Raw genomic sequence first — 428,908 nt, 5'->3', positions numbered from 1 at the left:
GGGGGGGCAGGAGGGAGGGAGGTGGGGTGGGAGCTGGGCAGGGCCGGGGGGGGGGGCAGGGGGAGGGAGGGAGGGGGAGGTGGGGTGGGAGCGGGGCAGGGGGGGGGGGAGGTGGGTGGGAGCAGGGGGGGCAGGAGGGAGGGAGGTGGGGTGGGAGCCAGGGCAGGGGGGGCAGGAGGGAGGGAGGGAGGTGGGGTGGGAGCAGGGCAGGGGGGCAGGAGGGAGGGAGGTGGGGTGGGAGCTCGGGCAGAGGGGGGCAGGGGGGAGGGAGGTGCGGGGGGGGGGCGGGAGGAGGGAGGGAGGGAGGTGGGGTGGGAGCAGGGGCAGAGGGGGAAGGGAGGTGGGTGGGAGCCGGGGCAGGGGGGGCAGGAGGGAGGGAGGTGGGGTGGGGTGGGAGCCGGGCAGGGGGGGCCGGAGGGAGGGAGGTGGGGTGGGAGCCGGGGCAGAGGGTGGCGGGGGGAGGGAGGTGGGGTGGGAGCCGGGGCAGAGGGGGGCAGGGGGGAGGTGGGGTGGGAGCCGGGGCAGAGGGTGGCGGGGGGAGGGAGGTGGGTGGGTGGGAGCCAGGGCAGGGGGGAGGGAGTGAGTGGGAGCCGGGGCAGAGGGGGCAGGAGGGAGGTGGGGTGGGAGCCGGAGCAGAGGGGGGCAGGAGGGAGGTGGGTGGGAGCCGGGGCAGAGGCGGGCAGGAGGGAGGTGAGGTGGGAGCCGGGGCAGAGGGGGGGCAGGAGGAAGGTGGGTGGGAGCCGGGGCAGAGGCAGGCAGGAGGGAGGTGGGGTGGGAGCTGGTGGCAGGAGGGAGGCAGGGTGGATGCTGGGGGGCAGGAGGCAGGCCAGAGGAGCAGAGGCCGTGGGGAAGTGGCTGGGGAACGGGAGGGAGGGAAGGAGGCAAGACCCCGGCCTGGAAGCCACATTGGTGCAGTTGGGGATGGCTTGAGGGGGAGCAGTGCTGTGCCCCCAAGCTCTGCTGACAGCCCAGCCCCACCCTTCTGAGGCACTGATGTGACACCCATAAAAGCAAATGGCACAGGGCTGCATATAGTGCCGGTTTCTCTTCCCTTTGAACAGGGCTGATATCCAGCCAGGGGCCAAGGAGCTGAAAGTTGCCTTTCAGCCTCTCCTAGCACTTGGTTCAGGCTGCCTGCAGACTCAGGAAGACGTCACTGCATCAAGGTCACTCACAGAGGCCGAATTGGAAGGTTTTCTTTGCAACTGTACAGACTAGGGCCTTGTTCTGGAGTCAGCCAGCAAGGGAAAGGCACCATCTAGGGAGGTCAGTAGTCCCTGCTTCCCTCCCCGCTTCCCTCCCCCCCTCCCTGCTTCCCTCCCCCTGTAAAGTTTGAACCCCTGGATTTCATATTTGAGGTCTGCTTTAATGCACATGGCTTACCTCTAGAGCAGTGGTCTCCAACCTTTTTACACCCAAGATGACTTTTTAAATGACAGAACAAGCCAAGATCTACCGCCCCGCCCCTTCCTTGAAACCCCGCCCTCTCTATTCTCTTCTTCATCACTTGCTATCCCCAATACTTACACTGCTGCTTTTAAAAAAATTCTTCTGTAGGAAGAGGTTTTTCCAACCTTTGGCCTGTCTAGACTAAACCAAATGTCAGAAAAACCCTTCTTTTGGAAGCCCCCTTATTCCTTGGGGAAAAAGGAATATAGGGGTGACGGAAAGAGCCTGTTTGCTCTTCTACTAAAAAAAGCGGAAGAACAAACACAACCCTGGATGCAGAAGAGTTTTTCTGGGCTATCTCAAGAATCCTGAAAAACTCCTGCAGTCTAGCCGGACCCTCATTGGGATGAGACAGGATGTGCAGGCTCTGGGGTGGGAATGAGAGATTTGGGTGTGGGAAGGGGTGAGAGGTGCAAGCTCTGGGAGGAAGTCTGGATGCAGGAGGAGGTGGAGAAGGGGACACTGGCTCGGGGAGGGGCTCCAGGCTGGGCAGTGTTGGGGTACTAAGCAAGCCACAGGCTTGTGGATGAGGGTGCAGGAATTTGAGTTGGGGTATGTAAGGGGCTCAGGGCAGGGGGTTCCAGTGTTTGATAGGCTCAGATCTAGGGTCTGGGGAAGGGGGAATGCAGGAGTGGTTGTGGCCAGATGGGGGCTTAGCCCCAGTTGGGGGTTTGTTGGCCAGGTTTAATTTTAAATAAAATACTGTGTCAAACAGAAAAAGTTTTGGCATTGTCTGTATTTATGAGAAGGGCAGGGAACCTGCCTTGAGTCAGGGGTCACTGACCCTTAGAAATGTCATTCAGGAGCAGGGGACACAGTACTGGGGAGGGTGCTAGTGGGTTCTGGGGCAGGGAACGGTGCCAGTGGGGGCAGGGTGCCAGAAGTACAGGTTTCTGCAGCAGGGGACAGGGTGCTGGGAGGGACAGGTTTCTGCAGAGAGGAAGGCAGGAGGACAGGTTCTGCAGTAGGGGACAGGGTGCCAGAGGGAACTGGTTTCTGCGGGGAGGGGCAGGTTTCTGTAGCGGGGGGGCAGGGGAGAGGGAACAGGAGGGCGGGGGGCAAGTTTGGGGCAGGGGAGAGGGAACAAGGTTTGGGGGCAAGGAGTCCCCTACAGCAGCCACAGAGGGAAGCCTCCATCCCGCGCTCCCTCCGGGGCTGACCCTCCCGCCCCCTCCCTCCCCCGTGAAGGTAGGAAGTCCTGTTGCGCACCTCTGTCGGGCCTGACCCCCCCTCCACACTGAGCAGGGAAGCCCACTCAGGCGATCCCTCGGGGGCAACCCCCCCCACGCGTGCCTGCCCTGAGACTGAAACCCCTGCGTGTGCCTGCCCTGGGCCAACGCGCCCCCTCCCCCCCCCCCCCCCGTGGCGCAGAGAAACCCCGCACGCGCCTGCCCTGGGGACAACTCCTGCCTCCTGCACCGGTGCAGGAAAGTCACCATGCTCCTCTTCTGGAGCCAGGGCCCCTCCCACAGCGCGCCTGACAAAGCAGCCAGCGAACTTCTGGAACTCCCGGAAGTGGCATTAAGCTGCGGGTCTTCCGTCCACCCATGGGAAGCTGGCACTACCTCCATTTTCGCTGGAGGAAAGTACTGGGGCTTCTCGGGGGTGGGTGGAAAATGGGGGAGGGGCAGACGCTTCGCGATCGACTAGTCAAGGCCTTGCGATCAACCAATCAGTCGCAATCGACCTGTTGGTGACCAGGGCTCTAGAGGTAGTTCTTAACTGCAAGGGACTTTATGCTGCTTCCAGCTTTGCCTTTGGAGAAAGCAGAGTGAGTAAGATAACAAAAGGATTTGTTACTGAAGTAATTGAAGGATTGTTAGAGCATCATGAAAACATTGCCAGGTACTCCACTTAAAAGATAGGAACAAAGATCTGCATTTGAACCCCTGCTGTTAAACTTCTCAAAAAAGCGGTAAACAATGAGGTGGCAAAATTAAATCCAAAGCTGACTGCAAAAAGTTTACAAAGGGATCTCACAAAACTGGGTGATTGGGCAATGCAAGGGCAGATGGAATTCAGTTTTGGTAAACTGCAAAGTAATGCACATGGACAAATATAAACCCAACTACACATACAAAAATGCTGGGGTCTAAACTAGCTGTTACCACTCAAACCAGAGATCTTGGAATCATTGTGGATAGTTCTCTGAAAACATCTGCTCGGTCATAGCACCATAGAACACTAAGAACCAGAAGGGACCCGAGAGGTCATCAAGGCCAGTCTCCTGACTGCACGGCAGGACCAAGCACCATCTAGACCAGGGCTACTGAACACGCTGCCTGCAGGCCGTAATCCCTTTGTTTGCAGCCTGCAGTGCAGTTTGGGTTTCTGCCAGGCTCAACACACAGCCTGCGGGAGGGAGCCAAAACAAAAAAGTTATCAATATAATGGTCTTCTGTCAATATGGGTTTTAGTCATTAAATTCCTGGACTGTCATTGCTCCTTAAAAGTGCTGTTATATGGGTGGAACTTGGGTAAACGTTGCATTTTATTTATATCGGCAGAACTGACTTAAATGGGGCCTGTGAGTTGTGTAGTCTTGCCTTAATCTTGGTATTCATGCCTGTCAGTGTGAAATAAGCTATTTGCATATATTTGCATATATATTTGCCTGTTTATACAACCACACTTAAGTTGTGGTTCTCTGCATGTGCTGTGAGTATCATTGTAACCCCCTGGGCTTCCAAAGTTGAGTAGCCCTGTTCTAGACCATCCCTGACAGATGTGTACGTAACCTGCTCTTAAATATCTCCAGTGCTGGAAATTCCATAATCTCCGTAAGCAATTTATTCCAGGGTTTAATGTGCAGTGACAATATAAAAAGGTAACGGAATAGTGGGAATCATTAGGAAAGGAATAGATAATAAGATAGAAATTATAATAGTGCCTCTACCTAAAGTCATGGTACGCCCATACTTTGAATACTGCCTGCACATCTGGTCACCTCATCTTAAAAAGCTTTATTGGATTTGGAAACAGACAGAGAGGGGCACCGAAATGATTAGGGGTAGGAACAGCTTCCACGTGAGGCGAGATTAACAAGACTGGGACTCTTCAGCATGGAAAAGAGACTAAAGGGTGAGGGGACAGGCTGGGGGTCTAGCAACTCCTGCCTGGGGTGGGCACATGGAACAAGGAAATGTCATTGATTCCTTCACTAACATAACACCAGAAGCTCAGCCAATGACATTTATAGACAGCAAATATAAACACACACCAGGCATTATTCCTCACTGTCAACCTGTGGAACTCTCTGCCAGGAGATGGTGGAAAGGCCCAAACTCTACCAGTGTCCAATAAGAACAAAGTGGCTGTGTCTAGACTGGCCGCAAGAACGCTGACGATCTCGTAAGAAACCAGCGCTTCCTGCGGAAATACCGGGCTGCTCCCGCTCGGGCAAAAGGGCCAGTGTAGGCAGCTCAGATTTGTTTTGCGCAAAAAAGCCCCGATCGCAAAAATGGCAATCGGGGTTTTTTGCGCAAAAGCGCGTCTAGATCGGCACGGACGCTTTTCCGCAAAAAGTGCTTTTGTGCAAAAGCGTCCTGCCAATCTAGACACGCTTTTCCGCAAATGCTTTTAACAGAAAACTTTTCCGTTAAAAGCATTTGCGGAAAATCCTGCCCGTCTAGACGTAGCCAGGAAGTTCAGGGAGGGCAGGTCCACCAATGGTGACTAGCCAGGCTGGGCAGGGATGGTGGCCCTGGCTTCTCTGTGCCAGAAGCTGGGAATGGGTGACGGGATGGATCGTGACGATGCCTCCTGAAGGACAGGACTCTGGGCTAGAAGGACCTGTGGCCTGACCCATTGTGGCCATTCTGATGTTCTTATATAGAGCCCAAATGTATCTCCCCCCACCCCCACTGTAACCCCACTCTCCTCCCAGAGCTGAGAGAGAGCCCAGAGTCCTGGTGGAGCAGAGTTAGGAACAAAGAATATACATTGACATTTCCAGGCTAACCACTGTCAGCTCTGTTAGTATTAGAGCTCTGAGTGGGTCTAATTTTTATTTACATTTCTTTTGTTTATATAGGAATTAGATACAGTGCTCCGGCCAGCTGATTATAAGTTGTCTGCCAAAAAACTAGAGTTTTGCAGTGCCTTGGTAGCCCTGCTGAATCTGCTGCCCTCAGTCTGCCCCCTTTCACTCTCCCCCCCCCCCCATGGTGTGCACAGCTCACACCCCCCCCCCCCAGCAACATTTGAAATGGTGCCCCTGCAGCCGGGCAAGGTTTGACTTGCCACAGGGGCAGCTCCATTTCAGAGGCAGGGGGTGGAGTTAGTGGGCCCCTTGCTGGGAGACAGGGACAGGCTCTCCATTGCCAGGGGAGGGGAGTCCCTGGGGACAGGGTTTTGTTTCGGAGCTGGGGACTTGAAAAGCTCTTTGCGGATCCTCCGCAGGCTCCAAGGCTGTCTCCTCCGCTGGTAGTTCCTAAGCTCGGCCCGGAAACCCTTGTGCCGCATGTGGACGTAGCCCTGGGGCTCGCAGAGACCCTGGAAAGAGAGAGCGTGTGATACTTGGCTAAAGCCAGGGGCTGGGAGCCAGGACTCCTGGGTTCTGTCTCCAGCTCCGGGAGCGCAGTGGGGTCTAGTGGCTAGGGCCAGGGGGCTGGGAGCCAGGACTTGGGTTATAGAATCATAGAATAATAGGACTGGAAGGGACCTCAAGAGGTCATCGAGTCCAGCCCCCCGCCCTCAAGGCAGGACCAAGCTCCACCTACACCATCCCTGACAGATGTCTATCTAACCTGTTCTTAAATATCTCCAGAGAGGGAGATTCCACCACCTCCCTTGGCAATTTATTCCAATATTTGACCACCCTGACAGTTAGGAATTTTTTCCTAATGTCCAATCTAAACCTCCCCTGCTGCACTTTAAGCCCATTACTCCTTGTCCTGTCCTCAGAAACCAAGAGGAACAAATTTTCTCCTTCCTCCTTGTGACACCCTTTTAGATATTTGAAAACCGCTATCATGTCCCCCCTTAATCTTCTTTTTTCCAAACTAAACAAGCCCAGTTCATGAAGCCTGGCTTCATAGGTCATGTTCTCTAGACCTTTAATCATTCTTGTCGCTCTTCTCTGTACCCTTTCCAATTTCTCCACATCTTTCTTGAAATGTGGCGCCCAGAACTGGACACAGTACTCCAGCTGAGGCCTAACTAGTGCAGAGTAGAGCGGCAGAATGACTTCACGAGTTTTGCTTACAACACACCTGTTGATACAACCTAGAATCATATTTGCTTTTTTTGCAACAGCATCACACTGTTGACTCATATTCAACTTGTGGTCCACTATGACCCCTAGATCCCTTTCCGCCATGCTCCTTCCTAGACAGTCGCTTCCCATCTTGTATGTATGGAACTGATTGTTCCTTCCTAAGTGGAGCACTTTGCATTTCTCTTTATTAAACCTCATCCTGTTTACCTCTGACCATTTCTCTAACTTGCTAAGGTCATTTTGAATTATGTCCCTATCCTCCAAAGAAGTCGCAACCCCACCCAGTTTGGTATCATCTGCAAACTTAATAAGCGTACTCTCTATCCCAATATCTACATCATTGATGAAGATATTAAACAGTACGGGTCCCAAAACAGACCCTTGAGGAACTCCACTTGTTATCCCTTTCCAGCAGGATTTAGAACCGTTAACAACAACTCTCTGACTACGGTTATGCCACCCCTTCCCCTGCAACACCCCCACGGGCACCTGGAAGTGCTGATAGAACTCCTTGTAGCCGCCGCGCAGCACGTACAGCTCTGGATACCAGAGCTCCGGGTACTGGTTGGCATCTCGGTCCATTCTCCTCAGGCTGCGGCACCTGCACAATCACAGAGGGGTTTCACCGCTGCCCCCCGGTCACCTAGGGGGCACAGGACGGGGCAGGGGTGTGCGAGTCTGCTTGGCCAAAGTGAGCTCAGAAGGGACTGGGGGGCACTGTGGAGTTAGCCGGTGAGACTGGTCAGCCCCAGCTGCTAGAGCCAGGCATGGGCCTAGCCCTGAGAGGACACCACCATGGGGGGGATCAGCAACCTCGGCCTGCCCCTGCTGCACCCCAGCCATGGCTGCCCTGGTGCCCCCGCTGGACAGCATTCCAGGGACGGGAGCTGGGCACGCCCTGTGTGGGGGGACACTGCAGCGCCCCCAACTTGGCAGCACGTTGGTGGACGTTGGGAGGGACATGGGCCCCTCCCTGTCAGAGAAAGGGCAGGGGGCTGAGGAGGGAGGAAGTGGGGGCAGTTGGGAGAGGCCTTAAGGCACCTACAAGCGGGGGCCTCTCTCCGAGGAGAACTCGCAGTGGAAGATCACGATGCTGCTGCGGGGGCACTGGGTCGTGCCCAAGGGACCTGGCAGGAACCACGGCGCCAGCTGCTCTTCTCGGTACAGATTCAGTGCTCCCTGCAGGAGAGCGAGGGCATCTGAGGGGTGTGGGAGCACAGGCAGGGCCACGGCTCACCACTGCTCCCACGCAGGGCTGGGGGCGCATGGTCACCCCTTAGAGGTGGTCAGTGCGGGACAGGCAAAGCGCCGTGTCCCTCCCCAGGCAAAACCACCGGGCAGCCCAGCATCCTGCACGATGCCTTTAGAAACGGAATAATTGAAGAACTTCGCCCCCCCACAGCGCCCCCTGCTGGGCGAGGCCGAGGCTGGAGTAGCCAGGAGTCCCCCCCCCAAGCTCCTGCTCCCTCCCCACAGCGCCCCCTGCTGGGCGAGGCCGGGGCTGGAGTAGCCAGGAGCCCCCCCCAAGCTCCTGCTCCCTCCCCACAGCGCCCCCTGCTGGGCGAGGCCGAGGCTGGAGTAGCCAGGAGTCCCCCCCCAAGCTCCTGCTCCCTCCCCACAGCGCCCCCTGCTGGGCGAGGCCGGGGCGGGAGTAGCCAGGAGCCCCCCCCCAAGCTCCTGCTCCCTCCCCACAGCGCCCCCTGCTGGACGAGGCCAGGGCTGGAGTAGCCAGGAGCGCGCCCCCCCCCGCTCCTGCTCCCTCCCCACAGCGCCCCCTGCTGGGCGAGGCCGGGGCTGGAGTAGCCAGGAGCCCCCCCCCAAGCTCCTGCTCCCTCCCCACAGCGCCCCCTGCTGGGCGAGGCCAGGGCTGGAGTAGCCAGGAGCCCCCCCCTCTCACCAGCTCCTGTCCCTCCCCACAGTGCCCCCTGCTGGGCAAGGCTGGGGCTGGAGTAGCCAGGAGCCCCCCACACACACACCCAGCTCCTGCCCTGGCTCTGTAGCACCCCTGGAAGCGGCGGTACCGGGAGCTCCTCCGGGCAGCAGACGTCCCTGTTCTCTTACCTTTATGTGTCCTCCAGCGTATTCGTAGGGATAGCGACAGTCCACCACCACGCACGCCCCCGCCTCCCCGGCCGGCTGGCCACGCAGCAGGGCAGCCACCTGGAGACCGGGAGGTGGGGGGATTGAAATGGGGTGTGGGAGGAGCTCCCCACATGCTGTGTCGTGGCTGGTCTGGGCTTCCCTCCCCCCCCCCCACATGCCAGGACCCTCGCTCCCGGCGCCGGGCCCATGCTACTGGTGTTTGTGCTGGCACCTGGGCTGCCCCAGAGGGCGTAGAGTCCACAGCCCCAGTGAGTCGGGAGCCCCAGGGACGGGGGAAAGAGAGAGCTGCAGCAGGAGGGGCCAGACGTGGGGGGCTGCGGGGAGAGAGGGATGTTCTCAGCCCTTGCTGGGTCAGGCTGACCAGACGGGGAGGCCTGGGGCAGAGCCGCCCTGGGCCCCTGGCCTGAGTGGAGAAGTCTGGCAAAGGCAGGCCGGGGTGAGGAGCCCTGGCAGGGTGCGGGGAGAGCCCGGGAGGGGTTCAGTGGAGGCAGAGGGTGAGGGACCCGAGGGCCAGGGAAGGGCCAGCCCTCGGAAGGCCCTAAGACGGGTGCTTGCCCGGGCAGTAGTCCCAGCAGAGCAGGAGGGACAGCCTGGGCCCGGGCACAGCAGCCTGCCTGAGCTGAGCCGGGGAGCGGGCCTGCTGGGCGGGAGGCAGCCACACAGACCCTGGGAGAAGCTGGGCCAGACCTGCCCTCTGCCACGGCCAGGAGCCCCGCGGCCCGTGGGGAGAGAACGGCAGTGCTCCCTGCAGCAGGCGCCACAGGGGAATTGTCCCCACCCCACAGCCAGGAGACCGGGGCAAAGGCTGAGCAGGCAGGGAGGGCGCAGCAGCTGGGGGTGAGGAGCGGGGTAGCCGCACGGCCGAGGCCAGGGCTGCAGTCCACGCTGCTCGGGGATGCTGCTGGCAGGAGGGAGCCGCAGGCAGACGACAGCGGCAGAGAGCAAACCGACAGGCGCGGAGCAGAGCCAGGACGCACGCCCGGCAGCCGGGCCAAGGGCAGGCCCCGCGGCTGCAGACGTCCGTCTGGGTGCAGGGGCTGCCGTGCCGCGCTGTGCTTCACCCGAGGAGCCGGGCCCACGCGTGCCGTTGCCCAGCAGTGGGCGCATCCTGCACTTACCGTGGCGGGGCTGACGTAGCGCAGATCCCGGTGCTGGCCGTCCTCCAGCGGCAGAGAGCAGGGCTGGGGGCGCCACAGAGCCGCATTAGAACCCTAGGGCTGGACGAGACCCCAGGGTCGCCGAGTCCGTGGGCACGAAGCAGGTGAACGGATAGAGCCTGCTCCGCGCTCCCTGGAGTGGGACATCCCCCCCCCCCCCGAGGGCCACGCATTCACCGTCGCGGGGCGGGAGCACCCGTGGGATGGAGCGGGACACAGTCCCTGGGGTGTCCCGCCAGGGAGCAGCCAGCACTCCCCCCAGGCTGGGGGAACAGGCGGAGAGTCTGCGCCCCTCTGGGGCCGGTGTGGGGAGGGCTGGGTGCTCGCAGGCACGGCCAGGCAGCCTGGCCTCGCTGGCCCCAGCAGAGCGGCTGGGGGCCTGGCTCTGGGCAGGGAGCAGGAATTTTGGGCAGGGTGATAGGCCCTTGCAGCGAGCTCACAGGACGGGCACGAGCCACTCACCCTGGAAAAGTCCCCGGTCAGCACCTCGCTGTCCGTCCCAGGGCCGGGAGCAGGAGGGAGGCCGGAGCTGCCCTGGGAGAGGGGCCGAGGGGGTCAGAGACGCAGGGATGGGGAGAGGCAAACCCAGCACCAGCACCACCCCTCTGGCTTCTCGTGGCCGTGCCTCCCCCTCCTCCGCCCAGCCAGGTGTGGGAAGTGCAGGCGCCCGGCTCCCTCCCGGCGCTGACCCCTGCGGGGACAGGCTCAGGCCTGCACGCGCCAGATGCCAGCCCCTTGCGGGCGCTCGGGGCCCAGGAGGGCAGAGGTGCCCATGGACCCAGGAGGCTGGCCCGGGGCTGGGTGGCCTGTGCCCTTCCTCCTCTCGCCCCCGGGCTGCAGCGCAGTCGCCAGGCTCCTCAGTGCGGCTGGACCGGCCCTTTGCTGTCGGGGGGCAAGGAGCAGGACGCAGCAGGGCTCCCTGGTGGGCGCGTGGGGGTGCCAGGGAGACAAGCCAGGCCGAGCGGCATTGTGCCAGCCACCCCCTGTGGCCAGAGACGGGGGCTTGGTGAGAACCGGTGCAGGCCCCGGGGGCAGGTGGAGCGGCGGGCGGGGCCTTGTGTTCGCGCAGAGCCGGGCGTCGCTCAGCCCCCCAGCCCGGCGCTGGGTCTGGAAGTGCCAAGCGGCTCAGCCCAGGGTCTGCCGGCTCCTGGGGCCAGGCTGGGAGCCCCCACCCATGGCGCTGCAGGGCTGGTGGTGGCACAGCCCCTCCCTGCGCTGGGTTGGACCCCAAAGCACCCAGCCCCCCACGCGAGTGTGTCCCCAGCACACGGCCCTGCCCCCCACATGTCCCTATGCAGATCAGCCAGCGCTGCCCCTCGCCTGGCCCATGCCCTGCCGCCTGCACCGCCATCCCCACTCACCGGCTGGCTCCTCGCAGGCGCTTGCTCTGGGGCAAGGCAGGAGGGAGGGAGCCACGACACGGCTGCCCAAGACGTGGCATGTGGGGCAGCAGCCACGCGGGTGTCTGAGCAGGGACGGGCACCGAGCAGGTGCAGGCAGGAGGCGTGTGGGGGGCGCAGAGCAGGGGGTGCTGGCAGGGGGAGTCGTGGGGCAGAGGGCTAGGCCTGCACACAGCCCTGTCTCCATGAATGCCACGGCCTGCGTGGGCGGGCACCGGGCCCGGCAGCCGTACAAACACCGCCGGCAGCGCCAGCTCCGCCCGCAGGCACCGCCCGAGCGAGCCCGGGGTAGAAGGGCCAGCAGGGTGGGGCGCAAAGGCCGGTTCCTTCCTCCCCCCTGCCGCCCCATGCCGGCTCTGAAGGGGCCTCTCACCCGCCCCTCAGGGCTGGGACTGCACAGCCCCAGCCAGGCCACGTGGGCGTTTCCAAGCCAGCGTGGGGCAGAGCGCACTGGGCAGAGCAAGGGAGGGGCACAGGACAGCCCCTCGCACTCAGCACAGACACTCACCGCGCAGGGCAGGCAGCGGGGCAGGGGCGTCTGGCTGCAGCTGGGAAGAGAAATCAGCCGGGATGAGAGAGGCCATGAGCCAGCAATGGGGGGGGAGGGTACGTGGGCAAGGGATGGGAGGGGCAGTGCGGGGGGGGATACGTGGGCAGGGCAGTGCGGGGGGGTACGTGGGCAGGGCAGTGCGGGGGGGGGTACGTGGGCAAGAGATGGGAGGAGCAGTGCGGGGGGGGGGGCACGTGGGCAGGGCAGTGCGGGGGGGTACGTGGGCAAGGGATGGGAGGGGCAGTGCGGGGGGGCACGTGGGCGAGGGATGGGCGGGGCAGTGGGGGGGTACATGGGCAGGGCAGTGGGGGGGGTACGTGGGCGAGGGATGGGCAGGGCAGTGGGGGGGTACGTGGGCAGGGCTGTGCGGGGGCGGCACGTGGGCGGGGCTGTGCGGGGGGGGTACATGGGCAGGGCAGTGCGGGGGGGTACGTGGGCAGGGCTGTGCGGGGGGGGGGCCCGTGGGCGAGGGATGGGCAGGGCAGTGCGGGGGGGTACGTGGGCGAGGGATGGGAGGGGCAGTGCGGGGGGGTACGTGGGCGAGGGATGGGCGGGGCAGTGGGGGGTACGTGGGCGGGGCAGTGCGGGGGGGGTACGTGGGCAGGGCTGTGCGGGGGGGCACGTGGGCGGGGCAGTGCGGGGGGGTACGTAGGCGGGGCAGTGCGGGGGGGCACATGGGCAGTGCGGGGGGTACGTGGGGGCAGGGCAGTGCGGGAGGGTACGTGGGCGGGGCAGTGCGGGGGGGCATGTGGGCAAGGGATGGGAGGTGCGGTGCGGGGGGCACGTGGGCAGGGCAGTGCGGGGGGGGTACGTGGGCGAGGGATGGGCAGGGCAGTGCGGGGGGGTACGTGGGCGGGGCAGTGCGGGAGGGTACGTGGGCGGGGCAGTGCGGGGGGGCACATGGGCAGGGCAGTGCGGGAGGGTACGTGGGCGGGGCAGTGCGGGGGGGCACATGGGCAGTGCGGGGGGGGTACGTGGGCAGGGCAGTGCAGGGGGGTACGTGGGCGGGGCAGTGCGGGGGGGCACATGGGCAGTGCGGGGGGGGTACGTGGGCAGGGCAGTGCAGGGGGGTACGTGGGCGGGGCAGTGCGGGGGGGCACATGGGCAGTGCGGGGGGGGTACGTGGGCAGGGCAGTGCAGGGGGGTACGTGGGCGGGGCAGTGCGGGGGGGCACATGGGCAGTGCGGTGGGGGGTACGTGGGCGAGGGATGGGCAGGGCAGTGCGGGGGGGGTACGTGGGTGGGGCAGTGCGGGGGGGGTACGTGGGCGGAGCAGCGCGGGGGGGGGTACGTGGGCGGAGCAGTGCGGGGGGGCACATGGGCAGTGCGGGGGGGGCGTGGGCAGGGCAGTGCAGGGGGGTACGTGGGCGGGGCAGTGCGGGGGGGCACATGGGCAGTGCGGGGGGGGTACGTGGGCAGGGCAGTGCAGGGGGGTACGTGGGCGGGGCAGTGCGGGGGGGCACATGGGCAGTGCGGTGGGGGTACGTGGGCGAGGGATGGGCAGGGCAGTGCGGGGGGGGTACGTGGGTGGGGCAGTGCGGGGGGGTACGTGGGCGGAGCAGCGCGGGGGGGGGTACGTGGGCGGATCAGTGCGGGGGGCATGTGGGCAAGGGATGGGCAGGGCAGTGCGGGAGGGTACGTGGGCAAGGGATGGGCAGGGCAGTGCGGGGGGGTACGTGGGCGAGGGATGGGCAGGGCTGTGCGGGGGGGTACATGGGCGGGGCAGTGCGGAGGGGTACGTGGGCGGGGCAGTGCGGGGGGGTACGTGGGCGAGGGATGGGCAGGGCTGTGCGGGGGGGTACATGGGCGGGGCAGTGCGGAGGGGTACGTGGGCGGGGCAGTGCGGGGGGGCACGTGGCCGAGGGATGGGCAGGGCTGTGCGGGGGGGTACGTGGGCGGGGCAGTGCGGGGGGGCACGTGGGCGAGGGATGGGCAGGGCTGTGCGGAGGGGTACGTGGGCGGAGCAGGGCGGGGGGGCACTTGGGCGAGGGATGGGCAGGGCTGTGCCATGGTTCCGGTGTGCAGGGTGGGGGGTGCAGGGGAGCACCCCAGGGAGAGGGCTGCGGGGGTGCTCCATGCAGTTCCCCTCTCCTGGGGCGCCCCCAGCTGGAGCGGGCAGGAGGCGCCATGGGCACGGGGCACATGGACAGTTTGGCGGCAGAGGCTGGCGCGTGCTGCAGTCTGGTGCCAGGGCCCTGTGGTGGGCAGGCGGGTGAGGGACCCCCGTGGGCAGGGAAGAGGCAGCCTGGCGCAGGCCGAGCTGCATGGGGGCCCCAGTGGCAGCAGGGCAGCCCCCCCGGCACTGGCAGGCTGGGCACCCTGGGGAGCGGCACGTACTGCAGGGTGGCTCCATGGGCCCCCAGGGGACACCCCCACTGGTCCCTGCTCAGCAGGGGCTCCCCCGCACTGGCTTGCTGCAGTGACCCACGATAACCCTCCCCGGCGAGAAGCATCGGGGTCGCACCCCCCGCCACGGCCTGGGGGCCCCAGGGGGCGGAGCTGCCTGCTCCCCGCCGCCCTCCCCCAGGTACCTGCTGCTGCCGCCGCTGCTGGCGTGTGGGCTGGGCGAGGGCTCCGGCGCGCCACCTGGGACAAAGAGACGGTCAGCAGGGGGCTGGCGGGGGCAGGGGCTGAGCGGAGGGGCTGGCGCTGACGCTGACCTGCTGGCGTGGATGGGCCTGGAGTCAGAGTGTCTGGGCACAGCCTCAGCCTTCGCCTCGGGGTGACGCTGCGGGAGAGAGCGGGTGCGTCGTGGTTACCTGCCGCTCGCTGTCACCAGCCGTCACCCACCATCACACTGCCACCGCCCGGTGTCACCCGCCTGCCCGCCGTCACCCTGCCACTCGCTGTCACCAGCCGTCACCCACCATCACACTGCCCCACCGCCCGGCGTCACCCGCCTGCCCACCGTCACCCTGCCGCTCGCTGTCACCAGCCGTCACCCACCATCACACTGTCCCACCGCCCGGCGTCACCCGCCTGCCCACCGTCACCCTGCCGCTCGCTGTCACCAGCCGTCACCCACCATCACACTGCCACCGCCCGGCGTCACCCGCCTGCCCACCGTCACCCTGCCGCTCGCTGTCACCAGCCGTCACCCACCATCACACTGCCACCGCCCGGCGTCACCCGCCTGCCCACCGTCACCCTGCCGCTCGCTGTCACCAGCCGTCACCCACCATCACACTGCCACCGCCCGGCGTCACCCGCCTGCCCACCGTCACCCTGCCGCTCGCTGTCACCAGCCGTCACCCACCATCACACTGCCACCGCCCGGCGTCACCCGCCTAACCGCCGTCACCCTGCCACTCGCTGTCACCAGCCGTCACCCACCATCACTCTGCCACCGCCCGGCGTCACCCGCCTGCCCACCATCACCCTGCCGCTCGCTGTCACCAGCCGTCACCCCACCATCACACTGCCACCGCCCGGCGTCACCCGCCTGCCCACCATCACCCTGCCGCTCGCTGTCACCAGCCGTCACCCCACCATCACACTGCCACCGCCCGGCGTCACCCGCCTAACCGCCGTCACCCTGCCGCTCGCTGTCACCAGCCGTCACCCACCATCACTCTGCCACCGCCCGGCGTCACCCGCCTGCCCACCATCACCCTGCCGCTCGCTGTCACCAGCCGTCACCCACCATCACACTGCCACCGCCCGGCGTCACCCGCCTGCCCACCGTCACCCTGCTGGTCGCTGTCACCAGCCGTCACCCCACCATCACACTGCCACCGTCCGGTGTCACCCGCCTGCCCACCGTCACCCTGCTGCTCGCTGTCACCAGCCGTCACCCCACCATCACACTGCCCCACCGCCCGGTGTCACCCGCCTGCCCACCGTCACCCTGCTGCTCGCTGTCACCAGCCGTCACCCACCATCACACTGCCACCGCCCGGCGTCACCCGCCTGCCCGCCGTCACCCTGCCGCTCGCTGTCACCAGCCGTCACCCCACCATCACACTGCCCCACCGCCCGGTGTCACCCTGCCACTCGCTGTCACCAGCCGTCACCGCACCATCACACTGCCACCGCCCGGTGTTACCTGCCTGCCCACCGTCACCCTGCCGCTCACTGTCATCAGCCGTCACCCCACCATCACAGTGCCATCGCCTGGTGTCACCTGCCTGCCCACCGTCACCAGCTGTCACCCAGCTGCCTGCCGTCACCAGCTGTCACCCCACCATCACACTGCCCCACCGCCCAGTGTCACCCACCTGCCCACCGTCACCAGCCGTCACCCTGTCACTCATTGTCACCAGCCGTCACCCCACCATCACACTGCCCCACCACCCGGTGTCACCCACCTGCCCGTCATCACCAGCTGGCAGCCCGACACCCCGTTGTCACCTGCCTGTTGTCACTGTTCTCAGCCTCCTCCCCCCTCATCCTGCTGCCAGCCCTGGGCCCATCCCACCCCCTCCACACGGGGCAGGGTTCTTGTCTTGCCCCCACCCCATAGAGCTCCCCACAGGGTGCACTTCTCAGAGGCCCAGCCTCTGCCGGAGCCCGCTGGGCCATTCCTAGCCTGGCGCGAAGGAGTCACTCTGAGCAACGTCAGGCCAAATGCCCCGGCCCCCCAGTCCCTGCGGCAGGCGCGGAGCTGGGGCAGGTACCTCTCCGCACAGCTGAGATGTCCCATGTTGGAGCACAAGCCGCCGAGGGGGGACAGCCCTGGCCCCGGGGAGCAGGGGAGCCCTGCAGGGGGGCAGGAGCCTTCAGGGCTGGCCATAGTGGACGGGCCTTGCTGGGGGGTCTGCTGCCCCGGAGCACCCTGGGGAGCTAACAACGCCCCCGAGCACCTGGCCCTGCCCTGGCCAGGCACTGCCGCACGGGGGGGGGGGCTGCTGTCCGATGGCCGGTGCCTGCTCTGCCCGTCGCCTCTCTCCGGCCCCGCGCTCGACCCTGCAGCTCCACTCCTGGCGCCAGCCGGGTTTAAATGTCCCGCTGCCTGGGGGGGGGCAAACCTCCCTGGTCACCGTTGCTACAACAAGCTCCCAGCCCTGGGCAACCTGCCTCCTGCTGCCCAAGCTATCCCAGCTGCCCCGGAGCCTCAGCATCCCTGCACGGCCCCCCCGGCGCAGCCCCCTTCCCACGGTCCTCCCACCGCCCCGGTGCGGCCCCCTTCCCACGGTCCTCCCCCCGTTCCCTCTGCGCCCCCCGGCACGGCCCCCTTCCCACGGTCCTCCCACCGCCCCGGCGCGGCCCCCTTCCCACGGTCCTCCCCCCGTTCCCTCTGCGCCCCCCGGCACGGCCCCCTTCCCACGGTCCTCCCACCGCCCCGGCGCGGCCCCCTTCCCACGGTCCTCCCCCCGTTCCCTCTGTGCCCCCCGGCACGGCCCCCTTCCCACGGTCCTCCCACCGCCCCGGCGCGGCCCCCTTCCCACGGTCCTCCCCCCGTTCCCTCTGCGCCCCCCGGCACGGCCCCCTTCCCACGGTCCTCCCACCGTTCCCTCCGCGGCCCCCGGCGTGGCCCCCTTCCCACGGTCCTCCCACCGTTCCCTCCGCGGCCCCCGGCGCGGCCCCCTTCCCACGGTCCTCCCACCGTTCCCTCCGCGGCCCCCGGCGCGGCCCCCTTCCCACGGTCCTCCCACCGTTCCCTCTGCGGCCCCCGGCACGGCCCCCTTCCCACGGTCCTCCCCCCGTTCCCTCTGCGCCCCCCGGCACGGCCCCCTTCCCACGGTCCTCCCACCGTTCCCTCTGCGGCCCCCGGCACGGCCCCCTTCCCACGGTCCTCCCCCCGTTCCCTCTGCGCCCCCCGGCGCGGCCCCCTTCCCACGGTCCTCCCCCCGTTCCCTCTGCGCCCCCCGGCACGGCCCCCTTCCCACGGTCCTCCCCCCGTTCCCTCTGCGCCCCCCGGCGCGGCCCCCTTCCCACGGTCCTCCCACCGCCCCGGCGCGGCCCCCTTCCCACGGTCCTCCCCCCGTTCCCTCTGCGCCCCCCGGCACGGCCCCCTTCCCACGGTCCTCCCCCCGTTCCCTCTGCGCCCCCCGGCGCGGCCCCCTTCCCACGGTCCTCCCACCGCCCCGGCGCGGCCCCCTTCCCACGGTCCTCCCCCCGTTCCCTCTGCGCCCCCCCGGCGCGGCCCCCTTCCCACGGTCCTCCCACCGTTCCCTCTGCGCCCCCCGGCGCGGCCCCCTTCCCACGGTCCTCCCCCCGTTCCCTCTGCGCCCCCCGGCGCGGCCCCCTTCCCACGGTCCTCCCACCGCCCCGGCGCGGCCCCCGGCGCGGCCCCCTTCCCACGGTCCTCCCACCGCCCCGGCGCGGCCCCCTTCCCACGGTCCTCCCCCCGTTCCCTCCGCGGCCCCCGGCGCGGCCCCCTTCCCACGGTCCTCCCACCGTTCCCTCCGCGGCCCCCGGCGCGGCCCCCTTCCCACGGTCCTCCCACCGTTCCCTCCGCGGCCCCCGGCGCGGCCCCCTTCCCACGGTCCTCCCACCGTTCCCTCTGCGGCCCCCGGCACGGCCCCCTTCCCACGGTCCTCCCACCGTTCCCTCCGCGGCCCCCGGCGCGGCCCCCTTCCCACGGTCCTCCCACCGTTCCCTCTGCGGCCCCCGGCACGGCCCCCTTCCCACGGTCCTCCCACCGTTCCCTCTGCGGCCCCCGGCACGGCCCCCTTCCCACGGTCCTCCCACCGTTCCCTCTGCGGCCCCCGGCACGGCCCCCTTCCCACGGTCCTCCCCCCGTTCCCTCTGCGCCCCCCGGTGCGGCCCCCTTCCCACGGTCCTCCCACCGTTCCCTCTGCGGCCCCCGGCACGGCCCCCTTCCCACGGTCCTCCCCCCGTTCCCTCTGCGCCCCCCGGCGCGGCCCCCTTCCCACGGTCCTCCCCCCGTTCCCTCTGCGCCCCCCGGCGCGGCCCCCTTCCCACAGTCCTTCCACCGCCCCAGCGCGGCCCCCTTCCCACGGTCCTCCCACCGTTCCCTCCGCGCCCCCCGGCGCGGCCCCCTTCCCACGGTCCTCCCACCGTTCCCTCCGCGCCCCCCGGCGCGGCCCCCTTCCCACGGTCCTCCCACCGCCCCGGCGCGGCCCCCTTCCCATAGTCCCCCCGCCGCTCCCTCTGCGCCCGGTGTGGCAGAACTCCAGCGGCTCAGCGGCTCTGCCTGGCCCCCTCTCCCAGGGCCCCGGCTGCCCCCCAGCTGTGGCTGGCGGTTGCTCTATTGTGTGGGCAGCACAAAGCCTTTCTCTGAGCCCACGTGCCAGCTGGACACCCGCGCTCCAGGCCCGGCACATCCGCCGTGCCAGGACCCAGCCCCTTCCCGGTCTCCCCCAGGCCCCGCGGCTTAGCCTGCTCCTGTTCCCGTCTGGCTGGGCTGCAGCCCCTCTGTGCTTGGCTGTGCCAGGCCCTGGCGCCCGCTCGCCCCGGCCGGGGAGCTGTGGGGGGCTCGGCGCGGGGGCCGGTGTGCTGGCAGAGCGGTTTGCATCTACACACCCCGGTTCCCCAGCTCCCTCGCCTGCCCCTCCCCGGGCCCAAGCCTGCTGCTCGGCACCAGCTGCCTTGCGCCAGCCCCAGAGGATGCCCCAGGGCCTGCCCTCTGCCCCAGACTGGGGGCTGGGGGGCCGCTGGCAGGGGCAGTGGCGAGACGCGCTGGGCACGCAGGGCTGGAAATCCAAGATGAAGCCCAATTAGTGACCAGAATAAAAGGGGCGGGGCTAGTTCAGCGGGGCAGAGGAGGGCCACAGGCCACGTCCGGCCCCTCAGACCCTTCAGTCCAGCCCTGGGCTCCCGCAGGGCAGTGGGGCCAGCCCAACTCCCAGGAGGTAGCCACCGGCCCCTCCCCCGCAGCCCAGGCTCCCCCAGCGCCTGGGCAGCACAGTCACCCCCCGCTTTGAGTGGTGCGGGGGAGGGGTTGGATGGGGCAGAAGGGCTCAAGGGGGCACAGAGCAGAGGGGGTCCTCGGAGGATGGTCAAGGAGTGGGGAGCAGGGGGCTTGGCTGGGGGTGGGGATCCTGGGGGTGTGGTCAAGGGGCGGGGAGCAAGGGGGTTGGATGGGGGTCTTGGAGGGTGTTAGAAAAAAAACTGCTCCCCCAGTAAAAACGTTTGGCCAGGCCGCTCTTGCTGCAGTGGGCTGCAGGACTCCTCGGGAGAAACCGGCCGCACCCGTCCTGCACACCACGGCCCTTAGAAAGAGGGAAGGTGTGAAAAGGGGAAAATAGCCTCAGACTCTCCCACCCCTCACCTTGGCGTGAGAACTGCGGGGCTTACCTGGTCGCATGAAACCTGCTCATTTTCGGCCCAACCCCTGGGACACAGACCCCCACTTGGTGACCGTTGGGCCGTATATGGTCATATGCAAGCGCAGGGAAGCGATGTGCAGATTTGGGGATAAATACCCATCGCACAGTTCGCGCGAGGAGGTCTTTGCAACGCACGTACCACCGTGCGTGTGCCTTCCCGTGTACTCCAAAGCGCTGCCGGCCTGATCCACCGACCAGCCACCTCCCCCGACTCTCGGGCGTAACCAAGGCCTTCGCGACCGAGCCGATAGCTGTGACATGTTCCGTGTGCTGTGTACGTTGGTGTGTAGGGTTTGATTCTCTTCGTTGTATAAGCTCAGTGTTGTAGTTGTTTTGGGTAATACGTAGAGTTTGTAGTTATCACTCTTATTAATTAGTGTAGCTGGATATTGTTAGAACAGAGACTATTCTTCTCGCCATTCCCATCCTTACATCTCTGACACGTTTCACTAGGAATCGTAGAATAAATATAATAAAAACTGTAAATTCATTATTACCACGGCCTATTACAAATCTTAGAATAAATACTAGAAATTCACCACTGTCATGAATAAATAAATATCCTTTATTTGCTAAAACCGTCCGCCTGGTTCTGTCCCTCCCCCCTTGGGTATGCATCATCCGACCTGTGATTCTCGCGACAGAGGGGTAGCTGGGGATGGGGATCTTGGGGCTCGGGGTGGGACCAGGCCGTCCCTGCTATTTCCCCACTCGATGTGGCCCCCAGGGAAAGCTTGCCCACGGCTTGCCAACAGCCCGCCGGGGCGAGGAAGTGGCAGAGGTGGGCACCGAGCGGAGTGAACGTGGCATCACGGCTCCCCTGCCCCGCCCGTCGGGCCTTCCTGGTGCTGAACCAGAGCCCCACCGACGTCTCCCTGGGCTGGCTACAGGTGGGAGGAGTCGGGGTCTTTGATCCCGATTCGAGGCTCCTCCGCGGCTCGGCTTGCAGGGCTGAACCCAGAGCCCCATGGCAAGAGCCCCCCTTCTTACACCTGTCAGTTCCCATTGGGGTCTGCGGGTTTTGCAGGGTCCTGCTGCTGTCGTCCGCCCTTGGGAGGGTTCCTTTGTGTGGCTTTGATGGTGACTGTCTGGGGCCCATGGTGGTTTCTCACTCTTGGGAGAGTCTCTGCCAGTTCAACTCCACCTCAAGACACAATGCACGTTTCAACGTTCCCACTTCTTCTTGATCACCTGGGCATCTGGGCTGGCTCCCCCCCGCCCTCCACTCAGACCTCACAATCTAGAGAGTTTCAGACAAGACCAATAGCGACAAGAGGTGCAACTTCATTTGCAGCACTCAACAGGGAGCAGGGCCTTGCAGTGATCGTAAGAGACGCGGCGAGAGAAACAGAAGCTACAGAACTTAGGAGCAAGTCGTTACATCGAATCGTTCCGGATCAGAATACGCCTGGGCCCTCAGACGGAGCCTTCCCAGCATGGCCAGGAGACCGGCCCCACCGTGCAGGGAGGGTGTGCTGTACAAGAGCTCAGTGGGGCTGCTCGAGCAGGGTGGGCCGCCAGCAGGCACCAGGCAGCAGGCAGGCAGCCCCGGGAGCGGGCAGGGAGCCTGTCCCGGTGACCGGACCTACCGGCCCAGGAGGGAGGCAAAGTCTTTCCGGAGGCTGCCAGGGGAGGGAGGGGTCTGGGAAGCGCCTCCAGCCCCAGTGTTTGGTTAAAGGCTGCAGGGACAAAGCCAGGAACTTGGGAGTGACAGGCAGGATGGTCCTAGCGCAGCTCCGGGCCTTACACACCCCACAGCGCGTCCTGCTCCCCCCCGAACTCCAGGCTGGCAGGCAGGACTCCGGCTCGCAATCCCCACAGCACAGCCACTCTGGGAACCAGCCTCTTGGCCTCCGGACCCCTCGGCACCTCCTTGCACAGGGCCACACTGCGCCCAGAAGGACTGTCGCAGGCAGGGGCTGCGGAGAAACGGCAACGCAAAGGGCTGCCTGGCGGCGACTGGCGCTGGGAAACGCTTGCCGAGAGGCTCGGCCTGCGGGCTGCGATGCCGAAGGAAGGAAATAAACCAAAGCTCGGGGCCATTTCCCGTCCTGGCCTGTGGACTCAGAGGGCCCAGAGACTTGCCTGAAGCCAGAGATCGCCAGGGGCTGCCTCCCGGGCCTGCCCCGGAAGCCCCTTGGAAGGACAGATCTCTGCAATGCTTGGGATTCAGACGGTCGCTTGTGTGGGTGGGCCAGGCGTTCCCCTTTGTTACTGGCAGGGTGAACCCTATGACAGAGCACGCCCACGCGGGGCCGGCCCTGAGGCGGCACGCACAGACGGCATTTTGGGTGCCCAGGGTGAGATCCAGGGGCGCTGGCTGCCAAAGGGGCTGCTGTCCACATGGTCTTTGCTACCCTCCAGGCCGAGTGGCTGGCAAACAGTCAGGGCCCTGTGTCTTGTTTCTCTTAGAGGGAGAAATGGGCGATGGAGCCCGGGATCGTGGGTGCCTTGTGCATGTACAAAGGGCAGCCAGGCTGGGTCAGACCCAAGGCCCATCCAGCGCAGTGTCCTGGCTGCCCACAGTGGCCAGTGCCAGGTGTCCCACAGGGAGGGAACAGAACCGGGAATCACCAAGCGATCCCTTCCCTGTCGCCCCTTCCCGGCCTCTGGCAAACAGAGGCTGGAGACCCCACCCGTGCCCAGCCTGGCAAGCAGCCCTTGAGGTTCCTGTGCTCCAGGAACGTAGCTAGTTCTCTGGCGAAGCCTGTTCCAGTCTTGGCCTTCACAAGGTCTTGGTGGGCGTTCCACTGGCGGGCAGCGTGTGAGGGTTCCTTTGGCTTGGTTTTGAACTTGCTGCCTCTGAAGCCCTGCTAACCCATTCTGCTCTCTGTGGCTTTTGTGGAGCCGGAGCTTGTGCTTCCTTGCGGCCTTGTCGCTCACCCTCGGCTGTTCAGACACCCAAACCGCCACAGACCAACACCCCCCGACACGTGGCTGCGTCTGAGGTGGGCGCTGCAGGTGTCAGCCACCTGGCTCCATTAGGCCGCGCACCTGGTCTTCCGAGCGCTCCTGCGAGCCCCCAGTCACGGGACTGGGCTGGACTCGGGTCTCACGAAGGGCGCCAGCCCCAGCGCATGGGCCAAAGCCTGGGAACGGCCCCTGCAGGCGCCAGCAGGAGAAGGCCAATACAAGGCCCCACGTTGATTCTTAACCTTCCCCTCAGGATTGGGGCACTGGCCGGGCTTCTGAGGGGCTAAGGTTGACAGGGTGGAGCCACCACGACTCTCCGGAGTCCATGGGCTGGATGCTCCCACGGGGGGCGCTGTGCCCACGGCGGGCTGGGCTCCGCCTGCTCCCACGGGGGGCGCTGTGCCCATGGCGGGCTGGGCTCCGCCTGCTCCCACGGGGGGCGCTGAGCTCACGGCGGGCTGGGCTCCGGCTGCTCCCACGGGGGGCGCTGAGCTCACGGCGGGCTGGGCTCCGGCTGCTCCCACGGGGGGCGCTGTGCCCACGGCGGGCTGGGCTCCGCCTGCTCCCACGGGGGGCGCTGTGCCCACGGCGGGCTGGGCTCCGCCTGCTCCCACGGGGGGCGCTGTGCCCACGGCGGGCTGGGCTCCGCCTGCTCCCACGGGGGGCGCTGAGCTCACGGCGGGCTGGGCTCCGCCTGCTCCCACGGGGGGCGCTGTGCCCATGGCGGGCTGGGCTCCGCCTGCTCCCACGGGGGGCGCTGAGCTCACGGCGGGCTGGGCTCCGGCTGCTCCCACGGGGGGCGCTGAGCTCACGGCGGGCTGGGCTCCGGCTGCTCCCACGGGGGGCGCTGTGCCCACGGCGGGCTGGGCTCCGGCTGCTCCCACGGGGGGCGCTGTGCCCACGGCGGGCTGGGCTCCGCCTGCTCCCACGGGGGGCGCTGTGCCCACGGCGGGCTGGGCTCCGCCTGCTCCCACGGGGGGCGCTGTGCCCACGGCGGGCTGGGCTCCGCCTGCTCCCACGGGGGGCGCTGTGCCCACGGCGGGCTGGGCTCCGCCTGCTCCCACGGGGGGCGCTGTGCTCACGGCGGGCTGGCCTGTGGCTGCTCCCACAGGGGGCGCTGTGCTCACGGCGGGCTGGGCTCCGGCTGCTCCCACGGGGGGCGCTGTGCTCACGGCGGGCTGGGCTCCGGCTGCTCCCACGGGGGGCGCTGTGCCCACGGCGGGCTGGGCTCCGGCTGCTCCCACGGGGGGCGCTGTGCTCACGGCGGGCTGGGCTCCGGCTGCTCCCACAGAGGGCGCTGTGCTCACGGCGGGCTGGGCTCCGGCTGCTCCCACGGGGGGCGCTGTGCCCACGGCGGGCTGGGCTCCGGCTGCTCCCACAGGGGGCGCTGTGCTCACGGCGGGCTGGGCTCCGGCTGCTCCCATGGGGGGCGCTGTGCCCACGGCGGGCTGGGCTCCGGCTGCTCCCACAGGGGGCGCTGTGCCCACGGCGGGCTGGGCTCCGGCTGCTCCCACAGGGGGCGCTGTGCTCATGGCGGGCTGGCCTGTGGCTGCTCCCACGGGGGCGCTGTGCCCACGGCGGGCTGGGCTCCGGCTGCTCCCACAGGGGGCGCTGTGCTCACGGCGGGCTGGGCTCCGGCTGCTCCCACAGGGGGCGCTGTGCTCATGGCGGGCTGGCCTGTGGCTGCTCCCACGGGGGGCGCTGTTTCCACGGCGGGCTGGGCTCCGGCTGCTCCCACAGGGGGCGCTGTGCCCACGGCGGGCTGGGCTCCGGCTGCTCCCACAGGGGGCGCTGTGCTCACGGCGGGCTGGCCTGTGGCTGCTCCCACGGGGGGCGCTGTGCTCACGGCGGGCTGGCCTGTGGCTGCTCCCATGGGGGGCGCTGTGCCCACGGCGGGCTGGGCTCCGGCTGCTCCCACGGGGGGCGCTGTGCCCACGGCGGGCTGGGCTCCGCCTGCTCCCACGGGGGGCGCTGTGCCCATGGCGGGCTGGGCTCCGCCTGCTCCCACGGGGGGCGCTGTGCCCACGGCGGGCTGGGCTCCGGCTGCTCCCACGGGGGGCGCTGTGCTCACGGCGGGCTGGGCTCCGGCTGCTCCCACAGGGGGCGCTGTGCTCACGGCGGGCTGGGCTCCGGCTGCTCCCACGGGGGGTGCTGTGCCCACGGCAGGCTGGCCTGTGGCTGCTCCCACAGGGGGCGCTGTGCCCACGGCGGGCTGGGCTCCGGCTGCTCCCACGGGGGGCGCTGTGCCCACGGCGGGCTGGGCTCCGGCTGCTCCCACAGGGGGCGCTGTGCTCACGGCGGGCTGGGCTCCGGCTGCTCCCATGGGGGGCGCTGTGCCCACGGCGGGCTGGGCTCCGGCTGCTCCCACAGGGGGCGCTGTGCCCACGGCGGGCTGGGCTCCGGCTGCTCCCACAGGGGGCGCTGTGCTCATGGCGGGCTGGCCTGTGGCTGCTCCCACGGGGGGCGCTGTGCCCACGGCGGGCTGGGCTCCGGCTGCTCCCACAGGGGGCGCTGTGCTCACGGCGGGCTGGGCTCCGGCTGCTCCCACAGGGGGCGCTGTGCTCATGGCGGGCTGGCCTGTGGCTGCTCCCACGGGGGGCGCTGTGCCCACGGCGGGCTGGGCTCCGGCTGCTCCCACAGGGGGCGCTGTGCCCACGGCGGGCTGGGCTCCGGCTGCTCCCACGGGGGGCGCTGTGCTCACGGCGGGCTGGGCTGTGGCTGCTCCCACAGGGGGCGCTGTGCTCACGGCGGGCTGGGCTCCGGCTGCTCCCACGGGGGGTGCTGTGCCCACGGCGGGCTGGCCTGTGGCTGCTCCCACGGGGGGCGCTGTGCCCACGGCGGGCTGGGCTCCGGCTGCTCCCACAGGGGGCGCTGTGCCCACGGCGGGCTGGGCTCCGGCTGCTCCCACAGGGGGCGCTGTGCCCACGGCAGGCTGGGCTCCGGCTGCTCCCACAGGGGGCGCTGTGCTCACGGCAGGCTGGGCTCCGGCTGCTCCCACAGGGGGCGCTGTGCCCACGGCAGGCTGGGCTCCGGCTGCTCCCACAGGGGGCGCTGTGCCCACGGCAGGCTGGGCTCCGGCTGCTCCCACAGGGGGCGCTGTGCCCACGGCAGGCTGGGCTCCGGCTGCTCCCACAGGGGGCGCTGTGCCCACGGCGGGCTGGGCTCCGCCTGCTCCCACGGGGGGCGCTGAGCTCACGGCGGGCTGGGCTCCGCCTGCTCCCACGGGGGGCGCTGTGCCCACGGCGGGCTGGGCTCCGGCTGCTCCCACAGGGGGCGCTGTGCTCACGGCGAGCTGGGCTCCGGCTGCTCCCACAGGGGGCGCTGTGCTCACGGCGGGCTGGGCTCCGGCTGCTCCCACAGGGGGCGCTGTGCCCACGGCGGGCTGGCCTGTGGCTGCTCCCATAGGGGGCGCTGTGCCCACGGCGGGCTGGGCTCCGGCTGCTCCCACAGGGGGCGCTGTGCCCACGGCAGGCTGGGCTCCGGCTGCTCCCACAGGGGGCGCTGTGCCCACGGCAGGCTGGGCTCCGGCTGCTCCCACAGGGGGCGCTGTGCCCACGGCGGGCTGGCCTGTGGCTGCTCCCACGGGGGCGCTGTGCCCACGGCGGGCTGGGCTCCGGCTGCTCCCACAGGGGGCGCTGTGCTCACGGCGGGCTGGCCTGTGGCTGCTCCCACAGGGGGCGCTGTGCTCACGGCGGGCTGGGCTCCGGCTGCTCCCACAGGGGGCGCTGTGCTCACGGCGGGCTGGCCTGTGGCTGCTCCCACAGGGGGCGCTGTGCCCACGGCGGGCTGGGCTCCGCCTGCTCCCACGGGGGGCGCTGAGCTCACGGCGGGCTGGGCTCCGCCTGCTCCCACGGGGGGCGCTGTGCCCACGGCGGGCTGGGCTCCGGCTGCTCCCACAGGGGGCGCTGTGCTCACGGCGAGCTGGGCTCCGGCTGCTCCCACAGGGGGCGCTGTGCTCACGGCGGGCTGGGCTCCGGCTGCTCCCACAGGGGGCGCTGTGCCCACGGCGGGCTGGCCTGTGGCTGCTCCCATAGGGGGCGCTGTGCCCACGGCGGGCTGGGCTCCGGCTGCTCCCACAGGGGGCGCTGTGCCCACGGCAGGCTGGGCTCCGGCTGCTCCCACAGGGGGCGCTGTGCCCACGGCAGGCTGGGCTCCGGCTGCTCCCACAGGGGGCGCTGTGCTCACGGCAGGCTGGGCTCCGGCTGCTCCCACAGGGGGCGCTGTGCCCACGGCAGGCTGGGCTCCGGCTGCTCCCACAGGGGGCGCTGTGCCCACGGCAGGCTGGGCTCCGGCTGCTCCCACAGGGGGCGCTGTGCCCACGGCGGGCTGGCCTGTGGCTGCTCCCACGGGGGGCGCTGTGCCCACGGCGGGCTGGGCTCCGGCTGCTCCCACAGGGGGCGCTGTGCCCACGGCAGGCTGGGCTCCGGCTGCTCCCACAGGGGGCGCTGTGCCCACGGCGGGCTGGCCTGTGGCTGCTCCCACGGGGGGCGCTGTGCCCACGGCGGGCTGGGCTCCGGCTGCTCCCACGGGGGGCGCTGTGCTCACGGCGGGCTGGCCTGTGGCTGCTCCCACAGGGGGCGCTGTGCTCACGGCGGGCTGGGCTCCGCCTGCTCCCACAGGGGGCGCTGTGCCCACGGCGGGCTGGGCTCCGGCTGCTCCCACAGGGGGCGCTGTGCTCACGGCGGGCTGGGCTCCGGCTGCTCCCACAGGGGGCGCTGTGCTCACGGCGGGCTGGCCTGTGGCTGCTCCCACAGGGGGCGCTGTGCTCACGGCGGGCTGGGCTCCGGCTGCTCCCACAGGGGGCGCTGTGGGGCGGGGCAGGGGCGGAGCTGGCGGTGGCAGTCCCTGGGTGCCACGTGGTGCAGTCGCCCCGCCCCCCGGGCGGAAGTGCTGGCGAAATGGCTCCGCCCGCAGTCGAGATGGCGCCCCGGCAGCCGGAAGTGGCGCTGCCGGGCGGAAGCGGGCGGCACGTGGGCCCCGCGTGCGGCGCAGCAGGGCGATGGGCAAGGCCGGGCGGCTCCGCTCGGGGGCGGCGCGCGGGCTCCAGCGCTGGCGCAAGGGGCACAGCAGCGAGAGCAACCCCGCGGGCCGCCGCCACCGCCGCGCCGCGCGCCCCCGCCTCGGCCGCGCGCCCGACGGTGGGTGGGGGCCGGGCTGTGGCGGGGCCGGGCGGGGGGGGGGCTGGTCTGGTCGGGGGGGCGGGGGGGGCTGGGCTGTGGCAGGGCCGGGCGGGGGGGGCTGGGCTGTGGCAGGGCCGGTCGGGGGGGGCGGGGGGGGGCTGGGCTGGTCGGGGGGGCGGGGGGGGCTGGGCTGTGGCGGGGCCGGGCGGGGGGAGCGGGGGGGCTGGGCTGTGGCGGGGGGGGGGGGCTGGGCTGTGGCAGGGCCGGTCGGGGGGGGGGGGGGCTGGGCTGTGGCAGGGCCGGTCGGGGGGGGGCGGGGGGGGGGGGCTGGGCTGGTCGGGGGGGCGGGGGGGGCTGGGCTGTGGCGGGGCCGGGCGGGGGGAGCGGGGGGGCTGGGCTGTGGCAGGGCCGGTCGCAGGGGGCGGAGGGTGCCTTGGGGCTGCTGCTGGGGGGCCGGCAGGCTGTGTCCGGCGCCCTGCCCCGTAGCACTGGGAGCTGCAGAGATCAGGAGCCTGGGCTCAGGGTCTGGCCGGGATCCTGCCCGGGGCTGCGCTGGCCGGGGGAAGGCGATGCGAGGCCGGGCCGGGCAGTGGTCCCTGGACTGAGAAACGCAGGGACACGTGGGTGCGGGGGGTGTTAAATATCGATTCGTTGGCTAATCGATAGTTGGTGCCACTTGCGTTGACTATTCGGTTAGTTGCGAAGGCGCCTCCGGCCTCCCAGGCGTAGCGACAGCTCCAGGGCTGCTGCTAGACTTGGAAGGCGAAAGCGCTGCGGGGAGCCTGGGGCCAGCAGGGACTCAAGCAGCCCCCCCCCGGCCCCAGCACCCTTCTGGCGGCAGCGCTGCGTGGGGTCAGCGGGGCATCCCCTGCTGGCTCCGGACTCCACACGGCGCTGCCGCTTTGAAGCACCCCCCACCCCCGGCTCTTTGGGCTGGGGAAGCGACTGGTCGTTCACGTCCCTCGTACTGGCGCGGGAGGCCGCTGGCCCCCCAGCTTCGAAAGGGCGTGCCTGGGGCGCGGACCGGCCCGGGCCTGGACTGCCTGGGGCGCGGACCGGCCCGGGCCTGGACTGCCTGGGGCGCGGACCGGCCCGGGCCTGGACTGCCTGGGGCGCGGACCGGCCCGGGCCTGGACTGCCTGGGGCGCGGACCGGCCCGGGCCTGGACTGCCTGGGGCGCGGACCGGCCCGGGCCTGGACTGCCTGGGGCGCGGACCGGCCCGGGCCTGGACTGCCTGGGGTGTCTGTACCCAGGAGAGCAGCTTTGTAGACCCTGCTCAGTGGCTCTGGGCCAGGGTTCGAGTTCTCACAGCTGGGATCTCTGGTCCAGGGGCCGTGAAAGACGCGTGACCAGCCCGGCCCTGCCTCAGCACCCGTGGGGGCCCGTGTTCGTGCCTGGCAGTGGTGGGGAGGGCGGGGAGCGCAGGGATCCTATCGCCAGCCCTGAGCGTGTCTGTCCTGCAGAGAGGAGCAACCTGACGGTGGATGCCCTGAAGCTGCACAATGAGCTGCAGTCGGGGGCCGTGTGCTCGGGGCGGGTGGGCCAGGGCGCCCAGCCCTGCATGGAGGAGGACGGCGATGGAGCCGCTGTCACTGAGAAGTCCGCGGGCACCTTCCTGAGCGGCTTGACTGACTGCACCAACGTCACCTTCAGCAAGGTGCAGCGCTTCTGGGCCTCCAACTCCGCCTCCCACAAAGAGGTAGGTGCAGGGCACTCAGCTGGGGAGGCTGGCATTTGCTCTGGGGGCTCTCCGGGGCCTTCCTGAGTGTGTTGCCCCTGCCCTGGTCCTGCGCCGTGGGGCAGCGTGTTCTGGGGCTGGGCTCTTGCCCCCTGCCCTGGCCCGGCGCCGTGGGGCGGTGTGTTCTGGGGCTGGGCTCTTGCCTCCTGCCCTGGCCCGGCGCCGTGGGGCGGTGTGTTCTGGGGCTGGGCTCTTGCCCCCTGCCCTGGCCCGGCGCCGTGGGGCGGCGTGTTCTGGGGCTGGGCTCTTGCCCCCTGCCCTGGCCCGGCGCCGTGGGGTGGCGTGTTCTGGGGCTGGGCTCTTGCCCCCTGCCCTGGCCCGGCGCCGTGGGGCGGGGTGTTCTGGGGCTGGGCTCTTGCCCCCTGCCCTGGCCCGGCGCCGTGGGGCGGGGTGTTCTGGGGCTGGGCTCTTGCCCCCTGCCCTGGCCCGGCGCCGTGGGGCGGCGTGTTCTGGGGCTGGGCTCTTGCCCCCTGCCCTGGCCCGGCGCCGTGGGGCGGGGTGTTCTGGGGCTGGGCTCTTGCCCCCTGCCCTGGCCCGGCGCCGTGGGGCGGGGTGTTCTGGGGCTGGGCTCTTGCCCCCTGCCCTGGCCCGGCGCCGTGGGGCGGGGTGTTCTGGGGCTGGGCTCTTGCCCCCTGCCCTGGCCCGGCGCCGTGGGGCGGCGTGTTCAGGGGCTGGGCTCTTGCCCCCTGCCCTGGCCCGGCGCCGTGGGCCGGCGTGTTCTGGGGCCAGGCCTATGACCCGCGGTGCTCTCTGCAGATCTGCGCGGTGCTGGCCGCGGTGACGGAGGTGATCCGCGCGCAGGGCGGCACGGAGAGTGAGACGGAGTACTTCGCTGCGCTGGTGAGTGGCCGCGTGCGTGGGGGCAGGGCTGGGCTGGGAGGCGGGGGTGGCCCGGACTGTGCCCTGTGCTGGGGGCTCTGGTAGGGCCTGACCCCTCCCTCTGCACTGGGTTGTGCCAGGGATGCTGGGGGGCTGGGGGCGGAGGTGTCGGTGAAGGGCCCTGGCAGCATGGCTTTGGCTAGGAGTGCCAGGTGCTGACACCCCCCGTGCGGGTCTGGGCCAGGCTGCGGCAGACCGTAGGGGCGGGCTGGGGAGCTGAGGGCAGCTCCTGGTGCAGCCCCCTTGCTCACCCCCCTGTGCTGCCAGATGACGACGCTGGAGGCTGTGGAGTCGCCCGAGTCGCTGGCCGCTGTCGCCTACCTGCTCAACCTGGTGCTGAAGCGGTGAGTCCCCTCCCCCACCCCACAGGGCTCGCAGCCGGGGGGCAGGCTGGGGGGTTGTGTGAGTAGATGGAGGCGGGGGCTGGAGTCATCTGGCTAGCTGAGGGGGTGTCTGGCTGGATGGGGGAGGGGGCATCTTAACAGGTGGCTGTGAGCCCAGGGGGCCGTGCGGGCCCCGGTGTCTCCTGGCCCGGCCCCAGCTCGGCGCTCGGGGGACCTGTTGGCCCATGTAGGCGGATCCCACTCACCCAGCGCTGTGTGGGGGCAGGGCTAGACCCTGGGTCTCCAGGCCGCGGGCGGAGGCCGTGTGGTCCCCCACAGTCTCCCGTTGCCGGGCCCCCAGCCGCGCTGAGACCCTCCCCTCTGTGCCCGCAGGGTGCCGGGGCCCGTGCTCATAAAGAAGTTCTCGGACGTCTCCAAAGTGTTCATGGGCATCATGGCCTCGCAGGCCGGCAGCGGCCCCTCCTCCGCCCTGCGGTGGGTGAGTGCCTCCGAGGGGCTGGGCGGCGGGGCCCTGGGGGGCTGGCTCGGGCTCCCGGCACAGGCCCGTCCCTTGGGGCTGAGCCTGGGAGGCAGGTGGTGTCCCCCGGGGTTCTGCCCTTCCTAGAGGAGGGTGCGGGGGAAGGGCAGCCGGACTCAGGGCCGTGACCCCGATACCAGACATCTCTCCCCGCAGGTCCTCTCGTGCCTGGCCACGCTGCTGCGGAAGCAGGACCTGGCCGCCTGGAGCTGCCCCCTCACGATGCAGGTTTACCACGGCTTGCTCAGCTTCACGGTCCACGCCAAGCCCAAGGTGAGCCCGGGGGAGCCGTGGCCCAGCTGGCTCACGCGTAGCTCTGCGGGCGGAGCGAGGGCGCGGCAGAGGGGAGGGGCGGGGGATGGCTTGGAAGCGGGCAGAGCCATGGAGCCGGCCAGCGGAGGGTGCCCACGTCACCCCCGCAGCCAGGCAGGAGTCACACACGCAGCCCCCTTGGACCCACCGTTCTGCTGGGTCACCGCCGGCAGCCCCGTGGGCTGAGCTGCGGCTGTGCAGGCCAGGCCATCCCAAAGGGCCAGCCGCGGACCCAGGCCGATTTGTGACTCTGAGCTCACCCGGAGTCCCTGGGCCAGTCTGCTTGCATCCAAAATCGGGCGGTTTACTCCTGGGGGAGCAAGAGGGGAGTGACGGGTGTCAGCCCCCTCCCCCCACTGCTGGCTCCAGTCGAGTCTCTGGACACGTCCCAATCCTCAGCCGGCCCCTCGGCCCCTTTGCTAGCAAGGCCCCCGGGGAGGCGAGCTGGAGCAGGAATGAGGTGGGAGGGAGGCGCCCCCAGGGCCTCTTCTGCCTTCTCCCGCGTGGCCGGACCCCTGGGTCTCCCTAGTGCTGCCCCACACATTGTCCCCGGACTGGAAATGGTTGGGGGAGGGCTGAGCGCCCAGGCGTCCTCGTGTGAGTGCTGGCGCAGACAGCTGGTGCTTCCAGGAGGCTTGTGGATGCTCGGCCGTTCCCTCAGGGAGTCGGGGTGCCTGGAGCAGGCTGGCGTGCTGGCAGCACAGGCCCGAGGGGGGGAGTGCGTGCAGCCGCAGAGCCTGCTGTAGGGCGCCCGTGCCGGAGAGGAGGGGCTGTCCGGGCCTGCCAGGTTCAGGACTCTTGGGTAGCAGGTAGGGCTCCTGCTCCTGCTCCTGCTCTGGGGGCGGGTCTGTGGATTTGGGCCCGTGCTATGGCAGTCGGGTAGGAGGCAGCGCTCGTAACTGCCTGCTCCACAAGGAACGTGTAGACCAGGGGCACATTCAGAACCAGCAAACCAAACACGTACGAACCTCAGAGCGGCCAGGCGGGGTCAGACCCAAGGCCCGTCCAGCCCAGGGTCCTGTTCTCCGACTGGCCAGCGCCAGGTGCCCCGAGGGAGTGAACAGAACCAGGAACCATCACGTGATCCCTCCCCTGTCGCCCATTCCCAGCCTCTGACACGCAGAGACTAGGGACACCCTCACCGCCCAGCCTGGCTAACAGCCACTGATGGACCTAACCTCCAGGAATCTATCTAGCTCTTTTTTGAACTCTGTTAAAGTCCTGTTCTTCACCACATCCTCTGGCAGGGAGTTCCACAGATTAACTGTGTGCTGAGTGGGAAAAAAACTTCCTTTTGTTTGTTTTAAACCTGCCGCGTATTCATTTCATTTGCTGACCCCTCGTTCCTATGCTATGGGAACAAATAAATAACTTCTCCAGATTCGCTTTCTCCACACCAGTCACGATTTTATAGATCTCTCATATCCCCCGGTCTCCTGTTTTGTAGGCTGAAAAGGCCCAGTCTTTTTAATCTGCCCAAACGGCAGCAATAATCTCTGGTGCCCTTTTCTGAACTATTTTCAGTGCCAGAATATTTTGTTTCGAGGTGAGGTGGCCACGTCTGTACCCAGTGTTCAAGCTGTGGGCGTCCCATGGCAAGAAGCTATTTTCTCTCTCATTCTCCATCCCTTTTTGAATGACTCCTCACAGCCGGTTTGCGTTGTGATGGCTGCTGCCCGCGGAGCGGACGTTTCGGAGAACTCTCCACACGACTCTGAGATCTCTCTGGGGTCGCAGCTGTTTTAGTCCCCGTGGGTCTGTGCGTAGGGCTGGGATTCTGCCTCACTTCCCACTCATCACCATTCACGTGCCCCTCTCTTGCCCAGTCTCCTCGTTTTGTGACCTGTTGCCCACGTGCGGGTCTGACCGTTCCCAGGCAGGCCCCTCAGAGGGGCGTTGGCGTCTCCCAGTGTCAGCCAGGGCTTCTTGCTGGGCCATCCGCCTTGAACCGCCCCCCGTGCGCTGGCCAGAGCTCTCAGGGAGCCTCCCGGCCCCAGCGCTGAAATCAGGGAGACGCCAACGCCCAGCGCTGCAAAGCGCCAGGGTGCACCGGCCGGGGCGTGTTCCCAGCCCGTAAGCTCCTCAGAGGCGCCAGGACCCACTCGGGACAAGCTCCGGTGCACACAGACCAGGGCAGCACCAGCACTCTGTGCACTCAGGGCTCTGTCAGACCCGTCCCGCTGGGGTTCAGCGTGAGGTGCCTGGTCTGGGCAGTGCCCGAGGGTCGGGTCCCAGCCCTGCGGGGGCGGCCGAGCCGGCGGGCGCGCTCCAGAGGGTCCCAGCCCTGCGGGGGCGGCCGAGCCGGCGGCCGCGCTCCAGAGGGTCCCAGCCCTGCGGGGGCGGCCGAGCCGGCGGCCGCGCTCCAGAGGGTCCCAGCCCTGCGGGGGCGGCCGAGCCGGCGGGCGCGCTCCAGAGGGTCCCAGCCCTGCGGGGGCGGCCGAGCCGGCGGGCGCGCTCCAGAGGGTCCCAGCCCTGCGGGGGCGGCCGAGCCGGCGGGCGCGCTCCAGTGGGTCCCAGCCCTGCGGGGGCGGCCGAGCCGGCGGGCGCGCTCCAGAGGGTCCCAGCCCTGCGGGGGCGGCCGAGCCGGCGGGCGCGCTCCAGAGGGTCCCAGCCCTGCGGGGGCGGCCGAGCCGGCGGGCGCGCTCCAGAGGGTCCCAGCCCTGCGGGGGCGGCCGAGCCGGCGGGCGCGCTCCAGAGGGTCCCAGCCCTGCGGGGGCGGCCGAGCCGGCGGGCGCGCTCCAGTGGGTCTCAGCACAGGCCAGCCCTTGGCAGGAGGCTGGCCAGGCCCCCTGCTCATCCTGTTCCCATGCTCGGCAGGTGCGGAAGGAAGCCCAGCACGGAGTCTGCTCCGTCCTCCGGGGCAGCGAGTTCATGTTTGGCGACGCGGCCCCCGCACACCACCCGGCCGCGCTGTCCACAGCCAAGTTCTGTGTGCAGGAGATCGAGAGGTCTGGAGGTACGGGAGGGGCGTGGGCACAGGGTGGGGTGTGGCGGGACACAGCTGTGGGGGTATGGGGCGCATGGCTATAGGGTGCAAGGAGGGGTGGGAACGGGAGGGAGTGTGGGACACCCAGCTAGGAGGGTAGGAATGGGAGGGAGATAGGACGCGCAGCCTGAGGGAGTGCATGGGGCACACTGCTGGGGCGGTGGGGACAAGAGGGGGCGCACGGGGCCCACAGCGGGCAGGGAATCAGGAAGGGGTGTGGGGCACCCAGCGGGGGGGGTGAGAACAGGAGGGGGCACAGCGGGGGGGTGGGAACAGGAGGGGGCGCACAGGGCACACAGTGGGGGCGGTGGGAACAAGAGGGGGTGCACAGCAGGGGGGTGGGAAGGCCGGCGTGCCCTGTGGTCCCTGGTGGGGTGTTGGGTCCCTTGGCCCCGCGCTGCGCCTGGCCCGGTGGGTTCGGGGGCCGGTCGTGGGCCCTGGCCCGCCGGGCAGCGACTGTCCTGCGCTCACCCTGCCCATTCCCCAGGCTCCAGGGAGGCCACCAGCACCCTGCACGTCCTGGCCCTGCTGCGGGCCCTGCTGCCCTGCCTGCCCCTCGCCGCGGTGAAGAGCTGCTGTGAGACCCTGCTGCGCATCATGACTCTCAGCCACGTGGTGAGCGGGAGCCGGGGCCACGCTGGGCGGGGTCGGGAAGGGGGCCCTGGGGCAGCGGGAGGGGGCAGGGGTCTCCGGCGGGGCCGGGCGTGACCCGTGGAGCTCAGTGGGGCGTAGCCCCCCTGCTCCCAACCCCTGTCCCTTGCAGCTGGTGACGGCGAGCGCCATGCAGGCCTTCCACAGCCTCTTCAGCGCCAGACCGGGCCCGGCCTGCCTGTCGGCCGAGCTCAACGCCCGCATCATCACCGTGAGTGGGGCAGGGTGGGCTGAAAGGCATGGGGCCCTGGGTGGGGCTGAAGGGGGTGGGGGGTGGGCAGTAGGCGGGCTGAGAGGAGGGGTCACGGCAGGGGCTGGGCAGTAGCGGGCTGAGAGGAGGGGTCACGGCAGGGGGTGGGGGGCGGGGGCTGGGCAGTAGCGGGCTGAGAGGAGGGGTCACGGCAGGGGGTGGGGGCTGGGCAGTAGTGGGCTGTGGGGGGCGGGGGCTGGGCAGTAGCGGGCATCTCTCACTCTGCCTACCCTGCGCTGCCAGGCCCTGCACGACTACGTGCCCAGCGAGAGTGACCTGCAGCCGCTGCTGGCCTGGCTGGCCGTCATGGAGGCAGCGCACAGCAACCTGGCCAGGTACCGGGCAGGGCCCACCTGGGGCAGCAGGGTCCTCGGGGGAGGAGGGGCTGGGGTGAGGGGGGTTGGCTGGGAGCGCTGGAGCTACTGGGGACAACCGGAGTCCTTGTGGGGGAAGGCACTGGATGTGGGAGGGGTTTGGTGCTGAGTGGGGACTGGAGGGAGGGGTCTGGTGCTGGGGGTGGGGACTGGAGGGAGGGGTCTGGTGCTGGGGGCGGGGACTGGAGGGAGGGGTTCGGTGCTGGGGGCGGGGACTGCAGGGAGGGGTCTGGTGCTGGGGGCGGGGCTCGGTGCTGGGGGTGGGGACTGGAGGGAGGGGTTCGGTGCTGGGGGCGGGGACTGCAGGGAGGGGTCTGGTGCTGGGGGTGGGGCTCGGTGCTGGGGGTGGGGACTGGAGGGAGGGGTCTGGTGCTGGGGGCGGGGACTGGAGGGAGGGGTCTGGTGCTGGGGGTGGGGACTGGAGGGAGGGGTCTGGTGCTGGGGGCGGGGTTCGGTGCTGGGGGCGGGGACTGGAGGGAGGGGTCTGGTGCTGGGGGTGGGGCTCGGTGCTGGGGGCGGGGACTGGAGGGAGGGGTCTGGTGCTGGGGGCGGGGACTGGGTGGGGCGTGGGCTGTCCCTGGTGCTGGACCCTCTCTCTCTTGCAGGCTGCAGAGGGACCTGTGCTGGGGGCACCTCCCCCGCCTCTTCACGGCCGCCATGAGCTGCTTCCTGTCCCCGCACCCGCAGGTGGTGGCGGCCGCGGCGCAGACGCTCCAGGTACGGTCGCAGCTGCCCCCCCCGGCCGGGCTGTGGGCGGTTTGGCGGCTGTTCAGCCCCCACGGGGGGCAGGGCTGGGTGTGCAGCCTCGGGGCCCCGGCGAGCTGCCCCCACTGCTCCCTTGCGGGCCCTCGGGGCTGGGGGGCCGTGGCTGACCCCCTTGTCCCGCCCCAGGCCCTCCTGCGCGAATGCGTGGCTCCCCACGTGGCCGAGCTGGGGCCCGTCTCTGCCTCTGGACCCGCCTCCCATCTCTGCAGGATGTTCAGGTGAGAGGGGGCTGGGGGGCCCGCCCGTCCGGCTCTCGGCCTGCCCCGAGGGCCCGGCGGTGCTGACTGGCGCTCTGCTGCAGGGCGGTGGAAGAGGGCCTGTCGTACCGGTTCCACGCGGCGTGGGGCTCCGTGCTGCAGGTGCTGCGGGCGTTCTTCGAGGCGTGTGGGCGGCAGTGCCACTCCTTCATGAGGAAGGTGAGGAGCCGGGAGAGGCCTGGGCAGGGGGGCTGGGAGGGGGGCCCCCGGGCATGGGCCTGGCAGGTGGAGGCTGGGGGAGCCGGTCGGTCACGCTGGCTCCTCAGACTCTGGCGTTTGGGTGGCGAGCGGGTGCCGGAGCCAGCCCTGGGCTGCCCTACACTGCCGCAGCCCGCCGGAGGGGGTGAGCGTGCTGGCTCCCTGCTGCCCGGAGCCCGTTGCTATGCCTCAGGCTGCACGGCCTGGCTCTGCCGCCCTGCCCCCACGCTCCGGGCAGAAGCAGATGCCATGCGCTGTCCTGGGGCTCAGCGGTTCGCGTGAGACCTGGCCCCCTCCCTGCGCGCTCTGCCTGCTATGGGTCAGTGTGGGACTCGGGCTGCGCTCCTCCCCAGAGGCAGCTGCATCCCCATGGCCACTCCTGGAGCGCGTGGGCGGAGGAGTTCTCGGGCTGTGGCCCTGCGTGGCAGTGTTTCGGCAGGGTGGGGCGACACGCCGGCCCAAATGCAGGCTGCTCCCTGGCCCGTTGGTGACTGCCCTGCGGGCTGCGGGGGACTCTGGCTGACTGCCCCATCTGCCTCCGCAGTGTCTCCAGTCGCTGTGCGACCTGCGCCAGTCCCCGCACTTCCCCCACACCAGCGAGCTGGACCGTGCGGTGGGGGCTGCCGTGGCCAGCATGGGCCCCGAGGTGCTGCTACAAGCCGTGGCCCTGGAGATAGACGGCTCCGAGTGAGTAAAGCCTGGAGCAAGGGCTCTTGGGGGGACGCTCGAGAGGCTCGATTGAGGGTGACAAGTATCGGGGAGCCGTGTGAGTCGGGATCTGCACAGCGCCGAGGCGTCCTGTGGCCCCTTAGTGGGTCTTCGCCCACGAGAGCTCCTGCGCCGATCGGCCTGTGCCACAGGACGCCTCGGCGCAATGGAGGGCGAATGGCTGAGTGCCAGGACTCCTCACAGCCCGAGCCCGGGTCCTCTGCGAGGCACCAAGCCAGCCCCGCCGAGCACGCCTGTTCCCCCTCTGGCCCCCAAGCAGCCTCACAAGCAAATCCCCTCGCGCCCCGGCGCTCCCTGTGCCCCCCAGCCCCCCTCACACCCATCCCCCACCTCCCCTCAGGCACCCCAGTGTTCCATGTGCCCCCCAGTTCCACCCTTACACAGGAGAGAGGTTCTAACCCATCCCCCACCTCCCCTCAGACACCCCAGTGCTCCCTGTGCCCCCAGCCCCCCTTACACAGGGGAGAGGTTATAACCCATCCCCCACCTCCCCTCAGACACCCCAGTGCTCCCTGTGCCCCCAGCCCCCCTTACACAGGGGAGAGGTTATAACCCATCCCCCACCTCCCCTCAGGCACCCCAGTGCTCCCTGTGCCCCCCAGCCCCCCTCACACCCATCCCCCACCTCCCCTCAGACACCCCAGTGCTCCCTGTGCCCCCCAGCCCCCCTCACACCCATCCCCCACCTCCCCTCAGACACCCCAGTGCTCCCTGTGCCCCCCAGCCCCCCTCACACCCATCCCCCACCTCCCCTCAGGCACCCCAGTGTTCCATGTGCCCCCCAGTTCCACCCTTACACAGGAGAGAGGTTCTAACCCATCCCCCACCTCCCCTCAGACACCCCAGTGCTCCCTGTGCCCCCCAGCCCCCTCTCACACAGGGGAGAGGTTATAACCCATCCCCCACCTCCCCTCACACACCCCAGTGTTCCATGTGCCCCCCAGCCCCCCTCACACAGGGGAGAGGTTCTAACCCATCCCCCACCTCCCCTCACACACCCCAGTGCTCCCTGTGCCCCCCAGCCCCCCTCACACAGGGGAGAGGTGATAACCCATCCCCCACCTCCCCTCAGACACCCCAGTGCTCCCTGTGCCCCCCAGCCCCCCTTACACAGGGGAGAGGTTATAACCCATCCCCCACCTCCCCTCACACACCCCAGTGCTCCCTGTGCCCCCCAGCCCCCCTCACACAGGGGAGAGGTTCTAACCCATCCCCCACCTCCCCTCACACACCCCAGTGCTCCCTGTGCCCCCCAGCCCCCCTCACACAGGGGAGAGGTTATAACCCATCCCCCACCTCCCCTCAGACACCCCAGCGCTCCCTGTGCCCCCCAGCCCCCCCTTACACAGGGGAGAGGTTATAACCCATCCCCCACCTCCCCTCACACACCCCAGCGCTCCCTGTGCCCCCCAGCCCCCCCTTACACAGGGGAGAGGTTATAACCCATCCCCCACCTCCCCTCACACACCCCAGCGCTCCCTGTGCCCCCCAGCCCCCCTCACACAGGGGAGAGGTTCTAACGCATCCCCCACCTCCCCTCACACACCCCAGCGCTCCCTGTGCCCCCCAGCCCCCCTCACACAGGGGAGAGGTTCTAACCCATCCCCCACCTCCCCTCTCACACCCCAGCGCTCCCTGTGCCCCCCAGCCCCCCTCACACAGGGGAGAGGTTCTAACGCATCCCCCACCTCCCCTCAGACACCCCAGCGCTCCCTGTGCCCCCCAGCCCCCCTCACACAGGGGAGAGGTTCTAACCCATCCCCCACCTCCCCTCAGACACCCCAGTGCTCCCTGTGCCCCCCAGCCCCCCTTACACAGGGGAGAGGTTCTAACGCATCCCCCACCTCCCCTCAGACACCCCAGCGCTCCCTGTGCCCCCCAGCCCCCCTCACACAGGGGAGAGGTTATAACCCATCCCCCACCTCCCCTCAGACACCCCAGTGCTCCCTGTGCCCCCCAGCCCCCCTCACACAGGGGAGAGGTTCTAACGCATCCCCCACCTCCCCTCAGACACCCCAGCGCTCCCTGTGCCCCCCAGCCCCCCTCACACAGGGGAGAGGTTATAACCCATCCCCCACCTCCCCTCAGACACCCCAGTGCTCCCTGTGCCCCCCAGCCCCCCTCACACAGGGGAGAGGTTCTAACGCATCCCCCACCTCCCCTCACACACCCCAGCGCTCCCTGTGCCCCCCAGCCCCCCTCACACAGGGGAGAGGTTCTAACGCATCCCCCACCTCCCCTCACACACCCCAGCGCTCCCTGTGCCCCCCAGCCCCCCTCACACAGGGGAGAGGTTATAACCCATCCCCCACCTCCCCTCTCACACCCCAGCGCTCCCTGTGCCCCCCAGCCCCCCTCACACAGGGGAGAGGTTCTAACGCATCCCCCACCTCCCCTCAGACACCCCAGCGCTCCCTGTGCCCCCCAGACCCCCTCACACAGGGGAGAGGTTCTAACCCATCCCCCACCTCCCCTCAGACACCCCAGTGCTCCCTGTGCCCCCCAGCCCCCCTTACACAGGGGAGAGGTTATAACGCATCCCCCACCTCCCCTCAGACACCCCAGTGCTCCCTGTGCCCCCCAGCCCCCCTCACACAGGGGAGAGGTTATAACCCATCCCCCACCTCCCCTCAGACACCCCAGTGCTCCCTGTGCCCCCCAGCCCCCCCCCCCCCCCCCCCCCCCCCCCCTCACACAGGGGAGAGGTTCTAACGCATCCCCCACCTCCCCTCAGACACCCCAGCGCTCCCTGTACCCCCCCAACGCCCCCTCACACAGGGGAGAGGTTATAACCCATCCCCCACCTCCCCTCAGACACCCCAGTGCTCCCTGTGCCCCCCAGCCCCCTTACACAGGGGAGAGGTGATAACCCATCCCCCACCTCCCCTCAGACACCCCAGTGCTCCCTGTGCACTCCCAGCCCCCCTTACACAGGGGAGAGGTTATAACCCATCCCCCACCTCCCCTCAGACACCCCAGTGCTCCCTGTGCCCCCCAGCCCCCCTCACACAGGGGAGAGGTTATAACCCATCCCCCACCTCCCCTCAGACACCCCAGTGCTCCCTGTGCACTCCCAGCCCCCCTTACACAGGGGAGAGGTTATAACCCATTCCCCACCTCCCCTCACACACCCCAGCGCTCCCTGTGCCCCCCAGCCCCCCTCACACAGGGGAGAGGTTATAACCCATCCCCCACCTCCCCTCACACACCCCAGCGCTCCCTGTGCCCCCCAGCCCCCCTCACACAGGGGAGAGGTTATAACCCATCCCCCACCTCCCCTCACACACCCCAGCGCTCCCTGTGCCCCCCCAGCCCCCCTCACACAGGGGAGAGGTTCTAACACATCCCCCACCTCCCCTCACACACCCCAGTGCTCCCTGTGCCCCCCAGCCCCCCTTACACAGGGGAGAGGTTATAACCCATCCCCCACCTCCCCTCACACACCCCAGCGCTCCCTGTGCCCCCCAACCTCCCTCACACAGGGGAGAGGTTCTAACCCATCCCCCACCTCCCCTCAGACACCCCAGTGCTCCCTGTGCCCCCCCAACGCCCCCTCACACAGGGGAGAGGTTATAACCCATCCCCCACCTCCCCTCAGACACCCCAGTGCTCCCTGTGCCCCCCAGCCCCCTTTACACAGGGGAGAGGTTATAACCCATCCCCCACCTCCCCTCACACACCCCAGCGCTCCCTGTGCCCCCCAGCCCCCCTCACACAGGGGAGAGGTGATAACCCATCCCCCACCTCCCCTCACACACCCCAGCGCTCCCTGTGCCCCCCAGCCCCCCTCACACAGGGGAGAGGTTATAACCCATCCCCCACCTCCCCTCACACACCCCAGCACTCCCTGTGCCCCCCAGTCTCCCCTCACACAGGGGAGAGGTTATAACCCATCCCCCCACCTCCCCTCAGACACCCCAGTGCTCCCTGTGCCCCCCCAACGCCCCCTCACACAGGGGAGAGGTTATAGCCCATCCCCCACCTCCCCTCACACACCCCAGCACTCCCTGTGCACTCCCAGCCCCCCTCACACAGGGGAGAGGTTCTAACCCATCCCCCATCTCCCCTCACACACCCCAGCGATCCCTGTGCCCCCCAGCCCCCCTCACACAGGGGAGAGGTTATAACCCATCCCCCCACCTCCCCTCATACACCCCAGTGCTCCCTGTGCCCCCCAGCCCCCCCTCACACAGGGGAGAGGTGATAACCCATCCCCTACCTCCCAGCAGGTTCCCCCCGTCCCAAAGGCCCAGGCATCTCCAATCTCCGGGGTTACTCACAGAGCGAGAGGCTGACGCGCCAGCCGCAGAGTTCGGGGGGCAGGCTGGTAGCAGAGAAGGGACAAACGACTACGCCGACCTCTGTGTTCAGAGCTTCGGGTCCTAGCACGGAGCCTTGGGGAAGCCGGGTTGAGGAGGAACCCCAGGGCCATGGGGAGGGGCTCCCCTGTGTGCGTCTGTCCTAAGCTGGAGTCCGGAGGCCCATGGGCGGGTCCATGCAGGGCTCCATTCTCTGCAGGCGGACGCCAGGCCCACACTACCGACGTGTAGGCAAGTCCAGCCGGTGCCACGCGGCCCGGCTGCCAGAGCCCTGCCCTGCCCATGACGTTCTCGCTCTTTTTCGGAGCCTCGGGCAGGTCCCGGGAGCGGCCCCCAGGCTGGGTGGGTCCCGGGTCCCGCGGATCTGAGGGGGCGGCAGGCGTGTCCCACTGCCCCTCACCCGTGTGCTTCCTGCAGAGAGACGCTGGATTTCCCCCGCAGCTGGCTGCTGCCGGTGCTCCGGGACCACGTCCAGGACACGCGCCTCGGCTTCTTCACCAGCTACTTCCTGCCCCTGGCGGCCTCCCTGCAACGCAGAGGTAACGGGGGAGGTGCAGCCGGGGCAGCGTTCGCAGGGCTGTGGGCCCTTCCCCTCAGCCCTCTGCGGGATGTGGCCCCCTCGCTGGGCGTGGTCCCTGGGGGCAGGCAGGCTGAATAGCTGCACCCTGGCCTGTCTCCTACAGGTGCAGAGGCCGCCCTCTGGGTACCTGGCTCTGCCCTGCTGCCTGGTGTGCCCAGAGCCTGCCCATGGCCCCCCGGGGTGCCCAGTGGCTGGGCTAACGCTGGGTGCCAGGGTGTAACCCAGGGCTTTCCCGGTGGGCGCTGCCGCCTGGCGTGGCAGGGGTGGTGTGGGGTGGGGTGGCGGGGCATTGCCCTGGGGGAGGAGTCTGCTGCTGCAGGACGCGGGGACGTTGTGGCGAGCGGGTCTGGCCGGAGCCGCGGGGGGCGGGTCCAGGCATCCCCTGCAGCCGTCACCATCTCCCTTGTCTCTGCTGCAGCTGCGGAGCTGGCACAGGCCGGGAAGAGTCTGGAGTCCAAGCTCTATGACACGCTGCAGTGGCAGGTGAGGGGTTCGCGGGGGGGCCGTTGGGCCTGGGGCTGGCAGCTAGGCTGGCTGTCTGTGCTGTGGGGCTGGGGGCTGGGGCCCCTCCCTCCCTTCAGCCGCCTCCTTTCCCTGCAGATCTGGACCCTGCTACCCGGCTTCTGCACCAGGCCCACGGACGTGGTGGCCTCCTTCAAGGGGCTGGCGCGGACGCTGGGCACCGCCATCAGCGAGCGGGCAGACCTGCGGCTCACCGTGTGCCAGGCCCTGCGCACGCTTATCGGAAAGGGCTGCCCCACGGGTAAGGGCCGGGGCTGGGCTGGGGCCGGGCTGGGGCTGGGGCTGGGCCCCGTGCAGAGCCTCATGCCGTGTGCCCCTCCCCAGATGCCGAGCGGGCCGAGGTCGCCCGCTTTGCCAAGAACTTCCTGCCCATCCTGTTCAACGTGTACAGCCAGCCGGGAGAGGCGGGGGGCGCGGCCCATCGGCGCGCCGTGCTGGACACCGTCCGCGTCTACCTGACCATCGCTGACCAGCAGGTGAGGTGGGGGCCTGCTGCGGGGCCAGGCCTGGGGGGGGTCGCTGTGCAGCTGCTGGGCTGGGGAGGAGCCCCTCCGCCCAGGCAGCGGGGCCGGGGGCAGGGCTGGGGGTGCCCCATGTGCGCTGACCCGGGCGGGTGGCCCATCCCCCCTGCAGATGGTGTGCGGGTTCCTGGAGAAAGCCAGCGAGAAACTGAGCAGCCCGGAGAGCCCCGAGTCCACCAGGTAAGGCGGCGGTCGAGCGCCGGCCCAGGCCCTCGGGGGCAGCGGGTGAAGCCCTAGGACGGGGGCGGGTTGGCCTGTGCAGTGGGGACCTGGCCCCCAGCCCCCCTCCGTCCGGCTTCTGCCCCTCCCAGCTCCAGGCCGGCGGCGCGGTGGGGGGGTGCTGGGTGGGCGGGAGGGGTCCTGGCCTGGGGCCACGTCAGGCTGTTTGGGCAGAGCCCTCCCGTGCCCAAGGCCCCCGCATCCCCCTGCCGCCCCCCCCCGCCAGCAGGGCTGAGCCCCCTTCTCCGCGGCAGGCTCTCCATCCTGGACCTGATCGTCGCCATGGCGCCCTACGCCGACGAGCCCTCCCTCAGCGCCCTCTACCGCACCATCCAGCCCGCCCTGCAGGTGAGTCTGGGGCCGGGCCCCGGGGGACGATCCCGCCTGCTCCCCTGCCGGGCTGGAGGCAGCCTGGCTCCTGCCGCCTCTCCCACGTCCTGGGAGGGGGCTCTGCTGGCCCTGGCTCTGCGCAGTGGGGGAGGCGCTGGCACTGGGTGGCAGATGGACACGGCTGGCTCCGGGCAGGGGCCGGGCTGTGGGCAGGGTCTGGGCTGGCTGCGGGGGGGGGGGGGGGTGTCTCGGCCGGCTCCGGGCAGGGGCTGGGCTGCGGGGCGGGGGGGGGGGGGGTCTCTCTGCCGGCTCCGGGCAGGGGCTGGGCTGCAGGCAGGTCTCGGCTGATGCCACCTGGCGCCGTGTGCCCGCAGAGCAAGGAGCACAGGCTGCAGAAGAAGGCGTACCGCGTGCTGGAGGAGGTGTGCGCTGCCCCCCAGGGCCCCTGCCAGGCCTTCGTCCAGAGCCACCTGGAGGAGCTGAAGAGCGATCTGCTGGGCTCTCTCCAGAGCGTCGCCTCCCCCGCCAAGAGGGTGAGGCTGGGGGGTCTGGGTGGGGCGGCCCTGGCCGAACACTATGGACGGGGGTGGGCGAATGCAGGCCTGTCTCTCGAGGCCTGACGGGGCTGTCTTGCTCCCCTCCCCAGCCACGGCTGAAGTGCCTCTTCCACGTGGTGAAGCAGCTGCCGGCTGCGCACGAGGACTTCGTCACGGCCCTGGTGCCAGAGGTGAGCGGGGGGGTCACATTCCAGGTTCCTGCTTGGCTGACCCATTGATGTGCAAAATAAATTTTGTTCTGTGCACCGAGGCATGCGCAGACGTGCACCACCCGCGGGAACGCTGCCGGCTGCGGATGCTGCTAATTAGTCGTGTCCCGGCTTGGCCCCGGGGGTCTGGGTGGGAGGGCGCATGCTGACTGGTGGGGGGGCAGAGGGTGGCCTGGCGGGGAGGGCGCCGGCACTGACAGGTCTGTGCGCCGCCAGGTGATTCTCTGCACCAAGGAGGTGTCGGTGGGGGCCCGCAAGAACGCCTTCCTGCTGCTGGTGGAGATGGGGCAGGCCTTCCTCCGCTTCGGCCCCACGCCAGAAGGTGAGCCGGCCCGCTCCCCTCCCTGCCTCTGCCACGGCCTCCCCACTGCTAACTCACTGGTCCAGCCGGGAGCTGCCGCCTTCCCCCTCTCCCCGTGGGGCACAGAGGCCTGTCCTGCATGGCCTTGCCCCTCTGCCCCGGCAGACGTGCCTCCCAGCCCCTGGCGCTGGGCTAACGCGGAGCCTCCCTTCCTGCGCAGGCGCCATGCAGCGGTTCCTGCTCCTGGTCTGTGCGGGGCTGACGGGCTCCGTCGCCATGATCAGCTGCACGGTGCTGGCGCTGACCCGCCTCTTCTTCCAGTTCAAAGGTGCGTCGGGGGGCTAGGCAGGGAGGGGGGTTTGGGGTTGGAGCGGGGCCCTGGGTTCCTCCACAGATGCCTAGAGCCAGGCCCGGGGCCGGGTCGCACCTGGCAGCACCTGCACACTGCCCTGGCCCAGAGGCTAGGGGGTGCTGAGACCTGGCAGTAGGCGGGGCTAATGGGATGGCCCCGCCCACCCACAGGCTCCGCCCCCCGTGATGGTATCAGGAGCTCCAAGATCCCCCCCTTCCCCCCCAGGCTGGTTCTGCGCCAGCGAGAGCATGCTGCCCGGCTCCCCCCCTTCCCCCCCAGGCTGGTTCTGCGCCAGCGAGAGCATGCTGCCCGGCTCCCCCCCTTCCGCCCCAGGCTGGTTCTGCGCCAGGGAGAGCATGCTGCCCGGCTCCCCCCCTTGCCCCCCAGGCTGGTTCTGCGCCAGCGAGAGCATGCTGCCCGGCTCCCCCCCTTCCCCCCAGGCTGGTTCTGCGCCAGCGAGAGCATGCTGCCCGGCTCCCCCCCTTCCCCCCCAGGCTGGTTCTGCGCCAGGGAGAGCATGCTGCCCGGCTCCCCCCCTTGCCCCCCAGGCTGGTTCTGCGCCAGCGAGAGCATGCTGCCCGGCTCCCCCCCTTCCCCCCCAGGCTGGTTCTGCGCCAGGGAGAGCATGCTGCCCGGCTCCCCCCCTTCCCCCCCAGGCTGGTTCTGCGCCAGCGAGAGCATGCTGCCCGGCTCCCCCCCTTCCCCCCCAGGCTGGTTCTGCGCCAGCGAGAGCATGCTGCCCGGCTCCCCCCCTTGCCCCCCAGGCTGGTTCTGCGCCAGGGAGAGCATGCTGCCCGGCTCCCCCCACTGCTGCCCCCTCTCCCCGGCCTGAGCCCTCTGCCTCTTGCAGATCTCATGGGGCTGGCGGCGGCGGAGCAGCTGCTGCGGAACATCTGCCTGCTGTTGGGCTCGCGCACGCGGGACGTGGTCAAGGCGGCGCTGGGCTTCCTCAAGGTGGCGCTGCTGCTGGACACCCAGCTGCTGGCCACCCACGTCCAGATGATGGTGAGGGGGCTGGGTGCTTGCACCTGCCGACCAGTAGTGGGGAGGGGAGCACGGGAGGGGGCGCAGTGGGGGAGGTGCCGTCCCGGGGGGAGGGAGCAGAGTGGGAGGGGGCCGTCCTTGGGGGAGGGAACACGGGGGGGGGGATGCCGTGCTGGGGGGGAGCACAGTGGTGGGGGTGCCATCCCTGGAGGAGGGAACACGGGGGGGGGGGATGCCGTGCTGGGGGGAGCACAGTGGTGGGGGTGCCATCCCTGGAGGAGGGAGCACGGGGGGGGTGCCGTCCCCGGAGGCGGGGAGCACGGTCGGGGTGGGGGCGCCGTCCCGGGGCCGGAGGGTGACGCTCTGTCCCGGCAGCTGGAGGCCCTGGGGCGCCTGACAGACGACATGAGGCGTCACTTCCGCATGAAGCTCAGGAACCTCTTCACCAAGTTCATCCGCAAGTTCGGGTGAGTGGGGCCGGGCGGGTGGGGCTGGCGCTCGGGTGCTGCCCACGGCTGAGCCTCAGGACAGCAGGGCGGGGGGCATATGGGCTCTTGCCCTTCTCCCTGGGCTTTGAACAGGGGTAGGGGGGGTGCTAAAGCAACAGGTGGGGGGCTGTGCCGGGCAGGTGGGGTGTGGGGGAGACGCTCTGTGTCGGGGGGCCGATGGGGGGGCTGTGCCGGGCAGGTGGGGTGTGGGGGAGCCGCTCTGTGTCGGGGGGCCGATGGGGGGGGCTGTGCCGGGCAGGTGGGGTGTGGGGGAGCTGCTGTGTCGGGGGGCCGATGGGGGGGCTGTGCCGGGCAGGTGGGGTGTGGGGGAGCCGCTCTGTGTCGGGGGGCCGATGGGGGGGCTGTGCCGGGCAGGTGGGGTGTGGGGGAGTCGCTCTGTGTTGGGGGGGGCTCTGCCGGGCAGGTGGGGTGTGGGGGAGACGCTCTGTGTCGGGGGAGCGATGGGGGGGCTGTGCCGGGCAGGTGGGGTGTGGGGGAGACGCTCTGTGTCGGGGGGGCGATGGGGGGGCTGTGCCGGGCAGGTGGGGTGTGGGGGAGCCGCTCTGTGTCGGGCGGGCGATGGGGGGGGCTGTGCCGGGCAGGTGGGGTGTGGGGGAGCCGCTCTGTGTCGGGGGGGCGATGGGGGGGGCCTCTGCCGGGCGATGGGGGGGGGCTCTGCCGGGCAGGTGGGGTGTGGGGGAGACGCTCTGTGTCGGGGGGGCGATGGGGGGGCTCTGCCGGGCAGGTGGGGTGTGGGGGAGCCGCTCTGTCGGGGGGGCGATGGGGGGGGGCTCTGCCGGGCAGGTGGGGTGTGGGGGAGCCGCTCTGTGTCGGGGGGGCGATGGGGGGGCTCTGCCGGGCAGGTGGGGTGTGGGGGAGCCGCTCTGTGTCGGGGGGGCGATGGGGGGGCTCTGCCGGGCAGGTGGGGTGTGGGGGATACGCTCTGTGTCGGGGGGGCGATGGGGGGGCTCTGCCGGGCAGGTGGGGTGTGGGGGAGCCGCTCTGTGTCGGGGGGGCGATGGGGGGGCTGTGCCGGGCAGGTGGGGTGTGGGGGAGCCGCTCTGTGTCGGGGGGGCGATGGGGGGGGCCTCTGCCGGGCGATGGGGGGGGGCTCTGCCGGGCAGGTGGGGTGTGGGGGAGCCGCTCTGTGTCGGGGGAGCGATGGGGGGGGCCTCTGCCGGGCGATGGGGGGGGGGCTCTGCCGGGCAGGTGGGGTGTGGGGGAGCCGCTCTGTGTCGGGGGGACGATGGGGGGGCTGTGCCGGGCAGGTGGGGTGTGGGGGAGCCGCTCTGTGTCGGGGGGACGATGGGGGGGCTGTGCCGGGCAGGTGGGGTGTGGGGGAGCCGCTCTGTGTCGGGGGGGCGATGGGGGGGGCTGTGCCGGGCAGGTGGGGTGTGGGGGAGCCGCTCTGTGTCGGGGGGGCGATGGGGGGGGCTCTGCCGGGCAGGTGGGGTGTGGGGGAGCCGCTCTGTGTCGGGGGGGCGATGGGGGGGGCTCTGCCGGGCAGGTGGGGTGTGGGGGAGCCGCTCTGTGTCGGGGGGGCGATGGGGGGGGCTCTGCCGGGCAGGTGGGGTGTGGGGGAGCCGCTCTGTGTCGGGGGGGCGATGGGGGGGCTCTGCCGGGCAGGTGGGGTGTGGGGGAGCCGCTCTGTGTCGGGGGGGCGATGGGGGGGGCTCTGCCGGGCAGGTGGGGTGTGGGGGAGCTGCTCTGTGTCGGGGGGGCGATGGGGGGGCCCTCTGCCGGGCGATGGGGGGGGGCTCTGCCGGGCAGGTGGGGTGTGGGGGAGCCGCTCTGTGTCGGGGGGGCGATGGGGGGGGCTCTGCCGGGCAGGTGGGGTGTGGGGGAGCCGCTCTGTGTCGGGGGGGCGATGGGGGGGCTCTGCCGGGCAGGTGGGGTGTGGGGGAGCTGCTCTGTGTCGGGGGGGCGATGGGGGGGCCCTCTGCCGGGCGATGGGGGGGGGCTCTGCCGGGCAGGTGGGGTGTGGGGGAGCCGCTGTGTCGGGGGGGCGATGGGGGGGCTGTGCCGGGCAGGTGGGGTGTGGGGGAGCCGCTCTGTGTCGGGGGGACGATGGGGGGGCTGTGCCGGGCAGGTGGGGTGTGGGGGAGCCGCTCTGTGTCGGGGGGGCGATGGGGGGGCTCTGCCGGGCAGGTGGGGTGTGGGGGAGCCGCTCTGTGTCGGGGGGGCGATGGGGGGGCTCTGCCGGGCAGGTGGGGTGTGGGGGAGCCGCTCTGTGTCGGGGGGGCGATGGGGGGGCTCTGCCGGGCAGGTGGGGTGTGGGGGAGCTGCTCTGTGTCGGGGGGGCGATGGGGGGGCCCTCTGCCGGGCGATGGGGGGGGGCTCTGCCGGGCAGGTGGGGTGTGGGGGAGCCGCTGTGTCGGGGGGGCGATGGGGGGGCTGTGCCGGGCAGGTGGGGTGTGGGGGAGCCGCTCTGTGTCGGGGGGACGATGGGGGGGCTGTGCCGGGCAGGTGGGGTGTGGGGGAGCCGCTCTGTGTCGGGGGGGCGATGGGGGGGCTCTGCCGGGCAGGTGGGGTGTGGGGGAGCCGCTCTGTGTCGGGGGGGCGATGGGGGGGGCTCTGCCGGGCAGGTGGGGTGTGGGGGAGCCGCTCTGTGTCGGGGGGGCGATGGGGGGGCCCTCTGCCGGGCGATGGGGGGGGGCTCTGCCGGGCAGGTGGGGTGTGGGGGAGCCGCTGTGTCGGGGGGGCGATGGGGGGGCTGTGCCGGGCAGGGGTTCCTGATCTCACGCTCCCCGCAGCTTGGAGCTGGTGCAGGGGCTGCTGCCTGCCGAGTTCCACAGGGTGCTGGCGAACATCCGCAAGGCCGAGGCGCGGAGCCGCAAGCAGCGAGCCCTGAAGCAGGCGGGGGGCGAGGGGGCCGCAGCGCCCCAGCCCAGAGGAGAGAGGTACAGCCGGGGCAGCCCATGGGCCCAGGGCCTGGCACGTGGAGAGCCCAGACGTGGCGCTGCTTGGCTTGTCCCTTAGGAGACTTGTGCAGCAGGGCTGGGGGGGCTGTGCTGGGGGCTCTGGTGCCTGGGCTTGTGGGGGGGCGGGTTTGGCCAGAGGGCCGGGATGTGGGGGAAGGGGAGGGTCTGGTGCCCAGAGGGCCGGGCTGGGGGGCGGGTTTGGCCAGAGGGCCGGGATGTGGGGGAAGGGGAGGGTCTGGTGCCCAGAGGGCCGGGCTGGGGGGCGGGTTTGGCCAGAGGGCCGGGATTGGGGGAAGGGGAGGGTCTGGTGCCCAGAGGGCCGGGCTGGGGGGCGGGTTTGGCCAGAGGGCCGGGATTGGGGGAAGGGGAGGGTCTGGTGCCCAGAGGGCCGGGCTGGGGTCGGGTTTGGCCAGAGGGCCGGGATTGGGGGAAGGGGAGGGTCTGGTGCCCAGAGGGCCGGGCTGGGGGGCGGGTTTGGCCAGAGGGCCGGGATGTGGGGGAAGGGGAGGGTCTGGTGCCCAGAGGGCCGGGCTGGGGGGCGGGTTTGGCCAGAGGGCCGGGATGTGGGGGAAGGGGAGGGTCTGGTGCCCAGAGGGCCGGGCTGGGGGGCGGGTTTGGCCAGAGGGCCGGGATGTGGGGGAAGGGGAGGGTCTGGTGCCCAGAGGGCCGGGCTGGGGGGCGGGTTTGGCCAGAGGGCCGGGATGTGGGGGAAGGGGAGGGTCTGGTGCCCAGAGGGCCGGGCTGGGGGGCGGGTTTGGCCAGAGGGCCGGGATGTGGGGGAAGGGGAGGGTCTGGTGCCCAGAGGGCCGGGCTGGGGGGCGGGTTTGGCCAGAGGGCCGGGATGTGGGGGAAGGGCAGGGTCTGGTGCCCAGAGGGCCGGGCTGGGGGGTGGGTTTGGCCAGAGGCCCAGGCTTGGGGCCGGAGGGGGGTCTGGCTTTGCCCTGTCCCGCCCCCTTGCACGGTCTCTCCCTGCCCCAGCCTGGAGGAGCTCCTGGCCGACTCGGACACGGACTCGGAGGAGGGGGAGAGGCGCCTCGGGAAGGAGCAGAGGAAGCAGGCGCGGCGGAAGGGCCAGGCCTGGCTGAAGGAGGGTGAAGGGGACGAGCCCCTCAACTTCCTGGACCCCAACGTGGCCCAGCGGGTGCTGGGTAAGGAGCAGCTCGTGCGCTGTGGCAGGACGGGCCGGGGCTCAGCCACCAGCCAGGGAACCATGGCCACTGCCCCCGCTGTCTGGGTCACCCCCATGCGCAGTGGCTGGGGCGTGGGGAGCTGCGCACAGTGGGGAGACCCGCGGCTGTGCCGGAGCTGGGCACGGTCCCAGCCCGGGCCCTTCCTGGCCCTAGCCCGGTGTGCCTGGGCCGGGGGCGCCTGGCTCGCTAACCCTCCCTCTCTCGGCTGAGCCAGCTACGAAGCCGGGCGGCAGCAGGGCCCGCAGAGCGAGCCAGGACTTCCAGGTGTCCGCGGACGGGCGCCTGATCATCCGCGAGGACCCGGAGGACGAGGATGATGCGGGAGCCAAAGGTACTGACCAGGCTGGGGGAGGCAGGGGCCTGGATCCCATATGGAGGCGCCAGCGTCTGGCTGCCCCCTCCCAGCCCCAGTGCCCGCAGCTGGCGTGGGCCGCTCAATGGCTCTGGGGTGGCCCCTTGCCGGGCACCATTGCAGCCTGGGCAGGGTGCCTCTGCTGCCAAAGCCGCTCTGGGCCCCCCAAGAGCCGTCAGGCTTTCATGGAGCCCTGTCGGGCCCCGAGCTGCCCTCCATTTGGTGGGGGCCAGCCCTGGTGCTGGGTGGGCATGGGGCCCTGGCTCCCAGCTCTGACCCGGCTGTTCTTTGCTCCAGGCGTGGATGAGGAGATGGCCGACCTGATGCAGGAAGTGGGGATCCGGAGTGTAAGTACCAGGGCTGGGCGCCTGCCCCAGGGCTGCGGGAGGGCTGCGGCCCCCGGACTGAGACAGCCGCTCTGGCCCAGGGCTCTGCTCGGTGTCTCCAGCAAAGCAGATCCCGGGGCCCCGGCCGCTCCCGGCTGACCTGGCCCCTCTCTGCAGAAGAAGGCTCAGAAGCGCCGGTTCCGGGAGGAGGCGGAGGACGAGGAGCCGGAGGCCGGGACTCAGGCGCAGTACAGAGGTGAGTCCAGAGCGCACGACGCCGTCTCCGGGGTGCGGGGCTGGCCGGCCTGCTCCCGGTGAGCAGCCTGTGCCCAGGTGCTGGCATTGGCTTCCCCGCCCGGGCTGGCTCCTGGGCAGCGGGATCTACGCAGGAGCGTGGGGCTTGGGGCTCAGTCACTCCAGCCTGGGGTCCCCGGGGCAGCATGCAGGGGGTGAGCGGCCCAGCTCTGTGCTGGTCCCTGTGGACCCCTGGCTTTCGCCCTTCCCCGTCAGCTTCACGTCCGTGCCAGGAGCGACCGGGCAGCCGAGATCTGCACCCAGCTGGGCGCCCGTGCGGTGACAGGCCCAGGGCAAGTCGTGGCAAAGCAGCCTGGTCGCTCTGGGGCCGGGTAACAGGCCTCGTGCAGGGGAAGCGGTAGATGTGGAGTTCCTCAAGGGTCTGTTTTGGGACCCGTACTATTCAATATCTTCATCAATGATGTAGATATTGGGATAGAGAGTACGCTTATTAAGTTTGCAGATGATACCAAACTGGGTGGGGTTGCGACTTCTTTGGAGGATAGGGACATAATTCAAAATGACCTTAGCAAGTTAGAGAAATGGTCAGAGGTAAACAGGATGAGGTTTAATAAAGAGAAATGCAAAGTGCTCCACTTAGGAAGGAACAATCAGTTCCATACATACAAGATGGGAAGCGACTGTCTAGGAAGGAGCATGGCGGAAAGGGATCTAGGGGTCATAGTGGACCACAAGTTGAATATGAGTCAACAGTGTGATGCTGTTGCAAAAAAAGCAAATATGATTCTAGGTTGTATCAACAGGTGTGTTGTAAGCAAAACTCGTGAAGTCATTCTGCCGCTCTACTCTGCACTAGTTAGGCCTCAGCTGGAGTACTGTGTCCAGTTCTGGGCGCCACATTTCAAGAAAGATGTGGAGAAATTGGAAAGGGTACAGAGAAGAGCGACAAGAATGATTAAAGGTCTAGAGAACATGACCTATGAAGCCAGGCTTCATGAACTGGGCTTGTTTAGTTTGGAAAAAAGAAGATTAAGGGGGGACATGATAGCGGTTTTCAAATATCTAAAAGGGTGTCACAAGGAGGAAGGCGAAAATTTGTTCCTCTTGGTTTCTGAGGACAGGACAAGGAGTAATGGGCTTAAAGTGCAGCAGGGGAGGTTTAGATTGGACATTAGGAAAAAATTCCTAACTGTCAGGGTGGTCAAATATTGGAATAAATTGCCAAGGGAGGTGGTGGAATCTCCCTCTCTGGAGATATTTAAGAACAGGTTAGATAGACATCTGTCAGGGATGGTGTAGACGGAGCTTGATCCTGCCTTGAGGGCGGGGGGCTGGACTCGATGACCTCTCGAGGTCCCTTCCAGTCCTATTATTCTATGATTCTATGATTCTATGTGCTGTGTCTAGACCAGGCCTGTGGGCTGGATCCAGCCCGCCAAGCCACCGCGTCCGGCCCGTGGAGGCAGGGGGAGCCCCAGGCAGAAACCCGGCTGCAGGGCTTCTTTCTGTTTCAGCCTGCAGGGGAGGGGGCGTTTTCGGAGCCACTCCACCTCAGCACATTCGCATGGGCCCCTGGGTTCTGGCAGAAGCCGGCCAATGGGAGCTGCTTGTTGGAATAACAGGCAGCCAAGAAGAACCACGCCCCTGTCCTGGGCTCAGTTATTCATGAGGCACATGGCCAGGCAGGCTGGCTGGAAGCGTTTTAAGCTCGGCAGGCAGGCGAGATTGGCAGCTGGCGAATAAGTCTCTTGGCCACAGCCTGCTTCTGGCGCTGCAGCCCTTTCCTGTCCCAACCCTCTGCCCCCTCGCCCCCAACATACCCAAACCCTCTGGCCCCCTCTTACCCCCACACCCCCTCCCAGATCTGGCACCCCAGTCTTCTGCCCCAGATCACAATCCCCTCCTGCCCTAGGTCACAACCTCCTGCTTCACCCCAACTCCCTCCCAGACTCTGGTCTCCCTCCAGCACCCCAGTCTCTTACTCCAAGCTCCCTTCTGCACCCCACCTCCATCCCAGACCTCACCTCTGCATTAATAGCATGGAAGAGTACGGCCCTCGACCACTTTCCAAAACCTTGGCGTGCACCCCTCCCCCCATCAAAAATTATTGCCCAGCCCTGCTCTAGACTTGATTAAGGAATTTAATACAGTCCCACATGATCTTCTCATTAACAACCGAGATGGGACTTACTGTGAGGTGGGTGCGTAACTGGCTGCATGGCTGTTCTCAGAGAGGAGTTAACGGTTCCCAGTCCTGCTGGAAGAGCAGAACAAGGGGGTTCCACAGGGCTCTGGTCTGGGACCGGGTCTCCAATATCTTCATCAACGATTTGGATACTGGCAGAGAGAGGACGCTTATTGAGTCTGCAGATGATACAAGCTGGGAGGGGTGGCGAGAGCTTTGGGGGCAGGGTCAGAATTCCAACTGATCTGGACAAACCGGAGAAAGGGTCTGGGGTCAATGGGATGAAGTTTAATAAGGACAAATGCCAAGTGCTCCACTTGGGAAGGATCGATCCATTTCACACACACAATGGGAAGCGACAGTCTTGGAAGGAGCCCAAAGGGGATGGATCTAGGGGGTCAGGGACCGCAAGCTAAATATGAGTCAAACGTGCTTCTGGGCTGCACTAACAGGAGTGTGTGAGCAAGACACGAGGAGTCGTTCTCCCGCTCTGCTCTGCGCTGGTCAGGCCTCAGCTGGAGTCTTGTGTCCAGGTCTGGGCACCGCGTGGCAGGACAGATGTGGAGAAATGGGAGAGGGGCCAGAGAAGAGCAACAAGAACGAGGAAGGGTTTAGAGAACATGAGCTCTGAGGGAGGCGGAAGGAACTGGGCTTGTTTAGTTTGGAAAGGAGAAGACAGAGGGGCCATGAGAGCGGTGTTCAAGTATCTAAAAGGGCGTCACATGGGGGGGGGGAATTGTTCCCCTTGGCCTCTGGGGACAGGACAAGCAGGAAGGGGCTTAAACTGCAGCCAGGGAGGTTGAGGTTGGACATTAGGAAAAACTTCCTGCCTGTCGGGGGGGTTCCACGCTGGAATCAGTTGCCTGGGGAGGCTGTGGAATCTCCTTCCCTGGAGACATTTCAGAGCAGGCTGGACACACATCTCTCAGGGATGGCCTAGATGGGGCTGGGTCCTGCTGACTGGACTTGATGACCTCTCGAGATCCCTTCCAGTAGTATGATCTCGTCCCCTCCCCCCAAAATCTTGGCCCGGAGCTGCCTCTGATGCATGTTTTGCTGCTGTTTTTAAGCTGGAGGCTCCGGCATCCACCGGCGGCTGGGCATGGGGCCGGCGCTTGGGGCAGACTACAAGGCCAAGGTAAGGAGGTCCTGGCGGTGGGCTCTCGGTGGGCAGGCTGAGGGTCCCGTGCTGTGGTGTGGAGCAAAGCTGATCCTGGAGGGGAGGAGGTTGTCCCTCACGGCCTCCTGTCCAGGGCCTTTGGGGGCTCCCCTGGGAGGGAGCAGGTGGTGGGCCAGCGCCCCCAGAGGCAGCGTGTGGGCCTGGCGCAGCAGGAGGAATCGGCTGCTTGGGGCTGAGCCATTCCCTGGCGAGGGTTTCCCAGCCTGGAGCTGCAGCTTGCCTGGATGTCAGCATGTCTGGCCATGGGTGCCGGGGCCTTGCCTGGGGGGCTCCGGGGCATGTTCCTTGCTGCTCTTTCCCTGCCCTTGGAGTTTCCTGGCCTGGCTGCCTCCCTGGACCAGGTCCCTGCTGTGCTGGCGGGCTCGGCGGATGCCCCCGAGCTGAGGGTGTCACAGGGCAGGATCTCTGCTGGCCTTGTGGCTATATCGGGGCCCATGTCACCTGCTGTGCTGGCTCCTGACCCCCCCCCCCATCTGCTCCCCAGAAAGGCCGAGGCGACATGAAGAAGAAAGGCCAGCTGGACCCCTACGCCTACATCCCACTGAACAGAGCCAAGCTCAACCGAAGGTGCGACTGGGGGAGTGTGGGGGGCTGGGCCCGGAGCTGCTGGGCCTGGAGGTCTCCTGGGGCCGTGACGACTCTAAGGCTGGGGTGGGAGTAGATGCCCTGTGCGCTGTAACGCCTGTGCATGGTGCTGCAGCTCGGAGCCAGTGCCCCCTGCTGGGACAGGCTGGGGCTGGAATGGCCTGGAGCTCCCCCCCCCCCCACAGCGCCCCCTGCTGGGACAGGCTGGGGCTGGAATGGCCTGGAGCTCCCCCCCCCCACAGCGCCCCCTGCTGGGACAGGCTGGGGCTGGAATGGCCTGGAGCTCCCCCCCCCCCCCCACAGCGCCCCCTGCTGGGACAGGCTGGGGCTGGAATGGCCTGGAGCTCCCCCCCCCCCCACAGCGCCCCCTGCTGGGACAGGCTGGGGCTGGGGCTGGAATGGCCTGGAGCTCTCCCCCCCCCAGCGCCCCCTGCTAGGACAGGCTGGGGCTGGAATGGCCTGGAGCTCCCCCCCACAGTGCCCCCTACTGGGACAGGCTGGGGCTGGAATGGCCTGGAGCTCCCCCCCACAGTGCCCCCTGCTGGGACAGGCTGGGGCTGGGGCTGGGGCTGGAATGGCCTGGAGCTCTCCCCCCCCAGCGCCCCCTGCTAGGACAGGCTGGGGCTGGAATGGCCTGGAGCTCTCCCCCCCCAGCGCCCCCTGCTAGGACAGGCTGGGGCTGGAATGGCCTGGAGCTCCCCCCCCCACAGCGCCCCCTACTGGGACAGGCTGGGGCTGGAATGGCCTGGAGCTCTCCCCCTCCCCCCCCACAGCGCCCCCTGCTGGGACAGGCTGGGGCTGGAATGGCCTGGAGCTCTCCCCCTCCCCCCCACAGCGCCCCCTGCTGGGACAGGTTGGGGCTGGAATGGCCTGGAGCTCTCCCCCCCCCCACAGCGCCCCCTGCTGGGACAGGCTGGGGCTGGAATGGCCTGGAGCTCCCCCCCCCCCCCCACAGCGCCCCCTGCTGGGACAGGCTGGGGCTGGAATGGCCTGGAGCTCTCCCCCTCCCCCCCACAGCGCCCCCTGCTGGGACAGGTTGGGGCTGGAATGGCCTGGAGCTCTTTTCCCCTCCTCGCTCCCCACAGCGCCCCCTGCTGGGTGAGGCTGGGCTGGCGCGGTTGGGACTCCGTGGGGCTGCCTGCGGGCAGGGTTGCTCTGACCCGTGCGCTCTGCTCCTCCCCTGCCCAGGAAGAAGGCAAAGATGCAGGGGCAGTTCAGGGGCCTGATGACGGGGGCCCAGCGGGGCGCGCAGACCGGGCGCAAGCATCGCCAGAAGGACCGTCGGGTGTGAGCCGCAGCCCCCGGGACTGTCAGCCGCCCCTTTGCCCCTGGCCAGCCCGTCCCCGGCCCACCCAGAGCCCGCCCCGGCCGGTGGCTCTGGGGTGGGGCAGGGCGGGCTCTCAGCGTGGCCCTGCTGGGGTGATGGAGGCTGCGTGAGAGGCTGGTTGTTCCGGACACTGGTGGGCAGGCGCTGGGCCCTCCGTTTTTGGGAGGAGGAAGCCACTTTGGGCAGCTCTGGCCTGGCATAGAGAGCAATAAACACGGTGCCCACCTCCCCCTGCTCCCTCGCCATCTCTCCCGCCAGCAGGCCCTGCCCCCCCCGGGGCCTGGCAATGGGAGTTCTACCCCTGCCCGGGGCAAGCTCCCCCACACCTCTGGGGGGCTGTAAACGTACTCGCTGGCTCGTGGGGCAGAGCGCCTGCCTGCTGGGCAGCTGCCCCCCCAGCCTGTCCCGTCCCTGTGCCCGGCCGGGGGGCCTGTGGGACACGGGGCTGGGTGGCGGCTGGCCGGGCGTGCAGAGATGGCTGGGCTGGGTTGGCGGCAGAGGCTGGGCCAGGCAACAGGGGAGGGGGGACACTGCTGCAGAACCTTCCCCCCCATGGCCCTGTCTTGGACCAGAGTTCTTGGTAGCCTGGGCAAGGGCCGGAGAGGCGGGGCAGCGGGCAGGCAGGAGGTGGCAGGATCTGGCCTGAGCTGAGCAGTCTGCCAGGGCAGGCCAGGCCCCGCCCCAGCTGTGGGTCCGTGTGGGGTGATCGCAGCGGGTCCGTGGGGCGGTGCCCCGAGAGTGGGGAAGCAGAGGAATGTCTCGGAGGGAACTAGGCCTCCTGGCGGCACCCCCAGCCTGCAGTGCCAAAGCCAAGGAGCCTGCGGCGGCGCCTTAGCCACTGAGGCTGCAGGCAGGACCCCGGGGGCTCCAGGGACCCGGGGGCAGGCGGCCAGTTGATCCCAGCGTGCGGCGAAACCCTCCCCCCTCAGGTGCCTGCCTGTCTTGGAGGGTGGGGGGCAGGGATTGCTACGGGCCCCAGGCAGCCCCGAGCTGGGAGCGAGGCCCATGGGTCGGAAGGGGTGGGAGCTTGGCTCCGCGAGGGGCGTGCACCTGCGCTCCGGCCTCTCCCGAAGGGGGGGGGCTGGCTCCGTGAGGGGCGTGCACCTGCGCTCTGGCCTCCCCCGAAGGAGGGGGGGCTGGCTCTGTGAGGGGCGTGCACCTGCGCTCCGGCCTCTCCCGAAGGGGGGCGGGGCTGGCTCTGCGAGGGGCGTGCACCTGCGCTCTGGCCCCGAAGGAGGGGGGGGCTGGCTCTGTGAGGGGCGTGCACCTGCGCTCTGGCCTCCCCCGAAGGAGGGGGGGGCTGGCTCTGTGAGGGGCGTGCACCTGCGCTCTGGCCTCCCCCGAAGGAGGGGGGGGCTGGCTCTGTGAGGGGCGTGCACCTGCGCTCTGGCCTCCCCCGAAGGAGGGGGGGGCTGGCTCTGTGAGGGGCGTGCACCTGCGCTCTGGCCTCCCCCGAAGGAGGGGGGGGCTGGCTCTGTGAGGGGCGTGCACCTGCGCTCTGGCCTCCCCCGAAGGGGGGGGGGGCTCTGCGAGGGGCGTGCACCTGCGCTCCGGCCTCCCCCGAAGGAGGGGGGGGGGGCTGGCTCTGTGAGGGGCGTGCACCTGCGCTCCGGCCTCCCCCGAAGGAGGGGGGGGGGGCTGGCTCTGCGAGGGGCGTGCACCTGCGCTCTGGCCTCCCCGGAAGGAGGGGGGGGGGGCTCTGTGAGGGGCGTGCACCTGCGCTCCGGACTCCCCCAGGGGGGGCTTGCGGCGACTCTCCTAGCCCTGTGGGCCGGGCGCACAGGAGGCCAAGTGGCAATTCCCCGCGTGGGTTAAATCCCAGCCGTGGCTTGGCCTGCCTGGATCCTGCGGCTTCCCAGCAGCTTCGCCCCCCCTTGGTCCTGTGGCCCTTGCTGGGGGGGGTGTTGGGTGGGGGAGGCCCTGGGGTCCCGTGTTCTGGCCTCAGTGTTGTACCCTGCCCAGGGCGCTGCTGGAGGAACCGCCCCCATTTCTGGGGGGGCTCAGCCTGTGCAGCTCCCAGCAGCGGCCTGTAGGGGGCAGGGCCGTGACGTTTGTCGGGGGGGCGCATGGCGAGGAGCCGGGTTCTGGCACGGAGCCAGGCGCTGTGGGGTGGGCGGGGTCCCTGCGGCTCCGGGGGAGCCTGGCTGGTCTGGCTGGCAGGACTGGGTCCCGTAGCAGGTGGCCCCTCCCCGGGGGCCACCGGCCTGCCGCCTCCGTGGCTGCCCCAGGCTGCAAACGCACTTTCCGGCTGAGTCCTGGGCCGGCCGCCGGGGATCTGCCGGGAGGAGGGGAGCGTGGGGCCCAAGCCGGGTGGGTGACTGGTTGGGGGCAGGGTGGGGTTGGGGTGATTCTTTGCATTTCCACCCCCCTGTGATGTGGGGGGGCGTGTGATGTGGGGGGGGGTGTCTGCTCCGTAACCCGGTGCCCCCCAGCTGTGCTGGGCTGTGCGATTCCCACTGACTCACCCACCTGGTCCTAGCCTGAGCAGCTGGCAGCCCTGTTCCCAGAGGTGGAGACAGCCACCAGCCTGGGGGCAGGCCAGGGCGTGGAGTCAGGCTGGGCAGGGGCAGTGCTGATGTTTGAGACTAAGGAAAGGGGGTCAGGGCCCGTGAGCCCCCCCCCCCAGAGGAATGAGGCTGGCTGCTCTCGGGGGTGGTGCTGACACCGATTCTATGCCCCGCCGTGTCGGAGAAGCAATAAAACCTTCTCCTGGCCGGCGGAGTCGCGTCTGGCTGCGGACGGGGGTGCAGGGTCGGGGGCGCCGCGCCGTCACGGTGGTGTCGGGGAGGGATGCGCTGCAGCGGCGGCGAGGGACAGGGCGCAGGAGGAGGAAGGGGCGCGCTGGAGGCAGAGCGAAGTGATTCCTGGGCGTCACGGGGCAGCCCGCGGAGCCTGGCGCGAGGGGCCCCTGAACCCCCATCCCGCTCCAAGCCAGCTGAGAGCGCCCCTCTAGGCCGCAGAGGGTCCCAGCCTCCAGCCAGCCCTGTCTCCTCCTCGGTCCAGTTTCCCGGGCCAAAGGTATCACCTGGTCAGGATACAGTGAGCCTGGCCATGGCCCACGTGATGGGCTGCATCCTCCCTCGGTGAGTCACGTGAAATCCCCATCCCATCTAGATAGGAGAGCCCAGGGAAACTGAGGCACACCCATGAGGTTGCTACAGGCCTGTAGAAATCACAGGCAACTGAACCAAGCAAGCAGTGACTGCATCCCCGCTTCGCTCCGGTCAGGGGCAGGCAAGGCCCTATCTGCTCCGGCCTGAGCCTTGGGCAGCGAAGAGCGGCGTTTGCCTGTCACCCTGCTCCCTCTTGAGAGCTGGAAGCAGGGGCGCTGGTGTCAGGTGTGGGGTTCTGCTGTAGGGGCCTTGGTCCCACATTCAGCCATGCCTGGCTTTCCAGGGCCCTCCCTGGAGCACCTGCAGGACCCCACACCCTTTGGCCTGGCTATAGGTGAGCACCTGAGGCACAGAGCTGCTAAAGGACATGACCATGGCTATGTGGTAAGGCGGTGGCAGAGCACTGTACAGGGCCCAGCTCGGCTGTTTCCACCCATCCACAAGCACAGGAGGAATCTGCCTAGTGCCTGTGTCTTGCTCTTGTTGCTGGGCCTGCTGCCTCTCTCCCTCCCTGCTTGACTGCACCGAGCTCTCCCGGAGCCTGGCCCTCTCCTAGGCTCTCCTCCGCTCCGGGCAAGGGGCCTGGCTGGGGAGAGGCGCTTGTTGCTGCTGGGCCAGGCTGGGGCTGCCAAGGCAGGGCAGAGGGCAGGGGGCCAGGGGCCGTTACGCCGTGGGGGAGGTGTTACTGGTTGGGGTTGCACACTAGGTGGGCATTGGTTGGGGCACTGGCCAGGGTGCTGTGCCGGGGGATTGGGTGCTGGCCGGGGCTTACTTGCCTAGGAGGTTGGACATGAGCTAGCAGATCCCGTGCCTAGGGGGGTTGGGCGCTGGCTGGGGGGATCGCACGCCATGGGGGGTTGGGCGCTGGCCGGGGGGATCGCACGCCTAGGGGGGGTTGGGCGCTGGCTGGGGGGATCGCACGCCTAGGGGGGTTGGGCGCTGGCTGGGGGGGATCGCACGCCTAGGGGGGTTGGGCGCTGGCCGGGGGGATCGCACGCCTAGGGGGGTTGGGCGCTGGCCGGGGGGATCGCACGCCTAGGGGGGTTGGGCGCTGGCTGGGGGGGGGGGGGATCGCACGCCTAGGGGGGTTGGGCGCTGGCCGGGGGGATCGCACGCCTAGGGGGGTTGGGCGCTGGCTGGGGGGATCGCACGCCTAGGGGGGTTGGGCGCTGGCTGGGGGGATCGCACGCCTAGGGGGGTTGGGCGCTGGCTGGGGGGGATCGCACGCCTAGGGGGGTTGGGCGCTGGCCGGGGGGATCGCACGCCTAGGGGGGTTGGGCGCTGGCTGGGGGGGGGGATCGCACGCCTAGGGGGGTTGGGCGCTGGCTGGGGGGATCGCACGCCTAGGGGGGTTGGGCGCTGGCTGGGGGGGATCGCACGCCTAGGGGGGTTGGGCGCTGGCTGGGGGGGGGGATCGCACGCCTAGGGGGGTTGGGCGCTGGCTGGGGGGATCGCACGCCTAGGGGGGTTGGGCGCTGGCGGGGGGGATCGCACGCCTAGGGGGGTTGGGCGCTGGCTGGGGGGATCGCACGCCTAGGGGGGTTGGGCGCTGGCTGGGGGGGGATCGCACGCCTAGGGGGGTTGGGCGCTGGCGGGGGGGATCGCACGCCTAGGGGGGTTGGGCGCTGGCCGGGGGGATCGCACGCCTAGGGGGGTTGGGCGCTGGCTGGGGGGATCGCACGCCTAGGGGGGTTGGGCGCTGGCCGGGGGGATCGCACGCCTAGGGGGGTTGGGCGCTGGCTGGGGGGATCGCACGCCTAGGGGGGTTGGGCGCTGGTTGGGGTCCTGTGCTCAGTTCCCTCTAAGCTACATGGCCACACAGTTACCTAGGAAACCCGGGTCCTGCTGTCGGGGAGGGGGGTGTCTGCCTCCAGGCCAGAGCTGCCCCAGTCCCGCGCAGACAGGCCAGGGCCATGGAGCGGTGCCCTCCCCCGCCAGTCCCCCCCCTGAGCTGCAGCAGCCAGGGAGCGGTGCTTTGCTGGCCCCAAGCTGGGCAGTGAGAGGGGGGTGGGGGGGTCCGCTCTCCCAGGGTCGCCTGCACCCCGAAGCCCCCCTCTCCAGCCCACCCGATCTGGTGCACTCAGTCTCCCCGCCCCTCCTGCCCCCCAACCCTGCGCGCCTGCCCCCGCCCCACCCTCTGCCCCGGCCCCGGCCCCCGCGCCCTCCTGCCCCCAACCCTCTGCCCCGGCCCCCGCGCCCTCCTGCCCCCAACCCTCTGCCCCGGCCCCCGCGCCCTCCTGCCCCCAACCCTCTGGCCCGGCCCCCGCGCCCTCCTGCCCCCAACCCTCTGGCCCGGCCCCGCGCCCTCCTGCCCCCAACCCTCTGCCCCGGCCCCCGCGCCCTCCTGCCCCCCAACCCTCTGCCCCGGCCCCCGCGCCCTCCTGCCCCCAACCCTCTGCCCCGGCCCCCGCGCCCTCCTGCCCCCAACCCTCTGCCCCGGCCCCCGCGCCCTCCTGCCCCCAACCCTCTGCCCCGGCCCCCGCGCCCTCCTGCCCCCAACCCTCTGCCCCGGCCCCCGCGCCCTCCTGCCCCCAACCCTCTGCCCCGGCCCCCGCGCCCTCCTGCCCCCCAACCCTCTGCCCCGGCCCCCGCGCCCTCCTGCCCCCAACCCTCTGCCCCGGCCCCCGCGCCCTCCTGCCCCCCAACCCTCTGCCCCGGCCCCGCGCCCTCCTGCCCCCAACCCTCTGGCCCGGCCCCGCGCCCTCCTGCCCCCCAACCCTCTGCCCCGGCCCCCGCGCCCTCCTGCCCCCAACCCTCTGGCCCGGCCCCGCGCCCTCCTGCCCCCCCACCCTCTGCCCCGGCCCCGCGCCCTCCTGCCCCCCCACCCTCTGCCCCGGCCCCCGCGCCCTCCTGCCCCCAACCCTCTGCCCCGGCCCCCGCGCCCCCGGCCCCGGCCCCCGCGCCCTCCTGCCCCCAACCCTCTGCCCCGGCCCCCGCGCCCTCCTGCCCCCCAACCCTCTGCCCCGGCCCCGGCCCCGCGCCCTCCTGCCCCCCAACCCTCTGCCCCGGCCCCCGCGCCCTCCTGCCCCCCAACCCTCTGCCCCGGCCCCCGCGCCCTCCTGCCCCCCAACCCTCTGCCCCGGCCCCCGCGCCCTCCTGCCCCCCAACCCTCTGCCCCCCCACCCCTGCCCCGGCCCCCGCGCCCTCCTGCCCCCAACCCTCTGCCCCGGCCCCCGCGCCCTCCTGCCCCCAACCCTCTGCCCCGGCCCCCGCGCCCTCCTGCCCCCCAACCCTCTGCCCCGGCCCCCGCGCCCTCCTGCCCCCCAACCCTCTGCCCCGGCCCCGGCCCCGCGCCCTCCTGCCCCCAACCCTCTGCCCCGGCCCCCGCGCCCTCCTGCCCCCCAACCCTCTGCCCCGGCCCCCGCGCCCTCCTGCCCCCAACCCTCTGCCCCGGCCCCGGCCCCGCGCCCTCCTGCCCCTCCTGTTCTCGGGCACGTCCCAACGTCCGTCCCGCACACGGACACCGAGCGGGAGCCCAGCTGGAGCCCGGCCGGGAGCCGGGGGGTCAGGCCACGGGCCGGTCCTGGCGCCAGCCAAAGGTGCCCACTGGGGGGGCGCTGCCGGGGCGGCCCGTTCCGCGGGGGGGCGCTGCGAGGGGGGCTCCGTGCCCGCCCCGCCGGTCTGGAGCGCTCGAGGCGCCGGGCGAGCTGTGCGGGGGCTGCGGGGAGGTCCCGGTCCCGCCGCTCCTCCCCCCGCCGCGCCGCTCGCAGCAACCCAGCCCGGCTCCGGCAGCGCCGCAGGCTCCGCGCAGGTGAGAGCGGGACCCGCCTCCGGGATGCGGGCGGGGCGGGGGTCCCAGAGCCCGGGGGGGGATAGGCACGTGGGGGGTCCCAGAGCCCGGGGGGGGATAGGCACGTGGGGGGTCCCAGAGCACGGGGGGGGGGTCCCAGAGCCCGGGGGAGAGCGCACGTGGGGGGTCCCAGAGCACGGGGGGGGGGTCCCAGAGCCCGGGGGAGAGCGCACGTGGGGGGTCCCAGAGCACGGGGGGGGTAGGCACGTGGGAGAGCGCACGTGGGGGGTCCCAGAGCACGGGGGGGGGTCCCAGAGCAGGTGGGAGAGCGCACGTGGGGGGTCCCAGAGCACGGGGGGTCCCAGAGCACGTGGGGGGTCCCAGAGCACGGGGGATAGGCACGTGGGGGGTCCCAGAGCAGGTGGGAGAGCGCACGTGGGGGGTCCCAGAGCACGGGGGATAGGCACGTGGGGGGTCCCAGAGCACGGGGGGGGAGCAGGTGGGAGAGCGCACGTGGGGGGTCCCAGAGCAGGGGGGGGATAGGGCACGGGGGGGGGGGAAGCGGGAGGGCAGGGTGCTGGCAGGAAGCCCCCCTCCGTGATGTGGAGGCCCACAGCATAGGGCATGCCATTGGGGGAGCGCCTCAGTAGGTGAGGGGGTGGGGGGGGGTGCCCCTGCGGCCCCTGCGTCTGCCCAGAGCTCTGTCCTCCCGCTAGCCCCTGGGGGTGCGGCTGGGTCCCTTGGCCGTGCAGGGACCGGGCTGTCGGGGCTCCCCAGCCAGGATGTGCCAAGGGCCGCCCTGGGGAGATGTGGGGGTGGCTGAGCCCTTCCTGCTGCAGGGAAGGGGGCCCCTGGTGCCCGGTATGCAGCCCCACTGCGCCCACTGGAACCTGCAGACAGCTGGTGGGCCTGGCCTGCCAACCCGCCTGCCCTGCCCTGCCCAGAGCCCACCTGGCACTCGTGCAGCCAGGCCCTGCCGGCTCAGCATGGGGGCACTGCCCTCTGCCGCTCCCCCTGAACAACTGCGCCCTGGGCACCGCGGCGGCCGGCGTGTGGGTGGCTGGGGGGGCCTGTATTTCCTGGACGCTTCCTGCCCCTGGCATGGGCACGGCTGGCACCGGGGTGGGAGCTGCGCATTGCCAGCCCCTGCTGCACCCTGTGGAGAGCTGGCCAGGGGGCGCGCTGCCGTGGGGCCGTGCAGTGCTGGGCCTCTGCGGGGCAGCTGGGCTGGCCGACCTGCAGCGCTCCAGGGCCCTCACCCAGCTGCTCCTCCCACGGCCACGGGCCCAGGGGTGCAGTGCGGCAGCCCCCTTTGCGCCCTCCTCCTGCATGGCCAGGGGCGCTCGGCCCAGGGCTCCGCAGCCCCCAGACGGGGGAGTGGCTGGCGCACCCCAGCAGCGGGGATCACAAAAGCTATGCTGAAAGACAGTGTGGCCTAGTGGGCAGAGCTGGGGCCAGGGACCCCTGCATCCCCTTCCCAGGCCTGCCACTGTCCCCTGTGGCTGGCTCCTGGCGGTGAGTGGAGCAGCCCGTGTCTGGAGAGCTGGGAACAGGCCTGGTGCGGGTGATGGGCAGGGTGAAGCCACTTCCACCCCAAGCCGACGGTCCGTAATGCAGAGAGGAGAGGTCTGACTGCTCATTGCTTTCCTTTTAGGGCCCGGCTGCACAGGACTGCCCCGAATCCACCCCAGGGCCCATCACCGACCCTCCAGCTCCCTCCCAGCATCCCCTTGAGCCGGTGCATCGGAGCTGCCTCTGGCGCTCTCCTGGCCCTGGAGGGTGCACCCAGCTCCCCGGGGACGCCCCTCGCTCCCCAGGCCCGCCTGCCTGATGGCCCCGCGTCCTGCCCCGAACGGCTCCGAGCCCCTGGGGGCGGGCACCCGGGACTGCCTGGGGTACCTGACCGCTCAGAACGGCACCGCGGGGGGCCCCCGGCACCTCCTCATCGGCGCCCAGCAGCAGGAGCCCGACTACGTGGCCATCCCGGTCACCGTCTTCTACGGCCTGCTCTTCCTCTTCGGGCTGCTGGCCAACGGGCTGAGCGTGCTGGCGCTGCTGCGGAGCGGGCGCATGCGGGCCAGCGCCGTGCGCTTCTACCTGCTGAGCCTGGCCGCGGCCGACGTGCTGATGCTGCTGACCGTGCCGGTGACGCTGTACCGCTACTTCTGGCAGTACTACCCCTGGGCCCTGAGCGATGCCCTCTGCAAGCTCTACTTCGCGGCCCGCCAGGTGTGCTGCGCCACCACCAGCTGGACCATCGTGGCCTTCACCGCCGAGCGCTACGTGGCCATCTGCCACCCGCTGTGGGCCATCACCGGCCTGCGCCAGTCCCGCATGGCCTGCCTGCTGGCCCTCATCTGGCTGCTGGCCCTCGTGGGCTCGGCACCCCTCACCGTGGTCTACGGGCAGGCCTCGGCCTGCGTCCTGGACTACACCTCCACCAGCCGGGAGACCAGCGTCTTCCTCTCCACCGTCTGCGAGATGCTGGAGCCGGAGCCGTTCCTCATCTACAGGAGCATCGTGGAAGCTCGCAGCGTCCTCTGCTTCCTCCTGCCCCTGGCCGCCATCGGCACCTTCCACCTCCTCATCTTCCGCCAGCTCGGCCGCACCCGCCGGCAGCGGGAGGAGCTGGGGCTCACCCCCCCCTGCTCCGGGGGCCTCCCCGCCGAGGTGACCCAGGCCTCCGGGAGCCTGCCGCCGTCGGAGAGAAAGGCCCGTCACCTCATGGGTGAGCAACGGCCTCTGGCCCCGGGCCTGGGCCCATTGCGCAGCTGGGGAGGCGGAGGGGAAGGCCCCCCCGGTGAGGGGGTGTAAGTGCCCAGCTCTGCCCACCGGGGGCTGGTTCTCCGAGGTGCCGCCGGCTGGAGCCTGGTCAGAGTCACGCCCGGCTGGCCAGGCCGAGCGCCCCAATCAGAGGCTGACGTACTAGCACAGACCTTGCTTTCCCGCAGGCTGCGCGGCCCCTGCACTGCACCTGGGACGCTCTGGGGCGGACAGAACCGTGGGCCAGAGACAGGCTGGGCCAAGCTGGGGGTCCAGGGATAGGCTGGGGGGCCAGAGACAGGCTCGGGGGCGAAAGACAGGCTGAGGGGACAGGCTGGGGGGCCAGAGAGAGGCTGGGGGGACAGGCTGGGGGGGCAGGGACAGGCTGGGGGGCCAGAGAGAGGCTGGGGGGACAGGCTGGGGGGGCAGGGACAGGCTGGGGGGCCAGAGAGAGGCTGGGGGGACAGGCTCAGGGGGGGCAAGGGCAGGCTGGGGCGGGCAGGGACAGGCTGGGGCGTCAGGGACGTACCTACCCCTGGGATGCTCCCTCCTCCAGCCCCCAGATTTGCAAACCAAGCCCCCGCCGAGACTCGTCAGTCAGCAGAAGCAGCCAGTGCGCTCACCCTGGAGGATGCAAAGCGGCGTGAGCCGCCAGCCCCAGGTGGTCTCGGGCTGCAGGGTGTTCAGGTGAGCCCTGGCAGGGAGGAGAACGCCAACCCGACACATGCGCCCCAGTCCTCGCCATCTGCCCAGCAGGCCGTGCAAGCCTGGCCCAGCTAGTGCGGGGTGGGGCTCGGCGCAGGCCGGCCGGGATCGGGCCCATTGGACCTGGCTCTGCACAGACCCAGAGGCGTGGGCCCTGCCTGAGGAGCGCACAGGAAATGCACTAGCCTGGGCCCCCCGGCTCTGGGGTGGGAGGGGAATGCCGGCCGGAGCGCCAGGCCGAGTGGGGTCAGCCCCAGAGCCCCCCCCCGCTACCCAGCCGGAGCGCCAGGCCGAGTGGGGTCAGCCCCAGCGCCCCCCCCCCCGCTACCCGGCCGGAGCGCCAGGCCGAGTGGGGTCAGCCCCAGCGCCCCCACCCCGCTACCCGGCCGGAGCGCCAGGCCGAGTGGGGTCAGCCCCAGCGCCCTCCCCCCGCTACCCGGCCGGAGCGCCAGGCCGAGTGGGGTCAGCCCCAGCGCCCTCCCCCCGCTACCCGGCCGGAGCGCCAGGCCGAGTGGGGTCAGCCCCAGCGCCCCCCCCCCCGCTACCCGGCCGGAGCGCCAGGCCGAGTGGGGTCAGCCCCAGCGCCCTCCCCCCGCTACCCGGCCGGAGCGCCAGGCCGAGTGGGGTCAGCCCCAGCGCCCTCCCCCCGCTACCCGGCCGGAGCGCCAGGCCGAGTGGGGTCAGCCCCAGCGCCCTCCCCCCGCTACCCGGCCGGAGCGCCAGGCCGAGTGGGGTCAGCCCCAGCGCCCCCCCCCCCGCTACCCGGCCGGAGCGCCAGGCCGAGTGGGGTCAGCCCCAGCGCCCTCCCCCCGCTACCCGGCCGGAGCGCCAGGCCGAGTGGGGTCAGCCCCAGCGCCCCCCCCCCCCGCTACCCGGCCGGAGCGCCAGGCCGAGTGGGGTCAGCCCCAGCGCCCTCCCCCCGCTACCCGGCCGGAGCGCCAGGCCGAGTGGGGTCAGCCCCAGCGCCCCCCCCCCCGCTACCCGGCCGGAGCGCCAGGCCGAGTGGGGTCAGCCCCAGTGGCCCCGCCAGGCCGAGTGGGGTCAGCCCCAGTGGCCCCGTCCCAGCGGCCGGCCGGAGCGCCGGGCGCAGCAGGACAACCTCCTGCCTGGATGAGAAGTGGGTGACTCAGCCCCACCCTGCTCCACAGTGGCCTTGTCTTCCTTTGGCACCGAATGCCCCGGGGCCCCACTGAGCCTCAGCAGCTTCCTGCTTCCAATCAGCTTAACAGCAGGGTGGCTGCGGGTTATCGGCCCCCCCTCGGCCTTCCCAGCTGCACTCTGCCCCTGGACTCGCCAGCGTCTCTGCTCCTCCCTCTTGCTTCCTGCCTCCACAGCCTCTGCCACTGGGCCGCCTTGGATGAGGCCGCTGCAGGGACCGGTCGCGAGACGCCTGGCAGGGCGGAGGGACCCTCCAGATGAAATCCAGGAACATAAAAAGCCGTTTAAGAGCAATCTCTGCCCATCAGCGCGGGCGGACTTGTCCCTTTTACTGCTGCTCAAGTGTTTTCCTCCTCCCTGTGTCTCCGTTGCAGGGTGACGCTGTCGAGACACAAAGCAGTGACAGGGGTACAAAAGAACCCTGCAAAAACGGGGAAATTAAACCGTCGTTCTCGTCGCTCTGCCTTAGCGAGCTGAAGTGTGAACTGCAACAGGGGCAGGTTAAAAATAGCCCCGTGGGAACGTGCTGTGGAAGTTGGTTGTGCTGCGGGGTGTAATCCCTCCCTCCCTCCTTCCCGGCGTTTCGCAGGCTCCAGCAGGCGGCCCTGGGCTGCCCTCAGCGGGGTCGCGGGTGGGCAGCTGCCAGGCAAAGGGGGAGCAGTGAACGCTGCGGGGGCTCCGGAGGAGGGGCGGCGAAAAGGCCGTTTGCGTGGGTGCACGGAGCCCTGCGCTCTGCCGGGCCTGACCTCTCTCCTCCCCCGCACAGGTGCTGTGGTGGCTGCGTTCTTCTTCTGCAACTTCCCCGACACGGCGGCGTCCCTGATGCACATTTACGTGCGCAGCTGGAGCACCAGCGTCCTGGTGCTCTACACCTGGCTGAAGAGCTACCTCTCGCTGCCTCTCTGGTACCTCAACAGCGCGCTGGACCCCCTGCTCTTCTGCATCTCCTCTGCCTCCTTCCGCAGCGCCTGCCGCGAGAGCCTCGCCCCGCTCCTGCCCTGGCTCCGCAGGAAGCTGCGAGGCTCCCGGGCCAGGTCGGGGGGACCAGCGCCCAGGCCTGCGAGATCGCTGTGGACCCTCAACTCCACCAAGGGGGAGCCAAGCAAATCCTCCAGGGACTCGCAGCCCAGCGAGCCGCAGCTCCTGTCCTGCGGGAAGAGAGCAGGCCCGGGGGCCGGGCCCAGGGCGAACCCAGGCTACGCGCAGTAGGGCAGGCCGTGCCCGGGGGCGAGCGCGGGGCGGTGACTCAGGCGCATGCTTGCGCACGTTCCTGTCCGCCCCCGGCGCTGGGGGGCCAGGTCGGCTGCCTGCCGCAGGGAACGGGATTGCACCTGGGGCAGGCGCTGGCCAGCTAGCAGTGGTTGCTGTGGTGTGGCAGTGTGGTGCCCCGTCGTGTGTGGCGTGTGCTGTTGTGAGGAGCGCTGGTCCGTCATGGTGCATGGCTCGGTCTGTGTGGCAGTGTGGCCTTTGGACCTGCTTGAAATCTAGCTGTGTATTCTCCTGCTGCCGGGGGGAGGGTGCCCTGGGGAGCGACTGCAGAGACGGAAGGAAGATCTGGTGGCGAGCTGGGCCTTCCTCCTCCTCCAGGTACGGTCCCCAAGCCCCCGTGTGATCAGGGTCCCTGTGTTCTGGGGATGTACAAATGTCTGAGACTATGAACCATCCAGCCGATGGGAGGTCTGTTTACACGGTTAGCCGCGGGGCTGCCGGCTGCCGGCCTGCGCCATGGTGGGCCCGTTGGGTGGCTGCTCCAGCCGGGCTGGGCTCCGGTTAACCAGCTACCGGTAAGCATCCCCTTGTCCGGTTACCCAGTGACCTGTTTCCATCCCTGCTGTGTTCCAAGAATGGATGCAAGACACTGATCCGAAACCAAACTCCTTTGGGACAGGAGGTCGCCCCACGGAACACCACCGACTCCCGGGACAAGCCCTGCTTACGCTGCTGTCCCCCAGGCCTGACTCAGACCCGAGCCCCCCTGCAGCCTGGAAGCCCTGCAGGAGGGAAGGGCACTGACCGTGGAAAGCGAGAGCCTGCGTGTACAATGGCAAGCTGGGCTGAGCCTCCGGCACAGCCCCTGGATTCTGCGCGGCTGCAGGTGGGAAATTTGGCAGAAATGTAATTGTAATTCAAAATAAAGTTTTGAAGCGAAATCTGACAGTGCCCAGCCTGCGCCGTGGCCTGGCCCCCGGAGACTGTCCAGCCACGCGGGCAGTGGGCTGCAGGCATGTGTCACTCAGAGGGTCGGCCAGGGAGGTGGCCGCGGAAGGCACTGGATGTGCGTCTGAGAGCATCACACACGCATGGGGGCTTTTGGCAGGGGAGCGGTAGAGAGGCAGCTGCCTCGAGATGATGAGTTTGCACGTCAGCTGCCGGAACATTTGGCAGTGACATAGTTTCAAATCCTGACATTTAAATCTTCAGTGGCGTTCGCCCCCCGTGCCCTGATGGAGCAGCTGTCTTTCTGGAGGCCGGCTGCTTCCGGGCCCTGGGGCTGCAGGTCTCCCCCGGCTCACGTCCGAGCAGAGGAGAGCTTGAGCCGTCGCTGGTGGAGAGGAAGGCTGAGGCTGCGGCCCACAGTTCTGGGGCAGGGACAGCTGCTGGGCCCAGTCCCATGGATGCTGAATCCAAGGTCACATCCATTGTGATTGTATTTGAGCTTCATGTTGTCGGACGTTAGACTTCGGGGGCGGTGTCCCGGAGTGAGGACCGAGGGAAACGCAGGGATCTCATCAGGGCTGCCGGATGAGAGATTCGTGCCTGTCTTGAGGGTGCGCCTGGGAATACCGTCGTCCTGCTGCATGTCACGCGCGTGCTGCGCAGCCCCAAACCAACCTCCTCTCGCTGCAGCCCCGCCCAGCCCCCTCCGCCCCTGCCTTCGCTGGTTTAATTTTCCCAGATGCAGCAGCTGCATTTATCCAGGTTGAATCTCCTCCGTCATTTCCTGCCAGTGTTTAACATAAGAACATAAGAACGGCCGTACTGAGTCAGACCAAAGGGCCTTTTAGCCCCATAGCCTGGCTGCCGACAGTGGCCAGCACCAGGTGCTCTAGAGGGGAAGGACCAAAGACAATGATCAAGCCATTTGTCTCCTGCCATCCCTCTCCAGCCTCTGACAAACAGAGGCCAAGGACACCATTTTATCCCCTGGCTAATAGCCTTTTATGGACCTAACCTCCATGAAATCATCTCGCTTCTCTTTAAACTCTGTTCTAGTCCTAGCCTTCACAGCCTCCTCTGGCAAGGAGTTCCACAGGTCGACTACACGCTGTGTGAAGAAGAACTTTCTTTTATTAGTTTTAAACCTGCTCCCCATTAATTTCATTTGGTGTCCTCTAGTTCTTCTAGTTTCTAACACGTGCAACCTTTCGTATTTCTCTTTCCTCCCTGACAGATGCAGCTCCTCTTAGTTCTGCATCACCTGGAGATTTAATCTCGCCGGGCTCCCTTTTCAGCTAATTTAATAAGTAAGCTGAGCTCTACCCCCCAACCACAAGGCACCTCCGTAGGCCGCCCCCTGCTGGCTCAGTCCCTGTGATTAGCTGTTGGCTGAGTAATGTCTGGTCCCTGTGACCATGCGCCCACTCAAGACAGCTGGAGGTATTTTGGTAACTGATTTCATGAATCACTGTGTTCGGTGCATTCTTAAGGCCAAAACCGAGACACCTGCTGCGTCCTTTGGCCACAGACTGTCCCAAAGCAGCCCAGGTTTCTTTGGCATGGCTGGCTGCTCCCACCGTGCTCATTGCTCATGTTCTAGGAGCCCCGTCTGCAGAGGTGCGGAGGTTTTATGGATCATTAAATCCACCAGGCAACGTGGGTGCTCAGCACCTCTGAAAATTAGGCCTTAAATGTTTCAAACCCGATTGCCCCCCTGAAAACTGCACCGTGGGGGTCTCCACATGCTGCCCTCGGCCTGCTTAGGGGGCTGTTTGCCTGCCACATGGGAGCTGTTAGGAGGGAGCGGGATCTGGCTGGTCCCTTCCCTCAAGTCACGGAGGTAAGTGGCATGAGCTACAGAGAGCCCCGGGTGAAGGGCCCAGCCCGCACGCAGGAATTCTAAAGGCAGCTTCTGCTCCCACTGGGCTGTCCCCGGTATCACATGGGCCCCGAGCGATTTCTTCTCTTCCTGCCGACCCGGCGGTGGTCTGGCAGGCAGTAGCTCTCCTCCCCGCCAGGCACTACGTGAGCTGGGAATGAAGTCAGGCCCTGCCATGCCAGTGTGAATCTGGAACCGCACTGCGCTGGCCCTGGGGTAACGGCAGAGGCTGGCCCCAGGAGAACGAAGCGGGGGGCTGGCGGCGCAGGAGGCTGGGGGGGCTGGCGGTGTCTGAGATCTGGCTCTGGCCCCAGGAGAATGAAGTGGGGGGCTGGCGGCGTCTGAGATCGGGCTCTGGCCCCAGGAGAATGAAGTGGGGGGTTGGCGGCGTCTGAGATCGGGCTCTGGCCCCAGGAGAATGAAGTGGGGGGTTGGCGGCATCTGAGATCGGGCTCTGGCCCCAGGAGAATGAAGCGGGGGGCTGGCGGCGCAGGAGGCTGGGGGGGCTGGCAGCGTCTGAGATCGGGCTCTGGCCCCAGGAGAATGAAGTGGGGGGCTGGCGGTGTCTGAGATCTGGCTCTGGCCCCAGGAGAATGAAGCGGGGGGCTGGCGGCGCAGGAGGCTGGGGGGGCTGGCGGCGTCTGAGATCGGGCTCTGGCCCCAGGAGAATGAAGCGGGGGGCTGGCGGCGCAGGAGGCTGGGGGGCTGGCGGCGTCTGAGATCGGGCTCTGGCCCCAGGAGAATGAAGCGGGGGGCTGGCGGCGCAGGAGGCTGGGGGGGCTGGCGGCGTCTGAGATCGGGCTCTGGCCCCAGGAGAATGAAGTGGGGGGCTGGCGGTGTCTGAGATCTGGCTCTGGCCCCAGGAGAATGAAGTGGGGGGCTGGCGGCGCAGGAGGCTGGGGGGGCTGGCGGCGTCTGAGATCGGGCTCTGGCCCCAGGAGAATGAAGCGGGGGGCTGGCGGCGCAGGAGGCTGGGGGGGCTGGCGGCGTCTGAGATCGGGCTCTGGCCCCAGGAGAATGAAGCGGGGGGCTGGCGGCACAGGAGGCTGGGGGGCTGGCGGTGTCTGAGATCTGGCTCTCGCCCCAGGAGAATGAAGCGGGGGGCTGGCGGCGCAGGAGGCTGGGGGGGCTGGCGGTGTCTGAGATCTGGCTCTGGCCCCAGGAGAATGAAGCGGGGGGCTAGCGGCGCAGGAGGCTGGGGGGCTGGCGGTGTCTGAGATCTGGCTCTCGCCCCAGGAGAATGAAGTGGGGGGCTGGCGGCGCAGGAGGCTGGGGGGCTGGCGGTGTCTGAGATCTGGCTCTCGCCCCAGGAGAATGAAGCGGGGGGCTGGCGGCGCAGGAGGCTGGGGGGGCTGGCGGTGTCTGAGATCTGGCTCTGGCCCCAGGAGAATGAAGCGGGGGGCTAGCGGCGCAGGAGGCTGGGGGGCTGGCGGTGTCTGAGATCTGGCTCTGGCCGCAGGAGAATGAAGTGGGGGGCTGGCTGCCCAGGAGGCTGGGGGGGCTGGCGGTGTCTGAGATCTGGCTCTGGCCCCAGGAGAATGAAGTGGGGGGCTGGCTGCCCAGGAGGCTGGGGGGGCTGGCGGTGTCTGAGATCTGGCTCTGGCCCCAGGAGAATGAAGTGGGGGGCTGGCGGCGCAGGAGGCTGGGGGGCTGGCGGCGTCTGAGATCTGGCTCTGGCCCCAGGAGAATGAAGTGGGGGGCTGGCTGCCCAGGAGGCTGGGGGTGCTGGCGGTGTCTGAGATCTGGCTCTGGCCCCAGGAGAATGAAGTGGGGGGCTGGCGGCGCAGGAGGCTGGGGGGGCTGGCGGTGTCTGAGATCTGGCTCTGGCCCCAGGAGAATGAAGTGGGGGGCTGGCTGCCCAGGAGGCTGGGGGTGCTAGCGGCGCCTGAGATCTGGCTCTGGCCCCAGGAGAATGAAGCGGGGGGCTGGCGGCGCAGGAGGCTGGGGGGCTGGCGGTGTCTGAGATCTGGCTCTGGCCCCAGGAGAATGAAGCGGGGGGCTGGCGGCGCAGGAGGCTGGGGGGGCTGGCGGTGTCTGAGATCTGGCTCTGGCCCCAGGAGAATGAAGTGGGGGGCTGGCGGCGCAGGAGGCTGGGGGGGCTGGCGGTGTCTGAGATCTGGCTCTGGCCCCAGGAGAATGAAGTGGGGGGCTGGCGGCGCAGGAGGCTGGGGGGCTGGCGGCGTCTGAGATCGGGCTCTGGCCCCAGGAGAATGAAGTGGGGGGCTGGCTGCCCAGGAGGCTGGGGGTGCTGGCGGTGTCTGAGATCTGGCTCTGGCCCCAGGAGAATGAAGCGGGGGGCTGGCGGCGCAGGAGGCTGGGGGGGCTGGCGGTGTCTGAGATCTGGCTCTGGCCCCAGGAGAATGAAGTGGGGGGCTGGCGGCGCAGGAGGCTGGGGGGGCTGGCGGTGTCTGAGATCTGGCTCTGGCCCCAGGAGAATGAAGTGGGGGGCTGGCGGCGCAGGAGGCTGGGGGGGCTGGCGGCGTCTGAGATCTGGCTCTGGCCCCAGGAGAATGAAGTGGGGGGCTGGCGGCGCAGGAGGCTGGGGGGGCTGGCGGCGTCTGAGATCTGGCTCTGGCCCCAGGAGAATGAAGTGGGGGGCTGGCGGCGCAGGAGGCTGGGGGGGCTGGCGGTGTCTGAGATCTGGCTCTGGCCGCAGGAGAATGAAGTGGGGGGCTGGCGGCGCAGGAGGCTGGGGGGCTGGCGGCGTCTGAGATCTGGCTCTGGCCCCAGGAGAATGAAGTGGGGGGCTGGCGGCGCAGGAGGCTGGGGGGGCTGGCGGCGTCTGAGATCTGGCTCTGGCCCCAGGAGAATGAAGTGGGGGGCTGGCGGCGCAGGAGGCTGGGGGGGCTGGCGGCGTCTGAGATCTGGCTCTGGCCCCAGGAGAATGAAGTGGGGGGCTGGCGGCGCAGGAGGCTGGGGGGGCTGGCGGCGTCTGAGATCTGGCTCTGGCCGCAGGAGAATGAAGTGGGGGGCTGGCGGCGCAGGAGGCTGGGGGGGCTGGCGGCGTCTGAGATCTGGCTCTGGCCCCAGGAGAATGAAGTGGGGGGCTGGCGGCGCAGGAGGCTGGGGGGGCTGGCGGCGTCTGAGATCTGGCTCTGGCCGGGGCTGGCCCCCTCTGTGGCGGAGGGCAAGCCCTGCGCTGGCCCTGGCTGTGCCAGGGGGATACGGACCCTGCCCTGGACCAGTGGCCTGCCCTGCAGGGGGGGCGGGCTGGGGGCTTGAGGACCCTGCTGTGCACACCACTCAGAGAGGGGTGCCATGGCCCCGCCCCTGGGGCTCCCTTCCCTGGGGCGTGGCCTCAACCTGGGGGCGTGGCCTCACCATCCTCCCCCATGCCAGGAAAACTCCAATCCCCGGGATCCTTTGCGCCCCCGGCGGCCCCGCCCCGCCCGCGCGCGGGCTGTCTGTTGGGCTTTCGAACAGGCCAATGGCAGCCCGCCCATGGCAGTGGGCGGGGCGATGCTCGGTCCGGCCAATCGCTTAGCAGGGCCAGGGGGCCGGAAGGCCAATGGGGAGGCGGGGCGGCAGATATGAGATGGCGGCCGGGAGCCAGGGAGCCGCCGCGCGCCGGGGCGGCAGGTAGGAGCGCGAGCCGCGAGGGCGGGTCGCTGGGGGGGCCCGCGGGGGCTCTCCGCCCCCCCCCCCCCCCCCCGCGCGCTCTGCCCTGAGGTAACCCCGCGCGTGCCTCAGTTTCCCTGGGCCGGGCGGGGGCGGCTCCCGGCTCTGTGCGCCCCCTAGACCCGCCCCCCCGCAACGGGAGCCCTGGGGCCGGGCACCGCCTCCCTGCCCCCTCCCTCTCCTACGGGTCCCGCCTTCCGGGCTGCGTCTACACTCGCGGGTAATATGCAAATGAGGCTAAGCGTGGAATATCGCCGAGCCTCATTTGCATACCTAATGAGCCCCCTTTTTTTCAGAAGAGGCTCTTGCCCAAGAAGCGTCCACAGGGCCCCTTCTCGCACGAGGCCCCTTCTCGCACGAGGCCCCTTCTCGCACGAGGCCCCTTCTCGCACGAGGCCGCTCTCCCTGACGAGTCCTAGGTGTGACGGCCTCCGAGCGGGGCCTCGTGCGAGAAGGGGCCCTGTGGACGCTTCTTGGGCAAGAGCCTCTTCTGAAAAAAGGGGGCTCATTAGGTATGCAAATGAGGCTCGGCGATATTCCATGCTTAGCCTCATTTGCATATTACCCACACAAGAAGCCGCGAGTGTAGACGTAGCTCAGATGTGGCCTCGCCGGTGCTGAATAAAGGGGGATCATCATGTGGGCGCGATCTTGTGCAAAAGCAACCCCGTGGTGCAAAAACATGCTGCCGTTCTACACTGGCGGGGCGTTCTTGTCAGTGTTCTTGCACGTTCTAATGTGTGAGATCAGGGCTTCTTGCACCAGAACTCTGATGCTCCAGCTCGGGGATAAGCCCATTTGCACAACTGTTCTTGCGCAAGGGGCCAGTGTAGACAGTCAACATGAATTTCTTGCCCAAGAAAGCCCTTTGGTTAAGATGGCCATCGGAGCTTTCTTGCGCAAGAGAGTGTCTACACTGGCATGGATGCTCTCTCACAGAAGCACATCTCTTGCGCAAGGGCACGTGCCAGTGTAGATGCTCTCTTCTGGAAGAGTTTTTGCACAAGAACTCTTCCGCAAAAGAGTGCTTGCGCAAAATCATGCCAGTGTCGATGTAGCCATGGCTATGCTCCTTCTAATGCACCCCACTATGCTGTCAGCCTGCTTCTCGTCCACTGCAATCCTCAGGCCCTTTTCTGCCGAACTGCTCCCTAGCCAGTCAGCCCTCATCCTATGGCAGGGCTTGGAATTGTTCTGTTCCAAGTGCAGGACTCTGCCCTCTTCCTTGTTGAATCTCATCAGAGTGTGGTGGTGGATTCTCCCCCCCCCCCCCCATCCTCTAGTTTGTCTAGTTCACTTGGATTCCATCCCTGCCCTTCCACAAATCTACCTCTTCCCCCAGCTTAGTGTCATCCGCAAACTTGCTGAGGGTGCAATCCATCCCCTCGGCCAGGTCATTAATAAAGATGTTGAACAAAACCAGCCCTAGAACCGATTGTGACGTAGTGGGGGTACTTGCTGGGCTGTGGTGACCTCTGCTGTCTGGAGCAAGACCCAGCAGGGAAAACCTCATTATGCAAAGGTAACGCCAAACCTGTTGAACCAGACACCCCCCATGGAGAGGAACAAAGGAAGGTGGAATGCTGCCCTGGCTGGGGGGCAGGGCTGGAAGAGGGGGGGTTAGTTGCTGTCTGGGAGCATGGAGGAGACAGCCTAGGGAGAGGGGCTGGAGTTTAGGGGCCCAGTCTCCCCCATCTCAAGGGGGCCTGAGGCATCCTAGCCCAGCTCTGTGACCAGATTACATCTGTGCTGTGCTGTATCCTGGAGAGGCAATAAACTTCCTCTATTCCACTGGCTGGTGCAGTCTGTTTGTGCCATCTCGGGGTGCAGGAGAAGGGGGACCCCCAACGCGCAGTCACACCGATCCTTGGGGCACTCCGCTAGAAACGCACCGCCAACCTGACATCAAGCCATTGATCGCTACCCGTTGGGCCCGACAGTCTAGCCAGCTTTCTATCTGCCTTACAGTCCATTTATCCAATCCATACTCCCTTAACTTGCTGGCAAGAATTCTGTGGGAGACCGTATCAAAAGCTTTGCAAAGTCAAGGTCTAGCACATCCACTGACATTCCCGCGTCCACAGAGCCAGTTTACCTCATCATAGAAGCTAATCAGATTGGACAGGCAGGACTTGCCCGTGGTGAATCCATGTTGACTATTCCTGATCACTTTCCCCTCTTCCAAATGCTTCAAAATGGATTCCTTGAGGATCCCCTCCATGATTTTTCTGGGGACTGAAGTAAGGCTGACTGGTCAGTAGTTCCCTGGATTGTCCTTCTTCCCTTTTTAAAGATGAGCACTACATTTGCCTTTTTCCAGTCATCCGGGATCTCTCCTGATCTCCATGAGTTTTCAAAGATAACAGCCAAAGGCTCTGCAGTGACAGAGCCTGTAACTAGCCTGTGAGGGGTGTGTGATCAGGTGACCCCTTTTCCCTGGGAAATTGTGCAAAGGAGGTGGCAGGGCTGTGACCTGTTGCTGGGTGGGTGAGTGGGTCTCTATTGGCTTATCTTACAGGGAGGGAGCCGTTGGCTCTGGGCCCTCTCCCCAGATGGGTTTCACTGGCTCTTGGTTCCCCTGCTTCAAGCCTGCTCTACACTGTGTCCCTGAGAACTAACCCTTCTGCTCTCCTTGTAGGCTGAGTCTCACCTCTGACGGTGGATGGGGGTGTAGGGCCTGGTGACTCCCCCACCTCCGTGACACTGCAGAAAACAAACCCCCTCTGCCCCAAAGAGCTTAGTCTTAGCGTATGCAGTGGGGAAAACAAGTGGCCCTGAAATGGCTCTCTGGTGTACTAAGTCACACTGAAGTCCAGCAGGTCTTGGTGATGTGGCAGCGTCTGGATGCCATTGCTCCATTCTGGCCATACCTGGGGGCCGGCCTCTTCTCCATCCTTAGCAAGTAGCCCTGCATTTTTTCCAGCAGGTCCAGGCAGCTTTCCCTTGGCTACTTTAGAACTTACACTTATTTTGTTCCTTCTGCCGCCTCTGGCTTCTGGAGATCCATCTCTTTGCCTGCGCTGCTCCCGTTCAGTTGCTTACAGGCATAGCCAGCAAGCACAAATCCTTGTTAAATTGCAGGCCGGAGTCAAACTCTTATTAAATCACTCTGCACCAAACTGTTCCCAATGCACCTTCTCCCTTCCTTACTGCACTGTGTTCTCCACAGTCCAAGCTGTTGGGAGGGGGGCGGTGTAGCTGGGGGAATGATGGCACTTATAGCAGACGTGCTTGCCCCACTGTTCATTTCAAAAGCTTGCAGTCTGGCTGGATCCTCTGCCGGCTGCAGCTTTTGTCAAGATTACATTGCTTTATTATCTGCACTTGGCAAGAAGGCTGCCTCTTTCTCTTTCCAATGCAGAGACCTCACCCCAATAATCCTGTCTCACCTCCTGCTTGGAGTAGATCAATGTGCACTACATGGGGGCATCCTCCTCCAGCCATTCAGAAACAGCAGCTAGTGCAGCATGAGGCACGCCACTTACTAAGAGCATGGCAGAGATATAATTAACTTCTCTTGGGAGCTGGCTGGAGGCAAAGGGATTTGCTTTTGACTTCCCAGCAAGATCTTCCCTCTCTCCCTTGTAATGACTTGGCAGCTGTGTCGCAATTGATCTGAGTCAGGAAGTTATTTGACTGATGCTGCAGTCAAATAACCAAACAGAATGTAAAGAATCATTAAAAAGGAGATAGAAAGTAAGACAGTGATTATCTTATTGCCTCTGTATAAATCCATGGTTCTCCCACAGCTTGAATACCATGTGCAGATGTACCTCATCTCAAAAAGATCTTAGCATTGAAAACTCAGAAAAGGGCAACAAAAATGATGAGAGGTTTGGAACGGCTGCCATCTGAAGAGAGATTAAAAAGAATGGGACTTTCTCCATACCACTCGTGATTTCATTTTATGAGAGGTCTGTGAAAGCGAATAAAGAAAATTTATTTACTTGTTCCCGTAAGAACTAGGAGTCACCAAATGAAATGAATAGGCAACAGGTTTAAAACAAACCAAAGGAAGTTTTTCTTCATGCAGTGCATAGTCAGCCTGTGGAACTTCTTGCCGGAAGATGTTGAAGACCAGGACTTTAACAGGGTTAAAAAAGGGCCTAACCTCCATGAATCTATCTAGCTCTATCAATGGCTATTAGCCAGGATGGGTAGGGATGGTGTCTCTAGCCTTTGTCAGTGGCTGGGAATGGGCAACAGGGGAGAGATCACTTGATGAATCCTCTGGGGTACCTGGCACTGGCTGCTGAGTTATGCATATTCATAAGTACATTGTCATAAAGTATGGAGGGACGGCCCCATGACACCTTCCCACTGAGATCACTGCTAGAGGATTGGATGGTGTCCAGTGCAGAGGCAGTGTGTTCAAGAAGTCTGGTTTTGGTTAAACAATCACCCAGTATCCTCAAATCTTGTGATGTCATTCATTGGAATTTTTTCCAAAGCTCTGGGTTCCTGTCCCCCAGGTGCCTGAACTTTTTAAAAGTGTAGCAATTAGAAACGTTACAAATTGTGTAATGGGGTATCTGTGTAACGGCTAAAAATTACAGCTGTCTCTCCAGCCTCCCCCGTGGGAACAGCCTGCCTGCTGCTGTGTTCCTAGCAGGGTAGAACAGGAGCACTCCAATAATTTACCCTTTGTTTGTTCCCTGGAGGGTGCATTTCACTCAGCTGTCAGGCACTTCCCCTACCTTTGAAAGGGGAGGGGCACATGCCTGCCAGGCAGCAGAGACCACAACACACTGAGCACAGCCATCAGGGCAGACACGGTGGGATACTGGTGGAAGCCAGTTCTCTTGACAAAACAGAGTCCACAGTGGCTCTTTGTCAACAATAAAAGGAGGAGAAAAGACACAAGTCTCTTGTGAGGACGTGGGTGAAGAATCCAGTGCAGTTTCCTATTTAGTATTTTCTGCATCTCACTCAGCCCTTGGTGTCCTCACTGTTTCCCGCATTAGCCTCTTGTTTTCTTTGTTCTAAATGTTTCTGGTCTATTACTACTTCTGGAGTCTTTCTTCCATTTTCTGCCTTATTGGTCCATGAGTGTTAACCCTTATAATGCTGGATGCTAGGGCGCTCCCATGTGCAGTGGCTCTGATGGAATGGAGCCTAGGAGGTGCACAGCAGAGCACTGAAGATGCACTTTTCTGCATCTGCCGTGTACATCGGGTGGCACTCACATGGCTAACTTCCTTCTGGCCCTCCGGCATCTGCGTTTGGACCACTCTCCCAGCCTGTGCTCTGTCTCCAGCACTACCCGCGAGGGGGCTCCACTCTGCTTTCTGTCGCTCTGAATTCCTGATTTACCTCTGGCTGATCTCCTCTGACTTTGCATTGCCGTCCCAATTCACAATCTCAGATTTTGCCCTGATATGACAGACTTAATGCTCCATTAAGTCTGGCATATCTCCCGTAATGGCAATGCTCAGTTGCACAACATTTTCCATTCACCTCCATACTAAATTATCCCATTGGTCTGCTTCCCAGACATTCTTTCCACGTACTCAGTAGGGGTCTGTCTACACTAGCCCCCTAGTTCGAACTAGGGTGGTAATGTAGGCAACCGGAGTTGCAAATGAAGCCCGGGATTTGAATTTCCCGGGCTTCATTTGCATAAAGCCGGGCGCCGCCATTTTTAAATGTCCGCTAGTGCGGCTACACGCGGCACGGACTAGGTAGTTCGGACTAGGCTTCCGTTACTCCTCGTGAAACTAGCGGACATTTAAAGCTGGTTTTGGTCCGTCTCTGGTGCTGCTCTTCAAAGACATCCAGAGGATTGACTTGGGCTACGTAAGGGAGCAGCTCATCCCGCATGTTTGTGACCTGATCACAGCTGCACTCCACAGCAGTAGTGGATCTTACCCCTAGAGTTAGACTTGTGCAAAGCTCTCAGGCGCACAGCCTGTCTCTGATCCTGGGACTCACTCCCAGGAGGGGCTAGGTTCCCTGGGAAGCTTCTGAGCAAAAGGTAGAGCCCCCACTGTGTCCGAGCTTTCTCCCTAATAACAAAACTACCCCCCAACCTAACATTAGCCCCAGGCTTTAATTATGGGGAGGCAGGGTGCAGGAAGGGAGAACAAGCTAGTCATTCCTGTATTGTGTATTTTGAGCTGTCACGCACTCCGATACCATGGTGATGAGTGGTCTCTAAAAGCAGAGATGAAAGAAATCCTAATTACAAACAAGGCAGAAAATGGAAATAACGTATGTGAGCAAATGCCGGTCTCCCCTTTGCTGCTGCTCTGTGTAGGTGGGGCACGTCCACTCTCCCTGTTTACCCTGGGCAGAGCAGGCAGGAGCATTGGCCTTTGTCTGAAGGTTGCGGCTCTGCCGATGAACAGGATTATTGTGTGCAGTGCCTGGGGGGGCTTTAATTCTGTGCACAAACGGGGCCTGCTTTCCATTTCCATTTTGATTAGTAATAATCATACATAGACATCTCTGTGTGCGAGGAAGGGTCGCTAAGAGTGACCTTTATGAATTAAACGGCCCGCTGAAGTGGAGGAACAGGAGATTGGAGGCTGTTTCCAGCTGTGGCCATCAGATGACAGGAATCCAGGAGATATGGAATGGGGAACATGGTGGGAGGACTGCAGCTGCGCTCATAGTAAGGGTAGGCCGGGGTGGGGGCCAGGGAAGGGCCCCCTATCCTCCAGCAGTGGCAGCTCTGGGGCAGTTCCTGGTTGGACACTGGCTGGGAGAGAGGCCCCTCTCCCAGGGCAGAGGGGCCTGCCCCATTCCTGCACGGAGCTGCCACGGTAACTCCACTGCAGCAGCTTCGTGCTGGGACTGGTTGGTGTGGTAAGAGGAGGGCCTGAGACACAAGGCCTGGTGGGAGGCCTGAGGCCAAAGTACAAGTGGTCAGGACTCGGCTAATGGAAAGCAAAGCTGAGCAGCGAGTGCGAGGCAGGCCCTGTTCCCGCATTCTGGCCGGAGGGGCGATGCTGCGGATACACACCTGCCTAAGGAGTACGGTGTGTCAGAGGGCACCTGATCCATCAGGCACGATGTGCAAATTGTTTCTGTGGGGTCCTTGTCTGGACGGGGGTGCAGTGGAAAGGCCTGCTGCTGACTGAGCTGGACGTTATCGGGGCACATGTGGGGCGCTCTGGTAACTTCTGTGCTATGTTTGCGGCCTTGGTCCTTGGGGGATGCTGTGGTGGGTGGGGCGCTCGTGGAGTCTGCTGGGGTGTGTACAGAGGGAGCATGTGCACACAGCTGCACCGTTATCCACCTCTGTCAGGACACTGCATCTGACTTCTGACCCCAGCAGGGAGAGACGCTCCTGCTCCAGTCGCAGCGGCTCCGTGCTGGGGCTGGCAGGCAGAGGCGACGTTCTGTTTTTCTACCCTGAGCCGCTGCATGGGGCTTGTTAGGCAGCTGAGCAGCCACCTGGCTGCTCAACTCAGAGGGGACTTAGCTGCACGCCTCCTTGCCCCAGACTGCGCGCTTTGGACAAGAAGGAGGTAGGAAGTGGCCCGGGCAAGGCAGTCTGGAGGTGCCCTGGACGTCAGAGCTTTGAGAGCCCTCCCTGGGCTGGAGCCCAGTGGAACAGGGGACCTGGGTTCTCGTACCAACCCCCGTGGTTCAAGTGGCCTAGCCCTGTGATCACTAGCAAGATGTCACGGAGTGTCGGGGCTCCCTGGGCCCTGCACCCCCAGCCGCAGTGAGATGTGCCTCAGCCAGCAAGTAGAACAGAAGTTTATTGGGTTACAGGGACACAGGGCAGGACGATGGGAAGACAGGAGCCAGGAGCAGGCAGTGATGTTCCTCTCGGGGAGAAGGGGTCCCGGCCCTACTCCCCCCTTCCTGCCCAAAGCCCTTTTCCTCCTTCTAGCCCAGCCGAGATGAACCCATCCCCCAGGCCCTACCGCCCAGCCTGGTGTCAGCCCCGCCTGCCCTTTGTCCTCCTTCCAGACCCAGGTGTTACCTGCTGTCACCGGGTCCTCAGGCCTGAGACTGAACGTACTTCCCCAGTGAGTCACACCCAGCTCCCCCCCCCTCGTGCAGGTAGTGCTGCAGTGCCCGGAGGAAACTGAGGTGTGCACACACAATACAGCAAACCGTACATGTAACAACAGAGTGAACACAGAACTACAACAGTGGGCCACACCCCTACTACTTCACACACGGCTCCCCACAAGGGCAAGCTAGGACACATACCAAAAGCCTGACTAGCCAGCATGAAAGCTGGTACCAGGGAGGGTCTCCCAGCAAAGGCCAAGGGTATGGCTTCAGCACGACTGAGGGAGGTGGTGGCAGTTCTGGAATCGCTACAAGATGGAATTGTGCTTCAGTCCAGACGCGGGACCCGGTGACCTGGTTTCACTGTAGTAGAGATGGAAAAGCTGGGGCCCATGCTGGAGGTTCCTGTTAGATTGCCTAAGCCCGAGATGTCCCTAATTCAGAGTTCTCGTTCAGTGCCGATGGATTATTTCCTGTGCCGTTGGGATATGATGTAATCCATTTGTCCAGCTTTTCTTTTCTGTTTTGTCTCTGCATGACGGCTGATGTCCAGTGCGTGCTGCAGGGGCCCTTCAGGCCCACAATGCGCCTTTGTGCTGTGTAGCATGCGTGGAATTTGCATAGGCTGTGCTGGGGCAGGCGGGTGTCTTTGTTTTTGAAAACAAGGAGCAAGTTCTTTTCTCAGTGTCTTTGCTTCCCAATGCCTCTCCAAAAGCTGTCGACATTCATGTAAGATTGGATTTTCTTTCTATTTTTGCATTAGGGATTACTGAAGTAATGAAATCGTAGCCTGGGTAATATGCATAGTGGTCGTGTTGGTTGGCTTTGGTCTGGAGAGTTACTGGATTTCACTCTAGTAGTGTGAACCCCTGCATCTGTAGATCTAGAGCCGTAATTATCAATGGTGAGAGCCGGGAATTTGTGCTGCTTGAAGTAGCTGCTAAAATATTTGCATATCTACTCTGTGGGGAACACACTGCTGGGGAGTGAGCAACAGAGCCAGGATCGCTGCAGGCAGGTGGCCGGGGCTAATATGAAACCTTCTTTCAAGACGGGTTCTGTGACCATCCTGCAGGTGGTCTGCGGGCTCAGGACATGCCCCCTCCCTGCAGCAAGGAGCCTGTGTGGGTGCTCCAGCCCTGCAGCCCTGCATGAGGTTGGAGCACCAGTGCCGACTTCCTGCTGTGGGTGGAGGTGGGGGGTTCGTGGGCCATATCCGGCTTGTGGGGAGAGGACATAGTTACCCAATCCCCCTCCCTCCAGTTCAGGTAACAGCAATTCAGGAAACTGCTCGCCTGGAGGTTTTCCCCGCTGCTCCCATTGGCCAGAATCACAGCCAGTGGGAGCAGCGGGGGTGGTTCCTGGGAGCCGTGGGAGGCACAAAGCCAGGTAAGCACCCCCTTCGGAGACCCTGCATCGCCACCTTGCTCCTGCACCCTACCTCCCACCCAGACCCCTCAGCCTGCTCCTGCACCTCCACCCCTTCCTGCACCCTACCTCCCACCAGACCCCCTCAGCCTGCTGCTGCACCTCCACCCCTTCCTGCACTCATTTTGGCATCAAGGGTGTCTGGTGGGTGGTTTGCAGGAAGGTTTGTGCTGAGTGAGGTGGGCCGCAGGCCAAAACGTTTGAGACTTACTGACTTAAGAATGGCCATACTTGGTCAGATCAGTGGTCCAGCTAGTGGTCTGACAGTGGCTAGGTCCAGATGCTTCAGAGGGAATGAACATACAGGACATTGAGTGATCCATCCTCTGTCATCCAGCTTCTGGCAGTCCGAGGGTTAGAGACACCCAGAGCACAGGTTGCCCGCAACCATACTGGCTAATAGCCACTGCTCTATCCTCCATGAACATATCTAATTCTTTTTGATCCCACTTATCCTTTTGGACTGCAGCATCCCTTGGCAATGCGTTCTGTGGGTTGTCTGTTGTGTGAAGAAGTACTTAGGTTTGTTTTTAAACTAGGGATGTTAAATATCAGTTAATTGAATAGTCAATTAACCAATAAGAATTCATGAGGTTACTCGACTATTCTATAGTACCCGGGGGTGGGTTGGTAGCCAGTGCACTCTGACCCCACTCCTGAGGAGCTCCCTGCCACTCCATGCTGCTGCATCTGTACCAGAGGCAGCAGCGTGGGGTGCCAGGCGGGAGCTGGTCTGCAAGGGGAGCCAGTTTGAAAACCAGCTCCCCTCATGGACTGGCTGCCTGTCACCCTGCGCTGCTGCCTCTGATACAGAGACAGCTGCGCAGGGTGGCAGCAGCCCCTGTCGTGGGGAGGCTGAGCTCCCAGGCCTGGTGCGAGCCAGAACTGAGCTAGGCTGCTTGCCTGGCTCCTAATACACTTTAAATGCAGAGCTGCGCAGGGGTAGGTCCCAGAGCCAGGCTGTTGGCCAGCCTACTAAAAAATGTACTGGCAAGGGTTAGGGGGACTGTGTGTAGTCTATAGCATTAACCTATAAGCTTTTGCTTATTGGTTAATTGACTACACCATATTATGTCCCTATTTTAAACCTGTTGTCTATGAATTGCATTCGGTGATCCCCAGTTCTTGTGGATTGTGAAGGGGTAAATGACACTTTTTTCCATCATTCATAATTGTATAGACCTCTCATATCTCCCCCAGACATCTCTTTTCCAAACTGAACAGACCCAATGTTTTCAACCTCTCCTCTTGTGGAAACTGTTTCATACCCTGATGAATTTTGTTGCCCTTCTCTGTACTCTTTCCAGTTCTAATATCTTTTTGGAGATGGGGCCACCAAAGCTGCATGCTGTGTTCAAGCTGTGGGAGTGCCATAGATTTGTATAGAGGCAGTTGCTATCTTATTTCTCCTTTTCCTAATGGTTCCTGACACGTAGATTGTTTTGATTGCTGCTGCCCATTGAGCAGACATTTTTCGGAGACCTATCCAGGGTGACTCCAAGATCTCTTGCTTAAGAGGAAACAGCTAATGTGGACCCTGCCATTTTGTATGTAATTGGGAATTCATGGTTTTCAGTGTACAGTACTTTGTATGGATCAGCTTCGAATTTCCTCTGTTTGCTGCCTCCTCACCAAGATTGTGAGATCCCTGGTAACTCTTCGCAGGCAGCAAGAGGTTTGTGTTGTGCCAAAATGCATCGTTGTGGATTTCAGGACAGAGCTCTGGGAAGAGGGGGGGGTGTGGTTTTAACCCTGTGTACAGAGTATGGGAGATCAGTCAGCAGCCGTGTTTGCCAGTTGGTGCTGAATTGCTCCATCTTGGCCTGAAGTCCATAGTGCAACAAATGTCTGGGAAATCCCTCTGGTGGGGGGGGGGGGGGCAGAGGCAGGGCAGAGCCCTGGGGGTGGGAAGTAGAGTAAGCGAGGGGGCCCTGAGGCCAAGGCTGCGCTCTTGCTGGACGAGGGGCCGGGCCGGGATTGCCTCCCCTGTCCCATCCCCCGTGATGCTGCCTCTGATAGAAGCAGCAGTGGGACCTGGGGGAGAGGAGGCAGGCGGCACTGGACCGCCTTGTAAGCTGGCTGTCCCCAGCACTGGCTCCTGCCTCCCCCTTACTGCCTCTGATACTGAGGCAGCAAAGGAGGGGGACATGCAGGTAGTTGAGAAGATTAACGGATACGCCCAGGCTTCTTGGAGAATGGTATGAATGCTGTACTCACCGACTTGTAAACATCCCTAGTTAGTCCCAAGCCCTCTTGTCTCTTGTTCTGTTCCTGTACCCTAGAAATCACACCACTGTCCTGCTTTTTGGGTCAGAGTCGTTCACATCGTTATTGAGGCTTGCAAAGAACAGAGAAACAACTTAAACCAGTGGTCCTATAGCCCTTGGAGACTAACACAAAGATATAGATAGAACAGGGGACAACAGACTGTAGATTGAGGTTACCCCTCTGTGTTACTAGCGTAGGGTTCTTCTGGGCCTTCCATTAGTTACTATTTTAATTTATTGGTTTACAGCAGAAAAAGTGTTGAACACTCCCAAGCGGGAAGTTCAATGTCAGCTCACGGTTGATTCTGTGCTACTAGTCTGACTGTGAAAGCTAGTGGAAAGTCTTGCTATTTGTCTGGCTCCTGACTGTCAGTGGTGTCTGTATACGTTGCAGATGCCCCGTCTTTGCCCAAATGTAGGTCTCCACCAGTCATTTATGTAGGCTGCACCTAACTGAGACCAAATCCATTCACTTGCAACTGCCCGTGTCTTCGGTGAGAGGTCCGGCCAGTGGAGAATCCAGGCCCAGTGTTTAGTTCTTATTCTTGATCTGAGTACAGTGGGGCCTGTTGTTTCTGTGGCCTCGCTTTGTAGATAAGCCTTTGGAGTGCTACAAGGCAGCCTGCAACTCCCATGTGTGGCGCTGCTTTTGTTACCTGCTGTATATTCACTGGCACGAGCGTCTGTTGCTTTGGGCTGTGACTAGAGCAGCGGTGGGCAATACGTTTTGACCGGGGGCCACTTCAGAAATGTTTGGAGTGGCAGGGCCGCCGCGGGCTGGATCAACCACTTGGCGGGCCGGATCTGGCCCAGGGAGGCCCTTTTGCCCACCCCTGGACTGGAGCCTTCGGGTTTGAAGTCCGATCAATGGTTAAAATAGCTACTTTGAGGGCTTAACCCCCTAGCTCTGGGGTTTCTATCCGGAGGCATTCAATGGTGTGAATCTTGCTGGCAAGCTTAGCCAGGGTTGTGAGACTGTGCAGCTTTGTGGCCTTTGCCTTAGGTCAGGCATGTCCAAAGTCCGGCCCGCGGGCCAATTGCGGCCCGTGTTCCAGTTTAATACGGCCCCACAGGTAATTTGGCAATATCTATCTTTTATGGCCCCCAACGAATCCATATGTATTGAGATGAATACATTGTAAAATCTCAGTTAATGTCAGTTGGTCTAAATCAGTTATAAATATATTTGGACACAACATGTATACTTGGTGTTATGTTCCTGTTCATATTTTTTTAACTTAAAAGTTGACAGACAACCTTTATTACCAATAATATGTAATGTACTTTACAACGTTCCTGACATATATTTCAGATTCCCGGATTTTTTTTTCATCTGGCCTTCAGATATGAAAGGCAGAGTGATTTAACTCCTGTTTAGATTTGTCATCCATGTGACGAAATGAAAAGTATGCCGTTTGCAATAAACTTTGCATAAAATAGTTAATTTGCATTTAATTTTAATGGTTCAAAGAATGTCAGGCAAAATGGTCGGCCCTCACGCATGTTCACTTCATCAAATCTGGCCCTCTTTGAAAAAAGTTTGGGCACCCCTGCCTTAGGTACAGTTGAGACTGTTAAAAGCCCAGAAGCCTGCTGTCCCCGCTGTGCTGAAGCCCACGTGCTCAAGCATGGGCCAGGCGATGGTCCTGAGGAGCACAGGCAGCTGCAGGGCCGGTGGGTATCTTTTCCAGAGGGATGTTGCTCAGGAGGTCTGGGATCTGGAGTGGGGGGGGGACACGGGAGGGAGGCGCGAATGCTGGAAGGTGTCTTACAACCTGCTTCCCGTTCTTTCCCAGTGACGCTGTCTGCAGGTTTATCACCTGCAACGACTCCTCGTTCCACGGGCAAACCGTCATCTTCAACCCTGACTTCTTTGTGGAGAAGCTGCGGCATGAGAAGCCTGAAGTCTTCACAGAGCTGGTGGTCAGCAACATCACCAGGCTCATCGACCTGCCGGGAGCAGAGCTGGCCCAGCTGATGGGGGAGGAGGACCCCAAGCTGCCGGGTGGCACCGGCTTCTTTCGGTCCCTAATGTCTCTGAAGCGGAAAGGTAGGCCCGATGCTCTGTCGGCCCGTCTCCATAGTGTGGTGTGGGTCCAGACTCCTGTAGCACCACATACCACCCCCTCGCAGGCTCCCGGGGGCCAGGCACATTCCCTGTGCTCTCTGCTGCATCCACCCCTTGTGTCTCCTTGTCTGTTGAGATTGTAAGCTCTGCAGAGCAGCCCTGTCTCTGCAGGCGTATTCCTCCCCTGACACTCAGGCTGCAATCCCAGACTAGGCCCTTCCCCGTAAGGAAAGCGCCAAGCCCAGAAGGTCCGATTTAGGGACGTGAAGGACTATTCGACTATCTGACAGGCAAATGCTTATCGGATAGTCAATAGGCTAGCCAACTAGTTGCTCCCCCCTTTGCTGCCTCTATCAGAAAGAGGAGAGGGTACGTCAAAGCATCAGCGATGCATGGAGACTGGGGCCAGACCCGGGCTCCATGCGGCACTTTTGCCTTTGGGCTGTTGCTACGCTTCAAAGGCAGAGGCGCCCTATCGACTAGTCGATGCAAAATGCACCGACTATTTGGTTAGTCTATTACTCGATAGTTAACATCCCTAGTCTCAGTAGCAGTAGGTGAATGCAAGGTAATCCCTCTTGTTCCTCCTTGCGCTGTGGAGTCTGACCGTAGGAGTAGCTGTAGGGAGATGGCTGCATCTGTTCTCATGCCTCCCAAAGCGTTCGTCTTTCTTGGAGGAGTTGTCTTATTTAGTAATCAGTTTCCTGTCCCCACTCCTCAAACTCATGAGGAGGCAGCCCCAGTGTGCCAGAGTCAGTACAGACACCTATGGAGCTGCTCCCTACCCTGGAGAGCTGGCAGTCTGAGAACAAGGTCAGTCCTTAACTGGTTGGGTTCTATCAGACTTGGGCAATCAAACTGCAGCCCAGGTGGGACAGGTTTGGACTCTGGGACACCCTTGGGACTGTCACTCGATGTTCTGAAATTGCATGGAGCGAGTGCCCCTCACTCTGTCCTCCTGGCCCAGACCCTCTGGCCCCCTCCAGGGTCCCAGCCCTCTGCAGTGTATTGCAGACAGAGATCAGGTCGGCTCTTGGAAGGCTCAGCTACAGGGACTTGCCTCGGTACCAGTGTTCCCTGTGAGCTGAGCAGTTGGGCAGCCACCCAGGAGAGATTTAAATGCTGCCCAGCTGATTAGCGGAGCATGTACAACAGGCAGCATGTGTTTCTACTGGTAGTGCACATCTGCACATGCCTCAGTGCAGATCATAAAATGTGTTCCACACACACATGGAAAACTTAGAGGGAACAATGCAGAGCCTCAGTGGGACCTGAACCCCAGAAAGGTATATGCAGGGAAAGCTGTTTGCCCTCCGTCTCAGGGTAGAGAGAGATGCACAGCTGCTCTGCCCCTCCAGAACAGTTCTGTACAGTGGACCTAGTAACAAACAAAAGTGATTCTATGAAGTATAAAAGGGGGGTTTAAGCGATCGTTAGAGCTGGCTGATGGACCAAAGACAGCTCCTAAACAAACAGCACGCAAGCCAAGATTAATGCACTAGAGACACCAGCTACATGTAATGGCTCACCCTCAGTGGTGTTCTAATAAGCTTCTTTCACAGACTGGAAAGCCTTCCAGTCTGGGCCCAATCCTTCCCCCGCTTTCAGTCTAAGCTATTTCCAGCAATTTTCGTGGGTGGGGCAGCCAGGGAGAACTGACAATTACCTCGCTCCTCCCCCTTGCATAGGATTTACACAAGGCGGGAGTTCCCCTCCCAGGTACTCATGGAAAAGTTCATGGTTTAAGATGGATTCTAGTGTCGGGTGGCGTGGTCCGTCTCTGCGAGGCCCGTGTCTCCATACTTCCTGGGCTGACCCATGTGCCCACAGGAGGCCAAGTTGCATTGTCTCTGAGAATGGGCCATTCTAGCCTGAAATACCACGAGCGGCCCTCCTTCAGCAAGACTTCATTAAAAACCCAGCTTCTCCAGAGTCCTACCTGGCTCTGCAAAGATGCAACACGCCTACCAATGGGCAACCCACAGTCAGTAGATGCTCACTTTGCCAGCAAGATCATCTATAAAGTATTTTGGATGAAGCCTATTCCATTTGCCCTAGTCATGAGCATGTTTTCCTAGAGCGCCCGGAGTGCCCCATCACACCAGGCATCTTGTGTCTGCCACTCGGGTTCTGAGCTTCTGTTCCATTCAGGACTCCCAGAATTGTCCTTGGCTTCGTTTCCCAGGCCGAGCAGGCTTCCACGTTAGCACTGGGGCATTACTAAAGCCTGAGCACAAAAGGCCAGAGGACCAGCTTTGTGGAGAAACAGTAATGCCCAAGCTCACTAGGCCTTTCTACCCTGGCAACACACTCTGGCGGGGGGACCTGTCTCTGCCCGTGGTTCCTGGAATTGGGCACCTAAGCCAGACCAGCCCTTGCTGGCAGAACACCGCCACCCAGAGTGAAAGAGACTCCAGCCCTTTGTAACCTGCCGGGGACTTGGAGCCTGCTCGCTCATGTCCCGGGAGAGTGCCCTCCCAGCTGGCTATTGAGCATTCTGGGCTGGGGTTGTCCTGGAGCTGTTCCGTTTGGTAGAAGTAATTAAATAGTCAGTGGGAGAGAGAGATTCACTCCAGAGCCCAGGGTCAGGCAAATAGCACACGAGGCAATAGTGTAATCAGGTACTTGAAAAGGAGAAACTTCTTGAGGAAGAGGCAATGATCCGTTTTTCCTCAGCAGCGTTATTTTTAGACAGCTTCCTTTTAAACACTTTGCAGAATACTTCAATTCCACGCTATTGCCGCGTGTGCTATTATTTGCCCACACACCTGTATTTTTCAGAGTTGGGTCGTACAAAAGCCTTTCTCCCTTTACTTACTTGGCTTGCTGTAGCCATGGGTGTGCACACCAAGTTCTAGAATGACTGATCAATCCGGTTTTCTGCATCCTTTATAAGCAGCACAGCGTAGCACCTTGCTCCCTTCGCCCTCATTCTCTACCGCAAATGTTATGCTTATAAGAAGCACACTGTTGAAGGGGATGAGGCAAAAGCTGCATTTATTAAGAATTAGCAGGTGGGCCCGTCGTTGACTAGGCTGTCATTTTGCATAGATTGCACTTGTAGGAAAGTTCAGGAAATTAAACGTGTCATAGAATGTGTTGTTAATGTGCTTGTAAAAGGGAAGTAAAAGAACAGTTTGGAATTTGTAGGATTTCAACTTCAAACAGGAATCCTGTTATTGAATACTTATCCCACACAGTAAATTTGAATCAGAAACCCATCAGGCTTCCATTACTGTTCCATTATTTTGTGATTTGTAACAGTAAAATGTTCTTTGCACTAAAATGACAGTTGAATGGGCGACTTGATTTTAATTTTGTTTGCAAATACTTTTTATGAGCTCTAATTGTAGTAGTCATGGCTTTCTTTCCGATGGAAAAACCAAAATAATGATTTAAACCAGTGTTTCTCAAAGTGGTCACGGACCCATTCAGAGCTGCTACTGGGCCACTCCGATTTGTTCACTTATCAGCTCTGCAGCCATGGAGTCTCGCGGCTCCCATTGGCTGTGGTTTGCCATTTGAGAGACACTGGCTTACACCTTTCGCCCAGCATATTGCAGTATGCACAGTAGTGCATTTCGCTAATTTAAGTGACAAGATTGTTTATGCAAATGTTGGGATCTGTAGGTAATTGCGAAGTATGACTTTATTTTGCACAAAAAAATCCACAAACTCTTTAAAATATGTAATAGATACAGTTCAGGCATTAAAATCAGCATATGCTTCCAGAGAGACACACCCAAATGTTGTGCAGCTGGGTTTTACAGTTACAAGTCCTTAGCATTGCTTGGAGGGTTTCGGTGGGCAGCCGAGACGCACAAGGGAGGAGGAGCTGCGGTCCCTCTCATGCATTTGAAGCTCTCATGATTTTGAAAAATGAATCCAAAGTCCCATGGCAATAGACTCTTATTTTTATAGCAATAAGTTTCCATGCAGGTCTGAGCCCTGCTGTCATAGAATACTAGACCTGGGAGGGGCCTCGAGAGGCCATTGGGTCCAGTCCCCTGCTCCCATGGCAGGACCAGTTAAGGATGCTTCAGATGGGTTGTTGGTCATAGTGTGTTTTATTTTTGTGTGTGTAGGGGGAGGGGTGTTTCATTCTTTATTTCATCCTTGGGCGTATAGGCTTCTGCTTGAGCATTCTCAAGCTGCTTTTTTTTTTTTTTTTTTTTCTGATCAGATGGTTCTGGTACCTTCTATTTCTTATTTGTTAGCATAGCATTTCTTTACTCCTACAAAGTAGTAACAAAGAACAGTAAATATAAAAAACAAGCTTTCTTGCAGAGTAGGAAGAAAGCAAAGCAAGTGAGCGCTAATAAAACAGTTCTTTTACTGCTGCTAACAATAAATAGACCCAAAAGCGACGTACTCTTCCTAATTCTTAAAGGAACACTAACAAAACTGAATGCAAATATTATCCTTCAAAATAATGTACGTGAAAATTATTTTTCAAAGTTTGGTCTTTGGGCCACCACAGCCCCTGACTGCTCCGGGATGTGGGTAAGTCAAGGCAGAGTGTGGCTTACAAATCTGGATCTCCTGTGTCTGCAGTGTAAGGGGGGATATACCCGCCTGCACCCCCATGCTCTTGTCCCTACTGTCTTCTGGGTGGGTTGGTCATGCTCAGAGCATGCAAGGTAAGTGGATCAGGCCCACGGGTGGGGGAACAATCCCATCATACTTTAGACCGGAGCCAGGGCTCTGGACAGCTCAGCTGGGTCAGAACTTAGCAGTTCTGCTCATGCCCAGCACTGGAAGCCTAGGCACAATGGAGACGTTCGAGGCAGACACAAGCGCCTGTGAAACTGAGAGGCCTACAGGTCAAGCGGCAGCTGAGCTGGGCTTTGGTGAATGCCAGTACTGCTGAGATATTGGACTTAGGTGCTAAGTGCCGGGTAGGCACCCAAGTCCCTTTGTCTCTGGTCTTCAGGTGTTCTGAGCTGTTTACATGTTCTGCCTTTCCTCCTCCTCGCTAGCTGGCACCACAGCACAGTCATGGCACTGTCCTACTGGACTAGCCAGCCTTTCCAGAAGTGTTTCTGTCGCCCTCCCATGCTTCAAGGCAGGCCTAGACATTCCTCATCCATTTCTGCCCAGCTGGCCAGGGAGAGAAACTAATGAACCCACTCCCCATCAGCCAGGGCAGCCCCTTAAACCTGCTGCCACTGAAAAGGCATAGCTGTGGACTGCTGCTCTCAAGTAGCTGCAGCTGTAGCTTTGACACCTCAGAGCCGGAGCCTTGTTAGACTGTAACTGTAAAAGCAACAGGTGGTCCTGTGGCACCTTAGACTGGGGTTTATTTACAAATCTGACACTGTCAACCCGGGCTTGAATAAAGACCGTTAACTGGTTAACACTACAAAGCCAATTTCCTCTGCCTTTGACGTTCACATTTTTGCACCCAAAGCTTTGAACGGGACACATCCAGTCCACTTAATTAGCTTCATTACATGGTCCCTACAATTGACCGGTAATTGCTTTTGCCATCATGTATACCTTGATTTCTGTTATTTCCACTCCAACTCATCCAGGAAAGCTCATGATCCTGCAGATTTGTAGTCTCTGAGTTGCCACAGGACTACTTGTTGAGTTAATCTTCCTTTGAAGGCAACGCTCCCTTTGCAGAGCTCTCATGAGGATCTCTTGAGAGGAGAGGTCAGCCTTATGAGGCTTCCTCCTTCATCTGCTTGGTGCTTTTATTCATTGTAGTCGTCTAGACTAGAGCAGTGGCTGTCTCCCAGTTGGTTCACGGTGGGAGCTCAGCCTCACCTCATTGCTCATTCCCCCGGCAGTGATACAGCGGCAGCAGTGTGCAGTGGTAGGGGCTCTGGGCCAGGAGCACACTGGCTGCCAGGGACCACTGAATAATGTGTAAATGATAAGATGTGGTGTGGTTACACCACTAGTCAATTCAATGACATCTAACGCCCCTGCTAATTACCAGCAGCTCCACACTGTTGGGAAGGGGTCAACAGACAGATCTCTCATTCCCCTTACTCCTGTTGTTCTGCTGGAGTACCAGAGTCGACAGAGTGAGCAACAGGTGGTTAATTTGGTGGGTCTTTACTAGGCTTGCTAAATGGACCATCAGTGGATGGGTTGCCACTGCATAGATCCATCCAGTGATGGAGATCAGCCCATCCTATATATAGTAGCCCAATGTCTGTGACTCTGTAACACTGTGGCGTTGTGTTGCCTCTGGGGGGCGCTGTTGCCTTCCGCCGTGGCGCTCGGCCGACTTCTGCACTGCTCAGCCGGGCTGCCATGTGGGCGCAAGCAGCACAAACGGCCGTGTGGGCCCCGCGCTCCCCATGCAGCACCCTGGCCGGGGGAAGGGTGAGGGAATGAGGGGGAGAGGGAAGACAACTGGGAGGCTGCAGGATCAGTGCTGGGGTGAAGGGACATGGTGCAGGGGGGCAACTGGAGCTTACAGGCAGCCGGGCTGCTGTGCGGGAGCAAGTGGTGCAAACAGCCGTTTGGGCTCCGCGCTCCCTGTGCAGGAGGGGGAGGAGAAGAGAAAGAGAGAGTGAGAGGCAGGAGGGGGAGAAGAGCTGAAGGTGGGGGAGGCAGTAGGAGGAGGGGAGAGAGAGAGACGGAGCGAGAGACTGGAAGCTCAGGAGAGAAGACCGAGATAGAAAGGGAATAAGACATGGAGGAGAGACCTGAAAATCCCATTTTATGATGGGCTAATTGGCTACTTGAGAGAGAAGTCCCCTCTAGCTTAGAACTGCAGCTCTGATGCAATTGCCAGCACAGCTGTAGCATGGGTGTGATGCATAGCTGTGAAAACACTTTTAGATTGTATCAAGAAAGGTCAAGCTCTCTGGGCTGTTCTCAATAGAATCTGTGCTGGTGGAGACATCCGCTCTGAAAGGCATTAAAATCAATGCTCTAGACCAGCGGTTCTTAAGCTGTGTTCTGGGAGCAACTTGCAGGTGTGCTGCGACCTCTTCTTTGTTTTTGTCTCTTTTTGTCTGGCAATTTTTTTAAAGAAAATTTTCATAGGTGTTCCGCATTTAAAAAAACCTGGTGTTCCATGGTCTCAAAGTTTAAGAAACACTGCTCTAGACCAGTGGTTCTCAAACTGTTTGGCCTGTGGACCACCTGGCCCAATGTAAACCTTTCCACAGACCACCAGTTGCTAATGAAAACTCACCATTAATTACATAATTACGCCTGAGCCATTTTGCTAGTGCTGCAGCTAGGGAGACTGGTTTAATTTGAACTAGGAAACAGATTAAGCACTTTACCTTTCTCATGTTAGTTTATCAAACTTCATTTTAAATAAAGTAAAACCTTATGTCCAACACAAAAGTTTTCAGTGTTTTCTTTCTTTGTGGCAAATATGAGGAACCTTTTTTTGTGTCGGGAGCCACTGACCCACAGAAAAAAATCGGTTGGAGACCACACAAGTGAGAGGCAAAAAAACCTCCCCCAACCCTCACTGATGTGTACCTGGCTCTGTGGACATGGGGAACTCAGTGGCTGTGATAGACCTCGACTTTAGCAAGGCTTTTGATACGGTCCCCCACAATATTCTTGCCAGCGAGTTAAGAAAGTCTGGATTGGATAAATGGACTGTAAGGTGGACAGAAAGCTGGCTAGACTGTCGGGCCCAGCGGGTAGTGATCAACAGCTCAGTGTCAGGTTGGCGGTAGGTTTCAAGAGGGAGTGCCCCAAGGATCGGTTCTAGGGCTGGTTTTGTTCAGCATCTTTATCAATGACCTAGATGAGGGGATGGATTGCACCCTCAGCAAATTTGCAAATGGCACTAAGCTGGGGGAGAGGTAGATATGTTGGAAGGCAGGGATAGGGTCCAGAGTGGCCTAAACAAATTGGAGGATTGGGCCACAAGAAATCTGATGGGTTCAACAAGGAGAAGTGCAGAGTCCTGCCCGTGGGACAGAAGAATCCCAAGTATTGGTACAGGCTGGGGACTGACTGGCTAAGTAGCAGTTCGGCAGAAAAGGACCTGGGGATTGCAGTGGATGAGAAGCTGGATATGAGATAACAGGGGCCCTTGTAGCCAAGAGGGCTAACGACATATTAAGGTGCATTAGGAGGAGCATTGCTGCCAGATCTAGAGAAGTCATTATTCCCCTTTATTCGGCATTGGTGAGGCCACATCTGGAGTGTTGTGTCCAGTTCTGGGCCCCCCACTACAGAAAAGGTTTGGACGCATTGGAGAGGGTCCAGTGGAGGGCAACCAAAATGACGAGAGGGCTGGAGCACATGACCTATGAGGAGAGGCTGAGGGATTTGGGGGGGATTTGAGAGCAGCCTTCAACTTCCTGAAGGGAGGTTCCAGAGAGGCTGGAGAGAGGCTGTTCTCAGTGGTGACAGATGGCAGAACAAGGAGCAATGTGCTCAAGTTGCAGTGGGGGAGGTCCAGGTTGGAGATTAGGAAAAATGATTTCCCTAGGCAGGTGGGGAAGCGCTGGGCTGGGTTCCCTAGGGAGGGGTGGAGTCTCCATCCCTAGAGGTGTTTAAGTCCTGGCCTGACAAAGCCCTGGCTGGGCTGATTGAGTCGGGGCTGGTCCTGCCTAGCGCAGGGGGCTGAACTCGATGCCTCCTGAGGTCTCCTCCAGCCCTGGATTCTGTGATTCTATACATCCATGTGACTAGCCGTAATGCCATACCCTCCTTCCAGTCTGTTAACTGAGTCTGTGGTGGCTGTTGCACTCCTTTACCAAGCCGCAAGTCCGATTGTGACAGGCCTACACTTACCCTGCTCGTCCTGTTTGCACTTTTTACATATTGGCACAATTCTCGTTCCCTTCCAGTCTCCTAGGACTTCCCTGGTGTCCCTAAACTCCGCGCTTAGGCCAGCTCTTTAAACCCTTCACTGCAGCTCTTGAGCAGAACCTGGCTTTTGAAAAAATCAAACTTTAGTAGCTGCCTTTTCAAACCCCTCGCAGCCACCATTGGAATGGAAGGTATTTCATCCATGTCCTCCTCCTCGGTCAGCATAGCTGGCCTCTCCCCCAAACGCGGTTCAGAACTTTTATTGACTGTGTCTGCCATCTCCTTATTACCGAGTTCTGCCACCTCCATCTTTAATGGACCAGTGCCATTGTTAGAACTTGTCTTGCGCCTAATGTTCTTTAAAGAGCCTCCTGCTTTACTCTTCTGGACTCTGCTGGCCATAGGTTTCTTTTGCACTCCCTTCTCAATTTTCTGCCATTCCTGGTTCCCAGTGAGTGCAGCCTGAACATGTAACGCAGGGTTCTGAAAGTTACATTCACATGCTTCCGCTTTTCTCCCAGTTGATTTGGCTCCTAATTTCGGCTTTGTGAAATTGTCCCTGTTAAAGCACCGTGCGTGCGTGTGTGCATGCGTATTGCTGGCTTGGATTGTATTGTGTTTGCACATTGTAATATTCAGGAGGCAGTCGGGTTTTACTGCCAAGGTGTCCTCACAGGTCTCTGGCTCCGGTGATGAGAACCAGAAGGCTGCTCGCGTGTGTGCTCAGTGATATGGGCCGTGTCGACTTGTGCACTTAGTCTCCACAGCAGACCCCAAGAGAGCCCCAAAGACCACAACCCAGATAAGGATCGAAGGGGCCAGGCCAGGCTTATTGTTAAGCGAAGTACAGTCAGAGGTGTCAGTAGACTCTACTGAACCACTACGCACATGTACTTGCCACAATGGAATGACTCAGCCAGTGGGAAATTTCCACTGCCCCCAGGTCATCCAAAGACTGTCCCCCCAAGACACCACCTTATATAGAGGTACAACAAATCACACCTCACTGCTGATGTATCAGGTTGCTACCCTCTGACATTGGTTACCACCCTCTGATGCTACTTAGATACCTCCCATCACCCTGCACCTCGGGGTTTGATTAGACCCTGGTGTATCTGTGAGCAGTGGGTACCAAGGTCTTTGGAAATGAGCTAGTGAGATCGTGTGCTTTCCACTTGTGGCCAGGCCCAATGATTGCTCTGCACCTGGGCCTATTACCAATGAGTGTTTTGCACTCTCAGCCCTGTGTGTGCCAAGTTCTGGGAGCAGGGGCCTGCCTCTTGCTCACAGCTCAGCTTAGCTTTATGTTCCCCATGTTTTGTCCATTGTTAGCTGGGCCTCAGGCCAGGCCTGTGCCGCAAGGGCTTCTGTTTTAGGCCTTCATCTTACTACTCACATCATCAAGTCACAGTCATTTGCACCTAAGCAACCACTAACTTAGTTGTGCGATCAGTTCTCTTTGCTGGCCCACAGGCGGCTGTAGCCAGTGGGAGTTAGATCAGGCCCCTGGAGAACAGTGTTCTGTTCTTGTCACTTATTCCCCGACAATCCCTCTGCTTGACGTTACAGGCAGAGTTCTCCGCCTGTTGTGAACACTGACCCGCTCTGGAAAGTCTCTCCAGCTAGGAACAATTCTCTGTGTTGCTTAAGCAAGAGTCTTTCACTTGATGAAGCATCTCAAACCTCCCCCCCATGCAGGCGCCTGCTGGCTTTGCCCTGCTCTGCGGGGGCCTGCGTGGCTGAGCGGAGGCAGGGGATTCAGGCTGGCGTCTCACACCTGCAGCTTGGCTGCTGGCCCAAGTGACGTAAGCAGAGCCCTCGTCCCTACCTTCTCTCCTGGTGATTTCCTCCTTCCTTCTGGCTCCGTCACTTCTAGTTCCATGAGCAGAGGACGAGGGTCGACTTCGTTGCTGGCACCGATGCAGAGCTCGAGTGCCGGCAGGGGAGCTCTCCTGCCGCTGCCCATGCCCCTGTTCCCCTGTCCCCACCTCTCCCCACTTCCACTTTGTGCAGCCTCCTGCCTCGTTCTCCCTGGGCACAGTAGCATGCTGCGCCGGCTTGGCCCTGCACTCCAGCCAGCCAGGGAAGGTGGGGACCAAAGGGGTGTCCCTGGACAGAATCAGACGTGGCTGCGTCAGCCGGGCTTTACCTGTGCCCCAGCCTCCCCCGAGGGATGGAAATGGCTAAGTGGTCAACCCACAGGGACTGGAGCAGCTCACCCCCCCCCTCAGTGCAGGGGGCTGCTCCAGCCCTCGGGGCCCACTGCAGGCAGGGGTGCTCCAGCCGGCTGGAGCAGCAGGCTGGGTCCACTCCCCACACTGCAGGTTACGTGCTGGCTCCCCAGGAACGGGGCCGGCAGGCTGCAGAGCCCGCACCGAAGCCTCCCGGGCGCATATATGAGCTTTGCCTGCAGTGCTTGGCGCCGGGGAGCCGCTCCAATTGGCCGTGGTTACACGGCGACGTTTAAAGTTACTACTCACATCCCTGCCTCGCACAGCCAGGGCATGGCAAAGCCAGTTCGGCCCCCTCCACACCGTGAGACAAAACGGGGGGCTGCTGTGTCAGAACCGAGTCCCAAAGGGTCAGTTAAACAAGCCTGCAGTCTGGCGTGGCATTGGCAGGGAAGCTGCGTCTTACGGAACTTCCCCAAGACGAGAGAGCCTGCTCCCGGTGGGTCTGGTCTGTAGCCAGCACGTTCTGCAAGGGGCACGTGTCCCGGGTCTGGCGTGGCTTTCCTAGACCGGTGGGGAGAATTAATCTGCAGCCACATTGATACCGGCAGCCCCTTGTGACAGCTGCTTGGGGCACGGCCTTTGCCAGGTAAACGTGTGTGTTTGGGGTGTCAGAGCAGTGGGGTTCGCCTGGGACCTTGACCCCAACTCTCTTGGTCACTGGGTTCCCAGCAAGAGAACCCCCTGCTGGAAACCTGGTCTCACGGCATGAGAATGCCTCCGAAGCCGCGTGGCTTCTTCCCCCAGAGGGGCCAGGCTGGCGTGGCCCTGTGCCACGTGCGCTGACTGAATCACTTTGTTCCAGATAAGGGGGTGGTGTTTGGCTCCCCGCTGACTGAGGAGGGCATCGCCCAGGTCTCGCAGCTCATCGAACACCTGCACAAGCGTAAGTGACGCTCGCCCCCTTGCCATTCCTAGAACACTGCCAGGCCGAGAGCCACCGCTGGCAGCCCCAACCCTCCCCGTCCCCTCTGATTTTGCCAGGGCCTTGGGATGTGGCTAGCCGCTAGGAGGGGACTGGGAGAGGGCACCGCACGATGAGCCATCCCTCTCCCGCTCCCTGCCCGGCAGACCTGCGAATGGAGGGCTTGTTCCGGGTGCCGGGGAACAGCGTCAGGCAGCAGATCCTGAAGGACGCTCTGAACAGTGGGGCCGACGTGGACCTGGAATCGGGGGAGTTTCACTCCAATGACGTGGCCTCCCTGCTGAAGGTGTTCCTGGGGGAGCTACCAGAGCCCCTGCTGACACACAAGCACTTCCAAGCCCACCTCAAAATTGCAGGTGAGTTGGCAAGAGGGGCCATGAGAGACACGAGGGAGGGGCAGCCAACCGAGCCTCTCGGGGCAGCTGGTGGCAAGGGGCCTCAGCCTGGGCTGTTCCTCTCCCAGAGCTTGGGCCTGGTGGACAGAGGAGGGGCCAAAGGGGGAACAGCGACCTCAAGGGGGTTTCCTGTGGGCTCTTCAGCCCGGGGTCAGGAGTTGGGCAGACCCACCTGGGGCATGGGGGGTTCCATCGGTCAGTGGCGTGGAGCCAGGGTTGGCATGGCTGGAGGAGTACGATGTGCGGGGAGGAAATCTGGCTAGTATGGACCTGGCTACGGAGCCCTGAGGGGCTCCAGGTGGCTCAGACGCCTGCACCTGGCTTGCAGACCTGATGCAGTTTGATGACAAGGGGAACAAGACCCGCAGGCCGGACAAGGAGCGGCAGATCGAAGCCCTGCAGCTGCTCTTCCTGATCCTCCCCCCGCCCAATCGCAACCTGCTCAAGCTGCTGCTGGACCTGCTCTACCAGACGGCCAAGAAGCAGGACAAGAACAAGATGTCAGCCCACAACCTGGCGCTCATGTTTGCCCCCCACATCCTGTGGCCCAGACACGTAAGCAATGCGGGGCAGCTGCGGGCCCAACGGCGGAGCCGGGAGGGGCTCGGGGGGCAATGGCTGAGGCTGTGTGACGGCCCAGGTCGAGGGGCGCTGGCAGAGCGGGCCTGGGGGGCGCTGCTGCTGGCCATAGCAGTGACCCCAGTCACCCAGCTCCTGGGGGGTGCCCCGCAGCCCTTCTCCGCAGGGCCCCTTCTGGATGCCTCTCCGCTTGTGCTCTGGGGCTTTGGGCCCGTGCGCTCTGCCTCCGGGCATGCTGCCTGTCCCGTAGCCAGGAACTTCCCCGGAGAGCCAGCCCGCTCCCTTCTAACCATCCTGCCGGCCTTTCCGCCCCCCAGGTGACAGCCAGCGACCTGCAGGGGAGCATCTCAAAGCTGAACGACGGCGTGGCCTTCATGATCAAGCACTCGCAGAAACTCTTCAAGGTCCGTGCGCCGGGCCTGGGAGCCCTGCTCTGCCGTGGCCCTTCCCGGAGGGCGCCCGGCGCTGCAGCCAGGCCTGTGTCCCTGCAGGGGCGGCCCAGACCTGCCGGGACCAGCTGACGGGCGGGCGGCTGCAGGAGCTGGGAAGCCCAGGGCAGGGGAGCAGCGCCCCCTGCAGGCCAGTCCCTGCGCTGGCTCGGGCAGGCTCTGCAGCCCGCTTCCCCGGGCCGAGGGTCCCTGTTTACAGGGGGAGGTCTCCTGGGGGAGTGCCCGGCTCCAGGTGGGATGTCCTTGGTCCTACAATATTCATGCCCCTGGCCAAGCCTCTCCCGGGGCTGGGCCGAGCTGGGAGACCGTGGCTGTAGGGAAGGGCCCGCACTGCGGGCTCCCGGTGCAGGGCAGGATGCTGCTGGGGGCTCTCGGCACCAGTACAGGCCTCGGAGGACAGAGCCGTGGCCATCTAGCACACCTGCCAGCCATGCTGCAGGTCTCCAAGGCCTGGGCTGCCATTCTCAGCAGGCCACCCCAGTGAGCTGTTCCTCCCTCGGAGTGGGGCTGTGGCCCAGGCGCTGGGCTGGGGGTGTGGGAGCCTGTTCAGGGCCGGCCGTGCTCTCTCCTCCATGAGGCGTGTTTCGGTCTCAGCGGAGGCACGTTGTAATGGTCGCTGGCGCTGTGCTGGCAGAGGTGCTAGAGAAGCCCCTGGCTACTGTGATGCCATGGGCCGGTGGGGCGTGCAGCGTGGGGAAATGACAGCTTGTGTCCCTGCTTTGCCTCCCCGCCAGGCTCCGGCGTACGTTCGGGAATGTGCCAGGCTGCACTACCTGGGCTCCAGAGCTCACGCCTCAAAGGTGAGGGCAGCAGGGGAGTGGCTGCCGCCGGGGCAGGGCCAAGGTTGCTGTGCCCAGGGCTTTCCAAGTGAGAGAAGCTGGAAAGGGGGCCAGTGCTGAGAACGGGCAGGAGGGGAGTTGGAAGTCGCGGGTCTCTGGGGCGGGCTCACCGCTGTCCGGCAGGGCCGGCCAGAGCCATTCATGCTCCTGGGTGCCCGGCGCATGTGCGGCCCCACCCCTGCCCAGGCGCCCGGCGCATGCGCAGCCCCACGCAGCGCCCCCCTACAGTGGGGTGCCCCGGGCAGTAGCCCGGTCAGCCCGTAGCTTGGGCCGTCCCTGCTGTCCAGGTGACGGTGCTGGGGACGCAGGAGGGGGGAGCTGGAGCACCCAGGCGCAGTGTGTACTGACGAGACACTTCCTTGCTGAGCTGCCGAGTTCAAACTGGGGCGGCCACGCGTGGTGCGGGTGCTGCGTGAGCTGCTGCTGCGAGTGGGCTCCGAGATCGGACCCTCTGCCAGCCGGGGAAGGGAATTGCCCCCTCGCTCTCAGCAAGCCTGTCCTGCCTGGCGCGATGCACGGCTGGGAGAGCGGCAGCTGCCCTGGGTGTGCGGGGGAAGGGAGGAGCCAGCGGCCGGCCCGGGCCTTGCTGCGCGGCCTGGGAACGGGGGCACCAGCCCTGCGGGGCCCTCAGACAAGCTGGCTGGTTCGGGGTTCGTAGCGAGCCGCGTGGCTCTCCGGGATCCCGCAGGGCACAGCGGGCAGCACCAGGGCAGGCGGTGACTGTGCCCTCCAACCTGCGCAGGATGACCTGGCTTTGCTGCCGTCGCCGGGGTCCACGGCGCTGCAGCCCCTGAGGCCTCAGAAGCGGAGCAGGCGGGGCCCTTCCCCCCAGCAGGAGACGCAGCAGCGCACAGAGGAGGCGCTGCAGGAGCTGTTCCGCCACGTCCACAGCATGCCCGACTCGGCTCAGAAGAAAAAGCTCATCCGGCAGGTAGCGCTGGGGGGCGGCTGCCTGCTCTCACGGCGCCTGGGCAGGCGGGGAGGGCGGCCTGGCGCCAAGCCGCTGGCTGGGAGGTGGCGTCGCTGTCGGTTTACTCTTACCGTGCTGCCCTGTGTGATCTCTCCTAGTTCCAGAAGCACCCCGGCACACTCACTCCTGGGCCCCACGTGCCCACCCCCCCGGCACCGAGGCGCACCCGCTCCCGCTCCTTCAGCGGCCTCCTTAAGGTAACTGCAGCCCCGAGCCGGCTCTCCTCCGCCTCGCCACGCAGCTCAGAAGCCCCCTGCTCGGGCGCAGCGCTCGGAGGAGCCCGAGGAAGGGGGAGACTCTTACAGCCCCCCCAGGCCGCGGATGGGGTGTGCTTCCTGGCGGGAGGAGAGCGGGGAGGGCCCAGGGACGGCGGCAAGGCCTGGAGCAGGTTGCTTTGCAGAGGGCCAGGAGAGGTATCCGAGGAAACGGACTGGGCTCGTGGGAGAGCAGTGTATTAGGAGCCGACACGTGCAGTCTCAGGGTTCGAAGGGCCCGCAGAGATCCGACCCGGTTTGGTCCTGGCGCCCGGCTTGTGGGGCTCGGCGCCGGTGGCAGACTGGCACGCAGCCCCTCCGCCCTGCCAGACGCGGGATGCCTGGAGTCTCACCCGCCCCCGCCTCCTTCCGAACCCTCGCGAGGCCTCTGTGCTGCCGGCCAGCCGTTCGGAAGTTCCCCAGCGTCAGTTCAAATGGGGTCTGTGTGGGGAGCGCATGAGGCAGCCCCCACCTGCGGCTGGGGAAGACGCTTCCTTTGTGGGCTGGAAACTCCCCCGGGGCCCGCCGACCCAGCAGCGTCTGCGCAGCAAGCGGTTATTTTGACGCACTGTCGAGCGGGGGGACTCCTCCGACTCCGACTCCCCTCATGGCACGAGGGGTGCGGGCGGGGGAAGAGCGCCCCCTTCGGCCTCCGGCTGCACAGACAGCGCTGACAGCCCCGCTCAGCTATTTCCCCTGCTGGGCGCTTCGCGACGCCCCTTCGGCTGGCCGGCTCGACTTCCCCTCCGGCTTGTGCCTGCCGTTGTCAGACAGGCCTGGGGCCACGTGGGCCTGCTGTGCTCTCAGCCCACTGGCGGTGCCCAGGCGAAGGGAAGCGAGCGTCTCGCACCCTGGGGTGACAGTCCGGCGGGGAAGCCAGGTCCGTCTGGGGCACCCCGTTTTCCTACAGGCTGGGAAGCCAGGTCCGTCTGGGGCACCCCGTTTTCCTACAGGCTGGGAAGCCAGGTCCGTCTGGGGCACCCTGTTTTCCTACAGGCGGGGAAGCCAGGTCCGTCTGGGGCACCCCGTTTTCCTACAGGCAGGGAAGCCAGGTCCGTCTGGGGCACCCCGTTTTCCTACAGGCTGGGAAGCCAGGTCCGTCCGGGGCACCCCGTTTTCCTACAGGCGGGGAAGCCAGGTCCGTCTGGGGCACCCCGTTTTCCTACAGGCAGGGAAGCCAGGTCCGTCTGGGGCACCCCGTTTTCCTACAGGCGGGGAAGCCAGGTCCGTCTGGGGCACCCCGTTTTCCTACAGGCGGGGAAGCCAGGTCCGTCTGGGGCACCCCGTTTTCCTACAGGCGGGGAAGCCAGGTCCGTCCGGGGCACCCCGTTTTCCTACAGGCGGGGAAGCCAGGTCCGTCCGGGGCACCCCGTTTTCCTACAGGCGGGGAAGCCAGGTCCGTCCGGGGCACCCCGTTTTCCTACAGGCGGGGAAGCCAGGTCCGTCCGGGGCACCCCGTTTTCCTACAGGCTGGGAAGCCAGGTCCGTCTGGGGCACCCCGTTTTCCTACAGGCGGGGAAGCCAGGTCCGTCTGGGGCACCCCGTTTTCCTACAGGCGGGGAAGCCAGGTCCGTCTGGGGCACCCCGTTTTCCTACAGGCTGGGAAGCCAGGTCCGTCTGGGGCACCCCGTTTTCCTACAGGCGGGGAAGCCAGGTCCGTCTGGGGCACCCCGTTTTCCTACAGGCGGGGAAGCCAGGTCCGTCTGGGGCACCCCGTTTTCCTACAGGCGGGGAAGCCAGGTCCGTCTGGGGCACCCCGCCCAGTCAAGGGCTGTTGGAGGCCTTCACAAACCCCTCCCCGGGCGAGAACTGAATACCTGGCTAGGGAGGGACTGACCCCGCCTACCACGCGACCACACCCCGCCCCCAGGGCCCAGGGGAAGGGTTGCTTGTAAATTGGTTCCCTCTGTTTGGGGGAAGAGTGCTCCTGAGAGCATCAGCACAGCCAGGCGGGGTCAGAGCCCAGGGTCCTGTCTGCCGACAGCGGCCAGCGCCAGGTGCCTCGGGGAGTGAACACAACAGGGAACCATCACGTGATCCCTCCCGGTCGCCCATTCCCAGCCCCTGACACAGAGACTAGGGACACCAGCCCTGCCCAGCCTGGCCAGCAGCCACTGAGGGACCGAACCTCCAGGAATCTGTCTAGTTCTTTGCTGAACCCTGTTAAAGCCCTGTTCTTCACCACCTCCTCTGGCGAGGAGTTCCACAGGTTGACTGCGCTGCGTGAAGAAAACCTTCCTTTTGCTTGTTTTAAACCTGCCGCCTGTTCATTTCATTTGGTGACCCCTCGTTCTGATTCTGATAAGCAAACCTAGAGTGAGCTGCTTTACCCCAGGCCCCGCCAGCGCCAGGGCTCCCTCTAAGCAGCGTGGCCGCACAGCTGCCTAACAGCCCCTGCGCAGGGTCTCGGGACTGCCGCGGCCGGGGGAGAGGCATGCACCTCTGGCCCCAGCAGGGAGCTGCCAGGGTGGGGAGAGGTTCCTTTTCAAAGATCCCCCCACCCCCATCCCTGTAGCACAGACCTGCTGTAGCTGGGAGAGAGGGGCCCCTCCCCCAGGCTAACCCAGCCTCACGGGAGCTGCCATGGCCGGCAGAGAGGTGCCTCTTGCCTGGCCCGGAGCTACTGCCGCGAGAGCACTGGGAGGAGCCCTTTCCCCCACAGGAGATGGTACTCGGAATGCCCCGGCCCAGATCTGCATCCCCAGCGAGTCTGCACCAGTCCCTTCCCCTCCCCCCAAGCCTGCACCCCCAGCCAGAGCCCTCATCCCCCCCAACTCCGAGCGCCTCACACGCTGAACCCCTCGGCGCCGCCGCACAATGAATTTTGTGATGCGCACCTACGTGGAGGTGAGGTGTTGCAGGTTGCCTCCGTCACACATCTTCCCGTCGGTGCGCATCACAAAATTCATTCCGCACACGGACCTGCCCAATTCACCCACACTGGCCGTCGCAGGGCGGGGCTGTGCCCTGTGGGGTCAGATTCCAAGGAGGCCCTGGTTGTGGTGGGTCTGCTGGCCACGCGAGGCTGTGACTTCCCCTGCCCCTCCCTGGGGAGTATCCCGCGGCACTTAGCAGCGCCTCTGCTCTTGCTCCCTCAGCGCAGGGTGCTGGGGAACCCGATGGCCCTGGACAGGCAGAGCAGCGGGGACTCACCTGGATCCAAGCAAGCCAGCAAAGAGAACCTCCGCCTGGTAAGGGCTGGCCCAGGGCCTGCATGTGCGGTGTGACCGGACAGCCCCTTCGCCTCCCGGGGAGAGCTGCCTGCGTGCTGGGCTGTGGGCAGCCAGGAGGAGGTGCCACTGCGGGGCCAGCCCGGGGCTGGGAATAGAGACAACTGGTGTTCTGTCTGGGCCTGGGGGCTCGTGCTCCGTCGCCCAGGCTCCCCTCCGGAGCGCCGGCCCCGCTCCCCAGAGCGCCCAGGGCTGCTTGCTCTGCACTGTTCCCAGGGCCTGCGCTAGGGAGTTACTTCCAGCGGCGCGTCCGCACTCCCCAGCCCGCTATCCTGAAGCAGCTCCCGCGAGGAACGGCGCTCCCTCCGAAGTGGTGGCTGAAAGCCGCGGGCGTGCAGGCGCTCCCCTGCCTCCATTTCGAAATGACCACTCCCCAGCGCCTCCCGGGGCTGCAGGTCGAGGCGGCGCCTCCACGTTAGGGAGCCAGCCCGGACTCGTTCCCAGGCTTCCCTGTGGCGTGGCCGTGCGACAGAGAGTTCAGGAGCAGTTGTTCTGAATAATCCCCTAGTGCAGCCGGGCGCCTCCCCCCTCGCCCCTGCGCTCTGCTCTGTGGGTCTAGTCTAACCAGCAGTTTAACTCGCTGTCCTTCGTGGGGTGGGGTGACGCCAGGCCTGCACCAGTCGGGGGAGGGACTGATCATCTACTTAGCATGGGCTGGGAGTGCCCGTCCATCCCTGGCCTGCCCCTGCCCCTTGGGTCCTTCTGCCTGTCTCATCGTGCCGCCTGTGTCAGTTCCAGAGACCCGACTCTCCCACAGCCCAGGGGAGCCGAGCGAGCGTGAAACTGCCCGAGGGCAGGAAAGAGGTGAGAGATTCTGCCAGGGGCACGGCTTGTCCTCCGCGTGTGCCAGCGCAAGCTCCTTCGCCTGGCGCGGGGCTGAGGCCTGCAGGGCAGTGCTCTGTCTCGGCTGGCTTGTGCTGGGTTGCAGCCTCTTCACAGCGAGCTGTGCGCCTGGCCCCAGGGCGGGGTGGGGCTCCAGACGGCCTCTCCCAGGAGGCGCGACAACGGAACGCGCTTCTCAGGCGCCTGGTTTGCAGCGTGAGGGTTGTGTGGTGGGGTCTAAGCATGGGCGGAAGCGCCCTGGGCAGGGGAGTCAGCCCAGCCCCGGTGGGGGAGTGGTCAGACAAGACCCGCTGAAATGGGCAGCTGGCTGCCAGGGCGAGGGGGGCATGGTGACTCAGCGGGAGGGTGGGGGCAGAGCTGAGGCCAGCCAGGAGGGGGTGCTGGCCAGGCGGCTCCTAGAAGGATTGTACCTGCAATGGCGCCATAGCAAAGACCCAGGGTCTCCCCTCCCCCCTCTGGGGCTCCGAGAGCTCGGCGTGTGGGGAGACGCGGCCCCTTCGCGCTCAGTTACCCGCGTTCCAGGCGCACTAATCACTGTGCTTCCCCTGGCCAGGGCTCCCGCAGACACCGGCAGGGCCTCGCGCCTTCCGCCAGGGAGCCAGCCCTCTGAACAGCCAGCACCCGCCTGGTGCGCGGCACGAGCCAGGACTTGGAAGCTGTGAACGATGCCTGCGGCGTCTCCACCGGGGGAGGAGCTCGGCCGCGGCTCCGGCCCTCCCTCTAACCCGTCTTGAGCAGCCAGGGCTCGAATGTGGGTGGCTGCGGGCAAGCCTCTATCCTGGCAGCCTCCGCCCGGAGAGAGCGCCCCGCTTGGACGCCGGCCGGAGCTTGCTTTGGGATGCGCCAGGCTGGGCTTCGCATGGCGCTTTTAACACGACCCCCGGCCCAGCTGCTGGCTCCATCTTGCCAGCTGTTCTGCAGCAGCCTCCAGCGTGTCTCAGCCCCAGCGAGCGCCTCGCCTGCCTGGCTGGGCCATGTCCGCCCCGGGCAGCTGCAGGGGAGGGCGAGGGGCGGCACCTGCATGTCAAACGGGCAAGAGGCAGATACCACAATAAACTCTCGTCTTGATGCTACTGGCGCCGCCTTGCTGCAGTCCCTGCCGCGCTCTGGGGCGTGGGGTGGCCCACAGGGAGCACCCAGCGAAGCCACTCCCCGAAGGACAGGCCTCATCCCCTGTGCTTCCTCCCCCAGCCCCGCGGACTGGCCAACCTGCGAGGCACCTGCTTTGGAATCCGCAGCACCGCGCTTGTCACGGCCTGCTTCCCCGGCTCCGGTCTCTGGAGTACGCCGCGGGGGGCGGGAGCGCAGGGCAGGCAGCTTGCCTGGGGCTAACGGGGCAGCCAGGCAGAGGTGGGGCGTGAGGGCGGGGCCAGGACGCTTGGAGCGGCAGCTTTCCAGGTGCTGCTGTGGAGGTAGGTTTGCCTGGGCGGCCGCTGTGCATTGGAGCCAGCATGAGCCGCCGTGCAGGCTGGCAGGGCCTGGGGCGTGCTGGAGCAATCGGAGAGCTGCCCCCAGAGATTAAATCACCTAGACCCGGACTGAGCCCCCGTCACAGCTGGTCACTGCCAGCTGCCTGGCTCCTTAGGCTGGGGAGCTCAAAGCTGATACCCTGGCCACATGTCTGTCTGAGCACGCAGGCTGGCCACTGAGAAGCCAAGATTTAATCAGTAGGGGAGCCGGCTAAACACTTCTCAGCCCTCCTGGGAGGAGCAAATAATCAGTGAAATCCAATTAGAAATGTCTCCTAATCTCCAGGAGCCAGCAGGGCCGAGCTGCGGGGACTCGCCGGGACTGATGACATCCGTGTGCGAGCCCTGCTCTGCCCCCGAGCTCTGCTTTGCCCTGGCCACCGCTTGGAGCTTCGGCAGGAAGAGGCTAAGAGCCCGGAGCCCACTGGCTGCGTTGCCCCGGGAGAGAGGCGACTGCTGGCTGGCCGGGGGGGGGGGTCTGGCAGCAGGGGTTACGGCCTGGCCCTGAGGCTGGAGTGTGGCTGTGGGTCTCGTTTCCCACTAGGCTGCGCTGCCCGTACTCTGCCCCCTTGGCACCAGGCCAGAGAAGCGGCGTGGCTCAGTGGGCAGGGACGGAGTAGGCGTCTCTTCCTGATGCTGCCAGACTCCCTGAATGCCGCCAAGGGAGTCGATTGGAGCTACTGCATTTGTGTGCATCTAAAATGGCCTCCCCCCCCCCAAACCCAGCCTCCCCCCGGCTTCCGTGGGTCAAAGCGGCTCCAGTTCCCAGGCAGCGGTGGGGAAAGGGGGCTCCCCCTCCAGTGCCCCACACGGCCCGTCTGCGTGGCCGGCGGCATGGAACAGCCTCTCCCCGCTGCTGGAGCCAGACGCAGGGGCCGGGTCCTCACACTTTGCCTCCTGCTCTGGCTGGGGAGCTTGTCTCTGCCTTCCCAGCCACATCAGCCTTGCTCTCTGCGCGGCTCCCAATGCCCCCGGCTGCCGTTAGCGAGGGGGCTGGTCGGGTTCCAGGGACAGGGCAGGGTGAAGTCTGCCGGGGCCCAGACCCGCCCCCACCTAGCCAAGGGGATGCTCCTTGCGGACTCCAGCGCTCAGCCTGTCTCCATCGGCTGCTTCATGGCCGGGGCTGCAAGGCCTCCCCCCACCCCCACCTGGCAACAACTCATGGCCTTGGGGCTCCTGCCAGTCTGCACGGCCAGGTAACCCTTTGGGATCAACCGGCCTGGCTCAGCTCCACCGGTCCAGAGGGTCCTGTTCCGGCAGCTTCTCCCTGCCTCCCTCGCCTGGGCCTGCTGGCGTTGCCCTGTGGCCTGGCCCAGCCCCGCCCTTGCCACCGCCTGCTGGAGGCTGGCCCGGGCCTGTCCCGTGCCGCTAGCGGCTCAGTCGGAGGGGGCTGGGCCCGGTCGTGTGTTCAGGGCCGGGTCCATGGGGCAGACTGACCCCGCCAGGCACCCGCAGGGGCGTAGCCTGGGGCCGGTGGGCAGACTGCTCGTGTGCCGCCAGGCTGAGGGAAGCAGCGTCGGGCGCGAGGCAGAGCCACCGGGCCCCAGAGCACGAGGGCAGCAGTGGGGCTGGGAAGCCCAATGGGGCGCTAGGGCCTGCGCGGAGGGAAGTCAGGGTGCTCCTGCCCTGAGCGGTGTCCCTGGGAGAGCACAAGCCTCCTGCCACCTCACCCGTTGGGCCACCCCCTGGGGCGGAGACCCACTGGACGGCCAGCGTGGTTCTGGGGCAGCCCTTCGCTGGAGCCTGGCACTGCCCTGGGACAGGACAGGCCCGTTCCCCTCTGCCCAGCAGGGGCACGCGGGCCTCCCCACCGCCGCCAGCTCTTCTCAGGTGCCCGGGCAGTGCCCCCGCCCTTGCCCAGGGTGTGGCCTGTCTCCTAGTTCCCGGCCTGGCTGGTAGCAGGGGAGCCCTAGGCTGAGGGTTTCTGGCACCACTGCCCCAGGCCCCCTTACTCAGACCCCTGGCCGCACCCTCCTTCCTGTGGCGCTCTGGGGCAGAGGGGGCTCATGGCGTCACTGCAGAGCCCATGGGAAGCCACCTGCGGGCACAGGCTGCAGTAGGTGCAGAGCACACCTGGGCTGTGCCCCGTGCCGGCTGCTGCCAAAGGAGCCTGGGCCTTGTGGCCTGGCTTTCGTGGTGGTGGTTTATACGTGTGTGCGTTGTCAGCCTGGCGCCTCGTCACGCGCCCGCTAGCGCTGCCCCCAGTGGCCCGTCCCTGGCGTCCGTGGATCACCGGCCGTGCAGCGGGGTTGGGGCGGGCTTATGCGCTATGGGGGCAGCTCTCAGCCGGGCAGGTCAAGCAACGGGGCCTGGGCGGGGGTCTCAGCGCTGACCCCGCGGGCTGGGGGCAGGGAAGGAGATGCTGAGTCATAGGCCCATAGGGCTGGAAGAGACCTCAGCCCCACTCAATCGCCCCAGCCAGGACTTAGGTGCCTCCCAGGATGGAGAGTCCACCCCCTCCCCAGGGAACCCAGCCCAGCGCTTCCCACCCGCCTTGTCCTGATCTCCCCCCCCGCCACTTGAGCCCATTGCTCCTCGTTCTGCCACCCCTGAGAGCAGCCCCTCCGGGAGGGACGCCCTGCTCGGCCCCGTGGCGGGTCTGCAGGTCTGCGCGAAGCGGCTCCCCGCGGATGGTGCATTCGTTCCGATGGTCTCCGGAAGCGCCCACCGCTTTTAATCCGGGTGGCTGGTTCAGAGGGTTCAGCGGGAGCTTTCGTGGTCTCGTGGCGGATTGCTGACATGGCTGGCGCCTGTTTCTCTCATTTCCTGACCCTTAGCAGCATTTCACGTTCTTCGTGGCATGCTTGCTCGTCTGCATTCCCGGGGCTGATCCTGGGCCTGATCCTTGGAAAACTTCCCCCCAGGTGATACCCGGCAGGCCAGCTGGCAAGCCTCCTGGCATGGCCCCTTCGAGGGCGTGTCTAGCCTCCAGCCTGCCACCCCCTGCTCAGCTCCTAATCCCCAGTGACAGCCACCGGAGAGCACTGAGCAATTCGCTCGTGTGCCAGTGAGGTTCTTTGGAGCCCCCTGCCCCAAGTCCACTTTTCCTGGCCTGGGGTGTGCCTGGGTCCCAGGGCTTTGAGCGGGGAGGCATGTGCTCCAAGCCTAGGCCCAGAGGTGACCCCACCGCTCGGGGAGGGGCCTCAGGCAGCCACGTGCAACATCTGGAGCAACCTTCCGCCTGCGGCTGAGGAGTGGGACTCGCCTGGAGTCAGCGCTTCCCCTCCAGCACCGCACAGGAACCTCCGCACCGCGCAAGGGCTCTTCCGCAGAGCGCAGGGCCGAGCACCAGCACAGGCCAGCCCAGGATTCGCCCATCGCGCTCTCCGATGCCACAGGCAGAACGTGCATGGCCGGCATAAGAACCTCAGAGCGGCCAGACTGGTGCAGAGCCAAGGTCCAGCCAGCCCAGCGTCCTGTCTGCCCCCAGTGGCCAGTGCCAGGTGCCCCGAGGGAGGGAACAGAACAGCGATCCCTCCCCTGTCGCCCATTCCCAGTCTGACACACACAGGCTAAGGACACCAGCCACTGATGGGCCTAACCTCCGTGAATCTATCCAGCTCTTTTTCGAACTCTGTTAAAGTTCTAGCCTTCACCACATCCTCTGGCGAGGAGTTCCACAGGTTGACTGTGCGCTGAGTGAAGAAACCTTCCTTTTGCTTGTTTAAAACCTGCTGCCTGTAAATTTCATTTGGTGACCCCTAGTTCTTATATTGTGGGAACAAGTAAATCACTTTTCCTTATTCACTTTTTCCACACCAGTCATCACTTTATAACCCTCTAGCCTATCCCCTCTTAGTTTCCTCTAAGCTGAAAAGTCCAAGTCTGTTTAATCTCTTCATATGACCCGTTCCAAACCCCTCGTCACTTTTGTTGCCCTTTTCTGAACCTTTTCCGATGCCAAGAGATCTTGTTTGAGATGAGGCGCCCACGTCTGCACCCAGTATTCAAGCCGTGGGTGAGCTTTGTTTGTGCTGGAAATCGAATGCCCTTCGCAGTGTTAACCCCACAAGTTTGGGTTCGAGGTGACAACAGTTTTATGCACCTAGGAGAAGTTTTAATAAAAATAGTGAGAGAGCCACAGTTTCTCCAAGAGTCATTTTGTCAATTCAGTTTAGAGACCGAGCCCGGGGTTGGACTGGGGGAACCCCCCTCCCCAGGGTTTCTCATTTACTTCCTCGTATGTTTTGTCTAGACTTTCCGCACACAGATTGTCACGTTAGTTTTCTGAAACCATGAGCTCATTTGAATCAATTACTTAAATTGCCTTGGGGACAAGTCACTGCATCCTGATCGTGGGCTTTTCATTTAATCTCTTCTATGGTCATGTCGTGTTGCTGGGAGCTGTCGCACAGCGGCTGTTTCTCCCGAGTGCTGGCTGCATTCGCTCTCTGGATTCGTGCTTGCCCGGAACAAGCCGTAATTCTGGCGGAGCAGTTATTCACGGGGCCGTTTGCGCTCATCCCCTTGCTCGTGGGCAGGAGCTGCTGAGCTGTGTCTGGAGATGGGCTGTGTTCCCATGGGGTTCCGGCACGCCTGGGTGCCGCCGGCAGTTCGTCTGCGGGCCAGTCTCCGAGGCCGTCGGTCCCCATCCCGCTTGGAGAAGACCTGTCGGGTGGGGGGTTAATTGCGGGACTAATCCCTGGGACGACACCAGATGGAGGCTGGTCCCGGTGCTGCGCCCGGCCAGGGCCTGGTGCCTCTCAGCAGGAACCGTGTGCTGCTAATTTTAGTGCAAATCGTTTGTGTCAAACCTTCCCTCGGCCTCCTCCTCCCAGACGCCCAGGCCGTGGGCTTCCTCCACTGCCCGAGGCCCAGGGTGCGCGACTGGCCGTGTGCACGTACGTGTGTGTGCGTGTGTCAGCGCCCACGCGCTCTGCCAAACCTGCCTTACGACATCTACCCCCCGTCCCTGCCCAGCCTCCATCAGGGCTCCAGGCCAGCATGTAAAATCCCTCGGCTGGACCACACAGCTCCACGGCCCGCTCCAGCGAGGGCCTTTCTGCTGCGGAGCCACAAGGGGGAGCTCGAGCCCAGTGAGCTGTGCCCAGCCCCAGAGGGAGGGCCAGGCCCGGGGCAGGCGGGTGATGCAAGGGACAGGTGCAGCAGCTTGGTCGGCCCTGGGCCCAGGCCGCAGTCCCTGCAGGCGGGGGGGTGAATAAAACGGGGACGCAAAGGGCAAGCAGGGGCGCAGCGGCTGCAGCGCTCAGCCCGGGCCCAAGGATCGGTGGGCTCCAGGGGCAGCGCCGGCCCGGCAGGCACAGCCTTGTGGGTCTCCCCCAGACGGTCCTGCTGCTCCAGGCGGGGAGAGCGGGCAGCTTCCTGGGTCCTCCTGCAGGGCTTTTGCCTCTGGTCCAGGCAGGCTGTGCCCACGTCCGTGGCCTTGGCTGGTTCCCCCGGGTCTCCGGGCTTTATGGTGGCTGAGCAGCGCTGGCCGTGTGGGGCTGGGCCGGGCGCGGACCCCCCGTAACCCAGCCTGTGTGTGACCGGCAAAGGCCTCTCTGCTGCAGCCCTCAGCCCGGCCGGAGCCTCGCGCTGCCTGATGCCACAGCCACCCGGCGGGGTGGCTTGTCTGTAAATGGGTGACGGGAGGGCTCACGTGAGGATTCCCTGGGCAGACAGGATGCTGGGCTGGATGGATCTTTGGTCTGACCCGGTCTGGCCAGTCACTGAGAGTTCTAACGGCTGTGGCGAGACACTCACAGGAGCCAGTGAACACGCAGGAGAGGAAAAACCATCGAAATGGCTAATGCTGGGAGTCCAGAGCTGTGGGACCTGTTCCCACCTCTGGCGCTGACTTCTCCAACAGCTGCTTTGCTGCACACCATACATCTCGCTGTGCCTTATCTTTTCTTTGCAGTTGTAAGTTTAAAGCGCTGTTGCGGCAACACCTTGACACGAGTGCGGTCACAGCACCGGTGCTGGGAGTGCGTTAGTTAAACCACCTAAAACACCAGGGGAGTAGCTGACAGCGCCGGGCGCCTGTTGACACTAGTGCTTTCGGTGCTGTAACTTGCTGCACTCGGGGGAAGGGAGGGGTGTTTTTTCACACCCCTGAATGAGAAAGTTACAGCGCAGTGAAGTAGCAGTGTAGACGAGCCCTCAAGCTGTATAATTCAGGGATAACAAAGGGCTTTGAGGTCTCGGAGGGAGACCAGCTGAGTATTAGCCTTCAGCGCACCCTGCAGAGAATCCGCCTGCAGGTGCCTAGACTGGTCAACAATCTGGAAATTGTGAAACTGGCGACAGTGCAAGGCCGACTCACGGCTGGGCTGCATGGGAGGGGGCGGGGGGGACCCACTGGGGAGGTACCGGCCGTCTCTCACCTCCTGAGGCCCAGGGGACAGCACAGAGCACCTTGGGCCTGGAAGGACAATGGAGGAGGTGGAGCTGCGAGGGGTGAGCGAGCAGTGGCCATGGGGGTGGGTTAGTCTGGGTAGGATGAGGAGAGCAGGCTGGGAGCAGGAAAGGGGGGTTCAGAGCCCGTGATCCCCCCCCCCCGAGGAATAAGGCCCCTGCCCTGGCTCCTGTGGTACCATCGCTCCCGCGCTGCCCTGTGTCCCTGGGAACCAATGAACCTTCTGTTCCCCTGCCGCCTGAGTCCCCTCTGGCTGCGGGTAGGGTGCAGGGTCGGGGGCTCCCCGGGGCGCTGTGACGCCGGGCGCCTGTGTGGCTGCTCAGGAGAGATTCCGGGGCCTCCCCACTGCTTGGCAGAGCGCCCACAGTTGGGTTTGTGTTTGCACTGGTGGTGCACAGTCACACCGGCCTTGGTGCACATACATTTATTCCGCAGCTGCTGTGCCTGTGCTCTGGGAGACGGCTTGGCTGACTCGGGGCACCGATGGCTCCTGAGGGATCAGCCCTGTGCTGTAGGGAAACCGCTTGGGCCTAGAGGCCCCAATATGTTCAAGTGACACGCCCCGCCCCCTTCCCTCCCAGCGCCCGCGGCTCTCCCCCCCGGCCTCGGCTGGGAACACAAGGGTGCCGGCCGGCCCCAGCCCTGCCCGTGCTGCTGCGCCCTAGACAGAGGCAATGCGGGTTGGGTTGGTGTCAGGGTTGTAGGGTCACTGCACCAGCTTGTGTTGCTCCCTGTGTCTCTTCCCCTCCCCCCCGCGTCCCCTTTGCCTGCGCTCCCCCGTAGCGAGACGGGCGGGCCGGCCGCCGGCGCTGTCTGTGGGGTGAGCCCTCAGGCGCGGGGAGTGATGCCGTGAGCCAGGCTGGAAGGGCCCGGCTGTCACAAAGGCAGCTCATGGGGTGGAGGGGTGTTGCAGGGTCCGGGGCACTGCCTGGGCAGCACCTGTGGTGTGTCCCCCTGAGAGCGAAGCACCGAACTCGGCCACGGTGGGGCTGTGCCTGCAGCCTGCCCCCCAGCAATGGCTTGAGAGGCGAGGGGGCTCCAGGGTCCCTGGCCTTGCTGCAGCGTGTGAGGCTGGCAGGCCGGGGGGGCTTTTGCAGCAGAACACCTGCCCTCCGCAGGGCCAGCGGCGATGGCAGCAGCCGACAATGTAGGTACTTCGTTGGTTCTATCCCCAGAGCCTCTGGGTGCTGACGCAGGCCCGGTATTTTCTGGCAGGGCGGGGGAGGCTAGTGACTTCGGTGTTGTGGCCCAGAGGATAAGTGACTTGCCCGAGGACATCTGGGTGTCTGTGGCAGAGCTGGGAACTGACCCCCACTCCCCCACACACACACTTGAGGCCCAGCCCAGTCCCTGGACCCTTCTTGCCCTGATGTTCTTCAACCCCATTGCTTTCCTGAGTTCCTGGCATGCCGGCGTCTGCACCAAGGCCACGTCTTGCTCTCACGCTGGCCAGGGGCCCATTCGTCCCCCGACCAGCAGGGTGCTTCCAGCTGAGTGGCCCTGGCCCAGCTCACGCTCTGTGTCCTGCTCCCTAAGTCCCGCTGCCGGGCTAGCGTGGCCAGGGAGCCCCCAATGGCTGGGGGGCAGGGCAGGCCTGCTGACGAGCAGCCCCTCTGTCTGGCCCAGCGCTGGCAGGGGCAGGCTGTCCCTAGGCCAGCGGCTCTGAGGTTACCTGCAGCAGAGAGAAGGGGAGTCCATGGGGCTCCCACGGGCCCGTTTCCTCCTCCCGCAGGGCCCTGTTGGCCTGGCGCCGTGCCCATGAGGGAGCGGCTCCCGGAGGCTGGGGAAGACGTTCTCCTTCCTGAAGGTCAGGGCTTCTGTGTAGCAACAAGACCCCCCCTGCTCACACGGCTGGGACTCGGCTCCCTGCCCAGGGGGACGCCAGCGAGAGACGCAGACGGATGAGGAGCCTGTGAACCAGGCGGGGGGGAGGCTGCTCGGGGTGGGCCAAGCGTGTGTCCCGGCTGCCCTCCCTGGCGCTGGCGCAGACGTCTGGTACGAGGGGGGCAGCCCTGGACACGGGGCTGGCCCGGCACCACCCCTAAACGCTAGCTGGTGCTCCGCAGCCTGCCCAGCCCTGGGGGTTCAACAGCAGCCCGGAGCCACCCACTGGCCCCAGGGAGCCAGCGGAGAGCGGCCTGCCTGGGGTAAGACACCAGCGGGTGGGGGCAGGCAGCCTGCAGCCGTGGGTGTGACAAATGGGCGTGTCCAGGAGGCTGGTGCACAGGGCAGGTCTGTGCACCCCGCTGCGGGCCCTGCAATCCGCCCCCACGCCTCCCGGAGCCTCCCTCTGCAGCCACGGCCGCCCGGCCGCGCGCATGGAGCCCAGGGGGGCACCGGCCTCGTCTCTTCCAGGGGGCTCCGGGGCGAGACGCACGGAGCCGAGTGCTGCAAACGCCCCCACGGTCCCAGCTCCGGGGGTAGTGGGAGCCTCTCCGTTGTCACGGCAACAAGGGCCGGCTCCGGCCCTGCTGGGAAAGGACAGGCTGGCGCCCCCATGCCAGCAGCCCCCCGCTCTTCACTGCAGAAGGTCTGGACGCCAGGCCGGTGGGAGCTGAGGGCAGCCCAGCAGCGGAACGTGGGACTGAGAGAGGGACGGAGTCGGGCAGCCTGACTCCTCTGTCGCAGCCCCCGGGCGCCCCCACCGTGGACGCTGCGTGGGCCTGGCCGCCCCCCAGACGGAGACCTTGGCTTTGGGGAAAAGGCAGCACCATGCGAGGGGGGGCAGGGCTGCCGTCGGGGGGGGGAATCCGCCTGGGACTGGCAGCTTGGAAAAGCGGGTACGGCAGAGGCTGCTCCGTCAGGGCCGCTGTGGAGAAAGCAGGTGCAGAGCCGGGGGGCACCCAGCCAAGCCACGGCCGGGCTGCTGCACACAGGGCACCGCCAGCGAGGGCAGGGTGGGGAGGCCGTGACAGAGACGAGCCGGATGAGTCCCGGGAGGGTAGGTCCCTCCGTGCCTAGTAGCCGGGATGGGCCCGGATGCAGCCCCCTGCTCGGGCTGTCCCTGGCCTCTGCCCGCCACACGCTGGGACTGGGCCACGGGGGATTCCCGCTTCTGCTCATTCGCTCCCGGGCTGTGGGCAGACAGGACCGGGGCTGGAGGGACCTTGGCCGCTCTGATGAGCGTGTGTCTCACGCCCCTCTGCCCAGCAGGGATCCCAGGCCTGCCCCGCCTTGCGGAGCGATGGGGAGCGACCGGGCCCTGCTCAGACGCCAGGTGAGGGCAGGTAAGGGCTTCAGGGGCCGAGCTCAGGGCCTGGGGCCAGCTCCCTTCTTTTGTCCCAGGCAGGCTGGACACGTCTCCCTGCTAGAGCCCAGCCCCTGGCTTGTGAAGTGACTCGGCCTTGCTTGGTCACTGGTCCCAGGAGCCTCCATTTGCTTTTCAGTGGAGCAACTTGGCTTTCGTTTCCATGCACCCAGAGCCGGGCGGACCTGGAGCTGGGCGCTGGGCTGGGCAGAACCGGAGCTCAGCTGGACCTGGAGCTGGCCGCCAGGCTGGGCGGACCCAGAGCTCGGCTGGGCGGAACCGGGAACAGGGCTGAGTGGACCCGGAATTGGGAACTGGGTGGACTTGGAGCTTGGCTGGGCGAACCCGAGCCGGGCGCCGGGCTGAGCAGAACCGGAGCTCAGCTGGACCTGGAACCAGGCACCGGGCTGGGCGGACCCGGAACCGGGAACTGGGCTGGGCGGACCTGGAGCTGGGTGCTGGGCTGGGCGGACCTGGAACCAGGCACCGGGCTGGGCGGACCTGGAACCAGGCACCGGGCTGGGCGGACCTGGAACCAGGCACCGGGCTGGGCGGACCCGGGAACCGGGCTGGGCGGACCCAGAACCAGGAACCGGGCTGGGCGGACCTGGAGCTGGGTGCTGGGCTGGGCAGACCTGGAACCAGGCACCGGGCTGGGCGGACCCGGGAACCGGGCTGGGCGGACCCAGAACCAGGAACCGGGCTGGGCGGACCTGGAGCTGGGTGCTGGGCTGGGCAGACCTGGAACCAGGCACTGGGCTGGGCGGACCCGGAACCGGGAACTGGGCTGGGCGGACCTGGAGCTGGGTGCTGGGCTGGGCAGACCTGGAACCAGGCACCCGGCTGGGCGGACCCGGAGCTACCCGCAGCGTCTGGGCAAAGGGGCACAGGGCAGGGACTCGCACTAAGGCCAGAAGGAGCCACATGCTCCTGCCGAGGGAGGCCCATGTTGCAGCCCAGAGCCCTCTGCAGCGGGGCGCTGCCCGGCTCAGGCCCCATGGCTCCTGGGGGCGCAAGGCTGGAGGGGCCAGGCCACGTCTGGGTGGCTGGTGGCAGAGCTGACCTTGGGCCAGGCCCTGGCAGCGGCGGGTGCCCTGCACAGACCGGGAACCCCTGGGGCAGCAGGGGGGCAGGCCCGCCCCTCCCCTCCGCCCCAGCCGCCCCGCTGCCCGGTGCGTGGCGGGGGGGCCCTGCATTGTGGGTGCGCCCATCCCCGGGGCGCGGGGCGGGGCGGGCCGGGGGAGGAGCCGTCCGGGCGCCGCGGCGGCGATTGATGGGCGGGCGGGGGGCGCGCTCCCCTCGCTCCGAGCCGCGCTCAGACGCAGCCGGGCTGCTGGCGGGGGAGGGCGCAGGAGCGGAGCCGGCCCGGCATGGCCCCGCAGGGCAGGTGGCTGCGAGCCGGCGCCTGGCTGCTGGCCTGGGCGGCAGTGAGCGGGCTGCGGGCCGCCGCCTGCCCCGCGCTCTGCACCTGCAGCGGCACCACCGTGGACTGTCACGGCGCCGGCCTCCGCGGCGTCCCCAAGAACATCCCCCGCGGCACCGAGCGCCTGTGAGTACGGCCCGCCCCGCCCCGCGCGTGGGGACCGCCGGGACCCCCCCTCCCCCGAGTGCGGGGCGCGCCGGGACCCCCCTCCCCCGAGTGCGGGGCGCCCCGTGACCCCCCTCCCCCGAGTGCGGGGCGCCCCGTGACCCCCCTTCCTCCGAGTGCGGGGCGCGCCGGGACCCCCCTCCCCCGAGTGCGGGGCGCCCCGTGACCCCCCTTCCTCCGAGTGCGGGGCGCGCCGGGACCCCCCTCCCCCGAGTGCGGGGCGCGCCGGGACCCCCCTCCCCCGAGTGCGGGGCGCCCCGTGACCCCCCTTCCTCCGAGTGCGGGGCGCGCCGGGACCCCCCTCCCCCGAGTGCGGGGCGCGCCGGGACCCCCCTTCCTCCGAGTGCGGGGCGCGCCGGGACCCCCCTCCCCCGAGTGCGGGGCGCGCCGGGACCCCCCTCCCCCGAGTGCGGGGCGCGCCGGGACCCCCCTCCCCCGAGTGCGGGGCGCCCCGTGACCCCCCTCCCCCGAGTGCGGGGCGCGCCGGGACCCCCCTCCCCCGAGTGCGGGGCGCGCCGGGACCCCCCTCCCCCGAGTGCGGGGCGCGCCGGGACCCCCCTCCCCCGAGTGCGGGGCGCCCCGTGTCCCCCCCTCCCCCGAGTGCGGGGAGCGCCGGGACCCCCCTCCCCCGAGTGCGGGGCGCCTCGTGACCCCCCCCCCCGAGTGCGGGGAGCCCTGTGACCCCCCCCCCGAGTGCGGGGAGCCCCGTGTCCCCCCCTCCCCCGAGTGCGGGGAGCGCCGGGACCCCCCTCCCCCGAGTGCGGGGCGCCTCGTGACCCCCCCCCCCGAGTGCGGGGAGCCCTGTGACCCCCCCCCCGAGTGCGGGGCGCCCCGTGTCCCTCCCTCCCCCGAGTGCGGGGAGCCCTGTGACCCCTCCCCCGAGTGCGGGGAGCGCCGTGACCCCCCCCGAGTGCGGGGGCTTTGCCGAGGGCCGGTCCGTGCGGGGCGCACAAAGGGGCGGGGAGCCAGACGGATCCGGAGCCGCCGCCAATTGTCTTTGTTGCGGAGCCGGGGGGGGGCTGCGTCTGTCTCCGCGCGGGGCTGCAGGTGGGACCGGGCGGGGTCCCCGCGCTCTCCAGCCGCGCCCCCCCCCCACTGTCTGCGGAGCGCGCCGGGGTCCCCGGCTCCGTCCCACGCGCCCCCCGCACGTTCCCGGGGCTCCGCCCCCCCCAGGTCCGGCTGCTCCTGCCCCCTGCCGGCCCCGCCCCTGGGCCAGGGAGAGACCCCGGCCCCGCCCCCCCCCAGCCGCTGGGGGCTCTCAGCGTGGCCGGGACAGGGGAGCCGGCCCGGCCCTTTGTGCTCCCCGAGTGTCCCGGCAGGTCTCTGGGGGGTGCAGGGGTGGAGCGGGTCCTTGGGGTCGGGGCTCTGCCAGCCCCCCCCCCGCGCCAGCTGCCCCCACTCAGCCTGGCCTGGCGCTGGGGGCTCTTCCCAGTGAGGTCTGGTCCGGCCTGACCCGGCCCTGAGCCCCAGTGTGTGTGGGGGGCGGGGCAGGATCCCAGTGCTCCCCGGTACTGCCCCAGCCCCCCACTGCTACCCGGGACCCCCCCCCCCGGCCCAGTCTGTTCCATCCAGAGAGGTTTGGGGGAATCTCTGCCCCGGGGAGCCAGGGGCGCGGCTGGGGGCCAGGCTAGTGTGGCAGGTCACAGGTGGCTCCGGTAGCCCTGGCGAGGTGCACGCCCCCCGTTCCCCCACAATGGTAGTGGCTAAATGCCCCCCCGCTCTGCCCCGCCGTCCCCGCGCCTCTCCCCCGCAGGCACCAGTGGCCCTGCAGGAGGGTTTGTAAACGGGTGCCCCAGGCTCCGGCATAGGGGTGTCTGGGCTGCTGCGTGGCCCCGAGCGGCGGACCCAGCGGGCAGTGCAGGGGGACCCGGCTGCTTCCATTCGTTTTCTCCACTGCTGGTCCGGGTCTCCGGGTGCAGGCTGGGCGCGGGCTGGCCCGTGGAGCAGGATCCACGCTGCAGGTCTAGCCGGTGGGGCTGTGCTGCTGCTGCCAGGCTGGGCTGGAGTGAAGGGGCAGCCCTGGGAGCCGGGCGCTACTGCATGCCTCTGAGCGGAGCGATAACCCTGGACCGTAATGTCGGGGTTATTCACGTTTTGGCAGGAACGCCGTTACTGTGGGCTCGGGGCTCTTTCTGGGGGCACAGCCCCATGGCTGCCTGCTGGGATTTGCACTGCCCAAGTAACTTCCTGTCTGCCTGGAAGCTCCCAAGCTCAGGTGCAGAGCCAGATCCCCGGGGGCTCGGTGTGCGGGTGGGCAGGAGGGGCTGTCAGAAGGAGCCGTCCCAAGGCACTGGAGGGAGGAGACTGTCGTGCATCACAAGCTGTGGTGCAGGGGGGCTCAGCTCTGCAGCTGGAGCCAAGGGAGGGCCCGGGCCGTGGGCCGACTGGCGCAGGCTGTGGATGGCTGCAGAGAGCTGCCCCGGCTGCCCGGGGGTCAGCGAGCGTAACGTCAGTGCCAGGCCAAGGGGTGAGACCGGAGTAAGGGGCAGGATGGCCAGACCCAGCGGGGACTGTCGGGGAAGGAAGTCCGGCCTCCCCCACCTGCGAGAATTCCCAGAGGGCTCAGCAAGCACATGGCCAAGGGGTCTGCTGGCCTGAGGGTTCCAGAAAGCCTGTGCCAAGCCCCCCGCCAAAGGCTGGTCTGCAAGAGAGCTGCCATGGGGCTGGAAGGAAGCTCCGCTCAGGGTCAGGGACTGGTTATAGACAGGACCCGGAGGCGGGGGAAAGGGTCCCTTTTCAGAATGGGGAGGGGTAGCTCGCCGGGGCCAGGGGTCTGTCCAGCCCCTGTGCTGTTCAACGTGCTCATCAGCGATCTGGCAAAGGCCACCAGCGAGGGGCAGTTTGCAGACAATACAAAATTACTGCGGATTGTTAAGCCCGGAGCAGGCTGGGAAGAGCTACAAAGAAACCTCCCAAAGCGGAGTGACTGGGCGACAAAATGGCAGATGGAATTTAATGTCGATCAATGCAAAGTGCTGCACGGCGGGAAGCACCGTCCCAGCGACGCGCACTAGGCGCGAGGGTGCACGTCAGCGGCGCCCACTTCAGGAGAGCTCGGAATCAGCGGGGACGGTTCTCCGAGAACAGCTGCTCCAAGTGCGGCGCCGGGGGAAAAGTGACCCCCATGCTCCCAGCCCGGGAAAGAGAAAGTCCCCTAATGCCACCAGCCGTGGGCCCCGAGCCCTGGCCACGGCGTGTGGCGCTGCCGCCCCGTTTCGCACAAAGCCACGTTGCAACGGGGGGCACCGAGCGAAGGGGAGGAGAAGGGACGAGCCGGGTGGAACAGCTCCCGCCGGAGGACGGCTGGAAAAGGCTGGGACTGTTCCGCGGGGGGGGCTAATTGAGCTGGTACACTCCAGAGAGATCTCGGAGTCGCTGGGAGCCTTCTCTGAAGCCACCCGCTCTGTGTGCAGGGCTGTCAGAAAGCAACCCGAGGGCTGGGAGTCGGCTAGAGAATAAGACAGAGAGGATCTTATTGCCTCTATAGAACCCAGGGACGCCCACACCCTGAACGCTGCGCACAGACGTGGGCGCCTCATCTCTTGGCATCGGAAAAGGTTCAGCAAAGGGCAACACAAATGCTGAGGGGTTTGGAGCGGGTCCATGTGAAGAGATTAAAGAGACGGGGACTTTGGTTTAGAAAAGAGGCGACTGAGGGGATATGACTGAGGTCTATGAGATCATGACAGGTATTGGGAACGTGAATAAGGAAAAGTGATTTACTTGTTCCCGTAACACAAGAACTAGGGGTCACCCAATGCAATGAACAGGCAGCAGGTTTAAAATAAACAAAAGGAAGTTTTTCTTCACTCAGTGCACAGTCAACCTGTGGAACTCCTCGCCAGAGGATGATGTGGAAACCAGGACTTTAATGGGATTCAAAAAAGAGCTAGATAAATTCATGGAGGATTCATCAAGGGCTGTTAGCCAAGCTGGGCAAGGAGGGTGTCCCTGGCCTCTGTTTGTCAGGGGCTGGGAATGGGCGACAGGGGAGGGATCACTGGATGGTTCCCTGTTCCGTCCTGTCCCTCTGGGGCACCTGGCCTTGGCCACTGTGGGCCGACAGGGCCCTGGGCTGGCTGGGCCTTTGGTCTGACCCAGCCTGGCTGCTCTGACGTTCGTATGGAAAAGAGACAAGTACGGGGGCTGTGACAGGACTATAAAATCTTGGTGGGTGCGCAGAGCGCGAGGCGGGACGTGGGACTCGCCCCTTCCTGCTGCACAAGAGCCGGGGGGCACCTAGCCGCAGTCCCAGGCAGCCGGCTGAAAGCAAAGCCACGTCCGGGCTGCTGCACGCAGGGCACTGCCAGCCCAGGGAGCTCCCGGCCCGGGCGGGTGTGAAAGCCACAAGCGTGACAGGGCTCGGGGGGGCAGGGGCGCCCATGGCTGCTAGCCGAGATGGGCAGGGACTCGCATGCCTAGGCCCGGGCTGCCCGAAGCTGGGCGTGGTGCCGCGTGGATCGCTCCAGGGTTCCCTCTTCGCTCCCCCTGGACTCCCCGGCGCTGCCCACTGGGGAGGACAGGATCCAGGCCAAGCTGGGCCCAGCAGAGCTGTCCAGGTGCGCCCCACAGGCCCACGGAGAGTCCCCTGCCAGAACGGCGCCCCTCAAGGCAGCCTTTCCCCAGACCATTCGCTTGCTAGCACTGAGCCTAATTAGGTCAGGGGAGCTTCTCAGGAAGGGCAGCCAGCCGCCTGTGACTGCCCGGGTGTGAGCACAGCCGCCCTGCCGGCGCCCCGCGCGTCAGCAGCCAGCCGCCTGTGACTGCCCGGGTGTGAGCACAGCCGCCCTGCCGGCCCCCAGCGCGTCAGCAGCCAGCCGCCTGTGACTGCCCGGGTGTGAGCACAGCCGCCCTGCCGGCGCCCAGCGCGTCAGCAGCCAGCCGCCTGTGACTGCCCGGGTGTGAGCACAGCCGCCCTGCCGGCGCCCCGCGCGTCAGCAGCCAGCCGCCTGTGACTGCCCGGGTGTGAGCACAGCCGCCCTGCCGGCGCCCCGCGCGTCAGCAGCCAGCCGCCTGTGACTGCCCGGGTGTGAGCACAGCCGCCCTGCCGGCGCCCAGCGCGTCAGCAGCCAGCCGCCTGTGACTGCCCGGGTGTGAGCACAGCCGCCCTGCCAGCGCCCAGCACGTCAGCCGCACTCAGGGGAGCTCTTTCAGGGGTTTCTCTGGCTGTAGTGTTCCTCGTAGCAGCGACGGTTACACTGCGCAGTGCAGGGACGCGCTAACGACCGAGCCGCCCTTTGCTGCTCCGCCTTTGGGCGGGGGTTGGGGGGCGGGCAGGGCTGGGTTCGACTCTTCTCCCCTCCCCCACGCGCGCTTGCAGCCTGGGCAGTGAGCGAAGCCGACCCAGCACCGAGGAGCTGCGCCCACTGGTCCCTGCAGCCTGCCTGGCTTGGCACAGCGCTGGAGGCTGCCAACTCCTTGGGGCAGCCTGGCCCAAGGGGACCTGATCCCGGAGGGCTGGGGCATGTGGCGTTACCCGGAGCTGCATTACCAGCAGGACAGGCCTGTCCCCACGGACTGCTCTGCGTGCGGGTCTCCTGCTCTCCCCGGCTCTCTTGGGGGTGGGTGGGCAAGCTGGGTGTGACGGCGCATCGGGGCGCCCCGGCCCTGCCCCCCGTCCGCAGCCAGAGGGGATTCTCCGCCGGCCGGGAGAGGAGGTTTTACTGCGTCTCCGACACGGCGCAGCGCAGGGTCCATGCTGACAGGGGCCAGGGCAGAGCCTGAGTCCTCCTGGGGGGGGGGGCGTCACCCCCTTCCTTGGTCCAGAGCATCCTCACTCCCCTAGCCCCGATACTGACCCAGCTCCCCGGCCCTGCGCCCAGCCTGGGGCCAGTCCCTGCCTCCCTCCCTCTGTCTCTCTGGGAGCAGGGTTGTTACCTGCCCGGGCTGGGCCGAGGTGTCTGGGCCAATCCACTGGTGGAGTGAGTCAGTGGGACCCACCCAGCGCACGACACAGCCGGCGGGGACACCGGGCACAGAGCACACAGCCCCCCACTGCGTCACACTGGGACAGTGCGAGCTCCGTGCCGGCCCCCCCATCAGATGCTCAGGCTGGGGGGTCTCTGGAGCCCTGCGCGTGGTCCGGCCCTCGGGGCCCAGCGAAGCCAGGAGCCAGCCCTGTGCCTGCGTGTGCCGCCCTGGCCTGGGGCACTGGCAGCGCTCGGCAGGGCCCGGCAGTGGCTGGCGCATGGGGTCGGGGCGCAGAAAGGCAGAGCCGGCCGGGGCGCCTCACCCCTCCCCCTGCCTGCTGCGTCTCTGGCAGCGTCCCTGGGCCCTGTCGGTGTCTGGGAATGGCCCCCCCAAAGCCCCTCGCAGGGGAAGTTGAGGCAGGGCTGGCCCCACGGTGTGGGGGGGCTTCCCCGTCAGCACGCGGCCCCGTGCCCGGCACCGTCCCGTTGGAGGCGACCGCCATTTGCCGCCTCCTCCACGTCGCCAATGGAAACGGGGTAATTAGCGGGGAACGAGCTAGGGCCGGACGACTCCACCCTCCCTCGAGCCCCGCTGACCTGTCCCTGCCATCCGTCAGCCCGCGGCACGGCCCCTCGCCTGCCCCCGGTAATTGCCTGTCTGGGCAGCCTGCTTCCCGGGCCATTTCATGGCCCATTGAACCCTTTGTTCTGCTCTTGGCTCTCGGATCTGATGCTGGAGCCACCCTCGGGTAGGCAGCGGAGCCGAGAGGGGGGCGTGGGCGGGGCCTCGTCTTTTCCCTGGCGCAGTCCTGAGTTCTGCCGGTTCCCCTGCCCTGCAGCGCCTGAGCCACGCCGCAGCCGAGCGTGCGAGATGCCGGTCGGTGCCATGGTCTGAGCGCCCCTCCCGGTGCCGGCATGCCAACCGTGCCGCAGCCGAGCGTGCGAGATGCCGGTCGGTGCCACGGTCTGAGCGCCCCTCCTGGTGCCGGCATGCCAACCGTGCCGCAGCCGAGCGTGCGAGATGCCGGTCGGTGCCACGGTCTGAGCGCCCCTCCTGGTGCCGGCATGCCAACCGTGCCGCAGCCGAGCGTGCGAGATGCCGGTCGGTGCCACGGTCTGAGCGCCCCGTCCTGGTGCCGGCATGCCAACCGTGCCGCAGCCGAGCGTGCGAGATGCCGGTCGGTGCCACGGTCTGAGCGCCCCTCCTGGTGCCGGCATGCCAACCGTGCCGCAGCCGAGCGTGCGAGATGCCGGTCGGTGCCACGGTCTGAGCGCCCCTCCTGGTGCCGGCATGCCAACCGTGCCGCAGCCGAGCGTGCGAGATGCCGGTCGGTGCCACGGTCTGAGCGCCCCGTCCTGGTGCCGGCATGCCAACCGTGCCGCAACCGAGCGTGCGAGATGCCGGTCGGTGCCACGGTCTGAGCGCCCCTCCTGGTGCCGGCATGCCAACCGTGCCGCAGCCGAGCGTGCGAGATTCCGGTCGGTGCCACGGTCTGAGCGCCCCTCCTGGTGCCGGCATGCCAACCGTGCCGCAGCCGAGCGTGCGAGATGCCGGTCGGTGCCACGGTCTGAGCGCCCCGTCCTGGTGCCGGCATGCCAACCGCGCCGCAGCCGAGCGTGCGAGATGCCGGTCGGTGCCACGGTCTGAGCGCCCTGTCCTGGTGCCGGCATGCCAACCGCGCCGCAGCCGAGCATGCGAGATTCCGGTCGGTGCCACGGTCTGAGCGCCCCGTCCTGGTGCCGGCATGCCAACCGCGCCGCAGCCGAGCGTGCGAGATGCCGGTCGGTGCCACGGTCTGAGCGCCCTGTCCTGGTGCCGGCATGCCAACCGCGCCGCAGCCGAGCATGCGAGATGCCGGTCGGTGCCACGGTCTGAGCGCCCCTCCTGGTGCCGGCATGCCAACCGTGCCGCAGCCGAGCGTGCGAGATGCCGGTCGGTGCCACGGTCTGAGCGCCCCTCCTGGTGCCGGCATGCCAACCGTGCCGCAGCCGAGCGTGCGAGATGCCGGTCGGTGCCACGGTCTGAGCGCCCTGTCCTGGTGCCGGCATGCCAACCGCGCCGCAGCCGAGCGTGCGAGATTCCGGTCGGTGCCACGGTCTGAGCGCCCTGTCCTGGTGCCGGCATGCCAACCGTGCCGCAGCCGAGCGTGCGAGATGCCGGTCGGTGCCATGGTCTGAGCGCCCCTCCTGGTGCCGGCATGCCAACCGTGCCGCAGCCGAGCGTGCGAGATGCCGGTCGGTGCCACGGTCTGAGCGCCCCTCCTGGTGCCAGCATGCCAACCGTGCCGCAGCCGAGCGTGCGAGATGCCGGTCGGTGCCACGGTCTGAGCGCCCCTCCTGGTGCCGGCATGCCAACCGTGCCGCAGCCGAGCGTGCGAGATGCCGGTCGGTGCCACGGTCTGAGCGCCCCGTCCTGGTGCCGGCATGCCAACCGCGCCGCAGCCGAGCGTGCGAGATGCCGGTCGGTGCCATGGTCTGAGCGCCCTGTCCCGGTGCCGGCATGCCAACTGCGCCGCAGCCAAGCATGCGAGATGCCGGTCGGTGCCACGGTCTGAGCGCCCTGTCCTGGTGCCGGCATGCCAACCGCGCCGCAGCCGAGCATGCGAGATGCCGGTCGGTGCCACGGTCTGAGCGCCCCTCCCGGTGCCGGCATGCCAACCGCGCCGCAGCCGAGCGTGCGAGATGCCGGTCGGTGCCATGGTCTGAGCGCCCAGTCCTGGTGCCGGCATGCCAACTGCGCCGCAGCCGAGCGTGCGAGATGCTGGTCGTTGCCACGGTCGGAGCGCCCATCCCGGTGCCGGCATGCCAACCGCGCCGCAGCCGAGCGTGCGAGATGCCGGTCGGTGCCACGGTCTGAGCGCCCCTCCCGGTGCCGGCATGCCAACCGCGCCGCAGCCGAGCGTGCGAGATGCCGGTTGGTGCCACGGTCTGAGCGCCCAGTCCCGGTGCCGGCATGCCAACCGCGCCGCAGCCGAGCGTGCGAGATGCTGGTCGGTGCCACGGTCTGAGCGCCCTGTCCTGGTGCCGGCATGCCAACCGCGCCGCAGCCGAGCGCGCGAGATGCTGGTCGTTGCCACGGTCGGAGCGCCCATCCCGGTGCCAGCATGCCAACCGTGCCGCAGCCGAGCGCGCGAGATGCCGGTTGGTGCCATGGTCTGAGCGCCCCGTCCTGGTGCCGGCATGCCAACCACGCCGCAGCCGAGCGTGCGAGATGCCGGTTGGTGCCATGGTCTGAGCGCCCCTCCTGGTGCCGGCATGCCAACCGCGCCGCAGCCGAGCGTGCGAGATGCCGGTCGGTGCCATGGTCTGAGCGCCCAGTCCTGGTGCCGGCATGCCAACTGCGCCGCAGCCGAGCGTGCGAGATGCTGGTCGTTGCCACGGTCGGAGCGCCCATCCCGGTGCCGGCATGCCAACCGTGCCGCAGCCGAGCGTGCGAGATGCCGGTCGGTGCCACGGTCTGAGCGCCCCTCCCGGTGCCGGCATGCCAACCGCGCCGCAGCCGAGCGTGCGAGATGCCGGTTGGTGCCACGGTCTGAGCGCCCAGTCCCGGTGCCGGCATGCCAACCGCGCCGCAGCCGAGCGTGCGAGATGCTGGTCGGTGCCACGGTCTGAGCGCCCTGTCCTGGTGCCGGCATGCCAACCGCGCCGCAGCCGAGCGCGCGAGATGCTGGTCGTTGCCACGGTCGGAGCGCCCATCCCGGTGCCAGCATGCCAACCGTGCCGCAGCCGAGCGCGCGAGATGCCGGTTGGTGCCATGGTCTGAGCGCCCCGTCCTGGTGCCGGCATGCCAACCACGCCGCAGCCGAGCGTGCGAGATGCCGGTTGGTGCCATGGTCTGAGCGCCCCTCCTGGTGCCGGCATGCCAACCACGCCGCAGCCGAGCGCGCGAGATGCTGGTCGTTGCCACGGTCGGAGCGCCCATCCCGGTGCCGGCATGCCAACCGCGCCGCAGCCGAGCGTGCGAGATGCTGGTCGGTGCCATGGTCGGAGCGCCCATCCCGGTGCCGGCATGCCAACCGCGCCGCAGCCGAGCGTGCGAGATGCTGGTCGGTGCCATGGTCGGAGCACCCATCCCAGTGCCGGCATGCCAACCTTGCTGAGCCGCTCTGGCCGGGTTCCTGCGTCTCTTCTCTCGGTTCGGCTGTGGGCTCGGGGGCCGGACACGTCCGTGGGGGCACGGCACAGGCTGAGCGCGGCCCCTAGGGAGCGTCTCGAGCGCCCCTCTTGGGCACTGGCCAGGGAGCTGCTGGGCTGAGTTAGAGCGGAGCCTGGCTCATCCTGCCCCGGCCGACATGAGACTCGCCCGGGGCCAGCTGTTCCGGGGGGACTATGACCCGCATGGCGCCACCTTGCTACTGCGGAGCTCTCAGCCCTGGGCCTTGTCTTGCCGTAGCTCTCCCTGCTGGGTTAAAGCGCCTTGTGGGTATTTACAGCCTGCGCCCCCCCGGCCGTCCCCTGCACTCTCGCGGCAAGGCCGCTGTCTGCCCCTTCCGCTCTGGCGGCTCCCTTCTCGCCAAGCGCTTCCTCTTCTTCCCTCTGACCCCGGCCCCAGAGCCCAGCCACGGCCGTCCCCGGGCACATCACCTCCCAGCACCAGTACCAGGTGCCCCAGAGGGAGTGACCAGAGCAGGGAGCCATCCAGCATTCCCAGCCTCTGACCATCACAGGCTAGAGACACCCAGAGCAGGGGGGTGCATCCCTGCTAAGGGACCTGTCCTCCAGGAACTTAGCCAGCTCTTTTTTGAACCTTGGTCTTCACACCATCCTCTGGCGAGGAGTTCCACAGGTTGACTGTGTGAGAAAAACTGCCTGGTGTTCATTCTAAATCTGCTGCCCATTCATTTCATTTGGGGACCCTCATTCTTGTGTTCTAAGGAGTAAAGGGCATTTCTGTACCTGCCTTTTGCACCCCAGGCATGATTTTATAGCCCCCGTCACAGCTCCCCGTGAGTGGTTTCCCTCCAGGTGCAGCCCTGCCACCCCCCTCCGCATGTTTGTTGCCTTTTTCTGCCCCCGTCCCAAAGCCAAGGTGTGTGTCTGGGGAGGCGGCCAGGCCTGCGCAGCGTTCACGGTGGGGGCGGCCCATGGCGCTGGCGGAGGCAATCAGACAGTCTCTGGGGCGTTACCGCAGGCTTTGAAGCTGCCCTGGGCCCCCCCAGGGTCAGACCTGCCGGAGGGGGGCTCCCTGCTGACAGCGGCCGCTCTGCCCGTTTCGTGCCCAGGCGAGCTGGCCAACCTGACCGCAGCAGCCCGCGCGCCGTGTCGCTCGCTGGCTGGGACAGCCCCGGGCGCGAAGGAGGCAGGGGAGGCCGCGGGGGACGGTACTCGCTGGGCGCTTTTGCTGCGGCGGCGCTCGGCACGCTGTCGCCGGGGGTACCGAGGGGGGCAGTGCGTCCCAGCAGCACGGGGGCGCTCTCTGCAGGTGGCCACGGCCCGCTGCCCCAGAGCTCCGCAAGCCGGCGGCCTCGGCTGGATTCCCTCGGCGTCTCCTCCGCACGGAGCAAATCTGCAATTCCCAGCCCGCTGCTCCCGGCCGCCCCAGATGCTGTCTATCTGTCGCCATGGCAACGCTCTTTCCCCGCGGCGTTCCCGGCTGGAAAAATATTAGTTTAAGGCCGATGTCGTGTTTGTCTTGCCGGAGCCGGAGCCGGGGCTGGGGGCTGGGGGCGGAGGCCGCTGTCCCCGCGTCGGGGCACGAGAGAGCGAAGCCGCTGGCTGGTGTCCGGGGTGTCAGAGTGTCCCGGGAAGTCTGAGCTGTGCCTGGTTTGCTTCTCTTTGTCTCCCGTGAGCGGCCGCGTGGTCCCCCCGGAGGGCGCAGGGCTCTCGGCCTCGCCGCAGCGGACCCGGGTGCGAGGCGACTCCGGCCGTGACGGGACGCCTGTGCAGAATGGGGTTGTGGTGCTTCCCCGTGCCGCACGCCCGGCCTTGGCAGCGCGTTCTACTGCGCACCCGCTGCGCTCCTCACCGACCCAGCCGCCAGCCTGCTCCAAACGCCCGGGACCTGGGAGAGAATCCCCGTCGGCAGTAGAGGGATGCTGGTGTCCGGGGGAGCAGTTCCGTGTCCATCCTGCAGGGGGTGTTCAGTCTTTGCAGGGCCCCGCTGGGCCGCTGGCCGGGCAGATGCAGAGCCAAGTCCCTGCCCCAAAGAGCTGGCAGAGCACGTGTCAGACGGAGGGGCAGGGACGGATCTGGGCGGGTTTTGGGGAGGGGCTTGGAGGGGGGCACTGAGGGTGGCGTTGCCCATGTCCACAGGGAGCTTCTCCCCAGGGTGAGGAGCAGCCAGGCAGGAAACCAAGTGCTTGTTTGAAAATAACGAAGGTGTTCATGTGCGCACGCAGGTACGCAAACACACACACACGCATGCATGCAAACACACGCACATGCATGCACACAAACACGCACACACACGCAAACACTGAAGCATGCACACAAACACGCACATGCATGCACACAAACATGCACACACACGCAAACACTGAAGCATGCACACAAACGCACACACGCAGGCAAACACATGCACTCAAATGCACATGTGCACAAACACATGCATGCACATGTGTGCAGACAAGCAGGCATGCAAACACACACAAACACATGCATATGTGTGCAAGCAAACACATGCTAACACATGTTCATGGGTACAAACATGCACACAAATACGCACATGCATGCACAACTACATGCAAACACATGTACACAAACACACTTACGCATGTGCAACCACACACACATGCAAACACACACTCCAGCGGCTGATGACAGTATTTACATTTACTTCTAATTTCAGGCTCCCTTTCTGTCCATGTTTCCTGCCTCTTTGGTTCCCGCTGAGGGTAGGAGGCAGCGTCTCTGCCCAGGGTAGTGCCTCTCCGCCGGGGTCTCTCCTGGACTCCCCGGGGGGTGGAGCCCCACAGGTTGGGGCGGGCGAGCGTTGGGAGGGCTCCAGGGAAGGGGGGCTCTGGCCAGGCTGCGGGGCGGCTGCCTTAGGGGAGGCAGGGCCGTCTCGAGCGGGGTGTGTGCTGTGCAGGCTCCATGGTGGCTGGGAGCAGGGGGGGATGGGTGTGATGGCGCGTCGGGGTCCCCCTGGTCCTGCACCCCAGTAGCAGTAAGAACAGACTCCGCCAGCCAGTAGAACGGGGGGGTTATTGCTCCTCCGGGTACAGCCCAGCACAGACGGGACGTGGGTACTGGAGTCAGGGCCAGGCAGCCTCAGCCCCCTGGGGTTAGGGGTCCATCGCCCCCCATAGGCCCTCAGCTTAGGCTGTTCCCTTCATGGTTCCCAGCCACCACTACCCCCTCCTCCGAAACCTGGTGTCCGTCTCCGCCTCCCTCCCTTTGTCTCTCCCCCGGGAAGAGCCTTGTTCCCTGCCCAGGCTGGGCCGGGGTGTCTGGGCCATACACAGGTGGGGGAGTCACTGGGAATCTCACAGCCCAGCGCTGGGGACCCGGGTACGGACCCCGCCGAGCCGGTCTGGGGGCGCGGGCCCCGCCGTACGGACCCCGCCGAGCCGGTCTGGGGGCGCGGGCCCCGCCGTACGGACCCCGCCGAGCCGGTCTGGGGGCGCGGGCCCCGCCGTACGGACCCCGCCGAGCCGGTCTGGGGGCGCGGGCCCCGCCGTACGGACCCCGCCGAGCCGGTCTGGGGGCGCGGGCCCCGCCGTACGGACCCCGCCGAGCCGGTCTGGGGGCGCGGGCCCCGCCGTACGGACCCCGCCGAGCCGGTCTGAGGGCGCGGGCCCCGCCGTACGGACCCCGCCGTGCCGGTCTGGGGGCGCGGGCCCCGCCGTACGGACCCCGCCGAGCCGGTCTGAGGGCGCGGGCCCCGCCGTACGGACCCCGCCGTGCCGGTCTGGGGGCGCAGGCCCCGCCGTACGGACCCCGCCGTGCCGGTCTGGGGGCGCGGGCCCCGCCGTACGGACCCCGCCGAGCCGGTCTGGGGGCGCGGGCCCCGCCGTACGGACCCCGCCGTGCCGGTCTGGGGGCGCAGGCCCCGCCGTACGGACCCCGCCGAGCCGGTCTGGGGGCGCGGGCCCCGCCGTACGGACCCCGCCGTGCCGGTCTGGGGGCGCGGGCCCCGCCGTACGGACCCCGCCGTGCCGGTCTGGGGGCGCGGGCCCCGCCGTATGGACCCCGCCGAGCCGGTCTGGGGGCGCGGGCCCCGCTGTACGGACCCCGCCGAGCCGGTCTGGGGGCGCGGGCCCCGCCGTACGGACCCCGCCGAGCCGGTCTGAGGGCGCAGGCCCCGCCGTACGGACCCCGCCGAGCCGGTCTGGGGGCGCGGGCCCCGCCGTACGGACCCCGCCGAGCCGGTCTGGGGGCGCAGGCCCCGCCGTACGGACCCCGCCGAGCCGGTCTGGGGGCGCGGGCCCCGCCGTACGGACCCCGCCGAGCCGGTCTGGGGGCGCGGGCCCCGCCGTACGGACCCCGCCGAGCCGGTCTGGGGGCGCAGGCCCCGCCGTACGGACCCCGCCGAGCCGGTCTGGGGGCGCGGGCCCCGCCGTACGGACCCCCCGTGCAGGTCTGGGGGCGCGGGCCCCGCCGTACGGACCCCGCCGAGCCGGTCTGGGGGCGCAGGCCCCGCCGTATGGACCCCGCCGAGCCGGTCTGGGGGCGCGGGCCCTGCTGTATGGACCCCGCCGTGCCGGTCTGGGGGCGCGGGCCCTGCTGTATGGACCCCGCCGTGCCGGTCTGGGGGCGCGGGCCCTGCTGTATGGACCCCGCCGAGCCGGTCTGGGGGCGCGGGCCCTGCTGTATGGACCCCGCCGAGCCGGTCTGGGGGCGCGGGCCCTGCTGTATGGACCCCGCCGAGCCGGTCTGGGGGCGCGGGCCCCGCCGTACGGACCCCGCCGAGCCGGTCTGGGGGCGCGGGCCCCGCCGTACGGACCCCGCCGAGCCAGTCTGGGGGCGCGGGCCCCGCCGTACGGACCCCGCCGAGCCGGTCTGGGGGCGCAGGCCCCGCCGTACGGACCCCGCCGAGCCGGTCTGGGGGCGCGGGCCCCGCCGTACGGACCCCGCCGAGCCGGTCTGGGGGCGCAGGCCCCGCCGTACGGACCCCGCCGAGCCGGTCTGGGGGCGCGGGCCCTGCTGTATGGACCCCGCCGAGCCGGTCTGGGGGCGCGGGCCCCGCCGTACGGACCCCGCCGAGCCGGTCTGGGGGCGCAGGCCCTGCTGTATGGACCCCGCCGAGCCGGTCTGGGGGCGCAGGCCCCGCCGTACGGACCCCGCCGAGCCGGTCTGAGGGCGCAGGCCCCGCCGTACGGACCCCGCCGAGCCGGTCTGAGGGCGCAGGCCCCGCCGTACGGACCCCGCCGAGCCGGTCTGGGGGCGCAGGCCCCGCCGTACGGACCCCGCCGAGCCGGTCTGGGGGCGCAGGCCCCGCCGTACGGACCCCGCCGAGCCGGTCTGAGGGCGCAGGCCCCGCCGTACGGACCCCGCCGAGCCGGTCTGGGGGCGCAGGCCCCGCCGTATGGACCCCGCCGTGCCGGTCTGGGGGCGCGGGCCCCGCCGTACGGACCCCGCCGTGCCGGTCTGAGGGCGCGGGCCCTGCTGTATGGACCCCGCGGTGTCTAACTGGGGGGCCGTGTATGCGCCTTGCCACCGCATCCCATTCCAAACTGCTTTGCCCCCAGGGAGCCTGCTGCCGGAGCCCAGCGTTGGCCGGGGGTGGATAAGGGGCCGTCCCGCCAGACCCACGCGGGGCTGCAACCCCCCCTGCTCGGGGCCCTTTGGAGACGCCCTCCCTCCGGGGCAGTGGCCGCGGTGGCGGGTGCGGAGCCGGGACGTGGGCTCTGGGCTTTCGGCCCCTGTCCAGCCCCTTTGTCCTGTTCCCCAGCGCACGGGGAAGGGGGCTGGCGTCCTCCCGCCTCTGGGGGTCTCTGGGCTCTGCCCCTCTCGCTGACCCTCCTCCTCTCCGCAGGGAGCTGAATGGGAACAACATCACCCGCATCGGCAGGAGCGACTTCTCGGGGCTGAAGCAGCTGCGTGTCCTGTGAGTCCCTGCCCCTGCCACGGGGGGGGGGGGGGGGTTGCTATTCTGCAGCCCATGGGCCGGGGGCAGGCGGCTGGGTGGGGGGCGGCAGGCCCTCAGCAGAGCTGGGCTCCCAGGAGGGCCCTGCCGTGGGAGCAGGATGGGAAGGGGCCAGAGGCCGCGGGGGGTGGGCGAGGGCTCCGGCAGGGAAGGGGCTGGGACGCAAGAGAGCGGCTGCAGGAGGGCCCTGCCCCAGGCGACTGGCCCCCCAGGGTGCTGCCTGTGTGGGGCGGGGGCGGGGGCGGGGGCGGGGCCGATGGCCGGGCACCGGGCTGGGGGCTGGACCGGCGCGGCCCCTCCGGAGCGAACGCGAACCTGGTGCCGAGGAGCAGCCGTGCGGCCCCAGGGCTGGCGGGCGCTCGGGCTCGGTGGCTGGGAGCCGGGTGCCGGAGGGGCCTGGAGAATGTCTGACCAAAGCCGCCTGCCCTGGAGCTGGCTGGCCACCCCGCCGGGGGGACCCTGCCCCAGACGGGGACGTGGCCATTGCCCCTGGGAGGAACGGGCCCCGCCGCCGCGGCAGCCCTCACCCCGTGTGCCTCCCTTGCAGGCAGCTGATGGAAAACCAGATCAGCGCCGTGGAGCGCGGAGCCTTTGATGACCTGAGGGAGCTGGAGCGGCTGTGAGTGTCCGGGGGCGGCGGGGGCGGCGGGGGGAGAGCCTGGTGCTACAGGACCGTGGCAGCCAGCAGACGGGTGGGTGGCCAGCCGGGGTGGGCAGTGGCTGGCGTGGGGAACACGGCTGCAGGGCCAGGAGGGGCACCGGGCTGCTCCGAAGAACCGTGCGGGGAGGGGGCGGGGTGAAGGAGGGGGCGGGGTGAGCCGGGGGAGGGTGGCGCTCGAGGGCCGGGCGGGCGCCGCGCTGGGGGGCGGGCCCCACTCTCTCGCTCGCACTGGACGGCTGGGGGTCCGACCTTTCACCCCCAGCCACGGAGCTGCCCACGCCCGCCCGCCCCCCCGCCCGCAGACCTTCCCAAGCTGCTGCCGCGTCCCTCGGGGGCCAGACCTCCCTAGGGTGGGTTCCTGCACTGTGTGCCAGCCAGCCCCGGGCACAGCCGGAGCCTCCCCTAGCATCCCTCCCGGGCAGTGCACAGCACCCGCAGCACCGTGAGCCCGCAGGACGCTCAGGCCTGCTCGGGGCTGGGCCGGGCAGCCTCCCAGGTGCACCAGCCGGAATCAGGCCGGACGCTCCTCGGGGAGCAGACCTGGCTCGTTCCCGGGGGTGCCCCGCCGTGACTCAGCAGGCGCCTGGCCCCTCTCCCAGGACGCCTCCATCGCGACAACAAACCCCACGGCAGCCACAGCCCGGGTCAACCACAACGTTCCTTCTGATTTTTCCCATCCACGTGCGGAATCAATTTTGTTATGTGCCAGCGCACTGCCAGTAGAAACAGGCTGCCGGCGGTGGGCACTCTGCCAGCCAGACTCTCTCCCGAGCGGGCACCGCCCTGCGCCGAGCCTGGGCTGCACGTGCCGGCTGCTCTGAATGAGATGTAACGCCGCACCCCTCCCCCCCAATTTCCAGAGCCCCGTGGGGATGCGCCGTCGCTGGTGCTCTCCAGGCGAGAGCCGTGGCGCCCAACCTGTTTGCCACGTGGGCTGCCTGTGGGCGGCCCCCGTCCCCACGCCCTGTGTGGCCCGGCGGGCGCTGCCGGGCTGGGGGAGAGACCCAATGGACTGTGAGCTCCATGGGCTGCTGTAGGCACCTCGCTGCCGGCCACGGCTCCCACGCCGGGACGTGCCCGGGCAAGGCTGCCGTTTCTGAAGCCGCCCCGTTTACTCAGGGTCACTCTTGTGCCCGGAGAAGGAGCATCGCCGGGCCTGCCAGGAGCTGCTGGCTGCAGCACGTGCTGGGCCGCTGACTGCCAGGGCCGGGGAGCGCCGGCGGGAGGCCGTACGGAGCGCGGCCCTGGGCTTTGTCGCGGAGGGAGCCGTGCCGACGCCGAGCGACAGGCTGAATAGAAGGGCTCAGGGCTGGAGCCTGCCGGGGCTGGCAGGAGACCACGGCTCAGACGTTGCTGGGCTCCGAGGGCTGCAGGGCGAGCTGCTGAAAGCCAGGCCACGTAGTTCGGTGCTTGTGTCCGGCTGCCAGAGCCCTCCTCGGAAAATCGGGTAGCACCCAGAGGGGCGTGGGCAGGGCGTCTGGCAGGGCCCTCCGCTAGCTACGGACCAGCCGCCGGCTCCTCGGACCGGGGGAAAGGCCCGATCGTGACCCAGGAATGCGAGTTACTCGGCCAGCGCCCGGATGGCGAACCTGGGCCCTTCCAGCCTCTGGCTCCCTCCACTTCCCTCTCGCTGGAGCCACCCTCGGGTCCGGTCCCCGGGGCTGAGCAGGGCTGGGATCTTCGCCTTCCTCCTTGCCAGTGCGACTCCCTGTAACTCTCTGTCTCCCCCTCCCAGACGGCTGAATCGGAACCAGCTGCACACGCTGCCGGAGCTTCTGTTCCAGCACAACCAGGCCCTGGCACGACTGTGAGTACCCCTCCCTCGAGGGCCTGTCCTCGGCCTTCCGGCTGGCTCTGGTGGGCTCTGGCTCGCCACACAGTCTCTGCTGGCCTCCTGGGGGCCGGTTCCGGACGCGCCGCGCTCCTGGGGGCCGGTTCCGGACGCGCTGCGCTCCTGGGGGCCGGTTCCGGACGCGCCGCGCTCCTGGGGGCCGGTTCCGGACGCGCCGCGCTCCTAGGGGCCGGGTTCCGGACGCGCCGCGCTCCTGGGGGCCGGGTTCCGGACGCGCCGCGCTCCTGGGGGCCGGTTCCGGACGCGCCGCGCTCCTGGGGGCCGGGTTCCGGACGCGCCGCGCTCCTGGGGGCCGGGTTCCGGACGCGCCGCGCTCCTGGGGGCCGGGTTTCGGACGCGCCGCGCTCCTGGGGGCCGGGTTACGGACGCGCCGCGCTCCTGGGGGCCGGGATCCGGACGCGCCGCGCTCCTGGGGGCCGGGTTCCGGACGCGCCGCGCTCCTGGGGGCCGGGTTCCGGACGCGCCGCGCTCCTGGGGGCCGGTTCCGGACGCGCCGCGCTCCTGGGGGCCGGGTTCCGGACGCGCCGCGCTCCTGGGGGCCGGTTCCGGACGCGCCGTGCTCCTGGGGGCCGGTTCCGGACGCGCCGCGCTCCTGGGGGCCGGGTTCCGGACGCGCCGCGCTCCTGGGGGCCGGTTCCGGACGCGCCGCGCTCCTGGGGGCCGGGTTCCGGACGCGCCGTGCTCCTGGGGGCCGGTTCCGGACGCGCCGCGCTCCTGGGGGCCGGTTCCGGACGCGCCGCGCTCCTGGGGACCGTTTCTCCGCACAGGCCGGGCCCTGCTCCCCCTCCAGGTGTGGCGCCGGGGGGAGGGGCTGGAAGATGGCTTCCTCCGTTTTGTGTGGGAGAGAAAAGGAGCAGAGACGAGGCAGCCTGTGCCAAGCGCCCGGAAAGGGCCGTTTCTGAGGCCGCCGTTACTATGGCGCCCAATGCCTCCATCTGGCGCCTTGCCATCGGTCAGCGGCTCCGCTCCCGGTAGCTCCTTCCCCTCGGAGATGCTCGCCCGGGGGAAGGGCTGCAGGGCTGCGGCTGTCCCGGGGGCCAGTCCATGCTGAGTGGACGCCGGGTTCGACGTCCCTGTCTCCCCGGTCTGGGAGCGCCCGGATTCGTCCCCCTCCCCAGGCCACAGCGACCGGAGAGGGAAACCGAGGCAGCCCCCTCCAGCTGCGGGGCTGGGCAGCAACCCCCCGGCGCGGTTAACGGGCTGCATTGGGGCTGGGGGGAATGCTGGCGAGCCAGAGGCCCGGTTGGGCCTAGCCAGCACGTGCCCTGCCGGATTTGGATGGCGTCGGTGGCGTCGGGGGACTGACGTTGGAGGGGAGCAGCAGGGAGAGGGGGTCGGGTTTGCGCTATGACGTGTGCAGTGTCTCTCTTCTGACAAATGTTCCAGCCGCCCGGCCTGCTGCCCATCACTGTGGCATCGGGGCGCCACGTCCCTCGGGGACTCCACCGAGCTTCCGGCATGTCTCATGACTCGGCGGGAGGGGTTGTGCTTTCTAAGCTGGTGTTAGCTGCCCTGGGGCGGCTGGGTTTGCCCTGGGCTGCGGTAGTCGGGGCGGGTTGGGCGCTGTGGGTGACTGGGATCTCAGAACCGTTCCTGGGGGGCGGGGGGAGCCTTTTAACAGAGCAATTAAACATTCTCAGTAATAATCATCCCCTGATCTGCATCCAGCTTCCCTGGCACATAAACACCAGATGCTCCTGGGATTCTGGCCACGGGCTGGCTGGGCGCACGCCGGCTGTCTCTGAGGCGGGGGCGCCTGGAGCCCGAGTCACACGGTGCCGGCCTGCAGTGGCGCTCGCTCCCTCGTGGCTTGGTGCCGCCGGCGGCAGGCTGGCTGGCTTGGGCAGAGCGCGGGGCTGGGTTCCTGGCGGCTCCCTGTGAGACCTCAGGCAAGTCCCTTGTCTCACCTGGCGGGGCCGGGGGTCCCTGCCTCGCAGGGCGGGCGGGGGTAGGGCCCCCGGGTGGGCGCGACGAAGCTGGGGGAGCCAGCGCCAGCACTTTGGAATAGGCGCCTCCCTCCGCAGGACCGGTCTCCGGCGTCCGTCCCACGTGTCCTCGAGGGTTACAGCCAGCCTGGGCTGCCAGCGTGGAGGATGCGGAACGGTGGATCGGTGCCCGAAATTGGCATATGTGGTGGCAGCTGATGGTGCATCCTTCCAATGAATTAGGGGTTGGCATTTCTCTCGGGCTCCGCTCTGCCACGTGGGTGCTGCCTCAGAGGCCCCATTACGTAAACCCGGCAGGGCGGTGCGTGTAGAACCAGGGCGTTTCCATGGCCCGGGGCTAGTTTGGAGAGCAGGCGCCGGAGCAAAGTGCCCCCGAAGGATGGGGGGGGGGGGGCGGCCCTGCGGAGGCGGGATGGTGAGAGCCATCCTGGTGCCTCACTGTAGTTCTAGTGTGTCGCTTGGCTGCGGTGCTCCCCTCCCCCCCACGGTCCCTGCGGGGTGAGCCGGGGCTCAGCCGCACGGCGCTGCTGGCAGCCTGAGCCCCAGGCACACGGACTCAGAGCTGGGCTCCCGGCCGGGCTAGCAAACCTGATCCACGTCTGTGGCCAAGGCCGTGCCACGACCACGACCACGCAGGGGACTGGACCACTGGCCCTGGCTTTGAGCCCCCTGGGAACGAGAGGCCGGAGCCGCCGGAGCTGGCCCCGGGATGCAAGCGCAGGGCCCTTGCTGAAAGGAGCCTTCGCCCCGAGCTCTCGGAGCAGGCAGGGCCGTTGGCTCGCCACGCCCCACGCACTCCGCCCCAGGCTGCCGGCTCGCCACGCCCCACGCACTCCGCCCCGGGCTGCTGGCTCGCCACGCCCCACGCACTCCGCCCCGGGCTGCTGGCTCGCCACGCCCCACGCACTCCGCTCCGGGCTGCCGGCTCGCCACGCCCCACGCACTCCGCCCCGGGCTGCCGGCTCGCCACGCCCCACGCACTCCGCCCCGGGCTGCCGGCTCGCCACGCCCCACGCACTCCGCCCCGGGCTGCCGGCTCGCCACGCCCCACGCACTCCGCCCCGGGCTGCCGGCTCGCCACGCCCCACGCACTCCGCCCCGGGCTGCCGGCTCGCCACGCCCCACGCACTCCGCCCCGGGCTGCCAGCTCGCCACGCCCCACGCCCCACGCACTCCTCCCCGGGCTGCCGGCTCGCCACGCCCCACGCCCCACGCACTCCTCCCCGGGCTGCCGGCTCGCCACGCCCCACGCACTCCGCCCCGGGCTGCCAGCTCGCCACGCCCCATGCCCCACGCACTCCTCCCCGGGCTGCCGGCTCGCCACGCCCCACGCACTCCGCCCCGGGCTGCCGGGAGGGCTCAGGGCCAGTGGCTGGGGACAGCCAGGGCTGCTGCCTCCTGCTGGCTGCTGGTCAGGGCCAGCCCGGGCCTGGGCTTGGACCGGTTCCTGGCTTCCCTCCCACAGCCCGGCGAGTGGTTCCCTGTGCCCTCAGCCAGGCACCGGTCTATGGCTCCCGGACCCCCGGTCAGGCTGTGGGCGTTGCTGGAGGCTGGGGGCAGACAGCCATCGGGTGGGGGCAGGGCTAGCGCAGGGAGGGGTTGGAGATCCAGCGGCTTGTTTCCCTACTGAGCTCTCCAGGGGCCGATGGGCGCCTCGCTGCTTTGGTCTCCCCGCCCGGCGCACGCGGGCAAAGGCGCTGCTACCGGGGTGGCCCAAATCCCTTGTATCTGTGCCAGGGCGGGGGGCCGGAGGCTGCGGAAAGAGCCAGGCGGACAAGCCAATGCGCCGCGCTGCCTCCACCGGACCGAGGGGTTAACTCGTTCATCGGCCCGTGGCTGGAAACGGGGCGGATCTGAGACTTCCCCGCGAGCGCGTGACCCTGCCGACCCGTCACACGCTGGCTTTAATTAAACTGTCAGCGCTGGGCGGAGGAACAAAGGCCTGCGGCCCCCCCGTGCAGCCGGGAGCCGGGGGCTCCTGCGAAGTGCAGAGCTGGTAGAAATGGCTCTTTCTTTCCATCGAGGAAAATTACCCAGGCAGGAAGGTGACCCCGGCTCTGCTCTGGGCCCCGCGCAGTTAAACACCATTTCCATTCGCTCCCCGCGCACGGCTCCCCGGCCCCCATCACCCCTCCGGGAGGCTCCGGCCTTCTCCCCCGCTTCTCTGAGAGCGCCTGGGCTCCAGCCCGTGACTTCGGTGCCTTGGCTCAGGCCCCCGCTCCCAGAATCCTGCACTGGGAAGGGCTTGTAATTGCCCCGAGTCTCTGCCCGGCCCTGCCTCTCCAGAAACCGCTTCCCCGGCAGCTGCCACAGGCCCGGCGCCCGAGAGGGGAAAGGCCCCAGCAGCAGAATAAAAGCGTATGGCGCTGGCTAAATGCGGCAGGCACCGTGCCAGGGAGGCAGGCGCGTGGGCTGGGCCTGGGAGCCGGAGGTGTTAAGAAACACTATAAATAAGGGGCTGGCAACGGAGACCCAAGCCCGGGGCGGGGAGCCGTGTGCGCAGATGGGCCCGCGCTGGCGGGGAGTCAGGGCCGCTCGTCAGAGGGTGCTAACGAGGGGAGCTGTGAACGAAAGGTCAGCGTGCGCCACGGGGAGGCTGGGCGCAGGCAGCTGCGACGCGGCACGGCCGGCACGGCAAAGTGGCTGCTGATTCTGGGTGCCTCGGTTTTTGGGGTGCACTTGAGGCATCTCATGGCCTTGATTGTTGGGGCGCTGGAGCCCAGCACCCATGAGAACGGGACCCTTTCGGGTGCCTCAGGGAGGAGCCCCCGGCCTCGCCCCGCGGAGGGGAGGGAGGAGCCCCCGGCCTCGCCCCGCGGAGGGGAGGGAGGAGCCCCCGGCCTCGCCCCGCGCAGGGGAGGGAGGAGCCCCCGGCCTCGCCCCGCGCAGGGGAGGGAGGAGCCCCCGGCCTCGCCCCGCGGAGGGGAGGGAGGAGCCCCCGGCCTCGCCCCGCGGAAGGGAGGGAGGAGCCCCCGGCCTCGCCCCGCGGAGGGGAGGGAGGAGCCCCCGGCCTCGCCCCGCGCAGGGGAGGGAAGAGCCCCCGGCCTCGCCCGGCGGAGGGGAGGGAGGAGCCCCGCGCAGGGGAGGGAGGAGCCCCCGGCCTCGCCCGGCGGAGGGGAGGGAGGAGCCCCGCGCAGGGGAGGGAAGAGCCCCCGGCCTCGCCCGGCGGAGGGGAGGGAGGAGCCCCGCGCAGGGGAGGGAAGAGCCCCCGGCCTCGCCCGGCGGAGGGGAGGGAGGAGCCCCGCGCAGGGGAGGGAGGAGCCCCCGGCCTCGCCCCGCGGAGGGGAGGGAGGAGCCCCCGGCCTCGCCCGGCGGAGGGGAGGGAGGAGCCCCCGGCCTCGCCCCGCGGAGGGGAGGGAGGAGCCCCCGGCCTCGCCCGGCGGAGGGGAGGGAGGAGCCCCGCGCAGGGGAGGGAGGAGCCCCCGGCCTCGCCCCGCGCAGGGGAGGGAGGAGCCCCCGGCCTCGCCCCGCGGAGGGGAGGGAGGAGCCCCCGGCCTCGCCCCGCGGAAGGGAGGGAGGAGCCCCCGGCCTCGCCCCGCGCAGGGGAGGGAGGAGCCCCCGGCCTCGCCCCGCGCAGGGGAGGGAGGAGCCCCCGGCCTCGCCCCGCGGAGGGGAGGGCGCGGAGGGGAGGGAGGCTTTGTGCGAGCACCCCCCAGCGGGCGGGCGGGCGCGTCTCCCCCGGCGGGAGAGCCCCTGGCCCGTTTCCAGCTCGCTCCTTCACCAGCAGGGCGGGGGCTCGAGGCCAGACTCCCCCACAGCCCCAGGAGCCTCCCCCCTCCTCTGCCCGTCCCTGCCCTGCTGGCCAGGGGGTCTGTGCCTCTAGGCCCCTGCGTGGGCGGGACCCGAGGGCTGCGGGGCATTTCTGGGGGGGTGGCAGCGGGGAGGGGAGCCGTGCGCACACGCGCTGGGAGTGGTTGGCAGGGGCCCGGAGAGGTGCCTGACGCAGCCTCCCCCTGTGCTGGGGGCCAGGCTCTGAGCGAAGGCAGCGTGGGGGGCTGAGGCCAGCCGGCAGGGGTCACGCGGAGCCCGGCCCCACGGAGCCGCGCTGCGGGAGCAGGGGAACAGGCGCAGGGGCCTTGGCAGAGCCGGGGCTGGCTGGGGGTTGGAGTAGCTGCTGTGGGGCCGGCGTCCCCCCCATTCCTCAGGGCCGTAGCAGGCCCCCCCAACACAGCCAGGGGCGGGGCTGTGAGTTGAAGGGTCCCCTGGCCCCGCGGCACTGGGCCCCGCGCACTGAGTGAGATCTGTGGCCTGAGCCCAGAGACCAGGGTGAGGCGCCTCGTCTGCCCGCCTGGCTGAGTGCTGTGTTGGTAGCCCCTGGCCTCGTCGGCGCTGCAGCCCCCCGCCGGGGGAGCCAGGGCCTGGGGCCCACCTGCCTGCACCGGCACGGCCCAGCGGGCGAGGGGCCCCCGCGTGCCCAGCACCCCCCTTGGGTGCATGGGGCGTGTCCAGAGGTGCTTGAGCCCTTCGGGGGAGCCGGAAAGGCTTTGCTCCGTGGCCGTTTCCCTGCGCTGGGTCCCTCCAGCACCGTGCCCCAAGCCTGGCTCTCCCGTGGGTGGGCAGAGCCAGGCCAGTCCCGCCAGCCTGACTCCATCTGTTAGTGGCTGAGGGCCAGGGGGGGACCCAGTCACAGCCCCCCAGGGGCTCCCCCGGCACGGCCCTGGGCTGGAAGCCGTCGGGTTCACGGGGCTGTTTTGGGCTCCGTGGCCTGAGCCGTGGAGGGCGAACGTGAGCTCCTGGCCGCTCCGCCTGCCCTTGGTGCCCGGGGCGTTGGCTCCTCGCCGTGCGGCTGCCTGGCGCAGGTTGTCTGCTGCAGGGCACCCCCCCACCTCTCCCTCTGCCCTCCAAGCTGGCTCCTCTGCCACTGGGGCTGCGCTTGCCCTTTGCCGGGGGGCCGCGGCGTCCCCCCCACGCCCCAACAAAGGCCCCTCTGTCAGGGAGGGAGCCCGGCCGGAAGGTGCTCGCCGAATACCAATCAGGCCTTTCGGCGCCAGGAGAGCCCCTGTGCCCGCCGGAGCCGCCACGCCAGGAGAATGCAAACTCCCCGGCCCCCGGGCGGCGCTGCCCCCCGAACAAAGAGTCACTGTGGCCTGCTGACAGCTGGGAGACGAACGAGGCGCTAATAGGTGGGGCGGTTACCTAGGAAAAGGGGCCAAGCCGAGCGGGCAGGCCAGGCAGCCGGCACAGAGCCGGCCTGCAGGAGAAAGGGCCGAGCCGGGGGAAGCGCAGGGCCGCAGCCTGGCCGCAGTGGGGCCGGCCCCGGAGACGCGGCCTCGGCGCCTGGGGGCAGCCCACGGTCCTGGAGCCAGGCCTTCGTGCTGGGCGTTGGCAGCAGCAGCCTCCCCTGGCACCTCGCCCCCTGGCCTGCTGGGGTCTCCCCCTCCCTCAGCATCGCCGGGCCTGGTGGCGGCTGGGGGGGGAAGCTGTGTCTGGAGAGGGTGCCCGAGGGAGGGCGGGGCGGCAGAGAGAGCCGAGGCCCCGTGCGCGGGGGTGCAAGGCGCAGGCCCCGTGCGCGGGGGTGCGAGGCGGAGGCCCCGTGCGCGGGAGTGCGAGGCCGAGGCCCCGTGCGCGGGGGTGCGAGGCGGAGGCCCCGTGCGCGGGGGTGCGAGGCGGAGGCCCCGTGCGCGGGGGTGCGAGGCGGAGGCCCCGTGCAGTGTTTAACCCCTGCCTCTGAACCCTTTCAGACCTGCCCTTCCTTCCCCGGGCGTCTGAGGCAGCCGGATTCAGCCTCCAGGGCCTCAGGGCCTTTCAGCCCTGGAGCAGCCTCCGGCCCCAGGCTGGGCCACCGCTGGGCGCTCGGTGCGGCGTTGCTCTCTCCTGGGCCCTGTCTCTGGGTGCCCCTCACCGGCTGCTCTCCCTCGTGCCAGCCACGTACGTGGTCCGTGCCCCCGTCTGTGCTGCCACGTGGGGCCTGCGGGGAACCTGCCTGGCGCCGCGGCTGCTGTAGCTCTCTAAGGTGCAAAGCTGCGTTTCCACCCCTTGGCTGAACCTTGGCTCCCTCTTCTGCCAACCTCCATCTGCCCCCCGGCGGCAGGCCTGCCCCCCGGCCCCGTGCCCAGAGGTAAGGGCGTGGTTACCACACGCACACTGTATCCGGGGGGCGGAGGGAAAGGCTGCTTCTCGGCTGGCAGCCAGACGGAGGTACTGCCCCAGGCCTGGGCCTGTTTCATGGAGCCATAGATGATGGAGCCGCTGCCTGAAAGCCCGGCCAGAGAGCTCCCCGGGCCCTGCGTCCGTTCGCAGCGGGGGGCGAGCGAGCCGTGGCCAGAGCGCCGGACTGAGGGCAGGTGAGGAGAGCGGCCTGTGCATTGCCGCTGGCGTGGCTGAGCCGAAGCCCCGAGTCGGAGGAGACGGGCGGGGGACGTGAGAGCAGCTCTGAGGCCTCAAGGGGGTCATGGGGATGGGGACAGGGGGGTTGTTCCCTTTGGCCTCTGAGGAGCGACAAGCAGCGACGGCAGGTGGTGAAACACGGGAAGACGTCGCCTGGGGCTGTGGCGTCTCCAGCCCTGGACTGTCTAAGAGCAGGTGGGACACGCCCGTCAGGGCCGGCCAGTTATTACGTGGCCCTGGCTGGAGGGTGACTTCCAGTCCTACCCACGGGGAGTCTGATTGCTCCTTCGTGCGAGGGCGGGGACGGGTCAGTGCCAGCAGCCAGCCTGAGGGAGTTCCCTGGCTGGGGTGAGATGCAGCCGTGCAACGTGTGCAAGGGGATGGTGTCTCTCGGCGGGTGCGTGCGAGGGTGGGTCCGTGCGAGGGCGTGCGACACGCAGGCTGAACCCCCGTTGTGGAGCGGGCTTGGTCTAGGTGCTAGGAAGAAAGGAAATTTGTTCCCCAGATGCTTGGCTGGGCTCACTTAAGTATCATCTCTGCTTATCCCCACTTAGCCACCTAGAGGCAGCCGTCTGGCATTAACGCCCCCGCCGGCCGGTGGATTACGGAGTCCCACGGGCTAAGTCCTTTGCGTGCGTTTTTCTTAAAGGCAGGGGCCGGCAGGCTAACTCACTCCCCTGCGGGGCCGTGGGGAACGGGCAGGAACCGGCGCTGGGGGTTTTCCAGTGGGTGTCGCTAGCCCCCCCACCCTCCGGCCCCTTCCTCACCGCCCGGCTTCACTTCCAGCGGGCCTGGGAGGGGAGGGGGTCCAGGACCACTCCGGGTTAATGGTGTTGGAGCAGAGCGGTCCTGCAGGGAAGGTGACAGCACGGACCTTCCAGGTCAGAATGCCTGGTGGCAAACAACGTTCCCTCTCGTTTCTGCTCGTATTTCAGAGCAGGTTAGATAAACGTCTATCGGGGATGGTCTAGACAGTATTTGGTCCTGCCATGGGGGCAGGGGGCTGGACTCGATGACTCTCGAGGTCCCTTCCAGTTCTATGAGTCTATGATTCTCTGTGTGGAATAACTGTTGTTCTGTGCACAGAGGCATGTGCACCACCAGGAGACGGCCGTGCTGCCAGCTCTGGGCGCTCTGCTCATCAGCTGGGCAGCATGTGACTGTCTCCCGGAGCTGGGAGGAGGCCCGGCAGGTCTGGCTGCCAGCCCTGGGCTGGGAGCACTGGACACTGGTGGTTTGGGGATGCCTTGAGGGGGCCAGGGATGGCCCGGTGCACACACTCCGGGCAGTTGAGTTTATCCGGTGGCTCCAGCTCCTGGAAACAGAACTAAATGGGAGCCCAGGGCTGGGTGTGACGCCGCCGCGCGGGCTGGGGTCTCGCAGATGCTGCTGTTTCCTTGAGAGCCGGCTACCACCGCCACGGCGGGTGGGCCCCGAGCCCCAGGGGCCCACGGCAGCAGCTTGAAGCCTCCCCGGGCTTGGTGGTCAGAGGCCAGAGCTACGGTAGGACGGGCCGCCTGCCTGTCTCCCAGGAGCCATTGTGCAGTTGCTAGGAGACATGGGCCATCAGGTGTCGCCAAGGAAACCAGGGCCGGTGTGTGTGGTTGTAGGTCAGGCGCAAGAACGGGGTTGCAGTGGGCTGGGGCGGGATGCTGGCCCTGCAGGTGGGCAGGAGTCGAGGAAGGGATGGAGCATCCGGGCCCTGGGCAGGACTTGATGGGACCCCCGTGGGGTCTGGCGTCTCTTCCTCTCCTTAGCAGATCTTGGCCTAGTGGCCTGAGCTCAGGCCTAGGGGCCAGGAACTGACCCTGGCTCAGCCACCAACTTGCTGTGTGACTTCAGGAGGGACCTGCCTGCGCTCCGTGCCTCAGTTTCCCCGTTTGTACCATGGGATCTGCAGTGGCATCGTAAAGCTGGCTTTGTGGCCTGAGTGGCTTTGTTCTGATGCGTCGGGGGGCCAAGGATGGGCTTTGCTCCATTCTGTCGTGACCAGGTTTTCAGACGATAGTTTCTGTTTTTTGTGACCGAATAGCTGGACTGTGGAGTCCTGCCCTGTCCGGGCTCTGCTGGCGAGTGTCTGGAGGGACTCAGATGTAAATTGAGCATCCTCTGTCTCCTAGCAACCAGCCGCTGCTGGTCCCCACCTGGGGCTTGCCTGGGCTACACCGCGGTACTCGCATTGTCCTGGGCTGGCCCTGGGGGTGTGATCTCCAGGGGGGGGGCTCGCAGGCCTGGAGCGTCGCGGAGGCTGCTGGACACGGGTTTATCGACCCGGTAGCTCCAGGCTGCTGAGTCTGACGTCGATCCGGGGCTGCTGCGGGGAGACCGATCCAGGATGTGGTCGGTGGGGAATTAATCCAAACAGGTTCAGGGACGATTACTCTTGACGGACGCCCCTGGGGTCATTTCTGGGCTCGGCTCGCGGGCTGCCGGAGTCTGCACCGATGGCAGTGCGGCCTGCGGCTGAGTCCTGTGGGACAGCAGCTGATGGAGCCCACAGGAAAACTTGACAGCCTCAGAAGAGTCCTCGTGGGGGAAACCATTGCGGAGAAACTAAATGATTTCTTTGCTTCAGTCTTTACGGCTGAGGACGCTGGGGAGATTCCCAAATCTGCACCGTCCTTTGTGGGTGATGAATGAGGAACTATCCCGGATTGAAGTGTCCTTAGAGGAGGTTTTGGAACAAATAGAAAAACGTAATGTTAACAAATCTCCGGGGCCGGATGGCATTCACCCAAGGGTTCTAAAAGAACTCAAATGGGAAATTGCTGGGCTATTATCTGTGGTTTGTAACCTGCCCTTTAAATCGGCTTCCGTACCTATTGACTGAAAGGTAGCCAACATGACACCAGTATTTAAAAAGGGCTCTAGAGGCGATCCTGGCAATTACAGACCGGTAAGTCTAACTTCAGTACCGGGCAAATTAGTCGAAACAATAGTAAAGAATAAAATTGTGAGGCATGTAGAAGAACAGAATTTGTTAGACAAAAGTCAACATGGTTTCTGTAAAGGGAAATCCTGTCTTACGAATCTACTAGGGTCTGTCTACACAATAAATTGCCAAGGGAGGTGGTGGAATCTCCCTCTCTGGAGATATTTAAGAACAGGTTAGATAGACATCTGTCAGGGATGGTGTAGACGGAGCTTGGTCCTGCCTTGAGGGCGGGGGGCTGGACTCGATGACCTCTCGAGGTCCCTTCCAGTCCTATGATTCTATGATTCTATGATTCTATGATACACTACCCCCTAGTTCGAACGAGGGTGGTTAATGTAGGTAACCAAAGTTGCAAATGAAACTGGGATTTGAATTTCCCGGGCTTCATTTGCATCTTGCCGGGAGCCGCCATTTTTAAATCCCTGCTAGTTCGAACTCCGTGCCCGCGGCTGCCCGCGGCCACACGCGGCTCCACGCGGCTCCACGCGGCACGGCGTACGTAGTTCGGATTAGGCTTCCTATTCTACTCTACTCCTTGCAGTGCGCTCGTGGGCCCGGCGCCTGGACGGGGTAGAGCGAGCACCAGGCTCCCGGGGCTGTGCAGTGCGGGGCCCACGGCACGTCCGCTGGGTGCTGCTCGGGGCCCCCAGCCTGCCGGGTGGGGGGCTGGGTTCCCTGGGAGCGCCCCTGGCTCTGGCAGCCAGCGCCCTGAGGGGAGATGCCCCCTTTCGGCTTGGCTGCGGAAGCGGGAGCTGCTAATGAGGGAGGAGTGCCGGTGCCAGCAGGAGGCTTCAATCAGAGCTGTTAACCCCCCAGGCGGCTGGCTCCCCCCCACTTCCCTCCCTCCCCCTGCCCGCCCGCGCACTGGCGGTGGAGCGGCTCTTTCCGCTGGGTCCTAGAGCCAGATCTAGGCTAGAGCACAGAGCCAGCTGCAGGTCCAGGAGCCCTGGGTACCGGGAGGGCCAGGCTGAGAGTCCCAGTGTCACGGCTGGAGGGGAGCTGCAGGTCAGCCTCTTTCAGCCCCTCTGGTGCCAGATTGTGCCCTTCCCCTGGGTCCCAGTGTGGGCGTGGCCCCTGCTCGCCAGCTGGGCTACGCGATGGACCCAGCGGGGTCTGGCCCCCGGGGCCCTTTGCCGGGGGAGTTGGCACCCAGCAAAGTGAACCCAAGCGTGTGTTCCCACCGCGGCCCGCAGGTAAAACGCTGCGAGGCCTGTAGGCCTGGGGCCGGCCGCTCCCTCTCCTTGCCCTGCGGGGCTCGGGGCAGCTCCGCTCTCCTGGCCTGGGAGGGACTGACCACCCTGCCGTGTTCTCCCAGCATCCCCAGCCGCTGCTCCCCCTCCAGCCGGGGGGCTTGGGGCCCCTGCCAGCCTCGGCTTGGGCCTCGGAAAACGGAACCAGCTGGCCTGGTGGGAGCCCGGCAGGGGGTGTCCCCAAGGGGCAGTGCCCCTTCATTCCCGGAAGGGCCTGGGCCTCCCCTCGGCGCTGTCGTCCCCTTTGCTCCCCTCCGCAGCCCCGGGCCTGGTGCCGCGCCGCCTGGCCGTGCCCGGGGCTGATAATCTGGCGGGGCCAGAGGCGGGTTTGCGGGGCAGACGGGCGGCGCTCGGTGTGTTTAGCTTGACAAAAGGCGGTTGAGGGGGACTTGGTCCCAGTCTGAGCATCTCCAGGGGGCGCGAGTATCTGGTACGGGGCTTCTCTGTCTAGCTGAGAAAGGCCTGGCGCGCCGGGGGCTGGGAGACCCGTCCAGACTGGAACTAAGGGAGGGGGAGGCATGGAACCTTCCCAGGGCCAGGGGTTCTCCATCACGTGGCCAGTGTCGAGTGAAGACCGGGCGCCTGTCCTGGGAATTGCTGCGGTGGCTCCGGGGCCATGTTACGTGGAGCGCAGATGAGACGATCACAGTGGGGCTTGCTGGGCTGGGAATCGAGGACCTGGAATCGTTTTCGTGCGGTAAAATCGCCCTCGCTTGTTCCCCACTCTCACCCACGGAGACTTACCCCGTCGCCAGTTTTCAACCCGCCGACTGGGTTGCGTGAGTGGTGTAGCCTGGTTTTCCAGCGGTGCCAGGTCCAACCCTCGGCTGTCTGAGTGCATCGCATTCGCGCTCTGCCCGTCAGCAGCCCCGCTTGTGACCTCATCCGAAAGGACGCTCGGTTGAGGGGCGCTCGTTTCCATAAACCCCGGTGATTGCCGTCGTCTTACCTTCATTTCATTCTTTATCACTCGGGCCCGTATCATAGAATCGGAGAACATGAGGACTGGGAGGGACCTCGAGAGTCATCGAGTCCAGCCCCCTGCCCCCACGGCAGGACCAAGCACTGTCTAGACCATCCCTGACAGACATTTATCTAACCTGCTCTGAAATATCTCCAGAGATGGGGATTCCACAACCTCCCTGGGCAACTTATTCCAGTGTCTGACCACCCTGACAGGCAGGAAGTTTTTCCTAATGTCCAACCTAAACCTCCCTTGCTGCAGTTTAAGCCCATTGCTTCTTGTTCTATCCACAGAGGCCAAGATGAACAAGTTTTCTCCTTCCTCCTTGTGACACCCTTTTAGATACCTGAAAACCGCTATCATGTCCCCCTCAGTCTTCTCTTTTCCAAACTAAACAAACCCAGTTCTTTCAGCCTTCCCTCATAGGTCATGTTCTCTAGACCTTTCATCATTCTTGTTGCTCGTCTCTGGACCTTCTCCAATTTCTCCACATCTTTCTTGAAATGCGGTGTCCACAACTGGACACAATACTCCAACTGAGGCCTAACTAGTGCAGAGTAGAGTGGAAGAATGACTTCTCGTGTCTTGCTCAGAACACACCTGTCATTCATCCCAGAATCATGTTTGCTTTTTTTGCAACTATCATTCCATAAGCCAGTCCATCACCTTGCCTGGGATCAAAGTGAGGCTGACGGACTTAGATGTACCCCGGTCATCTTGTTTACCCTTTTCAGAGTTTCACACAGCACCTTTCCTCCAGCCTTCAGGATCTTCCAAGAGATGGACAATCAACATGATCAGTCCCGCAAGCCCCTCAGCCAGCTCTTCTCAAACTCTTGGGTGCAAGTTACCCAGGGCTACTGATTTAAAAACAAGTGACTTTATAGCTGCTGTTTAACATTCTCCAAGACACTAGTGGAATAGAAGGCGCCTTGTCATCACCATACGATGTTAGTACATCAAATATACAAAAGAAATACGTATTGAACATTTTTGCCTTTTCTGCATTAGTGATAATTCTAGTTTCCACCTAGTAATGCACCAGTAACAGAGTTAGGGTTCTTTTTGTTATACTTTAAAACCTTCTTTTTATTGTTCTTAATGCTGCTAGCCATAGCAATCGCCTACTGTCCCTTTACTTCCCTTATCAATTTTCTACAATTTCTAGCTTCTGCTTTATATTCACTTACAAGGCACCTGGACAGTTCTGACATTCACCTGTACATTCGAAACACCCTTTATAGACACTGCCTTGTCTCCTGCTGCGGTGTGCGCTCTACGGATGCACCCGAGTCCTTCCAGGGAGGCTGGAACAAGACCAAGAATTTCTGCCTTCCTTTCTGTTGCCTGTTTTCAAGCATGTGCACTGAGAGTGGGGAGCCGGGGGAGCTTTCAGTCTCCGTAGAGCCTTTCCTCTCTGTCAAGCAGTTTGCTGCTGGGATGAGTCTCTTGGTGCCACAGCAGTGGGGTCAGATGTGGGGTTCAGACCTTCCAGACTGCGTGGACCCGGGCTGGGCTCAGCCCGTTACCGAGCCTTGGCTCCGGCTCAGGGTTTGGCAGTACGGGTGGGATGATGCAGTGACGGCGGGAGCCGAGCTGGGCGGCGGGTTCCCTCTTCGCTGTTTGTGGGGTTGGCTGGCGGGGCAGACGGGCCTGCAGCAGCATCACACCTCACGGCTGGCAGAGCGGGGCGCCAGCTGGGACTCGGTTCGCGGCTCTGCTCGGATTCATTCTCACCTGCCTGGGCGCCGCGGGGCCGGCTTCACACTCATTAGCAGCGACGCGCCCAGAGCCCAGGCGTGAATGAGCAGGGAGCGGGGCCGGGACAGCTGCTGTCACAAGGGGCCTGGCGCCCAGAGCGTGAGAACGTGGGGCTGGCGGGAAGCGCGGGGCCAGACACCCGCGGCAGCGCTGTCTGCTGGGGCCTGGCGCGGCTAACGCGATGCTGGCGAGTGTCGCTGTCCGGTCGCGCCGGAGCCGGGGGCCTGCGCACTGCCTGCCCCCGCCGCCAGCCTGAGCTCCGGAGCTGGGCGGGACACCGACGCCCCCCAGCTGCCGGCGCTTGCCCTCCCGCTGGCCGGGCTGGGACCAGAGACCCTGCCATGCCTCCCCCGAGCGTCAGAGCCCCCTGCCCAGTCAGTGCAGCCTTCCCGGCGCTGCCGCCCATGCCTTGCTTCCGGCCCAGGTGAGAGCCGGGCTGCCGCTCGCAGGGAGCCAGGGCCCGAGGCCAGACACAGTCCTGAGCAATTGGAGCCAGAGAGCAGAGCATCAGAGCGGCCAGGCTGGGTCAGGGCAAAAGCGGGGCCTAGGCCCCAGGAGCCCCCAGCTTGCCCAGCGCCCTCCCCTGCTGGTGTGCCTCCTCTGCCCTGCTTGCTCACCCCCCAGGTGCAAGAGGGTGCTCCGAGTCTGGGGTTCGCTCTGGCCTTGGCCACGTGCTGAGGCCGGCCCATTGGGCAGCCAGGAGCCATTAGCATGGGACAAGCAACCAGCGGGAAATCAGACTGAGACAATGCATCGCCCACGTAACCTGGGGAACTCACTGCTGCTGGACGGCGCTGCAGCCCAGGGCTCAGCGGGCTGGACGTTTCTGGGAGACTGTCCGGCAGCCTGTTGGGCAGGGCCGGGATCCCTCCCGCTGCCGGGCCTGAGCCAGCCTGGCTCCTCCTTGCTAGGGGGTCCCAGAGCTGGGCTCTAGGCCCGGTGCAGGAGTGCTGGGCTGCCCAGTGTCTGTTCTGGCTCCGTTTGGGACTGGTCCCGGCTGAGGCGCCGCTGGCGGCAGGATCTGGCCCCTCTTCTCCGCGGAGGCAGGTGGGACACAGGGAGCAGCTGCATCCCTGTCGCGGCCCAGCCCCGCTGGCAGGACGGACGGAGCCCGCTGCTCGGCCGGGGTTGGCACCCAGCGCGGATGCTGCCCAGTGGCCGGGCGTGGGGCATTGGCTGCCGTCCCGGGCCCCGTGGTGCAGCCAGTACCCGCGTCGGTGGCACGAAGGAGTTAAAGCGGCCCAAACCGGCATGTAGCACCCGCCTTTCATCTGCGGAGCCGGGCCGGGCCGCGGCGCCCGCGGGACGCTAACGAGTTCCCCGCGCAGGGGCTGGCGAGGCAGGAGCTAACGAGCCGGGGGATTGTACTGGCGGCGGGGGGGGGGGGGCACTGGGGTGCGGCTGCGGGACGTGGAGCCGGCAGTGATGCTGGCGAGGGAGGCAAAGTTCTGCCTTGCTCCCGGCTTGGCAGGGCGGGGCAGGGTCTGTCTGGGGCCGGAGCAGAGCCTGGGGGGGCACTAGCCAGGGGGGCAGGGTCACGGGAAGGGAGGGACTCTCCGACTCTCGCCTACGCAGGGCACCACCCTCCCGCCCCGCGTGCAGGGGGGGGATGTGGGGCAATTCCTGCCAGCCCCGCGGACGCCTGGCTCGGTGCTTGTCCAGTCTGTGCCCAGGCGCCAGGGAGCCGGAGCAGGCTGGGGCCATCCCTGGGCACGTGGCAGGGCTGAGGCTCAGACGGGAGTGGGCAAAAGGGCGGGCATGAGACCCTGTGCTCCCGGGGGCTGCCCCACCCTGCACACAGGGCCCTGGGCCTCCCTGGCACCCACCCGCCTGCGCTCCCGGGGGCTGCCCCACCCACACGCAGGGCCCTGGGCCTCCCTGGCACCTACCCCCCTGCGCTCCCGGGGGCTGCCCCACCCACACGCAGGGCCCTGGGCCTCCCTGGCACCCACCCGCCTGCGCTCCCGGGGGCTGCCCCACCCTGCACACAGGGCCCTGGGCCTCCCTGGCACCCACCCGCCTGCGCTCCCGGGGGCTGCCCCACCCTGCACACAGGGCCCTGGGCCTCCCTGGCACCCACCCGCCTGCGCTCCCGGGGGCTGCCCCACCCACACGCAGGGCCCTGGGCCTCCCTGGCACCCACCCGCCTGCGCTCCCGGGGGCTGCCCCACCCTGCACACAGGGCCCTGTGCCTCCCTGGCACCCACCCGCCTACGCTCCCGGGGGCTGCCCCACCCGCACACAGGGATCTCCAGCCAGTGGGGACCGGCACATCCCCCGGCTGCTGCGCTCCGTGCGTGGCACCAGACCCCGCCCACCTGGCAAAGGGCGGAGCTGCCCGCTGGGCGCTGTCCGGGACGGGGGTGCTCCGACCGCTCCGCACGACTGGAATGGGACCCCTTGCCCGGCTCTGGGCTGCCTCTGCGGTGGAGCCAGCTGAGCGTCCGGCCCCCTAGCTGGGGGGCAGGCCCAGCCGCGCAGCGCTGGCAGGGGGGGCGGGAAGTCCAGGCCACAGGGAGATGGCAGGAGCCAGCCCTCCCTCCTGGCGGCTGAGGCCGGGTCCCGGCTGGCAGGCAGCGGGCTCAGCGCACGCCGGGCCCAGGCGCCAGGCAGCAATCGCCTCCCCGCTGCGTCCCGCCCTAATCCCACCGCCGGCCCGGCGCCCGCTGCCAAACGGCTCAGTCAGGCTGGAGCGTGAAGGCAGGATTAGCCCGAGCCGTGGGGAGAGCCCCCGGCCCCGCCAGCGGGGGCTGCAGCTTAGCCTGGCCTGGGCTGCGTGCCGGAGCGGGCTCCCCGCCGGGCAGCCGTGGCCTCGAGCCGCCGCACGGCCTCCCGTGGCGCCCGCCGCGTGCCGAGCCAGGCTCCCCCGCCACTCGCCAGCCAGCCGCGCCGCGCCGAGGGCAGGGGCCGCCCTCCTGAGTCCCAGCCTGGAGCAGCCAGGCGGCCTCCCCGGGGCGTCTCCTGGTGCCCAAGCAGCCGGGGCCTGGGGAATTTGGCCGCCAGGCGGGAGTGCGGGGCATGGGCAGCCCCCCCGCCTCGGCACGAGCTGCAGCCCCTCCCTGCCAGTCGCGCTGGGAGGTTTCACTGACCACCCAGCCAGCCGGGGGATTAGCCCGCTGCTCCTGGCGGGGCATTGTCACAGCGCCCGGTGGCCGGAGCCGTCAGGCGGCCACTCGCCTCCCCAGACAGCTGCCGGCCCAGGCCTTCCTGTGTCACGGCGGCGCCCGGTGCCCATGGGGGCTCAGCCCCCGTCGGCCGGCAGACGGGGGAGTGGCAGGGAGGGGAGCTGATGGGCGCAGGGTGGGGGGTTGCGGGCAGGGTCTGGCCCGTTGTCGAGTTTTGTCCTTCGGGTCCCTCTGGCCACGGTGGGGCTGAGAGGTGAGACGCCGCCTTGGCCTCCAGCTCTGAGCAGCCTCTTGCTGGGTGTGCGCGGGGCCAGCGCGCCCGTGTGGCAGGCAGGGGATGGGTGGGTCGGTGCGAAGGAGGCAGCTGCTGTCTCGGAGGCGGCCGAGCTGGGGGTGGCGGGGCAGTGGCATTTGCTGTGCACAAACCCATTTGAACAAGCCCAGGGCTATTGCTTCTTCCTGAGCTACCCGAGAACTTGTGACAGGAGACGAGACGAGACTCCGCAAGGATTCCCGCCAGCGGCCCGGGCCAGGGGCTTGGGGCTGGGCGGGTCTCTCAGGGTGCCGGCCTGGGGCTCCGTTCTGCACCGTGCTCCGGGCGCTCGGCTCCAGGGCGCGGCGCAGGGGGGGCTGCCGGGCCGGCCAGCGTTGCAAGGCGGCGATCGGTGTCGTGGCTGTTTGGACGGCTGCGGTGGCAGGAAACGAGCATCCGTAGGACGGGAGCCGCGAAAGGAGACGATCCTGTCACCCAGCACCAACGCGCAGCCCAGCTGAGAGCAGCGAGCTGCAGCCTGTGCCAGGAACCTGGCTTTGCACGGCCCCGGGAGCAAAGGCACCAGCGCGGGCCAGAGGCCGAGGAGACCAGCTCAGGGGGTGGGGGTCCTGCAGGCGGGAGGTGTGATGTCCCTGTCCTCATCCAGACACCACTGTGGGGCCAGGGTCAGTCCCTGCCCAGCTCTGGCTCTGTCTGTGCCCCCAAAGTGACAGCGCGGCCTAGTGATGGTGCCATAGAACGGCCGGGCAGAGGAGGGCTGAGACTTGAGCCTGCGGGTGCCCCAGGGCCAGACCGGGCGCCGACGTCCCAGGGCTGCGGCAGGCGTCCTCTGCGGGCTTTTCCCATGGAGCTTGCTGGCAGTGGCCTGGAGCTGCGGGGCAGGCGGGCGCCTGGGGTCGGGGGTTTGTCAGGTCGCAGGCGGGCTGGGCGCAGGCTCTGGAAGGCCAGGGGCTGACAGTGTCTGCGGGCAGCTCCCTGGGCACTGAGCACTGCTTAGGTTTCCCTTGCCCGGGGCGGGCAGGACGGGACTGGCGTGGCGGAGCAAGGGGGCACTCCAGGCAGCTGGCGGGAGGTCCCAGGGCCTTGAGCGGTGTATCCCCTGGAGGAAACGCTCGCGATGCCAGCGGCAGGCACGGGCACTGCCCTGGCATGAGCGCCTAGGATGGGGCTGGGCTGGGGCTGGGGCTGCTCATGGGTTGCAGGAGCCCCGCCAGACCCTGTTCCTCAGGCCAAGGCGGGGGTCCCGGGACGGGCTCAGGGCAGGGCGCACACCCGACCACTGCTCCCGCTTCTGCGGGCTGCAGAGAGGTTTAGGAAAACGCCGGGGGGACGGCGACGGGGCGGGGGTGGGGAATGCAGTGCACATAACAGACCTGGACTTCAGGCGTGTTCCTGATGCAGCCCGGGGCGGGACTGAACCTGCAAGGGGGGCTGGGCAGCCCCTGGGTCCTGCACCCTACGCAGCCCTGGGACAGTCCAACAAGGCAGCTGACGAAATGCCGGCTTGGCAGAGCTGCCGTGAAGTGGTAATTAGGGATCCATCTGCGAGACAATCAGGAGACGGGGAACAGCCAGCCTGGATTGGTAAGGAACACGTCGTGTCAAAGCAGTCCGAGTGCTGCCTGTGCTCCGATAGCCAGGCTTGTGGCTAAGGGAGACGCCTGGACGTGGGCTACCTAGACGTCAGGGAGGCGTTTGACACGGTCTCGCATGATCTTATCAATAAACTAGGCAAATCCAACCTGTAAGGTGGGTGCAGAACTAACTGGCTGGAGAACCGTTCTCAGGAGTTCTTAACGGTTCCCAGTCCTGCTGGACGGGCAGAACAAGGGGGGTTCCGCAGGGGTCTGGTTTGGGCCCGGTTCTGTTCAACGATTTGGATACTGGCAGAGAGAGGACGCTTATTGAGTCTGCAGATGATACAAGCTGGGAGGGGTGGCGAGAGCTTTGGGGGCAGGGTCAGAATTCAAACTGATCTGGACAAACTGGAGAAAGGGTCTGAGGTCAATGGGATGAAGTTTAATAAGGACAAATGCCAAGTGCTCCACTTGGGAAGGAACGATCCATTTCACACACACAATGGGAAGTGAAACAAAAACCAGGGCTATGTAGCACTTTAAAGACTAACAAGTTAGTCTTTAAAGTCTTGTTAGTCTTTAAAGTGCTGCATAGTCCTGGTTTTTGTTTCAGCTACACCAGACTAACATGGCTACATCTCTATCACTATTCTACACAATGGGAAGCGACAGTCTTGGAAGGAGCCCAAAGGGGATGGATCTAGGGGGTCAGTGGACCGCAAGCTAAATATGAGTCAAACGTGCTTCTGGGCAGCACTAACAGGAGTGTGTGAGCAAGACACGAGGAGTCGTTCACCGCTCTGCTCTGCGCTGGTCAGGCCTCAGCTGGAGTCTTGTGTCCAGTTCTGGGCACCGCGTGGCAGGAAAGATGTGGAGAAATGGGAGAGGGTCCAGAGAAGAGCAACAAGAATGATGGGAGCTCTGGAGAACATGAGCTGGGAGGGAAGACTGAAGGAATTTGGCTTGTTTAGTTTGGAAAGGAGAAGGCTGAGAGGGGACATAACAGTTTTCATGTATTCAACAGAGTGTCAAACAGGAGGAGGGAGAAAAATTGTTCCCCTTGGCCTCTGAGGCCAGGACAAGCAGCAAGGGGCTTCAACTGCAGCCAGGGAGGTTTCAGTTGGACATTAGGAAAAACTTCCTGCCTGTCCGGGGGGTTAATAAATTGCCTGGGGGTTGTGGAGTCCCCATCCCTGGAGATATGGAAGAGCAGGTTGGACACACACCTGTCAGGGATGGGCTAGACGGTGCTTGGTCCTGCCGTGGGCAGGGGATGGGACTCGATGAGTCTCGAGGTCCCGTCCAGTCCTCGTGCTCTAGGATTCTGTGGTCCTAGTTAAACAGCCACTAGCAAAAACTGTGAATGGAATGAGTCGAGTTGAAGGTAAGTCCCATGTGGGGTGCCACAGGGATTTGTTCCGGGTTGTTAAAACCCCTTGAACAACAACCTGGCTGTAGGAAGAAAGCATACTGGTCCCATTTCCAGAGGGCACAAAGCTGGAGGGGCCCAACACTGGGGAATAGAACCAACATTTCAAAGGGAACTTGAGAACTTGCAGAGCTGGGCCTTTGGGCAACAACCTGAAATTCAACCAAGACAAATGTGAGATGCTCAGGGAAGAAAAGCCAAATGCCCAGGTACCCCCCCCCCCCCGATCCTGCACCCCCATAGCAGCAAGATGAGACTCTGCCAGCCAGTGGAACAGGGGGGTTATTGCTCCTCCGGGACACAGCCCGGCACAGAGGGGACGTGGTTACAGGAGCCAGGGCCCGGATGCCTCAGACCCCTTGGGGGTAGAGGTCCGTTGTCATCCCGAGATGCTCAGCCCTCAGCTAAGGCTGCTTCTTCCATGTTTCCCAGCCAGCAACTGGCCCTTCCCCTGAAACCTCCCTCCCTTCGTCCCCTGCCTGCCCCTAGCCGGTCGGACAGGTTGGGTCTTTACGTGGCCTTAGGCAGCCGTCCTGCTGGGCAGAGCTACAGGAACCGGCCAGCAGGGGTCACCCCAGCCCACACGAAGCCACTGGTGGATGCCAGGGGAGGGGACAGCCGCCAGCTGAGCAGGATCTGGGAGTTGGGGGATCCCAAGGGCAGCCGGGCAGCAGCCGAAAGGCGCCAGGCGAGGGGTTGGCAGGCAGAGCCGCAGGCTCCCGTGCTCCTTGCTGGGGAGGCCTCGGCTGGAGACCGGGCGGGTTTGGCCACCACTGTGGAAGGCCACAGCGAGGCCAGGGAGGGCCGGGGGCGAGGGGCAGAGCCGATCGGGGGAGGGAGGCCGGGGGCGAGGGGCAGGGCCGATCGGGGGAGGGAGGCCGGGGGCGAGGGGCAGAGCCGATCGGGGGAGGGAGGCCGGGGGCGAGGGGCAGGGCCGATCGGGGGAGGGAGGCCGGGGGCGAGGGGCAGAGCCGATCGGGGGAGGGAGGCCGGGGGCGAGGGGCAGAGCCGATCGGGGGAGGGAGGCCGGGGGCGAGGGGCAGAGCCGATCGGGGGAGGGAGGCTGCGGACGAGGGGCAGAGCCGATCGGGGGAGGGAGGCCGGGGGCGAGGGGCAGAGCCGATCGGGGGAGGGAGGCCGGGGGCGAGGGGCAGAGCCGATCGGGGGAGGGAGGCTGCGGACGAGGGGCAGAGCTGATCGGGGGAGGGAGGCCGGGGGCGAGGGGCAGGGCCGATCGGGGGAGGGAGGCTGCGGACGAGGGGCAGAGCCGATCGGGGGAGGGAGGCTGCGGACGAGGGGCAGAGCCGATCGGGGGAGGGAGGCCGGGGGCGAGGGGCAGGGCCGATCGGGGGAGGGAGGCCGGGGGCGAGGGGCAGAGCCGATCGGGGGAGGGAGGCCGGGGGCGAGGGGCAGAGCCGATCGGGGGAGGGAGGCCGGGGGCGAGGGGCAGGGCCGATCGGGGGAGGGAGGCCGGGGGCGAGGGGCAGAGCCGATCGGGGGAGGGAGGCCGGGGGCGAGGGGCAGAGCCGATCGGGGGAGGGAGGCCGGGGGCGAGGGGCAGAGCCGATCGGGGGAGGGAGGCCGGGGGCGAGGGGCAGAGCCGATCGGGGGAGGGAGGCTGCGGGCGAGGGGCAGAGCCGATCGGGGGAGGGAGGCTGCGGACGAGGGGCAGAGCCGATCGGGGGAGGGAGGCCGGGGGCGAGGGGCAGGGCCGATCAGGGGAGGGAGGGCCGGGGGCGAGGGGCAGGGCCGATCGGGGGAGGGCCGGGGGCGAGGGGCAGGGCCGATCGGGGGAGGGAGGCCGGGGGCGAGGGGCAGGGCCGATCGGGGGAGGGCCGGGGGCGAGGGGCAGGGCCGATCGGGGGAGGGAGGCTGCGGGCGAGGGGCAGAGCCGATCGGGGGAGGGCCGGGGGCGAGGGGCAGAGCCGATCGGGGGAGGGAGGCCGGGGGCGAGGGGCAGAGCCGATCGGGTGAGGGAGGCCGGGGGCGAGGGGCAGAGCCGATCGGGGGAGGGAGGCCGGGGGCGAGGGGCAGAGCCGATCGGGGGAGGGAGGCCGGGGGCGAGGGGCAGGGCCGATCGGGGGAGGGAGGCTGCGGGCGAGGGGCAGGGCCGATCGGGGGAGGGAGGCTGCGGGCGAGGGGCAGAGCCGATCGGGGGAGGGAGGCTGCGGGCGAGGGGCAGGGCCGATCGGGGGAGGGAGGCTGCGGGCGAGGGGCAGGGCCGATCGGGGGAGGGAGGCTGCGGGCGAGGGGCAGAGCCGATCGGGGGAGGGAGGCTGCGGGCGAGGGGCAGGGCCGATCGGGGGAGGGAGGCTGGGGGCGAAGGGGCAGAGCCGATCGGGGGAGGGAGGCCGGGGGCGAGGGGCAGGGCCGATCGGGGGAGGGAGGCTGCGGGCGAGGGGCAGGGCCGATCGGGGGAGGGAGGCCGGGGGCGAGGGGCAGAGCCGATCGGGGGAGGGAGGCCGGGGGCGAGGGGCAGAGCCGATCGGGGGAGGGAGGCCGGGGGCGAGGGGCAGGGCCGATCGGGGGAGGGAGGCTGCGGGCGAGGGGCAGGGCCGATCGGGGGAGGGAGGCTGCGGGCGAGGGGCAGAGCCGATCGGGGGAGGGAGGCTGCGGGCGAGGGGCAGGGCCGATCGGGGGAGGGAGGCTGCGGGCGAGGGGCAGGGCCGATCGGGGGAGGGAGGCCGGGGGCGAAGGGGCAGAGCCGATCGGGGGAGGGAGGCCGGGGGCGAGGGGCAGAGCCGATCGGGGGAGGGAGGCCGGGGGCGAGGGGCAGAGCCGATCGGGGGAGGGAGGCCGGGGGCGAGGGGCAGGGCCGATCGGGGGAGGGAGGCCGGGGGCGAGGGGCAGGGCCGATCGGGGGAGGGAGGCTGCGGGCGAGGGGCAGGGCCGATCGGGGGAGGGAGGCCGGGGGCGAAGGGGCAGAGCCGATCGGGGGAGGGAGGCCGGGGGCGAGGGGCAGAGCCGATCGGGGGAGGGAGGCCGGGGGCGAGGGGCAGGGCCGATCGGGGGAGGGAGGCCGGGGGCGAAGGGGCAGAGCCGATCGGGGGAGGGAGGCCGGGGGCGAGGGGCAGGGCCGATCGGGGGAGGGAGGCTGCGGGCGAGGGGCAGGGCCGATCGGGGGAGGGAGGCTGCGGGCGAGGGGCAGGGCCGATCGGGGGAGGGAGGCTGCGGGCGAGGGGCAGGGCCGATCGGGGGAGGGAGGCTGCGGGCGAGGGGCAGAGCCGATCGGGGGAGGGAGGCTGCGGGCGAGGGGCAGGGCCTGGCGTTGGGGGCAGATGGGGGAGAGGCAGGAAGGTGCCCGGAGTCGCTGCTTTCCTGCAGGGCGGGTGGCCGAGAGGCGGGGCAGCTGCGGCAGGGCAAGGGGGCGGAAGGTGCGGCGGGAGCCCCCCAGCTGTGGGAGCAGGACGGGCCGTGGGTGAGGGGAGCCCCCCGGGGGAGAAGGGCGGGAGCTTTGCCTGGCTCTGACTCCGCTGCCCTTCCGCTCCAGCATGGCCGGTCTGCCCCCGATCCCGCCGGGCAGCCCCCGCTCCGAGCTCCGAGGCCCAGGGCCCGACGCTCCCCCGGCTCGGCTGCGTCTAAGGAGATTTTCCCTCCCTCCCCTGCTGCGGCGTCCCGGCGTCCTGGCCCTTCTGCTGCTGCCTCTGCCCTGAACCGTGGCCGCTGCCCGGCCGCCTCCGCTTGGCTGCAGTGGGCGCTGCCCGCGGGGCTGCTAGGTCGCCCGAGCCCGCCCTGGCCCTGTGGGCTGGGACCCACTGCCCTGGCGAGCAGCACTTGGAATCTGAGCCCTTCTCTGCAGCCAGGCCGGGCCCCGCCGGCCCAGGGAGTGGGGCGGGGGTGGCAGGACAGGGTTTGCCCCCGCCGGGCAGTGTCCACACCGGGGCATGGCAGTCGCCCCACGGCACAGGCTGCGGGTAACCGGCCTCCCTGCAGCCCAGCCCAGCTCCTGCCGGGGCTCCCGTGGGAAGCGCCACGTCCCTGCCCTTTGGAAGCAGCCTGGGGCGCGGGGCAGGTCCCTGGGGCGCTGACGAGCCTGCTGCCCACTGGGGGGCGCTGTCCCTGCCCAGGGCCTGGGGCTGGCCGGGTGCTGCCCCGCTCGCAGGGCGGGGGCCTCGCTGATTTCCCTGCCCCCCTGTCGTTTCCCCAGGGACCTGAGCGAGAACCTGCTGCAGGCCGTGCCCAGGAAAGCCTTCCGCGGGGCCACCGACCTCAAGAACCTGTGAGTGCCAGACTCAGCCTGGCCCCCGCCCCGGGACGGGCTGCCCACGCCTCTCCGGGAGGGCTGGAGTCCAGGGGTCCCGCCCCTCCCCCGTCACAACGCGCCTGCCAGTGGCTGCACCCCTCGCCGGCAGGGCCAGCCTGGCCCCTGGGCGCCGCCGTTCGCGCCCGCAGGGGAGCACGGAGCAGCAGGAGGGTCCCAGGAGAGACGCGGCCCCACGGCAGGGGGTGCCCAGGGCCTGGCCCTGCACTGGGCTCCGTGCGCTTAGCTCAGCCCAGGAGGGGCCGGGGGCAGACACTGGGGAGCCTTCCCCAGACAGCTCTGCCACACGGCCCCCCTCTGCAGTGCCAGGCCTCCGGCGGGCGCTCTGCCCACAGGCCTGGGGGTCCTGTGTTTGGAGAGCAGGGCAGTGCTCCCCTCGCTCCCCACCCACAGCCCCTGCCCCCAGCCCTGGTCTCCCCCAGCCCTGCTGGTACCTCTCCCTCCTGCCCCCCAGCCCTGCCAGTGCCCCTCACTCCCCACACGCAGCCCCTGCCCCCCAGCCCTGCCGGTGCCCCTCGCTCCCGCCCGCAGCCCCTGCCCCAGCCCTGCCAGTGCCCCTCGCTCCCGCCCGCAGCCCCTGCCCCAGCCCTGCCAGTGCCCCTCGCTCCCGCCCGCAGCCCCTGCCCCAGCCCTGCTAGTGCCCCTCGCTCCCGCCCGCAGCCCCTGCCCCAGCCCTGCCAGTGCCCCTCGCTCCCGCCCGCAGCCCCTCCCCCAGCCCTGCCAGTGCCCCTCGCTCCCGCCCGCAGCCCCTGCCCCAGCCCTGCTAGTGCCCCTCGCTCCCGCCCGCAGCCCCTGCCCCAGCCCTGCTAGTGCCCCTCGCTCCCGCCCGCAGCCCCTGCCCCAGCCCTGCTAGTGCCCCTCGCTCCCGCCCGCAGCCCCTGCCCCAGCCCTGCCAGTGCCCCTCGCTCCCGCCCGCAGCCCCTCCCCCAGCCCTGCCAGTGCCCCTCGCTCCCGCCCGCAGCCCCTCCCCCAGCCCTGCCAGTGCCCCTCGCTCCCGCCCGCAGCCCCTCCCCCAGCCCTGCCAGTGCCCCTTGCTCCCCACCCGCAGCCCCTGCCCCCCAGCCCTGCCCACCTGCAGCCCCGGCCGTATCTGTCCTGGGCCCTGCTGTTCCCCTGCCCAGGGCGGGCGCCGGCCTGGCCTGCAGCCTGTCCCGGGCCCTGGAGTCTTGAGCCAAACGTCCCCCTTTCCCGGCGCAGGCAGCTGGACAAGAACCAGATCGGCTGCATCGAGGACGGGGCCTTCCGAGCGCTGCGGGGCCTGGAGGTTCTGTAAGTGGCTTCGGGCCCAGCTGTCTCGGGGGCTGGGGTGAGCTCCCGCCTGTCGGGGGTGGGCAACCCGGCCTCGGGGAGCCACCGGGGCCCAGCCCTGGGGACCAGGCCTGCCCGGGTGCACCCCCCCGTCACGACCTGCAGAGCGGGGCCCTTTCACCGTGTCCCCGCGTGGTGCGGAACGTGGGCGCTGGGCCAGGAGCTCCCCAGCCCTCCGCCCCCGGCAGCCGCGCGCCCGTCTGCGGGGTGCCCCTCCCCCTCCCGGCCCCGCAGCCCCAGGGGGCCCGCTGCTCTGTGCTGTCCCACGCGGGACCCGACCCGTCTCCATCCCCCCCCCCAGGACGCTCAACAACAACAACATCAGCACCATCCCCGTCTCCAGCTTCAACCACATGCCCAGGCTGCGCACCTTGTGAGTGGGGGGGGGGCCTGGGGCGGGGCAGGATGGGCAGGGGAGGGGAGGGCCCTGGGGCTGGATGGGGGAGGGGAGGGCTCATGAGTGGGATGGGGAGGAGAAGGCTTGGGGGAGGGGAGGGGGGAGGGCCGGATGGGGAGAGGAGAGGAGGGGAGGGGAGGGAAGGGCTCTGGGGAGGGGAGGGCCCCGGGGCTGGATGGGGAGAGGAGGGCCCTGGGGCAGGGGAGGGGAGGGCCCCGGGGCTGGATGCAGGAGGAGGGGGGGCCCTGGGGTGGGGGAGGGGAGGGCCCCGGGGCTGGATGGGGAGAGGAGGGCCCTGGGGCTGGATGGGGAGAGGGGGGCCCTGGGGCAGGGGAGGGGAGGGCCCCGGGGCTGGATGGGGAGAGGAGGGCCCTGGGGCGGGGGAGGGGAGGGCCCCGGGGCTGGGGAGGGGATGGCCCCAGGGCAGGGGAGGGGAGGGGAGGGCCCTGGGGCTGGATGGGGAGAGGAGGGTGGGAGGGGAGGGGAGGGGAGGGGAGGGGAGGGAGGGCCCCAGGGCAGGGGAGGGGAGGAGGGCCCTGGGGTTGGATGGGGAGAGGAGGGCCCTGGGGCGGGGGAGGGGAGGGCCCTGGGGCTGGATGGGGGAGGGGAGGGCCCTGGGGCTGGATGGGGAGAGGATGGCCCTGGGGCGGGGAGGGGAGGGCCCCGGGGCTGGGGAGGGGATGGCCCTGGGGCGGGGGAGGGGAGGGGAGGGCCTGATGGGGAGGAAAGGGGAGGGGGAGGGGAGGGAGGGCCCTGGGGTGGGGGAGGGGAGGGGAGGGGAGGCAGGGCCCTGGGGCGGGGGAGGGGAGGGGGGGGGGGAGGGGAGGGAGGGCTCTGGGGCTGGATGGGGAGAGGAGGGCCCTGGGGCGGGGGAGGGAGGGCCCCGGGGCTGGGGAGGGGATGGCCCCAGGGGAGGGGAGGGGAGGGCCCTGGGGTTGGATGGGGAGAGGAGGGCCCTGGGGCGGGGGAGGGGAGGGCCCCGGGGGCTGGGGAGGGGATGGCCCCAGGGGAGGGGAGGGCCCTGGGGGCGGGGGAGGGGAGGGCCCCGGGGCTGGGGTGCACCGGGCTGGGCACGGGAAGGGACGTTGGGGGGCAGCAGGGGGACACGCTGCAGGAGCTGCCCCCTCGGCTGCTGCCCCTTCCCCTCGCTGGGGGTCCCGCAGGTGCCTGGGCCCCCGGGAGACCCTGACACCGACCCTCTGCCCGTCCCCAGCCGCCTCCACTCCAACCAGCTGCTCTGCGACTGCCGCCTGGGCTGGCTCTCCCGTGGCTGCGGCAGCGCCCCGCCGTGGGGCTGTTCACACAGTGCGCTGCCCCCCCCCGCTCCGCGGCCTGCCCCTGGCCCAGCTCCAGAAAAGCGAGTTCAGCTGCTCAGGTGAGGGGCTGCCGTGGCCTGGGGGGGGGGCGACTGGGCTACAGGGACCCTGCCTTGGGGGCTGGGCTGCGGGGGGGGGGGCGCAGGTGCCGCTCAGATGGGGGGCCCGACGTCAGCCCAGGATCCGGGGCTGGCTGGACGCGGGGGAGCCGGTTTGGCCGGGAGCTGGCGGGAGGCCCCCGCTGAGGGTCCGCGAGGCCTCGCCCGCCCCGCTCTGCCAAGCTGGGAGCCGAGACGATGGGCCCGGCTGAGCCCTCGGCGGGCCGCTCCTCCGGCCCCTCCCCGCAGTCCGGGACCTCCCGCTCACCTGGAGGGCTCCGAGAGCTCGGCCGGCTCCCTCGGCTGCGTTTAGAGCCACCCGGGGACCAGGGCGCCTCCGGCATCTCTAACCTGGGCTCTCGGCCGCGGCCGCCCCCTCCTGCCCACGCGGCACGTCACCGACGTGGAGGAGCTGCCCGTGTGGCCAGTGCCAGGCGCCCCGGGGGCTGAGGGCAACCGGCACTGAGGGGGGTGGCTTCGGCCCCACCCCGCTTGTCCCGTGCCCAGCTTGCGGCAAGGAGGCGAGGGCCGTGCGGGGCTCGGGGCCGGCTCCCTGCCCACCCTGGCTCAGCGCCCCCGAGGAACTGGTCTAGTTCTAGTCTCGGCCTTCGCCGCCGGGACAGGAGAGACCCAGCCTGGGCGTGTTGCCTGCGCCTGGGCTCTCGGGCTCCGGGGACGTGCCCCGGGGGAGGCTGGCGGCTCTGGGCCGGGCGTTACTTGCAGGAGTGTCTAGCGTGGCCCCGTTCCCGCCTGGCTGCTGAGACCCCCGGCACCCTCTCCGCCAAGCAGTCCCGGTGTCTCACTGTGGCGCGGGGTCAGGGCTCCGGCTCCTTTCGGCCGCCAGCCACCCTGGGGAGAGGGCAGGCGCAGAGGCAGCGTGGCGCCCTCCCCCGGTGGGGCTCTAGTCTCTGACAAGGCTCCGGCACCGCGCCAGGCTCGCCCGCGGCTGAGGTAGGTGCCATCGAGCGGCGCTGAGCCCTGAGCGGCACTGACCCCCCTGCCCCCGTGCTGCCCCGGGGCCCGGGCGGACGTGTGACCTCTCGCCGTTCGGTGCCACCCTCCGCGGGCCCTTTGCCAGAGCCGGGAGGGCGAGCTACGGAGCCTGTCAGCCGGTCCTCGGCCGCCCTGCCCAGCCGCCCGGCTGGCACTGGCCACGTGCCCACCTGTTACCAGCTCCCCGGCACAGACTGTGGGGGCAGGGCTGGGCAGCCAGCGGGGCCTGGGCTGCCAGGGAAGGGTGCTGCCGCCGGCCTGGGGGAAGAAGGAGGCTCTCTGGGGCCGGGGGCAGGGTGGTGCTCGGTGCCCAGCCGTGTTCCCCCTCACTCAGCTGCTGCTTTGCCTCCCTGGCAGGACAAACGGACGCTGCCCAGGCCCAGCTCTGCAGCCTCCCCTCCGGCTCCTGCCCTGCCATGTGCACCTGCAGCAACAGCGTGGTGGACTGCCGCGGCAAGGGGCTGACGGCCATCCCCGCCAACCTGCCCGAGGGCATGACGGAGATGTGAGTGCCCGGGGGCAGCCCCCTGCCCGCGGGCGCGGCCCGGCCCCTTCGCGCCCTGGCCCCTCTGCGCCCGGCAACCCCGCCCCCTCTGCGCCCGGCAACCCCGCCCTTTCTGCGCCCGGCAACCCCACCCCCTTCGCGCCCTGGCCCCTCTGCGCCCGGCAACCCCACCCCTTCTGCGCCTGGCCCCTCTGCGCCCGGCAACCCCGCCCCCTCTGCGCCTGGCCCCTCTGCGCCCGGAAACCCCCCTCTGCACCTGGCTCCTCTGCGCCCGGAAACCCCACCCCCTGGGCACCTGGCCCCTGGTGCGGCAACCCCGCCCCCTCTGCGCCCAGCAACCCCGCCCCTTTCATGCTGCTTTCTGTACCCGGTACCCTGCCCCTTCACGTAATTTCTTCGTGCTTGGCTTTCGCCCCCTCTGCGCCCGGCAACCCCGCCCTTTTCGCGCTCTTCGCCCTCTGTGTTTGTTCTCCCTCCACCCCCTCTGCGCCCGGCAACCCGCCCCCTCTGCACCTGGCCCCTCTGCGCCCGGCAACCCCGCCCCCTCTGCACCTGGCTCCTCTGCGCCCGGAAGCCCCGCCCCTTCTGCGCCTGGCCCCTCTGTACCCAGAAACCCCGCCCCTCTCTGCACCTGGCTCTTCTGCGCCCGGAAGCCCCGCCCCCTCCGTGCCCCGCCCCCCCTGCGTCTGAAACCCCGCCCCCTCTGCACCTGGCCCCTCTGCGCCCGGAAGCCCCGCCCCCTCTGCACCTGGCCCCTCTGCGCCCGGAAACCCCGCCCCCTGTGCACCTGGCCCCTCTGTGCCCCGGAAACCCCGCCCCCTGTGCACCTGGCCCCTCTGCGCCCGCCTCCTCCGCGCCCCGTCCCCTCCGTCCCCTCTGCGCCTGGTCCCTCCGTCCCCTCTGCGCCCAGCAACCCTGCCCTCTCCGTGCCCTGGCAACCCCGGCCCCTCTGCCCCCAGCACCTCTGCCCCACCCAACCCCTCTGTGCCCCAGCACTCCCACCCTAACCGCACTCCAATCCATCCACAGCGCAGCCCCCCCCCCAGCAACCCTGACCCAACCTTTCAACGCCCCCCAGCACCACTCCCCAGCAGCCCCATGATGGTCCAGGGAGCCCTGCCAGGAGAAGGGGCTGGTCACCCATCCCTGACTGCCCGGGACCTCCCGCAAGTCCTGCCCCGGCTGACACCCACCCGCAGCTGCACTGGCTGGGGGGCAGGGGCCCCCGTGCCCTGAGCCCTGCGACCGGACAGCCACAAACTGGCCTCGAAGGTCACCTGGAGCCAGCCCAGGCTGAGCCCACAGAAAGCGCCCCAGGGGGAGAGATGGGGTTGGGGCAACTCCCCACAGCCAGTGACCCCAAGCGCCCCCTGCTGGGAGAGGCTGGGACTGGGGCAGCCGGAATCCGCCCCGCCAGTGCCCCCTGCCACAGCACCCCTGCAGGGCCAGACTGGGACTGGCATAGCAGGGACCCCCTCCCCCACAGCCACTCCTGCCCCCCGTACAGCACCCCTGCAGGGCGAGGCCGGGACTGGCATAGCTGGGACCCCTCCCCACAGCCATTCCTGCCCCCCCCCGCACAGCGCCCCGGCAGGGCCTGGCTGGGACTGGCATAGCTGGGACCCCTCCCCACAGCCATTCCTGCCCCCCCCCGCACAGCGCCCCCTGCAGGGCCAGGCTGGGACTGGCATAGCTGGGACCCCTCCCCACAGCCATTCCTGCCCCCCCGCACAGCGCCCTGCAGGGCCTGGCTGGGACTGGCATAGCTGGGACCCCTCCCCACAGCCATTCCTGCCCCCCCCGCACAGCACCCCTGCAGGGCGAGGCCGGGACTGGCATAGGTGGGACCCCTCCCCACACACCTGCCCCCGCACAGCGCCCCTGCAGGGCCTGGCTGGGACTGGCATAGCTGGGACCCCTCCCCACAGCCATTCCTGCCCCCCCCCGCACAGCGCCCCCTGCAGGGCCAGGCTGGGACTGGCATAGCTGGGACCCCTCCCCACAGCCATTCCTGCCCCCCCCCCGCACAGCGCCCCCTGCAGGGCCAGGCTGGGACTGGCATAGCTGGGACCCCTCCCCACAACCATTCCTGCCCCCGCACAGCGCCCCTGCAGGGCCAGGCTGGGACTGGCATAGCTGGGACCTCTCCTCAAGCCATTCCTGCCCCCGCACAGCGCCCCTGCAGGGCCAGGCTGGGACTGGCATAGCTGGGACCCCTCCCCACAGCCATTCCTGCCCCCCCGCACAGCGCCCCTGCAGGGTGAGGCCGGGATCAGGCTGCTGGGGGCAGTTGAGCAGAGCTGGTTCATTTTGCGTCTCCCGCAGACGCCTGGAGCTGAACGGGATCAGATCCATCCCCCGGGACCTTCTCGCCCTACAAGAAGCTGCGGCGGATGTAAGTGTCCCAAGCCAGACCCTGGGCACAGCACTGCCCCCAGCCCTGTGCCCATTGCCCCAAGCTCCTGCCCCCGGCCCCGCTGCCGGCCCGGGGGGGGGTTTCAGCCCGAGCGGAGCCCCAGGGGGCTGGCCCCTCCCCCATGGACCTGCAGCCCCTCAGCTCCACGCCCGCTGGGGCCCTGTCGGGGGCCCTCAGTGCCGGGCTCGCCCGCAGACACCAGCAAGGCCCAGGGTGTCTGTGGGGAACCTAGGCCTGCGGACGGGGCTCACAACAGAGACACCTGAGGCTCTCCCCAGCCTTGCTCTTGGGAGCCCGATCGCAGCCCATCACCCTCTCGTCAGGGCGCCTGCCTGCTGCAGCATGTAACCCGTCGTCCGAGCAGGGCGCATGTGGGAGAGAACCGGCCCGATCCTCCAGTCTGGGGCCCCGCCTGCCCCAGGGCGCCCCCGGTCCTTGCCCCCCGCAGCGAGGGCGGCTGGGCGAGGGCCTGGCTCCCCGGGCGAGCCGCGATTATGCTCAGGGGATTCCGGGCAGCCCTGCCAAGGGGGGCCCCTGTGCCTGGGCAGGGCTGGCGCGTGGGGGGCAAGGATAATGTGGGGGCAGGGGAAGGATGACGTGGGGAGGTCCGCGAGGGGCAGGGCAACGCTGGCCATTCCCCTTTGCCTTGCAGTGACCTGAGCAACAACCAGATCTCGGAGATCGCGCCCGACGCCTTCCAGGGGCTGCGCTCGCTGAACTCGCTGTGAGTCGCTGCCCCCCCCCCACAGCCCCTGTGCCCCCCACGGCTCCCCGGCACCCCTCTCCTGCCCCACAGCCCCTGGGCCCCCCACGGCTCCCCGGCACCCCCACTCCTGCCCCACAGCCCCTGCATCCCCACCCCCAGCAGCCGTCACTTCCACCCTACAAATCTTGCCTTTGACCTGTTGTGTGAAGATGCTCAGCCCTGGCTTGTGCGGCCAGTGTGGGGGGAGGTGGGGGTGGGGATCCCCAGGCTGGGGCAGCAGTGGGAAGGCTGGCAGCTGTGGGGTGCGTGGGGGGCGGGGGTCCCCAGGCTGGGGTGGGGAAGGCTGGTAGCTGTGGGGCGCGTGGGGGCTGATGGGGGAAGGCTGGTAGCTGTGGGGCGCGTGAGGCTGGTAGCTGTGGGGCGCGTGAGGGGCGGCGGGGGGAAGGCTGGTTGGTAGCTGTGGGGCGCGTGAGGGGCGGCGGGGGGGGTGGGGTGGGGCGCGGGTTGTGGGGCGCGGGGGCGGCGGGGGGGAAGGCGCTGGGGGGCGGGGCACGGGGGGAAGGCTGTGGGGGGGCGGTGGGGGCGGCGGGGCAGGGGGAAGGCTGGTAGCTGTGGGGCGCGTGGGGGCGGGGCGGGGGGGGGGGTGGCGGGGGGAAGGCTGTAGGCCGTGGGGCGCGGGGGGCCGGGGCGGGGGTCCCGGGCTGTGAGCAGTGATGGGGGCTCTCCATTGCAGGGTGCTGTACGGGAACAAGAAGGCTGTAGGCCGTGGGGCGCGTGGGGGCCGGGGCGGGGGGAAGGCTGTAGGCCGTGGGGCGCGTGGGGGCCGGGGCGGGGGGAAGGCTGTAGGCCGTGGGGCGCGGGGGAACGGCAGGGGGAAGGCTGTAGGCCATGGGGGGCGGGGGGGTGGCGGGGGGAAGGCTGTAGGCCGTGGGGTGCGGGGGAACGGCGGGGGGAAGGCTGTAGGCCGTGGGGCGCGGGGGGCGGCAGGGGGAAGGCTGTAGGCCGTGGGGCGCGTGGGGGCCGGGGCGGGGGGAAGGCTGGTAGCTGTGGGGCGCGTGGGGGCCGGGGCGGGGGGAAGGCTGGTAGCCGTGGGGCGCGGGGGGCGGCAGGGGGAAGGCTGTAGGCCGTGGGGCGCGTGGGGGCCGGGGCGGGGGGAAGGCTGGTAGCCGTGGGGCGCGGGGGGCGGCAGGGGGAAGGCTGTAGGCCGTGGGGCGCGTGGGGGCCGGGGCGGGGGGAAGGCTGGTAGCTGTGGGGCGCTTGGGGGCCGGGGCGGGGGGAAGGCTGGTAGCTGTGGGGCACGGGGGGCGGCGGGGGGAAGGCTGTAGGCCGTGGGGAGCGTGGGGGCCGGGGCGGGGGGAAGGCTGGTAGCCGTGGGGCGCGGGGGGCGGCAGGGGGAAGGCTGTAGGCCGTGGGGCGCGGGGGAACGGCAGGGGGAAGGCTGTAGGCCATGGGGCGCGGGGGGCGGCGGGGGGAAGGCTGTAGGCCGTGGGGTGCGGGGGAACGGCGGGGGGAAGGCTGTAGGCCGTGGGGCGCGTGGGGGCCGGGGCGGGGGGAAGGCTGTAGGCCGTGGGGCGCGGGGGAACGGCAGGGGGAAGGCTGTAGGCCGTGGGGCGCGTGGGGGCCGGGGCGGGGGGAAGGCTGGTAGCTGTGGGGCGCGGGGGGCCGCAGGGGGAAGGCTGTAGGCCGTGGGGCGCGGGGGGCCGGGGAGGGGGAAGGCTGGTAGCTGTGGGGCGCGGGGGGGTGGCGGGGGGAAGGCTGTAGGCCGTGGGGCGCGGGGGGCCGGGGCGGGGGTCCCGGGCTGTGAGCAGTGATGGGGGCTCTCCATTGCAGGGTGCTGTACGGGAACAAGAAGGCTGTAGGCCGTGGGGCGCGTGGGGGCCGGGGCGGGGGGAAGGCTGTAGGCCGTGGGGCGCGTGGGGGCCGGGGCGGGGGGAAGGCTGTAGGCCGTGGGGCGCGGGGGAACGGCAGGGGGAAGGCTGTAGGCCATGGGGCGCGGGGGGTGGCGGGGGGAAGGCTGTAGGCCGTGGGGTGCGGGGGAACGGCGGGGGGAAGGCTGTAGGCCGTGGGGCGCGGGGGGCGGCAGGGGGAAGGTTGTAGGCCGTGGGGCGCGTGGGGGCCGGGGCGGGGGGAAGGCTGGTAGCTGTGGGGCGCGTGGGGGCCGGGGCGGGGGGAAGGCTGGTAGCCGTGGGGCGCGGGGGGCGGCAGGGGGAAGGCTGTAGGCCGTGGGGCGCGTGGGGGCCGGGGCGGGGGGAAGGCTGGTAGCCGTGGGGCGCGGGGGGCGGCAGGGGGAAGGCTGTAGGCCGTGGGGCGCGTGGGGGCCGGGGCGGGGGGAAGGCTGGTAGCTGTGGGGCGCTTGGGGGCCGGGGCGGGGGGAAGGCTGGTAGCTGTGGGGCACGGGGGGCGGCGGGGGGAAGGCTGTAGGCCGTGGGGAGCGTGGGGGCCGGGGCGGGGGGAAGGCTGGTAGCCGTGGGGCGCGGGGGGCGGCAGGGGGAAGGCTGTAGGCCGTGGGGCGCGGGGGAACGGCAGGGGGAAGGCTGTAGGCCATGGGGCGCGGGGGGCGGCGGGGGGAAGGCTGTAGGCCGTGGGGTGCGGGGGAACGGCGGGGGGAAGGCTGTAGGCCGTGGGGCGCGGGGGGCGGCAGGGGGAAGGCTGTAGGCCGTGGGGCGCGTGGGGGCCGGGGCGGGGGGAAGGCTGGTAGCTGTGGGGCGCGTGGGGGCCGGGGCGGGGGGAAGGCTGGTAGCTGTGGGGCGCGGGGGGCGGCGGGGGGAAGGCTGTAGGGCGGGGGGCGGCGGGGGGAAGGCTGTAGGCCGTGGGACGCGGGGGGCGGCAGGGGGAAGGCTGTAGGCCGTGGGGCGCGTGGGGGCCGGGGCGGGGGGAAGGCTGGTAGCTGTGGGGCGCGTGGGGGCCGGGGCGGGGGGAAGGCTGGTAGCCGTGGGGCGCGGGGGGCGGCAGGGGGAAGGCTGTAGGCCGTGGGGCGCGTGGGGGCCGGGGCAGGGGGAAGGCTGGTAGCTGTGGGGCGCTTGGGGGCCGGGGCGGGGGGAAGGCTGGTAGCTGTGGGGCGCGGGGGGCGGCGGGGGGAAGGCTGGTAGCTGTGGGGCGCGGGGGGCGGCGGGGGGAAGGCTGTAGGCCGTGGGGCGCGTGGGGGCCGGGGCGGGGGGAAGGCTGGTAGCTGTGGGGCGCGTGGGGGCCGGGGCGGGGGGAAGGCTGGTAGCCGTGGGGTGCGGGGGGGCGGCAGGGGGAAGGCTGTAGGCCGTGGGGCGCGTGGGGGCCGGGGCGGGGGGAAGGCTGGTATCTGTGGGGCGCTTGGGGGCCGGGGCGGGGGGAAGGCTGGTAGCTGTGGGGCACGGGGGGCGGCGGGGGGAAGGCTGTAGGCCGTGGGGCGCGTGGGGGCCGGGGCGGGGGGAAGGCTGGTAGCTGTGGGGCGCTTGGGGGCCGGGGCGGGGGGAAGGCTGGTAGCTGTGGGGCACGGGGGGCGGCGGGGGGAAGGCTGTAGGCCGTGGGGCGCGGGGGGCGGCGGGGGGAAGGCTGTAGGCTGTGGGGTGCGGGGGGGCCGGGGCGGGGGGAAGGCTGTAGGCTGTGGGGTGCGGGGGGGCCGGGGCGGGGGGAAGGCTGTAGGCCGGGGGGCCGGGGCGGGGGGAAGGCTGTAGGCTGTGGGGCGCGGGGGGGGGGGCGGGGGAAGGCTGTAGGCCATGGGGCGCGGGGGGGGTGGCGGGGGGAAGGCTGTAGGCCGTGGGGCGCAGGGGGCGGCGGGGGGAAGGCTGTAGGCCGTGGGGCGCGGGGGGCGGCGGGGGGAAGGCTGTAGGCCGTGGGGCGCGGGGGGCGGCGGGGGGAAGGCTGTAGGCCGTGGGGCGCGGGGGGCGGCGGGGGAAGGCTGGAGGCCGTGGGGCGCGGGGGGCGGCGGGGGAAGGCTGGAGGCCGTGGGGCGCGGGGGGCGGCGGGGGGAAGGCTGTAGGCCGTGGGGCGCGGGGGGCGGCGGGGGAAGGCTGGAGGCCGTGGGGCGCGGGGGGCGGCGGGGGGAAGGCTGTAGGCTGTGGGGCGCGGGGGGGCCGGGGCGGGGGGAAGGCTGTAGGCCATGGGGCGCGGGGGGGGTGGCGGGGGGAAGGCTGTAGGCCGTGGGGCGCGGGGGGCGGCGGGGGGAAGGCTGGAGGCTGTGGGGCGCGGGGGGGGTGGCGGGGGGAAGGCTGTAGGCCGTGGGGCGCGGGGGGCGGCGGGGGGAAGGCTGTAGGCCGTGGGGCGCGTGGGGGCCGGGGCGGGGGGAAGGCTGGTAGCCGTGGGGCGCGGGGGGCGGCGGGGGGAAGGCTGGAGGCCGTGGGGCGCGGGGGGCGGCGGGGGGAAGGCTGGAGGCCGTGGGGCGCGGGGGGCGGCGGGGGAAGGCTGGAGGCCGTGGGGCGCGGGGGGCGGCGGGGGGAAGGCTGGAGGCTGTGGGGCGCGGGGGGGGTGGCGGGGGGAAGGCTGTAGGCCGTGGGGCGCGGGGGGCGGCGGGGGGAAGGCTGTAGGCCGTGGGGCGTGTGGGGGCCGGGGCGGGGGGAAGGCTGGTAGCCGTGGGGCGCGGGGGGCGGCGGGGGGAAGGCTGGAGGCCGTGGGGCGCGGGGGGCGGCGGGGGGAAGGCTGTCGGCCGTGGGGCGCGGGGGGCCGGGGCGGGGGGAAGGCTGTAGGCCATGGGGCGCGGGGGGGGGTGGCGGGGGGAAGGCTGTCGGCCGTGGGGCGCGGGGGGCCGGGGCGGGGGTCCCGGGCTGTGAGCAGTGACGGGGGCTCTCCATTGCAGGGTGCTGTACGGGAACAAGATCACGGAGCTGCCGAGGGGCGTCTTCGGGGGGCTCCACGCGCTGCAGCTCCTGTAAGTGGGGGCGGGGGGCTGGGGGGCGGAGCCCGGCCGGCCCGGCCCTGACGTCTCGCTGCCTCCTGCAGGCTCCTCAACGCCAACAAGATCAACTGCGTCCGGGCCGACGCCTTCCTGGACCTGGCCAGCCTGTCCCTGCTCTCGCTCTACGACAACAAGCTGCAAGGCCTGGCCAAGGGAACCTTCGCGCCCCTGCGGGCCATCCAGACCCTGTGAGCGCCGGGGGGTGGGGGGCTCTGCCGGCGGAGCCCAGCACGGAGCCCCCCCTCACCCGCCCCCGTCCCCCCAGGCACCTGGCTCAGAACCCCTTCATCTGCGACTGCCACCTGCGCTGGCTGGCCGACTTCCTGCGCGCCAACCCCATCGAGACCAGCGGCGCCCGCTGCGCCAGCCCCCGCCGCCTGGCCAACAAGCGCATCGGCCAGGTCAAGAGCAAGAAGTTCCGCTGCTCCGGTGAGCCCCGCCCCCGCTGCCCGGGCCCCGCCCCCCCAGTGCCTGGGCCCCGCCCCCAGAGCCCGGGCCCCGCCCCCCCAGTGCCTGGGCCCCGCCCCCAGAGCCCGGGCCCCGCCCCCCCAGAGCCCGGGTCCCGCCCCCCAGTGCCTGGGCCCCACCCCCAGAGCCTGGGCCCCGCCCCCCCAGTGCCTGGGCCCCACCCCCAGAGCCCGGGCCCCGCCCCCCCAGAGCCCGGGTCCCGCCCCCCAGTGCCTGGGCCCCACCCCCAGAGCCCGGGCCCCGCCCCCCCAGTGCCTGGGCCCCGCCCCCCCAGTGCCTGGGCCCCGCCCCCAGAGCCCGGGTCCCGCCCCCCCAGTGCCTGGGCCCCGCCCTCCAGTGCACGGGCCCCGCCCCCCAGTGCACGGGGCTCTGCCCCCAAGTTCACAGGGCCCCGCCCCCAGTGCCTGGGCCTCGCCCCCAAGTGCCCGGGCCCCGCCTCCAAGTGCCCGGGCTCCACCCCCACTTCCCAAGGCCCCTCCCTGACCCCACTGCCCAAGGCCCCTCCATGCTGCCTGAGACCTATCGCTGCCCGCTGCTACCTTGGGGGTGCAAGGGAGCAGCTCAGTGGGGTGCTGCTCTTGTCCCCGGGACCTGGTCCCCATGGGGGGAGCTGGAGGCTGGTGCACCCGTGTGCAGAGCGGGTGGTGGGATGAGCTGGGGCGCAGCCTCCTTCTCCTGCCCCTCTTTTGGGGAGCCAGAGCCCAGCCTGGGGAGCGCCCTGCCCGGCCGCTAAGGCCTCAGCTGAGCCCCGGACTCCGCAGAGCTCACCATCTGCACAGGCAGAGCGAGGGAGGCAGGGAAACTGAGGCACGGGGCTGGCGGGACTGGCCCAAGCTCAGCCTGTCTCACCGGGGCGAGTGGAGGGGCTCTCGCCAGCCCCACAGCTGACGTGTTTGTGCCTTTCTCCCCGCAGCCAAGGAGCAGTACTTCATCCCAGGTACGCGGCCGAGCAGGGCTGCGGGCGGGGGTCACAGGGAGGAGGTCAGCTGGGCCCCTCCCCCGCCGGCCCCCCGGCACAGACGGGAACTGCTCCCTGCCGGGACCGGATCCTGTGCCTGAACCCCGGGCGGGCGAGGAGCCGCTCCAGGCGCTGGGGTAGGACTGAGGCCAACTAGTCCTGCCCCATCCCAGTGCCCAACTCCCCCCCTGGGACTGCCCCGGCCCAGCGCCCCCCTGGGACTGCCCCCGGCCCAGCGCCCCACCCGCATCGCCCCCGGCCCAGCGCCCCCCTGGGACTGCCCCCAGCCCAGCGCCCCACCCGCATCGCCCCTGGCCCAGCGCCCCCCTGGGACTGCCCCCGGCCCAGCGCCCCCCTGGGACTGCCCCCGGCCCAGCGCCCCACCCGCATCGCCCCCAGCCCAGCGCCCCCCTGGGACTGCCCCCGGCCCAGCGCCCCCCTGGGACTGCCCCCGGCCCAGCGCCCCACCCGCATCGCCCCCGGCCCAGCGCCCCCCTGGGACTGCCCCCAGCCCAGCGCCCCACCCGCATCGCCCCTGGCCCAGCGCCCCCCTGGGACTGCCCCCGGCCCAGCGCCCCACCCGCATCGCCCCCGGCCCAGCGCCCCCCTGGGACTGCCCCCAGCCCAGCGCCCCACCCGCATCGCCCCCGGCCCAGCGCCCCCCTGGGACTGCCCCCGGCCCAGCACCCCACCCGCATCGCCCCCGGCCCAGCGCCCCCCTGGGACTGCCCCCGGCCCAGCGCCCCCCTGGGACTGCCCCCGGCCCAGCGCCCCACCCGCATCGCCCCCGGCCCAGCGCCCCCCTGGGACTGCCCCCGGCCCAGCGCCCCACCCGCATCGCCCCCGGCCCAGCGCCCCCCGGGACCGCCCCCAGCCCAGCGCCCCACCCGCATCGCCCCCGGCCCAGCGCCCCCCGGGACCACCCCCAGCCCAGCGCCCCGGCCCCACCAGGCCGCCTCTCCCATTGGGGCCGCTGGCTGCCGGCTCTCCCGGGCGTCTCTTTCCCGCAGGCACGGAGGGGCACCAGCTGAACAGCGAGTGCAACAGCGACGTGAGCTGCCCGCCCAAGTGCCGCTGCGAGGCCGGCGTGGTGGAGTGCGCCAGCCTCAAGCTCACCAAGCTGCCGGAGCGCATCCCGCAGAACACGGCCGAGCTGTGAGCCCCTCCCCCGCGGCTCCCGCGCCGCTACCTGCCCCAGCACGCTGGCCCCTGCCCCGTGGCTCCCGCGCCGCGACCTGCCCCGGCACGCTGGCCCCTCCCCCGTGGCTCCCGCGCCGCGACCTGCCCCAGCACGCTGGCCCCTGCCCCGTGGCTCCCGCGCCGCGACCTGCCCCGGCACGCTGGCCCCTCCCCCGCGGCTCCCGCGCCGCGACCTGCCCCCGCACGCTGGCCCCTCCCCCGCGGCTCCCGCGCCGCGACCTGCCCCCGCACGCTGGCCCCTCCCCCGCGGCTCCCGCGCCGTGACCTGCCCCCGCACGCTGGCCCCTCCCCCGCGGCTCCCGCGCCGCGACCTGCCCCCGCACGCTGGCCCCTCCCCCGCGGCTCCCGCGCCGCGACCTGCCCCAGCACGCTGGCCCCTGCCCCGTGGCTCCCGCGCCGCGTCCTGCCCTAGCACGCTGGCCCCTCCCCCGCGGCTCCCGCGCAGCGACCTTCCCCGGCACGCTGGCCCCTGCCCCGTGGCTCCTGCGCCGCGACCTGCCCCAGCAAGCTGGCCCCTCCCCTGTGGCTCCCTCCCCCTGTCCTGCCCGGTGCTCTGTCTGTCTGACTCACTGGACTCCCATGCGGCGCCCGTCCTGGGCTCAGTGCCCGGCACACGGTTGCCCCTGTGCAGGGGCTGGGCGGTTCCTTCCCCCTCCATGCGCTGCTGGGGTCTCAGCGCTCGCTGCTCTTCTCTCCCTGGCACCAGGCGCCTGAACAACAACGAAATCTCCGTCCTGGAGGCCACGGGGCTCTTCAAGAAGCTCCCACACCTGAAAAAGATGTGAGTGTGTCCCAGCGAGCCCTGGGGATGGCAGGGGTGTGTGTGTGCAGGCAAATGACGGGAGTTGGGGCGGCAGTGGCAGGTACAGGCAGAAGTTGCAGCGTTAACCTGTGGAACTCACAGGTGCAAGATGTCGCTGAGGCCATGAGGCAAGCAGGAGCAGTGTTTCTAGAGCTCAAGAGAACAGCCAAAGTTGCAGTAACTCTCCCTTCCCCGGGCAGCTCTGCCAAGGGCAGGTTATTCGGGTAGTGCCCAGCAGGGGGTGCTGTGTGGGCTCTGCGGGGGCAGATCCCCCTGGCGAGGGATGGGCTGTCCCTGTGTCACGTAGGAAAGGACACCCCGGGGGGCAGGGTGGGACCCAACGGGGGAGGGACTGGGACCAGGCAGGGGGTGCCCTGCTGTGCAGGGGTGCTCTCTTGGGGGCTGACCCCCCATCCCCTACCTAGGACCCAGCCTGCCGCTTCCCTCTCTCCCCAGCAACCTGAGTAACAACAAGGTGGCGGAGATCGAGGACGGGGCGTTCGAGGGGGCGGCGTCCGTGAGCGAGCTGCACCTGACGGCCAATCGCCTGGAGTCGGTGCGCAGCGGCATGTTCCGGGGCCTGGCCGGGCTGCGCACCCTGTGAGTGGGGTGCCCGGCGCGGGGCAGGGCTGGGGGCTTCCTGGGGCTGCCCAGGGTCTGTGCGTGCAGCGCCTGCCAGGCGGGGAGGGGCGCGTCTCTGCGGCAGGCTCCCGGGCGGCGCTTTGAGGTGGATGCGAGACCTTGACGTTGGCAAAGCTTTGGACACGGACTCCCACGGGCAGGGAAGGGGCTGGGTTGGATCAATGGACGGTAGGATGGGCAGGGAGCTGGCTCGACTGTCGGGCCCAACAGCTCCATGGCAGGCTGGCGGCGGCTTTCTAGCGGGGTGTCCCGGGGTCGGTTCTAGGGCCCGTTTTGTTCAACAGCTTTATGAATGACCTGGCGGAGGGGATGGGTTCCACCCTCAGCAAGTCTGCAGGTGGCACGAAGCTGGGGGAGAGGTAGATACGCTGGGGGGCAGGGACCTGGACGCATTGGAGGGCTGGGCCAAAAGAAATCGGATGAGGTTCAACAAGGACAAGTGAGAGTCCTGCCCGTGGGAGGGGAGAATCCCGAGCACTGGTACAGGCTGGGGGCCGACGGGCTGGGCAGCCGTTCTGCACACAAGGGCCCGGGGGTTCCAGCGGGTGAGGCTGGAGAGGAGTCAGCAGGGGCCCTTGTGGCCAAGAAGGCGAATGGCGTATTAGGGGCATTAGGAGGAGCATTGCTGCCAGATCTAGAGACGTGATTATTCCCCTTTATTCAGCTCTGGTGAGGCCACATCTGGAGTGTTGTGTCCAGTTCTGGGCCCCCCACTACAGAAGGGATGTGGGTGCATTGGAGAGGGGCCAGCGGAGGCAACCACAATGATTCAGGGGCTGGAGCACATGACCTACGCGGAGAGGCTGAGGGAGTTGGGTCTGTTTAGTCTGCAGAAGAGAAGAGTGAGGGGGGATTTGAGAGCAGCCTGCAACTCCCTGCAGGGGGGCTCCAAAGAGGCTGGCGAGAGGCTGGTCTCAGTGGGAGCAGGTGGCAGAGCGAGGAGCAATGGGCTCAAGTCGCAGTGGGGCAGGTCTAGGTGGGAGTTTAGGAAAAGCTCTTTCCCTAGGTGGGTGGGGAGGCACTGGGCTGGGTTCCCTAGGGAGGTGGAATCTCCATCCCTAGAGGTGTTTAAGTCTCGGCTGGACACAGCCCTGGCTGGGATGGTTGAGTCGGGGCTGGTCCTGCCTTGGGGGGTGGTCTGGACTCGGTGCCTCCTGAGGTCTCCTCCAGCCCTAGGATTCTACTGGCAAGGTGAGCGTGGCGGGCGAGGGGCTGAAGGGGCAAGGGGGCAGGGCGGGTGGGGCGGGCGAGGGGCTGAAGGGGCAAGGGGGCAGGGCGGGTGGGGCGGGCGAGGGGCTGAAGGGGCAAGGGGGCAGGGCGGGTGGGGCGGGCGAGGGGCTGAAGGGGCAAGGGGGCAGGGCGGGTGGGGCGGGCGAGGGGCTGAAGGGGCAAGGGGGCAGGGCGGGTGGGGCGGGCGAGGGGCTGAAGGGGCAAGGGGGCAGGGCGGGTGGGGCGGGCGAGGGGCTGAAGGGGCAAGGGGGCAGGGCGGGTGGGGCGGGCGAGGGGCTGAAGGGGCAAGGGGGCAGGGCGGGTGGGGCGGGCGAGGGGCTGAAGGGGCAAGGGGGCAGGGCGGGTGGGGCGGGCGAGGGGCTGAAGGGGCAAGGGGGCAGGGCGGGTGGGGCGGGCGAGGGGCTGAAGGGGCAAGGGGGCAGGGCGGGTGGGGCGGGCGAGGGGCTGAAGGGGCAAGGGGGCAGGGCGGGTGGGGCGGGCGAGGGGCTGAAGGGGCAAGGGGGCAGGGCGGGTGGGGCGGGCGAGGGGCTGAAGGGGCAAGGGGGCAGGGCGGGTGGGGCGGGCGAGGGGCTGAAGGGGCAAGGGGGCAGGGCGGGTGGGGCGGGCGAGGGGCTGAAGGGGCAAGGGGGCAGGGCGGGTGGGGCGGGCGAGGGGCTGAAGGGGCAAGGGGGCAGGGCGGGTGGGGCGGGCGAGGGGCTGAAGGGGCAAGGGGGCAGGGCGGGTGGGGCGGGCGAGGGGGCACGGGCCTGGGGAGCCAGACTGGGGACCGTGCGCGGAGCCATTCACCCCCCCCACCCCACCCCCCCCCGCCAGGATGCTGCGGAACAATCGCATCAGCTGCATCCACAACGACAGCTTCACGGGGCTGCACAACGTGCGTCTGCTCTCGCTGTACGACAACCAGATCAGCACCATCGCGCCCGGCGCCTTCGACACGCTGCACTCGCTCTCCACGCTGTGAGTCCCCCGCCTGGGAACCCCGCCCCCCGTCTGCGAGCCCCGCCCCTCCCCCGCCTGGGAGCCCCGCCCCCCCGCCTGGGAACCCCGCCCCCCGCCTGCGAGCCCCGCCCCTCCCCCACCTGGGAGCTCCGCCCTCCCGCCTGGGAACCCCGCCCCCCGCCTGCGAGCCCCGCCCCTCCCCCGCCTGGGAGCCCCGCCCCTCCCCCGCCTGGGAACCCCGCCCCCCGCCTGCGAGCCCCGCCCCTCCCCCGCCTGGGAGCTCCGCCCTCCCGCCTGGGAACCCCGCCCCCTGCCTGCGAGCCCCGCCCCTCCCCCGCCTGGGAGCCCTGCCCCCCCCGCCTGGGAACCCCGCCCCCCGCCTGTGAGCCCCGCCCCTCCCCCACCTGGGAGCCCCACCCCTCCCCCGCCTGGGAGCCCCGCCCCCCCCGCCTGGGAACCCCGCCTTCCCCCGCCTGGGAGCCCCGCCCCTCCCCCGCCTGGGAGCCCCGCCTGGGAGCCCCGCCCCTCCCACGCCTGGGAGCCCCGCCCCTCCCCCGCCTGGGAACCCTGCCCCTCCCCCACCGCCTGGGAACCCTGCCCCTCCCACTGCCTGGGAGTCCTGCCCTCCCCCACCACCTGGGAGCCCCGCCCCTCCCCCGCCTGGGAACCCCGCCCCTCCCCCACCACCTGGGAACCCTGCCCCTCCCACTGCCTGGGAGTCCTGCCCTCCCCCACCACCTGGGAGCCCCACCCCTCCCCCACCGCCTGGGAGCCCTGCTCGTTCCCCGCCGCCCAGGAACCCCGCCCCTCCCCTGCTGCCAGGGTAGCCCCCTGCTCCCCCGCCGGCTGCGCTCTCTGGGGTGGTGCCCAGGCCCTGCCACCCCGTTAACCCGTCGCCCCCCGGGCCGCGCAGGAACCTGCTGGCCAATTCCTTCCGCTGCAACTGCCGGCTGGGCTGGCTGGGCGAGTGGCTGCGGCGGAGGAAGATCGTGACGGGGAACCCCCGGTGCCAGCACCCCGACTTCCTGCGCCAGATCCCGCTGCAGGACGTGGCCTTGCCCGACTTCCGCTGCGAGCCAGGTCAGAGCCAGGCGGGAATTCCCACGGCCCTTCGGGTGGGGGGCGAATGGGCAGAGCCCGGGGGTCTCGGACCTGGTGCGCCCGGCGAGGCTCCGGCTGAGGCTGCCTGCAGGTGCGCTGCGCGGATTGGACGCAGCGGCTGGGGCGGGGGCGCGCACAGGGCTGGGGGCGGAGTCGCAGGGCTTAGATGGGGGCGGAGTCAGAAGGCAGGGTTGGGGGCGGAGTCAGAAGGCAGGGCTGGGGGCGGAGTCGCAGGGCTGAGATGGGGGCGGAGTCAGAAGGCAGGGTTGGGGGCGGAGTCAGAAGGCAGGGCTGGGGGCAGAGTCTCTGGGCTGGGGGCGGAGTCGCAGGGCTGAGATGGGGCGGAGTCAGAAGGCAGGGTTGGGGGCGGAGTCGCAGGGCTGAGATGGGGCGGAGTCAGAAGGCAGGGCTGGGGGCGGAGTCGCAGGGCTGAGATGGGGCGGAGTCAGAAGGCAGGGTTGGGGGCGGAGTCAGAAGGCAGGGCTGGGGGCAGAGTCTCTGGGCTGGGGGCGGAGTCGCAGGGCTGAGATGGGGCGGAGTCAGAAGGCAGGGTTGGGGGCGGAGTCGCAGGGCTGAGATGGGGCGGAGTCAGAAGGCAGGGCTGGGGGCGGAGTCGCAGGGCTGAGATGGGGCGGAGTCAGAAGGCAGGGCTGGGGGCGGAGTCGCAGGGCAGATGGGGCGGAGTCAGAAGGCAGGGTTGGGGGCGGAGTCAGAAGGCAGGGCTGGGGGCAGAGTCGCAGGGCAGATGGGGCGGAGTCAGAAGGCAGGGCTGGGGGCGGAGTCGCAGGGCAGATGGGGCGGAGTCAGAAGGCAGGGTTGGGGGCGGAGTCAGAAGGCAGGGCTGGGGGCAGAGTCTCTGGGCTGGGGGCGGAGTCACAGGGCAGGGGTGGTTTGGCCGGTGCTGGGAACGGGAAGAAAGCGCACGGGGGTCCCGGCCAACGTGCGCCGGTGACACGCGGGCCGGGGAGCGGCAGGCACTGCCGGAGGGTGCAAGCAGGGCAGGGCGCCGGGGGCGGGGCCTGCCGTGGGAGCGGAGAGCCGGGCTGTGCTGGGGCCCAGGCGTGATCCCAGGCGCCCCGTGGCCATGGCTGCCGGAGAGCTGCCCGTCTGGGGCCCACAGGGCAGGAGGGAGCTGGCGCTGGGAGGCCTCGGAGTGGAGCCTCTCGACTGAGGAGAGGCTGGAGCCTGCCCCGCGGTGACGGGCTCCCGGAGCCCCACCGAGAGTCGCTTACGGGGGGCGTGTGACGGCGCCGGGGACCCCGACCCTGCAGCCGGACGGGATCCGCCGGCCGGTAGAGTAGGGCGGGTCATTGCTGCTGCGGATACAGCGCGGCCCGGGCGCCATGGGGACGGGGGAGCAGGGGGCAGGCAGCCCCAGGCCCCGTGGGGGGGACAGGCCCTGACCCCGCACTCGGCTCAGCCCCTTCTCTTCGTGTTTGTCCCACCCAGACTGCCCCGCCCCCCTCAGCCCCGGCTCACTCAACCCCCAGGGCCCCCCCTTCCTTCCTTCACACCCTCCCCTGCCAGGTGAGAAGTTGCTAGGCCAGGGCCTCCCCCCCCCCCCCCGGGCAGTGCTACAGCCACCGGCCAGCAGGGGTCACCCACGGCCCAACTCGGCCCCCAGTGGATGCCCAGCCAGAGGGTGTACAGCCCCCCCCCCTCCCCCCGGGCAGTGCTACAGCCACCGGCCAGCAGGGGTCACCCACGGCCCAACTCGGCCCCCAGTGGATGCCCAGCCAGAGGGTGTACAGCCCCCCCCCCTCCCCCCGGGCAGTGCTACAGCCACCGGCCAGCAGGGGTCACCCACGGCCCAACTCGGCCCCCAGTGGATGCCCAGCCAGAGGGTGTACAGCCCCCCCCCCCCCCCCGGGCAGGGCTACAGCCACCGGCCAGCAGGGGTCACCCACGGCCCAACTCGGCCCCCAGTGGATGCCCAGCCAGAGGGTGTACAGCCCCCCCCCCCCCCCCCCCGGGCAGGGCTACAGCCCCCGGCCAGCAGGGGTCACCCACGGCCCAACTCGGCCCCCAGTGGATGCCCAGCCAGAGGGTGTACAGCCCCCCCCCGACACTCGCAGGGGCAGTGGGGGCTTGTGCCGGGAAGACGCATAGTCCCAGGCGCCAGGGCCCGGGGGGAGGGGAGGGAGGTGGAGTCTCCAGCACCGGCCACTTTTAACTCCGGTGGGTGTTTGTCTAGGAGGGTCGGGGCAGGGGCCTGGCCATGCAGTGAGGGGGCAGCCTACGGACGCAGTGGCTCTAGGCGGGGGCAGCCCGTGGTCCCAGCGGCTCTAGGCGGGGGCAGCCCATGGTCCCAGCGGCTCTAGGTTGGGGCAGCCCGTGGTCCCAGCGGCTCTAGGTTGGGGCAGCCCGTGGTCCCAGCGGCTCTAGGCGGGGGCAGCCCGTGGTCCCAGCGGCTCTAGGTTGGGGCAGCCCGTGGTCCCAGCGGCTCTAGGCGGGGGCAGCCCGTGGTCCCAGCGGCTCTAGGCTGGGGCAGCCCGTGGTCCCAGCGGCTCTAGGCTGGGGCAGCCCGTGGTCCCAGCGGCTCTAGGTCGGGGCAGCCTGTGGTCCCAGCGGCTCTAGGTTGGGGCAGCCCGTGGTCCCAGCGGCTCTAGGTTGGGGCAGCCCGTGGTCCTAGCGGCTCTAGGTCGGGGCAGCCCGTGGTCCCAGCAGCTCTAGGTCGGGGCAGCCCGTGGTCCCAGCGGCTCTAGGTTGGGGCAGCCCGTGGTCCCAGTGGCTCTAGGCTGGGGCAGCCCGTGGTCCCAGCGGCTCTAGGCTGGGGCAGCCCGTGGTCCCAGCAGCTCTAGGTCGGGGCAGCCCGTGGTCCCAGCGGCTCTAGGTTGGGGCAGCCCGTGGTCCCAGCGGCTCTAGGTTGGGGCAGCCCGTGGTCCTAGTGGCTCTAGGCTGGGGCAGCCCGTGGTCCCAGCGGCTCTAGGCTGGGGCAGCTCGTGGTCCCAGCGGCTCTAGGTTGGGGCAGCCCGTGGTCCTAGCGGCTCTAGGCTGGGGCAGCCCGTGGTCCCAGCGGCTCTAGGCTGGGGCAGCCCGAGGTCCCAGCGGCTCTAGGTCGGGGCAGCCCGTGGTCCCAGCGGCTCTAGGCGGGGGCAGCCCGTGGTCCCAGCGGCTCTAGGCGGGGGCAGCCCGTGGTGCCAGCGGCTCTAGGCGGGGGCAGCCCGTGGTCCCAGCAGCTCTAGGCTGGGGCAGCCCGTGGTCCCAGCAGCTCTAGGCTGGGGCAGCCCGTGGTCCCAGCGGCTCTAGGCTGGGGCAGCCCGTGGTCCCAGCAGCTCTAGGCTGGGGCAGCCCGTGGTCCCAGCGGCTCTAGGTGGGGCAGCCCGTGGTCCCAGCGGCTCTAGGCTGGGGCAGCCCGTGGTCCCAGCGGCTCTAGGCTGGGGCAGCCCGTGGTCCTAGCGGCTCTAGGCTGGGGCAGCCCGTGGTCCCAGCGGCTCTAGGCTGGGGCAGCCCGTGGTCCCAGCGGCTCTAGGCTGGGGCAGCCCGTGGTCCCAGCAGCTCTAGGCTGGGGCAGCCCGTGGTCCCAGCGGCTCTAGGCTGGGGCAGCCCGTGGTCCCAGCGGCTCCAGGACATGGTGCAGGCCCACAGCAGGGCGGGGCCGTGACTGCTCTGTCTGCCCCCCGCCCCGCAGGCCAGGAGGAGCCGGGCTGTGCCCCGCGGCCGCAGTGCCCCCAGGAGTGCAGCTGCCTGGACACCGTCGTTCGCTGCAGCAACAAGCATCTCTCGGCCCTGCCCAAGGGGATCCCGAAGAACGTCACGGAGCTGTGAGTGCCCCCGACGCAGGCCCCCCCGGCCTCCCAGACCCACTGAGGGCAGGTCCCACTCCCAGGCCAGCTGGACCCGCGCAGCCCTGGGCCGCCCCGGAGGTGGAAACGGGCTCCCAGGGCCAGAGAGGGGGCCAGGGCGGCCGAGCAGGGCGGCTCCAGTGCGGGGCCAGCAGCAGGGGCGAGAACATGCACACGCGTGTCCAGCCATCGCCGCACACGCACACGCACACGCCTGCACAGGCACATGGCACCCGTCCCAGGGCGGCTTGTCCTGCTAGTGCCCAGCAGGGGGCGCTGTGCGGCTCTGCGGGGCGGATCGGGCGGGATGGGCCCCAGCCCTTGTGTGTCACGTAGGACAGGGCACCCCAGGGGGCGGGTAGGACAGGGCACCCCAGGGGGCGGGTAGGACAGGGCACCCCAGGGGGCGGGGGCGACCCTGCGGGAGGTGCCAGGTGGTGCAGGGGGCGGGTCCCAGCTGGCACAACACAGACTAGCACATGGGCGCCCCCAGACCGGCACCCGCGGAGTGGCAGACCCACGTGTATACGTGCAGGGCCACAGCTGTACGTGTGCCTGCACAAGCATGTGCGCTCGCACGTGCCCCTGCACATGTGCACGCTCACACGCGTGGGCCTGCTCACATCACAGACCGACGAACCCTGGCACAGACTCAGCCTCGCGCCCCCTGCTCCGCTCGGCCGGGGGTGGGGGTCTCTGTGCAGGGCCGGGGCCCCAGGAGCCAGCGCGGCCGGTGACAGGCCTGTGGTCTCTTGCAGGTACCTAGATGGCAACCAGCTCAGCCGGGTCCCTGGGGAGCTGTCCTCCTTCAGACACCTGCAGCTGGTGTGAGTACCCGGCCCGGCTGCCTGCAGGTCCCGTGGGCTGGGTGGGCAGAGCCGGGATCGGAGCCCTGCTCCTGCCGGCGCAGACCCGCCTGTGCAGGGGGTGAGGGCACAGGGCATGGCCCCGCAGCGTTCATGCTGTCCCGTGGGCCAGGAAATTCGCCGGGCTCCGGCTACCCAGCCCCCGCCTGTGTCTTGCCTCTCCCCTGGCCCAGGCCCGCCCACCTCCTAGCCCCGGGCTCTCGGGAAGGGGCAGCCGGCTGTGGTGGAAACAGCCCCTGAGCGTCCAGCCGCCCGGCGGGCAGGGGGCGCGTTGCTCTGCCCCAGCTGGTGCCCACCAGGAATCCTGCCACGCGCTCCGGGCGCTGCTCAGCGTCCCTGCCACGTGCCCGGCGTGAGAGCCACGCCCAGGGCAGGGCATTCCAGGGCGGCGTGGCCGCGGGGCCGGCAGTGCTACTTGGGGGCGTCCAGGCGGGACGGTGTCCAGGGCTGTGACTGTGTCTGCGCCAGCCCCGCACCGATGACATCGCGGTCACGCCGCTTGTACACCAACCAGGCTGGCGGCCGGGGCTGGGCTTGGCCACGCCTGGGAAATGGCTTCCTTGCCCCGGGACGGCTGCCACGGGCCCAGGGCGCTGCCACGCGCCTGCAGCTGAGTCACTCTCAGGCAACTGGCCGCTCTGCCCAGGAAGGGCCGGGCGAGGCGGGGGCGGCACTAGGACCCAGCGGTGCCCTGTGCAGCTCTGTGCTGTGTGAGGATGGCTCTGGGGTATTCTGGGCCCTCTCTGTGGGTCAAATTCACCCGCACGGCCCTGCCCCAGCTAAGGCCTGAGGTGCAGTGTGGCTGGAGCGCCAGCGCCGGCTCGCCCCACTGCAGGGGGAGGGGGCCCCGAGCCTCGCAGTCCCGATCGCTGGGTTGGAGACGTGCAGTGATCAAGAACCGGGGAAGCGTGGGACGCCGTGGCCCCCCGGGCGGGAGCAGGGAGCGGGGCAGCGAGGGACGCCGTGGCCCCCTGGGCGGGAGCGCGGAGCGGGGCAGCGAGGGACGCCGTGGCCCCCTGGGCGGGAGCGCGGAGCGGGGCAGCGAGGGACGCCGTGGCCCCCTGGGCGGGAGCGCGGAGCGGGGCAGCGAGGGACGCCGTGGCCCCCTGGGCGGGAGCGGGGAGCGGGGCAGCGTGGGACGCCGTGGCCCCCCTGGGCGGGAGCAGGGAGCGGGGCAGCGAGGGACGCCGTGGCCCCCTGGGCGGGAGCGCGGAGCGGGGCAGCGAGGGACGCCGTGGCCCCCTGGGCGGGAGCGCGGAGCGGGGCAGCGAGGGATGCCGTGGCCCCCTGGGCGGGAGCGCGGAGCGGGGCAGCGAGGGACGCCGTGGCCCCCTGGGCGGGAGCGCGGAGCGGGGCAGCGAGGGACGCCGTGGCCCCCTGGGCGGGAGCGGGGAGCGGGGCAGCGTGGGACGCCGTGGCCCCCCTGGGCGGGAGCAGGGAGCGGGGCAGCGAGGGATGCCGTGGCCCCCCTGGGCGGGAGCGGGGAGCGGGGCAGCGAGGGACGCCGTGGCCCCCCTGGGCGGGAGCGGGGAGCGGGGCAGCGAGGGATGCCGTGGCCCCCCTGGGCGGGAGCGGGGAGCGGGGCAGCGAGGGACGCCGTGGCCCCCTGGGCGGGAGCGGGGAGCGGGGCAGCGAGGGACGCCGTGGCCCCCCTGGGCGGGAGCAGGGAGCGGGGCAGCGAGGGACGCCGTGGCCCCCCTGGGCGGGAGCGGGGAGCGGGGCAGCGAGGGACGCCGTGGCCCCCCGGGCGGGAGCGGGGCAGCGAGGGACGCCGTGGCCCCCCGGGCGGGAGCGGGGCAGCGAGGGACGCCGTGGCCCCCCGGGCGGGAGCGGGGCAGCGTGGGACGCCGTGGCCCCCCTGGGCGGGAGCGGGGCAGCGAGGGACGCCGTGGCCCCCCTGGGCGGGAGCGGGGCAGCGTGGGACGCCGTGGCCCCCCCGGGCGGGAGCAGGGAACGGGGCAGCGAGGGACGCCGTGGCCCCCTGGGCGGGAGCGCGGAGCGGGGCAGCGAGGGACGCCGTGGCCCCCTGGGCGGGAGCGCGGAGCGGGGCAGCGAGGGACGCCGTGGCCCCCTGGGCGGGAGCGCGGAGCGGGGCAGCGAGGGACGCCGTGGCCCCCTGGGCGGGAGCGCGGAGCGGGGCAGCGAGGGACGCCGTGGCCCCCCGGGCGGGAGCAGGGAGCGGGGCAGCGAGGGACGCCGTGGCCCCCCTGGGCGGGAGCAGGGAGCGGGGCAGCGAGGGATGCCGTGGCCCCCCTGGGCGGGAGCGGGGAGCGGGGCAGCGAGGGACGCCGTGGCCCCCCTGGGCGGGAGCGGGGAGCGGGGCAGCGAGGGACGCCGTGGCCCCCCTGGGCGGGAGCGGGGAGCGGGGCAGCGAGGGACGCCGTGGCCCCCCTGGGCGGGAGCAGGGAGCGGGGCAGCGAGGGACGCCGTGGCCCCCCTGGGCGGGAGCGGGGAGCGGGGCAGCGAGGGACGCCGTGGCCCCCCGGGCGGGAGCGGGGCAGCGAGGGACGCCGTGGCCCCCCGGGCGGGAGCGGGGCAGCGTGGGACGCCGTGGCCCCCCTGGGCGGGAGCGGGGCAGCGAGGGACGCCGTGGCCCCCCTGGGCGGGAGCGGGGCAGCGTGGGACGCCGTGGCCCCCCCGGGCGGGAGCAGGGAACGGGGCAGCGAGGGACGCCGTGGCCCCCTGGGCGGGAGCGCGGAGCGGGGCAGCGAGGGACGCCGTGGCCCCCTGGGCGGGAGCGCGGAGCGGGGCAGCGAGGGACGCCGTGGCCCCCTGGGCGGGAGCGCGGAGCGGGGCAGCGAGGGACGCCGTGGCCCCCTGGGCGGGAGCGCGGAGCGGGGCAGCGAGGGACGCCGTGGCCCCCTAGGCGGGAGCAGGGAGCGGGGCAGCGTGGGACGCCGTGGCCCCCCTGGGCGGGAGCGCGGAGCGGGGCAGCGAGGGACGCCGTGGCCCCCCTGGGCGGGAGCGGGGAGCGGGACAGCGTGGGACGCCGTGGCCCCCCCGGGCGGGAGCAGGGAGCGGGGCAGCGAGGGACGCTGTGGCCCCCCTGGGCGGGAGCGCGGAGCGGGGCAGCGAGGGACGCCGTGGCCCCCCTGGGCGGGAGCGGGGAGCGGGGCAGCGAGGGACGCCGTGGCCCCCCTGGGCGGGAGCGGGGCAGCGAGGGACGCCGTGGCCCCCCTGGGCGGGAGCGGGGAGCGGGGCAGCGTGGGACGCCGTGGCCCCCCGGGCGGGAGCAGGGAGCGGGGTAGCGAGGGACGCCGTGGCCCCCCTGGGCGGGAGCAGGGAGCGGAGCAGCGAGGGACGCCGTGGCCCCCCTGGGCGGGAGCGCGGAGCGGGGCAGCGAGGGACGCCGTGGCCCCCTGGGCGGGAGCAGGGAGCGGGGCAGCGTGGGACGCCGTGGCCCCCCTGGGCGGGAGCGCGGAGCGGGGCAGCGAGGGACGCCGTGGCCCCCCTGGGCGGGAGCGGGGAGCGGGGCAGCGAGGGATGCCGTGGCCCCTCTGGGCGGGAGCGGGGAGCGGGGCAGCGTGGGACGCCGTGGCCCCCCTGGGCGGGAGCGCGGAGCGGGGCAGCGAGGGACGCCGTGGCCCCCCTGGGCGGGAGCGGGGAGCGGGGCAGCGAGGGACGCCGTGGCCCCCCTGGGCGGGAGCGGGGCAGCGAGGGTCGCCGTGGCCCCCCTGGGCGGGAGCGGGGAGCGGGGCAGCGTGGGACGCCGTGGCCCCCCGGCCGGGACCAGGGAGCGGGGTAGCGAGGGACGCCGTGGCCCCCCTGGGCGGGAGCAGGGAGCAGAGCAGCGAGGGACGCCGTGGCCCCCCTGGGCGGGAGCGGGGAGCGGGGCAGCGAGGGATGCCGTGGCCCCCCCGGGCGGGAGCAGGGAGCGGGGCAGCGAGGGATGCCGTGGCCCCCCCGGGCGGGAGCGGGGAGCGGGGCAGCGTGGGACGCCGTGGCCCCCCCGGGCGGGAGCGGGGCAGCGTGGGACGCCGTGGCCCCCCCGGGCGGGAGCGGGGCAGCGTGGGACGCCGTGGCCCCCCCGGGCGGGAGTGGGGCAGCGTGGGACGCCGTGGCCCCCTGGGCGGGAGCGGGGAGCGGGGCAGCGTGGGACGCCGTGGCCCCCCTGGGCGGGAGCAGGGAGCGGGGCAGCGAGGGATGCCGTGGCCCCCCTGGGCGGGAGCGGGGAGCGGGGCAGCGAGGGACGCCATGGCCCCCCTGGGCGGGAGCGGGGAGCGGGGCAGCGAGGGATGCCGTGGCCCCCCCTGGGCGGGAGCGGGGAGCGGGGCAGCGAGGGACGCCGTGGCCCCCCTGGGCGGGAGCGGGGAGCGGGGCAGCGAGGGACGCCGTGGCCCCCCTGGGCGGGAGCAGGGAGCGGGGCAGCGAGGGACGCCGTGGCCCCCCTGGGCGGGAGCGGGGAGCGGGGCAGCGAGGGACGCCGTGGCCCCCCGGGCGGGAGCGGGGCAGCGAGGGACGCCGTGGCCCCCCGGGCGGGAGCGGGGCAGCGAGGGACGCCGTGGCCCCCCGGGCGGGAGCGGGGCAGCGTGGGACGCCGTGGCCCCCCTGGGCGGGAGCGGGGCAGCGAGGGACGCCGTGGCCCCCCTGGGCGGGAGCGGGGCAGCGTGGGACGCCGTGGCCCCCCCGGGCGGGAGCAGGGAACGGGGCAGCGAGGGACGCCGTGGCCCCCTGGGCGGGAGCGCGGAGCGGGGCAGCGAGGGACGCCGTGGCCCCCTGGGCGGGAGCGCGGAGCGGGGCAGCGAGGGACGCCGTGGCCCCCTGGGCGGGAGCGCGGAGCGGGGCAGCGAGGGACGCCGTGGCCCCCCGGGCGGGAGCGCGGAGCGGGGCAGCGAGGGACGCCGTGGCCCCCCGGGCGGGAGCAGAGAGCGGGGCAGCGAGGGACGCCGTGGCCCCCCTGGGCGGGAGCAGGGAGCGGGGCAGCGAGGGATGCCGTGGCCCCCCTGGGCGGGAGCGGGGAGCGGGGCAGCGAGGGACGCCGTGGCCCCCCTGGGCGGGAGCGGGGAGCGGGGCAGCGAGGGACGCCGTGGCCCCCCTGGGCGGGAGCGGGGAGCGGGGCAGCGAGGGACGCCGTGGCCCCCTGGGCGGGAGCAGGGAGCGGGGCAGCGAGGGACGCCGTGGCCCCCCTGGGCGGGAGCGGGGAGCGGGGCAGCGAGGGACGCCGTGGCCCCCCTGGGCGGGAGCAGGGAGCGGGGCAGCGAGGGACGCCGTGGCCCCCCTGGGCGGGAGCGGGGAGCGGGGCAGCGAGGGACGCCGTGGCCCCCCGGGCGGGAGCGGGGCAGCGAGGGACGCCGTGGCCCCCCGGGCGGGAGCGGGGCAGCGTGGGACGCCGTGGCCCCCCTGGGCGGGAGCGGGGCAGCGAGGGACGCCGTGGCCCCCCTGGGCGGGAGCGGGGCAGCGTGGGACGCCGTGGCCCCCCCGGGCGGGAGCAGGGAACGGGGCAGCGAGGGACGCCGTGGCCCCCTGGGCGGGAGCGCGGAGCGGGGCAGCGAGGGACGCCGTGGCCCCCTGGGCGGGAGCGCGGAGCGGGGCAGCGAGGGACGCCGTGGCCCCCTGGGCGGGAGCGCGGAGCGGGGCAGCGAGGGACGCCGTGGCCCCCTGGGCGGGAGCGCGGAGCGGGGCAGCGAGGGACGCCGTGGCCCCCTAGGCGGGAGCAGGGAGCGGGGCAGCGTGGGACGCCGTGGCCCCCCTGGGCGGGAGCGCGGAGCGGGGCAGCGAGGGACGCCGTGGCCCCCCTGGGCGGGAGCGGGGAGCGGGGCAGCGTGGGACGCCGTGGCCCCCCCGGGCGGGAGCAGGGAGCGGGGCAGCGAGGGACGCTGTGGCCCCCCTGGGCGGGAGCGCGGAGCGGGGCAGCGAGGGACGCCGTGGCCCCCCTGGGCGGGAGCGGGGAGCGGGGCAGCGAGGGACGCCGTGGCCCCCCTGGGCGGGAGCGGGGCAGCGAGGGACGCCGTGGCCCCCCTGGGCGGGAGCGGGGAGCGGGGCAGCGTGGGACGCCGTGGCCCCCCGGGCGGGAGCAGGGAGCGGGGTAGCGAGGGACGCCGTGGCCCCCCTGGGCGGGAGCAGGGAGCGGAGCAGCGAGGGACGCCGTGGCCCCCCTGGGCGGGAGCGCGGAGCAGGGCAGCGAGGGACGCCGTGGCCCCCTGGGCGGGAGCAGGGAGCGGGGCAGCGTGGGACGCCGTGGCCCCCCTGGGCGGGAGCGCGGAGCGGGGCAGCGAGGGACGCCGTGGCCCCCCTGGGCGGGAGCGGGGAGCGGGGCAGCGAGGGATGCCGTGGCCCCCCTGGGCGGGAGCGGGGAGCGGGGCAGCGTGGGACGCCGTGGCCCCCCTGGGCGGGAGCGCGGAGCGGGGCAGCGAGGGACGCCGTGGCCCCCCTGGGCGGGAGCGGGGAGCGGGGCAGCGAGGGACGCCGTGGCCCCCCTGGGCGGGAGCGGGGCAGCGAGGGACGCCGTGGCCCCCCTGGGCGGGAGCGGGGAGCGGGGCAGCGTGGGACGCCGTGGCCCCCCTGGGCGGGAGCAGGGAGCAGAGCAGCGAGGGACGCCGTGGCCCCCCTGGGCGGGAGCGGGGAGCGGGGCAGCGAGGGATGCCGTGGCCCCCCCGGGCGGGAGCGGGGAGCGGGGCAGCGTGGGACGCTGTGGCCCCCCCGGGCGGGAGCGGGGCAGCGTGGGACGCCGTGGCCCCCCCGGGCGGGAGCGGGGAGCGTGGGACGCCGTGGCCCCCCCGGGCGGGAGCGGGGCAGCGTGGGACGCCGTGGCCCCCCGGTTGACCCCTGGCCGTGCTCCTGTTTTCCAGGGACCTGAGCAACAACAAGATCAGCTCCTTGAGCAACTCGTCCTTCAGCAACATGAGCCAGCTCACCACGCTGTGAGTCCTGCGCCGGGGGGGGGGCTGCAGCCAACAGGGGCCGGGTCTGCGCCCGGGGAGGGGTGACGCGAATGGCACGGCGGGGGCGGGGCAGCCTGCGTGTTGGGCCCTGACGGCCGGTTCCTGCCTCCCCAGGATCCTCAGCTACAACGCGCTGCGCTGCATCCCCCCGCTGGCCTTCGAGGGGCTCCGGGCGCTGCGGCTGCTGTAAGTGGGGGCCTGGGCAGGGCCTGGGGGGGATCCGGGGTGAGAGGCGCGGCTTGAGGACGTGGGTCCCTCTTGGCTCGGGGCGGGGGTGGGGGGAGGTGCCAGGCACATTCTGTGCAGTGCCAGTGAACGGGGGCATCTGTGGGCTGCAGACAGGCAAAGCGCGGGGCTGCTGCCGCCTTTTCGGCAGGTGAGCAGGCTGGGAATGCCAGGGGCCCGGGGCGCAGGGGGCCCCCGCCGGGCGGGCGAGCAGGCTGGGAATGCCAGGGGCCCCAGGGATCAGGGGGCCCCCGCCGGGCGGGTGAGCAGGCTGGGAATGCCAGGGGCCCAGGGCGCAGGGGGCCCCCGCCGGGCGGGCGAGCAGGCTGGGAATGACAGGGGCCCGGGGCGCAGGGGGTCCCCGCCGGGCAGGCGAGCAGGCTGGGAATGCCAGGGGCCCCGGGGATCAGGGGGCCCGCGCCAGGTGGGCGAGCAGGCTGGGAATGCCAGGGGCCCTGGGGAGTAGGGGGCCCCCGCCGGGCGGGCGAGCAGGCTGGGAATGCCAGGGGCCCAGGGCGCAGGGGGCCCCCGCCGGGCGGGCGAGCAGGCTGGGAATGCCAGGGGCCCAGGGCGCAGGGGGCCCCCGCCGGGCGGGCGAGCAGGCTGGGAATGCCAGGGGCCCAGGGCGCAGGGGGCCCCCGCCGGGCGGGCGAGCAGGCTGGGAATGCCAGGGGCCCAGGGCGCAGGGGGCCCCCGCCGGGCGGGCGAGCAGGCTGGGAATGCCAGGGGCCCGGGGCGCAGGGAGCCCCCGCCGGGCGGGCGAGCAGGCTGGGAATGCCAGGGGCCCAGGGCGCAGGGGGCCCCCGCCGGGCGGGCGAGCAGGCTGGGAATGCCAGGGGCCCGAGGCGCAGGGGGCCCCCGCCGGGCGGGCGAGCAGGCTGGGAATGCCAGGGGCCCAGGGCGCAGGGGGCCCCCGCCGGGCGGGCGAGCAGGCTGGGAATGCCAGGGGCCCGGGGGCGCAGGGGGCCCCCGCCGGGCGGGCGAGCAGGCTGGGAATGCCAGGGGCCCAGGGCGCAGGGGGCCCCCGCCGGGCGGGCGAGCAGGCTGGGAATGCCAGGGGCCTGGGGCGCAGGGGGCCCCCGCCGGGCGGGCGAGCAGGCTGGGAATGCCAGGGGCCCTGGGGAGTAGGGGGCCCCCGCCGGGCGGGCGAGCAGGCTGGGCATGCCAGGGGCCCCGGGGCGCAGGGGCCCGCGCTGGCTAACAGCCTGGTCCCACAGGTCGCTGCACGGCAACAACATCTCCAGCCTGCCCGAGGGCCTCTTCGCCGACGCCAGCTCCTTGTCCCACCTGTGAGTAGCGCCCGGGGCCCGGGGCCCGGCTGAGCGGGGAGGCTCCCGCAGGCCACCAGCCCCGTCGGGCGCCCAAAGAGCAGGATCGTGCCCAGGCGGGTCCTTTGCCTTCGGGGTCGGAGCCGTCAGGCCACCCCGGGACCGTTCCAGCCCCCCTGCAGCCTGGCGCGCTCGCCTGGCCGAGGCCTGGGCTGGCTTGGCGCTGCACTACGATGCCGCCCTGCTCTGCCCGGCCCCGCCACAGGGCTCTGGGCCAGCTGACGATGGATTCGCTCGCTGCGGGCGTGGGCCTGGTCCGTGCAGAGGGGCCCAGCTGCTCCAGGCCCTGCGCTGCGGGACCGTGCGGCCCTCGCTCTCCAGCTGCCTCCTGCCAGCCTCGCAGGCCCACGCCCCTGGGCCCAGGACGAGGGCTCCCAGGGGAGGGACCCAGGCTCCTGGGGAGGGGTCTCCCGGAGAGAGGCTGCCTGGGGAACGGATCCCGGAGCCAGGACCTGCCGTCTCCGTCCTACGGCGCCTGGGCCTGGGCCCTCGGAGCGTCGGTGCGAAGCCTCCAGGGGAACGTCCCCCGACAGGCAGTCGCCTGGCTCCGGGATCCCCCTCCCTCCCAGCTGGCGCCCAGGCTCCGGGCAGGGGCTGGAGCCCAATTTGTGGGAGCTGTGTGCCCCCTGCAGGAGGAGCCATGGCACTGCACCCTTGTCCTCGCCATGCCCACCGGCGTTGGGTGGCCCGGCAGCGCCCACTGGCCGCCAGCGTGCAGGGCACTGCCTGCCAGGCCCCCGAGCCCAAACCTCCAGGAGCGCCTGGCTGCTTTGGGAGTGTGCTGGGGGCTCTTTGGAGGGAGGGAGGGGGAGCCCGCCCCCCGTGTGCAGGAGGGGCAGAGAGAGTCCTGGGGTGGGGGGGGGCAGGAGAGGCCAGGAGCCCTGTGTCCCTGGGTGGGCGGGGGGGTGGGGCGGGGGAGGCCAGGAGCCCTGTGTCCCGGGGTGGGCGGGGGGGTGGGGCGGGGGAGGCCAGGAGCCCTGTGTCCCTGGGCAGTCGGGGTGGGCGGGGGGAGGGGCGGGGGAGGCCAGGAGCCCTGTGTCCCTGGGCGGTCGGGGTGGGCAGGGGGAGGGGTGGGGGAGGCCAGGAGCCCCGTGTCTCTGGGCAGTCGGGGGGGGCGGGGGAGGCCAGGAGCCCCGTGTCTCTGGGCAGTCGGGGGGGCGGGGGAGGCCAGGAGCCCCGTGTCTCTGGGCAGTCGGGGGGGCGGGGGAGGCCAGGAGCCCCGTGTCTCTGGGCAGTCGGGGGGGGCGGGGGAGGCCAGGAGCCCCGTGTCTCTGGGCAGTCGGGGGGAGGGCGGGGGGAGGCCAGGAGCCCCGTGTCTCTGGGCAGTCGGGGGGGGCGGGGGAGGCCAGGAGCCCCGTGTCTCTGGGCAGTCGGGGGGGGGCGGGGGAGGCCAGGAGCCCCGTGTCTCTGGGCAGTCGGGGGGGGCGGGGGAGGCCAGGAGCCCCGTGTCCCTGGCGGTCGGGGAGGGCGGGGGAGGCCAGGAGCCCCGTGTCTCTGGGCAGTCGGGGGGGGGCGGGGGAGGCCAGGAGCCCCGTGTCTCTGGGCAGTCGGGGGGGGCGGGGGAGGCCAGGAGCCCCGTGTCTCTGGGCAGTCGGGGGGGGCGGGGGAGGCCAGGAGCCCCGTGTCTCTGGGCAGTCGGGGGGGGCGGGGGAGGCCAGGAGCCCCGTGTCCCTGGCGGTCGGGGAGGGCAGGGCAGCTGTCTTGTTCACAAATCCAGGGCTCTCGCCAAGGTCTCCCCGGCACACGCCCCGGCCGGGTCCGAGCGGCAGGCCAGCTGTTCCCGGGCTGGGCCGGCTCTCGCTCACTCGGCTTTGTTCCCCCCCGCCCAGCGCCATCGGGGCCAACCCCCTGCACTGCAGCTGCCACCTGCGCTGGCTCTCCAGCTGGGTGAAGACGGGCTACAAGGAGCCGGGCATCGCCCGCTGCGCCGGCCCGCCCCACATGGAAGGCAAGCTGCTGCTCACCACCCCTGCCAAGAAGTTTGAGTGCCAAGGTGAGGGGCCCTGTGCAACGCCTGGCCTGGCGTGTGGGCACACTGAGCACATGGGCTGGGCAGGTCGCAGGCTGGGGGTCCTGTGCCGGGCTGGGCGTCCTGCCGGGCTGGGGGTCGTGTGCCGGGCTGGGCGTCCTGCCGGGCTGGGGGTCGTGTGCCGGGCTGGGGGTCCTGTGCCGGGCTGGGGGTCCTGTGCCGGGCTGGGGGTCGTGTGCCGGGCTGGGGGTCCTGTGCCGGGCTGGGGGTCCTGTGCCGGGCTGGGCGTCCTGCCGGGCTGGGGGTCGTGTGCCGGGCTGGGGGTCCTGCCGGGCTGGGGGTCCTGTGCCGGGCTGGGGGTCCTGCCGGGCTGGGGGTCGTGTGCCGGGCTGGGGGTCCTGCCGGGCTGGGGGTCGTGTGCCGGGTTGGGGGTCCTGTGCCGGGCTGGGGGTCCTGTGCCGGGCTGGGGGTCCTGTGCCGGGCTAGGGGTCCTGCCGGGCTGGGGGTCGTGTGCCGGGCTGGGGGTCGTGCCGGGCTGGGGGTCGTGTGCCGGGCTGGGGGTCCTGCCGGGCTGGGGGTCCTGTGCCGGGCTGGGGGTCCTGTGCCGGGCTGGGGGTCGTGTGCCGGGCTGGGGGTCCTGCCGGGCTGGGGGTCCTGTGCCGGGCTGGGGGTCCTGTGCCGGGCTGGGGGTCCTGTGCCGGGCTGGGGGTCGTGCCGGGCTGGGAGCCTGAGCTCTACGCCCGGCTGAGATCCCTCCTGCATGTGGCTAAGTCCCTCCCCGGCCTGCATGTCCGGGGCAGCGGAGAGCAACAGGCGCTGGGGCCGGGAGGGACCGTGCCAGGCAGCCCAGCACAGCCAGAGAGCCTGCCCGGCCCCTGCCTCCCGCCCAGCCCCACAGGAACACAGCGACCCCTGGCCGCCGCGGCTGGGCTGGGCTGCTCTGCCGGTCGGTCCCTGGCCCGTAGCAGCGCTTGGGAATCTCCCCCCCTCAGCCCTTGTGTGCAGTAGGGGGTGCTGGCTGCTTTGTAAGCGGCGTTTGTGCCTGGCTGTACGTGTAGGGGAGAGCGCGGAGTCTCTGTGGAGTGTTCTCTGCAAGCAGGACGTTGGGAATCATTAACGAAGGGCCAGAGGATACGACAGAGAAGATAGTTTTGCCTCTGTATAAAACCCAGGGACGCCCACACCCTGAACGCTGCGCACAGACGTGGGCGCCGCATCTCAAACAAGATCTCTTGGCTTTGGAAAAGGTTCAGAAAAGGGCAACAAGAATGCTGAGGGGTTTGGAGCGGGTCCCATGTGACGAGAGATAAAAAGACTGAGTCTCCTCTGTTCTAAGCTGAAAAGACCAACGGGGGACACAATAGCGATCTATACACTCATGAGTAGGGTGCAAAAAGTGACTAAGGAAAAGTGATTTACTTGTTCCCACAATATAAGAACTAGGAGTGACCACCTGCAATGAACAGGCAGCAGGGTTAAAACAAACCAAAGGAAGTTTTTCTTCACGCAGCGCACAACCTGTGGAACTCCTCGCCAGAGGATGCGGTGAAGGCTAGAACTTTAACAGGGTTCAAAAAAGAGCTGGATAGACTCATGGAGGTTGGGGCCATCAATGGCTGTTGGCCAGCATGGGAGGACTGGTGTCCCTGGTCGCTGTGTGTCTGGAAAGGGGAGGGATCACGTGCTGGTTCCCTGTTGTGATCACACCCTCTGGGGCGCTTGGCCCTGGCCACTGTCAGCAGACAGGACACTGGCCGCTCTGCTGGGCTTGTTCCGGGTGACTCACTCCAGATGTGGATTGGGCCCACACACCAGAGAGCCAGGCTCTTTCCCAGGCAGAGGGACACAGGACACAGGCGGGGGCTGTCACCAGGCTGGGAATGGGGCCTGGGAGTAGGGGCTAGGAGGGGTGAGGAGGCTTTAGAGCAGGGAAGGGGGGTTCAGGGCCCGTGAGCCCCTCCCCCCCAAGAGGAATAAGGCCTGCTGCTCTGGTGCTGGTGCTAACACCGATCCTATGCCACGTGTCTCTGAGACCCAGTAAAACTTTCAACTCTGCTGGCCGGCGGAGCGTCCCCTCTGGCTGTAGACGGGGGTGCAGAGTTGGGGGCCCCCCGCTGCAGTGGTGCCAGCGGTGGGATGGCCTGTACCCATGGAGTAAGTGCCTGAGCACAGTAGAAGGAAGGGGGCTCGCAAGAGCCAGGCGCTGGAGGCAGAGAAGTGAGTCCAGGAAGCGGCGGGGCAGGCGGCTTACCCCGAGTGTGGCCGCGGGGAAGCAGTGTCCCGTCCCCCCCAGGACGGGGAGTGGTGCTCGAGCAGCCTGGCACACTGAGGGCTGCTCCCTGGGAGTCGTGGGCACTGTAGCATCGGCAGAGCTTGTGGGGCGGTGCAAGGAGAGGGGCCTGCCCCTAGGGAAAGCAACCAGGGCCCAGCTGATTGCCCGGCTGCAGGAGAATGACCCGTCCAGGGGCCCAGCTCCTGTCCCAGCGGGGAGCAGCCAGACACCCCTGGGAGGGTTCAGACTCTCAGACCGGAGGGAGGGCTGGAGTCGGCCAGACAGACGTGGTGCCCACCAGGCTCCGCTCCGCCAGCAGCGGTTCGTCCCGGGCGGGTTCTCCCCGGCGGAGCTGCGGCAGCTGGAGATCGAGCTGCGGCTAAAGGAATTGGAGGATCGCAGGTGGTGCTGCCAGGTGGCCGGTATTCTACCGGACAGTCCGGTATTTGTGCTCTTTGTCCGGTAACAAATATCAGAGAATACCGGACACGTGCGATGTGCAACGTGCGATGTGCAACGTGCAAGGTGCAACGTGCAACGTGCAGTGTCCGGTGTTCTCTGATATTTCCAGCTGCGCACCGGACGGAAGCCTGGCGGGGGTGGGGGGAGTGGCCGAAGGCGGGGCCACGATTGGCGCTGGGAGCCTGTGATTGCACAGAAGCCCGGTGGGGGCGGGGGCAGTGGGCGAAGGCGGGGCCACGGTCGGCGCTGGGAGCCTGTGATTGCACAGAAGCCCGGTGGGGGCGGGGGCAGTGGCCGAAGGCGGGGCCACGGTCGGCGCTGGGAGCCTGTGATTGCATAGAAGCCTGGCGGGGGCGGGGGCAGTGGCCGAAGACGGGGCCACGATTGGCGCTGGGAGCCTGTGATTGCACAGAAGCCCGGTGGGGGCGGGGGCAGTGGCCGAAGACGGGGCCACAGTCGGCGCTGGGAGCCTGTGATTGCACAGAAGCCCGGTGGGGGCGGGGGCAGTGGCCGAAGGCGGGGCCACGATCGGCGCTGGGAGCCTGTGATTGCACAGAAGCCCGGTGGGGGCGGGGGCAGTGGCCGAAGGCGGGGCCACGGTCGGCGCTGGGAGCCTGTGATTGCACAGAAGCCCGGTGGGGGCGGGGGCAGTGGGCGAAGGCGGGGCCACGGTCGGCGCTGGGAGCCTGTGATTGCACAGAAGCCCGGTGGGGGCGGGGGCAGTGGGCGAAGGCGGGGCCACGGTCGGCGCTGGGAGCCCGTGATTGCACAGAAGCCTGGCGGGGGTGGGGGGAGTGGCCGAAGGCGGGGCCACGGTCGGCGCTGGGAGCCTGTGATTGCACAGAAGCCCGGTGGGGGCGGGGGCAGTGGCTGAAGGCGGGGCCACGGTCGGCGCTGGGAGCCTGTGATTGCACAGAAGCCCGGTGGGGGCGGGGGCAGTGGGCGAAGGCGGGGCCACGGTCGGCGCTGGGAGCCTGTGATTGCACAGAAGCCCGGTGGGGGCGGGGGCAGTGGGCGAAGGCGGGGCCACGGTCGGCGCTGGGAGCCCGTGATTGCACAGAAGCCCGGTGGGGGCGGGGGCAGTGGCCGAAGGCGGGGCCACGGTCGGCGCTGGGAGCCTGTGATTGCACAGAAGCCCGGTGGGGGCGGGGGCAGTGGCCGAAGGCGGGGCCACGATCGGCGCTGGGAGCCCGTGATTGCGGGGGCGGGGGGAGCGGCTGGAGTCCCAGCTGGCAAGCAGGGTTGCGATCGCTGCACTGGGGGGGGGGCGTGTCCGGTATTTTTTGGGAGACCATCTGGCGACCCCAATGGCAGGAGGGGCGCCAGGCCGGCGAGAGGCAGCCCCGCAGGGTTACAGCCGTAGGCAGCGTCCCCACCACGTCACACCTTGCCCGCGTGGCCCCGCCTCCCGTTTCCTTCAGCCCTATTGGCCCAGGCTTGCTGTGGCCTCAGTGGGGCGGGACGGGTGGGGGTTCAGGGGATCAGCCTGGTGCCGGCTGCTCTCCGGGCCTGTCTGCGGGGCCGGCTGTGTTGGTGGGGGGCTCCCGGCCAGACGTTCGGGGCTGGAGGGAGCTGCGCCGTCCAGCCAACGCTCCCTGGTTCGGCTGGCGGCTGTGCCAGGCCGCTGATGCCGGTGCCCGCTGCCTGCGCACGGGACCCGCCCTCACTGCGGTCTGGGACCTTCCCCCACCAGGTCCGCCAGCCCTGAGCATCCAGGCCAAGTGTGACCCCTGCCTCTCCAGCCCCTGTCAGAACCAAGGCACCTGCCACAGCGACCCGCCGGCCGCCTACCGCTGCACCTGCCCCCGCGGGTACAAGGTGAGCCGGGGAGGAGCCGCCGGGCCGGGCACCTGCCGCGGGCATGACCGGGCAGCAGGAGGCAAGCAGGGGACCCGGGCCCTGCCAATAGTCCAAGTCGGGGTGGGGGGGCGGCTGGGCTCAGTTGGCCCCAGGCAAGGGGCTGGGCCGGGACCCTGCGGCGCCTGCTCCCAGCGCTGTGCTCTCCGCCCCCAGGGCAAGGACTGTGACGAGCCGGAGGACGGCTGCTCCCGGAGCCCCTGCGCCAACGGCGGGACCTGCCGGCCCCCTGAGCAGGAGGGAGCTGGGGTCACGTGAGTGCGGCGGGGCGCGGGGGACGGCGCTGGGCACCCACACAGGCTGGTGTGACGCTGCACCAGGAACCTGCCTGCTGCCGGCACCCTGGGGTTCCCCGGCCCCTCCCTGCACCCCCAGGCGCCGCTAGGCCAGAGCAGACGATTGCAGGGCCCCGGCATGGGAGGGCTGAGAGCCACGTGGCTGGATGGGAGCTGGGGGCCGGGAGCTGGGCCCCATGCCAGGCAGGCACGGAGCCGGGCTGGAGGGGACTGAGCCGCTGGGCCCAGCCAGCCAAGCAGCCCCGCCCCCTTTGCACACCCGAGCGTGCACACGCCCGCACACGGGGCTCTGCCTTGCCAGCTGGGCGGCTCCGGCCTGAACCGGGGCGTTTCCTCGCCGGCAGGTGCCTTTGTGCAGCCGGATTCGAGGGCCCGACCTGCAGCGCCGCCCCCGAGGCCTGCCCGGCCCACGCCTGCGCCAACGGGGGCACCTGCGTGGAGGGACCCGGGAACCACACCTGTCTGTGCCCGCCCCACTACACAGGTACGGGCGGGAGGGCAGCCCCGCTGGGACGCCGGCTCCCAGGTGCCCAGCCGGGGGCTGTGTGGGTGGGTGGCTCGGAGGGAGGGCCCCCCCAGGGGGACGCTGGCCCCGCCCCACGTGGAACCAGCCGCCCGCCGGAGCTCGTGCGACCCCGCAGCTGGCACAGGCAGGCGGCCCCAGCCCCGCTGACGACACTCGCCCGCTGCAGCCTGGGCCACGGGCCTGTGGGAGCCGGCGAAGGGCCCAGGGCTGGGTGGGCGCTGAGGCCGGCCCTGTGATGTGCATCGGGCACGGCCACAGCCTCCCCCACACCCGGCTCCGCAGCACCCCAAGGAACTGCCCGCTGACGCTCGCCCTGGGCACGGCAGCCACTGGGGCCCGTCTCTGCCTTGCGCCAGCCTCCCCACTTGGCCCTGCCCGCTGCCCGTGGCGGGGCACCTCGCCCAGCCCCCGCAGGGACCCAGGGCCACGGGGGAATCCCAGCACCTGCAGGGACCCAGGGCCACGGGGGAATCCCAGCCACCGTGGGGACCCAGGGACACGGGGGGAATCCCAGCGCCTGCAGGGACCCAAGGCCACGGGGGAATCCCAGCCCCCGCGGGAACCCAGGGCCACGGGGGAATCCCAGCCACCGTGGGGACCCAGGGCCACGGGGGAATCCCAGCCACCGTGGGGACCCAGGGCCACGGGGGAATCCCAGCCCCCGCGGGGCCCAAGGGCCACGGGGGAATCCCAGCGCCTGCAGGGACCCAGGGCCACGGGGGAATCCCAGCCCCCGCGGGAACCCAGGGCTACGGGGGAATCCCAGCCCCCGCAGGGACCCAGGGCCACGGGGGAATCCCAGCCACCGCGGGGACCCAGGGCCACGGGGGAATCCCAGTGCCTGCAGGGACCCAGGGCCACGGGGGAATCCCAGCCCCCGCGGGGACCCAGGGCCACGGGGGAATCCCAGCCCCCGCAGGGACCCAGGGCCACAGGGGGAATCCCAGCCCCCGCGGGGACCCAGGGCCACGGGGGAATCCCAGCCCCCGCGGGGACCCAGGGCCACGGGGGAATCCCAGCCCCCGCGGGGACCCAGGGCCACGGGGGAATCCCAGCCCCCGCGGGGACCCAGGGCCACGGGGGAATCAAAGCCCCCGCGGGGACCCAGGGCCACGGGGGGAATCCCAGCCCCCGCGGGGACCCAGGGCCACGGGGGGAATCCCAGCCCCCACGGGGACCCAGGGCCACGGGGGGAATCCCAGCCCCCGCGGGGACCCAGGGCCACGGGGGAATCCCAGCCCCCGCGGGGACCCAGGGCCACGGGGGAATCAAAGCCCCCGCGGGGACCCAGGGCCACGGGGGAATCCCAGCCCCCGCGGGGACCCAGGGCCACGGGGGAATCAAAGCCCCCGCGGGGACCCAGGGCCACAGGGGGAATCCCAGCCCCCGCGGGGACCCAGGGCCACGGGGGAATCCCAGCCCCCGCGGGGACCCAGGGCCATGGGGGAATCCCAGCCCCCGCGGGGACCCAGGGCCACGGGGGAATCAAAGCCCCCGCGGGGACCCAGGGCCACAGGGGGAATCCCAGCCCCCGCGGGGACCCAGGGCCACGGGGGAATCAAAGCCCCCGCGGGGACCCAGGGCCACGGGGGAATCCCAGCCCCCGCGGGGACCCAGGGCCACAGGGGGAATCCCAGCCCCCACGGGGACCCAGGGCCACGGGGGGAATCCCAGCCCCTGCGGGGACCCAGGGCCACGGGGGAATCCCAGCCCCTGCGGGGACCCAGGGCCACGGGGGAATCCCAGCCCCTGCGGGGACCCAGGGCCACGGGGGGAATCCCAGCCCCCGCGGGGACCCAGGGCCACGGTGGCTCCCTCCCGCCCGTCTCGCGGCTGCAGGCGGCTCGCACGGGTCAGGCTGGCGCGGCCTGGGGCACAGCGGGCAGGGGGCTGCGGGCGTGAGCTGACCTGGCTGCTCTCTCTCGTGCAGGGCAGGCCTGCGAGGAGCCGGCAGACCCGTGTTCCGCGGAGCTCGGCCCCTGTGGGCCCGGGGCCCAGTGTCTCGTCACCGCCGAGGGGCCCCGGTGAGTGCCTGCCCCCCAGGGCTGACCCCCAGCGCTGCCTGTGCGGGCAGACCCACCGCTGTGCACACAGAGCCCCCCCGGCGGGGGAGGGGAGGGAATTCACGGCGAGGGGGGCCTGTGGGGTGTCTCCAGCCTGGCCCCTCCCAGCTGGCCTGGGGGGGGGGTGTCCCTCTCTTGCCCCCTGGTGCCACGTGTGGGCACACCCAGCCATCGCGCCAGGGCCTGCGGGTGGCCGAGCTGCCCCACCTGGGCTGTGGGGCCCAGTGAGGTCCCTGGGTCCCGGCCTGGCCCGGAGCTGGCTGTGGGGGCTGGGGGGTCTCTGGGCCCAGAGGCACCACACAAAGCCCCGTCCCTGTGGCTCAGGTGGGCGAGGGCAGCGGGGGGGGGCAGAGGCAGTGGCCTGACAAGGTGCCCCCCCAGGTGTGAGTGTGCCCCTGGCTACGGGGGGGAGAACTGCAGCCGGGACCTGGACGACTGCCAGGCCCACCGCTGCCAGCACGGGGCCCGGTGCCAGGACGCGGTGAACGGCTACTCCTGCCTCTGCGCGCAGGGCTACAGGTGAGGGGCCCGGCGGGCGGGGGCGTGGTGGCGGGGGCAGGCGCGTGGCCCGTGGCGGCGCCAGGACCCGCTGCAGGGCTGTGCCGTTCCCCGCCGTGGCTCGGGGGCGCCTCTCACCGGTGCCGGGGGTCCCTCTCCCCAGCGGGCCGCTGTGCGAGCTGCCGCCGCCGGCCCCGCCCGGCCCCTGCGCCCGGGCCGCCTGCCAGAACGGGGCCAGCTGCGTGGAGCTGGGCGCCCGGGCCGCCTGCCGCTGCCCCCCCGGCTTCGGCGGCCCCCAGTGCGAGAAGCTGCTGAGCGTCAACTTTGTGGACCGGGACACGTACCTGCAATTCACGGACCTGCAGAGCTGGCCCCGGGCCAACATCACGCTGCAGGTACGGCCCCCGGCCCCCGCGCTGGGGGGGGGCTGCAGGGCTCCCCCTTCCCAGGAGCTGGGGCTGCGTGCCGGGGAGGTTGGGGGGGCAGGTATGCAAGACAGGGTCATGGGGGGGGCTAAGTACGTGGGGGGGAATGCAAGACAGGGTCATGGGGGGGCAGGGCTGAGCACTGGGGGGGTGTAGGTATGCAAGAATGGATCATAGGGGGCAGGGCTGAGTACCGGGGGGGGCTGAGTACTGGGGGGCGAAGGTATGCAAGACAGGGTCATGGGGGGGCAGGGCTGAGCACTGGGGGTGTAGGTATGCAAGACAGGATCCTAGGGGCAGGGCTGTGTGCCAGGGGTGGGGGGGCAGGTATGCAAGACAGGGTCATGGGAGGGAGCCTGAGTACCTAGGGGGGGGATGCAAGACAGGGTCATGGGAGGGAGCCTGAGTACCTAGGGGGATGCAAGACAGGGTCCTGGGGGGGGGCTGAGTACCTAGGGGGGGGATGCAAGACAGGGTCCTGGGGGCGGGGCTGAGCACGGGGGGGTGGGGGGGGGGGATGGGTACCAGGAGGCAGTGCTGGGTACCAGGGCTGCGGGGGTGCCAGGGGGCGGGGCCAGGTGCCGGGCCAATGGCGTGAGCCGCCCCCTCGCTAGGTGTCCACGGCGGAGGACAACGGGATCCTGCTGTACAACGGGGACCGGGACCACATGGCGGTGGAGCTGTACCAGGGCCACGTGCGGGTCAGCTACGACCCAGGCAGCTACCCCAGCTCCGCCATCTACAGGTACCGCCCCCCCGGCCTCCGGCCCCCTGCCCCCCCCCACGCCTCCAGCCCCCTGCCCCCCGGCCTCCAGGCCCCCGCGCCTCCGGCCCCCTGTCCCCCGGCCTCCGGCCCCCTGCCCCCCACGCCTCCAGCCCCCTGTCCCCCGGCCTCCGGCCCCCTGCCCCCCCCATGCCTCCAGCCCCCTGTCCCCCGGCCCCCTGGCCTCCGGCCCCCTGGCCCCCCGGCCTCCAGCCCCCTGCCCCCCCGGCCTCCAGCCCCCCCCGGCCTCCAGCCCCCTGGCCCCCCGGCCTCCAGCCCCCTGGCCCCCCGCGCCTCCAGCCCTCTGCCCCCCCGGTGGCCTCCCTGTTCGCCAGGGTGTCCCTCTGGCCCCAACCCCCGTGGGTCAGGCGGTGGGAGGGCAGCAAGGGGACCCGGCGGAGGGAGGGCAGCGGGGGGGGCCCGGCGGGGGGAGGGCGGCGGGGGGAGGACAGCGAGGGGCCCAGCAGGGGGAGGGCAGTGGAGGGCTCGGCGGGGGGGCCCGGCGGGGGGGAGGGCAGCGGGGGGCCCAGCAGGGAAAGGGCAGCGGGGAGGGGGCCTGGTGGGGGGGAGGGCAGCGGGGGGGCCCGGCGGGGGAAGGGCAGCGGGGGGGCCGGCGGGGGTGGGCAGCGGGGGGGTGGTGGGGGGAAGGGCAGCGGGAAGCTCGGCGGGGGGAGGGCAGCGGGGGTGGGCAGCGGGGGGGTGGTGAGGGGAGGGCAGCGGGGGGCCCGGCGGGGGAGGGCAGCGGGGGGCCCGGCGGGGGAGGGCAGCGGGGGGGCCGGGCCCCAGTGGGGCAGTAACCAAGGCCTGGTCCTGCCCCCAGCGCCGAGACCGTCAACGACGGGCAGTTCCACACGGTGGAGCTGGTGACCTTCGAGCAGAGCCTGAACCTCTCCATCGACGGCGGCAGCCCCATGACCATGGACAGCTCGGGCCAGCCCCACAGGCTGAGCAGTGAGGCCCCGCTCTACGTGGGAGGTGGGTCAGGGGTGGGGCCGGGCTGGGAGGGGTCGGAGGGGGGGAAACGGGACCAGGCAGCGGGGGGGGGGCGGGCTTGGAGGTGCCAAGGCTGGGTGGAGCTAGAGGGGGCCGGGCTGGGAGGGGTCGGAGGGAGGAGGGCAGCAGGAGGGGCTGGGCTGGGAGGGGTCGGAGGGGGGGAAACGGGACCAGGCAGCAGGGCGGGGGGGGGGCGGGCTGGGAGGTGCCAAGGCCGGGTGGAGCTAGGGGGGCCGGGCTGGGAGGGGTCGGAGGGAGGAGGGCAGCAGGAGGGGGCCGGGCTGGGAGGGGTCGGAGGGGGGGAAACGGGACCAGGCAGCAGGGCGGGGGGGGGGCCGGGCTGGGAGGGGCCGGAGGGAGGAGGGCAGCAGGAGGGGGCCGGGCTGGGAGGGGTCGGAGGGGGGGAAACGGGACCAGGCAGCAGGGCGGGGGGGGGCCGGGCTGGGAGGGGCCGGAGGGCAGTGGGCTGGGGGGCTGGGCTGGGAGGGGCCGGAGGGAGGAGGGCAGCGGGAGGGGGCCAGGCTGGGAGGGGCCGGAGGGGGGAGGGCAGCGGGAGGGGGCTGGGCTGGGAGGGGCCGGAGGGGGGGAAACGGGACCAGGCAGCAGGGCGGGGGGGCCGGGCTGGGAGGGGCCGGAGGGCAGTGGGAGGGGGCTGGGCTGGGAGGGGCCGGAGGGAGGAGGGCAGCGGGAGGGGCCAGGCTGGGAGGGGCCGGAGGGGGGAGGGCAGGGGAGGGGCTGGGCTGGGAGGGGCCGGAGGGAGGAGGGCAGCGGGAGGGGCCAGGCTGGGAGGGGCCGGAGGGGGGAGGGCAGCGGGAGGGGCCAGGCTGGGAGGGGCCGGAGGGGGGGAAACGGGACCAGGCAGCAGGGCGGGGGGGCCGGGCTGGGAGGTGCCAAGGCCGGGTGGAGCTAGGGGGGCCGGGCTGGGAGGGGCCGGAGGGAGGAGGGCAGCGGGAGGGGGCTGGGCTGGGAGGGGCCGGAGGGGGGGAAACGGGACCAGGCAGCAGGGCGGGGGGGCCGGGCTGGGAGGGGCCGGAGGGAGGAGGGCAGCGGGAGGGGGCCAGGCTGGGAGGGGCCGGAGGGGGGAGGGCAGCGGGAGGGGGGGCTGGGAGGGGCCGGAGGGAGGAGGGCAGCGGGAGGGGGCTGGGCTGGGAGGGGCCGGAGGGGGGGAAACGGGACCAGGCAGCAGGGCGGGGGGGGCCGGGCTGGGAGGTGCCAAGGCCGGAGGGAGGAGGGCAGCGGGAGGGGCGAGTGCCCCGTGCGCCCCCCAGCTCACCCTGCCCCCCCAGGCATGCCGCTGGACGTGAACTCGGCCGCCTTCCGCCTCTGGCAGATCCTGAACAGCAGCAGCTTCCACGGCTGCATCCGCAACCTCTACATCAACCAGGAGCTGCAGGACTTCACCAAGACGCAGATGCAGCCGGGCGTGGTGCCGGGCTGTGAGCCCTGCCGCAAGCTGCATTGTCTGCACGGCCTGTGCCAGCCCCACGCCGCCCACGGCCCCCTCTGCCACTGCCAGCCGGGCTGGGCCGGGCCGCACTGCGACCAGCCAGCCCACGGCCCCTGCCAGGCCCACAAGTGAGTGTTGGGCCGCCCCTCCCAGCCCCTGCACGCAGCCGGGCCCCGCTGGCAGAGCACGGCCCCCAAGAGCTAAGCACCACGGGGGGCAGGAGCAGCCACGGCTGGGCTAGACAATGGGGGGCCCCGGCAGGGCGGGGGGCAGGGTCTGTGGGGCGGGGCTGAGGGGCCCCGGCAGGGCGGGGGGCAGGGTCTGTGGGGCGGGGCTGAGGGGCCCCGGCAGGGCTGGGGGCAGGGTCTGTGGGGCGGGGCTGAGGGGGCCCCGGCAGGGTGGGGGGCAGGGTCTGTGGGGCGGGGCTGAGGGGCCCCGGCAGGGCGGGGGGCAGGGTCTGTGGGGTGGGGCTGAGGGGCCCCAGCAGGGCGGGGGGCAGGGTCTGTGGGGCGGGGCTGAGGGGCCCCGGCAGGGCGGGGGGCAGGGTCTGTGGGGCGGGGCTGAGGGGCCCCGGCAGGGCGGGGGGCGGGGTCTGTGGGGCGGGGCTGAGGGGCCCGGGCAGGGCGGGGGGCAGGGTCTGTGGGGCGGGGCTGAGGGGCCCGGCAGGGCGGGGGCAGGGTCTGTGGGGCGGGGCTGAGGGGCCCCGGCAGGGCGGGGGGCCCAGGCTGGGTGGGGCAGGCACAGGGCAGCAGACACGTGCTCACCGTGCGGTGTGTGCTGGGCACGGGGGGCAGCCGCGGGGGAGGGAGCAGGCGGAGCGTGGCGGGCAGAGGGGCCTGCGCGTGGGGGCTGGGCACGGAGGGGGGGGGCTGCCGGGATGGCGGGAGCCCAGGGACAAGGCCCTGCCAGGCAGGCTCAGGCCAGGCTGCGTCTGCTCCGGCAGGTGTGTGCACGGGGCCTGCGTGCCCCTCGACGCGCTCTCCTACAGCTGCCAGTGCCGGGCCGGGTACCGCGGCGCCCTGTGCAACCAGCCGGGGGAGCGGCCCGACCCCTGCGCCAGCCTGCAGTGTGCGCACGGGCACTGCCAGGTGTCCCACCAGGGCGCGGCGTCCTGCGAGTGCCACGGCGGCTTCTCCGGCCCGCTGTGCGACCAAGGTCAGCGCCCCCCCGGCCCTGTTTGCCCCCGGCCCTGCCTCCGCGCTGGCAGACCCCCCCCCCCAGGCTGTTCTCACCAGCCTGCCGCTCGGCTGGGCTGCGCCCGGGGGTCCCAGCACGGCCCCTGCCTCAGCCTCCCCGCAAGGAGCGTTCGGCCCCGAGGCCGGGAGCCGCGGCCCAGGCTGGCCCCGGGTGCCCCGCGGGTGGGGGGTGCCGGCGCCCCAGGCTCTGACTGTGCCCGTCCTTCTGGCCCTGCAGAGTCGCCGTGCCGGGGGGCGCTGGTGCGGGACCATCCCCGCGTGCAGCGGGGCTACGCCATCTGCCAGCCCGCCCGCCCCGTGGCCTGGCTGGAGTGCCGGGGCGCCTGCCCGGGCCGGGGCTGCTGCACGGGGCTGCGCGTCAAGCGGCGGAAGGTCGCCTTCGAGTGCAGCGACGGCGCCTCCTTCGTGGAGGAGGTGGAGCGGCCCAGCAAGTGCGGCTGCGCCCGGTGCATGTAGCGGCGCCAGGGCCCGCCCCGGAGACGGCCGCTAGAGACAGAGGGGCGGGGCTGCTGGAGGCTCCGCCCATGAGCCAGGCTCTTCCCTCGGGCACACCCCCTCCCGCCGCGCCCGCCCTGTTCCCGTGTGCAGCGGCCCCAGCCAGGCGTGTGGATCGGGAGGGGCGGAACAACCCCCCTTGGTTTCGAGGGCAGGAGGCGGGCACAGGCCCCGCCCCCCCGTCTGTCTGCCCCCCCCTTCGCGCAGCCCCGGGCCTGGGCACAGCGGCAGAGGCCTGTGGGGCGGGCGGCTTGGCGGGTGCACAAGGAGCTGGGGGTCCGAGGCCCAGAGGGAGCAGGGCCCCGCTGCTGAGCTGCAGACGTAGCGTCGGCCCCCCAGGGACGCGCTGCCCGGCACTGGGCTGAGCAGCCTGGCCCCCCCCGTCCCAGCACACGTGGGGTGGGGCAGAGCATGCTGGGCGCAGCCTCAGGCAGGGCAGCTCCGGGGCCTGGCTGCAGGGGAGGGGCCTAGAGTTGCAGCCGGGCTGAGAACCAAAGGAGAACCTGCCTCAGGGGCGGGGGGGGGGAGATGCCACTCACCAGGCCCCCCCCCGTGTCCTGCGCCTTGGGCTGTCCCCCCCCCAAAATCAGCCCCCCCCCCCCGGTACAGCGCGTTAGGCTGCCTCCCCCCTCAAACCACCCACCGGCCCCCCCCCGTCCTGCACCTTGGGCTGCCTCCCCCCCAAACCACCCACCGGCCCCCCCCCCCCCCGTCCTGCACCTTGGGCTGCCTCCCCCCTCAAACCACCCACCGGCCCCCCCGTCCTGCACCTTGGGCTGCCTCCCCCCCCAACCACCCACCCACCCCCCCCCGTCCTGCACCTTGGGCTGCCTCCCCCCCCAACCACCCACCAGCCCCCCCCCCGTCCTGCACCTTGGGCTGCCTCCCCCCCCAACCACCCACCGGCCCCCCCGTCCTGCACCTTGGGCTGCCTCCCCCCCCCAAACCCCCCCCCGGCCCCCCCCCCGTCCTGCACCTTGGGCTGCCTCCCCCCAAACCACCCACCGGCCCCCCCCGTCCTGCACCTTGGGCTGCCTCCCCCCAAACCACCCACCGGCCCCCCCCCCCCCCCCGTCCTGCACCTTGGGCTGCCTCCCCCCCCAACCCACCCCCCCCCCCGTCCCACCCACCCAGCCCCCCCCCGTCCTGCACCTTGGGCTGCCTCCCCCCCCAACCACCCCCCCCCCCCCCCCGTCCTGCACCTTGGGCTGCCTCCCCCCCCAACCACCCACCGGCCCCCCCCCGTCCTGCACCTTGGGCTGCCTCCCCCCCCAACCACCCACCAGCCCCCCCCCGTCCTGCACCTTGGGCTGCCTCCCCCCCAAACCACCCACCGGCCCCCCCCGTCCTGCACCTTGGGCTGCCTCCCCCCCCACCACCCACCGGCCCCCCCGTCCTGCACCTTGGGCTGCCTCCCCCCCCAACCACCCACCACCCCCCCCGTCCTGCACCTTGGGCTGCCTCCCCCCCCAACCACCCCACCGGCCCCCCCCCCCCCCCGTCCTGCACCTTGGGCTGCCTCCCCCCCCAACCACCCACCGGCCCCCCCCCGTCCTGCACCTTGGGCTGCCTCCCCCCCCAACCACCCACCGGCCCCCCCGTCCTGCACCTTGGGCTGCCTCCCCCCTCAAACCACCCACCGGCCCCCCCGTCCTGCACCTTGGGCTGCCTCCCCCCCCAACCACCCACCGGCCCCCCCCCCCAACCACCCCACCGGCCCCCCCCCCCCCCCCGTCCTGCACCTTGGGCTGCCTCCCCCCCCAACCACCCACCGGCCCCCCCGTCCTGCACCTTGGGCTGCCTCCCCCCAAACCACCCACCGGCCCCCCCCGTCCTGCACCTTGGGCTGCCTCCCCCCCCAACCACCCACCAGCCCCCCCCGTCCTGCACCTTGGGCTGCCTCCCCCCCCAACCACCCACCGGCCCCCCCGTCCTGCACCTTGGGCTGCCTCCCCCCCCCACCCACCACCCACCAGCCCCCCCCGTCCTGCACCTTGGGCTGCCTCCCCCCCAAACCACCCACCGGCCCCCCCCCCGTCCTGCACCTTGGGCTGCCTCCCCCCCCCAACCACCCACCGGCCCCCCCCCGTCCTGCACCTTGGGCTGCCTCCCCCCCCAACCACCCACCGGCCCCCCCCGTCCTGCACCTTGGGCTGCCTCCCCCCCCAACCACCCACCGGCCCCCCCGTCCTGCACCTTGGGCTGCCTCCCCCCCCCAACCACCCACCGGCCCCCCCCGTCCTGCACCTTGGGCTGCCTCCCCCCCCCCCAACCACCCACCGGCCCCCCCGTCCTGCACCTTGGGCTGCCTCCCCCCCCAACCACCCACCGGCCCCCCCCGTCCTGCACCTTGGGCTGCCTCCCCCCCCAACCACCCACCAGCCCCCCCCGTCCTGCACCTTGGGCTGCCTCCCCCCCCAACCACCCACCTTGGGCTGCCCCCCCCCAACCACCCACCGGCCCCCCCGTCCTGCACCTTGGGCTGCCTCCCCCCCCCCACCCACCAGCCCCACCCCCCCCCCCCGTCCTGCACCTTGGGCTGCCTCCCCCCCCAAACCACCCACCGGCCCCCCCCCGTCCTGCACCTTGGGCTGCCTCCCCCAACCACCCACCGGCCCCCCCCCGTCCTGCACCTTGGGCTGCCTCCCCCCAAACCACCCACCAGCCCCCCCCGTCCTGCACCTTGGGCTGCCTCCCCCCCAAACCACCCACCGGCCCCCCCCGTCCTGCACCTTGGGCTGCCTCCCCCCCAACCACCCACCAGCCCCCCCCGTCCTGCACCTTGGGCTGCCTCCCCCCCCAACCACCCACCAGCCCCCCCCGTCCTGCACCTTGGGCTGCCTCCCCCCCAACCACCCACCGGCCCCCCCCCCCGTCCTGCACCTTGGGCTGCCTCCCCCCCCAACCACCCACCGGCCCCCCCCCCCCTGCACCTTGGGCTGCCTCCCCCCCCAACCACCCACCGGCCCCCCCCGTCCTGCACCTTGGGCTGCCTCCCCCCCCAACCACCCACCGGCCCCCCCGTCCTGCACCTTGGGCTGCCTCCCCCCCCAACCACCCACCAGCCCCCCCCGTCCTGCACCTTGGGCTGCCTCCCCCCCCAACCACCCACCAGCCCCCCCCGTCCTGCACCTTGGGCTGCCCCCCCCAAAACCACCCACCGGCCCCCCCCCCCCCCCGTCCTGCACCTTGGGCTGCCCCCCCCCAAAACCACCCACCGGCCCCCCCCCCGTCCTGCACCTTGGGCTGCCTCCCCCCCCAACCACCCACCGGCCCCCCCCGTCCTGCACCTTGGGCTGCCTCCCCCCCCAACCACCCACCGGCCCCCCCGTCCTGCACCTTGGGCTGCCCCCCCCCAACCACCCACCGGCCCCCCCGTCCTGCACCTTGGGCTGCCTCCCCCCCCAACCACCCACCGGCCCCCCCCGTCCTGCACCTTGGGCTGCCTCCCCCCCCAACCACCCACCGGCCCCCCCGTCCTGCACCTTGGGCTGCCTCCCCCCCCAACCACCCACCGGCCCCCCCGTCCTGCACCTTGGGCTGCCTCCCCCCCAAAACCACCCACCGGCCCCCCCCGTCCTGCACCTTGGGCTGCCTCCCCCCCCACCACCCACCGGCCCCCCGTCCTGCACCTTGGGCTGCCTCCCCCCCCAACCACCCACCGGCCCCCCCCCGTCCTGCACCTTGGGCTGCCTCCCCCCCCAACCACCCACCGGCCCCCCCCCGTCCTGCACCTTGGGCTGCCTCCCCCCCCCAAACCACCCACCGGCCCCCCCCCGTCCTGCACCTTGGGCTGCCTCCCCCCCCAACCACCCACCGGCCCCCCCCGTCCTGCACCTTGGGCTGCCTCCCCCCCCAACCACCCACCGGCCCCCCCCGTCCTGCACCTTGGGCTGCCTCCCCCCCCAACCACCCACCGGCCCCCCCGTCCTGCGCCTTGGGCTGCCTCCCCCCCCAACCACCCACCAGCCCCCCGTCCTGCGCCTTGGGCTGCCTCCCCCCAACCACCCACCGGCCCCCCCCGTCCTGCACCTTGGGCTGCCTCCCCCCCCAACCACCCACCGGCCCCCCCGTCCTGCACCTTGGGCTGCCTCCCCCCCCCCAACCACCCACCGGCCCCCCCCGTCCTGCACCTTGGGCTGCCTCCCCCCAAACCACCCACCGGCCCCCCCCGTCCTGCACCTTGGGCTGCCCCCCCCCAAAACCACCCACCGGCCCCCCCGTCCTGCACCTTGGGCTGCCTCCCCCCCCAACCACCCACCGGCCCCCCCCCGTCCTGCACCTTGGGCTGCCTCCCCCCCCAAACCACCCACCGGCCCCCCCCCGTCCTGCACCTTGGGCTGCCTCCCCCCCCCCAACCACCCACCGGCCCCCCCCCGTCCTGCACCTTGGGCTGCCTCCCCCCCCAACCACCCACCGGCCCCCCCGTCCTGCACCTTGGGCTGCCTCCCCCCCCAACCACCCACCAGCCCCCCCCGTCCTGCACCTTGGGCTGTCCCCTGCCCCCTCCCGACTGCTGCCAGCCCTGCAGGGCCCTGGTAGCCCAGTCGCCTGGCCGGTGCTGGGGGCTTTGTCCAAAGCAGGTGGCGCGATCCCAGGCCAGTCCCCCACCCTGCGGCCCTGCCACCTTCCCCCCGTGTCCTGGGCCCCCGCCAGCGCCCGGCTGGCTCTGCTCCCGCTCTGGCTCCGGTTGCTGGTCCCCCGCCCGGCAGGGCCCGTGCAGCAAGTGGCCGAGAGCTTTGCTGCAGGCCGGCCCGGTGCCCAGTGCTGAGCCTGGCGCGGGCTGGGCTGGGCTGGGCTGGGCGCGCTGTAAGCTAACCCCTAAAGGATCCTTTGTACAGATACTGACAGATTCTAATATATATTTGTATTTCAGTTGGTTATAGTATTTTTCTACGTTGGGGGCAAGCCCAGGGCCGTGCCGTCGTGCGCCCCAGGGCCCGGCTTTGCTGGCTGTTCCCGTGCGGGCAGGCGCCGGGCGCGGCCGAGGAGCGGTGTTTTAGGAGCTGTGTGATATTGTCGCTTTGTCTTCCCCGTGAACATGACGTGTCTTCACTCGGCGCTCAGGCTGGCCTCTTCTTTCCGGCCGGCTCGGGTCCCGCTTGGACTCCCCGCCCCAGGCAGCCCCCTGCTCCGGCGTGGGGCGGGGCCGTGCAGGGACATGGGGCACCACAGACCCTGCCCCACGGGTCAAGGGCAAGAGGCAGGGGGGTGACAAATGGCTGGGGAGGCGGAGAGGGGGCTGGAGCCGCTCAGGCATCTCCCCTCACAGAACAGAGGACAAACAGCGCCGGGGCCCAGCGCCCAAGGAAGCCCCGGGGCTGGTGGGGGAGGCGGGGGGAGGCCTGGCAGAGGAACCCCGAGTTCCAGCCCTTGAGGACATGGCTGGGGCCTGCAGGGACATCCCAGGCACAGGCCCCTCATGCAAATAGCAATAGCTGGGGGTCAGGCCCCTCCCACCGAAAGGGAGACGGCCAGGCCACTGGGGTTGGGGGGTTGCTCACAGCTCTGCCTGTAGCCCCTCCCTCCTGGCTCCATCCTAGGCTCGGGGGGGGGGCGGGCTGGGCACCGGCAGCCCCTCGTGCTGGCGTTCACATGCTGTGCAGAGGGGCCCAGCCCCTCCCACGGGCTCCGGGCTGCTGGCCTGGGAGCTTGAGGGAGAAGATGCCTGTGCCCCGGGGCCCTGCGCCCGCAGGGGAATTGCATGGAGTGTACCGGGGAGCCAGGATTCCCTGTGACCGGGGCCGGGCTGACATGTCCTGTGCCCCGCGGGATCATGCCCAGCGTGGGCAGGGGCAGGGCGGGCGGGGGGGACCCAGCCGAGCGCCAGGGAGTTTTGCCTGCAGCTGCCAGGAGCCAGGAAGGTGAGACACAAACCCCCCAGCGATCACACCAAGCAGTTCGATATCAAAGGAAAGTTTAATAAGCTGCAATAAAATAAGGAGCTCTCGGGAGCTCGGGGCGGGGGCCAATGCTGGCTGAGGAGCAGCAGGACGGCGGCGGTGGGAGCCCGCGGGGTCTGAGCGAGAACACGACCCGCAGGGGAGCAGGACACGGAGCACAGCAGAGGGCACAATGTCACTACGCACTCGAGCCGGGCCCGCGCCCGCCCGCGCTGCATTGGATCCGTTATGTACACTTGCCAAGGGTCCCGTGAGGTATGTCGACGTTCGCTGAGCCCTGGCCAGCCCTCCCACCCGCGATTCACAGCACAAGGGTTCCTGATCCCCAGAACGGAAACGCAGCTCCAGGCTGGAGCCCCAAACCCGTACAGCCGCCAGCTGGGCTCGCACACAGTACCAGACGGGGAGCAGGGGACTGGGAGGTCCTGGGTTTTCAATTCAGTGTCAATCTAGAGCTACACAGACACGGGGAGGGTACAGTCAGTCCCACAAGGGCAGCGGACGCAGAAAACCCGGTGGTGGTTCAAGAGGAACCACGGTTGGAAAGCTGACAGCCCCGAACAGGGTGTCTCCGCTGCCCCAGAGGAGGGGTGCAGGGTGCAGGGAAGAGCCAAGACAGTCGGGATCAGGAAGAGAGGTTGGGAGCTTTCCTAAGACTCCACTCTCTAAAAATCAGGAGTTAAGCAAGTAATGTCCCAGAGCCCGAGGCAGCCCGGCCTACGCCGTGCGCTCCACTCGGACCCGGGGGCGGGGGGTTTGCTCTGCCGGGGCTAGAGCCAAGCACAGAGTGAAAAACGCCCTGAACACCCTGCTCCGCACCCCCCTACCGAGCCAGGAGGCCTTTGGGAGCCATGCCCGGCCAAACGCGCTCACCTCAGGCCAAGGCGCGACCGACGGGAAGGTCCCCTGCGTTGGGGCTGTGGAACTGGGGTTTCCACAACCGGGGGAGCAGACACAAGCGGGGCATTCGGAGGCCTGGCTTCACCCCAGGCCAGTCACCAGCTTGGCCAACACAAGCCGAGGCTTAGCCCCAGGCAGGTGCGCACTGGCACCAGCCTGCTGCCCGCGCCCAGCATGTGGGGTCCGCGAGCCCCTGGCGGGAGGAGCCGCGCACGCGACAGCCACGAGCGTCCCTGCCACGCCATTGCCCAGGAGACGCGCGTAGAACTTATTACTAAGAGTTTTATTGCTGATGGGGCCACAGCCTGCAGGCGGCAGAGCCCAGCCGGCCGGGAGAGAGGAAAGTATTTAATGCCTTCACTTTTTAATGCTGCATCATTCAAACCTGAACCAGAGCAGGGCGCTGGTCGTGAGCCTGCCGCCAGCGGGCCATGCCCGGCCCTGGGGACGCCGTGCGGCAGAAAGGGCACCAAATAAATACAACAGCTATTTACAAGCCTCGTTTCCGTGAGCCCCGGGGAGGAACGGCTTCTCCGGACGCCGTGCGTCTCAGCGGCCGGGCCCGGCTCCGGACCGCACCCGTCGCTTTTAGAGGGGGGGTTCTCTGCCAGCCCGGTACTCAACGGGCCAGCGACCCACTCTGCCTGGGTTCCCGGGCCCTGCCCCGGCCGTCACCGCGGGGCAGCAGGGGACGGACTTTCACTGCCAGCCGTGCACAATTCCTCACAGCTCCCCGCGTGCTGACCAAGATACCAAGGGGCCGAGCTTCTCCGAGCAGCTGGGGCAAAGCCGGTCCCCCCCCAGGCGCCATCACAGCCTGCGCTGGGCCCTGGGGGAGGGGCGGGCCAGAGATGGGTTCCCCTTGCGGTGCTCGGGAGCTTGGTCCCGACTGGCCTGACGGCTCCTCCTGGGTGCACGTGCCCCTCGGGGCAGGGGAGAACCAACGGCTGCACCAGAGCCCAGCGGGAAAGCGGGACAGGGATGCGGCGAGGTACAGGGGACCTGACCACTGGCCAGCTGCTGGGGCCAAGGGCCCGGGCTCTGGAGAAGGGTTTGGCTGCCTGTGGCCAGCCGAGGGAGAGTTTGGAGAACCCAGGGATGTCACGGGCACTCAGGCGGGCCGAGGAGATGGGGCTGCCCCAGGGGGAGGGCAGAGGGAGATGGGGTGGTGGCTTATGCAGGCGTCCGAGGAGGGAAGTGCAGCCCGGCCCCTGCCAGGACGGCGCAGAGGCCATGACACCCTGCTTAGGCCCATGCGCCGAGGAAGCTCAGCTCCAGCCTGCCCTGATGGTAGCAGACCGGCTGGTCCACAGCCCCTGGCAGCTCTGCCCCGCTCCCGGGGCCCGGAGGAAGCCAGCGCCTGCGGGAGAAGGGCTGGACCCGCGTTCGGAGGCACTGCCGGAGGGAGACCTGGGCGCATGCAGGGGCGTCCGCACACCGCCTGCAGCAGGGAGCCCGCGGGCCGGGCCAGGCCGGAGTCCCACGGCAGCCGGCAAGCCCACGACCTCGGCTCTTGCCCTTGGCGCCGGCGGGAGGAGGCAGCAAAGGGGCTCCCAGGAAGAGACGCGGCCGAGCCCCTGTGCAGCCCGGGGGGCTCACGAGGCCCTGCTCTGGGCCCAGTGGCCAGGCTGCACAGCCGCAGCGGGAGGTGCATGCTCAGGGCCGCCTGGCGGCTGGGAACGGCACCGGGCTCTGGCTGCGCGGCGCCTGGGCTGCCTGCTGCAGACGTGCGGGGCCGAAGGCCGGGGGCAAGGGCCAGACGCCAGCAGCCGAGCGCGGGGCCGGGGGCAAGGGCCAGACGCCAGCGGGCGAGCGCGGGGCCGGGGGCAAGGGCCAGACGCCAGCGGGCGAGCGCAGGGCCGGGGACAAGGGCCAGACGCCAGCGGGCGAGCGCAGGGCCGGGGACAAGGGCCAGACGCCAGCGGGCGAGCACAGGGCCGGGGACAAGGGCCAGACGCCAGCGGGCGAGCGCGAGGCGGGGACAAGGGCCAGACGCCAGCGGCCGAGCGCCGGGCCGGGGACAAGGGCCAGACGCCAGCGGGCGAGCGCAGGGCCGGGGACAAGGGCCAGACGCCAGCGGGCGAGCGCAGGGCCGGGGACAAGGGCCAGACGCCAGCGGGCGAGCGCAGGGCCGGGGACAAGGGCCAGACGCCAGCGGGCGAGCGCGGGGCCAGGGGCAAGGGCCAGACGCCAGCGGGCGAGCGCGGGGCCGGGGGCAAGGGCCAGACGCCAGCGGCCGAGCGCGGGGCCGGGAGCAAGGGCCAGACGCCAGCGGGCGAGCGCGGGGCCGGGGACAAGGGCCAGACGCCAGCGGGCGAGCGCGGGGCCGGGGGCAAGGGCCAGACGCCAGCGGGCGAGCGCGGGGCCGGGGGCAAGGGCCAGACGCCAGCGGGCGAGCGCCGGGGACAAGGGCCAGATGCCAGCGGGCGAGCGCCGGGGCGGGGACAAGGGCCAGACGCCAGCGGCCGAGCGCGGGGCCGGGAGCAAGGGCCAGACGCCAGCGGGCGAGCGCCGGGGACAAGGGCCAGACGCCAGCGGGCGAGCGCCGGGGACAAGGGCCAGACGCCAGCGGCCGAGCGCCGGGCCGGGGACAAGGGCCAGACGCCAGCGGGCGAGCGCGGGGCCGGGGACAAGGGCCAGACGCCAGCGGGCGAGCGCCGGGGACAAGGGCCAGACGCCAGCGGGCGAGCGCGGGGCCGGGGACAAGGGCCAGACGCCAGCGGCTGAGCGCCGGGGCGGGGACAAGGGCCAGACGCCAGCGGGCGAGCGCCGGGCCGGGGACAAGGGCCAGACGCCAGCGGCTGAGCGCCGGGGCGGGGACAAGGGCCAGACGCCAGCGGGCGAGCGCCGGGCCGGGGACAAGGGCCAGACGCCAGCGGGCGAGCGCCGGGGCGGGGAGGGGGTGAGCAGCTCACCGCCGCGCTGGAGGCTTCGAGTCTGAGTCACATGCAGGGCGAGTCCGCACGGGGCCCCCCAGCGAGCGACCTCGTCACCAGCCCCCAAGACGGGCAGCAACCTGCCGCTGCGGGGCCCTGACCGGCCGCCCATGGAGCTGCCCATTCCACGCCCCGGGGGGTGACAGCAGTACGGGCCCTGCCAGCCGCCCATCCCTGCCCCATGCCCCACCCCCACCCCCAATAAATAAATAAATAAATAGCGTTTGCTGCGTGGCCGAGAGCTGCAATTCCTTGGGCCTGCTCCGCCCGGCCCCTGCGCCCGCCCCGCCCCGCTGGCTGCAGCCAGACACTCCTGCTTTCGGAGGCGCGGGGCAAGCTCTGAGCATCACGCCGCGCCCCTTCCAGCGACCCGAGGGCCTGGCCACTGCAGGAAGTGTCCGCACTGCCCGGGGGCCACTCCCCTGCTGAGTCTGCTCCAGCCCCACCAGTCTCGGGCTCCTGTCTGAGATCTCCCCATCCTGGGCAAACAGCCCTGCTCCCGCCCCATCGCGCAGGAGGGAGGGGCCTCTGGAGAAGAGTCTCTCGTTTCCCACGCCTGTCCCCCCCCACTAGCAGGGGGCACAGCTGCCCTGTTCCCAGGAAGGGCCCACGGCCAGACCGAGCCACGCCCCAGCGTCCCGTGGGAAACGCTGCCTGCTCCCCACAGCCCGGGCAGAGAGCGTGCCGGCCGTGGTACGTGGAGCCGGCCCCCAGATCTGGCAGCCAGTACCCTGCCCACTCGCACTCTCGCGGGACATTAACGCCGCCAGGGCTACTCCAGGCCGGGCGGGGTGAACTGCCCTGGGTGAGCGCTTGGAGCGCCTAGCCTCCCGCCCAAACACGCCGGCCTAGGCATTGACGGGGGGTTCTGGCACGGGGCTGGGAACGGCTCTGCTCACAGACCGCGACACCCGGCCCCCGCACAGACACGGCAGCACTGCCCGGGAATCAGCGCCGCACCCCTGGCCAGCCGGGACTCTGGCAGCACGATTCACCAAATAATCCAGCATGGTTCCCAGGCGCCCCTCCACACCCCGCCGGGCCCGAGCGCGAGGGAGACCTCACGGCCAAGGGCCAAGCCATTACCGGGCTGTGCCTGCAGGACGGCGGGTCGGGGCCGCGACGCTGCCCGGGGAGCACACATCCGCCTGACACTGCCGGCTGGAGCCATTCTCAAAGGGCAGGAGATTTCAGGTGCGAATGGGAGGAAGTTTGCTTAGAAACTTGTGCAAACAGCCCTTTTGTCCTGGCTCCCGGAGCGGCTGGCCTTGATTTTTTCAACTTAGGCACCGAGCGGGAGCTGACGCAGCGGCTCACACCGGGGCGGGGGGGCATGTTCACTAGAAAGCTCCCCACCCCCACCCCCGCCCCCGCCAGCTCCGCCACCAACAGCTGCGGCAGGACGCGGAGGGTGTGCAGGTCCAGCGGGGGCCCTGCTCGTCCCTCGGCCTTCCAGCGCCTGGCTGGCGTGGATTAGCCCTTCCCGACCCCCGGGCTGCTCGCAGGAGGAACCACCACGCTGGCAGGGGCAAACCAGCTTCGCTTCCCTTTCAAACGTGATTGAAGTCAATAAAGAAAAGCACGGGAGGCGCTAGAGCTCCTCGTTCTCCACATTTTTGCCCTAAAAACCAGGCGTGTGTGTGTGCGCGTGCGGGGGGGGGGGTTCACCTTTCACACAGACTGAGTGACTGACCGGCGGAAGCCGCCCGGCTTTTCACAGGAAGGAACAGACCTGAAGACTCGGTGAAACGCCACCGCCAGAGCAAGCAGAAATGCCAGGGGGCGGGGCGGGGCACCAGGGACCAAGAGTCCCCCGAAGGAAGCGACCCGCCGGGCCTGCAGCCCGCTGTACATGCTACAGAACTAGCACCCCACCCCAAGCAGGAACCCCCCGGGCCCAGGACTCGCTGTCTAACCCTGGCGACCAGAAACTACACCCAAGTGGCCAACAGTCGGATCTTTCAACAGGTCCCAGCCCTCCGGAGCGCCAGCCGGTGCTAAGGAAGGGAGCCGGGCCCCCTTGCCCCTTCCCTCTGGGGCCAGAAGGAAAAAGCTTTTGGTTTGGTTTCTAGCGCCTCTCCGCCAGTCCGGGGGCGGGGAAGGGCTTGTGCGCCCCTCGAGGCTGCTCAAAGCTACGGTGTGTGCATGGAGGTGCTTCCTGCCCGCTACAGTACAAGTGCTTGTGCATCAAGTATCAAACGCACGCCTCCCGCCCCGCAGCCGCGCCGGGCGCTCGCTCGCTTTGCAAAGTGAATAAGGCACTGCCTGGCTCCACGCTTCCGACCCGGGCACGGGCACCTTGCAGCCGCTTCCCGCTGCCCCGGCGGAGGCCGAGACGGGGGCCTGGCGCTGCGCGGCCGGAAAGGCTCGCTACAGCTCACGGAAGCAGCTCCAGGCCCAGCTCGCGGTGGCCGCCGGCGCTGTTATTTTGCATCCGGCCGCGGCCGCTTGCTGTGCGCACTGTCCCCTTTGGCCCTGGACTTCCGCTTGCCCTGCGGCGCGCTGCTCTCCTGGACTTTCTTCATGGAGCGCGTCAGGGCCTTCCCGCCACTGGGCTTCTCGGCTGCTCTGTGCGACCGGGCGGAGGGCGCCGCGCCGGGCTTCGCCTTCGGAGACTTGGAGGGCCCCTCGTGGCTGGGGGGTGGCGCCGCTCTTTTGGGGGGGGGCCCTTTGACCTTTGGGAGGGGGAGCCTGCCTTTGCCAAGCTGCCTTCCGGGGGCTCTCCTCTCTCCCACAGAGCCTCGCCTCTCGGGCGGCTGGCTCCGCCCCACGGCAGCCTGCTTCCTGGGGGCAGGAGCCTTGGCTTTGCTGCCCTTGGGGGCCGGAGGCCTGTCTCTGCTGGAGGAGGGGGACGGCCCCGGCACGCCACTGCTCTCCCGCAGCGTTCTCTTCCTGCCCGGCCGAGGGGCAGCTTTGGGCGGGGCACCCTCCTGGGGCCGGCTCTTCCCTTTTCTCCCCTTGGCTGCTGCTTCCGCGGGCGCGGGCTTGGCCGGGAACACGTCTGCTTTGACTTGCAGGGCCAGCTTCGGCGACATCAGCGGGTTGATGCAGACGCTCTTGCGGCTCGGCTTACTCTCCACGGAGGAGAGCTCCGCTGCCCCCTCGCCCCTCCCCAGCCGCTGCTGCGCTCGCAGCTTGCCCCTCAGGTTGGAGTATTTCCGCAGGATCCGCGTGCTGGCCTGCGCCGGCAGGCTGGGCGGGGGCTGCACCTTTCTCTCCTCGCCCTCTGCTCCTGAGCTGGCTTTGCACGGGGCCGGCTGGCTGGGACTGGCGGCTCCCTCGGGCTCCGCTCGGTCGGCGCCCTCCCGGAGCCTGGCCCACAGCTTCTGGTTCTTCAGGTTATTTTTAGCCGGGGTCGCCGCAGCAAACTTCTTGAGGTGTTTTTTCAAGCGTTCTGCTTGCAGCGAGCTGGGGTACAAGCCGGCCGAGCAAAACTTCTGCAGGGGGATCTTGATGGGGGGGACATCTCCTGGAAGACGGGTGTTGAGTTTCTTCACAATGACCAGCGACCGGGTCTCCGTCGTCTCCAAGAACCAGCGGCAGACGTTGGACAGCTTGAAGGCCTTCAGAAACAGCATCTGGACGGGGGAGAGCTTCTGAGCCTCCAGAGACGCTCGACACTTGCGGGTCCTTTTCTTGCTTTTCCAAATCTCCTTCAGCTTGTCGGCTTTGTTCTTCGCCTTGGGAGCTGGCTGGGCCTCTCTCTCCAGCTGAATCCAGCCCCTCTGGACTCTCGCGTACTGGGCATTGAAGTCAGCGATCAGCTCCTGGGTCTCCTCCTCCGCACACCACTCCACAAACTTGGGTCTGTCCTCAGCCGGCGGGTCCACTTCCTTCCAACCCAGCGGGTCTGGGTGCCCCGAGCTGGCCTCTTCCTGCTGGCTCGGGGTTACCTGCAAAGCCTCCGGGCTCTTCTTGGCAGCCTCCAGAGGTGCAGGGGAGTGCCTCAGGTTGTAGACGGGCAGGGCCAGCGATTTATGCTTCCAACTCTTTGCTGGGGGAGCTTTGCTTCCACTTTTCCCCCTAGCACCCGGAGGCGAACTGCTCAGGTCTTGCTGCTGCACCTGTCCTGTGTCTACAGCAGTGTCCGCCGGGGCGTCCCCATCACCTGCTTTCCTGGCCGATTGCTCTGCCCCCTGGGCCCCTGCCCCACTGTCCCTCGGGAGCAGAACGCTTCTCTTGTCGGAATTGGCCTCCACACAGATCTCAAGCTTCTCCCCGGACTGGCTGGGGCCGCCCGTCGTGGGGGAGCCCTCTCTCGATGGCCCTTCCCTCGCCACGGCGCCCTCGTTGGCCAGCCGGCTTCTGTAGGTTTGCCTAGTGGTCATGCCCCCTTCGCCTCTTCCCCGCTGCTTGGGCCCCCTCCCCAGGGCCCTCTTAGAGCCTGGAGCCTGGATGTTCCTCAGCAGCGCTTTGTGGAAGGAGCCCTGCGGGAAGCACACGGACGCTGCCCCGTGCAGCTGCACCTCCCTCCGGAAGCGCTTTGCCCCGGGCCGTTTCAGAAGCCTGATCTGAAGGCAGGGAAGCTGCAGAGCGGTGGGAGCAGCAGACGCGGGCGGCTGGCACTGCTGGCTGCGGAGCCGTCGGTCGGACGCCACCAGAGCTCTCCTGCCTTTCTTTTGCTTCCGCTCTGGGCTGGCTCCGGGCGAGGTGGCCCCCTGGCCCCCCGGCTCGGAAGAGTCCGCTCCTGGGGGCATTTCGCCTGCATGGCCGTCGCTCGGCCGGCTGCCACCTGCCGCACTCTCCCTGGCCGAGGGCCTGCTGCACTTGGCGGTGGCTGGCAGGGCCTCCCCTTGCTCTGGGGGACTTCCCCGCACCCCCCTGCCTTTGGCTTCTGCGCTGGGAGGGGCGCTTCCGGGCACCTCTGCAGACAGCAAGTTCGCAGGCTCAGGCCCCAAGCTCTCCAGACTCTTGCGTTCCAGCTGCTCTGGCACCTCAGGCCCCAAGCTCTCCGGCGCCTCGGGCCCCAGCTGCTCCGGCGCCTCGGGCCCCAAGCTCTCCAGCGCCTCGGGCCCCAGCTGCTCCGGCGCCTCGGACCCCAGCTGCTCCGGCGCCTCGGACCCCAAGCTCTCCGGCGCCTCGGACCCCAGCTGCTCCGGCGCCTCAGGCCCCAAGGTCTCCGGCGCCTCAAGCCCCAAGGTCTCTGGCGCCTCGGGCCCCAGCACCTCGGACCCCAGCTGCTCCGGCGCCTCGGGCCCCAAGCTCTCCGGTGCCTCGGGCCCCAGCACCTCGGGCCCCAAGCTCTCCAGCGCCTCGGGCCCCAGCTGCTCCAGCGCCTCGGGCCCCAGCTGCTCCAGCGCCTCGGGCCCCAGCCGCTCCGGCCCCTCGAGCCCCAAGGTCTCAGGCCCCTCAGGCCCCAGCCGCTCCGGCCCCTCGAGCCCCAAGGTCTCAGGCCCCTCAGGCCCCAAGGTCACTGAGAGCTGCATGGGAGGAGGCGCGGGGGCCGGGCCGGCAGGAGGCGCGGGGGCCAGCTGTATTTCTGAACCTTGCTCCCCACCAGCTGCTTGCGGTGCAGACAGAGGCGTGGAGTCTGCAGCCTCCCTGCTGCGCTCCGTGGGCCCAGCATCCCCGCAGGGGTCAGCACTGCTGCCAGCCTGGCTCGCTTCCGCCCCCTGCAGCAGCTGGCAGGTCGCCTCCTGGCGCCCGTCAGCGGCAGGGGGGCCGTTGGCCAGAGGCGGAGAGGTGGCCGAGCCGCCCTCCGGGGCGCTGTCGGCATGGGGGGCTAGCAGCGGCTCTGGGCGAGCAGCCTCCCTGGAGCCCAGCGCGCTGCCCGGGCCAGGCTCCTTCTCGGCTTCGCGGCTGGGGGCAGCGCCTGGGGACAGGAGCCTGAGAGACGTTCTCTTCTCGGCCTCTCTCCCTGCAGCCTGAGCTCCCTCCGCGCTCACGCCTGCTTCCGGCCGCCGGGCCGGCCCGGGCCCCCTGTCCTCGCCCCGGGAGCCTCTGGCCAGCGTGCGGACCGTGGGCAGCTCGCAGCACTCCCCGTTGAAGTAGTACCCGCGGGTGCTCTTGCGGGCGGTCCTCCGGGAGCCGGCCGGCCGCTGGCTCTCCGTGCGGCACTCCGTGATGGGCTGGCTGATGTAGACCACGTCGCACTGGTTGTCGTAGTCGTTGATCCTCAGCCCCGAGGCCCGTTTGTTCTTGCGAGCCGCCCGGGTGGCAGAGGCCCCGGCCTTAGTGCGGGAGCGGCCGCCGGAGGCTTTGTGCACGGCGGGCGCGGGCGCAGGGCCCAGCCACCCCTCACAGGGACTCTTGTCGCCCGCGTGGCCGTGCCCGCCCGCCCGCGTCTTGCCCAGGGCGTGGAGGTGGCTTTCTTGCTTTGGTCTTGCATCTTGTTCGCTGGTTTCTAGCTCCTGGAGCAGAGCAGCTTTGGAGCTGCACTGTAAAGCGTTCTCCTTGTCCGCTCTCCGGGGGGGGCTGACGGGGAACCCCGAGTCCCAGCCCTCCTCGGGGAAGGCGCGGAACGGGAGGCAGCCCTCCGCCCCGCCCTCAGCGCCCCGCCCGTTGGCCCCTTTGTCCGCTAGCGTCTTGCCTTGGCTCTGCTCCTTGTCGTCGTCCGGCTCGTGCCCAGGGGGCTGGGGCTGGGAGTTGGAGGCGGTGAGGTATCCGTGGGCGGAGCAGTCCTTTGGGCTCACAGCGCTGGCCCTGGGAGCGGCGAGCTCAGAGAAGTCCCGTTTGAAAGCGGAGCTGAAATTCTCCGTTCTGTCCAGGGGTCTCCCTTCCGCGGGCGGCTTCGGGGCTGGCCCCGCTGTGCACAGGGGGCTGGGAAGAGCCAGGGGGGCTCGGTCTGAGTCCGGCGGGGGCCTCAGTTCACAACAGGGAGCAGACTTCTTCCGGCTCTCCGGGCTTGGCTGGCTGCAGGTCGCGACGTCCATGGCTTGGGGCCCGGGCGCCGGCGGCCCCTCCGAGCCTGGCTGCCCCTCGGTGTAGATGTCGCTCAGCACCCGGATGAACTGCTTCTGGTGGTGCGTGCACAGCCTGACCATGAACTTCTCCAGGGGAGACTTGGGCTGGGCGCCAGAGTCTAGTGCCAGGGTCTCTGCTGCGTCCTCGCTAGAGAGAGGGAGAGACAGACAGTCAGAGCAGAGAACCGCCAAGGGCCGGTGCAGCCCCCAGCCTCCAGCCCCCCACGTGCACCACGGCACTGGGCTCCGCACCCGGCACGCTCAGCCAGGGGCTCACGCGGGAGGCAGAGCACGGAGCCGGGGGCTCTCGCCCTCCTGGGGACTGGCAGACATCTGCTGTGCCGCCAGCCTCCCACCCCGACCCCATCTCCAGGAGCCTCCGAGACCCTGGCCCCAGCACTGAGCTCGCTGCTGCGCTCCCAGGCTGCGTCCTGCTCCATGCACCGCTGGGCAAGGGGCCGGTCTGCAGGCCAAGCCCTGCCTGAGCACCGTGGGCAGGCGCAGGCCCGGCCCTCACCTAGCGCTGGCTCTACCGCCCCTCCCTGCTGCGCAGCGGCCACTTGTGGGGGGACGTTCCGGGCTCGCCCCAGTCTGGGTCAGGCGCCATTAAATGCTGGAAGCGACAGTCGCATCCCCAGCCTGGTGGCAGCCGGTCCTGCCCCAGGACACCAGCCGCCCGGGCCCCGCGACCCCTTCTAGCCAGCAAGGAACTTCCTGGGCGGGGTGACAGTTTGGTGGCTGCAAAACTCGTAGCCCCTTTGGGCTTCTGCATGGCCCCCTCCCCCGCCCCCCGGTGCTCCTAGAAACCCAGGGCGGGCAGAGCCCTCAGGAGCCAGAGAGTCCAGCCCCCTGCCCACAGCAGGGCCAGCCCAACTCAATCACCCGGCCAGGGCTCTGCCAAGTAGGGACTTCAACACCCCTAGGGATGGAGATTCCACCCTCCCCAGGGAACCCAGCCCTGCGCTCCCCGCCCGCCTAGGGAAAGAGCTTGTCCTGATCTCCCACCTAGGCCTCCCCCCCTGCAACTTGAGCCCATTGCTCCTTGTTCTGCCACCTGGCAATGGGGCCCAGAGAGACCTGGACGCATTGGAGGGCTGGGCCAAAAGAAATCGGCTGAGGTTCAACAAGGACAAGTGAGAGTCCTGCCCGTGGGAGGGGAGAATCCCGAGCACTGGTACAGGCTGGGGGCCGACGGGCTGGGCAGCCGTTCTGCACACAAGGGCCCGGGGGTTCCAGCGGGTGAGGCTGGAGAGGAGTCAGCAGCAGGGCTGCCAGATGGTCCCCAAAAAATACTGAGCACACGGGCTAAAAATCTGTAGAGCCAACCCCCCCCCGCCCCCCCGGAACACACCCCGTGTGCGGCTACTGGCGACAGCCACCAAGCTGGGAACCAAGGGGGAGGCAGCAGAGCCTGCGACCCAAAGCAGAGAGAGGCAGACCCCAGGACAACACCACGGCGGGGCGGGGGGGCGACCATGGGTGGGAAGGTGACTGACAGCCCCTGGAAGGCGCCTAAATGCAACCACAAAGCGCCCGCGGGCTCCTCTCCCGCCCCACGGCGCCACAACGCGCTGGAACAGCGCCCGGGGCAGGGACGGGGCTTCCCCCTCCCCACGGCGTCACTCCCAGCCCCCGCCCCACCCCACCCGGCTTCTGCACCCAACCACAGGCTCCCAGCCCCGCCCCCCAGCCACTGGCCCCGCCCCCGCCTGGCTTCTGCACCCAAGCACAGGCTCCCAGCCCCGATCACGCCCCGCCCCCCAGCCACTGGCCCCGCCCCCGCCTGGCTTCTGCACCCAAGCACAGGCTCCCAGCCCCGATCACGCCCCACCCCCCAGCCACTGGCCCCGCCCCCGCCTGGTTTCTGCACCCAACCACAGGCTCCCAGCCCCGATCACGCCCCGCCCCCCAGCCACTGGCCCTGTCCCCGCCTGGCTTCTGCACCCAACCACAGGCTCCCAGCCCCGATCACGCCCCGCCCCCCAGCCACTGGCCCTGTCCCCGCCTGGCTTCTGCACCCAACCACAGGCTCCCAGCCCCGATCACGCCCCGCCCCCCAGCCACTGGCCCCGCCCCCGCCTGGCTTCTGCACCCAACCACAGGCTCCCAGCCCCGATCACGCCCCGCCCCCCAGCCACTGGCCCCGCCCCCGCCTGGCTTCTGCACCCAACCACAGGCTCCCAGCCCCGATCACGCCCCGCCCCCCAGCCACTGGCCCCGCCCCCGCCTGGCTTCTGCACCCAACCACAGGCTCCCAGCCCCGATCACGCCCCACCCCCCAGCCACTGGCCCTGTCCCCGCCTGGCTTCTGCACCCAACCACAGGCTCCCAGCCCCGCCCCCCAGCCACTGGCCCTGCCCCCGCCTGGCTTCTGCACCCAACCACAGGCTCCCAGCCCCGATCACGCCCCACCCCCCAGCCACTGGCCCTGTCCCCGCCTGGCTTCTGCACCCAACCACAGGCTCCCAGCCCCGCCCCCCAGCCACTGGCCCCGCCCCCACCTGGCTTCTGCACCCAACCACTGCACCCGATCACGCCCCGCCCCCCAGCCACTCCCCCTGCCCCTGCCCGGCTTCCGTTGGGCGCCCAGCCGGAGAACCAGTAAATACCGACATTGCACGTGTCTGGTATTTTCTGACATTTTTAGCGGACAGAGGCGCAGATACCGGACTGTCTGGTCCAATAGCGGACACCTGGCAGCCCCAGGGCACCCCTGGGGCCATGCATAAGTGCTGGCTGGACAGAGGCCTGGCTGGGCGGCTGAGTGGTGACTCCTGAGGGCTCTGCCTGCCCCACGGCTCTATCCCTACCTGGCAGCGCATCCCCCCCGCTCAGTGCCATCTGCGCACTTGGGGAAGGTGCGACCCACCTCCCAGCCAGGCCGTTAGTGAAGATGCTGAACAAAACCGCCCCCCGACCGCCCCCCGGGCTGCTGCCTTCGATAGCGGCTGCTCCCCGGCCCTCGAGCCGCCGGCCACGCCGCCGTCTAGCTGCCCTGCAGTCCACCCAGCCAGGGCACAGCTCTGTACAGCCCCGTCGCCGGCCGGCTGCTCCCCTGCTGCATGGGAAGAGCGGGGGGGGGGGGTTCACGCACTGCTCCCGGGGTGACCTGGCTCGGCTTCGTTCCCCCCAGTGCCACCCAGCCGGGTCTCTCCCAGCTCCCCTGGCGCTAGGATTGACAGCGAGGAGAAGCATTTGCACGTTTCTAAGTAAATGGGGGGGGGGTCATTGATAAGCTGCCCCCCCCCCCAGCGAGTCTGCCTCCATGGGGCACACGCTGTTCCGAGTGCTCCGGTTTCACACTGCTCCCCTCGCCCTGCCCAGCTCCGGAGCTAGCCGGGGGCAGAGCTCTGCATGCCCTGCTGCGGGGAAGGGGGTGTGCTCCCTAGTGGTTGCAGCACTGTGTGCAGGGGTAGAGGGCTGTGGCCCGGGGGGGGGGGGGGACATTCCCAGGCCTAAGCAGGACAGCGGCGAGCACGTGCCTCGCCCCTCTGGCTCTGGTTTGGCAGCCTGCCCAGGGGCTCCCACACGGGGGGCGGGGCCGCTTTGTGAGCACTCGTGTCTGGGGGCCCATTGGCACCCGGGTACCTGCCCATCGTGGCCCTGGCCCCGCCTCCCAAAGGGGGGAGCAGCCAGCTGGCTCCATGGGGTGCCGGAGCGCTCTCCCCGGGACGCTGAGCTCAGACCCAGGCTGGGGGAAGGGGGGAGCAGCCAGCTGGCTCCATGGGGTTCCAGAGCGCTCTCGCCCGGACGCTGAGCTCAGACCCAGGCTGGGGGAAGGGGGGGAGCAGCCAGCTGGCTCCATGGGGTGACGGAGCGCTCTCGCCGGGACGCTGAGCTCAGACCCAGGCTGGGGGAAGGGGGGAGCAGCCAGCTGGCTCCATGGGGTGCCGGAGCGCTCTCGCCGGGACACTGAGCTCAGACCCAGGCTGGGGGAAGGGGGGAGCAGCCAGCTGGCTCCATGGGGTGCCAGAGCGCTCTCGCCGGGACACTGAGCTCAGACCCAGGCTGGGGGAAGGGGGGAGCAGCCAGCTGGCTCCATGGGGTGCCAGAGCGCTCTCGCCGGGACGCTGAGCTCAGACCCAGGCTGGGGGAAGGGGGAGCAGCCAGCTGGCTCCATGGGGTGCCGGAGCGCTCTCGCCGGGACGCTGAGCTCAGACCCAGGCTGGGGGAAGGGGGAGCAGCCAGCTGGCTCCATGGGGTGCCGGAGCGCTCTCGCCGGGACGCTGAGCTCAGACCCAGGCTGGGGGAAGGGGGAGCAGCCAGCTGGCTCCATGGGGTGCCGGAGCGCTCTCGCCGGGACGCTGAGCTCAGACCCAGGCTGGGGGAAGGGGGGAGCAGCCAGCTGGCTCCATGGGGTGCCAGAGCGCTCTCGCCGGGACGCTGAGCTCAGACCCAGGCTGGGGGAAGGGGGGGAGCAGCCAGCTGGCTCCATGGGGTGCCGGAGCGCTCTCGCCGGGACGCTGAGCTCAGACCCAGGCTGGGGGAAGGGGGGAGCAGCCAGCTGGCTCCATGGGGTGCCGGAGCGCTCTCGCCGGGACACTGAGCTCAGACCCAGGCTGGGGGAAGGGGGGAGCAGCCAGCTGGCTCCATGGGGTGCCGGAGCGCTCTCGCCGGGACACTGAGCTCAGACCCAGGCTGGGGGAAGGGGGAGCAGCCAGCTGGCTCCATGGGGTGCCGGAGCGCTCTCGCCGGGACGCTGAGCTCAGACCCAGGCTGGGGGAAGGGGGGAGCAGCCAGCTGGCTCCATGGGGTGCCGGAGCGCTCTCGCCGGGACGCTGAGCTCAGACCCAGGCTGGGGGAAGGGGGGAGCAGCCAGCTGGCTCCATGGGGTGCCGGAGCGCTCTCGCCGGGACGCTGAGCTCAGACCCAGGCTGGGGGAAGGGGGGAGCAGCCAGCTGGCTCCATGGGGTGCCGGAGCGCTCTCGCCGGGACGCTGAGCTCAGACCCAGGCTGGGGGAAGGGGGGAGCAGCCAGCTGGCTCCATGGGGTGCCGGAGCGCTCTCGCCGGGACGCTGAGCTCAGACCCAGGCTGGGGGAAGGGGGAGCAGCCAGCTGGCTCCATGGGGTGCCGGAGCGCTCTCGCCGGGACACTGAGCTCAGACCCAGGCTGGGGGAAGGGGGGAGCAGCCAGCTGGCTCCATGGGGTGCCGGAGCGCTCTCGCCGGGACGCTGAGCTCAGACCCAGGCTGGGGGAAGGGGGGAGCAGCCAGCTGGCTCCATGGGGTGCCGGAGCGCTCTCGCCGGGACACTGAGCTCAGACCCAGGCTGGGGGAAGGGGGAGCAGCCAGCTGGCTCCATGGGGTGCCGGAGCGCTCTCGCCGGGACACTGAGCTCAGACCCAGGCTGGGGGAAGGGGGGAGCAGCCAGCTGGCTCCATGGGGTGCCGGAGCGCTCTCGCCGGGACGCTGAGCTCAGACCCAGGCTGGGGGAAGGGGGGAGCAGCCAGCTGGCTCCATGGGGTGCCGGAGCGCTCTCGCCGGGACGCTGAGCTCAGACCCAGGCTGGGGGAAGGGGGGAGCAGCCAGCTGGCTCCATGGGGTGCCGGAGCGCTCTCGCCGGGACGCTGAGCTCAGACCCAGGCTGGGGGAAGGGGGGAGCAGCCAGCTGGCTCCATGGGGTGCCGGAGCGCTCTCGCCGGGACACTGAGCTCAGACCCAGGCTGGGGGAAGGGGGGAGCAGCCAGCTGGCTCCATGGGGTGCCGGAGCGCTCTCGCCGGGACGCTGAGCTCAGACCCAGGCTGGGGGAAGGGGGAGCAGCCAGCTGGCTCCATGGGGTGCCGGAGCGCTCTCGCCGGGACACTGAGCTCAGACCCAGGCTGGGGGAAGGGGGGAGCAGCCAGCTGGCTCCATGGGGTGCCGGAGCGCTCTCGCCGGGACGCTGAGCTCAGACCCAGGCTGGGGGAAGGGGGGAGCAGCCAGCTGGCTCCATGGGGTGCCGGAGCGCTCTCGCCGGGACGCTGAGCTCAGACCCAGGCTGGGGGAAGGGGGAGCAGCCAGCTGGCTCCATGGGGTGCCGGAGCGCTCTCGCCGGGACGCTGAGCTCAGACCCAGGCTGGGGGAAGGGGGGAGCAGCCAGCTGGCTCCATGGGGTGCCGGAGCGCTCTCGCCGGGACACTGAGCTCAGACCCAGGCTGGGGGAAGGGGGGAGCAGCCAGCTGGCTCCATGGGGTGCCGGAGCGCTCTCGCCGGGACGCTGAGCTCAGACCCAGGCTGGGGGAAGGGGGGAGCAGCCAGCTGGCTCCATGGGGTGCCGGAGCGCTCTCGCCGGGACACTGAGCTCAGACCCAGGCTGGGGGCCCTGGTGGATTCTCCGCTGCCGGGCGGCTGAAAGGCGGCGTTAGCCAGAGGGGGGCTCAGACTAAACCATCTAAGGACCCTGGGACACGTGGGGGGGGCCGTGCACTCCTGGGGCCCGGAGTCCACGCTGGTTGGGCGCTCCCTACTGGCCTGTGTCTGTAGGCACTGCCCAGCGGGGGGGTCCCCGAGAAGGGGCAGTCTGAGCGTGGGGAACCGTGGAGGAAGCAGACAAAGCGGTGACCCCCGCCCCCCCCACCTACATCAGGCACATGCTGGGCTGTGGCTCGGAGCAGCAGTAACCCCTCTATTCCTCTTGCTGCGGACGGGGTGCAGGGCCGGGGGCCCCGAGGGGCCGGCACATGCTGCGCCCCTTAGGCGCTAGAGCCTGGAGAACGCTCCCGTCAGGCGCTTTCTGGAGAAGCTATGGGCGCGCGGGGCCGAGGGGGCTTCTCGGGGCTGGGTGGGGGCCGAGGGGCTTTTCAGGGAGATTCACTCGGGGGAGGGGGCAGAGGGCTGTGCTGTACCTGGCAGAGGTAGACGGGGGCTGCCCGTTAGGCCAGGTCTGAGGCCGCTCACGCTGGGCTGCCGCCATGTTTTAACGCCCCCTCCCTGTGGCTACTGGCTGGCCTGGCCCTGCTGCCCTGCCGCTTCCCCCAGAGCCCGCTTGCCCAGGGCCAGCCCAGGAGCGGGTGGCAGAGCGAGGCAGGGCCAGGAGCTGCCGGCTGTACACACACAGCTGTTGCTATGCAACAGGGCTGGTGTAGCAATTAACGCTCCGCCAAACGAGCTGTGTGCCGAGGCGATGTGCATGGCCGGGTGCTGGCGCGGCGGCTTGGAGGGTTCAGCGGGGTCCCCGCCCCAGCGCTCCCCCAATCCAGCTACTCCTGCGGCGGCGGCGCAGACAGAGCCCGTAGAAGGCCCAGAGCTGGGGCGGGGGGACGTCCCGTGTGCGCTGCACGTGCTACAGCTCCTCCTGGTTTGCAGGGGTGCACGGCCCCTGGGACGCCCTTGCCGAGTGAGCGCAGGGGAGGGATCGCGGGGGGGTGACTTTCACACTAACCTAGCTGCACCGCGGGTTTCCAAAAACCCACCATCTGCCAGTGCCATGGGGAGCGTGGGGTTTGCCCACCCCCAGAGCCTCTCCGGGGGGAGCCCCTGCACATCAGAGAGAGATGATAAGTTTACAGGTATGTTTTGTACCTCAGAGGCACAAGACGCAGCAGCAGAACAAAAGTTCAAGGCTAAGTGTTTCTGTTCCTTTCAGACCACGCTAAGCACCACGATTACATAGCTCCTGAAAAGAAACAAAACATAGCTATAAACTTATACCAGCCGACTGAGCGGCGCAAGGGGCAGCCTTCCCCCCCTCCCGCTTCTGCAGCCACGCAGGTGCCTGCGCCAGCACATCCAACCGCGGGGCCACAAACAGCTTCAAAGGGGCCCTGCTTTGTATCCCCGTGGGGCAGGCGAACACCAGGGGCCACTGCTCAGGCTCACGCACACCCCCCGAGGACTCCTTGCGCAAGGTACCCAGCCGAGACACAGCCGTGGTCATTGGCACCACTGGGTTGGTCTACACAAATATTTTGCCCCTAGAGGAAGGGAGTTGGGAGGGGCGGGGAGCAGAGCCAGAGCTGTGCAGGCAAACCCCTCGGGTATGTTCATTACGCCCTTTGCTAGCATCGCCTCTCTCCTTTGGGAAACCCACACCCAGGGCAGCTGCCTCTCCCCTCGGCGGGTTCGTGCTGGGGGCCAGCCGAGCTGTGCACGTAATGCTCCCCCGCAGAAGAGGGGTAGTTTGGGGCTGCAGAGGAAACCCACGAGCAGTCAGAGGTGAAATTCAAAGCCATCAGCGCAAGCGAGAACGTTTTCCCAATTTAACGGAAAAGCTTAGGTGCTGCAGCGAATCAGCCAAATAGCGAGACTCAAAGAGCACAGGTCACTGAATTGTCAAGGCCCCTGGATTTCTGCTGTCCCTGGCGACGTGCTTCGGGGATTTCGAAAGCTTGGGCTTAAACAAGAAGCAGAAAGAAAACAAGGCACAGGGATTTTGTTTTGCAAACTGCTCTTGCTCATCAATTGACGCGGGCCATACAGGGAAGCCCCTGGCTCCAGTACAGAGCCGGCACCTGGCCCTGGCTCAGACCTTTAACCCTTCCAAGTATTCGTTCTGTAGAGGGATTCCACTTGAAGGCAACCTTCTTCCCCACCTGTATCCAAACAAAGCCGGGCAAGGCCACAAGCAAAAACGCACGATGCTCCGCAGCAGCCCTCCTGGAGACGGGCTGACGGCCACTTGGGACACGCCTAACACGAACCTGGCTGGGGCCCTGCCCTCTACCCCCGTCTGTCCAAGCAGGGGACACGTCCCATGCTGCCAGCGTGCCCCCCAGCCTCCCGGGAAGTGTCCTGTGTGCTCCAGCTCCCGAGGACACGGGTTTCTCGGTGTGCAAAGCAAGCAGGCGGCGAGGGATCCAACCGCGCTGGGCGAGCGAGGGCAGCAGGGAAGAGCAGGGCGCGGCGGCGTGTCAAAGTCAGCATGCCACGGGCAGGCCCTGGGCCAGCACTGGCCGTTAGGAAACGCGAACGCACCCGGCTGCGGGGACACGGGGAGCAAGCCCACTGCGAGGGCCTGGAGCCCCCCCAGACAGCTCCACCCCCCACCTCCCAACACCCCACGCAGGCTAGCGTCTCCCCAATGGCGTTAGAAGCCCCCCCGAGTCCTGCGAAGCGCAAACAAGGACAGTCCCTCACAATCACAGCGGAGGGTTAACACGCGTGTGCGCACGTTACTTGTGGGTTTCGTGTTTAAATCTCTGCAATTCAACTGCTGAGCTCAGGACCGTGGTCAGCAGCTGTTTATTAGCAGCCTTCCTGAGCGGTGCTCGGCTTCCCGAGCTGCATGCACGACTTACTGGGGTTCCGCAAGATTCTTTCCAGTTTCAAAGGGCTCCGTGGCCAAATACAATTGGAAAACGCTGTACCGGGATCCCCGGGCCCAAGCGCGCAGGCAGGCAGAGCGCAGGGAGACCTGGCCTGGGTGAACTGGGGTTTCTGCACCGCGCTCGCACCAGGCGTCAGTGGGAAAGCCTCTCTTCCTCCCAGCGCGCCTGCCCGTCTCCAGAGCAGGAAACCCAGAGGCGTTCCTGAACCCAGCGCCAGGCCCGGCCCCGGGCAAGGCCCTGCACAAACAGGCAGAACCCGAGGGAGTCTTGCTCTGAAGATGCAAAGATCAGCCCAGGCGCTGAGCCACCGCCCCTACCGCGGGCACTGCAGCAATTAGCGCCACGCACGCCGGGGGGACGGGCCGCACGGGATTCCCGTGTCATTAACCGCCGCTTGGGAATCTGACCCCAGTTCAGATAACAGCGCTGGCCAGACGCCAGCCCTTCAGCAGTGTCCACCCCAGCCCCCCGGCCTCCGAACGCACACTCCCCGCCCACCGCCACCTCCGGAAACACGAACGATCCGTGTCCAAGGGTGCCAGCGTCTCCAGCCGCCCGGCGCCCTTCCCGCCGCAGTCTCAGGAGGGGGCAAGGACAAGGAAAAGCACTTCACCCGCGGGCTGCCTGGGGACGAGGATGGACTCGGAGGGGACCCACAGCAAGTCCTAGTTCAGAAGGGGGTTAATGGTGCTGCTGCTCCAGCGGTTCGCAGGCTGCTCTCTCACTGCGGAGCCTGCACTGCCCGGGCATCCCCATCAGGGAAACGTCCTGTGCCTAACCGACCTCCTCTCCTGCGAGCCCAAGCGCCGAACCTCGCCCTCCGAGCGCTGCACCTCTCTGCTGGCCGGTTCCGCTCCCCTGCGCCTCACGTCTGCCCCTCAGCTCCCTGGGCCCGCTCCCGTCACCCCCTCGACAATGCAAGGCAGGTACAAGGGTTGCCCAGCCTGGTCCTCGCCCACAAGACGCCAGCTCCCACTCTGAAGCAAGCGCCTCCTTCACCCCAGGGCCCGGTTCCTGCCTAGGGAGAGGATCAGCTACTCTACGCGCAAACCTTGCTGCCATCCGCCAAACAGCTGTGCCCCTTGCCGGGCGGAGAGTGACGCGGGGCCCGCGCCCCGTCTCCCCTCGCGGGGCCCGCGCCCCGTCTCCCCTCACAGGCCCGCGCCCCGTCTCCCCGCGCCCCGTCTCCCCTCACGGGCCCGCGCCCCGTCTCCCCTCACGGGCCCGCGCCCCGTCTCCCCGCGCCCCGTCTCTCCTCGCAGGCCCGCGCCCCGTCTCCCCGCGCCCCGTCTCCCCTCACAGGCCCGCGCCCCGTCTCCCCGCGCCCCGTCTCCCCTCGCAGGCCCGCGCCCCGTCTCCCCTCCCCGCGCCCCGTCTCCCCTCGCAGGCCCGCGCCCCGTCTCCCCGCGCCCCGTCTCCCCTCGCAGGCCCGCGCCCCGTCTCCCCGCGCCCCGTCTCCCCGCGCCCCGTCGCCCCTCGCAGGCCCGCGCCCCGTCTCCCCTCGCAGGCCCGCGCCCCGTCTCCCCACGCCCCGTCGCCCCTCGCAGGCCCGTGCCCCGTCCCCCCTCGCGGGCCCGTGCCCCTGCAGGCAATGGCGTTAAGTGCAAGCAGCTCTCTCTTGGCGATCAGAGGCTGCGGTTCAAAGAATTTTCATCTAAGCCAGCAAACGTTTACAAGAGCAGCAGCGGCAGGGACACCTCCGCCGCCGGCCTGCCCCACAGCAAGTCCGGATTCAGCCCCTCCCCTGGCTCCTTGCCGGGGGGCGCGAGGGCTCAGAGAAGCGCCTACGACTAGCCGCTCGCTGCCCAGCAATGACCAAGAAGCCAGAAGAGCGCTAAGGCTGCATGCACCAGGCGCTGTCGGGAGCCGGGCGGGCCCTGTGGCACCGGTCCCTAAGCCCAGGATGGGAACTGCAGCCCGAGGTGGCGAGGAGACGCTCCTTGGCATAAGCCCAGCGCACGTCAGCCGGGTCCAGTCCGTTAGGAAGCAGGCTTAAGACAACAAAACAAACCACTTGCAACCCAGACCAAGAGCGGCCCCGGCGGCACGGGGGCGGCCATGACGGGCTCAGGCCGTGCGCTGGCAAGGCCAACGCTTTCCCCGCTTTTAGCCCCCGTGCTCTGTAAAACCCGCGGCTGCAGGCATGGGCGCTGGACGCCCGGGGATCTCGAGAGGCCGTCTAACCCAGCTTCCTGCGTGGGACGGGACCTATCAAAGCCAGGCCACCCCGACGGGCGTCTGGCCGTCCTGGGCGGGGAAACCGCCAGCGGCTGGGAGTGCAGCGCGTAGCCAGACTCAGGCCAGGGCTGCGCCCCGCAAGCAACGCCGCCGCCAACACGCAGCTCCAGCTGCCTGGCGACCAACTCCTCCAGCGCCCCCGGCTTCCCGCACTTGAGCTGGAGTCAGCTCACCCACTAAATCAATCCCCAGAGCGTCCATCGTCCCTTAGGTACAGACAGGCCTGGGCGTTAGAGTCTTTCCACGTGTCTAACGCCCGCCCAGTGAAGCCCTCCCCTCGGGGGACATGGAGACCTGCTGACCCATCTAGAACAGAGCCGAGCCCATCTGAGGACCGTTAGCAGGTGCCCCTCCGACTTCCCGCCCTGCTATTTAACCTTTCCCCACCGGCTGGGCTTCGGACCTTGGGTTGTTTCTCTTGCTCTCCGCCGGCCTCTCCAACCGGCCCACGTCTTCCGAGCCGCTTCCCCGGGGTGGGCTAGGGCTGTCACATCCCCATTATTTTGCTAATTGGATCACGGATACAATTTGCATCAGCTATTCACTGAGTCGATAAGGGCGCTGCGGGCCCAGGGCTGCTGCGACACTTCCAAGGCGAAAGCGCTGCAGGGAGCACGGGGCCAGCGGGGGACTCGAACAGCCCCCCCCCCCAGGGCATTTCAAAGGGGCAGCGCCGTGTGGAGCCCGGAGTCAGCGAGGGAGTCCCAGCCGGCCCTGGGCTGCACACGGGGTCTGGCCCCAGGCTCCACATGGTGCTGCCGCTTTGAAACACCCCTTCTCTTCCCCCTCCCACGCTGCCTGTCTGGAAGGGCAGCGACTAGTCAACTAGCCGTTCACATCCCTAAACTGGGTACGGATTTTCAGCTGCGGCCTGCTCCGTGCCACATGCGCCAGGGCAGTTTCCTCCTGCGCCTTGTGCCCCTCTCGAGCTTACACAGAACCTCTCGGGCCCGGAGCGCGTGCGTCTCGGCCACAGGAGCTGGTCCAGTAAAAGTCCCGCCCCCCCGGTCTCTAATACAACGCGCCTGCTAACGCTCCCCTGAACGGCAGAAGCCCCATGCGCAGCGACAGCGCCCTGTGGGCTCATTTACGACCTGCTCGCTCTCTGCAGACCCTTCTCAGCCATTCTCCGTCCCGCCCTAGCTGGGCATTTGATTCGAACCCCCTCCCCATGCAGCCCTTTGCGTTCGTCCTTCCTAAATTTCACCCTGCTGCTTTCAGACCAATTCACTAATTTGTTACGGTCCTTTTGAATTCCAGTCCTGTCCTAAGCCCTCCCAGTGTGGGGTCATGTGGCTATTTTATAAGCATGTGCGGGGACTTGAAGGCCCGGTGGAGCCGCTGTGTTCATCTGTGCATCTGACGAAGTGGGTCTTTGCCCACGAAAGCTTATGCTCCAACACTTCAGTTAGTCTCTAAGGTGCCACAGGACTCCTCATCGCTTTTGCAGATTCAGACTAACACGGCGACCCCTCTGATACTTGTGTTCATCTGGTTCATCGTCTTAAGCTGAATAAGGACAAATGCAAAGTGCTCCGTTCACGGAGGAACAATCCGTCCCACGCACAGAATAGGAAGTGACTAGGAAGGAGTCCTGCAGAAAGGGACCTAAGGGTCAGAGTGGACCACAAGCAGAATATGAGTCAACAGTGTGACACTTGCAAACACGACTGTGCTCTGCGTTCACAGGAGCGGTGTGAGCAAGACACGAGAATCATTCCTCCGCTCTGCTCTGAATCGGCCTCAATTGGAGTCTTGTGTCCAGTTCTGGGCACCACACCGCAGGACAGATGTGGAGAAATGGGAGAAGGTCCAGAGAAGAGCAACAAGGATGATGAAAAGTCGAGAGAACATGAGCTCTGAGGGGAGGCGGAAGGAACTGGGCTTGTTTCGTTTGGAAAGGAGAAGACAGAGGGGCCATGAGAGCGGTTTTCAAGTATCTAAAAGGGTGTCACAGGGAGGGGAGACAATTGCCCTCCTTTGTCTTTGAGGACAGGACAAGCAGCAATGGGCTTAAACTGCAGCAAGGGAGGTTTAGGTTGGACATTAGGAAAAACTTCCTGCCTGTCAGGGGGTTAAACACTGGAATCAATTGCCTGGGGGGGTTGTGGGATCCCCATCCCTGGAGATATTGAAGAGCAGGGTGGACAGACACCTGTCAGGGATGGGCTAGACCAGGGCTAGTCAACTCTGGAAGCCCTGGGGGCCACAACGATCCTTACCACACATGCCAAGGGCTACAACTTAAGTGTGGTTGCATAAACATGCAAATTTATGCAAATAGCTTCTTTCACAGTGACAGGCATGAATACACAGATTAAGACAAGACTTCACAACACGCAGGCCCCATTGAAGTCAGCTCTGCTGATATTAATACATGCAACAGTTACCCCATTTCCACCCCTACGACAGCACTTTGAATGAGCAACGCCAGGCCAGGAATTTAACTACTAAAATGCATCTCAACGGAAGGCCATGATACTGACGCGCCATTGTGGGGCGTGCTCTCAGTGGAGGCCACGTTCAAAGGATCCCACCCGTGGGCCGCGTGTTGAGCCCTGCGTAAACAAACCGCCCCGCAGGCCACAAACGGACCACGGGCGGCATGTTCAGTAGCCCTGATCTAGATGGTGCTGGGTCCTGCCATGAGGGCAGGGGACGACTCGATGCCTCTCGAGGTCCCTGCCAGTTCTAGTGTTCTGTGTGGTCTGATCCACTGCACATCACAAACCACAGAATCTTTGCCTCCCCCCCACTCCTGTGGAGGACCCCGACCTCTAGCTGAGTTACTGTGGTCTTCAAAAGCTTCAGGGGTAGCCGAGTTAGTCTGGAACAGGAAAAACCACCAATGGTCTGCAGACGGGATCAGGAGCTTTCGTGATGACCGGAGACATCTAAAGAAGTGGGCGGCGCCCACGACAGCTCATGGTGCTATCGACAGGTGGTGTTAGTCTATAAAGTGCGACCAGACCATTGGTTGTGGTCAAGTCGTGGCTGAAAGCCCTCAAAGGACAGAGAATCTACTGTTGCACTCATGTAACCTGCAAGTGACCCCAAACGTGACGAGACACCAGCCGGACACCCGGGAAAGAATTCTCTGCAGTAGCTCGGAGACCTGCCATCAGGTGCCCCATCACTGGCTGTTGGGGATTCTGGCTACTAAGCATCACAGACTGGCTGGGAGCCACAGTAGCGATCAGACCAGCCCCTCCATACACGCGCCACGCTCAGCCTTGAAGCCAGGTGGGTTTTGGTCCCACTGTTCCCTCTGGCAGGCTATGCCAGAGCTTCATGCATCCAATGGTTAGAAGCCATCATCTCCTTTCAAACTGCCCCTGTCGACGGCCAGTTTAGAGCCACTCGACTCAGTTATCCAGGCCAGTATGCTCGCTCCGCCTGTCACTCAGCCGCTTTGGAGTGAGGCCTCTGGACCGCATTTGTGAGAACGCCCCCCGCACGGCCAGCAGCCTCCCTAAGCATCAAGCCAGGTCACAGCCACTACTTCCCCCCTTCTGGAGATCAGGGTCCTGCCGATGTTGCAAATTACCCTGGACTGTTCAACAAATCCACGTTGGCCACCACTACAGCCCTGCTAGTTTGTTCCAGTATCTTCCCAGACTCTGAGGTCGGGCTGTAACCATCTGTAAGCCGCTCGCTTCTGCTGGTGCACCTACAACTGTTTTCTGAGTTACCCCAGGGCAAGCCCACTGCCAGCAAGGGGGCGCCCTGTACGTAACCAGGATTCTCATTTGCCCTATGGAAACAGTTCATCGATTAATACAGTTGCGATAGAAAAACCTAGCATGGTTTTCCAATCCCTGCCAGGGACTAAAGGGCTACAGATCAGAACCACAGTGCATTGCCCAGGGCAATGACTTACACAGAAACGCAATCTGCAAAGCCTCTTGACACAGGTGGGTTTCGAAGTTAAACTGCATTTTAAATCCCTGTCAGCATCCCAGGAGGGGTTACATGCTGGAAAGATTTGGAAGCGGTCGGTCAGAGGTGTGCACACACGCACGCACGCACACACACACACACACGCACGTGCACACACGCACACACGCGCACACGCACACACACGCACGTGCACACACACGCACACACACGCACGCACACACACGCACAAAAAGCAGATGGATATCAACAGCAGAACAGAACACACACAAGTGTCCAAGCGAGCACTACTCAAGGAGAAGCAGCAGAAACTCCCATCTGAACATCACTTGTCTCATGCTTGTAGGAATGGGAAGGGGTGCACGAGGGGCAGAACACATTGAGCAGCACAGAGCTTCAGACACAGGTCCACAAAGGAAATTCGCCTCCCCACCACAACACTCCCAGCTGCCTCGTCCACGCTCACCGTTCGATCCAGCACTAGTGCAGCTTTGTTCGGGGACTCTACAATTGTTAGATCACCGTTGGGTTGTACTGGACGATATTTCCAACCAGTGAGAGAGGAAGAAACTACCCATGCTCTCTCCTTGGAAGGCTCATAGGGGTAGCTGGCCTAATCTGCATCTTCAAAAATAACGAGCAAGTCTTGGAGGTGCCCCGGGATAACAAACATACAGGGTCATGAGCTTTCGTGGGCAAAACCCACTTCAGATGAGTTGGCGTGGAAGCCACAGAATCCAAGGCATACAAGAGCAAAAGCAGTTCTCTGACTGAAGGACCCATGGTAATGAAGCTAATTAAGCAGGCTGGATGTGTCCCATTCAAAGCTCTTGATGTAAAATGTAAGTATCAAAGGCAGGGGGAATTGGCTGTAGAAAGCATTAACCAGTTTAGGGTCTTTATTCAAGCCCAGAGTAACACTGGCAAACCTATGAATGAATGCCAGATCAGCAGACTCTCTATAAATGGGGGATAAAATGCCTTTGTAGAAGGATGGCTACTTCTAAATCCATTCCTGAATGTGTAGGGAGGTTAGAATGGTCCCTACAGGTCTACATGCGTCCCCATTCCTGAGGTCTGATTTGTGTCGGTTTGTCCTTTGGCGCAGAGACTGTTCGGCTTGGCCAATAACATGGCAGAGGGGCATTGCTGGCACATGACGGCAGAGATCGCATGAGAGGACGTGCAGGCGGACGAGCCCCTAATGTGGTTTATGCGGTTAGCTCCTGTGGTGTCGTTGCTTGGACAGAACTGGCACTGAGGCTTCATTAACATGGGTTCTACAATGGACAGGGGCTGCTTTTGCTGCTGGATTGTGTGTCTCCCACTTCAACTCACCCGAGGAAGTGGATTTTGCCCACAAACGCTCCAGACCTTATATATGTGTTAGTGTCTAAGGTGCCACCGGAGCGCCCCTTGGACGAACAGTGCAAGGAACACTCACCGTACTGCTAAATCGGAGCCGGCAGACACACAACGCAGGAACGCAGTCCCCGGCTGTTGTTCATCGCGCAGCCAAAGCAAAACTCGCCAGGATTCTAAACGATGGCTGCATTCTTTGATCCCGTATGTGAGCATTTTGCTCCGGTTACAACAAGGTTCCCAGCAGATTTCATCAGATAAATGAGCACCACATCTTAAAACCCCATCACACGTGCATTAGTCACAGGAGAAAATGGCTGGCTGACCCACGGCTGACAGACTCCATCGCCGCCTCACACAACCCACTATTAAAATTTAACAATGTCAAAACCAGCTTCCTGCTCTGCTTGCAGTGCTGAAGCAAAGCAGTCAAGCTTTGGCTCGAGAGAAAAAGCAATTGTCAAAAAAGGCAGCCTCGGAATCCAGAGATTTCATTCTGAAACAAATTAAGGCAGCTGAGTCCCTGAAGTTCAGACCAGTCCTTTGGGAGGATGCAGAGCTGCATCTTAATACCCACAATCTCTGAACTTTGAGGAAAGGGTATTTACATAACTGAGCTTTGAAAAAAAACCTGTTCAACATTTTCAACCATTTTATCTGGGCTGTTGATGCCACGAGACTAGAAAAAAAGCAAACCAGCTTGAAATCCTCCATACTGCTTAAGACACCAACTCTCACCTTCCATTTTTGGGATCAACTACTGTCCTTTGTACAGATTTTCAAGCGCTACCACGTCCCCTTGCTAGTTGTAACGTCATTATCCACTCAAGAAACGACTTCATGCCACTTCCTGGAGCTGGCTAAAACTGTAAGTAGCATGAATGCTAGACCCCGTCCCTTCCCACAACCTTGTTTAAACATTCTTTGCTTTTAACAAGTTGCTTTCAAAATCATTCCCACGAGGAGGCGTCGTCCAGCGAGGGGAGAACACACCCGTGAAGCCAGCATTCTAGAGTCTTTACGCAGCAGATGGAGAAAGGAGAAAGAAAAGGGAATTCCAAGAGCATTTTTGTAGAACACTGTAGGGATAACATATTAATGTATTAAAAGTGATTCCCCCAAGTGGAAGTGACTCCCCATAATTTGTTCCCCACAACTTAAAGTGTTTAGATTTTTTATTATTATGTTAAGATTGTTAAATGTTTAGATTTATTACTATTGCCCCTCTAGAATATAATTTGTTAGGAATGTAATATTAGGTCATGTAACTTAAAACTGTTAAAAATATAATCCTATGTAGCCAGACACAGCTCCCCTCTCTGTGTCCCAGGGCAGGCTTAAATTTATTGTTACACAATTGACGCCCATTCTCTTCAAAGCACTGTGAAGCAATTAACCCTAATCGCAAAGTGAAACATTGTAACTTTAACAGTAACTAACTCAGCACTCAGAGAATGTTTTAAGAAATGCCACCCAGAAACTTTTGTAACTACAACTCTGATATATGTTGTTGTTATACAAAATACTGTATTGGAAACATTAATTAGGGAATGTATGTAAGAGAGAGAGAGAGTGCTTGGACGATGAGTGAATGGTTCTGAGAGGTGCCAGCCTGAGAATGCAGCAACAAAGGGCTGAAGAAGGCGTCAGGTGCCAGTGCAACCAAAAGGTGTCAAGTGGAGAAAACCAAGTACTGGAGTCCACCCTGTGAGATCACTGACCAGCACCTTGCAGCCACCCTGGACATCAGCATGATGCAGCAATTCCCATAGACTGGCATTGGAAGAAATTCCTATAAGAACTGGACTAAAAGACTATGGAGTCAGAGTCCAAGGTTCTGCTGCCAGCCCACCAGGAGCTTCAGATGCGCATCTGATCAGGACTTCACTCCCCGCTACCATCACTTGTGTACAGAATACCTGGCCAGTATTCTGTCACAAGCAACTTCCAGGCTGGTAACTGTAACAATACACAGAACCTGAATGAATGTGTGTATGTGTGTATATATATAAGTGTATAAGGGTTAAGTAGTGATAGGAATAAGTAGTTAAACAACGTTGTTTGCTTCTATCTTTTATTATTCTCTTTACAAAAAATGTGGCTTTTTGCCTTATCCCCCTCATAAGATCCTGCTTGCTTCTATTGGTACAACATTTTGGTGGAGAATGCGAAAGGGGGAATATTGGTAAAGAGCCTCAGGTATTGTGGACATTGGTGTGCACATAGCTGACTCTACAGAGAGCAGTTCTTTTTTTTTTGGTTAACCAAAGCCAGCTGACCTCCAGAGGGTAGAGGCTTCACAAAAGAGCTCATAGTAAAAATAAGCTACGGTTATTCATTCCCATGAAGAGGAGTTGTCCAGCGAGGGGAGAACACACCCGTGAAGCCAGCATTCTAGAGTCTTTACGCATATGGAGAAAGGAGAAAGAAAAGGGAATTCCAAGAGCATTTTTGTAGAACACCAGTGATTTTTATTTCACCAAATGCTTCTGTGGATGGAGAATCCCTATAAAATGTCCATGGCACTTTGAAGTTGGCTTGCAAAGAGGAGAAAGTTTGCCCTTTTCTGAAACTTTAAAAGCTGCCTTTGTCCATAATAAAAAGGTGAGGTGCAGTGTGTGTTTTCCGCCCCTCAGTATGAGAGATCAGGTCTGGTGCCCTCAGCCTTTTCGTGACAGACGCTATGGAGAATGGTGCGCTTGGTCGGGTTATGACATTTGGAAAGCCATGCCGGGAAACCAGCTTGAGAAGTGATTTTGTTTGGGTGTCTCCGCCATCCCAACACCTGTTTACTTCAGACACTGGGGAAACGTAGTGGAGATAATCCCATGCCTCAGTTTATGTCTCTCCCCCGCCGCCCTGCAGCCAGTTTAACCTCCTGGACTTGAAGGAGCCACATGCTTTGTCCTGCCTCACGTATAGCCCTCGACGGCTACATCAGCAGCATCCCTCGCCACCCCAAAATGACAGCAGCTGGAATGTTCCGTTACATCAGAACCAATGGTCCACCTAGCCCAGTGTCCTGTCTGCTGACAGCGGCCAGTGCCAGGTGCTCCAGAGGGAGTGAACAGAACAGGGAACCATCAAGAGATCCCTACCCTGTCACTAATTCCCAGACAGAGGCAAGGGACACCATCCCTTCCCAGCTTGGCTAATAGCCACTGATGAACCAATCCACCATGAATTTATCTAGCTCTTTTTTGAACCGTTATAGCCTTGGCCTTCAGAACATCCCCTGGCGAGGAGTTCCACAGGTTGGCTGTGTGAAGAAATACTGCCTTTGCTTTGTTTTAAAGCATTACCTGCTTTTTCCAAGTCATCACTGCACTTTCTTGCATGCTGCCCATCAGAACATAACATGCCATTCCTCCGCGTGTCTGCGGGCTGCTCCTCTCTGCTCATTGCCATCACAATCCAGCAAGGTATCTAAACTCAGGCATATGCTAATGCACACAGAGTGCTGCCTTTGAACTTAAGCATGTGGCTCCCTTTAATTCATTAAGTACCCCATTGACCCAGGGGCCTAACTCCCTCCTGAAGCCCCATGTCTGTTATGCCTCCTGCAAGCAAGGGGCTGACTAAAGATGGCGAGGTATAAAGGCCACTGGGACTTGGCCATTTATTGAACATGCTCTGATGCTCCTTTTTGACGACAGAACCGGTTCCTGGCAGGATGGTGTCTACACAAGTTGTACTAAAGTGCCTAACATATTTTGGTCACTGCTAGGGATTAATTGTACATGAATAACAGCCTTTACTGAAGGTTCTGTACCTCTCTCAACGATCGACTACCAGCCCTCTCAACACGCATCTGGCGCCAGCAAAGCCAGATTTGACCTTCCTGACTGTCCTAAAGCAAAGGGTTTTTTTTTTCTTATTAAAATAGGGAGCCTTCCAATCCTCCTTTATCCACTTTGAAGAACCCCAAAAGGGGACGCACACCACCCGGGAAAGGCATGGCCACCTGTATTGTACCAGGGTGCTAATGGTGCTTGGGGTTATAGAAAATATTAGTTTTCAAGGCACATGGAGATCGATGTCTCGAAAGTCAGGGTGGGCAAGATCCGGTCCGTGGGCTGGATCCAGCTTGCCAAGCCTTTTGATCCAGCCCACAATCCTCCCCCTCCCCCACCCTGCTCCCAGGCCAACGGAGACACGGGGGCAAGGGAGCAGACAAAGTCATTCTCTGTTCAAAGTGGCTGGTGGCTCCCTCCCTCTCCCAGGGGCAGGAGGCACTTAAAGGGAACCACCCCCACCCCTTCTGGGAGTGGAGCTAGTCAACCACACTTTGTGAAGAAGTCCCCCCTGCAATAATTATTGCCCACCCCAGCTCCAAATTACACGAAGAGGGGTGTTGGTTACTTGAAATGGAGAGTCACTTCCAATCAAGGGCACCTGGATTTTCTTGTGAAAGGGCTATTTGGAAAGTAACTGCTAGTCTAACATGCTCAAGCCACCGCTGCGATTCTTTTACTTCACAGACCCAGGGCTAGTACAACATGGGAACAGATTCCTGCCCGCATTGTAGCGGCTACTTTTCCAGAGTTTTTAATTGTGAATTGAATGCGATGCTAACACACGTGGGCCCTTATGCACCCAAGCTTAGTGAGCACAGACTATAAATAAGCAACTTCTAGTTGCTAAGGAGCAGACCACAAATGCAGGGCATCATACTCTCCACCACTCAAAGAATTTCTCCGCAGCAAGGGGATTTCTACTATCTGTTGCCTTCATCCAAGTTAGGCCCACATAAGGCAGTTTTGCAGAAACGGCTTGAGATGATGCAGCTTCCATCTCTTTGTACAACCTGTGCTGTTGTCCACTTTTCCAGTATCGATAATGTGGAACATGAGAAGTGGTGCACACAAAGTATGGGCTGGAAGGTCACTCATTTGCCTACAGACAGGAGAAACTGAGGCGGGGAGGGGCACTACTGAATGTTACTTAGGACTCAATACAGGCAGCTGTGAGCATGCACATGGTCAGTCACGAAGCTTCCTGTGTGCTAATCAGTTAGTGACAGTCCTCGTCTATTGCAGTGTTGTCTGCTCGGAGGGTGAGCACAACACTATTCCACCGCCAAGCAGACCACAGGTCTCTTGATCCAATTCCATCTGACAAGCAAGCCAGCGACACAAGGAAGATATCATCAGCACCCCTACATCACCTGTGCATGTGCCAGGGGAACACACATCAGTAAGCCACATCAAACAGCAGAAAACAGGCTTTTGTGTCTAGGCATTTACCACCACGGTATCGACTCCTCAGTCGTTAGCAAATCCTCAGTATGGCCAGCCACACCACTGTGCCAAGAGCCTAGTCGCAATTCACTCTCAAAGAAAATGAAGGTGACCCCCGGGGAAAGCAATTTAGAGTGAGGGAGATCATGGGAAGACACACTCCGGCAAGACTGCATTTCAGCTTTCACCGGCCCCCTCTACTCAACTGCTAAAAAGATTTCATCAGGAATCCTATTTACTACGGAAACCAGATGGTGACTCCAAATCTAGATCCCTCTACCAGTAATTATTTACTTTACATGTTTTTATTTCCCTTCCGCGTCTCTTCAGTCTCGTTAACTTACATTTTACAACATTGTTTGTGACTGACACTTCAAAATACACACTAGAAACAACAGAATTACAACCCTGTTCAAGTTTTTCACAACAAAATTTATTAGAAGAATAGTGGTTCTGAAAAGTCTAGCATCCAGTGAAAACTACCATACACAACGTTACAGCTGGGAATGTGTTTCCAAAATGACATGGTCAAATAATACAATGGAGCCATTAAATCTTACACATGCACAACAAGAGAATTAGCGCTTTTGACATACAATGCAAAAAAATGGACCACATGAATTAAAAATTTAAAGTACTTATCACACACATTAAGACACAGCTTATTTAGTCCAGTCAAAAAAATCAGAACTGCATTAAAAAAATTAATGTAGTGCAATCAAACCAAAAACCTTAATTTGTGATCATAAGTGCTCTACTACATAAAAACGTTGATCATAGCAAGGAACAAAAAGTTCAAATCACACAGTACAAAAAATCTGTAAATAAATATAAACTACAGTACAAGAGAAATATTAAATTATACAATTCCGTCAAACTGTAAACAGTATATTGAAATGAGGTCCATAAGAGTAAAGGGGGGGGGTTCCTGTTTTTTTTTTCCCATGACACTTGAACTTCTAGAGGTCAGAGAGAAATGCCATTTTCCATACTCGTCAAAGACTATGGGTCATATCAGCAGAAAGAGAACTCTTCTCAGATGTAAAGTATCAAATAAAGCAGCAGAGGCATCGCTGGCTTGCAAGTGCAGACAGATTACTACAGGTGAAGAGAAGCAGACTTTGTCTTAAAACGTCACCCTCGTGCAGACACTGCAGACAGGCCCCTCTCTACAACTGTTAAGTGCCAACACCTTTGAATTAGTGCGCAGCCTTAGAAAGAGGCACCTGTCAAGGGCTTAGTCTTTCCAATTATGTGGCAGCGATTATACAGACTATTCTAGACTTGGACCTCTGCTGATTATCTGACAGGTTTACATGCTTGTTGTACACCACCTACTTTGGCAGAACAATTACTAATAAACTCAAAGCACCTCTGGCCCATTGGTTTCCATCACAGTGGCCAGTGCACAGAATTCTCTAAAGACATTGCATAACTAGAATGTAGAGGTCAGACACCCAAGGACCGGTGCTTGAATTTAGAAGTAGTTATGGTGAAAGAGAAGCAAGAGCCACATTAAGAAAATGCCTCTGTAGGGTTTACAGAAGCCACTGGGAATGTATTTTAACTTTAGCTGCACTGGCTAGTAGTGGCATTTTAAAATATATACGTTTAAGATTACATATATGCTATATATGTATATAATACAACACACATTATACAATAGAGAGAAATGTCTTACAATACATGGTTAACAGGAACCCCCATGCCATCTGCTCAGTAGTAATAACTGAATATACAGAATGCCACTCTAAGTGTCTGAGGCACTGTGTGCTGGAGAGTAATACGCAGCTTTAAAATCCGTTTGGCTGAGTTATACCTGGATACCTGAACTGAGTTTTAAGTTGACATTCATCAAAGATGTGCTATCAGCACGTCAAAAGAAAAGCAAAAAGAAAACACAAGTCACTGCTAGGTTTAAGAATAGAGAACAAGTACCTGAATTGAGTGAGGATAGTGTGTAAACTGTCCCTGAGGGTTTTTAAACAGTGTGTACAAGCTGGATTCCTAAGAATATTAGTTTCACTTACATCGCGGACTGATAAAATACCAATGTCTGACAATTTAACAAGTGGAGGTTAGAAAGAGTTATGAGCAAACACTCCAAACAGTTTATACATTTTTAAAGCAGCAGTAAGCTGCTGTAAGCATACATCCCATCAGTACAAGCAACACATGGGACGCAGAGAAAGTTTCTATTTGCAAAAAGCCCATCACATATCAATAAGTAAAGAATAGTCACCTGCTAAATTAGAATGCACCTAATTACAGACTAGCAATTCAAGATTAGGTTTTTAATCAAATACTTTGCTATTACATACTAAAATTCTTTAAGCACACGAATGCTGGTATTCTAATCTAGTTAGATTTTTTTTGTTAATGTTCCCCCTTCATTTAAGAAATATACCATTCCACAATTTAAACGTTAAGATCCATTTTCAGTCCTCAGATGTAAAAAGCATGTCAATGAGTTTATATTAAAAATTTACATGGTAAAAAGGCTTGAATTTCAGCCAAAGATTCTAAATACTGCTCATTCCCTGAAGGTGCAAGGGAGAGACAATCCCCACCCATGTTCCTAATGATATATTTTTCGAAACTGAACACTACACAATGGATTTAAATGATTTTTGTTTTGGGGGAATTTCCCTCCTCCCTCTCTGTTACCCCAGATTCCAAATCTCAAACCCTAAAATGGTCTGTGGAAATGATTTGTTAAAATATCAAGCATATACATTTAGAAGTTGCCTGAACATTATAAAATATTGTATCATTAAAGACAGATTAATCTCTCAAGAACTTGTGATCTGACATGGAAAGTGGTTAATAATAATCCTAGATTGTAACATTTACAGTATCTAAGACTCTGAAGACCAGATAAATTAAGACGTTAGTATTATAACACAAAAAGTGCAGAAGTATCCCTTTTCTGGTATTGTACAACAGGTCAGACAAGTGCTTTTATGAGGACAGTAAAGTTTACTGTACTTGCTTCCACAGAGCACAAAAATATCACCTGCAAAAATATTTGAGAATGTAGCACCAAGTGTTTGATAAACTGTATTAATAGCTGTAGTGGTGTCTTCATTATTTTAGGGCGGAGAAAATACCTAAGTGTGATTTCATTTGGCCAGAGACCACAGAACATTCTTTTCTGATGGATCTGTCTATATCCTTACCCCAGTCACCATCACAATCACCCAAACAGACCTAAAAACTTGCTAAATTCTACTCACCCATTCACTAGGGACAAGTAAAATATATTTTTAGAAAACAAAATTTTCTAAGCAGAATTTTAAAAAATCCTTGATTTTTAAAATCCTTTTAAAAATCCTTGTAAAACGGGGGGGCGGGGGGGCGGGAAGAGGAATACATTTTGCAAATGAGCTAGGAAATCTTCATGAGGATAATATAAGGCTATTTTAAAATGAATGTTTTCAGGACATTACCTGAGTAAGGGTATAATTTTATAGGGTATGAAATCCAAGACAGCTGTAATATACTACACAGATTTTGCCCAAGTCAAACCCCGAACCTGTGAGAGACAGATGTTGGAATGCGTGCATTTAACTGCTTGTGGAGTGGTTTTTGTTTGTTTGTTTTTAAGTAACTGGAGTGTACCTGTGGATCATTTTTTATCTCCACAATATTTCTATTTTAGCGATCAAGATAGGAGGAAAAATTAGCTTCTAATTTTGAGTTTTCACCACAGTTCAGAAGCAGTTGAAACCTTAACCAAAACTAGATACATAAAGAGAATGTGATAAATATAATTTGTATACCAGCATTAGTCAATATAAGCTTATTTAAGAAAAAGGCTGCGTTCCTTAAACCAGTATACATCTCTTCACTGCATACATTTCTACTAGGGAAAACCTCAAGATATTCCTGACGCTCATAAAAATGTAGGCAACACAACCAATGTTACCACTATGTTTTGGCAGAGAATTTACAACACCAGTCAGTCATTGTGACAAATAAAGCTTTCTGTACAGTGTAATACATTTTCCTGTGTGCTGTTTGGACTTGCAGCTAGTGTACATCATCTTTAAACCAAAGAGTTATGCTTCTGTCTCGAGTGTCTAGCTCTGGTAACCCTGCATTTTGGGTAAGACAAGGGAATTGCACAGCATCCCCTGATTCGCAGGCCACACAGCTAGCAATCCTAAAACTCAAGGGCAGCCTAGAAGAGTCTAAACCCGAAATAAACTCAACAGAACAAGTTGGGACCTTGCCTTCTGCCTGACACCAGGGTAACTATCCTTTCCAGTACAGTCTGAAAAACAACAACAGGATATGAACAAAGAAGTTTTGCGGCTTGTACAGAGTTTCGTAAACCCAGGACTAGGGGGACCATTGTGCCAGGTCTCTTCACAAAACCCTAATCCATTTCCTTAGGAAGCCAACCTGCTCTGTACTACTTCCCTGAAGGAAGCATTTACACATTCTTTTAACGCAGGCCTGATGCGACAGCCCAAGCCGCGCATGGTGGAAGTGAAGGTGCTGGGTGGCTTGAAGTAGCAGCCCAGATACATGGTCTCCAGGTGCAGTACCCATGTGTCATAAAAACCGATTCCAGCATCACTGGCACACATCACCCGTGGGCTGCTCCTGAACAATTACAAAGCATATGTGCAGTCCTCAGGTATGTGACTCAGGCCAGAACCACCAAGGTACGTGGTCAGTACGGCAAGCCTGAGCCGCTGGATTTGTTACCAAGGACGAAGCAGCCACCATATATATACACACACACAGGTATTAAAAATCATTTTGGCTCTGAGATGGGATGCATCAGGGCTTGACTTCAGACCTAGTGGTAAGGCAGGCCACACCAGAGATCGGGTGCCGGGCAGGGATGCTAACAAGTGGTTAATTAGGTAACCATGTAACTGCTGAAATTTGCAGTGGTTATATACTGCAAGCTCTGCAACACAGTTTATACTGCAGAGCCAGCAGCCAGCTCCCGCCTGCTGCCCCATTCCTGGGGAGCCGAGCCAGAGCTGGTATGTAACCGTTACAGTTAATGATAGGCTTGTGCTTATCGATTAACCATGTAAGCGGTTACCTTGTCCTGGGGCCTGTACGAAGAGCACACTTGTTTTGTGTTGCGACTCAGGGACTTCATTGGGCTGATGCAGAAGCAGTGACAATAGATTCTAGATGAAGCCATGACATGAGGTTTCAAATGGACTGCATGGGGCTCTGGGACCCTTCTCTCTAAACCAGAGATAAAATACGCCCAGATACTCTCTGTCCCTACAATGCAGAATTGGAATGTTCCACTCTTTAGAGATCGAGTCGAGTGTAACGGCCACAATTGGTGCCTACAATATTGTGGAATGAGGATCCAACTGTCTCAAGTGAGGTAATCATTTGCAATAGGTCACCAGAGTTCTAAAAAGCACTTTTACATTTTACAGGTCCAAATAAAAAACGGATACATTTCATACATGTCGGGCTCTCTCACCAGAACTGTACGATAATTAACTCCACACCAGGACCCCTACCACACATAGCCGTACTCATCTTCATTATATGCTGCAGCAAAGATTTATAAAGCAACATCTAAACTTCAGTACAATATGAAAATTGATTCTTAAAACTTTATACACACAAAATATAACATTACTTTTCTAGGATAGGGGTAGGGAGAGGGATTTCTCCTTCACGATAGTTGGACTGAAAAAAACAGTTTTCAGAGAGAGCCACAAATATGATTCACAGTTTCTTGTTGTCAGCAGCCTCCTTCAGCTAAGTGAAAACTACATTGCCCATGTAGTACACAACAATACTGCTGAATCCAATGACTACACCCGATGGATATCCTTGGGAACAAGAGAAAACTAAGGACTGAAAATACCTGAAGGCTGCCTTGATTTTCACAGGGTAGCAGTTTGCCTGTGTTCTGTTATCATTGTGCTCCCACGAACAGCACCAGGAGGAACGAGGTCTAAGCCCTGTCTCCTGTCCAACAGCTCCAAATCACATAAGCATCCACTTATCAGAAACAACGCCTTTGTCAGAAAGGCAGCAGTGAGCCACATCTTCACACACCCAAATATGGTCAGCTGGGAATTCTGGCCATGCAAACTGCGACTCAGCAGAAAATTAAGCATGCTAATGGACAAACATTCATTCCAATTATATATTTAAAATGATCCCAAATACCACAAAGATAGCTACACTGAAAGCGCCTGTAAAGAATATGTAGTAAAAAAAACAAACCCCAAACATCAGTGGATCACTGCAGTGCTAGAGCGTTAAGTCATGTGATCAGTTACCTCAGAGAAAATACATGAGATGGACTTGGAAACCAAACTGAACATTAAAAGGTGCACCTGAATATCACAGACTAAGTTTACAAACCCTACAGTAAGGTAAAATAGATCTCTCTCGAATATTCAGCAGCTTTTTTTAATGGTTTTTATTTTTTTGAGAGGCTCATGAAATTTTAAAAAGGGACCACTAACTAATCTCAACCATGCTTCACAAAACAATAATGGCTATTTTATATTGCAGTTACCAACGTAATGCAATTAGTGCTTAAAAAATAATCTACACTTTTTTTCCTTTTTTTCTTTTTAAACAGAGACCTTTGGAGGAAATATGGTTGTTCAAAAGCTTCTCAGAAAAGAAAAATTACCTGAATATTACATGATCACAGATCTCAAGTGTCATGTTTAAAAGCTTCTCAGATGTGAGTATTACAATCTTCAGGTCTCAGGACATTTCATCTGAGAAAGGTAAGCGTTTGGTTTGTTTTTTGAAATTCACTTTCTAACCCAAACAAATAAGAGTACTTCACTTTTCACTATCTATTTACAATTCTCAGCTTCCAGTCTGAACTGATGCAAGACAAGTTCTCTTTCAACTGCAGCATTCAAGGGTAGGCACACCATTCTTCTGCTGCACGATTGTCATCCACTTAAACAGACACACACAAAATATCGAGGCGAGTTAAAATGAGCACTCCATGGGCACTGCAATACAACTCAAGTCACAGACCACTTAAAGAAAGACAACGGTCAAAGGTTAAACCTCTCTGAACAGTCAAACTCTATGCAGGTGTAACTTTTTTAGCTTGCAGGAAACCTTCCACTATAACTGCCCACAGCAGATGAAACCACACATTGAACAGTGCACTTTTATTGCAATCCCCAGCTACACTGGACTCTATTGCAGAGTTTATATATACTGCTACTGAGTTTAAAGCTGCTTTGCAGTCTGAGATGGCAGCTAGATCTCTAAGAGGAACCAGACTTTTGAGTGCTAAACACATCAATTAAAAACAAAAACAAAAGCACAGCTAGGCCAAAAGCCCAGTCCATCTCAAGAACAAGCAGTGCATATTTGAAATGACAGCAATGGTGTGCCTAACCTTTGAACATCATAGGTTGCTGGAAAATATATAAACAAAAGGCGGCTAATTGAATTAACTGCTCCAGAATTCACTCAGTAGCCCTGGGCTATTGAGGCCATCTTCCCATGAACTTTTAGTGTCCACTTTCAATCAACAGCGCTCACCCACAAATTGCAAAACTTTTGGTTGTGCAACTGGGAAAATGGAGAAACCTGCACAAGTTTATATTAAGATTAAATAGTTTCCACCTGAAGAACCAGCAACTGTGATTTGGTGAAATTGTAATAAGTCCAGTAAGCTCTATCTTAGGTTACAGACCACGCCTACAGAAACTCTCAAAGACAAGAGTATTGTACAAAAAACTTATCTTGAATCTATAGAATGATAAAAATATCATAATACACACGATTGGACGTGTAGTTTATGGAGGAGTGTGTGTGTGTGTGTGAGGTTTAACTGCTAACACTAGTGTGTGTTAAACCACTATCAAATCATCAGCAGGTAAAACAAAAACAAAGAAATACAGGATATGAGAGAACATTTCCTGCTACTGGCAACTGTAGTATTTAAAAAGCAGAACACCCATTGGGTGCTCAACCCTGACAGTATTACAACTAGCTATGATGTGGAGCCTAAATCAGATCAGGCTACCGGTGTGTTTTTATTTCTTCCCTGAACACTAACACAGATCCTTCATTAATGTGGCTATTTGGGCAGACTACTGAGGTTATGAAGTTTATGAGATCGCTGTTTTGTTGTATGCAAGGTCACAGTAATTTGTTACGTGTACGCCCACTCCCAGTTCAGAGTCATTTAACCTAGTTGTTGGAACCTCAGTTTAGTAAACTCAGAATCAAATCTGTAAAAAGTGATGGTTTACAAAGAACCATTGTCCCGTTAAAATGAAGCATACCCCAATACATCATGTAGTGTACCCTGACCGCTCCCAACTAAAAGGAGCTTGTCTTCCGTGAGATAAGGCTACATCCTCCAGCAGGTGAGTCTACATCTCACCCCTTATAAAATATCAAACAAAATTACAGCGAAGGTAGTGTTACAAAGTAGTTAACCGAAGTACTCTGAAGGTAGTGTATGTATGTTTCCCCACCCCTCCCCTCTGGGTGAGCACTAAGCAGACTGCTAATGGTAAATTAATTTAGAAATAAAGTGGCAGAGCGCCTAATTAGACCCAACTGATTACCCATCTCCAAGGTTCAAGAGATTTGCCATTCCTAACGAGCTAGTGTTAGCTTAATCCTTCAATCAACTGAATCCAAGAACGGGAATAAGAGTTCTGAAGAATTTGTGAAGCTTTTCAAATTATTATTATAAAAAGATAGTTTGATTCTCATTCAAAAATGTCTGGCATTAGAGAGAATCGGTTTCACAAAGCGAACTTGGTTTTGAAAGGCAAATCTGACAAAAATAAAACACAGGCTCCGCGGGCAAGGAGTCTACTTCCACATCTGCATTCTGTGTGAGGTAACTCAATTCTCCATAGAACGGCAGAGAAACATGCAAAAGGCGCCCCCCCCCCCCAAAATCTGAGCCATACTGGGTCAGAAAATGTACAACTATGCAACATTCGCAGCACCCCTTCACCTGTGCCCACACGAGTCTGTGCTGAACTGTGAAGGTGCGGGTGTCCCAGTAAGCAGAGAGGAGTCAGGCGCACTCGGCTGTAGCTGAACAATGCAGTAGTGCTCACCCAGTCTGTACAGTAATTGGCACTCTACAACATCCCTACTCGTCTTTTGATTCATTCGCACTTTGTGCTGCCTCCCCCTGGGGATCTAATTCCACCTTTATGGATACATCCTGCCCCTCCGACCTCATTAATTTCATTTTTTTCTTTGGAGGGTTTTTCAAAGTGCCCAGCCTCTCTTTAACTTTATACTCCAGTGTACTGTGGGGAATCCCATAAATACTCTGAGCTTTGGAAACACTCATTTTCCCACTCATAACCACAGAGATTGCTTCCTCCAGTATCTCACTGTTGTACTGTCTGTATCTCCCTCTTTTCTTCCTAGGTTGCTTGGAGCCAGGATCTCCCTCTTGATCAGAGGTGGGATATGGCTGTCCAGAGGTAGACTGCTCAGCATCTGAGCCCCAGGAATCTGGTCCTGCATCCAGCAAACTTCTCCTGTTTTGTTTTGGAAGGATAGCCCTTAACTTTTTACTAAGTGCGCTCTCCGTTTGTGAACCCATTACCAAAGAGCTATAACTGTACTGGTCACCAGTGCGGGACTCCCATGACAGGTCCATGCCTCGAACTTGCGGGATCTTTAAATCCACAGGAGATGAATGGCTCACATCCTTTTTCCCATCCTGTTTAGTATGAAGTGCCATTTTTTGAAAGGCTGAATTTTCTGTAAGAAAAGGAAGGTCACTGATGTTGCTGAGTGCACCATTTCCCCTGAATTTCATGCGGCTGAAATTGAATTCATAGTGTGGTTTTGCCCAAGAAGCCTCCCTGGATAATATTAAGTGCTGTCCATGATTCAGCAGTCCAGATGGCCCATGGCTGGCAGCTGTAGAAAACTGGTTTCTGCCCAGCAGTTCTTCGCTAATCTGCAGCGAACGAGCCAGTGGAACTTTAAGAGATGTGGAGTGACCATAAGCTTCCCTGGTTCCATCTTGCAAGCTTCTTGGAGGCACCCCATCACCACTCCGCAGTCCCTCTGGATGGTGCTGGCTGGGTCTCCCAGGTCGCCTAATTGGATGGAAGGAAACTGATGTGAGCAGGACTTGCACAGGTAGGGAGGGATGGGTGAGGGGCCACTCCTTTATTAGAAGGCCTTGCTTGGGTAACATCACTTTGTCTGTTATTTATTTTTTTCTCTCTAATTTTTTTTTTTTAAAGTCTCAGCATCAGTCAGTTTTAAACTTTGTTCGCAAAAAAAGAGAAGCTTTTTGGGCAAAGAAAAATGAAGGCTGCTGCCTGGTCTCTGGCTGGGTTCACAAATTCTCGGAGTAGAAAAGGCTTCGCGCAAGCGTCTGAAAATATCACCTTAATTATAAATTACAAAGGAATAGTCAGTCTCCATAGATCTACACACAACTGTGCTTCTATTGTGACGTTACCACTAAACAAGTACAGTAATAAAAGAGTGATACAAAGTGATACCGAGTGCAACATGTTCAACACACAACCACCACAGCCACCTGCAGGATCTATACACTAGAGGAAACCTTGGAAGCGGTTTGCTTACGCCGTATGCAGTCAAGAATAGCTGCTCAATATAAAAATGCTTAGCAGAACTCCAATGAATTTATTTAAGTTGCATTTAACATTAAATGGCAGAGCTGGGAGATTGCAGATCACAAAGAAAAACCCTACATTACACCAGACTTACCACAGTGCTTCCTTTTAAATACAACTCCCTGCACAGATACATGTCCCTGATTCTCTCTCTCAGATCAAGGCTAGAAGAAATGGTGTTTTCTTACCTCCAGAACAATTATTCAGGTTCAAGTTCTACAAATTGTAGTCCAGCTCAGGGGTTAGTAACAGAAAAATCAGTGGTTTTTAAATATAAATGTGTTAATTTAGAATATCAACTCAAAACATTCATTTAAAATGAGGGTTTTCTACCCCCAAAGAACATTCCTGTAGCAGGGAATGCTTATTTAAGTCATTTTTAGAATGCTGTATACCGGGTTATATTGGTCCACAATAAAGTAGCTAAACACACAAACCCTAAAACTTTCCATATTCAAGACCGAGATTAGTTGGAAGAAGAGACTCTAGAAGCATGTCAGGAGGAATCAATTACATTTTGAAATACTGGGATATTGACATGGTGTGAAGCCATCCAGGTTCAGAGCAGGAATGGCTTATTCAAGGGTAGGCAATGCGAAGGAGAAGCTGCACTAATACTTTTGGAATGCTTCACATTAGATTGTCCTTACGCTAAATCTCTGATGTTACTCCCATCTAGCAGACCTTTGTAATCCACATGGCGCTTTAGATATATCCTGCCAATACCCCTCCAGAATCGGAGGTCTTAGAACTTATTCTCGGGTAACAAGAGTCCACATGGATTCTGAATAAAATCCATCCCTCTTGAAGAATTGTGTAAGACACAGCTACTATTCCGGATGGACATTCAGATATACCATGTGTGCTCCCTGCCAGCTCTGCAGCAATGAACTAGAATGTTTCCCGAAGTTAAGACAGCATTGGCAGCTTGCTAAGCAGACAGAGCTCATGTGCATTACACACAGCAGACCGCAGTCACCCTGGCAAACGTGCAGGAAGCTATCGGTGCCAGTATGCAATGCTTCTTGATTCCAACAGTGCTGATTAGGACCTAGCATGGCATGCAGGGCCTGCCGTCACTATAGGCTGTGCTCTGGCCACCCCTTGACACACGGAGAAGGAAGCAAGTGAGAGCAGAGACTGAATAATCGTTTCTGAACTGGAACAGGAGTTGCTGGGCAAGAGTTATTGTAGAGCGAGAAAAAAGTTTTAAGCTACTAAAGTGATCAGTGGGGAACTATAAGCAAGTACTTGAGAGTATTCCTTTTAATGCCTAGTAATGAGTCTTTAAGGGGAGAGACTATACATGAAATCAGCAAAGACAATAGTTTAGTGCCGTGGTCCCCAACACAGTGCCCGCGGGCGCCATGGCGCCCGCGGGGGCATTTCCATGCACCCGCCAGGTGCTCGGGGCTGGCCTGGCCCTGGGCACATGGTGTGGCGCTTGCGGGGAGCGTCGGCCAGGCGCGCGGCACTTGCGGGGGGGGGGGGGGGCGCGCCGGCCCCGGGCGCGCAGCGCTTGTGGGGGGGAGGGGGGGAGCGACAGCCCCGGGCACGCGGCTATGGGGAGGCCCCGGCCCCGCGGCTATGGGGAGGCCCCGGCCATGTGGCTATGGGGGGGGCCCCCCGGGTGCGCAAGTGTCCCCACCCCAGTGCCCGGCGGGCGAACGGCCACGCCCCCGGCACCCGGCGGGCGAACGGCCACGCCCCCTGGCGCCCGACAACCTCAAAAGGTTGGGGACCACTGGTTTAGTGGATGAGTCACGTGATGGCTGCCAGTACTAGTTTTTAGAAATTAAGAATCTAGCAACTCTCAAAGCTAAACCCAACAATGAAGTACCTTTAGGCAAACTGGCTAACGCACTTTTTCCCGTATTTCATTCTACAAGCAGCCGAGGTGATATCCCAGCGTTAACACCCTGAATCCCTTTGTCCCCCAGCGCAAAAGCCTGGCTCCTGGTTGAGCATACAGGGTCACTAGACACATTACCGCCATAACCACGAGAAACTAGATCTGAAACTCCATTTGCAGTTAGATTTGCTGATCGAATATTGTCAGGTACTTGGAACTAATTTTGGCAAGAGTGCTGTTTGAACTGATCATTTCAATGTCCCCATTTCAGCTGTGCTAATGTTATCATTGTTTGCACTTTTGCAGCCCTATTGGTCTCAGGATATTAGAGAGACCAGGTGGGTGGGCTAATAGCTTTTATTGGACAAACTTCTGCTGGAAGAAGAAACAAGCTTTTAAGCTCTTTTCCAGGCCTGAGAATTGGACAGAGATCGTCGCAGCTACATACAAGGCAGAATGATTGTCTAGCATAAGTAGTTAACACATTCTACTAGGGACGTTAAATATCAGTTAATTGGAAAGTCGATTAACCTCATGAATTCTTATCAGGTAGTTGACTAGTCTATAGTCCCCAAGCAGCCCTTGTCCGGGGAGTGGGGTGGTCTGAGTTCCCGGACCCAGCACTGAGCCAGGCTGCCTGCCCACCTGGCTCCTATTACACTTTAAATGCAGAGTCGCACCGGGGGTAGGTCCAGGACCCAGTGAAAGCTGGGACTGAGCTGGGCTGCTGGCCAGCCTGCTAAAAAGTTTACTGGCAGGTATGTGGGGGAGGAAATGCGTGCAGTCTATAGCATTCACCTATAACCTTTTGCTCATCAGTTACTCAGCTAGACTATTACATCCCTACATTCTACGTCACCATTTAAGGTGAAGTGGCCCATTAAAGAATTACAGCCCAGACCTGATGGGAACCACTCCCTGAATTTTTCCCAATTCCCTCTTCTAGCCTTCAGGTAATGCCCCCGACCTCAAACGCATGGTCATCAAAAGGGAGCTCCGAACAGATCAGGAGACACCAGCTCGAAATTCTGCCCAAACCACAGATGAAACACCTGCAGACATATTTCCACGGCTTTTATTATCAATACCCCAACAACAGCTATGTGCATGAAACCAGACAGTTACTATGCTCTCCAGTGAAGTCACACAGAGCAGTGATAAAACACCCTACCACCTGTGGGCGATACCTTTCACAAAACTATCATTCCGTAACTGGCCTGAGTCGGCATCCTCAAAGCAAACCTCCACCACAGCCTCCAAAGACAAGCCTGGGAGCTTAAACTCCTAATTGTGTTAGACACTCTACCCTGCCCATGCCATTTCTTTTGTCCTAGGACTGTCGCAATGTGAACAGACCACTGCACCCTGAATGGTCTCTTAGAGTTCGGGTTACAATCTATTCCAGCCTGAATTTAGCTGCCACCCTGATCCCCTTCCTGGACCTGAAAGAAGGCCGTGTAGCTCCAAAGCGAGCTTTTCACCAACAGAAGTTTATCCAATAAGAGGTATTACCTCCCCCACCTTGTTTCTAACACTACAAGGCAGTTACAAATAGCCTCTCCATTGTATCTACCAACAAGCTATCATCTAGGTTTTCTGAACTGTTAAACATTATAACTCTCTGGCAGCAATTGGTGCTAGAAAGAAGCACCAAAAATACGTAGTAAGTCCTGTCTAACAAAGCCTTGTTCAGTTTCATTCACCAGCCAATAAACCTTTACCCCAAAAATATACTCCCCAATTTATTGTGTTGAAAGCTCCAATCCCCTAAATGATACTGCAAAAAAGTGGGGTCTCCACAGCTTAAGCAGAGGATGAGTTTGCACCTACCCTCCCTCCTGCTAGCCACGGAACCAACAAGGACGTGAGGGGCACTCTTCCAGATACGGAGCTGCCAAAAGAACCAGGAGTACTGAACTCTAAAATTAAATCCCTTTTTAAAAGCCATGCCTCGGTTTACAACAATCAGCTTTTATTTGGCAGGTGGGAAGAAGGTTGGTTTTCTTTTTGCCAAAGGCCCATAACAGAACACTCATTACTCCAAAAGGTTAAAACCAAATTAATTAGTAGCAGTTACCAGGAGGCAACTGACAAATTTATGCTAAATCAACTGAAGTCAATGATTGTAAGAAAAGGCTGTAAGCGACTTTCCCTTACCCATTCCCTGCAGAACTGGAGCAGGCTGGAGAATGGCTCAGAGAGGAGCTGCCGGCACAAGGACTTCTCTTAGTGGACAGATCAAGCACTCCGTCTGCAGAGACATAAGCAACACTTGAGGAGGGGAAAAAACCAGGAGCAGCTGTGATTTGCCCTCGGTAAAAAACATGTCGGGGCACTAGATGGTACAATGGCTTCTCGTCATTTCCCACTTGGTTACACACGATGGCCTCCCGTTAGCTGTGATCACAGTCACTACATGGACTGGCAGAGTGTGGCGTAATTGACTTCTCTTTGCTAGCAGAGGGAAAGGACTAGAGCACCAGGCAACACGAACAGGTAGGTGCACACTGCAGCACCCAACACACGAGGTTCCAGAATAAAAACGACAGCTTCCAAAAAGCCATGAGCTTGGCTTTCAAATACTGGGTAAAAAAGTCTTTGCTTTTTGGTTTGACTCTTGATTTCTGAGATCCTGGGGGAATTTTTGCATGGGATAATTTCAGGCTGGAAATTCAATCTAAAAAAAGCAAGTCCCCTGTTCAGCTGCTAAGAGTGCAACTTTACCTCCCTCTCCTACACCAGCATGAGGTGCTCCAGTGGTGAAGCTGGGAACTTTCCCTCTTCTGCCTCTCTCCTCATGCTCCACGCCAGAAGCATTTCCAGCTACAGCCACTTCCTTCTCTCTCTACCATGCCTCCCACCTTACTTTTGTTCCCCTCTCCCTCTGTCTCCCACCTCACACAAGGTTCCTGCCCCCAGAGAATGGGGAAGCGATCTTCCCTACGGAAAGCCTGGCCGAAACTCCCTGAAAACTATGGGGGGCTCCGTCCATCTGTAACACAAACAGTGGTTTGAGAGACAAGCACCGATGCTGGCGATTACTGGCCATTCTGAGATACCGGACATGTGAGCAAGGCAAAGAGGAGATATACCAGAGCTACCTGCCATGCTATGCCCAGCCTGAGTATGCACCTCCAATCTTTATGTTCACGATGAAACAAACAAATATGCAGAGAGTCCTCACGTGGTCTCAAACTGCCCATGCGACATGCATTTACTGTGTTTCCCAAACCCACCTCTTTTGGCACATTGTTCCATCCACTCTGTCTGGGAACGCAGCATATGCCAAATTGAAATGAGCAGGCATCTAGTGAATACTGCAGCAATACCCAGACTCAATGTAATTACACAAGTATAGTAATGAAGTGAAGCAGAATTCCCTTCTCAAGCAAATACACCGAGAGCTGGTTTACATTGGGAACTTCCACGGGGACAGCTTGTGAAAAACGTCCTCCTGCTTCCCTCCCCGGCCCTCAAGAGACATCGCTAAACTGACCCACCTGAGAGCGAGGGAAGACTGCTTAGCAAGCCCCTCTAGGGATGTAAGCAGGGCAATATTCACGTGTTACGCTGCAGTTTCACTTTAACCGTAGCCTAAGGAGCATGACTGCTCCAAAGGAAGCCCTATTCATCCCTGCTCTGCCAGGGAAGTCACCACGACAGGAGGAGCCTTTGAAGGGGGGGGGGATCCTTAGGGTTGCCAGATACTTCCACAAAAAATCCTGAACATGGCGGGGGGAAAATTGGTTGAGCAAAAAAATCACACTCCCCTCTCCCCTCCCCCTCGACGCAGCAGGAAAAGAATGTCCCCACCAGCCTTCCGAGGAAAAACAGACAATATTTTCGGTGGGTTTTTTTTTTTTTTTGCCGGACAGGGGCCACAAATACCGGACGCCTGGCAACCCTAGGAACCCTACAGAGTGCTCCCCTGCCTCATCCACAGGGGAATAGCTCGGAATAATCTAACTTTCCTTCCAAACAAAGATATGCCACGATACCGCTGGAACCGCTCCAAGGGAGTCTGTTAAATACACGGCCGCAACAGGGTTTGGCTGCATCTCTCCTGATACCAATGTGAACTATAACGCACATGTATATGGATTAATCCAGTGGGGGAGCAACCTGCAACCTTCATGCGGCCCACCTGACTGACCCTCTCCCCTACGTGCCCCTTGCACACTGGGGCACAGAACCCTGCACGCACTTGCTCCTCTGCTGCCCACAAAACACGCTGGGGGGGGGGGGGGGGGGGCTGTGACTTACCTGACTGGAGCTTCATCTCCGCTTCTCCCCCTCCCTCCCAGAAGGAGCTGTTCCTGGCATTCTAGCTCCAGGTAGGAGGGAGAGGAGCAGGTCAGCGCTAGGGATGTAAGCGACTAGTCGACTACCCCGTAAGCATGTGCTCATCAGGTAGCCGAGGAGTGACTCGACTAGTCAGAGAGAAACAGCGGGGATGGGGCAGCAGGAGCCAGTGCTGGGGGGGACACGACTGGCTTAAAAGCCTGTTCCCCCAGCACAGTCTCTGCTGGGGGATGGGGGTGGGGGGAGACAGCAGGGAAACGGTGCGCATGGAGACTCAAATAGCCCCTGCTCTCCCCGGAGCCCGACTGCCGCGCCTCTGCTTTTGAAATGTTGCAGGGGCTTGAGTCCCTCCTCGCTCTGCGTTCCCCCATGGGAGGCAGAGGTGCAGCTGGGATAATGAGTGCCCCATCCCCTCCTCATCAACTAATCAACGAGTTGATGGAATTTCCACCAAGGACTCCATTAGCTGCCTAATCAAAATGTAACATCCCTAAGTCAGTCCGGGGCTCTGGTGCCCCTGTGCGAGGGGTGTGTGTGCAGGGAAGATCGTGGGCTGCTGCAGCCCGCTGAGGTGAAGATGGGTGGCCCCCCGCACTATTCCTGGGTGCCCATCCCTGGGTTAAGTTGCATCACTGCAAACGATCACGCACCCTGCCGCAGGAACACTTTTACTAGTTGGAATAGCCATACGTTCACTTGAAGCTTGTCTATCTCGGCAGATAAAAACAACAAAAGCAATTCAGCCATTTTCTGAGCAATCTATCAGTAAATGCTTTGTTTTCCAGCACACACACACACACACATCTGTAATTAAAAGAACTAAGACAAATGCCCTCTGTAAAGGTCTTTTAGGAAAGGGCCTGGGAGGAAACGGGACTTGTAATGACCTGAATAGTTGAACACCTTTCACTAGAATTTTGCAAGAAATCCATTTGAGATTTTTATACCAAATTTAGCCCACAGCAAATTTCTGTTGCTGAATTACAACTGCCAGAGCCTTACAATGTAATGGCACTACCACCAACTTCATTACTGCAGCTCTCTGCTGCCATGTTTGGCTGAAGTAACCACTTGCAGTTAGTGACATTAATAGCATTTGTTAATGACACTGTTCCCAGGGCGTGTTGAGTTTTTGTAGCCACACAGAATTAACCTTCTTACCAAAATCTCCACAGACGTGTCTCTCACTACGAGTATTAGAAAGGTGTCTGCTGATCCCCAAATTGTATGTATAAGTAACTGAAGGCTTTTCAATCAACCCTTTTTGTCTATACAAGGCAGAGATTTTCAAAATCAGCTTTCCTGATATGGGGTACACCCTATTTTTCATGTGTTCATTTCAAGCACGTTTTAACAACAAATTCTCATGAAGTTCATTCAAAGGGTTAATCTGAATCATCAATCCAGTTAAAAGCTCCTTTCCATTCAGACACATGATCCCCTCTTATTCAATTCAGTTTCAGGAAAGAGGGGACAAAATGTTCAGATACTACAATGCTGTTCCGAGAATTTGTTCTTTAAAAGCAGTTTGACAGAAAGCAAGGTTATCCATTTAACACAATCTCTACAGCACTGCACTATAGAATATATTGTCTATACTCAAAAGTATTTTTATGCACAAATGCTAAACACAAACAAGGAAATCATTGTATAATTCAGGGGGGTCCATTTTTTATCTTGCATTTGTCAAGCAATGTACCAGAGAATAACTAGTATTTTGAAAATACTGCCTCTAATCCAAGCTAGGGATGTTAGAAAGCATTTTTTGTAAATGTGTAACCACTACATTTTCAGCCGTTACATGTTTACACATGGGGGGGGAGGAGGGCGAAGGGAGGCAGCTTTGCGGGAGCTGGTGCTCATGAGCAGCCTGCTTAAAAGCCAGCTCCCCACAAGTACCTGGTTCCCCCCCCCCCCCCCCCCCCACGCACACACCTTGCTGCCTCTGATACAGAGACAGCAGCAAGAGGGGGCAGGGGAGGCTTGTGTGTAACCACAATGCTTAGTTTAACCGTGTACGCTTTTGTACCCCTAATCCAAGCCCCACAGGATGCAGGACTACTGTTCTGATCAAATAAAATAAAAGCTTCCTAACTACTTCATCTCGCCTCATCAGCGAGTACATAAACACACTGCACATGTTCACAGCAGAGCTCTCGTAGCCGGTTTGGAGCCTTGCCAACCCCTCTCGAGTTCAAGGCACACAGATTTTTGTAGCACCTCCACTTCTCCCACCCTATCAGTTACTACGTCACACCATGCATTATAGGGTCTAAAACTTCCCGTTCGGTGTTTCGTTTAACAGTTTACACTTCTCATGCTTCCCAGCTTTGTGCCGAGAATGCCTCTAGCGTATCGCAACTGAATGAAAGATAATTTTGGTAATAATCATACCTTGTTCACTAGGTTCTGACTGAGACTTTCTGACAGTAAGGTCCAGAGGCGAGTCTTGGTCAGCCATGAGAAGTTTGCTGAGCACAGGGTTCTGAGCAGTTGCAGCCGTGGGAGAGGAGGCGACCAGAGATGCTTTCAGCAGGCTTTGGTTCTTTGTGCTATTGGGCTGGCTGGAGTCCTGAGTAGAGCTATTTTTTGAGGTATATTCAGCAGCAAACTGTCGGATCATTCGCTGCATGATCTCCCGGGCCACTAGGGGAATATTGGGGTCAGAGACCCTAGGACTGTCTGTAAACATTTAAAAAAAAAAAAATCTTTAAAGGAAGAATTTTACAAGTAAAACTTTGAAATCAAAACATGACATTTCATTCTCTAGCTTTTCTTAAAGATCTCTCATCTTAAAGCAGATACAGTTTATCATACCTAAGAAACAAAGCTTTGATATGTATAAACATAATCCCGTAGTATAACAGTATTCCTAAAAGAGTTAAGTAACAGTTCCTAAAATCTTTACCCTCCCCCATAATTAAATCCCAAATGCGCCAGTGTGAGAAGCTGACGCTGAAGGAAGAACCAGACCCATGAAGGAAAATGTATGAAAACAAAACAGAAGTTGGATGCAGAAAACAGAAGCGAGTTGCAGCGGAAGAGTGGCGTCACTTCCTCAAAAGCACACTGGTACCCCACAACCCATCCCGTAGCAGGGGCCTTATTTTTCAAAGCTGCAGACTCCAAAGTCATGCTATCTAAAAGCCAGGAGAAGCTCTAGGAATCCCTTCAATGCCTTACTACACAGTCACTGCAGCATTAGGTTCATCACTGAGTGAAGTCCTCTAATATGAAAGGCCCTGAATAAAAACTCGCGTCTATTTTTAAAGTAAGTGCTAAGCAACTGATAAGGATGTGAAATGGGGAAAGCAGGGAGTACATCCTGGGTAGCTGACTAAAGGGGTGGAAGGGGGCCGCTCCAGCCCGGCACCCCACCCCCTGCTGGGCCACAAGCAGGGGCTGCTCTGGCATCCCAGACAGAGCAGCCTCTGCCTGCATGGCGCTGGGCCTGCCGCAGACAGGGGCTGTTCAAGCCCCCACTGGTTACCCTTAAGCCATAAGCCTCACCCATTAAGAGTAAGGCTAACCAGTAAACTGTCCCACCCCAAGGGGGCATTTTACAGTATTACTATTTCGAACAGTCATGCTTTGGATAGGCAGCAGATCCAAGCTTCTGTGCTGCAGTAGCTGTGGCAGACCAGCTGCACCAGCTTGCAGACACCTCTCTGTGTTGAGGAGTACTTGTTCTTTGGCCAAACTGGTGATTTGGGAAGCTTTTAATACTCAGTCTCCATTGCAGTATCAGAGGCAATAGTCAGATAAGTCTGTGCAATAGACAAACCATTTTCTAAAGCTTCGAAATGGGCTACTGCTAGCCAATGTAATGCATCTTCAAATGGAGCAAAATCAACACCTAAGTGCTCATTTACCCTGAAGAACTGAAATCTACTTGAGATGCCTGAGGAGGTGAGGTCTACAGCGGCACTTTACAGTGCTGTAACTCTGGCTCAGGGCTGACTCTCGCCCTCTCAAGCACAAGTTACAGGGCTGCGAAGCACCGGTGTGAACCAGGCTACAGTGCTGGGGGGACACACCCACAGCGGTTAGTTACTCCCCCCATGGAGGTGGTTTCCATAGGCTACGTCTACACTATTCCATGTCTTTTAAGTGCACCCATTATTCTGAAATCTAATGGGCTCACTATTCTGATGTCCCTGTAAACCTCATTCCATGAGAAAGGGGCATTTTGGAATAGCCATTTATTTCTAAATAAGTGCTGTGCAGACAGTGCCAAAGTTCAAAATAAGCTACACAACCTGCATAGCTCAAATTGCATAGCTTATTTCTAGCTATGGGTGCAGTGCAGATCCACCCGTGGTGTGCTAGGAGAGATCTGCCCCCGCAGCGCTCCTAACATGGCCACACTTGGGGTAAAGAGCTGTGGTGCTGCACTTTCAACTTACACATTTAAGCTATGTCTAGACTGCAGAGTTTTTGTGCAAAAACTTGGAGCACCCACACCTCAAGCACATTTGGGCACAAGTAAATAGACCAAATGGAGGGGGGTTTTGCGCAAGAGTTATTCCTCTTTCTATGAAGAATAACTGTTTTGCACAAGAGCTCTTGCACAAAAAGGTGTGTGGGGACAGGGACTGTCTTTTTGCACAATATCTAAAAAAGCCCAGGTGCCCTGGTGGCCATTCTGTGAATAGCTGTCAGTGCTTTCTTTCGAGAGCATGTCCATGCAGTCTGGTTGCTCTCTTGTGTAAAAGTGCATCGCTTTTTTGAGGCACTTTTGCAGTGCAGATGCGCTCTTGCGCAAGAAGTTTTTGCAGAAGATCTCTTCCGCAAAAAGTTTCCTCTGCAAGAAGCCTGTAGTGCAGACATAGCCTTAGACAAACACTTAGTTCTAGAACAAAAGGAGAGGATGGTATTATTATGTACTGCACGAGGACTATACAGTTCTAAGCCGTGCTCTTCCCAGTCTTTGTCATCTCTTGTATTAAAAGTAAAAGATGAATGGGGCAGGAACCTGCCATTTTATTTGTCTGTAAAATACAAAATGTGGGCTTGACTATGGACTTACCACAGCCCTGAGAAAAGGACCACAAATAGATGCACTGCCCAAAGGCATACATGAGACCTTAAACTTCCTTACGTCTCTGCAAGGGGGCATAAAACAAGCCACAATTTAACTCTAAATAAATGAATAAATAAATATCAACAACCTCCTATTCCTTGTGAAGTGTAATCCACTATGCAATCACGTTTTGTAATCTTCTACTGGCACAATCACCCTAAACTTCCTAAAGGGTTATGTAATTGTTTAATGCATTTCTGTACATTATGCTAGTCCTTAATGGAGGTTTCCCTATTAAGGGCAGAGAATAAGTTTCATCTTAAGCTAAGTTGTGCCTAAGATTTTAGGTACATAATATACAGAACAGACAAGCAAGATTCACGAGTCTTACATCGTAACACAAAGGGTATAGAAAAGCTCTTTTCACCTAGGGAGATCTTCCTTTCCCTCCATGTTGTATTACGGTCTGTTCAAGCTAGGTCCAAAGACAGTAAAAAGAATCAAAGTTCGTGAAGCCCAGATCGCAGACCTAGGCGCTGGCGACTAATACAAATTTTAACACATCCCCTCAAGGTATACACAGGAGGATGCAGAACTCTTCAAAACCATGAAAACTGCTTGGGCCCTGGGGAAGTGTCACACAAGGTGAATTACAGGTGGGTGCACTTGCCCACAATATGAGGCATGGCTTACAGCTGGACCAATTCATGTTTCCAGATATGGAGAGAAGACAGGAGATATATATATCACCGTAACCTACTGCTTCAGAGCCACAGGGATGGTCCTGTGTCTTCCACGGCAGAGCGGCTCAACAGAATCTCATTTACTCGTGATAAAGAATTAAGATTTTTCTGGACAAAAGAGCACAAACTAGGGAATAGAAATAAAGCACACAGCACTTACACATCACTTGAAATTTGAGAATTCTTTGTAAAATGCTCCTCATATATAAATGCTACAGAAGAATAAAGCTGAGCATAACAGCCACCAGCAGAAATCTTGCTGATGTAGATGCACTGTCTCTTGAAACCAAATGGACACTTCTCTTGGGTACCGATAGTGAATTAGAAAATAATAGTTTTTTAAAAGAAAAGTACACATCTAACATAAGTTTAACATTTTCTCAACTAGAAAGAAAAATACAATGGACTTTGGTGCACTAAGGCACACTATGAGCTATGAAACTAAGATCCTGACCTCTTTTTTTTTTTTTTTTTTTTTTTAAATAAACACAAAGGCTGTAAAATAATACCAAAATTGTCATGGTCTCACCTGAGACCAGTAGGAGGAGGTCCTACTCGGCCACAAGGTAAAACACTGACAACTGAAGGTAATGGCAATTATTGGATTTTTCATGAATATTTGATATCGCATTCCAGAGTCTCGGAATGCTAAAGGCACAATCCAGCTGATAAATAAGTAGGATTATTTACAATACGCACTGGGAAGCATGCTGTTACTGTCCCGTAGCCAAACTCACTCTCCCCCCCGCCCCCGCCCGGCAGACAACGGGCTGCATTCACCCTGCCTGAGCTACAGGCTGACAGTGGCAACTTCTCTTTGCACAGGGGAACTGCGCATTGGTGGAAAGCCAGTGGCATGGAGCCCTCCAGCCGCTGCCCTTCTCTCCTTGGTGCAGGGACGCACAGGTGCCCCAGAGCTCTCGCTCACACTCTGCCTTGCCAGTCACTCCAGGGGTACCTCACGGCAGGGGTGAACTTAGAGCAGCCCCTCTGATCTAACTGTTGCCAGGACGTGGCATTTCGGCATGAAAACTGCAAGTCAGATGCAGGGAAGAACTAAGCCCTACATCAGTGGCTCCCAGCCTTTGTGCGCGCATGGACCCCTTTTCAATGTTACCCCTCCCCCCTCCGCCCCCTGTCCGAAGGAGAGCAGTGGGAAGCGGCAGCCAGCACGTCTCCTTGCCCATGCTGCTTCCTTAGCTCCTGCCCCCTCTGTTCCCTGCCAATCCACAGAGGATACGGCGAGGGGGCTCTCATGGCCAAAGGCAGCTCCTGCCCCGGCAATCTGCCCTAGGCCAGCACAGAGCCCTGAGGGAGAAAAAAGGGAAAAGAAAAGGAAGGGTCGGGCCCCTGGCGGGACTGGGCAGGGGGAAGAGGGCTGGAGCGTAAACGGCAGTGCAGCTGGCAGCGGGAGAATGGATGGTGCCTCCTGGGGTACCAAGATCCCATTCCCTGAAGGCGGGAGGCAGAGTGCAGCCGGTCGTGAACTTTGAGCCCCAGGCTAAACTTGCCTGGCACAAAGCCCCAGTCCTGCAGTGGGCCCGATCCTCACTTTTCTTTTCCTTTCCAAAACTTTCTGCAGACCCTACAGTCTCATTGCAGATGGAACCACCGCTCTATATCAATAAATACATCAATGAAGCCTTCTTCCACATGTCTGTTTGGATAGCCTCATTCTGTGTATTAAACTCTGCTACACAAAAAGGTGTGTTGCACCCGCAGAGCACATGCATTATTCTCAGCGGCTAATATTTCATTACTGGAAAATGTTTGTTTAAATGTGGAGGGTGCTCATGCTTCAGAGCCCTATCTACATGCCACATTTGAAATTTTCAATTCACTCTAACTTCGCAAGTGCAAAGCGATTGAAAAAATTCTTATTCAGTGAATAAAAAACCCCGTTTCCATCCCTATACAACTCAGAAGGGGTTTAACAGATTTTCTGCAGGCTTTTGTTTTGAATCTTTTCTGGATTGAGAAGGAGCACGAGAAATTTGAACTCAGAAAGCAACTTCTGACTTTACCAAAACAGTAAAAGCTGCTGAGGAGGAGGAGCTGGGAATAAAAATTTTCATCTCAGCTGTGACTTTTGTAATGCAATAGCCAACCTTCATATCATCCTATGAGATGTGTGTATTTTACGTAATAGCTCATAATATACAATTCAGATTTATTCATCTTTGGTAACAGTCATAACGAGGGGATAAAATACTGTTATCTATTTCAAGGGCTTTACATAGGTGGTTATTGGAAGGGCAAGATGCTGACTGGCTAAATCAATTTCTGATTCGGTTCCTGTCACCCACCCAGAGTCAGTGTGGTGGAAGGATCTCGCAGTGTTGCACAGGGGGGTTATGCTGAGATGTACAACGCACTCCGATTCAAGACTTGTTCACAGGCAATTTTGGAGCAACTGTTCCGCAGGTGGCAGAGGATGTAGAGTGAGTTTCCAGCCTTCCAGAGAGAAGAGCATCATCTGAATACCTCTGTTAGCACAGGGCTTCTTCCACTCTGACCGTGCTGATCACAACATGGCTCTCCAAGCGTGCAATACTGTGGCTCACTGGGAAGGCCACCACAGGCCAGTCAGAGAACGCCTGCTTTCACAGTGCTGACTGCAAGGCAGAGACACCACGAGAATGGATCCAATGGCTGCTTATTTTCTAACACACTCCCTACTCGCCCTTGCATTGCACTAGAGGGGCCATTCTGCTGGGCAAACACGGAATATGGCTCCCTCAAAACGCAACCATCCAACCCCCAAAAATCCCCCCGTGCTGACGGGTTTGCAGTAGGTACCTCTTCCAGCCCCTTTCTAAAACTAAAAGCATTAACAGGGCAAATTAACTGACAACACTGAATGAACATTGGCAACTCCAACAGGCTGTCTTTGAGACACTAATACTGCATGCAAAGGGCCAGAAGTGCCATTCTTTCACTCAGACTAACCTTTTCGGTAAAAGACTGCATTGAGGAACTCTTCTGCTTGCCTCTCAAACCGAATGATTTTTGCTTGCTCTTGTCTAAGTAGAGCTTCTTGCCCAGCTTCTGAAGCTGGCTCATCCAGACTGAGTAGGTGTTCCTAGAAGAAAAAAAAAAGAGTTTGTAAAAATCTCTCCTTCTACCACAGGGAGGAATCAATCAGTCGCCAAGCACTCTAATACCAGCTCCATCAAAAATATTTTTCAACAAAAACTTTTGTATAGTTCTGCAATGACTGCCTCCCGAATAAAAAGGCATGAAAGTCAGTGTGTTGGGAAGGCCAAAATATTAAATAGCCTAAAGAGGGTAATTAACGCTTCTTCCAGCATGACAGCAGGAGAGAAAATGATACACCGAGGAAGGAATCTGAATTTTTCACCTTGCATTTGGCCAAGAAACTGGCTTCCAATATTTAAACTTCATTGAGAACTTTCAGTTCTATATGAAATATAAGGTACACAATACTCCTCCCACCCCCACATTCTGCACAGCTTCCAGGCAAACAGCATGAATTGAGAGCACTGTCTGTTGCAAGACACATAACACCAATTTCTACATGGAGTACAACCTTGTAGAGTCACAGTACTGCCATAAAACTGCATACAAACGAGCTGATGAATCGCAAACTCTTTTGAAATCCCTCTTAAAACTCAACTGAGAGCAACTGGTTGGTTTTAAGAATATTTCAAAACAAAAAGCTCAATTATGACAGTGAGGGAGGAGTGTATATACGGCACGGCCATTTTATTTTTAAATTAGAAAACTGTAGTTAAAAATCCAACAGTCAGAAGTCTAGAAAGGTTAAAATGCAGTTATGGTCTAATAACTTCCATAACTATGCCTTTTTCACTTCGCTTATATCGCTCTGATGGTAAAAATAACCCCCATGACTTGCTACAGTAAAACTCCATTGGTCCGGCATCTGATGGTCCGGCACCATCAGGAACCTGGAAGTGCTCCGGGCAGCCGGACCATTGGAGCTGCTCTTCCCCTGGCTTCCCCGATTCAGCCACTGCTGAAACTGACCAGCGGCTGAATCGGGGAAGCCGGGGGCAGAGCAGCTGGAGTGCTGCTGGTAGGTCCCGTAACACTGCCCCTCGGCCCTGCGGGACCAACCTGGCAGCACCCCAGCTGTCCCCAAGAGCATCGGTCAGTTTCAGCAGCGGCTGACTTCGGGACGCTGGGAGCAGAGCAGCTGGGGTGCTGCCGGGTTGGTCCGGTAGCGTCGCTCCTTGGCGCTACTGGACCAACCTGGCACCACCCCAGCTGCTCTGCCCCATGCGTCCCCAAGAGCAACTGGGGTGCTGCCAGGTTGGTCTCGTAGCACCAAGGGGCAGCGCTACCGGACCAACCCGGCAGCACCCCAGCTGCTCTGCTGCAGGTGTTCCGATTCAGCTGTTGCTGAAACTGACCAGCAGTGGCTGAACTGGGGATACCTGGGGCAGAGCCGGACTATCGGAAGGGGGGGCTATGAGGGGTCTGGGGTGGCATCCCCCCCACACCACCCCAGGCCTCTCAGCCCCCCCTTCTGATAGTCCAGCATATTTGATAATCCGGCACCCCCTGGGTCCTAAAGGTACCGGATTATCGGAAGTTTACTGTACTGTGAAGCAATGTGAAATGTTCTTGTGGTTGTACAAGAGAGGGGCTACATGCAGGTAGAGACATTTTCCACAAAGAAAATTTCAGAGGGCAGGGTCTCAGAAGGGGACAAAGCCACCAGGTGAGTGTGCTTATGCTTGGAGGGACTCCAGGCATGAGCTCCAACCTGTCAGCCCCCTTAAGAGAAGACACCACAGCTATTGCAATAAAGTTTCTTCTAGAACATGTATTATAAATTGGGTCTGCCTAACCAAATTGCTACAGAGCTTCTCACCGGAGCTCTTGGCACACTTCGGGCACTACACAATTACCATTAAACTAAGACTTTTAACAAAAAATGCATATGCAAAAATTAGCCTGCAGGGAATTGCATTATGTGAAATTACTCTTCCGGTGAAACCTTCAATACCAACCAACTCTGTTTACAGGACAGATGTGTGTTCTCGTCCTGCAAGCTTTCTCTCTGTAGGTTACAAAGCGTAGTACAGTATTATCAAGAAACAGGTCAACAAAAAGGTTAACCTAGCTAATGCAGGATCAATTATTTTTCAAATGTGATCGAGATAAGATTTAGCAAACCTAGCGTCATCGCTTTTCTGGGCCAAATAGAAAAGGGAAAGTTGTTTGCACAAATGAGCCACTACAGATGTGAATTGTGTGTGAATGTGTCACTAATATCTAAGCCCTGACAACTGAGAGGAAAGAGGCTGATTCCTCATTTTACTTTAGAGGAAGTTTCTCAGTCTGACAGATTTAATCCCCTTTAACTCCCATTAAAGCATGCAGAGGGTAAGTCCCATGAACTGTGGTGAAGGTGGTTTTCCAAATTAAGTCATGGTTGAAGTCAGATATTCAAAATGAATGGGGGATTTTACCCTCTCAGTCTGAACCAGCTTTTTCCCCCATTAACTGATTATTAACTTTTAAAAATTAAAAAGGCACCAAAATGAGGCATTTGAGTTTTCCTGGTTTTGTTTGTTCAAGCAATTACTATTAACGCAAACAGCAGAAATCTATCAAACGTTTCTTTGGAAATAAGTTCAATGTCAGCATGCCTTGTTATAAAACATCTATAATTTACATAATTCAAATATATGTAATGTAACTTACAGAGGTAGCTATGTTAGCCTGCTTTCAACCAAAAACAAGGAGTCCAATGGCACCTTAAAGGCTAACAATTTTATTATGCCATAAGTTTTTGTGAAATACAGCTCCCTTCATCAGATGCATGAAGTGAAAGAAGAAGAAAACAGGAGGGGTACAGGTAGTGTTACAGAGCTAATTCAATTATGGCTGATTTCTTCAGCTCCAATCCCCCCCCCCCAAGTGCCCCTCCTCTACTTGCACTATGTGATGGTGGCAAACACCACTCTATACTGGAAACCTACTGACCACTATTACTTACCTACATGCCTCCAGCTTCCATCCAGGACATTACATGATCCACTGTCTAGAGCAGCAGTTCCCAACCGTTTCCAGATGGGGACCCATTCTGACAATTCAGGAAGACTTGGTGACCCAAGGCAATTCAAAAACGGGGAGGAGGGAGGGCAGAGCCACCTGGGGAGACACGTGGTGACCCTTTTGAAATGTAATGGCGCCCCATATTTGGGTCCCGACCCAAAGGTTGGGAAACCCTAGTCCAGAGCCAGGCCCTAAGATACAACTGTATTTGCTTCAGTCTTTCAGACAGACACAGGATCTCTATCAACCATTCTTAAAACCACAGTGCCCACCTGGAGATGTGAAGAAACAGAGCCAGGTACCCAGAAGCTGCCTGCTACAGGGCACAACCAACAAAGAAAGCAGCAGAACCTCACCAGCCATTACCTACAGCCCCCAGCTAAAACGTCTCCAACACATCAAGGGTCGACAACCTATTCTAGATGACTATCTCCAATCTGAAACACACCCACATCCAACTACCCACCCCACCCCACAACAGGGACATTAACCCAGGAACCAATCCCTGTTGCCAACTCTGTCCACACGTCTATGCTAGTGACATTATCACAGGACCTCACCGCATCAGCCCAACCATCACCAGCTTGTTCACTTGCACATCTACTAATGGGATACATGCCAGCGAGTGCCAGCAATACGCCTCTGCCATCTACATTGGACAAACCGGACTGTCTTGGTGCAACAGAATAAATGAACACACATCAGATATCAGGGATGGTAACACAAACACCACTGGGAGAACATTTTAGCCTCCCTGGACACACTGAAAGTTGCCACTCTAAAAAAACCAAAACCAAAACCAAAACAAAAAAGCCCACTTCCAAAACAGGCTGCAACATGAAACTGCTGGGCTGGATTATTCACATTTGACACCATCAGAGTAGGTGTGAACAGGAACTGAGCATGGCTCTCTCATTACAATAAGTAATTTTCCACTTTAGCTATCCTCACCTTCTTATCCACACCCACTGACTGAATTAGATCGGATACAACACTCCCATCTCTGTATCCCCACCATCAGTTTTTCTTTCACTTCATGCATCTGATGAAGTGAGTTGCAACTCTTAGTTCATGAGGTAACAAAATAGTTACTCTTTTAAGGTGCCACTGGACTTGTTTTTACAGATAATTAATTATAGAAACACCTCTCTCACCTCTCCTAGGTAGCCCCGCATTCATTATTAAAGCTACAAATGCTTTATACAAACAGAACTAAACTTCCAACTAAAGGTCAGTTTGATCAGTGCTTGCATAAAAAAGGGTCCTGCATCCTCTCTCCAGTCCAGGGAAAACAGAAAGCGCTGTGTGAATGCAGTCTTGACTAATTTCCATACTAGATCTATTTGTAAGTTTAAGAATATAGATTTGTGCATACAAATGCTGAAAAGAGTATTCCTCCATAGCTCCTATATTAACTGCCCTACTTTTTAATTAATTGAATCACCACTAGTCTAGCAATTTTTAGAGATGACCACAAAAAATAACTTCTGTGGCTCTTCGACGTATAGCACCGCACAGCAAAGCAATTATGTCTTACCTGGATTTAAGAAAAGCCTCATGTGTTGGCCAAATACTTTTTTATTCCATAAAATGAGGTTGTTTTCTTGTTCCATAGAAAGAATTCAGTTAAAGGTGTGCCAAATTCAAACCATTCTGACTTACCTGGATCAAACACACTCAAAGCCCATCCATTTACAGAATTAGAAAAAACAAAAATAGCACAGTATGTTCAGAGTCAGGTATAAGTCACTTAATGATACCCACCACAACCACAGAAGGGAGTGGATGATTCCACAAGAAGCTACCCACTCTGGTTTCAATCCTTCCCTATCACACTGTAGCACAATGAAACAATACAAAAACTGACAGTGCAGCTGCCTTGGATATTTTTAAAGATGAAATCCAGGTGTCAGATTTTATTCAGTCTCTAGTGATACATCCAGGACATTGATACTGGTCAGCATGACACCAGTGGTACGTCTCATGGTTCTCTTCCATCCCCCCAGGCTGTTTCTTGTCTGGGTAAGCTCCTTGGAGCAGGGACCATCTCTTGTACTCGATGCTATTCAAATAAAGAGCAAACAGGTCCATGATCAGGGCTCCTAGACGCTAGCTAACGCTAACAGTATGCAATGATTTTGAACACATTTTAAAACCATCACAACCATTTGAGTTCTACAACTTCAAAATCAGGATTCCAACCCCTTTCAGGAGCTTCCTTTGCCAATCTCTCAACTAAAAATGACAAATTCTTCTGAGAGTAAAGAGCTTCAAGTGATTCAATGGCAACCAAGTAGTGGGTGTCCCAGCATAAACCCAAGCACCATTAATCCTTCTTCACCTGCCTCTTCCTTTAGAGAGAAAAGGCGCAAGCTTCGAAAGAGGCACAACAACTACGACAACTATTCACTGCGGGAAAGTCCACCCACAACTACTCCAGGCCTCAAGACAAAACCGTCAATGGACGCCTGCTGGTCCATGCAGGCACAAGCCACACACCTGCACAGACATGGTTCACCTGACACTAGGGCAGTGCTGCACCTGTGCTGCTGGGTACGCTTTTCCGGCAGTCAGGGATTCCATATGCGCCCCCACCTACCTGCACCATTGGTACTGCTCCGCCTAGGCAACTGCCCCTTTTGTTGCCCCCCACCTGCAGGTCTGACTAAGCACGTGAAGAAGATGATACTATCATTAATGAATGAGTATGAAAAAAATGTTTCAAGTAGTTTGGGCTTTTAAATCACTAAGGACATGGCTAGCCTGCGCTCTCTCATCTGTGGGTTTCCATCTTGCAACATACTACTCTCTTCACAATTATCTGTGTACGTAAGCTCAGGAAAGGTCGTCTGCTCCATCTCTGCATCCAGCTCATTTCAGTGCACTCTCGCACCATTTTTCATTCTCTTTCCCACTGTTTAGAATTTAAATATCTAGAAAAATGTGTTGCACTTTTCCCTATTGCAGCTTCATCCTGCTCCAATGCTTTCTCTGCCTCCCCTAGCTGACACTAATTAGCCTTTCGCTTTTTTTGCATTTCTTTACACAGCAGCGGATGGCAATGCCTACTTGCCAGATTGCACAGGCTCATCTCTCAACTCTCCTCACAGGACTTGCTTGCTAAAGCTTTCATCGTTATTAATGCTCTCTCCAGAGCTTATTTCCCTTCAGCTATGGGGTTTTCCAAAATACAGAGCACTGCATTCCAACTGAGCTCTAACTTGAGAGGAAAGATTACTTCATTTTACGTTAAATATTCTTAAGGAAGCCTCAATTAACATATGTCTTTTTGCAACTGTTTCAGCAAATTGTGAATTAGTAAATATGCAAACAATTAAACATTAAGTGCATTTGTTCACTTATTTTTAAAAGTGCAACTGCTATCAAGTTATTAGGCAAAACCTTAATTATATTGGTTGTATTTCAGTTAAAGAAGTTATAAAATATTAGACCTCACTATCAAACACTGTCTATTAAATCTGTGCTATAGACTGGGTGGAGACCAGAGGATTTTGCAAGTTACCAGGTTTTCATTTTGGCTAAAGAAGAATTAGCCAGGTTCAACTACACATAAAAACGTTCCACATTTACTCAGGCTGGGTAGATTAGCTAAGCTGGAAAGGCCGTTTTTGTACACTGGGGTGTGTGGTGTCTAAGACACTGAGGTACTTCTTTTTAAATGTCATATTTGCTGGTAAGTTTGAATTGGTATCTGAATGTGTGATATTTTACATTGTCATAACACCTTTCTTGCACCAATTTCATTAACAAAATATAAAGCGCTATACAAAGTAGGTGCAACTCTTTGGATTCTAGGAAACTGCCAGATCCACAGAATTTGGGAGACTGGGAGTTGCCAGTTATTTCCCATTTTATACAAAAGTGCTTTAAATGAGAGGCAGTGATGCTTAGTGGATAGAGTACTGGAGTGAAGACCTGGGTTCTATTCCCAGCTCTGCCACCAGCCTGCTGGCTGACACTAGGCAAGTTAAGTCATCTCCGTGTGCTTCAGTTTTATTTTTGAATATTCTCAACCAACGCATTCGCTATTCTCCCATGAAAATCATACAATCCACATCTCCACTCTCCAAAACAACTGCTACCCGTACACTGATCTTTTCAGTGCACTGCAGTTAGAAACACGGTCTTCTCTCCTTTTAAAAAAATGGGTGAGAGTCTGCCTGCTTGGGAAGGCAAAACACTCAGCACAGACTAGAGCCAAGAGCGAGGGGCCTTACCCCCTACTTAGCTCTGCAACAGCACCTGCACCACCCACGGCCACCCCAGTCCTGAGCTTCCTTTGAGCACAGCCTGCTAGTGGCACCCAGCTGCACTGACTGATGTGCACAAGGGAGAGAGGAGGAGGAGGAGGAGACTACTTAAATCATGGGTACTTCTGAGGTCGCAGAGTGTAGCAGAGAAGTGCAGCGACTCGCGGTTCAATCCAGTCGCCCAGGCAGAAACAGTAAGGGTGGTGACGGGAGGTAAGCGAGGGCAGGGAAAGGGGAAAGAGGAGAGTGACGGGCACCACAATGCTGTACAGTCTATGCAGTGCTTTCCTCCTGACTGCAATTGCAATTACACTAATCCTACACCAGCACCATCGCCACCTGCCCCGCACGGTTCCTCTCCCTTCTAACACCCTCAAAAGGCAGGATGCAAACTGAACCAACAGAGCTGCTGTATCAAGGAGGCAGGCAGCACAGGGAGCATTCACTGACTGAAATCTTATGTCAGAGAGATACAGAATAATTACAGCACTGTTATGGAAAGTGCAGCCGAGAACTCCAAGAGAAACCAGGTAAAGAGATGGTTGAAGTAGTTCAACTGCAAAGAAAAGGGTTCAAGCAAACTAGTATGAGACACACACACTCCAAGTTAAACGGCACCCTTCTTCATCCACAATTTCATGTCAAGCGAGTTTTTAATTCAAATAATAAAATAAGATAAGGTAGTTACACACCTTACTGCCTGCAGCCCCTCCCATGTGGTGTTACATGTGAGCTAAGGACACCAGCAATGGTTGCAAATAATGTTGGATAGGCAGATCCATCTTTCGATGGGAAAGAAAGCACTTCACACAGCCCCAGGCACTTCTAGTACAGATGGAGTGGCACTGCCCACCCACATCCATTTCTCCAAAGGCTGTCGTGAAAGCGAGAGGGACAAGTGGGAAATCCTATGGGTTCCAAAAGGGGCACAAATGTTGAAGCCCACAGTGGACCCAGGGAGGCTAATCAATTCTCAGAATTAGTTTTACTGCAGTAACAGTGAAGTTACAAGTAGGATCATACCAGCTCCTTTGTCACCGTGGCAGAGGCCACAATCGTCTTTGTACACAGCAGTTGCGGGGAGCCTTCCTACCTGCTTCCTGTTATGAACACAAACTTTATCAACAACTATTCATACCAATCTGAAGGCAAGACTAGGTGACCATCACAAACCCTTCCGGCCTTGGCATCTACACACTTCTGTTACTGCAGCCACTCCCGCCATCTTCCAGCTGCTTAAACCCTTTTGATACAGGAACTCTGTGATGACCGACACGCAGCCTTATCATCTCTCCATCCTAACCCAAACCCTCCTATGGCCTAACGTGCTCAGCTAACGAGGAGCCTCACGTCCCGATATTATTTCAAGGGTTCTTTCGCTGCATTCCCCCTTCTAAAGTTCCTTTGGCCAGTGAGAGCACAATTGCACCCGACAGTCCAAAGGCCTCTCCTAGTCGGCACAAGGGATGCAGTAAGTGCAGAGCTTAGGGCTCAAACTACTCTTGACTTTCACAACCGACATGCAAGCCCAGAGATCCCAGGGCAATGACCTTCCAAGCCTGGAGGTGCCAGCGCTCAGCCCTGACAAGGCATGACTAATGTGCCCCTACAGAGTAAACATTTGCTGAATATTATCGCCTATACGGTAAGGCAGCGTTCCTCACAGTGGGCCATGGGCTTGCTGCGGGAAAGCCACTAGTGGGCCTGCACCACTTTGTTTACCGAAAGGGTCCATAGCCATGGAGCCTCGTGGCTCCTATTGGCTGTTTCCCGCCAAGGGGCCATGGACCCTGTACACAAAGTGGCATGGGCCTGCAGCCCACTTTGAAAAATACTGCTTTAATGTTTATATCACTCAGTGTACATGACAGTCAAAATTAGAACATGTTGCAACTAGAAAGAAACGGCTAACATGTTATATTCACAATACAGCAGGGACAGCCAAGCTTTCAGCTAATAGCTAGATTAGCAACTAGAAAGCAATAAGTGGACCATACCTAATATACACATAATGGACCAAATTGCAGATGCTCTTGTCTTAAATTTTTGCTGTGCACGTAGTAACGTCAGACCCTTCAGTATCTTTATTTTGGTGGGACTGTTTGTCTAAATAGGCAACTCAAGAGTCACCCAAATCCTTCTCAAATCTGCTTATCCAACATCTGATTCCACTTCACAGACTGGGCCTCTCCTCCTTGTATCCGCTCCTGACAACATAGCCAAGCGCATCCTTGATGTAAATCCATCATCAGCTTGGAAAATAGAGGATTGAATGGAGATAGGATAGAGATCTATAAAAGCCTGAATGGTGTGGAGAAAAGGAACAGAAGTTTTTTTAACCCCTTCACGTAGCACAAGAATTAGGGGTCACTCAACGAAATTAACAGACAGCAAGTCTAAAACATAAGGAAGTGCTTCTTTATACAACATATGGTCAACCTGTGGAACTCATTGCCACGGGATGTTGTGAAGGCCATAAGAAACAAGCAGGTTCAAAAAAGAATTAGATAAATTCACAGAAGACAGATCCACCAGTTACTATAAGCCAAGATGGACAGCAGGCAGGGACACAACCCAATTCTCTGGGTATCCCTAAACATCTAACTGCTACACTAGGACTGGATGACAGGGGAGGAGGAGTCAATAATTGCTGTTCACTTCACTCCCTCTGAAGCTAGATGGACCATCGGTCTGACCCGTACAGCTATTCTTATAACAGCAGATTATGTTCAGAACTCACTGTGTTGGTCGGGGTGTCTCAATGGAAGACAAGGAACCCTTCTCAAAACAGCTCTGCATCTACTCCCGCAAGCCCTAAGAAAAATGTTCATGTAAAAGTGGAAGGTGCCAATGTCATGAGCATTGTGGCTCACAGCAGCTAGGAGCCAGCAACATAAAACAGTACGGCACTTCCTATTTGCACAAACCACACTGCCTTGTGTGGTAGCTGCAGCAAAGAAGGGCTTTCCCCACCCCCAGTGTGCTGGGAGAACCTGCTAATGGACCACGTGCTGTATTACTTTACATGATCACTTCCTGAGTAAGTGGAGAGGTCCAGCTACCCAGATTTCCCTGACACAGTAACTAAGGATGTGAACATGCCTTTAAGTAACTGTGGAAGTGCTGGAAGTTTCAGCTGTTACATGGTTGGTTACATGTGGGGCAGCAATCTGCTCCCGGGAACTGGTGGGTAACTGTGAAGATTCATCAACAAGCCCAGGCTCATTGGTTAACCAAGCACATGGTGACACACTCACATCCTGACCGTTAACCCTTCCTGCCTGCATTACAGACCCATATTTCTGCACAGACTGAGCAGACACCCTACGCTCAGTGCTCGTTGCAGGCATGGCTACAGTCTGGTTACAAAACGCGTATGTGGACACAGGCTTCGCTCCTGCACATCCAGGCTGTGACTTGGTTACAAATGTGGCAAAGCACTGCTATTTTAGATCAGCCTCTTAATTCAGAGACAACAGGTCTCAGGATATGGAACAAGGCTCTGCATCTCTCCATGTCCACATGGAGGGCAGTCACTGACTCCAGTGCAGCTGTGCAAGACAAAATGCTTACAATGAAGCAGGGGATCTGTACTTTCTTTCCTAATAGTCTTTGAAACAAACAAACAAAAACTCCACACAACACACCCCCACACACCGAGAAGAGACATCTTTGCCCATTGTCTTGCATTTGATTTATCAATGAAAAAAATGTTAAGGGGGAAAGAGGAGTGGTAGGGGAAAGAGCAGATTCTCCTCCAGCTACATAATTATGTTCCTATCTAGCTGGGACAAGTGGGCGAAAGCACAGCCCACTAGCTTTATACATCTGCAGCGTTACCTTCACTTTTTCTCTTCTCAAGCAGCAGAAAAGACAATTTTCATCAAAAGACCAATCAGAAACACCTTCGGGCTCACAGTCTGTAAATCAGAGGAATAGCAAATTACTTCATATTCATAAACCACAACTTAGTGGTGCCAAAAGACAAACCAATAAATACCTGTTTCACAACATTCTTCTCTAGGGCCTGCAGATGCAGATTTGGTTTCTGACATGTTTTAAATCCCCAAAATATTCCAGAGATATATACTGTTAATCTATGCACAATGAACCTGTTTCTTTCTAAGGAACGCCAAATACATTGCCAGCTACATAAAGATGAACGCACATTCATTAGTAATTTTAGCCAATATGAAACTAACTGTGAGCATTGCCTGGGGGGAGGGAAAAAAGCACAAATCACCACGGTAACACACATTTTCTAGAGGCAGAGCTGAAATTGCTTCTGTGGTTAGAAATGCAGAACAAGACACAAAATTAAAGACTGAATACCTTTAAATAAACTGAGATCTTTTAATAATCCAGGTCCAAACAGCCCTTCTAGAATACTTTCAAACCCTAAAAGCAAAGAAAAGAATTGTTAGCTTTCTAGATAAAGTACGTCAGTCACTACCCGAATATTTACAATAGCAGTTCTATATTTATCTATTCCAAGAACAGATGTGAACATGTTTTCTCCTAGTATTCCCAAGATCAATAGGTCAACTGTAATGACTAAGTTTCCAAAAAAATCATAACATCCTAGAATCCAGTTTCATTCCCGTACTTTTGCAGATAATGGGGTTACAGTGTAGAGACATGTTAGACATTATGGAAATGATTTTGGAAAGAATGTGAAGTTTTAATTTCTATAATGTGCCTCTCAATTCAGGGCACTCTCCCAAAATATTCATTACTTAAATAAACACCTAAATTCCATTTCAAAAGAGGTACAATTTTTCCAGCGAAAAGTCCATTAGCCTCTTCTGTGCCTTGTTCTAAATCTCAACATTGTGAATTATAACATAGGCCAGAGTCAATTTTTCAAACTTCCCCCTAGTAACTTCATGGGAAGGGGAAATCCTAAAAAGAAGAAAATTTCAGCAATCCTATACCACTAAAGAAACAAATTCAAATCATTAGATATTCAGTGTCAGTCCCACCTTTTATATACTGTCTGATTTACCCTCATGCAATGTACTATGCCACTCTTAAGTGCTAATCAATTTTAGCACCCTCAGAAAAAGATTAACTCTCCCTCCTAAATTAGTGCGACTATGTAAAGTCAATATTAATCTAACTCCTATCTAGAAGCAAAGTCTACAGAGGCATTAACCACCCAATACTGACCAGAAGACACATTACCAGTGAGTGAATACTAAAAGGGCAAAGAGTCTCAAAAAGGGACAGTCACCTCAGTCCTATTTCTATGTGAAAATGTTTTGCCTACTACTGCCAGCAGTGACACAGAAGATTTTAAAAAAAATTAAAAAATCTCCTAAGTATGGTTACTCTGTGCATTTGATTGCACTCTGAACAGTTAATTGGTTTCTCCTGCTCACACAGGTCTTTCAAAAATAGCAAAGAGAGAGACAGTGTCATTTTTGCAAGAGGAAACGGTATTGTAAAACCACAAACTGGCAGGGGGCGTCAGGGATGGGAGAAGTGCCTGAAATTACTTTCAGTTTTGTTTTTAAACTGGCTAGAATTCAAGGTGATGGTAACCCTTTAAAGAAAGAAAGCTTAATATTGGAAAACAGCACTTCTCAGAAAGCAGCACTGTTTCCTGCATGTACAGAATCCTGGCCTGATGTCAAGTCTTATTCTTTGGACAGCATGCTCAGTACCAGTGGAGACCAGGAGCAGCTCTATTCCCTCATGTGATACTAGCTACAATTCTCATGCAACACTAGAAGCATTAACAACATCAGCTCTAAGACCCTAGAAGCACTTCTAGCATTTAATGCCAGTTAGCTGCTAAAAGACTGCCAAGGAGCAATATCGATGGTGGTAGTACATCTTGCATGAACATGGAGACTGATGCTAATATTTAATGTCAGGAGAGCAGTCTAAGTGGAAAAAATGGCAACAGTGATGTGGGAAAAAATAAATGAGTGAAGAGAAAGAGGGAAGAGAACAGAGGAAAGATTATTTTAAAAAAGAAAAGCAGGAAATAAATATCCCATCCAACGGCACCTTGTCAGGCAGACAAGCAACACTGCTTCCAAAAAAGCCAATTCAGGCTTCAGGAAGTGGCAGGAGCAATGGGAAGGGCCGAACCACCTTACCTAAGAGAAGAAAAATAGAAGAATCAGGGTATTGACCCTTTATGCTTTACATTTTGACTCCTTTGCTATTATTGATGGGACAATGACCCATAACAATTCACTTCTGAAATAAACCCCGAAGTCATCTGGCCAATCAACCCCACCTCTTAACTTCTTTGTTGTTACAAAAATCATTGATGCTCAGATTTAACTCAAACTCACCATTCTTAAAATAGTAACTGACAGTGACTCATGCCCCGCAATTTGTCATGCATTCAACAGCATACTGAAATCACGGCCGAGTTTTACAGCCTGCATATTGTACAATCGTAGTTCGCTAGCCCACTGTTCTTACTGATGTTAATGCCACTCAGTTTTTATTAATATTAAATATTGGATTTAGCAGTTGCATAGCAACGGCAGAACATCTTATGTGCAATTCTTGACATTAAATGGCAAATAAAGGAAGAATGAATGTATTCAAAAATTATACTAAGGACCTAGCAGAACAGCCATGTAGCCCAATCCTCACCACCACCACCCCAAAAAAAGTAGAGTGAAACATAGCAAAGGTGGAATAAGACTTGCCATATTATGTTCACTTAGGATCCCCTCCTCCCTCCCCCTAAAAAAGCATTTATGCAGAATGAATACAAAATGCACAGGAAACAGTCTTGAAAAAGGAACAGCCTACTTTTTATACTATTTTTTCCTCTATTGTCACTGCTCTTAGAAGTTTGAAAAGAACATATCCTTTCCCATTGATTTTGTCCTTTTCCCATTGGAAGAGGATTTTCTCCCTGCATTTCAAATGGAATAAAAATTAACATGGCTGCCTTTGTTAAGTCCCTTGTGTGTATACCTTCAGCATCTGTATCAGTGTTTGATAGCTCACAGCAGCTACAGAGCAGGGTGGGGGAGCAGAGACATCACAAGTCACAGGCAATGAGGGGCGAGGGAGAATGAAGATCCCAAGATTTTTTTTTGGGGGGGGGGGAGGTTTCCTGCAGTTTTTAGTATCTCCCACATTGTTCCACAGAATCTAAGCTTCTATACTTTTTAAAACCTATCTTCCTTTTATGGCCCACTTTCAACAACAAAGAAAAAACAATTTGTCTTTTTATTCTTTATAATGTATTCATAAAGCCCAAAAAAGTCCTGGGCTTTTTTTAGGTTGGGTTTTTATTTTATTTGTTTTTTTGCTCCCTCATTAGAAGTTAGAGTTTATTCACTCTAGAAAGCTCTATAGTGTCTGGAGAATTAGCAAAGCAGGCAAAAACCTCAAAATCACAACAGAGAATGCAGTTTTATATTTTTTTAAAAGCTATATTGTTCACACCCATTTCTTTCAATGTCCAAAAGCATTATTTTAGGTGTGAGTTAACAACTCAGCCTCAAAGAAGTCTTGTAGCAAAATCTGGGGAGAGGAGACTTCACGTTGACCTTCCTGATGTGTGTCTGTATGGTTAAAAATCCCATGCACACATGCATGTCATGCTTTCTCTGTCAATCCAATCACCCACGTTTGCAGGTGATCTTTGAGATCCTCCCTTATATACACCAACAAACTGCTGCCCCGTTAACCCAGCCTTGGAAGAGAATGTGAATTCTCTTCTCCACAATTATACTCCCCTTCATGAAGTGCTGATTCAAACCCTGGGTGTGCCATTTCCACACTAACGGCAGCAAAGCTCAGTAAAGCAGGTTGACTCTCCAGGTTTTCATACCATGTTCAGTTAGCACCCGAGTGCATTTCCTCATTTACCTAGGCAACTGAGAATGGAGACTATCTTCCCACCCACCTCCAAACATGTGACCTGGCAAAGACGTATTATGGAGCCATGATGCTATAAGCAACAGTAATCCTAAACCATATTCAGCAGAACAGTGGCTGAACACTTCAAGTTTTGCAAAAGATCTCACTAGGATGTAAGCACTTCAGGTCTTCTTTTAGACCCAATAAGGATCTAACAACTTCTGCCCTGCTTAACCACTAATAAGGCTGCTTAAAATATTACAAAATATTAGTGAGGCTCCCCCCCTCAAAAGGGGAAGCATCATCAAACTCAGGGACAGCACAATGTTTTGTTTATGGTTCTTAGTCCTCACCTACTTCCCCAGAGTTGGACACTAGCCGAGGTGCAGACTGGGGGATGTTAAATTTGGAGTAATTAACTAATCGAGTAGTCGATGGGATTTCATTAGTCTATAAGGGCACCTCCACCTCTGAACTGTAGCAAGAGCCCTGCTGGTCTCGTGTACATTTCAAAAGCAGAACTGCTGCAGAAGCTGCATGAGAAGAGAATGCCTCAGTCCCTGCTTACGCTGTTTCTGCTGTGCCTCTACTTCTCTTGCCCCCCACAGAGACGGTGTTTGCGGGAATCGGCTTTTAAGCTCCTGCTCCCGACTCAGGCTCCCCCTCTTGTGACCCTTCTGATAGATAAGCATATGCTTACTAGATAGTCGACTAGTTGCTTAAATCCCTATCGTGGACATCACCTTAATGTGTAATAACTACATACGCAGTAATGACAGATCTAACAATAAAAGCCAAAGAGCCATGAGAGTTGTCGTCATGCTGTTACTTTCCTCAATTTTGTATCATGCATAAGATTATGATAACAGCAAGATTTGGGTTTTACAACACTACTTAACGAGACATCTTAATGCTTAGCTAGGCAAGTTTTTGCCTGTAACAATGGTGGTATCAGAAAAGAAACGATGACACAAAGGGATCCAAGAAAGTAAACATGTTCCAGTTTGAATTACCATAACCCTTTAGTTCAAAACTATCCCAAAGGATACCGTGATAGCAATGTGCCCACAACTGATTTACAGGTATCCTAAATCTGTGTCTTTGGCATTTGGGAAAAGTCTGTCACTACTGTAGTGGGCCACCTGCTGAGTCCACTAACGAGAGCACAAAAATACACACGCTCATTTTGGGTAGGACCTGAAAGTTGTTTTAACTGATTGAGAACTTTCTAAAACAACACAACATGTGGAAAGAGTTGGAGAAGGAGAGATCAGAGAATTCCATGACCAAAGCATTAATGCAGAGTTGTGGCTGGTTGGTGCTATGAGGTGCCCATGGAGAATGCAGAGCTGAGCAACAACTCAGGCATCTGAAGATAAGGAAATGCAGTTAATGCCGGCCATGCAAATTTTGCTCTGCCACCATCAGCAAAGCCCCGCTATAGCCTCTTTACTCACACGCTCTGCTTTGCCAGACACAGAGTTGCTGAAACACAGCACGTCACCTCTGTTTACATCTACTCACTTTCACCCAGATGATTCCACTACAAACAATTTCCTAACCCAAAAAGCGGTGCATCCAGGATGGGAGAATTTACATGACACTTCATCTTGACAGGCATAGAACTGATCACAGAACTCAAAATAATGGTAGAGTAGATACAAGGGATCGTCACTTGACCACATGTATGATGTGCAAACTGAATAAAACCCAGACCAGTAAAATATATAAGTGGTGCTTTTAAAACATCAGTTTCACAAAACTGAAAGCCAGTATGAACTAAGGATGTTAAGTATCGACTGACTAATCGAATAGTCGGTGCATTTTGCATCAACTATTCGATTAGTCAATGGGGCACCTCCGCCCTAGTGCTGTTGCTACACTTCATAGGCGAAAGCGCCATGTGGAGCCTGGGGTCAGTCCCCAGTTGATCCCAGGCTCCACGCAGTGCTGTAACTTTGAAACGCAGTGTGCAGCCTGCGGACACCCCAGCTGGCCCCAGGCTGCACACAGCATTTCAAAGTGGCAGCGTCACTTGGAGCTCAGGGTCTGGACCTAGGCTTCAAGTGGTGCTGTCATTTTGAAGTACTATATGATCGAGGCAGCGGGGGGAGGGGGAAGCAACTAGTCAACTAGACCTTCACATCCCTATTATGAACCAATTCAGTGGGGAGAAAGAATGCAATGAGAAAGATATGAACAGCTAGGAAGCTCTTTAAGAGCCTTTCACCAAAAGTCCAGTAAGCCACAATCAAGAAAGATTGTGCTGATTAAAAAAAACAACCTGGTTTAAATGGGAATGATAGCAGCTATAAGTACTACACACATAAGATACATACATGAGTGAGTGCGCGCACGCGCGCACACACACACACACACACACACACACACACACACACAAGCTGTCAAGCAATTAAACACTAATCCTGATTAATCACATTGTTAAATAGAATTACTATTTAGATATTTTGGATGTTTTCTACATGTTCAAATATATTGATTACAGTACAGAATACAAAGTGTACAGTGCTCACTATTTGAGTACAAATATTTGCACTGTAAAAAAATACTATTTTTCAATTCTCCCATTAGAAATACTGTAGTGCAGTCTTTCAAGATTTATGATTTTACAAATGTGGACCGATGTATGAAAAACTCCCTACATTCAAAAACTAAATGTAAAACTTTAGGGCCTACAAATCTACTCAGTCCTACTTCTTATTCAGTTAATTGCTCAATCAAACTAGTTCATGTTTCTGGTAGATAACACTGCCTGCTTTTTCTTTATAACCCCACCTGAAAGTGAGAACAAGCATTCATATGACCAGTGTTGTAAGATATTTACATGCCAGATATCCCTTTGTGCTTCAAGAACCATTATGGAGGACGTGCATCCATGCTGATGAGGGTTCTGCTTGTTAATTTAAAGCAGAGCAGACCAATGCATGTTGACCATCATCATCTGAGTCAGTTATTACCATCGGAACATTAATTTTCTTTTTTGGTGGTTTGGGTTCTGGCGTTTCAGCATCGGAATTGTTGCTCTTTTGAGAATTCTGAAAGCATGCGCCACACCTCATTCTCAGATTTTGGAAGGCACTTCAAATTCTTAAACCTTAAGTGGAGTACTGTAGCTCTTTTTAGAAATCTCACATAGGTACTGTGACGGCGCGTTGGGGTTTTCCCATCTCCTGCACCCCCGAAATGGCACAAACAGACTCCCCCAGCCAGTAGAATAGAGGGAGTTTATTGCTCCTCCAGGATACAGCACAGCACAGATGTAATCTGGTTACAGGGCAGGCCTACGATGCCTCAGCCCCCCTTGAGATGGGAGAGCCTGGGCTCCTAAATCCCAGCCTGTTGCCTAGGCTGCTTCCTCCATGATCCCAGACAGAAACTAACTAACTCTCTTCCAGCCCTGCCCCACAGCTAGGGGCGGCATCCACCTTCCTTTGTTTCTCTCCTTGGGGGGGTAGCTGGTCAGACAGGCTGAGAGACCCTCTTTGCATAATGACTCATCCCCTGCCCTGCTGGGCCACGCTACAGCCAGCAGCCAGTGGAGGTAACTCTCAACCCACTGCCCAGCATAGCAACCAGCAAGGTACCCCCCCACTACGTCACAGGTACCTCTGCACATTGTGTCAAATCTACAGTGAAAGTGTTCTTAAAACAAACAGGTGCTAGGTCATCATCGAAGACTGCCATCATATGAGCTATATGGCAGAATATGGGTAAAACAGGAGAAATTCTCCCTCAAAATCTTCAGTCACACATTTAATTAATGCATTATTTTTAGTGGGAATCAGTACTAAAGCATGTCCTCTGGAATGGTGGCTGAAACATGAAGGGGTATACGAATATTTAGCACCTCGGGTATGTAAACACCTTGCAATGCTGGCTACAAAAGTGCCACAAGAATGCCTGTTCTCACTTTCAGGTGACAATGTGAACAAGAAACAAGGATGCATTATCTCGGAAAAACAAACAAATCTGTTTCTCTGATTGGCTAAACAAGCAGCATGAATGAAGTGACTTGTAGGCACTGAAGTTTTACATGGTTTTGAATGAAGCTATGTAAAAAAAAATAATTCTACATTTGTAAGCTGTACTTTTATGATCGAGATTGCACTATAATACCTTATGATGCAAGTTGAAAAATATTATGTATCTTATTTTACAATGCAAATATTTCTAATAAAAATATTGGGACAACTGTACTATATTTTGTGTTAATTGAAATCAATATACATGAAAATGTAGAAAAACATCCAAAATATTTAATACATTTCAACTGATAGTCTATTTTAACAGTGTGATTAAAACAGCAATTAATTTTTGTAATTGCAATTGACTCAAATTTAATCATATGACTTAACTGACGGTCCTAATACACACACACACACACACACACACACACACACACACACACACACACACAGAAAAAAAGGGACAAATTGCTAGTCACGAATATAATTTAGAAACCAAGAATTATAGAAAATGGATAATGAGAAGTCAAGGGCCAGAAAAGTTAAGCACATTAAGAAAAAAACGAATCCTAGCAATAGCAGAAGTCTGTTACTTTATGCAAATAGTAGAAATGTCAGTAATGTGGAAAAACCACAGTGTTTAGTTATTGTTCTGCTGTATATAGGGAAAAGCAGGATGATATATTCATGTCGGATAATGATACTGTGCTTTCCAGTCCAACAGTAACAAAGGAAGAGGTTAAACAACAGCTACTACAGGAGACCACTGTAATTCGTAACTAGGATGCAAAAGTCTTTAAAGAGCTGGCTTAGGAACTCACTAGACAGTTCGTGTTGATTTTTTAAAATAAATTATCAAGTGCTATACATTGCCTAGGGAGATTGTGTCATTGGAGGTTTTTAAGAACTGGTTAGACAAACACTTGGAAGCAATGGTCTAATTAATTAGTCCTGCACCTTGAGTCCAGGAGTCTGGACTAGATCAAGTAGTTTCCAGTCAGGGCTGTCAGGTCCACGGGTGTGGGGGGGAAGCTGCAAGCAGGGCTGGCGTTAGATTCTGTAGGGCTCAGGGCTGAAAATCAAAGCCTTGCTGTGCAGGACTGAAGGCTGGGGCCTCTGAGCCCCACCCTTCTGGGGCTGAGGCCAAAGCCCAAGCAGCTCAGCTTTGCAGGGCCCCCCTGCATTTAAAGGTCCCAGCCAATTGCCCTGGTCCAAACCCCTAATGCTGGAAACCAGCTGTTGTGGAAAAGGTGGAGTGGGGTCTTTTTATACTCATATGCTAATAATGTTGCAACCCCAAGTGTCTTCAACAGTGTAACATACACACCAGAACGCCCTGTGGAATCCCCGGTAAGACAGCTATCCACATGGGTAGTGGGAAAGTTAAATATCTGTTAACTGAATAGTCGAGTAACCTCGTGAATTATTGGTTAGTTGACTATTCTGTAGTCCCTGTGGGTGGAGCCGGCAGCCAGCACTCCAGTCCCAGTCCCGAGGAGATCCCTGCCAGTCTGCACTGCTACCTCCAACGCAGAGGCAGCAGGGCGGGGTGCCAGGCAGGAGCTTGTCCACGAGGGGAGCCAGCACCCCGCACAGACCTGTTGCCTGTTACCTTGTGTTACTGCCTCTGCTACAGCAGTTCCTGTCCAGGGGCAGTCTGAGCTCCCAGACCTGGCATGAGCCAAACCTGAGGCTGGTTGCCTGCCCACCTGGCTCCTAAAACTTTAAATGCAGAGCCACAGAAGGGTGTTCGGTCCCAGTCCCATCGCAAGCCAGGACTGAGCTGAGCTATTTTCCAGCCTGCTGAAAAATTTACTGGGGGGGGGGGGGGGGAGGAAGAGGAGAATGCATGTAGTCTATAACATTAAGGTTAATTGACTACACTATTACATCCCTAGTGGATAGGCAATTATCCAGTACAACTCTCTGCAGCAGTCTAGACATATTAGGTACTTACCAGCCCCCATAACCTAATGTATTAGGTTCACAACACCCTATGAGGACCGGGAGCACTCCTAGCCACACTTCACAGTTGGGGAACTAAGGCACACAGACAAACTATGGAACTACAGGAGCCTGGGACGGGACAAGGACTCACACTTCTCTTCTAAGGCCAGAACACATGCAAGCCAGTGCAGACTCATCCATTCGACTAGTGTCCAGTCGAGTTCAACACAGGAGTGGAGCAAATGGTACCTGAGGTTATGGGGACATTTTTGTCTGGAGGAGACTCAAGCACCACAGTGACACTTCAGTCTCAGACCAAGACGATGACACAATCCTCGGATTTTCTAGATTTCTAAGTGGCAGCAGTTACTTCATCTTCTCACGGTGTGAGATTTGCTCTGGCAGACTGAGCAAATGTTCTAGGGGTTTGGAAAGTGTGAGGATGGGAAGAAGAGCCTGACTTTACATGCTGACTTTCATTAACCTGCCTTCCTGCGGATGCTTAAAATCAGGATTTTGCCAACTTTGTAATAAAATGTGGTCCATACTAAGAGCTATTGTCTGGCCGACCACCTCTCTTTCTTTTCTAACCCTTCTCTTCCATTCATGAGGACACATCTTTGCAGCAACTGTTTAAATAGAAAAGCAGCATTAGGAAAAGTGAAATGATGTACTGTAATGTATCTTAGCAACTGGAAATCAAGACTAGCTGACCCCATGTGACCCACCAACTTTTCTTCTGAGCATCAGACAGTGCTCCACAAACTAGACGTTGGGACCTTCTTCTTCTAGAAATAAAATAAAAAGGGTCACCTGCCCCTTTAAGGGAGGCCATTTTGAACTCTGTTGTCCTCCACGGCACACCTCTGACTACCTTGTGGCATGCAGGTGTGCCACAGAACATAGTTTAAGAAACACTGAGATAGACACTATACAGAGAATTTAAAGGGAAAAATGAAAAAAGCAGTTGGCTAGAACCACACCATACAATTTGAGATGCACTAGGAAAAACAGACCCTCCTCCTAGAATGGCAACATACAAAAACCTGTAGGGGAACACTTCAATCTCCCTGGACACACAATTGCAGATCTAAAGGGAGCCATCCTGCAGCAAAAAAACGTCAGGACCAGACTTCAAAGAGAAACCGCTGAGCTACAGTTCATCTTCAAGTTTGACACCAACTCTGGATTAAACAAAGACTGTGAATGGCTCGCTAACTACAAAAGCAGCTTCTCCTCTCTTGGTATTCACACCTCCAGATCAGAACTAAAAGTGGGCCTCATCCTCCCTGACTGGATTCACCTCGTTATCTCTAGTCCAATTCTAGCCTGCATATTTATACCTGCCTCTGGAAATTTCCACTACATGCATCTGACTAAGTGGGTCTTTGCCCATGAAAGCTTATGCTCCAACACTTCAGTTAGTCTATAAGGATAGAAATGTAGCCGTGTTAGTCTGGGGTAGCTGAAGCAAAATGCAGGACAATGTAGCACTTTAAAGACTAACAAGATGGTTTATTAGATCAGTGGTTCCCAACCTTTTGGGGTTGCCGGGCGCCAGGGGGCGTGGCCGTTCACCCACGGGCGTGGCCGTTCGCCCGCCGGGCGCGGGGGAGGGAGGCGGGGGCGGGGCCCCCCCCATAGCCGCATTCCGGGGGCCGGCACTCTCCCATCAAGCGCCGCGCGCCCGGGGCCGGCGCTAGCGCTCTCTCCCCTCCCTCCCCCAAGCGCCATGTGCCCGGAGCCGGCGCTAGCGCTTCCTCCCCCCGCAAGCGCCGCGCGCCCGGGGCCAGGGCCGGCGCTCTCTCCCCCCCATGCACCGCAGGGGCTGAATCCGCAGCGTCCCCGGGGCCGGGGCTCACCGTGCGCCACGCGCCCGGGGCGGCTCCGGCACCGCGCATGCGCCACGTGCCCGGGGCCAGGCCAGCCCTGAGCACTTGGCGGGCGCAGAGAAATGGCCCCGCGGGCGCCATGGCGCCCACGGGCACCGTGTTGGGGACCACGGTATTAGATGATGAGCTTTTGTGGGCCAGACCCACTTCCTCAGATCAAATAGTGGAAGAAAATAGTCACAACCATATATACCAAAGGATACAATTAAAAAAAATGAACACATATGAAAAGGACAAATCACATTGCAGAACAGAAGGGGGATGCGGGGGGGGGGGGGGAAAAGGAAGGAAGGTAAGTGTCTGTGAATTGATATTAGAGGTGGGGAGAGTGGGATGTCTGTGAGCTAATGGTATTAGAGGTGATAATTGGGGAAGCTATCTTGGTAATGGGTAAGATAGTTTGAGTGTTTGTTCATTCCTTCTCAGAGAGTGTCGAATTTTAACATGAATAACAGTTCAGAGGATTCCCTTTCAAGTGCAGATGTAAAAGGTCTTTGTAGCAGAATGCAGGTGGTTAAGTCATTGAGAGAGTGTCCTTTCTGGTTAAAATGGAAAGAAACTGTTTTTTCTTTGTAATCTTGTCTGATATCTGTTTTGTGGGCATTAATCTTTTGGCAAAGTGTCTGAGATGTTTGTCCAATGTACATAGCAGACGGACACTTTCGGCACATGATAGCATAGATTAGATTTCTGGATGCGCAGGAATATGTGTTCTTGATCTTATAACTCACTTGGTTAGGTCCAATAATGGTATCAGCAGAGTGAATATGTGGACAAAGCTGGCAACGGGGTTTGTTGCAAGGGAAGGTACCAGGGTTGGTATTAGTGTGGTATGTCCTGTGGTGGTTGGTAAGAATCATCTTGAGGTTAGGTGGTTGTCTATAGGAGACTATGGGTCTGTCTCCCAGAGCCTCTTGGAGTATGGTATCCTGTTCCAGTATAGGCTGTAGTTTATTGATAATGTGTTGGACAGGTTTAAGTTGGGGGTTGTAGGTGATGACAAGTGGTGTTCTACTGTTGGTTTTCTTGGGTCTGTCTTGAAGTAGATGGTAGTAGTAGTACCATTGGCTAATGGTACTACTACTACTACTGCTTCAACCAACTGGCCTTGAAATGAACATTTTAACCAATACAAAATGCTCAGAACAAGTATTTGAGAAGTTCATTAGTTTCAATAAAAACACAAGATCATTGAATTCTTCCTTGGCCTTGGCCTTGGCCTTGTATTGTGGAGCCTAACAAAAGCGTGTTTGCCTTGCATATCAGCCTTTCGGCTGGAAACTGGATTCTACGCAGGGATCCACAGAGACAAGCCTAACTGAAGCTTCTGGAATTTGGTTTGCTTCAATCTAAGAAAATCCCCCAAGACAGGAAATTCTGTCAGCTCACTTAGGCTCCCACATGGGATATCACTCGGTGCACATGTTAAAATAATACCCTGGTCAGCTTTTATTTTGTATACCGTTGTGTCCACCCAGTTCTGTGGCGAACTAGCCAAATACCCACATGTGACTAGAGTGCTGGACACCATGGCTGTATACGAAGAGAAAGATCTGGGGCCATCTCACTCTCTTTGCTAAGGGTAGAGAGGATCTGTGACCAGCTTAATCTATTGTGCACTGGAGCTTCCCTTTGCTCTAGAGAACGTGGAAGGGAGGTGGGTTTTGACATCCGGCTGGAAGGGCGCATGGTTCCATGCAATGCAATTACTCTTGGTCTAGAGCACATTTTATCTGAGGGATGCCATGAGACCTATGATGGGCATTGAGAAACTGCTGCAGATCTCTGAAGAGTCCATTCAGTGTTCACTTGAGAGGCCGATGCTGTGCAAAGATGCGTGCATGAGGAACAGAGAGAGCAGATGACTATTATGGAACAGCGCTTTCCTAAGCAAAAGCACACTGTTGTAATGACCATTTGTCTCGAATAGTCACGTGGCAAGGATTTGCAAACCTGTTAAAACTTCATCAATAGAGAGGAACTCATGCTTTAGTGAATCAGGAAGACAGGGCACAAGACTCTCCAGGTGAACTGCAAAGGCTGTAACTTGCAAATGCCAGAGAGCCCCTGATCCTGGGAGAAGCTGTTCTTGGCAGCTCATCAGGTAACTGGTCTCATTAAAGATGGACAAAGTAAACCTTTCAGTCTTCATGGAGCTAGCAGTACCCTGAGAATTCTTACAATGATCTATGGGCAAGTAACTTAGATAGGCTACATGTTAAGGGCATTTGCTCATTGCACTGATAAACAAATCTTAATTTTATATCAAAGATCATGAGGTGGCCTATAAAAAGGAAGCTGCTACGGGTCTCTTAAAGACATTTGCTTATTGTATAATTTATGCTTTACTAATACCATCCCTTCCTGCTTCTAGTCCATCATCTGTATGTGCACAGTTGCAAACTCTCAAGCCACCTAATGACAGTTTTCTTTTCTGTGTTCAGGCACTTTAGATAATAGGAGACCTCACCCTCTTGCTTTTAATGTAACATCTCAACACAAAGTGGTTGTGGTGAAAGAGGTTGTTGAAGCTCAGAACTGGGTCTATTAAAATGATGTATTTACATGGTCCCCCTTTCTTAGTATCAAAACACTCAAACAGTAGGTCTCTTTTAGGAACAAGTCCCCTTCTGATAGGATAACTGTCTTTCCAGTAGGCCACAGCTGTGTTCAGCTCAGATAAGACCCATATTTGTATTTTGTACAACTCCGTGCTATCTAAACAGACAGTGGAGTTAATAGATTCTTCGGCTGTCCTCGCATAGGGTATGTCTACACTTGCACCCTCTTTGAGAGAGGGATGCAAATGAAGACATTTGAAATTGCAAATGAAGCTGGGATTTAAATACCCTGTGCTTCATTTGCATAATAGCATTTTGGTGCTATTTCAAAATACAAAATGTGGTATAGAGGCAGTTATTTCGGGAGAACACCCTTCCGCCGAAATAACTATTAGCCTCATTTTATGAGGAGCAAGGGTTATTTTGAAGGGTGTTCTCCCAAAATAACTGCCTCTATACCACATTTTGTATTTCGAAAGAGCGCCATAACACGATTATGCAAATGAAGCACGGGATATTTAAATCCCAGCTTCATTTGCCATTTCAAATGTCTTCAGTTGCAGCTCTCTTGAAAGAGGGTGCAAGTGTAGACATACCCTCACTCAATGGGCGGGCAGGCAGGCAGGCGCTGTTGTACAGCTCCTTTTGGTCTCTACTGAAAATAATTTTACAGGTGGCCCAGACAGCCTTTGAATCTAAGCACCAACAGGTAATCATCTCGAGGAACAGCAAGGATCTCACTTACATTGTTAGGCAGGTTTAGAGCCATTTTGAAGGGATGTTATTACTAGATTTGTCTAATGGATCTCTTCCCCCTCTGTGTCCCACCATCCAAAAACAGTCAGTCACCATTTCCATTTTTTATGAACCAGAGAATTGGCAACTTCCTTCTCTTTTGCTTTCCCCTTTACTAGGAAACCTTTTGAGAATATGGAAGAATATTAGCAGGTCACTCACATGGAAAAGAATGTAGATGGGCTAAGTCTAATTCCACAGGTGAAAGTGTCCAATTTCTTTTCCTCTCCCCTTTAAAATACTAAGTTACCTACTTTTCTTAAATAACTTGAGTCTTTATGTTTGAGTTCTGGGTTCCCAGTGACCCTATAGCAGGTTTATTACTTCTTACTACAAAATAAACCTGCTTCCTAACCCCCTTCTTCAAAACCCTTAGAGCTGTAGAACAGGGTAATGCAGCAGAAGCAGGAAGGAAGTCTCCCACACTACAGTCTAACTTGGACAGAATGAGAATGAGGGAAAAAAAAAAAACTTTATTAGGAAGAATGACCCCTTCACATTCACTAGAGCACTCTCTCTCCTTTGAGCAGAGGGCCTCCAGTCCCTTGCAACAAGGGTAGGTGGTCTAGGGAAGGGATGAGATTAAGGGCTCAGAAAGGATCCAAAACATCCAGAAGTGGAGAGGATAATTGCAGGATGAACAGGAGTGCCTCACAGCAGATGACCTTGTCTTCCTACAGAGAAGCATGGTGAAAAGCGCCGGTAAAGCAGACATTTCAGCTGGAGGGTGAGGTACAGCTGATTTTAGCTCCCAAGGCGGCATTTTCTAAAGCACCTGGCCCCAATTATAGTGCCTGCTATTCCTAGGTTAGAGAGGGATCAACTTTGGTACAGCAGATAAGGGCTTAGGGCATAACAATTACTTAGCTCTCTAGACCAGGGGTTCCCAAACTTTTTGACACAAGGACCAGTAAATCCATTCACGAGCTTTTGGAGGACCTGTAACATTCATCTGCATATTCATTAAGCAAATTACAAATATGGTGGTTTTGGTCCTCCCAAAGCCCCCCGAGCCAGCTTTAGCAAAGCTTTTGATACGGCCACCCACAATATTCTTACCAGCAAGTTAAGGGAATATGGATTGGAAAAATGGACGGTAATCCAATAAAACCCTGCACCACCACACTGTATTGAAAAGGGGCTCATTTATTTTCAGAAAGCTGACATCATCTTTGGAATTTTTTAATCCATATTCTCATTCCGGATGGTGGATGCGCCAGGCTCTCTCCATTCTGACACACTGTAGTGCCTTTCAACCTCACTGGCAGCAGTGGGGATATTTAAAAGGCCCTGCTTTTACATTTTTATTTAGGATCTGTGTGCGCCCTGAACTGTACCCCCCCCCCCCCCCCCCCCAAGCCGATCTCTCCTGGCAAGCCCTGCTGCCCCAGCGAGCTGGTTTCTCCACCCCCCACCCGTGATCTACCCTGGCCAGCCCCACTGCCCCCCCTCCCCCACCCCTGCTTCCGACGGCCAGTTCCCCAGCCAGCCCCACGGTCTCCCCTAGCCAGCCTCACTGCCCCCACGAGCCAGTTCCCACCCACACCATCTCCCCTGGCAAGTCCCACTGCCCCCTGCCACCCCCGGCCAGCCCTGCCACGTGATCTCCCCCAGCCAGCTTCACTGACCCCGCCAGCTGGTTCCCACCCCCACGAACTCCCCTGGGCAGTGCTGCTTCTGCCAGCTGGTTCCCCTCCCTATCTCCCCCGGGCACCTCCACTGCCCCAACCCTGCGGTCCATATCCAGCCCCTCCTATCCCCTCCACAGCCAGCAATAAGAGCTTACCTGGTAACCCTCACTATGCCTCTGCCGGGACCCTGAAACATACGGCTGCATCCGCCCAGCCCGGCTAAGGGCTTGGGGAACCCAAGCAGTCTGGACACTCTGGCAGCCACGCTGAGGCCCGGTATTACCGGGACACAGCCCGTAGTTTGGGAAATGCTGCTCTAGAGGATTCTTCTGGCTCTCCTCTGAACTCGCTCCAATTTATCAACATTGCTCTTGAATGGCAGATATCAGAACCAGATATTATAGTTCAGGGGTGAGGAACCTTTTTTGGGTGAAGGGCTGCTGACCCACAGGAAAAAAAAATCAGTCGGGGGCCTCACAAGGACAGCGGGGGGAAGGGGAGAGAGAGAAGGCTGGAACACTAATATGGGCTTCTCAGTGCTGGGGAGAGGCCTGAGCCTTGGGGGCCAGACGAGGCAAGCCGGGGGCCAAGCCTTAAGTTCTCCATCCCTGCAATATTCCAATACCACTCAAGTAGAATACCCTCCCTACTCCTACTCTACATGCCCCTCTTTATCCAGCCCAGGGTCACATTAGCTCTTGGCACATGAAGCTCATAGTTCGCAAGGTACCCATGCATCCAGGGATTTGGAGTAATCAAATTTTTGAATAGCTCCGCTCCAACGCCAATAGTGACTGCTCCACCTCTGCTCCGAGTTTTGACTCACATTTTATTTCTAAATTGCAAGTTAGTTTATTCAATATTTTCCAAGTTTTTAATTAATCTCAAGAATGCTTTAATATAGATATATCAATGAAATTTGGTATGTGCCGTAGCGTTAGTACGTGCTATTGCTGTACTACAACATTAATTGTTGGGAAGTAACGAGGCTACAGGTTACAAGGTTGAAAATAAACACATACTAATCTAACTAATCTACACGGGTACGTACTTGCCTAACCTTGGCACAAGGGTGGGAGCAGTCTGCAGTGTTGCCGGATGTCTGATAATTATCTGATTCTTTAATAAAACTTTGCAATTTTGTATCTGTACATTAAATCTTGATTTCGGCCGAAGTGAGAATAACTGTGACATATTACGTAAAGTGGTAAAGTAGATGTTAATATCAATTGTTATACAATCTGAAATTTTGGCACCTTTAGGAGTTTCTGCCAAAATACCATTCATTTTGGATTAAAATGAAAAAAAAAACTGGAGCAGTCAAGATTTTCTGTGCTCTGGTTCTGAGCTCCACTGTTCTGAGCTCCAGCTCGGGGCTCTGCTCCAAAGCCCTGCATGCATCCCAAACCTTTTCCAGAAGAGAATCCACTATCCTGGAAGCAGGGCCTACATTTTTGTTCTTACATACATACGTATGTGTATCACAGAACCATGGACGAGTATGCCCTCCTACGGTCTCTTCCGACCCTAGAGTCCAGCTCCCTGATCAAAGTAGGGATGTTAAATATCAGTTAACTGAATAATCGAGTAACCTCATGAATCAGTTACTCCCAGGGACAGGGACAGGGCCGGCAGCCAGAGCAATCCGGCCACCCTCTCAAGGAGCCCCCCCGCCACACCCACTCCTGATACAGAAGCAGCAGCGCGGAGCGCCAGGCAGGAGCTGGTCCGCAAGGGGAGCCAGTTTAAAAACCAGCCCCTAGCGAACCGGCTGCCTGTGGCCCTGCGCTGCTGCCTTGGGTACCGAGATAGCAGTGCGGGGTGGCAGGATCTGAGCTCCTGAACACGGTCCGAGCTCGAACTGAGCCACACTACCTGCCCATCTGGCTCCTAACACTCTTTAAATGCAGAGCCGAAGTGGGGATTCATCCCAGACCCGGCACAAGCCTGGGCTGCTGGCCAGCCTGATAAAAAAAAATTACTGGGGGGGGGTTGAGAGGAAGAAGGGGATGCGTGTAATCTATAGCATTAGTCTATACGCTTTTGCTCATCGGTTAGTCGACTACACTGTTACATTCCTAGCTCAAAGCAGGACCAGCCACAACTAAATCATTCCAACCAGGGCCCTGGCAAGCCAGGCCTTACAAACCTTTAATCCAACCCATTTCAGTGCTACCATAGTGAAATTCCTCCTAGAATCCAACCTAGAGCTCTCCCTCCGACAATTGAGACCTTGGCCTCTTGTTCTCTAATCTGCCACCACTGCCTAATCTGCAGGGAGTTGAAGGCTGCTATCAAATCCCCCCTCACTTCTCTCTTCTGCAGACTAAAATCATCCTCTCCTCCTAAGTCATGGGCCCCAGCATGCACAGATATATTGGTAAGATGGGTACAAGAAAACAAGTGATGCAGATAACCAGGGCTCGACAAACTTTAGAATCTACTCGCCTGTGGCAAGTAACTTCAGCCGCGCGCCCCGTTTACCGGTGGCTCTTGCACATGCACAATGCAGGGCTGGCAAGCAGCTTTTGCCGCTGTTGTCAAGCCCTGCAAATAACTGAGTCAATGATCTAGCTGCCTCATTTCCCCCTTTTCTGAGTGACCTTTATCAAGAACTATACTGTTTTCTTTCCAGTCACTGATAAAAATGCTACCCAGCATAGGGCCAAGAACCAATTCCTGCAACACCCCACCTAGAAATACACCTGCGCAATGACAACTCCCTGTTTACCATTACGTTTGCTGGCTTTTATTCCCTTGAGTGTGGGCCATGGTAATATTTCATCTTCTAGTTTAACCAAGATACCATGTGGAACCAAGTCAAATAGATGTTGTACAGAAGTCAATCTATTTTCCATAAACCCATGATGACTCATTAATATTATCGTCCCCTAATTCTCTCAATGGAGTGTTGCATCAGCCACTCCATTACCCTGAGGATAAAATATTTCACATTTTTAGCCTGAAATCTGTTTCGCTAGATGTCCTTGCTAGAAATAGGAGTAAAAGGATTGACTGGCCCCCTTCCCGTTTAGTCTGTACCTCTCAGGCATTCGCCTCCTCAGCTTACAAGTGCCACTTTGATTCACATTCTCCTTGTACGTCAAAGTTTAGCCAAAGCACTTGCCAGCAAATAGCGATATTTAAGGCATAGTGATCAGAAGGGACGACCACATTCCAAGTGATGCTGTGCCCATTTAGCACTCAATATTTTCTATCCCATTCTTTACTCTGAGCTATTCAGTGATTATTTGACCATGGATGTTTACTGTGTATTCATGCCCAGGGCTCTTTCCTGAACTGATCATTTAGAACCTCACCATATCTGTGCGGTTCAAATTGTATCGTCCAATGTACGAGACTCAACTCGCATCTCCGCTCATTTACCTAGTTATTAGACTTACCAAAGGGTGCCTAGCCTCACGTTTTTCAGTTCATGAGATGCAGGTGGTGGTGAAACAGTTCACACCCTGGGTAATTCACAATTAACTCCCTGAAGCCTTGAAAAGTAGGTCACTTCCCTTAGGGAGAACCCAGACTTCCCCCTTGGAGCAGTCTCCTTGAATGCAACATGAGCACCTCTGGGCAGGGATGGGACATAACAGAAACCGCTATACAGCGTCAGCCTGTTTCTTAGTGTAGTCCCCTTACTAAAGGTGCCTCTGATTATTCTCTGGGAAGATCCAGTGTGCTGCAATCTAGCCCCAGAGACTACAATTCCTACGAGCCCTGGAGGAAACCAGGAAGGAAGGACCGTTTGGGTGCTAGGTCTCTCTGCTGAGAGTCTCTCCATGCAGTGGTCTGGGGACTCTTCCCTTTTCTTTTTGGAAGAGAGGAGCCAGGCTGCAGGAGGAGTTTTAGCCAGTCCAGGAGCTGTTTGAATCCCAAGCCTGTAACTGCGACCTGAGCCTTTGGAACTGGAATCTAGCAGGCTGCTTCTGATCGCCCTTTGGCTGTACCTGTGGCTAGAAGTGCTACTCTGCACCCAGAAGGAGACTAGAATCATCCACTCCAGCTGCAAAATATTCAAGCACACCCACGCAAGCAAGAGCATGGCCCTGAGGAGTGCACACTCTGGGGTGTATGCAAGTGCCAGATAGGTTCCTATTATTTCTGTGTACTTTGTTAATGCTATTCACTGTTGATCTGTTAACCTCTTAACTTAAAGAAACAGAGGTTAAGTTAAAAGGTTGTTCATTCTACTATCAGAGGGGTAGCCGTGTTAGTCAATCTGCAAAAGCGATGAGGAGTCCTGTGGCACCTTATAGACTAACTGAATGTAGGAGCATAAGCTTTCGTGGGCAAAGACCATGCATCTGACGAAGTGGGTCTTTGCCCACGAAAGCTTATGCTCCTACACTTCAGTTAGTCTATAAGGTGCCACAGGACTCCTCATCGTTCATTCTACTGTAATCTATCAGATGTAGACTATTTAGGATTTGTAATTGTTGTTCTGGAGCTAGATCCAGATTATTGCTGGAATAATTTTATTCCTGGAGGCTCCCAAGGCACACCATTAAGTGTGTACAGGGCCAGCCAGGTGGAGGCACAGCCATTGTATGTTCCTTACGAGCAAGGGACTGCAGCAAGGGAGTGAACAGGGTTTCCCCAACTAATCACCACCACCTTGTTAAAACCATCAGGCGCCCAGGCATGCCTGTGAGTGTGACCTGCTCCAGAGTAACCAGGGGAGGAAAAAGGGGGTTACATTAGGTTAGCTCGTCACATCTGCCTCTCATTGGCATGCAGCATGATAAATTGCTGCATGGCCTAAGGATGTTGAATTCCAGCCAAATGAGTAACTTCCTCTATCTAGGAACTTGCAAGTGTTATGAAGACAGGTGCCCACAGTTAAGCCTCCAGATGCAGCTGTCGGGGAGGGGGGGGGGCGCAGGACTGGCTGGCCCCTCAGAAAGACGGATTAGTACTACTTTGAGGGGGCTGGTTTTGCTCCAGATGTCCCTTGGAGACTGAAGGAACACTGAGGGCCAAAACGGCAGAGATAGATTTTCCTTCTTCCTTGCCAGGAAGGTATGAACAAGGTAACCAACACTGCCCTGATCCGCCCATCAAGTCTGCTTGACACAGAGCCTCCGGTTCGAAGTGTGGAAATTCAGATTCTCCTGACCGTTCCACAGACGAGGTCTCCCACAAATGCAGCACGAGGCACCACTGAGCACAGGAATCCTGCCTATGCCCGAGCCCAGTGGTGAGTAGTACACCCACTGTGCTGTACTATGCAAGGAAAGCTGGTTTAAGAGCTGCAATGCTACCTCCTGTCTCCACAGCAACAGTGTACACTAGCCCCGGCAGCATTTATAGGAGCCCTGCGAGAGCTACTGCAAACCAGAATGTGAGTACAGGCAGTCCCCGGGTTACGTACGAGATAGGGACTGTAGGTTTGTTCTTAAGTTGAATCTGTATGTAAGTCGGAACTGGCATCCTGATTCAGCCGCTGCTGAAACTGATCAGTTTCAACAGCGGCTGAATCTGGACGCCAGTTCTGACTTTAAGAACCCCAGGCTCCGCAGCTTTGCTCTGCTTTGCTCCCCGTCCCCCTGGACTGCAGACCAGGGGGATGGGGAGCAAAGCGGCGGAACACGCGGGCAGCGGACAGCCCAGACGCGTCTGGGCTGCCTGCTGCCTGCGTGTTCCGCCGCTTTGCTTCCTCTCCCTGGTCTGCTGGACACCAGGGAGAGGGAGGGCCCCGTTCGTAACTGCGGATCCGACATAAGTCAGATCCGCATAACTCGGGGACTGCCTGTAACGGAATGGGAGCAGGCTCTTCAACCCTGTGGGGTGCTGCAAACAGACTCAAGGAGCTAGACTTACAAAGTCAAGGGCTGAAATCCCACTGCTGCCCCTTGTGTAGTCAGGCACCAATGATACTAACACCGGGCCCGTGCACACAAATGCCCTGACTGTATGCTAGCCTCCCTCCTCTTGCATCCACACCCGCTGGTCATTTCTCTTCTGAGCAGAGTAAGCTCTTTAGGACAGGACCTGTCCCTCCCCATCAGAGGTGGGTAACAAGAGAGCTCGACTGGCTGCCCCCCAGAGTGACTCACGATCAGGAATACCCAAGACTCCAGACTTCTGCAGTGAGGTCCCAGGAGGGAAGGAGAGGGTGTCAAAATCCCGGTTTCCTACCAGGATCAAGGCAGCGCCAACCATAAGGACACTTGAAAGAGGCCTATATTCCCTGTGCCCCTACATGAAGGGCACTCTGTAAAGAACGTAGCAGGAGACGTCCACATGCAGGATCATTATGATTTTTGAGCCCAAGTCCTTAGGGAATGCAGATGCTGAGGGGGTGCAGTGAACATTGCAAAACCTCTCCAACTTCACCTCAATTTGATCCCAACTCGTTCCCCACATGTGGCTGTAAATGGCAAGTGAAGTGAGTTGTGGGGCAGAACTAAAGCTAGTTCCTAATTAATAAGCACGTGTCATCTGTGTTAGCAATCTCGGCAAAGAGAAAAAAGCAGCCGTTGCACAGACCATTTACTAACATGAGGGGACTAGATGCTCAATATACATTTTAGAATAGTAGGCATTTCAACCTGAACCCCAATCTTCTTTCAATGTGCACATCCAATGGCTCAGCTATTAGCTAGCTGCTTTCATAGAAGAGATGTTACCTTCTTGGCAATAAATACCAAGAATATCCAGAACTCAGAACGAGGGCTGGAAAAGGTTAACCGATTACCCAGTAAGCATTAGCATTACTAGTATGCTTACCCAATAACTGGTTAATCGGAAAACCAGCCAGAGAGGTAGGGGACAGACACCGCCCACTGTGACCCAGCCAGTGTGACCCCAGCTGGCCAGAGCAACCCTCCACATGGCGGGACCCAGGCCAAGGGGAGCAGCCCCGTGCCTGCTGCAGTATGGCGCAACCCCAGCCGACTGGAGCAGTCAGCCTCTGCCTGCATGGGACCACAGCCCCAGTGTTAAACTACTACAATTATGTCAGTTGACTTTAATGGCTACTTACATTCCTACTCAGAACACAATTTGAACAGAATTTATCAGCTGCTACAGTTTGATAAGGCCAAAGTTGGAGAAAGCCATTTCCTTAAAGACAGAACCACATTCTGCCACGAACTGCAGGGTGCACAATAAGCTCTAACAGACATTACTAGCTTAGAACTAGCTGGAAACCATGCACAAAAGCAGACACCAGTATTTCCAGAAAACATTTTGCAATTTAATACACTTTGCAGTCTCTGCAGACCAGAATCTCATGCACAGCCATGCATTAAGAGATGACAAATAATTTTACAAGGTATCCTTGAACACTACTGAAAGATTGTAGATTATTTTAGCTTAATCTGTAGTTGACTATACTCAGAGCAAAGGGCTAAGATTCTTTTTTTCAAGTGCCTAAAATACATCCCATTATAGCAGCTCAGCATAGCTTGTATTTTTCAAGACAGGCCACATTTAATGAGGAGCTTACATTTAGACAACTGTTTTTCAAAAGCTTGGCTATACTATCACGGCTCTACAAACTCATTGCTGGTTCAGAGCCAGCATTCTGAATGTGTTACAAAGCTAATGTAGCCAAATTACAATTTAACAATCCATGTGCAAACAAACTGGCAACATTTTAAAGCAAATAAAATTGTATAGGTATACTAACATCCTAGTCTTGGGATATCCAGTCAAGCTAGGCAAGGAGATGTGTTTGTCCCTTGCATACTCCCAAATGTGGAAGTAGGATCAGAAACTGGATCTGGAAGAAAGGGTAAACAGCATGTTAGTTAACTTCACAGATGACATGGGGAGAGGCTGCAAACATTAGTGAGGACAAAAATACAAAGTGGATCTAGAGAGGAACACAGCACAGACAAGTACATATGAAAAATCATCAAATGTTCAACGATAAGGACATGGAGCAGAAAGGAGCAAGTTGAAAGAAACCTAGGAGTGACAGTAAAAGCTAGTTGGACACAGACACTGCAAGAGGATTTTGAAGTACAGAGGTATCAAAAAGGAGCAGGGAAGGGAAAATCCTTCCTTATGTGACCTCTGAGCCACTAATGCCATCAATTTACACCATGCTAGGGATCAAAAAATTCACTCCCACACAGCAAGTAAAAAGCTTTCCTCAGCAGATGCCATCAAGTTCTGCTCAACTGACGAAATCACTAGCTACTGTGGTCCAAAACTCTGCATTTGTAAGGATGGCCACCAGTCAATAGAGCGGGATTCTCCTGTGCCTCCTAGCTTTAACTAGCACCAGAGTGAAAAAGATCTGCTTTTGGGCAAGTTCTTAGCAGCAACCAAGACAGGCTCTTCTGCTATTCACAGAGAACAGGAAAATTTGTGTGTCGCTCGCCTGAAAATTTCCTTTTGTGAAGCAATGTGACCCTCAGCTCTATGGCATGCATAGCCTTAGACAGACCCAATTACTGTCAGTCTGTGGACAGGGTGATGTGGCTCCTCCACCTCTGAGAAGCTCACACCATTGGAGAGACTTTCATTGCATCCATAACAAAAGCCTTAAGTTGGAATACCAACAAGTTCTCCTGCAGGGCAAGGATTTTAGTGAAGAACAAGCTTGAGTGCCCGTTGATAATACCACAGCTTTCCCAAATTTACAGCTCAAAGGGGCTTGGATTTCAATACACAGTTTTCTTGTCTAGAAGGAGACCCACAGATCTAAAGACCCGAGGAATTTCATAGCAGTGATCTTTCTGCCCATGAAATTGCCACAGCTCAGAAAATGAGATGACTTTTCAAAACCGGAGTTGCATTTTTTACTGGAAACTCAGAAGCATCAAGTATTTTCACTGCCTAGAATTGGAAGAGAGAGTGCTTCTGTTCCAATTGATGACACCAGCTGATGAAGGATCAGTCTATTTGTGCTTTTCCTGACCAGAGTGGCGTGATTCATTCATATTTTGAGAGTTCTGTTTAAGGGTAGTTCCTGAGCTCTATGGAACCTGGAGTTAATCTTTGGCACAAAGGCAGAAATCACTTGTGAGCACCCATCTCTCTCTGGAAGATACAGTAGTGGAGATACCATGGAAAAAGCGCTTCCCACTCAGATCCTTCAAGCTGAAGAGTTTTAAAAAATAGGTCACTTCAATTGGTTAGGTAGCATGGAGAGAGACTTTTCTGATCAGTTCAACCAGAAAGCCTGTGAAGGACTGAACTGAACGTGTACCTCATGGAAAGCCTCTTGTATCCTTCTGAAGGACGCAGAAGAGACTGCTCTCCAAACACCACTGGAAATCTGGGTAAGATTAAATCCACATTTCACCTGCTGCATGAAGATGTTAGACAAAAGCAGCAACTTGACCTTTACTTCAGACTGGACTCAGGACAGTCCTGGCGACACTAAGTCTCTGGTACGGATGCAGAATCACTTTTGGGAGGGTGAGCCATCCCTGTCCTGCCAGCTATGGGCAAGCCTCCGCCAAGCTCATGAATAGGTTGAATTAGACAATCTTTTTCTGGAAGCTGAAGTAAGGATATTACCTCTTTGACTTGAGACTGTTCAAGGCGCAGGCAGCCACTGTCCAGACTCTCATGCATTAACTGGCTGCTTTAAAAGCAGATTCCTTCTCTGTAGAAAGCTGATGGCAGGTCTGTGTGCTGCCTCAAGGAGATCCCTGAGGATTCCTTGTCCAGAAGGCAGCTACCTAAAAAAATGCATCTAGGAATCCCTTCGGCCACTTGGTCAATAGGGCCTCTGTGGTCTTAGCTTTGTAATCGCAACAACAGAACCCTGGAGCTTTGCCTCAGTTGGGATAGCATCTTGTCTGGTGGGTATAATCTGTGGCCATGACCAGGGCTCGCCACGGTCCGCATGTGCAGATCGCCCGAAACCAGCTCTTACGGATTGTAATCTACTCCCCGTGGGCAACTAGATGACAGATTGTTGAGCCCTGGCCATGACACTGACAGGTCACATCAAGTCCTCCATAGAAGATGGCCTGAGAACTGCTATGCATTTGGGCTGTCAAGTAATTTGAAGAAGTGGCATGCTTAGCCATGCTGTTAAACAGAATACCAGCAATATAAATATATGTGGATGCTTTTGACTTTTGCAAATGTTGATTTATAATGCAACACTGTATAGGAAGTGTCCAGTGCTCAGTGTATATTTATTTTTGATTATTTCTTTTACAGTGCAAATATGTAGTTCTCAATTGCCCCAACACAAGTACCGTGGTGCAATCTCATCATAAAAGTTGAACTTATGAATGTAGAATTGTGTACAAAAAATTCAACTAGTGTAAAACCGTGGGCTCAAGTCCGCTCAGTCCTGCTTCTTGTTCAGCCAAACAAGTCTGGTTACAATTTGCAGGAGAAAGTGCTGCCTGCTTCTAGTGTTCGGTCACTTGAAAGCGAGACCAGGCAGGCGTTCGTTTGCATGGCACCGCTGTAGCTGGCGTTGCAAGGTATTTGTGTGCCAGATGCGCTTGAGGATTCAGATATCCCCTCATGCTTCCAGCACCATTCAGAAGGTTCTTGCTGATGGGGTTCTGCTCAATGAAGACCCAAAGCACAGGGGATTGGTGCCTGTTCACTGGCATTGGCTCAGATGCCACCATCAGAAGGTGGATTTCATTCTTTGGTGGATCGGGTTCTGTAATTTCAGCATATTTGGAAACTTCTGAAAGCATGCCCCACACCTCATCCCTCTCAGATTTGGGACAGCAGTTCAGATTCTTAAGCCTTCGGCTGAGTACTGTAGCTATTATTTAGACATCTCACATTGGTACGTTCTGTGCATTTTGTCAATTCTGCAGTGAAAGTGTTCTTAAAACAAACGTGTGCTGGGCATCATTCGAGACTGCCATCCCATCAAATATATGGCAAAAGGAGGGTAAAAACACTCAAATAATTAATGCATTATGTTCTTTACCAAATGTCAACACGGAAGAATACGAATGCCTTCAGGAATGGTGGCAAAGCATGAAGGGGCACACAAATGTTTAACATCTGACATGTAAATACCTTGCAACACCTGCTACAAAAATTGTCATGCAAACCAATACCTGTTCTCACTTTCAAGTGACATTGTAAACAAGCAGCAAGTGGAGTTATTTCCTGCAAATTATAACCAACTTGTCTGAGCGACTGAATAAGAAGCAGGACTGAGTGAACTTTAGACTCTAAAGTTTTACTTCTTTGAGTGTGGCTATGTAACAAAAAAATCTGCATTCGTTAATGCGTTCACAGTAAAGAGACTGCACTACAGCAGTGTCTCTCAACCAGTGGTACAGAGGCACTCAAGAGAAGTTGGGGGGAGGGGGAGTCAACTGAAATTTGGAGAAAAGTGAATTTGTTTTAAGTTTTATAGCACTTTTTATACTTTTTACACCCAAAAATTGTGACACCCTGCTGGCTATGATTAAATTGTTTAAAAAAAATGTGTTGCAATGGTAGGAAAAAAAGTGTGTCTGAAAACTGTAGGTACTGGGGTGCTTTTTTTTTTTTTAAGGGGGAGTACTTTATAAAAAAGGTTGAGAAACACTGCACTATGGTACTTGCATGAAATGAGGTGAGAAATACTAATTTTATCACTTTTACAGTGCAAATATTTGCAAAGATAAAATAAAGTGGGCACTGTACTATTTGCAAGCCATGTTGAAATAAAAACTAACATTTGAAAGTGTAAAAAACATCCAAAATATTTCAACTTGTACCTATTGTTTAATTCCAATTATAAAAAATTAATCATGAGTTAGCTACAATGAAAAGTGACAACCCCACTCTTAAGGCGAGAAACCATTTCAGAAACACTCAGTGCCATTGTTAAAGCAAAGGGTAGTAAGATGTTCTGGCAGGGTTGTGCTATAAAACCAAAACAGAGAAAGCATCTATGCACCTACCCAGTTGAGTTATGTACTTTCAGCCAATCTAAAGAAGGGAGATGTAGGATGGATGGCTACCTGGCCAGCTTTGTCAAAGGACATTGGAGATCAGCGATTCAGGCTATGAACTTATGCCAAGAGATCCAAGAGACGTCCTGTGAAGTTACTGGACTGCGGTACAACTTTATAGATCATGGTTTTACATTGGCACAAATCTTGTGCCAAGGCTGTCGAGTGAGAGGTCATTAGAAAAGTTGTGATTTGCTGGTTATGACTATCATGTGTGTGCACGTATCCCCTTTGTGCTTGAAGATGTGAACATTGGCTGTGTGCCTGCACTTCAATCTGAGCTCCTGAAGTCTCCCTCACAGAATAGCTATCCAGTGGGTTTGGGAAAGTCTATTCAGGTTGACTGGCTCAAACATTCCAATGGACAACGAGACATGAACAACACTGAATGACCTTTCCTGCAAACCTCCAATCTGGAACGTGGGCCATGGCATCAACCTGCACAGAACTGAGTCTTTCGTGTACAGGGACTTGCCCGTGGGGCTCCAAACGGCATCTAACTGCTGCACGTTTCCACAGCAAGAACAATGGGATTCCTTCCATATAGAGGGAGACGCAAGAGGCCCCGGAAAGCCCTCCATTTGTCTTCAATCCTGCTTCTTTCCTGTGGAGGAACTTTGCAATGAACTGAAGCATCAAACAACGAAGACTGACAGACCCATCTCAGCTGCAGATGTACTCCAGAGACCGGACCTAAGCCAGCAGTTTACTCCATCTCTGCTATATGTCTGCACCAAGAACGTTGCTATTGTATGTATTTGATTCCTTTAACAATTTTAACTCTCACTCTTTCCTTTTATGGATAAAACTTTAGATTCCAAAGGATAGGCAGCGTGTGATCTGGGGGTAAGATTGTTAGGATATATTCTGAGGCCTATTTGTAAAGGCCTATACTTTAAGAATCTAGGTCTATTCTTACCATTTTGTTAATTACAGGGGTATAAAACCAATATCACACTCTCTCTGTATAGTCTGAGGCCTGGTTCTTCAAGCTGAGGCATTTGGCTAAGCAACAGAGGCATCCATAAGCTGGGAAATGTATAGTCACGTCTTGACACATTCCAATCCAGTCACATCGAAATAAGACAATTTTGGGCTGTCAGAAAGGTGAGGTGATCTCATCTGTCACCCCAGATAAAGAGCCTAGAAAATTTAAAGAAAAGGTAGGTTGATAGCTTTGTCTGGCAAGAACCCACTTGTCAGTAGCTGGGGTTGGAAACGCCTCATTTTCTTATTATGCTCCCCACTTCTCTATTGTTTATATGGGGTCTGTCTGGTTCTTTGGTTTCTTCTGTCTGCTGTACAATTAATTTTGCTGGGTGCAAGCCCATAAAAGAGGTGGAATACAACTGGACAGATCATTTTACAGTATTAGAATTGGCTAAAGGTCAATGAAATGAACTTAAGCATACCCGAAAAAAATTTAATATATAAAATATTTTTTCAAATACACATTTTTAACATATGTCTATAAAATGAAGCAAACAGGAAACAAGTTGGGAACAAGGGATAAGAGGCAAGTGGATTCATGCTCGCTGGAGGCTAGCCCCAATAAACATTGAATTGTTTGCCTCCCTGGGAGGACTTTGGGTACTGCTGCTCTCTGTTCCTATGAGAAGGACCAGGGAAGTGGGAGGGTGAAGGGATCACAGAATGTGGCTGGTCCCTTGGAATCGGAAGAAGTCTGAGAGAGGAGATTGGTTCTCATAACTGGTCACCTGTACTGGGAGGGAGGGGGGCACTGGCGGGGATAGTGGAGAATGGCACAAGCATCTGAGGGAATTGCTTACAAGGCTCTTTGTTAGCCAGGATGGTAACTAGTGCTCCTTGTGCCTGGTCTGATGTGCCTTGTAGTGGAAGAACCGAGCTGTAGCAACTTTGTCTCTAAGCAGTTCGCCCTGAATAAACTCAGTGTCCCCCAAGACTAGGGATGGGTAACCAGATAGTCCTGTATTTTGTTTCTGTTAAAGGTGAGGCTATGGAGCACTTTAAAGACTAACAAGATGGTTTATTAGGTGATGAGCTTTCGTGGGCCAGACCCACTTCCTCAGATCAAATAGTGGAAGAAAACTGTCACAACCATAGATACCAAAGTTCTGAAATGTGATTTGTCCTTTTCATGTGTGTTCATTTTTTTAACTGTATCCTTTGGTATATATGATTGTGACTATTTTCTTCCACTATTTGATTTGAGGAAGTGGGTCTGGCCCAAGAAAGCTCATCATCTAATAAACCATCTTGTTAGTCTTTAAAGTGCTACATAGTCCTGTGTTTTGTTTCAGCTACACTAGACTAACACGGCTACATCTCTCTCACTATTCACCTTTAACACGTGAGACTTCCCGGTTCCAGTTAAACGGTAGGGGCTTGAGCAGCTCCCAGGCCACCCATGGGCAGAGGGCTGATCCAGCACCTTGGTGCTCACCACATGCTGGATAGCTGGAACAGCTCCTGTCCATGGGGGGCCAGGCCAGGCCAGGCGGAGCACTCAGTCAACAGGGAAGTGCAGGAAACACTGTCTGATTTTCTCTTTGTTCTCCATTACGCTGCACTCTGCATAAGCAAGTAAAGGAGCAAAGGGAAGCTCTTTTGCCAGTAAAATCAAAGGCTCATAGCCAACAGGTTTTGGTTTTTTGCTCTGCAGCAGCATAGCTGCTGTACACCAGCTCCAAGGATGAGAACACTGGTGATCTTCTGAGAAGTCAAGCCACTTTCCCTGCCAGGCCTGATCTGCCTCCAGTGCTACAAAGAGAAGAGATCCAATGTGACTGGTCTGTGGACCTCATTACAAAGAGGAATTTCTTTAGCTAGAATAGCAGCCAAACTCCAGCATAAATTGTTCCCAACCCCCGGTGGGAAGCCTGCTCCTGGGGTAATGGAGAAGCCTTTCAGAGACTAAGCTACTGAATATAAAGGAACAGCCCCTCTCTCAGCTTCAGTGGGAAGGATGGAGAAGAACGCTCCTTCTCCTTCCAGCAAAAGGGCAGGTGGGCAGCCTCCAGACTTTAGATGAAACAAGACTCTGCACAGAGCTCCCCAAATAGCACAGTCGTAGCAACCTCCGTCACCTGAACAGACTTAGCTTTTCACATAGGCACTGGTATCCCTGAACTTTCATATCACACTTTGACCAACAGGCCTGGCAAGTAAATGTCTACCGTTTCCAAACATTGGGTTGTTTGCATTACAAAGAGTTTGTCTGACCACATGCAAACTAGCTAATGAGGGTGGCCACACCACAGCATTAGCTATAATGGAATTTTATCACCTCTCCAGATTGAGCATGTTTGGGAACTCAGTCTTGTTTCAACATCCTGTTAGGTTAATCCCTTGCGGTTGTTTATGGACTGATTAACCGACAGCCAATGCCGAACACTGGCTGTCCTGAGCAGTGACTAAGTCATGGTCAACATTGCTAGCTCAGTTATTCACAAGTATGGTCAAACATGAACACCGTATTGTTGACCAGTGTGCACTGATGGAAAGAGAATGAATGGTAGACATTGTGGATCAGGGAGAAGCAGTGGACATGGTATACCTACTCCTTAGTAAGGCATTTGATACCGTCTCGTATGACCATATCAATAAGCTACGGAAATACAACCTGGATGGATGCATAACTGGCTGGATAACCACTCAGAGTAGTTAAGGGTTCAGAATCATGCTGGAAGGACATAAGTGGGGTTCTGCAGGGGTCTGTTTTGGGGCCAGTTCTGTTCAATATCTTCATCAAGGACTTAGATGATGGCATAGAGAGTACGCTTATTAAGTCTGCAGATGATACCAAGCTTGGAGGGGTTGCGAGTGCTTTGGAGGACAGGGTCATAATTCAAAATTAGCTGGACAAACTGGAGAAGTGGTCTGAGCTCAACAGAATGAAGTTTAATTAAGGACAAATGCAAAGTGCTCCACTTAGGAAGGAACAATCAGTTTCACACACACACACAGAATGGGAAGTGACTGTCCAGGAAGGAGTCCTGCAGGAAGGGATCTAGGGGTCAGAGTGGACCACAAGCTAAAGGAGGCAACAGTGTGAGACTGTTGCAAAAACAGCAAACACGATTCTGGGCTGCATTAACAGGAATGTTGTGAAGAAGACATGAGAAGTCATTCTTCTACTTTACTCTGAACTGATTAGGCCTCAATTGGAATATTGTGTCCAGTTCTGGGCACCACATTTCAGGAAAGATGAGGAGAAACTGGCGAAGGTCTAGAGAAGAGCAACAAAAATTATGAAATGTCTAGAAAACATAAGCTATGAAGGAAGACTGAAAGAACTGGGGTTGTTTAGCTTAGAAAAGAGAAGACAGAGTGGACATTGATAGCAGCTTTCAAGTATCTAAAAAAAGATGTTACAAGGAGGAGGAGGGAGAAGAATTCTCTTATGATCAGAGGTCAAAGAACAAGCAATGGAATTAAATTCCAGCAATGAGGTTTGGGTTGGACATTAGGAAAAACTTCTTACCTTTCAGGGTAGTTAAACACTGGAAAAAGATACTGAGGGAGGTCGTGGAATCTCCAGCTCTGGAAATATGTAAGAGCAGGTTGGCCAGACACCTGTCAGAGATGGTCTAGACCAGGGGTCTCCAAACTTTTCAGCCCGAGGGCCGCATTAACTATCAAACAGCAGTTCGGGGGCCGACTACACACTTGAGGTCCAAATAAAAAACAATCAAAACATGGATGTTGTTTTTAATTATGTATTTAATATTATTTTATTCAGTTATCATTTAATAACACATTCATACACTACACATGAACACCTGTATTAGTGTGAATGGTGAAATTGTTTCCTGGATGCCAAAATAGCAGACATTTCTGGCTTTAGATTTGTTGTCCCTAACATCAACAGTGACCTGAGATTATCATCGGACAAGTTTGTTCTCAAATTGTTCTTCACGTATTTCATTCTTGAAAATGTTTGTTCACACAGGTATGTTGTTCCAAAGATTGAAAGGTACCTTGATGCAAAAGTTTTGACATTAGGAAAGTCTTCCTTGGGCAAAAACTGGTAAAAACCCACCAGTCCTATTTTGAACTTGTCCCTAAGGAGGTCATTTGCTTGCAACTCAATGACTTCCAGCTGCAGTTCATCTGGGCAACTGGCCACATCTGCTTCAAATGGGTTTTGAAACAATCTCACTTCTTCTGCCTTTGAATCCAAAAAGGTCTCCACGGGCCGGATGAGAGGGCCTCGCGGGCCGCATCCGGCCCCCGGGCCGTAGTTTGGAGACCCCTGGTCTAGACCAGTGATCCCCAACCTTTCGGGGCTGCCAGGCGCTATGGGGTGGGGCTGCTCACGTACTGGGCATCTGGGGAAGGGATGCGCATGCACCGCGAGTCCAGGGCAGGAGCCGCCCATGCGTCACGCACCCGGGGCCAGCACTGCGCATGAGCCGCACGCCCAAGGCCGGCACCATGCATGTGCCATGCGCCCGGGGGTGGGACTGCCCAGATCATTTGGCGGGTGCACAAATGCCCCAGCGGGCGTCACGGCGCCTGCGGGCACCACGCTGGGGACCACTGGTCGAGACAGTGCTTGGTTCTGCTGTAAGGGCATGGGACTGGACTCTACGACTTCACGGTCCCTTCCAGTTCTGGTGTGCTATGATTATTCTAAGGTGGCAGGGCACAGGGACGCTGAAGACGCCTCAAAGAAACATGGAAGTGGAGTGAAGAAGGGGAGAGAACAGTGCTAGAAGGGAAGCAAGTTCTACTATTAAATAAAAAGTTCATTTAAATGAAACACATAAGCAATGTTCCCGCTAATTTTTTTCATCCATGTGCAGAATAGGGACATAAAATCCTACATAAAAATCGGTCAACCAGCTAACCAATTAAACAGGATCCCAGAATGGCGACTGCTCTAGCCCCCAGTGGTGTGGCAGGGGAGCCCAATGGGTCTGGAGCAGCCTTCCACCCACGGCAGGATGCAGGCCGCTCCCAGGCACTGGTTGACCATTACCCTGTAAGGGTGATGCCTACCAGTTAACCAGTTACCGCTGACATCCCCAGTGCAGAATACATTTTGATAAGGGCTTCAAAGTATATGCAAATGCGCACCGCCAGTAGCAACATGCTGCTAATCAGCTGGGCAGCATCTGAATCCCTCCTGGGTGGCTGCCCAGTGCTCAGCTTCCAGGGACACTGCATGTCAGTCAGGTATGCAATATCACACTTTACACCTGCAGAGGCAAGAGCTTGCTGCAGCATGGCTGGGAATGGAAAGATGCAGGGACTTGTGCTACACTTCAGTGCACCATAGGTATCTTTTGCCCCAACTAGGAGCACTGCATCATTTTCAAGCCCACTGCACCCTCTTATTCGGAATAGGGAATTCAATGCAGAGTACGTTAATAGCAGAAAGATGCGCATTTGAGGGTAGTCCATGAGGAGCAAACAACTTGGGGCTGAAGTCTTCAATCTGTTCATCATAGGGCATCCATTGTCATTGACTATCACAGGTTGGGTTTCATTTCTGCCATTTCATTTAAACACATCAGAAACGGATGAAGTTATTCAGTGTAATCACCCCATGCCTCTTTTAGATTGTCAACATAAAATGCAAAAACAATGCCCAAGTATGCTGCAAAACTTGCCAGAATGAAGCTGGAAGTTTGGGACATTTGGCTTTTGACACATGGTAGCATCTATTCCATAATCTAACTGGATCGCTACTAAAATAATCTGTGAAACAGACATTTAAAAGAATCTTTAGGTCAGAAGGTTAATATTCCTTTGTCAAGCCATTGTTTTCCAGCTACCTTCAGATGCAAAGTGATTAACTTCATCTGTGTAGACTCTGCTCAGGTTTTCTGTGTAGCCTTAAGGCAGAAGTTTTCATGAAAGCTTTGGATTCAAGAACTTAATTCCATGGTGAGGAAAGTTTCACATGGAACACACAGGTCTGCATGGCAGAGTACAGTGGTGACCAAATTAGTTAAGGTTAAATACTTCCATTCTCATTTCAGTCAATTTCTGAAAGCTTCACCTTCCAAGCTGAAGTTATCCACAGATGGTCTCTGCAGTAAAATTCACTTTTTGGATAAAGTTTCTTTGTAAGTAGTTCAGCTGTTAGAATACAAAGAGAATTGAGGGTGCTTTCCCCATTTAAAAAAAAAACCGACCTTGAGTAAAGACTGCTCCCAAACAAACAGAAAAGTTGCAGTGTGGTGTGGAAATAGTCCTCATTGAGAAACTCCTTTAAAGCCTTCTGGTGAAAACCAGTTTCATTTTGACAACTGAGACCCAAGGAAGTGCTATACATGTTCAGTGCATTCTGTACAAAGTTCCAAGTGCACAGGTAAGAAAGCCAGACAGAGACAGTATAGCCTGCATTAGCTTAAAAAAACCCACATTCGTGTGCAACAGAAGAGAAAGGAACTTTTGCCTCGTTCACTGTGCATCTTGTGAAATAAAAGCTACTGGAGGTTCACACGAGAACATTTCTCCACTGACTTCCTAGGCTGTTCAAGAGATGCTCCTGTGAGGTCTTTGGGACCCTGATTCTTATAACGTTACTGTAGTTCTTCGACAGGGTAACCAGACTGGTGGATAAGGAGAACACAATGGACATAATATAGCAAGACTTCAGCAAAGCCATCCCAAGACATTCTAATAAGGCAGCTGAACAAATGCAGGCATAGCAGAGCTACCATTAAGTGGATACATAATAAGTTTGTTTGTGGTTAACTGTGAATGGAATGAGTCGAGTTGAAGGTAAGTCCCATGTGGGGTGCCACAGGGATTTGTTCTGGGTTGTTAAAACCCCTTGAACAACAACCTGGCTGTAGGAAGAAAGCATACTGGTCCCATTTCCAGAGGGCACAAAGCTGGAGGGGCCCAACACTGGGGAATAGAACCAACATTTCAAAGGGAACTTGAGAACTTGCAGAGCTGGGCCTTTGGGCAACAACCTGAAATTCAACCAAGACAAATGTGAGATGCTCAGGGAAGAAAAGCCAAATGCCCCAGTACAGACTGAAGGATAACTGGCTCGACAGCAGTGTGGCGGAGAAGGACCTGGGAGTTGTAGTGGATCACAAGGTCAACATCAACCAAAACAAAGCTTTCACATTGCACACTCTACGTAAGTTACACTGCAGAGCCTGCAGTGAAGCTGGCTCCCCGAAAGCAGGGCTGGCAGCACCGAGGAGGCCTCGCCGCGGGCTCTGCAGTATAAAGCTTACGTATTAGTTATGGTTACATTTTCAAATGACTTTACCTCCCTAAATCAGAGTAGGACAACTGTACAGATTGCCTGGGGAAGCTTGTGCAAGGTCCTTCACTGCTCCAACCTTTTGAAATTTCCAATCTGTCTGGAATGGTTAGATGCAACAAATCCTGCACCTCAAAAGAGTTAGATTAGAAGACCCTCGCGGTCCCTGTGATTCTATGACCGTTCCACACCATTTCCCTCCCTGCCAGAGAGCTGAAAGTCCATCAGAACCCTAGTACCTTAATAAGGTAGTGAGCACAGTGAAGCACTCCATCATTATAACACTGTGTGTTCTTTGCTTCTTTCCATCCACGTCACAATAGTGCCAACATATGTGCATGCTACTGGAGTACACCACTGTCTCCCCCACCACCTTAAGATACGTAGCATTGCTGTAACAAGGAAGTATCTGGCTAATCTCACCTCAAATTCCCCAGATGCTTGCCCAGCTTTGAAACTGCCCACATCTTACTTGTGGTTTCTTCCTGCACTCCTTTTCAAATTGCTATTTCATGCTCCCTACATTGGTAAGGCACAATAAGTTATAGTACCAAATCATTTACAACTTAGTTGAACAACCACCAAGACAAAGGCGATAACAGACCTGAGCAACCTGGTTTAAGAACCCAAACCATTATACCCAGTCTGAGTATTTAAGACTGCAACCCAGAGGAAAATAAAATAAAAAGCAGTGCAAGAGGAGAGAGTTAGGAGTAATGGGAACAAACTGACAGTTTAGAAATCAGGAAAGAAGCTAGTGATGAGAACAGCTGCCAAAAGAAAAACTGTAGACTTTTTTGCAAGAAAGACCCCAAGCAAGGAAATTTAAATTTGGATTATCAGGTTCACTGCTCTTTTCTGATATTTTAGATAAAGCTTTTTCTAAGTCTCAGAAAGGATGTGAAACACTCGTGATCCAAGTTCCAGTAATGTCTTTCCCCAATTTGGGGAGGGAAAACCACCAATCAGGTGACATCACTATTCTGGTTTCTAGTAAGGTAGAGAAACAGACTTGTTTGTTCAGAAAGATCAGGGCTCTCTTTATACAACTCATCTTTAACTTCCTTGGTTTTGCTAAATGAAAACGAAAGCAAAAAGCAAAATTCAACTCAAGTCATTTCTGAAAATTTTCCCACAAAAAATTTGAGACCACATCTAAAGGCAGCCTGAAAAGGAGATTTCAACAGGATCACAGTAATATTCTACAACACAGGAGACAGAGAAATTCGAGAATCCCAACCATCACCTGAACCTCAGTCAGAAAAAACATTCAGCTAGTCCACGACAGGCTTAAATAACTGCCAAAAACATGGCTGGATTAACCTGAGCACTAAGCAGCTAGGCAAACAGTTTTTTCTGGGAATATAAAAGAATCCAATTACAAATAGAAATAGAACAAACAAGGCTGGTGTGTATGTTCCACAGTATACTCCTTCCAAGAAACCCAGAGGCCTCAGTTCACAGTTAAGAAACCTCTTGAAATGAGGAAAAGTGCTCTAGAGGAAAAGGTTACTGGGCTGGCACAGATAAAGTTGTACCATTTGGACTGATATCACACCTCATAACTGGCCTTTATGGTAGTGTATACGTAAGAGAAAGAGCTCAGCCATGGAACCTTAGTTGCCTGCAACTGAGCTGAAGGAAGAGAAGGATGCAGTAAGCTTTAGAGTCCTGCAAGCCAGAACTCTGTTGCTTTGCTGGTCTGCCAGTGTTCTGCTGTCCTGTTTGTAAATACCCTAATCTAAACTCATTTTGCCAGAACACTGTCTGAAACTGGCATTTCTTAATAATTCCATCTGAATCTGGCCACCCTTCAGAAAGGCCTTCTGAGCACCCAGGAAGATACGCAAAATGACAAAGATTGAGGAAGTGTACTGAACACATTAGAAAGAGAAACTAAACATATTATTCACCATCAAATCACTTGGCAGATGGCACACTCACAAATTCAGCTAGTGCTAATTAAGCAACAATATTTGGCTACCTTTATGTTGAATTCATGTTAAAAAAACCAACAAACAGATACCAATGATGTAAAACACAAAGTCTATTCCTGCGGGGGTGGAGTAACAGCTTAACTTTACGTAACACCTTTCATCACAAAGCGCTTGCTATGTTCCACAGCACTAGCTGACTACAGCAGACTGAGGTGAAGGACAGCAGCTAACATGGTTTATTCTTCACAGCAGCAGCTGAAGATGGTTTAAGATCAAAACGAGCCCTACTCTTTGAAAATGCCCCATCACAGGCTCCAATCTTCACTCAGACTAACAAGGTAAAGTTTCATAGAATACTAGAACTGGAAAGGACCTCAAGGGCCAGGCCATCAAGTCCAATTCCCTGCACTCACGGAAAGACCAGGCACCACAGACATCAGTTGGGGACGATCTATCTAACCTGCTCTTAAATATCTCCAGCAATGGAGATTTAATAACCTTCCTGGGCAATTTATTCCAGTGCTTAACCATCCTGACAGTTAGGAAGTTTTTCTTCATGTCTAACCCAAACCTCCTGTAGCCAGACACAAACCCCATCTTGGTTTCCACGAACCCCATCTTGTTTCCCCCCCCCCCCCCCAGAGAGCAAGAGAAAGGCAGTCAGCCTTTGATGCCCTGGGAACGCAGGTGTGCTGCCTGTCCCTGACTCTACCATAAACAGAAACCAGACAGTAAATGGGCTAGCTGACGACCCGGGGCCTCCCGCCGCCCTGATGGCTAGTACCAGTAATTGACACGCCTGCACTGTCCCAGGAGAGGAATCTTCGCCCATCACATACCAGAGGTGCCCATTGCCTGCATTTTCCCAGGTGTAAATTAAGCTTTGCACCCTTCGTGGGAAACTTGGTGTTCAAAGCCATTTTTCCTAATTGGCCACTTGAGCCCAGGAAGAAGCCTACCTGACCCAAGGGGTATAAAAAGAGGTTCAGCAGCCCACCCCATTTGAGCTCCAATCATCTATACCTGCTGGCAGGTATTGATTGTCTCCCGAGGTCTGTGGGATGCCCAACCTCGCCCTACTTCTTCCCAAGGGATTGAGACACACACGCTGGCCACGCCAAGTCTGGAATGCAGGGGTGAGAATATATACCTGCTAGGTGTCTATTTGCATGCATTTAATAAGAGCTCAGAGAACCAAAAGGGTTTCATGGTACCTGTAAGTGACTTATTAGTGTAATTTCTGTCCTGTCCTTTGTAGTGTCTGTGTTATCTGTAACACAGCAGTAGCATTTAACAACTAAGTTTACCCTGTAACAATAAAATAGTAACTGTTTAAGCTTTAACCTGACGCCTTCAGTTGCTGTAACAGAACCAAGCACAATTTAAAAGAACTTCAGCCGGTCATAAGGGACTCACTGCCCTGACTGTCGGCTGACACCTCCCTTGTGGCAAAGTAAGATACAGAAAGAAGAGTCCTCACTGAACTACAAAGAACTTAACTGTCAGGGGGGTTAAACACTGGCATAAATTGCCCAGGGAGGTTGTGGAATCTCCATCTCTGTCCAACCTGCTCTTAAATAGCTCCAATCATCTATCAGGGATGATCAAGCCCAGGGCTACTCAACTTTGGAAGCCCCAGGAGCCACAATGATACTCACAACACATGCAGAGGGCTACAACACAAGTGTGGTTGCATAATCATTCAAATAGATGTATAAATATATGCAAATAGCTTCTCACACTGATGGGCATGAATACAAAGATGAAGGCAAGACTACACAACATGCAGGCCCCATTTAATTCAGTTCTGCTGATATTAATAAAATGTAATATTTACCCAATTTCCACCCATGACAGCACTTTTAATGAGCAATGACAGTCCAGGAATTCAACTACTAAAATGCATCACCAGGAGACCATAATACTGACTACTTTGTTTTAGCTCCCACCCACAGGCCGCAAACAAACGGGCCATGTGTTGAGTAGCCCTGATCTAGACGGTGCGTGGTCCTGCTGTGAGAGCAGAGGACTGGACTTGACCTCTAGAGGTCCCTTCCAATTCTAATGTTCTATGATCCTATGAAACAGTGCATCTTTCATGTATAGTTTACCAAATGTTGTAAAAAATTCCTAGTGTGTTTGCTCAGTAAGTTTTATGAAACTGACTCTCAGACCATGACTGTGCTAAGAAAACCTGAGGTGTTCTACAAAGAGATCTGACAAGCTGTAACACCACAGTGTAAGCAGGACACACTGTAGTTTTACCTCCAAGTAGCTGGTCAAAGAGACCCCTAACCTTGACCTCCCTATGCTGGAAATTTACCATGTTGGCCATCGTGTGAACTTCTCCCTAGTACAACACACACCCCTCTTCCAAGTGTAGACAAGGCTACAGTACAAGCAGAAATCAAACCAAGAGCGAGCTGAGTGGGGCCAAGGAGCCATGCCCAGCGTGGGAGTGGCAAAGCTGTGAGTGTAGCAGCCCAAGCCACTGCTGCTTCATCAGCAGGGGAGGAAACAAGCAGGAAGCCAAGTGCTCTCAGGGAGCCAAGAGTGCAAACAGAGCAGACTAGCAGGAACTGCTGCCTTTCATAGACAAATACAGAAGTGGCGTGGCAGACACACCCACTTCTGAGGAGGAAAGGAGGGCACTTCTTACTGCCAGTCCCAGCGAAGAAGGGGGTGCCAGGAGCAAAGGGGCCCATGCAGAAGACAGTTGCCAAAATAGTACCTTCCAAATACTCTGGAAGATTGTAAAGAGGTAAGGGGGAATAAGCATTGTAAGGGGTGGACTAATGGGAGAAGGGCCCAGTATTCAGTGGTGAGAACAGGGGTAATCTGGAGGGCACAGAGAGAAGACATCCTCATGTACGTGTCCAGCAGAATGGGGGAACCAAAAGTGTGTGTACTTAGAAGGGAAATAAAATGTATAACACAAGTGTGTCTGGAATGAGACTACAGAAAGGCAGAAAATACCGGGGAAGAAGAAAAGCTGTGATGTGTCAGTGGGGGGGGGGGGGGACACACACGACTCATGGAGAAAACAGGTGCTTTTTACCCAAACTACCAGATCTTGTATTCAGGTGAGAAGTGTTCTGAGCCCTGATGTTTAGTACATAGAATCATGGAACACTAGAACTGGAAGGGACCTTGAGGGGTCATCAAGTCCAGTTCCCTGCCCTCACCGCAGAATCAAGCGCCATCAAGGATCCCGGATAGATGTCTGTCCAACCTGCTCTGAAATATCTTCAGGTATGGAGATTCCACAACCTCCCTAGGTAAATTAAACTGGAATAAATTGTCCAACCTGACCAGCAGGCTAACAATTTTCAGACTCCTCCTAATTCCCGAATCCAAACTAGTTTCCTCTGTGCACAGGGTGCCCACTGAGGACTATTTCCACACCAGACTAACTTTTACACCTCCAAATTATAAGGGCGGGGGGAGGGGAGTGCTCCATTTTGCCAGACTTGTGAGCATCTGAAAACAGGTCATAAGGGAAAGTGTTTGTAATTTTAACCACACCATAAAGTTTGCTCTTCAACCAGAGATCTGGAAGTACTTTAGATTGCTGGAAGAGAGCTTGGTTTCCAGATCTGTGCTCTAAGTACTTGACACTTCTTTAAATTTTCAAAAGAGAGCCCTACCACCATTCATTCCTTCTCACCTGCTTAAGCTTTAACAAATTTTTATAAAGTTTTACCTTTGACCTGAAGGGAAACAGCAAGTTTTAACCCAAGACTGATTTTTTTAGTCAGAACAAGATCACCACTTTAAAATAAGGTGATAATATAGGCATCTAACATCTATCATCATGGTATTTATACAAAAATCCTGTCTATCAGCATGACAGCAAAAAAAGTTAATAAAACTCGTCAGAGTAAGCATGAAAAGACAATGTAAGAGAAATGAAAATCAGATGGAGACAGAGTGAAAAGGAACCAATTAAAACTGAAAGACAACACAAGGACTGAAAAGTTACATACTGCATGATTTCATCTAAATGTAAAAAACCCCTATATTTCTTTAAACCATGCTAAATTCTTGTCTTTTTAAGGCCGTGTCTAGATGGGTGTAGACAAAGACCCAAGACAGTATTTGTCTTGATACGAGGTATTTTAAGGTGACAGAACCTGGCTACTGAAATCAACATATTTAAGTAACAAGCACTAGGGATTTAAACATAACTATGAGGACCAGAATAGGGGACTGTTCATCCATCTTTTAGTTAGTAAGTATCAGAGGGGTAGCCGTGTGATCTACAACCCATCCTGGTCAATGATCCCTTGCTTTCACAGGCCTTGGGAGGCCACAGACAACCAGCCAACCTGAAGCATACTCACCAGCAACTACAAACTGTGCCATAATAATTCTAACTCAGGAACCAATCCATGCAACAAACCTTGGTGCCAACTCTGCCCACATATATACACCAGCAACACCATCACAGGACCTAACCAGATCAGCCATACTGTCACTGGTTCATTCTCCTGCACATCTACTAATGTAATATATGCCATCATGTGCCAACAATGCCCCACTGCTATATACATCGGCCAAACTGGACAGTCCCTACATAAAAGAATCAATGGACACAAATCTGATATTAGGAACAGCAACATACAAAAACCTGTAGGGGAACACTTCAATCTCCCTGGACACACAATTGCAGATCTAAAGGTAGCCATCTTGCAGCAAAAAAAACTTCAGGACCAGACTTCAAAGAGAAACCGCTGAGCTACAGTTCATCTTCAAGTTTGACACAATCAACTCTGGATTAAACAAAGACTGTGAATGGCTCGCTAACTACAAAAGCAGCTTCTCCTCCCTTGGAATTCACACCTCCAGATCAGCTACTAGAAGTGGGCCTCATCCTCCCTGATTGGATCCACCTCCTCATCTCCAGCCTGATTCTGGCCTGCATATTTATACCTGCCTTTAGAAATTTCTACTACATGCATCTGACTAAGTGGGTCTTTGCCCACGAAAGCTTATGCTCCAACACTTCAGTTAGTCTATAAGGTGCCACAGGACTCCTCGCCGCTTTTTTAGTTAGTAAGTTTGCTATAAAGATCAGAAGTTTTCTGTACATAGTAGAATAGGTGTTGGATTTAACACTGCTATTTCTTAATAAAAGATTCCGGCTTTTAAGCTGGCTCTGCCCCACCGAGCAATTAGTTAACTTGTCACATCCATACCAGCAAGATGGTTTTTTCCCCCCCCTCCCTAACAACTCCACTGTTCAGGAGTTTGATGAAATATGAACCACTAAGTCAGCCTCCGATACCATACCTACTTCTTGGTGTGAAATGTAAGTCAAACCCTACCTCCATGGCAAAAGGGTGATTACCACTGAACATTTCTGACTCCCAGTAGAACACAGGCCTTCCCTGAATTACATTCCTCTCTGAACTCGAGCAGATCCTTCAGACAAACATCCAGTGATTCATTACTCCTAATATTCAAAATCCATGTTTTATTTCTAACCTGAAGTTGTTCAGCTGTTGTGTTTTTTTCCTACTAGCCTGTTATTTGTTCCCCACAAGACTGATCAAGTCACCCCATAATCATCATCGTTCTCTGGACCCGCTCATTTTTCAATATCGTCCTTGAATTGTGCACCACACTCAGACAGCAGAAGTAGCAATCACACCCTGTGCCAAATACAGAGGTGCTTTACACACACCCCCAATTTTTTCCTGTGAGAGACTAAAACAAAGTGCCCCCTCCCCAATTACAATTAGTAAACATTCTAAAGCAAAGCATAACATTAGAGACATTTGGAAGGGTAATGTATTCTTCATACCTGGCCACAGTGAACAGAATAATAATTTCCACAGGCAGCAACTCAGACTATGGTCTGCTCTTACACTTGGGGCTTATTTCTTGTGTCTTGGTGTATCTGCACTAATGCCAAGGGCTCGTGTTAATGCATTGCACTGGTGTAAAAAGTTATTCCCACTGGGCTCACCTAGTCCAGTGAGTCTCAAACTGGAAGTTAGGATCCAAAATGGGTTGCAGCCAGTGCTCCCTCTAGTTTTTCCCCACTCCCACGCAGAACTAATTTCTTATGTGCACCAATAAGGAGGCAAGGTGTTACATCACCTTCATATTGGGGCGCGCAAAATTCTCACGGCAGAGATGGGGTTCTAAGCGTGAGAGGGGGCTCAGGCTGGAGCCAGATGATTGGGATGTAGGAGCATGAAGACTCCAACTAGGGATGCAGGCTATGGGGCGGGACAATGGTTGAGGGGCAGAGGGCTGGCACAGAGTGTTGGGGTGCAAGGGTTCTGTTTAGGGGGGCAGGCTCAAGGGTGAGGCGCAGAGATGTGAAGAGGGCTCCAAGGCCATCTGGGTCTGAGCTGCTCCAGACACATTGTGGGAGGTCTGGGCCGCAACATGGGGGGCTTCTCCAGAGCCGGGCCATGCAGGCTGCCCAAGCCACAGTAGGGGGGTGCTGGCAGCCCTGGCTGCATTTGGGCCACTGGAGAGGTGTCTGGTTCGGGCTGTCCGTCCCGCAGCCTCCAGGCTGGAAGCAAGGATGAAAGTGGGTCAGCCTTTACGTGCCTTGAGTGCCTGCGTGGAGCAAATAGGTGGTGGCTTACAGGGAACTTAACGTACGACTCTGTTTGAATGGGATTTCCAGTGCTGGCATTAGACTTGCTGGGGCCAAAGCCCCTTGGTGGCAGGACTCAGGCTTCAGTTTTGGCCCCCCCAACCCAAGGCCTTGGGGCATTCCTGGGCTCAAGCTTCCATCACCCCTCCTGGGGCCATGCAGTCATTTTATTGTGAGAAGGTGCTGCGGTGCAGTGAACTGAGAACCTGTGCCCTAGTCCAGAGTAGAGACGGACCGTGTCTGTGCACTGCGGGAAGAGGGGAATGACAAAATGTAGGCAAACCCTAGGTTTACACTTGATTTTTAGCCACATGCCAGCTATTCTACACCACCACCAGTGACATAACTAATGCCATTCTTCACTAAAAAGCTACCATTTATTGCACTTGTATTGGAACTGCGCTAATACTGCACGAGTCAAACTGCTTTCTAGAGTGCATAAAAATCCATAAGATGCCTCCAACTGTTCTGTATTTTGAAGCAGCGGTTCATTAGTTCGTATCAGTTGCAATGTTACATATCCTGACAAAATAAACCACTTCTCAATGACAGGCAACACTAGAAGCCATCAGAACTATTTCACAACTATACAGATACTGCATATTTTCTCTTTATTTGAGCTACTAGCTTTTAATGCTTTCGGCTATATAATAGGAGGAGGAGGAAGAGGATGGAATACACACCTCATAAAAACTGTTTACATTTCAGGCAGCTCAACTTCTAAAAAAGTCCTCTGCTATGCAATCTGTTATATTAGGATGTAGGAATTATGAAGGGACTTCAGTTACAGCACTGCACCAGCAATAAAAATGGGAATAAGCTGAATTTCACATACCAGCTTAGGATACAATCAGCTAAGTTTGGTTTTTTTTTTTACACTGAAACTGTACACAAGCCAAATTCCAACCAATTTATTCTTAAAACTGAAAGCATTTCTTTCACATCAATATAACACCATTGCTTAACCAGAACTTGCAGATTTTCCATCTATTTCAGGCCTTCTATAGCAGCACTCCTATAAACTCCTTGACTAAATTACAACCTAGTACTCAACAGGGTGGTCAAATGCATTGCTAGCCTTTTAATGCTTTCTTGAATATCCAACTCTGTGGACTGTTCTCAAACTACAGTGTTTTTGGACTGATGCTAATAGAACACTCTAGTCCATGTAAGACTCAATCTGCTACCAAGGTGATGGGCACTTCAGAAATACTCAGAGTAGATATTTCTCCTTTTTTCTTCAATCAAGTATTACAGGAACTAATTGTTAATAAGACTTTTGTGGAATCAAAGCAGAATAAGTGATCACAACCTTAAGCGATGAGCTTCTGAACCCAGGCTGTATACAACCCATTTATGACTGATAAGTTGCCTCCCCTCCCCAAAGGATATGTCTATACTTGCACCTGATTGACAAAACTTGTCACACAGGTGCTTAAAAAATAAAACATGAATGACAATGTTTTGCTGCAGCAGGTGAAAATCTGAACACTACATTGTTGGCAGGAGCACTCTCCCGCTGACAAAGTGAAATCTCCCTTGTAGGCAGAGGAAGTATTTTGTGGGCAAAAGTGCCAACAAACAGAATTCACACAAGCTGACTTTTAGTGACAAGGCTGCATCAAGACAGCTTTGTCACTAAATGCTTAGTGTAGAAATACCCTAAATGTAACTGTGATCCAAGTTAGTTTTGTGTAACTACAGTGCAATTTCAGTTGGATATCATGAATAGCAGTGAGGCCCTCCAACATTTGTAAGAAGAAAAAAAAAAAATGGAGAATTTCTATTCATATGAACTGACAAATTATATTAGGTACATGTTAGGAAAGGGCAGGCCTGAGGTCTCATAAAACTGATCAATTTGAGGTTCAAACTATTTCTGGCATACTGCCATCAAGATAAAAGCCACTTAACGCTGTTATACTTTGGACTTTTTACAAAATGTTTTTGTACTTTAGCTCCAAAAAAACTGGTCAACTTTGTCATTAACCATTTCCTTCAAAGCCTCTCTAGTAAACAGACATAAGGCCTGCCCCTCCCCCCCCAAAAAAAGCCACACTATCAATCCTAAGGGATGAAGGAAGACCAAGTGGGGGACTGAAGAGAACCTGTATTACCAATCCCTGAAGAATCTAAGCAATTGTATTTAAAAAGTTTCCACTTACAGTTGTTAAGAACCTTCTAAATGTGACCCAAAGTTATGTTCTCTTGGAGTCTGCAGAGCTCTGTTACAGGTGACTTCTCATAGCTTTCCCAAGCAGCAGCAGAATGAAACAGGCATGATTTTCAGCAGTCTCACTGAAACCCACAAGATTTGGAACTGCAGCAATAGAATTGCCCAGACATTTGTTAGTTTCATTATTCAGTTGTTAGGGAAAGCTCTAAGAAGCAACAGCAAGCAGCAATTAAGCTATTCAAGCATGACCCTCCAAAATTAAGCTCAAGAGAGGAAGGCACCTCTCTCCTTCATATACAGTGTAGCCAGGAGACTAGAGAAGGAATAGTACAGTGGACCCCTCAGAAGCCAGGCTGGCTGGAGGCAAAAGGAGAATGTGGAACACATCCAGTTGAAGGAGACAGGGGTGGTCACAGATTCACCTATTCTAAGGCCAAAAGGGATCATGGTGATGATCTAGCCTGACCTATATAATATTGGCCATAGAACTTCAACAAGCTAGCCAGAGACCAATCCAAAAGAAAGCTCCCAAGGAGTATCTAGAGACCTCACTCTAGTAGAAATCCAAACAGTCCCGTTCCAGTAGCTAGGAATAGATGTTTGTCAGCAGCTAATTAACCTTGAACCTCCATATTCCTACCAATTTAATCATATTTACCGGTCTCCAGTTAATAGGATCTGGCATATTCTCAAGCGCTAAGGCTCTCATTAATATGAAATACACTCACATACGGAGTCGGTGAATGGGTCTACACCGAACATCATTGTTATGATTTTTAGTGCAACTCACAAGGTGTCAAACCCCAGCTACTCGGTGAGGATGCTGAGCTCCTTCACACCCCAGCTACTCGGTGAGGATGCTGAGCTCCTTCACACCCCGGCTACTCGGTGAGGATGCTGAGCTCCTTCACACCCCGGCTACTCGGTGAGGATGCTGAGCTCCTTCACACCCCGGCTACTCGGTGAGGATGCTGAGCTCCTTCACACCCCGGCTACTCGGTGAGGATGCTGAGCTCCTTCACAAAGCACGTGTAGCTCTTTCCCGTCAGAACAGAGTGGATCTGAGGTCCCCCAGCCGTTGTGCGACTGTGAATGCCCTCAGAGCGGAACTAAAAGGAAGGGCTGTGTGTAGAAAAGGTGGGAGACTACAACAAGTCCCCGAGGGGTCGCCGTGTCGCTCTGAATCTGCAGGAGCGGCGAGGAGCCTGCGGCCCCTTGGGGACTCACTGCAGCGTGGGAGCGCCCGCCCTCGTGGGCAGAGCCCCCCTGGGTCAGACGCACGTGTCGAGGTGGGGCTCTGCCCACGGAAGCGGGCGCTCCCACGCTGCAGTGAGTCCCTAAGGTGCCGCAGGGAGACCCCCCCCCGGGCCGCTCCGAGCGTCTCAAGGCCGCGTCGCGCGGTAGGGCCGGCAGCAGAGCCCCCCCCCCCCCAGGCGGGCCCGGCTCTACGGCCCTGCGCGGGCGGGGCGGGGCGAGCCCCCCCCGGTCGGTCCCGGCTGAGGGGGCGGGGGGGTACGTGCCGGGCGGGGGGGCCGGCTGAGGGGGGGTACGTGCCGGGCGGGGGGGGCCCGGCTGAGGGGGGGGGGGGGGTACGTGCCGGGCGGGGGGGGGCCCGGCTGAGGGGGGGGCACGCGCCGGGCGGGGGGGCCTCACCTACACAGTGAACGAGCTTGTGTCGCCACGCGTCGAGCTGGTGGCGGAAGCCGCGCCTCTCGATGGAGCACTCCTGCCGCCCGCACGGACTCGCCATCTTCTGGGGGAGGGCCCGCGCCCGCCGCGCGCCGCGCCGCTACGTCACCGCGCCCCGCACGCTGCCATGGCGACGCGCAGGGGGCGGGGCCGGCGGCTCCGCGCCTCCCCGAGCGGAACTGCCCGAGCCCCGTCGGCCCAGCCGCGCTGCGCATGCTCGGCAGGGCAGGAAGTCGGGGCTGGCCCGCGCTGCTCCGGGGAGCCGGCCCCGCCCCGCCCTGCAGGCCGGCCCCGCGCGCTGCAGGGAGGGCCCAGCCTGCGTCTACACTGGTGCATCTCGCACCGCCCCGCTTCTTGGGGCGGACCCTGACGGCCAGGCTGTGTCCAGACGGGCCGCTTGTTCCGCAAAATCAGCCACTTTTGCAGAAAAACTGGCCAGCTGGCTACACCCCTTGAATGTCCACAAAGCACTGACCATCTCCTGTAGGAAACCAGCGCTTCCTGCGGAAACACCGTGCTGCTCCCGCTCGGGAAAAAGGCCTTTTGCGTAGAAGGGCCAGTGCAGACAGCTCAGATGTGTTTTGCACAAAAAAGCCCCGATTGGTGATCAGGGCTTTTTTGCGCAAAAGCGCGTCTAGATTGGCCACAGACACTTTTCTGCAAAAAGTGCTTTTGCGGAAAAGCATCCGTACCAATCTAGACGCTCTTTTCCAAAAATGCTTTTAACAGAAGACTTTTCCGTTAAAAGCATTTCCGGAAAATCATGCCAGTATAGACGTAGCCCTACTGTGTGAGATCAGGGCTTCTTAGAATCATAGAATAATAGGACTGGAAGGGACCTCGAGAGGTCATCAAGTCCAGCCCCCCGCCCTCAAGGCAGGACCAAGCTCCGTCTACACCATCCCTGACAGATGTCTATCTAACCTGTTCTTAAATATCTCCAGAGAGGGAGATTCCACCACCTCTCTTGCGCCAGAACGCTGACGCGCCCACTCAGGAAGAAGCCCTTGTGCAACTGTTCTTGCACAAAAGGCCAGTGTAGACAGGCAACATGAATTTCTTACACAAGAGAGCATCTACACTGGCAAGGATGCTCCTGCGCAAAGGAGTTCCTGCGCAAAATCATGCCACTGTAGACTACTAGGCTGCATCTAGACTGGCATGATTTTCCAGAAACGCTTTCAACGGAAAAGTTTTCCATTAAAAGCATTTTCGGAACAGAGCGTCTAGATTGGCACAGACGCTTTTCCACACTTTTTGCAGAAAAGCGTCTGTGCCAATCCAGACACGCTTTTCCTCAAAAAAGCCCCGATGGTCATTTTCGCGATTGGGGCTTTTTTGCAGAAAACAAATCTGAGCTGTCTACGCTGGCCCGTTTGCTCAAGAGCTTTGCACAAAAGAGACTTGTGCCTGAACGGGAGCAGAATAGTATTTCTGCAAGAAGCACTGATTTCTTACAGTAGGAAGTCAGTGCTTTTGCGGAAATTCAAGTGGCCAGTGTAGACAGCTGGCAAGTTTTTCCGGAAAAGTGGCTGATTTTCCGGAAAAACTGGCCAGTCTGGACACAGCCTGAGGGTTTCGCAACCTTTTTAAATCAAGTACCTTTTTAAAATAGATACATGTACCCCCAATACCTACACTATGTCTACACTAGCAGCTTCTTGCACAATTGTAGGAATGCAATAACGGACATGGACACTGATTCACATCATCCTTTGGACTGGTTTGCAGGGCTGTTACGTGTTTCTCCCCCACCTTAATGTGACACACAAGACCATCACAGCTTCTTTTGAAAGGCTGTTCTAGAACCTCGCCCCTCTGTTTAGAAGTCAGAGTTCTAGCCATGAAGAAATTCAGGCTAGTTTGCACTGATGGGTTCTTCTGCCAACATTACTGTCACTGAGTAGACTCACCAGCATGGCCCCTTCTGCTGGTTGTTTTGTTGGGCACCTTCCTCCAGCCGGTCTCTCCCCGTGTTCTTCTTTAACCACGGCATCCTCTTCAGGACATGGCCCTCCGGCAGTGCCCCCTCCAGTCTCTCCGCACCCCATTCCGGGGCAGGGAGGATGTTTACTCCAGGGTCCTCCCTTCTCCCAGGGACACCCAGTTCCCCTGTACCCACCTTGCCCCAGTGACCCACTGCCAGTCTCCATCTAACCCCTGCCTCAGGGGCAAGCAGCAGTCTGGAATGGCCACTCATCACTGGCAAAGGGGTGTGGACCTGCTGCCCCTGCCCACCATGCCTCCCACAGCCCCAGTAGCTTCAGGCCTTGCAGCCTGGGGCTTGCTTGGCCAGTTTCCCCAGCTCTGCCTGCCTTCCCCAGCCCTGCTCCACCTCCAGGAAACCTCCCACTTCCCTAACAGTCAGGTCCCTACTGCTCTCCAGCCAGAGCACTAATCAGTCCTCCTGGCCATCTGGGAGTCCTTTATACAGGCCCCAGCTGGGCCCTCCTTAGCAGAGCTGTCTCAGCTGGGGCTTCGCTCTCAGCCCTCACTCAGGGCTGGGGTTTTGCCCTTCAAGGGCCAGTGCAGGGCAAATGCCCTGTCACAATTACCCTTTAGCTTAAATACCTCTGCAAGCTCCCCTCTTAGCTAGACTGAATGCACCCCAAGCTCTTCCAAGCTGATCCTGGAAATCAGGGTAGTCTGGCATGATGTGCCATTGGCAAACCCATGTTGTATTGTGTCACATTACTGAGTTGGAGGGAAGCAGACAGATCGCTGCTGCACCCCTAGGTGGGGGTGTTGGCCCCAGAAATTGGTGTGGGGGGAGCCATGTGGGGTATTGAACGGGAGCTTATTGTTTGTTGATCTTATGTACGCTATTTATGTGAGTATATAATGTCTATGTGTGTAGGTAGGAATCTGTAATCTGTGTGGAAGCTGAATATTTCTGTGAATGTGGTTAAGCATGGCTATGGACAGGCTGAGTAGCAAAGCCCTGTGGAACAATGACTCTCAATAGGCTATGGACACACCCAAAGAATGGGATTTGTCACCTGAGGGCAGCCAGCAGGGAACATAGAGATTGGCCTCTGACCAGGTGACTTGCTGCATACAAGAAGAGGCCAGGAAGGAGTATAAAGAGGCCATGTGGTCGATGCCATTTTGTTCTCAGCTCAGCACTTCATCCCAGAGGCAGCACTGCAGGGATTGAAGAGCCCGGAAGACCTGTGAACCCATCCTGATCGTAGGATGTGCAATAAGAACTTTTAAACCAGCAGCTGCAACATCTCTGCTAGAGCCTGCATCGAGGACTGGGAGATTCGGTGCATGTAACGTACTGTACTTTAATAACCTTACTCTCAGGCTTTTCTTTCTTGTAATAATAAACCTTTAGATATAGATTCTAAAGGATTGGCCCAGCGTCATTTGTGGGTAAGGTCCAGAGGGTAAATTGACCAGGGATCTGTGGCTGGTTTCTTGGAACCGGACAGAACTTGTTCGGGGTAGGTGGGATTGGGTGCTAGGACCCCCCACCTGTGTATAGGCCCGGGGCCATCTGGGGCACGGATATTGCTGGGGTGTCGGAGGGGTTTTGCTCGGGAGGCTTCAGGCAGGTTGCCGAAGCGCTCTGTGGGACTGGTTTGTGGCCTGTTTGGAGAGGTCACCAGTCAAGGGGGACTGTAAGAAGCCCTGGATTTGAGCAATTCGCCCTGAGCGGATGCCCTCAGCTGTGCCCAGACACGGCCTGGTCCGTCACATATTGTACCCCGACACCTTTCCTGATTTTACCCACTGGGGTTCCTCCGGGAATCAGCTGTCTGCCGGGAGGGAGGGGAGGAGCAGGTCAACACAACACACACAACTGAGCACACACATAGCCGAAGGGTTATACCATCATTGACAGAGCAGGAGACCTGTCAGGGCACCGCACCGGTGACCCCTGACTGCTACAGCCATCGTAGACAGTCTTTGGAATGGAGACCCACCTCCGTGCCGTGCCGGGAGGGGTACCCCTTCCCTGTTCAGATGAGGAAGGCTTCACAGAGAGCTGCCGGGGATTGCCCCAGAGCACTAAAGGGGGAGGCAAATGTAGTGCCTGCTGAGATCCTTTTAGAAGACGACTTTGCAGAACTCGTCCAGTCTTGTTGTCCTGGGTCAGAGGCCGGCCTCATGGCCTCGTCGAAGAGAAACATTTTAAGCAAGCATCGCGACTGAGTATCCATCGTTAAGAGGAATAATACGTAAACCCACGGGATTTCTGGTCACCTGCAAGGCTCAATACGCCACAGAAACAAGGGCAAGTCATGCAGCCAAGCCCTAGAGAAACCCTGCCCTACCTGCTAATACCCAGCAAACTACACGAAAGGCCGCTATGGAAAACCCCTTTACTGGATGGCAAGAGCCCCAGACATTGCTCTCGACCCCTATGGCTGAAAGGCACAGCCCAGCTGGCCTTGCTCTGGCTTCTCCGCCCCTGGGGTGTGGGGCACGTGGGCTGGAGGCCCAGAACACCAGACACTGCTGGCCGAAAGAGTGGTGTCCAGCGCCAGTGGGATCCGACAGGCAAGAGCCAGGCTACTGCTGCCCACCGGGCCTCGCCACCGCAGCAAGCCGAGTAATTCGCTGAGGAAGCAGCAACAACTCTCATACGCCCCACCTGCTTCTTAGAGACCTCTGCTGCTTCCTCACAGCTCTCGTTTCCCTCCCCTTGCTGCCTTCCTCCACCCCGCTCCGCACCCTCCTCTCCACGCCAGACAGCCCCTCTGCAACGGCCTGACCCGCATTCATTCCTCCACCACTGTCCAGGTCACCACCAGCTGGGTCCTCCCTTGGACCAGTCCCTGCGTAAGATTCAACCCTCCGCACCGTCCCCCCACTGCACCTCTCCAAGCCAATCCTCCCGACCGAGACAACCCCTCCGACCGGCCCTGCTCAAACCGGGGGTCTCTCCCCATGCCGGCCTCCCAGGTCAAACTGTCCCACTCCATGCTAGCCTACCCCAGTAACACTGCTGGCCCCCTCCTCCTCCACGCACCCCAGTTCAAACATCCCAACTGCCCCCTCTCCTCCATCTCCCCTGCCATTCCGACCGCCCCTTCCCCTCCATCTCCCCTGCCATTCCCGACCGCCCCTTCCCCTCCATCTCCCCTGCCATTCCCACCTGCCCTTCCCCCTCCTTCTCCCCTGCCATTCCCACCTGCCCCTTCTCCTCCATCTCCCCTGCCATTCCCACCTGCCCCTTCCCCTCCATCTCCCCTGCCATTCCCGACCGCCCCTTCCCCTCCATCTCCCCTGCCATTCCCACCTGCCCCTTCCCCTCCATCTCCCCTGCCATTCCCGACCGCCCCTTCCCCTCCATCTCCCCTGCCATTCCCACCTGCCCCTTCCCCTCCATCTCCCCTGCCATTCCCGACCGCCCCTTCCCCTCCATCTCCCCTGCCATTCCCACCTGCCCCTTCCCCTCCATCTCCCCTGCCATTCCCGACCGCCCCTTCCCTTCCATCTCCCCTGCCATTCCCGACCGCCCCTTCCCCTCCATCTCCCCTGCCATTCCCACCTGCCCCTTCCCCTCCATCTCCCCTGCCATTCCCGACCGCCCCTTCCCCTCCATCTCCCCTGCCATTCCCACCTGCCCCTTCCCCTCCATCTCCCCTGCCATTCCCACCTGCCCCTTCCCCTCCATCTCCCCTGCCATTCCCGACCGCCCCTTCCCCTCCATCTCCCCTGCCATTCCCGACCGCCCCTTCCCCTCCATCTCCCCTGCCATTCCCACCTGCCCCTTCCCCTCCATCTCCCCTGCCATTCCCGACCGCCCCTTCCCCTCCATCTCCCCTGCCATTCCCGACCGCCCCTTCCCCTCCATCTCCCCTGCCATTCCCACCTGCCCCTTCCCCTCCATCTCCCCTGCCATTCCCGACCGCCCCTTCCCCTCCATCTCCCCTTCCATTCCCACCTGCCCCTTCCCCTCCATCTCCCCTGCCATTCCCACCTGCCCCTTCCCCTCCATCTCCCCTGCCATTCCCACCTGCCCCTTCCCCTCCATCTCCCCTGCCATTCCCACCTGCCCCTTCCCCTCCATCCACTGCCATCGTCATGCCCTGCCCAATCCCTTTGCCACGTCCACTTGCCCCTTCTTCTTCTAGCCTGCCCTGTTCAAACTGCCAGTGCCCCCGTCACGCCTCTCCCAGTCCCCGAGCGCCCTCAGTAGTTCAAGCTGCTGATCCTGCCCCATTGTTCGGTTCTAGCTGTGGCCCCAGTCTCTCCCCTGGCAATCCCCACACTCAGCCTGCCTCCTTCCGACTGACTCCCTCAGGCTTCCTGGAGCCAAATACCACCCAAGGTTCCTGTTCCAATATCCCTCCGGCTCTGGGCCCTTGGCAAAGGTGCATTGTTGCCCCGGTGAATGGAGCTGACTGAGTAATTAGCAACCACACCTCAATTACACTTAATATCCTCGTAGAGTGGGAGATAGCCCAGAACCACACCTTGAGCGTTTAAAAATCCAGCAGGAGAAACAAAAAATGGCACTTTGACTAAATAACAGAGTGAAAGATGCAGCGAGAGACCAAAGGCACCTTTGTAAAAACTGGGAGTCAAATCCCCCTGACGAAAAGAGAAAGGAACCTAAACTCCGGGAAGTCAAGTGTCAAAATATTACCAGGCACTGGCAGGTCAAAAAGCAATGTGAAGAGCAACTATCAAAAGAGGCAAGACCGAACAGCAATTGTTTGAAGTAGCTCAGGAGCAGGAAGCCTGCTAAATTAGTCAGCGGGGCCCCGGATGCTGGAAGTGCTAAGGGAGCACTCAAGGACAATAAGACCATTGCACAAAAGCTACATGAAATATTTGCATCGTCTTCCATGCAAGGGTGTGAGGGCGATTCCCACACCGGAGACGTGCTAATGGGGGTTGCTGTTGCTGAAGTCACCCTCTGGACTTAATGACTGGAGGACAGCAACTGTGATGCCAATTTTTTTAAAAGGCTCCACTACAGAAAGGATGTGGATGCATTGGAGAGGGTCCAGCGGGGGGTGACCAAAATGATGAGGGGTCTGGAGCACATGGCCTACCAGGCGAGGCTGAGGGATTTGGGTCTGTTTAGGCTGCAGGAGAGAAGAGTGAGGGGGGATTTGAGAGCAGCCTGCAACTCCCTGCAGGGGGTTCCAAAGAGGCTGGCGAGAGGCTGTTCTCAGTGGTGGGGATAACAGAACGAGGAGCAATGGGCTCAAGTTGCAGGGGGGGAGGTCTAGGTTGGATGGTAGGAAAAACTCTTTCCCTAGGCGGGTGGGGAAGCGCTGGGCTGGGTTCCCTAGGGAGGGGGTAGAATCTTCATCCCTTTTAAGTCTCGGCTTGACAAAGCCCTGCCTGGGCTGATTGAGTTGGGATTGGTCCTGTCTTGGGCAGGGGGCTGGACTCGATGACTCCTGAGGTCTCTGCCAGCTCTACGATTCTATCTGTCTGGCCCACGAAAGCTCATCACCTAATAAACCATCTCGTTAGTCTTTAAAGTGCTGCATCGTCCTGTTTTTTGTTTCATGATTCTATGTGATCCTGGCCCTTCCAGGCCAGGGAGCCTGACGTTAGTACCAGGCAAACTGGTGGAAACTCCAGTAAAGAACAGAAGGCTCGGACCCCCGGATGCACATTATCTGTGGGGAAGAGTCAATACAGCTCTCGTAAAGGGAACTCCAGCCTCCCCAATCTCCTAGAATTCTCGGAGGGGTCAGCAAGCACGTGGCCGGGGGAGCCGGGGGCTGGAGTGGACTGAAATTTCCCGAAGGCCTTCAACAAGGTCCCTCGCCAAAGGCACTTAAGCCAAGGAAGCTCACGGGGTAAGAGGGAAGGGCCTCTCCTCAGCACTGTCAGGATCAAAGGCAGGAACCAAGGGCTCAGAATAACTGGCCATTTCACAGCGAGAGAGGTAAGTGGCAGGTTCCCCAAGAAGCTGTTTTGGGCTCTGGGCTCTTCATCGGATTCCTATCTGATCTGGAAAAGGGAGGAAACAGAGATGGCAGAACTTGCAGGCGATACAAATCATCCAACATTGTCCAAAGCTACCAAGGGACCTCACAAAACTGGGCGACGGGGCAGCCAAAAGCAGATGCATTTCAGTGATGTCCATGCGAAGTAATGCCCTTTGGGGAACACAGTCCCGGCTACACACACCAAACGATGGGGCTGAATTAGCTGTTACCATGCAAGACAGACCTTGGAGCCGCTGTGGAGAGCTCTCTGAAAACATCCAGTGGCAATGAAAGAAGCCAAGAGTGTGAGGCCCCCTTGGAAAAGGGATCGGACAGGCAGTCTCAGACGCTGCCATAGAAATCGATGGCAGACTGTGGCTCTGGTCACCCCATCCCAAAATAGATCTATTGGAACTGGGGAAAGTACAGAGAAGGGCACCAAAAGTCATTAGGAGGCTGGAACAGGAGGAGAAATTCAAATGTCTGGGCCTCTTCAGCTTAGGAAAGAGAGAAGGGGGAGTAAGGGGGGTCCCTCACGTCATGAACGGCAGGAGAAGAGCAGCAGGGTTAGGAGGAACCAGCCCTCGGGTCCAGCCACTACTGTGGGGATGGAAGGGCCCTTTTCATTCTACCTCCCCCTGTGCTGTTGTGTCACCTCATGAATTGCAGCCCAGTTTCCGTGGACGGCTTTGGATGAAGTTGTTAGTGACCCGCTGATCGGGTTGCCAGATGGTTTAATCAAAAATACCAAACATCCCTCCCCCCCCCACAAAAAAAACACAGGGGAAAAAATTCTGTTGAGAAAAAAGAAGGGGGAGACAAAAGTTGTTAAGCAAAAAAACCAACCAGCATGGCCCCCTTTAAGAAATGCCTTTGAGGCCATCTTGTGTTCCTTCTCCGAGCCAGAGGACAGCTCCCCTGAGGAACCAGGTAAGCAGGGTGGGTGGGGGCTGGGCCCGGTTGCTGAGTGTGTGTAGGGTTGCCAGGTGTCCGGTATTTTCGCCTCTTGGCAGGGAAAAAAAATCAGAAAATACCGGACATTTTAAGTGTCTGGTATTTTCTGAATTTTTTTCCCAGACAGGAGGCAAAAATACCAGACTGTCTGGGTCAATACCAGACACCTGGCAGCCCTACCTGCTGAGAACTGCCTCTGGAGAATCTGTTGTGGGAACTTTTAAAGCCACCTTGTAACCGAACCCCCATGTTAAACTTTGCTCTGCCTGAGCTCTGGCAGAGTGAGCTGTGAGTGAAGTGGGGTGGGGTGGGAAGGACTCAGGCCCTGCAGCCAGCCTGTCTGGAGAGCAGCTGCCAGCACCGCCTTGACAGCAGAACAACGCAGGGAGCCCTGCAGAGAACCCACCCAAGAAAGAGACAAAAGGCCCATCAAGGAGAGAGGATCAAAGTCCCCTGTGGGGTTAGCTGGTGACTCCTGGGCAGGCAGGGCCCTGGGGCCGTGGGGCAGGACAGGGGCCATGGACCTAAACATATAAAAAGCTGGGTACAAAACTACAGAATTGGGACTTTCAGTTCTAGAATCCTAGAACCCTAGAGCTGGAAGGGACCTCAAGATGTCATCATGTCTGGTCTCCTGCCCTCACAGCAGGACCAAGCACCGTCTGGACCATCCCTGACAGGTGTCTGTCCAACCCACTCTAAGATATCTCCAGTGATGGGGATTCCACAACCCCGAGGCAACTTATTCCAGTGTGTGACCCCCCCTGACAGGCTGGAAGTTTTTCCTAATGTCCAACCTAAACCTCCCCTGCTGCAGTTTAAGCCCCTTGCTGCTTGTCCTGGCCTCAGAGAGGCCAAAGGGAACCATATTTCCCCTCTTTGACACCCTCTTAGATACTTGAAAACCGCTCTCATGGCCCCTCTCACTCTTCTCCTTTCCAAACTAAACAAGCCCAGTTCCTTCAGCCTCCCCTCCTACCAGGCCTATGTTCATTGATAGGATAACGAGCCTTGTGGATAAGGGAGAAGTGGTGGATATCATATACCTAGACTTTAGTAAGGCATTTGATACGGTCTCGCATGATATTCTTATTGATAAACTAGGCAAATATAACTTAGATAGGGCCACGATAAGGTGGGTGCATAATTGGCTGGATAACCGTAGTCAGAGAGTTGTTGTTAACGGTGCTAAATCCTCCTGGAAAGGGATAACAAGTGGAGTTCCTCAAGGGTCTGTTTTGGGACCTGTACTGTTCAATATCTTCATCAATGATGTAGATATTGGGATAGAGAGTACGCTTATTAAGTTTGCAGATGATACCAAACTGGGTGGGGTTGCAACTTCTTTGGAGGATAGGGACATAATTCAAAATGACCTTAGCAAGTTAGAGAAATGGTCAGAGGTAAACAGGATGAAGTTTAATAAAGAGAAATGCAAAGTGCTCCACTTAGGAAGGAACAATCAGTTCCATACATACAAGATGGGAAGCGACTGTCTAGGAAGGAGCATGGCGGAAAGGGATCTAGGGGTCATAGTGGACCACAAGTTGAATATGAGTCAACAGTGTGATGCTGTTGCAAAAAAAGCAAATATGATTCTAGGTTGTATCAACAGGTGTGTTGTAAGCAAAACTCGTGAAGTCATTCTGCCGCTCTACTCTGCACTAGTTAGGCCTCAGCTGGAGTACTGTGTCCAGTTCTGGGCGCCACATTTCAAGAAAGATGTGGAGAAATTGGAAAGGGTACAGAGAAGAGCGACAAGAATGATTAAAGGTTTAGAGAACATGACCTATGAAGCCAGGCTTCATGAACTGGGCTTGTTTAGTTTGGAAAAAAGAAGATTAAGGGGGGACGTGATAGCGGTTTTCAAATATCTAAAAGGGTGTCACAAGGAGGAAGGAGAAAATTTGTTCCTCTTGGTTTCTGAGGACAGGACAAGGAGTAATGGGCTTAAAGTGCAGCAGGGGAGGTTTAGATTGGACATGAGGAAAAAATTCCTAACTGTCAGGGTGGTCAAATATTGGAATAAATTGCCAAGGGAGGTGGTGGAATCTCCCTCTCTGGAGATATTTAAGAACAGGTTAGATAGACATCTGTCAGGGATGGTGTAGACGGAGCTTGGTCCTGCCTTGAGGGCGGGGGGCTGGACTCGATGACCTCTCGAGGTCCCTTCCAGTCCTATTATTCTATGATTCTATGATTAATTTTGGTGGGGAGTGTTTTTATTGTAAATGGATCACCAGGGTGCGACCGCACACCCCTCCATGGCCCCCCAAGGAAGCATGCTCCGGCTGGCTGCGGGAAGGCAGGAGCAGCACGCGGCCTGAGCCTCCTTCTCCCATACTCCGGCCAGCCCAGGCCTGACCTGGCTCCTGGGGGGGAATCAGCCCCAGCCTTACCCCAGCCGGCTGGAGCATGGGGGAGGGAGACTTGGGCAGCGCGGTTCTCCAGCCAGTTAGTTCTGCACCCACCTTATAGCAGCCCCATCTAAGTTGCATTTCCCTCATGCAGTGGTTCTTAACTTCTTTGGCACTGTTACCCCTTGGCTACGTCTATATTGGCAAGATTTTGCGCAAATTCTCTTTACCGCAAGAGTTTTTGTGTTCGCATATTTGAGTAAGAGATGGTCTACGCCGGCATGTGCCTTAGGGTCTGTGCCAGTGTAGACACTCTTGCACAAGAAAGCTCCGATGGCCATTTTAAACATCGGGCTTTCTTGTGCAAGAAATTGATGTTGCCTGTCTACACTGGCCTCTTGCGCAAGAGCAGTTGCACAGGGCTTATCCCTGAGCGGGAGCGTCACAGTGTTTGCACAAGAAGCCCTGATTTCATGCAGTAGAACGTCAAGTATTCTTGTGCAAGTACTCGCGGCCAGTGGAGACAGGTGGCAAGATTTTGCGCACAAGTGGCTGCTTTTGCACAAGATTGCGCCAATGTAGACACAGCCCTTATGTTTAACCAATAAACCAAAATGATCCCTCCTCCTCTTTAAAATGGCAATAGGCAAGACGACAATTATGATTAATAATTTGTATTGTATTTTACTTTCTCATACATCATGTTGAACAAAATTGAACACCTATTGTATTTTAAACTTATTACCCCCTGGAATATGCCAAATTACCCCGCAAGGGTAATTACCCCCAGATTAAGAACCACTGCCCCTAGTGGATGAGTGTTTATGGGTGGTGGGCTGTTTTAGCAGCTAGGGACAGTCAATTAATCCTGCCTTCAGAATAACCATGGCACATTGCTTTACCCCTGACAAGATCCTCCTAGCTCTACAAGCACGACCCCAGAGCCTTGGGCCCTTTTGAATCGCTGGACCCAAGGCAATTGCCTGCTCTGCCCCCTTCCCCATTAGCGGTTCTGGCAAAAAGTGACCAGGGAAGTGTTATTTACCCCTTTACATAACCTATGAACCAGGGGTCACCACATGAAATTAATAGGCAGGCAGTGTAGGACAAACCCAAGCAATACTTCTTCTCCCCACACACAGCCACCCTGTGGAACTTGCTGCCAGGGATGTTGTGAAGGGCAAAACTGGACTCAGAAAAGAGCTAAATAAAACAAAATTTTTTTTGAGGACAGGTCCCTGCGTGAGTATTAGCCAAGATCGTCAGGGATCCAACTGATGTTGCTGATACTTTTTTCCCGGTGTGAGGAATACATTTTGTTATGTGCACCAAGACAGGTAAAGATGTGCACCCCCAGGAGAAACACATGCTGCCAGCTGGGCTCTGGGCTCATCAGCTGGGTGGTATCTGAACCTCCCCGGGGTGTCTGTTCAAGCACGCCTTTTAGAGGGAACATTGGCTGCAACCAGGCTTCCCTCTAAGCTGTGCACTTGAATGGCCACCAAGGAGAGATTCACATGCCACCCAGTTGATGAGCAGAGCGCCCACAGGTGGTGCACAGACGCACATGCCTTGATGCACATAACAAAATGTATTCTGCATGCGGATGGAAAACATTAGCGGGAACAGTGGATGCAACCCCGTGCTCTGAGCGCCTCTCGCTTCAGATTGCGAAAAGCTGGTTCTGGATGAGAGGAGGGGTCGCTGGATAATCCCTGCCCTGCTCATTCCCCCAGGAGCACCAGCAGACAGGACACGGGGCTAGGGACTGGCCCTTCTCATGGGAACTCTTCTCGCACCTGAGCACTCAGTGGCCGCTGCTTTGGGAGTTTCCCTGCGCCAAGGCAGAGGGTCGCAGCCCAGCCTGGCTGGGGAAAGTGTGACCCACCACAGCCAGTACAAAGGGGTGGATGAGGGAATATCCTGGGGGGATGATCCAGGGGGGGAGCAAAAATTCTATTGGTTAGTTTTGGCTCTAGGACTAGGCATGATGTAGAATGATTGTGTCTAATGACTTGCTTATAAGTTCTGTCTGCTTCTATTTCTCTCTGTGTCTCTCGTGATTAGATAATGTTACTAGAAGGCCTTGCTTCAAACTAAGTTGTGTCTTTTAGCTTCAGAGGGTGGCTGAGTTAGTCTGCACAGGGTGCACTTCAAATACTCTGGCAGCACCTTAGAGACAAACAAAACATGTAGGCTGCGTCTAGACTGGCATGAATTTCCAAAAATGCTTTTAACGGAAAAGTTTTCCGTTAAAAGCATTTTCGGAAAAGCACGTCTAGATTGGCAGGATGCTTTTCCGCAAAAGCAGTTTTTGTGGAAAAGCGTCCATGGCCAATCTAGACGTGGTTTTCCGCAAAAAAGCCCTAATCACCTTTTTGCAGAAAACAGTACTGTGCTGTCTATAATGGCCCTTTTGCGCAAAAGTCTTTCGGAAAAAGACTTTTGCCCGAACGGGAGCAGCATAGTTTTTCCGGAAAAGCACTGATGATTTTACATGAAATCGTCAGTGCTTTTCCGGAAATTCAAGTGGCCAGTGTAGACAGCTGGCAAGTTTTTCCGCAAAAGCAGCTGCTTTTGTGGAAAAACTTGCCAGCCATCTACACTGGCCACTTGAATTTGCGCAAGAGCACTGACGAGCTAATGTAAGATTGTCAGTGTTCTTGTGCAAATACTATGCTGCTCCCGCTCGGGAAAAAGCCCTCTTGTACAAACGCTTTTGCGCAAGAGGGCCAGTGTAGACAGCTAAAAACTGTTTTGCGCAAAAAAGCCCCAATGGCGAAAATGGCGATCGGGGCTTTCTTGCGCAAAACCGCGTCTAGATTGGCACGGACGCTCTTCCACAAAAACTGCTTTTGTGCAAAAGTGTCCGTGCCAATCTAGACGCGCTTTTCCACAAATGCTTTTAACAGAAAAACTTTTCCGTTAAAAGCATTTGCGGAAAATCATGCCAGTCTAGACGTAGCTGTACAGTAAAACTCCACTAGTCCAGCACCCAATTGTCCGGCATCAAAACGGCAAGCGCTCCTGATGGAACCGGGACGGAACCCGGAACCGCTCAGGTCAGCTGCTCTCACATGGGTTACAGCAGAGAGGGGAGGTTTTTGGCTCTGGGGAAGGGGAGGGGGATTGGCTTACACACGGCCTCCCGGCCAGCTCACTGAAAAGCAGGCCGCTCAGCGCACGTGTCCCAGCGCCTGGAGGGAGACGTGCGGCTGTACCGGTGGCTCCCGGACCAGAGCATAAGGTTGGGGGGGGGATTGGGTTGGGAGTATGCAGAACTTCCTGATACTCCGGCATATCCGATAATCCGGCATCATCTAGGTCCCAAAGGTGCTGGATTATCAGAAGTCTACTGTAGATGGGATCATGAGCTTTCATGGGCATAGCTCACTGCTTCAGATGACCAGAATGTTGGATGTCCAGGACCAAAATAAACAGGGGGAAGGGAGGGAGGGGGTGGAAAAAGGAAAAAATAGGAAGGAGAGGGCAACAAGAAGAGGCAGTGGGTAAAAAATATATCAAGGGGAAAGGGGAGCTGGAATGTAATAGGAAAAAAAAAAGTTTCTAAAAGTACCTAAGGCTAGATTGTCAAAAGAGGCCAATAAGAACCATTAATTAGCAAATAACAAATGGCCAGGTAGCACTTAAAGACTGACAAAACATGGAGAGGCATCATGAGATTCTCCACAGACAAAGAACCATTGTCCCCTTCATTGTTTGGTAGGCTGATAATGACCCAACCATGCAGTCTCTTTATTCAGTCCATGGGGGTGAGAATGGAACTTGTGAATGGGTTGTAGTTCCAGTCCTTGCCTGGGTATTTGGTTTGTAACAAAACAGCTACTTGAAGATCTGTTCTTGATCTTGTCTGAAACTGCACCATTGTGAGGTGTGGGTGGAGGGGTGTGAGTGCGAGTGGCGGGGGTGTGAGTGCGAGTGGCGGGGGTGTGAGTAGAGGGGTGTGAGTGAGTGGCGGGGGTGTGAGTAGAGGGGTGTGAGTGAGTGGCGGGGGTGTGAGTAGAGGGGGTGTGAGTGGCGGGGGTGTGAGTAGAGGGGGTGTGAGTGAGTGGCGGGGGTGTGAGTAGAGGGGGTGTGAGTGAGTGGCGGGGGTGTGAGTGGCGGGGGTGTGAGTAGAGGGGTGTGAGTGGCGGGGGTGTGAGTGCGAGTGGCGGGGGTGTGAGTAGAGGGGTGTGAGTGGAAGCCAGCACAGAAGTCCAGGTGACCAAGGAGAAGTGGAGACTTTGATGAGGAGGAAACTTGCCTCCTGTCCTGAGGCTGAATTGAATTAGCAGGGTTGAGGAACCCTGGAGGCCCTCCCAAGAGTGAGAGACCAATGGGCAGCCTGGCAATCCGGGTCCAGGGGTAACTCCCCAAGACACAGATCCACCCCTCCCACGGGTGGATGACGGCAGCACGACCCTGCAGTCTCCACAGACTCCACTGGGAACTGACAGGCATAAGAAGGAAGACGGGGGGCTCTTGCCATGGGGCTCTGGGTTCAGTCCTGCAAGGCGAGCCGCGGAGGGACCCCGACTCCTCGCTCAGACAGCCTGGCCTTGCCAGCGAGATTGACTTGAGCTACTGGTAACTTTGCCCCATCGGCAGGACGTGCGTGTGCGTGTGCAGGGCAGGGCGTGTCGTTACGAAGCTCATGCTAACCACTTCTCTGCTGTATTCTCACCAAACACAGCGTGTTCCTTCTCCCTGACAAAGGTCCCGTGTGCTTCTTGTAAGCGTAATAGGCCCCCCCCCCCCCCAGCACTGGGTAGAACTCAAGGGACCCGTCGCTGTGGAGGGCACAGAAGCGCTCGTGTAGCCCCTTTGGCCCCGGCTCCACCAGGGACCGTCGCTGCTGCCCTTTGATGTGAAGGGGTTGCCGGCCACAGGTCCTGGAGACCAGCGGGTCCCCGGCTCGCCCGCTGCCTGGGTTACTGGCGGGAAGGCTTTGCGGTGAAGGAAAGCAGAGGGCGTGCCACTTGGCACCTGCGAGGTCGGCCGTTCCCGGCACGCCGTCCAGCCCCCTGCTCCAGCATCAGCTTGGCCACCGGCCGGGGAAAGCCCAGCGAGGCTCCAGCAGCGGGACCCTGCCTCCTCTGCTGGCTGCAGTCGGGCGGGGGCCTGAGATGCCAGAGGAGGGAGAAGGCCGGGGTGAAAACCTGGCCCCACTGCAGCCAGTGGGAGTTTTGCTGTTGACTGCAGAGGGGCCAGCTTTTTGCCAACTGGGAATTGTTGTGGCTGCTGCCGCCAGGCGGAGTCAGGAGGGGGAAGAAGAGACTGGCTTGCGAGCTGCAAACCTGCCAGTCTGAGCCTCTCTTGCAGTCTGCGCACGGCCCAGGGCCATTGCAAAGGGGCTGAAAACGCCTCCCTCTGTGCAGAGCAGCCTGAGAGTTGGCTGGGGGGTGCGAGGGAATTGACTCCATGCGGACAACCCGGGCTCTTCCCTTCTTGCCTAGCACCACTTAACCAACTTCCCCTGAACTGTACGGACAGTCCGTACGTCCACACCACACACCGCTGCAGGGACAGACGGGGCGTCCACACCACACACCGCTGCAGGGACAGACGGGGCGTCCACACCACACACCGCTGCAGGGACAGACGGGGCGTCCACACCACACACCGCTGCAGGGACAGACGGGGCGTCCACACCACACACCGCTACAGGGACAGACAGGGTGTCCACACCAGCCGCTCAGCCTCTTGCCGTTGTGCTGGGGGAGGGAAATGCTCGGACGGTGCCCGTCTCTGTGCACACGGCTCCCTGCCACACGCACTGCCTGGCGGGACGGCTTGGCCCCTGCGCCCGCTGACAGGAGGGGGCGGCCGTGATCTCTGCAGGAGCCATGCGAGGCAGCTGACTTCCAGAAAGGTGCATCAGTCTCAGTGAATGAGCGAGCTCTCCGGAGAGCCTCGGGCACGTGCCCAGTCTCCAGGGAGGAAATTACCGGCAACGCAGAGCAGGGCCTGGGCACCAGTCGTCCGCGCCACGGCCAGAAGGGCCCACCGCGATCGCAGCCAGGCCTCCTGGAGCCCAGGCTGGAGACCTGCCCAGGTAGCCCCGGCTGCCCCAAAAGGCCCTCAGTGCCCCACGGGGCGTCGGCGGAAGATTCAAGGCGCTCGCTGTTCCGAACGCCCCTCGTCGCCCGCCTGCTGCCAAAGCTCCAGTCGGGGTGGACAGTCCCGCCTTGCGCTGCTCGGTGGAGCCGAACAGACCGAGCCTCCTTTGGCAACAGGTTTTCCATTCGCGTCTCCGACCCCTCTGCAACGGAGCCGCTCCCTTCCTGCAGCCTGGGCCCCGCAGCCTCCTCCAGCGCTCCCCGTCCTGCTCAGTAGCCCGATGGCTGCCTCCTGGGTCCCATTCGCCCCTGGCCACTGCCTGGCATGGGGCGTTCATGCTCCGCGATTACCCACCACCCTCCCACAGCCCTGCGTCCCAGGGCAGTCCCCCAGTGGGAGGGGGCGGCATGCCGGACAGCCCTTGTTCCTAGACATGCACATTGCCAAGCAGCCAGATCAAAGCACCCAGTTTGCTTGCCATAAGAACGGCCGTACTGGGTCAGACCAAAGGTCCATCTAGCCCAGTATCCTGTCTGCTGACAGTGGCCAGCACCAGGTGCTCCAGAGAGGGTGGACCGAAGACAATGATCAAGTGATTTGCCTCCTGCCATCCCTCTCCAGCCTCTGACAGACAGAGGCCAGGGACACCATTTTATCCCCTGGCTAATAGCCTTTTATGGACCTATCCTCCATGAATTTATCCAGCTTCTCTTTAAAATCTATTATAGTCCTAGCCTTCACAGCCTCCTCTGGCAAGGAGTTCCACAGGTTGACTACATGCTGTGTGAAGAAAGAACTTTCTTTTATTAGTTTTAAACTTGCTCCCCATTAACTTCATTTGGTGTCCTCTAGTTCTTCTATTATGGGAACTAATAAATAACTTTTCTTTATCGGCCCTCTCCACACCACTCATGATTTTATAGACCTCTATCATATCCCCCCTCAATCTCCTCTTTTCTAAACTGAAAAGTCCCAGTCGCTTTAATCTCTCCTCATATGGGACCCATTCCAGACCCCTAATCATTTTAGTTGCCCTTTTCTGAACCCTTTCCAAGGCCAAAATATCTTTTTTGAGGTGAGGAGACCACATCTGTACACAGTGTTCAAGATGTGGGTGTACCATAGTTTTATACAGGGGCAGTAAGATATTCTGGGTCTTATTTTCTATCCCTTTTTTAGTAATTCTTAACATCCTATTTGCCTTTTTGACCACCGCTGCACACTGCGTGGACGTTTTCAGAGAACTGTCCACGATAACTCCAAGACCTTTCCTGATTTGTCGTAGCCAGATTAGCCCCCATCATACTGTACGTATAGTTGGGGTTATTTTTCCCGATGTGCATTACTTTACACTTATCCACATTAAATTTCATTTGCCATTTTGTTGCCCAATCACTCAGTTTGGTGAGATCTTCTTGGAGTCCCTCACAGTCTGCTCCTGTCTTGACTATCCTAAACAGTTTTGTATCATCCGCAGACTTTCCCACCTCACTGCTTACCCCTTTCTCCAGATCATTTCTGAATAAGCTGCCACCAGCGCCGAGTGAGCCAGTTCTCCGATGTGGCTGATGCTCTGCCCTCAAAGTTTGTCAGCATGCCACTGAGGGGGGCTCTCATCCTGGGGCCCAATTGGCACCCCAGCTGACCAATTTGCGGCTCTGGTCTGGCGGGGGTGGGGCTGGCCGAGGGGGTGTTGGGGAGCACGCAGGACCATGCCTGCCAGCAGCGGGCGGGAGAGAATCGTGGCCCCCTCGTCTCAAACAAGATCTCCTGGCACTGGAAAAGGTTCAGAAACGGGCAACAGGGAGCGGTGGCCTGCACAGGGCGGGGGGTCGGGCAGCCAAAGGGGGACTCTGCCTCTGAACAGCCCCTCGCCCAGCTGGAACCTGCCACAGCCCCAGTCTCAGAAGCAGGGCAGCTGGTGCTGGGCTGTGGGGCGCGCAGTGCCACCCCGTGGGGCCCACGGGAACTGCAGCTCTCCGGGGTGCCGCAGGGGAAAGGCAGGGGCTGCACACAGGGCCCAGGGCACTTGGCTCTGCCCTGGGGCTACTGCAGAGCTCCTGGCCACAGCTCTCAGCCCCCGCCGACGCAGGGCCCAGCCACGTGGACACAGGGCAGCCCCACGCTGGGCCCAGCAGCCCCCCCGCCCGCCCCCTCCGCAGCAGCCCCCCACCCCTGCCCAGTCGCTCCCGGAGACTGGCCCCCATGGGACTCAGCAAGCCTCCCTCTTCCCTGCCCCGGCTCCACCACCACCCGGGGGCCAGCCCCTGCACCCAGCTTGCCAGGCCCCCATCACCCGGCCAGACAGAGCCAGGCTCCAGCCCTGCCTGCCTGCAGCAGAACCAGCCTCGCGCCGTGGGCACAGCCAAGTCTCCTCGTGCCACATGGGCCCCACTCGCTGGGGGTCGCAGCCCCATGGCCCTGTGCCCAGCAGCTGGCCAGGAGCCAGGCAGGGGCTGTGGAGGACAAAGACCAAGCGGATGGTTACCTTGGCCCTTTGCCCCCAGGTGCTGATCCCCCTGGAGAGGAGCTCAGACACACTGGCCAGAAGGCCGGAGCCAGGCCAGCCCCTCCCAGTGCGACAGTCGGCCCAGGGAGCTCGGAGTGGGGCAGGCATCGGCTCCCCAGCTCCCCCCTTGCTGTGGGTGTGGTGGGGCTGCCCATGCCCACCCCCCGTGGAGTCCTGCTGGGGCGCCAGGGCTGAGCTGCGGAAGGAGGGAGAGGAGCCAGGACTGAGTTGGGCCCAGGTTTATTATCCGGAGTGACTGGGCTGGGCAGCTAATGCACCAGCCCCTCCCGTGACAGGGACACATCCTCCTTAAATACGCGGTATAAAAACACCTCTAAAAAACCCCCTTGCCGCGGTCTGCCTCTTCCTGGGAAGCACTGCTCCGGGGCAGGCAGGGCGCCGACGGGCACCCGCGGGTCACGCTCCGGGGCAGGCAGGGCGCCGATGGGCACCCGCGGGTCACGCTCCAGCAGGCAGGGCGCCGACGGGCACCTCCATGGGCCTGGCGCTATCCCTGTGGGTCACGCTCCCGGGGCAGGCCAGGGCGCCAGAAGGCACCCCGCCGGGCCTGGCGCTACCCCCACGGGTCACGCTCCGGGGCAGGCCAGGGCGCTGACGGGCACCTCCGCGGGTCACGCTCCGGGGCAGGCAGGGCGCCGACGGGCACCTCCGCGGGTCACGCTCCAGGGCAGGCAGGGCGCCGACGGGCACCTCCGCGGGTCACGCTCCGGGGCACCCCAGGGCCCCAGAAGGCACCCCGCCGGGCCCGGCGCTACCTCCGCAGGTTGCGCTGCGCCTGCTTCAATAAGGTGTCGAAGTCGAGGGAGTCGAACTTGCTCTTGACGGGGGCAGGGTCGAAATCTTCCCGGTTGGAGTCTGGAGGACACAAGGGCGCAGTGAGCGGCGGGACGCCCCAGTCCGTGCCGGCCGCCCCCCCGGAGCCGGGCCCCCACTCACCCAGGTCCGCGTAGTTCCTGCGGCAGAACTGGCGGCGCCCCCCGAAGCACAGGTCGAAGGGCTGCTCGTCCGGGCGCCGCAGCTGGTGGCCGCTCTCGATGGCGGCGAAGGCCTCCTTGGCGTAGCGGTAGGTCACGAAGCCGTAGTTGTCCCTGGGGAGGCAGAGCTGGTGATGCCGGGCCCTGCGCTCGCAGCCCAGCCGGGCCGGGAGCTGTCCCCGGCGGTCCCTAGGGACCCCCGCCCCGCTCACCCCTCGGCCCGGAAGTGGAGCGTGCACTCCTCGATGTCCCCGAAGACGGAGAAGCGGTGCCGGAGCTCTGCCCGCGTCATCCTGCTGGGGATCTTGCCGATGAAAACCACTCTCCTCTCCTCCTGCAGGACACAGAGCTGTGAGCGCGACGCCCAGCGCCCGTCCCCCAGCCCACTCGCAGCCGGCCCGCTGGGGGAGACCTGGGGCCCAGGCCAGGGGGCTCAGCCACAGGGAAGCAGGGCTGGGCCAGACTGGGGGTGCCCAGCTCTGGGCCCTGGTGTGCGAGGAGCCGACCCTGCAGGGAGCAGAGACCTGGCCAGCTGGGCCTGACCCTCCCCTCCCCCAGCGTATGCCCCCCCCCCACCAGCACATTCCCGGCTCGCAGCTCCCGTGGACTGCCCCCCCCCAGTGCGTGCCCCCCTCCCACCAGCACACGCCCATCCCGTCCCATGGACTCTTCCCCACCCCGGCTCATGTCCCACCCCTCCAGCCCATCCGCCCTTAGCTCAGGCCTGGAGTCCCCCCGCCCCACAGGCCCCGCCACCCACTCACTATTGCACGTTCCTTGTGGAGGATTCTCTGGTGCTGGCAGTGATCCGGAGGGTCGCAATAATCGAATCTAGCGGGGCACAAACAGGGCTGTTGGAGTGGAGGTGAGGGGGCTGTCTGCTCTATAACCCAGTGTGGTGTGGGGGGGCCTTGCTGGTGGCTGGGCGTGGGCGACCCCCACTGGCGGCTGTCTGTAGCACGGCCCAGCAGGACAGCGGGTGCGTCACTAGGCCAGGGTCTCCCCACCTGTCCGACAGGTCGCCTCCCAGGGACACACACACAAAGGGCGGAGGGCGGAGACCAACCCCTGGCTGGGGGGCAGGGCTGGAGAAGACTCATTTTCTGTCTGGGATCATGGAGGAGACAGCCTAGGGAAAGGGGCTGGGATTTAGGGGCCCAGTCTCCCCCATCTCCAGGGGGGCTGAGGCATCCTAGCCCAGCTCTGTGACCAGATTACATCTGTGCTGTGCTGTATCCTGGAGAGGCAATAAACCCCCCCTGTTCTACTGGCTGGGGGAGTCTGTTCGTGCCACTACAGGGGTGCAGGAGCTGGGGGAACCCCGATGTGCCATCACATGGAGCCAGGACACCCACTGCTGCTCCTTGGGCCCTGGGCTGTCCCTGGCTTACACAGCCCTTGGGAACATGCCCCAAGCCCAGTGCGAGCCCCCAGGCTGGGGACCACTACAAGCCAGGCCCCAGGAGGCGGGCTAGTGCTCCTACACCCGAGGAACAGCCCCCAGGCTGGGGACAAACAGCCTGCTGTGACAGTGGGGTGTGCTGTAGTGTGTGTGCGCGTGTGCCTCAGTTCCCCCCCCTTTTGCAGCTCTCTCTGCGGGGGGGGGGGGGGGGGCAGGCATGACTCTCTGTGGAAGTGTGTCAGTCTCACCTCCTGGGGTCCAGGTGACAAAAGATTCCCCTTGGGTCTGGGAGCAGGACAGAGGAGGCGGCGGAGCGGCCTGGGGACTCAGGGACAGTTGCTGGGGGTTGCGTTTAGTCTCGGGTGGGCAAACATGAAGAGAGCAGACTGAGCCGAGTGCTGGGGCTCAGGGGCCTGCGTAACTGCCCCAGGGGGTCTGAGGCTGCCTGCCCTGACTCTTATGTCCACATTGCGCCTGTGCCGCGCTGTATCCCGGAGCAGCCATAAACCCTCCATAGTCTACGGGCTGGTGGAGTGCCCTCTTGCTGTGGCCGGGCCCCCGACGCGCCGGCACACCGGCAGAGCGCGGGGCCGGCACTGAGGTGCGGTGAGTGCCTGGGACTGCGCCTACCTTCTCCTCCGGTTACTCCTCCTGCGGGGGGACGGGGAACGTGAGCGGCTGCGGGAGGCCGAGGAGGATCTGGACGAGTAGGACGAGGCCGAGGAGGGCGACCTTCCCCGGGACCGGCCACACGACCCGCAGCTAGAGCGGGAGGAGTGAGAGCTATGGGACCGTCTGGAGCGGTACCTGCTGGAAAGCACGCCAGCCGTGAGCCCTGGCACCCCCAGCCCGGCCCCAAGACACTGAGCAGGGAGGTGCCCGCCTGGCCCGATGCTGCAATGCCTCGGGCATGCCGGGCACCAGCCAGCCAACCCCCCCTGCCCCCGCCGGGCACCAGCCAACCTCCCCCCTCATCCCACCAGGAGCCGGGCAGCGCTGGCCTGAGAGTGCAAGCGGAGGACAGTCGCTCTGGGCTGCGACTGAACATTTGGGGGTTTGTAGCCAGCCTGGCCCGGGGGTCTGTGGAACTTGCAGGAGCCGAGCTGGCCTGGCCCTAGGGAGAGGGGAGCCCCACTCCTGCCGGGTTCCTAGGCTGCCCAGCGGGACGAGGGGCCGAGGAGCCGGATCCCCCGAGGGCCAGCAGCCCCAGGATGGAGAAGGCCCTGGCACTGGGACGGAGCGGGACAGACGGAAGGGGAAGCGCCTGCGGCTGCGGACAGGGCGGCTCCTGCCATATCATGCCGGACACGGCGCCGCGGTACAGGGCTGCCGGCCCCGGGCTGAAGGCACCGCCGGGCTCTGCAAGCCCCTCTGGCCGGTCAGCAGCCAGGCCGGGTGCCCCGTCGGCAGCATGGCATGGTCTGGCCCGTGCAGGCCAGGCTGGTCGCCGGCCCCCGGCCACGTCAGCCCGGGGAGACCAGCTCTGTGGGCCTGCCTTCACCCAGGCCTGCGGCACAGAGGCAGCCCTGCTGAATCGGCTCCCAGCTCAGCTCCCTCCATGGCTGGGAGCCCGCGAGGCACGGTGTGACGTAGTGGGGGTACTTGCTGGGATGTGGTGACCCCTGCTGTCTGGAGCAAGACCCAGCAGGGAAAGCCTCACTAGGCAGAGGTAATGCCAAACTTGTTGAACCAGTGGCCAGACACCCCCCATGGAGAGGAACAAAGGAAGGTGGATGCTGCCCTGGCTGGGGGGCAGGGCTGGTGGAGGGTTAGTTAGTTCCTGGCTGGAAGGCAGGGGATAAGGAGCTGGGGAGGGGGCTGGGACTCCCCTATCTCAAGGGGGGGCACTGAGGCCTCTTAGCCCCAGTTCCTGTAACCAGATTACATCTGTGCTGCGCTGTGCTGGAGGAGCAATAAACAACCTCCATTACACCGGCTGGTGCAGTCTGTTTGTGCCATTTCGGGGTGCAGGAGACGGGGGACCCCCAACACGCCGTCACACATGGCACCGCAGCGTCCCACGCGGCCGAACGGGGCCTGGTCTCGGGGTGCTGGAAAACCCTTCGACGAGGGACTCGCGCGGCCCAGATCCGGACGCAGAGCCGGGCAGGCCATGGCGCGTATCCCAGGAGAGTGGAGGTGCAGCCCAGGCCTCGCAGCGGCGAGGCTCTTGAGGGCCCGATGCAACGGCCAGCAGCCGTGCCACACGGCCGGGCTGATCCTGCCTTCACCCCCGGACCGGCCAGGGAGAGGAGGGGAGTGGGCACAGGCGGGGGGCTCAAACCCAGTCACCCCCGGGCCATGGGAAGATCTGTCAGCCGAGAGCACCAACGTGCCCAGCAAACGCTCCCGCAGAGGGAGGGGCTCTTCTGCCCCAGCCCGGCCCACAGGCCATGGAGGCCTCCCTGTGGGTCCCGCCGGACGCTCGCGGTTCTGCACGGAGCCTCCAGGCGCCCAGGACACGCAGGTGACGCCTGGTTCCTTGCACAAGATGGCCGCCGGCTCCCTGGGACAGCCAGCCAGGCCGGCTTGGCGCTGGAGCTGCGGCACGGTGCTAGGCACAGCCGGGGGTAGGGAACCTGCCGCTTACCTTCGCCACCGCTTTGGCGGGGGGGACAGGGACCGGGACCGGGACCGGGAGGAGGAGGACGACGACGACGACGACGTGCTGGCCCCGTTGGACGTGGAGCTGAACGAGCGGCTGGCGCGAGCCCGGGGGCTCGGTGAGGCCGCCCGTCTCCGGTAGCAGCGCAAGGACCGCTTGGCAGCCGGCTGCGGGTCCCCGCTCTGCGGCTCCTCATCCCGGCAGGGGGACGCGGCCGGAGACAGGAGGACCGAGGTGGGGGGGCTGCTCCTGCCCGCGGCAGCCTGGCTTCGGGCTCTAGTCCGGTGATCCAGCGGCTGGCTGGAGCCAGGGGCGGTGCCAGGAGGGGTGCGGAGCCCGGAACAGGCCAGCGTCCACGAGGGGAGGGAGGAGGGCGGCTTGATGGTGATATCCTGGTGCCGCTTCACGTTCCAGCGGGAGCCGAGCTCCGACGGGGCCGGCGTGCTGGGGAGTCTGGAGCCCTCCTCTGGCTGGGCAGTGCCCCGGGCGCAGTAGTCATGGTCTCCACAGCCCACGTGGCTGGGGGCAGGGCCCTTCCCCCGAGGTTTGCTCTGCGGCAGCGGCTTGGCCTCCACGAACTTGGCAGTGTTCTGGCCGCCCTCCTGGGGCACGGCCCCTGGGGACCTGGCCTTCCCCAGCAGCGAGACGGCAGCCAGAGGCTTCCAGAGCTGGTGGGGCGGCGTCGCCGGCGGGGTCAGGCCTGCGGGGTAAGACGGGCCGTCAGGGTGCGGGGTAAGAAGGCAGGCCAGTGGGCGCATCCATCCCCCTGGCACCCGCCAGCCGTGCCCCCCGCCTGCGCTGGCCCTGGGCAGCGCTCGCCATGCGGGTGCCAGGCCCCCCCCCAGCCCCCTCAGCGCTTTACCAGCGATGTTGGCCAGCTCCGGGGCGTGCAGGCTGTCCGGCGGGCTCTTCTCCTGCTGGCTCTCGGACCTGCCGGGGCAGAGGGTTTATTGCTGGCGGCGGCCCAGACTCATGATGATCAGAGCCAGGTCGCACCAGCCGCCGGGGCCTCGTGCCCCTTCCTGCTGCCCCCCAGCACGGCAATGTGCAGCCCTGGGTGCAGCAGGCCGGGCGCGGCCGCTCCACACAGCCCCGGGCACTAACGCAGGCGGCACCTTGCTGGCCAGCTCGCCGCAGCGCAGAGGCTGCCCAATCCACCCCCCCGTGGCTAGAGTGCAGGGGGGCTGGGCAGGCCGACGTACTGAGAGCCCAGCATGGCCCCGGGCGGAGAGCAGCCAGGCCAGGCGGCATCGTGGGCACCTGACTCACCCAGTGTTCCCCGCTGCCAGCCTGTCGCCACGGCGCTGCCCACGCGGCGGCTCCTTGGTGCCTGAAACAAGAGCAGATGCATGGACGGCTGAGGGAGATGCTGGCGGGGGGAGCCCGGCACCCGCCAACTGGGAGAGCGAGGGCACAAGCCACTCTGAGGCCTGCGCCCCCTTGCCCCCACGAGGGGGCTGGCTCCCCAAACAGCACAAGGCCCCTGCTGGGGTCCTCCTCCAGCCATCACCTGGGTCTCCCCACAGGCTGGCAAACGGGCCAGGCCTGCCCTTCCCCCAGTGACCGGCGTTCAGCTAACCCGGATCCTCTGCTGCCCCTGCCATGGGGCTGCCCGCCCAGGCGGGGGGGAGGGGGTGCAGGGGCTCCAGCCCTGCTATGAGCCAGAACCCCGACGTGCACAGAGCAGCAGCCTGCCCCCCGGCGTGGGGCTGTCCAAGGCCCCGTTCCGCAGAGCCCGCCGGCCGCTCACCTTCCGTCTTCTCAAACTGCTCCAGCAGGCTGGACAGGTCCGAAGCTTCGATTCCTGGCAGGGGAGACGCAGCCTGTTAGGTCCCCGCTACGGGCCCCCCACCGCCCCCCAGCTGGGGCCACAGCGCAGGGCAGGGGGACTCCCAGGGGGCGGGCGCCTCTCCAGCCAGCAGGCAGAAAGGGGGCTCAGGGCTTACGTGTCCTGCAGGTGCGGAGCCCAGCCCCAGGCTCATTCCACTGCACAGGTGGGCGCTCTCCAGCCACAGGGGCCGGGCCGGGGCAGAAGCCCCCACCGCCGCCGCCCACAGGGGCCGGGCCGGGGCAGAAGCCCCCACCGCCGCCGCCCACAGGGGCCGGGCCGGGGCAGAAGCCCCCGCCGCCGCCGCCCACAGGGGCCGGGCCGGGGCAGAAGCCCCCGCCGCCGCCGCCCACAGGGGCCGGGCCGGGGCAGAAGCCCCCGCCGCCGCCGCCCACAGGGGCCGGGCCGGGGCAGAAGCCCCCGCCGCCGCCCACAGGGGCCGGGCCGGGGCAGAAGCCCCCGCCGCCGCCGCCCCCGCCGCCGCCGCCCACAGGGGCCGGGCCGGGGCAGAAGCCCCCATCGCCGCCGCCCACAGGGGCCGGGCCGGGGCAGAAGCCCCCATCGCCGCCGCCCACAGGGGCCGGGCCGGGGCAGAAGCCCCCATCGCCGCCGCCCACAGGGGCCGGGCCGGGGCAGAAGCCCCCGCCGCCGCCCACAGGGGCCGGGCTCACTCACCGCCGCCGCGCCCCCAGCCCCCTCACCGATTTCGCTGATGAAGGCCTGCACAATGTCCTTGCTGGCACCAGGCCGGGCCGGGCCGACGAGGAGCCGGTGTCTCCATGGCTTGGCGGGCTGGCTCTCCTCTCGCGCTCTCAGCGCCACTGCAGCTCTCCTGGGCACGGCCGGGGGGCCAGGCAGCTGGGGCTTCTGCGGGACTGGTCCTGTGGAGCCTGGCTGGGATCCCTCCAACAGGCTGGGCCCCACACTCTTTGCTGGAGCTGCAGCCTCCGTTGGGGGGCAGGGACCAGGGGGCTGTCCCACAGGCTGGGGGGACAGAGCAGGGGGCTGCCCCACATGCTGGGGGTTGGGTGACTCACCCACAGGCTGGCGGGGCAGGGCAGGGGGCTGCCCTACAGGCTGGGGGGCAGGTGACTCACCTACAGGCAGGGGGGGCAGGGCAGGGGGCTGCCCTACAGGCTGGGGGGGCTGCCCTACAGGCTGGGGGGGCTGCCCTACAGGCTGGGGGGGCTGCCCTACAGGCTGGGGCAAGGGTGACTCACCCACAGTCTGGGGGGGCAGGGCAGGGGGCCGTCCTACAGGCTGGGGGGGCAGGGCAGGGGGCTGCCCTACAGGCTGGGGGGGCCACCCTACAGGCTGGGGCGTGGGTGACTCACCCACAGGCTGGGGGGGCTGCCCTACAGGCTGGGGCAAGGGTGACTCACCCACAGGCTGGGGGGGCAGGGCAGGGGGCCGTCCTACAGGCTGGGGGGCAGGTGACTCACCCACAGGCTGGGGGGGCTGCCCTATAGGCTGGGGCAAGGGTGACTCACCCACAGGCTGGGGGGCAGGTGACTCACCCACAGGCTGGGGGGGCCGCCCTACAGGCTGGGGGGCAGGTGACACACACACAGCCTGCGGTGGCGGGGTAGTGGGCTGCCCCACTGGCTGGGGGGCGGGTGACTCGCCCACAGGCCGGCTCTGCCTCCTGGGATCACAGACCCAGCCAGACGTGGCCCTGGCTGAGGGCTGGGCTGGCACCGGCCTGGCGGACTGTGTGGTGAAAGCAGGGGGCTCGTGGCAGCTTGGCACCAGGGCGGGCACGTGGGCACAAGCTGTGCCCCTGGCCAGCGGCTCTGGCTCGGGACCAGGGCCAGCTGGAAAGGGCTTTGCCCCCAGGTCACTGTACACCAGGGGGGGTGGCACAGGGATCCCCGGCCAGTAGGGTGGCTGGAGGCCCAGGGCCCAGCCCATGGAGGCACACGGTGCTCCGGGGCCGAAGGGAGGCGGGGGCAGAGCAGGAGAGGGCCAGGCCACGGCCGGTGGGGGCAGACCAGGCACCAGGTGGAAGGCGCTGGGGGACCCGCTAGTGGGCGGTGGCGGGGGCAGGCCGGGGTAGCCGGCAGGCGGGGGGCCGAAGCAAGGCCAGGAAGGCACCGGGGGGTACAGGGCATAGGGAGTGGCGGCAGCTGGTGGGATCGCTGCAGGAGCTGCCCCCACGGTTGAGGGGAGGAAAGGCAGCTGGGGCCCTGGGGGCAGGGGAGCTGGCACAGGCTGGCTGGGGCCCACAGGAGCCTTGCAGGCCAGGGGAGCGGTGGCTGGGGAGCTGGGGGGTTTCTCGGGGCCCCTCTGGGAGATGGCCGGCTCCCGGCTGGCCAGAGGAGCGGTGGCTGGGGGGCTGGAGGGTTTCTCGGGGCCCCTCTGGGAGCTGGGTGGCTCCCCGGGGTGGGCAGGCTGCGAGGGTGGGGGGCGTACGGGCGCCATGAGGCAGGGGATTTCTGCCAGCTCCGTGGGGGGCTCGGGAATGCTGGGCCACTTGCTCACTCCTGGCTTCTCCCCCTCCTTCCCGTGGCTCCCGCCGGGCTGGCGGCGCAGCATCCGCTGCCGGTACTCCGTCAGGCTGAGCGCCTTGGGCCTGGGCGGCCAGCCGGCAGCCTCAACCGCAGCCCGCTCTGCCTCCCCCACAGCGCCCGTCTCCGGGCCAGTGCTATCCTTGGTGGGGACAGGCCAGCTCCCTTCCCCCTGCTCTGCTGAGCTGGGTCCCGCGTCAGCCGGCAGCTCCCCGGGGCAGGGCGGGGCCTGCTCGGAGGGTCCAGGCGCCCCTGTGTCCTGCACAGCCGGCTGCACATTCAGCTTGGCGGCCTCCGGCTTCTCCTGCACCTCAGGGCGCCCCTTCCTCCGCGGGGCGCTCCCTGCAGCCGCTGCCCTGGGCCGCCCTCGGGCCGCTCGCAGCTCCATCCGCCCATCCTTCCTCGCCTGCTCCAGCTGCTTCTCCAGGAAGGTGGACACCTGCACGGAGGGCCGGGCTGCCCAGCTGGGGGAGGGCTGGCTGGCTGGCGGCTGTCCCGAGGACGTGGAGCGGAGCCTGAGGCCCACACGGTCCCCGTCCGGCTTGGCCCGGCCTCTCTGCAATCCCTCCCTTTGCTTTTTCCGGCTTTTCCGGGCCCTTTCGCGCCCTCGGCCCTTCTCCGTGTCCGGGCGCTTTCCGCCTGCCAGCGCCTCCGTGCAGCGCTGCGGCCTGTTCTCCTGACGCTGGGCTCGGGGCCTCGCCTCCTCTTCCGGGCCCGCCCCCGGGGGGGACTCTCTGGCCTGGGTCGGGCTGGGTGGCGACGGCTCCCGGGCACCCTCCTCCTCACCAGCTGGACGCCCGCTGGCTGCCTCCTCTTCCGCTGGGCCCAGGTGCTGCAGGACCACGGGGATCTCCAGGCTCTCGCCTGCGCCCGGCACAATCTCCAGCACGAGCGGGCCGGCTAAGAACTCCTGGGCCGCCGGCTCACTGGCCGGGTCCAGGCACACGGTGAGCGTGGGCAGGCAGTACGGGTGCATGGACCTCACCAGCTCGCTGAGCGACCCGGCCGCCGTGCTAATGATGCAGGGAGCGCCGCCATCGGCCGGCCACGCCGCTGCCTCCTCGCGCCGCTCCCCCGGGCTCTGCAGCAGCTCCCCGGGCGGCCCTTCCTCCTCCTCCCCATCGCTGCGCTCTCGCAGCTGGGGCCTGGGCAGCTTCTGCTCCGTCCGGGGCGCTCGGCCGGCGCGCTGCCTGGGCGCTGCCGGCTCCTCAAGGCAGCTCAGTGGACAGTCCCAGGGCAGATCCAGGGGGCCGGGCTCCACCTGGCAGGGAAAGGGGAAGAGTGAGACGCCGGGGCTATGCCCAGAGCAGGGCACCTGAGCTGACCCGGGAGGCACTGGGCTCAGCTGGCCCTGCTAGCAGCCATGAGGCCCATGGACGGGCAGGGACCGGCCCAACCAGAAGAATTTCCACTGACTTGCAATGGCCCCTCCCTGTCTGCAGCGCGCCCATCTCCCGAGCGACAGCCACCCGCACTGCACAGCAGAACCTGGCTCCGGCGCCCGGGGCTCGAGCCGGGGACGAGCGACCACGGCCAGCAGGCTGGGACTGCAGTCCCATTGCAGACACGCTCAGTAAGGCCCGGCCTGGCCCCGGACACCCGAGCCGGGCCAGCGGCGCCCCCAGCAGCACGAGGGCGGCGAGCTGGGAATCGGGAGCGGCTCTGCTCGGTCGGCGGGACGGCTCCCTGGGGTGAGCGAGCGGCGCTCGGGGCAGAGCCCTGTGTGGAGACCCACCTCGGTCTGCGCCGCCCCACAGGGCTCTGCACCCAGGAGACACTGGGGCCAAGGAGAGGACCGTGGTGTTGCTGCTATTGGGAGCCACGCCCTGTCCGGCTGCCCCCCCGGCGGGGCTGGGCGCCCACAGACAGGAGTTGTGGCTGAGGCGCGGCCAAGGGACCTTGCCGGTACTGGAGAACAGGCAGGCGAGCGAGTCACCCTGGCCATACGGCAGAGCAGGCACCCCAACCGTCACCCCCAGCCCCCCGAGGCAGGAGCACGCCAGCCAGCCCTGCTGCCGACCGCTGCCCGCTCTCACCTTGCCGAGGCCCCATGCATCGTCCAGGGCAGGAACGCCGCGCTCAGGGGAGCGCCGGGACAAGCTGAGGAACTTCTGGAACTGTGGGCAGGAAGGGGAATGAGAAGGTGGGACGCACGGACCGGCCAGCCTCCCGCTCCCAGGGTCCCAGCCTCTCCCCTCCCCACACGCCAGCACGGCAAGGGGCCAGAGCGCCGCGGGGCACCCCGCTCCCAGGCACGCTCCAGCCCCTGCAAGGAGCAGTTCCTACAGCACAGCTGGCAGGGCAGTGGCCAGCAGCCCCGGGCGGACGAGTTAGTGACCATTCACGGGCCTTGCGGAGTTCGGCCGCAGCCGCGGGCCAGGGCCTAAGCTGAGGGGAAGGCGCGTCTGGGGAAGGGCAGAGGGACGCCCTACCGAAGAACTCTCGCGCTCCCGGGGCAGCGCCAGCAATTCGGAGTCCATGGTGCTGTCAAACGGGGACAGAGTCTCGTCGTCCGTGCTGTCCAGGATCTCGGTGATGGCCGTCAGCAGGGACAGCTCGTTTGGAGCCTCTAGGCAGGCCTTGTGCTGGCGAGAGAGGAGAACGCACATGCACCGGGCGCGGCCACACCCCAACCCCGCCCTGCCGCTCTCCGGAGCCAGGACGCCCTCTGAAGGGAGGCCCCACACAGACCCGTGCAGTCCAGGGGGCAGGGCGGGGACCCTGGAGTCCCGCGCTCTCCTGACATGCTCCAGCCACCAGAAGCTCCGCCTCCCGTCACACCGGTTCCTCGCCAGCACCAAGGCAGGGAGGCTCGGAAAGGGTGAAGTGGGACCTAGCTCGAGCAGGGCCCGGTTCGTGAGGGGCTGCATGTTCCTAGGCCGAGTCCCAGAGCGGGGGGAGGCGCCAGAGACCCAGCAGAAGTGCCTGGCCAAGCACCCTGCCCCCAGCGTGGGATCAGCACCCTGCCAGTGGCTCGGAGCCCGGTCAGGCAGGGGAGAGCCGGGCCAGAGCCTGACTCCTGGCCGCCAGCGGAGCGGAGCGGAGCAGCATCTGGCAGAGCAGAGGCCAACGCAGGCGAGGGGTGGAGGTTCCCAGACCGCCGCAGAGCAGCCCCCGGGAGAGTCTCGGGCCCGTGTCTCCAGGAATCCAGACTAGTCGCATCTGCCCCTCTGACCTCCTTTCGGCCACTTCAGTGCTGCCAAGAGCGCCCGGGCAGGCCGTCCCACTCTCGCTGATCTTCCCCAGCGTCGCGCCCTCGCACCGACCGGCACGGCGACCCCTCTCCCGGGCCGGGGGAGCAGGGCCCCAGGCTGTGGCAGGTCGCCCGTCTCGCCCGCGGCTGCCCACGGCACAGCTACGTCCCCGCCCTCCGCGGGCCGCCCGTTACCTCGTGCAGCGAGCTGAAGTCCTCAAGGATGGAGATGACGGAGGAGTCCAAGTAGCCGTGCATCGTTCCCAGGATCCCGTCGGCCTCCAGGGGCACGTCGCTGCTGGCAGCCCCCCAGTGCAGGCCGGGCTCCTCTTCCTCCAGAGAGCAGCACTAGACGGGGCGAGAGACAGGATGGGGCGGCCGCGCTCACCGGCACCAGGCCCCGTAGTGCAGCCTGGGGCCTGAGCAGCACAGAACAGCTCTAGCCACCTTGGGGCGGGAGGGGCCACACGACCAGGCTGCTCGCCACAGCTGCAGGCCTGCCCCCCGGCTCCCGGTGCACCTCCGCTGGGTACTGGGAAGCCCCAGGCACAGCCGCAGGCCTGCCCCCCGGCTCCCGGTGCACCTCCGCTGGGTACTGGGAAGCCCCAGGCACAGCCGCAGGCCTGCCCCCCGGCTCACCTCCGCTGGGTACTGGGAAGCCCAAGGCACAGCCGGAGGCCTGCCCCCCGGCTCCCGGCGCACCTCCGCTGGGTACTGGGAAGCCCAAGGCACAGCCGCAGGCCTGCCCCCTGGCTCCCGGCGCACCTCCGCTGGGTACTGGGAAGCCCAAGGCACAGCTGCAGGCCTGCCCCCTGGCTCCCGGCGCACCTCCGCTGGGTACTGGGAAGCCCCAGGCACAGCCGCAGGCCTGCCCCCCGGCTCCCGGCGCACCTCCGCTGGGTACTGGGAAGCCCCAGGCACAGCTGCAGGTACTGGCAAGCCCGGGGCACAGCCGCAGGTGCTGGCAAGGCTGACTTCAGCCCCCGTTGCCCCATTAAAGATGAGCAGGGACAAGGCCTGTGGCGGGGAGCAATCGGAGCTCAGAGACTAGCTCACCAGGAGACTTGGCAGGGCACAGGGGTGCTGGCGTGAGTCCCCCACCCACGCCACAGCTAGCAATGAAACCACAGAGCCAACACCCCAAGCCAGGGGCTGGCCAGTCGTGGCACAAGGGGGGTAGAAGTGCCGACATCTAAACCCTTCCCTACTGTGGACCCCCCCCCCCGGTTAAGCCTCTGCAAACACCATGGGCTCTGCGGACTCGTGTTAACGTGGTTTGCACAAGCCTCCCGATGTGGCTTGGGGCAGAGATGCCCCAGGCACCAGCCATCTCGGGGGTAAGCTGAGGAGTCACTCCCGCAGCCCGCCCCCTTGCAAGGCTGGGTACGTCTACACTACGGGCAGGCCAGTGGCCTGGTCCAGTTGCACCGAGTGCCGGCGCTTGCTACCCGACATGAGGTTTCTGCGTCCAGGTACTTAACCCACGTCCCCACGAGGCGCCAGCCGGAGCAAGCCCAGCCTGGCACACGGGTGCGCAGGCCTTTCCAGCCCTGAGCAGCGGGCCCGGGGCCACGCCGTCTGCCAGCACAGAGCGGGCCGACGTCTGCACGGCTCTTACACCGGACGGGGAACGCCGGCCTGTTAACCCGCCGGCCACGAGCCCCCGCCCAGCCCTGCCCAGCACTCCCCTCCAGAGCCCAGCCGCGGTGAATCATCCTGGGGCTTGCAGGCGTGATCAAAGGAGCTGATGCCCCGCGGCTGGAGTCAGTGCTAACAAGCCCGCACAGCTCACCCAGGGAGGAGCCACGCGGTCGAGCCGGAGTTCCCAGGCACCCGACTCGCTGTAGCACTTCAGCCACCAGCGGGGACAGCGTCTGCCCTGGCAGCCCAGCGCCCTGCATCGGGGGTGGGAGCCAAGCAAGGTGGCTGGGCCGGGCCGGACCGCACGCTTCCGAAGCCAGGGCCCGTCACCCCGAAGGGCGCTTCACCACTGCCGTCAGACCACGTCACGCTCACAAGCACAGCCCAAGAGTCCCGCCAGAGTCAGAAAATCCATTTCCTGAGTACCCCCTGCAGGACTGAGAAGTCCAATAGCCACAAGGGAACATGCCAGTGTCCCTCTAGTGCACGGTCCTGGACAGAGCGGCCAATGCTGGAGGCTTGTAAGGAAGGGTCAATTCTCCTAAACCACCCCACTGCACAATGCTGTGGTTTTGGGGGTGACCCACCCAGGTGAAGAGAGCACCCCCCGTGCCTTGGCTCGTACAGGTAGTGTCCCGGCAGCTGCTGCTGGGGCGCAATGTCAAACTGTCACCAGAAAACGTCCCAACTTGTTTGCCTCCACATCCTTAAGCGAGGAGTTCCACAGGTCAGAGGAATCGTTGTTTAACGAGTCCGTGTTCCCCAAAAGACCCCCTTGGAGCCATTTTAAATGGGGTGACTTTTCAGTGCTTCCCACCCCTCCTGTTCCCAGCTCAGATGGGGTCCGTTAGCCCCCCGAGGCTGCTTCCCCATTCGCGGGGCTACAGCTCTCCCTTTACCACCCTGCCCTAACGATTTCTCACAACTCCACCCGGTAGCTGGCTTGCCTTGCCTTCTCCAGCCTCGGCCCCCTCCCCGAGTGGGAGCACCACGGCAGGAAGGCATTGCAGCCGGAGTGCTGGCTAGGCCCATGGCAGCAGCAGAACACTTTCCTTTGCTGGGACCGGGACTCTGGGCCCTGCTAGAAATGCCAGCTCGGAGTCCTGGCAGGCCGGTCACAGCGGTAGGGGCCATGTTTCGGGAGGAGCCATGACGCTCACCACTGCTAGCCAGGGCTTCCCGCCTCAGGCTGCAGACCAGGAGAGGCAGAGAAACCCACCGGAGCCATGTGCAGAGGCCACCTGGTGCCAGGGGCAGAGCACGGGGGCTGCGGCACATCCACATGCTTCACCCCATGCCTGCTAGACAGGGTCCAGTCTCCATGCGCGGCCAGCCCTGCCTGGGCCAGCCTGGCTTTCAACGCGGAGAACCCTCTCTCCCAGGGCCCCCCTGTCTCCAGTCACACTGGCTGGACTGGAGAACCCCTCCCCTGCTAGCGATCGAGAGCAGGGCAGGCCTGGGGACAGGCCGAACAGACTCACAAGCAGGTGGGGGACACGTTTTCCCCACAACTTGCATGACAGAGCCTCTGCTCGGGGCAGCCCCAGCCCTGGCCCGGCTCTGCCTTAGCAGAAAGGGGATCCAATTACAAGGCTCTGACATCACGCACCAAATACTGGGAGGACTCTTCCATTTAATTTTGCCTGTCACCAAACGCCTCCAGGACAACTCCCTGTCTAGTCAGCTCAACTCCCACAGGGCTCAGGGGGCAGCCATGCTGCAAAAAGGCAAGAGCTGCTGCCTACCAGCTCAGCAGGAGCCAGGCAGGAATCCCCGGGGAGGCTGTTCCCCAGGCCAGGGTGAAGCAGCAAAGCGCATCCTTGCAGGACAGCGCCGGAGCGCACTGATGCGCAGGCAGACGTGGGAACGCGTTGGCTTTGTAAGACAGGAATAAATGCTTTTGCCCAGCACAAGAGCAACACAGGGCACGAGGGAGTTTCTCTCATGGCCCAACTTCTGCTGGCGAGAGAGACAAGCTTTCGCCCTCATAGAGCTCGGATTCCGGACATTTCCAAATGTCACATCCTGCAGCATGCAATGCCGGCCCCCGTCCATCATTCCCAGCAAGTGTACAATGCGTGCCTGCGACGCAGAAGCAAAAATGCCCCCCTTTATCTCTGCCACGTACCGCGAGAGAGGCTAGAAAACCAGAGCCTGTTCTCTGGGTCTAGCATGTCTCAACCCTACAGCTCAAAGCACTTTGCCAAGGAAGCTAGCATCTTTGCAGAGAGGGGGAAACCGAGGCAGGGGCTGGGGCATGGCTTGTAGCAGAGCAGGACACTGAATCTAGAACTCTGGAATCCTGGCCCAGTGCTCTGCCCACTAGAGCGCGCTGCATCCCACGTAGTCTCAGTACAGTCACAGTACCTTTAACAGGCCTAGTGCCAGGGGTGTCCTGAACACACAGCTCAAGGCAGCAAGGCAGCGTTCAAGGGTCCTCACCTGCCCCTCAACTTCCAAACCTGGTTATTTCTCTCGTCCCTCCGAGCACTCGGCAAGTCAGCTCCAAGCCTGGCCACAGGGGAGGGGCGACTCGAAACATTTCCCCAGTCCAGGCATGACTTAAGTGCCCCGTTTCCTAATCAGACGCTGCCTGCTCCCAGGTACTGCAGTGCAACACACACAGCCACAGGTCTCATGGGTGGGGGGGCAGAATCCTGCACCACTGGGTGCAAAGGGGACGTTCCCATGGGTGACACCCTGGTAGCTCTGGTCTCTACTGGGCTCTTGGGCACCAACACTTCAACCCAGAATCCGGCGTGTGCTCAGCACAAAGATTCATTTGTGACTCTCCGCCTCACCCAGTGTCACCTGGCGTTGGAGCATGGCAGTAAAATACACAAGTCTTCACACAGACACACACATCCCTTCTCCCCTTCCCCCCTGGAGAAAGCAGGGATACACGTCTTCTCCCCTTCCCCTCCCGCCCCCGGAGAAGGCAGGGAGGACCTGAAAAGCACACCGTGCTGTGGGGAGAGATGAAAGCAACAGTCATGTTGCCAGTTAGCGCCTCAGATGAACTTGAGAAAAGTAAGAAGTGAAACCCCTGCCTGGATTTTTTCAGGCAGGACACAGCCGGCGCTGCGCCGCTCAATGAGCCGCCAGCTGTGGCCAGCCAGCACACCCAGGGCGGGGGAGCCGGAGGCTGACAGCCAGCCAGCCACGCTGCAGGGACTGCTGGCAAAGCGCTGATGCTCCTCTCGGGCCTGCCAGACTAGAAGATCACCAAGAAACCAGCAGCCCCCCACCCTGACCAGCTCCTCAGCCACCCTCTCCCCACACCTCGGGCACCCCCCGGCCATCAGAGCGGTCACGCAGGCCTGTGCACTGATTTGCACCCGCAGCCTCTCACTCCCAAGGCTGCATGAACCGAGCCCCCTCCCAGCTCCAGAGCGCCCCGCACCTGGGGCCCCCCATCTCCAGAACCGGCCAGGAGCAGGGACTCAGGAGTCCCCAGTCTGCCTGCAGGGCTCAGCAGCCCTCCCACGGAGGGGGCTACGCAGCCCCCCCACGACACCCCGAGTGGGCCTGGGACACAGCCATCCCCTCCCGCATGGCCCCGCCAGCTGGGGGGGGCCACGACCCCCACCGCGTGACCCCTCCCTGACTGGGCGACACAGCCCCCGCGTGGCGCCCTACGTGGGAGTGACAACCCCCCCCCGTGACAGTGATTTACACAGGCCCCCCCGCGTGACCCCCCCGGGACGGGTGACACGGCCCCCCCGCGACGGGTGACACGGGCCCCCCCCACGTGACCCCCCCGCGACGGGTGACACGGCCCCCCCCACGTGACCCCCCCGCGACGGGTGACACGGCCCTCCCCACGACGTGGTGACACGGGGCCCCCCCACGTGACCCCCCCGCGACGGGTGACGGGCCCCCCCGCGTGCCCCTCCACACGGGGCCGCCCCCACGTGACCCCCCGCGACGGGTGACACGGGCCCCCCCCCACGTGACCCCCCCGATGGGGCCGCCCCCACGGGCCCCCCCACGTGACCCCCCACGGGACGGGGTTGGTGACGCGCCCCGCGCGTGGGGCTCCAGCCACGCGCCCGCCCGCCGCTCCACGTGTCACCGCGCGGCCCCCCCCCCCGCCGCCCCCCTCCGGCCCCGCCCGGCCCGGCCGCTCCTACCTGCGCGGGGCTGGCGGGGGGGGGCTCCGCGCCGCTGCCGCCCCCCCGCGCCCGGCGCGCGCCCCGGCTGCCGGCGGCTCCCCCGGCGCCCCACAGCGCCGCCATCTTGGCGCCTCAGCTGCCCGCGCGGCCGGTGCCGGCGGCTCACGCGGCCCACGTGATGGAGGGGCAGCCCCGCCCGCGAGGGACTACAGCTCCCGGCAGGCCGCGCGGCGCCGCGGGGCATGCCGGGCGGGGCTCTGCGCAGGCGCGGGGCTGCCGGCTTGGCTGGCTGCGGGGGGCGCAGCCGCAGTGCGGGGGGGCCGGGCAGCCGCGGTCCCGGCAGGGCCCCGGCCGCGGTATCCTGGCCCGTGCCACGGGGGCTGGCCGCGGCGGGGGCTGCGGACGGGCCCATTTCCGGGGGGAGGCCTCGCTTCGCCGCCATCTTTACTGCGGGCACCGCAGCCCCGCCCCTTCCGAGCTGGGCGGCTGACGTCACATCGCCACGTCACCCCTTCCTTTCCCGCGGCGCCCGGGCTCCTCCCCTCCACGTGGGCGCGGCCGCCCCTGCCCCTCGGGGCTCCCCCCTCCCCCCGCCGCAAGCGCCCCTCCCCCAGCCCCCCTGTTCCCCATCTCCCCACTGCCCCCCGCCCTCCTGTTCCCCCGTGCCCCTCTGCCCCCCTCCCTGTTCCCCATCTCCCCACTGCCCCCCGCCCTCCTGTTCCCCCGTGCCCCTCTGCCCCCCTCCCTGTTCCCCATCTCCCCACTGCCCCCCGCCCTCCTGTTCCCCCGTGCCCCTCTGCCCCCTCCCTGTTCCCCATCTCCCCACTGCCCCCCGCCCTCCTGTTCCCCCGTGCCCCTCTGCCCCCTCCCTGTTCCCCATCTCCCCACTGCCCCCCGCCCTCCTGTTCCCCCGTGCCCCTCTGCCCCCCCTGTTCCCCATCTCCCCACTGCCCCCCGCCCTCCTGTTCCCCCGTGCCCCTCTGCCCCCTCCCTGTTCCCCATCTCCCCACTGCCCCCCGCCCTCCTGCGCCCCTGCCCCCCTGTCCCCCTCTCCCATCCCCCCTTTTCCCCACCTGCCCCCCGCCCTCCTGTTCCCCCGTGCCCCTCTGCCCCCTCCCCCAGCCCCCCTGTTCCCCATCTCCCCTCTGCTTTCCCTGTGCCCCTCTGCCCCCCCCTCCACCACTCCCCATCTGCTCCCCTCCCCCCGGCCCCTCTGCCCCCCTCCCTGTTCCCCATCTCCCCCCTGCCCCCGCCCTCCTGTTCCCCCGTGCCCCTCTGCTCCCCTCCGCCAGCCCCCATCTGCTCCCTCCTGCTCCTCTGTTCCCTAGTGCCCCACTGCCTTCGCTCCTATGTCCCCTCTTCTCCTCCCAGCACCCCTCTGCCCCTCCCCTCAGCTCTCCTGTGCTCCACCAGCCGCCTGCCCCCACTGCTTCCCCCTCCCCCAGCCCCCATCTGTCCCCCTCTGCTCTGCCCCTCCTTGACCCTCCAGCGCCCCACTGCTCCAGGGCTGGGCCGGCAGGGGCTGCGGGTTGGGATTGGCAGCGCCAGTTGAAATGTGGGAGGGAGCCCAGAGTAGAGCAGGAAGGGGATTGCGGGGTCAGGGCCGGCTGGGCCTGGGCAGAACGAGCAGGGGAGCTGGACAGGCCCCTGGGTTTTGGTGTTGCCTCCACTGGTGTTTCTCCCTGTGCTCCCAAGCTTGGCCCTGGGGGACCCCGAGTGGGGTGAGGGGGCACACTGAAGGGATGGAGCTGGGCAGAGATTTGTCCAGTAGGAGGCAGCATTTGCGGGGTGTGGCCCTCTGACCCCAGCTCCTCGGTGCTGCCCTGTCGGCTCACTCTGGGGGAGCAAGATGGGCAGGGAGCCTGTAGCAACCGGCCTGCGGGGGGCACCTGCCTCAGTGCTCCGAGACTTTCTCTGCTGCTGCATGTACCTCCCCCTGCCAGAGCATCACCTGCTTCCGCTCAGAGTACTCCTGTGAGCACCGAGCACCCTGAGTACTAGAGTCACCAAATGAAATGAACAGGCAGCAGGTTTAAAACAAACCAAAGGCAGCATTTCTTCCCACACCACGCAGCCAACCTGTGGAACTCCTTGCCAGAGGATGTTGTGGAGACCGGGACGTTAGCAAGGTTCAGAAAAGAGCTAGATAACCTCCCGTAATGGCTATTTGCCAGGCTGGGGGTTGGTGTCCCCAGCCTCTGTTCTGTTCACTGCCTCTAGGGCACCTGGCATTGGCTGCTGTGGGCAGACAGGACCCCGGGTCTGACCCAGCCTGGCTGCTCTGATGGGTCCTGGGAACCCCTGCCCGCTAGCCCCTGAGTACTGGGCGTCCCGGGGCCGCTGAGGACCAGGCCTGCCTGCCCTTCGTTTTATTTAACGGTTTTCTCGTGGGTTTAAGCACAAATGGATCAACGCTCAGGAAATGGCCATGGCCCCCCCTTGCCAGGGAAGGGCCCGGGGTGGCAGGGAGGGGGCCTGGCAGAGGTTTGACGTGTCAGCTGCTACGCAGTGACCCTGGCCCCCCGGCACCCACAGCTGGGCGCGGTCAGGCTGCACACGGCGCTGAAGGGCCCGGTTCCAGCGCTCCGCGGGGGGAGACGGGGGCTCTCCCACAAGTGCCCAGGCTGGAAGGGGGAGGTGCTGGCAGGAAGGACAGAGCAGCAGGCGGGCGACAGCTAGAGCCCCCAAACCACAGGGCCCAACAGCTTTGTCTAGTGGCGCTCCATGGGAGGTGGGCGGGCACCAGGAGCTCACGGGCTGTTGGGCAGGTCTGACGACAGACGCCCCCGTGGTCGGTTTGAGGGGGGATGCTATGGCTTGGAGGAGCACTTGCTGAGACACAGTCAGGGCACAGTGCTCGGAACCAGGGCTACTCACAGGGTCCTCCGCTATAAGGCACCAAACCAGCCAGACCGAGCGCTCCAGCTGCCCCTCTGGCCTGCAAGGGGTCACACAAGCAGCCCCCTTAAGGCAGGGCTGGGGAACCTTTTGGGTTGGGGGCTGCTGACCCACAGAAAAATCAGTTGGGGGCCACACAGCAGTGAGAACCCGTCCCGAGCCCTGCAAAAAAAAAACCCTCACTGATGTTAAAGTTCTAGCCTTCACTGCATCCTCTGGCAAGGAGTTCCACAGGTTGTCTGTGCTCAGTGAAGAAAAAATTCCTTTTGTTTTGATAAATATGGCATCTGACTGAGGAGAAAGACTCTCCCACTCCCGCCCTTTCCCTCACACACCAGAGCCTAAAGGGGCCCAGCCAGGGGCAGCCCATGAGCCTAGGCAGACTCGGTGGTCGCCTAGGGCGACACTGGCCCGGGGCACCCAATGATGACGTCACGGCCATTGATGGCCATGCAGGTGGGGACGCCGATCGCGCCTTCCGCTTGGGGCACCAGCTGCTGCAGCCGGCCTCGGGCCGCTCCTGGGGCCAGCCTGGTAGATTTTCTGCGCTCCAACTCTGTGAGGGGGAGCCCTGAGCCTCAGGGGCCGGATCTAGGCAAGCCCCGGCCTTAGGTTCTACTCCTGCCTTAGACGCTCCCACTTGACCTGTGCCACAACCAGCCCCGCTCCTTATGCAGATCGGAGGGTCTAAAACCCATCTCAGCAACTCCCAGCGGGCGCGTCCGTCTGTCTGTCCGTCCGTCCGTCCGTCTGTCAACTCTAAAGGGTTGGTCGCTGTGACGTTCCTGAATTCTGATGTGAACTTACAAGGTGTGGCTGCGCGACGGCCCTCCTGGCCTGGGTTCTATGGATTTGCCAGAAAACGTCAGTGCGCCGTGCCGTGCTATGTGGGTGTTCGTGTGGTCCCCCCCTCCAGGCTGCCCCACGGACAGTCCGTGTGTCCCACAGTCCGTGTGTCCCACTGCGGGCCCTGCACGCTTCCCCCTTTGCAGTTGGGGCATTAACAGGTCACGCCTGGTGAAAACGCAGAAGGCGCCTGCCCTGGAGCAGCGGGTGGGTGCGAGCAGGGGGCTGGCGTGCGACGCTCTGACCGGGTGACCTGAGTGGCTGTTGGGGGCGGTGAGCGTTGCCTTCTGGGGGGCTGGTCTTTTACCATCCCCAGGCTCTGCGCACTGGGAAACGGGGGCTCTGGGTGTTGGAGCTGAGGGGCTGGGTGCATGGGGGGGCTCTGTATTTTGGGGCTGGAAAGGCTCCCCCATAGCCTCTTCCCCGCTGCTTCAGAGCCCCCCCCGCTGAGTTTGGGGAGGGAGGGGCCATGCCCCCCAGGCTGTCCTCACGTCTATTCCCCAAGCACTTGCAGCCCTAAGAAAGGGGGCAGCCCCGGGCAGGGGGTACTGAGGGCCCCTCACAACCCAGGCGCCTCTGCTGCACCCCAGCAAGCGCCTCCCTGTGGCCTCAGCTGGGCCTGATCCTGCTCTGGGAAATGGCAGGGTGGGGGGGGAGCAAACCCCCCTCCAGGACCCACCCCTTGTCATGCTGGGGCAGGGCAGCTGAGACCCCAGGCAGCTCATCCCGCTGACCCAGGCTGGGAGCAGCCCCAGGGATGGCAGGGGGCTGTGCTGGAGGCTGCGGCGGGACCCAAGTGCTGACAGTGGCCCCTTGCCAGGGCCCCTGCCCCCCCGTGCAAAGGGGCTTCGGCATGGCTGCAAATGGCCTCGCACGCGCCCCGACCCCTGGCGCCCCGGCTTGCTGCCTGCTGCAACGACACAGCCCCTGCCGCCGGCACTGCCGGGTGGTGAGCGGGGCTGCAGCGAAGGGAGCAGGTGAGCTCCCAGGTGCACCTGTGCGGGGCAGGAGAGCTGCTCACGCTACAGCCCTGCAACGCACCGGGTCCCTGCTCCATGGGGCCTCCCCAGTGTTTTCCCACTTGTAGCATTCACTGTCTGTCCCTAGCTGCTAATACCGTCTGTCCATCACACACACACTCGTGCACAATACACACACTTGTGCACAATGCACACACACACACGTGTGCATGCACTCGTGCACAATACACACATGCTCATGCACAATACACACACACACGTGCGCACACAGTGCTACAGACGGGATATAATTCCCAGCCTCAGCTGCTCGTTCTATTTCCCTGGCCAGGCAGTCTGGACCGGAGGGGAGGAGCTGGGTCGGCTCAGGGGCCCTGCTGCTCCTGGAGGATGATTGTGGAACCAACAGACCCAGTTCTGTAGTTTTGCACCCAGCTTTGTCTATGTTTAGGTCCATGGCCCCTGTCCTGCCCCACGGCCCCAGGGCCCTGCCTGCCCAGGAGTCACCATCTAACCCCAGAGGGGACTTTGATCCTCTCTCCTTGATGGGCCTTTTGTCTCTTTCTTGGGTGGGTTCTCTGCAGGGCTCCCTGCGTTGTTCTGCTGTCAAGGCGGTGCTGGCAGCTGCTCTCCAGACAGGCTGGCTGCAGGGCCTGAGTCCTTCCCACCCCACCCCACTTCACACTCAGCTCACTCTGCCAGAGCTCAGGCAGAGCAAAGTTTAACATGGGGGTTCGGTTACGAGGTGGCTTTAAAAGTTCCCACAACAGATTCTCCAGAGGCAGTTCTCAGCAGGTCACTAACTGCATCCAAACCCGTCCATGGAAACTGGGCCGCAGTTCATGAGGTGACAACATGGCACAGGGGTAGGTAGAATGAAAAGGGCCATTTCATTCTGCAGCCCTCCATGGTCACTTGCCCTTTGGGCTGGCTGGGTTAGGGTCTGCTCCTGGCCCCCTGGAATGACCCGGCAAAAGACTGACAGCTGAGACAAGGAAGGGCTTGGACCAGTCCCCGTTATCCTGTGGAACTCACTGCCACAGGAATCCCGGGGGCAGGTTTCCAAAAAAAGGACCAGGCGTTCCTGTGGCTAATGAGTGAGTGCCCCGAATGGCATCCCGGGGGAGGCGGAAGGGGCACAAACACTCCTGCCCCAGGTCGTGAGCCAGCCCTGGACTTGCACCATCAGGGAGAAACCCCCCCCCCACCTCCTCCGGGGCTGGATTTCCCAGAAGTGCCCATCAGGTGGCATCTTGCAGCTTCCTGTGCAGCAGCTGGTGCTGGCCCAGTCTGCGCGGAGGCAGGGCGGTGTGGATCCAGTCCAGCCTGGCAATTCCTAGATCTCTAGGGCAGAGGTGGCACCGGTGCCCCTTGGTGGAGCGAGGACAAATCTGGGACCCTCCCCACTGGCTATCCTGGGACAGGCTCCAGCCCCCCCAACCCTACACATCTGAGCCAGCAGAGGCTGGCCTGGCCCCAAGCAGGAGTGGCCCAGAAGCGGCAGGGAGGGGCTTGCCGGGAAGTCGCCCTGGCGGGGCCCGGCTCCCCATGGCCTCCTTGGCACAGCGGTTCCTGGGGGAGGCTCTGGCAGCTGGGCTGGGGCTCAGGGCCGAGCAGCGCGAGATCCGGGCCCCGGCACCGCAGAGGGTGGGAGCTGCCCGGGCACTGTCCCTGGCCGGCCCTGGAGCACAGCGCGGACTGCAGGGAGGCAGCGCAGGGCCGGAGGCTGGGAAGAGCCACAGGCCGGGGATGGACTCTCCAGCTGCCTCCTCCCCCGCAGCGCTGGTCCTCTCTCCTGGCGTCCGTCAGTCTGTCCTTCCGGCCCCGCCCTCTGCCTGCCCAGGGAGACACCCCCAGGGGTTCTGGGGGCTCCCATCCCGCCCCATGCTGCTGGCTTCAGGGGAACTGGGCCCTGCAGAGGCGGGGGGGGGGGGGCCGCGGTTGGGCCAGGGGCAGCCCCAGTGGGGATACTGGGCCCCAGGGATAGAGCCCCCCAGCTCCTCTACCCCCACGGGGGCGCTGCAGCCAGGCTTCCTTGTGGGGCTCAACGTCCTCTGCAAGGGCACTGCGCAGGGCACAGGATCCAGCCGGGTTCCCCCAGGGACTGCGCGGGGCCCAGGATCCAGCCGGGTTCCCCCCCGGCACTGCGCGGGGCCCAGGATCCAGCCGGGTTCCCCCGGGCACTGCGCGGGGCCCAGGATCCAGCCGGGTTCCCCCGGGCACTGCGCGGGGCCCAGGATCCAGCCGGGTTCCCCCGGGCACTGCGCGGGGCCCAGGATCCAGCCGGTTTCCCCCGGGCACTGCGCAGGGCACAGGATCCAGCCGGGTTCCCCCGGGCACTGCGCAGGGCACAGGATCCAGCCGGGTTCCCCCGGGCACTGCGCGGGGCCCAGGATCCAGCCGGGTTCCCCCGGGCACTGCGCGGGGCCCAGGATCCAGCCGGGTTCCCCCGGGCACTGCGCGGGGCCCAGGATCCAGCCGGGTTCCCCCGGGCACTGCGCGGGGCCCAGGATCCAGCCGGGTTCCCCCGGGCACTGCGCGGGGCCCAGGATCCAGCCGGGTTCCCCCCCGGCACTGCGCGGGGCCCAGGATCCAGCCGGGTTCCCCCGGGCACTGCGCGGGGCCCAGGATCCAGCCGGGTTCCCCCGGGCACTGCGCGGGGCCCAGGATCCAGCCGGGTTCCCCCCCAGCACTGCGCAGGGCACAGGATCCAGCCGGGTTCCCCCCCAGCACTGCGCGGGGCACAGGATCCAGCCGGGTTCCCCCGGGCACTGCGCAGGGCACAATGTCCAGCCGGGTTCCCCCGGGCACTGCGCGGGGCACAGGATCCAGCCGGGTTCCCCCGGGCACTGCGCGGGGCACAGGATCCAGCCGGGTTCCCCCGGGCACTGCGCGGGGCCCAGGATCCAGCCGGGTTCCCCCGGGCACTGCGCAGGGCACAGGATCCAGCCGGGTTCCCCCGGGCACTGCGCGGGGCCCAGGATCCAGCCGGGTTCCCCCGGGCACTGCGCAGGGCACAGGATCCAGCCGGGTTCCCCCGGGCACTGCGCGGGGCACAGGATCCAGCCGGGTTCCCCCGGGCACTGCGCGGGGCACAGGATCCAGCCGGGTTCCCCCCCGGCACTGCGCGGGGCACAGGATCCAGCCGGGTTCCCCCCCGGCACTGCGCGGGGCACAGGATCCAGCCGGGTTCCCCCCCGGCACTGCGCGGGGCACAGGATCCAGCCGGGTTCCCCCCCGGCACTGCGCAGGGCACAGGATCCAGCCGGGTTCCCCCGGGCACTGCGCGGGGCACAGGATCCAGCCGGGTTCCCCCGGGCACTGCGCGGGGCCCAGGATCCAGCCGGGTTCCCCCGGGCACTGCGCGGGGCACAGGATCCAGCCGGGTTCCCCCGGGCACTGCGCAGGGCACAGGATCCAGCCGGGTTCCCCCCCGGCACTGCGCAGGGCACAGGATCCAGCCGGGTTCCCCCGGGCACTGCGCGGGGCCCAGGATCCAGCCGGGTTCCCCCGGGCACTGCGCGGGGCCCAGGATCCAGCCGGGTTCCCCCGGGCACTGCGCGGGGCCCAGGATCCAGCCGGGTTCCCCCGGGCACTGCGCGGGGCCCAGGATCCAGCCGGGTTCCCCCGGGCACTGCGCGGGGCCCAGGATCCAGCCGGGTTCCCCCGGGCACTGCGCGGGGCCCAGGATCCAGCCGGGTTCCCCCGGGCACTGCGCGGGGCCCAGGATCCAGCCGGGTTCCCCCGGGCACTGCGCGGGGCCCAGGATCCAGCCGGGTTCCCCCGGGCACTGCGCGGGGCCCAGGATCCAGCCGGGTTCCCCCGGGCACTGCGCGGGGCCCAGGATCCAGCCGGGTTCCCCCGGGCACTGCGCGGGGCCCAGGATCCAGCCGGGTTCCCCCGGGCACTGCGCGGGGCCCAGGATCCAGCCGGGTTCCCCCGGGCACTGCGCGGGGCCCAGGATCCAGCCGGGTTCCCCCGGGCACTGCGCAGGGCACAGGATCCAGCCGGGTTCCCCCCCGGCACTGCGCAGGGCACAGGATCCAGCCGGGTTCCCCCGGGCACTGCGCGGGGCCCAGGATCCAGCCGGGTTCCCCCGGGCACTGCGCGGGGCCCAGGATCCAGCCGGGTTCCCCCGGGCACTGCGCAGGGCACAGGATCCAGCCGGGTTCCCCCGGGCACTGCGCGGGGCCCAGGATCCAGCCGGGTTCCCCCGGGCACTGCGCAGGGCACAGGATCCAGCCGGGTTCCCCCCCGGCACTGCGCAGGGCACAGGATCCAGCCGGGTTCCCCCGGGCACTGCGCGGGGCCCAGGATCCAGCCGGGTTCCCCCGGGCACTGCGCGGGGCACAGGATCCAGCCGGGTTCCCCCGGGCACTGCGCGGGGCCCAGGATCCAGCCGGGTTCCCCCGGGCACTGCGCGGGGCACAGGATCCAGCCGGGTTCCCCCGGGCACTGCGCGGGGCCCAGGATCCAGCCGGGTTCCCCCGGGCACTGCGCAGGGCACAGGATCCAGCCGGGTTCCCCCGGGCACTGCGCGGGGCCCAGGATCCAGCCGGGTTCCCCCGGGCACTGCGCGGGGCCCAGGATCCAGCCGGGTTCCCCCGGGCACTGCGCGGGGCCCAGGATCCAGCCGGGTTCCCCCGGGCACTGCGCGGGGCCCAGGATCCAGCCGGGTTCCCCCGGGCACTGCGCGGGGCCCAGGATCCAGCCGGGTTCCCCCGGGCACTGCGCGGGGCCCAGGATCCAGCCGGGTTCCCCCGGGCACTGCGCGGGGCCCAGGATCCAGCCGGGTTCCCCCGGGCACTGCGCGGGGCCCAGGATCCAGCCGGGTTCCCCCCCAGCACTGCGCGGGGCACAGGATCCAGCCGGGTTCCCCCCCGGCACTGCGCGGGGCCCAGGATCCAGCCGGGTTCCCCCGGGCACTGCGCGGGGCACAGGATCCAGCCGGGTTCCCCCCCAGCACTGCGCGGGGCACAGGATCCAGCCGGGTTCCCCCGGGCACTGCGCGGGGCCCAGGATCCAGCCGGGTTCCCCCGGGCACTGCGCGGGGCACAGGATCCAGCCGGGTTCCCCCGGGCACTGCGCGGGGCACAGGATCCAGCCGGGTTCCCCCCCGGCACTGCGCGGGGCACAGGATCCAGCCGGGTTCCCCCCCAGCACTGCGCGGGGCCCAGGATCCAGCCGGGTTCCCCCGGGCACTGCGCGGGGCCCAGGATCCAGCCGGGTTCCCCCGGGCACTGCGCGGGGCACAGGATCCAGCCGGGTTCCCCCCCAGCACTGCGCGGGGCACAGGATCCAGCCGGGTTCCCCCGGGCACTGCGCGGGGCACAGGATCCAGCCGGGTTCCCCCGGGCACTGCGCGGGGCCCAGGATCCAGCCGGGTTCCCCCGGGCACTGCGCGGGGCCCAGGATCCAGCCGGGTTCCCCCGGGCACTGCGCGGGGCACAGGATCCAGCCGGGTTCCCCCGGGCACTGCGCGGGGCACAGGATCCAGCCGGGTTCCCCCGGGCACTGCGCGGGGCTGAGGTGGTTTCGAGGGCCCATGGCAGTGGGTGAGAGGGACTGGCGGAGCAACCAGGACCAGTGACCAGAGAAGCGGGCCTGGCCCAGCCCTCTCTACCGCCCTGTGGCTCCAGCTTGCTCCCCCTCCTCTCTGATCCCTATGCTGCCGGCCGCCCTCCTCGTTCCGCCCCCCTAGCCCGTTCCCTTCTCCCCCCGCTACCCCCAGCACCCCTCTACCTTCCACCCCTGCTAGCGGCTCCTCTTACACCAGGCAGCCAAGCTGGGCCCACTGTCCCTCGGCTCCAGTGCGGCCCACCCCCTGCTTGCTGCTCCAGGCCCAGAGGGGTCAGCTGAACCAACCCCCATGGGCAGGGGCTGCCACAGCACGGGCCATGTGTGTGTCCACCCCTGGTGCTGTCACTGTTCCAGTGGGGTGTGCGTGTACCTGCACACACCCATGCATGCACCTACGTCCCACACACACCCATGCACACGCTGTCTCGCACACACCCATGCACACGCCTGTCTCGCACACACATGCACATCTATGTTCCTGCACACACCCATGCACACGCACACACACACACACACGACTCCCATGCACACATCTGTCTCACACCATGCACGCACGCACATACACACCACTCCCATGCACACACCTATGTCTCTCACACCCATGCACGCACGCACATACACAAGGCTCCCATGCACACACCTATGTCTCTCACACCCATGCACGCGCACACATACACAGGGCTCCCATGCACACACCTATGTCTCACACACCCATGCACGCGCACACATACACACGGCTCCCATGCACACACCTATGTCTCACACACCCATGCACGCACACACATACAAAGGGCTCCCGTGCACACACCTGTCTCACACACCCATGCACGTGCACACATACACACGGCTCCCATGCACACACCTATGTCTCACACACCCATGCACGTGCACACATACAAAGGGCTCCCGTGCACACACCGTCTCACACACCCACGCACGTGCACACATACACACGGCTCCCATGCACACACCTATGTCTCACACACCCATGCACGTGCACACATACAAAGGGCTCCCATGCACACACCTGTCTCACACACCCATGCACGTGCACACACACACACATGACTCCCGTGCACACACCTATGTCTCACACACCCATGCACGTGCACACACACACGACTCCCGTGCACACACCTGTCTCACACACCCATGCACGTGCACACACACACATGACTCCTGTGCACACACCTGTCTCACACACCCATGCACGTGCACACACACACACCCATGCACGCGCACACACACACGACTCCCGTGCACACACCTGTCTCACACACCCATGCACGTGCACACACACACACGACTCCCGTGCACACACCTATGTCGCACACACCCATGCACGTGCACACACACACACGACTCCCGTGCACACACCTGTCTCACACACCCATGCACGTGCACACACACACACGACTCCCGTGCACACACCTGTCTCACACACCCATGCACGTGCACACACACACACATGACTCCCGTGCACACACCTGTCTCACACACCCATGCACGTGCACACACACACACACACGACTCCCGTGCACACACCTGTCACACACACCCGTGCACGCACCCAGGCGCGGCGGACGGGCACGCAGACGCGTGCCCACGTGGGGCCCGCCCGCTCGCCCGCCCGCGCGTGCACGCGCCCCGCCGCCCGCGCAGCCGCACTCCCGCCCGCGCGCCCGCCGGCTCCGCCCCCGCCCGCCGGCCGCCGGCGCAGGCGCGCGCGCAGCCGCACACGCGCCATGTCAGAGGCTCCGGCTCCGGCCGGGTTTGCTCCGCGCTGCGTCACGCGCCCGTGACCGCCCCCGGGGGGCCGCGCGTGGGAGCAGCGCCGCGGGCAGCGCGTGCGCCGGGGGCCCGCTCGGGGCCGGCTCGTGTCCCGCCGCCGGGCGCCGCCGAGCTGCCGGGCCCGGCCGGGCATGTGAAGATGTCAGTGGGGTGCGCATGCCCTGGTGAGTGGGGGGGCTGCACCCCGGGGGGGGCGGGGGCTTGCACCCCGGGGGGGGTCGGGGGCGGGGGGTTGCAGCCCCCAGGAGGCTGGGGGGGCTTGCACCCCGGGGGGGGCCGGCGGCGGGGGGTTGCAGCCCCCAGGAGGCTGGGGGGGGGCTTGCACCCCGGGGGGGGTCGGGGGCGGGGGGTTGCAGCCCCCAGGAGGCTGGGGGGGGGCTTGCACCCCGGGGGGGGTCGGGGGCGGGGGGTTGCAGCCCCCAGGAGGCTGGGGGGGCTTGCACCCCGGGGGGGGCCGGCGGCGGGGGGTTGCAGCCCCCAGGAGGCTGGGGGGGCTTGCACCCCGGGGGGGGCCGGCGGCGGGGGGTTGCAGCCCCCAGGAGGCTGGGGGGGCTTGCACCCCGGGGGGGGTCGGGGGCGGGGGGTTGCAGCCCCCAGGAGGCTGGGGGGGCTTGCACCCCGGGGGGGGCCGGAGGCGGGGGGTTGCAGCCCCCAGGAGGCTGGGGGGCTTGCACCCGGGGGGGGGCCGGGGGCGGGGGGTTGCACCCCGGGGGGGCCGGGGGGTTGCAGCCCCCAGGAGGCTGGGGGGGCTTGCACCCGGGGGGGGCCGGGGCCGGGGGTTGCTCCCCGCAGGGGGAGCTGTGTGGGTCTTGCACCACCCACGGGAAGCGGGGGTTGGGGTTTTGCTCCCCCCAGCCTGGGGCGGGGGAGCTGCGTGGGTCTTGAACCCCCAGCGCGGTGTGGGGGGGCGGGGCTTTGCACCCCCTCACGGGGAACGGGGCCGCTGGGCCTTGGTCCCCCAACGTGAGGCGGGGGGGGTTGGGACTTGCACCCTTGAGGGGAGCTGTCTGGGCGATGCTCCCCCCCATGGGGGGTGGGGAGGCTGGACTTGGCACCTCCCCGAGCATGGGGGCTGGATAGAAGTGGGGCGCTCTGGGCTGCTAGGTCCTAGCCAGGGCCAGGCTCGAGTTGTTTCTAGTGGGAGGTGGGGCCCCTGGCCTGGCTTGGGTGAGGCGTTCTGGCACTGTGAGGGGTATGCCAGAGTGGGGGAGGGCCGGTGGTGCCCGGGGCGCTATGGCGCTGGGTATGCCGGCGTTGTACTGGGGAGGGCCGGTGGTGCCCGGGGCGCTATGGCACTGGGTATGCCGGCGTTGTACTGGGGGAGGGCTGGTGATGCCCTGGGCGTTATGGCACCGGGTATGCCGGCGTTGCACTGGGGAGGGCCGGTGGTGCCCGGGGCGCTATGGCACTGGGTATGCCGGCGTTGTACTGGGGAGGGCCGGTGGTGCCCGGGGCGCTATGGCACCGGGTATGCCGGCGTTGCACTGGGGGAGGGCCGGTGGTGCCCGGGGCGCTATGGCACCGGCTATGCCGGCGTTGCACTGGAGGAGGGCCGGTGGTGCCCGGGGCGCTATGGCACTGGGTATGCCGGCGTTGTACTGGGGGAGGGCCGGTGGTGCCCGGGGTGCTATGGCACTGGTTATGCCGGCGTTGTACTGGGGAGGGCCGGTGGTGCCCGGGGCGCTATGGCACCGGGTATGCCGGCGTTGTACTGGGGAGGGCCGGTGGTGCCCGGGGCGCTATGGCACTGGGTATGCCGGCGTTGCACTGGGGAGGGCCGGTGGTGCCCGGGGCGCTATGGCACTGGGTATGCCGGCGTTGTACTGGGGAGGGCCGGTGGTGCCCGGGGCGCTATGGCACTGGGTATGCCGGCGTTGTACTGGGGAGGGCCGGTGGTGCCCGGGGCGCTATGGCACCGGGTATGCCGGCGTTGTACTGGGGGAGGGCTGGTGGTGCCCTGGGCGTTATGGCACCGGGTATGCCGGCGTTGTACTGGGGAGGGCCGGTGGTGCCCGGGGCGCTATGGCACCGGGTATGCCGGCGTTGTACTGGGGGAGGGCCGGTGGTGCCCGGGGCGCTATGGCACTGGGTATGCCGGCGTTGTACTGGGGAGGGCCGGAGGTGCCCCGGGGCGCTATGGCACCGGGTATGCCGGCGTTGTACTGGGGAGGGCCGGTGGTGCCCGGGGCGTTATGGCACTGGGTATGCCGGCGTTGTACTGGGGAGGGCCGGTGGTGCCCGGGGCGCTATGGCACCGGGTATGCCGGCGTTGTACTGGGGAGGGCCGGTGGTGCCCGGGGCGCTATGGCACTGGGTATGCCGGCGTTGTACTGGGGAGGGCCGGTGGTGCCCGGGGTGCTATGGCACTGGGTATGCCGGCGTTGCACTGGGGAGGGCCGGTGGTGCCCGGGGCGCTATGGCACCGGGTATGCCGGTGTTGCACTGGGGAGGGCCGGTGGTGCCCGGGGCGCTATGGCACTGGGTATGCCGGCGTTGCACTGGGGAGGGCCGGTGGTGCCCGGGGCGCTATGGCACTGGGTATGCCGGCGTTGTACTGGGGAGGGCCGGTGGTGCCCGGGGCGCTATGGCACCGGGTATGCCGGCGTTGCACTGGGGAGGGCCGGTGGTGCCCGGGGCGCTATGGCACCGGGTATGCCGGCGTTGCACTGGGGGTGGAGCTGCGGGCACCAACGAGCCCTGGCTCAGGAAACGGTTGTAACCACCTGGCTGCGAAGGGGCTGCCAGCTGCTCTTCCCATCCTCCTCTGCTGCCCCAAGAGCGCCTGGCGAGGCTGCCCGGGCAGGGCCAGGGCACAGGCTGGGTGCAAGTGGCCTCTGGTGACAGTGTGTGGGGAGAACTGCAGCAATGTCCCAGCCAGGCTTTTGGCCCCCTTTCCCGGCTTGGCGGTCTTGCCCTGCAGGGAGTCTCTGGGCCCGAGGGGCTTTTCCGCCTGGCCGGGCCGACAGCGGGGCTGCTGGAGCAGTGTGCACTGGGCCGGAGCTGGGGGGGGCACTGGGTTTGTGGGCAGTGCTGGTGCAGGCATGTGGGGTGTTGGGGAGCTGGGTGAGGGGTTGATCATTGCTCCCTGCCTTCTCTTGCCCTGTCTGGGCAGTGCAGGCGGTGGCTGTTCATGAGCCTGCAGGGCACAGTGCATGGGGGCAAAGAGCACTGCTGGTTGACGCTGTTAGGGTTCAGCTGGCAGGGGTGTGGGGGGGGGGACAGTCACACTTCCACCAGTTTTCCGTCTAACCTTTTCCAGCCGTGGGCAGTTTTTTTTCTGTCCGCATGTGGTATAAATTTTGTTATGTGCACCAGGGCATGTTTGGATATGCACCACACGGAAAAACACAAACCTGGCTGTGGGCGCTCTGTTCATCAGCTGGGCGGCATTAGAATCTCTCCTGAGTGGCCGCCCAAGCACTCAGCTTACAGGGCACACTGCCTGCCCCCTCCCTCCCAACCCAAACCCAGCATGCCCCTGCCGGAAGGCAGAGATCCCTTCCCATCATGGGGTGTTAGCTGGTGGCCCCTGGGCCTGGCCTGGAAGCTCTTGGCCCGCTGGGCTGCCCTTCCCTGCCAGAGAAGGGCCTGTCCAGGGCTGATGGGGGAGGGGGGACAGGGCCCTAGGCAGTCCCTGCTCTGCTACAGACTCCTTGTGAGACCTTGAGTGAGTCACTTCAGCTCCGTGCCTCATTTCCCCCTGTCCAGTGGGGATAGCGGGGGGGGGGGGGCGAGGACAGAGCACTCCCTGCCTTGTGACGGGGCCAGCGGGGGCCCCTGGCACGGCGTTGCTCCAGACACCCCCACACTAGGGTGCACTTGGGGGGGGAGGGCGCCTGAGCACAGCGGCCCCTCGGGGCCAGCCCCTCAGCAGGGCCCCGTTCCAGCCGTGCAGCCCCAGGGCCGGCCAGCCAGCCCCCCCTCTCTTGGGGCAGGGGGCCCCGTGCTGCCTGCCCGCTGCCCCTCCCCCGCACTGGTTCGAGGCGGCCCCTTCCCCCATCCGCCTCCCCCAGCTCCCTGGAAGCTGCCAGAGCCCTGCTTCCTCGAGCAGAAAGTCACGTGAGCCTCCCTGCCAGCCCGGGCAGCCGTTAAAGGGCCAGCCCCGGCGGAGACGCCCCCCTCCCCCGGCCCAGGCACCGCACAGCCGGGGGGGGGGGGCAGCCCTGCCCCCATGGCTCCAGGGCTTGCTGTCCCGCTGGGACGGGGGGCAGTCCGGCCGGGCAGCGCCAGTAGGCCCTGCTGCACCCCAGGGGAGCCAAGGCCGCTGAGGGCAGTGCCCCTGGGTACCGCAGAGCGGGCACAGGCAGGCCCTTACGCGGGGGGGGCACATCCCGCCTGCTCCTCCACCCCAGGTGTGGCCCCCGTGCTGCAGAGACCTCGCCCGCATGCCGTGCACAGTCCTGGGCGGGGGGTCACGGAGGCTGCCCCTCTTCCCCCCCCCCCCCCGCAAGGGAAGCTGCCTCTCTTTCCTAGGCCTCCCAGAGCAGCCGTGTCCTCTTCCCCTCCCCATCTGGGGTGGGTGGGGGGCTGGTGGCAGAGGGAGGCAGCGGGGAGCAGGCAGACACGCGTGTGCATGCGTGTGCAATGGCCGGCCCTGCCTCCCTCCCCGCACAGGGCTGGAAAAGCAGCGAGAGATTTCCCCGCCCTGCCCGGGCTGTTTATGGGAAGAGAAGAACAAACAACCTCTGCCTCTGGCCGCCTGCCAGCCAGAAACATTTAATGAGCCGCTGGGCCCAGGCTGCGCTCTGGGGCTGCATTAACTTGGAGGAGTTTCCTGCCTGGGATTGGCTATTGGGGTCTCCGGCGCGCCGCTCTCCCTAGGGAGCCCCTCCCTTTGCAGGGTGTATAGGGGCTCGGGAGGCACCCCACCCTCCAGGGGCCCAGGGTAACATTTGCTCATTGCCCTCCTGCGCCCGCCTCTTCCATCGGCAGTGCTCGTGACAGGTGGGTCCGTGCCAGGGTCTGAGCGGGATCGGGATTGCACGGGGGTCATAGGCCCTCTATGGCTAACGGGGTGGGGATTCTCCTGCGGCTCAGGTGGCGAGGGGAGCAGAGCTCTGTGCCCGCTGGCACGGCGGAGATCCACGCGGCCAGCCCTGTGCTCTGTGGTGCAGAGCCCCCCGTGGGGCGAGGGGCGTGCAGGCGTGGCCCCTGCTGAGGGCAGTAGCGTGACCGTGTGCACTCACCCCCGCCCCGCGGAGGGACGTCTCGCAGCTGCCACAGCTGGAGGGAGGCTGAGCCCTGACCCCTGGGGCGGCAGTTTCCATAGTGCTCGCTGGGGACTCGTCCCATGGTAACTGAGTCACGGGCGGCGGGGGCGGGGCGGGGGGAGGCTTCAGGGAGCAGGGCTGCTCTCTCCTCCCGCCTGGGCCTTCCTTGGGGCCAGAATCTCAGGGAGCTGCTGGGAGGCGGGAGCAACATTGGCCATGTCAGTGACTTGCCCAGGGTCACGCAGGGATGTAGTAGCGGAGCCAGGGAGAGACCCCAGGTGTTCTAACCACTAGACCATCCTTCCTCCCACACTTGGAGCTCCCCTGTTAGCCCTAGCAAGAGCTGTACTGGATCAGCGCCTCTTGCCACAGCAAAGCAGAGAGCAATGGGGTGTCTCCGAGGGAGGGGGCTGTGTGGTTTGGGTGAGCAGGGCATGTTTTGGGGAGCAATGGGGTGTCTCCGAGGGAGGGGGCTGTGTGGTTTGGGCGAGCAGGGCATGTTTTGGGGAGCAATGGGGGTGTCTCCGAGGGAGGGGGCTGTGTGGTTTGGGCGAGCAGGGCATGTTTTGGGGAGCAATGGGGGTGTCTCCGAAGGAGGGGGCTGCGGTGGTTTGGGTGAGCAGGGCATGTTTTGGGGAGCAATGGGGGTGTCTCCGAGGGAGGGGGCTGTGTGGTTTGGGCGAGCAGGGCATGTTTTGGGGAGCAATGGGGGTGTCTCCGAGGGAGGGGGCTGTGTGGTTTGGGCGAGCAGGGCATGTTTTGGGGAGCAATGGGGGTGTCTCCGAGGGAGGGGGCTGTGTGGTTTGGGCGAGCAGGGCATGTTTTGGGGAGCAATGGGGGTGTCTCCGAGGGAGGGGGCTGTGTGGTTTGGGTGAGCAGGGCATGTTTTGGGGAGCAATGGGGGTGTCTCCGAGGGAGGGGGCTGTGTGGTTTGGGCGAGCAGGGCATGTTTTGGGGAGCAATGGGGGTGTCTCCGAGGGAGGGGGCTGTGTGGTTTGGGCGAGCAGGGCATGTTTTGGGGAGCAATGGGGGTGTCTCTGAGGGAGGGGGCTGCGGTGGCCTTGGAGAGCGGAGGCAGGCTGTGCCGCGGGAGACGCCCCGTGGGACCGTGGGCGGGTCGCTGTGACTCTGAGCTTCCTTCCCCCACTGGATTTTGGGTCTGCGTTTCCGGGGGGCAGCGCGAGGCCCCCTGCGGCCTGGCGGGCGGCGAAGAGCACTGGGGCGTTGCTGCTCCTCTGCAGTCTGGCCAGCCCGCCCAGAAATGGCCCCGATCCTGCAGCTGGACGCACGTGGCCATGTGCCGGGGGGGTTCAGCTGCAGGAGTGGGGTAAGCGCCCCCAATGCAGTGCAAGCAGGGGAGGGGCTCCCTGCCTTGCTGGGCGATCCCAGGCCATCCCGGCGGCGTGGCCTGCAGGTGGCAGGAGCAGCTGCCGGGTGTCTCTCCGGGCAGCGCCAGGGTGGAGCGGCTGTCGGAGCCGAGGGGCAGGGCAGGGCCCCTCAGTGCCCCGCATGCTGGCAAGGCCCCTCTCCCCCCCGCTTGGCTCCCCCGGCGACGTGCCCTGGGGAAACCCACCTCCTGGCAGCAGGCGTGTCCCCTGCCCCCAGCCCGAGGTCTCTGAGACAGCAGCCGGCGCGCATGGCTCCCCCGCGGTGGGGCTTGCCCCATGGCCTCTGGGCCCAGGGCTGCAGCAGTGCGCACGGGCGGCGAGGGGCCCAGGAGCGGGGCAGAGCGGGGTCCCTGAGGGGCGTTCCAAGGCCTGTGCCTCGTCGGCTCCTCACTGATTCCCGGGGCCCCGCGGGTGACACGCGCTGAGCTGCCTGCAGCCGTGGGTCCCCTGCGTCCATGGAAACGGGCCTGTGGGCCCGCAGCCCTGGCTGGGCCGTACGCACGGGCCCTGGGTGTTGGCAGGGGAGCGTGAAAGGCTCCCTGTCTCCCCGCTCCTGGTCGGGGGGGTCTGTTATCAGTCTGTCTGCAGGGCGCAGCTGCTGCCCTGGGGGAGCGCGGGGTCCTGCTGGGCACCGCCGGGTACAGCCCATGTCCTGGGGAGGGGCTGGGCCACAGCCTCACTGGTGGGCCGGTGCCTGGCCTTGGGTAACAAGCGAGTCCAAACCAGACACTGCCCCGCCTGTGTGACTACGCAGCACCCCCCTCCCGGGCCTGCCTGCACGACTGTGCACGACTGTGCTCGTGCGCACACATGCACGTGCAGTTGTACACTCATGCGCACCTTGACGAGGTGGGGTTGCGGGGCACTGGCAGGGTCGGAGGAGGGAGTGAGGGGCACTGGCAGGGCTGGGGGAGGGGCTGCGGGCGGGAGCGAGGGGCACTGGCAGGGCTGGGGGAGGGGCTGCGGGCGGGAGCGAGGGGCACTGGCAGGGCTGGGGGAGGGGCTGCGGGCGGGAGCGAGGGGCACCGGCAGGGCTGGGGGAGGGGCTGCGGGCGGGAGCGAGGGGCACCGGCAGGGCTGGGGGAGGGGCTGCGGGCGGGAGCGAGGGGCACCGGCAGGGCTGGGGCGGGGGCTGCGGGCGGGAGCGAGGGGCACCGGCAGGGCTGGGGCGGGGGCTGCGGGTGGGGGCGAGGGGCACCGGCAGGGCTGGGGCGGGGGCTGCGGGCGGGAGCGAGGGGCACCGGCAGGGCTGGGGCGGGGGCTGCGGGTGGGGGGGAGGGGGCAGGGCTGGGGCGGGGGCTGCGGGCGGGGGTGAGGGGCACCGGCAGGGCTGGGGCGGGGGCTGCGGGCGGGAGCGAGGGGCACCGGCAGGGCTGGGGCGGGGGCTGCGGGTGGGGGGGAGGGGGCAGGGCTGGGGCGGGGGCTGCGGGTGGGAGCGAGGGGCACTGGCAGGGCTGGGGCGGGGGCTGCAGGGATGGTGTGATGGGGGTCCCAGGATTTCCCGGGAAGCCTGCGGGTTCCCCCTCCATCAGTGCACACGCTCCTTGCCGTGCTGGTGTTCTCTGCTGGGCCTGGCTCCGTCGGTGAGTTTGCTGCCACAGGCTGTGCCGGGCAGCGCCTCCCCCTTGGAAGGCCAGTGAACCCCAGGGCAGGCTCTCTGCTCCTGGGCTCTGCGGCCTGTCTGAGGGGGCCGCAAGCGACGCTGGACCAGAGGGAAACCCGCACAGCAGAACTGAGCCCTGGGGACCGGCAGCGGATTGCAGAGCTGCTGCGCCTCTGTGCAAAATGCAAACAAAAGCCGGTTGGGGCCCGCTGGGCTCAGGGCCACGCCCCATCCTGCAGGCCCCCTGGCGGGGTGCATGGGTGCAGGCTGTGGTTGGGGTGGCCAGGTGCTGGTGAGGCGCCCCGGGGGGGCAGCAGGCCCCCTTCAGCCGGCTGCCCCGCAGGAAGGGCAGGCGTGTCGGGCGCAGGAAAGCAGCAGCCAGAGGAAACGGAAGTGCTACATTATTGATGGGGCTGGTTGCTGCTGCTATATTTGGAGAGCAGCTTGGAGCACTCCGCCGCCCAGCCGTGCCCATAACGGATGCTGGGGAACCCTGGAGCCTGGCTTGCCCTCGGGGGGGATGCAAAAGCCAAATTAAATATGCGTATTTGTAGTTGATGGAGTTAGTCTCAGGTGGCTCAGGCAGGGGTGACGGGGAGCCAGGACTCCTGGGTTCTGTTCCCAGTGCTGGGAGGGGAATGGGGTAGAGCGGAGAACTGGAATCAGGGTCTGACTTGCAGTGCGACTCTGGGCGAGTACCCGTGCCTCAGTTTCCCCCTTGTGTAGCCTGGCAGTGCTGCCGTTCGCACGGAGGGGGCCTGGTTTTAACAGGTGGTTGTGGATGGTTCTGGGAGATGCACATGTGGAAATTGTGCTGTTTGCATGCATCTGACCAAGTGGGTCTCTGCCCACGAAAGCGGATGCTCCCACACTGCAGTGAGTCTCTAAGGTGCCGCAGGACTCCTCGCCGCCTTTGCAGATTCAGACTAACACGACTCGCCCTCGGATACTTGCAGTAGGGATGTAATAGTGCAGTCTGTGAACCGATGGGCAAAAGCTTGTAGGTTAATGCTGTAGACTACAGGCATCTCCCCTCCTCCCCCCCCAAGTAAATTTTTTAGCAGCCTGGCTCAGTCCTGGCTTGTGCTGGGTCCTGGACCTACCCATGCTGTAGCTCTGCATTTAAAGAGCATTAGGAGCCAGGCAGGCAGGCAGGCAGCCTGGCTCAGTTGCAGCGCGTGCCAGGTCCAGGAGCTCAGACCCCACCCCCGGACAGGGGCTGCCTGGGGACTATGGAATAGTCGACTGCTCGATAAGAATTTGTGAGGTTAATGAACTAGTCAGTTAACCGATACGTAACATCCCTAGTTCGCAAGCGGCCAGAGCCTGTTCCCATCTGTGCACGGCTCCTGGGGTCCCTGCAGCTCCCCAGTTCTAGGGGGCAATAGCAGCGCCAGGCGACGCCGACCGAGACTGGGGCCCCATGTGCTGGGTGCAGCATGAATCCCCTGCCCCCCAACCACTGCTGGGGCCCCAATGTGCCGGGAGCAGTGCGGATCCCCCCAGCCAAGACTGGGGCCCTGCTGTGCCGGGAGCAGCGCGGATCCCCCCCCCCCGACATTGGGGCCCCGCTGTGCGACGGATCTAATCAGAAGCAGCCGTAGCCTGGACGAGCTCGCTGCCAACAGCCAGGGAGAGGGAGGGGGGGAGGAGGCCTGTCTCCCCTGAGGGCCTGGCCCCAGCTGCGGAGAATCCCCCCTCCCGTACCGTGGGCGCTGCTCGGATGGGGCTGTCCCTGGCGGAGGTGAAGGTGACTAAGCCCCAGCTGGGATGGCTCTGGGCACCTCCCCGTGACTCACGGCTCCTCAGCCCCCAGGCGCTTGGCCCCGCCCACGTGGGGATTCTTCCCTTGGCACGCGGAGACGCTGGCTCTGAAGGGTTAATTGCCGGAGCCCGGCTGCTGGTGGCTGGGTCCTCGGCAGGGCCGAGCCGTCTCCGCCTGGCGGGCGATGCGGTGGGGGAGTTGGGGATGGCTGTGGTGTGTCGCTGCAGGGGTCTGTCCACGCCTGGGCTCCAGCCGCTGACCAGAATAACCAGACAAAGCCTCTGGTGCCCGGCCTGAGAGCAGTGCTCCCCTACCCCGCGGCAGGCGCCCAGGGGCGTTGGGTCCTTTCCTCCAACGCTGCCGGGCGGACGCTCTCCGAGAGCCCCGCAGCCCGGGTCCCCCGTGGCGCTGCGTTGGCCGATCGTCAGGGCACGGTGTAAAGCCACCAGAGTGGCCAGGCTGGGGCAAACCAGTGGTCCGTGTAGCCCAGGTATGGACAGGACGGGGAGTTATACAGGGATCCCTCCGACCCCCATTCCCGGCTTCTGGCAGGCAGATCCCAGGCCACCCAGAGCTTGGGTTGTGTTCCTGAGCGTCTTGGCAGCAGCCCTCCCGTCCAGTGACTTGCTGACTTCTCCTGAGCCCTGTCACGCTTGTGGCTTTCACACCCGCCCAGGCCGGGAGCTCCCCGGGCTGGCAGTGCCCTGCGTGCAGCAGCCTGGCCGTGGCTTTGCTTTCAGCCGGCTGCCTGGCACTGTGGCTAGGTGCCCCCCGGCTCTTGTGCGGCAGAAAGGGGCGAGTCCCACGTCCCGCCTCGCGCTCTGCGCACTAGCTGTGGGTCTGTAGCCCTCTGTCGCAGCCCCCTTGGCTGGCACTTGACCTACGCAGTGCCCGGCTCCTCACCTCTCCTCCGGACACTGCTCCCTGCCCTTACTCGTGGCGGTTCCCCCGCGCTGTACTTTTCCCACTTGGAGATGGGACACCCGGACCTGCCCGCCACGTGGCTGCTGTTCCCGTGGAGTTCTGTCGTGGCACCACGACACCCTCGGGCACGTTCTCTGTCCTTCCCTGACGGAGCTGAACCTCCTGTCCGCGTTGCTGGCTGCCGCTGCCCAGGGAGCGCATGTTTTCAGAGAGCTTTCCCCAGCTGCTTTGGACCCCTGGTTTTGTGTGCGGGGCGGGGATTGGGTTTTGCAGAGCGCATTGCTCGTCAGCTGAGTTTTCTGTGTCCATTGGCTGCCCGGGCATCCCGCGCTGTGAGATCCCTTTGTAACTCGGCCTGCTTGTGTGCCCCGGAACGCTGCCCCTCCCTTGCCGCTCACCCCCGTTTCCAGGTGGCTGAGCAGCCCTGGTCCGGTACAGACCCGGAGGGACCCCCTGCTCGCCCCTTGCAGTCCAAAACCAGCACGTTCCCGTCCATGGACCGTGAGAGCCCCAGCCTCTGCTCCGACTTTGCTAATGCGCCTGGGCGAGGGGCCTTTGGCAGGCCAAGCGCATTCTGCTGTCTGGGTCCCCCTTGGCCTCAGCTCGCTGACATCCAAACAGCTGGGTACGCCCAGGTGTGTCGTCTGCCAGGTGGCTCATGGGGACCCTGTTGTGTGGGTGCTTTCTGTGTCCCCGGCCCTGCAGTATGGGGGCCCCTCGCCACAGAACAGCCACTCTCCGCTTCTCTGCTGGGGCAAGGGGCATGTGGATCGTTCATTTTTGTATGTGACTGTGAGCAGGGTGTGTGTGTGCATGCCTGGGCCGTGTGTGTGTGTGTGTGTGTGTGTGTGTGGGGGCGTGTGGGTGGGTCTGGGTCTGGGTCTGTGCCGTGTGTTGTCTCTGTGTGCCCGAGTCCTGTGTGTGCATAATCTCAATCTCTGTGCTCAGCGCCATTAGGCCCATTCTGTTCCTTCTCATGTGGCAGTGAGTTCCGCTGTTCCTGCACTCATGAGCCTGGCCTGGCAGGTGATGGGGTCACCGATGCAGTGGACACAGCTGGGAGGGACTGTACTCACAGAGCGGGGGAGGGAGGCGTTGAATGCCAGGCATTGTGTGAGGGGGTGCTGGGCAGTGGGGTGCTGGGCCCCGTCCCGGCTGGCGCTCGCGCAGGGTGGCTTTGTTCCCAGGTTCCCGGGAGCAGGAGTGACCTTGCCAGGGCGGACTTGGCCGTGTGGGTGGCCGGGGATGGTCTGTGCCTAGCTGGAGGGGGCGTGCTGTGCAGGCCAGTCCCCAGGAAGGGGCGTCTGGCTGCTGTGGCTCCCGACACGAGGGCTGACGGGGGCTCTGGACTCGCCTGGTGCCTGCAAGGACGCAAGGCTTAGGGTGGTGCGGGGCTTGGCGCTGCCCGTAGCCCCTTGGGCCCCATGCACCAGAGGCCCTCTGCCAGGAGGGGGCAGCCAGCTGGTAGCCTGGCCGGCGCTGGCTGCAGGGTGGGGCAGACCTCCGTTCCAGTGCCAGGTCCATGCCTGGGGCCCAAGCCTTGCAGTGTGGGCCAAGTCCCCAGCTGTGAGGCTGGGCTGGCAGGTCTTGGGGCAGCTGCTTGCTGTGCTTCACCCCAGAGGTGGCCGCATTTCAGCAGCACGGGCAGGGTTGGCCGAGAGGTGTCCTGCACCTGTGAGATGAGGGACCCCACGCTCTAGGGGTGCTGCCCCTGGGGGGTAGGAGGGCTAGCTGCAGTGTCCACAGTCCCCCTTGCTGGCCCCCTCTGGGCTCCGCACACCCAGAATGCATGGGGCAGATGCAGGCTGTGGAGGGGCTGCCCCCATAAGTTGAGGAAGGGGCCCCAGCGCCTCTCATGGGCGGGGGCAAAGAGGGGAATGGGCATGCCCCTCACCAGCTGCATCCCACCTCCCCCCTCCAGCCAGCGCCTCTTTAATTATTAACTCCGCTGGAACCGTAAGCAGCTGGGGCTGCAGCAGCCACTGGCCCTGCTGTGTCAGAGCCGGGCAGGGCCACGTGAGCAGCCACCGAGGGCCGCTGAGCCCTGGGGGGAGTCGCTGGGTTGCAGTGTCCTGGAGCACCCATCTGTGTGCGAATGCACACGCGTGCCCGCCTGCGCCATGTGACCAGCACGCGGGGCCTCAGCCCCGGCTCTTCCAAAGGGGGAACTTGCGTTTCAAGCCCCGTCTCTGCAGGGGTGCGTTGGTCCACGGCCCCTGCCCTTGCTGTTACTGTGGGGGGGGCGGTCTCATTGGGCTGGGCATCACGCACACACAGCCGGGCCCTGCCCAGGCCATGGTGACAGAGTGCTGGAGGGGAAACTGAGGCACCAACCGGGGACGTGAGGTAGCCAGGGTCACCCAGCCGGACAGTGGCGGAGTCAGGCGCAGCCCCTGGGTCCCCTGAACTGCAGCTTCGTCCATGGGATGTGTTGCATGTTGGTAGCGTTCAGTGCCCAGGCCTGGCTTGCGTTTAACGACCCTTTCCCGCCGTTCGTGGCAGCGTGGGGTTTAGACACGTGTGCGCGTGTCCGTGCAAACACCTGTGCACAAGCGCGTGCCCACAAAGCGGAGCCAGGAGACTCTGGCGGTGGTGCCCGAGGCTGGCGCGGAGGCAGGGCACAAGCCATAGCCTAGGAGTAGGGGTGTGCAGGGGCTGTGCAGGGTAGCCCTGCCCACTTCCCAAAGAACCTGCCCCGTGCCCACTGCCCTGGGTCCCGTTACTGCCACCTCTTCCCTAGGGGAGCCCGTTACTGCTCTGGGAGGACGAGGTGCCCGACGGGGCCGTCCCAGCCTCTCCGGCTGGTGGGCTGCTCAGTGGCCTTTTGGCAGCTTCCGGGCGGGGCGGGGTCTGCAGGTTCCATGGGCCGTGCTGCCCAGCGAATACCCCGCCTGCCGTTAGCAGAGGGGCCGGGCAGACTGACCGGTTCTGTCAGCGCCAGGCCGGGGGCAGACGGGTGGCCAGGGCGGCTCCTGCCTGCAGGGCTGTGCCCCAGCCCACAGTGGGCAGCGGGGTGTGGAAAGCGAGGCCCACGGGGCTCTACACTCGCTCAGCGGGTGAGCCACGCGGAGGGGTGTCCACGCGTGGGCTGGGCTGCTCTGCGCCCCCCTCCCCCGGCCTCTGCGGAGCCGGACAGCCCAGACCTTTAGCTCCAGCTCTGCAGACTCCGCCCGGCTGGTGGCTGTGACAGACCCCTGGAGCCAGGGCGGCGGATAGCATCATTGCTGGGGTGTGACGGGAGGACTGGTTTGTGCCTGTGAGGGCGGGGGCGGGGGGTTGCTTTGCCTGTCACCTGCACTGCTTGGCCTGGCACCGTGTCAGGGATGCCGTGGTGGGCGCCCCAAAATGCACGGCAAATAGGCGGGTGTTTTAAGAGCCTCCCGCTCTGCCAGCAAACCCCTTCCCCAGCTGTACGGAGTGTGTGCGGGGGGGGGGGACTCAGTGCGGCACGTATGACATTAGCAAGACCCATGCTACCCCTCGGGGGTGGGGTGTCCTGCCTACAGCTCGGGTCTGCCCGTCTAGACTGGCGTGCGTGGCCCCAGGGGAAGACTGAGAGGCCCACAAGATCTCAAGCCGAAAGGCTGGCCAGAGCGCAGCCGCCCCGGCCCCGCGCTGCGACCCGGCTCGGCCCGGCGGGGTGTAACCACCCCGTGCAGGTGTTTGGCTTCGGAGCCCTGTCGAGACTGACTGGCTGGGGCTGGGACACTGGAAACTAGCCTGCTCGCGTTTCCATGGGGGGGATGTGGCTGCCGGCGCTGAAAGCTGGAAAAGACGCAGGGTTTCTAAACATAAAACCCAACAAGTCTCAGAAAAAAAATGGTTGTTTTCTACGTGCCCCCCCCATTTCCCACCCCGCTGTGCTTGCGGCACATGGACTAGCTCCTGCCTCGCCCCTCCGCTGCAGCTGGTCACCGCCGGGGCGGGGGTGCCTGGCTCTTATCGCCCCCGCGCAGCAGCTCCGGCCTCGCTTGTATCAGCTGGGTGCAGCGTGTGGGGCAAGACCCTGAGCTCTGTAACGTGCGCAGGCTGCATCTGCCCCCCCCTTCAGTGCCTGGCCCTGTCCCCCATTCCTGCCGGGCCCAGGGGAGAGGCACCCAGACGGTGGCTTTGTCGTAGCAGGTCTGCCCCGGGTGGGGTATTCCGCTGCCAGGACAAAGGAGGCCGCTGCCTACTCCATGCAGCCAGTGTCTGCCTTGTGCAGACGCCCAGAGATGAGGTGACGTGCCCAAGTCTATGGCAGAGCACGGATTCCGGCCTGCCAGCCCTGTTCCTTATCCACTAGGCAGTGCTGCCCGGGGTGGCGCGAAGACAAATACAGACTCTAGGCCCTAAGTTCCTAGCTCTCTGGGCTGCAGAGAGGAGCTTGTGATCCTGACGCCTAAGAGCCTGCAAGGCAAATACGACACCCATAGGGTTAGCGTCCAAATCGTGATTTTTACGCCCCTCCCTGGAGTCTGGTGCCTGCTTTGCTGTTTTGACGGCAGGGGCTGGTCTCTGCTCCGAGCCCCAGAGCTGCCCAGCATGAGAGCCTCTTCCAGGTCATGAGGGGCAAAGAAGCACAAGTGCCACATCTCCAGCGTGCACCCCACGTCTGCCCGGCCGCACAGAATGGCAGCTGCTTCCAGACCTGTGGAGTGCCCTGTGCAGCCCACGGTGGCCGACTCCCAATGGGATGGGGGAGAGGTTCTTGGGGAGACCGGTCTTTCCGGGAGCGTGGCGTCTCTGCAGCCCTGGCGCGCCTGCCCCTCTCGGGGGAGGGAGGCAGAAGCAGGGATAGATGCAGGACAGGAGGGAGCAGGGAAGGGACTGGCACCATCCACTCATCTGAGCTCCTGCACAGAGCAGGAAATTCTGGGGCGTGCGTGAGCCTTCCAGGGACCGGCCCATCACCCGGCATAAGGCGGGATCCCAAGCCAGGTCCCAGCCGGTGGCTGTTGTAACGACCTGGCCTGGACACCCCAGCGGCTGGGGGAGTCGGGGTCTGCATCTCCCAGCCCCAGTCTGCCCCTTGCTAAAACTCCACGGGGTCAGCTCAGGGCAAAGGGGCTCCCGCCAGCCACGGTAGCAGCGGTGCCCGTGGGAGATGGGCATTGTCTCAGGGCCGCTTCCGCTCACTGCTCGACCCACCGGCGCCTGGGGAAGGCTCCAAAGGGCTCCGCTTTGTTTGTTTTTATGGAAATGCTGCTGCTGCTCCAGATTTATCGCTGCTGAAATGGAGGGTGGGGGCGGGTGGGCATCACGCCAGGGCCTTCCTCCGTGCAGCCCCTGCCGGGGGGAGAGCCCTTCTGGGACCATGCACCCGGCTCCTGCCTTTCCTCAGCAAGACCCCCGTCCCTGTGACTGCACCATGACCCTAGTCTCCTCCCCCCCGCCCCCCCTGCTCTCCTTGGGACTGGGTTGAGAGTCCCTGCCCCCCCATGTGGGTGCCGGTTCCATCTGGGGGCCCACGTTGCTGGTGCGACCGTAAACAGGCAAGCTGTGGAAAAGCCCCCAACTGGTTCCGGCTGCCCCGGATTGTGGGCCGGCTCGGGGGCTGCGGTGAGTGGCTTTAAAGCCGCAGCTCCTGGGGGCGTGGGACCCCCCCCCCCCCCGGTGACCTTTAAAACACAGCGCCTCTTGCAGAGCGACGCGGGGGTGGGGAAGGACCCCCGGGTCTTCTGCGTGAGCAGTCGCGGGGCGTTGGAGGGGCGAGTCGGCCCTGACCCCCCAAGGGGTGAGAGCAGCGTGAGCCTGCGGGGTAACCCCCCCCCCGGTGCAGCGGGGGTGATCGCGGGGGGCTGGCTCACCCCGATCTCTGGTGTGTGCCTCTCCCGGGGGTGTCTGTCGGGGGGGGGCGCTTGCCTTAGAGCACCCCGCTTTCCCCACGGCCCAGCCCGTTCCCGCGGGGGCACGTGTCCCACAGGGGCGGGCTGGCGGGGGGAGCGAAGTGGGGCGGTGTCCAGAGCCCCCCGCGCGTGTCCTGGGGCCGGGCCCCGCGGGGGGGCGCTGACTTGGGGGGCTGTGCGCCGGGGGGGCGGGGCCGGGGGCGGGGTGCCCTTTGTCGTGCGGCCGCGGGGGAGGCGCGGGGAGGGTGTGGGGCCGTGCGTGTGCACAGCACGGAGGCGGCTCCATCCCCCGCCGGGCCTTGCCGCGCCGCAGCCATTGTTCGCGGGACGCGGGCGAACAAAGGACCGGGCTCGCTCCTGCCCGCGGCCGGCCCCACTCGCGCCCGCGGCGGCCCGTGGGCGGCCCGGCTGGCTCGGCGCGGGCGGGCCGGGGCCCGGGGCCGGGGCGCGCGAAGTTTCTCCCCGGCGGGAGCCCGCTCTTCTCCCGGGTGAGTCGGGCCGCGGCCGGCGTGGGGCGCGATCGCGGGGCTGCGGGCTCCGGCCACGTGCGGCCGGGGGGGGGGGGGGGGGGGGGGGGGGGGGGGGGGGGGGGGGGGGGGGGGCGCGAGTCCCCGTCGCGCGTGGGCAGGGGGCGGCTGCGGGACCCTCCGCGGGGCGGGGCGGGGGGGCTCGTCTCCACCTGCTCCGGGTCCCCCCCCAGTTCTGCAAAGTTTGGAGGTGGGACGGGGCCGCTTGGGGGGCTCCCCTCCCCCCACTGCTGGGGCTTGCTGCTTCACAATAGGGTCACAGCTCCGGGGGGGGGGGGGGAGGCCGGGAGAGGGACTGACAGCAGCCCCCCCCCCCCCAGCTGGTGTGGGGACGAGCCCATGGACTCTGCCAGGGTGGTCCGACTCAGCATCCCTGAGACCCTGGCACCTGCCCCCCGCCGCCAGCCGCCCCCTTGGCAGCTCCACTCCCGGCTCCCTGTGGCTTTGCCAGGCCTCCAGCTTTGGCGCTGGCTCCCCGTGTGCAGCGAGTGCAGCCGCAGGTGTGGGATACGCAGGCCCAGGATCCGGGCCCGCTGCCTGTTTGCCCCGGAGCCCCGTTACCGTGGAGGGGTTCGCACTCGCTCCCGCTGTCAGACCCGGCGCGCCAGGAGCGCCAGCACTGGCGCCGGACCAATGGCCACTAATAAATGGATCTGATCCGAGGCTGGCTCCGCCGCTGGGGGTGCCGTGCTCCGTGCTGGCCTGCAGCGCTGCTCTCCGCTCACACTGGAAGCTCTCGGGGGCAGGGACCGTCTGTCCTAGAGCCGCTCTGTGCCCATTGGGGGGCGCTGCCGTGGCACAGGCGAGAGAGGCTGGGAGAGCAGCGTGAGGCTGGCGGGTCCTAGCTGAGTCCCCGTGGCTCCCCCGTTCCGGCCAGCGTTGTAACTCCAGGGTGTGGTGGGGAGCATCGCCCACGTGCCAAAGGGGGGGGCTGACTGTGAGCTCCCTCCTGGGGCTCGCCGTGTCCGTGGGAGCGTGGGAACACGTTAGCCAGCACGCGCCTCCCAGCACCCTGCCTGCAGTGTGCGAGCCACGCCGCGGAGCAGGGCCCTGAACCACCGTCCCGGCGCCAGTGCCCCGGGACAGCAGGCGGAAGCAGAGGGGAAGCTGGGCAGTGCCGGCGGGGCCGGGGCTCACACGTCTCCCCTGAAACACCCCCAGCCAGCATGCAGCTCAGGACGCCCTCTGAGCCGTCCCTTCCCAGCGCGGGGAGGCTCTGAGCTCTGTCGCTACAGCAGCGTACGCCCAGCCTCGGACCTAGCCCCCTTCCACCTCCACGCCGGCCGTGCTACGCTGGGACTCGGGCCCAGGCCCACGGGCTGCAGAGTCTGGCCCCGAGTCCAGCTGGAAGGCCCAAGCCCGGCGGCTCTGCCGTGTAGACGCGGCCCCACTGGACCGGTGCTCTGGGACATCGCCCCGAGGATCCCACAGTGCCCCAGGCCGGCTCGGTGTTCCCACGGCCCCACGCACAGCGGGGCACAGCAGCCCCTGCCGGGAGGGTGCTGGGAAGCTGGGGAAGTGGGCGGTTGGGCTTGTCCCTAAGTGACGCGGGGCAGACGTAGGAGCCCCGGGCACAAGGAGCCCACCCCCAGGAACGGCTCCAGCGCCTGCTCCCACGAGCGCTGCGCCCCGGGGCTGGCTCTCACCGCAGCCGGGCCCGGGAACAGCGACTCTTCCCGGCAGCGCTCCCAGCCAGGCAGACAAAGGGGTGACTCGTTCCCATGTGGCAGAAGGAAAACGGGGGCCCGGGAACGCCTCCTCCGGCTCCTTCCACTGGCACTCGGGTGTGTGTTGCCTCGTGCGGGTAACGTGTCTCTGGCGCCCTGCTCCGGGGCTGGGTTTCCAACTTAAAATAGGCAGCCTGCTCTGTGAGCCGCCAGGGTCGCTCCGGGGAAAGCCCCTCCAAGGCCACCGTCCCGAGATGCTGCCCGGTGCGGGCCCCCCCGGCCTGGCGGCAGGATTGGGGCCACAGCCTTTGAGGCACACGCCAGTTCTGGGAAGCGTCTGGTTGTCAAGGGGCTCAGGGTTGTGTGCAGACAAGGGCCCAGTCTGGAGCTTGTCTGATAACACAGGCAGCCCCCAGCATGCTCAGAATATTGGAATGGGGGGGGTTCAGTGCACACCAGGGACGGGTCTGTCGGGTGGCAGAGCTGGGGTCAGGCCCTGGCTGCGTGTCCTGGGGCCCCACCTCTGAGAGGGGGGAACCTTGTTATGAACTAGCGCGGGAGCGTCGCACACTGCTGCCCTCGCTGTGTGTCATGGGCCCGGTACTGCAGGGAGCTAAGGGAGAGCCGGCCCTGTGGAGCAGAAGTCTCATTCCCACGGTTCTCAGGAGATTCCGGTTGGCTGCAGCAGTGAGGGGAGAGGGGCCTGCTGGTCCCGTGGCTCCCTTGCGGGGGGTGGGGAGGGTTAGTGGGGTGTGTCCGGGCCCTGGTAGATGGAAAGCGCTGCAGCTGCCTGGCGGACGGAGGCACTGACGTCGGGTCACCGGCAGCAGCCCTGCGCTCAAGGGCCACAGCCTGGAAGTGCGGAGTTAGAGGCGTGCGGGTTTTCTCATTGGCTTGTTTGCGCCAGGCCCTTTGCCCGCTGCGTCCTGGGCTTTCCGCACCGGCGCCCGAGTCTGGCACTGCCAGGGGCTTTCTCCGCCCCAGCGCGGAGCCTGGAGATTCTGGGCAGATCTCGGCCTCTGTTAGAGTAACTCTCTAGGCCTGGTGGGAACAGAGGGCCCTGCAGTGACCTGATGTGCTCCTAAAAGCTCAGAATCTAGAAAGCAAAGGAAAGTCCCCAAGCTCATGATGTTTGGAAACCACTTCTTGCTTTTGGGCAGCCCGCCTCAGGGGTAGCCGACGGTGCTGTGCTGCTGGATCCCCCGTTCCCATGAGGCAGCCTGACTTGGGGTAGCAGCGCCCTGGCTTCCCCGGTGGGTTTGGGGCAGCCTGGTACTGCCCCGGTACAGGTGGGGACAGTGGTACACGGAGGTGAAGTGACTTGAATAAGGCCACACGCCACATCCCGGGCAGAGGCAGGAATGAAACTGCCAAGTCCTGGCGTCCGGTCCCAGGCTCCGGTTTTGTGCCTGGTGCGTGTCTGTCGAGTGGCTGCTGGCGTCTCGGTAGGGATGTTGCATTGAGGTTATTTTGGCAATCCCGCAGTCGGTAACGTTTTCATCGATTACTCGATGGGGCGGGCAGCCGGCTCAGTGCCGGGACCAGACCCCGCTGCGGCTCTGCAGTTGGAAAGGTGGCGGGAGCCTGGCAGTGGCCCCGCTCCTGCTGCGTTTTAAATGGCAGAGCCGCGGCGGGTTTGGTCCCTGACCCGGGGCGAGCAGGGGCTAAGCCGGGCTGCCTGCCTTTTAAGCCGGCTCCCCCCAGCACTGGCTCCTGCTCCCGCCCCCTTTGCTGCCTCTGACATGGAGGCAGCAGGTGGGGGGCAGGGAGTCGACTCCACCGCTCACTTACACCCCCTCGCGGGGGCGGGGGCTGGCTGTCGGAGCTCAGAGGAGCAGGTTGTGTGGAACCCAGCCCTCCCTTGTCCCTCTACGTCCCTGGCACCCCTGTGGGCTCAGTCGCTCTGTGGCGCCCTGGCTCGGCCCCGGAGAGCGACCGTGTCCCCTGGGGGAAGGGGGCTGACCGCAGCTCCCCGGCTCGGCGTGCCTCCCTGGCTCAGCCCCGGAGAGCGACCGTGTCCCCTGGGGGAAGGGGGCTGACTGCAGCTCCCCGGCTCGGCATGCCTCCCTGGCTCAGCCCCGGAGAGCGACCGTGTCCCCTGGGGGAAGGGGGCTGACCGCAGCTCCCCGGCTCGGCATGCCTCCCTGGCTCAGCCCCGGAGAGCGACCGTGTCCCCTGGGGGAAGGGGGCTGACCGCAGCTCCCCGGCTCAGCATGCCTCCCTGGCTCTGCCGTGGGCGGGTTTCTCCAGACACAAGCTGGTCCCCGGCTCGCCCCTCGTCCTGGGGCTTGTGCACTCTGGCAGGCCTGCCTCCCGGCCAGCTCCCTTGTCACGGCTGGTTCCCGCCCGGAACACCGGCCTCTGGGCCGCTCCCGGGCACCTGCTGCCCCTCGCCGTCCGCCTTCCTGCTGGAAGGGGCAGGGAACCTCCAGCTCTTCCGGGCAGCTGTGCACTCGCAGCAAAGAGCCGCCGAGCTGCGGGCAGCCCCGTCCCCATCCCTCGGCCCTATCCCCCGGCCCCGAGAGCCTGCAGCCCATGCCTCGCTGTCTCAGGGCAGGGAGGGCGTTTGGAGACTACACGTCCCAGCATGCAACGCTCCATCCTGCCGCACGGAAAAGCTGCTTGGCTGGAGAGGGAGCGTTGCCTGCTGGGATCTCCCGTCTCCGCTGCCCACCTGGGCCTGCGGGCAGCGTGTGCCGCCCAGCCCGGGCCGAGCTCTGCCCTTCCAGCCAGTGCAATCCCGCACTGAGGCCACATGCCCAGGTGCAAGGCACGAGGGCTCCAGGGCCTGCCCCAGCTGGGGTTGCTACCAGAGGAGCCTTCGGGTTCGCACCCCTTGTGCCCCGTGCAGATTCCTTCGTGTCGTCCGGCCTGGGGGGCGCCCCCTCCGCACGGGTCCACGGGGGGCTCGCTAAGGTGGAAACGCCCCCCCGCGTTCAGGCCTCGCCGGTAGCTGATAGAGCAAAGTCCAGCGCGTTTCCCCCGCGCACTGCCCGGCTGAGCCCTTCCCAGGCGAGAGTTGAAAGTGGCTCAGCCCCGCTGCCAGGAGCCCCGTGTGTGCTGCGCGGTTTGCGTCCCCCGCCGCTGCGCACAGCTTCATGCGGGCCTGGCCGGGGAGCCAGCGGCGTCAGGGGGGTGGGCTTAGGTCCTGTGTGCTCAGGACAGGCCTGGTAAGTCGCACACGTGGGCCTCTTCCATGCCGCCTCCTACGTGCCACATCAGGGGAGAGGCGCTGGTGTGCACGGCCCGTCCTCGTGCCCAGCCGCCGGCTGCGTGCTGCTGGCTGGAGAGAGCCCCCCTCGCAGAGGGGCAGGTACTACAGTACGTGCCTGGGGCCTCGCCGGGGGAGCGTCTGACCGCCACAGGACGCCGGAGCTGGATGGTGTCCGAGCACACGCCATGGCGAGATGCCCCGCAGGTGTGCTGGGGAGCGGAGTCACAGGAGGGAAGCAGGACGTGGGGTGAGCTGGAGACGTCCCCCCCAGTCCCTTCTCACTCCTGTATTGCCCCGGCGGCCGGCCAGGCAGAGGTTTAGCCGCGTTGTGCTCCGGTTAGGTGTCTCGTGTGGGGAGGGCTGCGGACAGGAGAGCCCTTGAGGGGGCCTCCAGCATCCCGCCCAGCGGGGCCCCGATCCAGACACGCTCCTGCAGGGGCAGGTGGCCGCCGCTGTGACTTGTGTGCGGAGAGGAATCCCCGCGCCGGGCCAAGGGCCCTTGTTTGCAGCTCGGGAGCCGCGGAGGGTCTGGGAGCCCAGCAGCCGGTGGCTGAGAGCAGTCAGGAAGGAGGGTGGCGGGGTGAGGCGGCTCTCTCAGGGCTCGGAAAGCCATGAAGCTGCAGCCGGCTGGAGAGCAGGGGCCCCAGCGTGTGGCTCTGTCGCGCGGCCCCCAACGAGCCCCCGTGCTAATGGGCTGAGCGGCCTTCGGGGTGAGTGGGAGCTCGCGACGGCCCCAGGGACAGCGAGAGCCAAGGCTGCGTCCTGCGCGGCGGGCGCCCGGCCGGGCTGTTGGCGGGGACACGGGAAGACCAAGGAAAAAGAGGGAGATAAGTCCATTGTGGTGAGGGCCATTCGTCCTCGTTGGGCTGGGCCGGGGTTCCTGCCTCTGTGTGTCAGGCCTGGGAGTGGGTGGCAGGGGAGGGATCACTGGATGGTTCCCTCCCTCGGGGCACCTGGCCTGGGCCGCTGCGGGCCGACAGGAGCCGGTGCTGGCTGGGCCTTGCCTGGCCGCTCGGACGTCCCTGGGGAGGTCTGACCAGCTGGGCAGGTTTTCTAGGCGCCGCGTCTGGCAGGCTTGGGGGCTGTTAGAGAGGCCCCAGCCCCTGCGCGATGGAGCCGTGGCAGGTGCCCACGAGGGGAGAGAAGAGAGCAGCGCCGTCTGGCTCGGGGGCTGCGGGGCGAGGGCTCAGCGCTCGGCAGAGGAGGGCCGGGTGTGAGCAGCGCCGTCTGGCTCGGGGGCTGCGGGGCGAGGGCTCAGCGCTCGGCAGAGGGGGGCCGGGCGTGAGCAGCGCCGTCTGGCTCGGGGGCTGCGGGGCGAGGGTCCAGCGCTCGGCAGAGGGGGGCCGGGTGTGAGCGGCGCCGTCTGGCTCGGGGGCTGCGGGGCGAGGGCCCGGCGCTCGGCAGAGGGGGGCCGGGCGTGAGCAGGGCCGTCTGGCTCGGGGGCTGCGGGGCGAGGGCCCGGCGCTCGGCAGAGGGGGGCCGGGTGTGAGCGGCGCCGTCTGGCTCGGGGGCTGCGGGGCGAGGGCCCGGCGCTCGGCAGAGGGGGCCGGGTGTGAGCGGCGCCGTGTGGCTCGGGGGCTGCGGGGCGAGGGCCCGGCGCTCGGCAGAGGGGGCCGGGTGTGAGCAGGGCCGTCTGGCTCGGGGGCTGCGGGGCGAGGGCCCGGCGCTCGGCAGAGGGGGGCCGGGTGTGAGCAGCGCCGTCTGGCTCGGGGGCTGCGGGGCGAGGGCCCGGCGCTCGGCAGAGGGGGGCCGGGCGTGAGCGGCGCCGTCTGGCTCGGGGGCTGCGGGGCGAGGGCCCGGCGCTCGGCAGAGGGGGGCCGGGCGTGAGCGGCGCCGTCTGGCTCGGGGGCTGCGGGGCGAGGGCCCGGCGCTCGGCAGAGGGGGGCCGGGTGTGAGCAGGGCCGTCTGGCTCGGGGGCTGCGGGGCGAGGGCCCGGCGCTCGGCAGAGGGGGCCGGGTGTGAGCGGCGCCGTCTGGCTCGGGGGCTGCGGGGCGAGGGCCCGGCGCTCGGCAGAGGGGGGCCGGGCGTGAGCGGCGCCGTCTGGCTCGGGGGCTGCGGGGTGAGGGCCCGGCGCTCGGCAGAGGGGGGCCGGGCGTGAGCAGGGCCGTCTGGCTCGGGGGCTGCGGGGCGAGGGCCCGGCGCTCGGCAGAGGGGGGCCGGGTGTGAGCAGCGCCGTGTGGCTCGGGGGCTGCGGGGCGAGGGCCCGGCGCTCGGCAGAGGGGGGCCGGGTGTGCCTGGCCGGTGTCTGGCTGCCAGCTGCCTCTCTGTGGCCTCTCTCCAGGGCTGGGCCAGCTGTGCTCAAACCCAGGAAGGCCAGGGAGGAGACGCAGGCGGGTGGGGAGGGACCAGGGACCCGGCTGGCAGGCCCGCGTGGGGGTCGGGCTTTGGCTGAAGCGGGTGTTGTGAGGGTCCCTCTGCCCGGCCCGCTGTGGTCGGACTCTCAGGCTCAGGGCAGCCAGTGTCCCAGATGCCCTAGGGCCCCGGCAGGTGGCCGCTCGCGCCTATCAGCCCAGCTGCCCCGGTGCTCCCCGGAGGCCTCGGTTCTGGCCCCCCAGTCTGGTCCGTTTCTTCGGGCTCCGTTCTCCCTTGCTGCCCGGCCGGGACCCCGGTGCGGGCTGGGCGAGGCGAGGTCTGTCTGCGCTTCCCCGCCCGTGCCCGCAGCTGGGCTCGCTTTGGGCCTCGAGGGCTCCCTCACCCCCGCGCCGCTCCCGGGGGCGTTCGCAGCCTGTGGGCAGCGAGGGGTGGCCCCAGCAGAGGTCGGGGCCCTGGCAGCTCCCGGGGCAGGATGCTGCTGTGGGTGGGGGGCTCCTGTCCGCAGGCTGAGCCCGTTCAGGTCGGCCTGGCTGCTCCGGAGGGAGGGGGCGAGAGAGCCGAACCCGCTGGGCCTGCCCCCCTCACCGCAGCGGGGCTGGGGGCCGCGCTGTGCTCCCCTGGGTGCAGCCTGCTCTCCGGACGGTGCCTGGGGCCTGCCTCCCGGGGGGAGGGCTGTGAGGCTGGAGGAGGTGGCTCCCTGGCTCGGCGGGAGGGCAGAGATGGGGCTGTGAGAGCTGCACCCCTGGGCCGGCTCTGGGGGCAGGTGTTGGGCTGAGTGGGTGCCAGGTCGGGCTGGCGACGGAGCTGGTTTGTGGGGCTGCCGGCCTGCCCGCAGGGGCGGGGGCGCCGGTATCAGGATGGGAGTAGCCCAGCCCAGCCCCCGTGGCTGGAGGGGGCAGGGGGAACTGGGCCCTGGGGCCGACTCGGAGGGGGTGTCAAGTGTTTGCTGACCGCTCCCTGGAACCCCCCCCAGCTCCTGAACCCCACGACAAGCCCCCCAGCTCCCTGCCCGCCCCAGCACCACCCTGGCCCTGCTAGGAGAGGAGCCAGCGGGCCCCGGTGCCCCCATGCCACACGGGTGCAGGGCCCTTCTGAGACAGCTCCCCGGTCCCTGCCAGGGCCCGCGCCAGGGCCCTGCAGCACATCCAGGCAGCCCCAGGGCAGGCAGCGCTGGATCAGATACCCCTCTCCTCCCCTCCCCTCCCCTCCCGGCTGGGCTGTCCCCTGCCGCCAGACAGGGCCCTGCAGGGGCAGGCGAGGCCGGCTCGGCATGGCTGACATTCCTGCCGGGCCCCTCCCAGCCGCCAGCCCTGGGCCCGGCCTGGCCCCTGGGCCATTGCTAGGTGCCCCGGCCCTGCACTGCCCGGACGCACCTTGGTCCATGAGCTCCCGGGGCCTGAGCCCAGCCGAGGAGACCCCTGCCCCAGGGCAGGATCCTTCCCCTTTGGGTCCCTTGGTGCCAGTGTGGGGAGGGGCTGAGCGCCAGGCTCTGGGGGCCCAGCTGTGAAACGTGCCGCCCTCCTCGTGCGCTTGCACCGCCCCCGCCACGAGTGCTGGGGTGTGCGGCTCCCACTAACCCGCTTCCCTCCGCCTCCCTGCAGGCTGTTCCTCGAAGTCCTTCAAGCTGTACTCGCCAAAGGAGCCCCCCAACGGCAACGCCTTCCCCCCTTTCCACCCGGGCACCATGCTGGATCGGGATGTGGGGTGAGTGCGGGCTGTGCCGCGGGGCCGGGGCGGGCCGGCTTCCACACAGGGGCTGGGGTGCCCCGGGAGGGCTGGCGAGGCCCAAGAGAGACGGTGACACTGACTGCCCTGACCGGCCCTGCCCCCCGCCCCGACGTGGATTTCTTCCCATGGCACCCGATCATCAGCAAAACCTCTTGGGGCCCCAGCCAGCTCTCTGCACCGAGCTGGGCACCCGGGTCCCCCGGCCTGCACGGGGAGCCTCTCGCCCGTCCCGTGGCGCCCCAGGGACCTGCCAGCCAGGGCTGGGGCCTCGGGCGGCTTTCGCCTGCGGGGTCGGGGCCGAGGCCGAAACACGGGGCCCTGCCCTAACCGCCTGGCGGCCCCTCTCTCCACAGACCTACCCCCATGTACCCGCCGACGTACCTGGAGCCCGGGATAGGGTAAGAGACGGGGCTGCGGGCTGGGCGGGGGATCGCGGGGGGCCCCCCCTCTTCTCGGGGTGAATGGCAGAGGAGCAGGATCCCAGGGCCATGACACGGCCCCCCGGGGGCAGGCCTGGGGGAGCACTGGGCGCTGCCCCACGAGCTTGAGGGACAGACGCGGCACCCCCTGGGCGTGGGGCTGGAGCCGGGATTAGAATTCGGGGCTCAGGAGGTGGAGGTGGCGGACATGGGGCCCCCCGGGAGTGGGGGGGTGGGGGCGGGCTGGGTGCGACCGGGCCCTGCTGAGGGCCGTGTGGTGCTTGCTTGGCAGGAGGCACACGCCGTACGGGAACCAGACCGACTACAGGATATTCGAGCTGAACAAGCGGCTGCAGAACTGGACAGAGGTCTGGGGGTGCTAGTGTGGGACCCTGGGGCGGGGGGGGGAGGGGGACAAGACCCTGGGGTTCATGGTAGTGTCCTTCCCTCCCCGGCCCCTTTGCACGGGGCTGGCCTGGCTGGAGCATCGCAGCTGGGCTCCGGGCCACCCAGCCCGTGTCTGAGCCCTGCGAGTGGCTGGACGCCCGCGGGGCAGGACCCTGGGGCAAAGGGCACCCAAGCTCCCTGCCTTGGCCAGCCTGGGGACCCCGCCCTGTGCTCACCAGCAGAGCCTGGCGCTGGCTGCCTGGCTCCTTCCCAGGTCCCCAGGCTGGGCGGGTCCTCTCCCCTCCCCGTGACGCCGCCCGTCCCCCCCCAGGAGTGTGACAATCTCTGGTGGGACGCCTTCACCACGGAGTTCTTCGAGGACGACGCCATGCTGACCATCACCTTCTGCCTGGAGGACGGACCAAAGAGATACAGTGAGTGGCCCCGGGCCGCCGGCCCTCTGGCGCCGAGGCTGAGACCACGGTGACGGGCACCCAGGGCAGCAGCCTCACGCTGCAGCCCCAGAGCCGTCTCGTCCCGCAAGCTCCCTGCACCTCTGCCCCCGCTGCTGTGTGAGCCGGGTCCCTCGGAGCCTGGCCCAAGCACGGGAGGACGGGGGGCGGCAGGGGATAGCTGGGGGGTAGCCAGGGGCTGTAGGCGGCAGGGGGCAGCCTGGGGTGGTGGGGGATAGCAGGGGTGGCGGAGGGTAGCTGAGGGCAGTCAGGAGTGCAGGGGGATAGCCGGGGGCTGGCGGGGGGTAGTTGGGGGTGCAGGGGGATCGCTGGGGGTAGCAGCGGGTAGCCAGGGGTAGTGGGGGATAGCTGAGGGTGGTAGGAGGTAGCTGAGGGCAGCCGGGGCTGCAGAGGGATAGTGGGGGGCAGCTGGGGCTAGCTGGGGCGGCCTGGCCAGAACTGCAGCCCTGAGGCGACCGAGCCGGGGCTCCCAGGAAGCCGGGCGCTGATGGTCTTCCTCCCTCTCTCCCTGCCCGCTGCAGCCATCGGCCGGACGCTGATCCCCCGTTACTTCCGCAGCATCTTCGAGGGGGGCGCGGCGGAGCTGTACTACGTGCTCAAGCACCCCAAGGAGTCGTTCCACAACAACTTCGTCTCGCTGGACTGCGACCAGTGCACCATGGTGACCCAGCACGGCAAGCCCATGTTCACGCAGGTAGGCCAGGCCGTGGGGCCGGAGACCCTGGGCGTGTCCTTGAGGCCCGGGCCACGCTAATCCTGCGGCCGCTCCCTGGCCTCGACTGCCTGGCGCTGGGCTGGGCGTGTTTGGGTGCCGGGGCGGGCGCTGGAGCAAGGGGACCAGCCGTGCAGCCCTGGGCCGCCCTCGTAGGGCCTGTCTGGGCACCCTGGGCGAGCAGGCGGGGGGCAAAGCCGGGCTCGAGGGGCCCATGCTGGGCGGTTTCTCCTGGGGGGAGGGGGCGCGGGGGCTGGGCTGGGCCTGGGGGCGCTGGGTTTGACGTGCCCCCCCCCCAGGTGTGCGTGGAGGGGCGGCTCTACCTGGAGTTCATGTTCGACGACATGATGAGGATAAAGACGTGGCATTTCAGCATCCGGCAGCATCGCGAGCTCATCCCCCGCAGCATCCTGGCCATGCACGTGAGTCCCTGCGCCAGCGGGGTCAGTGCGGCTCAGCCCCCGGACCCCGGCAGGACTGCAGCGTGGCCCAGGCCAGCAGCCCCTCACGCTGCGCGTGCCGCCCTCCCCTCGTGCAAACACGGACACGCCCCCGACCCTCAGGCCATGCGTGCCGCCCTCCCCTCGTGCAAACACGGACACGTCCCCGACCCTCGGGCCATGCGTGCCTCCCAACCCTCGTGCAAACACGGACACGTCCCCGACCCTCGGGCCATGTGTGCCGCCCTCCCCTCGTGCAAACACGGACACGTCCCCGACCCTCAGGCCATGTGTGCCGCCCTCCCCTCGTGCAAACATGGACACGCCCCTGACCCTCAGGCCATGCGTGCCGCCCTCCCCTCGTGCAAACACGGACACGCCCCCGACCCTCGGGCCATGCGTGCCGCCCTCCCCTCGTGCAAACACGGACACGCCCCCGACCCTCAGGCCATGTGTGCCGCCCTCCCCTCGTGCAAACACGGACACGCCCCTGACCCTCAGGCCATGTGTGCCGCCCTCCCCTCGTGCAAACACGGACACGCCCCTGACCCTCAGGCCATGCGTGCCGCCCTCCCCTCGTGCAAACACGGACACGCCCCTGACCCTCAGGCCATGCGTGCCGCCCTCCCCTCGTGCAAACACGGACACGCCCCCGACCCTCAGGCCATGCGTGCCGCCCTCCCCTCGTGCAAACACGGACACGCCCCCGACCCTCAGGCCATGTGTGCCGCCCTCCCCTCGTGCAAACACGGACACGCCCCTGACCCTCAGGCCATGTGTGCCGCCCTCCCCTCGTGCAAACACGGACACGCCCCTGACCCTCAGGCCATGCGTGCCGCCCTCCCCTCGTGCAAACACGGACACGCCCCTGACCCTCAGGCCATGCGTGCCGCCCTCCCCTCGTGCAAACACGGACACGTCCCCAACCCTCAGGCCACGTGTGCCGCCCTCCCCTCGTGCAAACACGGACACGTCCCCAACCCTCAGGCCACGTGTGCCGCCCTCCCCTCGTGCAAACACGGACACGTCCCCGACCCTCGGGCCATGTGTGCCGGTCTCCCCTCGTGCAAACACGGACATGTCCCCAACCCTCAGGCCATGTGTGCCTCCCAACCCTCGTGCAAGCATGGACACGTCCCCGACCCTCGGGCCATTGTGCCGCTCTCCCCTCGTGCAAACACGGACATGTCCCCAACCCTCAGGCCATGTGTGCCGCCCTCCCCTCGTGCAAACACGGACACGTCCCCAACTCTCAGGCCATGTGTGCTGGTCTCCCCTTGTGCAAACACGGACACGTCCCCAACCCTCAGGCCATGTGTGCCTCCCAACCCTCGTGCAAACATGGACACGTCCCCGACTCTCGGGCCATTGTGCCGCTCTCCCCTCGTGCAAACACGGATATACCCCGCCCCTCGGGCCATCTGTGCTGCTCTCCCCTTGTGCAAACGTGGACACCCCCCCGACCCTTGGGCCATGTGTACTGCTCTCCCCTCATGCACACACAGACTTGCATGCTTGCTCTCCCCTTGTGCAGACAGATACACACACACACACCCTTGGGCCATCTGTGCCGCTCTCCCCTCGTGCAAACACAGACACGCACGCTGGGGCCGTGGCGCGGGTGCCGCTCTCCCCTCGTGCAAACACAGACACGCATGCTGGGGCTGTGGCGCGGGTGCCACTCTCCCCTCGTGCAAACACAGACACGCATGCTGGGGCCGTGGCACGGGTGCTGCTCTCCCCTCGTGCAAACACAGACACGCACGCTGGGGCCATGGCGTGGGTGCCGCTCTCCCCTCGTGCAAACACAGACACGCATGCTGGGGCTGTGCCGCGGGTGCCACTCTCCCCTCGTGCAAACACAGACACGCATGCTGGGGCCGTGGCGCGGGGGCCACTCTCCCCTCGTGCAAACACAGACACGCACTCTGGGGCCGTGGCGCGGGGGCCACTCTCCCCTCGTGCAAACACAGACACGCATGCTGGGGCCGTGGCGCGGGGGCCGCTCTCCCCTCGTGCAAACACAGACACGCACTCTGGGGCCGTGGCGCGGGTGCCGCTCTCCCCTCGTGCAAACACAGACACGCACGCTGGGGCTGTGGCGCGGGGGCCGCTCTCCCCTTGTGCAAACACAGACACGCACGCTGGGGCCGTGGCGCGGGTGCCGCTCTCCCCTCATGCAAACACAGACACGCACGCTGGGGCTGTGGCGCGGGGGCCGCTCTCCCCTTGTGCAAACACAGACACGCACGCTGGGGCCGTGGCGCGGGGGCCGCTCTCCCCTCGTGCAAACACAGACACGCACTCTGGGGCCGTGGCGCGGGTGCCGCTCTCCCCTCATGCAAACACAGACACGCACGCTGGGGCTGTGGCGCGGGGGCCGCTCTCCCCTTGTGCAAACACAGACACGCACGCTGGGGCCGTGGCGCGGGTGCCGCTCTCCCCTCATGCAAACACAGACACGCACGCTGGGGCCGTGGCGCGGGTGCTGCTCTCCCCTCGTGCAAACACAGACACGCACGCTGGGGCCGTGGCGCGGGTGCCGCTCTCCCCTCATGCAAACACAGACACGCACTCTGGGGCCGTGGCGCGGGTGCCGCTCTCCCCTCATGCAAACACAGACACGCACGCTGGGGCCGTGGCGCGGGTGCCGCTCTCCCCTCATGCAAACACAGACACGCACGCTGGGGCCGTGGCGCGGGTGCTGCTCTCCCCTCGTGCAAACACAGACACGCACGCTGGGGCCGTGGCGCGGGTGCTGCTCTCCCCTCGTGCAAACACAGACACGCACGCTGGGGCCGTGGCGCGGGTGCCGCTCTCCCCTCATGCAAACACAGACACGCACTCTGGGGCCGTGGCGCGGGTGCCGCTCTCCCCTCATGCAAACACAGACACGCACGCTGGGGCCGTGGCGCGGGTGCCGCTCTCCCCTCATGCAAACACAGACACGCACTCTGGGGCCGTGGCGCGGGTGCCGCTCTCCCCTCATGCAAACACAGACACGCACGCTGGGGCCGTGGCGCGGGTGCTGCTCTCCCCTCATGCAAACACAGACACGCACGCTGGGGCCGTGGCGCGGGTGCTGCTCTCCCCTCGTGCAAACACAGACACGCACGCTGGGGCCGTGGCGCGGGTGCCGCTCTCCCCTCATGCAAACACAGACACGCACTCTGGGGCCGTGGCGCGGGTGCCGCTCTCCCCTCATGCAAACACAGACACGCACGCTGGGGCCGTGGCGCGGGTGCCGCTCTCCCCTCATGCAAACACAGACACGCACTCTGGGGCCGTGGCGCGGGTGCCGCTCTCCCCTCATGCAAACACAGACACGCACGCTGGGGCCGTGGCGCGGGTGCCGCTCTCCCCTCGTGCAAACACAGACACGCATGCTGGGGCCGTGGAGCGGGGGCCGCTCTCCCCTCGTGCAAACACAGACACGCACGCTGGGGCCGTGGTGCGGGGGCCGCTCTCCCCTCGTGCAAACACAGACACGCACGCTGGGGCCGTGGCGCGGGTGCCGCTCTCCCCTCGTGCAAACACAGACACGCACTCTGGGGCCGTGGCGCGGGGGCCGCTCTCCCCTCGTGCAAACACAGACACGCACGCTGGGGCCGTGGCGCGGGGGCTGTGACGCTGCTTGCTCAGCTGTGTCTTCCCCATGTGACTGTGGGGGGGCTGCAGAGCCGCGGGGGCAGGGTGGGGAGCTGCCTGGGTGCCGTCCCTGCTGAGCGTCCCTGTCCCCTCGCTCCTAGGCTCAGGACCCCCAGATGCTGGACCAGTTATCCAAGAACATCACGCGCTGCGGGCTGTCCAACTCCACCCTCAACTACCTCCGGGTACGTGGCGCGGCTCGGGATCGGCCCGGGGCCCTGCCTGGAGAGCCCCTGCGAACGGGACAGAGAGACGCACGGCGAGGGTGTTTTTGCAAATCTGGCCATGCATATTCCTGAGTTATGTGCACTGTGGGTAGGACACTGCCAGGGCCACACCGTGGCCTGGTCCTGCCCCAGAGGCTGGGCTCGTGGCCCTGGCCCGCCCGGGGTGTGGCGGGTGGGATGCGCAGGGCGGGGGCTGGGGCCGCCGAGGCTCACCGGCCGGGGGCAGGGCGTTTGGCCGGCTCACTCCCGAAAGGAAGGAGCAGACAAGGGGACGTGGCCGCGGTTTCCGGGTATCTCAGAGGGTGTCCCAGGGAGGAGGGAGAAAGCTGGTTCCCTTGGGCCTCTGGGGACAGGACAAGCAGCAAGGGGCTCAAACTGCAGCCGGGGAGGTTGAGGTTGGACATTAGGAAAAGCCTCCTGCCTGTTGGGGGGGTTCCACGCTGGGATAAATTGCCTGGGGGGGTGGAATCCCCGTCCCTGGAGATACGGAGGAGCAGGCTGGACAGACCTCGGTCAGGGATGGGCTAGGCTAGTGGTTCCCAAACTTTTTGGCATCACAACCGCCCCCAATAATAGCAAAACTTGATTGGGGGGGGGGCTGGGTCGCCTCGCACCCCCCCTGCAATTTCTGCCTTCCCCCCAGTTTGGGAGCCCCGGGTCTAGCCGGTGCTGGGTGCTGCCGTGGGGGCGGGGGCCTGGCCGCGAGGGCCTGGCGAGGTCCCTGCCAGGTCTAGGGCTCTAGGATTCTGGGTCCCTCTCCCCCCAGCTCTGCGTGATCCTCGAGCCGATGCAGGAGCTGATGTCGCGGCACAAGACCTACAGCCTCAGCCCCCGCGACTGCCTCAAGACCTGCCTCTTCCAGAAGTGGCAGCGCATGGTGGCACCGCCGGGTGAGAGCCCGCGGAGGGGAGGGGAGGGGCGGTTGGGGGGGTCTGCTCCCTGTGTGCCCATCCAGGGTGGGGCTCTCGGTGCCCGGCCCCCCAGCTGCATGCGGTCCGAGGGTTCTTGGCAGGGGTCCCCCTCGATCCGAGCCAGCCGGGTCTTCTCACCCTGGGCAGCGGGGGCGGATTGGGGGAGCAGGCGCGGGGGGGGCTGGGCAGGGCTCCTCCCCGGCCCAGCCTGGTTAACGCCCCTCTCCCCCCAGCCGAGCCGGCGCGGCAGCAGCCCAGCAAGCGCCGGAAAAGGAAGATGTCGGGGGGCAGCACCATGAGCTCCGGCGGCGGCAACACCAACAACAGCAACAGCAAGAAGAAGAGTCCGGCCAGCACCTTCGCCCTGTCCAGTCAGGTACCTGTAAGCATCCCGTTTCCATTTCTCTGCCTCCCCGGGCCCTGCCCCGCAGCAGCTGCACCCCGGGCCCCAGGCTCCCCGGGGGGCTGATTGCAGGGGCCAGAGCCGAGGGCTCCCGTCCTGCCGGCGCGCAGCAGTCCCGGTCTGGGGGTCTCGGCCGCGGGCGGAGCAGGGACCCGGCGGGGGGCCCATGGAAGCAGGTTGGCGTTGAGCTGCCTGGGCTGGGGCCGGGGGCCGGGGGCCGGGGCCGCCTCTGCCTCGATTATGTTTCGGGACCATCTCCCCTTTCAGGATGTGATGGTGGTGGGCGAGCCCACGCTGATGGGGGGGGAGTTCGGGGACGAAGACGAGCGGCTCATCACCCGGCTGGAGAACACGCAGTTCGACGCCGCCAACGGCATTGACGACGAGGACAGCTTCAACAACTCGCCCGCCCTGGGCGCCAACAGCCCCTGGAACAGCAAGCCGCCCTCCAGCCAGGAGAGCAAGTCGGAGAACCCCACGTCGCAGGCCTCGCAGTAACGGCCCCGGCCCGGCCCGGCCCCGGACGTTTGCAAAGGAAAGGGACTGGAGAGCAGCCAGGGCTTGGGGTGCCAGGGCGCGGAGCCCCCAGCCCTGCCAGCCGCCCTGCCCCCGCATTGTCCCTGCTCTCTGCGCTCCTGCCTTCCCTGGGGAACCCCCCCACAGCCTGAACCCCTCTCCCGCCGTCCCAGGCCCGCCCTTGTGAAGTGGGAGAGCCCGGCCCCGGGGCGGGGGTTCTGCGCCCATCGCTCCTGCCTGTTACCGCCCGGCACCCTCCCTGGATGGGGAGCCCTCCCCGTATCCCTGCGCTGGGGTACTGAGGCAGACGCCTGCCTCGCTCCCGCCCCGCAGCCCACAACCCCTGCCTCTCCCGTCCCCTCCGAGCTGGCCCGTTGCCGCAGCCCGCGGGGGGGCGGGTTGTTCCGACCCGGTACAGAGGAGCCTTTTGGGAGGCTTGGCCCGTGGCGCCCCCTTCTGGCCACTTGGGAAGTGGCAGCCGGGGGGGTCCCCCTACTGGCCTGGCCGGGTGAGGTTTGCCTGGGCAGCGTGGCCGGCCGAGGCGCAGAGCTGTGTACGTACCAACCTGCGATGGGGACAGGAGTCCGGCGGGGCAGTGGGGGGCAGCTCCTCTTAGATCTGGGGGGGATGGGACGAGGGGCCGGAGGGCAAGCGCCCCAGGCCCTCCCGGCTTGCTCGCTGTCCCCCCCGCTCTGTGCGGGTGGGCCCCGGCACGGCCCCGCCTCCTCTGTTTTTTAAAATAATATTATTAAAATTGTAAGTTTAAAACAATGCCCCCCCCTACTCCTTCACCCTGCCCCCCCCCCCCTGATTTTTGTACAGGCTTCTAGATCTCTGGGGAGTCGTGTTTTCTACACCGTTCAGAGAGCTGCAGGCCAGGAGAGGCGTTGCAGACTCCCCCTCTAGCCCCCCGGGGCGAGGGCAGCCCCCCGTGTAAATCCCGCGTGCTGTTGTCCCCGCGCCCGCCCTCGGGTTTGTGTACCTCGTGCTTGTACATTTCAGCGCTGTAGTCGGTGTATGACCTGTTCTTTCCGTGCGGTATCACGAGAGCAGCTGCCTCCTTCCGTGTTAGGGGAAACAAGGCAAATAATAATGATTTTTAAAAGGAAAGTTCTTCCAGGCTTCTTCCGAGCCGGCAGGCGGGGTGGGGGGCCGGCGCCAGTTACCCCCGTGGGTGTTCGTGGGGGTGGGGGGTACAGTACGGTCTCCTGGGGTCACAGACTCACAGGTCGCGCCCTTGCGCCTCCAGCCTGCCTTCCGCAGCCCCCCCCCCCCCCCCGGTCCTGCACCCCCATAGCAGCCACAGCAGACTCCGCCAGCCAGTAGAACGGGGGGTTATTGCTCCTCCGGGACACAGCCCAGCACAGACGTGACGTGGGTACTGGAGTCAGGGTCAGGGTGCCTCAGACCCTGCGGTTAGGGGTCCATCGCCCCCCATAGGCCCTCAGCTTAGGCTGTTCCCTTCATGTTTCCCAGCCAGCAACTGCCCCTTCCCCTGAAACCTCCCTCCCTTCGTCCCCTGCCTGCCCCCAGCCGGTCGGACAGGTTGGGTCTTTACGTGGCCTTAGGCAGCCGTCCTGCTGGGCAGAGCTACAGGAACCGGCCAGCAGGGGTCACCCCAGCCCACACGAAGCCACTGGTGGATGCCAGGGGGTGTGGCCTGCCCACCACACCACACTGAGGAGGTCCTGCCTCTTGCTATTGGGGTGGGACTTGAGGGTGAGGAAATGGAGCCCAGCTCATCTGAGTCTCCCCTGCAGCCAGGGGGGCTCTGCCTGCCCCCCTGCCTGTCCCGCAGCCCCCTCCTTCCAGCCTGGGCGCCGGGCCGGGGCAGGGTGGCTCTCTGGCCAGTTGTGCACTGGGTGCTGGGGTGGGACGGGGCAGGGTGGCTCTGGCCAGTTGTGCGCTGGGCGCCGGGGTGGGACAGGGCAGGGTGGCTCTGGCCAGTTGTGTGCTGGGTGCTGGGGTGGGGTGGGGCAGGGTGGCTCTGGCCAGTTGTGTGCTGGGTGCTGGGGTGGGACGGGGCAGGGTGGCTCTGGCCAGTTGTGTGCTGGGTGCTGGGGTGGGACGGGACAGGGTGGCTCTGGCCAGTTGTGTGCTGGGTGCTGGGGTGGGGTGGGGCAGGGTGGCTCTGGCCAGTTGTGTGCTGGGTGCTGGGGTGGGACGGGGCAGGGTGGCTCTCTGGCCAGTTGTGCGCTGGGTGCTGGGGTGGGACGGGGCAGGGTGGCTCTCTGGCCAGTTGTGTGCTGGGTGCTGGGGTGGGACAGGGCAGGGTGGCTCTGGCCAGTTGTGCGCTGGGTGCTGGGGTGGGACAGGGCAGGGTGGCTCTCTGGCCAGTTGTGCGCTGGGTGCTGGGGTGGGACGGGGCAGGGTGGCTCTCTGGCCAGTTGTGCGCTGGGTGCTGGGGTGGGACGGGACAGGGTGGCTCTGGCCAGTTGTGCGCTGGGTGCTGGGGTGGGACGGGGCAGGGTGGCTCTCTGGCCAGTTGTGCGCTGGGTGCTGGGGTGGGACGGGGCAGGGTGGCTCTCTGGCCAGTTGTGCGCTGGGTGCTGGGGTGGGACGGGGCAGGGTGGCTCTCTGGCCAGTTGTGTGCTGGGTGCTGGGGTGGGACGGGGCAGGGTGGCTCTCTGGCCAGTTGTGCGCTGGGTGCTGGGGTGGGACGGGGCAGGGTGGCTCTGGCCAGTTGTGCGCTGGGTGCTGGGGTGGGACAGGGCAGGGTGGCTCTCTGGCCAGTTGTGCGCTGGGTGCTGGGGTGGGACGGGGCAGGGTGGCTCTCTGGCCAGTTGTGCGCTGGGTGCTGGGGTGGGACGGGGCAGGGTGGCTCTGGCCAGTTGTGTGCTGGGTGCTGGGGTGGGGTGGGGCAGGGTGGCTCTGGCCAGTTGTGTGCTGGGTGCTGGGGTGGGACGGGGCAGGGTGGCTCTCTGGCCAGTTGTGTGCTGGGTGCTGGGGTGGGACAGGGCAGGGTGGCTCTCTGGCCAGTTGTGCGCTGGGTGATGGGGTGGGACAGGGCAGGGTGGCTCTCTGGCCAGTTGTGTGCTGGGTGCTGGGGTGGGACGGGGCAGGGTGGCTCTCTGGCCAGTTGTGTGCTGGGTGCTGGGGTGGGACGGGGCAGGGTGGCTCTGGCCAGTTGTGCGCTGGGTGCTGGGGTGGGACGGGGCAGGGTGGCTCTCTGGCCAGTTGTGTGCTGGGTGCTGGGGTGGGGTGGGGCAGGGTGGCTCTGGCCAGTTGTGTGCTGGGTGCTGGGGTGGGACAGGGCAGGGTGGCTCTGGCCAGTTGTGTGCTGGGTGCTGGGGTGGGACGGGGCAGGGTGGCTCTGGCCAGTTGTGTGCTGGGTGCTGGGGTGGGACAGGGCAGGGTGGCTCTGGCCAGTTGTGCGCTGGGTGCTGGGGTGGGACAGGGCAGGGTGGCTCTCTGGCCAGTTGTGCGCTGGGTGCTGGGGTGGGACGGGGCAGGGTGGCTCTCTGGCCAGTTGTGCGCTGGGTGCTGGGGTGGGACGGGACAGGGTGGCTCTGGCCAGTTGTGCGCTGGGTGCTGGGGTGGGACGGGGCAGGGTGGCTCTCTGGCCAGTTGTGCGCTGGGTGCTGGGGTGGGACGGGGCAGGGTGGCTCTCTGGCCAGTTGTGCGCTGGGTGCTGGGGTGGGACGGGGCAGGGTGGCTCTCTGGCCAGTTGTGCGCTGGGTGCTGGGGTGGGACGGGACAGGGTGGCTCTGGCCAGTTGTGCGCTGGGTGCTGGGGTGGGACGGGGCAGGGTGGCTCTGGCCAGTTGTGCGCTGGGTGCTGGGGTGGGACGGGGCAGGGTGGCTCTCTGGCCAGTTGTGCGCTGGGTGCTGGGGTGGGACGGGGCAGGGTGGCTCTCTGGCCAGTTGTGCGCTGGGTGCTGGGGTGGGACGGGGCAGGGTGGCTCTGGCCAGTTGTGCGCTGGGTGCTGGGGTGGGACGGGGCAGGGTGGCTCTCTGGCCAGTTGTGCGCTGGGTGCTGGGGTGGGACAGGGCAGGGTGGCTCTGGCCAGTTGTGCGCTGGGTGCTGGGGTGGGACGGGGCAGGGTGGCTCTCTGGCCAGTTGTGCGCTGGGTGCTGGGGTGGGACGGGGCAGGGTGGCTCTCTGGCCAGTTGTGTGCTGGGTGCTGGGGTGGGACGGGGCAGGGTGGCTCTGGCCAGTTGTGTGCTGGGTGCTGGGGTGGGACGGGGCAGGGTGGCTCTCTGGCCAGTTGTGTGCTGGGTGCTGGGGTGGGACAGGGCAGGGTGGCTCTCTGGCCAGTTGTGCACTGGGTGCTGGGGTGGGACGGGGCAGGGTGGCTCTCTGGCCAGTTGTGTGCTGGGTGCTGGGGTGGGACAGGGCAGGGT

The 428,908-nt window shown here is 63.1% G+C and overlaps 8 protein-coding genes across 44 annotated transcripts; 5 read left to right on the top strand and 3 right to left on the bottom strand.

The window, feature by feature from the left end:
• Nucleotides 1–5,637: 5,637 nt before the first annotated feature.
• On the bottom strand, nt 5,638–17,032 carry LOC106732684 (M-phase inducer phosphatase 3-like). The gene is made up of 10 exons (XM_075934475.2): nt 16,493–17,032; nt 14,537–14,604; nt 14,408–14,462; nt 11,836–11,875; nt 10,390–10,461; nt 9,889–9,951; nt 8,729–8,827; nt 7,713–7,846; nt 7,157–7,268; nt 5,638–5,943 (listed from the first exon to the last, which is right to left on the bottom strand). Exons 1-10 carry the CDS (start codon nt 16,606–16,608, stop codon nt 5,710–5,712), a joined length of 993 nt encoding a protein of 330 aa, XP_075790590.2. The 5' UTR covers nt 16,609–17,032; the 3' UTR covers nt 5,638–5,709.
• Nucleotides 17,033–27,970: 10,938 nt separating this feature from the next.
• RRP12 (ribosomal RNA processing 12 homolog) lies at nt 27,971–58,075 on the top strand. Its single transcript, XM_089780287.1, has 34 exons — nt 27,971–28,161; nt 29,608–29,843; nt 30,639–30,722; nt 31,029–31,105; nt 31,478–31,583; nt 31,779–31,895; nt 34,752–34,890; nt 35,408–35,535; nt 35,684–35,782; nt 36,065–36,156; nt 36,801–36,912; nt 37,087–37,178; nt 37,262–37,376; nt 37,960–38,102; nt 42,881–43,002; nt 43,462–43,526; nt 43,644–43,806; nt 43,890–44,041; nt 44,199–44,266; nt 44,560–44,653; nt 45,010–45,168; nt 45,282–45,362; nt 45,618–45,723; nt 45,923–46,030; nt 46,905–47,059; nt 47,414–47,505; nt 50,280–50,426; nt 51,426–51,595; nt 51,852–51,968; nt 52,287–52,336; nt 52,493–52,571; nt 55,826–55,893; nt 56,420–56,502; nt 57,709–58,075. The coding sequence occupies exons 1-34, from the start codon at nt 28,023–28,025 to the stop codon at nt 57,809–57,811; spliced, it is 3,861 nt and encodes a 1,286-aa protein (XP_089636413.1). The 5' UTR covers nt 27,971–28,022; the 3' UTR covers nt 57,812–58,075.
• A 7,474-nt stretch (nt 58,076–65,549) lies between these two features.
• Nucleotides 65,550–70,658, top strand: LOC142830339 (neurotensin receptor type 1-like). Of its 4 annotated transcripts, none has more exons than XR_016350203.1 (3): nt 65,550–67,418; nt 68,010–69,724; nt 70,083–70,221. XR_016350203.1 is itself a non-coding variant. In XM_075934481.2 (3 exons), the coding sequence occupies exons 1-3, from the start codon at nt 66,521–66,523 to the stop codon at nt 70,137–70,139; spliced, it is 1,086 nt and encodes a 361-aa protein (XP_075790596.2). In that variant the 5' UTR covers nt 65,551–66,520; the 3' UTR covers nt 70,140–70,284. The 4 variants fall into 4 exon arrangements, 2 of the variants coding, with proteins under 2 accessions (XP_075790596.2, XP_075790595.1); XR_016350204.1 differs by having other exon boundaries at nt 68,010–69,816; nt 70,083–70,217; XM_075934481.2 differs by having other exon boundaries at nt 65,551–67,418; nt 68,010–68,140; nt 70,083–70,284.
• Nucleotides 70,659–76,809: 6,151 nt separating this feature from the next.
• Nucleotides 76,810–111,240, top strand: ARHGAP19 (Rho GTPase activating protein 19). 2 transcript variants are annotated; one of them, XM_075934478.2, is made up of 12 exons: nt 76,810–76,931; nt 90,433–90,686; nt 102,489–102,569; nt 102,755–102,964; nt 103,332–103,558; nt 103,900–103,986; nt 104,766–104,831; nt 105,613–105,801; nt 105,939–106,037; nt 109,193–109,285; nt 110,057–110,128; nt 110,721–111,240. In XM_075934478.2, exons 1-12 carry the CDS (start codon nt 76,861–76,863, stop codon nt 110,775–110,777), a joined length of 1,506 nt encoding a protein of 501 aa, XP_075790593.2. In that variant the 5' UTR covers nt 76,810–76,860; the 3' UTR covers nt 110,778–111,240. The 2 variants fall into 2 exon arrangements, with proteins under 2 accessions (XP_075790593.2, XP_075790594.2); XM_075934479.2 differs by lacking the exon at nt 76,810–76,931 and adding an exon at nt 85,508–85,670.
• An 11,284-nt stretch (nt 111,241–122,524) lies between these two features.
• Nucleotides 122,525–216,023, top strand: SLIT1 (slit guidance ligand 1). The gene is given in 40 exon segments (XM_089780286.1): nt 122,525–122,790; nt 138,655–138,726; nt 139,313–139,384; nt 141,162–141,233; nt 167,014–167,085; nt 168,325–168,396; nt 168,737–168,808; nt 170,046–170,095; nt 170,098–170,148; nt 170,151–170,207; nt 171,597–171,744; nt 174,070–174,099; nt 174,101–174,139; nt 174,813–174,884; nt 179,632–179,703; nt 179,775–179,918; nt 179,996–180,159; nt 181,112–181,135; nt 182,167–182,311; nt 183,063–183,137; nt 183,615–183,758; nt 185,844–185,987; nt 186,883–187,049; nt 190,702–190,834; nt 191,614–191,682; nt 198,510–198,581; nt 198,717–198,788; nt 200,045–200,116; nt 201,985–202,148; nt 206,552–206,676; nt 206,872–206,969; nt 207,356–207,495; nt 209,468–209,561; nt 209,982–210,119; nt 210,262–210,493; nt 211,138–211,268; nt 212,107–212,261; nt 213,566–213,854; nt 214,670–214,881; nt 215,140–216,023. Coding segments are annotated over 40 exon segments (4,572 nt in total). The 5' UTR covers nt 122,525–122,611; the 3' UTR covers nt 215,379–216,023.
• Nucleotides 216,024–221,317: 5,294 nt separating this feature from the next.
• LCOR (ligand dependent nuclear receptor corepressor) lies at nt 221,318–340,204 on the bottom strand. Of its 27 annotated transcripts, none has more exons than XM_089780265.1 (10): nt 340,059–340,191; nt 338,395–338,549; nt 315,201–315,293; nt 292,917–293,008; nt 291,234–291,299; nt 288,899–290,821; nt 279,532–279,664; nt 273,211–273,498; nt 268,672–268,765; nt 221,318–232,206 (listed from the first exon to the last, which is right to left on the bottom strand). In XM_089780265.1, the coding sequence occupies exons 8-10, from the start codon at nt 273,446–273,448 to the stop codon at nt 227,580–227,582; spliced, it is 4,959 nt and encodes a 1,652-aa protein (XP_089636391.1). In that variant the 5' UTR covers nt 273,449–273,498; nt 279,532–279,664; nt 288,899–290,821; nt 291,234–291,299; nt 292,917–293,008; nt 315,201–315,293; nt 338,395–338,549; nt 340,059–340,191; the 3' UTR covers nt 221,318–227,579. The 27 variants fall into 27 exon arrangements, with proteins under 27 accessions (XP_089636391.1, XP_089636409.1, XP_089636395.1 ...); XM_089780283.1 differs by lacking the exon at nt 292,917–293,008 and adding an exon at nt 278,889–279,197; XM_089780269.1 differs by lacking the exon at nt 292,917–293,008 and having other exon boundaries at nt 288,899–289,715; nt 290,742–290,821.
• A 19,904-nt stretch (nt 340,205–360,108) lies between these two features.
• On the bottom strand, nt 360,109–378,355 carry PPRC1 (PPARG related coactivator 1). Of its 4 annotated transcripts, XM_089780260.1 has the most exons (15): nt 378,189–378,350; nt 372,610–372,762; nt 371,654–371,806; nt 371,258–371,338; nt 368,049–370,482; nt 367,416–367,844; nt 366,637–366,690; nt 366,156–366,216; nt 365,749–365,816; nt 364,872–365,586; nt 362,912–363,091; nt 361,644–361,710; nt 361,092–361,213; nt 360,842–360,993; nt 360,109–360,760 (listed from the first exon to the last, which is right to left on the bottom strand). In XM_089780260.1, the coding sequence occupies exons 1-15, from the start codon at nt 378,291–378,293 to the stop codon at nt 360,657–360,659; spliced, it is 4,878 nt and encodes a 1,625-aa protein (XP_089636386.1). In that variant the 5' UTR covers nt 378,294–378,350; the 3' UTR covers nt 360,109–360,656. The 4 variants fall into 4 exon arrangements, with proteins under 4 accessions (XP_089636386.1, XP_075790602.2, XP_075790601.2 ...); XM_075934487.2 differs by having other exon boundaries at nt 362,912–363,043; nt 367,416–370,482; nt 378,189–378,355; XM_075934486.2 differs by having other exon boundaries at nt 362,912–363,088; nt 367,416–370,482; nt 378,189–378,354.
• An 11,866-nt stretch (nt 378,356–390,221) lies between these two features.
• LDB1 (LIM domain binding 1) lies at nt 390,222–425,675 on the top strand. 4 transcript variants are annotated; one of them, XM_089780259.1, is made up of 11 exons: nt 390,222–390,426; nt 416,303–416,405; nt 416,783–416,827; nt 417,141–417,216; nt 417,567–417,669; nt 418,230–418,402; nt 418,720–418,842; nt 422,610–422,693; nt 423,502–423,625; nt 423,880–424,022; nt 424,317–425,675. In XM_089780259.1, the coding sequence occupies exons 1-11, from the start codon at nt 390,402–390,404 to the stop codon at nt 424,545–424,547; spliced, it is 1,230 nt and encodes a 409-aa protein (XP_089636385.1). In that variant the 5' UTR covers nt 390,222–390,401; the 3' UTR covers nt 424,548–425,675. The 4 variants fall into 4 exon arrangements, with proteins under 4 accessions (XP_089636385.1, XP_075790606.1, XP_075790605.1 ...); XM_075934491.2 differs by having other exon boundaries at nt 423,880–424,028; XM_075934490.2 differs by lacking the exon at nt 390,222–390,426 and adding an exon at nt 407,279–407,468.
• The last annotated feature ends 3,233 nt before the right edge of the window (nt 425,676–428,908 follow it).

Source organism: Pelodiscus sinensis, chromosome 8 (genome assembly GCF_052426305.1).
Source record: "Pelodiscus sinensis isolate ZL-2025 chromosome 8, ASM5242630v1, whole genome shotgun sequence".
Taxonomy (NCBI): Eukaryota; Metazoa; Chordata; order Testudines; family Trionychidae; genus Pelodiscus; species Pelodiscus sinensis.
Note: the sequence above shows the minus strand (reverse complement) of the source record. Positions and strands in the feature narration are given on the sequence as shown.

Coding starts and splice junctions, on each gene's coding strand:
- ARHGAP19 (XM_075934478.2), top strand. CDS start 76,861: ATGGGGAGGCGGGGCGGCAGATATGAGATGGCGGCCGGGAGCCAGGGA. Junction 76,932..90,432: donor GCCGCGCGCCGGGGCGGCAG/GTAGGAGCGCGA, acceptor GTTCTTTCCCAG/TGACGCTGTCTGCAGGTTTA. Junction 109,286..110,056: donor GCAAAGAGAACCTCCGCCTG/GTAAGGGCTGGC, acceptor CGCCTGTGTCAG/TTCCAGAGACCCGACTCTCC.
- LOC142830339 (XM_075934480.2), top strand. CDS start 66,521: ATGGCCCCGCGTCCTGCCCCGAACGGCTCCGAGCCCCTGGGGGCGGGC. Junction 67,419..70,082: donor AAAGGCCCGTCACCTCATGG/GTGAGCAACGGC, acceptor TCCCCCGCACAG/GTGCTGTGGTGGCTGCGTTC.
- LCOR (XM_089780261.1), bottom strand. CDS start 340,155: ATGGCGAGTCCGTGCGGGCGGCAGGAGTGCTCCATCGAGAGGCGCGGC. Junction 290,822..291,233: donor AGATCTCAGTTTATTTAAAG/GTATTCAGTCTT, acceptor TCTGATTTACAG/ACTGTGAGCCCGAAGGTGTT. Junction 279,665..290,741: donor TGAGAAGAGAAAAAGTGAAG/GTAACGCTGCAG, acceptor TTTTTCTTCTAG/GAACACCTACTCAGTCTGGA.
- LDB1 (XM_075934491.2), top strand. CDS start 390,402: ATGTCAGTGGGGTGCGCATGCCCTG. Junction 416,828..417,140: donor TACCTGGAGCCCGGGATAGG/GTAAGAGACGGG, acceptor CTTGCTTGGCAG/GAGGCACACGCCGTACGGGA. Junction 418,843..422,609: donor GCAGCATCCTGGCCATGCAC/GTGAGTCCCTGC, acceptor CCTCGCTCCTAG/GCTCAGGACCCCCAGATGCT.
- PPRC1 (XM_075934485.2), bottom strand. CDS start 378,293: ATGGCGGCGCTGTGGGGCGCCGGGGGAGCCGCCGGCAGCCGGGGCGCG. Junction 363,092..364,871: donor CCGCCAAAGCGGTGGCGAAG/GTAAGCGGCAGG, acceptor CGTGCTTTCCAG/CAGGTACCGCTCCAGACGGT. Junction 361,214..361,643: donor TCCACAAGGAACGTGCAATA/GTGAGTGGGTGG, acceptor TGTGTCCTGCAG/GAGGAGAGGAGAGTGGTTTT.
- RRP12 (XM_089780287.1), top strand. CDS start 28,023: ATGGGCAAGGCCGGGCGGCTCCGCTCGGGGGCGGCGCGCGGGCTCCAG. Junction 38,103..42,880: donor CTGGAGATAGACGGCTCCGA/GTGAGTAAAGCC, acceptor TGCTTCCTGCAG/AGAGACGCTGGATTTCCCCC. Junction 43,527..43,643: donor ATGACACGCTGCAGTGGCAG/GTGAGGGGTTCG, acceptor CTTTCCCTGCAG/ATCTGGACCCTGCTACCCGG.
- LOC106732684 (XM_075934475.2), bottom strand. CDS start 16,608: ATGGCCAGCCCTGAAGGCTCCTGCCCCCCTGCAGGGCTCCCCTGCTCC. Junction 14,463..14,536: donor AGGCCCATCCACGCCAGCAG/GTCAGCGTCAGC, acceptor TCTTTGTCCCAG/GTGGCGCGCCGGAGCCCTCG. Junction 7,269..7,712: donor TCGGAGAGAGGCCCCCGCTT/GTAGGTGCCTTA, acceptor GTGATTGTGCAG/GTGCCGCAGCCTGAGGAGAA.